Source organism: Pelodiscus sinensis, chromosome 5 (assembly GCF_049634645.1).
Source record: "Pelodiscus sinensis isolate JC-2024 chromosome 5, ASM4963464v1, whole genome shotgun sequence".
Classification (NCBI taxonomy): Eukaryota; Metazoa; Chordata; order Testudines; family Trionychidae; genus Pelodiscus; species Pelodiscus sinensis.
The window spans coordinates 80,826,549-81,403,264 of record NC_134715.1 but is presented as its reverse complement, the minus strand read 5'-3'; the positions used below and the strand labels follow the sequence as shown (position 1 = coordinate 81,403,264).

General features: G+C 41.8%; 6 protein-coding genes and 2 long non-coding RNA genes across 27 annotated transcripts; 4 read left to right on the top strand and 4 right to left on the bottom strand.

Moving 5' to 3' along the window:
- Positions 1 to 234,054: 234,054 nt before the first annotated feature.
- On the bottom strand, positions 234,055 to 240,027 carry FGF20 (fibroblast growth factor 20). Its single transcript, XM_006128423.4, has 3 exons — positions 239,526 to 240,027; positions 237,048 to 237,151; positions 234,055 to 235,160 (listed from the first exon to the last, which is right to left on the bottom strand). The coding sequence occupies exons 1-3, from the start codon at positions 239,821 to 239,823 to the stop codon at positions 234,915 to 234,917; spliced, it is 648 nt and encodes a 215-aa protein (XP_006128485.1). The 5' UTR covers positions 239,824 to 240,027; the 3' UTR covers positions 234,055 to 234,914.
- Positions 240,028 to 250,336: 10,309 nt separating this feature from the next.
- MICU3 (mitochondrial calcium uptake family member 3) lies at positions 250,337 to 362,031 on the top strand. Of its 12 annotated transcripts, none has more exons than XM_075930353.1 (15): positions 250,345 to 250,790; positions 276,121 to 276,274; positions 291,121 to 291,152; positions 296,575 to 296,653; positions 299,417 to 299,464; positions 302,984 to 303,066; positions 309,480 to 309,551; positions 314,408 to 314,446; positions 322,254 to 322,373; positions 331,265 to 331,365; positions 336,153 to 336,324; positions 342,175 to 342,283; positions 344,811 to 344,968; positions 353,958 to 354,032; positions 358,942 to 362,031. In XM_075930353.1, the coding sequence occupies exons 1-14, from the start codon at positions 250,455 to 250,457 to the stop codon at positions 354,024 to 354,026; spliced, it is 1,572 nt and encodes a 523-aa protein (XP_075786468.1). In that variant the 5' UTR covers positions 250,345 to 250,454; the 3' UTR covers positions 354,027 to 354,032; positions 358,942 to 362,031. The 12 variants fall into 12 exon arrangements, 11 of the variants coding, with proteins under 11 accessions (XP_075786465.1, XP_075786468.1, XP_075786467.1 ...); XM_075930355.1 differs by having other exon boundaries at positions 250,347 to 250,790; positions 322,278 to 322,373; XR_012904286.1 differs by lacking the exons at positions 353,958 to 354,032; positions 358,942 to 362,031 and adding an exon at positions 338,592 to 338,695 and having other exon boundaries at positions 250,337 to 250,790; positions 344,811 to 344,949.
- On the bottom strand, positions 307,250 to 365,972 carry LOC142829646 (uncharacterized). Of its 2 annotated transcripts, none has more exons than XR_012904288.1 (4): positions 364,848 to 365,972; positions 353,899 to 353,995; positions 308,203 to 308,307; positions 307,250 to 307,446 (listed from the first exon to the last, which is right to left on the bottom strand). It is a non-coding gene; the product is annotated as an uncharacterized LOC142829646 (long non-coding RNA). The 2 variants fall into 2 exon arrangements; XR_012904287.1 differs by lacking the exon at positions 364,848 to 365,972 and adding an exon at positions 355,057 to 355,506.
- On the top strand, positions 365,919 to 415,749 carry ZDHHC2 (zDHHC palmitoyltransferase 2). The gene is made up of 13 exons (XM_075930364.1): positions 365,919 to 366,176; positions 381,899 to 381,925; positions 387,767 to 387,861; positions 388,736 to 388,856; positions 389,729 to 389,798; positions 392,994 to 393,026; positions 396,272 to 396,392; positions 397,539 to 397,671; positions 401,805 to 401,931; positions 402,119 to 402,211; positions 404,746 to 404,855; positions 405,399 to 405,485; positions 411,004 to 415,749. The coding sequence occupies exons 1-12, from the start codon at positions 366,023 to 366,025 to the stop codon at positions 405,446 to 405,448; spliced, it is 1,134 nt and encodes a 377-aa protein (XP_075786479.1). The 5' UTR covers positions 365,919 to 366,022; the 3' UTR covers positions 405,449 to 405,485; positions 411,004 to 415,749.
- CNOT7 (CCR4-NOT transcription complex subunit 7) lies at positions 374,169 to 456,330 on the bottom strand. 4 transcript variants are annotated; one of them, XM_075930367.1, is made up of 7 exons: positions 456,177 to 456,330; positions 454,075 to 454,277; positions 453,207 to 453,400; positions 450,907 to 451,068; positions 445,141 to 445,285; positions 435,156 to 435,266; positions 374,169 to 375,737 (listed from the first exon to the last, which is right to left on the bottom strand). In XM_075930367.1, exons 2-7 carry the CDS (start codon positions 454,189 to 454,191, stop codon positions 375,696 to 375,698), a joined length of 771 nt encoding a protein of 256 aa, XP_075786482.1. In that variant the 5' UTR covers positions 454,192 to 454,277; positions 456,177 to 456,330; the 3' UTR covers positions 374,169 to 375,695. The 4 variants fall into 4 exon arrangements, with proteins under 4 accessions (XP_075786482.1, XP_075786481.1, XP_075786480.1 ...); XM_075930366.1 differs by lacking the exon at positions 374,169 to 375,737 and adding an exon at positions 386,296 to 387,183; XM_075930365.1 differs by lacking the exon at positions 374,169 to 375,737 and adding an exon at positions 430,090 to 431,737.
- Positions 456,331 to 456,500: 170 nt separating this feature from the next.
- VPS37A (VPS37A subunit of ESCRT-I) lies at positions 456,501 to 475,666 on the top strand. 2 transcript variants are annotated; one of them, XM_075930362.1, is made up of 12 exons: positions 456,501 to 456,793; positions 461,481 to 461,555; positions 462,329 to 462,443; positions 463,176 to 463,276; positions 464,132 to 464,339; positions 464,538 to 464,608; positions 465,859 to 465,986; positions 466,072 to 466,130; positions 466,211 to 466,279; positions 469,156 to 469,299; positions 471,761 to 471,841; positions 473,488 to 475,666. In XM_075930362.1, exons 1-11 carry the CDS (start codon positions 456,666 to 456,668, stop codon positions 471,839 to 471,841), a joined length of 1,179 nt encoding a protein of 392 aa, XP_075786477.1. In that variant the 5' UTR covers positions 456,501 to 456,665; the 3' UTR covers positions 473,488 to 475,666. The 2 variants fall into 2 exon arrangements, with proteins under 2 accessions (XP_075786477.1, XP_075786476.1); XM_075930361.1 differs by having other exon boundaries at positions 472,167 to 475,666.
- A 6,269-nt stretch (positions 475,667 to 481,935) lies between these two features.
- Positions 481,936 to 559,681, bottom strand: MTMR7 (myotubularin related protein 7). Of its 4 annotated transcripts, none has more exons than XM_075930347.1 (15): positions 558,580 to 559,681; positions 558,410 to 558,504; positions 526,267 to 526,389; positions 522,902 to 523,064; positions 519,964 to 520,121; positions 516,565 to 516,693; positions 515,772 to 515,906; positions 509,039 to 509,171; positions 496,943 to 497,052; positions 494,775 to 494,900; positions 493,834 to 493,883; positions 492,168 to 492,368; positions 489,678 to 489,818; positions 485,287 to 485,413; positions 481,936 to 482,573 (listed from the first exon to the last, which is right to left on the bottom strand). In XM_075930347.1, the coding sequence occupies exons 2-15, from the start codon at positions 558,431 to 558,433 to the stop codon at positions 482,208 to 482,210; spliced, it is 1,986 nt and encodes a 661-aa protein (XP_075786462.1). In that variant the 5' UTR covers positions 558,434 to 558,504; positions 558,580 to 559,681; the 3' UTR covers positions 481,936 to 482,207. The 4 variants fall into 4 exon arrangements, with proteins under 4 accessions (XP_075786462.1, XP_075786463.1, XP_006128492.2 ...); XM_075930348.1 differs by lacking the exon at positions 558,580 to 559,681 and adding an exon at positions 523,585 to 525,775 and having other exon boundaries at positions 558,410 to 558,427; XM_006128430.4 differs by lacking the exon at positions 558,580 to 559,681 and having other exon boundaries at positions 558,410 to 558,573.
- Positions 541,590 to 570,356, top strand: LOC112546677 (uncharacterized). Its single transcript, XR_003090390.2, has 3 exons — positions 541,590 to 541,956; positions 555,346 to 555,437; positions 569,961 to 570,356. It is a non-coding gene; the product is annotated as an uncharacterized LOC112546677 (long non-coding RNA).
- Positions 570,357 to 576,716: the final 6,360 nt, after the last annotated feature.

The following is a 576,716-nucleotide window of genomic DNA, read 5'->3' as shown; positions in this document are numbered from 1 at the left end:
CAACAGACTAATAACTATAAGCAAAAGATGGGGTTGGTTTGTTTGTATATTAGTTTATGGATGTATGTGTGTGATCAGGTTCAATCCCTTTTCCATTTAATTCAATAATGGCATTTAATAAAAGCAATATTAGTGTAATCCTGGGGTGGTCTTTAGTGAAAATAAGATAGCATATCAATAGGCTTAATAAATGTAAGCCGTAAAATCACTTACTCAATTCCTGCTACTGTAGAATATTTGGGGCTGGATGAAGCCCCCCTGGAATACCAACTATATCATACCAGCAATATGGTAGGATACTAAGAAGAAACAGCATGGATTTCACAGGGGGGTTGCCGCATGGTAGCTGAAAGAAAAATTGGCTCTAATATCACTCCTAAACTATTTTGAAACTTGATTATCATATTTTTAAATGTACACCAATTTCTGCCTGTTAGTGTGGGGGGTGTGGACTGCAGTTGTGGAAGCAGCATGTCATTCCTGCAGCATACTCTGGTCTTCCACAATCAAACAGTGTTTGCATAATTTCTCATAGGTTGCTCCAGAAATTACCCCATCGTTAGTATAAACAGAGTAATAAAAATGACAAAATTTTAGAACAACTTCATACTGTATTTATTTATATTACAAAGGTACTTCGAAGCTACTAAGGATTTCAGTCAGAGAACAGGATCCCATTGTGCTAGGCACACTATACAAAGAAGGCCCCTTTCCCCAACAACTCACAATTCAAGATTCAGATAATATGAGAAAGTGACTAAATAATAGAATGAGGGAAGGGAAACGGGAAGTTAGTAGCAGGTGTAGGTGCCTTTCATAAATTAGTAACACTATAATGTAACTTGAAGGTGGTCAAAAGTCAAGCCAATGTTTTAAGTCTATATAAACAAAATGGTAGCCTTTCATCTGCATGTGATAGTTTCAATGTAGTGTTTTTGGAAGTACTCCCTCTGAAAGCAATGGTTAAATTCCCATCAACCTCAATTAGAATGGAGCTAGACCAACAGTAAGTACTTGTGAATATCCAGACCTTGGAGAGTTCTTAAATCTTTCATCACTGACTGATATTTATTAATTTTATAATCTTTCAAAAGGCAAAAATTAACAAGGATGAACTTGTTTCATTAGAATATTTCATCAAAGGAGGTTCCAGGCCTGGGCAGTTCATTCTGCATAACCAGTCCATTTAAAAGAAATTAAGATTACCTGACTTCTAAGTATAAAATGTCTTCATTTAGGGTGAGAAACATTTAATAAAAACAAGTGAAAAGGTAGTTTAATGAATCACTGTCCCAGGAGGACACAAAGCATGAGAATAGTGAAAATGTGGAAAAATAAGAAAAATGCTGAATGCCTGGGTCTCCTTGCATTTATGGTGAATTAATTGTTTCCTTCAAAAATACTTAATCAATAAACTCAATTAAAATGTATTTAATATATAATCTAATTTAATGTTAACACAAAGCACTGGAAAAAATGTCTAACAATAGGGATGTTTCAAATGCATTGCGTGGATAGCTAAATTTATAATAAAGAGGCTTTTATCAGGACTGAATGGAGATATTCTAGGACACAAAATGATATCTGGTATTTTTACCGTATTGAGTGATAGCTAAAACTGGCCTGCCTTTCATGTACACCCTGAGGCACACAAAGGATTAAAAAGAGTCAAGCTGGCCTGGGTTGACAGCATGAAAACTATTATCTACCCCAAAGTAAAAATATTCAGTATGTTACTTTTGTCTATTATACAAACTCATTTAGAGAAAATAAAACACTACAGGTTGGGTATTAAAAAGATGTACTAATCCTGAGTTTAGATGACCACAATAGCCTACCACTCTAGCTGTGAAAATGTACCAACAATTGACAAAGTACGACCAAAGGAATAGGAGTCACAGTGATTAAGAAACTATTTTCTGCTTTCTAAAGAGTGTTATTTAATAATAAATAAGGCAACCAAAAGAACTTCCACAAAGGAAACATCACTGGCTATGGAAATCTTGATTGTATGCTATGGATTTAGCTCTCTTATTTTTGTTGTACAAACACTGAGGAGAAGGGGGGGAAAGGAAAGAAAATCAGCTTGCAGAACAGCAGCAGTTCAAGCATTGTGGTACAGGAGTCATGAGGAGTTCAAGGTAGAGGGAAGGTCACAGTAGGATCTCCTGTCATGGAGAATAACACAGCTGGTCTCTGACAAAACAGGGCAATGGCAGAGCAGGTCTAGGGCAAATGGAACAATAGGATGAGATTCAAGATTCAGCCTTTGACAGATATTTGTGTCTGTGCAGTCAGTGTGAGAAGGAAATATGCCAGCCAGCCAGAGCTGACCTGTCAGCAGCATGGTGGTGAAGTTTACAGAAAAGAGAGACGATTATTTCAGGATAGAATAGGTACAGATACTCTCCCCTTAAAATAGAAGCAGCAAAAAAATGGCAATTTGCAAGAAGGGAAAATAATATGAACATTCATAATTTCAATGCCGTTACAAAGAGATGACAAGATAAACTTGGGTTGTTCCATATTAGTAGATGCTTAGTGCTGAGCAAAAGTAGAGAAACTGCTTGCAGAGATTTTGAGCACAGTATTAATGTTAGACTGAGGAGACTAACATACAGTGGGTCTGATCCTTTTCTCATTTAAACTCAGATAAATCCAAAGTAATGTCAGTGAGGTTAAACCAGTTTATGAGCCTGATCCAAAGCCCAATAAAAAAGAGAAACAGGCCCATTGCCATTAAGTAACAAGCACAAACAAGAATGCATAAAAAGGTGAAATATGAAAAGGACAGTTAATCTGGAATTAGGGGCAACAGCCGGTATTGCAGGATCTTGGGAACAGTTTTAAAAGCAATGTATAAAATTAGAAGTAGACTTCAAGAAAATATTTGTCTGGGACTGACTCATATTAGATACCCAAGGGTGCATAAGGCAGCCCACGCGAAAAATATAGTGTGACAAGGAGAAATCTAGCACTAAAATCTAACGTGAAACTGAAAATGTGTCACTTTAAATGCCTTGGTTTTATGTTAGAGGCTATGTCTACACTACGGGGTTTTTCCATCCCAAAAAAGCTCTGCTCTTCTGCTTTTTTTTTCTGGAAGAGCAGATGCGCTCTTTCGGAAGCCCTGTATTCCTCCTTCCACGAAGAAGAAGGGCTCTTCCGAAAGGAGAGGTTTTTCCAAAATTTGGCCCAGTGTAGATGAGCCAAATTTCAGAAAAGCTTCTTCCAAAAAAACTATTGGAAAAAAGCAAGCAAATTGCAGAGTGCAATTTGTTACCTTTTTCCGATAGATCAGTGTAGTCTAGATATAGCCAGAGCTGATAGGTGAGGTGGCAAAACAGCAAAAAGTTTAGACAAAAGCAAGTGTGCTGGAACAATTTTTATAGGGGGACTGCTGAGAGGCATTGGACCAAACTGTAAAACCTGTATACAATGGAAACCACTTCAAACCAGCAGATGAGGCAGCACCCTCAGCATCCTTAGTTCCAGCATCTATAGATAAAAGTGGAGAAATAATAATATGCCAACATTTTCTATGGAAGATTCCAATTTTGGCAAATAATTTCAGTCCAAAAATTTTTATTTTTGAGTAAAATATTTTGATTTCTGCACATTAAACTTTCCAATTAAATATGGATTTTTTCCCAATGAAATCAGACATTTTTCAGAAAATATTTCTTTGTTTGACGAACAATTGGAACAGAAAAGTGTTGACATACCTTAGTTTATAGGTTAGTTCATAACTAGTAAGCAAAAAGGCAGATACCAAGCTAGAAAATCCCATTCTATCACTTCCAGAGATTTTGGGACATAGTCTGTAGTAAAAAAAAGTAGAACACAGAAGTGTGAAGGAACCAGAGGCAAAAAGAGTGATACACAAGTGATCCGATTAGAATATAGTCTGGTTTATGTTTCCAAAGAATGACTTTCTTATCTATAAACTAGGGAAATGCAGTCTAAGGTGGGTCCATAGCTGGTTATATAACTATTCTCAGAGAGTAATTTTTTAATGATTCATAGTCATTCTGGAAGAGCATAATAAGTTGGATTCTGCAGGAATCAGTTTTGGGATCAGTTCTGTTCAATATCTTCATCAACAATTTAGATGGTGGCAAAATACTCCACTTAGGGTACATCTAGACTACATGCCTCTGTCACCAGAGGCATGTAGATTAGGCTACCAGGCATAGGAAAATGAAGCAGCGATTTAAATAATCGCCACTTCATTTAAATTTACATGGCTGCCGCACTGAGCCGACCAGCTGTTTGTCGGCTCAGCGCGGTAGTCTGGATGTGCGGGTGTCGACATCAAAGGCATTTGTCGACCACCCAGGTATGCCTCATCCCAGGACCTGGGTGGTCGACAAATGCCTTTGATGTTGACACCCGCGCCTCCAGACTACCGCGCTGAGCCGACAAACAGCTGATCGGCTCAGCACAGCAGCCATGTAAATTTAAATGAAGTGGCGATTATTTAAATCGCCGCTTCATTTTCCTATGCTGGTATGAGTGCAGGGGACTGGACTTGATTACCTCTCATGTTCCCTTCCAGTTCTTGTATTCTGTGATTCTATGATTCAATTTGTTTTTGAAGATTTGCCTTTTACCCCCTTCAAATCCATTATAACAAGCAGCATTGATGGAGACAGATTTTTCATAGAATCAGAGAATACTAGAACAGGAAAGGACCTTGAGAGATCATTGAGTCCAGTCCTCTGGTCTTGCAGAAGGATCAAGCACCATCTAGATCGTCCCTGACAGATGTTGGTCTAACCTGATCTTAAATACTTACAGTGATTGAGATTCCATTTTACTTCTTGGCTACGTCTACACTGGCATGATTTTCCGGAAATGCTTAAAACGGAACAGTTTTCCGTTATAAGTATTTCCGGAAAAAGAGCATCTACATTGGCAGGATGCTTTTCTGGAAAAGCCCTTTTTCCGGAAAAGCGTCCGTGGCCAATGTAGACGCGCTTTTCCAGAAAAAAGCCCCGATCGCCATTTTCGCAAGAAATAATGTAACAAGAAGGGGGGCTGATCAATTTGATTTGATTATACAACATATATGTGTTAGAGAACCTTATCCTAAGGAAGTAATGATCATTCAGAAATAAGAATCAAAAGTAGTCTTACATGGATCAATCCTTATAACAGCGTAAACCACAGTCCTTAGAGTCAATGTGTTAATTACACATCATATAGATATACAGTAGCCCATTGTCTGTGACTTTGTAACTCTGAAATGCTGGCTGTTGCCTCTGGGTGGTGCTGTTGCCTGAGTCACGTCCTTCGCCTCCCACCGTGGTGCTCGGCTGACTTCTGCGCTGCTCAGCTGGGCCGCCACAGGGAAGCAAGCGGCACAAGCAGCTGTTTGGGCCCCGCACTTCCCATGCAGCATCCCCATGCTGCATGGGAAGCACGGGGCCCAAATGGCCGCTTGTGCCGCTTGCTCCCCTGCGGCGGCCCGGCTGAGCGGCGCAGAAGTCAGCCGAGCGCCATGGCAGGAGGAGAAGGGAGGCGGGGCAGTGACGTGTGGCGTGATAGCGGCTCCAGGCCCCTCCCCCTGGCTGTGAATGTCACCTCCCCCATTTGCCTCCCGCAATGGCGCTTACCTGATTTCTGTGCCGCTCAGCCAGGCCACCGCACGGGAGCAAGTGGTGCAAGCAACTGTTTGGGCTCCGCACTCCACATGTAACACGGGGAGCGTGGAGCCCAAACAGCCATTTGGGCTCCACTGTCCCCCGAGTGAGAGGCAGGAGGAGGAGGAGAAGAGAAAGAGAGAGATGGAGAGAGAGGCAGGAGGTGGAGGAGAGCTGAGAGAGAGCGGGGGGGGGGGCAGTAGTAGGAGAAGAGAGAGAGAGAGACGAGGAGGAGAGACCTGAAAATCCTGTCTTATGACAGGCTATTGGCTAGTCGTTAATATTATACAGTAAATCCTGTGTTATCCAGCATGCTCGAGGATTAAGGCGTTCTGGTTATCTAAAAATTCTGGTTATCTGAGGGTCCCTTTTTGGAGCTGCAGCTGACCGGCCCAGCTCCCAGCTGGCCAGAGCAAAGCACCACACCGCATGGCTGAAACCAGCCCCCGGCCGGCCGGATCAAAGTGCCACACTAGATCAAAGTCCCGAAGAAATTTGCCAGTTTTAGATAGAAAACTATCTAAAGTTTTCCAGATAGTTAAGTGCCAGATAGCAGAGGTTTTACTGTGCTATATCACAGCTATATCACATATAATATTAAATTCAGTAAAATAAGCCCCTCTTAGCAATACAGGCACTATCCTACTCATTGTAAAGTCAATGAGATTTCTGACTGATAAGGCGAGTATGGCTATGTTTCTGACATTGAACTGACCTTCCAATTATTGTCAACTGTTTTAACTACAATTTCCTGTTACCTCAATGTTTATTCTTGATGTATCTGGGTTGGTTGCTGGATTTGTGGAGGTAAGTGTGGAGATCCATGTACTTTTTATAACTAGTCGTTTATAGGGTTCCATTACTGAAGCTGATCCCTCTATCTGGGAAGTTGATGCTGGTGCAGGAATGTTTTGGAAAGCGTTTGATGGATGGAATCCAGGTGATGGAATCAGGACTTGCAGCAGAGCCAGACTCTGGGCAGTCTAACAAATGCAGCTGGCCTGAAGTGGGCTGCCTGATTGACACCACTGCCCAACTGGCTGGAGGAGTCAGTAGACTGGTACTTAAGCTCAGCAGCTGCATCAGCAATTCAGTGACTGTTCAAATCACTTGCCTTTGGCTGTGAGAGCTCCTGTGCTGTTTGTTCTCGGCCTTGCCCATGTCCTGCTCCTCCTTTGGACTCAGTCTTGCCCCTTCGTCACTCCAGCTAACCTGGCCCCGAGTCTCAGCTCCAGTTCTTCTGACTTCAGTTCTGACTGTTGGCTCTGGCATCTGGCCTCAGCTCTGACCCTGGGCTCTAATTCCTGGCTGCCAACTGCTGCTCCTTATTTCCATTAGTCACTGGGCATGAGTTCTCATGTCCTGGTCACTGACAGTAACAGGGGGGATTGCAAGCTTTTCAGATCCTGCAATCTTCTGAATTGCTGAAGTGTAGGAGTTGGCCTTGTAGTCTATGAGCCAGATGCTGATGTTCTGCTGGCACACCATTTTGTAGTATCATTGTTCAGATGCAAAAAATTGATCAAAGACTGGAAAGGCCTGATGTTTGATGTTATGACCTTAGCCTAAAGGTGATGGGAGATCCTGGAATGTCAGTCTTCCCTCAGGTTGCTTGTTGATCTAAAAAGAGAGGTTTGTCAGCCTTCCCCTTGATTCTTATGGTTTATAAATTTCACTTCTTCCACCGAGCACCATCCTCTAAGAACTTGGGACAAATCAAGTCTGAGTACTATCTGGGAGCCACATAATTCAGTCCAATCAATGGGGTCATCATTAGTGAGAATTAGCTTGGAAAACAAGATTAGTGATCTTGAAAAAGTGTTATTTAAATTAGAAATTTTAATATATTTGGGATTTGCCTTGTGATGGTGATTATGGTGCATTAGCTCCCCCCAAAATAAAAAATCCAGACACATAAGGCCAATTTCTGAAGTTGCCAGTATGTTCTCATCTGTCTTATGGTCAACTACAGGAGTCAGTGAGGTTCTGCAACTTGCAATTTGCAGGAGGTCAGGCCGAATGATCACGATGGTCCTATCTTAAAGTTTAAGTGTTTTAAATGACATTATGTCAGCAGTTAATGGGAAAATCAATATAAAACCACCTATTAAAATAACTAATGAGAAAACCCTAACACAACAAAGCTAGTAGCTTAAACACTTATCTCTCAGCAAAATCAAAATTCCAACTTATGATACATCTAATTATCTCCACTTTCTCCTCTGCCAATCTGAAAAAAAATAATTTATTCTTGCAAACAAGGCAATTACAACAACATTCCTCCTTTGAACGGCGCAATAGGCCAATAATTATACTTGGACATCTAAGCCTGGATAGGAAAAATCACTTTAAAGCTGAAAGGAAATACATTTGGAAATACATTTTAATTATTAAAAAAAGCCTGTATGCTTAAATGAGCTATCATCACAAAGGGAGGTCAAAAGTGTTTCCTTTTACCTTCTCCTAAGCCTAGACTATAAAATATAAAATTCCTTATTATTGTATTGCCCATTCATTTTCTTTCACATTTAAACCAGTCCAATATTGTAACTCAAGCAGTTCTGGCTACTTTTCCCAATGTCCTGCCAAAATGACCAATGCTGGATAGTTGCTTTTCTGGATCCATTTCCCTAGTCTGAGGGATTGTCTCAATTCCGAACCATTTGAAGGTGACGTTCATATTCAAGCACAGAGGGATTGGAGCAAGGTAGCAAATAACTTTGGCTGTACAGGTGCAAAAGTCTTTGCCCACCTTGTATGCCAGATTTGACAAAGCTACGCCTACACTACAAGTTTTCTCGGCAAAAAATATGCTAATGAGGGACTCATTTGTATGAGTCACAATCTTATTTGCATATTTTTGGTGACTCCATTTTTGCCTAGGGGTTTTTGCGCAAAAACAAGCAGTGTGGACGTTTTCTTTTTGTATAAAAACTCCTTTTTCTGCAAGAAAAAGTATCTTGCAGAAAAATGGGGCATAAGTATCTTGCAGAAAAATGGAGTTTTGTGCAAAAAGAAAACATCCACACTGCTTGTTTTTGTGCAAAAACCCCCAGGCAAAAACAGAGCCACAGAAAATATGCAAATGAGGTTGTGACTCATGCAAATGAGTCCCTCATTAGCATATTTTTTGCAGAGAAAACTCACAGTGTAGATGTAGCCCAAGACTGAAGGGAAACACTGTATCCACAATTCAATGGTCCAAACCTTCTGCATAGGTCTGCAAAGGGGCAGTGGCTATTAATCTAATCCACGAAATAAAAAGATTGACCCGCTAGACTGGAATAGCAAGTGTGAAAGGTGAAAGAGCTCTACTGAAACAATCACCACATTGTCTTTAATGGGATACATTTCATCCTTGTACCCACAACACCTTATGAGTGTCCCTACACAAGAAAAAAAATCCATAGAATAATCAGTGCAACTGTAATTAATGTATGAACAAATCACACTGTCAGATTTCTCATAATGCCTTGAGATATTTCTTGGGAAATATTATTGTATGTGCATAATACAAAGAACCAGCTTATAACATAAGGCATTAAGTTCCATTTCACTTTTATTTATTATGAATTGCTGAATGTATCGCCTCTGTCTTGATCTAGTCTGTGTAGAAAGCATAAAATGAGATTTTTGTGAGCAGACCTCAGGGTATTTTAGGTTTTGTTTTTATTTTTTGAACTCCACCTTCACTTTTGTTTCATATTCTGTTTGTCTGATGCCCTGCAAGCTGTTCTCAAACTTGTGTTACCTTCTTCCCTGGTTTGTCTTGTCATACCATCGTTTATCTGAGATGCTTCAAATACTTGCTCTTGCAAAGGCTGTTTTTGGGCAATAGATAAAGTCTTTTTAGACTTTCTTTACAAATACTCTTGAAAAGAAATACTTTTGTAAATAAATCGACTCACATTTTTCCATAAATCGTTGGAAAACACAATTTCACCATCAATTTTCCATCATTTAAAATCTCAAGTTATTGACTGTAAATTAAACAAGGGTCAGACAATGACTCACTGCTGTGGCTCTGAGGAATGTTGTTTTCTGATGTTTCCTGTAATTATTACCAGCTTTTTGACATAAATTATCACAGTATGGAAAATTGATGGTCAGATTAGTAATGCTTTTAGGACTCATTTATCAATGGACCACAAAACTTCAACTTGTTACCCAATGTATTTTGTATACAACTCAGTTCCACAAGATCATATTCTTCTTCATTTCATTGCACTTTTTAAGTACTATATAGTGACTCAGATATTTATTAACTTCAGAGGGGTAGCCAAGTTAGTCTTTAACTGGAAAAACTTAAAAACAATTAATAGTCTAGCAGCTCCTTAGAGACTAATAAAACATGTAGATGGTATCATGAACTTTCATGAGCCCAGATTATTTAGTTTTTCCAGATATTTATTGTCACTGTGTGACGTAGTGTGGATACCTTGCTGGCTGTAGGCTTGGGCTGTGGGTGACCCTCCCCCCCCTCCAGCTGCTGTCTCTACCACGGCCCAGCCGAGTAGCTGATGGGGACAGGGAGGTAACCTGTTCTACTGGTTACCTCCCAAGGAGAGGAACAAATAAAGGTGGAATGCTGCCCCTGGCTGGGGGGCAGGGCTGGAAGGGATGGTTAGTTAGTGTCTGTCTGGGATCATGGAGGAGACAGCCTAGGGAAGGGGCTGGAATTTAGGAGCCCAGTCTCCCCCATCTCAAGGGGGGCTGAGGCATCCTAGGCCTGCCCTGTAACCAGATTACATCTGTGCTGTGCTGTATCCTGGAGAAGCAATAAACTCCCTCTATTCTACTGGCTGGTGGAGTCTATTTGTGCCACTATGGGGGTGCAGGAGATGGGGAAACCCCAACGCGCTGTCACACGCTGCTGAAGTGAAGAAAGGTAGACCATTTTTAGCTTTCGTTTATTTCAATTTATTTAAGTAAAGATGTAGTGGAGTGGTGTTCAAAGATGTATACTCTGCATTACTGTCAATCTGCGGGCATGTCTACACTAGCTCGTTAATTCGAGCTAGGTAGGCAAATGAGGCGATCGGAGTTGCAAATGAAGCCCAGGATTTAAATATCCCAGGCTTTATTTGCATGTTCCCGTCTGGTCGCCATTTTGAAACTAGCCTGAACTCACTGCCACGTGGCTACACGCAGCAGTGAAACGTTAATTCGAACTAAGTCCTTAGTCCATCTTGCAATCAACCACTACAACTTCCTCCTCTGTCACTTCCAGCTGATACACCCTCAGCATATAAAAGGCTAATAAGAATTTCTAAAAGTGCATGACCTTGTATTTTCTACTACTTAATTTCATCTCATTTCTATTACTCTAGTCCTCAAGGTTATCTGTTTCTTCCTGTATATTCCAAACCTCCTATGTACTGATAATAACTCCCAACTTTGTCTTATCAGCAAATTTTATTAGCACACTACTAGATTTGTACCAGTGTCATGACAATATTTCACAAAAATATTTAAATCAATCAGTTCCAAGACTGAGCCTTGAGGAACTCCACTAGTAACTTCTCACTAGCCTAAGATCTCTCTTTTCAGCACAACCTGTTTATGTCTCTTCTCTAGTCAGTTCTCTACCCTCTTAACAATTATGTACTAATTTCCTGTCTTTTCAAGCTAAGTTAGTAATTTCCCATGTGATACCATTGTAGTAAGATCAGAGTCTGAAACATAAGCCCACACATCATAGGCTGGGTATGAGGCCTGAGGCCTAGACAGCAATGGTCAAGACTTTTCTAATATAAAGCAGAGTTAAGCTGTGAGCAAGAGGCAGGCCCTGCTCACAGAAATTGACAAGAGCAGGGCTGATATTACAGAAACACTCATACCTAAAAGGTACTAAGCACAGGCTGTAAACATTCCAAAGGGTCGTAACAGAACACCTTGTTAAGAAACATCTTGGTACCAACACACACCTCAGAAATAACATACATACCAACCTAGGTTCAGGACCAGGTCTAAATTAACAGAATGATGAATAGTAAGTGAAACCCCCCTTGTGTGAGGTAAGGGGTGGTAACTAGTTAATAGAGGGTGGCAACCTGAGACATCAGGAGTGGACTGTAGCTTGTTTGTACCTGTGTATAAAAGTGCACCCCAAAGGTTGATCGTCGGCTGACCGTGGGTGGGGGATGCTAAAATCCAGAGTTAATTCATTCTCATGGTGCACATATGTATAGAGGCACAGCGGTGAGTCTGTTCACTGACAACTTGTATTGTACCTCGCTTGGCAATAACCCTACTCGGGCTCTTTCGATCTTTATCTGATTTGTGGTGTCTGGGGGCTCTATCCCAGTCTGCCGTGTTGACTAATTACGCATGGTTAACGCGTTATTCAGGAGAGCACATGCATGCATGCAGCTGAAAGTTTACCATTGACAGGATAGAGGACCTGTCAGGAACCCATGGGGATGACCCCGCCTGAGTGACAACCATGTCAAATGTTTTATTGTAGCCCAGACAGATTAAAACTCCTGCATCTCTCTTGTCTAAGAAACTATGTCAATCTGGCACAATCTACCTTTGGTAAATCTATGTTGCATTTTATTCCAGTTTCCATTTACTTCCTTTTTTTTTCCTTTCAAAATTTGTTCTAAATCTTTGTATGCTATTGTGTCTGGGTCTGTAGTTCTCTGCATCATCTTCCCTCCTCTCATACTAAGGTTCTACATTTGCTATTCGCTAGTCCAATGCCGATTTGATGGATTAAAAGTCCTTGCTGCTAGACTTGAAATGTCATGTGCCAGCTCCTTCATTATTCTGTGATGGAGATTATCGCATTGTGATGTTTTGGGATTCAACCCATAGCAATGAGAGGTTGCCCTCTAACCTGGGTGTCTTAAATGCTCTACAGCTACAATTCATAGCCCAGACACCAACAAACAGCAGACAAGCATGCACTTCTGAGTGTCTGTGTGCTGTGTAGCCCTGGCTCAGCACTCTGACCCCAGCAGTCTACTCACAATAGAACCCCAGCCTGATCTCCACCAGCTGTGGATGCTATTTGGAATGTGACCCCCAAAACATCTGCCATAAAATTTCCAGTCTTCTCCTGAAATCATGAAATCTGTTGCTCCTTTAAAGGACAAAAAAAAATCACTCCTTATTTCTTTAATTAAAGTTAATTGTTTCAACTGAAACACAGTACTGGGTTGATTTAGATCACAGGTAAAACAAGTTTATTATCAAAGAGAGGTTTTCAACTAGCTCAAGTACAAGCGATAAAGACAAAAATGGCTATTGGCCAATGAAATTAAAATACCATTTCTAGTAGAGAAGATTTAACAACCTACAATCTAAGTTCAAAGTATATATTTTAACTATCCTCCATCTTTCCAACCATGGCTTACATCCACCAATCAGGACCCACCACAGAAATACAAAGTGTTGATTTCCCTTGTCTTTCTAAGGACAGAGAACTATATTTTCCTAGTTTTTCTCAGAAGTTTGAGAGAGACAATATTAAAAGCTTTACTAAAGCTGAGATATATCACATGTACTTCTTCACTCACTTCCACAAGGCTTGTTATCTTGTCAAAGAAAGATATTAAGTTGGTTTGACATGACTTGTTAACAAATCCATGGTGACTGCTACTTAATCACTTTATTTTCTAGGTGCTAACAAACTGATCGTTCGACTTTTTGTTCCATTATCTTTTCAGATACCAAAGTTAAGCTGACTGATCTGTACTTCCCAGGACTGGCCTTATACCCCTTTCTATAGATAGGCACTACACTTTGCCCTCATCCAGTCCTTCAGCAGCTCTCTCATTCTGCAAGATCTCAAACATAATTGCTAACAGATCAGAGATATCTTCAGACTGTTACTTAAATATTCTAGGGTTCCTTAAGTATTCTAGGATATACAGAATACTTAAGCTCTGCCAATTTGAAGACATCTAGCTTGTCTAAGTAATTTCTAATTTGCCCTTTCCCTATTTTAACCTCACATTTTGTCCCATTTACATTGATGTTCATTGATGTTAGTTTCCAGATCACTGCTAACCTTTTGGTGAAAATTGAAACACAAAAGGCATTTAACATTTGGACATTTGTGTGTTTTGCCATTGTCTTTCCGTCCTCATTGAATAATAGGCTTACTTTGTCCTTGTTTTTCCTTTTGCTTCTACTGTATTACCTTTCATATCTCTAGTTAGTTTAATCCAATTTTTTCCCTTGGCCTTTCTAATTGGTTCTTTACATATTTGGGGTTTGTGGTTTTGATGGGGGGGGGGGTGTACTCATCCTCATAATTTGACCTAATGTACTCTCTTTGTATGACTAAGTTTTATATAATTGAAGATCTCCTGATTAAGCCAAGTTGATTTATTAACATACTTCCTATCTGTCCTACATACTGAGTTAGCTTGCCTTTAATAATAACTCTTAAAAAAAAACAAATCCTGAAACCTTTTCCCCACTTAGGGTATGTATACATTGCAAGGCTATTTTTGGGATACTAGAGGTATCCCAGAATAGTTACCCCTCATCCAAGGAACATGCCCTTTATTTTGAAATATTTTTTTTAAGTAACGAACGCGCTATTTTGCCATCTCTGTAAACCTTGTTGCAGGAGGAATTAGGGATGGCTCGAAATAGTGCTTTATTTCAAAATCTGGCACTGTGTAGACAAATTGCGTATCTTATTTTGATTTTAGAGTGCAGTGTAGATGTACCCTTAGACTTGCTTCTCGGGAATCTTATCTCCAATTCTGAGTTTTTAAAAGTTTATTGAAATCTACTGAACATAATTCCCTCCTATCATTCTTTAGGATCATGATCAATTTCACTATCTTCTACCTTCACATTTCCAACCAGCTCTTCAAAGTTGTCTCTATGCAGTCCAAGAAACGGCTGAATAATCTATGCCCTGCTGTGCTATTTTCCCAGCAAATGTTTGGGTAGTTGAAGTCTTGCATCACCACAAAGTCCTGTACTTCAGATGATTTTGTTAGTTGTAAGAATGCCTCTTCTTCCTGATTAGGTGGTCTATACAAGGCCATCACCTATCATGACATAGCCCTTGGGGTTTTTTTATGCCTTTTATCATTACCCAAAGACTTTCAACATATCTGACTCCCTCCTCTATCTCAACCTTAATGCAAGTGTAAACATCTTGGATATACAGATTGAACCTGTAAAATCCAGCACTCTGATTCGACAACATCCATGGTGAAATAGGATCATGGGTGCTCCTGGACCAGAGAGCCCAGAAGCCTAATGGTAGAAGAGCCAGCAGTCTGGACTAGACAGTGGGACCAGAGCTCAACAAAAGTGCTGGGGCTGGGCCAGAGAACCCCAGCAGCCCACGGCAGTCTGGGGCCAGGGAATTTGGCCATCTGCAGCAACACAGGGCCAGTGGCTGAAAAATCATGGCTGCCCATAGCAGCACAGAGCTAGGAGCTGAAGAACCATCGTTACCCACGACAGTGCATGACTGGAAAACCTAGGAATCCCATGGCAGCATGAAGATAGAGAATCTTGGCCACCCACAGCAGCGCAGAGTGAGGAACTGGAGAACCCCGGATGCCCATGGCAGCCCAGGGCCATCGGGTCAGTGGCAGAGGGGCAGACAGCTCGACTGGGGAGGGAATTGAGGGAACCAGAGGCAGGGGGCTGGCTCAGAGACACCTCCCTTAGTCCAGAAAATTCTCTTGTTCTGAACCAGTCAGATCCCAGTGATACCAGACCAGGGAGATCTAACCCGTACAAGACAATAGCTCCTCTCTTTTTCTCTCTGCTTATCCTTCTTGAAACAACTCTATGCTTCTACACCAGTGGAATATATTACATGCCATATTTTGGCAATATGTTCCATAAAGTGAGTATGTCAGGCCTGACTACAGTTGTTCACAGAGAATAGTGAACCATCAGTGGGTCTCTTTGTTAAATCTGTCTCCCTGAAGTGATCACATTAAGGTATTTGAGGTTTGCTTTCACCTCAGATGTGGTAATTTCCAGTTATATGCACTCATTCCCTTTAGCTATCCTGCCTTGTTGCAGCATGTAGTACATCATCTTACTCAAAACAAAGTCAAAGCATTTAATTTTTAGCCCTACTTAGATTATCTTCCATCTCAAACCAATAATCATTGTACAACAACTCCACTTTTCCTGCTCTCTGTTTATATGGCTAAAGAATATTTTAATACTTGTTGAAATTTTTTCATAAAATGTAACTCATTTTAACTTTCTTGGAGCCAGTCTCACTTTATCACTGCATCTTCTGACTTCTATGATATAACTGTGTGTCATGCGGTTGTACATTCACCTCTCCCTGAGGGGAGTAGTCACCCCTCCCTAGGGCTCTTAAAGTTACACTCTCAATCTGTGCATCCAGCAATTTCTATTCAGTCCTAAACCCCCGGCCCGCCTGTTGTGACCATAGGACCTAACTTCAGCAGTTAATACTCAACACCCCCACAGGCTAAGGCAGCACAGCCTAGCAGACAGAGTCACTAATTAACACCCCTCTCACTGGGGCAGTGTGGCCTACTAGCAGGAGTCACTAACAAACATCCCACTCAGTAGGGCTATGTCTATACTGCACCCATTTTGCACAAGAAATATGCAAATGAGGCTAAGTGTGGAATATCTCCGAGCCTCATTTGCATAATTAATGAGTGCCCGCTTTTTGTTCAAGAGGCTTTTGCACAAAAAGGAGCCACCTACACGGCTCATTTTGGTGAAAAATACCCCTCTTGCACAAGAGCCGTTCTTCCACAGAATGGCTATTGCACAAGGGGGCGGAGGGTTTGCACAAAAATGAGCCATGTAAACGGCTCCTTTTTATGCAAGAGCCTCTTGCGCAAAAAATGGGAACTTATTAATTATGCAAATGAGGCTCAGCAATATTCCACACAGCCTCATTTGCACAGTTCTTGTGCAAAACGGGTACAGTATAGACATAGCCTAAGGGAGTGCTGTCTAGTACCCGGAGTCGGTATATAAACACTGGGGCAGTGCAGCCTAGTAGCTGGAGTCACTAACAAATACCCCTCTCACTATGGCAGTGTGACCTAGTAGCTGGAGTCAGTATACAGCAGGTGCAAGCCCTACTAGTTAGGGAGGTGAGGGAAAGGGGGTTAAGGAGACCCGGACCCTAATAGCAGAGGCACTGGCTTGCTCACTCAGCAGGGAATCCCACTGCACCACACTGATCTTCTCGGGACTCAATCTCCCACGCTGGCCTATTTCCCACCGAACTCAGCTGTATTCTCTGCAGGGTCCTTCCTCTAGCTCTTCTGTAGCACTGGTGTCCTGCTGGCTGGTTTCCAGGGCCAGTCCTTCTGGTGATTCACTTGCAGGAGTTCCAGCAGCACCTCCTTCCTCCCAGTCCTCGCCTGGGGCATGGGTGTCTCTCTGGCTGCTTCCCAGCTCTCTCCCCTCTAGCAGTTCACCTGTAGGAGCTCCGTCAGTGCCTCCTACCTCCTCAGCAGCTGACCCTGACTGAGCCTCTCTCCTGGCTTTTATTCCTGGGCTGCAGCCTGAGCATGCCCAGCAGGGCTGTGGAGGCAGGGTTTCTTCAGCCAGGTGAGCCTGTGTAAGTCTAGCTGTCTCTGTGCGGGGCTTGTACACCCCATCACACTGTGTTTGCTGTCCAGTTTTCCATTCCAATGTATATCAGAGAAGGTACAGTCTCCCATAATGATAGAATTCCCACCACAATTTCTCTCTCTCTAATAATAAAAGGAAGTTTTTCTTCATGCCACACACAGTCAACCAGTGAAACTTCTTGCCAGAGGAGGATCTGAAGACCAGGACTTCAACAGAGTTCAAAAAAGAACTAGATAAATTCATGGAGTTTAGGTCCATCAATGGCTATTAATCAGGATGGATAGGAGTGGTATCCCTAACCTCTGTTTGTCAGAGGCTGGAAATGGATGACAGGAGAGGGACTCCCTCTGGGGCATCTGGCATTGGCCATTGTCGGCAGACAGGATACTGGGCTAGATGGACCTTTGGTCTGACTCGGTATGGCCGTTCTTATGTTTTTATGTTCTTAGATCAAAATTAAACCCCAGAAGCATACTGCAGATCCCTAACATTATTCCATTAGAACCACCTTTACAATCCTTCCTCAGTGTGATTTTGACCAAATCAGTTCTGTTTTAGCCATGCTACATAGTAAAGAAACAGAAAATATCTAACTATTGAAGTACAAGACTACCTCACCACATTTACCTTTATTTCTATTTTTCCTGAGCAATCCATGCCCTTCAATACCAGTGTTGAAGTTATGATTGCTATTCCACCATATTTCTATTATCCCTGTAATACCCAGTGGCACACTGCACCATTAGTTCTCACTCTTCCATGTTTAGTATACAAATAAATCTCAGTTGCTTCTCTCTGACCTCACCCAGTTTCCTAGCCAGATTAGAAAATAATCCTACCCTCTAGTGGTCCTTTATCCTTTATTATATCCTCTTGCCTGATTTTCCTCCTCCTGTGTATCAAAACTAGGTTTGGAGATTACACAAATCTCTCCCTGAATTTATCACAATTCCCAGCATGATTTCTCCTCTTCCTAACATTTCCTAACCTAAAGCCATTCTTACCAATCATACCTATCTTGATCCCAGATGGTTAAATATCCCATGTACTAAAATGGAGACTATCAACTAAAAAGAGTCTTCTTTCTGAAAATGCCTCCTAGGGCTCACGCAGCCAAAAACTTTCTTTGTATCATCAATCCTTGATTCATATGTTGCTCCTCATCACTATGTCACACCTTTGCCTTCCTTCTCTAGAGGTCAGAAGAATTCCACTGACGATCACATAAGCATCCCTCTCTTTGAGCATCTTTACCAGCCTGAAGAAGTCATTCACTATCTTTTCCAGCAGGAATTTGGCAGCATCATTGTCCTTCAAGTTGACACAAGTCAGTAGATTTTCCCCACTCCCATGAGGATTCTTTTCTGCCTGAGATCCATATTTTGTATCTTTGCTCCTAACAGCCAGCACACCCTTCTGTTGTCTGGAGCTGTTCTACTGACAGACCAGTCTATTCTTCTTAGTAAGGAGTTATCAGTCACATGGAATGGAATCACTCACATCAGGAAGATGGAGTCTGTCTGCAGATCTTTCTGTCATATGTTCTTTCTTCCATACAACTCCTCGGTCTTCTTAGGGCTTCAATCTCTGATAATACATCAGGATTGGTGATTGAAGACAGTGTAAAAACTTGGGGTAGCTCTACAAACAACTACTGAGTGGGGTACCAAGTATAGAAAAATTAGTTATAATTAATAACATTAGTTATTATTTGTAGTTTGAGCTGTAGCTTTTTTTTTTATCTACTGGTGCCCTTTATTCTGATACCAGTCTCTCTAACTTTGACAGCAGCAGCATCCCTCTGCTAAGCAACAACAGATAGACAGAGTCTTCTTGCTAGATGAGAATCATCATGTAGTTTGGTTACACTCTAAATAACTTATTTTATTTATGCAGAAGCTAGCCTTGGAATACAGGTGATCAAACAGAATATAGGCAATCCCTGTTTTTAGGAATCATAGCTAAACTCCACTATTCACTTTCCAGAGATCACCTTAGCCCCAGGTATTAACTCAGGCACTTTTCTTGCCTACCCCTTGAACTAAACCTGAACACAGCATTAGATTTCAGTAGCTCTTGCTTCAGAATGTTAAATTCACATAGCTCCCTGTTGCATCATGGCTTTAGCTGCCCACGTATAGAGACTGATTGCAATGCAAAATTCTGTCTCTTCTTCCCTCTCTTGACAAACAGCCTTAATGAGCAGAAAGATGCATTCCAAAATCCTACCTCACTTTATGCTAGACTGCGGATTTATTCCATTTACTCCACAACTCCATTGTGGAAAAATGTTCTAATGTTTTGTCCAAGAAAAGTTTTACAGCACCATGGATACCCAGTAGTCTTCCCATTACATACAAGTTTATGCACTATCCATTTAATCTAAAAAAGCAGTAGAATATCACAGAAAACCATGAGAATTTCACATTAATTTGAATCTCTTATTGACCCTGTGCCCCAGAGCAATGCAAATATCTACTGTATATATTAAATGAACTGTGGCAACTCAGACTTGTATAGTAGCATTACATTTATAAAAGGGACTTTTTCATGGATGTTTCTGTAATATTACACTTCCATGTTAAATGTAGCTATCTCAGTTTAATGAGCTCCACATTAACCTATGACACCGCATGTGTATTGGGAACTTCCTATAGGCAGCAATGCAACCTTTTGCCCATGCTGAATAGCTCAGTGCTATCAGACTTCCCTGAAAATAACAAAAACGATGTTGGAATAAATACAGGGAATTTTGTTTAGTCGGCATTTTGTCCAGAAAGCTATACAATAGCTAGAATGAGGTCCTGTGAAAGAACAAACCTCCCCAGTCATTACTATCAGGATATATAAGTGGAGCTGAAATGTGTAATATTGAATGTTGCAAGATATTGCAAGGAAAAATAATGGAATACCAGCCTACATGCATACTCATTCTGATCTAAAAATATTAAAAATGACTTTAAATACCAAAAAAAGTCTTTCCCCTTTTATTGCTATCAGTTGGCAAACCAATTATTATAATTAAGTTATTTTGGACTACTTTCGGTAATCAAGGAGACTTTGAAACTTAGAGAACTACATATTTTCCTCAAGGTCAAATGCAAAACAACCTGAATCAATTCATCTAGAATTCTGGAAAGAAAATAATTAAAAAATAAATATTGAGTTTGATAGCATGTGAATTAGGTTTATTACAATGTTAACAGACCACAGGCCAGACCCTTCAATAGATGACTTGATGGAGCAACACCAATTTATACCAGTAGAGGACCTCACTAAGTCTAAAAATAGAGTAGAATAGACACTACACATACAATGGAATTAAAAAAGATCAGAGATGCAAAAGACCTAAGTATGTCAAGTTTACATTTCCATCCCAGTACCTGTATAATATGGTTCCCTACAGCCTATTTTCTTGGGCTTAGGAAAACACACTGTGCATACTTTCAGTATAACAGTAATAAGTTTTATAATCCTTAGTTATATTCTTTTTATTTCTGCATAGGAATGCCAATAAAGGAGTGAGCATCACATAAAAAGGAAAACCAGACACCAAAGTGTGTCGCAGAGAAAGAAACCAAAAATTACTTCTGCTGCCTAGTTGCTCCATAATGCAGTTCAAATGCAAATACATTATATTTTCAAAGTTAAACATCATACTGAAATTAAATACAGTTAAGGTAAACAGATGTCTCTCTCTACTGTAAATTCAGAGGGAAAAAAATATAACAGCATTTTGACTCCCTCTGCTGGAACAGACTAGCGCCATTCTAATTAGAGGCTCTCTTCTCACCAGATTCTCAGTCAGACTGGATAATTTTACTCTAAAAATCATTCTCTGCTTTGTCCTGAAATGAAAATATGAAAACAAGTGCTATTAGTGGGACATCTACTGGCAAACTTGTCACAGGAATGCTTTAAAAGTGAAGGAAATATAAACAGTAAAACCAGAAATGTTGAAAACTACTGTTTTTCACTGTAATATATAGCTATCGTCTCATGTACTGTAAAGTACATGAGAAAAATTCACTATTAAGTTTACACAGATGTCATTTCTACTGCTTTAATTGTCAAACCTATATGCTTTGTGCAACTTGTAACAGGAATTCAGCAATGAAGTTATAAGAATTTTAAAAACTACTAAATGTTTAAAGTGGCAAAATAGAAAGTACAATTCTTATTACAATTAATAAATGAAATTATATAAAAGAAAGAGAATGGTCCTTTTTTATCTTATCTGGGAAACTTAATCCTTCTCCTGATTAGTGAACTTGATGATAAAAGTTAGGAAGTTCCTTTCACTGCCTCCCATTTCTTGCCTTCCAAGTATATTCTCATATAAAAGTTTAAAAGAACTGTGGTCTCCTAGCCCTGGTCTACACAAGGGAGTTATTTTGAAATAACTCCCCTTATTTCAAAATACCAAGCAGTGTAGCCACATTACACAGCCTGTTATTTCAAAATAATGAGCTTGTTATTTTGAAATAACTCCTGCTTGTCATGAGGAATAGTGCTATTTTGAAATTGTTATTTTGGGAATTATTTCATTTAAAAATAATTTCCTAGCGTACACATGCTCCTAGTTCTTTTCTGAGCTGATTGCAGCCTTTTAAACAATATTCTCTGAGAGAATGCTTATCTCCAAATCATTGGAATTGTGCTATTGATATTTGCAAGTTGCAATTATCAAATGGCAATTTACGTAATTCTCTTTCTTGGACATAGGTGACCAGAGTCATACCTAGTATTTCAAACAAGTTCTTACTGGTGCCCACTTGTGCTGAAACTAGGGATATGCTGCCACACCCTCTGACATGAAGTGGTTGCCATTACATACTGGGTTTACAGTTTGGTTCAATGGCTCTCAGTACCACACTATAAATTGTTCTAGCACCCCTGCCAGTGCCTTGTACAATAGCATGAATACAGAATTATCCACTGGAAATACCTCACTTGATACATCAGCCTTTTTCGTAGCCATATCATGTGAGTCTCTTAGACATTCTACAATCAGTTAATACCCCAGGTGTTTTTGCTATTCCTCTATCATTCCATCAGATGCACCCTCAGCATATAGTAGAACTTCTTGTTATTAGTCTCTAAGGGTATGTCTATACTTGCACCCTAATTTGAACTAGGGATGCAAATGTAGGCATTCAAAATAGTTCGAACTGGGGCTGGCTTTAGGAAGTGCAGGGTCCAATTCAAACAGTTTTGATGGGGCTCCAGCAGCCAGGATTTTTTGTTGATCAAAAAAAAAAAAAAAAAAAAAAAAAAAAGGCTCACAAGAAACAGCCCCTTTAAATCCCCATCTACAGGGCAGAGTCCCACCTTCCCGCCAAACTCCCCTCCCACGACACAGGGAAACCCCTGCACTTGACTCACCCCTCCTGCGACACAGAGAAGCCACCGCGCTCCTCCTCCAGGGCTGAGGCCCCCTCCCACAGTGCACCCGGCACGCCACCACACTTCCGGCTTTAGGGCACGGGGGACCTCTTAGGCACAGGGGAATTGGGCAAATCAGCCTAAAGCCGGCCCTGGTTCTAACTAACATTACTCCTCAAAAAATGAGAAGTAACATTAGTTTCGAACCAAGGGGTTTGGTTCAGACTAACGCGTCCCAGCGCACACTTTCACTTTCGAAACAGCTGTTGAGCAGAGTAACACGCTGGCAAGTTCAGGCTAAAGAAGCACGGGATATTTAAATCCCCACTTCATTGACTATTTCAAATGCCTACATTTGCATCCCTAGTTCGAACTAGGGTGCAAGTGTAAACATAACCTTGCATTTTGAACTATTAAATTTCATTTTATTTCTATTATTCCAATCCTCAATGTTATCACATTCTTCCTGTATAACATTCTGATCCTCCTGTGTCATTAATTACTTTGCCATATTCCTATTTAAAATTACATCCATCCCAAGACTAGGCCCTGAGGAACTCCAGTGGAAACCTTCCTCCAGCCTGATAGTTCTCTTTTTCTCCCTAGTCAGTTCCTACAACACATTACAATTCTTTTAATAATCTCATTTTTTTCCAATTAATAATTTCCCATGTGGGAATTTTATGTGGTAGAGTTATTCTGTGTGCTTTACTGAAGTCCACACAGAATAACTCTACCACATAAAATGACTGACTTCTCAGACAAAGGTTATCAAATAAAGTTATCAGGTTACTCTGGTATGATCCACTGTTGGTCAATCCAGGTTGCAGTTTAACCCATTTTCATGTCTATTTTTCCATTCCAATTTTTTTTTAATCCCAGCATACTATTGATGGGTCTGTAGTCGTCTTCATCATTTTGCACCCTTTCTTAAATATAGGTACTACTGTAGGACTGGGGAATACCAAATGAATTACTGCTGATTTGATAGATTTATTAAATATCTTTTCTATCAAGTGTGCAATTTTATGTTCAGTCTTTTCAGTATTTTTGGGTGCAAACTCTCTGTTCCTCCTGATTTGAGCCTGATTCTTACATTTGAGGTAAAAGGAAATTCAAAGTTTGTGAATTTCCACTTTTATACGCTTACTCCTATTAGCCATTCTGTCATGTTATTTTAACATTCTTACTGAAAACTGAAGCAAAGTATTCATTTAGTATTAGGGATAAAGAATAATTTAGTTAAGTCTCCATCATCTCATTGGAAAGCTTCCCCATTTTTCTTGTTTTTTTTATTTGCATGTCTAAAGAATTTTACCATTTACTGTATTTTACTTTTTTTTAATATAATTCAACTTGACTTTTTCCCCACAAAACTCACTTTATCCTTTCATTTTCTCACCTCCAAAATGTAGCTGTCTTTGCTGATCAATCTTTCTTCCATTCCTTGTAGGCTCTCTGCTTGCTCTTAATATCCTTTCAAAAGTGGTTATTCATCATCTTAGGTACAGAGCCATCCCCTACAGGATTTTCTCCATCCAAGGATGCAAATTCCAGATAGCATTTTTATCTTTAACTTAAAGAAATTTCAAGCCTTCTGTACATTCAAGTCCCTGAACTCTTAGAAATCTTAGTTAGGATACGTCTACACAGTGGTGCTATTTTGGGATAACGTCCGTGGTATAGTATTCTGTGCATCTTAACAGCAAGCCCACTATTTTGAAATATATTCAAAATAATGGGCATGTTATTTCAACATCCCATAAAACTTGTTGCACGAGGATTAAGGGATTCCTCGGAATAGCGCTCTATTTTGAAATTAGAAATCACATAGTTTATTTTGAGTTATGCACTATTGTGTAAACATATCCTTACTGACCTGTGTATGATATTCCACTGAAACTGAACTAACTCATGATCTCTCAAACCAATAGCATTTTCTGCAACCAACTCTTCTGTTGGAAAAATTGATAATCTTTCCATGAGTAAATGGAAAGGCAAAATATCATTATGGTATAGGAAAAGATAACATGACTTCCCTGAATTTGTGGGTCATTTCTTTTGATGACATTCCTATCAGATACATATGTGTGCACGATGCTGAAAAAGTCCAATTATCTCATCAGACACAAGTTGCTATTGTTGTAAGTGCACTATTGAAAAGCTGTGTACTGCAAAGTGAAAGTTAACACTTAAGAAACTCCTGCCTTTAAATCTGCAATTATTTCAGAATCTATTATGAATGATAATACTTTATTAAGAGAACATGTTAACATTAGGAATTTGTATAATCAGAGAATCAATCATATACTAAATGGCACAAAACATACTGAAAAAGAAAATCATTACACTGTGTTATTTTGTTCCAAACAAACACGTTGAACTAAGTGAAGGCACCAGATTCCACAATCTTGAAGGTTATATAAGTCTGGATAGACTCATGCAAGAGAAGAACCACAGAAATATTTTACTAGCTTAGTATAAACATACAGTGAGCTAATATGGATTTGATACATTCAGTGTATCAGAACAGTCACAAAAGCAATTGGCTCCTCATCTCGTACCGGAAAATCTCTGGAGAATCTAGGGGGACCCAGGCCCTCCCTCTCCACTAGGTCCCAGCCCAGGGCCCTTCAGGCAGAGACTATGGCTCCTGCCCACTCGGTAGGGAATCCGGCCGCTACACGCCAAGTCGCTCTGGATATGAGCTAGACGAGATAAAGGATGAGGTTGCAAAAGTAAACGGCACATTGCACCACTACTTTAGTAATCAAGAGAATATACATGGTATTGAGGGAATTTAAAGAGGCAAGTGAATCTAATAAACCAAGCTTTTAAGCTTCTAAGCTTTTTACACTTAAACTGTTCAAATGACAAAATTACACAAAGTTTAAAAAAGCAATTTCTCTACTGCTTAAACAATTGTTCTTTGGAACACCTAGCTCTAGAAGAGGCAATTCCTAACCTAATTCTGAATGATAGAGGGATTGTTTTAAGAATTAACTCTAATTGATCCAGTAAATGAGACCGTCAGAGCAAGGCAGGCTCCCATGTTTTATAGTCCCTCCTTTGAATTTTGACCATCTTTAGCATAAGCATCTGTCAGCTAGAGCCATGCAGGTGGTGTTTCATTAGCAAAGAGTGCAGCTGAGTGCAGATTACATTTTTCATAGATTCTAAGACCAGACTAAATGATCATTGTGATCCCTTCAAACTGCCTGTGTGACACAGGCAATAGAACTTCCCCCAAAATAATTCCTAGAGCATATCTTTTAGATCAGGGGTCAGCAACCTTTTTGAGCCAAACTATATCAAAATTCAGAACAAGTGGTCAACAAAGAGCGTATAAGAATGCTCATTTGAATCAATGAAAATATACAACTTAATATTATTGATAATTGATGTAATGATTAATAGAATAGATGAAACATTGTACTCACGGACTTTATTTAATGGGACTTCTGCTGCAGCATCTTTTCACACATTTCTTTGAAATTTACATCATAACTGGTCAAATCCAGCTTCATGTATGCATTCAGACTGTCTTCTGTCAATCTTTTGGCAGGGGGTTTGGGATGTGAGGGTGCAGGAGTCTAGGTTGGGATGTATGAGGGTCTGAGGGCAGGGGGTTTCAGTGTATAATGGTCTCAGGGCTGAGGTGTGGGGGGTGCAGGAGTATTATGATGCTGTGGCCAGATGGGGGCTGGGCCTCAAATGGGGTCTTGTTGACTCAGCTTCATTTTTAAATAAAGTAAAATAGTATGTCCAACACAAAAGGTTTCAACTTTGTCTTCATCTATGACACCAGGCCAGGAACCTTTTTGGATCAGTGGTCACTGACCCACAGAAAAATCAGTTGAGGACCACACAAGTGAGAAGCAAAAAAAAAAGAATCCCTCCAAAACCCCCAACCCTTACCGATGTGGCCCCTAAATGAGACACTTCACTCCTCTGGCGCTCCAGCCCCATGGGGGGAGGGCAGGGAGGACTGAGGTTCAAGGCCTCAGGCCAGATTGACTCTTCTGGGGATCCAGGGTTAATGGAATTTGTGGGCCTCCCTAGGCTCTGGAGTGGGACCAAAAATGAGGTGGGTGGGACAGAGTGGCAAGTGAATAGAATAGGCAGGGCTCGACAAATTATACAATCTACTTGCCTGTAGCGAGTAGATTGTAACCCGGAAGAGCCGGGTTCGGGCGATCTGCACATACACAGATTGCTGAACAGCGCGGCTGGCGAGTGGGGCTCGCCGCGGTTCGGCAAGCCCTGAGAATAGGTATGGGGGTGCAGCATCTGGGGGGGGAGGTAGGGTGCAGAAGCAGGCTGGGGGTACAGTGTCTGGCCAGGGGGGAAGGTGCAGGAGCAGGGTAGGGGTCCAGGATCTTGGCACGGGGGGAGGCCAGGATCTGGGCAGCACTTACTTTGTTTCCCCAGTGTCTGTAACAGGGTTTGTTCATTGTAAGCAGGGGCGGATATAGGGCAGGGCGAACGGGGCGGCTGCCCCGGGCCCCACGCTTGAGAAAGCCCTGCGCATGCGCCGTGGTGCCACCGCACATGTGCATGGCATCACTGCGCATGCGCCGTGGCAAAAGGGGGGGGGCCCGCGGAATTATGCTGCCTGGGGCCCCACAAAACAGTCATCTGCCCCTGATTGTAAGAGATGCAAGTCACTCCCACAAGGCAGCCAGCCACCGCTCCACACAATCATAGAATACTAGGATTGGAAGGGACCTTGAGAGGTCATCAAGTTCAGCCCCCTGCCCTCATGGCAGGACCCAGTACTGTCTAGACCATCCCTGATAGACATTTATCTAACCTACTCTTAAACATCTCCAGAGATGGAGATTCCACAACCTCCCTGGGCAATTTATTCCAGTGTTTAACCCTGACAGTTAGGAACTTTTTCCTAATGTCCAACCTAAACCTCCCTTGCTGCAATTTAAGCCCATTGCTCCTTGTTCTATCCTCAGAGGCCAGGAAGAACAAGTTCTCTCCCTCCTTCTTGTGACACTCTTTTAGAGACCTGAAAACCGCTATCATGTCCCCCCTCAATCTTCTCTTTTCCAAACTAAACAAGCCCAATTCCTTCAGCCTTCCTTCATAGGCTATGTTCTCTAGACCTTTAATCATTCTTGTTGCTCTTCTCTGGACCTTCTCCAATTTCTCCACATCCTTCTTCAAATGTGGTGCCCAGAACTGGACACGATACTCCAACTGAGGCCTAATCAGTGCAGAGTAGAGCAGAAGAATGACTTCTCGTGTCTTGCTCACAATACATTCATTAATTCATCTAAGACATAGACGTACGCACGGGGTGTGCCGGGTGAGCCCAGGCACACCCTAATGTCTAGGGTATTTAATGTAGGCAACCGAAGTTGCAATGAAGCCCGGGATTTAAATATCCCAGGCTTCATTTGCATCTTGCCGGGCGCCGCCATTTTTAAAGCCCCGGTAGTTCGGACTCCGTGCCCGCGGCTACACACAGCACAGAGTAGGTAGTTCGAATTAGGCTTTCTAATTCGAACTACCGGTACACCTCGTTAGTAACGGTGGTTCGAATTAGAAAGCCTAATTCGAACTACTTACTCCGTGCCACATGTAGCCACGGGCACAGAGTCCAAACTACCGGGGCTTTAAAAATGGCGGCGCCTGGCAAGATGCAAATGAAGCCCGGGATATTTAAATCCCAGGCTTCATTTGCAACTTCGGTTGCCTGCATTAACCACCCTAGTTCGAACTAGGGTGGTAATGTAGACATACCCCAAGGGACAGGGTAGAGGAGAGACAAATGCCAGGGGGCCAAATGGGATATGTCTACACTACCCCGCTAGTTCGAACTAGCGGGGGTAATGTAGTCATCCGCAATTGCAAATGAAGCCTGGGATTTGAATTTCCCGGGCTTCATTTGCATAAAGCCGGCCGGCGCCATTTTTAAATGCCGGCTAGTTCGAACCCCATGCCGCGCGGCTACACGCGGCACGGAGTAGCTAGTTCGGATTAGGCTTCTAATCCGAACTAGCTGTACTCCTCGTACATGGCTTCCGCGCTGAGCTGACAAACAGCTGATCAGCTATTTGTCGGCTCAGCGCGCTAGTCTGGACGCTCCCGCGCCGACCTGAAAGCACTTTATCGACCTCCGCATTATGCCTCGTAGGATGAGGTTTACCAGGGAGGTCAATAAAAGGCTTTCATGTCAGCAGGGGAGCGTCCAGACTAGCGTGCTGAGCAGACAAACAGCTAATCAGCTGTTTGTCAGTTCAGCGCAGCAGCCATGTAAATTTAAATGAAGCCGCGATTATTTAAATCGCGGCTTCATTTCCCTTTGCCAAACAAACAAATCTACATGGCTCCGTCGACTGAGCCATGTAGTTTAGACATACCCCTGGATCTGCCTTGTCCCTCATGTCTCTCTGCTATTATAGCTCACATTCTTGCTCATTTCTGACCCATCTCCCAGGTCTCCATGTTCTTCACTTACCCATGGGCTTTGGTCACCTGTCTTTGTCAAACCTAGTTTAAAGCCCTCCTCACTGGGTTAGCCAGTCTGTATCCAAATACGGTCTTCCCCTTCTACTCCCCATGGGCCGAGTATGGAATGGAGGCTGCACCTTGCCAGGAGACCAGAGAGTCCAGCCGGCAGGTCTAGGCATAGATGGGAACTGGCCTGCTCAGTCACACTTCTTGTGCCTCTCCAGACTGGCCAGGATCCTGCCCACTGGCATCAGGAAAAAAGTGCTCAGACTGATGACAGACTCCAGCAGCCCCAGGGGGCTCTCTGGTGGGTGCAAGTGCATGGCGCACATAGGCGGTATGAGGCAGGGGTGGAGCAGTGCATAGAGTATCAGGGACACAGCCATGGCAGCAGCGGGTCCTTCATGGGCAAGATGGTGGCTGGGTCTGCTTTTTGTGTCCTGTGCTACTCTAAGGCTCCCTTGGCCAGGTCCGATTGTGGCCAATGGTACATCAGGAAAAGCCTCCAGGCATAGGCGTGCCCAGGCACACCCTACTGTCTCAAAAAAAGTGGCTTTGCGTTTTAATTTAATCACATGATACGCTCTTTTAGTTTTAAAGTATGGATTGCTGTGTTATGTAATAAGCACCGAATGTAGAAATGTATAGAAAGCCCGCGTTCACTTGCAGCATGTCCTTTATGATTGAGTATTCAATAAATGTTCTCCAATAAAAAATAAAATTTCCTGGGTGCACACCCTAATGAAATGTGCTGCACACGCCTGTGCCTCCAGGCAGTGCGTCTGTTCCTCCAGCTGGCAGATGGGGAGGGGAAGCACACATGTGGAGCCATTTGTGGCTCCAGCTTCTTCCCCAATCATGCATGAGGGCTTTCGCCATTCCTCACACCCCTGCAGGAAGCCAGTGCTGGCTTCAATCTTGCAGAGGGCGTGAGGCTGGATTTTGTGGGGGGGGCGGGACACAAAGGGGGACTGAGCTTGAGCTGTGAGCCATATTTTGCTCCTAAGTGAGCCATATATGGCTCACAAGCAATTGGTTGCCAACCCATTTTAGATGAACATCCAATCTTAAATTAGAAACATTCAGTGATGGAGAATCCTCCATGGCCCTTGGCAAATGCTCAAGGAGTGGAATTCTGTATTCATTTCCAGCCAGTAAATGAACCTTTGAATCCATGTAAGGTAGCTGTCAATGCCTAGGTGTAAGGCATGTCCTTTTTGCATGACATTATTATGCAGTATATATTTAATGAGGCAGGACAGCAGATCTCTTCTATCCTGCATAACCACTTTGCCAGGCTCCCACTGAAAAGACCCCTTCTTCTGCTTATATATTGGGCAATGGAGCAACTCTAGCATGAAGTGTTCCATGGCTTCCCATTCAATTGAATTGTCTCCTCTCCTTTGACTATTTGGTTCATGTAATTTAGGATAAATAGGAGTCAGTCTGGATTAATTAACATCCCAATAGTTTCACTGTTCAACTTAGTTCACTGAGACAATTCACATGTTTGAAAAGGCCATCATATTTTCAGAAAAACAATTTTAATCAAACTAAAGCACAAATCATACCTGCAAAATAGGTAGATTTCTAAAAGTTTTCTTTTGTGAAAGAAATCAAATATGACAAACAGTGAGGAGTCTTGTGGCACCTCAGCATCATTTTTACTGACACAGATTAAACATGGCTACCTCGCTGAAACAAATTGACATAAAATATTCTGCTATTTCCAAAGAGTAGGAAATAATCATATATTAAAAGCTTTTTTCAAAGGATTAGACAAAGGAAGTCTGAGCATTTTATGAACCTTACATTCAACTTTGACTTTCAGAATTCCACTAATCTTTTCTTGAGGTTTGCTGTAACATATCAAATGCAAAATCTGGCAAAAGACGCTCTCCTGGCTAACTGCAGTTGGATACATTATTTTTCATCTATTAATCTCTGTTACTGTTACAAAAAGTAGCTGTGTTGTGTTAAACTGCTGCTATGTTCTATTCAAGAAGTGACTATTCCACTAAAGAAAAGAATTCTCAGTTTTGTGAGGTTTAATTAGTTAATTAATTTCTAAGAGGAAAGGCACTGTGTGTACCCTGTTATTTAGTTAATGGTTACATTTGTGCTTAGAAAATAGGAGTACTAACCAGTAGAGTAGTGTCAAGAATAAAAATGTATACTGAAGTTTGCATTCCTTGATGTAAATATTTTCACAGCGCATATTTACAACATAACATAGTGCTTTGCTGGCCAAGTTTAGAATCCTTCCAATTGTTCTGATTATCCTTGAAAAGAACATAATCCTATTGCAAAAGTATATAAAGCAATCTTTATTGACAAATATTTTATAATGCTGCCATCAAAACAGGTCATATCCTATTGGAACAAAATTTAAGCCTCAAAGATTAAACTAAGTTATTTTTTCATGATAGCACAAGGACTGAATGATAAATTCTTGACAGTGGCTGCCCCCATTTCTGTACTCTTTCTATGCTGTTCATTCAACTAAGAACTTATGTTAATAAGAAATCTGATTTTCATATAATTCCACTCTCAATTTGAGTAATGCAGAACGGAATCAACAAAAAGAGGACAGAAAGAAGATCAACTTCTTAAATATATTTGAATAAATTCAAATAAAAGCAATCACCAATGATGATTAACACAATGGACCAAATTTAGCTGGAGGGTGAGCAAATGGAGTTACACCTACTTACATTAGGACAAAATTTGGCCCTTTGTGATAAATACAATTACATCTGCTTTTCAAATAATTACCTTATTTACTTTGAGCCTCCTGTACCTTTAATATATCCTATCGGTTCCCAAATTTAGAACAGTGACCAGGCCCACCAACAGTTGGAGGGGAGGGCAATTTTCCCTGGGCCTGGAGATTCAAAGGGACCCAGAGCTCCCAGCCACTGCTGCCAGTACTGCAGCAATGGCAGGGGCTGGAGTCCTGGGCCCCTTTGAATTACTGCTGGAGCTGGGACCCCCTCCAGACAGGAGCTGCTGCAGCAAAGCAGCCCCTGTCCATGACAACTGACCACAGATAGGGGCTGCTTCACAGCAGCCCCTGTCTGTGGGGGTCCCAGTGGGGAGTCAGGACCTCCACCCCATGGACAGGGGCTGCCACAACAGCTCCTGTCTGCAGGGGGTCCCAACTCCCCACTGGTACTGCTGCTGGAGCAATGTCCCCTGACTACCACACACTGCTGCCTCTATCAGAGGCAGCAATAGGTGGGAGAGGGATGGCAAGCAGCACTACAGAGACAGTGCTGGGGGGAACTGGCTTTTAAGCCTAGGCTTACCAGGAAGTCAGCTAGTCTACTATTCTTTTACATCCCAACTAGAAATATTGGTCATTTTACAAACATCCTAAAATTGACCACTAAGAAGTACATCCAGTGTGGTCCCAAAGGATTTCACACCCATTGGGCAAAAGAGTCAGAGTCAGGAAACTGGTGGGAACATCATGCTCCAGTCCATGGGCCCAATAAAGCACATCAATTACCTTGGTATATTCTGTGGCTGAATACTGTGTGCCAGTGTGAAGTCACACAAAACTCCTTGATACTTCAGTATTATCATATACATAGCATAAGGGACATTCAAATTGATTGGATTCTGGTCTTACCGCACATCCAGTCTCCACAGATTAGAAGAGTTTCCCAGAAATCTTGCTTTCTCAACCATGTTAATGCAAACACGAGGATCCCATTGCATGGTAACTTCGGAACCCACCAAAGACAAGGTTAGAATCTTGCAGCCTATATGGAATTGCATCAAAACACTTACACTCAATTTCAACACTGAAGCGCAATGGAAACCCACATAGAGCGTTTGCTGACCCAAAACATACAGCTCATCACTGATCCTGCTGAGGAACCATCGGGTTTTGATTTATGTCAGAAAAAAAAAAGGTCCAGACTGAATAGCATCAGGACATCTCACAGGTGATGTGAACAAGCCCTATTTAGATAGACAATGAGGCAAAACAACTGTAAGCGCATCATAGCTAGTGTCCTTCTTGCACTTTCACCAAGGGTCTGGAGCACATGCGCCAGCTCATTGCTGTGGTAATGTGCTAGCTAGCAAATCTAGATCAAGTTGTAATCATTGCTACCTACTCAAGCACGGCAGCAACAGCAGAGGAAGAAAAAAGAAGTTTGGCATTGACTGATGTCTCCTCTGCTCGATTTTTATCTACACAACTTTTGCAATCAAAGTAGATGCATTTGTTTTTCTATGTAAAATGTTTTGTTATCCATATGTTTATTGTTTTATTAATCTGATAAGATATATAACATGGATTCCAAGAGAACAAACTAATATTACTAACTCCCAATATAAATCCCTTAAATTCAAAATATGGAAAGGAATAATGGAGTTAATTATATATAGATATATGAGAGAAGAGAAATAATTGTAAACCCAATAACAATATAGTGTGGTGTGATTTATCATATTAAAATGAACAGGGCCCTAGATGGAAATAACCAGTTATATTATTAAAATATAACTAGACTGATTCCTAGAAAATCTCTGTCACATTTCAGGGATATTGTTCCTGTGTTTCCACTCTGTGGTCTACCAAGGGAATCTGTTCTATGCACCTGGCTCAACAGTCACCTCCCTTGGGCAGAGACCTGCACGTCTCTTCCTCTTGACTAGAATTTTGAGAACAAAACAGTTTTCTGCCCGTAGTGTGATATCCTCAATACAGATGGAGCTTAATTTTCAGACATCAACCAAGTGTAGAAGAATTAGCCTCCTCAAAGGTGCTTAGTAAAGTTTTACTAATCTGTTTCTTCTGGGAGGAAGGGGGCTACACTGCCCAGCCCCCAATCTCACATCTCCTCCAGGGGTGAGGAGGCTGGTGTTATGCTGCTTGGTCCTGGCTGTCAGCTCCTCATGGGGCAGGATCGATCCTACCCCAGCCCATGTCTCCTCTGTGGGGGAATCTTTGCTTCCTGGCCTGCATGTCTTCTGGGAGGGGAGGGGGGAGAACCACACTGGCTGGGACCCTTAGCCCATGCTTTCTCCAGGACATGGCAGGTGTCATATTGCCCAGCTCCCCTGACCCCTGTCACTTCCAGGGAGTTGGGAATCCTCCTGGTGGGGGGGGGGGGGGGGAAGGTCCAGCACTGCAGCCAAGGGCTCTGATGAGGGGCTTGGAATAAGAGGGCCAGTGGCTGGCAATATGGAGAGCTATGGTCCCAGCTGACCATACTCATCCTGGAATGGCTGCCCACCTGTGGTCACTCTGCAGTATAACTGTCCCTCCAAACTCCTGCCCCCAGTGGTCATTGTGGAGTATACTGGTCCTGCTCTTGGCCCTTTCCCTTTGGGTATGTTTAGACTGCATTGCTCTGTCGGTAGAGGGATGCAGATTAGGCAGGTCGACATTGCAAACGAGGCAAGGATTTAAATATCCCGTGCCTAATTTGATAAAAATGGCTGCCACATTTTGCCTACTCAGCACTTTGTTGGCAAAAAGCGGCAGTCTAGAGGGGGATCTGTCAAGAAAGAAAGCCTTTTTCGACAGATCCCTTATGCCTCCTGGAAGGAGGTTTACAGGATCTGTCAAAAAAGCCTTGCTTTCTCAACAGATCCCCCTTTAGACTGCCACTTCTTGCCGACAAAGTGCTGATTTGGCAAAACACGGAGGCCATTTTTATGCAAATTAGGCACGGGATATTTAAATCCTTGCCTCGTTTGCAATGTCGACCTGCCTAATCTGCATGCCTCTGCCGACAGAGGGATGCAGTCTAGACATACCCTTTCTGTGTTAGGACAAACAATCCTGTTCCAGGCACTTCCTGTTTTCCTGGCATATCCTAACAAAGCAAGGTCATAGTTTGGTTAAGAGGTAGCTGCATACCAAATTCGGGGGCCCTAGCTCTTACTATTTAGGAGTTCTTGTACAAACGGACTCACAGATGGATGGACGCATGGATAGAGAGACTGCTGCATAAAGTCCTAAATATACAGGCAGTCCCCGGGTTACATACAAGATAGGGACTATAGGTTTGTTCTTAAGTTGAATTTGTACCTAACTCGGAACTGGCTCCAGATTCAGCCGCTGCTGAAACTGATCAGCGGCTGACTACAGGAAGCCCTAGGCAGAGTTGCTCTGCCCCCGGCTTCCTGGAATCAGCCGCTGATCAGTTTCAACAGCGGCTGAATCTGGACTCCTGGGACATAACAGCTGGGGCACTGCCGGGTAGGTCCCTGCAGGACCAACCCGACAGCACCCCAGCTGCTCTACCCCAGGCATCCCGCAACAAAAACCTGGTCTGCTGGGGGTCGCACTAGCTGCGCCCCCTCCCCCCCCCTCCCCCCCCCCAGCAGACCAGGGAGACCCGAGCAAAGCCACGGAGGTGAAGAGGTCCCACCGCCTCTGCGGCTTTGCTCCTGTCTCCCTGCTGTGCTGGGGGAGTCTCCCCCAGCACAGCAGGGAGACCCAAGCAAAGCTGCACAGGTGGCGGGACTCCACTGCCCATGCAGCTTTGCTCCTTTGTCCCGGAGCAAAGCCGCACAGGCGGCAGGGTCCCCCGCCTCTGCGGCTTTGCTCGGGTCTCCCTGCTGTGCTGAGGGAGACTCCCCCCCAGCACAGCAGGGAGACAGGAGCAGCTTTTCTCGCCCCGGAGGACGTGGTGGCGGGACCGCTGCGCTCTGGGATGTCCCGCCACCCACGAGCCCCGGGGCAAGAAAAGCCCCGTTCATAAGTGCGGATCCAACTGCCTGTATAGAGAGATGAAAGATGTTTCTCTTTCTTGATGTGGGCCTCTGGGGAATCAAGGAAATTCCACTATAAATTCAGAGATGTTCACATGGTCATGTGAATTTAAGATGTACTTCATTGCTTCTAATAGTCAGAACATTGTTTTTATACTGTGAGTTCCCTTTCTGCAAAAACAGCACATCTTCTAGATTGGAAAAAAAGGCTCTCTTGTATTCAGGAAATTGCTATTTGGTCATTCTTATTATGTAGCATTACGGTTACATAATAAGTAAAGGAACATTGTGATTAGCAGACGTAGCTTTTGTACTAACAAAATAGAAAATTGTTTTATAATGCTTAATACATCTAATATTCTTAATAGAACTACACTAATTGCTGAAGAGGCATTATTACTTAACATTATGTGACTAATTTATTATGAGAGCTTGTTACATAGTAAAAAGCAAAACAAACTAAACCTGATTTATGAACATTTTCATAAATGAAAGCACCAAGTTTGATAAGCAACCTAAAAATTGTCAGAAGGTTGCTTTTCAATATTTGCTGCTCCTTCACTCTTCTGCTCTTGTTTAAAAGTTTCTGGTCACTGAAAGGAAGAATGGAATAACAACATTTGACTCGGGTATCCAATCACACAGTCAAAGCAAACAGTTCATGAAAAACCTATGGGCAGAAAATTATTTTAAATTTTCCAGCAGATACAAATAAATACATTTGCAAGAATCAGGATCAGTTTGTCAATAATTAAAGGAGGAACATTTGTAATCATTTTTCATAGCAAATTGAACCACTATCTCCTCTGATACTACTTGTAACAAATTACAAGTGTATGTCTGTGTGCACATGAGTATGTTTCCAAAAAAATACACACTTCACAGGTTCACCAAATGAATCACAAAATTATGCAATTTTATAGCTTGTCAAAGCTAAAAGACCAGAAAATACAAAACCAGGTACACTTCATAGACATAATATATTATGATGGTGTTAACATTAATAAAATAGGAGATGACATACATGAATAGAGAGGACGCAAGGAGAGGACCAGAATGAGCGGAGAAGCTAGGTGGCTAGGCGGAATGGAGATTTGGAGGGATGGGAGGGGAGATGGAATGGAGCTTTGGAGGGGCAGGAGGGGAGAATTAAATGCAGAGCGTTAGATGGAATGGAGGTCTGACATTCATTGAGACATCTCAACATTTTTATCCAAACTTATCTAGAAACAGGATCCAAATTTCTTCAGATTCTTATAAATTACCTGCTAAACCGGGGATAACTACACCACAAAAATTTTGTCTCTTAACGCTGCAGTACTCACCAATCATTACACATTTACAAACAGAGTCAGATTTGATACCCTTTTTGATAGTTTTAGTTTATTTTCATTTTTAATTTATTCTTTTAGTTTCCTGTTGGTTTGTAATGCTTACACCATTGCAAACACAAAGTAGCATCCTGTTCCACTGGTTGTTCTATTAATTTCCACAATCTATTGCTGAATAAGGCATAAAACAGACAGTGATCTTTCGATGTGGCACACATTAACACCATAAATCACTATACTTGATTGTTGCTGGTTATGAAGAGTACTTGCTTGGTCTTTTCAGCTTTCACACCAGCTGTCTTTTTCTTATGCTGCAGTTTCCATATCAGTGGCTAATAGTATTATTATTTCTTTTATGTGAGGATATTGAGATGCATGCTCATTACACTGGAATCTTCAAGATAATTATCCTGTTCCTTCCAAAAACATGTCCACTGTGTAGCTGTATTATATGGAAGCATTTTTCTCTTTGACCAGTATTTGGGTTCCCTTATTTACCTTCTTGTCACACTCAAAGTGGGAAAGCTTCATTGTTATTTCATAATAGCTTTCTTGTTGTCTTTATTAATAGACAATTGTTTGGATTAAATAACCCAGTTCCAACTGACAATTTTGTTTTCATATATCTACTCAGACTCTCTGGTGACCTTTTACTTGCAAATATCGTGAAAGAAGGATCCTTCTGACATGAGAGATTTTAGCACCCAGTTATCATGCTCAGACTCCGAGTTTTGTCTGGGTTTCCAAGTTTTGCAAAGAGATTTCAAATCATTGTCTCAGTCCATTCTGCAGAAGCCATACTCAACTACTACCACAACATAACAAGTACTTTAAAATGGTCAATCTATACATTTTGCGAAAGTATTCCTGTAATTCCTTAAGGACTAGGACGAAAATATTTAACACTAGGAACAGATCACATCTATATCAGCAGACTGTGCTTATACAAAGCTAGTAAAAGATTCTTCATGCTCTGCTTTTTCATTATTATATACTAATATCTTCTTTATGAATGTGGGAAAAAAAATTTATCTTTCCTCATATTGTCTAGAAGTACTGTTTATTCCTTTCAAATGTTAATTCATTATGAAGATCTCAATGATGCATTAAGGATAAAAACCTTCCTTTGTCCTTGGCTGTTTCCCTAGTATCCTCTCTCTTGTAGTTCTCCAGGCTCAGAATGTTTGTGTTACAACCTCTGTATTTAGTCAGTGGAGAACGTTGGATTTTTATTAACCAGCTGCACTTATCCTTATTCTAGGCTATTCTCTTTGGCTACTAAATATGTCCTACATCATGCATATGCAACAAATACAGCTGGAAGATGGCTGTATATTTTCAGTCTGATTTATTGCTCATAACAAAAGCAATTGGAACATCATCCCCCAATAAACCTGTACCCAGACTATTTTGTATAATCAACTTTGATCCAAATAATTCATCAGTAAGCCCCTTTTGCTTATAGTATCAGACTATCCCATAGCCATTGAGCCTTCAGTAACTCCTTAAGAGACTGGTCTTGCATTTCTGGTCCATCAAAAACTTCAACTGATATTCATTTTAATTTTGGGAGGACATGTAAATCAGGATCAGTTTATGCAGTTACTTGTAGGCATTTGTCAAGAATTAGTAAATCTGTGTAACTCTCCCTGTGAATTTGAGATATTTCCTCTGATTAGATTCCACTGGTGATTAAAAATAGCACTAATTTTCCAAATATTTTAGTTCTAATGTTGCTGTATGTGATTTTTCAAATTTAACTCCCCAGCTTTCTCCCAAACCAGAATAAATACTGACCAACACCATCTTTTCCTTTAAACATTTTGATACATCTTAGAAAACTGTTCTGATACTTTAGAAATGGCAAAAGATAGAACACAGAAAACAATTTCTGCTCAACAGGGAGCATGCACAAAGGGGCAAGCAAAGGCATGCCCCCCCCCCCACACACACACACATAAATAGCAAAATCACAATGCTCCTCCAACCCCCAGAGTCATAGTAGGGGCATAGAACCTGCCCCACCAAAAGCACTGACATTTAAACTCCTGCTGCTGCCAAATGAGATGTACAGAGAACAGTTCTTGCCCAGGGATTTTTGACAACATTTACTGGGTGTGTCCAAAACAGTGACTCTGAATATTTCTACTAAGTCTGCTACTTTTCCTTTCACAACAAAGAACTGAAAATATGCTCTCTTGTAAGTTTACTAAGTTTCTTAGAATCAAAGCATATTCATGGAATTATTTGAATTTTGTACTCCTGCTAATTATCGAGCCATGTGGTCCACTGCGTTTTTCTATTATTAAAGTTATAATACATGCAAGATCACACCGTGAAAATTAGTTTCTACTATATTATTCTTATTTCTTATTACTCAGAAAACAAATATTTTGGCATGGGGGGAGAAAAATGTGGGAGGGGAAAGGAAGAGGAAGTATGTGTAGGCTCAGGATATTCTCTTAGCTACTTCATTCACAATATGTTATAGTTCCCATTCTGACATAAAAAATATAGCAAAATCAGTAGTAAAGATATTAAGATTGTACTACATTTAGAGTTCCAGTTCAAGCATAATTATATCAGCATTTTTAGCCAGCATCAGCTCCATTGAAATCAATGGTGTTACGCTGCTGGCATAAAAGTGACAAGAGACTCAGGCCCAATCCCTCTTACTGCTCAATAAATTCCATAGCTTTGAGCCACATCTGGTAAGAGATGTGGGACACCAACAGCAGAGACAGAATGGGGAAGGAGGGACAGAGAAGCACAGAAACTGGACAAAGGAGAAAGGAACAAAAATGAGGGTTAAACAGAGAGGAAGCAGATACTAGAAGAAATCATGAAAAGGAAAGAGGGATGAGAGACAAAGGATGTATGAAAAAAACAAAGGGGAAATTTTACCTATGGGTAGGGGCAGGGGTCAAAGACAAGGTAAGATGTGTCAAGTTCTCTGGACGACTGGCATTACTAGAGCTATGCCAGGATATGTCTAGTCCCAGGATAATATAGGAATTGCTTCAAAAAGAGCTATTCTTCTGCTCTTCAACCTGAACCCTGTAAATTCTGGTGCCTACCCTGCCTATAAGTATAATGCATCTAGTGTTGGAGTGTTACAAACTGATATTTTAAAATCTAATGCTTACTTATGCTTACTTTTATTCATGCCCTATATTTAACATGGTTCTATTGATCTATTCCAGCCTGATGTTTAAAAACCATTTTAGTCCACAGCAAAAACACAGGAATCAAAGACTCTTCACGCTGTTAGAACAGAGTTTTTAAAGTTTTCAGACAAAATTTGCATTTGTTTTCAACTGATGTTAAATTCTGTCCCCATAAAAAACACTTTCAGCATACAGTGAAAGTAAAAATGAATCATAATTGGGATCAACCTTCAGATTGATACCTTTCAGAAACATCTATGAAAAAAAAATCAATCAAAATCAGCAACTCCTCTGACAGAAACAAACCAATAAAACAGATTTACTTGTTGATCTAAACCAAAGATGAATTTTTGTTTTTTACCTTCAACTGATAAATACTGCAAAATATTACACTGCACAGACACTCCAATAAAGCTGCAGCATCTGATCCAGATTTGCGGCAAGGACAACAGTAAACTGTTTTATCACCTTGAGCAGCCAGTACTACATATTGCTGTGACATGCTCTCATGCGCTTATGCTTTTTCATATTCAGATACTGTAAATCTATCCTTTGAAGTACCTTACTCAATTCATCATCCAACTTCATATTCACAGTTTAAAGATACTTCAGGCAAACGGTGTCCTTTCAGTTGATCTATTTGTTGTGGCAGTACCAGGACATTTTCTATGCATAATCCATTACTTTAGGGCTAAGAAAATAGTACAAAGAAAAAAAGATTGTACAACATTGAGTGAGATACTCATAAACCCATCTAACTGTATCATAAGCAACCTTTATGTGCTTCAAAGACAACTTTAAATTCACCAAAGCCTTGGCATTGTTGCACATTTTTAAATGACTTATTTCATGAAGTGAGAGGAATGTTACCTCTAACATCACTAAGCAGCAACTGAAGAATATTTGCTGAGCACACAGTCACAACTATTTTGTCCGGATGGTTGGTTTGACTAATATGCTGACTACAGCCATTCTTTTTTATGCAGTAGCTTTATAATTATAACTGCAAGTATTCCAGTATGTACAGTATGCCTTATGGTTTATCTTTCATAAAAGTTTCACAAAATCCAAGATGAAAGAGAAAGGAAATTGAATTGCACAATTTTCTGGTCTCCTTGACTCTTACTTTATTTAAAGTAAATACCTTGAAAAATATTGTGTTAGAATGCCAAAATCTTAGGGGAAAGGGTAATACTTAATTAAAAGTTAAATCTTTAAGCCGAACATCAAGGGTATGTCTACACAGCAGCGTTATTTCAGAAAAATGTCTAATATTTGGAAATAACTATGTGAGTGTCTACACATCCTGCCCATTATTTCAAAGTAATTTGGAAATAACCGTCAGCTTATTTTGGCATTTGTAAACCACATTCCATAAGGAATAATGCCTCTTTTGAAATAGCAATTTCGGAATAGTGGTAGCGTAGAAACTCCACTGCTGCTATTTCAAAAGAGCTCCTCCCCCAGCCATTCAAAGTAATTACTCCCTAGTGCTTCCTGGGGTTCTAAATCAAGGTAGCACGTCCACATTAGGAAAGCTTGCCTTGGACTAACTTCCAAGCTTCCTTGTAGTATAGACATGCTATTTCGAAATAAGCTGTTCTGGAATATTTCCTCCAGAATAGCTTATTCCAAAGTAATAATGCAATGTAGACGTACCCCCCCTGTGAAGTCAATCATGAAGTTTTTTGTGAATGAACTGCTTTTCTGAAAGACAGCAATGTGACACCTGCCACAATCCAGAATGAGCATTATAGTCTAATAGGGTATGTCTACACATCAAAGTTAATTTGAAATAACAGCCGTTATTTCGAATTAACTTTAATAGAGCCTACACAGGCAAACCAGAGCGCTTATTTCAAATGTGGTAAACCTATTCTACGAGGAATAATGCCACATTCGAAATAGCTAAATCGAAATAAGCGCTGTGTAGATGCTTATTTTGAAATAGGGGGTCTCCAGCCCTTCCCAGGGTGCCCTGGTGACCACTCCTGGCTGAACCAGAAAAACTCCTCTGCTCCCCCTCCCCCCCAAACCCAAAGCCCTTAACAGGGTAGACTCAGTTTGGGCACAGGGCCTGTGCCAGCTCTAGGCCTACCATCCCAGAGCCCGCAGGCGCTGCCCCTTACCCAATTGCCAGCATGAGCCAGCCAGCCAGTGCCAGCCAGCCCTCCACCACTCCCCAGGAGAAGTCTGGCAGCTCCCAGGAGCCTGCCAGGGGCTGCAAAAGGTGGGTGCCTTCCTGGTCCAGTGCAGAGATCATGGACCTGTTCGAGGTTTGGGGGGAGGCCTCCAATGTCCATGATCTCTGCACTAGATGCAGGAACATAGCTGTCTACAGATGGATGTCTGACAGCCTGGCCACCAAAGGCCACATGCAGAACCAGAAGCAGGTGTGCCTAAAGATAAAGGAGCTAAGACAGGCCTATGCCAGGGACACAGGCGGCAGGTCCCAACCAGGGGCAGACCCAGACTCCCTCCCCTACTTTGAGGCCCTGGAGCGCATCTTGGGAGGGCCGGACAGTCTGTGCCCCACAGGTGGTCATGGACCCTGGGGCAGAGGGCCCTGATCAGGGCACAGAGGAGGAGAACAATGGCCAGGAGCAAGCATGGTATTCACCCTGTACCCCTGAGGCATACCAGCAGCAATATCACTGCTGTCTTCTGAGGCCGGGGAGGCCTCGACATGTGAGTGCCATCACTGTCCCCTTGTGTGGGGCAGGAGGGAGGAGAGGGAGCCCAGAGACCGCATGTGTGGGTCTTGTTGAGCACAGATCACGCAGCAACCTGTGCATGTGCTGTGCATGTAGCCCTGGATGGCTGCCACAAAGGGGTCCTGGCCTGTTACCCACACACATGTATGTATGCAACCCACACACATGTATGTATGAAGGCACATGGCATGCTCCGTACCCTGGTGAGGGACACTGTACAATGCCCTCCCTCCACAAGCCCCCTCTACGCAGAAGCAGAGCACATCCTGCCCCCCCACTCCCACACTATATACAACACAAGGGGATGGGTACAGTCCCAGGCCAGCTCAAACTCCTGGTGATAGCCGAACATGATGAGGTGGAGACCTGCTGTCCTCACCTTGCAGAGGGGGGCTGGGCTTCATCCACTGTGTCCTCATGGATAACTGACCACCTGTGTGGTTTCTCCACAACTGCATCAGCTGTGAGTGCAGGGCGCACTACCCCGCCCAGGGCATCCTCCTGCACCCAGGCGAGCAGACGCACCCAGAACCAGGAAGGATACCAGCGGCAGCACCTGGGGTTACTGCAAAGGCAGGTCCACAGCCAGGTGCACTGGGCTGTGCCATTCGCAACCACCTGCAGACCATGATGCAGAGATTGCTGCCTGCTGCCACTCGAGCCCCTGCTGCTGCTCCAGCTATCGCTCCTCCTCCCACTCCTGCTCCCCCTCCCACTTCTTCCTACCCCCTGCCCCTCCCCTCTATATGCGCTCCCCTGCGGGGATGCTGAGGCTCCTGCACCCGCAGTGCTGGGAGACAGATGGGCCGGCAAGACCCCCAACCCTGAGCTTCTCCTCCCCCTTCCTCCCCTTGCCTCCTGCTTCCAGCTCCCTGCTCCCACATTTCCCCCTCCCCGCTCCTACCCTCATCCCCCCCCCCCCCCCACCCCAGTTATGGTCAAGAAATAGATGGTTTTTTGGCAACATGTTTTTATTTGACATCAGGAAGGGGGGTTAGGGAGGGGAAAGTGGAAGGATGTGAGGGTGGAATAAGGCACAAGGCCCCAGTGGAGAGCTTCACTCCTTCATCTGGAAGCTCTCCCGCAGGCCTTCCCAGATTCCGATAGCCCCCCAATGGGCCTCTCAGCTAGAAGCCATGCAGGGCTGCACATACAGGCCATCCAAGTGGTCGGCCTCTGCCATCCAGCCTGGAAGGAAAGCCTCTCCCCTTCCACTCACACAAATTGTGCAGCACACAGCACACTGTCACCACATGCGAAATATTCCTCGCATAGAGGTCGAGGCAGATGAGGAGGCATCTAAATCAGGCCTTCATCCAGCCAAACACCCCCTCCACCACAATGTGGGCCCTGCTGAGCCTGGCATTAAAGGCCTGCTGGGAGGGGTTGAGGTGTCCCGTGTAGGGTTTCATGAGCCAGGGTTGTAGTGGGTAGGCTGCATCCCCCACCAGGCAGACAGGCATGTCCTCGTCCGAGCCTGATGTGGCAGTTGGGAAAGAAGGTCCCAGCGTGCAGCCTCTGGTACACAGAGGAGTTGCGGTAAACCTGCGCGTCGTGTGCTTTGCCAGGCCAGCCCACATTAATGTCCATGAACTAGCCCTGGTGGTCAGACACAGCCTGCAGGATGACCGAGAAGTATCCCTTCCGGTTGATGTACAGGGAGGCCTGGTGTTCCGGAGCACAGATGGGATGTGCGTCCTGTCAATAGCCCCCCACAGTTGGGGAAGCCCAGGGTGCCAAACCCCTCGATGACCTCATCCACATCAGTGACTCTGCGGAGCAGCACTCTATTGATGGCCTTGACCACCTGCAGAGGGACACAAAACCACCGATAGTCAGTGGGGTGCCAGGGTGGCTGAGAGTGCTCCCTCCCCACCACTGCCCCATGCCCCCTCCTCAGGAGCAACCCCCCTGCAATCCTGGCCACCGCGGGCAGTCTGTAGTGCGGCTGGGACAGAACAAACCCTCCCATGGAGGGAACTTGCACTCCCTCCCCCTCTTTTCCCTAGGGCAGCTCATCCCCTCCTCTCACCACCCACTCCCACTCCCCACCACAGAGGCTGGAGATTGCCATACCTGCATGAGCACTGCTCTGACGGTGGATCTCCCCATGCCGAACTGGTTCCCCATGGATCGGTAGCTATCCAGTGTGGAGAGCTTCCAGAGGGCGATAGCCACATGCTTGTGGAGGGGAATGGTGGGCCTCATGTGCATGTCTTGTCACCGCAGAGCAGGGGCAAACCACTCACAGAGCTCCAGGAAGGTGTCCTTCTTCACCCTTAAGTTTTGGGTCCACTGTTGGTCTCCCCAGCGCTCCAGAACGATGTGGTCCCACCAGTCACTGCTGATGTCCAGACGCCAGATGCGGCGGTGCACGTTGGCATCCAGCTGCTTCTCCTCCACGGCCCCCAGGAGAGTCCGGAAAAGGACCTGGGGGTTGGGCTGCCACAGAAGCTGCCAGGCAGTCTCCAGCACTTGCTGCTAGGCTTGCAGCAAGACATCCAAAATGAGCACCAGAGTGCCCAGAGGCAGCTCTGGCTCCATGGTGCCGAGTGATGTGGTGTCCCGAGTCAGGATAATCAAAACAATCAGAGAAAAAAAATGTTTTGCTGTCCCTCAGCAAGGTAGGCAAGCAAGCAGGGAAAACTGAAGAACCGGCTGTCCAGGGGGGTCCCTTTAAACACAAGCCTCAGACAGCAGCCACATAAAGCAACTACTGACCTGATGCCCTGCCGGAACTGGTTTCAGCTGCCCTTAAATGCAATTCAGCCTCCAATCAGTGTGGATGCGCTATTTTGAAATAGCAAAACACTATTTCGAAATGCATTTTATGTGTAGACACGTTATTTCTACACACGTTATTTCTGCATTTCAAAATAACTCTGTAGTGTAAACATATCCATACATATTCAACATAAAAGCAATTTCATATTTCCCCTCAAAACATTTTTTCTTGACTGCTCATCAATGTTTCCTCTAATCTTTCCATCCATGTGTGGAATTTTCCCCAACCATCTGCAGAATATTATTTTCTAGGTACTCTGAGGCATGTGCAAATGTGCACTACCAGTAGAAACAAAATCTAGCTGTGGATGCTCTGGTAAATCAGTTGGGCAGCATTTGAATCTTTCCTGAGCAACTGCCCAACCACTCAGCTTACAAGAAACACTGCTGCTCAGTAAGATTTTGGATCAGAGTTTTTCTGGTGAATAACAATTTTATCTTATAATTAGCCCTAACCTAGCTAAATTGCATTTAGCATGAGTCCTTTAGTAAGTGCACTAAGCTTGCAAAACACACAATGACTATCTGCAGCAGTTGCAGTTTTTCACATTAAGGTGGTGTTGGGCAGAAAATAAAATCCCCAATCAAATGTAGCCAACCCAGACACACACTGGAAGAGGAAGGGGGGGGTGGGGGGGGAAGGGAACAGAGAGCATGTTACACAAACATTCTACATTTTTCAATAAATATTTGAGAAAATTCCCCTTGCCTTCATCCTACAATTTTGACATGTAGGGTGTCAAATCTGCTTTTGGGAGCTCTCCCAAAGAGCTTGGATGGTCTAGTAGAACCAGTATAGAAAAAGCCAGCAGCATTTTTTCCCCCAGTTGCCACCTGCTGGCCCTTATGATATTTTACTAATTGCAAAGACTTAATTAGCTCAGTGTCATTTAACAGATGGGTGAATTAATTCAAGGAATTCATGTGGCTGTGTTATACAGATGATGACCACGGAGGTGTCTCCTAGTTTTATAATTAATTAATGAATAACCAGAGAGATTAAGTGATATGCCTCATCTCACATAGTAATTTGGGGTGTGTTCTATACTGCAAAACTAGTGCATGCTCAACCCCACAGGTGTGGGCTATAACTTATTTCCTGCCCACACACAAAAAGCATGTAAAATGGTGCTTTCTACCCAAGCTAGCCAGGGGCAATATGTTAGACACTAGATTCTGCCTTCATTCAGGCTAGCAACTCAGCCATTTGAAACTGTCTATACTGTGTCTTCACCTTATGAATCCTCAAGATAGTGATTACACAGTCTGAATCAGAAGTGCTGGCAGTCCTCAGATACCTTCCCACAATTCCCCTCCCCCTGTAACCATATGCAGACAAGAACTCCCACAATTCAATGGAAATGAATCATATAGAGCCGTTTAGCTCTCTAGCTTCAGACAAGTAACTGTATTACCCCTATTTAATGCTTGGGGAAGATGAAACCCAGAAAGGTTAAGCAACAATAGACTATGGGGCCTCCTGCTTCTCAACACTGTTGCTTAATTCACTAAACCATATGGCTTTTGCAAAGGCCTAGGAACATGCAACCTAAGTAGTAACTGGCTGACTGAAACCAAGAGACCTGGTGGGATTCAGAACTCACCAAACCTATGGCTTCTACACCCAGAAGAACATAGGACCCCAAAAGGAGGCCATCCTAGCTCCAGGAGAGGGCTCTTCTACAGACAAACCACTACAGTTGCTTGGAGTGTAAGAACCATGCTCCTAACTGCAAGTACAGCAGAAGAAGGCACCCAGGGCAGTGTAAGTAGACTCTGTTGAAAAGTTCCCTACTCAGGTAGGGTACGTCTACACTACAGCGCTAGTTCGAACTAACTTAGTTCGAATTAGTTAATTCGAACTAAGCTAGTTCGAACTAACGCATCTAGAACTAAAAACTAGTTCGAACTAGCGTTTTGCTAGTTCGAACTAGTAAGTCCACATTGAGTGGACTCTGAACAGGGCTTAATGATGGCTGGAAGCAGTGCCGGCAGGGCATAAAAGGAGGACTTAGAGCATGGAGATACTGTCTCAGGCTAGCCGAGGGCTGCGCTTAAAGGGTCCCGACCCCCACCCCGGACACACAGTTCTAAGGGGTGCCCCGCTTGCAAAGAAGTTCTGGCTTGGAGTGCCCTGAGTGCCCACACTGGGCACATCACACCACTCGGCCATCAGCCCGGCTGCACTTGCCGCAGGCTGCCATCTGGGGAGAGGGAGTAATTGGGGGGCTGCAGGAGAGCTTCCACCCCCAGAAGCCCGCAGAGCCAGCCCAGTCCTCCCCATCGGGGGCTCGTACCCCATTCCTCCCTCACCTCCTTCCACTTGCCCTTCCCTAGCCCCCCTTCTTATTGATGTACAAAATAAAGATAACGTTTCTTCCAACATTGACTCTGTCTTTATTGAAAAAAACTGGGGGAGACTGGGAAAAGGAGGTGGGAGAGGGGAAGAGAAAGGCTGGGAGAGGGGAGGGCAATTAACATGATCAGGGGTTGGGAACAGGTCCCAGATGAAGAGAGGCTACAGAGACTGGGACTGTTCAGCTTAGAAAAGAGGAGACGGAGGGGGGACAGGATAGAGGTCTCTAAAAGCAGGGGTTGGGTGGAGAGGGTGCATTCAGAAAAGTTCTTCATGAGTTCCCATAAAGAAGGACTAGAGGACACCAAAGGAAAGGAATGGGTAGCAGGCTTGAAACTAGTAAGAGAAAGTTGTTGTTCTTGACAAAGCAAATAGTTAACCTGCGGAACTCCTTGCTGCAGGAGGCTGTGAAGGCTAGAACTAGAACACAGTTGAAAGGGAAGTGAGATCAAGTCATGGAGGTTGGGGCCATGGAGTCCTATTAGCCAGAGGGTAGGAGTGGTGTCCCTGCCCAAAGTTTGTGGAAGGCTGGAGAGGGATGGCACGAGACAAATGGCTTGGTCATTGTCTTCGGTCCATCCCCTCCAGGGTCCCTAGGGTTGGCCGCTGTTGGCAGACAGGCTACTGGGCTAGATGGACCTTTGGTCTGACCCAGGACGGCCATTGTAAGCTCAGGGCTCAGTGTCGGGGGTCTCAGTGGACCCCCTTGATTTTCATGCACACCTGGTCCTGGGTGGCCAGGCTGGCAGCTCTCCTGCCCTAGACGGCCACTTTCCTGTGCCTAGTGCGGAGATCGTGGACGAGGTCCACGATGTCCGCACTAGCCCAGGAAGGTGCCCGCCTCTTGCGGTCCAGGGCAAGCTCCCGGGAGCCGCCAGCCTGGTCCCGGCAAGAGGGGGTGGGCTGGGGGGCATCGGGTGGGTGGCTCTGTGCCGTGCCAGGTGCAGGGTCTGCTAGCTGGGTGCTGGCAGGCTTGCACCTGGCACGGGCACCGTAGCCAGCCCGTGCCCCTTTAAGGGGTCCGGGGCCGGGAGGGGGGCATAGAGTTTCCCTGGTGTTGGCCAGAGTGGCCACCAGGGAAACCTGGGGAGGGCTAGCCTCCCACTAGTTCGAACTAAAGGGCTACACAGCCCTTAGTTCGAACTAGCTAGTTCGAACTAGGCGTTAGTCCTCGTAAAATGAGGTTTACCTAGTTCGAACTAAGCGCTCCGCTAGTTCGATTCAAATTCGAACTAGCGGAGCGCTAGTGTAGCACCTATTAAAGTTAGTTCGAACTAACGTCCGTTAGTTCGAACTAACTTTGTAGTGTAGACATACCCGTATTGACTTACATTGGACCCTGGGCTGGGTTCTGATGGAGGGAGAAGCTCAGGATCCCCTAATCCATCCCTTAAAGCAGTGGGGACTGGAAATCAAATGCTCTAATCATTAAGCCATCTAGCCATTCAAACCCCCTGTTACAATATTACTTGAAAGAGACAGAATAAGACAGAATACATATTTTATCATTGTATAATATTCAGAGTTCATTTCTAGCTATCAAAAAACTTGGCTTCCTAGAGCTAAGAGCAAAATTCAGAGTAATATTATATTTCCACCTGTTCTTTAGTTAACATCACTTCAGTCCCCACTGGCAACCTCTCAATCACACTTACAGTTGACTGACAAATGACTAGCACACTTACAATGCAAATACCCTTAAGAAGCTATTCAAGAAATGTAGCATATTTCCTTTCTATGATAGGAAATTGTAAAATAATATAGTGATAGGGACATTAGAAATATCTAGGTGATATATAATTATAATTAAAATTAAGCAGATAATTAAAGACAGCCTTTTCTAAGGACCGATTCAAAACCCAGGGACATCACTGGGACCCTATCTTCTTTAAATTTTATTAAAGAACTTCAACTATAAAAAAACCTGTTTGGAGTGCGTACCATGCCCTTAAGAGAAGAACGCATGCAAGTTGGAAACTGTCTAGAATCAGCTTCCCCACAAACACAGGTAGGATCACAAGACACTCCTTTATCTTATGTAACTCTGTTTTATTTCTAATTAACTCGTCTTTCTAAGGCTATATCTACACTACAGGACAAAGTCGAATTAAGCTATGCAACTTCAGCTACGTTAATGGCGTAGCTGAAGTTGAAGTAGTTTAAGTTGGCTTTTGGTGCTGTCTACCCTGCAGGAAGTCTCACTCCTCATGAAAGCAGGGCTATTGGCATCGACCGGAGTGCCCATCTCACTTTGAATTGGATGTCTTAACTAGACTGCTAAGTCAAACCCCAGAAGATCAACAGTGGCAGCTTCGATCTTCTTCTGTAGTGCAGACATACCCTAAGTGTCCACACTGTGCCTCCTTCTTATGAGTCCATAAGACAGCACATGGTATCAGAAGTGGAGTAGAAGTGAGGACAGAGAAAAGAGGATGGGGCAAACAAGTCAGCAAGGAGATAGCACAACCAATAGCCCATGGAGCTCAAACTCTCTGGTAATATAGCAGCAGAATCCTAAAAGAGAAAGACTGAGGTGTGCATGTAGCAGCAGAATCCTAAAAGAGAAAGACTGAGGTTGTGTGTGTGTGTGTGTGTAGACACACACACACACACACACACAAAATGTACTTTGTCTCTGCTCCATGCAGCCAAGTTTTTAGAAATGAACTCTGAGTACTGCACAATGATTAAATATGTATTCAGTCAGCAGATTATATCAATTTTCTTAAATATTGCAGTGGATGTATTTTATGGCATGAGAATAAGTCAGGCAGAGAGAGCAAGTTATGACGCAATTTTGCAGAAATGGGAAGAGTACTGCTTACTTTAAATAGGTATTTGAAAAAGTATATTTGAATGATGTATGTTCACCTTACAAGACAAAAGGAAATAGAATCCTTTGAAAATTATGCACTTATGAGCCAAAGGTAAATGAGCCAAAGCTGCAATCATGGACAATTAACAGTCAATTATAAGGGGTCAAATTATAACTAGAATCAGATCAAAAACTGCAAAAAGATGATTGGAAGATAAGGATTTCACTTTGGATAGAACAAAAGGACTGTTTGGCAGCAGAAATCACTCTGAAAAGAATAAAAAAAAATAACGGAAGGACCACCAGACATGGCCACTCTACAGAGTGAAAAGAGAAAGAAAAAATGGCAAGTAGTAAGTCAGAGCAGAGCAAAAACACAGGAAAGCATGAAAAAAAGAAAATCAGAGCTTCAATGATTCCACAAGATGTTGACACAAAACACAGCCTTTAATGTCCAGGTTTTGGTAAGTGCCACCCTGTTTGTAAGAAATGCAATCATGTTGCCAGCTTCTGCTACTAGGCTCAACTGCAAAACAAGAAGAAAAAGCATGCATGCTAATGCAGTAATCCAGGCAGAGAGCACAGAGCAGAACAGAAAAGGTGTTAATTTTGTTGGAGATGTATCTGAAGGAGGGCACAGATGAATGGACAATTTCTTTAGGAACTGATGGACTCTCATAACCTACAAATTAGGCCTGGGTACTCAGGTACACATTCTTTCATGTATGACTATCAAATGGTTTAAGATAAAACAGGGGAAATGCTGAGCACACAAGTTAAATTGAAAGTTTATAACAGAGAACTCATTTTCACTACAGATTCATGTGTACTAGAAGTGAAGATAAATGCAAGGCTGTCCCTACTGATATACAAACTACACAGTTACATAAGGCATCAAATTGCCCCACATTTTGTGGTGCTCTAGCCAATCACTGGTCTGCGAACTAGTGGCGGTCCATGGCTACTCTGGGGGTCGGGGTACACCGCCCAGCACCTCCCCTACCACAGCTGTTGGAGAGGCACTGCGTGGAGCCCTGCAAGGACCTTCCCATGGAGCGGCTGAAGGAGAGGTCACATGGACAGCACTGTGCAGCACCAGCCCAGTCACACTGCACCTTGAAGGGCGGAGTGCAGCTCCCGCCTGGCCTGGTCCATCCTGCTGCAGCCCAATCTCGTTTTGAGAGGGGCCTTCCAGTCGATGGGCTACCCTGCCTGTGCCCTGCCCTGGCCAGCAGGGTAGTTCCAGGAGCCAATGGGTCCAATCTGGGCCCAGAGTCTGTGCGGGCTGGTGGAAGCAGCCCAGGATTGGTGGCGCGATTCTCCCATGCAGCGCCAACAGTGGGGGCCGCAGCTGTGCAACTGCCAAGCTGTTAATCACTGTGCAACTGCTCCCATAAGCTGGGCCCCACCACTTTCCACCCAAGTGCCCACATAGGTCACTCCAAGCAGACTCCTTCCCCTCTTGCAGCGCTCTGTGTTTGGCCCTCAGGCTACTGAATTGTGGGTTGTCTTATGGATATGTGGTGTGTTCAATGAGCTAGAGAAAATTAAGCTATTGATTTTCATTAGCGGTGCAGTGTTACACTGAGTGTCTGGGAAACACTGACACTTTTCTGCAGGAAGCTTGGCACGTTGTTCTTCAAAGGAACTCCACCTGCATGCCAAAAACAACTCTTCTATTCCTTGTCTCACTTTATCTGCTTTACTACAGAAATGCTAGGTGGGAGAGCTGGTTTGTTCCATTCTGCTTTTCAGAAATGCAGATTATTGTTTTGTGTAAAGGTTTTTCCTGGGAAGCTATCTTGAAAAAAATCATATACAAATGAATTAACTTTAGCTTACAATCGGTTTATCTGCCATTCACATTAATAATAAGGAAGATAGTCTCCTCCCGGTCATGGAAAAGCGGTTCGCTATGCCCCCGCCCAGCACTGATTCACTGAGAGGTGGAGCAGGACATGCCCCTCCCAACAGCTGCAGCAGGAGGGGAGGCGCTGAGTGGCGTACTCCAGTCCCAGCCCCCAGGCCAGCCATGACCCAGGCAGCTGTGCTCAACTGGCAGCTGGGAGGCAGTGCAGAGCTAGATTAGGGGGGTAGGGTAGGCACTGGGGGCTCTGAGGATGGGACTAGTGCTGGGAGGCTCTGGGGGTCGGGGACTTTAAGAGACAGGGAGATGGCCCTGGGGAGTTCTGGAGGCAAAGCTGATACTGGGTAGCTTTAAGGAGTGGAGGGGCTAAGAGGTGGGGGGCTAACACTGGGGCATCCGGGGTGGGGAGCTGGCACTGGGGGGCTCTGGAGGCAGGACTAGTAGTTGGGGAGCTATGTGGGCAGGGTTGACATGGGGGTGCTCTAGGGACAGGGCTAATATTGGGGACTGGAGCAGGCACTGGGGGAGAACTATGGGGGGCAGTGTTTGGTGTAGTGGGATTCTCTCTCCCTCTCTCTCTCTCCCTTCCTCCCTCCACTACAGTCCTTTTTCCGATCACTTTTCCAGAAGAGGCTTTTCTACCATTTGGCCCCATCAAGACAGGGCCAAATGGCAGAAAAGCCTCCTCTTTCATCAGAGCCCTTATGCCTCATAGAATGAGGTATACAGGGCTCCCTGAAAGAACGTGGTTGCTCTCCTGCAAAAAAAAGTGAAAGAGCAAATGCATTCCTTGAATGCGGTGGAGTTTTTCCAGGATATCTCTGGTATCCCGGAAATACCCCGCAGTATAGACATAGCCTCTCTCTCTCTCTCAGGCAGCTGCCCAAGCACTCAGCTTACAGGGAAAACATCTGCTGGTCCATCGCTGCCCCCCTTTCCCACCCAAAACTGTGCCCAGCCACCACTCACCAGGCAGCAGCATGAGCCTGTAGACTGGAGGAGCAGTGGACAACCACATCACTGGCTGGAGAGAAATGGCACTTTCCTCTTCCTCCCTTCTCTCCTGCCAGCAGTGCTGTTACTCACTGCTCCATCTGAGTCACTCACTGCCTCCTGAACCTCCTGCCTGTTCCCCTGAGGTGCTCCTGCACCCTCAGCCTCTGCCCCCAAAGGCTCCTCTGCAGAGCACCCCCATGTGGGGGGGTACAGTTGTTGGACTGAGCAGAACACCAACAGTGCAAAGGATGGCCCTGAATAAAAGACCAAAAAATAATTGATAGATGCCAAAAATGCCAAACCTTAAGCTGATCCAAACAATTTACATGAAACAGGTCCTGACATGAGGACAGGTAACCTCTCAAGGTCCCTTCCAGTTCTAGTATTCTGTGATTCTTAGAGACACAGGCATAGAGAAACAGTATAAGGATTATTTTGAAAGCACAGGCAAACCCCAACCAAATATAGAATTGAACTAACAGTCAAATTATCCTATCATTCATGCCCCTAGAAATATTCCTCTAAGTATGAGGAATAAAAGGTCAAAGAACTGGATCATTTAGTAAGCGACATTGTTAGAAGAGTGGAAGAGCCTACAGAACGGGTGAATTTAATAGAAAAATAGGGTGGAACACTGAAATTATACCTAGATACTAAAGAGTTTAATAAAATATCAAAATGGAACACTTTCAGTTACTTAATAGGGAAGAGATTTGGGGGGATATGCTGCTGCCAGTATTTTACTACTTTAAGGGTACGTCTACACAGCGGCGCTATTTCAGGATACTTCTGGTATGTAGACAGCACCAAACTTTGAAACAGACTATTTCTAAATAAGCTACACAATTTGCATAGCTCAAATTCCGTAGCTTATTTGAGCAAACGGTGATGTGTAGATATACCCTACATGCATCATCTGGGATTTTGGCAGAATCCCTTAGTAAAGAGGAGTTTTGAAATTACAGTAAAACTCCATTGGTCCGGCATCCAATGCTCCAGCACTCCTGATGGTCTGGCACCATCGGGAACCCGGAAGTGCTCCAGGCAGCCAGACAATTGGAGCTGCTCTGCGCCCGGCTTCCCCAATTCAGCCGCTGCTGAAACTGACCAGCAGCGGCTGAATCGGGTACACCTGGGGCAGAGCCAGACTATCAGAAGGGGGAGCTATGAGGGGTCTGGGACGGCATCCCCCCCACCCCAGACCCCTCATATCTCCCCCTTCCGATAGTCCGGCATATTTGATAATCCGGCACCCCCTGGGTCCTAAAGGTGCTGGATTATCGGAAGCTTACTGTATATACTTTTATTACAACACATAGAAGATATTGCTTTCTCAGATTAACATTTGGTCTGACTTCTGCTCCAGAAGTCTTCCATAGAACTGTGCAGTACATTTTTTTAGGGAACTGAAGGTACAAAACCGTACACAGATGATAATCTCTTCTGTAACAGCATGATACAGAAACATAATTACAGGTTAAAGACAGCATTTGGGTAGGCCTAGAGCAGTAGGTCTGAACCTAAATAAACAAAAATGTAAATTCAGAATCAGAGAAATTACCTGCATAAGAGAAAGATTAACTAAAAGAGGAGTATGTATTGATCCTAGCTGAATATACATTATAACTATGACTCGGGCAAAGGAGCTAACCTGTTAATGACCCATAACAATTTAAGAAGAGGCATTACAATTGTAATCGGACATTTTACTTGTGTAAGAATGTAAAAAAGATGGACGTAGGCCAGCAATCACTAACCCATTTATTTGTAGTAACAGGTGTTAAAGGAGATACTAAATGTGTTTGTGTACCTATATCCTGTTAGAAATTTACAAATGTAACCAAATTAATTTGTAGATGTTAAGTCCCTTTCATTTTCTAACTGCTTTTACATTAGGTATGAGACTGTATTTAGTTAACTTTAAATCAAATATGTGAGACACTGTGGGAAGCTAATAACATTACCTATATTTTGTTCTGTTTATCTATCCCTGCGTAATGAACAGCTGGCAGTTTCCTCATGTAAGTTGGGAAATTCCTTATGTATGCACAGAAAATGGAATGTTAACTTCAAAGAGATGGATCAGTGAATGTTCAACAAAGAAGGATCTGCAGTCATATATTATTATTCTTTTAGTTATACAAGAGAAATCTCAGGCCTGATCCTGACACCTCTAGTCTGCTGAACATTCAACAGGGAAAATGTAAACATGACACACAGATTTTCCAAGTAGTTACTTGTAATACGATGGAAAATGCACATAAAGCAACAGACCAACATCCAAGATACCCTTTGGATTCTGATTCCAGAAAGACTTGTGCAAATCAACAAATTCATTCTAAAATTGGATAGCTGCATATTGGATCTAAGTATTTCACAATCATCGGTAATATATATGGTCTTTAAACCATATATAGTAACTCTTTTTATTAATAATAAAATATTTTATTAACAATTCACTCAGAAAGCACCTGTCCTACATGTGACAGCAGGAGACAGACCAAATTGTGACAGCAGGAGACAGACCAAATTGTCCACTAATGCTTCCAAAGAAGGCTTTGGGAAACATGACCACCACTGGAGATTGATGGCATATGCATCCAGGACTCTTACAAAAACAAAATGCCACTATACTCTGATTGAAAATAAAACTTTAGCCCTGGGGCCTGGTTGTAAAAAAAAATCCAAGTGTTCATTTATGGAAGACCAAATGTTGCAGGAACAGACCATAAGTCTCTGATATCAATGGCAAAGAAGGGGCTAACTCACACACCACATCACAATCATTTTCTCAGCTCCAACTGTAGGATTTAAACAATTGTTTTTAAACCAGAGAAGAGCTCTTGGTAACAGATGCATTGTCCAGATCATTTGATAAAACTGTAGTAGAAAGAGAGATGCAATCAGACATCGTACAGGTCAATGTGATAAAGAATTGGCCTGTCTCAGAAAGGAAATGAAAAGAATTTGCTGAGGCTACTATTAATAATGAGATTTTACAGAGGATAATTAAGTCTATTACCATAGGATGCCCAGGATATTATATATCAACACAATATTTCCAGTTCAAAGCAGAACTGCCTGTTCTTGATGGCATATTACTTGGAAAAAACAGAATAGTAATGAAGTTTGTTTCAGAAAATGCCACATTGAAACCAGTGTTAATGCATATGAAATCAATATTTTCCCAACATGACTCACCACTTCAGCATCTCATGCTGGTAGTTCCAGAGAATTAGTTCTTTCATTATCAGGGCGCCTCCTTCTGGCTGGTGTCTCCCCCGTCTTCGCTTCACGCTTCTGCTCCAGACCCGTGTTGCTATCCGACTAGGGTGTCCTCTTTAGAGCACTGCCCTCCAGCAGTTCCCACTCCAATGGTCTCTCGCCCCTTCTGGGGTTATATCGGCAGTCCTGGATCTCAACTGTCACTGTGGCCTCCAAGCCAAGCCCCTCTGTCTCAGGGGCAAGCAACATTCTATGCAGGACACTAGATTTGTGGCAAAGCGGTAGGGGACCCAGGCCCACCCACTACTCTCGGTCCCTCAGGCAACAGTTTTGTCCTACCTCCACTTCTCCCCTTTACTGCCTCTTGCTCCATGGGCCACTTCTGCTGTAGCCCTTTGCACCCTCTTGGCCCTCCTGGCAGGTGTCAGGCTGGAGTCTCTCTCTGCTACCCTAAGCCTGCCCAACACTGGGGTGCATCTCTAAGTGCTTCCCCTCCCTGCAAGAAGCTAGTCACTCACTCTTCTGGTCAGGACCTAACTGCTTGTCTCCACTGGGTAGCTCCTTATATACAAGGCTGCCCCAGCAAGCTGCCCTCTGGTTGGCTTCTTTAAAGCCTAACCCTGATTGGCCAGGGTTCTGTGTAGGCACCCTCCTGCCTGCTTTAACCCCTTTCCAGCTATTGTTGAATGAAAATGTGTGTGTCAGATTTCTCTCTCTCCTCATCCCAGTACCACTCAACATCAGCTGCAAATGAGACAAATAAAACAAGAAACAAGCAATTATTTCATGAAGAGGGACTTGGCCTATCAGATACAACCATATCTGCCCTTTGTATTTCATTTTGGCTGTGTCTACACTGCACCCCTTTTCTGGAAAAGGGATGCAGATTAGACCAGTCGGAATTGCAAATCCACGGGGGATTTAAATATCCCCCGCGGCATTTGCATTTACATGGCGGCCGCTTTTTTCCGGGGTGGGGATAAGCCGGAGAAAAGCTCCAGTCTAGACGCAATTCTCTGGAAAATAAGCCCTTTTCCGGAGGATTTCCAAGTAGGAATAAGAAATCCTCCGGAAAAGGGCTTATTTTCCAGAGAATCGCGTCTAGACTGGCGCTTTTCTCCGGCTTATCCCCAAGCCGGAAAAAAGCGGCAGCCATGTAAATGCAAATGCCGCGGGGGATATTTAAATCCCCCGTGGATTTGCAATTCTGACTGGTCTAATCTGCCTCTCTTTTCCGGAAAAGGGATGCAGTGTAGACACAGCCATACATATTGGACCTCACTGGTCCGGCACCTTCAGAACCTGCCCCAACCAGGGAATTTTCTGGACCAAAGAAGATCAAGGCTCCTCTGCTGGCTGTCCCACCAATGGCTCCTCTCCCTGGGGCTCCCAAGGCTGGGGCTCCCTGCCCTGCCACTGCCCCCCCTAAAGCTGGCCCAGCTGAGGCTCCCTGCCATGCTGCCTGCTGGCTGTGCCGGGAATTCCCCAGGGTTCCCCAGCCAGGGCCACCTGGCCGCCATCAGTCCCACTACCTTCAGTGATTCCTCAGGGTTTCCTAGCTCTGGGCCGCTCATCTGCCATTGTCCCTACTGCTGCAGCCTGGCCCCACTACTAGGGGCCCTCTGGACACCTGACCACACTGACACCGTGGGTTTCCCACCCCAGGTGGAGCCTCCCTGATGCCACCTGGCCTCACTGATTCTGGGGTTCCCCTACTGGGGTTGAGACTCCCCAGCTGTCACATTGTCCCGCTGCCAGGGTTCCCCAGCTGGAGCTCCTGAGCTGCTTCCTGGCCCCAGTGCCTCCCAAGGCTTCCTGGTCAGGGCTGCCTGGCCATCCCAGCAACATCGCTGTTGGGTAGTTTCCGGGGTTCCCCAGCTGTCACCTTCCCCTCTGCCAGCAGCTCTCCAGTGGCCTGACCTGACTGACACTGGGATTCCCCAGCCAGGGTGGAGGCTCCCAGATACGGTTTCACTGCCTTGCCACTGCTCACCCAGCTGGGACTCCTCAAACCCCACATTCTCTCTGCTGGTACCCACTCCTGGGGCTCCTTGGTCCAGCAACATTTGTGCCAGTCTATGGATTGCCCGAACAGAGAGTCCCAGATTTGGAGGTTCAACCTGTACTATAAATTTAAAATATTAAATTAGCATCTCTGCAATTCTCTTAGCTTTTTAGTAGCACCAATAATATTTTGGCTCTCCATACATGAAAGGAAAAATCTGTGCATCAGAATTTCTCTCAAATATTCGGCTTTTGTTGCCCAGGATAAACAAGACTCAGATAACAAAGATGGCAAGTAGTGATTTAAACAGAGTATCCTGTAGAAAACAGTCTCAGGTGGGTACATATGTCCTGAACAAAACAATTCCTTCTCCACAGAACCATCATCAAATAAACTTTCACAAAGAAGAAGCTTTATGTATTTCACAGCAGAAGGATGCCACTCCCAACATCGTGTCTTTACTCCAACATCACACACTATGAATCCTGAAAAGTGGAGTTGTAAGGGATGAAAATGAGCTTATGAGCTAACTATTCACCTTACTGCTGAAAGATATTGGCTACAGTCTTAGTCTTTAATATGAGGTGAAAGTGCTGGTGAATGAAAGCAACTCAAACATTACAAAATGATTCAAGAGCTGGCCAATGTGTTAGGTAGAGAGACATTCCAGAGAACATGGACAAAACAAACTTGTTGCTGCTTAGCTAACATGCTGTCCAAAGCTACAATTGGTAAAGGATATCTCTAAGTTTTGCTGATCTCTGGAATACTATATATAGTCAAACAAAAACTAGTTACACTTTTTGTCCTGTTTACTGCAGGGACTATGCAAGCCATTCAAAACATCTTCAAACATGTCAAAGATAATAAATAAGCAAAAAATGCAAAGAAATAATGAGGCTCTTAATCAAAGCATAAATTACAGGCAAAGTGCAGATCAGATTTTAAGGCAGTCTGACGACTGCTGCCTACCCAGAGCAGTTCATAAGTGAAGAAACCATTTGGAAGAGCATGAATAAAATACCTACTTATATAAAATAGGATATATATAATTTTGTATGAGTTATATAATTCAGCATCATATATATAGTAGCCCAATGTCTGTGACTCTGTAACGCTGAAATGCTGGCTGTTCCCTCTGGGAGGCGCTGTTGCCTCACTGGCTATTCCCTCTGGGCAGTGCTGTTGCCTGAGTCACGTCCTTTGCCTCCCATCGTGGTGCTCAGCTGACTTCTGTACCGCTCAGCTGGGCCACCGCGGGGGAGCAAGCAGTGCAAGCAAGCTTGAGAGCGCGGGGCCTAGCAGCCGCTTGCACCACTTCCTTCCCCGCGGTGGCCCGGCTGAGCGGTGCAGAAGTCAGCCAAGCACCACGGCGGGATGGGAAGGGTGCAGACTAGCTGCAGTTCTCTCACGAAAGCCTTTGGCGACAGATCCTGTATATCTCGTTTTACAAGGCACAAGGAATCTGTCACCAAAGGCTTTTATGAGTGACAGAACTGCGGCTAGACTGCCACTTTTCGTCGCCAAAGCTCTGTGGCGACAAAAAGCAGTGGCCATTTGCATGCTAATGAAGCGCAGGAGATTTAAATCCCTATTTCAATAGCAATTTCGGTATGTCTAATTTACTTCCCTCTGGTGACAGAGAGATGTAGTCTAGACATACCCTTACTGCCTAGCTAATAGTCCACTAATGTGGACATTAGTGGTCATCAATTTCTATGCATGAGGGAGGAAGAGCAGTGAATCCACAGTTTACAGACTTAGATGCCACAACTGAAATGCTTCCATAAGCCCACGGAGTGGGCTACTGCAGAGCTGAGCAGCATAGCACACAAGTCACTTCAGAATTCTCCTTCACAACCTTGTGACAGTTTTTTCACTGAATTATGTCTGTTTCCACCCACCCCAGCATTTCAACCTATTATCAAGACATCACAGTTCTATAGTTGAGACTGCAGTCAGGGTCCACTGTATGTCCTGTCTGGGACAAGGAAAATGGGTGTAGCCTGTAAACAGCCAAAGTTTCTCTGATTCCAAGGAGAATTCTTCAAACTATTTCAGAAGCAAATTGGTCAGAATTCTGGAGACAGATATGTTACCAATTCTAATTTTTCTTAGTCTCACTGAATAATATTGCTTTGCACACATTTTGCTGAAAACTAATTCATAGACTATTCTTGAAAAAGAAATAAATGGGTTATAATTAAGCAAAGTTAGGTTCTTGTATCTAAGGGTACATCTGGACTATAAGCCTCTTTCAAAAGAGGCTTTTTCAAAAGAATCTTTCGAAAAAGCTTCTTTTGAAAGAGATCATCTAGACAGTAACCACTTTTTTCGAAAAAGAGAGACGCTTTTTTGAATGAGAATACCCAGGCAGTCTGGATGCTTTCTTTCAAAAAAGCACTGTTTGCATTCAAGAACATCTTTTTTGAAAAAAGGTGTTATTCGTCGTAACATGAGGTTTACTGTGGTCGAAAAAACCACCACGTTCTTTCGATTTAATTTCAAAAGAACACAGTGGCAGTCTAGACATGGTGAAGTATTTTCTAAAAAAGGCTACTTTTTTGGAAAAAACCCTCTAGTCTAGGCACACCCCTAATGTTATAGATACTCATAATAGCAATTAGTCATGGTAAGGTTTTTATTTTCCCTTTTGTAGGAGCAAGTCTCTTCAGAGAAATGTCAGGATTCCTCTCACACTTCTATGAGGCCTTGTATAGTGTTGCACAGTAGTTCATTTTCTATTAGTCCAGGTTGTCAGTTTCCTTGCCTCATTTATTTGCCTAATGTCTCTCGCTTCACAAAATAGCAAAAGCCTTTTAACTGCACCTTTCACCTGTCAGTGCTTCTGCACATAACATCTATGTGTAGTTTCTTTTTTCTGTTTTGTTGACAATATTTTTCCTCAACTGTGGCAGGTCCTGTTATAATAAACATTGCAAAACAGTTTTCATGCCCAATTAGGCTGCATTTTTCCATACTTAAGGCCAAATTCTCAGCTGGTGTAAATCAAGGTGGCTCCATAAAAGTACGTGGAGATATGCTGAATTACAACTGTTGGGAAGCTGGCGGATGGCTATTTTTTAATAAAAATGTTCAAAGTCCCTTCAGCCCATTAATTCAGCAAGGAATGAAAGGAACATATTTTCCCATTTTAAATTATAACTGCACATTTATAGAGCTACAGCAAAAAAAATAGCATCAGTTTGAAATTTAGCATGGCTAATGCATCTCGTGCAAACTCAAAAGACAAATTTGTCCATGCCTGCACTGATGGGAAAAAGGAATAGTATTGTATTCAAAGGTGTCTTATCTTCATCCTACCCTTAGGTTTGCAGAGGAAGCATCACTTAACCAAATGGGCTGGCAAGTGAAGCTCAGATAAGAAACTGGTCCTTGTTTCCTCAGGGAAGATGTAACTCTCTTCTTCCATCCAGCACTTCCTCTCACTTGCATGAATAGTTTGATCCTTCCACCCTTGCAATTAGAACTGTGATTTTTGGTCTGCTATGGGCATTGTGTAGCTGCCTTTTTTTGGATCTGGGAGATAAATGTTTCCTCATCACCAGATTAATCAGCATAGTCCATAGGGCCAGCTTGCCTTTGTCATACTCACTGCTTTGCCTCCTAATTTATTATTGCCTCCTCATTGCATCCTAATTTATTATATTTAGCAATAATTCTAGGTACCTACAGGCCTCTATCCTGTAAGACATGAGCTTCAGTAGTTAATATAAGCCTTGAGGCCTATCTGATGTGGCACAGATAAAAGACCTGTCACCGCTAAGTTCCATGGATCTAAAAACAGAACCTGCAAGGTGGGACTTTGACCATGAAGACACCTTGCAGCCAGGGGCACTAACAGCCTCCACAGGCTACTGGAAGGGGTCAGGGGCAGATGACCATTTTGCGGGGCCCAGGGCAGCCCTTTGCCATGGCGCATGAGCGGTGGCGCCATGGCGCATGCGCGGGGTTTCTTAAAGCACGGGGCCCGGGGCAGCTACCCCGCTCGCCCTGCCCTATATCCGCCCCAAGTTGGGGCTTTGGGTAGAAGAGGTGGGGGTCTGGGCAGTCAGCCCAGAGCACCACCTGAAGTGAACCATGCTGGCCCCCAAGCAGCCCTCAGCACTGCCTGGAGTGCAGCACACATACAACCCAGCCCTCAGTGCTGCCCCAAGCATGCAGCATGGTGCTCCACCAGCAATTTAATTTAAGCTTCTTTGAATCTTCTCTCCCCTACCCTCTGTTGGCAGGCCTGCTAGCAGCCACCAGGAACATGAGTCAATATCCAAAGATGACTAACCGCAAGAGTGCTATGGCAACAAATCGATGTATAGGACAATAGTTTGGTTGCAGACTGAGCCTAGGGAAGGCTGCTGAAAAGGACACCAGTACAGAGCTGGGCAAAGACTGGGTGGCTGGAGAAGGCACTGCCTCTGGGAAGGAGCCTTAGAACCACTGCCCCATACCAGAGTTAGGATAAGAACGTGGATTGTATACTCGGGAAGGAGGGGCAGTGTGTTACTCAGCTGGAAGGCTGAATTGCTGAAGACCCCCAAAAGACACAGGGCCGGCCCACAACATTTTGGCTCCTGAGGTGGGGAGCTCAAATGACGCCCGCATGCCACTTTTTTCAGCCTGCCTGTTATGTCTCTTATGCCCTCCTTCCTCCAGCACTGCACTCCACCATATCTGTGCATCTAGAGCAGAAAGAATACATATGCACCAGCAGCAGACACAATTTTCTACACTCTGGGTCCTAGTGGTGTTCCTCTGCTCCCCCACAGTCTGGCACCTGAGGCGGCTGCCTCAGTTCGCCTCATGATAAGGCCAGTCCTGAAACAACCATCAGGTGAGAGGAAAGGCAGGTACCACCTCATAGTATGGAGTAGCATCTGCCTCCCACAGGCAACCCCTTTTGGTTGGTTGGGTGTAAGCCTGTTTATCTTTTGCTTAACAGTTCACAGAAGACGTAAGATAATAAAGTTGCAACCTAATTAAATCACGTCTTATACATTTGGGGCTTTTCCCCTGAGTGTCCAGGACAAAACTCAACAGGAGTAATGACTTTGTCTGGTATGAAATTGCTGAACCTAATATACAAATTCATTTTGTTATATCTACCAGGGAGCTGATAACTTGTACAATTGTTGGTTCACAGAACGTGATAAGACAGCCATCTCCTCTAGTTTGCATGGGGATTCATCTACATGACAGTCTTTCACTATTGCAAATTAACTTTAAATTAAAGGTCTGTATGTGCAGATCCTTTTACATGATTGGGGCCCAAGTTTGTAAGATGTAAGTTGTGCAAGTTAATTATTTCTTGTTCTCTTCTTCATAAAAGAATACAGGGAATTAAATGCAAACCACTATTGTGGTGTAAAGGCTGTGAAAGCAAGCACTAAAAAGGTCCAGTAATAGAAATGTAGCCGTGTTAGTCTGGTCTGGTATAGAATAGACAAGCCCTTTGATACAACCGCATCTGCTTTACTCCCACTGACAAAGACCAGAAACTTCAGGATCCCTACCAAGCATTTATAAACCTCAGCTACCCACCCAGGCTATGTCTAGACTGCAAGCCTCTTTCGAAAGAGGCTCTTTCGAAAGATACTTTCGAAAGAGCCTCTTTCGAAAGAGAGCGTCTAGACTGCACGTTGAACTTTCGAAAAAGCAGCTTGCTTTTTCGAAAGAAAGCATCCAGTGAGTCTGGATGCTCTCTTTCGAAGAAGCCCTATTTACATTGAAGAATGCCTTCTTTCGAAAGAGGAACTTTCGAAAGAAGGCGTTCTTCCTCGTGAAATGAGGTTTACCGCCATCGAAAGAAAAGCCGCGTTCTTTCGATTTAATTTCGAAAGAACGCGGCTTGAGTCTGGACGCAGGTGAAGTTTTTTCGAAAAAAGGCTACTTTTTTCGAAAAAAAACCCTGAGTCTGGACACAGCCCTAGAGAAATAAAAAAACAAATTGAAAGAGCCAGACAAATACCCAGAAACCATCTACTTCAAGACAGACCCAAGAAAACCAACAATAGAACACCACTTGTCATCACCTACAGCCCCCAACTTAAATCCGTCCAACACATTATCAATAAACTACAACCTATAATGGAACAGGATACTAAACTCCGAGAGGCTCTGGGAGACAGACCCATAGTCTCCTATAGATGACCACCTAACCTCAATATGATTCTTACCAACAACCACAGGACATACCACACTAATACCAACCCTGGAACTTTCCCTTGCAACAAACACCGTTGCCAGCTTTGTCCACATATTCACTCTGCTGATACCATTATTGGACCTAACCAATTCAGTTATAAGATCAAGAACACATATTCCTGCTCATCCAGAAATATAATTTATGCTATCATGTGCCGACAGTGTCCGTCTGCTATGTACATTGGACAAACGTCTCAGACACTTCGCCAAAGAATCAATGCACACAAAACAGATATTAGATAGGATCACAAAGAAAAAACAATTTCTTGCCATTTCAACCAAAAAGGGCATTGTCTCAAAGACTTAATTACCTGCATCCTGCTTCAAAGACATTTTAACACCAGACCTGAAAGAGAATCCTCTGAACTGTCATTCATACTTAAATTTGACACTTTACACCTAGGTCTCAACAAAGACACTAATTGTCTTACCCATTACAAAGATAGCTTCCCCAATTATCACCTCTAATATCATTAGCTCACAGACATTTACTTCCCCCCCCCCCCCCCCGCCATCCTCCCTCTGTTCTGAAATTTGATTTGTCCTTTTCATATGTGTTCATTTTTTTGATTGCATCCTTTGGTATATATGATCATGCCAATTTTCTTCCACTATTTGATCTGAGAAAGTGGGTCTGGCCCACTAAAGCTCATCGCCTAATAAACCATCTTGTTAGTCTTTAAAGTGCTACATAGTCCTGTTTTTTGTTTCAGCTAAAAAGGTCCAGACTTCCAGATTTCAGCACATTGATGAGCAGGCCTATATTAACCAGCTAGCACTTTTGGTTAGCAGTGACTGAGTTTACTGTTCCAGCATGAATTCCTGAAATCCTAATACCTAATGATGTACTGTTTTAATGCAAATACATCTAACTTCTGAAGGTGACAGCTCAAAGAGTTCATGGCTTGATTCCAACCTTAGTTTCAATCCATTATGTACACAGTGCACAAGTATTCACATTTCTTCCAATTATGAAAAATGTAACAATTTCAAATGTAGGTATTTTCTGCCTTTGTTTCTGCACACAGTTTGACTCATTAATTCCTTGAGAATTTTTCATGGAAAATTGGCAACTTGACCACAGAAGGAATCAGCGTAACAGAAATCACCATTTTCATGGAATATAATAACATCATAAAGGTTATTGAGGAGAAACTTTCTATAAAAAGCTTTTGAAGGGGGGATGAAGAAAGGGAGACAAGTATGAAAAATTTGAGAATTTTTGGTGAAGGTCCTCAGACCATCCCCAGCGAGCTTGAAGGAATATTGGAAACTATGTTCTGATCCTTCAAGCAAATCTGTACAGGCAGACTGCATGTGTACATGGTGCCTGATTGACTTCAGAGATGTTCCTCACCAGTGCAAGGTGTACTCATGCAGAGCTCATTGCAGCTTCAGGACCCTGGAGAAAATCTGTAGCTAGCATAAGTTGTCCTCGCTTCATTAACAATTTACATATGGTAAAGATCTGCCCCTTAATGAGTGCAACTGTTGCTTATCGCTCCTAAGGGTATGTCTACACTTGCACTCTAGTTTGAAATAGGGATGCAAATGTAGGCATTCAAAATAATCAATGAAGCGGGGATTTAAATATCCCACACTTCATTAGCATGATCTCACCGGCACGTTACTCTGATCAATAGCTGTTTCTAAAGTGAAAGTGCGCGCTGGGATGCATTAGTTTGAACCAAACCCCTTGGTTCGAACTAATGTTATTCCTCAAAAAATGATATTTAAATCCCCACTTCATTGACTATTTTGAATGCCTACATTTGCATCCCTAGTTCGAACAAGTGTGCAAGTGTATACATACCCTGAGTGATAAGAGGCATTCATGCAGCTCTCAGCCTGCACTTCATATAAAGCACAGTCCCAAAATAATCCCTTAGCTTTGGGGTACACATTTTCTAAGATTGCCGTTTTCATCTCTATCAACACTGCATTTGATACAGACCCACTGGAAAATTTCTCTTATCCAACTCTTGTTTTTAACATGGTGGTTTAAAAAAAAAATTCTGAAGAGCCAGAGGAAATCTGAAGTGTGTGCTCTGATTAAGACCTCATTGAGATGCCACTTGCTCCCTAATACCATGCATTTTTCATAACTGGAGGCATTTTTTTAAATGGCCAGGAACACAACAGGATTTTTTAAGATTGCACTAATGTGTCAAGTGAAAAATTAGCATGTTAAATCCAATCTCAGATAATTCTGTATCGATGCCCTAAAGAGACAATTCGTGCTCTCTTAAAACAAAAGGAGGGGAGGAGAAATGTATTTCTTGAGAAGGTAACACGAGTTCCCTCAATGGTATTTCTGCTTTAAAAAAAAAGTGGAGTGAGGACAGTGATTAGGTGCTTAAATTTAAAAGAGCTTTATTTTACAAACTAATAAATGTATCTATGTCAAGTAGAGTACCTTTAATCTATTTAGTTTGGTGCAAAGATCACAGTGAATGTGTGTGGTTCATAATTTCTTCTTGTGCATGGAGTTTTGAAAGTAGTGGGCCTACAAATCTGACAAACTAAAAAAAGAACTGCTGTGGTGTAGGATCATGACAATGGCAGCAAATACAAATGATAATCTAGCTATATTTTGTGTACATTTGTGATACTGTGTACACACATCTTGTTATATCCTTAAGAAACTACACTCAGAACATTAAGGCTGTAAAAAGGTTACAACATGCCAATGTGTAAGTGACACTGTTGAACTGAAAATCACATATCTATTTGAAAATAACATGCCTGGTACTGAGACAAAACAGGCCAAAAATCTCTATAGCTTTAAGTGCAGCCTAACAATCCAATGCAAAGGAAGTACACGTAGTTTCACGTTCCAGACAACACAACTCAGCATTTAGATTTTATATAAAGTTTTCTAAGCAGAGAAAATATAGGTATTTCTAGAACTGCTTGGAGAAACAATTTCCATTCTACAAGAAATTCAAGAATTTCCATTCTACAAGAAATTCTGAGATTTTAACATTTGTTTTCATTACTAATTGTAAGTCAAAATTTTGAAAAACTTTAATGGAATGGAAATTCAAAGAAAAATGTTTACTTGATAACATCAAAATGTTTCTTATACCTCTACCTATCTTACTTTCCCTTATAAAGAATGTTGAGTAATATGTCCATATGTAAAATTCAAAAAATATATTGCTTTTATTATTAAAGATTCTTCAACATTCTTCATGAGGGAAAAAGACTTACTATCGAAGAATATTGGCATAATGAAGGATTAAAGTGTGGGACATTTATATTTACATGTAGATAAATAAAGGTTTGATCTATTTGTGTGAAGAATATTTTTATTAATTTTTTTGGCAATATGTAAAGTTTCAGCAACATTTTCTATTAAATCACGATGTTCCTAATGAACAGTTTGATTTTGCCAATTCTTTTCGTCTGGAAAACCCTTCCACAAAACAAGCCACATATACTGTAATGCATATTTATTTATTTTAGAGGTGTGTCTGTGAGTCCATTTATTAAAAAACCCCTAAAAGGTAACAACTAGGACCACCACATTTGGTATGCAGATTTCTCTTATCCTTAGCCTAACTTAAAGTAAGGTCAGGGTTTGGTTGTGCCAAAAAAAAGAGAAGTGCCTGGAATTTGATTGTTGTCCATAACATGGAAAGGGAGAGGGCTGATCAGAGGGGTGCAGCGAGCATGGGGCACAGCTGTACTACAGAGTGATCACTGGTGACAGCCACACCAGGAAGAGAGTGGGGAGCTGGAAACCAACCCAGTTAAGTGGCTTCCCTTCCCTAAACTCTTCCCCATTAGCTCTCGGCTCCAACACCAGAGCAGGGGGAGAAAAACTGCTGCTTTTAACCATGTTCATTTTAATGAAACACACATAGAAGTAGGTTCCTTACCTTGTCAAATCTTTTTTAAAACTTTCCTTTTTTGTGTAGTTTGACATTTAACAAAGCACTGTACAGTATTTACTTTCGTGTGTGTGTGTGTGTGTGTGTGTGTGTGTGTGTGTGTGTGTGTGTGTGTGTGTCTACTGCCTGCTTGCATACTTCTGGTTCCAAATGAGGTGCATGGTCAGTTCAGAATTCTGAGGTTCTATTAGCTAAAGTTTTGATGGTGCTTGTAAGAATGGCAAGTGCAAAATCTTCCACCACTACTTCTAAAGCCTCTGCCCTGTATGACAAATTCCACCTTCTGTGTTTGAATGTGTAATCACATTTGCAGCTCCACAAAAAAGAAAACATGTGGAATGAACAGGTTACAAAGAGCAACTGGGCAAAAAGGGAGTATGTTTTGCATCCCACAAGATTTGCTGCATCTTTTAACACTGGGTTATTGTATACAGTGGGCGCTTAAATAAGACAAATTTCTCCAGCTGTTAAGACAGAGTAACATAGATCCAGTGTCAAGAACTCTAATGGGAAATACTTCAGTGAGAGTATTCCTCAGAGTTGGTCATGCATCACTTCATCTGGTATAGCAGCTACAGAAAGCCTGGCATGTATTATTGAAAAGGTGATCGATGGACATGAACACAACTGCTGCCAATGTAAATAAACCCCTCTGATAATAATTACCTAAGATGGTATATTGTTATAGCCCCTTTGCTTAACATGCCCTTCTCCAATGGTAGTCTGTGGGCACCAACAGCAATGGGCGGGCTGTTGGTATATGCATGCCGTGTTGGTATATCCATTACATTGGTATATCCATGCTGCGTCATCATCCCTAAAGTAAGGCAGTTTTGTTGCTCCTTTGCAATCAGGGAACTTCACTGTGCACATTAATATTTGTGCATATCTTCTGTTGTATTGCAGCCAGTAGAATATATGTTAGAACAAAAATATGCCAGAATAAAAATATCTTCCCCGCCGCCCAGATTTTAAACAAGTTACTGAATGCAGGTGATGAAAAAATGTAATGAACCAACAAATCTTTCACGAAGATGTGATCTTTTAAATCTTAATACTGTTCAATAAAATACCAAGCATATCATTTTTCCATGTTCCCTTATACTGAATTTGTTATTTTTCTTGTGTTCACTTACACCTTTATTCTTTTAATGTTTTGAAGATTGAAAGAAAATACATAAGAAGGTGGTTGCTGACAGAATGGAAAGAAAAGAAGGGCATGAAGGACATAGTGAAGAAATATTATTTGTAGTTATTGGTATTACTGTAGTAACTGGAGGCCCTAACCAAGATAAGGGTCCATTAAGATTTCCATCCACACGTAGTAAGAGATTATCTGTATCCTGAAAACTTTATAACCTGAATAGACAAAAGAAAAAGAAAAAGAAAGGCACTATTTTTTCCATTTTAAAGATGAAAAACTATAGGCATAACATTGTTTCAATTGATCTGCCAGAAAAATGTTTTATCCCACTATCCCAGTTGTGAAATTGCCCCTCTTCTCCCCACAGGCTACAACTTCCCTAGGCAAAGGATGATCAAGATACAATCCAGAGCCAATTACAGCTTTTTCCATGCATAGAAATTTCATTACTTTATAATCCAATATCTCAGGATCCAATGGGAGTCACCAAGGAAGGTGAGACTGGGGAAACCACAATAAGGCATGTACTCCTAATTCACTAGGGCACTTTTGAAAATCTCACTAATAAAATTTAAATCTGGATGTAGATATAAAATGACTATTGTATCATCCCAAATAAGTGGCAAGAACTTTTCTGTCATACCATGGCATATGTCCTATGTATAGACTTTGATTTGGAAATGGCATTTAACTATGTAATCATTGTATAGTATGTATCCTACAATGCAAGTATTAAGTTAATAATTTCTTATTGCCAAAGAACAGCTTGGAAGAAGCATTCCACTAGCAGATAAAATATTCTGTAGCACAAGTGTGAACTGGATTCTACTCATGACCTAAAAGAATAGAAATGTACCATTGTAAGTAAGGTAGCACTGCTAATACTAAAAGGCTTTTACCATCTAAAAGAATAAGATGGCTGTTACTTGAGAAATTTACCTTTAATGCCATTCCTGCTATACCAAATCAGAAAGCTATTCTCAGATGGATTTCAGAGAGTAGAGAGGAATGCCGTACACACAATAGAAATTATGATTAAGAGAAGATGGTAGAATTAATTTTGCTCAAGAAAGCAATATTTCTTTCAGGGTTTTTTTCCTACTTGTTAACAAACAGCAGTGTATCACTGTTGCTTTCCCTAATTATCTTCAGAAATGTTCACAAGAAAGCAGAGCTTTGATGGAAGCAAGTCAAAGCAGAATAAAGTGTTTATTCCCACACTATAGAAATTCCTATACTAGAGAAGGAAAAAAAATCTCTTTCAAACCACTCCAGTCTTGACATTATGTGTGTGAGAAAGGTAACATACTCCTTATTTTAGCAGACTCAATTTTAAAAACTGCAGCACTATTACAGGGATTCTAATGAAGGAATGTTTCGTTTTGCACTTTATTGAATGCAAACAAGATCATCTCATTAGTAAAACTGTTGTACAGCATATTTTATCCCCCCCAAAGTTAATTTTCAGTCTCTATCTCTAACTATAAGTAGTGTGTGGGGTAAGAAACAGACTTTGATGGTTTTAAAATTAGATTGTCAATGACTGAGAATCAATATGAAAATTAGAAAGTCTCTCAGTTCAATGAATCCACATTCTTTTGCCAGAAGTTTGCAGGCCAGCCAATGTCTTAGATTGGATTTTGCTTAAATTGGATCTATTAAATTGGATTCCATGGCAAGGCAATCCAAAGAGACAGATACCTTAATTGGTTTAAGCTGGATCATCTTCATTTTAGTTACTTAAAGCTGATTTTTTTTAAAGAGGAAACATTAGCTGTATGGTTATTGCATTCTGCTGTCACTTAAAATGTAAGCTAATTGGATAATGTAACATTTAACAACTACTTTTTTAGAAGTTGACACTTGCACAAATTAAACACTATTTCAAGATCCATAATATATGTCTGTATAAGTTCACAGTAGTTTTTCAAGTATTTCAGATCAAAGTATATTTATTAACATAGGTGTCACTAGCTAGCAAATGCTCGACTTTTTTTGAAAGTTCCATTTCCCCCAAATCCTTGATACTTGTAGACCTCAGGAGTGTTTGTTATAGTCAGTAAAAATATTAAAGTGGGGCCACGATACATGGTAGAATTGAAAAAAAATAATAGCATGCCAATTAAAAATATTTCAGACAGATGCAAAGATATCATTAAGGGGAAGGATGGGATATGTCAAGAGTGAGGAGTATTATAAAATTAAGAAAATACAAACACTCAGAGCACATAAATGAAAACCCTCTGAACACTGGCAGAAAGTAATGGCTAGCTTGTATATTGGTACTTTGTCATTTGTTGTTAGATACTCCATACAGTAGTTTCTCCCCAAATAGTGCTTCTATCAAACAATTTGTGCAATATTTAAGATTCCAAGTGCTTTTATTATTTTTTGTGGTCTGGAGGTAACATTTGGAAATCAAATGGGTCTGGATTTGTAATTTTGCTATGCTCTGACTCACTATGTGACTTAGACAAGTCACTACATTTTACAGATGGGAAAACAGACAGAGCTGAATTTAACAATATTTAACAACATGCCTATGAAGGAGGCAGGTTGTTAATGTCAATACAAATACTATAAATATATAAAGCACTATAAAAATGCTAAATATCATTATTACTCAATTATATGATCAGATTCAATGAGCTCAATCTAATTTGCTTACCAAAGAGAAAGATAAGGGAAGTCTTGCTTACAGTCTACAAATACCTAGATGGAGAATAAATATTTAATAATGGACTCTTCAGTCTTGCAGAGAAAGGTATAACATGCCAATGATTGGTCATTCAAGCTAGACAAATTCACACTATAAATAATGCATACATACAGTGGTGAGAGTAGTTAACCACTAGAACAATTTACCAAGAATTGTGTCGGATTCTCCATTACTGACCATTTTAAAAAACAAAGATTTTATGCTTTCTCTATGTGACCTTCTCTAGAAATTATTTTGGGGAAGTTCTATGGTCTGTTATGAAAAAAAATTGAACCTTTTGGAAGCTATTTTAAATTTGCTAGAAAAGTTCTGCAGAAGACTTCTCCTTGTTTGTCATTAGGAAAATCAATTCCTACATACAGTACACAGGATCATCCTGTCTGTATACAATACATGTGAGTTATTTAAAATCCCAGCTGCAGTGAATGTTCTGAATAAGTGTTGAAGATGATAAAGCATAAGTACCATAATGAAGTGATTAGTATGCATGAGCATGGAATCAGAACTGCTCAGCTATGGGTCAATCTCTATACATCAAAAAAATAAATATTTATTTACCTTTAGTTCACATGGTTGTTTTCTGCATTATGGATAAATTCTCTGTCTGGTTCTTAGCCTCAGTAATTGGGTTAGGTACCAAACAGATGAATAAGGGAAGGATTTCGGACACCTTTCCCCCACCAGTCCATGTGGGAGGGATTTTTTTTTTAAAATGGAGGATTTGCATAGCAGTTGATCTCCAAAATGTCCCTCCTGCAGCCTGTGCATGTCCTTCTCACCTCAAAGCTATACATGTCACACAGGTGATATGTATCTACCCCCTCACACACTTGAGACCTTGGGCCAGACCAGTTTTGCTGTCAACAGAGCACTCGTGGCTGCAGAATTAAGTGCCAGATCAGTCCCCTGGAGCAAAAGGATCTGAATTATCTTTGTATCCAAAGTGAGGTTCTGAGTGGTAGTGATGCACAGCTGAGTGCAAATTTCCAGTCACTTTCATAATTCATCTAACAGTTATATACAAGAGAACTGATGTGGGGGGGTTTCAGAAACATAGGTATCCCTGTTGTTACAGTTACAATCTAATAAGCTGATGGTGTTTAGTGGACTTTTTTTGCTCTACTTTCATGAGACCAGAAATGCTACTTTTTATTACAGAGCAAAAGTTGAAAGAAGAAGTTGCAGAAAGTAGCTGAAGAATCTATTTGCAATGAATATGGAGTACCACGATGTTCCAATACTATTATAACTTCAGTAGTCAAAGCACACAAAGAGTAAGAATTATGTCCATAATGTTTGGCTATATACAACTTTTGAGCAGACATTAGGACAGCTCCTCAATTGGTGTAAATTGTCATATCCCTACAATGGAACAATGACAGTTTACACCAGGGGATCTGTCCCCCTATTCTGAAGACACAAGCAGCAAATGAACTCTGTTGGTTTCATGACCTTTCATGGGCACAACCCCTTCTTCAGATGACAAATATGGAGCATGTGGCAAAGATTTTGAAATATAAAGCAGAAAAAGAGGGGAGAGGGAGGAGAAAGGAAAAAAAAACTTGTCAATTAAAGTGTCTGTGCTAAACAAAGCTAATAGAGAATAGGCTGTAAGTACCTGATACTTGGGCTTTGGTGTCATTTGGTATCAAATTTGCATATGAAGGCTAGTTCACAGATTGTCTCTCTAGTCTAGCTGATTCCTGCAATTGTTCTGTATGAGACTCCCTCTCAACACTAGAGACTCTAATAAAAAACCAAGCTTCCACACAATTTTCTCCTTGGCTGGACTTTACAAAAACTTAACAAGCCACCTACAATGCTCAGTATTTAAAGGTGGCTATTCTGCTTTATATTTCAAAATCTTTGCCCCTTCCTCCATATTTGTCATCTGAAGAATTGGGTTGTGCCCACAAAAGCTCATGATGCTATTTATATATTTGTTAGTCTCTAAGGGTGCATCTACACAGCACCCTGAACTCAAAATGAGATACGCAATTTGCGCTATGCAAATTGCGTATCTTATCTTGAATCTTTTTCAAATTTGGCACATCTACACAGCGCCAAATATCAAATGAGTTATTTCAAGCCATCCCTTATCCCTTGTGCAACAAGGTTTACTGGATGGCAAAATAGCACACCTGTTATTTTGAAAAATATTTTGAAATAACAGGCAGCTTGTGTAGATGTGGGGTAGCCATTTTGGGATACCTCTGGTATCCCAAAATAGCCATGCAGAGTAGATATACCCTAAGGTACTATGGGATCATTGTTGTTTTTTAGACTAACACAACTACCCCTCTGAGGGTATGTCTACATTAGCCCCCTAGTTCGAACTAGGGAGGCTAATGTAGGCCTTAGAAGTTGCAAATAAAGCCTGGGATTTAAATATCCTGGGCTTTATTTGCATCTTCCCGTCTGGGCACCATTTTTAAATCCCCCTAGTCCGAACTAACTGCCCACGGCTACCTGTGGCAGTCAAACGTTAACTCGAACTAAGTCCTTAGTTCGAGTTAACTATTATACCTCATTCCATGACTTAGTTCGAGTTAATGTTTGACTGCCACGTGTAGCCTCAGGCAGTTAGTTCGGACTAGGGGGATTTAAAAATGGCGCCCGGACGGGAAGATGCAAATAAAGCCTGGGATATTTAAATCCCGGGCTTCATTTGCAACTTCGAATGCCTACATTAGCATCTCTAGTTCGAACTAGGGGGCTAGTGTAGACATACCCTGACAGAGTTGATTTCTTCTCACTGATATTCCATACTCAGCTCGTTGCCTCTCCTGCTCAGTATCACTCAGGCAGACCACTACCAATCCATACAACTGTCCAACTTCCAAGTTGTTATACACAACTTTGTAAAGTATTTAATCCCCTTCATCAAACTTATTCATGGTGTGTCAGTTTCAAAATCCCAACTTACCATTTAATTTTAAGCCTTTTATTTAGTGATACTACCCTCACTTCCTGATTGAGAACTGGACCTGCATGGGAACTTAGTGATCATTTCTAGTACACAATTCAGCAGCTACAGACAGCAGAATTCCAGCAGATAAACTAAACACAAATGAATTCTCCTCTCAACTTCACCTCCCTGATCCAAAGCTCTAGCATGGCTTCCTCCAAAATAAGAACACCATCTGGGCAACATGGCCAACTGTTCAAGTGTGGAAAGGGGGAGCTACCTCCACCAATAATGTGCTGAATGTTTCCCTCTGTTGTAAGTAAAGCTAGGAGTTAATTATTATGTTTTATTAATAACTGGCTCAGTTACTAGACCATTTTAGACCATTAAACACTGCATCATACTACATAACAATCTGCCACCAAATCAGGAATGAATTAACTCCCACAAAGACTGGAACCCCTGGATGAAGCCACAACTCAGTTAGACTTTACCTACCTTTGACAGAGGACATTTTTACCTTTTTTAAAAAAAAACACATTTTGCAACTTTCTATTTGTGATGCCAAACATGCCATACATAAGGCATATACTTATTTCCCCACCCACTTGGCTCTTTTAGGGCCTAATCATGCAAATATGATATACATGATCAGTGGAACCATTCCAACATGTCAGTTGCTCACTTGCATAAATATTTCCAAGACTGAGTTCTTATTTGGAATAAGTACTGGAATCTTCTTGAAGTAAGAAACAGGAACCCTAAACAGAGTGCTGGCTGGAGAGCAAACTCATCACCTGGTAAAGGAAAAAATTAAAACGTCACTTTACATCCCACATCAGAAAAACAGAACAAATCAATTCAAACTACAGGGACTAGCCATTCCAGCACTGAGGTAAGTAGATATGCCTCCTGTGTCCCTGATTCCTCTGTCTTTAGAACCTTTAGATCAGTCATGTGATAGGAAGGAATCTCAACACCTCTTACATGCTGGAGCAACATTATAAGTTCTCACAGCGCAATAAGAAAGCCAATCGTTCATGGCTTCTTAGCCATTCCCCGCAAAGGAGGCAGTTCTGGAGCTAATAAGCAGTCTTATTAAATCAGTTGTGGTATGAGTGATGAGGCCTATAGCAGTCTCAAGTACAAAGAGAATCCCTACTGGCACACATGTACTGAAGAGACTATGCAGATATGCTATAAATTCAGGGCCAGCTTTAGGAAGTGCAGGGCCCAATTCAAACAGTTTTGACAGGACCCCGGCAGCCAGGATTTTTCACCAACAACCCCTCCTGTAGTGCACCCAGCACACTTCCAGCTTTAGGGTGCGGACCCCTCTTAGGTGCGGGGAAATTTGGGCGGAAATTCGGGGGAATCGGGCGAATCGCCCTAAAGCGAGCCCTGTATAAATTAGTTACCATTATAAATTTGGGGTAAACCCAACATTTAAGACTAGCAGCACCTGTTATTTCTTAATTGTTGGATCAAGTATCCAGAAGAATTTCTTTAAAATTTTTTGCAAAACACAAAAATCTGCGTAATGTTATGTATTAACTGCATCTCATTTCACTGTAGTTATTAGCCTCATATGAATAAGTATAGTGAGGATATATGGGGGTAGGGGGGAGAGTTGGAGACATGCTGTACATTAAGAAAGGCAGCTAAGGTCTCAGCATCTCAGAGGAAGTATAATCTAGGTTTTGGGGCACAGTTGTTACCAGCAGCTATTTAGGTAAATGTCAAATATCTGAGTAGGCAATGTTTTCACTAATGAAGAACTGTTATAGACCAACAATCTTCTGACATTAATGGTATTTTATATTTTAAAATCACCATTTTCTTGATTTAGGACAATCATTATATAGTTCAATGCTATTACACAGGTTAAGGGTTTTTCTCTGTCCTCCCTCTGCAAAAAGAGAGCAGTGCTATTGTTCTGGCCCAGCACCAAACCAAAATTGCAGTGTGCAAGAGGACAAAGTGACTCTCCTTAATTCAAAAAGTCATTTCAGTTGCTTGATCTAATATTTCTTTTGCCATAGCTAAACATTTCAGTTTCAAGAAACAATGGTGGCTAGGACAGTCATGCAGGACAAAATACTGGACTCAGACAACCTAGGACCATGATATTCTATAGATACAAAGTACTATAGAAAAACAGCTGGATTTTATAAATATTATTGTATGATTTTTGACAAGCGTGCACCTTAGAAGGATGATACTACACAATTAAATGTATAAACACTCTAAAGATTGAATAATTTAATATCCACCTCACAGAGCGGGTATAAAACATTAACCCAAATATTAGATGATTTGGGGAATTAGTATGAAGGTGCTGTTGTAAACCAAGAAAAGCACTGTCACTTTCGGAAAGAAATATTTAAGAACCTCTGTAATAATAAAACAAACAGGAATGAAGACAAGTATATTGGAAAGGTTCCCAATTTTTTGTCAATTTATCAGATTCTTGAAAGTAAATCAACTTTCCCCAAAATAAGTGTTTCTGCCCAAAGAATGAACCGGTTACATGGTCTATTCTATTTAAGAGTAGGAAAATTGTTTAGGACTGCACAGGGCCACAAGTAGGTGATGGAAGGCAGGTGTATATTCAAACTATGCACAGTAATCCTACATCATTACTTACATCCTTTGCAATTCCTGTTGCAGAATCCTTGCAGAGTGTGGTAACAAAGTTACAGAGGAGCCAGAACTAAGGAAGTTTTCCAAACACAACTGCCCATTTCCCGGAGGCATTCCCTCCCGCCTCACACACACATTCTCCAGGTTTTCTGACATCTGTAACGTGTAAAAAATAAATAAAAATTTGGTTCAATATTTTATTACCTCTATGATGTGTTCAGCAGAGGTTCACATTAAATGAAAATTTAAGTTGGAAGAGATTCTGTTTCTAAGAATGGAACAGATGCTCCTATTGCATTATTAATGGCCTAAATCCCAATAAGACTAGTTGTTCTTGAGCAAAACAATCAAATAAATCAATAGGAGTTATACTAGTGTAAGGACTTCAGGATCTGGCTTATTTTCAATATTATATTGTGCATTTCTACTTTTTTTTCTACTATCTGAAAGCATAAGACAATATATTGATGCAGAACATTCCCACTTTGCTCTGTTATTTTAAGATTATGGACTAAAAATGTCTGTTAAGCTGAATCCTTCCACTTCTATGTAAAGATTCCAAAGCATCCTTACTATTATGATTTCTTTAAAAGTTTTAAATATGGTTATGGTGGTAAATAACAAGGACATATAACTTATACAGAGCCATCTGGATTACTTGGCAAGCTGAGTGCAATAAAATATCTCCTTTAACATGGCCAAATACAAAGTTGTGCAGATGAGAACAAAAGACATATAGAACATGCGAACAGGATGGTAGACGATACCATGGAAAGCAGCAACTCTAAATTGAATATAGTGGTAATCGTAGAAAACCAATTGCATACAAGCTTAAACTGCAATGCACTGGCTAAAAAGGCAGAAGGTAGAAGGGGAATGTTGATTATTAGGGCAGTAGTATTACTTAGGCACATTTCATTGGTGACACTATTATTGGAAAACTGTCCAGTGCACATTTTTTAAAGGATTTTGAAAACTAGGAGAGGATTCAAAGAAGAACCAGAAGAGGCAGCTTTATACCAACAGGGATTTCCTATTTATCAGAGGAATTTTCAATGTGGCATTTGTAGCCAGGATCCCCATACATTTATTGTGCACAGCCAGCTAGTTGGGCAGAGTCTCTATTGCTAGACCAGAAGTCTCTCAATCATGATGGATGTCTTTCTGAAATAAATGATCTAATTCAACCAGAAGTTATTGAACTTGATGAAGACAGAATTGCACCAAGTTTATGACCTGCATCCCCATTGCATGAAATTCTTAAGATGTGACTAATGCCAGTGGTGAGACAAAGTGATTATAATGTTACCTCCTGGCCTAAAAATTATAGGTATTTGTATGTACAAGTTGGACCTCCCAGGTCCAGTACCCTCAGGGCCTGACTGGTTCCAAACAAGGGAATTTGCCAGACCGGGGAGGTCCCCTGCTACCAGCCCACCCCCCAGTCTCTCATCCCTCCCCACCATTGGCTCTGCTTCCAGTCCCCTCCACACCCGCTCACTCCAGCCTCTTGCCTCCAGTCAGCTGTGCTCCTGGTCCTGGATATGTTTGCTGGAAACTAGCCCCACCACTACACTGCTGGTCCCTTGCCCTGCTGCACTGCTCCTGGCCAAGCTGCTGGACCCCTCTGCCATGGGGCTTCCAGTCACGCTGCCAGACTCGCCCATGCTATGGGGCTTCTGGCTATGTGACTGGACCCCCTGCCAGGCTCCCAGCTTCTGGGCACTCTGGTCCAGAAATATCCATGTGCTTCTGGACCACAGAGTCCTGGTTTGAAGAGGTGCAACCTGTCATAAGTATTGATTTTGTTTTAATTTTATTTTTCCACAAAAAATAGTGTGATACATAAAAGCTATAGCCACGGGCTGGCTACACAGTTTGTGCCAGTTGCAAGGCTGCCAGCACCCGTGCCAGCACACCTTGCACCTGACACCCATGAGCCAGCCACCAGATGACACCCAGCCATCCCCCTCTTCCCAGGACCAGCCTGGCGGCTCCCAGGACCCTGCCCGGGGCCGCAAGAGGCGGGCGCCCGCATGGTCTAGTGCGGAGATCGTGGACCTCATCAAGGTTTGGGGGGAAGCCTCCAATGTCCACGATCTCCGCACTAGCCACAGGAACGTGGCTGTCTACGGCCGCATGGCTGCCAGCCTGGCCGCCAGGGGCCACCAGCGCAGCCGGGAGCAGGTGCGCTGGAAAATCAAGGACCTGCGGTAGTCCTACTCCCGGGCCTGCCTGCCAGGGGCCGACCCAGAGGCGTGCCCCCACTTTCACGCCCTGGACCACCTCCTGGGGGCTCATGCCGTCCGTGCCCCCCGGGACGTGATAGACCCCGGGACAGAGGGACCGCTGCAAGAGACCGAGGAGGAGGAGGAGGAGGAGGGCTCCGAGAGCCAGGAGCCTGCCGGCAGCCTGCCCAGGACCCGGGAACCCTGAGGCACCCCACAGAGCCACTCGCCTGTGTCGTCCGAGGCCGGGGAGGCGTCCACCTGTGAATACCATCGTGCTCCCCTTGTGTACGGGGGCCTGGGGCGAGAGGGAGCCCCGGGACCGTGAGCCTGGGCCTTGCCCACCACGGAGCAGCAGCTGGGGATCCTGCAGGGGCCCTGGCCTTGCAGAGGGGAGCTGGGTTTCACACACCTGGGCCCCTGGGGTAATTGACCGCTGGTCTTGTTGCACCACAGCCGCAGCACCTGGGACTGCAGGGCGCACCACCCCGCCTGCAGCAGCCACCCGCGCCCGGGCCAGCAGGAGATCCAGGAACCAAGAGGACTACCAGAGGCAGCACCTCCGGTTCCTGGAGCAACAGATCCGTATACAGGAGCACTGGGTCCAGGAGGACCTGAGGCTGCGCTGGAGGAGTTGCGAGGCCACCTCCAGAGCCTGCTGGACAGCTTCCCAATTCCTCCTGCTCCTGCTCCCCCTCCAACTCCCCCTCCTGCTCCCGCTCCTGCTTCCTCCACACCCCCCGTCCCTCCTGCCCCACCCTCCTCAACCATTCCCCACCAACGCCCCCAGACCCGCACTGTTGCGAGACGGGAGAAGCAGCCGGACCCCCACGCCTGAGCTTTCCTTTCCCTTCCTCCCTTCCTGCTCCCTCGTCCCAGGTTTCCCCCTCCCCTCTCCCACCCTTCTTCCTCCCTCCCCGCACCCCAGTTATGTAAAATAAAAAGATGTTTTTGTTTGAAAAACAGGTGTCTTTATTTGACAGTAGGTAGGGAGGGGAAAGGGGAAGGGGGGTTGGGTGGGAGAAGGCCCCAGTGGGGCATGCAAGGAAGAGGTCAGTCCTCCTCCTCCACCAGGAAGCTCTCCCGCAGGGCTTCCCGGATCCTGACAGCCCCCCGCTGGGCTTCCCGGACGGCGGCAGTGCGGGGCTGACCGTAGTGTCCAGCCATGCAGTCAGCCTCAGCCATCCAGGTTGGCAGGAAAGCCTCCCCCTTTCGCTCACATAAATTGTGGAGCACACAACATGCCACCACGGGAGGGATGTTGTGCTCGGCCAGGTCCAGACGGGTGAGGAGGCATCGAAAGCGGGCTTTCAGTCGCCTGAAGGCCCCCTCCACCACGATGCAGGCCCTGGTCAGCCTGGCATTGAAGGCCTGGCGGGAGGGATTGAGGTGCCCCGTGTAGGGCTTCATCAGCCACAGCTGCAGTGGGTAGGCGGCATCCCCCACCAGGCACACGGGTATGTCCACGTCCCCGACCCTGATGTGGCGGTCGGGGAAGAAGGTCCCGTCCTGCAGCCGCTGGCACATGGAGGAGTTGCGGTACACCCGGGCGTCGTGTGCTTTGCCGGACCAGCCCACATTAATGTCCGTGAACTGTCCCCGGTGGTCACACACGGCCTGCAGGAGGATGGAGAAGTACCCCTTGCGGTTCACATAATGGGATGCCTGGTGTTCCGGGGCACGGATGGGGATGTGCGTCCCGTCGATGCCCCCCCCCCCCCCGCAGTTGGGGAAGCCGAGGGCGCCTAATCCCCGGATGACGGCGTCCGGGTCGGCGAGGCGGACCACCCTGCGGAGCAGCACCCGGTTGATGGCCTTGATCACCTGCGGAGAGAGACACAGCAAAGCGCCAATCAGTGGGGCGCCCGGGTGGCTGGGAGCATTCGTGCCCTGGCAGTGCCCCGCGCCCCACTCCCGGAAGCAACACCCCTGGCGGCGTGTAGTACGGCCGGGACAGACCGACCCCTCCGGTGCGGGGCGCTTTCGCCTCCTCCTACCCCCCCTTTGTCCCTGGGGTGGCCCATCCCTCCTTGCAGCCCTCCTCCCCCTTCGGCACAGTGGCCGACGAGTACCATACCTGCATGAGCACCGCTCCGACGGTGGAGCTCCCCACGCTGAACTGGTTCCCAATGGATCGGTAGCTGTCCGGCGTGGAGAGCTTCCAGAGGGCGATGGCCACCCGCTTCTGGAGGGGGATGGCGGGCCTCATGTGTGTGACGGACCGGGCCGTGTCTGGGCACAGCTGAGGGCGTCCGCTTAGGGCGAATTGCTCAAATCCGGGGCTCCTTACAGTCCCCCTGACTGGCGACCTCTCCAAACAGGCCACAAACCAGTCTCACAGAGCGCTTCAGCTGCCTGCCTGAAGCCTCCCGAGCAAAACCCCTCCGACACCCCAGCAATATCCGTGCCCCAGATGGCCCCGAGCCTATACACAGGTGGGGGGTCCTAGCACCCAATCCCACCTACCCCGAACAAGTTCTGTCCGGTTCCAAGAAACCAGCCACAGATCCCTGGTCAATTTACCCTCTGGACCTTACCACAAATCACGCTGGGCCAATCCTTTAGAATCTATATCTAAAGGTTTATTATTACAAGAAAGAAAAGCCTGAGAGTAAGGTTATTAAAGTACAGTACGTTACATGCACCGAATCTCCCAGTTCTCGATGCAGGCTCTAGCAGAGATGTTGCAGCTGCTGGTTTAAAAGTTCTTATTGCACATCCTACGATCAGGACGGGTTCACAGGTCTTCCGGGCTCTTCAATCCCTGCAATGCTGCCTCTGGGATGAAGTGCTGAGCTGAGAACAAAATGGCATCGACCACATGGCCTCTTTATACTCCTTCCTGGCCTCTTCTAGTATGTAGCAGGTCACCTGGTCCTCAGCCTCTCTGCTGGCAGCTCTTGGGTCTCCGCCCTCCTGCTTTAGGTGTGTCTTTGGGCCATCAAGGGCCATTGTTCCACAGGGCTTCACTACTCAGTCTGTCCATAGCAATGCTCAACCACATTCACAGAAATATTCAGCTTCCACACAGATTACAGATTCCTACCTACACACACAGACATTATACACTCACATAAATAGCGTACATAAGATCAACAAACAATAATCTCCCATTCAATACCCCACATGGCTCCCCCCACACCAATTTCTGGGGCCAACACCCCCACCTAGGGGTGCAGCAGCGATCTGGCTGCTTCCCTCCAACTCAGTAATGTGACATCATGCGAGTGTCCCTTCTGCACAGGGCAGGGGCGAGCCACTCGCAGAGCTCCAGGAAGGTGTCCCTCCTCATTCTGAAGTTCTGGGTCCACTGTCGGTCCTCCCAGCGCTCCAGGACAATGCGGTCCCACCAGTCGCTGCTGGTGTCCAGACGCCAGATGCGGCGGGGCATGCCGGTACCAGGGCGCCGCTGCGGCTCCTCCACGGCCCCCAGGGCGGCCAGGTGGAGAGGCAGGGGGCTGACGTGCACCAGGTGGTACCAGGCAGCCTCTAGCCATTGCTGGCAGGCTTGCAGCAGCAAGTCCAGAAAGTGCACCAGAAGGTGCAGGGCGAGCTCTGGCTCCATGTTGCCACCTGCGGCGGCGTCCCCGAAGGGAAGCACTGACACAGACAGGCACAGAGACCAACGCTTTGCTGTCCCTCGGCGAGGTAGGCAGGCAAGCAGGAAAAGCTGAGAACCGGCTGTCCGGGGGGGTCCCTTTAAGCACGAGCCTCAGATAGCCTCAGACAGCAGCCACACAAGCAACTACTGACCTGATGCCCTGCCAGAACCGGTTTCAGCCGCCCTTAAATGCGCCCCTGCGTCCAATCAGTGTGGACGCACTAGTTCAAATTAGCAAAATGCTAATTCGAATTAGTTTTTAAGTCTAGATGTGCTAGTTCAAATTAGCTTAGTTCGAATTAACTAATTCGAACTAAGTTAGCTCGAATTAGCGCTGTAGTGTAGACGTACCCAGGGTGGTGAATTAGCTGAACACAAGAATCGATCTCTTAACTTCTCAGCTCCTGAGCAGGCAAAATGGCCGTCTTTGTGATTCCTGGGTACACAGACTGCTTCGGGTTACTTCCAGAACCAATCTTCCCAGTGGTAGTGGGAATGCGCCATTTCCCCATCCAAAAATCAGGCAGCTGATTCAGCCCCATATTAGGGCTTTTGGCTACAGCATGGACCTGAGTTTTAGAAGTACCAAGCAGCTATATCCCCCATTCAGTTCATCTGGAGTTGTGGTTGCTCATCACCTATTAAAACCAACCCTCCTATTAGGGTTGTGCAATTAACTCATTTTTCAAATATTTGTGACAGTTATGAAAAATGAGAAGTAAAAAAAATCTTGGATCTGAACCTGTACTGCCATATTCCAGTCACACATCTTAACCACTAGGCTATTGAGTTTCAAGGGAAGAAAGCATCCCTCCAGTTTTGTGAGTGGTGTCCAAGTTTCCTTGCAAATGTAGCCTGAAAAACTGAAACCTATTGCTTCAAAAATGTTGAACGGTTGGTTCATTTTGACAATTACCAAGGGTGTCTGGGTTTTTTTTTAAATCAAGACAACATGACAAAATCCACACCAATTTGTTGCATGTTTTGGTCAGCCCAGGTCTGCATATTTTTCTAAAGGAAGTTTTAGACAAAAAAAAATGCCCAACTGTAGTCTCTGCATCTGTTTTACTTTAGGCACAATGCTTCCAAGAGCTCCCGACCCTCAGAGCTGTGGCTTAACATCAAATGTGAACTCTAAATTTTCATTTTAAAACTATTTCTCTATCCTTTCCATTTGGAATCAGCCTTTATTCTTTAAATCAATGAAGTCCTGCCTTGTTTATCTCTCACTGCACAGCAGACAATATAGCACCAGAGGATTCAACTTAATTGAGTGATAACTTCAAAGTTTAAAGATGTTTCCAAAACAGGAATGCTACACTCACATCAATGAAAGGTAATTACACTCCAGAGTCACGGTTAATATTCTGCAGCAGTCATACCATTCTTAGCACTATTTTTCACTCCCTTTTAACTTGGACAAGATTCCTTTCAGGCTGAAATAGCTCATACATAGTCTCAGCTTAAAGGGTCTAATTTAAAGTTTGAAGAAAATTGAACAAGCTACCTTTGGGAGATGAGGTTATGGAAAAGGAACACAATTCTGGTTTGCTAAAATAATTCTTGTAACTCAAAGATAGCTTGTTTTAGTTCCTACTTGACATGCTTTTCTTCTCACTGAGTATTTAACTGCAGATAACATGTGGAAAGGTCTGGCTTGAAAATGATATAGTTAAAGTAAACTTACTACCAGCTTTACATTCAGAGGAAGAGAACTGAACATCAGACTTTCGGGTCTTCAGTATCACTAGGTGGGTACGTCTACATTGCCCCTTTTCCAAAAGGGGCATGCTAATTTTCCAGATCGTAATAGGGAAATCCGCGGGGGATTTAAATATCCCCCGCGGCATTTAAATAAAGATGTCTGCCGCTTTTTTCCGGCTTTTAGAAAAGAGCGTCTACACTGGCCCCGATCCTCCGGAAAAAAGCCCTTTTCTGGAGGATCTATTACGACCTAGAAAATTAGGATGCCCCTTTTGGAAAAGGGGCCAGTGTAGACGTAGCCAGTGTGTATATTATATACATAAATACATATGCATACATATACATACTCCCTCTCTCTAGACAGTTTAAAACACGGAATCAAGAAAATTTCATCCTTTTAAAATCTAAAGGTACTCTGTGGTTTCCCCAGATGTGCACTATGAGCTTTTAGATCTTAGAATTTACGTCAATCTCCTTTTCCTAACTTGATATGAGCTCCCATAGGCATTGTGGAAATGTATATTGCAAGCACAAATATTTGCAACAGCAAGGACCACTTGGGAATATAACTTTAAGGGAAATTAAAGGGTCCTTTTATATGTGGCTGAAATCAATGAACCTTAAAACTGTTATTTCCATATTAACATAATTAACTTCATATTGACTACATTAAGGTAGATTATATACATATAGATAGATATTCATTATAGATTCAGTTCTCATCTATTTCTTATTTTCTTCTTGGCCCCACAAAAATACCTGCAAAATCTGTGCCACAGAATCTGTTTTGCATACTTGAGTAGTCCTACATGAATAGTAATCGAATATTCTCAGAATCTTTACTTTGGCAAATTAATGCCCTTTTGACTTTATTTCCATAACCATTCAAGCAAACCAGTTTTGTCAACAAAGTGCCCAGTTCACACCATGAGCAGATGCTTATGGACCACTTTAGGCCTGTTTTGAACTCTTAAATGAAACTTATTTGGTGTATAACCCTTATATGGTATGATTGTATCCCTTTGGTATATATGGTCATGCCAATTTTCTTCCACAATTTGATCTGAGGAAGTGGGTCTGGCCCACGAAAGTTCATCACCTAATAAACCATCTTGTTAGTCTTTAAAGTGCTGCATAGTCTTGTCTTTTGTTTTAGCAAGACCAGACTAATACGGCTACATCTCTATCACTATTCTGAAAGTGGTTTATTTTAAATAGGATAGGTCACTCCTTGACAAGATAAAGGCAGAGTTCTCAAAAATCCAAAGTACAGTGTAACCCATGTACCTAATAGGGAGATCTCTCTTTTAGAGACCCATCGTGGCGAAGTATGAGTGAGTTGTGTGTGGATCACTGTTGCTAGGCAAACTTGGCACTCCACACAGAGAAGCTTCTGGTATTGGGTATGGTAGTTTGGGGATCAGCTCCAATAGGTTCTTTCTGCATTGTTGGGCTCAGACTCCATGTGCTTTACTAAGGATGGGTTATAAAATAGCTATATTATGTTATTAAAATTAGACTGTTTCCTCACCATAAGATTTTATAAAGTCATTTAATTGTTGACCCTCTGTAATTCTTGCTGAAAATCCTTAGAGACTGAACTCTGGGTCTCCAACTACTTTTCTATGGGAGTTGGGAGGTTTTAAGGCATTGGAGAAGGGCACTATTTTTAAGGGTTTTAAGGCACTAGTGAAGTCTAGCCTACCCAAGGTTACAAGAGCACTGTTACAAAAGCAATTATAAGCCAGGCTGAGGCAATTACATTTATATTTTGCCAATATGACTGCCCACATTCACTTTATCTTTGTCAACGACCATGGAGATGAGAGAATTAGAAAACACTAAAAGCAGAGAACATCCTATATTTTATATAGGAACATTGTTTGATGATTCAGAAAATCTGTTCCCAAAATATTGGCTCAAATACCACATGCAATTGTTTTACATGAATGTGACAAGAATAAATTTAAATTCAACCCCATCCAACAGCATTTTAGCCACTTGACATCAGAATTAACATTTTTGTAATACTCCTTAATCCTGATCCACTATTTCTTCTTAAAATGTGATACTTGATACAACTGTAGAGTCAAATCCTGTAGTCTGATCATCTATAACATTTTCACTTAGTGATTCCAGTATTACGCCCCTAACTTCTGGTTGAGCTACAGCTTACCTTTTTGAAATACACCCAGTTTTGATTTAAAGACTTCAAGTTACAGAGAATCCATCACATCCCTAGGTAAGTTGTTCTGACAGTTAATAATGCTCTCTATTAAAATACAGCCTCTTAAATTTAGTCTGAATTTGTCTAGCTTTGATTTCCAGCCATTAGATCTTGTTATGCCTTTATCTAATAAATTAAAGAGCCCTCTATTATCAGAAATCTGCTCTCCAAGAAAGTACTTGTAGACCAGGGGTGGGCAATAAACCAGATGCGGCTCAACAGGGTTAGGTCCTAGTGGGCCACCAGCACTTTATTTACCTGTGCCTCCACAGGTAGGGCCACTTGAAGCTCCCATTGGAAGCAGATTGCTATTCCCTATTCCCAGCCAATAAGAGCTATAGGAAGTGGTGCCCTGATCTGTGCCACTTATTCCTGGCTGGGAACGGCAATGCGTGGAGAATGGGAGCTTCAAGCAGTTGTACCTGAAAAGGCAATAGGTAAATAAAGCACCAACAGCCTCCCAAGAGCTAATCCTTGTGAACTGTAGCCCAGCTATTGCCTACCTCTGTTATAGACTATGATCAAGTCACTTCTGAAACCTTTTTATTCAGCTAAATAGATTAATTTTCTTAAGTCTCAGATTCACCGACATAGATATGTGCAATGTTCAACAAACATGCTCAAAAAAGAAGTCCCTGAACCTGAGTAGCTTGCAGTTTTACTTAGAAGAAACAGATGAAGGACAAACTAAAGTAACTAAAGGAAGAGAAAAGGGAAAAAATAAAAAGAGTAAGGAGTTATGGGAAACCATCATCCTTTATTTAAATTTTTGTACTATGCTCTTCATCAGACATTTTAAGACTGGGCCACAAGTGTAGGTAGCAATTAGAACAGAAATTAGCTATAAGAACATATTCATACCAAAGATCCAACTAGTCCAGTAACCTGTCTTCCGATGGTGGCCAGTGCCAGGTGCTCCAGATCATGCAAAGAACTAAAAATCAATGTGTTTTAAAAGAGGATATTAAGGAGGATGCTTAACTTCAAGCCATTCCAGGTTTAGTGGCAGCTATGAAAGAAGTCATTATCCCAAAGTGGAGACAAAGAGAGCATTAAGTAGAGTATACTAGAGTCAGCAAAGAACATGAAGAGGGAAGCAGGAAGAAACAAAAGTCAAAAGGTAGGCAAGGGACAAACAAGAAGATGTGTGAAGATGAGGACAAGTATCACATATTTCACAGATTTATCAAATTATTCACTATACAGTGGAAGAGCTTTGCCTGATGTATTAGAAATAATCCAGCCTGACAACGCAATCCATTCAGCTATAATCAATATCCAATGTTTGCTATCCCAGCATGTTAAATATTTAGGTCCATTGCTTCTTGGCCTCTGAGGATAGGACAAGAAGCAATCGGCTTAAATTGCAGCAAGGAAGGTTTAGGTTGGACATTAGGAAAAACTTCCTAACTATGAGGGTTGTTAAACACTGAAACAAATTGCCTAGGGTGGTTGTGGAATCTCCAACACTGGAGATATTTAAGAGCATGTTAGATGAACACTTGTTAGATGATCTAGACAGTACTTAACCTGCCATGAGGGCAGGGGACTGGACTCGACCTATCGAGGTCCCTTCCAGTTCTAGGATTTATCACAGATAAGAGAATAATACATTTGTCACTTTTAAATTGCATCAAAGATCTTTTTTAAAATCTCCCATTTTATGGAATAGTGGAAAAACATATTCTACCCCAATTGCTATATTTATATCTGATATTTTTGAAAATGGAATCTGCTTCCTTGTCTCAGTGCCATTAAATTCCTACAGGATTCATTCCACTGCTATATGGAGAGGAAAATAAGCCACCTACGTCAACTTATTAACTAGAAATGCAGCTTTATTATTGGCTAAAATAAGGTAAGTATTTTTCTTTTCCTCCTCATAAAGACCTTTGCAAGTAATGGAAGTTATCCGTGGAAATAACAGCACAGTGGTTGCCTTTGGCAACAAACTGGAAAGATATTATTGTCAAAAGAAATACATTAAAAAAATTACTAGCATCCATTCTCCGCAATAATATTGTTTGTACACCTCCAGATCTATGTATTGAATGCACAATGGTAATTATAGGACAAATTCTGGCTCCTTTACACATATTGAGGACCACCTTAACTCACAAGTAGTCCCACTGATTTCTTACTTCAAGAATGGCCTGACATATTTTAAAGTGTCTATGCACAAATTAAAGTATTAAATATGAAAGAAAGTGGCAGAATCTGACACTGTACACACATTACTTAAATATGCTAAATACCAGTCCCAGATGTCAACATAAATATAGAGACTAATTTCCTGGGACTCCAACTAATAAATCTTCATTTACACAACTGAAATACATAACTTGTGCTGTGTATCATGCAACCTTGGGAGATCCTTGCTTGCCAACAGCCGTAGACAACATGGCCAGATTCCTACATGGTATCATTCGGTAAATCTCCACCAAATGATTTGAGCAATGCTGATTTTAACCAGCTGAATTTCTGGCCCCATATGTTTACAGAATACAGGACAACATTTAAAATTAAAGAGACAAGGTGAATGAGGTATGATATATTGTTTATTGCTTATTTACAATAATTTGTTAATTTTTACATCACCATTAAACTAACACCAATTGACCAATACTTATGCAGGTCATACTATTACTAAAATGTTATGGTACATCATATAAGCATTTAAAAAAATCAGAAAAATGTTTATTATGCTAACCAAAAAGCCCTTTGTCTTGTATTGATTTCAAAGTGCACATAATTCCGTAGATCTGTTCAGTTAAATTGGCACTCCAGATGAAAGTGCATTTGGACAATAAAGTCTAATACAACTTCTCTCATAAAAATCAATGTTAAAAATTCACAGGGAACTGTGTTAGTTTAAAATTGTATCTTGATTCAGTTTGGTTTAAAATCTGGCTCTACTCTAAAGAGTGATTGTAAACCTGGAATTGGGCCTTGTGTTCATTGATCCAATATTAAAAGTTCTCAGTTTACAAGTGAAAGATTTTCCCACCTAATTCCAGCCTGGCAAACTTCATCTGGAGATCTCATGGTCATGCTGGGGGTTTATCCTTCTCATATGTCATTACCTCAAATCAAGGTGCTGTAGGGCAAATTAGACTCTTAGCTGAGTTTGCAAGTTTCTGTTGGTTGTGGCTAAGATATTTAGACTTTAAAACAAACTGGCAACCTTGAGCAGTAAATGAAGCAAGAAATATCAGAATTTCTGATAAACATGAATAATATTCAGAAGCTTCAGGGGTAGCTGAGTTAGTCTGTTACAGAAAAAAAAAAAAGATCTGGTAGCACTTTATAGGCTAGCATGTTTTGTTAATCTATAACGTGCTACCAGAACATTTGTTGTTTTTTTATGAATAATATTGTGCGGCATCTTTAAAAGACTGCTCATCAGCAAAAAAATTTAGCCACCTTAAGGCCAAGCATTTTAATAAAAAATGTCATCCTGATAGTATTGTATTTGCAATGCTATGGTGTCCGTTTTCTTCCTGACTATGCAATGGCTCTCCTGTTGGAGAGCCCTACAAGCCCCCAGGTTTCAGTCCTTAGGTCTCACTATCTGCGATAGGTTTCTGCTTATTTTGTCTCTGATTCTAACATAACCACCAGTTCGACATGCATGGTATTTAACTCTACTTCAATTAATTCTCTCTATTTACCTTCTCTGCTTGTTTTGACAAAAAAGACAAGCTACTAATTTATTTTTCTTGGGCGTGCCCATCCATCATGAGACAGAGACTGTGGAGTCAGGAAGCATCTCAGATGAATGCCACAGGTGACAACAATAAGTAACTGCAGTCTGCAACTGCCAGCACCAGGGGCAGATGACCATTTTGCGGGGCCCAGAGCAGCACAATTTCGCGGGGCCCCCTTTTGCCACGGCACGTACACGGTGGAGCCATGCACATGCGCAGTGGCGCCACAGCGCATGCGCAGGGCTTCTTGAAGCACGAGGCCTGGGGCGGCCACCCCGCTCGCCCTGCCCTATACCCACCCCTGGTCAACACCACCTCTGTTGAAGCCTCATCTCCCCATTCTCTCTTGGTATTGGGTATTGCAAGTAACACCACATTAAGCACCACAGTGGTCTATACTGTCTGTCAATGCTTATCCTCTATAAAAGGCATAAGAGTTAGCTGTATCTTGTATAAACCTCCAGGGGCCCGGTGTATTATTCTTCACCCTCATCCGCAGCTTGGATAAAATACATGCATTAGCTTCTCAACCATTTAACAGTAGCTTTTACCTTGTAGGAATATTTCCTTTGAGTTAGCAAGCCAAATTGGTAACATACAACCAGTCCTGCACTGGATTTAAATGCTGCTCCTTGTGGTTGTCGTCATGTCTCTGCATATACCTGCTTGGCATGTATTGGAGGGGGACTAAGGCTATCAGACACATGATGAATGGCTACAATTTAAGCACTTCTGTCTAGTTTAGTCGTGCTTAGTCTGATCCTTGTAAGTTTCCACAACTGACCAGCACACTGGAAGCACCTGAAAATGTTGCCTGGCTATACCACTGTAATTCAAGCCCTTTTCTGGGTACCCAAATGACTGTTTGTACCTATACAACTTTTACACAATATTGTATATTGAGATGTGGGGCATTTTACATTGCTTGCTCATCCCATGTTAATTTAATCCTCAGGTTTTTCAAAGCAGACAATAGCTAAGAAAAATTATGCCAATCCCTCTGAGAATGTGAATATAAGAGGACAAGACTGTATGTCAGGTACCATAATCCACCTAAGAAAGTTATAAATGTTGTAAACGCCTTCACAAGATGTTGTGGCAGAGAACTATCTGCCCACATAGACATTACAGCTTTAGCTGTTAATAGCTTGTATTTGACAAATATAAGTAAATAATAATGTTATACTACTAGTATAGATGTTTTCCTCTTAACTTGTGCTGTAGGGTCAAAACAGTAAAAGCAATGTACAGAACGGTTATATCCGCTAGATAACAGTAAGACAAAGTAGTATGAAAGCAGTAAAATTCCGGGAAAAGTGCCCATCTGATCATAAGCAAGGAGAAGACAGTCTTTCAATTTAAAAGATTGAAAAAGAGTAGCTCCTTGTTCAAAACAGTCTCACCATAAGTTACAATTTTTCAGGACTTAACTCTTTCCTGGAGTTTGGTTTTGGGTTCAGAATGATTCAAAGTGAAACAAAAGAAGACTGGGGGAAAAAAATTTTAAATAAGAATTGCTTAGTCCACTCTTGACTCTGTTCCCTAATAGCCAATCCCACCTCCCACCTGTAACAGTGAATTAGCAAGGCACTTTTTACATTTTCCAGCAAGATCACCACATGCTAAATAGGTGAGTTTTTCAGATACAGATAGTTAGCTACAAAGAAGAATCTGAAAATGGCAAAATCCTCCTGAGATCAGGAATAGACTACATAGTAAATACAACATGACTATTTTATATAAATGTTATTCTATGATGTGAAAGAATACACATTTTCTCTTGCTTATAAGATTTATTCTGCGGTTATTTTGGTCTGAACTGAGTGCTAGAAATAATGTATTAGTATTGATAAATGATTCACTATAAATCTTACTGTTATATCAGAACAAACCAGTCACTGTCATGAGCTCTTTTTAATCTTAAAAGAAATAATCTTGGGTAGGATATTTTGTCTTTTTTTCAGAGCTATATTTAAAAAAAACAAAACAAATGAAGTTACCAAACAAATTAGAAAGCACATACAGCTAAAGATCCCAGGTTACCTGTACAGTAAAATGGATCTTAAAATCATTAGGCCTGATATTAAAATACTGAAGTGTAGGAGCATAAGCTTTCGTGGGCAAAGACCCACTTCGTCAGATGCATGTAGTGGAAATTTCCAGAGGCAGGAATAAATTCTTGGAATTCACACCTCCAGATCAGCTGCTAGAAGTGGGCCTCATCCTCCTTGATTGGATCCACCTTGTCATCTCTAGCCTGATCCTGGCCTGCATATTTATTCCTGCCTCTGGAAATTTCCACTACATGCATCTGATGAAGTGGGTCTTTGCCCACGAAAGCTTATGCTCCTACACTTCAGTTAGTCTATAAGGTACCACAGGACTCCTCGTCGCTTTTGCAGATTCAGACTAACACGGCTACCCCTCTGATATTAAAATACTGTAGATCTATTCTTTATCACAACACCAAGAATTCCTAGCTAAACATGGGGAGAGCGGCAATTCAAGCCTCTGGACATATGCCAATTAAGACCAGACTCTCAACCATCATTTTATATTGGAAAATTTACCTCACTGCACACTACTCTCACAGCCAGATTTGTTTGTGTCCCTGGAGTATCCAGCACTGACTTCATGCCCTTAAGGACTCTGTCTAGATATTGTAGAGCCCAACCAGTACACCATCTCATGCTACCTTTACATTGAGCAAGTCAGGGATTGGGATAGGGGAATGTGGAGAACATTCTTCTCAAAACATCAAAAGGCAAAGAACTTGATTCACAAGTGGAATACCTGTCAAAGTTATTCTTAATGGCAAAAACAAGCACAAAATAGGTCAGGATTGGATGAAGTTGAGTCACAGATGTGTAAATATGCAACACAGAAAAATGTCTAAACATCATGTGGGAGAGAGGGGCATAAAGATACAAATATGGTTAAGCTCAAATTTAATGTATTTGTCCCCAAAATATGAGAGCAAAGAAACAGGTGAGTGAAATCAAATCTTAATGAAATATAAAATTTATATCATGAGTGTAGTTGTTGGTTAATGTCTGTAAGGCACTTTGAAGATAAAAAGTTTTAGTGCTGTTTTAGTGCATACTATTAGGGTGTGTCTAAACTACATGGCTCCATCGACGGAGCCATGTAGATTAGGCTGATCGGCAAAGGGAAATAAAGCCGCGATTTAAATAATCGCGACTTCATTTAAATTTAAATGGCTGCCACGCTGAGCCAACAAACAGCTGATCAGGACATTCAAATCCCGGGCTTCATTTGCAACTCCGGTTGCCTACATTACCACCCTAGTTTGAATTAGGGTGGTAGTGTAGACATACCCTCAGAGTTATATATAGATTTTATCTTAATGTTTTGAGCCATTCTCAGCTGGTAATGTAAGAGAATAATTCTTTCATATGGGGCATCTGCCCAGTGCACGCAACCCATGATGTTCATTCCACTAGGAGGCTCCAAAATGGCAGGACTTCCTATTTCTTTATCCAGCAAAGACAACAAAAATTTTGGCTTTGTGTGTGTGAATGGACAAAGACTAAACTTATGAAGACAGCATCACTACCCCTCCTTTCCCTTTTCTCAAGATTCAAGAAAAATTAAATGAACTTTTGGGAGTTGGAAGAAAATATTTATTTTGACATTACCAAAATGTTTCAACTTTTTTCAGTGCCATCAAAACTAGTCGACAAAATAAAAGTTAATGAATCATTTTAGTCAACCCATAAAACTGCATTTTTGGTGAATAAACTTCATATGAAAAAATTCACCCATTTGTATTCCTGAGTCTCAGCACTCCTCTGCTACCAAATAATATCTGTGAAATGAATAAGCAAAGGTTACATTTTATTTCTCTCTAGTGCAAGTCCAATAGAAGATAACAATCTACTACTGCTATCAGTTACATCATTAGCTCAGATGACAGAGTTTCTGAAGGTCCCAAGCTTGTCGATGTCCCATATGGGTATTAATATAAAGCCCCATGACAAATTGATTTTTAAAAATAAGAAAATACACTCAAGTAAACTGACACAGAAAAGTGATAAAAGACAAACTCCATTTCATATGTGGGTGAACACTTCTCAAAGCGATTACTCTGAATCTGACCTCTCAAGCCTAGTCCTCAAATGGAAGCTTGCCCAGCACTTTCTGAAAACGAGCCTGGGAGCTTAAATTCATGACTTTGTTAGACACAAAGAATCATGGACCGAACAAAAAAAACAGGATTTATGTATTAGTAGCAGGCTGCACCCAGGATCACTACATTCGCCTACCCCCCTTTCTCTGGCCACTTTTGCAGCCAGAAAGCATCAGAGCATGATGACATCATTCTGTCACCCATTAGAAAAAGCTTTTATATAGAGAGATTATAATTTATCTGCCTTCTGGTGCCTGTACCTTCTTGTTTAGACATGAATAGAGGAGCTTCATCACTGCACTACGGGGATCATGATGATAAACTGTAACCCACTAATCAACCCTCCCCAGGTTAGGTGTTATTAGGTCACTTCACCTTAAATGGTTCATTGAAATGTGTTAACTACTTATGCTAAACCATCTGTTTTACTATGTAATAGCTGAGACACTGACATTTCCCAGACCTAAAGAAAAGCTCTGTGTAAGCTCTCCCATAAAACTTGGTCCAGAAAAGATATTGCCTCACTCAACTGTTTCACGTATCACTTAACAATAAATCAAGATTTAAAGCACCTATATTTGGATTATAAAGATTACACTTATACCACCAACAGTTTAGCTTATTACTATGATATCTCAGCTCATTGAAGCAAAGTCACATTTATGCCTCATTAAATAACATCTTTAACTACTGACAAATACCAAGATACTGTCAACATTTATATAATATGCATCTGGTGCATAATTATAGGGATTTATAGTGAAGGGCTCATTTAAAATTGTGCATTTATTTTCCTCTCTTTCATGAGAAGGTGAAAAGTAGATGCTCTTATCTGCATATAATTTGTAGTTAAGAGATGTGCTAAACTCCTGCTTACTTTTCACACTGGGATACAAGTAAATTCTTCCACTTATTTTATCACACCATAGAAACTAGGCACTATTTCAAGCCATGTATTCCCAGTGCCTGATCTTTCAAGGGATTCTAGGGAGTCCAGTTTAGACTGACTTCCATTAGATTTGAAGCAGGCCCATGTTGAACAAGGATGAGAGGGGACTCTGGCATTAACAGCTGTGCTAGAAACCACACAGTCTTGGTAAGGAGATAGATTACAATCCACTCTCATCATATTCTCTCCAGCAGTGGAGCAAAACTGGTCAAATGCAAGAAGGGAAGAGAATATATAGCAGCATGTACAAAGGATGGAGCAAAAACTGCTGTGGTACATTATGTAAAAAACATTGATGATTAAAATATTGCAGATTTTTAAAATGTGAAGGAATCCAGAGATAGAGAGATCAATGTTAAGTTATCCATTTGGTAATACATTTAATTAGATCTATTAGTAGCCTAAGCTAATAAACTAATGATAGCTACACAACTGAATGGAAATATTATTGAACAATGATTCTGCAAGGAAACAGAAAGGTACAGAAAGGGGATAGAAATACATTCAGTTTATGCACATTATATACTTCATACTCTGATGTGTGAACATTTTAAGTGGATCTAATGATGCATACACACTCAACAGCATGAAGCATCTGTATAAGCAATAAAAATTTTATATGTGCCCAAATACTGGTCCTATTGAAGACAGGGGTAAAAGGCCATGGGACAAGCTTTGGTTCTGGATAAATAATAGAGTATACTGTTCAAAATTCACGGTGAGGCAAGTACACACTTGTTTGAAAGCTGTAGTAAGGGGGGAGAGGAAAGAAACATTAAACTAAGGCAGAAAATCAGCATTACTGCCAGTAATATTTTTTAAATCCCCCTATGTTTTTTTAAACCCTTTCCAGAACATGAATTCTTCAAAAACCACAACAATATGGTTCTAAATGCACATCTTGGTTATGCCCGGCTTAGCATACAGAGGCTATGTCTACATTACAGCACATGTCAGTATAATGTGTGTTAATCAGGGGTATGAAGAGAACAGTGCATAAGCAACATGTCACACTGACACAAGAGGCAAGAGAGCTTCTCTTGCTGCAGCTCCTGGGGGACTGGACTAGGTAAGCCAAAAGGAAGAGCTGCATCCCACTGGCTAAAAGAAGCTACATTAGAGAGCTTACAGTGGCACAGATTCAGCAGTGTCTAGAGCAGTGGTCCCCAACGTGGTGCTCGCGGGCACCATGGTGCCCGCCGGGGCATTTATGTGCGCCTGCAGAAACATCTGGGCTGGCCCCAACCCCGGGCATGGTACCAGCCCCGGGCACATGGGTGGCCGCTGCCCCGGGCGCATGGCACATGCGCAGTGCTGGACCTGGGCTCAGGGCACGTGGGTGGCCCCTACCCCCGGCGTGCGGCACATGCGCAGTGCCAGCCCCGGGCGCAGGGTGCATGAGTGGCCCCTGCCCCGGGCTCGCAGCACATGGGCAGCCCCCAACCCCTGGCGTGCAGGGCATGCATGGCCCCACCCCGGAATTGAGGCACGTGAGTGGCCCCGCCCCTGGGCATCCAGCAGCCACGAAAGGTTGGGGATCACTGGTCTAGAGTGTGTGTATGAGGCTACTTGCAAACTGATCAAGTCTCTTGCATAATATTAGATGTTTGGAAGATTTCTCAGTGCTACCAATCAATTACACAGAACAAGGAAGCAGAGGGTTTCCCATTTAAATGCAAGCAGCACAGAGTTTCTTTACCATTACAAGTCAACTGGCTCATTAACATGGAGACCTGTCCTTAGGTTTCTAAAAAAGTCTCCCCTCCAAAAAAAACACATTTTAAAAGTGTGTTTATGTAGCTCCACCAGAGCTTCAAAGGAATTTCCATCTATACAATAACAGACAAGCTTCCAGTCCTAAAATAGTCATTTCACATGAGCCGTTCATTGTAAATAGGCTTCACAGAATTCATTTTAAATGACATTGAAATCTGTATCTTTTTTCTATCTTTATAAATTGAAATGTGCAGAGTTGTGCAAAATTATGGGGTTTAAGCATCTCAGTTTTCATAATTGTGGAAAATTTATGGTGGGGAATTATTCAGTGACTAAAAATTGAGGTTTTAAAAGTTCATGGCCATTAAAAACACAAAATTGTCTATATCATTGCCAAAATATACAACATAAATAGTCTGAAATCAAATGAATACATTCTCAAGCAGTATTTTTCTTATTGTGTCTATCTGTAAATTTCAATTATTTATGGAAGTGTCAGTTTGTGCATATATTGTGAAATCAACATTTATCGGCATTTACCAATAAAATATAATCTGTCCATCCCTGACTATAAGGGATTGCTTCTTGGTCTGTGTTCTTTTTCATATCTGGGGAGGATATGAAAGTTTAGATTCAGCCATCCATAGCTCCAACCTCCCGCCTCCCACAAGTGTATAACATTTGAAATACTATTGAGTTACAGCTGCCAGGCACCACTTCGGGCAATGTTTAAATATTCGGTTTAGCAGCTGCATTTTTTGAAAGTATAACTTTAAAAGTCAGAGCCTGAGTTTGTCACTGGATCTAAAAAGGAAAGAATATTCACTGAATAGGCTTTTTCACCCTCTAGACTTCTAGTAGCTCTAAATTTGGCTTCTATCTATAAGAAAATGTTAACCTTTCTGTACAGTTTTCCATACCTATATTACAGTTAATGAGTGTTCCTTGCTTCAAGCTATCTTTTCAAAAGACAGTCAAACTGGGGAATGGGAGGAAGGAGAGAAATCACCAATGAAGATTTAAGTAGAAAAAGTCAACCCATTCACAGCATAAGGATAGGTTCAGGGTTTCAGAAAGGATTATCTAGAAACTGGGGGAAGCAAGAGGCCATAAGCTAATTTTGATTAATGGTTATTTCAAACTGCAATTTTCAATAATCTTTCAGATGTATGCCATTCTATGAATAACTATACTGTATTATTGAGTATCATTCAGTAGGGCCAAGAGAGGTTTTTAATTTAGCAATGGATAAATAACCTTAACACTTGCTGTAAAAGCAGACAGTTAAGTAAAGTCATGAGGACTAGGTAAAAATCTTCAAAAGCCCCTGAACTACTAAGAACCTAAAATCCATGTTCAGAAGTGACTTAGAGCCATTGACTTGCAATGATACTTCAGCCCCTAGATACCTACATCCATTGGAAAATGGGATTTGTGTTCTTTACATCATTAAGGGTAAGATTTTTAAAGGCATTTATGTACCTAGAGATGCAAATTAGACATCTAGTGGGATTCCTAGTAGCTTTAGATACCTAAATATCTTTAGAAATCTAGCCCTTAGCACTTATTTAACCAGAGTCAATTAATATTAAAGATTCATTCTCAGTGACTTATATTTACCATCTGTTGAACCCTTTATCCAAAATTAACAAAAGCAATTTAAACTGATTTTACAAATAATATTTAGGGACCACAGAAATGAAGCCACCTCAGGAGTAGTACAATACCAGTTGAAAAGTACACCAGCATTCCTTAAAAACAGGAAATGAGGGATAATTTATCAAATTAAAATTGGATTGGTTCTTTGGTCAACAGAAAAATAACTTCCTGACCTGGAACATGGCCAGGAGGCTGGTGTTGATGACATGGCTACATTTGTGTGGCATTCATTAGTAACCAGAAATATGCAAGATTCCAATTTAATCTCTTTTATCTGAGCTAAATACGAGCTATTCCAGCAGCACATTGCCCCCTTAATAAATAATTATAAATTATGGCATCGGTGCTGACCATGTATGCCATGTCACTGCTCACATCCAGGCACCCTGATATTGGTTCAATATGGACTCAGATGGAAGAGATTCTACACATAAAATCACCAAGTTCCAATTTACTTGGAAAAGATTAATGACTAACTGGCAGAACTGCTGGCCCCAAGAGAAATCATGAGCTATTAACTCCTGTCGGTGATTCATTCCTGTGGAAATGCTCAAGGCAAAAAAAATATATATTGAATTTAATATTTGTTTTGAAATTAGCAAAAAAACCCAAAATGAGTTTTTTCCTGCAAAACTGCAGTTATTTCACAGCTTGTCAAAGATAGTTATACCAGTACAGCATTTATAGTGTACATAAGCCCCTTCTGATTTTATCATTAACCAGGACCTTAAGAGTTAGGTGTTTGTACTCTCCACTCCAAGTTTTTCTTTAAAAGCTAAAGATAAGATTCAGGGCTTCTGTTTCGAGTCAAGGTTCTATTCAAAAGTAAGTTATACATTTTATTCATTTAAAATTGATTTTGGTTCTTTCACTAATAACTTCTCTAATCCATCAAAACATATTTTCTCTACATGCCACTTCCCAGAATTAACCTGCTTTCTATACTGTGTAAGTCATTACACTAGAGTGTACCTACCCACCCAATTTTTAATGAGCTCAGAAACATTTCTATCCACCCACAGTTGACCAACTCAGCCTCATACTTCCTACTAGCATCTTTTCAGCTGCTGTCCCTCTACTCAAAGCTACTCTAGCTTCCATCCTTGTTTCTCCACAACTCAGTATGACCAGCCACTTGCCTTCTCACTAAAGAGGCAGATGGGAACCTATAGAATTCAATTTGGCAGTACAAGATGAGAATGATCTATTAGTCAAGAAGGTCAGGGATGCAACTTGGTCTAGGTGTCCCTAAACTCTGACGCTGGGGGTAGACTACAGGAGAGGGATCACTCAGTAAATTATCCTCTCCTCATTCCCTCTAAAATATCTGGCACCAGCCACTGTCAGATGATAGGACATTGGACTAAATGAACTGTTGGTCTGGCCCAAATATGGTTGTTCTTACATTCTTGAAGTGGGTGTATCTAATAGATGGAAATTGGGTGAGTCAGCAGTTGCTCCATTCTAGAGGTCAGCAGTCTGAACCCCTCAATCCTCACTGAGGTAATGAACCATAAAAACTTTGTGAAAATACTTTAAGTGTTTCCATCTGCAAATTAAGTGAGTTCTGAAGAGTTAACCTTCTACAAAGCTCCTTAGTCTAAGCCTTACCCCTCGCATCACGAGACACTATGCAGCAAAGACTCAGTTTTAGCATTTGAAATTTGCATACAGTTTAGACCTATTTCTTCAACATTGTTGTTTTAATTTTCCATTGTTTCTACCAATCTCCAAGAGCAACATAAAGCCACAGTACTACAGACACTTCTATAAGTTCTTTTGAAGCAGTACCAATCCAAAACTCCTCTTTTTACTCGGCTAATGGTAAAACTGAGTTCAGCGAGAAGGTTCCATGCAAGTTTCTAAACACTACTCAAGTCTCAAGCTTGAGTGACTGTAAATGTCACACCAGATGTGTTAGTTTAGTCCTGTTCTAGGTTTCTCCCATCCTTTAAAGATCTTGAAGTCACAAAGTTCAGAAGTCACATTGGCTACGACATTATTCATATAGATTAACAAGTTCTACATATAAATTAACAAGTTCCCAAGGTTTGCAGATAAAAAAACCAATACGTCATTTTATGAAGTTGTACATGGAAGACCAGAAAAATAAGCCAATAGTAATAATAATAGTAATATTATTATTGGCTTCATGGTAAGTTCTTTTGTCTGTTCTGTTAAGTTACTGCAGCATTATGTATGATTTAAGAGAAAAAAGTTATATGAATTTTAAAATGAGGTCCAAAATGCAAATCTTTTTGAACTGGTATTTGCATATGCAATTAATACACTCATGGTAATCAAACACAAATATAAAGCAACTTTAAAGCTTGCAAGAACAGGAGCGGCAAACAGGATTTTTGCAAGGGATTCTTCAGGTGAAGAAGGGGCTGCTACATGACACTTGGAATGAGTTTATTTTGTGCTAGTTACTTGATTGTAGTATATAGTGCAATTGTTTGTGAAGGGGGGCATGTGCTGAGCCTGACGGCTGAGAATTTCTTAATGAGATTTTTGATCCCCGGTCCTTTTAAAATCCATTAGCCAAGGGACTGGGCTAGTCCGGGAGAACAGGAAGTTTAAAATAAAACAGCAACATTGCATAGTTATTTCAGGATACCGGAAGTCTTCACAAGCCACTACCGTTATTTCAAAATATTTTTCAAAATAACAGGCAAGCTATTTTGGCATCCCAATAACCTTCATTCTACAAGGGTTAAAGAATGTCTTGAAATGGCATGTTATTTTGAAATTTGGCACTATGTGGATGTGCCAAATTTTGAAATAGCTGACTTCAAAATTCAGTCAAAATAAGATATGCAATTTGTGCAGTATCTTATTGTGAGTTTAGGTGCTGTGTAGATGCACCCCAAGATACATTTAAACTTGGGTCAATAAATGCATCCCTCAAAAAAACTACCCCCCAAAGTTCCAGAAGAATGAAGGCAAAAGTTCAGCAGCAGAGTGAAGGCTATCCAGTTTATTGCACTGACTGTAGCATGTATGATTGCCTGCCTTGTATGGTGGTATGTGTACATTCAGTGCAAGGAACTCATTCCCCCTAGTGCATGCCCTTGAGAGCAGAATAGCTGAATTGAAGGAGCTAAGGGAGACAGAAGTACACAGGGACTTCTGAAACAGTGTCCAGTGGCCCCATTCCCAGTATGACATCCTCTGTGCTGTTGAGGATGAATAATGTCTTGAGAAAAGAAAACATCAAACTGGAGTGGAGGGAAATAATCCTCCTGTCACACAGAGGATACCTCTTAAAGGGAGAGAAATCCAGTTATTAGGAAGGGATAGGAGAGAGAGAGAGAGAGAGAGAGATGGGTTTCTGACAACCAGGTGAACCACATGATGAATTGCCTGCCCAGTGTGAAGGTTGCAAATCTCTCAACATCTAGACAGAGTTCTGATTAGTGCTGGTGGTCATGATACATATAGGTAACAGTGACATGGGAATGTAGGAAAGGGTCCAAGAGGCCACATTTAGAGTTCCAGTTCCATGCTCAAGGCCATAATACAGGCAGAACTACAGGGTCTCAATGTTTGGATGGTGTAAGGACAAGGATTTTAGGTTTATCAGGAATTGGGGAACCTTTAGGGAAAGGAGAAGCCAATGCATGCAGAATAGGATAAATCAAAATGGAAACAATCTGATTGTTAGTATGTAAAATTAAAAGGTCAGTAGCGGAGTTTTAAACTAAGGGTTGGAAGAAAGTCAACAGATGTGGAATAGCACCTAGTTCAGACAGACACATCACATAAGGGAGAGTCTACTAATGGGGATTCTCTATATCCTAGAAAAGAGGAGAGGATAGAAATTGATAAAGTACAGGCAGAAACTGAAAAGAAACTATCAAATGAAAAAAGTCCCATTCAATTACATCACATGAAGCAGACATCTAAAAAATGATAACATTTGTATAAGTGCTTGCATACATATGCTACAAAACTAAATACTATGATGGGTGAACTTGAGTGCCTGGTATTAAAAGAGGATATCAAAGAAAATTCGTGTAATAAGGACACAAGCCAGGATAAAAAATGAATGACGGAATAGGTTGGGCTGGTGGAGGACTGGCACTATGTGTGAAAGAATAGAACAGGTAATTATCAAGTGTTCCATGCCCTGTCATCCATTCCCAGCTTCTGACAGAGGCTAGGAGCACTCAGAACATGGTGTTGAATCACTGCCTATCCTGAATAGCCACTGATAGACCTATCCTCTGTCTATGAACTTATTTGATTCTTTTTTTGAATCCTGTTAGTTTTGCCTTCGTAACATCCCCAGCAAAGATTTCCATGGTCTGACTGCATGCTGTGTGAAAGAAATACTTCCTTTTGTTTGTTTTAAATCTGCTGCTAATTTCATTGGGTGGTCCCTAGTTCTTCTGTTACATGAAGAATTAAACAACATTTCCTTACTCACTTTCTCCACACCAGTCAGAATTGTATAGACCTCTATCATATCCCCATTTGTTTTTTCCAAGCTGAAATGTCTCATTCAATTTAATCCATCCTCCTGTTTCATACACCTAATCCTTTTAGTAGCCCTTCTCTGTTCCTTTTCTAATTCCAATATATTTTGGAAGGATGGGGTGACCAGACTGAACTCAATATTATTTTTTTTTACACTAAATCTGCACGTTGAGAGGATATTTTCAGAGAACCATCCACAATGACTCCAACATCTTTTTCTTGAATAGTAACAGCTAATTTAGATCCCAACATCGTGTATGTACATAGTTGAGATTGTGTTTTCCAGGGTGCGCTATCTTTGCATTTATCATACAGCCCATCTTTGCTCTTTCAGTCTCACCACTCATTGGCACTAATATCCACTCCCACCACCCCATAAATGTGAACACCCCTCTTTAATTTCAATTCCTGGAGAAAACACTGCCTTGAATGCTGCATGGAGTTCTAATTTCCCATACTAAAATTACATTTATAGAAATATATATAAAAGAAATGGAAAAGGTACAGAGAAAGGCAACAAAAAATAAGTATAAGGATATGAGGACTGATTTAAAAGACTGGGAATCTCAGGCTGGAAAAGAGATAACTAAGTGGGGGGATATGATGGAGACCTATAAAATCATGAACGATGAGGAGAAAGTGAAGTAGTATTATTTACCCTTTGTCATAGCTCAAGAACAATGGATCATGCAACAAAATTAATAGGCAGCAGCTCTAAAACAAAAAGTACTTCTTCATACAATGCATCTGTGGAACTCATTACCTGGGGATACTTTGAAGACCAAAACTATAACTGGGTTCAAAAAAATAATTAGATAAGCTCATGGAGGACAGATTCATTATGTATTATTGCCCAACGGTCAGGAATGAAACCCTGGATGGCATTTAAATTACATAAAAAAAATAACTTGGCTGCACTTCAGGTCTGGGGTCAACTTTTACTTCAGGTACCTTATCTGAATCTGCTTGCTCATCACTAGCAAAAACAGAAGGCTCTTTGATTTGATGTATTTTTCTATTACCTTAAAAACTTACTGCCTAGGATAAAAGCCATGTGGTTCTAGGATCTACTGATGTTCTGTTTAATCTGAAAGAACTGCCAGCCTTACAGAGCACAGTTCACCGCCTACCCGTTTTTTGTTGAACTCTACTACACAGCCTGAATTATTATAGGCCTAGTATTAATACACTTTGTAAAAATCAAAGCAGAACTGAAAGGTTTTTAAAAACCACCTCTCAGAGGTCTTGTATCACACTGCCAGCAATCTTGTCCATTTGAAATCTCTACTGGTTTCACTGGGTAACCCTTCAGATGCTACTGATAGACTTCTTTTGCATCTCTCTGCATCTTTTTTAGCTACAGTTGCATCTCTCTGCATCTTTTTTAGCTACAGTTGAAGTTAAATACTCTAAAATGACATATATTGCCCTTGAATGAGTCTAATTAATTCTACTTGTTGCATGCAGATGTTCTCAAAGTAAAGATTGCAGTATTTAGGTTAAAGCCCATGAGGATGCTACAGGACAGCGGCAGCTTATTTTTAGGGCACAGCCAGATCCAGCACTTCTAAACTTAGCTCAGTGCTTTGATTAAAGGAGATTACACTTTTCTGAGCATTGTATTCACCCATTTAACCCAGAAAAGTGATATATTGGCTTTATTTCCTTTTCCCTAGCTTGTTTTAAACGGGAGTAAGGTACTTGGTTTATTTTGCTTAGTGTTTATGGGAGGGGAGGCTGTCTCCCAAACCAACCAAAAACCCCTCAAAGAACAAAAAATAACCAAACACAGATATACCCTGTGATGCTATTTGAACATTTTCCCATTAATTCTTATTTTGCAGCCTGAACACTAAAACTATCGTGGCTGACAGCTCGGTTTCCATCAGCAACCTCTGTGTCTTTCTCTGCCAGATCCAAATACTACATAATGGCAAAGTGGCTCTTCCTGACAAGCAAGCAAGGAAGGAAGGAATACACAATAGGAAACAAAGGGGAAAGTTCATCTAGAAACAGACTGCTGCATTTGCTTCCAGTACAGCTAGAACCAGCCTGCTAGAGACATGGAGACTGGCAATAAAGGGCAGGACACAATAGGAATTTTCTGCCATTGCTGCCTAGTTATTGCAGAGAGAAAGCAATGCGGGAAGAAGCAGGAAGCAGGCAGCCACCTTACTTGGCTATGTGCAAGCAGAAAGCAGGAGTATGCACATGCTTTAGTCTTCACTGAGGTGCTTCAGCCAGTAGAGGGAGACTTAATGTGGCCAAATTAAAAAATTTGCACTGTGCAGTATAAGTTCAGTCAGCAGAGGAAAATCAAGCACTGACAATGGCAGAACAGATGTTCAAGATCTGCGAAGTCCTACAGAGAGAGCGGAGAAATGACATGTTCTATGGTCATGACCAGTTTGTTTCTGCATGCAATAAGCAGACCTGGAAACATTACTGACTGTCTCAGTGCTTTCATTCAAGAAGGCTGCTGAGATAACATGTGCCTGAGACACCACAGAGAAGGGTATTATGGAAATCAGTATGAACTGAGAAGTCTCTTCCTCCATTGGTGAGACAGAGGACCATTGAATGTAAAGAATTTGTGTGACCATTGTGCACAAACTGTGCATACTGAGGTAGATTGCTGCACACACCAGGCTATTTGCCAGTGGATAGGACACATTGCTGTGATCTATCACACAGTTCAAAGTCCAGCACCACAGAGCAACAGTCCAAACACCTAAGAAGATTGAATCTAAGAAAGGACAGAAGTCAAGAATCCATGATATGGAAAAAGACAAGATCTCTAGTGACACTGGGCATAAGAGGTGGCATCTGACTGGTTTACATCCTTGATTGAAGAGGTTTGTAAAGGAATGAGGCATGTTACTGGAGCCGTTGTCTCACTGATCTCTGTATCTACATATCACCAGACAATGTCACACGTTCCTCTGCATGAAAACCCCATGGGTTTTGAAGGCTTATGTGAGAAAAAGTTAGGCCCTGAAAGGGTTAATCCAGTACAGGCAGTCCCCGAGTTACGCGGATCCGACTTATGTCCCGCTGGGCTGTCCCACTGCAGGCGTGCTCCAAGGCTTTGCTCCCCATCTCCCTGCAGACCAGGGAGACCGGGAGCAAAGCCACGGAGCATGCCCGCAGCGGGACAGCCCAGGTTCACCTGGGCTGTCCCGCTGCGGGCGTGCTCCAAGGCTTTGCTCCCCATCTCCCTGCAGACCAGGGAGACCGGGAGCACAGCTGCGGAGCACGCCCGCAGCGGGACAGCCCAGGAATCAGCTGCTGATCAGTTTCAGCAGCAGCTGACTTGGGAACGCCTGGGTTTCTTAAGTTGAATCCGTATGTAAGTCAGAACTGGCGTCCAGATTCAGCCGCTGTTGAAACTAATCAGTTTCAGCAGCAGGTGACTCCAGTTCCAACTTACATACAGATTCAACTTAAGAACAAACCTATAGTCCCTATCTTGTACGTAACCCAGGGACTGCCTGTAGAATGAGATGGACAATCAGCATTTTACCATTACATATTATTGAAGGAAATTATCTACCATTATTTGGCAGATCTTTGCTGGAGAAACTCAAGGAAAATGGACTGAGATCAAGGCAATCATGCAAAAAAATTGAAACCTTTCAAGAAATACCGGACAGAAACACCAAAGTTTTTTAAAAAGAATTGGGCAGATGAATAAACTTGTCACTGAAGGTCATTTTAAGTCTGACAGCCAGTCAAAAATATTGCAAGCTCACAACATAAAGCACAAATCTGGGGCTTCTGGTAATTGCTGATTTGGATTATTTTGTGAACATCAGAGTTTTGTCACAAGATTCACACAGTCATTTGGGCTATACCCATCACACTCATGATCATAAAGGAAGGCTCAGTCCAAATTTGTGGAGATTTCAAGGTGACACTGAATTCAGTTTGATGAACAGAACAATAAGCTTATTTTGTTACACTGTATTACCTTTTGGTGTCACCTAGGTACTTGCCTAGAACCAGAAAGCCACTGATAAGATTTGAAAAGGACTGAATGGAATCCAGTGCTATATGGATAGCATTCTAGGCACAGGAAAGGATCAGAAGGATCATCTTTGAAATTGAGATGCTGTCTTGCAACATTTGGGAACTCATGGACAGAGTACATCAAGACAAATGTGAGTTTGTCTAAACTTTGGTTGAATTACTTGGATGTGTAATTGACGCTAAGGACTTAAGGAAATCACCAGAGAAAGAGCAGGCTGTTCAAGTGCCTCATCAGAGAACATTTCACAAAAATGTTCATTATTAGACAGTTTAATTACTGTGGTCAATTTCTGTCTAATCTGGCAACAGTCCCAAACACAGAAAAAAATGGAACAGGAAAAGAGTCTGTGATAGTGTATTCCAGGAAGCAAAGATATTGTTGGTTTAAATCAAAGTTGTTATTCACTTTGATGCCTCATTACCACTGCAATTGTCTTACAAGGCTTCACCCTACAGAGCTGATGCAAGTTATTGCCCACATTTTTCCTAATGACTTGGTTTAATGGGGTCTACCCTTAATGCAACGGGGTCTACCCCTTGATGGCTGAGGGGAATCTTACCTATCTGAGGGCAAAGCAGCATCCAGTAAGTGGCTGGAGTTCAGGCCTCTTCTTTTACCCCACACCCCCAATGGGTGGTTTTGCAGGTGGGTTTGGGGGGACCCAGGCCCGCCGATTCCTCTGGGTCCCAGCCCAGGGACCCTACAAGTAGCAGTTACCTGCTGAGTTTCAAGTGATTAGTTGCTGTCACATCCCTGGGCCACTTCCCCAGGATGCTGTTCCATCCAATCCTTCTCTGGGGCCTTGTTGTTGAGTTCCCGTTGTCCGGAGTTCTGCAGGGTTGTCTTTAGCTTCTTGGCTAGCCTTCAGCAGCAGGACCGGGGCCCAACCAGATACAATACCCAGCTCCCAGTCAGAGCTGTCTAGAGTGCTAGTGTTCTCCAGTCAGCTGTGAGGTCTGTCTGGGTCGAGCTCCAGGAAGGAACTGACAGGCCATGGCCTAGCAGCTCCTTTTATATCAGCCTGCTGCACCCTGATTGGCTGCAGCAGAGGCTGCCACTCTGTTCTGCTCAGAGGACCTCTCTAATGCTCCTGCTGCTGGCCAGGGTGCTGAAAGGCCTCCAGCAGGGATGTCAGGCTTCGTCCATGCCATCACACTTGGAGAAAACATTTGCCTTCACTTCATGATCACACATCACCCCTGAGAAGAGCTGTGCACAAACAAAGTGAGACAGTCTTAACATCATCTTTGGAATTAAGAAATTCCTTGTCTGTATGGTGCACATTTTACCTTGCTGACTGATTGGAGCTCATATATCAACAAACAAACTGCTAAGGATACTATATTGTCTCTTGTGAACGGTCAAAAGAATCTCCAATTTACAAAATGTGTGTCATGTCATATAATTGATGTGACTCATGGTGACATCTAATAGAAATTTTGAGTGACCGTTCTAAAAATCACTTCAGTCTCAAGTTCTGGAAGGTCTTCACAAAGGTCATTTCAGTATTGTATGAAGAAAACCCATAGCCTGCAGTCATGTCTGGTGGTTATGTCTTGACAAAGCTATTGAGAGAAGGGTGAAAGACTTTCCTGTGTCAGCAAATTCAGTATGATCCTGACCCTGGTCATCTGTATTCTTAGTAGTTGCCTCAGACGTGTGGTCCCATATTCACATAAACTTTGCTGAAACATTAGAGGGTTATATGTTTTTGGTCATAGTTGGTGCACATTCAAAGTGGCCAGAAGTTTTCAGAAAAGCTCCTAGTACAGCTACTATTGGGAATCTTTGCATCTTCTTTATAACCAGTTTGGTTTACCATCACAGTTGATGAATGAAAGTGGATCTCAAATCAGTTCAGAAGAATTTCAGAAGTTGCTAGCGTCAAATGGATTTCAGTACATGTGTTCAGCTCCATACCTTCCTGCTATAAGCAAACTAATAGAACACTTTGTACAGATACCTTAATAGTCAATTAGTCAGTATTGAATCCTCAGCAGAAATTGGAGAATTTCTTGTTTGTGATCAGGAGTACCCAAATGCTACTAGTCAGGATGCCAAAAAAACGCATCCTATTTTCCAACACTTTTTTCAGAAAAGCAGGTGCATTCCTTGGATGCAGCAGAGCTTTTCCCCCAGAAAAGCTCTGACCTCTAGACATAGCCTTAGTGTGAACTAACAATTATGGTTGTGAAGTAAAATAGGTTGCTGGAGAAATAAGGTGTTGAATAAACTTTGTTACCAGATTAATTAATGCCTTACCCCCAATGCTTCCTGTTTACTTCTCACACCGTTAATACTACATTATACCAGAATAGTGGCATACTTGAACTTAAGCTGTTGAGTTAGTTAGCTGATGTTTCAGAGAAGAATATTTCCTTTCAATTTAAGATTCTGTGGTAGTCCTCCTGCAAGTTTTAGTTTGGTAATAGAGTTTTATATTAGCCATACAAAGGATAATGTATATATTTTGGGAAGTTTTTTTTAAGTGGGATGAAGAATTGTGATGTCCTGTTCCTTTTAATGTTTGAGTACTGCCCCCCTCACTGGTGAAGAGTCCCACTTGTGTTATTTTGTTATGCATGTCAAACAATAAAGATTCAACAACTCATAGCTGTATTTCCATCAGATCCTTCTCTTTCTGTATCTCCTCTGTAGGGACCAAATACAGCACATCTCAGTTTAATAATCATCTCTATTTCCTTTACCCACTTTACTACTCCCCCTCCTCTTCAAACATACTCTCTTCACATATCCTACACCAAAAAGCATCTTACAAACCTTTTCAAAGATAAGTTCTACCTTACAAATTTTTCCCAATTATCACAACTCATCACACACACGTGATCCAGACTGCAAAAAGCTTAGCACAAAGCACCTGGAACTTACTCTGTGACCATTGCTCTCTACGTATGTCTGCTCTGTAGGGAAAACATTAAAGCAACCCCCTAAAAAGTAAATTTTTCTACAGTTTTCTTGCGGATTCAGCTTTTTATATGCGGCAAATCTTTACTAAGAGTTCAATTCTGACACCTGTCCTCAGACTCAGAAATACCTTATTCCACAACTGGGGTCAATGATTTCTATGAGACTGCTCACAGAGCAAGATAAGGTACTAAGCATATCACCTCTAAATTAATTCTCTTTTACTCATGCACAGTTCAACATGTTAAGGCCAGAACAGACTAAAAATGAAGACTTGAGGAGGAAAGAACTGAGATGGTAGTTGGCACAAAACACTTCACTAAGTCAGCTCTGTCAAAAATGAAAGGAACTGAAAGGGGTCCATTGATTTAGTCTTCAAAACAGTCTGACAATTCTCAGAGAAGTATGGGTTTTGTGTGCCTGCTGCTCATGTGCAGAAAAGGACAAGAAGAACAAAATGTGGTTCACTGATCAACAGGTGTCCATTTTCCTCCAGTGCCTGCTGCAATGTTAAACTCAAAGAATTAATTATCTAACCACTCCTTTAAACAGGAATTTTAGTAGAACTATAGAGCTCAGTGTTTCAAATGGGGAGAGGAGAAAAGCATTTTAAAAGACCTTTGCAAGAAATGAAAATCTATAAAAGAAGATAGAGCAAGGATTCCCCCTAATGGAGAAACTGTAGACTTCAGTGTTTAAAAAAATCCAATAATAAAAAAGTCATACTACCTATGCACCCTCCATGTTGATTATCACTAGCCTTTATTTTAAGGGGTTTCAAACTTGGGGTGCAGACCCACCAGTGAAAGCCCCTGAGGGGAGGGCACAATACTTCATTTACTTACACAGCCACACAGCACCCATTAGCTGCAATTTGCCGTTTGCAATTCTGTTATTTTGAAATAATTTAGAAATGACAGACAACTTATTTCAAAGTCTGTAAATCTCATTCCATGAGGAATAATTCTTATTCCAAAATAGCTATTTCGGAATAGCAGTAATGTGATACTCCACTGTTGCTATTTCAAAATAGCTCCTGCCCAGGGCCATTCAAAGTAATTACTCCCCAGTGCCTCTTGAGGCTCTAATTCGAGGTAGCACATCCACATTAGGGAAGCCTGCCTCGGACTAATTTTGAGGCTTCACTGTAGTGTAGACATACTATTTCGAAATAATCTATTTCGGAAAAAAAATCCAAAATAGCTTATTTCAAAATAAGAGTGCTGTGTAGATGTACCAAACACAGGATGGGTGTTCATTTGAGGTGCAGGAGGGGATTTTGAAAAATTGTAAGCTACTCAACCTTCTACAGTAAGCAAATTCAGAATAATGACAAGAACTTCATTCTGTCTGTTCAGTCAGCATCTATTGAAAACAAGTCAAGAATTATTATAGTCAGAAGTGAACTGAGTACAGACTCAATATAGGATTTTAAAAGCTAATCTGCAGATAGCAGTAAATTGAAAAGTGTCATAAAAGGGAAGAATTTACCATTTTGGGTCTTAAAGACAGATCCCCTTATTGTGATTGTGTAACATCACTGAAGTCACTGGCAGAGTAAGATCCTACTCAACGTGAGTAAGGGTATCAGAATCTGCCAGTCAATAACACAGATTTCCAGGAAGATGCAGACTATATCTATTCCCTTTGACTTGCATTGCAGGACTCCCTGGCTCCAATAAAATAATCCTGATTGGCAAATTGGAACTGAGATCACATTTACACAATTTACATTAAAAAACGTAAAATTTGGTACTCGGATCCCATTACAGTAAATGCACCAATCTTAGAGTCTGTGTCTATAGTTACTGTTTTAAACTTTTGTCTTAACAATTTAATTAAAAAGTCTAGAGAAGAACAGAGAATTGAGAGATTACAATCATGTTGTCACTGATTATTCTTCTGCATTATGTTAAGGCTGGTTGCTCCCAGAATAAAGAATATCTTAGATATAATGGTTACAGGCATGTATTGATTTACCATTGAACACTACTTGGCACAGTACTTCACAAGTTTATAATTACATAAACTTAATTGGAAACAAACTATACCTAGTGAAAAGTGCATGATAATACTTCAATCTTATCTCAAAACCACAGCAAAAAAAAAGTATTGTCACCATAGGCACAGGCCATGTTGAATTTTAAAAGTACTGCAATTATTCACTGCTCTACAGCCAAAATGCTTCTGAAATAAATGTAGTCAAACTTTACTAATTCTGGGTCACTGAGAACGAAAATGATGCTTAAAATTGTTGATTGGCTCTAGTTTTCAAGATATGCTATTGGGTCAGTATATACGACCCTTGACTTGCGAATGGCAGAGGATAAGTGAATTATAAAGGGAAGGGATCTCAATTTAAACCAGAAATGACTAAAATACATCTTTGACTGGATCTATGAATAAATCTATGACTGGGTTTGGACAGTACTTGGTTTTTGGGCAAAACAATGAATGATGCAATCTGAAGCTGGTATTGCATCATACATTATATGAATTGCATCCTGTTATTCCTAGAAGTCATGGATGATGCAATCATAACGAAGCTTACATCACTCTGCTGAACAAATTGCCCTATATCAGCTCTAGAAATCATACAGTATCCTGCTCTCCTATTTGTCAGTGTTTGATTTTGCAAAGGGACACATTTCTGTTTAGCCAAAGTGAGCAGAGATGCCTCGTACTTGTGTGAACAGTGCAGAAAACTTCTGCTATGTTTGTGGTGAAGTGACTTTTGCATCACAAAAGCGCAGTATAACCACTATGGTTAAGAAAGCCTATCACCTTTATTTTGGCTGCAAAATTGGAGATCAGGACAAGAGGTGGGCCCCACACATATGCTGCAACACTTGTGCAACAAATCTTCACCAGTGGTTGAACAGGAAAAGGAAATCTATGCCTTTTGCAGTGACAATGATTTGGAAAGAGCCAACAGATCATACCAGCAATTGTTACTTCTGCATGGTGCCTCCAGTTGGGAAAAGTGTGTCAAAGAAGAAAAAGTGGACTGTGCATTATCCAAATATTCCATCAGCTATACTCCCAGTACCCCATGGAGAAGGACTGCCGGTTCCTGATGTACCAGAATCATTCTCACTTGAGTCAGACGAGGAAGAGGAAGAGGAAGAGGAAGAGGAAGAGGAAGAGGAAGAGGAAGAGGATGAAACTTCTGGTCCTGAACCATCAATGTCACAGGACCCACATTTTCTCCCATCCTCCTTCTCTGAACCACACCTCATAACACAAGGTGAACTGAATGACCTTGTCGGGGATTTGGAACTACCAAAGAGTAAGGCAGAGCTGTTGGGCTCCAGACTACAGCAGTGGAATCTCCTGGCAGGTGATGTTAGGGTTTCCATGTTTCGTGACCGTCAAAAGGATCTTGTCCCATTCTTCTTCATGGAAGATGATCTTGTAGCCTGCAACAACATCGATGGTGTGATGGCAGCCTTCAACATTGTTCATGATCCAGATGAGTGGAGACTGTTCATTGATTCATCGAAGACAAGTCTTCAAGCTGTTTTGCTGCATAATGGCAATGTTTTGTCATGAATTCCAGTTGGTCATGCAGTCCATATGAAGGAAACCTATGACAACATGAAACAACTTTTGAGGTGCATAATCTTTGACCAACATCAGTGGCAGCTTTGTGGCGATTTGAAGGTTGTTGCTCTCTTGCTTGGTCTGCAGACTGGATACACAAAGTACTGCTGTTTTCTCTGTGAATGGGATAGTCGTGCAAGAGATTCCCACTACATCAAGATAGATTGGCCACTCCAACAGTCATTGGACCCTGGGAGGAAAAGTGTTCAGCATCCACCACTTGTTGAATCAAGGAAGATTTTGTTACCACCTTACACATCAAGCTGGGTCTGATGAAGAACTTTGTCAAGGCCATGGACAAAACACAAGCAGCTTTCAAGTACCTCCGTGGAAAATTTCCAAGGTTAAGTGAAGCTAAGATAAAGGAAGGTGTCTTTGTTGGTCCTCAGATTCGTGAACTTCTTCGAGATGATGTATTTGACCATGCACCGCGTGGCAAGGAAAAGACGGCATGGAAAGCCTTCCAGTTAGTGGCAATAAATTTTCTCAGAAACAACAAGGCAGACAACTACAGGTTGTTGGTGGAAAACCTCCTCAAGGCATACAAAAGCCTTGGTTGCAACATGTCACTAAAGATACATTTTTTGCACTCTCATCTAGATGTTTTCCACCGAACTGCGGGCAGTGAGCGACGAGCACAGCGAGTGATTTCACCAGGACATTGCAACAATGGAGAAACGGTATGAGGGCAAACGGAGCCCATCAATGCTTGCAGACTGTTGCTGGACAGTGACAAGAGATGCTCCACTTAATGAATACAAGACACAAGCCAAGAAGCGCCAAGTAGACACTGAATAGGACTAAACTATGTACATAATAGTTTTTTGCCTTTTGTTTCATAATAAATTTTATTTATATAACCCTTTTGCTGATTTTTAAAGTGTTACATAAACAGGACAGGTGAAATATTATCATGTAAAGCAACCATAAACACATGAAAAGACCTAGGTTTACAATTTATGATTAAAACTCTACTATCTACACAATATACATAGACGTAAAATGTAAAAACTGAAATATCTTGGAAACAGTAGCCAATCAATTGTTTTAATTGTCATATTTGAATTCAGCACATCAAAATACATAATAAATAGCACATTTTATCTCTGAAGAAGACGACTTCTAAAAAATTGTAGACCAGTGTTATGGATCTTACTGTACTTGTATCAAAGGGGTATAAAAAGTATCAAACACAGGGCAGTTGGTGACATCAAGGATAATTTGACACACTTGTCCTTCTAAACAATATTGTTGGTACTGAAGATACTGGTTTTGATCTTAAGTTGTGATTCTTAGTTTTTCGCCTACTATGCCCATTATTCTCACTTTAAAAGCCACACTTCCAGAACAGACATCAAAGTGGCAGAAGTGGTGACTGGTTGATGTAAGTGAAGTGCAAATCCCATCTATAGGCTTGAAAGCTATTTTAAAAATTGTATCTAACAACTTCCTGAAAAAAAGAGCCAAAATTTCTTGAGACAGAAATTAAAGGTGATGACTTGTGCATGTGGAAAAGCAGATTTTTTCTCTCCTTTATGCTGCCAACAGATTTTTTTCCTTGTATTTTAGATGCATCTTGGAGTAATTCTGATATGGTTAAAGTTTTATCCTGGGATACAAAATATTGTAAACTAAAGGGATGTTTTAAAGATTATGCAACTTTTAAAAGGCTTCTCCTTTAATAGAAAAATGGAGGATAAGGTGACGTTTGAGCTAATCAGCTGATTATAAAATGAAAGTTATATTATACCACCCACAGACTATAGCATGTATTATAGGCCATTAATCTTGTTCATGAACTTTTTGGGTGGCAAGGGACCATATCACCCAAAATGTTTACAGTGTAAACAAGATCGCATAAATTTTGATAAGAGATCCACAAAGCAAACTCCTGGCCTCATTAAAGTCAATGACAAAATTCCAATCAGATCAATGGGGCCAGGATTCCACCTTTGAGAAAATGGAATTTAGTAACTACAGATGGCCATTTTGTTTCAGTCATTGTTTGATAGTGGAGAAGTAAAAGAAGGTACTCTTGCTAATTAAATTGTTAAATTAAAAGGGTAGTGATGAACTACCTGGTCTATGTGCAGAGAATGTGAATTAATGGTTTATTTTCTTATATGCAAGATGGTCTTTTACCTTTGATAGGGGGTAATCTCATCTTATAAAGTTAATGTAAATAGCCAAATGGCTCAACTAGTATGGTGCTGATTTTTGTTAGAGATAAAGGAAGAGGTAAAAGTACAAAGCACTGGGTCAATAGTTTTTAAGTGTAAAGATAATTCCTTATACAAGGAGGAACTGAGGAGAGGTTGTACATTTCTTCCCTCCTGCACCCTTTCATTTTAAAATGAAGATGATATAATTTATCCCAGACTCCTGAATAAAAAATTCAGTTTCTCACAGCTGATAACACCACAACAGTGCCATGCATAACATCCTCCCAGAACACCGAAGCTACTTCAGAGAGTACATATGTTATACATAAAGGCAGATGGAACCTTTTCGCCTGTGTGACTGTGTAGAAGGGTAAAAATGTTGTTGGCAGAGCACCAAGTGACATGCCTAGGCCACTGCCTGCAGTCAGAATACCAATTGTTATGATCATTGCTGAAAACCGCTAGCATGACTAGCAGAGAGGAAGAGGAAGGGCAGGAGCATGTGAGTGACCATGAAGAGTAAGCATGATTTGGTGCCCTCTGGACTTGAGCTTTTTGATGAAGCATGCAATTTTGCATGATGGGAAGTCTAGAAATAGCTAACTATTGCTATGTGAAACACAAACGTTTAACTGATGGAAAACTCCACACTTAGTTTCTGCTATGTAAAACTAACAAATTGAGCATTAAAAAGTAAGAAATAGGAGCTTGATGGACACTCAAACCCTCGGACATGTTTCAAGTTCCCCTATGGCTGTCCATTGAACATCTACAGTAACCCATTCAAGACCTCCCCAAAACCCTGGGTAAATACTTAATATGGGGTTAATTTGGGGTGCTCTACTATCCTGTTGTAGACATGTGTAACTATTGGGGACTAAGTAGAAGCTTTGAGTGAAAGCACTACTGTTTGACTGTGGTATCAACTACTTCATGGCAGGACGAGTAGTGTCCCCATTGAATTCTTTCCTGTCACTGCCTTCCAAAGGATAAAGTTATCAAGAGCTTTGGGTTCAGCAACACTCCAGGCAACAGCTGTATATGGCCCCACTATGTAGTACAGAAGTTGTGATATAAATACACTCTCTCTACAACTGATTTTATGCCTATTTAACCCCAGAGCTAGCAGGCAATAACAGCAATTGAATTCCTATAATTGTCTTCCCCAAGTGCCTGTGTACTTTGGCTCCCTTGCTTCCCTAATCATGTTTAGGAATCACTGGAGCCTGCAAGGCCTCACAAACTGGTGGAGTTGGGGTTCATCACAGCCCCAAAAGGAAAGCAATAGACAGAAGGTTGCTAGTGCACATATTTAGGCAAAGCACTTTATGGGGCCCGTGTTTGTCACCTCATATCAGTGGCTTAACAAGTCTCCAGTGCAAGAATACTCTAGGGGCCCTCTCCCAGATTCTGAAATCTGCCCCCTTCCAGCTCCCCTACAACCTGTCTACTCCAATCTTCTCTCCAGTCCCCTCTAGCCAAATCCAGCCCCAATTCCTTTATATCCCACCTCCTGCCTAGCTCAACCATAGCCTCAATCCTGCCCTCTTGTCCCTCTTGTCCTACCTACCTATCTTCCCTTCAATTTTCTCTCACACCTACATACCATTAGCTCCCCTCACCCCCTCCAATTCTGATCCAGCCACCCCAGCTCTCCGTCAGTCCAGCCCTCAGCTCCTCCCGCAACTCCACCCTGTTTCAGATCCCATGTGCCCTCCCCCAACTCCACTGACCTGTTCACTCCAGCTCCACACCAACCTCCTTCCCTCTTCCAATCTCCTCAGCTTAGATATAGATCATTCTTCAAGATCTGTTCCAAGTCCCTTCATACCATCTAATCCATCCTTCTAGTTTCACCCTCTTCTGCTTCAACCCTACATCTCCCAACTCCAATCTAGCCCCACTGGCACTATGTTTTCTCCATACCTACCCCCCTGGCCCTTGCTAGCTGCTTTTGCATATCCAAGGTTGCCCCAGTCAGAGGGTCATGACTATCGTAGCCACCACCCTGGGGGATCAGCTGGCACCACTATTTCCCAGAAGTCCCTAAGGTTAGGCCCCCCTTATCTTATGGGCCCCAGCACAAGTACACCACATGCACCATTGTAGTTATGCCAGTGCTTTACATTCAACACCTAGGGACATCCCTGGACACTCAAGTTATTGTTTGCCTTGTTCCTAGAACATAAATTATAAGATAATGTTAGGGTGGCCAGATAAGCATGTGTGAAAAAAATGGGGCAGGCGGTGAGGGGTAATAGGTCCCCATATAAGACAAAGCTCCAAATATCAGAACTGTCCCTATAAAATGAGGACATCTGGTCACCACAGATAATGTGTCTGTTCCACATGCACTTTTCTCAAATTGCTACAAAGCATGAGGAAGAATTAATGAGGAAGAAATGCAAAGAACCACTGGTCTTTAATACAGGCCAGTTTTGCTTTAAAAAAATCCATTCCAAGTAACTCTCAGAGGTGCCAGTAAATTGAGTTACATTTTCAGTTGTCTAATCATAAGTATTATACCTCTCCAATATCTATCTGCAGTTAAGAAGATTGTTTGATGTGCTCTCTCATGTGGGCCTCCTTATCCAGGGTCATGAATTTGTATCTCTTCATCTAGAACAGTGGTCACCAACCAGTAGATCAGGATCTACTGGGTAGATCTTGGAGCCTCTGACAGGTGATCCTGACTGGTTTGACCAAGAGGCTGTCAAGTGCAGCACTTCAACTGCTCCTCCCCTCACTGCTCCTTAACTCCTGACTTTTGCCTTGGAGTTGCCTATCCCTCTAGGCAGACTCTTGCTTTCTGTGCAGGGCAGGGGAGGGAGAGAAGAGTGCTGATGTCAAGGTGCCCCCTCCCATTCTGTATCCTTTCAAAGCATAGTGGGGGCACAACAGGACTTGGGATGGAGTTTGCTGGCTATTTTAGGGAATGGTCCAGGGCCAGGGCAGGTATGAGCCTGCCTTAGCCCCACTGCATCACCACTCAGGAGCCACCTGAGGTAAGCAGTGCCCAGCTAGAGCCCACATCCTGAAACCCTATCCTAGTCATGAACTTCCTCCTGCACCCCAAGCTCCTGCCCCAGCCCCCCTGCATCCAAACATAGTCCCAGAGCCTGTACTTATAACCCCCTCCTATATCCCAACTGCCTGCCCCAAGAGCAGCTCAAAGCCCCTCTCACATTTCCAATTCCTTAACCCAAGACCAGAGCCTGTGAGTGAGGATGGGCAAGAGAGGGAGGACTAAGTGAGCAGGGGCGGGGCCTCAGAGAAGGGGAGGGATGGAGGCAGGAAAAGGGTATTTATATTTGAGGTAGATCTTGGATTGCACTTAAATTCAGAAAGTGATCTCGTGCTTAAAATGGTTGGAGACCCCTGATCTAGAAGAAGCCCTTGATATAGAGGATTGGGTCTACATGACAGATGTGCTGACAAAGTTTGGTTCCATTGTACACGTCTAAGTTGGAGCTCCCTTTTTCAAAAATGCACATACACACTGTGGCGGGGTGTCTAGCCCCACGCAGTCCAGCCCTGTGGTCGAGTCTCTCACAAACAGGCCCAGAGGCCTAGCCTCTCACACACAGTCCCAGAGGCCTAGTCTTTCAGGATCTGCTCCTGGTCCGGAATCTGGGAAAAGGGAGTAGGGGGACCCAGGCCCTCCCTCGCCACCGGGCCCCATCCCAGGGCCCTATCAGTGGTGGGTGGTTCCCATCACTGGCTCGGCGGGGAGTTCTCCCCGAAGTGCATCGAGCCTGCTGGGCACATTCTTGCTCCCCGCCCTGGGCTGCTTCCTACCCTGCCTCCCTGGCCAGCGTAGGTCCCACCTGTATATGCCGGTCTGGCTGCAGCAGCAGCATCCGCTGCAACGGTAGTGTTGGATTTGGGGATGGCCGTTGGCACGGAGGCAGTTGGTGCAGTGACTGTGGCTGGGTAGCTGCAAGCCGTGGAAGCTGGGGCAGCAGCGGCCAGTATGGTGGCTGCGGCTGCGGCTGCGGCTGCGGCTGCGGCTGCGGCTGCGGCTCTGGCTCTGGCTCTGGCTCTGGCTCTGGCTCTGGCTCTGGCTCTGGCTCTGGCTCTGGCTCTGGCTCTGGCTCTGGCTCTGGCTCTGGCTCTGGCTCTGGCTCTGGCTCTGGCTCCTGTGCTCGGGCAGGAGCTCCTTCCCCTCCGGAGGTCTGCCACAACTGAGCTGTCTCCCTGGCCTTTATACCTGGCCCGCAATTAGAGCATGCCCAGCACTGCTGCCGGGGCGGGGCCTTCCCAGCCCAGCAGGCCAGTTTGCTCTCCCCTTGGCTAGTGTGGAGTTACACGTTCTTGCTAGAATAGCTGTATGTGCTGCTCTGTCTGAAGTATTCCATTTCTACAGTGGCTGCAGGAAAGGCAATTTTTTTAATCTATCTTTCTATTCATTTTGGCTTTATATATAATTAACAGTTTCAGATTATTTAAATTGGCTGTTAAAAAAAATCTGTTATTTTAGCTATTACCACAGCCTTTACTCTCTTTTCCTGGTGTACGATTAGTATTTCAAAATTCCTGATGACATCACAAGATGATATGAAGCTGACACACAAGTGCCTCACTTTTTTAAAAAATGTAGGATTTTCTTATCTATTATATATTTCCGTTTGTCATTTTACCTGTCTATTCGTTCAAGATCTCCTCCAAAAAAGTAAGAGCTAGGACTGTCAAATTCAGTATCCATATTCCTCTTATCATAATTTAAAGGAAGATAAGGGTTTGGGTGGGCCAGGAAAATTTGGTGTGCCTGGAATGGGATTGCTTCTCATAAAAACCATAAAGAAAATAGAGTCACCAGCCAGGACTGGCTAGGAGCATTCCTCCCCCCTTTCAGGACTGCCCCCACCCAAGCCTCTCTTCCCCCAGGGACCCTCCAATTAAGATGGGAATATTGCTGGCTATTGCCCTTCCTCATGGAATGAGGGGAAAGAGCAGTTTGCTGCATTCCTCACTTTGGCTGGGGAGCATAGGGAGCTGTCAAACTGGAACTACCTGAGCCAATGGACATTCACCCCTCCCCCAGCTGTGCCCACTGGAGCAGGAGCTGCAGCAGCAATGGAGAGGAGCTTCTCACCTGGCCCCAAGCTGCTGTGGTGAGAGAGGGCTGGTGTAATCATGACCCCCTGGAGCAGCTTGCCTTCCCAGCCCCACCCCAGAGCAATGATTTAAATAAAGCATGTACATTTCCATTTTATTTTCTAAACACTCCAAATTGATTGAATTAAGGACCTGAACAATGCTGGGTAAATCTTCTAGTTTAAATATATCAACCCATCTCTCCTGCATCTCTTTATCAAAATAATGGTTTTCCTTAGTATTTTATGCATTTTATAAGTGCTACCTTTCTGCATTTTGTACGAGGATATTTCTTCTGTAAATAAATAATGTGCTTTGCATTTGATATAACCAAATAATCTAAGCCAAATATACATTTTAATAATTGCCTTTGTGTAAAGGCCAAATTGTTTTTTTCAGATTTGTAATTCTGCAAAGAATGGATCTTTGAACACTGTTTATATATGGCAGAGAAAATAGGCCATCACTCTTCACTGAATTTTTAGTAGATAAGTGTAAATTTAGGGTGTCACATACAATAATTTTTTTGGCACAGACTATTCTATGGGAGAAGGCATCACAAAAGTGTTGCTGGTATTAAGATCAGCCTTCTGGTGTTTTGCAACATCACTGTGCCAACACACTGGAATGATATAATAATATTTTTGCCTTCTGATGCTGAGTACACCTGCCATATCCTCCTGTGTGGTGCAACCTCCTTAAAGCAGACAACCGCGGAGAATCTGGCTACCGTATCAGTAGAACAGCTATGAAGTGTCACTCCCCTGGCTTGATTCAGACCCTATGGTTACACCCCATGTCGTTGTATTATTTCTGCTCCTTGATTATTGACTTAATTCTTCTGTACTACTTTGGCATCCACCGAAGAAAAGTTTATTTCATCATAAAAAACAAATTGCTTGCTTCTTGGATCAATATAAGGTGCAGTGCCAAAATACACTTTTTCTGGGACCATTTGAGTTAAACTTACTGGCTACGTCTAGACTGGCATGATTTTCCGGAAATGCTTTTAACAGAAAAGTTTTCCATTAAAAGCATTTTCGGAAAAGAGCGTCTAGATTTGCACGGATGCTTTTGTGCAAAAGCACTTTTTGCGGAAAAGCGTCCGTGGCCAATCCATAAGCGCTTTTGCGCAAAAAAGCCCCGATTGCCATTTTCGCAATCGGAGCTTTTTTGCGCAAAACAAATCTCAGCTCTCTACACTGGCCCTTTTGCGCAAAAGTTTTGTGCAAAAGGGACTTTTGCCCGAATGGGAGCAGCATAGTATTTCCGCAAAAAGCACTGATTTCTTACAGTAGGAAGTCAGTGCTTTTGTGGAAATTCAAGCGGCCAGTGTAGACAGCTGGCAAGTTTTTCCGGAAAAGCGGCTGATTTTCCAGAAAAACTGGCCAGTCTAGACACAGCCACTTTGTTCTAACATTTAGGAACAATAACTAATGAAAGGGCAAGAGCAGGCTGAATTGTAGCCTTGTTTCTCATTCAGTAAACTGTTTGGGTATGTCTACACTACAGCGTTAATTCGAACCAACTAAGCTAGTTCGAACTAACGCATCCAGACTAAAAAACTAGTTCGAATTAGCGTTTTGCTAATTCGAACTAGCATGTCCACACAGAGTGGACCCTGAACCGGGGTTAAAGATGGCCAGAAGCAGTGCCGGCAGAGCATCATATGAGGACTTAGAACGTGGAGTTGCTGTCTCAGGCTAGCCGAGGGCTGTGCTTAAAGGGACCCAACCCCCACCCCGGACAGACAGTTCTCAGGGGTGCCCCACTTGCAAAGCAGTCCTGGCTTGGATTGCCCGGAGTACCCACACTGGGCACATCACAGCACTCGGCCATCAGCCCGGCTGCACTTGCCGCAGGCTGCCATCTGGGGAGAGGGGGCAACTGGGGGGCTGCAGGAGAGCTTCCACCCCCAGAAGCCCGCAGAGCCAGCCCAGTCCTCCCCATCGGGGGCTCGTACCCCATTCCTCCCTCACCTCCTTCCACTTCCCCTCCCTAGCCCCCCTTCCTGATGTACAAAATAAAGGACAATTGTGTTCAAAAATAGAATCTCTCTTTATTGAACAAAACTAGGGGAGACTGGGAAAAGGAGGAGGGAGAGGGGAAGAGAGAGGGTGGGAGAGGGGAGGGCAACTACAATGATGAGGGGTTTGGAACAGGTCCCATATGAAGAGAAGCTAAAGAGACTGGGACTTTTCAGCTTAGAAAAGAGGAGACTGAGGGGGGATATGATAGAGGTCTATAAAAGCATGAGTGGGGTGGAGAGGTGCATACAGAAAAGTTCTTCATTAGTTCCCATAATAGAAGGACTAGAGGACACCAAAGGAAAGGAATGGGTAGCAGGCTTCAAACTAGTAACAGAAAGTTGTTCTTCACAGAGCAAAGAGTCAACCTGTGGAACTCCTTGCTGCAGGAGGCTGTGAAGGCTAGAACTAGAACAGAGTTTAAAGAGAAGTGAGATAAAGTCATGGAGGTTGGGTCCATGGAGTGCTATTAGCCAGGGGGTAGGAGTGGTGTCCCTGCCCAAAGTTTGTGGAAGGCTGGAGAGGGATGGCACGAGACAAATGGCTTGGTCACTGTCTTCGGTCCATCCCCTCCAGAGTCCCTAGGGCTCGCTGCTGTCGGCAGACAGGTTACTGGGCTAGATGGACCTTTGGTCTGACCCAGTACGGCCATTCTAAGCTCAGGGCTCAGGGTCGGGGGTCTCAGTGGACCACCTTGATTTTCATGCACACCTGCTCCTGGGTGGCCAGGCTGGCAGCTCTCCTGCCCTAGACAGCCGCTTTCCTGTGCCTAGTGCGGAGGTCGTGGATGAGGTCCATGATGTCCACACTAGACCAGGCGGGTGTCCGCCTCTTGCGGTCCCGGGCAAGCTCCCGGGAGCCGCCAGCCTGGTCCCGGGAAGAGGGGGAGGGCATCGGGTGGCTGGCTCGAGCTGTGCCAGGTGCAGGGTCTGCTAGCTGGGTGCTGGCAGGCTTGCACCTGGCATGGGCACCGTAGCCAGCCCGTGCCCCTTTAAGGGGTCCGGGGCCGGGAGGGGGGCAATAGAGTTTCCCTGGTGTTGGCCAGAGTGGCCACCAGGGAAAGCTGGGGAGGGCTAGCCTCCCACTAGTTCGAATTAAGGGGCTACACAGCCCTTAATTCGAACTAGTAAGTTCGAACTAAGCTTAGTCCTCGTAGAATGAGGTTTACCTAGTTTGAACTAAGCGCTCCGCTAGTTTGAATTAAGTTCGAACTAGCGGAGCGCTTGTGTAGTGCCTATCAAAGTTAATTCGAACTAACGTCCGTTAGTTCGAATTAACTTTGTAGTGTAGACATACCCTTTGAGACCAGATTTTTACACTATTTAATCAAATCTGTCATTCATAGTCTCTGCTATCTGCATTGCTCATACTTTAAATACATCACTAAAAACAACTGTTCAAGATCAAATACCCTGACCAGAGAGATGCTAAATTCTTCCTCAGGGCTGAGATGCAAACATTGGCCCCTATACACAAAAAAATCTTTTGATTTCATTTGGGAATCTATCTTTCAGTCAGCAGAGGGAGCCCTTTCTTCAGCCTGAACTAATTCCATTTCACTCATTTTATTTACTTTTAAGCTTAATGTTTGAGTTAAAATCAATGCTAAGGTCAAGGCCAGGAAGCAGAAAGGATACAACAAGAAATGTTTTCTCTCTTTTGCCAGGACTACAGTGCCACTTAATTGTCAGGAACGTTTTCTTCCAATAAGAAGAAAAAGGTTAATCCACCCTTATCTTGGCTCATTTCAGTGTTGATTTGCAAAGGCCTTGAATGTTTTCAACAAGAGGTAGCAAAAAGTAGGGGTTTCTTTTCCAGGACATGATACAGCATGTGTTGTGATAATGGCTATTTTCCTCCCCCTAACTCTTTGCACTGTTGCCTCTGTGTACATTTGCCATCAGTATTGAGGGAACCATTGTTCATTGTAAGAAAATATAAAAGAACATCATTATAAGTTCAGATTTCTACAGTGGCTTTCTGATCAATGCAGAAGAAGAAACATTTTCCAGAAGAATGTATTGCACAGAAAGAGAATGCCAGATAGTGAAAGAGACTGAAAAAAACCCTACCTACCAGTACGCAAGACAAAGGGTGCAGGTCGAGGCCTTTTCTTTGAAAGCACTGATTAATGTGAGGTCCTGTTACCTGCTATAATCATTGTTTTGTTCAGAGTGAAAGGTTTCCTACATTCCTAATTTGTCTTAGGGATAGTAAAAAGAAAAAAAAACTACCTGCCTGGGTCTGAGGGTGAGATTGCTTCATTTTGCCCTCAGTTCAAAGTGATGGATACAAAGGATGCAGGTTGTCGTACAAATACTAACTGAGTGATTCACTGGAAAAGTAGCCCTGGGGCTCTCCTCACTTAACCACTTACCTTGATGAGTGGAGTAAGCTTGGCTTGTTTCTTAAATGAAATGTTACTGTGTCAAAATTGGCAACAATTGTTAGAGCTAGATGGAGAGAGAAAAAAATGTATTTATACATGTACACCTGGTCAGAGCAATTAGGTGTTTGTAAAACTCAGGGTGCATTTAACTGTTGCACTGAGAAATGTCAAATATGCCAGCACCAGCAGAAATTCCTCCTTTCCAGGACTTGGCAACCCCTGGTTATAGAATCATAGTCAAGAGGTCATCTAGTCCAGTCTCCCACACTCATGACAGGACTATTTTTTATCTAGACCCAACCCTGTTCCCACTGAATTCTATAAGTCTCATTAAAATCTGCAGTATAGGATCCAGCCCAATCATTCTCATAGACTGGGGGGGGGGGGAGGAACCTATTACCTGGGGGCTAAGCTGGTCCCGAACTTGCCTGACTCCAGCCTGTGAGGTTCCAGGCACACACACACACACACCAGCATCGGGGAACATGCACTAGCACTCCATTCCCACGGCTTCCCTTCTCCCCGCCCCCATCCCTTCCTGCTGCAACCTGCCTCCAGTCCCCTCCTACACACTGAACCCCTCTTTTTGGACCTACCACAGAGCCTAAGTGGCCTCACAAGTCTATTAACTTGGGCTCCTCTAGGCTCTGGTGCATGAGGGGAATGTGGGGAATGTCTATCTGCTCTCAGTTGGGGGCCACTGAGGGATGATTTCTCACTTTTGTGCAGCCCTCAGCTGCTTTTGCTGTGGGTCAGTGGCCCTGACTCAAAAAAAGGTTCTCCGCCCCTGTCACCGACTTTAAGGCCAGAAAGGTCCATCACAATCATCTAGTCTGACCTCCTGCATATTGCAGACCGGAGAACTTCATCCACTCATTTCTATAATAAACCCATAACCTCAGGCTGAATTACTGAAGTCCTCAAATTTACACTGAAAGATTTCAAGTTACAGAGAACCCACCATTTACTCTAGTTTAAACCAGCAAGTGACCTATGTCTCATATTGCGAAGGAAGGCAAAAAATTCCCACGATCTCTGACAACCTCATGTGCAGGGAAATTCTTTCCTGACTTCCAACATGGTGATCAGTTAAACCCTGAGCATGTGGCCAAGAATGACCAGCCAGATGCCTGGGAAAGAATTGTCTATAGTATTCAGAGCCCTCCCGATCTAGTGCCCCATCATCTCTGACGATTGGGAATATTTACTGCTACCAGTAGTACCAGATCAATTACTTGCCATTGCAGACAGTCTCATTGTACCATCCCCTACATAAATTTAGCAAGCTCAGTTTTGAAACAAATTAGGATTTTTGCTCTCACTGGTAGACTGTTCCAGAACTTCCTTCCTCAGATGGCTAGAAACTTTCTTCTAATGTAGAACCTAATCTTGTTGATGGTCAGTTTCTATCCATTTGTTCTTGTGTCCACATTGGATCTTAACTTACATAACTCCTCTTCCTCCCTGGTATTTATTCCTCTGATTTATTTAGAGAGAGCAATCATATCTCCCCTCAGCCTTCATTTGGTTAGGGTCAATAAGCTACAGCCCTTGTGTCTCTTCTCATAAAGGGTACGTCTAGACTACCGCGTTTTGTCGACGGAAGTTTTGTCGACAGATACTGTCGACAAAACTTCTGTCGACAAAGAGCGTCCAGACACATTGAGTTCTGTCGACAAAGCAAGCTGCTTTGTCGACAGAACTCCGTAGTCTGGACACAACGTTACAGGCAATAACACCTTCTGTCGACAGAGTTCTGTTGACAGAAGGTGTTATGCCTCGTAAAATGAGGTAAACCAGGGTGTGTCTAGACTAAGGGTTTTGTCGACAAAAGTGGACTTTTGTCGACAAAACTATACCTGCATCCACACTACCTCTGAGTTCTGTCGACATAGTGTCGACAGAACTCAGCAGTTTTGTCGACGCTGGTAAACCTCATTTTATGAGGCATAACGCCTTCTGTCGACAGAGTTCTGTCAACAGAAGGTGTTATTGCATGTAAACTGTCCTTTGCGTCTACACTACCATGTCGACAAAGCAGCTTGCTTTGTCGACAGAACTGAATGTAGTGTAGACGCTCTTCGTCGACAGAAGTTTTGTCGACAGTATCTGTCGACAAAACTTCTGTCGACAAAAGCCTGTAGTCTAGACATACCCCCAGCATCGACAAAACTGCTAAGTTCTGTCGACGTTATGTCAACAGAACTCAGCGGTAGTGTATACGCTGGTATAGTTTTGTCGACAAAAGTCCACTTTTGTCGACAAAACTAGGTAGTCTAGACACACCCTTAAAAGTAAAGCACTTGGTCTAGTTTGAATTCATCTTTCTTAAAAGGAGACCAGAATTGCACACGGCATTCCAGATGAGATTGTACTGGTATGGTATAATGGTACTGACACTTCCCTATTTCTAATGGAAATACCTCACCTGATGCATCCTAAAATTGGATTAGCCATTTTCACCAATGCATCACACTGTCTGCTCATAGTCATAGGGCTGCCAGGCGTGGCAGGCAAGGTGGTGATGGGGACCAGCAGAGCAGCAAGGCCTGTAGTGGGTCCAGGTTTGGAGGGGCTGGTAGTGGAGGGGAGGGCGATATGACCTCCCATGATCCAGCAAAATCCCACACCTGGAACCACTTAGGTCCTGAAGGTACCAGATCAGGAATGTCCAACCTGTCCAGCAGGAGAGCATAGAGTAGTCCAACTTCTTCCAGTATTGGAAACCACAAAAACTAGCTGTTGGGAATGTACTGCCTCTAGGGATGGTACAGTTCGGGGACACGGGGGTGGGGGATGGAGTCATACACCAACATGCCTCCTGCACAGTCCTAAGAGGTTTGGTTGAATATGGCTTTGACTACAATAGTCCCCATTCCCTACATGCTCCATGACTTACATGCTGCTGAGATCTGATTTCAAAATCATAAGAACCACCCTCTCATTCTAGCAGAATGACTTATCCGGGAGTCAATTGTGGAACAGAGTATGAAGGAATGGATTCATGGAGTTACTGTTACATTGGACCATGTAGATTAAATATATTAATATAAAGCACACCACCACTATATAAAATATATTACATATTATAATTATCCAAAAAGCATGTATTTTTCTTTTAATGCTATTTTCTTTTAATGCTATTTAAGGGCTGTACAAGAGAAACTTAAGAGAAAATACACTGCTGCTTTGCTTGAATAAAGATCTTATACCCTATCCCCATTCGTTAATTTCTGTAAAATTCAGCATTCTGACACCACAAAGAAAAGCTAAATAGATAGATATTGTTAGACAAATGCTTGTAGTCCCCATTGACTGCAGCAGGAACTGCATGTATTTACCTGAAAGCAGAATTTTTCCCTTAGGGTGCATCTACACAGCATCCTAAACTCGAAAAAAAGATACACAATTTGCATGCACAAATTGCATATGTTATTTTGATTGTATTTTGAAATAACTTATTTCAAAATTTGACGCATCTACGCAGTACCAAATTTCAAAATAATGCGCTATTTCTAGACATCCCTTAACCCTCATGGAACAAGGAATAATGCACATCAATTATTTTGAAAGATATTTCAAAATAACGGGCATGTTTAAAATATTCTGGTATACCAAAATAGCACCACTGTCTAGACACACCCTTTGTGTTTTGCTGGTGAAGTACGTGGTTAATAACATAATTGCTCCCCCAGGATACTCTGTAATAGGTAGAGTTGCTGCCCTTAGATAAGGAAAAGGGAGAAAGCAGCCTCCAACCCTTCCCTAGTCTTTCCTCCCTGCATAAGAGTTAGGACCAGTCACAGTGGAAATACAAAGGGGCCCCAGATAAAGCACTTTGACTTAAAAACTGGCAAAAATAGATTTAGAGAACTGTAACAAATAATAATTAAATACAGTATCATGAAACTGTAACTTTATTCTTTAGAAATGACTGTACAAGAGTTCTATTTTTTATGCAAGATTTTTCTTGACTTTATATAGTCCTCCTACCAGCCAGTAGTATAAATCATATAAGAAATGAGCTCCATGTTCTGCAGAGTGAAATTATGAAAATTTATTATTATTATTTTCATATCAGTAGCTCCCAAAGGTCCTACACAAACAGGCATCCCTGTACTAAGTATGGCACAAAAGATAGGTACAAATAGCTAATTACTTATTAATCTGGGATATACATAAGATGAAGTACTGCTGATATTTTGACTATGTACATTTTCTTTATTGTACTTTTAAATTGATCAGGAAGGTGCTCAGATCTCTGACTATATATGCATTGGTACAGAACGTTTTTAACAAAAAAAAGTGCTCAGCATTGACTTAACCGCTCAAATAAGCATCAGGCCATCACTCTATGGGTTTGAAAATTCCACCTAAATTGAAAGCAGCAGACATAGTTAAACACTTTTCATTATTAGACCCTGTTTTCCATTGCTTATAAAACTTTGCCAAATTTTTTAAACTTATATTTTCCTTACCAGTTGTCTGTCTTAAGTTGAAATAGTTTTGGAAAGGTTCAGCTAAAACAGTTAAGCTGTTTTGAAAACAAAAGAAAATGTTTTGCCTATGTGAAAAAGTGTTCATACAACTATTTTGATGAGAAGCTTTATTGCTACCATGATTTTCAGCAGGAACTTGAAATTTGGCAGTGCATGGCCTCTGTGTGAAGGATGCACCTTTATTCATCCCCGTGGACATTTGTCCATATTTAGCCAGGTACAGGTATAAGACTCTGGGTGGAGGTAGAGAGGGTAGAAGCAGAGTTTCCAAATGCACTGTAGAAATTTGTTACAGTTAGCTAAATTTTCTGAATATTCTATGTGGATTGAGCATGCTCCATCCCAAGTCCTACAGGGACTCATCAGTAGCTTCCCAGTAATTATTCCTTATGAATTCTAAGGGCCACAGTGGTGACATGCATCAGAATTGAGAGCAAGGAGACAGGGTTTCTTGAGTGGGGAAGGAGGAATAAGAAGGAAGAGATGCAGGACCTGCCATGCACTGAATAAGGCAGAGGTTCTGTGGAAAATGTGTATAAGTCATGTAATTAAAAGCTGCCTAATGCAAACACTATGTACAGTGCAGAATGTTGAACAGACAACAGACTGGTAGGAGCAGTGGTGAATCTGCACAGTGCAAGCACCACAAACTTAATAGACCAGCCATCAATATAGTCGGCATGCTTGAGCTTGGCTATCAAGTACAGTTTCAGCAGTCATGTGATAAGATTTTTTGATGTCCACCAATCACTAGCAACCCATCAGAAAAATGGAACCAGTTTAAACATATGATTACTGACACAGTTAAATAAGTGCTGGCACCAAAGAAAAGGATACACTATGGTGCACAACTAAACAAGATGACCTGGGAGGCCAAAGAGCTGAGACGTGAAAATCTGTCAATGATGACCTGAAGGTCATCTTGTCTATGAGCCCTCAAGGCAAGCCATCTGCCAAAAGTGCCTCAGTCTTCAAAGTTTAAAGAGGGAGTCCTAAGGCAGTAGCGGATGTCTATTCCCTGATCCAACTCCCTTATTGATAGGCTGAGCACACAGGCAAAGAACAAGTTGAACAGCATTGGAGCAAAAGAATTCAGCTTTGCTTCACTCCATTCGAGATTTCATGTGCATCAGAAAAGTCACCGGTGGTGAGTACTTGCACTGTCATGTGGTCACAGAACAGATGGATGATTTGTATGAACATTCTTGGGCAGCTCAGCTTATGCAGAATAGTCCATAGATCCTCTTTGTTGACTATATCAAAAGCTTTGGTAAAATCAGGGAAAACTACATAGAGGTCTATGTGCCAATCTTGGGAAAACAGAGGGCTTATTCCAACCAGCACCTCATTCCAATGCCACAATGCCAGCCATTTTCATCCATGGCATATGATTGAAAAATGTGGACCAGTTAGTACCACCTCAAGTGACGGTTTCCTGAATAAAGAAATTTCCTCCAGAATTACCAAAGCCATTGAAGCAATTGGCAAACTTCAACCACAAGTTCTTAACCAACACAACATCTTGCTCACCATCAAACTGAAGATCTACAGTGCAGTGGTTCTCACATCTCTCCTGTGTGGATCTAAGATGTGGTCTCTTTATAGATGTCACAGTAAACAGCTTTAGCAATTTCACATGTGCTTCTTCCTCTCAATAATGAGCATTTGCTGGTGGGACAGAGTGACCAATATTAAGGTCACAAGAGAGCAAACACAATCAGCATTGTGAAAATGTTAGTGAGAGCACAATTTAGATGAATTGGGCATATCATAAAAATGTCATTTCCCAAAACAGATCTTGAGGCAGGGCAAATGAAAGAAGGGTCATTCAAATAAGTGCTTCAATGATAGTCTGAAAGCAGTCTCCAGTGGGCTGGTAACAATCCCAAAGCACTTGAATAAATGGCTCAAAACAGGATTCACTGGCAGTCTCTGACAAGATCGTCATGTGACAAGTCTGATCAGGATCAATGAAAATATTTTCAGGCTTCACAAGAAAGGTGACACAGAAATGCATCATCAAACATCAGACACAGACTTCTCATGCCCTCAGACATCTTCAACCAAAACGGACAGTTGAAAAATGTGACCGAGTTCTGTGTCTGTGCATCAGGATTTGGGCTGTGAATCCATATATGCCAACTGCCACAATGCCATCTTTATCAGTGATGGACATGCACGAGGGAGCATTGGCAACCTTAATGACAAACTTAAACGTTTGAGTTTGTAGGCTTAATATTCTTTTAGTAACATTTAGTTATTAAATATCTAAATACGGTGTCAATGTAAGTTGATTTTGCCCAAGATGTCCTGTAGAATAAAAGTTTTTTCTGAACTGAAGGAACAAGATGGAGGTTTTGTGCTGGAGTGGGTTTTATTGGGGTGAGGAGCAGGGTATTTATGTGTTGTTTCAAATAAACATTCTTGTTCTCATACATTTGTGACCTAGTTAATTTTTCTTTTAATTGTGACAAGATGAAAAGTCAACAATGCAATAATATTTTAGATCAAGATTATGCAAGTTAACTGGAAAACAGATGTCAAATACGACACAATTTCCAGAGCTCTAAAATTTTGTATCAACTTGCTAATTGCTCAAATAAATACAGTAGGGAAAGGATTTGATGCTCAGATAAGCCATTATTTTTATAATTGTGACATTTTTATACTAACTTACAGTGCACAGCACCAGAAGGAAACTGTAATATATCCTAGGACTTACATGTCAGGGATAGAACTGTGCTAACTTTCTAAAGAGATTTCCTCAAGGTTGGTACCAGGCTCCTGACTTTTAAAGGAAGACCCCTATCAGCAAGGTTAGATCTGGTCACAAGAACGCAGATACATCTATCTGCAAACGTGAATGCCATTTTATCCTCCCTTTCATTTTCACTGAAGCTTTGAAGCAAATGTGAAGGGAGCCAGAACTGAGCAAATTACCTGAGGACTGAAACATTTTTGACATAAGTCTTGAGTGCAGAGCAAGTCCTTTTTTTCTTCTTCTCTGCGGTAGCTTTGTTTCATCTCAAAATGTGAATGACAGCAGTGATGATAGAGAGATTGGACAGCTGGCCTTAGTTCCCGTAGCTGGATACAGACAGAAACAGCATGTGGTGCCTTTTTTAGGAGCTTCAGAGCCTGTCCAAAAGAAATATTTAACTACTTTTTTGCTGAAGGAATTGTGTGGAAGGTAGGATTCCATTTCACCTCAACTCTTTTTACAGGTCTGTGTGCTAATAGATTTTTGCTCTAAATGGAGTGGCTGAAATTTCAAACCCACTTGCAACAAAACTGCTGAATTTGCTATGCTAGCATGAGAAATTCAGAAACCCCAAAACTACAATTAAAGCCCAGAAAGGAATTACTGTCCAATCCCTGCCTTGATCCATCCCCAAGAGGTGATGAAAGAGAGAGTTCTTTGGGGATTGTTAAGACTCTCCCCTAACCTAGGAGAATGCAGTATGAAATCCTACTTATTAAAAGCTGAGAGCGCCGGAATTGCTAGTATCATGTATCGTCATTTAGAAGACACAGTTTTAATTACATCTCCCTCCCCCAACCAACATGATGGTGGCTTCTATTAAAATTACCTTCCTGTATATCTTACATGATAAAAGGTGCACAAAGTTGGTTAGTAACCAAACTTTGCTGTAAGTAAGCAGAAATAGCCACATGCTGGATATTTAGGCAAGTAGAAGATATTTTTAGTCTCTCCTGATCACCCAGTCACCTGATCTATATTCTGTATAGACCCAGAATAATTGCTCTGGGTCTATACAATATACCCTGGAAGTTAGGAGTTCTTTGTTGGATGAATCCTATATGCTTGCAGTCAGGACCAGAAGTTAATGGGTGTGATATCAAGAAGCCTCCTTCCTACTCTCACTTTCTGTCAAAATACTGAGCCATTTTTGTCAAAAGCTGAACCATTTTCTAGTTTCTGCAGAAAAACGAATCTATGCCCAATAATTTAGAGTTGGACTGTCTTGACAAATACATGCTATAGAATAGATCAAGAGGCAGCTTCTCCCTTGTATCGACATCCAAGTAGTGTGAAAGGAGGGGGGAGCTGTCAAGAATACAGTTACAGCCCCTACTTCTCCAGCTGCCCAAACCCTGACAAGCTAAAGTCTAGGGTCTGCTGTAATTTACCACAGCTGGTTCAGTGACCATAAACCAAGTATGAATTAGGGGAGTACACCAAAACTTTGCTCTATCATCTATACTGGGTAGGGGAGGGAGGCGGATTTAGTAGTCAGCTCCACCAGTCTTATACCAACTAAGAGTTTTTCCCATCAATAGATAAATTCCGAGTAAAGAAGCTACAAACGGATTATGGCCCCTTTCTGCCACTCAGGCATCACAAAGGGGCCAAAATGAGGGGAGAAAAACTGACCCCTCATTTTCTAAGAGGTCTTTTGTTGCAGTTGTCAGATTTTTCTTTGTTTTATGAACTACTTCTTTTATGTACATCCTTTGAGTGCTGAGGATGAAACATGTTGCTCAAATACACTACCTTCAGAGATTATAGGGCATCCTTCTGTAGGTGATTGCCCAACAAAGCATGGTTCATAATAGCCAAAAACAATAACATCTCCAGAGACTGTGCGCACGTACTCAGACATGAGAAGACTGAGGGAATATATATTCTGTCCTTGTAGTCTATTAATAGATAATCTTGTATATCCCATGGGTTACGTCTACACTGGCCACAATTTCCGGAAAAGCCATGCAAATCAGGTAAGTCAGGATAGGGAAATCCGCGGGGGATTTAAATATCCCCCGCGGATTTAAATAAACATGTCCGCCGCTTTTTTTCCGGCTTGGGGAAAAGCCGGAAAAAAGCGTCTAGACTGGCGCGATCCTCCGGAAAAGGGCTTTATTCCGGAGGATCGCGCCAGTCTAGACGCTTTTTTCCGGCTTTTCCCCAAGCCGGAAAAAAAGCGGCGGACATGTTTATTTAAATCCGCGGGGGATATTTAAATCCCCCGCGGATTTCCCTATCCTGACTTACCTGATTTGCATGGCTTTTCCGGAAATTGTGGCCAGTGTAGACGTAGCCGAAGAATATAACTGAAAACATATTGTTATTAAAGTGGCCTGACTGGTGATGCTGAAGGATGAAAGTTGACAAAATCCTACAGGATGCACTTTAGGAAGCCAAGTCTTTATAGGTAACAACTGCATGTGAACTCCATGAAGATGCCAAGGTATGAGGGGGGAATATCTTTTATTGGACCTTCTTCTTTTGAACTCCACCGTGCTTTTAGTCAAGAAGAAGGACTACAGCATACATACAGGTAGTGCGACCTAACACTGAAAAGGAGGGTTTATTTAAAGTGGGATTAAGAACAGGGTATCTTCCACAGAGACAGTAACTATGGTTATGCAATCTAAGAATGTACCCTGAATTCCTTCATTACTATATAATGCTAGTACCTTCTGAGAAGGACACCCTCCAGTGTACTGGTTCAGAAGCCAGTATTAAGCAGCAATTTTTCCAATGGATTGAAGGAATTTCTATTTTTAAAAAGGGCTGTGTTGTATTGGCAGTATATTTTGAAATACAAATGTAAGACTCAACACCAGCATCCTGTTCCATGAACATTTACCAATATGTTTTCCAGTGTAATATGTGAGCTGAACTGCTGAAAACTTCATCAACTTCTATCTCAGTTATGGTTTCTGTTTCTTGTTGAAGGATCCAAGAAGTTTCACTGTTCTATTGTAACTCAATATCATGTGCTGATCTCATCTTATTTTCTGGTGGTTGTTTTTAACTTGTTGTACCAAAGTGGATTGTCAAAACAGGCATTAATATCTATACCAAGGATAAACTGATTTATAAAGTTAGTAATTACAAAACTATGTAAAAATACCTATTAGATCATCATGGACACTAATACCAGGTAAGCCATACATTACCAAAACTAGCTAAATTCTGAAACAGAAAAATGCTAGCCATGTAAATAGAGCTATGAGAATGACTGAATTTTTAGTTCACTAGCTGAACCAGAGGGGAAAAATCATTTTTGGTCCAACAAAACATTTTGCTTGAGTTTAACTTTAAGTAACATTCAAAATGAAATTTTTAAAAAAAATCAAAACATTTCATTTTGATGTTTTCCAAAAGAACTTTCTGGAATCTCGAGATTTTCCTGACAAAGATATGATAAACTTGTGTATTAGTGTTGAATTTATCAAACCAAATCTCAAATTTTCAATAAAAGTAATCAAAAAATTGTATCTAGTTCTTCTAATAAGCTAGTTTAAGTGACAGTGTACACTCATTCCCAAGTACACACTGAATAGGTTTATATTGTACCATTAGAAAGCCTTGCAACCAAATTCATCTCTAGTATGGGCACAGTAAGTCCAAAGATGCTACATCAGGAAGGATTTAGATGCTGGAACTAGTCATTCCTTTCTATATTAATGTGCATTTAATATACTATCTTATAATCATTCTTTATAATGGTTGGAAATTAGGAAAAACTTCCCAATTGTCAGAGTAGTTAGGCACAGGAATAAGTTGCTTGTAAGTTTGTGGAATCTACATCACTGGAGATTTTAAGAGCAAGTTGAAACGAACACCTGCCATGGGTGGTCTAGATAATATTCATCCATGCAATGCAGGAGTGCAGGGGACTGCACTACATGACCTCTCAAGATCCCTTCCAGTCCTCCAATTCCATGATTATACAACAGTAAATTGTACCAAAAATAATCTTTTGTTGTGAACCTGATCAGTAGTTAAAAGAAAAGAAACTAAGATTAGAAATAAATAATCAGATTTTGGAATGAAGAGATGTGCACAGTGATGTTTCCCCTCTACCCACAGATCTGTATCTGTTCAACATATTCATTAGTGATTTGGAAAAGGGGGTGGACTGTGAAGTAGCAAAGTTTTCAGATGATACAAAATTATTCAAGGTAGATAGTCTAAAGCAGTTTGTGGGAGATACAAATGTACAGTATTCACAAAACTGACTGGGCAACAAAACAGATGAAATTCAACATTAATAAGTGCAAAGTAGTGCACATTAGAAAAAAATGTCCCTACTATACATATAGACTGTCTACACACTGGCACCCTTTTCCATAAAAGGGATGCTAATGAGACACTTCGGAATTGCAAATTCCACGGGGGATTTAAATATCTTGCGGAAAATAAGCCCTTTCAAGTAGGAATAAGGGATCTTCCAGAAAATGGCTTATTTTCCGCAAGAACCCGTCTAGACTGGTGCTTTTCTCCGGCAAAACCCCGAACTGGAAAAAAGCGGCAGCCATGTTCATGCAAATCCCTCGCGGAATTTGCAATTCCAAAGTGTCTCATTAGCATCCCTTTTACGGAAAAGGGTGTCAGTGTAGACACAGCCAATGTCTGTCTACACACTGGGCCACTTATTCCAGAAAAGCAGCTGCTTTTCCGGAATAAGCTGTGAGCTGTCTACACTGGCCGCTTGCTTTTCCGGAAAAGCAATGACGATCTACTGTAAAATTGTCAGCGTTTTTCCGGAAAAACTATGCTGCTCCCATTCCGGCAAAAGTCCTTTTCCGGAAAAACTGTTCCAGAAAAGGGCCAATGTAGACAGCACAGTAGTCTTTTCCGCAAAAAAGCCCCTATCGCAAATATGACGATCGGGGCTTTTTTCCGGAAAAGCGCGTCTACATTGGCCATGGACGCTTTTCCGGAAAAAGTGCTTTTCCGGAAGAGCATCCTGCCAATGTAGATGAGCTTTTCTGGAAATACTTTTAACGGAAACTTGTTCCGTTTTAAGCATTTCCGGAAAAGGGTGCCAGTGTAGACGTAACCATACAGTGAGGGGTTCTAAATTAGCTCTTATCACTCAAGAACAATCTTGGAATCACCGTGGATAGTCTTCTGAAAACTTCATCGCAATATGCACCAGTGGTCAAAAAAGGCTAACAATATTAGAAACCTAAGAAGAGGTTATAAATTAAGAGAAAACATCATAATGCTTCTGTATAAATCCATGGGGTGCCTGGAATATCATATTCAATTCTGATCCCTGTACACAAAGGATATGGTGAAGCTGGAAAAGATTCAGAGAAGGACAACAAAGATGATCGATGACATGTAATGGCTTCAGCAAGAGGCCGTACAAATCTGCACTAGGTTCATTTTATATATATCAGACTGGTATCTACTGACAGCAACAACTATTGATTGCAGTAAATACAGGTGACACATGAGTGAATAATGACCTAACTCAAAGCGTTGCCTAGATAAGTTGTACCATTAGCATCAGCTGACAAAATACAAGTCTAGTCCATTAGAGGTAATGCATATCTTTCCAGTGCTCTATATGCTGTGTAGTCAACCATATAAGTATTCTGTTGAAATTGTTGTCATTTTCTGATGTATATCTATACAAACATCAAAATGCTAAAAATAAGCAGATGTGCATAGCTACAGGAGCCTAACTTTTGCAAGGAAGAACATTGTGAACTTCTATGTTAACATAAAGGAGGTCAAAATAGCTAATCACAGCTGCCAATACAGAAGAGCTAAATGAAAGAGACTCTAAAAGCCAGCTATTTTGCTATATCCCAAGAGAACACCATTTGTTTTTCTAACTGGGTTTGTTCTTTTTAGTCATGTCACAAGCACTTTTCCCCTATGTCGCTTGGAAGTCCATTAAAACTAAAATGCTGAAGTTGGTAGAGCAATGAAGTTGAAAAATTGCTGCCTACAGTCTTTTTCTAAGTTACCTGAAAGATGACCATTGTATGATACATTTATTTCTATTAAATGATATATTTTAAAGGGTGTGCATGGAACAGATGTGGTGGGCTGGCACAAAGTTACAGTAAGAGACAATGAAGTGTGGAGTAAATCATTTGAACACAATCAACTCAAACCAGTCAGTTTAGTTAACAAGGCCCCTACCATAAACTTCTTTAAACTCAGATCTATATTGCTGGCACTGCCATTAGCATTTAAAGCTGACTGTCATATCTGCTATTATTTTTCTTGACATTATAAGTAAAGCCACATCAGTAACCAAATTTCTAAAAATGAATTGCAATAGTGAACTTGTTGCTCAAATAGCAGCTTTGATTTAAAAATAAAAGTCAAATTGGCATCCATGAAATAATATAAGAGCCAATTTCCTAGAATTAGGCATGCTACCACTTATGAATTGTTAAATTCACTCTAGATTCTTGAATTTTAATTACAGTGACCACCCAGCTTCTTTTAAACACATCCCTTATTTGGTGGGTAGTAGCCAGTATTGAATAAGAAACTACTAAAATATTTGCTCTAAAGAAGAGAGTTTTTCAAACAATATTTATGTAATTTTGTATGATCTTGTAATATTTTGTAATACACATGAAACATTGCTAGGTGCTGTCGTTGAATGGATATTCTCTTACTTTTGTGCCTTTACCTGTTTTTTCCTTAAAATACAAATGACCACCCCACTTAAGTGTCAGTTTTTTATTTATGACTAGTCAAAGCCCCCATGTTGCCTGTCTTTTTTAAAGATATAAAAGTGATATATTCTCAAGTTGTCTGCAAGAATGGAACTGACCCCAAAACTCATCTGAAAGACCTTGATTTCAGGCCACACTGCTATCTAAGCAAAAAGCAGGTATACAACAGAAGATATGAAGTGCAGGCTGTGATTTATTATGCCCTCGCAACATTTGCTTTACAGTAGGGACTATTTGTAGTGCTAACAAAATATTCTGGGTATAAAACACTACCATCCAGATTTTGTAATTGGCGCATTTATTGTTAACATCCATGTGGAAATTATGACTATTTAATCAACAAAACAATACTACTGAGGCAATTCTGGCACCTGATTTATTTACTTATTGAGTAAATGATTTTAAATTAAGAGGAATTCCAAACACTATAAATTTAGATACCCATTGTTTTAAAAAAAATGTTAAAGTGTTTGTGAAAAACTAAGAAAAGGAAGCCAGAAGGATAGGGGTAAAGAGATACCATAGGATGCTAGGTAAAGCACACAAATCCTTTTTTGTTTATAGGGAGTGCACCATTTTACAAGCTAAATATTATATTTGTTATTGAAGAAAGAAAATTCCCTCTCTGAGATTAAATGAAGTTAGCAATAGCTTCATCTCCATGAAGCAAGCCTCAAGCATCTGGAGTTAGATTTGAGATACCCAAGAACAGAGATCCATTCAGTCGCCTGCATTCCCATAACAACATCAAATGTAAAAGTGATCTTGTGTCATCTTGACAGAAGGATATAATCCTCTCCCCCTCAGGTGCTTTGCAATAATTCTTAATCAATAGAAACATATCCATCTTTTATTTGTCAATTTATTAATGCTGCTATGATAGGGAAACCTGAAAAATGGTTAGTGTATGGCAGGCTGAATGAAAGCTCTGTATTTCCTACTTCCTAATAACTCTTATTTATGAGTGATGACAACATCTGACCCTGATTAATGAACAGTATTCCCTGATTTTCCTTGAAGATAATACATCATGTTTTTAGCAAAGAAACTTACAATAAACCTGCCAATCTATATCCTACTCATTGATCTTACCTGCATTTAAACATTAATACATGCTTGTATTATAGTTGATCAGGTTAAAAGTGTTGTTGGCTTGTAAATATTTTAGGCAATACAAGAATTACTAATTGTATGGGAAAGGAAATGCTGCTATACTTACATACCTATCAAAATACCAATAGGATACCTGAATGGAATTTTTGGCTATGAAATGTAATAACTAAAAGAAAACCCGCATCCTAAAGAACACATTCAGTTTTGGTCACTTCCCCTCCTAGTGACATAATTCAGATTCATCCTCTTCAGGCTTTTTCTTGTTCAGAGAATACCCCTCTTTAACATAACAAGCCATGAATAAAACTAAAAATTCAAAAACAAAGTCCTTTACTATGTCCTTATAGCTCAAGGTTCTCTTCCTCTGACTCTAAACTCCAAACCCTCTTTAACTGGGATAGTTGTCTCCCATGCACTCCTTGATGGTCACATGCCATGGAGTCTCTCTCAATTTTCCTCTTGGGCTGCCCAAATATAATCACTTCAGGCTTTAAAAAAAAAACCTATCCTTGGAAACAAGGTTTAACATAAAATAGACTGCAGCTAAAACTCAAAAAAAAGTCTACTTCTTCCTTCCTTTTCTTCCTCCAGCTATTCCACCTAGAGAACTTTCCTCACTTCCTTAAACATCTGCCACAGCTTCCTAAGCACTCCTTCCTGCTTCTTTTATACTGGAGCCACCTGAATGCTTTCAGGTGAGGTTCATCCTGTAATTATGGTTGGCTTAGCTTTAGTCTTGTCAATGCTTGGAGTAAGCCACCATGTTACAGGTAGCAAACCAATGAAGAAATCATACAACTTTTAATGGGACATTCCAAAGACTACTTCATTCTGATACCTACAACAACAAATTCAGTCCCTGAGATTTCTAGTCTGTATCTGAGAGGCAGAAAGAGAAATTAATGCACTGCTGTTTAAGCCTGCAAAGAGACTGGGGAGAAAAAGTTGTGGGGGTGAACTGTCTGATTTCTCTTCAAGGTTTGACTCTTAAATCTAAGGATGACAATTTAAATTTCTATCCTGAAACTAGCACCTTGCACAGAGCCCCATTTCACCTCTCCAGTTCTCCTTGAAGGATTGGAACCTAGAAGCAACACTATTTCACTGCTGATCTTTATAAGGAACATCTAGTCTCATGAGTTTACATTAAAATCCCAAAATAGCTCTTACTTTTTTATAGTTGTGACAAAGTCCAGTTGTTCCTTACCAAGTTTCCAAAACCACCAACTTCTTCTCTCACTTTCTGTGGTTAAGATAGCTATTGTCAATACAATGATCTGCATATGTTGACAATACATGGGAGCAGAATAAAACAAGCAGGCTATTTTCTTCTTTTGTATGGAAATAGCAATGTTTACAAGTTAATAGACCATCTGAAGGCTTCAGGAGATACAGAGTTCACCTTTGCTGTATCTCCTGGAAATAAAAAGGTTGTTCACAATGTGTTTGATAATGTGGAGGTCTCCACATTTACTCTGTGGCAAATTCTTGTTTCTACATTTGTGTATCAGGTCTACACCCCTTTCACATAACACGCTAATGCAGCTGATAGTCATCCACTGTTTGTGTTAGAGTAAAAAAACATCTATGTTGGTAGCATACATCTATGGAGAGATCTGTTGTTTATACCAGAGCTTGAGCATTGCATTAGCCAGGTGTCTTCTGGGCCTAAGAAGGACGGCAGAAGAACTTCTACAAGCACCCAGAATGGCCATCAGGACTAAGGTGAGTGAACAAAGTTGCCATGAACCATGAGCTTTTGATTAGTGAGAGCTTTCTTGGACTTGTGCAATATAGCCATCCCTCACCAGATGGCTGGTGGAAGGATATTTGTGAGGACTAGGAGCCAAAGCAGCAGAGTGGACTTCAGGATGCCAGTTACAAGTCTCATAGACACTATTAGATGGACATCAATTAGATCTATGTGCGAGCTTCTTCCCCAGACAAGTGTATGATATTTGGCTGTGGAATAAACTAAATCCACCATTGCCTTTGTAGCTTTTGAGCATCACAACTCCAGCTAGAACCTGATAACTTTTGGGTGATATTGATATGATTCTTTGTTCTATAGCTCACCTGCTTCAGATGTTAACAGGTAAGTCTGTAATTGAGGGTGACTCCTAGGTACAGAGATTACAGTGGTGGGCAATTGCCTTGCTGCAGAAGTTCAGCTTCAGAATTCTCTTAGCTTCAGAATTGCTGCAATGGAAAGCTGACACCATCAATATGAATGGATTGCATTGAACTGCCAGTACCAAAAGTAGTTTTCCATCCTCTTCAGATCAGTAGTAAGGACGTCTTCCACTTTCCTGAGTGTTACTGCCTATGTTTTCAGTGCAAGGTTGTCAGCATATATGAACTTACAGCAAGTTGTTTTGACCACATCACTATAGATAGATGTTACTAGTACTAACCTCTGAGATTTTGGTAGGCTTGGAAAGGACTAATGCTGTCAGCTCAGCAACTCGCATACTGATCACAAAATCATAATCTATTTCTGTCAGTTCTTTGGCTGTGCTTTTTAGTTTTGGCCTTATATATGTAGCCATTCTGCATTTGGGATGGTTTTGGCTAGGGAAAACATGTAGCCTGGTATCTAGAGGTATGTGGAGTCATATTCTGCGATGTATATTTCTTGCCTTGCCAGGACACTGATGTTATTATCCATCAGCAGCTTCATAATGAGGGCAATAAAGTACAATGTGGCCAAGTGATACTGCTGCAAGAAGCTTAAGTTACACGTATAGTTCTGGACATAGCATTAACAGATTTGTTTAACATTTAATATTGCAACTAATTGGCATTTTGTTCACTTTAAGTCCTGTAAAACTACAGTTACAGCAGCACCCAGTGTTTATAATTATTCACAAAAAAAGTACTTAGCAGTCAAGAAGCGGTTGAAAATATTTAAATGATTAATTAAACCTGAAGTGTTCAAATATGTTATTTTGAAGACTCCACCAATGCACACTTCTAAGACAAAAACTTTACAAGGCAATGACCAAACAACATTGCATGGCACAACAGGAAATCAGTGCCTGGCAACAAGCCAACCACTAAAGCTTTCATCAAATGTTTTAATCACCAAAGATTATTATTCCAAGTTTAAGAAGCTTATGTGATTTATCTTCATGTGTCTGACAAAAGAAAGTCAGCAGTCATTTTCAGAGAGGCACAGCTATTGTGCTCAGTGATACCGTATACTGTCAGGAAGTAGTACAATTTACATTACATACTTTGTGTAATCCTTACATTCCTGATTGTATAAGCTGCAGCAGGAATTCCTTATGTGATGATGACTGTGTACTTCAGTGTGAAATTGTACATAATGCAGTACCAATCTTCCCTTCTTCCTTTCCTTGTAATATAATTATGCTTTCTTTTAAATGCATAAGAATCTAAGGTTGAAAAGAAAAGCTTTGTTATTTTTCTTTAAAAGGTTTCAAGGTAACATTGCCTTGTCTATTCTGTAGCCAATAGAAATGATGTTTGCTTATGTTTATATAAAAATGTATTGAAATGTAAGTAGGCCCAAAATTATTTATTCTTGATATAATGGATCAAAAAATATCATTTTGAAACTGTAAGAATTATATAAATAGCCTTGGAAGGATTCAATTTTTATCAGTAAATGATTTCACCATGTGCACACAAATAGACAATAATATTTCCACAAATAATAATCAAAATTTACAGATATGCAAAGTAAGAAAAATGTTGTTTGAGAAGCTATTAGAGTTTGAATTAAGATTATTTACTTGGTATATGTTCGCATGGGATTTTGACAATTTTGTTTTTACATTTATAAAACTAACTTTTTGAAACTCATCTGACCAGCACATTGTCAAACTTCCCCATAATTTCTTGCAATTTTGAAATATATAAATAGGCAAATCAGGAAAAATGCTAAAAACCCATATTTTTGCACTATTGTGAACAATTAATAAAAATTAAAAACCTTAAAATAAACTGATATTGTCTGCTGAAATGATAAGTTAAAAATTGAATTCTGCAAAGTCTGTATGTAAATAAGTGCTAGAATATTATAACTAAAACTAATGAAGTAAAATAAAATGCTTCTGAATTTGACAAGCCTCAAAACTGTAGCCATGGAACAGATATGATATAGAAGTGAAAATGCATAAATACCACACTATCCTGGCAATTTTCTTCAATTCTAACCTGAAGGATAATACCATCTCCATGCTCACTGAGGGTATGTCTACACAGTAGGGCTGTGTGTAGACTGGCAAGTTTTAAACTTGCCAGCTGTCTACACTGGCCGCTTGAATTTCTGCAAGAACACTGACTTCCTACTGTCTGAAATCAGTGCTTCTTGCGGAAATGCTATGCTGTTCCCATTCGGGCAAAAGTCCTTTTGCGCAAAGCTTTTGGGCAAAAGGGCCAGTGTATACAGCTCAGATTTGTTTTGCACAAAAAAGCCCCAATCGCGAAAATGGCAATCGGGGCTTTTTTATGGAAAAGCATGTCTAGATTGGCATGGATGCTTTTCCACAAAAAATGCTTTTGCGGAAAAGTGTTCGTGCCAATCTAGACGCTCTTTTCCACAAATGCTTTTAACGGAAAACTTTTCCGTTAAAAGCATTTGCGGAAAATCATGCCAGTCTAGACATAGCCTAGGGCTAAAGCTGAAATAAGCTACACAACTTGACCTATGTCAATTGCATAGCTTAAGTCGAAATAGCTTAATTCAGATTTTGGCGCTATCTATAGAGCAGGAAGTCCAAGTTAGAGCCCTCTTTCTCTGATTTCCCTTACTCCTTATAAAATGAGGGTTACAGGAGTCGGACTAAGACGTCCTCAGCTCAACATTATTTCACCATTATGTTGAAATCATTACTTGTAGACGAAGACTGTTATTTCAGAGTAACATCAATTATTCCAAAATAACACATCTGTGTAGACATAGCCTCAGTCCTTAGCCTCTACTAAATAGCCAGCTAGTTCTCATCATAGCGGTATTGATTATGACAAAGACACTTAAGAACACCTGCTTGCTAGGAACTAGACTGAGACCACTAACTTGCTTCAAATAATATAGTAAATAGTACCATTTTTACTCTCAATCGGGATTGGTTTTGAACCAGTGAGCCATAGGAAAGAGTCTATTCAAAATCAGTTCCCCAAAAATTCTCCTACCGCATGTGCACTAAACATGTTTACCAAATGATGGGGAAAAAGTGAAGAAAAGAAAATACCATGTCATTTAAAAAGCAGTCTAGTTATTAGAGCGGAGGACCCAGAGTCAGCATTCGTAGAATGGCCCAAAGTAATTCAATGCCCAAAATTCTAACAGTTACAAAGGGACCAGAGTTTCATGCCTAGATTCCATTCCCAAGTCATTGAAATTAATCCTAGTTCAGAGGATAAACTTGGTCAAGACACTTCAGGACAAAACTTGCAAATCTCTATATGCAAGTAGTCACATTAACTTGAAGACAGTGGAATTATTCACAAGTGTGGAAGTTTCAGAGTCAGTCTTTATGTCAATAAAATGGGCAGAAAAAATAGGAAGGATCTTAATTAATGCTTAATTTTCGTAACATGCTCTGCAATCCTTGTATAACAAGCACCATAGAAATGCCCAGTAATATTAAAATTCTACATGTTGTGATTCATAAGTTACATGATAGGAAATAATAGCATAGGATGTTTTATATTTAAATCTGGTTTGACTGGAAGTCTTCCAGTGTTTGATTCAAATTCAAGGGTGTTTTGAGAATTTTCTGGAAAGTCATGTTCAAAACCAAAATGATCTTCAACAAATTGCAAGTCTGGAGCTTCTATGCCTTTCACAGCTCAGCCTGAAACGAAATGCTCCTCTCAAACTGTTTACATGGGGCTTTGACTTTGGACAATAGTAACTCCCATTGGCTCATGCAAACTATGTCATTTGTAGCTCATTTTATCACTTGAGTAGAGATATTCTCCCAGCTTGAGACTTTGGAGGAACTGGAAAGTGGATATAATAACAAAATACCTGGATTCAAAAGGGTGGATGCCCAAAATCTACTTTTATTAAACATTTGTCCCTCAGCAATTTACTCATTGACACATACCACTGGAGGCAGGCCAACTGTGGCTAAAATTGGGCTTTATCAATCTTCGTGGAAATGTCTATTATCTACACCATTAACCAGGAAGAAGATAGTTATAAAGATGCCATTTCTGTTTATTTTTAACAGAACCCACAGACAGTATTTCTCTGTGTCATACTCAGATACTCCCTAGAGATCTCCATGAGTTTCCCAGATGCCTTAGATGAGGATTCCTAATGGAGACTTCACCCCTTTTGTCCCTGATCACGAGGCCTCATTGGATCCTGCCAAAGAGAGGATCCATGCTCCCCTCCCTCTGCTCAACATTTTGGCTAAATAAATGCAGGCCCACTTGGGTGTGTAAATAGAATGCATGCAATTTGGCCTTTAAAAAGCCACTAGGGAGCTTATATTACACTAGAGGAGTGACTTACCACCTACCCTTTCACTTCAGAAAGCAAGCAAAGCCTTTGTTTATTGTATTAGGAAAAGGATTGTACAGTAACATAGAAGGGCTGTTTTCCACATTATTGCCCTGAATGTGCACTATACCATATCCTTTAACATAGTAAGTATGCAATTCAATACAAGGTTTAAATGAACATTCTCTGAAGTAAAACTCACATATTTTCAGAATTTTTAAATAGTTTTGCTTTCCACAAAGCTAAAATTCAGGTGTAGATTCATATCGCAAGTTTTTAGTTCATACTAGAAAAACAACACAGGGTAAAATGGCTAAAGCCAAAGCAACCTTATCTTCTTGAATCCCAGGGCCATAAAGGACCATTATAATCAGCTAAATAATAATTCAGGCCATAAATTTCCCCAGAATAATTGCTTTTGAAGTTGAGCACATTTTAAGAAAAACAAAACTTCCTTTTCTTTTCTGTCAAGAGATACTGTATATTTCTCCTGAAAAGAAGGTAGTTCCAGTAGGACCAATTTCCAATAAGCAAGTCACCAATTATCTGACATATACAAGGTAAAGAGAAACCAAGTTACCTATTGAATTAGGGTACATCTAGACAGTGGAGCTATTTTGGGATACCTGAGGTATCCCAAAATAGCTACCCTTCATCTTTTAAATGCATCCGTTATTTTGAAATATTATTTTAAATAACGTGTATGCTATTTCGGCATCCCTGTAACCCTCATTCCAAAAGGGTTAAGGGATGTGTTGAAATATTGTGTTATTTCAAATATGGTACTGTGCAGATATGCCAAATTTCAGAATAAGCTACAGTATTTCAAAATACCATTGAAATAAGATTCGCAATCGTGTAGCACAAATTGCATATCTTATTTCAAGTTTAGGGTGCTGTGTAGATGCACCCCTATAGATTAGCTAAAGACCTTTGTTTTCTGCCTCCATTCTGCTGATCTTCCTGGACTTTCTATTATGGTTGTTCTCCTTGTCTTCTGTACATAAACATATGTTAATTTGAAAGTGTGTATTTTTTCTAATTAAGACTGTTTTAACCCAGTGTGAGTAAGCATGGGCCTTCACAAGTAAATGGCATTTCAGAGAAAAGAAATGAATCACATTTCGTTTTCAACTGGATGGTTTTTAAAGTATTCTACCAAAGGGAGGAAAAAACCCACACAGAAAGACCCAAGATGAAATTAAACAATCATTTTTTCCAGACATGAAGAATGTGATATGGGTCATCTACTTTATCATCAGCTAACCTGGCAACTTTCTTGGCATTGAACTGACAATTGCTGAGCAAACTATGTGCAGGGATTCTACTACTATACAGGTATCTATGTATTTGATTTCTATTTATATCTATGATAGCTGCTCCAATATATAAGCTAGTAGCCTACTCACAATATGAGAATGAGCTTTTTAGTTTAGCCAAAATACAGTAAGTCATTTCAGTCCAAAACAAAAGTTAGAAAAGCCAACTCTACTCCAGAATAAAACAGATAGAAGAATGAGGTCTACTTAACCTCAGTTATCCCTCATACGCCATATTTGTATACTATGTATTCTCATTTATAAATTATACCTAAAAAGTACCAACACACAAGTATTTTTCCATATATTTAATACACAATCACACAAACTAACTAGCAACCACTCCCCTCCCTCCAAAACCAGAAAACCATCAATGGCAAATAGTACTCTCCCCTCCCTCCAGCTTTCAATCTACTCCTTTTTCCCTTAAAGCTGGGAAAATATATGGCCTTCAGAGCATGCCCAGAAGGTTTTGATAGGAAGTCAATGAATTCCAATGCTGAGGACTCTTCACAGAGAATACCCTGTCAGCAGTCCTGACACTTTTATACCAAGACAGATGTAGATAAAGCATCTCTGTTGGTTATAACTGAGGTACCAGCACATGAGCAGAGAAGCAGTCTCAGGCAGGCAAGACCCATCAGTAGCAGCTGCAGACATAGACAAAGCAGGGACTTTAGTTCATTCAGAGAATTTTCTACCATGTTGTGTGGAATTTCTCTTTTCTGTGCTGATTGGTTGGCCGTTCTATCCAACAGTTTCCCCTACCATTTCCGCGCAGTCTCTTCACCTCAGCTTCCCACCCAACTGTCCCATTTACTCCCATGTGACAAAATGAGAGGAAGGAGAAAGGGAGAATGAGTGCCTATAACTGAATCGCATAATGGACATAAACATCATCATGGTTCCATTGAGACTTTTAAAAGGCTTCTAAAATTTGCATTCACTTCCTTCCCTCTCGTTTCTCTCAGGATTTGTGACAAGTGAAATTTTAAGAGAGTTTTGGATGAAGTGAGTTAAGTAAGTTGGCAAATTCATACAGCAGCATGGAAGTGCAGACATTCCTGTGAGACAAAAGAATGTCAAAGCTAGTATCATTGGCAGAGCAGAAAGGAGACTTGGCCACAGATATAGGCAGATGCTTCATAGAGTAGGACATTGAAAACAAGAAAGAGATGTGCATTCTTCATATGGGCTGTGTCCAGACTCAGGGGTTTCTTCGAAAAAAGTAGCCTTTTTTTGAAAAAACATCACCTGCGTCTAGACTGCAGCCGCGTTCTTTCGAAATTAAATCGAAAGAACGCGGCTTTTCTTTCAACGGCGGTAAACCTCATTTCATGAGGAAGAACACCTTTTTTCGAAAGTGCTCTTTCGAAAAAAGGCGTTCTTGAATGCCAACAGGGCTTTTTAGAAAGAGAGCATCCAGACTCACTCGCTCCTTTCTTTCGAAAAAGCGGCTTGCTTTTTCAAAAGTACTGCTTGCAGTCTAGATGATCTTTTTCGAAAGAGGCTTTTTCGAAAGATACTTTCGAAAAAGCCTCTTTCGAAAGAGGCTTGCAGTCTAGACATAGCCATAGAGAACAATGGCCTGCAAATGAAGTGACTTCAGGGCCTGATTCAAATTCATTTAAATCAATGAAATGCTCAGTTGACTTCAGTAGGCGTTATGCCCATAAAGAGGAGGAGTGGCATGATTAAGTGATCAGTATTTTGGATTTTGCAGTTAAATTCAAGAAAAATCCAAGAGGAAGTGATTGTAACGAGAGATGGCTGGGTTGTAGCAGGAAAGGAGAGAAAGAAAAGAATGATTTTTTTAAAATTGTAAAGTAGTGACCAGACTTTCAGGCCAGGATGTATGGAGGAGTCTATACTTTTTCCTATTTGTATCCCATCACTTTAAAGTGTAAAACTACCTCATGCCCAACTCTACAATGACAGCCTGGTCGGCATTCCTTCCATCTTTGTCTTACTTCACCTAAGTTAAAACAAAACCATTTTAAATACAATATATGAAAACAAAAGAAATGCACTTGTAAAAATTATGTTAAATAAATGGGTCAATTTCAAAATCCACAAAAAGCAGGAAAGTCAGAGCTGAGCATCACAATTCAGTTTTATTTCTTTTTTAATTGTGTATTGTAGGTATTGTAAACTTATGGGTGTCTATCATGGAACATCAGAGAAGAGAATAATCTTATGAACCACAGAACCATTAGGTGGCTCATGTGCTTAGAACACTGCCATCATGCTGATCAATATTGTCTCATTGTTTCCTTGTACTCTCATCTGTCTGTCTCTCAGTATGTGTTATCTCTTGTCTTATGCTTAGATTGTAAGCCTGTTGGGGCAGGAATTGTCTTTTTGTTATTCATCAGTACAGAATCTACCACAATGGAGTCTTGGTCCTTGACTATTATTCCTAGGCACTATGGCAACACTAAATAATAATGAATAAATAATGGAAATAGCAATACCAGAAAAACAAGCAGGGTAAATAGTTGTGTCCTATTGCTAAATCACTTTGGCTGCAGGCACATAGAGGAAACTTGGAAAATATTTTGTTAATGGAAAAGCAGATTCTGCTTGCAGCTAAATTGGTATAAATCCACTGATTTCAGTAGAATGACTAGGGATTTACACTGCCTGACAGAGCAATGTTTTATTGATAGTTCTTGGTTGCATGACTGGAATACTTCAGTTCATGTATCTCCACAATTCTGCTCTACAATTTTGTGAGACTCTCACTGATGGCATTTGAGAGAACTGTCTGATGTAGAAAGAGCAGAATAGTAGATTCCACATTGTTGTCTAAGTGACTTTCCATGGAGTTATATTAAAGAGTAAGACACACAACACCCAGTGATGCTTTTGGTGATGAGTACTGTATGGTGGCAGCCTGGGTTTGTTACCAGAAGCATGACTAATGGAAACAGTTGCACTACACAAAGGAGAGCTCACATAGTATGCCTTTAAAGGAAGATAATGTGTTTCTGGTTAGTGCATGCTATTGACACTCATATATGTGCTGACTGCCCAGAGGACTAAAATCCTGGACTCCTAGTTAACACAGGGACTTAAACTGGAACTTAATTAAATTAGCAATGTTTATCCTATGTCTGTAAAACTTGATTCATTCAGTACCTAAAAGTGCATTATTGTCTGCTAAATGTGCTTATAGAGCAATTTCCCAAAATTTTAGGTAATAGAAGTAATTTGTTTGTGGTAACTGTTACATTAAAGATATAAGAATATTTGTGTTTTCTTTTCATACAGACTCAGCAAATAATTAGGGGAAAAAATAATATTTGTAACTATTTAAATAGCCACAGTTTCTAATACATACCAGCATATTACAATTTATCTTCTCCTTTCTGTACACAATCTCTCACAATTATAATCATCTAGGATTACCCTTAAACATGTACATGTTTTTAAAGGAGGCTAATCTTACTTCAGTTTGAACTAGATATGGTTGGACATTAAAGTCTGCCTTGAATAAATAGTCCATTTCCTATTAGGTCTCAGGCAAGCTACCTGTCCTTACTGACTCTGATTTTGCAGCTGTCATCTTTCCCAGCATTTGGCCAATGAAGGAATCTTTTGTTCTACTGATAAGTGGCACATTGTTCACTGCTCAGGTGCCCAGAACAAAAAGTATAAGGCAATACAATGAGCTTCTCTCCTGTCTGGCTTTAAAAGAAAAAAAAAACTTGCTTTACTTGAGATGTTTCATTGAATGAAACTTTTCTTGTTCATTCCAAACAAAATTCTAGTTTGTCTGTATTTAACATCTTGCTATACATTACAACAGATTTCAAAAATGTTAGAGAGGTACTTAACTAGGATTGTACATAAATATAATCTTTTTACTATTACTATAGTAAATTGGCCATTTTCTATACCTTTGTATGAGCTATTCTCATTATTCCACTGGCTGTTTCCAGCTGATTTATAGAAAGTTTACTCTTTTTTTTTCAACCTTCTCTTTCATATTTTGGTCACTACCCTGAGCAACTGTTGCTCTTTTTTTATTATGTTGTTTCTATCATATTTCCAAGGGGACATAGTCCTTTGTCATTATTTTAGTTTAACATGTATATGCTTTAAGAATTCACCGTCATGTAAAGAGGGAGTCTCTCACCTGGCTAAATCCCTGAACACCACTACGGTGTGTGAAAGCCTCTTAGTAGACATCAGAAAATTTCTTTGGTGCAGGTACTGCCAGGACCCCTTGCAAGCCCTGGAATTGAGGGCATGTCAGGACTGGGACCAGCAGTATATTACTGCTAAGATTCAGGGTGAAGTAATCACCAGAAGCAACCAGACACAGGCTGCATATATATAGTCAACAGTGGTACCAGCCTCAGAACTGGAGGACATAAAGATGGCTTAGAGCACCTAAGATTTCAACACTCATTAAAAGTTGCCAATAACATTACCGTGGTCCCAAGGGAGTAAATAGGGTGATGTGAATAATGTTCAACCAGTTTGGTTCCTGGGATAGCAAGTTTCATGAAATGGTTATTCAAAATTATTAAATTAATTTTGTTATTTATGGATTGATCACCAAGGGTCCACTTCCTTATTGGCTATGCCTTGTATAGTCCTTTACACTACAGTAGTGCAATATGGGTGTAAAGCACTACCAAACCAGATTTTACACATGTTTTACACTAGAATAAATGACTATTCAAAGTTCAGGGCAATGGAGAATAAAGTCCAGAGTATACTATATTTGAATATAGGCTGAACCTCTCTAAACTGGGACTCTCTGGTCCAGACTACACATGTTACAGGACCAGAAAGTCCCTCTGGAAGCCTGGCACATGACAGAAGGGCCAGAAAGTCTAGTGGGGCAAGCAGGATGGCGGAGCTGGTGGCAAAGGGAAAGCAAGCACGAAGCTGGTGGCCATGTCGGGGCTAGAGAGGCTGGTGGCAGAGGGATCAGAAATGACATTCCCTGGCCTGGCAAAATCCCTCATCTGGTTCTGAGAGTGCCAGACCAATGAGGTCCAACCTGTAGTCACTATGGATGCATCTACACAGCAGGGCTTAATTCAAAATAAGCTACACAAATTAGCTACCTCAATTGCTTAGTTTATTTCAAAATTGGGAACATCTACACAGCACTTACTTTGAAATAGAGCACTCGTCCTCCAACTTCCCTTACTCCTGGTACAATGAGGGTTACAGGAGTCAGAGTAAGAAGTCCTCCAGCTTCACAGTGTTTCGATATTATTTTGAAATAACTACCTTCTGTGTAGATGTGGACTCAGTTATTTCAATGTAATGCTAACTACGCAATTTGTATATCTTACTTCAAGATAATTTCGAAATAGCGTCTTTCAAAATTTGGTGCTATCTCTACAGTGTCAAATTTCAAAATAAAGCGCTATTCCAAAATGTAGAACGAGGGTTACAGGGACGCCAGAATAGCGCACCCACTATTTTGAAATCTATTTCATAATAATGGGTGCTTTTAAAGATGTGGGATAGCTATTTCAGGGTACTTTCAGTATCCTGAAATAGTGCTGCGATCTAGACATAGCCTATTTGAATTATGTTAGTTAAGATGGATCACACAATTTGTATGCAATTGTTGGCAAACACATGAATTTAAAATATGGTTTCCATTAAGTCAACTTTGAAACTGGGTTTTGTGAGTATTTATGCCAGTGAAACTGAATCAGGAAACAACTTCACCATAGTTCTAGTTTGAGCTGATAAATATATCGGGCAACTGCTCTGCTGGTGCAAAGTAGCCAGAAACCCTATACTGTGTGGCTCTTCAGGCCTAGTAGCAGAGAGTGCCCTCTCTGGCCCATTCCTCTATTAAACACCATTTAAACATTAGATTTTAGATTCTCCCAATCAGTGCTCACTCTGACCCATAATGTCAAAGAGAGAACCTCTGCATTGCCCTCCCCCCACCCATGCCGCGTTGTCCTGTTCTACCTTTTGCCCCATTGCCTCATGCGCATTTCTTGTAGGCTTCTCATCCTGAATCCTGGTTGTGGTGCAGCTACAACATGTTCTGACACTTAATTCTCAGCATCTCACTAGCTGTCTTGTTCTAGCACCCAGACATTTTGCTGCTGGATTGTTTCCTTCTGACCTAAGACCCTCAGAGTCACTCCTGATGCCAGGAAAAATTGTAAATCTGTTGATGAGAAGTTTTATTATACTGATAAAAGGATTTATTTTTATATATAATTTCTATTTTTGTACAAATAATTAACATGAGTTCATCATCAAGATACACTGGAGGGCAAACACTCAGGGTGTGTCTAAACTACATGGCTCCATTGATGGAGCCATGTAGATTAGGCTGATCAGCAAAGGGAAATGAAGCCGCGATTTAAGTAATCACGGCTTCATTTAAATTTAAATGGCTGCAGCGCTGAGCCGACAAACAGCTGATCAGCTGTTTGTCGGCTCAGTGCGCTAGTCTAGACAGTCCCGCGCTGACCTGAAAGCCCTTTATCGACCTCCCCGTTTTGCCTTGTAGGATGAGGTTTACCGGGGAGGTCGATAAAGGGCTTTCATGTTGGCAGGGGAGCGTCCAGACTGCCCCGATCTGCCGACAAACAGCTGATCGGCAGAGCGGGGCAGCCATTTAAATTTAAATGAAGCCGTGATTATTTAAATCGCGGCTTCATTTCCCTTTGCCAAACAAACAAATCTACATGGCTCCATCGATGGAGCCATGTAGTTTAGACATACCCTCAGAGTTAAGATTGAAAGTTTATGTGGCTAATAAAATGATCTACAGTTACATCAGACAGGAAAAGATAGAAGGGAAGTAGTAAGTTCTCAGACATTAGGACAAAAGCCAGCTACCAGCTAATGATAATTAGGAAGGAACTTCAACTATGGACAGGTTAATCCATAATTATCCACTCTTTGTTTCTTGTGCAAGCCCCTCCAATGGATAAAAGGAGATGCTCCTGATGGTAACTGATAACTTATACATAATTTTTATTTCTCTCCTGAGCTGGTGCACATGGATTAAATGAGACTGGAGACTAGAGCCTCTCTGGTTTTGCAGGGCATTGTTTTAGTTCAAACTTGGTGATGAAGAGCAGAATCCAAGAGACATTTGTTAAGATAGGGACGGAGGGAGAGTATGGTCTTCCACTAGTTAGCAAAGTAAAATCTAATTGCCTAGTATTACTTTGCAAAACAAATGGATGTTACAAATTTTCAAAAGAATAATCTTTTTTCTTGTAATTGTGGGCACAGGAGGGGTTTCATTCTGAGGTGTAACTAGTATTCCTTGGGAATATTATAGACCTGCAGTTGTAATATGGGTTTTGACTTTCTAACAGGATGATGGGCTCCAAGACACCGTGCAAGGATTCTTTATTCTGTCATATTGGTGGCAGCTGATTGAACTTTGTCAAAGATATATTATGACGGGGCAGAACTGGGCATGCTCCAGGGTGAGGTCGGAGAGAAAAACCATAGGAAGCAGGCAGCCAGGGGAGGTAGCCGAAGGGGCAGGAGCACAGGGAAGAGATCCTGGGCTGCCCCAGCTGCCCCTGAAGCCAGGTCTGCCAGCACTGCCGCCTCAGGAGCTAGGCCTGCGGACACAGCTGCCTAGGAGCTGCAACACTAACCACCGGCCCCGGGACATATCCTCAGTCGCGGAAGAGGAAGGAAGCAGCCCAGGGTGGAGAAAGAACCTCTGGGAGGTTAAGTGTGTTCCAGCAGATACACCCACCAACCAGGCAGTAGAGACTTTCACTGTCAATAGTTCCCTGGGCTAGGACCCAGTGGAGTGGGAGGGCCCGAGTCCCCCTATCCTACCTCCCCCTGTAATCCAGCCTCCTGGACTTTATGAACTAAGCTGGAGGGCCGTATTTCCCTTGAGTGAGGGGCACTGGACTTTATGGACCAGGCCGAAGGGCCGTAGTTTCCTTGAGTAAGGAGCATTGAACTCTGGGGGACAGGCCAAAAAGGTTGTGTATTCCCTGAGCCAAGGTGAATCCGCTCTGGGGCCGGGGGCCTACCCCCTCACATATACACTAATTAATACTGAGTCATAATTGCAGATGCATCTAGGAGGTTATAAAAGAGGTTAGAATGATTCCTATATGCAGTGAAAATAACCCTGAGAACAACTCAGCTTGTGGAGAAAGTATAGGTTGTTACTGTTTTCACCAGCAAGAAGGTAAACCCCAGGAAGAAGGTAAATTTGAACCGTATCTTCACTGTGTATAATTTGCTGGAGTTCCAACAGCTTTATATGCCATTCTTATAACTTTAGAAACTTCTACCGGTACAAAGATCAGAAAACACCAATCTCACTGTGAATTCTATCTCCATCTAAGTATCACTGGTCCACAGAATTAGAGTCCTGTATTACTACAAGAAACTACAGAATAAAAGAATGGCTAGATACACAATATCTGGATCTTGATCAAGAGTTCTAGATCATCCCCAAGTTTGGTGTGTTTGGATTTGGCAGATGGGCACCATTTCAATGTAATATTGAGCAGCTGTATCAGCCAGTTTCTTATATTTGCCTATTGTATATAAACTGAAAATCAATGAACTGGCTTTTCCAAGCAAGATACTATAATTGTTTGCCATCTAGGAGCACACTTGTAAGGGAAATGAAATATACTTTTATTTTGGCTTTCATAAGGGCCAACAATGATTCATGTTCTTTGAGCTCAACCATTTCTAATCTGGTTTAACTGAAAATCTAGTTAATTTAATCCTTCAGTTTTCATGAGCACTGAAATCAGTCTCCTGATGCAGGAGGGGTTTCAAAAACAAAAAAGACTATGAAATGCTTTTGAATTTCAGACCACCGTGCAAGCTGCCCTGCTTTGAGCAGAGTAATAGAGGTAGGTCTGTAGAAGATTTACAGTTGTCAATAGAGGACTTTCAAGGTTAACAACTTTTTTTGTAACCCCATCAACTTGTAATTTGCCTCCATTTCAAATGTTGGCAGGTAAATTTTGTGCATCCTGGCAGTTAAGTACTAGCTAGGCTTTAACTTAAGCTGCTGTATTTTCTAAATGGCTAACCAGTCATTCTTTGATCTCAGTAAAGTTCTGTCAGGTAGAAGTCATGTTAAATCCCTGAATTTCTCTGGGCTTTTTTAGCTTCTAAATAACATCACAGGTAACTATGCACACCTATCTCCTACATTTTCCTGTTTTCAGAAAAATATTTGGAGAGTTAAAGGTCAGCTGGGTGTGGGCTAGTAAGCAGCCAAATATATGATGCATTTCAACCTGTGTAATTTAACACTTGTCACAAAGGAAATGTTCACTCTTTTAGCAAAGTATAAAAATGTATGTGAAAACACAGATTTAGCCTGCAAATGCTGGAAGAAAGAGTGTCAGCACTTTATTATTACAACACGATGTAAAGAAAACTCCTTTATTTTTCTTCAATACAGAAGTCATGCAGATTATATCAGTGAAACCAATAAGAGCATACTGTTAGCAATAATGAGGTAATCAATTTATGATATGATCCTATTCCATGATCATTGCACCTGCCAGGTGATGTTAGAAAGAGAGCACTCAACACTTAATGGGCAAACTTTAAAATTATATCATGAAACCTACTTTATTATTAAATAAACAGATTTCAGCATAAGCTTTTGTGGATAAAAACCACTTCATCAGATGCATATATTTTGTTAAATCTTACAAAATGATAATCCATATATGTGTGTATTAATCCCAGTTTATAGTATGCAGGGTCTGGCTGACAAATGATTGAATACTTAATTTTAAGAAACCAATGAAATTAATATATCTATACTTTTTCAGCAATACTAGGACTTACCTTCCTTAGAATCCATGGTAATGTTGCTAAAAGCTTACATACAAAATACATTCAGGCTATGTCTACACTGGCTAGTTGTTGCACCAGAAGTATGTAAATGAGGCTAAGCATTGAATATCGCTGAGCCTCATTTGCATACTTAATGAGATGCCATTTTGTGGAAAAGGCTCTTGTGCTAGAAGGAGCTGTCTACATTGCCCCTTCTTGCACAAGAAAAACCCTCTTGTGCAATGCCATTATTCCTGAAAATAATCAGTGTAGCGGCATTGTGCACCCAGCATGTGCTCATGGCCGGCTGGACCGCTCTGTGGGTGGCGCTCCAGCACATGCTCATGGTCAGCCGGGACGCTCTGCGCTCAGGTGCCTGGCTCTGGGGGCGGGGAGAGGTATTAGGTTGGGGGTGCCTGGCTCTGGGAAATAGAGGAGGCATTAGGTTGGGAGTGCCTGGCTCTGGGGGAGAGGAGGGTGATATTTTGTTAATATTTTGGTTTTTATTTATTTATTCCCAAATAAAATTACAAAATGATATTAATTTTATATCAATAAATACATGTCAATTTTTGCAATTGCATGAATATTATATGTTTATGCAAAATCTCAAACTTACAAAGTATCCGAAATATTCACAGAAGCCTGTTCTATTTGATTAACCATGGTCTATGCTTATTTTTATTTCAGTAAAACAAGTTATGAATCATATAAAACACTTAAAAAAATATTTTATATGGGCAAATAATTTTACACATCAAGTTATTGTAATATATTACAACAAAACCTGAAAACTTATAAAATATACCCTAAACATAATCTCATAATAATAAATAATTATGACTTTCTGGTAGAAGTATATTTTCTTTGGTGGCCCTGAAAACAATCAGTTTTCATTTGTGTGGCCCTCAATAGGCTTCAAATTTGACATGCCTGATCTAGATAATACTTGATCCTGCTTTGAATGCAGTAGACTGGACTTGATGACTTCTCATGAACCTTCAAGTTCTAGTATTTTATGATTATATAATTCTATGACCATCATAAAAAAATCCATACTTAAAAAAAAACAACAAAGATATTCCAGCCTCAAAATTGGTAAACTATGCTCAGAGCTGAAGTCTAATTTTTTTTCTAACAATATTAACATGCAAACGTAACTCTCCATTTCCTGGATTTATAAAGACATTAGATTTATATGCTTAATATTTTGTTTTTAATTAACCTTGATGAATGGTACTATGCATGCAACATAGTGACCTGCAACCTTAACTTCACTAAAATGTTTTGATACAGAAATTTCTATGTACAGGTTAAAAAACTCCCACATTTTTGCCTTAACCTCCATTAACCAAAAGTAATAGATATTCTCCCAAAAAGAAAAAAAGTTCCAACCCCTGGTGAAAAGACTCCTATAGAAAGACTGCTGATGACTATGAGCTTTTAAATTAATACATTATTTTACATTGTGAATTAGGAAGAGAACTTAAATTCCTTTTCTACATATTGAAGTTATTTACACAAACCATAGTATTTTACCCTTTTTAGCTTCATTTATTAATTTGTAGCACCTTAATATAGACTGAGAATAAGAGAGAAGAATGTTCTATTAAGCACTCATGGCTATATTTTCTATCTTGGGCATCAAGAATTAAAGCTGAAATGTGGGAGGTCTGGCTTTTGCAGCAGGTGCATCTCAGCAGGGATATCACAAAGAGTTTTAGCCCATCATTAATCTCCCCAGTCCTAAGGCTGCCAGATGTCCATGATCCCATAGAGCCATTACAGCAGTCTGAAGAATAGGGACATTTTGCCCCTCCCACACATACACTTTTCCATGGCCATGCCCACTAGCTCAAGAAGTAAGGGGAGTGGCCTACATAGTCATATCTATACCCAGGGCCGCATTATGACTATCATGGGCCGTAGTCACTTTTGCCTTCGTGGGCCCCTTCCTCCAAAAAAAACAAATATTAAACATTATTTTTGATATAATTTTAAATACTTCAACATTTTTTTTCTGTTTTAGGCAAAATTTAATAGATTTTTGTGGGCCCTAAAAGTTTCATTTTTTTCTGATGTGAGAAAAAAATTAAAACATTTTCTTCGACCCTAAAAGTTCATTTTTTTTCTTCCAATTTTAAAATAAATTAAAACATTTTCATGGGCCCCTAAAAGTATCATGGGCACTAGGCACTGTGCCTAATGGATAAGTTGGCCCTGTCTATATCACCAGAGTTCTCTTACATGCCAAGGGAATCCACCAAGGGCCCTATACATTGTTTAAAGGCTGTTCTGTGTTATGTCTTATAGTGGGACACAACTTTGCACTTAGACTAAACCATTCGTATACCTTCTTATAACCATTCTTATCTGAAGGTTTTTGGTATGAGTAGTCTCTATATAAGATTCATTTTCTAAGCTAGAAAGCATACATTTAGCTTGGAATAGTGACTTGTGAGGAATTTAGCTTTTATAAAATTATCCTGCAAAAAACCAAAGTCCTATTTGCTGCTGCCGTGTGTAAGCAGTCTATAAAAGAATAATATTATTATTAAAACTCTGAGCTAAAATGCTACTTACCTGAACGTCTCTGAAATAATTTCTTGCCCCAGAGGAGCTTTCTTCATGCTATGATGCATGTATTAACAATAACAACAATAATAACAATTAATAGTAAAAACACCATTCCAGTATGTTGCAGTACAGCAGACCAGTGGGACAATGTGGAAACTAAAATGATTTTCCTAAAAAGTTACTTTGTAACTGGCTTATATGCTTAGTGTAATAGCCTATGGTAGTTAGAAAAGGGATTCTTTATTAATGGCTGCAATTAATGGATTTTTAAATGATTAGCTCTCCTGAAGATTTTACACAAGCTTCTTTTTTATCAGTTTTCAATATTATATGTTTCCTTAAGGTTCCCCTCCCCAGGTCTCATCTCCAAGAAATCATCATGTGTCAGTCAGGTAAGTTTCCCCCTGTACAATGGAGGGTTTTATTCACCATGGTGATAGATGTCTTAAGACTCGGAGGCCACTCCAACACAGGAATCATGTGTAGAATTAGTAAGCTCACAAAAGAAAAGCACATAACTTCACACATGCATATGCAATTTTTCCCAATGATTCGAGTAGATAGAGCTTTGGTTATTATTATGAATACTTTACAACAATATTCAGATGGTGGAGAGGCATGTTTTTTCATTTTTAAACAAGTTAAAATGTGGTGGAAATGTTCAGAGAGAACTAACGTAAGGTCCAAATCCTCAGTTTGTGAGTAACTCCAATGAAGTCAGTAGAGCAATTTTCTACCAGTGAGGCTGTGATCCATTATATTTACAGCTCCTCTGTACTATAAACTTTGTAAAGGAAACTAGAACCAGTATCACAGTATCATGCTGTTTTACAAGCTGAGGACCTGTTCCTGTCACCATAGACATGATAAACTGGAGTTACTCATTTTTTCATGTTATTGCAAAATACTATAAAAGGTTGTTTTGAATTTAAATATGTCTATATTTGTATTGGTTTTGAAAAATGCCAGGATCCTTCAGGTGCAAAGTGAATCATGGCCCTTTTTATATTTCATGTGAAAAATCTAAAGTGGCCTCTTTCAATGTTAATCAAATATATCTCTCATAACCTATTTCACTGATCTCACTTGACCCACAATCTCCATACTCAAATCCACCCCCGAGGCAGCTTTCAAATAATTTTCATCCTATTCAGAGACCAACCCAAATTAATTCTTCAGTAAAGTATACAGAATTCACTGCTGTGTATTATCAGTGTGACTGCAAGCTAACCACATAATTCCATACTTGTTTATTGTTGGGAAAAATGTTAGAGAAGAGATTTCAAATATCCTGCATTACATTTAGTAATTTCAGGAAGACAGCTATTGAGCATTAAATAAAATCACTGATGTGCCATTCAATATTACCACTGTACTTTTTACAAGGAGACACAATAAATAAACTCGGGAAGTACTATGAATATAGTAGGTGCTTAAATTCTAAAATTGTGCAGTGTTCCATTGTCCATGTGGTGAAAATTCTGCTTTTTGATCCACAAGGATTTTATGCCAAAGTCTCTTCTCTCATTATGTGCAGATATTTCCTTTATGTAAATAGTATCCAATGTATGTTGTTTTGGGAATATCAGAATCAGAATCCATGCAGTTAGTAGGCCAATTCTTTTCTTTGTAATGGAAAGAGCGAATATTGCACCTGTCCTCATGGGAGTCACATTCAGAATTACTATTGGTCTTTCACAACAGCATCTGAAGGCAGAATTTTGTCCATAGCAAAAGTCAAATTCTTTTTACATTTTTGCTAACTTTAAGTTATATTCAATAAATTATAATAGGTCCTGTGTTTTAAAAAGGGTTACATGAAATGCATATCAAATATTTTTCATTTGCAAACTGAATTTTATAGCTTTATTTTTTTTTAGGAGATTTCCCCTTTTTTCTTTAATTGTTTAGATGGAAAAATACATTTAATGTGTACTTCAGCTCTCTTGGACTAAGCAATGTTTATGGATGTCATGGAATGCTGTGCTATTCAAAATTGTTGCCATGGTTTTGTTAGGGTGTTTATACTGTTCATAATATTTATACTGTTTACATGATTTGTTTGCAAGATGCTTATGTTTTCAAAATGGTGGTTGTTACCAAAGTCTTTGTGGAAAGATCTAGTCTCAGTAGCAGTTTGCAATGTAGCTTTCTGTACACTAAGGGTTGAACATTTTCCTCAAGACCTCTTTTTATCTTTGGGATGACAAACAGATTTAAAGTAAGAACTCATTCCCACGAGTTCAAAATGAACAGCACTGATTCAGTAAACAAAATCTATTTTTAAGAAAGCCATTCATTATTACCATCAACAAAACAAAACAAAAAGGTAATTCTTCCCTTTCACTTCCATCTGGAATCATTGACTTTAACGGAATTACACAGGTGTAAGTCAGGCCAGAATTCAATTGAAGCATTGTCAGATAACACAGGTCTTAGATTTTAATTTTATATTAGATTTGCAGTTCTCTACAAAGCCTCCAGATGTAGCATTTTCACAGGATGTCACTAGTAAACAATATCAGGCTCTTTCACCACTGCTATTGTAAGCCTACAAAATTACATATTAGTAGGCTCAAGATTTTTGGGGATTTACACCTTGTGCAAACCTGGTGACTTCAAAAGAACTGAACAGAACTTATGTCAACATAGGAACTGGCTCCTTGCCCATAAACAAACCACTAATTTCAGGGCAGCTACACTTGAGTTGAATTTAGCCAAAGCCTATTTGGTGTCTTTTCTCAAAAGTAAAAAGTAAAAAAAAAAAGTTTCAGTTAAGGAAATCCCTTCCCCTCTAAAAGTCTGATAACACTCACATATTATTGCTTTTAAAATCAAGAAACAAATAACTCAGTTGTTTTCCAATAATGTATTTATTTATAGTTTGTAGATCTGTAAGTGCCTTTTATCTAAGAAACAAAAACTCTTTACTGATTTTACCACACTTAGTCTCACAACACTCCTACGAGGCAAGTAAATATTGCCATCACCATTTTATAGATGAGGAAAGTGAGGCATATAGGTGAGGTCAGCATTTTTTACTAGTTTCACATCTCAATTTTGAGGTAAACCAAAAATATCAACCAACCTAAAAAGTAAAAATCAATTATTCGCTCAGCTCTAGAGAGTTCCATGTCTCCAGTCCTACTAACTGGGAGGACGATGTTTGCACCTTTACATATACCCATTGCACATGTATGCAAAGGCCAGTAATAATATGGCCCACAGCATTTAACTCTTAACTTTGATAAGACAGTTTTGTGACTGCTCAATTGTAGCATTTGCAGTAACAGAATGATGTTGTTCTCAGGGGAACAATAGAGCTCTATGACAAAAGAACTTTTATATAAATATAGGATACATCTTCTAGCTTTTTTCCTTTTAAACAGAGATCAAACTGCAAAAGGTAGATGTAGGAGTAACTCACTATGGCTTAGATAAGTATTACTTCATTGGAGGAGCTGTTTGCATTTTGGTGCTACAAAACAGGACATATTTTCAATAATATTAAATAAAAGAACTTATCGGTAAATCTTTTATGGGATCAACTAGTTCATTCCTCCCAGGGGAATATGGAAAGAATTCATATAAATACTCAATTCTGCATCAATTGTCAAAACAATTTGCTAGGAAAGTGGCCTATAATATCTCAACTGTCTATTAAAAAAACTGTAACATGAGGGTAACACTGTAGATCTGGAAGAGAAGTGAGAAACAGAGGCACATGCAGCCACATCAATATCAATCACAGTCCAAAGGAGCAAATTCTAATACCCTTACTAAGATTGAATAGCCACTGAAATTAATGGGACTACCCGTGAAATAAGTTGTTACCTCACACAATTAGGCATACCAGAATCTGGCACCTATTTAGTACAATCCTGAGAATGATTCAGCACTCAGTAGTCTCCTGAGAATCACAGTGGTTTTGTTTTAGGCTATTTTTTTACAACTATAAGACTTTATTGATTTAAATTCAGATTTTATAGTTTTTCCACAGAAAGGAAAGTTTATTTCTACCAAAAAGAGGTGTGCCTATGTGCACACATCCACACATGCATGATAGTTTCTCTGGAAAGCAGCCATTCAAGTAGATATTCCTAAGGTAAATACATATTTTCTCTGCTACCTATGGTTGAAGAAAGAAAGCATAGGAAGTAACCAACAAGTCTTTCAGTTTTAAGAAACTTTTAAGAAACTTGTCTCTCTTTTTTCCCGTTTGTTTGTTTGTTTGTTTGTTTGTTTTGGGAATAGATCACTTGTAATAATAATTTGCCTCCCCTTGAGCCTGCTCTGCAAAGGGCTGTAAATGAAAATGAGTCAGCCCAAGTTTCTTTTCTTTTAACTTGAAATATGCCCCTGTACTGTGCAGAAACTCATGAGGGAAGAAAATAGAGCTGTCTGTGAAAAGAAAAGGGCTGTGTTTCAGGCCAGACAGTTTATCTGATTAAGAGAAGACAAGGTTGCTTATAGTCAGAGCGTAACTCCCCGGCACGGTACAGTGGGGTCCCCAAACAAGGTTTGGGCAGCTCTGCAACTTGCCTTACAGCAGTTGAGAATGTTTCAAGTCCCTTGATGCTATTATTGATTCATGATGGCAGTTATTTTGTACTTTGTTTGGCCCGGTTTCTTACAATACAATATAAACAAAAAGTCTGCTAGAGCCAACTGAAGCTGCCAAAACTGCATGAGCTGCAGCTTTGTTAATTCAGCCACACAGAGAAGCCAAGTTTGAGGGCACTAGAGGAAGATCAAGTGTGTTTAGGCAGATGTAGGAGAACTATGAGAGAATAGCCTACACAAATCTAAGTCAGAAAGGTGTTTGTACAATATGCATTACATAGGCACACTTCGAATTAAACACCTAGAACCAAATTCTTCTCAGTTACACCAGGGCTTCTTCATTGACATAACTGGAGATGCAGAAGGTTAAGTCAAAGCAGAATTTTTCCCAAAAGATACATTCATATACTGATTTAAATAACATTCCTACAATATTAGCCTACCCAGCAATCGTGGCACAGGTTCTCCAAGTATGGAACTTTTGCCTGACTACCAGGAATGATAATTGAACACTGACAGGGAGAACTTACCCTGGGACCTTTGGAGCTTAGTGCATGAGCCTCTACAGCTTGAGTTATAATGTCAACTGACTCTCAGCTCATTCTTATCTCTTGCTATAAGTGGTACAAGTGTCACTACATGGGCCGTTAACCACCCAGTAAGTGTGTGGGTTACATCAACATACCAGTCCTTTGGTAGCACTTCCTCTGGTTAGGGTGTTGTTCAAATGAATTGGCCTAAACCAGATAGGGCCCTTGGAGAAGTGTAGCTCAGCATGTCAGTATATACTGGTAGTGGTGAACTATGCAACTAGGTATCCTAAGGCTGTCCTATTACAGAATACAGTGCCCCCTACCTTCTTCCGGCTATTCCCTTTCATCTACATGAGGCTGCTGTTGCAATCTCACTGCCAAAATGTGGTGGCCTACATAGATGACATAGGAGTGAACAATCATTCATGGGGAGAACTTCTCAAACTCCTCAAGGTTGACCTACAACTCACCTTGGACAAAAGGAAATAACCTACCGGGATACACTATGGGGCAAAGGACCTTGTGGACAAGGTGCAAGCTCTGCAGGATCACCCAGCACCTAATACAAAGAGACAAGTATGCCATTTTTAATGCTTCCGACATTTTATACCAATTTTGCAATGCTTACACCACCCTTATCCAACCTAATTAAAACCTTCCAACCCAGAAAGATCTAGTGGTCAGCCAAATGTGAAAGATCCAGTGGTCAGCTAAAAGGACCTAAAAGACCAGCTGACTAAGGCACCATGTAATGAGTTGGATTACAGAAGTTCTCTTGGGGTTGTCACCTGGTTTGCTGATGAAGCCACTGATGCCTGCCTTTCTGTCCTTGGGGACTCCCAACCCATTATATTGCTGAGCCAGAAACTCTGATTTCCCCCTAGCCAGGGCACAGAGCTGGGATTACTGTGCCCACACCCTTCAGCAGGGCAACACAGATGCTGCACCAGTAAGATCAGACTCTGGTCTTAGGCTTTGTCTCAGAGGTGAGTTCTTCTTTTCCAGGTCTTCCCCCATCCTCCTGGTCCTCTTCCAGCCTTTTCTTCCTTTAGTACTTCTGATGATCTTCCTTTTTTTCCTTCTTGAACCCCAGTTTATATAATGAAACCTGAGTCTGGCTTTGCTATACCTTAACCAATTATTTTAGTATAATTTTACTAACCAATCATAACAAAATTACCTAACCAATCATACCCCACCACCTTAGTTGATTTACACCTAGCAAAATTAATTATACAGCAGACAAAAACAGTTCCAAAACAGACAGAGATCACACAGTCAAACAATAGGAAAGTGTAGTGACAATGCTCATAGGATGAGGATTCCACAGCATCCTCTATTGATAAGCAGTTTCTTGCCAGACAGAATGGTGTTACGCACAAATTTCTTTACCCATCTTGAGATCTGTTTCTTTATCTGGTGACAGTGGGGGAGCTATCAGGGCAAAGTTCCTCCTCACAGCCTGGTGTGACACTTTGTAGTACAATTTAGATGGAACTATGAGTATGTGACTCCAGGCCTTACAGTAATCGCTGCTACTCTTCAGTCTGGCTACAGAAGGCAGCTTTGGTTCAGGCCTAGCACAGGCCTTCCAACATGGCTACAGAAAAGCCATATGGTTACAGTTTTTACTAGAATACCTGGACTAATAAAACAGGTGCCCATTTAATATTTCTAATGTCACACACAAGAAGATACATGCACAAAAATAGAATAGAACATTCAGGGGATCACAGGCTCTTAAATGATAGGTAACATGACCTGTTTTGAATAAATATCTTCACATTATGCATATTCATAAGCCAAGGTTCATAAAGCATAGGGGACATGACATATCAGTCCTGTATCACTCAGATTTCACTAAGCCCATTATATTACAGATGGATGCATCCAAAGTTGAGCTGGGAGCAGTACTGTCCCAGGAGATCAAGGGAGAGGAACAACCCATCCTCTACTCAAGCTAAAAGTTATTTCCCTGAGAATAAGAGGTACTCAACTATAGAGGAGATCTTGGCAGTAAATGACCAATCAATGCACTAAGATACTATATGCTGGGAAATCCCTTTCAGTTGGTCACAGATCATGCACCACTCTGATGGCTCAACAGTATGAAAGATACCTATGCTCTAATCATGAGATGATACCTATCACTTCAGCCCAATGATTTCATTATCACCCAGTGACCAGGCAGGGCACATACAAATGTAGACTTTTTCTCCCAAGTAGAAAGTGAAGAAGGAAAACAGGCTCCCCATCAGATACACTCTTAGGCTACGTCTAGACTGCAAGCCTCTTTCGAAAAAGAGCATCTAGACTACAACCAGTACTTTCGAAAAAGCAAGCTGCTTTTTCAAAAGGGAGCACCCAGGCAGCCTGGACGCTCTCTTTTGAAAAAGCAACAGTTTGCATTACATAGTGCCATTTTACAAAAGAGCACTTTCAAAAAAAGGCGTTATTCCTCATAAAATGAAGTTTTCCACGGTCGAAAAAACTGCCTTGTTCTTTCGATTTACTTTTGAAAGAACGTGGCAGCAGTCTAAATGCAAGGGAAGTTTTTTCAAAAAAAGGCCACTTTAAAAAAAAAAAAACTCGGTAGTCTAGACACACCCTTAAAGGGTACAGCGTGGGTTAACACCACTCTTTGAGCTGAGGTCATGCCCTCATGGTGTAGGCTCCAACTCGAGACTGGATATAAAATGGACCAGCTCAGCTCACTCAGAGATGACAGCCAGCAGGCAAGGACCATGGGCAGAGCTCAAGCTGCGGAGTCCTTCACAGCTTTTGCTTGTGAGAACTGGAGACTCTGAGAGCCAGACTGGAGGGCTGTGGCCAACAGAACTGCAGGGAAACACTCGCAGGCTGTGTCTAGACTGCAGGGTTTTTTCGAAAAAAGTAGCCTTTTTTCAAAAAAACTTCACCTGTGTCTAGACTACAGCCGTGTTCTTTCGAAATTAAATCAAAAGAACGCAGCTTTTCTTTCAACGGTGGTACTCCTCATTTCACGAGGAATAATGCCTTTTTTCAAAAGTGCTCTTTCAAAAAAAGGCACTATGTAATGCAAACTGTGCTTTTTCGAAAGAGAGCATCCAGACTGCCTGGATGCTTTCTTTCGAAAAAGCAGCTTGCTTTTTTGAAAGTACTGATTGTAGTCTAGATGTTCTTTTTCAAAAGAAGCTCTTTCGAAAGAGGCTTGCAGTCTAGATGTAGCCACACTGAGGGGTCTGGGAACCACGATGCTCAATAGACTACAATGTCTGGAAGAACCCAGGAATGGTGCACAGGTATCTCCCACACAAGTGAAGTCAGCATGTTTCAGTGGGAGTCTCTGCCTGTGGTGAACTGCTCCACCCCTTTCAGAGCCCTGGGTTAAGGTCTGGTTGAGTCGTGAGAGCCTGGGCCTCCCTACTCCAGCCATCATCCCCCTGCTGATGGATGGCCCCTTTCTAGCCAACCTGAGTATTGGCCATCGGGCCACACTGCTCTGCATCTTCAGGTTGCCATGTATACTCTGGCTATTGGGCCACATAGCCCTGCATCTAGGTTCTTCTATATAGACTCTGGTCATTAGGCCACACTACTCAGCATATAGGGACTGTTGAATAGATGTTATACTGATGACACTGGCCATTGAACCTAACTGCCCCATGCCTAGGGGCTGATATGACTCTGGCTGCTAAGCCACTCTGCCCTGAATGCAAGGGCCACCATGAGTGTCTCTGATCACTAGGCTGTGCTGCCCTGATCACAAGGGCTGCTGTGACTGACTCTGACCATTAGGCCACACTGCCCTGTATGCAAGAATGCAATTGCAAGGAAGTAATTACTCTGTCCCACCCCAAGAGGGGACAAGATACACCTGCCCTGTGTTAATCAACAAGAATGCAATAGGGGAAAACGCACAATCCATTTAATTCCTTGAATCTAGGAGACAAATTTTTTATGGCACAAGGCACCCCAGCAGTAGTGAGTGAGATGACTTCAAGGACTACAGCAGAAAGATTCAATATTTGCACACAAGTTCAAGGACATTGTGTAATAAAGAAAACAAGACTATGCTACAGTCCTATTTTTTTCTTGACTGCATTCAGTTATTTAAGACGATGGCGTTGAAAGTCTAGAAAGTAAAACTGCTTGACTTAGGGAATGTCAAATACTCTCTTTATCTCACCTTAACCCTTACCTACAGAGACATTTAAAAAGGTATGCAAGTTCCTCTAAAGGGATTTAATATGATTCAGTATTTAAGAAGTCAGTGCAGAAGGCCTTCAGCAACTTCACACTTCAGAACAACAAAAGTGTAAGATTAGGTCAGTTCATGACACAGAAAATTATTAATTAAATAGATTATAGGGGTTGCATTTGCTCCCTCCTCAGTGCTTCAGGGAAATGTTAAATATTAACAAGAGCCTTTAAAGTTGTGAACTTTATCCTTCTTCCTTCCATTAAAGTAGAAGTAGAAGTAAGTAGAGCTGGTCAAATTACACAACAGTGAATCTTACCAGTTGCAAATTTAGCCTTTTTCATAAATCATTCACAAACCGATACTGATTTCTAATCTATTTGATACCCAGAACTGTTAGCTAAATACTTTGGCTGAACAGTTTTTCAACCTATACGTTTCTCACAAATTAGTCTCTATTCATGGTGTGTGGTTATTCTTTTAAATCAGATTATATTGTTTTACCTTGAAAGAGGGTTATTCCCAAGTATTTATGTAAATGAAATCTAATCACACAATTGTTTGTGATACCAAATAACAAGGGATCCAAATAACAGTCAAATAAAGCAGCTGTTTTGAATCTGAATGAATGTCTTGTGTTTGGTAGTAATGAGCCAATGCTAATAGCCATCAATCTCTGTAATTTTTTTATCCGAATAGCTCAGTTGTCCTCTTTATTATTTTTTCTAATGTCAGACCAATTCTAGCATCTTCATCATATGCACAGGCTACAATATGGCTACATAAGAAGTTTTTTAGCTAAACTAAAACCCAAAAGGGATATATACAGGCAATGGAAGAAGGGGCATATTACCAAGGAAGTATACATGGGAATAGCACAAGCATGTAGGGACAAAATCAGGAAAGGCAAGGCAAAGAATGAGTTTCAGCTGACTGAATGTGAGCAGCAACAAGAAAGAGTTCTTCACATATGTCAGACAAAAAAAAGAAAGATCCAGGATGGTGTGGATCCACTGCTCAATGGCAAAAGGGAACTGGTAATGGAAGATCCTAGGCAGGGTTGCCAACTATCTAATCATACAAACTGAAAGATGCTTGACCCTCTCCCTGACTCTTCCCTGAGGCACGACACCATCATGCCCCTTCTCCATGACCCTACCCACATTCACTCCATCCCCCTCCCTACTTGGTTTACTCTTCCCCACCCTCACTCATTTTCACTCAGCTGGGGCTGGGAGTGAAGTACTCAGTGCAGGCTCTGGGAGGGGAAAGGTGTGGGGTGTAGGCAGGGATGAGGACTTGGGCTCTGGCAGGTGGGTTGGATGTGGGCTCTGGGATGGGTCAAGGAGTTGTAGTGTGGGAGGGGATGTAAGTTGAAGGCTCTGGGAGGAAGTTTGATGGCAAGAAGGGCTGCAGGATCTGAGAGGGAGTGATGCAGGCTCTGGGAGAGAGTTTGGGTGCAAGTACAGGGATGGGGCAGGTGGTTCATTGTGGGAGGGAGGGAGGGGGCAGCATTTACCTCAGTTGGCTCCCAAAAGCAACCAACATATCCCTCTAGCAGTAGCTCCTAGGAGGGATGACCATGTACCACTACCCACAAGCACTGCACCCACAGCTCCCATTGACCACAGTTTTTCCTAAAGTCCAAACTAAATCACCCTTGTTGCAATCTAAACGCATTGCTTCTTGTCCTATCATCAGACATTAAGGAGAACTTTTTTCTCTCCCACCCCCTGCCTTGTAACAAACTTTTATGTACTTAAAAGTTATTATCATGTCCTAAGTCTTCTTTTCTCCAGACTAAACAATCCCTATTTTTTGTTGGGTTGGGGTTTTTTTTTTTTTTTTGGTTTTGGTTTTGGTTTTGGTTTTTTTAATCTTCCCGCAGAGGTCATGTTTTCTAAACCTTTCATCGTTTTGTTGCTCTTCTTTGGTCTTTCTCCTATTTGTCCACATCATTCCTGAAATGTGACTCCCAGAACTGCACACATTACTCCCGTTGAGGCCTAATCAGCATAGAGTAGAGCAAAAGATTACTTCTCATGTCTTGATTACGACCTTCAGGCTGTTACATCCCAAAATGATGTTTGCTTGTTTTGAAACATTGTTACAGTAGCTCCTATTTAGTTTATGATTCTCTATGACCCCCTAAATTCCTTTCCACAGTACTCCTACTTAGGCAGTCATTTCCCATTTTGTATGTGTGCAGATGAGTGTTTCTTCCTACATGGAGGACTTTGCATTTGTCCTTATTGAACTTCATCCAATTTACTTCAGATCATTTCTCCAGTTTATTCAGATTATTTTGAATTTTAATTCTATCTTCCAAGGTACATGCAACATTTCCCAGTTTGCTGTTATCTGCAAACGTTATAAATCTACTCTCGATGCCATTATCTAAATCACTGATGAAGGTATTAAACAGAATCAGACCCAGAACTGGTCCCTATCTAGGGGGACCTCATTTGAAATACCTTTCCAAAGTGACTGAACCACGGATAACTATTCTCTGGGAACAGTTTTCCATCCAGTTACGTACTCATGTGATAGTTGCTCCATCTAGGTTGTATTATCCTACTTTGTTCATGATAAGGTCATGCAAGATAGTATCAAAAGCCTTACTAAATTCAAGATATGCCACATCTACTGCTTTGCCCAATCCACAAGGCTTATCATCCTGTCAAAGAAAGCTATTGGGTTGGTTTGACACAATTTGTTCTTAACAAATACATGCTGTTATTTATCACCTTGTTATTTTCTAGGTGTTTGCAAATTGATGGCTTGATTATTTGTTCCATTATTTTTCTGGGTACTAAAGTTAAGCTGATTGGTCTGTAAAGGTACACAGCAGGGCTAAAGTCGAATTAAGCTATGCAACTTCAACTGCATTAATTGCATAGCTGAAGTCAAAATAGTTTAACTTGGCTTTTGGCACGGTCTACACTGCAAGAAGTCAAAGAAAAAACACTCTTCCTTCAACTTCTCTTACTCCTCATGAAATGAGGGTTACAGGAATAAGTCCTCCAGATCAACATTACTTCAAAATAAAGGCTTGTAGTGTAGACATGCACTATGTTATTTTGGAATAATGTCAGTTCTTCATAAATAACACCATTGTGTAGACATACCCTAATTGCCCACATTATCCTTATTTCCCTTTTTTTAAAGATGGGAGCTCATAGTCAGCTCCTTTAGTATTTTAGCATGTATTTCATCAGGCTGTTGTGCCTTGAAGACATCTAACTTGTCTAAGTAATTTTTAACTTATTCCTTTCCTATTTTAGTCTCTGATCCTACCTCATTTTCACTGGCATTCAGTTTGTAAGATGTCCTTTCGCTACTAGCCTTTTTTGATGAAAACTGAGCAAGAAAGTTATTTAGCACTTGTGCCATTTCCAGATTTTCTGCTGCTGTTTCCCATCCCCCACTGAGAAATAGGCCTACCCTGTCTTTGGTCTTCCTCTTGGTTCTAACGCATTTGTAGAATGTTTTCTTGTTACCCTTGATATCTCTACCTTAAATCTTGTTTAATCTTAGCTTAATCTAGTTTAATCTTATTTTGTGCTTTGGTCTTTTTAATTTTATCCCTAGGTATCTGTGTTATTTGTTTATAGTCATCCTTTGTAATTTGACCTCGTTTTCACTTTTTGTAGAACTCTAGCAAAGCTAGACAATAGAGGACAAGGAATGCAGATTGGAATAAGTAAAAAGCATGCTAGAGAACTTCTGACCAACTCAAATAAATTCAAATCATTGGGTCTTGATGGTATAAATCTCCATTTAGCAGAGAATCTACTGAAATTCAGACCGTACTCTGGGTTAATCATGGCCCTCAGCCAAAGCTTGCTGATACAAGATCATCAGGGAAGCAGCAATTTTATATCACGGTGGGCACAATTACAACTTTATTTTACCTTTATCCCAATTGATAAGTTTATATATATAATACATAGAGAATATTACTGACACTGAGTCCGTTTATACAGCTTGTTTTTGAAATATTTTAGTGGGGTAGCAGCACCTCCATAATTAAAGTTCATAGAATCATAGATTCATAGAAATGTAGAGTAGAAAAGACCACAAGCCATCAAATCCAATCCTGTGTACTGAGATAGGACCAAATATACCTAGACCATCCACAACAGGTATTTGTCCAAGCTGTTCTTAAAACCCTCTCTTATAGGGATTCTACAACCTTCCTCAAAAGCATATCCAGAGCTTAACTACCTTAATAGTTAGAATGTTATTTTTCTAATGTCTAACCTACATCTCGCTTGCTGAAGATTATGCCTATTACTCTTGTTCTACCTTAAAAGGACATAGAGGACAAATTATTGCTATCCTCTTTATTACAGCCTGTTTGAAGACTGTAATCAGGTCCACCCTAAGTTTTCTTTTCTCAAGACAAAACACATCCAGTTTTTTAACTATTCTTCATAGGTCAGGTTTTCTAAAAAAAAAAAATTATCACTTTTATATCTTCCTTCTGGACTCTCTCCAATTTCGCCACTTTTTTCCTAAAGCATGGTGCCCAGAATTTAACCACAGTACTCCAGATGAGGCCTTACTAGCCCTAAAAGTAACATTTACCTTTATGTCTCACATACAACATTCCTTTTCCATCACAACTTCTCTCTGAAGGCCCAGTTTCTTAGGGTGTGTCTAGACTACATGCCTCCTTCGACGGAGGCATGTAGATTAGCCAGATCGGAAGAGGGAAATGAAGCCGCGATTAAAATAATCGCGGCTTCATTTAAATTTAAATGGCTGCCCCGATCTGCCGATCAGCTGTTTGTCGGCAGATCGGGGGAGTCTGGACACGATGCCCCGACAAAGAAGCCTTTCTTCATCGACACAGGTAAGCCTGGTTTCACGAGGCTTACCTGTGTCGATGAAGAAAGGCTTCTTTGTCGGGGCATCGCGTCCAGACTCCCCCGATCTGCCGACAAACAGCTGATCGGCAGATCGGGGCAGCCATTTAAATTTAAATGAAGCCGCGATTATTTTAATCGCGGCTTCATTTCCCTCTTCCGATCTGGCTAATCTACATGCCTCCGTCGAAGGAGGCATGTAGTCTAGACACACCCTCTGTCTAAAATACACATGCTGAGTTGGATTGATTTGAAATTAGGTATGTCCTCTGAAGGGTACAGACTGGGGATTCTGAAACCCTGCCTCAAATATCTCCAAATAGGGTCAGTAATGCAAGCCGTCCCAAAAATAGCCATTTTAAAAATGTTTCTAGGTGGGGAATTGTAGTTGTTTGGGTTTGAGTTGGTTGGTTTTTTGACAATAACTTTGGGTTATCACATATCAAGATCCCAAATAAAAGTTACTATCAGAGAAGATGGAGCTAGAAGGAGAGAGGAGGTACAGTTTCTTTCTACTTTGAATCACTGGCATTTATAAATAGCAAGTACAATTGCCTCAAAATCAAGTGTAAATCAAATTTAAGTGTATCTTTGTACATGTACAGGCAGCAGGGTGGGAAGCCCAACTGGGCAAGCACTAGTGGGGCTGGCATAGGCCAGGGAGCCTCAAGAACAGAAACCCCAAGGGCTGCCAGCAGGAGAACACTGACCTCCCCTGGTCTGGCAAATTCCCTGGTCCAGGACAGCACAGGTCTTGAGGTGCCAGACCAGGGAAGTTCAATCTGTACTGACATATTTCTCTCTAGAACATATCTTTCTCAGCAATGGTTCATGGCTCATCAAGTAACCATGAAAGTTTGTGCAAGATGTGTGGCTGAAGTTGAACTGTACAACTAGGATCCTTTTCAGTGATTCAACCGTTCCACCCGTTCCAACCTTACTTCTGCAGTGATCCCGGTGACTGCACTGCCTTCATTCTCCAGCTGCCTAGCTCTAAAGGCAGTGCCGCTGCCAGCACTGGCACAGAAGTAAGGGTAGCAATACCATAACACACCGCCCTTTCTTCTACACTGCACTGGTGGCTGTGCTGCCTTCAGAACTGAGCATCCAGCTAGCAGTTGACACTCTCCCACCACCCATATTTGTTCTTTTATCTTTTTTATAGTGCAAATATTTGTAATAAAAATAATAGCAAGTGAGCACAGTACACTGTGTATTCTGTGTAGTAACTGAAGCAACTATATTTGAAACTACAAAGCAGCAGTTCAAACACAGAGGCATTCCTTTTTATTTTTCTTTGCTGTGAGCTTTTCATGATAACTTGCTATGACTTGTTTGGAAGAAGAAAATGTAGGAAAATATCCAAACATATGTGTAATAAATGTAAATGTATTATTAACAGTGTGATTAAAACTGAAATTAATCATGACTGTTTTAATCTCACAATTAATTTTTTAAATAATTTGACATTGAATTGTGTTTATAGATATGTTACATGAAATCTTGTTTATAGTTTATAGCCATAAAATAGTATTTAAACACCCGCAAGAACAGGAATTTGAAAATATTATATATCTCATCCTCTTAAGATGACTGTAATGTCAAGCCAGTGATTTGTCTGCTTTAGATATAGTATCACAGATATGCATGTAGGAAAGCACTACAAAATAGCAGTAATCACAGAGACATTCCTCTTTATTTTACTTTGCTATGAGCTTTTCATAGTAACTTGCTATGACTTGTTTGGTAGAAGCTGGATTGTTGTAGCTTGCATAGATTTTGAGAATTTGATGTAAATATTTTTAACCTGTGTGACAGGTGATTTCTTAATCTGTACTGTACCTCACTAATCTAAAAAGAATGACTCACGGCTACAAAGAATCACTAGATTAACTGAGTAAACCAGGAATGTAACATTATCTTTATGTGCAATACCTTTAAAAACATGGATAGAAGGGCTTCACCCTACATTGAAAATTACATCTGGAAAAACCAAATGGGAATTATATCCAAATCCAAAGGACTACAAAGCAAATAGGTATAATTAGTGAGCTGCATATTTTCATACCAAAATGTTCAAGCACATTGAACATTGACCAAAGCATACGAGCAAAATTTTGTTTTTTAATATTTTGGCAGTAAAATTAAGAATAAATTAATTAAATGCCAAAAGAAGTACACAGAACACTTTTCTCCTTTCTGTCCACTTCTCTTGTTTATTATATTAGTGATTTATTTTAACAAAGGGAATGGCATCTCCTCCCTCAGTCTGCCCCTGAATTAGACCAAGATATTTGATTTTATTTGGATACACCACATGCACGCACACAGTACAGAAGGAAATGATGAAACACAAAGGAAGAGTGCACAAAATCCACAGTTGAAAGTTTGTATATGATTTGATTTCTTTTTGCATTTGCTAATATGGAAGAAAACTATGAAAATCTATATTTATTTCTATATGAAAATCCTAATTCACATAGTATATGTCTAGACTACATGGCTCCGTCAATGGTATGCCATTTCACGAGGCATAACGGAGTGGTCAACAAAGGCTTCCCTTGTCAACCGCGGTATGTCCAGACTGCCCTGTTGTGCCACCAAACAGCTGATCAGCACAGCACGGTGGCCATTTTGATGTAAATGAAGCGGCGATTATTTAAATTGCCGCTTCATTTTCCTATGTCTAGTAAACTCATCTACATGGCTCCTTCGACAGAGCCATGTAATCTAGACATACCCTTACAGTCAAGGATGACTAGCGATGGCCATTTCCATTGATTCTAAGGTCTGGGTCTAAACTAACCACATAATGCCAAATAATGAAAATATTAATTAATATTTAATATGGCTATCTTTGGCAGAATTATCCCCTCCTTCAACAAAATCAAAGTGAGGAAGCTTACAAGGAGGAAAACTTCACAAGGGTTCGCCTTGAAATATTTCTTTCACTTTGAGAAGGCAGATTTGTCTAACAAGGAATGTTCAACCTGTAGCAGATTCCTCAGCAGACCAGTTGGCCCAGTGGCTATCCATTTTCCAATCTCTTGCTTCCCAGCAGGAAGGGCCTTCTGTCCAGTTTGTAAGACTTGTATGTGACTTACATCCCATCAATTTTTCAAAATCCTTATCCACTCCTGAGTAGAAGGGTGATAGAGCAGAAATGAAGTTTATGTGCCTCCTGCAACAAGGGCAGTAGTTAGGGGAGCCCAGGCTCCAACCCAGGTCTCTGTGAAAGAGAGCAATGTTAGGTACTTGAGTGCCCCAGAGCTGCCTACCTGGGTCACTTCCTAGCAGCCATCTTCTCCAAAGTCTCCAAGTCCAATATAAGATGATAAAATTAACCCCCCCAACTGGGCTCAGCAGGTAGTCTTTTTGCTCTCAGTGGGGTTTCTTCAGCACCCTTCTTCTGGAACTCTCAGGGTAGGTCAGTTTCCACTCTCCATCTTCCCCCTTCTGAGCTGGATAGCTCCCTTTTAAGTTTTCTTCTCTGACTGGAACATGTCAGCAGGTTTCAAGTGGCAAGGGTTACACTGGTCCTTTAACCCCTTCAATCCCAGTGTGGGGTTTATACAACCTCCCCCACTCCCATTCCCAATACACCAGCCCAAGGAATTCATGCAAATCCTAGGACATCTAGAAGAAGCCAGGACTGTCAGTACAGAGTCCCCATGTTCTCCACATCAATGGAGCAAGGCTGTAGTAGGTGTCTGCTACCAGGAACTCCCCTGGCCACCACTGCTCTTGGATCCCCAATTAAGGGAGAGTTATCCATCACAGAAGGGGCTCTGTATAAAAGGCAATTGAACCCAAAGTCACTTCTCAATCACTAACAATTTACACAGTCTCCTTCCCCTGTTTTATTTACACTTTCTACCAGGTATAATTCCATGCTCTGGGCTCTATTCATAACTGCCCTGCTCCTTGTGTGTCTCATATATTAGAACAAGGGCTGAGGAGGGATGGGAGAAGGAATGCCATGAAATTAACATGGTTGCATTTCACATGGTTACATTTGGCACTCACTTTGCACTAGGGTAGGGTAGCAGTGAATCAGGCTTTGCATCTCAATATCTCAGTCAGTGTCTACACCTAAAACTTAGGTCAACCTAACTACATTGCTCAGAGTTGTGAAAAATGCCATGCCCTATGTGTGATGTAATTAGATCAACCCCCATTATAGGCAACTAGGTCGATGGAAGAATTATTCTATCAACGTAACTGCTACCTGTTGAGGGGATTGATTTACTACAGAAATGCTGTGGGGATGAACTTACCAAAGAAATACAGAATCCCTTCTGCTGCTGCAGTGTCTACACTACAGAGCTGCAGCTGTGCTGCTGTAGCACTTATAGTGTACACATAATCACAATTGAAGCTACTATTCTATGGGCTCTATCTAACGAGCCTCCACTACTACTGATACTTAGAACTATTCTGTTTATCGCATGCACATAGTGACATTCAATTAAAACACTCTTGCTGGAAAATTGCCACATAACACTACTTTAATTCCTATAGTTCAGACAGCTAAGGCAGAGAATCGAAAAGAGACAGAGAGAAAGCAGAAGCAAAATGCAGGACAATGTAGCACTTTAAAGACTAACAAGATGGTTTATTAGATGATGAGCTTTTGTGGGCCAGACCCACTTCCTCAGATCAAATAGTGGAAGAAAATAGTCACAACCATATATACCAAAGGATACAATTTAAAAAAATGAACACATATGAAAAGGACAAATCACATTTCAGAACAGGAGGGGAATGCAGGGGGGGGGGAGGGGAAGGAAGGAAGGTAATTGTCTGTGAATTGATATTAGAGGTGGGGAGAGTGGGATGTCTGTGAGCTAATGGTATTAGAGGTGATAATTGGGGAAGCTATCTTGGTAATGGGTAAGATAGTTTGAGTGTTTGTTCATTCCTTCCCAGAGAGTGTCGAATTTTAACATGAATGACAGTTCAGAGGATTCCCTTTCAAGTGCAGATGTAAAAGGTCTTTGTAGCAGAATGCAGGTGGTTAAGTCATTGAGAGAGTGTCCTTTCTGGTTAAAATGGCAAGAAACTGTTTTTTCTTTGTGATCTTGTCTGATATCTGTTTTGTGGGCATTAATCCTTTGGCGAAGTGTCTGAGATGTTTGTCCAATGTACATAGCAGACAGACACTTTTGGCGCATGATAGCATAAATTATATTTCTGGATGCGCAGGAATATGTGTTCTTGATCTTATAACTCACTTGGTTAGGTCCAATAATGGTATCAGCAGAATGAATATGTGGACAAAGCTGGCAATGGGGTTTGTTGCAAGGGAAGGTACCAGGGTTGGTATTAGTGTGGTATGTCCTGTGGTTGTTGGTAAGAATCATCTTGAGGTTAGGTGGTTGTCTATAGGAGACTATGGGTCTGTCTACCAGAGCCTCTTGGAGTATGGTATCCTGTTCCAGTATAGGCTGTAGTTTATTGATAATGTGTTGGACAGGTTTAAGTTGGGGGTTGTAGGTGACGACAAGTGGTGTTCTATTGTTGGTTTTCTTGGGTCTGTCTTGAAGTAGATGGTTTCTAGGTATTCGTCTGGCTCTTTCAATTTGCTTTTTTATTTCTCCGGGTGGGTAGTTGAGGTTTATAAATGCTTGGTAGAGATCCTGAAGCTTCTGATCTCTGTCAGTGGGATTAGAGTAGATGCGGTTGTATCGAAGGGCTTGGCTATAGACGATGGATCGTGTGGTGTGTTCTGGATGGGAGCTGGAAGCATGTAGGTAACTGTATGAGTCGGTGGGTTTTCTGTGGAGAGTGGTGTCTAATTTTCCATTGTTGATTTGTACTGCAGTGTCCAGGAAGTGGATCTCTCGTGTAGAATGGTCCAGGCTGAGGTTGATGGTGGGGTGTAGGTTGTTGAAATCTCTGTGGAATATCTCCAGTGTTTCTTGGCCATGCATCCAGATCATAAAGATGTCATCGATGTACCGTAGGTAGAGAAGGGGTGAAAGGGGATGGGAGTTGAGGAAACGTTTTTCTAGGTCAGCCATAAAGATGTTAGCATACTGTGGGGCCATGCGTGTACCCATGGCTGTGCCGCTGATCTGGAGGTATAAGTTGTTCTCAAACTGGAAATAATTGTGGGTGAGAACAAAGTTACATAGGTCTGCTATCAGGTTGGCAGTAGTGTCCTCTGGGATAGTGTTTCTAATTGCTTGTAATCCATCTTCATGTGGGATGTTGGTATATAGAGCTGCTCTGTAAGGCAGAGAGGCATGACTCACCCTCCTGGGTTCTAAACTGACTCTTTCCAGACTGACTGCTGAGATCCAGATTGCACTCTTCCCTATAAGGCACGGTAGCCTGAAAGCATAATCAGGAAATCCCAGACACACAAAGAAAGTGAATTCCAACACAGTTCTCAATACATCTCATGCTTTTTGCGCTGTCCACCACCATCTACTCCAGATTACCCCTGCCACAAGAGAGTCAGGCACTTAGGAATAACTACAGGAATGCATGTAGCTAGGATCATATTGCACAGTCCAGACGTAGCATCACCAGTGGAAAATCCCACCAAGTGCAGAGGTATATTTTAGGCCCTACATATTATAATTTTAAGCTTTAACTCTTGTAAGTGACACATAGGAGGCTGCACTGGTCCTCTACACAGGGGTGAATTTTGCCATGGTTTACTAACTCTCTGCATTTCATTTCCCTAATCTTTTTCCTCCCTAAATCATGCTTTCCCTTGTCTTGGTCAGCCTGCTGTTGAGCAGTCATTTGCAATCTTCCAGGATTTGGTCAACAATCTGGAAGGACACAGGTATGTTCTGCCACTTAAGACTCAGACAGAGTTGCACAGGCTTAACAAAATGTGTGTTTTTAAATTGGTATTAGTAAACCTATGCAATCCACTGTGTGGACACTTTGAATGCAGCTCAAACCCGTGTTATCTCAATTTAGCCTGTGTCAGGAAATGTAGAGGCACACTTACACTGATAAAGCAAATTATAAGCATCTTCAGCAGAGGCAGAAGGTGCACTAGTTTAACAATTTTTAAACTAACCTTACTTGAACAGATGCAACGTGTCTTTCATAAATAATTTCAGGTTTGATTATTTTAAAAAATGACTTTAGGAAACTTCACTGGGGACCAGGAGCAGTGCAGTATAAAATCCCTGACCTAGCTGAATGCTAAACACTGTGCAGATAAGCTGCAGTAAGAGCTATTTCAGATGACCCACAAATGACCTTAGCTTTGACCTAGAGGTAACCACCCTCTCTAGGACTAGCACTAATTCAATTATCATGTTACCTAATATATCTGTTTCAACAGAAGTGAGGCTCTTTCTATACACTGTTTGGCCTGTGGTTTCTTTAAGTGAATCCCTAGGGAATGAGGAAATCTATTTCATCCATCGTTTCATAGTGAAATCTTGACCCACACGACACAAAAGAATTGTAGTATCATTGAAACCACCTACTTCATATCATAAAGTGTTGCTTGTTTGCTATCTGATCATTTATTTTAAACTAGCAGACAGGAGAAGGTGGTTTATGGGAAAATCATTTGTTACACTTCTCCCCATATTAAAGAGCAACCTGCAAATAATGAACTGAAAAAGTGTTACATTTTTGTACACTATTTCCCAAACGCCACAGTTATTGTCACTATATTGGTAGGGGTTAATCACCACAGGAGATATTGATTGATTCTTACACTGTAAGCTCCTCCTTGACAGGACTAATTATTTGTATGTTTTTGTGCTGCACAATTGAACCCTGATTGTGATTGGGTTCTACTGCAATATAAACAATACATCATCATCATCAGATTAACTTGGGCTTTGTTATGTAAGTGTCTATTACATGAGCTCTAATATGTGATGTGGGTTACAATATCTTACTCAATCAAAGGTTTGTAAGCACATTTAGGAAAACAGTGCTGTTCCCCCCAGCCCTGAGAGCTACCTGGAGTGCACCGCACTGTGCTCCAGCAGCAATTTAAAGGGCCGGGGACTCTGACCGCTGCCACTCCTGTGGAAATGGTGGCAGCTAGGGGCCCTAAGCCCTTTTGAATCACTGGGCCCCAAGGCAACTTTCCCCTTTGTCGCCCATCAGCAGGTTTGGTCACACTTTCATGATAGACTGCACAACAGTTCGTATTTATAGTGTAAATATTTGTAATCCAAAATAACAGTATAAAGTGAGCACTGTAAACTTTGTATTCCGTTTTGTAATTGAAATCATTGTATTAAAAAAGGTAGAAAACATCCAAAATATTTATAAGAAATTCAAATTGGTTTTCTATTAATGTTTCACAGTGCAATTAAAACTGCAATTCATTGTGACTGTTTTTTAATCTCATAATTATTTGCAATTTATCTAATCATTTGACAGCCCTAAAATTTTTATAATATTGCTTTTTATTGAAGTCATATCCATTCATCTTATATCAAACCATTGATACACATTACAGATAAGATATTCTGGATAGGTTTAAACATCAGAAAATGTTACATTTAATATTTGTGCTTGCCCTGTTGTTAAGTGGTCCTTATTTTCCTCTCCCTCACCTCAGTCTAACTCAGGACTTCTCTATAGTATGGTTGATGGAGTTAATGCAGTATATTACTGGTATAAGTGAGATCAGAACCAATGGGCCAGCCAGGTTCCTGATAGTTTGGCTGGCTGTATGCTACCTGCTGCCTTCACTTCATGTCGGGGCAAAAAGGAGACATCTAAGAGATGGTAGAGGGCAGTGCAGAGTACAGAGAGCTTCACTGGCTCCTCAGCTAGAACATAAGAACATAAGAACGGCCGTACTGGGTCAGACCAAAGGTCCATCTAGCCCAGTATCCCGTCTACCGACAGTGGCCAGCACCAGGTACACCAGAGAGGGTTGACCAAAGACAATGATCAAGCAATTTGTCTCCTGCCATCCCTCTCCAGCCTCTGACAAACAGAGGCCAAGGACACCATTTTATCCTCTGGCTAATAGCCTTTTATGGACCTATCCTCCATGAATTTATCCAGCTTCACTTTAAACTCTGTTATAGTCCTAGCCTTCACCGCCTCCTCTGGCAAGGAGTTCCACAGGTTGACAACACGCTGTGTGAAGAAGAACTTCCTTTTATTAGTTTTAAACCTGCTACCCATTAATTTCATTTGGTGTCCTGTAGTTCTTCTATTATGGGAACTAATAAATAACTTTTCTTTATCAGCCCTCTCCATACCACTCATGATTTTATAGACCTCTATCATATCCCCCCTCAGTCTCCTCTTTTCTAAACTGAAAAGTCCCAGTCTCTTTAGCCTCTCCTCATATGGGACCCGTTCCAAACCCCTAATCATTTTAGTTGCCCTTTTCTGAACCCTTTCCAAGGCCAAAATATCTTTTTTGAGGTGAGGAGACCACATCTGTACACAGTATTCAAGATGTGGGCGTACCATAGTTTTCTACAGGGGCAGTAAGATGTTCTGGGTCTTATTTTCTATCCCTTTCCTAATAATTCCTAGCATCCTATTTGCCTTTTTGACCGCCGCTGCACACTGTGTGGAAGTTTTCAGAGAACTGTCCACAATAACTCCAAGATCTCTTTCCTGATTTGTCGTAGCCAAATTAGCCCCCATCATACTGTACGTATAGTTGGGGTTATTTTTCCCCGATGTGCATTACTTTACACTTATCCACATTAAATTTCATTTGCCATTTTGTTGCCCAATCACTTTGCTAGCACAGTTTCTATGAGATAGCTGCAGCCAACCAACTTGGAGCAGCCCTTTGGCACCTCTAAATTGCAGACATAGGCCGAAATTTTTCATGCCTGTAAATTGCAATAATAGGTGTAATATTATTCACCTAAAATATGTTTTAATCTAAATATTATCACTCAGGATTCATCTAACCCTCTGCAAGACTAATGCTTAATTTTCCCACACAATGAAAGAACGCTAGAGCTGACAGAAAAGACATCCTATTGACCTCTCCTTCACCCTGGGAATAAAGAACCAAACTTATTCATTCATCAGTGCCCAATGCGTGGCTTGTCTTGTTGGTAAATTAATGGGTAAGTAAAGTGTAACAAACCTGTTTGCTATTTTTAATTGAGCATGACTTTGTATTGCATTTCCCCTTCAGATTTGCTTAGTGATATGACCGCTGCAACAATCAGTTTATCTGAAGTAAGAGATTTTGTGCACCTGAGTACACTGCATAGTTTTTATTTTTGCTTCAGATCTGAGGTTCACTTTGTCTCCTTAATTTTTGTAGCTTGCTACAGAAAGTATAAAAGAAGTCAACTGCCACAGTTACCTGGCTGACTGCACCTCTGACCGCTCCTGGCTTCTTCCAGTGCACTTCTATCAGGCTTCAGAGCTTGGCCATTATTTCTCTCAGAGTACATCTACACTGCAACACTATTTTGAAATAACTAGCACTATTTCGAAATAACTTAGTCCATGTCTACACAGCAGGCAGTTATTTCGAAATAGTGTCAAAATACTGTCAAGCTGGAGGACTTCTTACTCCAACTCCTGTAACCCTCATTGTACGAGGAGTAAGGGAAGTCGGAGGAAGAGTGCTCTATTTTGAAATAAAGTGCTGTGTAGATACTCCCTATTTCAAAATAAGCTATTTCAAAATAAGATACGTAATTGACGTAGCTCTATTTGCATAGCTTATTTCAAGTTAAGCCCTCCTCAGATTGGAATCATGTAATTCTCCCTTAGACCCATAATCCTCAGATACTAACTCAGGGTATGTCTAGACTGCATCCCTCTGTCGGCAGAGGGATGCAGATTAGGCAGATCAACATTTAAATATCCTGTGCTTAATTTGCATAAAAAAGGCCACAGTTTATGCTGACTCAGCACTTTGTCCACAAAAAATGGCAGTCTAGAGGGAGATCTGTTAAGAAAGAAAGCCTTTTTCAACAGATCTTGTAAAGCTCCTTGCAGGAGGCATAAGGGATCTGTCGAAAAAGGCTTTCTTTCTCGACAGAACCCCCTCTAGACTGCTTTTTGCCGACAAAGTGCTGAGTCGGCAAAACGGCAGCCATTTTTATGCAAATTAAGCACGGGATATTTAAATCCCCGCTTCATTTGCAATGTTGACCTGCCTAATCTGCATCCCTCTGCTGACAGAGGGATGCAGTCTAGACATACCCTCAGTGACTACCCCAGCAAGCCTGACATGTTCACTACCTGCAGGTCAGTACCCTCTGGAAGCTGTATCAGTTGTATCCATTAACCAAACAGTCACCTTACAGTATTATTTATTTATCATAAAAGCGTTTAAAAGAAAACAGATTTTAACAACAAGCAGTCCATACATTTGCCTTTCCTTCCCTAGGGTTTACCTTCCTATGGATGTAGGGAAGGTCTCAATTGCTTAAAGACACTCCTTCAGGATTTGTGTTAGGGAGGTCATTTGTCCAGCATTAAACTGGATGTCCTCTTTTTGAGATATTTGTCCCCTGTCTAGTACTGGAACAAAACTGGACCTGTTTTTCTCTGGTATCAAACATGGTGACCCCAGCTGCCATTGTGCTAGACCCCCATAAACCTCTAAGCCACATTGCTCAGATGAGAGGGTAAGGAGTGAGGTAGGGTGGAGCACCGGTGAGTCTTGGGTAGTGGTGGAGCAGAGGTGAGGCCTTTGGTAGGGGGGTTGCCCTGGGACCTGCACTTGGAGCACAGGGGGGTTGCCTCAGGCCCTGTGAGCTCCCTAATAGCATGACTTCACATGCACCATCACAGCAGCATGGGTGCACCCATACCTTAAAGTACCTAAATAGCCACTATTCTGAAAATGTGTGAGTGGCCACCTTAACCTGTGTCTCTGTTCCATCTTAATTTGTTCTCTCCAGGAACAGTATCCTCACCTCTCCCTCCTCTTTCTCTCCAGACAGTTCATTTAACCTTTTGATGCCCCTTTTAAGCTGCATGCTCCTAGTAGTGTCAAAACATCTGTGTAGGTACTGCCTGGGACTTGGAAATAGGTCGTTGTTTTGGAATGTTCCCAAAATGATTAGTTGGGAGGTTACTTATGTATAGCCATTGAGTTCCTTATCTGCATGTTTTTCCCACAGCCCCCCATTAAACAAGGTTGACAAACACACAGGAAAGTATAATAACCTTACATGCAATACCTTTACCTAAAACCCCAGGTCATGTATAATATCATAAAATGTTTATATATCAGTATTCTTAGGTCATTCTATAGCAGCTCCATATGAAGCATACAGACACTGTAAGTGAATTTTAGGAAAAAAGGCCTTAATTTACTGCCACTTAGATCTTCCTGGCCCAGCACCCTCAGGACCTGACCAGTCCTGAACAAGGGGATTTGCTGGACTAGGCAAAGTCCCTCCCCTTCTGGCCTGTGCTAAACTGCAGTCACACCCCACTCCAAGCCCCAGCCCACCCTGCTGCTACCTGGCCAGTTGTCACTCCCTAGGCTGGAGCTCTCCAGCTCCCACTGGCCCCATTGTTGCCGGTGCCAGAGCTGTGTGGCCAGAGATCCCTAGCTGCCACTGAGGCCAGGGCTGGAGCTCCACAGCCAGGGCCAGATCTCCCTGGCTGCTGCTGAGGCCCTGCTGCTGCCTGTGGCATCCTCCACCCCACACGGGGCTCCCGGCTGAGTCACCTCTCACCCCGCCCGTCACACTCCTGCCTCACAGCCAGACCTCCCTATACCTGGGCTCTGTGGTATAGGAACATCTGTGGTCCTGCCAGCCCACGGATGTTGTCAGAGCAGAGAGTCTCGGTGAAGGGAGGCACAACCAGTATTTAGTTCACTTTATATTTCCATATAACAATCAATGCTGCATTACTTTGCAACATGTCTTTCATACAAATCAAGTGATTGGTTTTACCTCTGTTCTCCTAATTCTCTTCAACACTGGTTCATTGCACAGGAATGCTTTGTCTATAAAATTATATCACCCCTCACTCACACTTAACTCAGCAAGTTTGTGCTCCATCTGCCTCTCTCCCCCGCCCCCCTCCCGCCTGCCCCTTCAGAGGTGACACCAAGGCTCAGGGCTTCCCCCTGCAGCACAGAGACTTGCCATAGGCCAGATCAAATTAAACCAGATGCCAGACCTGCCCACAGGCCATAGGTACCCCATCCCTAGTTAATATGTCTGCAATATTTGGTCTGCATTATTTTTGTGCTTATAACAAACTCAAAAGTCAAGAATAATCTAAAGTGTTCAACCGCAAAATTCACCAGTTAAATAATATTCAATGCAATCCTCTATGTAATAAAGGTACTGGTAAGTACTCGAGAGTTAAGAGAGTAGAGAAATTAAAAAAATAAAAATAGAAAAAACTTTTGGATAGATTTCCTTTGTCTTGAATTTTTAAAGGGAAAGTTCAGGTTTGTGTGCATTGGGATGTTTTCTACTTTCAACCTTAAGTGAAAGTAACGTTTCACTAAAATATTATTAGAGAAAAGGTGGGTGAATAAATATCTTTTTTTTTACCAATTTCTGTTGGTAAAAGAGTCAAGCTTTCAAGACACACAGAGCTCTTCTTCAGCTCTGTGTAAGATCAAAAGCTTGTCTCTCTTCCCAACAGAAACTGGTCCAATAAAAGACACTACCATCTTTCTCTCTAATATCCAACATGGTTACAACAACACATTCATGTTCTTCCCCAACACTGGTTTTCCCTAGGTAACTAATGATGGAATGTTAGTTGACGTGCATATTGACGCTCGCGTCCACTCATGCTCTCCCCTTAGAGCAAAAGTTTCAGTCCTGCAAGCACTTAAGCTTGCAAGTAACTCTAAGAACGTAAATAGTGTGACTGTAGTCATTAGCACCACTCTGGTAACTAAAGTTAGCACATGTTTATGTGGTTTGCTGAATCAGAGACACCCCTGCCCGCTCCCTGCCCTATACTGCCCTTGGTGCCCGTGAAGGAGAGGGGTCCTGCTCCCTCATCTCTCGCGGCCACACCTGGCCACACGGCCTCCCGGCCGTCCTCTTACAGTGTTCTTCTTTTTGTTTTAAAGTTCTCTAGCCTATCGAGATTTGAATTAGTATCAGTGTCATGGGCGTTGCCCCCGCCAGTAGCAGACGGAGTAGGGGGACCTGGACCCGCCCTCTCTCACAGGTCCCAGCCCAGGAGTAACCTAAGGACAGATTCAGTTAAGCTCCGTAACACACCAGCCCGTGGGCTACTAGAAAGGAAGCTCCACCCTGGGCTACTGCCTACCCCAGTGTAGTTGCACAAAAAGGGGGGGTCGTTACCCCCTCGCCGCAGCCATGTTCATCCAGGCAGCTGATGGGCTGCCTGTATCCAGCTTCCTCCCTCTCACTATCCCACTCCCTCTCTTTCCTTCTCCTCTCTCTCTCCTCCTCTCTTCCTCCAAGCGTCTCCTTTTGCCCTTCTTGCTCTCCTCTTATGTATTTCCTGCCTGATTTCCAGCATCGGCCCCTCCCTGCCACTCATGCCCTGTACATCTGCAAGGCTCCGTCTCCCAGCCACAGTGCCACTCAGCCATCCCGTGGCATGGGAACACGCTGCACAGGCGACAGGCTGCGCACCGCGTTCCCCGTGAAACACGGGGATCGGGGTGCGCTGAGTGCGGGGAGAGTCTGCCTCACCCCAGCAGAGTGAGTCTGCCCCACCCAACACAGTGCCCATTAGATAGCATAGCTGCTGCTCCCTGCTCCCCACCTTCTGCTGCCCATAGAGTCTGTTAGGCACTGTAGAAACCCATACCTACTCCCCACCCTCTTCTGCCACTGGTGGTCATTACACAGAATAGACACCCGTGCCCGCATCCCTAAGTATTAATTAACAGAGGGTCAGAATCTTTATCCTTTATTTATATTTAGGACTCACACACACGTTGTTACAGTGAAGTCAGTAGGCCCTCTGTTGTTACACTATTTGGCCCAAAGCAGTGAAAAATAGTGGAATAATGCATCAGATTCACGATCAAAACAATTTTTGATGTGTCCATAGTTTCATGTTTGCTTTCCATTAACAGCCAAACAATCGTGCTTTACCAGCACACCTGCTTATGAAAATCACACTTTTAGCATGAATCTCAACTGCTTAGTGAGGCAGGGCTGAGGGCTGGTACCACTTATTCCCTTGTGCTGGTCCTCTGGAGGGGGTGAAGTTCACCTTGAAAACAAATTTGGAATTGTAAATTTTATAACATTTGAAATTCACAACTGGTTCTGTGCTGTTGCATGGTATTGCTCTATTCCTTGGCTGGATGACTTGCATAGCTGACCAAAAACAGGAAAAACATGTAAGCACAGGCCAAATATGCAATTTCCGATTTTCACAATGGCCCTGGTTCCATACTTTGTTGCATTGTGTCCACAGGGACCTCCAATGATTTCAGGGTGACTTTGTAGACCCAGCATCCTTTTGCCTAGTTGCACAATCAGGGTCTATGTTGATTAGTTACATAAGGCAGTGACATAAATTTATTGCATCTAAATTATGTAGATTACATCAGTTAGTTTTGTAAATTACAATGCAAGCTGTATATCGGGTTGTTGTGGTAATTTGAACAATATACTGGCTACAAATTAGTTACTGAAGAAAAATCAGAAGTAATTTACAATAAATAATTTAAGTATGTTATCTGTCTATAAGCAACTCACACAAACAGAAATGTGGTGAAATTCAGGTGATAAATTATTTACTAACAAATATTTTCTCAGCTTTGGTGATTAACAATGGCACTGATGAGTGCCTAGGGATCTGATGCTCTATTCTTTTCTGTGGGACAGCATTTTCATCAATGTAACTCCACTGAATTTAGTTTGGTAATAACAGTGCCAGACTGGTGCAGCAGAGTAGAAAATCCAGCCCTAGGTCTCCATTTTACTTGATTTTGGAAGGAGGGACTTTGTTTGTATGTATGTTTTACATAAAGTAGTAAAAATGATAAAAATCACAAAACCCAGAGATGGAAAAAACCCTTGAGCTGTGTCTACACTTGGCCACTTATTCCGGAAAAGCGGCTGCTTTTCCGGAATAACTTGCCAGCTGTCTACAGTGGCTGCTTGCTTTTCCGGAAAAGCAATGACGATCTACTGTAAAATTGTCAGTGTTTTTCCGGAAAAACTATGCTGCTCCCGTTCGGGCAAAAGTCCTTTTCCAGAAAAACTATTCCGGAAAAGGGCCAGTGTAGACAGCACAGTAGTCTTTTCCGCAAAAAAGCCCCGATTGCAAAAATGATGATCGGGGCTTTTTTCTGGAAAAGCACGTCTACATTGGCCAAGGACACTTTTCCGGAAAAAGTGCTTTTCCAGAAAAGCATCCTGCCAATGTAGACACGCTTTTTCCGGAAATACTTATAACGGAAAACTGTTCCGTTTTAAGCATTTCTGGAAAAGGGTGCCAGTGTAGACGTAGCCCTATAGTCATATTTAGAACATCCTTCCTACCAATTCAGTATTGTTCCTTACTATACAAAGCCTGTCATGTACCTCATGACTATCTTAAATATTAATTTGACGAAACAAGAGATCTTTTTTTCCCTGAGAATTTGGCTGGATTTTGCTCAACTTATTTTTATTAATATAATTCTCATAAACTTATTCTTCTGAGTTTAACATGTTCTTATAACTAATCACTTTTGACATTTGGTAGCTCATAGACCTCTTATAAAACATTGCTGCAGATTATCTAAAATCTTAACACCCTGAGGAGAATAATAATTTTATTAATGGATGGGAAATTGTGACCTAATAGATTGACCACCAACCTGAGAGTCGATGTCTCCGGGTTCACTTTGTGACCCTGGGCAATTCAGTTCCCCTTTCTCTCTCTCAGTTTCCCCATCTATTACACTGAGACAAAGTTTATTTTGGTAAAGCACATTGAGATCTGTGAATCTAAAGTGCTACATAAATTGAAAGTATTATCAGATAGTAGTTAATTAAAGAACTACTCGGCTGTATCTGAAGTCAATGGGAGTTTTGCAATTGACATCAATAGAAGCGGGAGAAGATGGTTGATTTGCGAATCACGTACTTGTTGCAAAATTTATTATTAAGTGATATGTATTGATTAGTAACTACTTTTTACTCCTTCATAGATAGTTCCTCTGGAGCCTACTGATGTGCCCTTTTAAATGGATATGCCATCATGACTTGAATATCCAAAATGTGTTGGATCCATCTGATAATGCCAAAGGCATATGTCTGCTGGATAATCCTGTCTTAACAGTGTAAAGATATATTGTTCAGACTAATTGTATCACTAATTTGTCACGTTTCCTTTTGAGAGTTTACTAAGTTTAAGTACATTGTATTGGTCATGGAAAAAGAAAACTAAATTCAGCCTTGAAGCCAGTATCTTTGGTTATCGCGTTAAATTTACAGGAAGTTAAAGAAACCTGGGGTGAAACCTTGGTCTGAGTGAAGAGTGTGAAAAACTCCTATTGATTTCAACAGGGTCAGAATTTCACTTTTTCATTATATAAATTTCTATTGGTGAGGAGACAATTTGTTTGTTCAGACCTTAAAACTATGACAAATCTTTTAAAAAGACAGCTCTCGATTCTTCTATACTTTATTACAAAACACTATTCAGCTGACTTCAAAGTCTAAACATGGTATTGTCCCTGTGTTTACTATCATTCTGCATACATAAGAATATTATTTACTTTTAAACATTAAGGACAAAGTCAGAAAAACATTATGGATCTTATTATCTAACTTCTCAAATCTCTATGTAAAGCAAATATGCCCCAGGTGCTTCTGCTCTGGTCTCTATCTACTCTCTGCTCCTAGAATGTGACTGAAGTGAGTAGCAGTGTTTAAAGTCTTTAACCTTTAGACAAGCCTAAAAGCATTCCACATCCTCCTGAACATCACATAACACTGATGTGGTGTTATACACACCAACCCTATAGTCACATCTGATTTCTAGCCTACAATCCCTTACATGTAAGCTTTAATAGACTTTTAGAAATGACAAGGAAAACAAAATAAATGCTCCATGTAGATTAGCAGATCATTATTAGTCCTCTACACACTAAAAGATGAAACCTCCTTGATCCCAGACAATAAAAAGCCTTCTGAAGTGTATTGAGCTTCTCTTTGATTCCTGGCCCCGAGATTTAATTTTCTCACAGTGCTGAAGTTCTGTGTTTCATTAGGGATATCATCTCAAATTCCTGTGTGACTCCCCGCATTTGGAAGTCTTCCTTTCTATCCTTTTCTATGAATTCTTCTGCATCTGTGTCAAAAGTTAACTAATAATATCAAAATGTCTCACACTGTGCACATGAATGAGTTATAGTTGATTTTTTGCATCTAGTACAGTTACTTTTATCTTTCCATTGCAAAATATCTAAAAAAACAGATCTGCTATGATGTTATTTTCTTTTACTGTTTCTTAAGTCCACCTTGTATTCTGCTATCTTCTCAAAGGGATGGGGGAGGGGCGGAGGTTTCCATAAGGTTCTGTTTGGCTCAATATTCCTTTGGCATTATACTAATATACACTTATTTATCAATTACGCAATTCTCTGTACTCTTAGCACCTGATCTAAAGCTCATTGAATTAAGTGAGAAGGGGCACGTACTGAAAAATTCTGATTTGCATTATGTGTATGCAATTATTTTAGTAACTATATAATGTATAAATCTCTGTATTCTAAGTGAAGGAGGGTGTAAATAAATCAAACTGCAAGGATATGAATAAAGTCTTTACCATTATTTCATAAAAATTGCACAATGATTATGCAAATCCCTTTTCTCTAGTTGGCTACTGCCCATCAGAGCTCCACACACACAGAGCCACAAGAAATCTGGCATCTTAGCTTCTTATTCCCTCCTTGTCACGTTACCTAAGCCCAGATATTAAATTGACATATAAAAAAATCTTAGTAGAGAAATCCCCAAAACATCATTCCACTACTCAGTCACCCAATATTCTCTGTAAACTACACACATGCATGGGCGGCAAGAGTGGGAACCAAATGGGCTGGATCAGCCATCACAGCCCCCAGGATTAGGTCATGGAGCAAGTAGGAATTAGCATCTACCCCCGGCAGTCAACAAAAGATACAGTGAAGCACCAGGACTCTCCTTCCCAACATAGAGTCAGTTCTCTCCAGCCTCAGTAGCTCCCATCACTTCCCACGAAGAGCATCCATTCTGTTCCTCATCCCATCCCTCTCTTCTCACCTTTCCCCCATGCAATTCAAAGCAAGCTTTGGCAGCTTTGGGCTTTATCCAAGAACAAGATTAGGTTAAAAAAAAAATACAATTGCTTCACTGAGAAGCTCTGACATCTCTATGTACAGCAGGGACTTGGAAACTGGCCAAGAGCATCACCCTCATGAGAGGCATATATGACTCTGAAAAACTATATTTTGCACGTGTTCAGTATTAACATTATCTGTATTACTCTAGTGCCTAGGACTCCATTGTGCTAGGCACTGTACAAACACAGAGTGAAAAGACAATCCCTACCCCAAATAGCAATTTATTAGTTTATTATTAATTATTTATTATTATTTTAGAGTTTGGTAGCCAAATTCCCTGGAGATTCCACCTGCACTATGCATGCTCAGCTCAGTGCTGCAGAGTTAAGCCAGACTTTCATTGCAATTCCTCCTTCCAGTTGCTAGAGGATATTGTAGCACTGGGCACTGGAACTAGGAGCAGGGAGACTATGTTTCCTGTACTATCTGTTTTCCTCTGGCTGATGTCCAGGGTACTTGGTGGAAGGGGAAGCTACCTGACAATGCAGAAGGATGAGAAATCAAGAAGGGGGTGTTGCAAGAGACAGTGTTGAAGGGGGCACAAGCTGACAGGGTAGGAGATGGATAGGAGTGAGGAAGACAGAAGATGCAGGGGTCAGATAGTCAAGAGCCAGGCAATATGGTGATGGATAGAAACAAAACTGTATCATTATGGACACACAGAACTGTATCATTATGGACACAGAGAACTGTATCATTTGAGCTAATAGAGCAGGGATGGCCAACCCATTCCAGACGAAGAGCCAAGATCCAGCTGGATCCAGCACGAAGAGCCAGGGCCAAAAGTTATAGAGCAAGAGCAAAAAATAAATAAAAGACTTGCCCTTTAAGAAGGCTTTTTGAGGCTTTTTGGCTCAGCAGGCTCCTGTCGGTGGCCGCAGCCAGCATATTGGATCTACCATTTTGATCCGGATGGCTCCCATGCCCCAGTGAGCACTAGGGAGCCAGGAGGTGTTCAGGAGGCGTAGGGGGTGGCTTCGCAAGCCCCAGGGGTGGCTTCACAAGCTGCACCGGGGGGGGGGGAAGAGCCACATGCGGCTCATGAGCTGCAGGTTGGCCACGCCTGTAATAGAATAACTAATAGCAATACTAGGCTGTTATCCTTTATGTGGGCCAATCAATGGAAGAAGGTAAGATACATAGATTGTCTGACATGACTAGAACCAGAACTCTGTATCCATTCATTTATACAGTGCCACCAAAGTTGGCAAAATACCAAGAATGGTAAGTACCTTTTGCAGAGCCTAACATTTTTTTGGTTTCTCTTCTATAGTTTAAAGCTGTAGTATCAGGAGACTTTTTTTCTCATTAACACCATTTTCCAAAAACTCTGTTTGGTTGGTTTTTAATGTTCTTTATTGAATTTCTAGGAGGAAGAACATAAGAACATAAGAACATAAGAACGGCCGTTTCTATCCATCTTTTTTTTTAGAAAAGCCGGAAAAGAGCGTCTACACTGGCCCCGATCCTCCGGAAAAAAGCCCTTTTCCAGAGGATCTCTTATTCCTACTTCAAAGTAGGAATCTCTTATTCCTACTTCAAAGTAGGAATAAGAGATCCTCCGGAAAAGGGCTTTTTTCCGGAGGATCGGGGCCAGTGTAGATGCTCTTTTCCGGCTTTTCTAAAAGCCGGAAAAAAGTGGCGGACATTTTTATTTAAATGCCACGGGGGATATTTAAATCCCCCGCGGATTTCCCTATTACGACCTGTGAAATTAGCATGCCCCTTTCGGAAAAGGGGCCAGTGTAGACGTAGCCTTAAGGAATCAAAATAACGGGCATTTACAACTTTCTGATATTTGTGTGTTTTGATAACTTTACAAGAATCTTCTTAACATTTTGGTTGAAATAAATGATAGATTCTTGGAATCTTCACATAAGTTAATAATTTTCACTTGATTTTCTGGAAAATAGCCATTTTTCCAGAAAAACTCTGCAGTGTAGATATACTCTCAGTTATATAAGCACATGAGTTAATATTTCTAATATATTTTACCAAAAGTTAATGAAATAATTCTGTGCCAGCCATGTTCAGATATGAAAGTGATTTAAAGCAAAACACATATAACTTTCTTTTTAAGTTTTATGTAGCATTAAAACAGTTTGATAATTCAGAACAATTGTTCAATTGCTCAGATTATTTGGGGTGAGGGAAGATCCTTAAATAGACTGCAGCTATGGACACATTAAGTTGGCAGCTGGCTACCATTACCAAAATGAATAATGGTGTACTAGTGACAGTTGGATTGGAGCCAGGGATGTAAAAAAGATAATTTCCCTGTTTTAAAGGGAGATCCTTTCAGTATTCTTGACCTGATAATAAAATGCATCTTAATTTAAATTGACAGGTAATGTTATGAAAAAAAGAAGCACAATTACAGTATGCACCAATAAGATTTAAATGGATAAATGGTGTTATAAAGGTGACATACTTTCTTCACATAGTGAAGCTATCTGTCTTGCTTAGATTTTTAGGAAATTGTTATTTTTAGTCATGTGTCTTGGCTTCTGAGTTTTATCCATTCCAAAAATTTTGATTAGGTCTGCATCCAGCTGCCTTTTCAAGAATTTGTTATGAAACATCCAGGTGCTCACATACCATGATGATAATACCACAATATAAATACCTGGATAGATTGACAGAAGTCAAGTTTATCTCCTTCTGAGTATTTTGGTTTTATGGCTATATAAACCTAGAGGTCCATATACCCACTGACTTCCTTGGGTAATCATTCTGTCTTAAAATGGATGAGTTGGTCTTAAAATATTTTTCTGCATCACATTACACAGTCTGGTATATTATTATCTATTATTTTGGTACCTAGGAACCTAGTCAAGTCATGGTGTATGGGCTGTATCCTTGTTTTCAGTTCCATAGAGTGGCATGCAAAGAAATGAACATGGTCTTTTATAAAACTATGCTATTGTATATTTCAATAATGATTAAAAACATTAAAGCTGGAGTGTTTTGGCCCATTACTGATCATGCATTTAGGATAGTTGTATCTCAATATTTTTGGCCCATAGTTGTCAAATATTGGAACTGGTTTAGAAGTGACCTGTTTGTGTGGGTTCTGTGCACCCCAAAGAATTAAAAAGGTGCAGGCAGAATTCTGTGGAAGAGTTCCAAAATCTTGCTGCAAATTTATCAGGTGCATTACGTGACTAGTCTGGAAGGAGAATGTAGCTGCATGCTGGAGCACAGTCTTTCTGATGGTACTATGCTGCAGTTCTCGTCTGCTGTTTGAACGCAGGATAATGTAGCTAATGGTGAACAATGAGAAATTGGCAGACTTAATCTAAGGGTAAAGGAACATATATCCTATAACCGCATCTCTAGCTTTGATGCTAGATTCTTACCCTGTTCTGGCTGTCTGGTGCCATTCATGAAAAGCCACCTTGACCAGGTCTTTACAGGGAGTCTCCTTAGGCAAGAGAAATTTCCACTTGTTATAAAGTGAGTATAGCAGTTCTACTCCTACCTTCTGGAACATGGGCCACTCCCAGGAAAAGGCATCTCTCAACTTCAGCTATTCCCAGTTGCTGGAACAGCCCATCGGGTGGCTGTTTTGGGTTGCTATTAAATTCTTTTTCATAAGTGCTCCAGATGTGTAATGCTTGTAATTTTGTGTGGACACTTTTTGTGATGAAAGGTGGATTTTTTTTCTAGACTGAAATTTTCTTAGAAAAAAAATCAGCTTTTGGCCAGCTTTATTTGCCATCTTAGCACAATTTAAGAAAGAAAGAAAGAAAGAAAGAAAGAAAGAAAGAAAGAAAGAAAGAAAGAAAGAAAGAAAGAAAGAAAGAAAGAAAGAAAGAAAGAAAGAAAGAAAGAAAGAAAGAAAGAAAGAAAGCTGTAGCACAGCACAATCGAGCACTCTGTAACTCATAGCCCCCTATTGTACTTTACCACGCCATGTAGACAAGCCCTATATGTGTCTTAGATTTGCTGACATCAAAACAGATGGTGTACTTGTCCAGTGCCAGATGCAGTATTGTGGCTATAGGCCCTACAGTTGCAACTAAGATCATGAAGGCAAACTGTTGCACAAGTGCAGAGTTTCATTGCCTTCCATAGATTTCATTCTGGCGCAGCATACACCCGAGCTCTTTCCATTGCAGAATCAAGACCCAACGTTGTAAACTATCTCAGCCTACGGCCATGTATTCCTCTTGTATGTTTCTACACCACCTAACATAGTCCACTCCAAATAGGTGTCTTTTGGTGCTACCAAAAAATTAGTCTTGAACAATGTGTCCAGTAGGGCAGAATGAAATTTTCTCTTCTGGTGACAAGAGTGGCAATTCAAAACCATATTGGTTTCCCATTAAATTAAATAAAGTATTAGCAAGATGGGATTAAACCATTTATAGTACTATGTAAATTTCTACACAGATTTAAATCGCAATTTTTCTCCATTGCACAGAAAATTCAGCAAGCTATGATAGGCCTTCCAGTTATTCAGTAAAGGAAAGAGCATAAGAGAGGTTCTGAAACTGTTGCCCGTATCAGTTTAGTATTTTACAGCAAACAGGCCATTTACTGAAAAAGTGCCTTCACTGTAGAAATAGCATTCTTAGGAGACTTCTTTAGGATAACAAAATGCCCAATAATGTGTGTGCTATGGGTATTTGATCCATGAGGAGACTTAGCCTCCTAAGTCCCATTGTGATATCATTGTGATCCAAAAAACTCCCACTCACCTACCACCTAACTCTATAGCCGTCTAAACTCACTTGGCTTTTGCCTCTGAGCATGCCCACTGTGGCCATGCTCTACATGTCCAGATGGGCATGTGCACTGCTGCCACTGTAAGCCTCTGGGGCTACGTCTAGACTGGCATGATTTTCCAGAAATGCTTTTAATGGAAAAGTTTTCCGTTAAAAGCATTTTCGGAAAAGCGTGTCTAGATTGGCATGGACGCTTTTCTGCAAAAGCACTTTTTGTGGAAAAGCATCCGTGGCCAATCTAGACGCGCTTTTCCGCAAAAAAGCCCCGATCGCCATTTTCACAATCGGGGCTTTTTTTGTGGAAAACAAATCTCTGCTGTCTACACTGGCCCTTTTGCACAAAAGGTTTTCGGAAAAAGACTTTTGCCCGAACAAGAGCAGCATAGTATTTCCGCAAAAACACTGACAATCTTACATGAGATCGTCAGTGCTTTTGCGGAAATTCAAGCGGCCAGTGTAGACAGCTGGTAAGTTTTTCCGGAAAAGCGACTGCTTTTCTGGAAAAAGTGGCCAGTCTAGACACAGCCTGGGTGAATATCTCCTGCCTTAGTCCCAGAGCAACTCATACCCTAGCAAATGTAGGCATTTAGCCACCTAAGTTGTGGTGAGGGCCCCAACCAGTGCCTGCTCAGAGGATGCTCACTAGACTAGACCCCTTAGGTGAGTTCACACAAGACAGCCATAAGGGTCTTTTGCACCACATTCATTTTTAATTGCCAGATTTCTATTCCTTGGTTCTTATTTGTTACTATTTTTTAAAGAATGAACTATGCCAATATATAAGGTCAAGTTAAAACAAGACTTCCACCTCTTAGCCTGGCAGCTATAGCTGTACTAGTCTTTTCAACCTTAAGACCAATCAGAAATAAATTCTGTTTTTTTTCCTGTTCAGACTAAACCACAAAGCTGAGGGGAGGGGGATTCCTGCAGAAGACAAACACAAAATCCCAGATATCAAACAAGATGAAATGCTGATGCTCAACACCTGCACTCTATAAGTGGCCAAGAAGTACACCAAAGAGTCTGCTAACCAACACCTGTTCAATGATTCAGTTTTTTAACCCTTTCTTGCTACTGATTCATTTTTATTATTTAAAAAAGGAAAGACTGTGCTACAGCAGTGACACAAACAACGGTACTCAAACAAAAGAAACGACACAGGAAAAATGACATTTTGCCCACAGGAGCAAAAATATTTGTGTTTCATACTCATACTAGGAGAGGCTGTTTACTATTGGGAGGGATTTTTCTTAGGCTATGTCTACACTACGGGGCTTTATTGGAAAAAGGTAAGCAAATTGCACACCGCAATTTGCATACCTTTTTTATTTTTTTTTTCAGAAGATGCTTTTCTGAAATTTGGCCCATCTACACTGGGCCAAATTTCGGGGGGAAAAACCCTCTTTCGGAAGAGTCCTTCTTCCTCATGAGAGGAGGAAGACAGAGATTCCGAAAGAACGTGTTTGCTCTTCCGCAAAAAAAAGTGGAAGAGCATACATGCTCCCTGGAAAAACCCCATAGTCTAGACATAGACTGGAAATAAATGTTGAATTGTTCACAGCTACAAAGAGTTCACAATATTATTCTCAACAAAGTAGGGAATTACCTTTTTTCTTTTACCTAGATTTTTATATCACACCCTTCATTGTAGTATAACTGACCAATTCACAGAGTTTGTTGCCAAAGAGTCAGTGGTCTAATTTTGTTCTCTGTCTTTCTGAGGCCATTGAGTTTTGATTAACAGTCCTCTTAAACTAATTCAGTTCCAGCTGAGTCCAAATATGTGCCACATTAGGAATGATCTTGCAGTCCTCATGCACTCAATATTCATGCCAAAGTCAGTGGGACTTTTTGTGTGTGAAAGGGCAGCAGACTAGATCCCATGGCCAATTTGGGAGAAGTCCATCACTATCATTTCTGATACTGCTTCAGAGCATAAAAATATGTCCTTAAAAAGGGAAATGTTTTCCACATTTCTGGACTCAGACATTGTCGTGTGTGAAATCTATTCTGAAATGTAGGGGCAAGTTATTAGGTCCTTAGTCTAAATCACTCAGGCAAATTGTTATTATATTAAATAGCAGTTTGCCTAAATTAGGACTGAAGGCTTGTCTACATGGGTAAGTTATTACAGTATAACCTAAGATATTGTTTTCAACCCGTATAGTTATACTAGTGTATGGGAACTCTTATTCAAGTGTAAGTGTAGCTGTTTCATCTCAGTTTATGTCACTTAGGAATTGAGTCAAGGTAAACCAAATAAACCTACTCTACCAGAATGAGAGACAAGGGAGGGTTGGTTATTCCAGTTTAACAATACTTCTATAACTAATAAAATTTTCCCCAGTAGACAAAATCTGTGTAAAAACTGAGGGCCAGATTCTGATCTCATCTACACCAGAGTATATCAAAAGTCATCTCTTTGGATGCCAATTACTTTATTCTGTCAGTATATCAGAGAATAGAATGTGGCCCAGAAAGCGGCCTGGAATATAGTTACCAGAATTAGACCACAGACTATTTTGGGAGGAATGTGTGTGAAAGATGTGCAGAATGCTCCCTCAAAAGTGCATTTGGATTTCTTGCTGAAAACTGGTGCAAAGTTAAATGACACAGCAAACGGTTTTCTTCATGTTCTGTGACCCTGGAAGGCAAGAAGGTTCTGCAAGAGTTTTAAAAAGTCACTTATCCAAATACATCATTAAGTTCTGACATGCATCCTAAAATGACCCTCCACTCCTTCTCCTCCCCTCTCCCTTTTTCCAAAGACATGGTATCCTGGCACTTGTGATGTTACCCACATGGAAAAAAAAATAAATGGCAAAAGAAAGGTCTTATGGACTTTCCGCCTCTTTTAACCACTCTCCTAACCTACATTTGAACCTTTGCAGTAGTTAAAATTCTGATGGGATTGGCCTCTTTAAATGGAGCTAAAAAGTGCTGACAGTGTTAGGATAAAGATTTGAATGTGCTAATAGGTTTTAGTGTCTGATACTTTTGATAATCTGGCCCTAAGTGTCATGGGTCTCTCTGGGTGAATTCCATCTGTCCCATAAAGTTATGTATTGAAATATAATGCATCTCTTTGATCTCCTTCTGTGTGGAGACACTGGTGTTCCATAAAGTCAACAGAATGCTCTCAGTTGCTGAAAAGTCAGAACTAGTACTTGTTGATTAGCAATACTATAACACTCATTAGTGTCAGTAAACAATAGACACCTTTTCCTCCCATGTTTATGTAAAGTTTCAATGACATATTGTGATCCCAACAATACTGGCAACAGTTACATTCTTTATTACCAAGACAAAACAAAATAGCAGTGTACCATGTCAGTATAGTTTCAAAGAGGGATTGTAAAATAAACATTAAGAGCCAGATTCTGCTCCAAATTACACCAGAGTGACTTCATGAAATATGGGAATATCTATCCTTACTTTAAGACCCATATATAGAAAGTTCTATATATTGGAAGCACAGAGTGGTTATTTATTTGTATCTAAGAATAGTGATTTACACAGGTGTAGCAGGGAGGAGAATGAGAGTAGGCTTGCCTTATTTTTTGCCCTTTTTGACTGAGGGCTGCCTCTTGGTGCATATGTTTTGTAATGCAACAAATTAAATTATGCCTGATTTCATCATCAAGTGTATTTTTAATGTCAAGATTTAAACTTCAGAAAATATGATACATGGAAGTGTTTGTACTATAATTCAAAAATACCTTGGATCTGGGTTTCAATTGTGCTCAGTGAAGCTGAGCAGAAAGGACATAAATGGAGCCCTAAGACAAATTTATTTCTCACTCCACTCCTATAGTCATTTAACTACTATGACAAACTTCACCCACATCCAGGTACCCAAACAGCCCAGAGCTGGCATAATAACCACTCAGGTGAGTACCATCAACCTGAGCTTCTGCGCTGCACAGGGGAAATTCAAAGGGAGATGGATCCCAGCCTGACTCCAACTATTCTGGGGGGGGGGGAGTACTAGGAAGCCCCCACAGAGATGTATATCAGGGCTCTTCTCATCCTTTCTTAGCTCTACCCAAGAGAACAACATTGTCTGAAGATCTTCAAGCTTATATAGGTGAGGCAGGATTTTCCCTTAGTAACTTGGCCAGTTTACATAGGAGTTCTGTTGCATTGCTAAAAGTAGAACCCAAATGGATGGACTACTAATCCTCTGGCTTTACCCACAGGAACTTCTTTAATGCCTCTGTGAAATAACTTTGTATCAACACCTATCCTGGACCATTGAGTCAATGCTAGGCAGCATGAAGGGCTATGCATTTGTCACTTAACTCCTGCTCATGTCAAAAACATATCTACTATTAACTGTAACATCGGACTGTGTTTATTTTATTGTTCATTTCTTCAGGAAACTTTATTCATTGTATTTATTTTATTCAATATTTCATTATATGCAAATGTTAGCAAAGGGATAAGTTCTTCATCATAGTATACACAGAACTCCATTTGAATTGAGTATTACACTCAGAGTTTCAGTAGTGAATAAACTCGTAAGTCTTTTTCTAATATATGGTAGTTAGGTGACATACTGAACCATGTGTCCAAATCAATAAGAGAGCAATACTATGAGAGAAGTGATGTCATGTAATTTATAGTTATCTCATTAGATGGCAGTACAGCATTCAAAATAAAAGCTTGATATTTTTATTTTTACAAAGCATATGCACATTTTCCATTCACTCATAATATTAGGTTGACTTTAAATTAGGGGACAAACAAAATATTTGTGAAGAAAAAATACATTTACACCTTTATAATGTGCAAATCCGACATGTGGAATTGTATCTTAAAATTGAAGTGTCAATAACCATGACTGCCACAGTTTGTATTCAAATATCAAAGTTATTATTTCTTTGCAACAAGGTAATAGCTTTTGATAAAGGTATACAAGTTATTTTCATATCTAATTCCTTGGGTCCAGCCAGCTTATTGGTACAGGAGCCATGGTGAAGATAAAGGTGATCCTTGATCTTTGGGCTACCTAAGGGCCTATTCGCCAGCTCCTGAGGAAACTTACAGAAACATCAGGATTATTCTAATTTGTGCCAAACTGAAATGGCTATTGAGGTGTTATCCTACCAGCCAGTGATCACTAAAGCACAATCTCACTCATAAGAACATAAGAACGGCCTACAGGGTCAGACGCCAGCCACAAGACCATTATGCTGTATGTCTTATCCCATGAACTTAAAAGAAGCATAGGTAAAAGATAAAAGGCCAATGTGGCTCCATCAGGAACTCTTTAATTACCTGAACATCAAAGAAGAATCCTACAAAAAGTGAAAACACGGGCAAACTACTAATGATAGATACAAAAGCATAGCACAAGCATGTAGTGACAAGCTCAGAAAGGCTAAGGGACAAAATGAGTTAAATATAGCATGGCGCATTAAAGACAATAAAAAGAGGTTCTAGGATGACATTAGGAAAACTTCCTATCTATCAGGATGGTTAAACACTGGAATAAATTGCCTAGGGAGGTTACAGCATCTCCATCACTGAAGATATTAAAGGAAAGGTTGGATATACATCTATCAGGGATAAGAACATGGCCATACTGGGTCAGACCATAATAGATGAAGCAAAAGTACCACATAGAGAAAGAAAGAGTAAAATATGGGTGTCAGGGCTAAATGGGGATAAAATGTATCGAACAGGGGAAATAGAAGTAAAATGGGGTAGAATAGAACAAAAACCATGGTAATACTAGGGGAAGAGAATATATTGGGCATGGATATAATAAACACAAAACCCAACAATACAACCGGATTTACCGATACAAATATTGAATGAAAAATTACATATCCTACAAATTGACGAGAGAAGATGAACAATATACCAACAAAAGCAGAAGGGAAGTGTATTTAAAAGAATACCCAATTCTGTAACAATCATGATAAATGAACTAGTATCAATTAATGCTAGCATGAAACTGTACGCCCAGCAGTGGCAATTTTTTTTTACTCCATATCAGGCCTTTTGACAATAAAAAGGGAGTGTTGGTATGTAAAAGAAATGTAATCAATGGAATTATATTTCTACTATTAGTACAAATTCAAAATGCAGTATTAGCTTGGATCCCAGTACATATGAGTGATAGGGAACAAAATGGCAGACAAAGCAGCTACAAGCATTGTGAAAAATGAAAGGATAGACCTATAAATACTCGAGTAAACAGGAATTCGTAAATTGCGTACAAAAAAATTAGAAGAATGGCAACAAAATTGGATCAATTTAAAATAAGGAAAAGAATTTTGCATGCACCCTAGCTTTGAGAATAACAACATTCTTTAAAGCTTACATAGGGAAAACGAACTGAGTTTGTTTTGATCCTTTAAGTGCTGCCCCATTGGGCTGAAATTAGTTTAAATAAGGTCTTTTGCACACAGCACCACCTAGTGGTAGAATGTATGCTATAGTTCAACATTCCATCTCTCCTTTAAATCTACATACTTAACATTTACAAGATTACTATGGTGTCTTTGAAGTTTAGTATAATTCATTCCATCAAGTATTTCTGAATTGTGCTAATTTTCAAATTGTGTTCCCCAAACATGTAACTACTTGATCATCAGGCTGTTCATTAGTTGCAATGACTGGCTGCAGTTGGTTTTGAATCCTTACTGGTTGCCCTCTTGTTCAGTGTCTACCATCTGTAGCATTTGCTCTGTTTATTGTTCTTTAAATGGAAAAAACTGTAGACATTAATTGTTTCTGTTGATCTCTCACATGATCACACAATCTAAGCACTGAATTTTTTCTACACAACAGCAGGAATGGCCCATCCTTTTTCTCCATCCAATTTAACATGAACACTATCACTAGGTCAGACCCATCCCTAACACTATGCAGAACATGCAGCTGCATGGGGTACCATGAAATTTGGGGCACCATATTACTCCAAATTTCATGACACTTTATGCCGCTGGGTGCTGTGTATGGGCTCTGGTGGTCCCCATCCCTATCCTGCAGCCCACTCCCCCACTCTACGAACTGCACACAGCCTCTGCTCACCAAGCAGCAGTGAGCAGCACAAGCACAAACTGCAGGACTGAGGAGAAGCACTGATATCCATCTCCCTGCAAGGGGTAGCCACGCAGCCAGTGGCTGGAGAAAAGCAGCAGTTTCCCCTTCAAAGTACCAATTCTCTCCAGCTGGCAGTGTGGCCACTTGATGCTCCTCCTGAGTCCTCTGCCTGCTTCCCTTAGACTGTCAAGTGAGGCTCTCACCCTGCCCTGGCTAGGGTTGCTAACTCTCTCAATCAAATGCCATTTGTGGCAATGGAATCTGGTCTCAAAGAGCTGGCAACCCTATTCCTATTCCTGCCATCCCTCAATTTCCCCCCATGGAGTGGCCGCTCTCCCTGAAGGAAGATCAGTGCCAATGCTGGGCTATGTAGGGCACCAGCATTGGAAGGGACAGCCCTGCACTAGTTCTACACCCAACAGTTCTCTGAGTGGCATCTGTGTTCATAAGCATGTTTTAGCCTTTTTATTCAATTTGGTTATGCTCATCACATCTGGCCACTTTGCACATAACTGTTCCAGCCACGGAAAACAACTTAGCTACGTCTAGACTGGCATGATTTTCCGCAAATGCTTTTAACGGAAAAGTTTTCTGTTAAAAGCATTTTTGGAGCAGAGCGTCTAGATCGGCACGGACGCTTTTCCGCAAAAGCACTTTTTGCGGAAAAGCATCTGTGGCCAATCTAGACGCGCTTTTGCACAAAAAAGCTCCGATCGCCATTTTTGCGATCAGGGCTTTTTTGCGCAAAACAAATCTCAGCTGTCTACACTGGCCCTTTTGCTCAAAAGTTTTGCGCAAAAGGGACTTTTGCCCGAACAGGAGCAGCATAGTATTTCCACAAAAAGCACTGATTTCTTACAGTAGGAAGTCAGTGCTTTTGCGGAAATTCAAGAGGCCAGTGTAGACAGCTGGCAAGTTTTTCCAGAAACCGGCTGATTTTCCGGAAAAACTGGCCAGTCTAGACACAGTCCTTCTGAATTAGCTTCCAATCAGAGTGGTGCTGTAACTTAGAGTAAAGAATGGATCTTCTGCAGCAGGATCTTCTTGGCAGTCTGTACAGCTCTTCCAACTTTCACTTGTAGGTAATGCAGGCTCCTAGTAATATGATCAAAATCATATTTCATATAGAATGACCTTAATTCTGCTGCCATGAATTGTGATCTGTTCTCCATCGCTAGATGTTCTGGGATACCAAAATGAGCAAAAGAGAATTTCAGTTTCTCAATAGCACTTCAATATGTTATGTCTTGGAAGTACATTATTGCTCTATACCTGGAGAAATAGTCCTCTACAGCCATGTAATGATGTCCTCTGAATTAATGTAAATCTGAAGCTAGTTTCTGGTCTCTCTTGGGCTATGTCTAGACTGCAGAGCTTTTCCACATCCAAGGAATGTGTCTGTTTTTCTGAAAAAAAAAATTCGGAAAAGCAGATGTATTTTTTTCAGCATGCCTATAAACCTCATTTGACAAGGAAGAATGGATGTTCCAAAAGAGGGTTTTATTCTGACATTTGGCCCTCTGTAGACAGGTCAAATATCAAAAAGCCTCTTTCGGAAGAAAAGCGGAACAAGATACATAAATTGAGGTTCACAATTTAAGTATCTTTTTCCAACTTTTCCCAGCAGTGTAGACATAGTCTTGTAGAAGTGTTTATACTGTATGGTTCAGCATTGTCCTTTAAGTTGATTTGTACTGTATTTCCTTTCAAAAGTTCAACATCCTAAAATCCTCCAACAAGTTCCTTCACCTTTCTCACTAGGAGTATCAGGGCTGTCACACTACAGCTGATAACATTATTGGTCTTTGATCATATGCACTCTGAATGCATAGTTTTTGTCTTTGTAAGTTGTTTGGTGAACTAGCCCATACAGTTCAGAATACCTCCACAGCTAATCAGATTCTGTGTCTGGTGACTTCAGCTCTAGGAAGGTTGAAAGGTCATTATAAGCCTCATCTCAGATGACTGTGGTAGAATCATAGAATACTAGAACTGGAAGGGACCTTGAGAGGTCATCAAATCCAGATCCCTCACAGCAGGACCTAGTAGTGTCTTGCCACTCTGAAGTCGATAGTCTTGCCATGAATAATCAATTTCACTTTACAGAAAGGCTCTATGTTTTCATAAATGAGATCCCAGAAATAATGGCTCTTGTTTATAATATGAGTCAACTCCCTGATTTCTTTGGTGCAGTAGACAGCAGCAAAAGATCTACATTTTCATGTCTGTATTACACCATGCACCTGTGGCTGAATATGTATGATGTCTTGGGATATGATTTTTTCCATACCTTGTGTATGTAGGCTGGAATTTATCCCTGTTAATCTGGGAGTTCTCTCATAAAATCTCTGAATCAAGGAAAGAAAAACTTAACACTCACATCTCTGGTTATAAGTTAGTTTCAGGTTTTTAAGCTGATTCTGACTTCTGTTGTTTGACTAATTCTGACTGTCTCTCTGTATTGCTGTGAATCACTCTTCAGAAGTAGCTGCCATGTAAGGGGTTTTTTTAAATCAGTTAATTCAATAACCACCCAGTATGACATTATTATGTTTTGCATTCCCAAAAATCACAGTTACAGCCAATATATGCATAGTTTTAAATCAAACATTCAGCATTTCCGCCTAGTTCTTGAATTCACCGATGAAAATGTGCTCTTTCATAAACCACATTTCTCTGTGATGTAAAGTATGCATCAAACATAACCAGAACCCTTTCATTGTTATCTTTATGATTATCTTCAATAAAGTCAAAATATTTAAAGACATGCTCTGCTTGATTTCTCACAGCATAAAGAGAATAGCTATATAAGTCCAATTTCTTTGTTCAGTTTAGTAGCAGTGCAAAATCTTTCAACATTTTATTTCCAATCTGTCCATTCTGAAGGTTTGTCAAAGCTGACATTCTCTGGGCCATTGAAGAGTGGAAGCTGATAGGATACTATTCCATCTTCTCCTTTTGTTCTTAGGTTACTCTTGATACCAAGTCATAATCTTCTGTAACAAATATGGATGGGCTATAAATCTTAGAATCATAGGGCTGGAAGAGACCTAAGGAGGTCATCAAGTCCAGCCCCCCGCCCAAGACAGGACCAATCCCAACTAAATCAACCCAGCCAGGGCTTTGTCAAGCCGAGACTTAAACACCTCTAGGGATGGAGATTCCACCACCTCCCTATATAACCCATTATAGTACTTCACCACCCTCTTAGGGAATGTCTACACTTGCACCCTAGTTCGAACTAGGGATGCAAATGTAGGCATTCGAAATAGTCAATAAAGTGGGGATTTAAATATCCCATGCTTCATTAGCATGATCTCGCCGGTGCGTTACTCCAAATGCCAGCTGTTTCGAAAGTGAAAGTGTGCACTGGGACGTGTTAGTTTGAACCAAACCCCTTGGTTCGAACTAACGTTACTCCTCAAAAAAAGTTACCCCCATATCTTTTCTGTAGTGGGAGACTCAGAATTGGGTGCAATATTCCAGATGTGGCCTCACTAGTGCCGAATAAAGGGGAATAATCACTTCTCTAGGTCTGCTGGCAATGCTCCTCCTAATTCACCCTAATATGCCATTAGCCTTCTTGGCTAAGAGGGCACACTGTTGACTCTTTCCAGCTTCTCATCCACTGTAAACCCCAGGTCCTTTTCTGCAGAGCTGCTACCTACCCAGTAAGTCCCTAGCCTGTAACAATGCTTTGGATTCTTCCATCCCAAGTGCAGGACTCTGCACTTGTCCTTGCTGAAGCTCATCAGATTTCTTTTGGCCCAATCCTCCAATATGTCTAGGTCACTCTGGACCCTATCCCTGCCCTCCAACCCTAGTTTAGTGTCATCCGCAAACTTGCTCAGGGTGCAATCCAACCCCTCATCGAGGTCATTAATGAAGATATTGAATAAAACCAGCCCTACAAACGATCCTTGGGGCACTCCACTTGAAACCAACCACCAACTAGACATCGAGCTGTTGATCACTATCCATTGGGCCTGACAATCTAGCTAGCTTTCTATCCAGCTTACAGTCCACTTTCCAATCCATACTTCCTTAACTTGCAAGCAAGAATATTGTGGAAGACTGTATCAAAAGCTTTGCTAAAGTCATGGTATATTACACCCACTAACTTCCCCATGTCCACAGAGCCAGTTACCTCATTATAGAATCTAATCAGATTGGACAGGCATAACTTGCCTTTGGTGAATCCATGTTCACTATTCCTGATCACATTCCCCTCTTCCAAGTGCTTCAAAATGGATTCCATGATTTTTCCAGGGACTGAGGTAAGGCTGACTGGTCTGTGGTTCCCTAGATTGTCCTTCTTCCCTTTTATAAGATGGCCACTACATTTGCCCTTTTCCAATCATCTGGGATCTCTCCAGTTCTCCACGATTTTTTAAAGATAATGGCCAATGGTCTGCAATGACATTTGCCAACTCCCTCAGTACCCTCGGAAGCATTAAATGCAGACCCATGGATTTGTGTATGTCTAGCTTTTCTAAATAGTTCTTAGCCTGTTCTCTCTCAACCGAGAGCTGCCCACCTGCTTCCCATACTGAGTTGCCTAGTGCAGTAGTCTGGGAGCTGACCCTGTCTGTGAAGACATAGGCAAAAAGCTTTTCCCACATCATCTGTCACCTCACTGATGAGGTTACCTCCCTGATCTAGTAAGGGCCCCACATCCTCACTGATCACCCTCTTATTGCTAACATGCCTGTAGAAACCTCTTATTACCTTTCACATCTCTTGCTAGCTGCAATTCCAATTGCGCTTTTGCCTTACTGATAACACCCCTGCATTCTTGAGCAATATATTTATACTCCTCCCTAGTCATCTGTCCATGTTTCCACTTCTTATAAGCTTCCTTTTTGTGTTTAAGCCAATCTGGTCACCTAACATATTTGCTTTTCTTACTGTGCATCGGAATGGTTTCTTCCTGTGCCTTCAGTAAAATACAGCCAGCTCTCCTGGACTCCTTTCCCCTTCATGTTAGCATCCTAGGGGATCCTGACCATCAGTTCTCTGAGGAAGTCAAAGTCTGCTTTTCTGAAGTCTAGGGTGTGTATTTTGCTGCTCCTCTTTCTTCCTTTGGTCAGGATCACTGCTTTTCAGGTTGCCACCCACATCTATTTCCCTGCTTGTGAGCAGCAGGTCTAGCTGTGCATGGCCCCTGTCAGTTCCTTCAGCACTTGCACCAAGTTATACCCAACATTATCCAAAAACTTCCTGGATTGTCTGTGTACTGCTGTATTGGTCTCCCAACAGATGTCAGGATGATTAAAGTCCCTCCATGAGAACCAGGGCCTGTGATCTGGAAGCTTCTCTTAGTTGTCTGAAGAAAGCCTCATCTACCTGATCCACCTGATCTGATGGTCTATAGCAGACACCAATGACAACATCACCTCTGTTGCTCCTGCCTCTAAACTTAACCCATAGACTTTCAACACACTTTTCTCCCTTGATATACTGGAGCTCTGAGGAATCATACTGCTTTCTTATGTACAGTGCAACTCCTCCTCCTTTTCTCCCCTGTCTGTTTTTCCTGAAGAGTGTATACCCTTCCATGACAGTGCTCCAGTCGTGTGAGTCATCCCACCAGGTCTCCATTATTCCAATCAAACCATAGTTCTTTGACTGTGCCAGGGCTTCTCATTCTTCCTTGCTTACACACACCACACATGTTCTTCTGGTCTTGTAGTATTCTGCCAGGTATGGCTGAGGTTAGCTTATATAAGATTTTTATACAAAGTGCAACCTATTGGTGGAACTATATAATACAGTTACAATCAATGAGGAAGATCATCAAGGACAAAGAAGATGTACATGGGGAGAAGTAAGCCCTGAGGCCACGTCTACACTACAAATAAGATTGAAGCAGCCATAGTTGATCTTCTAGGGTTTGAATTAGTGGGTCTAGTGAAGACAGGCAAATTCAAACTGAGAGGATGCTCCAGTTGATGCTGGTAGTCCTGCTTCTACGAGGAATAAGGGAAGTTGAAAGAGTGTGCTCCTTTCCACTTGCCAGTGTGGACAATGCCAAATTTTGAGTTAAGATACTTTGACTTAAGCTACACAATTAATGTAGCTGAAGTGCATATCTTAATTCAAATTTATCCCCCAGCATAGACCAGGGCTGAGAGCCTCTCCTGGAATAAGGATTCTGGCAAGAAGATAGAAGGGAATGAAGTCACCACAAGGCAAAGATCACACTCCTGTAGTACACCTAGAAAAAGGTAAGAAAAGATAGAGAGACTTGGTAAGAAAGAATCCAGAGAAACAGCAACAGGGACTGAGAACCTGTATTACTAGTTCTAGGATCACTGGGCTGGAACCCAGTGCAGAGGGAATAGAGGAACAAAGCCTCACGTTGGGGTTTAACATTTGGAGATGGAATATGGACTACTGTTCTGATCACTGTAACCCTAAAAGGGGAGGATTAAATGGTGACCTGTTTGCAGGGCCAAGTTATCAGAAGAAAGTATTGCAGAGTGAGCAATAAATAGTAAAGGGACACCAGATGCTCCAAGATTTACATTTCTAGATCTAGAGGCAAGGATTTGCACTAGTCATGAATGGCAACCCAATGATATCAAAATATTCCTTAAAGAATTTCTGTTGTGAAAATAGGATCTGATATAGGACAAGCAGTATAATCAGTCCTGAACCTTAAAAATCCAACTATATTTCTGGAAAGGAACATTACAGGAACTCCATGTCATTTAGTTGCCAAGAAATCCCAAGAAAACACTTATATAACCGATGCAATTGTGAGACTCTGGAACTGGGGTGGGGAACCTCCAGCCCATGAGCCGCATGGGTTTTGTCAGGGTTAGCCACTGGTGGGCCACCAAATGATTTGTTTATTTGAGCATTCACAGGCACAAACATTCACACACTTCAGGTTTGGAAGGTCTCTGCACAGTACCACTCTCCAGCCTCAGCATGGTGACTATATGCCTATAGCTTTCAGTGGCTGCAGTTCATGATTCCTGGCCAATGGGAGCTGTGGAAAGCAGCAGGAGCTATACCAAGGCTTCCCACAGCACCCATTGGCCAGGAACAGTAAACCACAGCCATTGGAACCTGCGAAGCTCCGTGCCTGCAGACACTCAGGTATACAAACCAGCTGGAAACTAATGCTGATGAACTTGGTATAACCCTCAACTTGAAAAAAGGAGAATAAGGGAGGATATGATAGAGGTATATAAAATCATGAGTGGTGTGGAAAAAGTGAATAAGAAAAAGTTATTTACTTACTCCCACAATAATAAAGGGGTCACCAAATGAAATTAATAGGCTGCAGGTTTAAAACAAACAAAAGGAAGTTTTTCTTCACTTAGCACACAGTTAACCTCTGGAACTCCTTGCCATAGGATGTGGTGAAGTCTAGGACTTTAATAAGCTTCAAAAAAGAGCTGGATAGATTCATGGAAGTTAGGTCCATCAATGGCTATTAGCCAGGATAAGTAGGAATGGTATCCCTAGCCTCTGTTTCTCTTGAGATGGGTGACAGGGGAAGGATCACATGAGGATTACCTATTGTGCTCCCTCCCTTCGGGACATCTGGTATTGGCCACTAATGGCAGACAGGTTACTGAGCTTGATCTCCCTGAGCTGCATAACTCTACTTTGAGCTCTGCTTATGGACTTTATGTCTGGCTGTTCAAAGTCAGCAGTCAGCCTCTCTACCTCTGCCCTCCATCCCCATGATAATTTTGCCTTACAAATATCATCGTGACACAACAGGCAACTAAAACCAATGGGATATTTTTCTCACTGGCTGCATCTAGACTGGCAAGTTTTTCCGCAAAAGCACCTGCTTTTCCTGCTTTTGCGGAAAAACTTGCCAGCTGTCTATACTGGCCGCTTGAATTTCCGCAAGAACACTGATGATCTCATGTCAGATTGTCAGTGTTCTTGCGGAAATACTATGCTGCTCCCATTCAGGCAAAAGCCCTCTTGCGCAAATGCTTTTGCTCAAGAGGGCCAGTGTAGACAACGCAGTATTGTTTTGCGCAATAAAGCCCCAATTGCGAAAATGGCAATCGGGGCTTTCTTGCGCAAAACCGCGTCTAGATTGGCACAGACACTTTTCCGCAAAAAGTGCTTTTGTGGAAAAGCATCCGTGCCAATCTAGATGCTCTTTTCCGCAAATGCTTTTAACGGAAAAACTTTTGTGGAAAATCATGCCAGTCTAGATGTAACCACTGAGTTCTAATTTGGTGAGTAAGCAAAGGTGTCCCTTCAATCTACCAAAAGTATAGTCAGAATAGGCATCCACATGGGGTGTGCTGGGTGTGCCCAGGCACACCCTAATGTCTGGGGCCAGCCAGCAGCTGCTGGAGGAAGAGGGGGATTTGTGACGGAGCACCATAGCCCCTCACTTTAAATTCCCCACAGCCATCTACTGGGCACTGTGGGGCAGAGAGAGCGCATGCGCAGCGCCCTCAAACGCTACGCAACAGGTGAGAGGAGAAACACCGGGAACTTTAAAACCCAGCAGCCCAGCTCCAAAAGCACCTGGGCCTGACTACAGATGGCAGCCCGAACCCTGCCCTACAGTACCGCGCAGCACCCCGGGGACCCCCGCCTGTCCTGGAAGCACCTCGCGGCACCCCGGCCTGTCCTGGCAGCACCGCATGGTGCCCGGGGGGGGGGGGGGGGGGAGAAAGGGGAAGGTACCAAATGGACAGGGTAGAGGAGACACAAATGCTAGGGGGCGAAGTGGAGACAATGAGGAAAAGGGCAGGAGGGGAGGTGTCAGTGGGAGGGGGGACAGGGTGATGCTGGAGGAGGAGAGGTTAAGGGCATTGGGGATTGGAGGGGGAGGTGCTAGGCAAAGGCTTGGCAGAAGAGGAAGGCATGAGGAAGCTGGGGCTGGAGCAAGTCATGTGTGAGGGCATGGGGCATGAGAGGAATGGGGGCAAAGGGTGGTGAGTGGATGGGCATCGGGGAAAAAAGGGCATGGGGGTAGTGGCAGTGAGGGAAAAGGGAGGCACCAGGAGGGTGCAGGGCTAAGGGAAGGTGTAGGTGCCAGGGGATTCTGGGGGTGAAGCAGAAGGGCACCTGCAGGGGAGGGACCAGCACCAGAGGAGAGAGGCGAGGGAGGTGTTAGATGAGGGGATGAGGAGGGGTAGCTCACAGGATCAGAGTGGGGCTACTGGAGGAGTGGGAACAGGGGGAAGAGAAGGGCTAGTGGAGAGGGGGCAGGTCTCAGGAAGGCTGAGGGCAGTGAGAAGGGCAGGAGTCAGGACAGCAGAGGCAGGTGAGGGGTTGGGGGACAGCAGGCACCAGGGGAGTTGATGGAGCAAGGGGAGGAGACATGGCAGCAGAGGGGAAAGGTAGATATTTATTAATAACTTGGGGGCCACAATGGCACGTCCAAACAAGCCACATGAATTCAGTACTGGTGCACAACACAAAATTCATTCTGCTCATGGGAGAAAACTCTTAGAGGGAACACTTCCCCCACCCCAGCCTCTCCACCCCCGCATTAATGTCACACATATTGGATTAATGCAATTGCAGGATAGTTGCATGGGGGCTTGGTGAGGGCCAAACTAATCCCTATTGGTAGGAGGATGGTGGGAAAAGTCCATGGGGGGGGGGATCACATAACACTTTTTGCTCATGTGCGCATCTTGCCTGGAGAGGGTTACCTCCAGGGGCGTGGCTAATGGGGGCCAGGGGCGTGGTTAACAGGGGCCAGGGGTGTTGCTAATGGGGGGTCAAAGTACATTTTTAAAAAATTCTTTGGGTGCACACCCTAATGAAATGTGCTGCGCACACCTATGATAGTCAGCACTGCTGAACTGATAGCTGAACCTTCCTTTGAAGCTGTCAAGGTGACTAATGTACAGCTTCATGAGTCAGGGTATCGAGGAGTAGGTTAGGTCCCTCACTACAAGCATTTTAACTTTGCCAGTGGTAATCTGTCAGTCATGAAAAAATGTCCCTGCCTGCAGCTTTCTCAACAGTCCTGTGTTCTTAGAGATGTAAGAGTCATGCACTATTCCACAATTATATCAGTGAAGCATCTGCCATGATCCAGCAGTGCTTGTATAACCATAGAAGCAGCCACCCTGTATGTTGATGTTCTCTGTTGTCGAGATAGGTGGGATCAAAAAGAGGAATATATTTGCAATCTAGTGCCACACCACAGTTCAGGAACCCATAACTGCAAATCCACCCCCAATGTCCTGCACATTGCCAAGAGGCACAGTCCTGAATAGCAGAATATGATTAATAACCCCCACCATAAATTTTCCAACTCTAAATGATTTTCCCCTGACTGGTAATAATTTGGCATTGCAAGTTTCTACAATGTGACCTTCTACAATGTGACAGATCCATGAATGTGGCTTTTCACATCCAAAAGTTCTGCAGCCACTGCTAGTCATCCCAAACCTGCATTACTATGTGATCCTATAGTCAGTGTTTGTTCCTCAGATCCAGCACCAATGTTCTGCCCTTTTTAACTTCTCTGTGAATGCCAACCACCACCTTGAATTGGTTTTTGCTATGTCATGTAGTAATCTGTCCTCAAAGAACTCGTTCCTCCCTTTGTTGCAGTACTTTGTGCTGCTCTAAGAATATTGGAGGATTATTCATCCTGTGTTTGCAACATTCTTGACAATAGTACAGATCTTGTGGGCACCTACTTCTGATAGATGGTGGACAGCAACAACAGACAGATTTATCTTTTTTGAAGGTGCAAAAATTACAGGATAGGGATGGCATAGAGTTGCATGATGGAGACTTGACCACTAGCTCTATGCATGACTCTTTTCTATCCCACAGCACATTGCACAACTCCCAAAAAGCCATTGTGCCAGAGAATAGCATGTGGCACATAAGGATACCCATGGTGCACTGCACTTGGCATTGATACAAGCACTCCTCCTCAATACACAAAGTGACAATGCAAGCAGTCAAGTATGTATGTGTATGAGTGATGTACTAACTGTAGCAACTTTACACAAATGTTTGAAGTGTAAACATGGCCTGGTTTATTACAATAAAGCATATTATTTGAAAGGAAAGGCAAGTGTCAAGAGTCTCTCAATTTAATTTCCTTTTTCAAAAGTAATTACCTAGCTGCCAGAAAAGAATAAATCAGTGTTGCCACTGAGCCCAAAAGAGCAGAAAGAGTTGTGATCAAGTGTCTATTACAGGAGATGATGAGAAGTCCATGGTAAATCCATGGTAAGCACTAGAAAATATAAAATGTCTTAACAAGAAAATAGATATTTAATATTCATAATTGAATAAATCTAAATTGCTTACGACCTTTTTCTGTATTCCCATGCATCTGAAGGGCCAAATTATTGTATTATCAATAAGATACTGTAGATCATGTTTTGTAAGTCTATTGACACACACTACAGTATAAGTAGCTGAAGTTCATGATGTATCTGGGCATGTTTAATAGCCCTATGGAACATGCCCTGTCACACTTAATGTTGAAATACTTTGACAGGACCTGAATCCTAATCATTCTGATATTAACTAAAACTCATAGCATGAGTCTATATGCTTCGAACATTTTCCAACTTATTTTCTGGTAAATTAGGAAACTTCAGTCAATAGAATCTTTTTCTACAGCCCTTGCAAATATTTGGAAAGCATTAGATTGCATGCTGGATCTAAAGGAACATGGTTCTCTTTCATATGTAAATTGACAAATTAAAACTGAAGAGCTGAATTTTAATGTGTAGCTCTTGGGTAAAAATATTTTGTCTGGCGGAATGACTTGTGAAGGGTAAGGATATATAGAGCTCTCCACGGTAGTATCTCCAGCTATTGGTGACCAAATCTTTTGTAAGATGACTGATGACCAATTTTTATCAAATGAGTCAGTGCTCTCAATCTAGTTCCCAGTGAATGATTATCTGCATTGGGTAACCATCACTATACCTGACAGCAATTCCTATCCTTGCTAGTAATTTTAGTGTTTAATGTTTGGCCTCTCTGCTAAGTGATACCAAGTACTATACTGTAAACCACAATTGCCATATTTTATAGAGCTTCTTGGAAATTGTAGTTATTTTCTCTGATTTTTTTAAATTAATTTTAAAAAATGAATGTTATAGGTTTTTTATTTGACAGAAGGGTGAGGATGTTGCATCCCTCTTAATTCTCTCCTGTGTGAGCCTTTACCCCTCCCCCTCAGTATTACCATGTGCCCTCTGACTTACTGCTGTTGTCCCCATGTCCTGCCGTCGCCATCTCCTTACGCTGAACCCACTGGCCCTGGTCAGCCACTTTCTGTTGGGCTACTCTGGAAGGTGTCCCAATTCCCATACCCACCTCTCTTGTCTTCAGGGAATGTTTGATTATCTTCAGGGATGACACCAAATTGGACCACTGCTCCCCCATTCCCATGAAGAGAGCGCTGGTATCTGCAGAAGCAGACATTCATGGACTGAGACTATTTAATGGAAGGGCTGGTACTTACACTGACTGCATCCTTCTCTAGGCTTTGCCCATAAATAATAGGGCTTAGGGCAGAGCTACTCAACACGCAGCCCATGGGCCACATGAGACTCACGGCCTGTTTGTTTGTGGCCCGGGGTGCAGTTTGAGTTTACATGGGACTCAACACACGACCCGCAGGTGGGAGCCAAAACAAAAAAGTAGTCAGTATAATGGTCTTCTGTTGATATGTGTTTTAGTAGTTAAATCCCTGGACTGCCATTGCTCATTAAAAGGGCTGTCATCTGGGTGGAAATCGTGGAAATATTTAATATCAGCAGAACCAATTTAAATGGGTTGTATAGTCTTGCCTTAATCTTTGTATTAATGCTCGTCAATGCGAAAGAAGCTATTTGTATATATTTGCTATTTTCATATATATGCAATCACACTTGAGTTGCAGCCCTCAGCATGTGCTGTATCATTGTGGTCCCCGGGGCTTCCAAAGTTGAGTAGCCCTGGTTTAGGATGTGCTTTCCCTTCCATTGTGTACCTGGGACTGTGGTTGAGGGTGATGGCAAGCATACACGGAAGCAGGAAGATTTATTCAGACAATATCTACACAGAGTATGGCATATGTAGGTATGGAGCTAGGACATGGGTTTAAAGAGCGATTGGCTATGTGTGTTGAGTGTGTGACTGCTCAGAAAGAGTGAATGGGAAAGCATGGAATAATAGGGAGTAAAGGTGGTGAAATCAATTGGAGCCAGAGATGATATGCATAATGAAAGTGTGAGTAAAGAGGATGGAGTGAAAGTGGGTATGGAATGAATGCACACATAATGGCTGTGTCTAGACTGGCCAGTTTTTCCAGAAAATCAGCCACTTTTCCAGAAAAACTTGCCAGCTGTCTACACTGGCCGCTTGAATTTCCGCAAAAGCACTGACTTCCTACTGTAAGAAATCAGTGCTTTTTGCAGAAATACTATGCTGCTCCCATTCGGGCAAAAGTCCCAGTGTAGACAGCTCAGATTTGTTTTCCGCAAAAAAGCCTTGATCGCGAAAATGGCGATCAGGGCTTTTTTGCGGAAAAGCGCGTCTAAATTGGCCACGTATGCTTTTCTGCAAAAAGTGCTTTTGCGGAAAAGGGTCCGTGCCAATCTAAATGCTCTTTTCCGAAAATGCTTTTAACGGAAAACTTTTCCGTTAAAAGCATTTCCGGAAAATCATGCCAGTCTAGACGTAGCCATAGAGTAGGACAAATGGGGACTGTCTGTGAATTTATATGCTTATTTATGTAAACATGTACATTAGATGATGGGTTGTATGCAAAAGTTGGCAGGTATGCAGTGTGCCCTTTATTGTTCCAAAAACAACAAAGGGCCACAGTCTACTTTACATGCTGGAGAGGCAAAGGCAGAGTGCTTAAAAAAAGCAAAAATCAGCAATAAAATCCTGCCTCCCCCCCCTTTCCTCATGTCACACTAATTTTCCTTATCAACCCTCTTCTGGTGTTTTTTATAGGTTATCTAGTATAAAATAATGTGCAAGCCTGCTTGTCTTCAGATCTCTGATAGGAAATCCCCATTACAGCAATAAATATCTTATCTGTGGCAGGCAATTGGAAAACTACCTTGATTGTGATAGTCCCTGGCTGACAATCACACAAAACTGTGACCAGAAAGCATATTTTAAATGTTTCAGCACTCAGATTTTCTTAACTACCCCTTTCAAGTTCTTTATGAATAACTTATGCATTGATCAAAACATGCTAATTCTATCATTGCTGGCCAGCAGCATAAAAAGAATCATATAAAAGTATGTGGGTACATTGACTAAATTTAAGCAGCCAAAACTTTCAAAGAACTATAGAAGTTATTCCATAGGAGAAAAGTGATTTCCTGTTTGAAATAATATCTTTTTTCCATCAAAACGTATGACTGTACAATGTTACACATCCGTTAATGTTTTAAATGAAAATGTGTTAGCAGGGCTGCTCAAATAGTCTAGGCGGGGCACCTAGAGAAACAAGGGGCAACATGTGCTACCACACAAGTGTTTGTATTTGGACTTGAGTTCAGTTCCTTGATCCCCATTGTGTGATGGGGTGGAGTAATTACATAAGCCCTATACTCAACACCTGGATGTCACTGTGTTCTCCAGAGACCACCCTGACTACTCTTGGAAGTCATGCTAGGCTTCAGGGGATCAGCTTTCAAACACTGTCAGTTTGAAGGAGGGGTCGTTATGATGAGTGGTCCAAAGCTGGTGAAAGGAAGTAAGATAGTGGAGAAAATGTGGAGATCCTAATACGCACCAGACAAGTTGTGGAAAGGCTCTGTTAATAAATTAGCCTTAGATAAACTGAGCTTTGCTCAATGTAAATGCATTGATCTAGTAAGAACACCTACACTTGACTTTATTGCTTATTGCAGTCACTTACCCTGGCACCTATAGTAGCTGGGAATGCTGTACATAATTAAGATAAACAGAAATATGTCCAATATATTGGTATTTAAAGCTGTTAGCCTCCACAACTTTACAGGATGGAGACATGAAAATACAGCCACTATGCTGAATGATATGCTCTTGAATCCAGCAGTTAGTGAAAAGCCGAACAGTGCTTCTGCAATATGGCCATGATATATATCCAGTAGGAAAGAATTCCCGAATGCAGATGACAATATCTTGCATCCAACAACTTGAAGCTTCACATTTATGTGAAGTACCTTATGGCTTCTGGACTAGGGGGTGGCATTGTAAGCCAGAGGGAGAGAGTGGTCTTTTTCAAGGGGTCTGCAACAATTATATAGAGGCAGTGCTGAGATCCATTGAACTCAGTTGTAAATGAGTTCATGATGTACATGATGTAAACCACTTCAAGCCAAGGGGTTCTTCAGCACTTCAACATCTTTAGTTCCAGCACCTATCAGTACACATTTTAGGTGGCTGGATTCTACACTACAGAAGACTTAGTGGACAGTAATCAGCAGTTTACGCTTACAAGTAGAAGGTTATTAGCAGTGATTGTAGAACAAAGGTGTAATATGTTGTCACAAGTCCACTTTGTTGAGAGGACATGCATCAAATTTTGTACTACCTGATCTTTGACATAACCAAGTCTACATTTCAGTGCTACATCAACACAGCTGCACCGATGCATCTGTGCCACTGTAGCATATCTGGTTAAGATGTGCTCTGCTAATGAGAATGTGCTCTCCCTTTAGCATAATTATTCCACCTCAACAAAAAGGGGAAACTACGTGAGAGGGAGAGCATATTCTGTCAACTTAGCACTAGCGTGGAAAAGCCCTGAAATACAGGCAGTCCCCGGGTTACGTACAAGATAGGGACTGTAGGTTTGTTCTTAAGTTTGTTCTTAGGTTTGAATCTGTATGTAAGTCGGAACTGGCGTCAGCCGCTGCTGAAACTGATCAGCGGCCGATTCCAGGAAGCCTGGGGCAGAGCAACTTTGCCTCTGGCTTCCTGTAGTCAGCCGCTGGTCAGTTTCAGCAGGGGCTGACTTGGGGACGCCTGGGGCAGAGCAGCTGGGGTGCTGCTGGGTTGCTCCAGTAGCACGGCTCCTCGGTACTACTGGAGCAACCCAGCAGCACCGCCCCAGGCGTCCTGATTCAGCCGCTGCTGAAACTGACCAGCAGCGGCTGAATCAGGACACCTGGGGCAGAGCAGCTGGGGTGCTGCCGGGTTGGTCTGGAGCGGCGCTGCGGGACAACCCGGCAGCCCCCAGCTGCTCTACCCCAGGGGTAGGCAAGAAAAGCCTGGTCTGCTGGGGGGGGGCACTAGCTGCACCCCCCCCAGCAGACCAGGGAGACGGGGGTGGCGGGACCGCCCAAGTCCTCCACAGCTTTACTCCACGTCTCCCTGGTCTGCTGACCTGGGAGACGCGGAGCAAAGCTGCAGAGCTCGCAGGCAGCGAGACAGTCCAGGTGCGCCACGGTTGTCCCACTGCGGGCGTGCTCAAAGGCTTTGCTCCCCGTCTCCCTGTAGACCAGGGAGACAGGGAGCAGCTTTTCTCGCCCCAGAGGACAGGGGCGGTGGACCACGGCGCATCTGGGCGTCCCGCCGCTCCTGTCCTCCGGGGCGAGAAAAGCCCCGTTCGTAACTGCGGATCTGACGTAAGTCGGATCCACGTAACTCGGGGACTGCCTGTACTCAGAGTGAGTGTCAGTCATGTAGCCTACAAGTAACAGCTAAAGTTATGTATTTGGATTTCTATAACAAGGAGCATCTAACCAAAACTAGATTGGTTTAAGCAGTTCTATAATACTTTTCATCCACAGAACTTAAGCAGGTAAACATTATTGTCCCCTCACCCAGTTATAGATGTTGAAACTCAAGCCGAGTGTTTAGCAGATGTGCTCAGGGCTGAATAAGGAGATGCAATGGCAAATCAGAGAGGGAATGCAGTTCTCCTGGCTCGTAGTGCACTACCCTAGCCACAGGACTGTACTGCTTTCTAAAAGGGACAGATGGCAACAGAGGGCTATAAACCTAGTATAGGCCTGGCCTTAGAGAGTAATGTTGAACTAAGGACTGTAACTCCAGCTACATGAATAGCATAGTTGGACTCAACGTACCTTAGTTCAAGTTACCACAGCGTCTCCACTGCAGGGGGTCAATGGGAGAAACTTCCCTAGATTTTGTTAAACATATGTTTAAGGGCTCTTTTCTTATATTACCTACTTTACTTCCACCCCTTCCAAAATTCATCTCAGAGATTCTGTTAGAAGTAAGCAATATCAGTAGCATCCTGGATGTCCGCAAAAAGCAGAGAGAGTTTTGTTGAAGTGTTGTCAGGTCTTCCTTTAGTACTGACCTTTCAGGGTGGTTATGCCATCTGATCAATTAGTTGTTACCTTGGGATGTTACCAGCTAATTTCTGTTTGAAATCCAATATGCTCTCCAACTAACAATGGAGACAATTGTTTGACCTCCTTCCTTTAGTATTTTTCCTGGCACATGGCCTGTTTGCAATTATTTGTCATAAGGGATCTTTCACCTCCAGGGGGCCCCTTACTGCCAAGGTTCAGTGCTGCAAAGATTTTCTTCAACCCAGCACTCTCTTCAACTATCTGAGTGCCACAACAGATTGTCAATAAGCATGGCCTAGCTCTCCAACCATGCCACACTCATTTCATTCCTCATTTCGTAGAAAACCCACAAATAGGAAACAATATCTAATGTTGAAGCCTATCTCCTGAACTCTGGCACTTCTTCTTTTAATCTTGACACGTGTTTATTTTAAGACAGACACCCATCTGGTATGAAACTAGGTAGCCCTCTTTTTGAGAAGTTTGAATCCCATCTGGTAGTAAGACAAAACTGGACTTTTTTGTCTAGTAAGGGACAGGTACACATTTTAAGAAATATCACACTCCACCCCCTTTATACGTGAAAGGTCATGCTGGCAAGGGCCAGTGTGATGTGTTCTTAAAAATGGAGCCCTTTCTGCACCATGATCTCACATGAACTGTGCATTCAAGGTCATGCCAGTAAGGTTAGGTCCAGGCCATTCTCAGACTACCGCCAAATAGCCAGCATTCCAGGAAGACAAGATCTCCAGACTGCTACTCCTGTCCTGATGTTTATGGTTCCTCACAGCTTCTCCTGGGGGCAGCTTCAGAAGTGTTTCTTAAAATCCAGTCTCAGCTTTTCCACATAACACTGGATTATACTGCGAGCAGTTCTCTGCCCCTTGCCTTAAAGTTGTCAGTGTCACTCTCACTTAAATAAGAGGTCCCCCTACTTCAGGGCTGTAACTCAGATTTCTTGTCTTTACTTAGCTGAAAGGCTTTTGCCAACTCCCTTCAACAGAACACCTTTGCCAATTAGCCTTCCAATCTGTAGAAGTCTGCCTTCTCTCATCAGTGTCTGTCTGCTCTGAGAAAGGAGGCAGCCTTTATGCTGCCCCCCCCCCCCTTCTCACATCACTTTCCCAGTTGGTAGAGTGAGAGGGAAACCTACTCCTATTTTATCTGCAAGGTTTCAGGCCCTTAAAAAGGCAGTGTCAATATTCTTTCCCAGAGCACTATACACACCTATTAGACCCTTCCAAACTTTTTAAGGGCCAAGTCCTGTGGCAGAATGGGTCAGATCACTAGACACCACTGCCCTCAGTGGTATACTACCCTGTCACAGCACTTCAACCACATTTATTGTGTTTGGCTTGAATATTTTAGACCTTTTTCTGGCCTGCCTATGAGCCTCTGAACTGGTAGTCTCAATAAAGCATTGTGAAGTGTGAAGAAATACTGTAACAATGGACAGTGCTCATAGAGTAACAGAAGTACCCAGGTGTGCCCATATTTCACAGACAGTAACAATCACCAGATGCATCAACTACACCTCAATAGGTGAATAAAACCTTGCAAAAGAAACTTTTGAAAACAAATAGCAAGCATCCCATCAGAAAACCATTGAGGTTTGAGGGGAATAATTATTGACAAATATCCAGTTAGGGGCAAAATAATCCTCTCATTTTGCAAGGGCATTTAGAAATCATCTACCATGACATCTTCAATCTTGTGAAAAGGTAATTGACCTTAAAAAGATCACAGACGTGCAAATGAGAGTTTGTTTCCTGACCCCAGCCACCTGATCAGGATCAGGTTTAGAAAGGTTAGTGCTCAGTCACATGACTTGGTATATGCAGTGGTGCAGAAATTAAAAACAAACATCTGAGAATTTATTATCATTGGGCTCAAAATCCCTTCTCCCAGGAAAAACCACAGAAGGGAACTAAAGGAGAGGAAATGTCTAGAAGGTTGGCTTTGCTGAATCACCTACCCAGTCATTTCATCATCACACCATGATTTGTCTCTCTGCAGAATATACCATGGGATTAAGTGAAAAAGACTAAGATCCATTAGAACATAAATCCCCCTGTATCAGTTTCTATCAGGGACTCAATCCCTGGTACACAGGACTCTTAAGAGCCAAGCACACTCAATCTGCAAGGCACTGACCTGTTAGCGGTAACTAGAAGAGCAGCTGAATTCTAACAGATGATTCTAGTACTAGGCTCTGATTGGTCAAAATCTGGGTCTCCTAATTGGACCCCAGCCTGTATTTAACTCAAGCACAGAAAATTATTCAAGCAACTGGGTTCTCCCTGCTCTAAGATTGCTTTCCCTGCAATACCTGTGCCTACTGCTGAGATCCTGGTTATCTAACCCTCTTGACACCTGATACTTTGTTTGTTCTCAGGCCTATCTGCTCTGATCACTGGGTAAGGCTACCCATCTTCTGGTTTTGACAGTGCCATATAGATCACTAGTATTTTCCTGCTATCTCCCTGTATGGTATCTCAACCTTGCTGGTAGGTGCAGAAAGTGTGTTACAGCCAGACATTGTATTACATTTTCCACCTTAAAGAATGATCTGATCCATTATTTGTCAAGCACCAGCAAAGTGCTTAGTGTTGTACAGGACACGAATGAAGACAAGAAGCTAGCAATAAAAACATTATCAGCTTTCCAGAAAGTGGGGAAATGTGGAAGGGGGAGGGAAAGGTAGCAACTTACTTGTGGTAACCGTTCTGGTAGTAATTCGGAAAGCTGCTACTGTTCACAATAACTGCCACTGAGGTCTTGTTTAGTGTGACTAAAGCAATACACATTCAAAGTTGAAACAGAATTGTGTGTGGATGCAGTTATGCCAACACAAAAGTGTTTATACCAGTACATCTTATTCCCCATACACAAAGTGGAATAAGCCATACTGATATAAGACACCCTTAAACTCGTGTAACTGTGTCTGCACTAGAAGTTGTACCAGCATGAACATAAGTTTAAAAACAAAATCACACTATAAATTAGTTACACTAGTATACAATCTGAATGTAAAGAAGGCCTTAGAGTTATTGCAGGTGCAGGACTGTAAATGGATATGAAAAGTTAGGGGGATATGATAAAGCTATTAGGAATGAAAGCTATTTGCATGACCAATTTTTTCTTCACTTTTTGAAAGTGAAGCACCAGAAATCACCAAATATACTCTGCTTCTGGTTGCTGTTTGAATTAATGGTATCCCAGCTGATGAATCAAACTCAAAGTTGCCTCCAATAGGAAAAAAAAGATGCTTATTTTAGCATTGGGGTGTGAAAATTATCACCAATATGTTTGACAATTTGACATACAAGCGGGCCATAAACTTTTAGCCATTGTCAGAAAGCCATTGACAACTGCACATCTCTCCCTAGCATACAAAGATTACTATTTCAAACTTACCAGTTTCATTTAAAAGATGTGCATCAGTACTAGCAATTGCTGCTGGTCTTAGTAAGATGTTACTTGGGGCAGTTGCATTATTAAGGGCACATTGAACTGAAATAGAGTAGCAGGAAGCGTGATACAGAAGCACAAATGTACAAGCACATTGCAAACTTACCAAAAGAATAACAGGTGATACCAGAAAATAAAACCACAAGTCCTGAAAGAGTCTGGAGAAAGAGTTAACCTTGAATGTGGTGATTCATCACAGGAAATCAGTCTTACAAGATATGCAATTCCTAGTCACATATCTTTGAAAATATACTATTGCAGAAATCAATGTTTTTGCAAAGCACTGGGATTCAGAGTGTTACGTCCACTATAAATTACCCAAGGTGACAAACTTTTCAAATTTTAAATACTCAAGAAATCAAAGGAGGATAACCAGTATTTTAATTACAGCAGTTGTACCTGAATGCAGAAAGAGTCTCCAGCCTTGATCCTGAAGCTTATTCTCTGCAGGTGGACTTATGTCTCCATGCAGTCTCCCATTGATTTTTTAAAGGGATCCACATGCTTACAGGGGCCCTTCCAGCCCATGTAGATCTCCATCCTAAATGGAACAATGTGCAGGACTGGGACCTTGTGAATCAATCTGCAGTCATCAGTCTAATTATTAATGGTTAAGGTCAGATTGTGTGCTTTATACATTGGCCCACACTGGAGAAGACAAAGCTCAAGCATAATCCCTCTAAGATTCCCAGAGTGCTTGCAAGATGCAGCCTGCTGGTCTGATGTCCCACCATGGCCCTATCACTTCCCCACCATTCTTGAGGAGATATCTATACCATGGGTGCATTGAGTTAGCAGTCCCAGTTTTCCCTAAACTGGAGTTTTCTGTTCAGAACACAAACTAATGAAAAACTTTATTCCTTCGAGCACAAAACTAGGTTAACTTAATCCACTGAAGTATCAGAGGGGTAGCCGTGTTAGTCTGGATCTGCAAAAGCGACAAGGAGTCCTGTGGCACCTTATAGACTAACAGATGTATTGGAGCATAAGCTTCCATGGGCAAAGACCCACTTGGTCAGATGCATGTAGTGGAAATTTCCAGAGGCAGGTATAAATATGCAGGCCACAATAAAGCTAAAGATAATGAGGTTAATTCAGTCAAGGAGGGTGAGGCCCACTTCTAGCAGCTGATGTGGAGGTGTGAACACCAAGGCTACGTCTAGACTACATCCCTTTTTCGTAAAAGGGATGTAAATTAGACGTATCGCAATTGCTAATGAAGCGGAGATTTAAACCCCCCCCCCCCCGCTTCATTAGCATAAAAATTGCTGCCACTTTTTTTCGGCACGGAGCTTTGCCGGAGAAAAGCGCCAGTCTAGACGCTGATCTTGTGGAAAATAGAGCCTTTTCCGAAAGATCCCTTATCCCTCTTGAAATAAGGGATAAGGGATCTTTCGGAAAAGGCTTTATTTTCCACAAGATCAGCGTCTAGACTGGCACTTTTCTCCAGAAAAACTCCGCGCCGAAAAAATGTGGCAGCCATTTTTATGCTAATGAAGCGGGGGAGATTTAAATCCCTGCTTCATTAGCAATTGCGATACGTCTAATTTGCATCCCTTTTACGAAAAAGGGATGTAGTCTAGACGTAGCCCAAGAGAGGAGAAACTGCTTTTGTACTTGGCTAGCCATTCACAGTCTTTGTTTAATCCTAAACTGACGGTGTCAAATTTGCAGATGAACTGTAGCTCAGCAGTTTCTCTTTAGAGTCTGGTCTTGAAGTTTTTTTTCTCCACATCAGATGCCAGAAGTGGACCTCACCCTCCTTGACTGAAATTTCCACTACATGCATCTGACCAAGTGGGTCTTTGCCCATGAAAGCTTATGCTCCAATATATCTTAGTCTGTCAGGTGCCACAGGACTCCCTGTCACTTAATCCACTGAAGTTTAGAATGGTTTAACTTTGGAAAGTAACTTTGTAAAAATAGAATCATGGAACTCTGTGTTTATCTTACAGTGAGTTCCATATCAAATACCCTCAATTCACAGTTAAAAAAGATGGTATTTTAACCTAATTTTATCTTTACTAACTCATTTTGGAATTACCAGTAATTGAGATGCCTGCAAATTGAGGCAATTTACATATCTGCCAACATTTGCAGACAAACACCCTAAATTCTGTTTGAGACAGTTTTCCCATTTGTCCTTTTCACACCCTTTTATGCATTTATTCACTCCACACATTTCAACTAGCATTCATTCCACACACATTCTTCATCCACCTATGAGCATAATCCCCAGACAATTTACTCCATCTACCTCCACTCATTCTGCATAGCCACACATTGACCTTCTATAGCAACACATTCTATACACCTATTCCCTAGCCACATTCATTCCTAAATACTCACTTCACACACCCATTCATTTTTCACTCACACATCCTGAACACATCTTGCCATTTATTCATTATATACTTCACACTAATTCCTTCCATACACAAAACTCATCGCTCCTGGGAGCATGTTTCAGAGGATCATGATAGACAGAATAAACTCAAAAAGCAGAATGGAAAGGGGAAATTAAACACAGAAGTAAATATTCTTACTTTTGTCAGTGGAAGTATGCTATAGCCATAAAAGAAAGACAGATAGGTCTTTCAGTGCTTGGAGGGATCTCTCAGGTGCTGCCCACCACTACAGTTATCTAAGCATAAATTTACCATATAATTTTGCAATACATTTTGGTCCATTACTACTGGGATATCTGTACTACAAGACTGAAACAGTCAAATCATACATGGGAATTGGGGCAAATACTTTATAGAAATATAATTATTTCCTGATAATACATATTGTCTAAGCATTTGGATCTTCAAGTTTCCGATGCATATTGTTTATTTATCAGATGGAGCCAATGCCTGTAACTCTCCTGGTTTGTATTATGTTTGTTAAAAAGACAGGACAGCCATAATGAGACACAAGATAATAGTAACATTGCTAAAAATATTTATAATGCTTGTTCACCTTCAAAGCACATTCCAAATGTAAGTTAACTGATAAACCAAGGACACATCATCAGAAACTCACAATTATAAATATGGTTTAATGCTGACCATGTTAGTATGAAACACATAAAAATCTGTCAGCTCTGTACTCACAGTTCTGTTACAAAGCCTAGAGAACTGTGTGGAATAAATTATTCTGCTGTTTTAGCATGCAGAGATGACTTTTTGAGTTATGTACTGTAATTATCCATTATATCACTCCATTTAGCCTCATTAATCGTCTATTTACTTTTTCAAATATGATGTCACCAATAACAACTACTGTAAATAGAAATGGATTATGCCATCTATGTATCAATATATATTTAGTATAAAATATTTATAATATTCTGTGTATCATATTACCCTCTTTATAGCAAACCATTTTAAATGGTGCCTTTTACAATTTTGTTTCATTAGTTTATTGATCTGTAACACCTGACCACCTGTTATACCTAGTGCTAAACATTTCATTTTCTTCTTGGAGAAAGTAAAAATACATGACTATAAATAATATCTTTATCTGTATTTATATATACGAAGCAGTCAGTTTTCTATTTACTCTAATTGTAAGGCTATTTAGCTACATTAACATAACTTGCAAGTGTAATTACTATTAAAAAAGGTTCTCAATTGAGATTCTATAGTACTATGGTGTCCACACATTGCTAGGGTGCCTCCTATGGGGTGCTCTGGAAATTACTCTTCACACATCCAATGCTCCCATCTGTCTCTTCCTTTCTCCATGATCTCTCTTTGTCTGGGACTCCAGGAGATCCTTTGTGACATAGCCTTCTGGCCAGGTCACTGTAGCCCTCCCCTTTCGGGTACCAAAGTCCCTCCATACAAAAATTAAAGTCTTTCCTTTGCTGCCCTGACCATGCCACTCCTTTGGCAACTGGTTAGAGAACCCAGGCCTGCCCTCTTCTCCAAACCCTGGTCAATACTATTATTTCAGAATAATAAGTGGAGTGTCCATAGTACTAAGTCTGTTATTTCAAAATAATAACTTCTTCTTTCCATGAGGAATAATGCTAATTTGGAAATAGCTATTATTACTAGCTTCTGATGTTCCAAAATAACTACTCCCCAGAGTAACTCCAACTAATTAGTCCCCAGTGCTTCCTGGGGCTCTAAATTGAGGTAGCACATCCACATCAACAGACCCTGCCTTGGACTAATTTTGAGGCTTCCCCATAGTGTGGGCACACTAGTTTGAAGTTATTGTTTTGGGAGTTGTTATTTTGAAATAATTTCCTAGTTCCAGCCCAGGGATCCTATCTGTAGAGACAGTGCCCTGCTTACTCCCAGATCATGTTGCTCTTCTTCTGAACCCCTTCATACATCTACTTCCTTCTCAATTATACCTTCTGGCTCTCTGAGTTTACCAGCCCAAACTCCTGTCTTCCAAAATAACTGCAGACTATTTTCCCCTTTCTTTTGCCAATTTCCTGGCTTCACCATAACCCCACCTGTTCCTTTTCATAATTCAGGGAATTACTTAGGCTACCTAATCCCCCTCAGCTATGGCCTATCTGATTAATTGGACCCTTTTCAGCATCATTATCCCCTCTTAGGCTGGTATGGGAAGAACACCCCTTCACAAATAGATACATAGGAATGCTGTTGCATAGCACATACAACACTGACATACACTCGAAACTACCATTTTCATTATCTTAACAAGAGACACACTAAATTCATTCATCTGACCTAATGTAAAGTGTGATAAGATAGCAACACTTTTGTGGAGATGCTGCTTTTAACTCATCAGTGGCATGTTAGGTATTATTCTGCTTGCTGGTGCTATTTATATGCAATAAATAATGATATATTATTACATTTCACTCTTTGCATTTACACAAAGAGTCATCAATCCCAGTCCTCTGTACTCATGGCAAAACCAAGCACCATCTACCCCATAGAGTATGAAGGGTATGATAGTGTATGTAACACAGTATCAGCTACCCTAATAAGCTAAAATGCCAAACCCTACATAAAAAGCCTATAATAATATGACCTGTAAGCCTATAATAATATTAAAGTTGGTGGAAAATTTCCTTTAGCTCAGTTGGCTAAGGATTGAGGCTATGTTTTTGGAATGGAAGAACCTGGGTTAAATCTTCAATGCTGTGATGTAGCTCATAACTAGAGTGAATACATGTGTATAACCACTATCAAGGTACCTCTATAGTCTGTCATTCAGAACTGAATGCTTAGTTTCAATTTTGTCTTCATCTTCTGAAAAACCATCTGCATACTAACCTATGAGATCATTGTGTAACAGATTCTGAACATCATTCTGTTAAGTATATAATTTCAGAATACAATAACAGCAAGACTTTCCCTTGTACAGAGTTTCATTCAAAATATTGTGTATTGCACTACCACTGCACTATAAACTTAATGAAATTGATATGAACACAAATTAATATAATTGTCACTTGTACTCTTCAATTTTAAAATTCTGTTTAGAATTTAGTCTTTTAGTTATTCAACTATTATTAAAGTCAATGGAAGTCACTTAGCTAAAATGTCATTCATCAGAGGCTTTAAACTGGGATTTAAAATGCTAACAAACTCTTTTGAGATTACTGTAGTCATTAAAACTTTTGCAGCTTTGCAAAACTACATATATTTAATTTGTTAGCAAACTCTTCATTTAAAGAATGACAATAGACCTGATAAAGTAAAACATATTTTAATTCCTTTTTAAATGTGCATTTGAATTCAGTACAAATCTGGAAGGCATTCTCAAAGGCCAAAAAACACCCAACATTCTCCCCAGTTTAAGACAATCCATTTTTATGTGCATAAAAATATAACCTAATCTATACTTTATAAAAAAATGAAAATTTAGATATTCTGTTTATGAATGTGTTGGATGTAATGCCTTTTTAGCATGATGACACTACCTCAGAGTAAATATTGGCACGGTCAATGATATTTTGTTGGGGCAAGGGTTTGTAGTGTCTTCATATCCCAGTAAAAATAAACTCTTTAATAAATAAATATATAAAATAAATATATGTCATCTGGAAATGTATAAATAGGTCCATCCTGAAGAAAAGTTCCAGTTCTGACTGAGATGCTTTGACTTCCAAGTTCTGTCATTCATAGTGTAGCCACTATCACTTCTTATATAGTTCTCGGGCTTTATTGATGTTTTACAGCCTATTTCTTACCATGTCATCCAACTTTCTGTCTATTGTTCCACTCCACAGTAGTTATTTTTTTCTCTAGTGTATGAATAATAAGTAATCCAGACAAGTTAGGCACAAGTTTGGTGATTTAAAATAAATCAGACTCAAACCTCCCACTGTCTACTGGAGAGCAAACTTCAAAGAGGCTGGTCCAATCTTAACTTTAAGGCTTTGTCTCCTGTATCCAAACATTAGGAAATTTAGGCTATCACTAAACAGATTGTTAAAATCCACTCTCCTAGAGCCTGGTAACTCTGCAGCATTTGAAAGTCCTTCCTGCGTATTACCATAGAAGCTGTGGTAGGAAAGAATGGGGGATTGGTTTTCTTTCAAATACCCTGATCCATTTCAGCTGTATCCTAATACATCCTTGTAGAGTTCTGGAACTTTTTCAGGATCCACTGGCCTGGGTAGGAAGTGTGTGAATTTCTGATGTCTTTTGGACCTAGCCCCATCTCTTGGAGTTCCATCTTTGTTAAGTGCTACAAAAAACCGCCGACCCGAGTCTCCATGTTTGTATACATTGGAAGAATAAGTGTTATACCAGTTCTCCTCAAACTGTTCTCTGAAGATGCATTCAGAAGTTAATTTCTCCTATTTAAAAAACAAAAAAATTAAATATCAGAGCTCTTGTAGGAGTCAACTAAAACACACATCTCCGGTATTTTATCTGAAACCCTTACAATGAGATTTGGGTATGTACATAACAACAGAAAAAAATATAACACATGACAATATGTTTTCAAGTCTTCCTGTTCTTAAATGGTCAAGAAAATACGGACTGTTCTCTTGAAAATGCATTTAGTTACTAAACATATCCAACATAGAATGGCTTAAATTTCCCTTTATGCAGGATAGGATGTGGTCACTGCACATACATGTATAAGCCTTCTGGGAAAAAGTATAATGTAACAGATGAGAGAGACTTTCCCATTGGACCTGGAAAATCAACTATTATGGCTCTACCTAATATTCATGACTTATGCTCCCCAACTTTTAAAAAGCATGGATGACTATGAAGACTTGGTAACCTCATTCATTTTGTTGGAAGAAACATAATCATTCATGGCTGGAAGAGGTACTATCATCATCCCAAAGGACTCAGTGTGTATAGTTCATTATTATGATGGACAAAGAAAAGCTAGCACTGAGATGGAAGAATCAGAAACATAAGTGCTAGAACTAGGGATACTGGTGGTACTGCTGCATCCCTGGCTTGAAGTGGTTTTCATTATATCCAGATTTACAGTGTGGGTCAATGGCTCTCAGCAGGCCCACAGCACACACACAATACAAATTGTCCCAACCTCACTGAACAGGAACATATTACCATCTGGTCACCAATTCATACCCATTTGGAGCAACACATGAGGCCTAAAACACTATAGAATATCATGAATTTGACAAGGTAAGCCACAAACAATAGCAATTTACATACTGTTTCCTTTTGGTTTATAAAAAGCTCAGAGTTTGCATTCTATTGTAAGAAAACATTATATTCAGTCACCATGTGTGGTAAGGATATAAGCCAATCAATGACAGGAATGTAGACTTGAAATTCCTATCTGCTTTTGTCAATGAAGTGTGTTTTATTACTACAGAACCTTTGAGTGGACTAGGAAGACAAAGAGCATTTCATCTTTCAAGGTTTGAAAATCGAAATAGAAAAAAATCTGAGTCCATGTTAGTCTGATACTGAGCTAAAGACTATAGTTTGCAGTGTCTAGAGCTGAAATTACTTAACAAAAAATAATAATTTGAAATCATTACAAGCTTATTTCCAACCTTAAAAACAGTTTAACTTTAAATCAGAGTATGGATTAAATGATATTGCCTCTGCTCCTTTATACTCTTCACTCTTTCCAAATAATGTGGTACATGACTAAGCTGTTCAAGGGTCTTTTTTCACAAGTTGAAAAAAGCAGGTGCCCCACAGTGCCACCTGCTGAATTATAAGGGATCAGCAGATAATAAATCAAGTAATCCATGGGTTTGCATTTATTTATTTATCTGTAGACTTATCTTTTTTCTGTTTTTCATATTTGTATTTTTATGATGAAACATGCAGTGAGCATGATAGATTTATGGATATTAAAAGATATTAAAAAGAAAATATAAGTAACTGTATTGACTTCCAAGACCTTTTAAATAGGTTACTTTCATTCATTCATTTATTCATTCTTCTTTTCCCTTAGTTTCTTTTAAGAGAAACATTTCTGATTCATTCTCCACTTCCCAAGTTAATGAAATTCTTCTCATGGGCATGCTATTTGACTCAGACTCTAAAGGTTTGAGCTATCATCACTAAACATTGTCAGAGAATGATTGAATGTCACAAATTATATATATATATAATTTCGACAAGAAAGTTAGCATATTGCATTATCTTAGTGGTTTGCTGAGTTTTTTGCCCATTGTTAACAATTGCCTCAGTATGTCTGAAATCCAAATGTGACAGAGTCTATATAAGCTACTACTTACAGATCCATAGAGTTCTCCTTTGTCATTCATTCCAAGATAAAGGCCACTGTCCACTCCTCTAATACTGACCAGTCCTACTGCCACACTGATGAATTCAAGGATACCTAAATGTACACAAAATGGGTAGGGGGGGTTGCTTTAATACACATGTTAAAGTCAAGAAATATGCATATAATATATCAAGAAGCAGGCAACATATTTTATTTGTACACGCTATAGTAAATGTGGTCTAGATACATACATACGTAAGAATACTCCTATTTTACATGACTACAACTGAACTGAATTTCATACCATTTTTAGTTCAAAGCAAACTGAGAAACCTCCACAAGAAAAACAACTATATGCTTTTTTCAGAAAGTCATTTGTTATGACTTACTTAAGAAAGGATTTTATCTGTTGTTGATGAGTTAAAGCTTATTACTTAGGGTATGTCTACACAGCACTGTTATTTTGGAATAACTTATGCTATTCTGAAATAACAAAGAGTACGTCTACTTTGAAAGCTATTATTTTGAAATAATGGCGAGTTGGAGGACTTCTTACTCTGACTCCTGTAACCCTCATTTCACGAGGAGTAAGGGAAGTCGAAGGCAGAGTTTACTTCCTTCAACTTCCTACTGTGTAGACAGTGCGAAAGCTGAATTAAGCTATTTTGACTTAAGCTACACAAATGACATAAGCTGAAGCTGCATAGCTTAATTTGAGTTTTGCCCTGCTTGACCCCTATGATTCAGTTCTATACAATTTCTGTAGATGATTATACAATATTTAATGAGGCATCTGTTCATACTTTGGAGAGTAAGACTGAATTATCTGGAGATATACTTCACTTCTCTGTAGCACTATCTTATGAAACCAACACTTCTGAAATGGATGAAAGTCAAAATAATGATACCATGTGAATGGAAGTCAAACACAGATGTGGAGTTGTATATCAGAGACAGATAATGTGTAAATTATATCTGTTAAAATTGCTACCAGTGTAAACAGAGTCCCAAAGTGAGGTTGCTTTTGATTCACACCTACCACATTACTAAAATAAAAATACAAACTTTTAAAACTGTGATTATATGGAATAGTCCTTAAAATAGTTTGACATGCTTTTTTGTCTCATGCACACAGTTTTACATTCAGACCCATTTTCTATCTTGAGAGGTTAATGTACTGTAATTTATAATCTTTTGAGTTTTAACTGAATTTTGGCATACCTCTTATTTACAGTGCTAAATGACAAACTAGCTAAACCCTTTACAAAGTGCATGCATTAAAAGCTCTGTATTGGATGTAAATCATCACAGATTTTCCAGTTCCTAATGTCCAATGTCCCATAAAAAGACATGGAAGTATTTTGTCTTTCTGATATCATTTTCAAAGCCATTCTTTTTATAAACTATAATAAGCAGGTGATTCAACCCACAAAGAGACCACATCAGACAAATCTTTGGAGAATAGGGTTAGAATAAAGGAAGACCATTTAAAAGGAACACCGCAAATCTTTGATCTTTTTAAAAACATTTTTAAAAGTAATGATTTCATGTTTACATGCTGCAGAAAGTCTCCCTTCTGTGAAGAACTTTTTATGTTTAACGACAGTTCTTTTAGTTCTGAAAACATCAGTACTTCAATGTGTTATAAAATCAGTTAAGGGCCATTCCAGCTGATTGTTTTGACTATGGGAGAATGATAGAAAACTCTTTAATCACCTTTTTATGGCTGCTAAATCAATACAGAAAAAACTCACTGGTGGTCAACAATAGCAGGTTTGTTCAGATAATGCTGCAGTGCCTACATACATTCCTTCTTATTTACCCTTATTTGCCAGGAAACCATTTACATCTTTGGGATGTGTCCCCTCCACCTTTGGTTTATGGACAAACCATTTTTAAAAGGAAACACAAGAAACATTACTATTGTAATTACATTACAGATGTAGCTCTGTGCAATCCCACTTGTAGCTTTCTCTGCCTTGAAAGCAACAAAGCAACCTGATGCAGATTAGAGGTTTAGCAAGATTAACAGTTTCATGATCTTTGTTTAGAACAAGATTTAGAGCACATGCAGAAACAAGTGCGGGACATTAAATTATAGGTACTGCGGGGAGTGGGGGAATCATCATGATAGAACCGCTCTTTCTAAGCTAGCAGCTAAATACAAATGCAGGTGTAGAGTTGACATATGTTATGCACTAATGAATAGTTGCATGTACATGCCATCTGACATACTCTGTTCCTTCGCCCAAGAAGTGTTTCTAGTTAATAAATGACACAAGGAGAGATGTCCCTGTAGTCTATGGCTGGAATGCAATTTATACTGGGAGACTCGGGTTAAACACCTGCCCAGTGGTACGCGCTGACCGGCTCTGCTGCTGTACTTTGCTAGTAAGTATGTAAGTGTTTCCATCCCAGCGGGAATAGAAACACCTCCCTATGCAGGATGGATGAAGCTGGGCTGTGCGCGGCTGCGGCTGCTACCTACCGAAGAGACTGTGGTCCTGCCTGGTGCCCTGCACGCTGCCATCTGGCAGGAGCTGCAGGTGGAAGCCAGTCCGGCAGTAGAGCTGCCTCCGGCGTAGGATGCCCTGCAAATGGGCTAAATCCGCGGTGCCAGGCGCCGCACCTCCGCCACCTCTGGATCCCCTCTCGGCCTGAGCCAGGCGATCGCTGAGCAGCGCCGGCCTCTCCCCGGCAGGCGGCAGCAGGAAGTGGGAGCCCACCTGCTGCCCCAACCCCTCCAAGCCGCCCAGGAAGCCCCCAACTTCGGCGAAGGGAGCCATGGAAGAGCCCGCTGGAAGGGAGGCGGCTTAACGAGCGCTGGGAAGGAAGGCACAGGCACAATAATCAAAAGAGCTAAACGGTCAGGCAGAGTTGCTGCTGGAGGATCTCAGGCAGGGAGGACTTTGTCCTGGGACAACCGCTGCCTTCTTTGGAGCCTCTTCTCTCTCCGAGCATTGGGAGTCTGCTGCTCGCTGTGCATCAGCATCGAGAGCGGCGGGTGCTGCTGCTCTTGTGTCCCGGGAAACGGGTCAGATTAGCGCTCTGTTTATACACAAAGCCCGTATATATGCTAGTCCCCCCCTGACATATGCTAATGAAGCCCTCTCTTGCCCGCCGGAGAGGTTGCGTTTGAAATTTTAAACCGATCTCTCCTCTCCTCACACCTTTTTCTGATCTGCAGTGACTGTGGGGAGTTCCTGACGTTTCCCAGTGTGCAGAGCCATAAAAATTAATCCTGGAGAGAGAGAGAGAGAAAGAAAGAAAGAACTGGCATCCAACTTTGCAGAGCGGTAGCACAGACACTCTCTTCCCCTTTGTTGTTGTTGATGCTGCTGCTGCTCAGCCTCCTTTGATGTGAGTGTTTCGAAGATGATAGATTGCAGCTAGAAGGAGCCCGGCTTGGCAGGGACTCGAGAAGGAGGGTTGGACTCAGGAGTTGCTTGGAGCTTGCAGTGCATTACGTGGACAGGTGCAAGGAAAGGTAAGAGAGAAGAAGGAGAAAGGGCGTTACCTGAGGGATAGACCTGCCCAGACACACATGAAAGAAAAAACAAAGATCTAACAGGTTTTATTCCCTGATTTTAAAACACTAATAAAATGTACATGCATTACCCTTTGCTTTTATCACTTAAGTTCCAAAGTAGGGGATTTTTTAAAAAAATAAATTGCATAATTAGGAATGTTTTTCCCCTCTGTAAAACTCTTTCATATTTAATTTATCAGAAATGTGACATAATATTGGTTGGTTTTGTCATATTGGTGGCATATTGGTGACATATTGGTTGGTTTTAAAACTTCAGTGAAATAGACCAGTGATTTCTTATGATTACTTTTAAATCACATGGAGAGGAAGAGGGAGGTTATGGTGTGAGAATAGGTGCACAGTACCGGCTCCCATAGAAAGAGATGATATATCCAATCCATCTATGTACTGCTTGCATGGTCCCCATCATCACGATATAGGAGCGTCTACAGTTTAACAATAGTCCGTTTAAATATGTTTTATTTCTTGCATCAATAACATTCAGATCTCTTTGAGGCTGATTTAGGACTATGCTAACCTGAGATAGCTGGGAAAATGCATTTCTAGCTAGCAAGTGAACAGTATACAATGACATTGATATTTAAAAACAATTATATTAAAATGTTCAAGGCTTGGCTTTTACACTTCACTGATTTTTTCATGTTTAATAGTCAATTTAAAACATTTAATACTACCCTAAAGTATATCCATTAGCATGCAAGTATTGCAACATGTGCCCTCACCAGTATTAATGTATTATGGTGTAAAAGCCAAAGATCTTTCATATTTAAATCTTTCAAAGGCTTGAGAAAGTCACTTGGCTTGTTTAAGCTTTCATTTGAACAAAAAGTTGTAGAGACTCATGAAAGATTAGTTTTTCAGTCTTACTCCATGGTCTTTTCAGTCACAATCTAAATCTGGGAGATCAAATGGATTTGACTGCTTCACTGTATTTGCTGTGGAGAATATGGGGCTAATTAATTGGCAGGTGCTTTAAAGCAGGTAATGCTACACCTTTTCATCACTGCAGTCCTAAGTACTGTCCCTGTATGCACCTGAGTTATAAAAAGGGTTCTTTAAAGCAAGTGATTTACTGTGAAGGGATTTAAAACCAAAAAACTCATACTAAATACAATGATCAGATAAATCACCTCAGAAGAGACCCTGGTCAGACCTGCTCTGAAGGCTGTTACAGATAGATGTTATATTATTTTACCTTTCAAATAACAGGAGTCTGTCATGTGGTGGGACCCAAAAATCCACCATAATCGACATTTCAAAGCACATCTGTGTAAACATTACCACATCAGTGTAAAACATCAACCAATGAAATTTCTCTTTGAACCAAATCTTAATTGCAGTTCTAAATCAAATAAATAGATCAAAGTTGAGTGATCAATATAGCACCAATTTCTCAAGTAGCCTGTACACTGATTATTTAGATATCTAAAACATTTGAAAAACAAATCAAGTGTTCTTACTGACTTGACAGTTAACTGAATAAACTGTAATTAATTTAGTTCAGCACGAAGCTGCTGGACATATACTGAAACACATAGTAAGGGGAATAGCCCACTGAACCTACTGCTCCTCCAATTAAAAGTTCCTGGTTCTCAGTAATATTATCTGAATATAGTAATCACTGGTTAGTTTCTACTGTGTGATTATCTGTACCAGAGGTTTTCTCAAATATCATCAGCCCCTCAGATACTTTCTTGATAAGAAAATTATTCTTGTTTCACAAAAGAGAAGTTTTAAGTAGAGTGAAATACAAAACATAGCCTTTTCCAAGCGGAATCTTTAATGTCTGGCCGCTGAACCGGTTATGCTATTTTATAAAGTACCAGAAAAGAAGCAAAAAGATAAGGATTTTTTGTTGTTTGCACTAGTCATGTGACAGGAAAAGATAACACTAAAGATTTTCTGCACATTCTGTGACGATATCACGGGAAGTTAAATAATTTTGAAGAGTGTTTTTACAAGAGTACATTATTCAACTTTAAGCATACACTACAATCTAATCAACTTTACTTATACTTCCTAGAGACCACACTTTCAATGTTGTTAAACAAACACATACATGATTCAGTTTGCAGACAATATAATTACTATATATTTTCTAAGACTACTATATCGTCCAGAGCAATTGTTGGTGACTACATGCAGAGTAGAGGAAGGAGCTGATTGATAACTTTTATGTGTTCATACATGTATCGCATGACACAGATGGAAAAACCCCATATAGGCTGTAAAGATTTAAATCTTGCAATTTTACTGTGCTTTACTATTTAAAAATACTCCTTGCAACAATGACAGCTCTGAAACAAAATGTGTATTGCCTACCCAAGTTACCAAATTTTATCTGCATCTCTACAAAAAACAGGGTGTAGGTTATTTTCAATGGACAATAACAGCAGAAGATAATGCAGGTATTGAGGAGAGAATCTTTCCCATTGAACTTGAGTAAGCCATAAATGTATTCAATATTCACTGGGGGAGGGGGAGAAAAGTAATTTTTCAAACTATATCCCAAAATCAGGCTCAGATTTCTATAGATAGGAAATGAAATTCCACTACTAGTAGTTTATGTTCCACATATGCTGATGGCCAGAAATTAAACATGCATGTAGTGGATATCAGATACTTCCTTGGCTTGTTCACTACTCTGAGTAAAAACAGCAACACTTTTCCTACAATTTCTACAACAAATGAATCTGTACAAAAGGTAGCATCTGTCACACACATACACACATTTTATATCTATCTATCTATCTATCTATCTACAGACACACAAAATAATTTCTGAGGCCACACTAATATATAATGCACTGAGCAGGTGTATATATGAACTTTGGGAGAATACTACAGCAATGTGTATATGGAAAGTAGTGCCAAAAAAGAAGACTTAGGGATCATGGTGTACCTGAGCCCATAGTTGGATGGAGTGGTTGAGAGCATGAGTGTGATTCTTAGGGTGTATCTACACAGCAAAGATATTTTGGAATAACTGTTATTCTGAAATAACTATGTGAACGTTTACACAGCAATTCCGTTATTTCAAAATAATTGAAATAATGGAAGGCTTATTCCAACTTCTGTAAACCTCAGTCTATGAAGAATAACTCCTATTCCGAAATAGCCATTTCAGAATATGGGCTGTGTAGATGTTCCACTTCTGCTATTTTTAAATATAATGGCCCTGGTGAGGGACTAAGTTATGCTTCCTGGGGCTCTAAATCATGATAACATGTCTACATTAGGGAAGCCTGCCTCAGATTAATTTTGAGGCTTCCCTGCAGTGTAGACATGCTATTTCAAAATAACTATTCTGGAATAGCTTATTTTGAAATAACTGTGCGATGTAGACGTAGCCCTAGATACATGAGGAAAGGAATATTGAGTAGAAATAGGTAGGTGTTATTACCCCTTCATGTAGCAATAGCTAGACTATGGCCGTGTCCAGTTCCGGTATCTACACTTTAAATAGGATGTTGACAAACTGAAAAGAATTCCGAAGATAGATTCAAGAATTACTTGAGGTTCAGAAAACCTGCCTTAGAGTGACAGACTAAAATCTCAATCTATTTCATTTATCAAAGAGAACATTAATAAATGACCACATCACGGTCTAAAAGTACCTTCAAGAAGAGTACATTACTGATAATAATGGACTCTTTAATTTAGCAGACCAAGGCATGACGAGACCAAGTGGCTAGAAGCTGAAATCAGAAAATGTCAGACTAGAAATACAGGCAGTCCCCGAGTTACGTGGATCCGACTTATGTCGGATCCGCACTTACGAACGGGGCTTTCTCGTCCCGGAGCTCGCAGGCAGCGGGACCGCCCAGAGCGCAGCAGTCCCGCCACCTCGACCTCTGGGACGAGAAAAGCTGATCCGGGTGCCTCTGGTCTGCTGGGGACCATCTCCAGCAGACCAGGGACACCGGGAGCAAAGTCGCAGCGGTAGCGGCGGCAGGGTCCCGCGCCTCTGAGGCTTTGCCAGAGCAAAGCCTCAGAGGCGCGGGACCCCGCCGCCACTGCGGCTTTGCTCCCCGTGTCCCTGGTCTGCTGGGGGGGGGGGGGCGCAGCTAGTGCACCCCCCCCCCCAGCAGACCAGGCTTTTGTTGTGGACCCTGGGGTAGAGCAGCTGGGGTGCTGCCGGGTTGGTCCTGCAGGGACCTACCTGGCAGCCCAGCTGTTCCGTCCCAGGCTCGAGATTCAGCCACTGTTGAAACTGATCAGTGGCTGATTCCAGGAAGCTGGGGGCAGAGCAGTTCTGCCTCCAGCTTCCTGTAGTCAGCCCCTGGTCAGTTTCAGCAGCAGCGGCTGAATCTGGAGCCAGTTCCGACTTACATACAAATTCAACTTAAGAACAAACCTATAGTCCCTATCTTGCACGTAACCCGGGGACTGCCTGTAAAGCAATTAACGACCAGGACAACTTTATCTGTAGATGTGGTGAATTCTCCATCACTCGATGTCTTTAAATCAAGATAGCATTTCTAAATGCTGTAACTCAATCAAAAGTTACAAATTTGATGCAGAATCACTTAGGGTACGTCTAGACTACAGAGCTTTTCTGGGATACCAGAGGTATCCCTGTAAAGCTCTGCCACGTCCAAAGAACATGTCTGCTTTTCCGAAAAAAAATCAGAAAAGCAGATGAGTATTTTCAGCATCCCTCTAAACCTCGCTCTATGAGGAAGAAGGGATGTTGTGAAAGAGGGTTTTTTCCTGAAATTTGGCCCCATGTAGACAGGCCAAATGTCGAAAAAGCCTCTTTCGGAAGAAAAGCAGAAAAAGATACGCAAATTGCAGTTTGCAATTTGCGTATCTTTTTCTGACTTTTCTTTGTAGTGTAGACATAGCCTTAGTGGAATTCTCTTGCCTGTGTCATGCAAGTTAAGACTTGTTAATCATAATGATCCCATTCATATTTAAAATCTACAATGCTACAAAAATCTAAACAACAAAATCAATATGTTGACTAATACTGGTTGGAAAATAGGTTGGCAGTGGTGGGGGTTTCCACAGGAAAAAAATCCAAAAAAATGGGGAGGAAAGATTTTCTCTGCTTTTTTTTTTTTTTTTTTTTTCCTGTGGGAATTTTCAGTTTTAGGTGAAAAATTGAAAACCAAAATAGTTTACTGGAAAAACTAAATATTTTTGCCAAAATATATCTTTTTTTCTGATGAACTATTTGGCAAAAATATTTTGGTCATAAAACATAATACAGTTGAAACTCAGAGTTATGAACACTTTGGGAATGAAGGTTGTTTATAACTCTGAAAAAAACATTGTTCTTTCAAAAGTTTACAAATAAACATTGACTTCATACAGCTTTGAAACAACTATTCAGAGAAAAGTGCTGCTTTTAGTTATCTTAAACAAACACAGAAACAGTTTTCTTACCTTGTCAATTTTTTAAACTTTGCCTTTATTTAAAAAGTTTACATTTAACATATTACTGTGCTGTACAGTATTTTTGGGGGGAGGGGGAATTGGGGGGGAGGTTGGTAGTTTTTTGTTTGTTTGGTTGGCTGGGTTTTTGGTCTCTGCTGCCTGATTGCATACTTCCAGTTCAAATGAGGTGTGTGGTTGACCAGCCAGTTCATAACACTAGTGTTCATATGTCTGAGATTCTACTATATTTAAATTTTGAAACAGAACCATGGTGCTTCATGTGAGTGGTAGTTTGGATGCCTCGAGGTCCCATTTGCATATATAGTCTGAGCTCTGTGGTCAGACTATCTGCATCTTCCATGATGCATCCTGGTCTGCTGTTGGGAGATGGTGTATTCAAATGGTTGCCTACATTATAAGGCTAGTAATCTAGTTGAGGAGCCAGGCCTAAAATGGAGAACGGAAACATGAGGAACTCAAACTACAGTGGTATTCCAGAATAAACATATTTTGGTATTCAACCAAGTGGTTACTGATTTTGAACAAAATATTTCTGTTCATGTTCAGCCAAAACCTGAACATGTTGTCATTTTCAGGCTTTCCATTTTAATATGAACAACTGAAATTTTCTGTGAAAAGCAAATGGTATTCATGAAAATTTTTATTTTGTCAAAAAATACAATTTTCCACAGAAAAACAGTCTTGGTAGAAAATTTTTGACCACCTTTACTGCTGATATAGAAGGATCTACAAAAATGTGAGCCTTCTTCAGATTTTACTTGAAATGGGAATAATCCAATGGGGTCAATGAGGTAAACCAGTGAAATTTGATTGAGGTCCATAGTACCCAAAAAATAAACTAGCTTTGCAAGAAAAAAATCAGTTCATTGTGTGCTATACACAGTGAAGTGTGTACCGAGCACCACACTAATAGCACAAAAATCAAAGTGTTTTTCTTCTATCCAAAATATTGAAACTAAACATATCAATATTTCTACTTTAACTTTTTCAGAACTTTTTGTTCTTAAACCTATTTTAATATTTTGACTTTTTATCCTGAGAATAAAAACAAATATTAACTTATCAAAATTTGCCATAGAATGGAATTTCTGTTTTATTTGTTTTTTAAAGGAAAAGATAAATTAATTGCCTTTTAAAGATATGTGGCTGTAAGATACATGCACACAAGTAGTACAGATGTATACTGGATTTTTTTTTAACTGAACAAAATATTAGCAGGATGGTGCTATTGAAAAGTCAAATTCCTGGTTAAAGATGCCAGTTTACAGGAAACAATATACAATGGAAATATGGTTCATGCTCCATACACATTGGGAGACTGGGTGATCAATGAGTCACACTTCAAATGGATTTACTGGTGATATTGTGTTCATGGAAGGTTAATTTGAAAATGGCCCCAGAAGGCAGGAAAGTGAGTGTCAGTGGCTTTTTCAGCACCCTGGGAAGCACTCTCAAGGGGTCTTCTGTGACCACCCCCTGTCACAGTATTTTTCCATGGGGATGGGGAGAGAAAACAAAGGGTTCCCATCCTAGGGAAATGTTAGGCAAGTAATGGAAAGAGGATACAAAATATTGTATTCATCTGAAGAGGATACAAAATAAACTGTTAGATTCAGGCCAGAGGAAAGATCAACTCTGTCTTATGAAGTATTGCATCTGATATAAGAACTAAGGTGAGGAATATGAGTAACAACTTCTCTTAGTGTATTACGGTAAATTGGCATGTTATTTGGTTTGCAATTTACTTTAATTTGTCTGTTTTCACTTGCAATCACTTAAATCCTACTTTTTATATTTAATAAAAAACTTTATCAAACCCAGAGTAAATAATTGTAGGGGAGGGGGGCACACTTATGCATATCTCTTTCATTGATAAATTGTGAACCTTATGAGCTTTCTCTGTGTAAAACTTTTATTCAAAGTAAGATGGATTTATCTGGGGATTTAGTCCCTTTTGAGGGTTATGTTCCTGGGTATTCTTAAGCCCCTATAATTAAGCTGTCCCAGAGCTGAGCTGGTTTTGCATCTATGTTACTCTGCTGAGTACTCTGCTTAGTTACCCCAACTCTGTTCCTCTGCTTGGGGGAGACCATACCTTTTGGCCCAGCAGGACAGGATAGGGATGCTCCAGAGAGCAGGTGGTGGGCGTAGTGCTGTGATCAGCACACTGGGTGACAGCCCCAAGCGGACCTCTGTGAGCCATCCTGTCACAAGCTGTATTAAGCACATGCTTTGGAGAAGCAGAACAAAGAGGCTTAGAAAGGAAAACAGTGGATCATGGAAACAGCAGCATGTCTTAAAACAGCAGACCAAGCTGCTTAATATGGGATCCCTGAAATGGAACCCATAATAGAAGGTGGGGCTGGGTTCTCTTACCAGCTTCTGAGGAAGTGTATGCAAACCTAATGAAAGAATATCGAACCCAGGTTAGTGTGAAGGCTGACCACAAAGGATGAGCTGAGCAATAGCCCTAAAGGGTGCTGCAGGCTCTTTTGTGTTAGGATGTTTTGCGAAATTTCCATTTGGACTTTCTTGTAATCTGGAAGCGGACTGAATTTTATGTGATTTGGCCAGAGAGCTGAGTCATGGAAGACCTGGTGAGAAGAAGATGGACAATAGGAGCTGCTAGAAATGAGGAGCCCTTGCAAAAGTGCACCTTGGCATAATGGAGTACAATGACTGATGAATAGAGTTGGATTTTCAAATGTATGGATTTAGAAGCTTAATTTTAGACACACAGCTCTGAAAATCTAAGCTACTTCTCACCATGGGACACTGACTTTGGAGGTAGGTTTACCTATAGGTATAAATAAATTATTTCTTTTAGATATCTTTTAAAAGTACAACTCGCTACTAATAACCCAAAGTTGTTTCGCCTGAGGGAAGGTCTATATTGGCAGTGAAAATCAATGCAAGATACACAACTCCAGCATTGATTTTCTGGGGCGACTCCACAGCAGGAGGTTGATGGGAGAAACTTTTGCGTCAACTTTCCTTACTCCTTGAGTTCCTGGGTCTACAGGGGCATCCTCCACATTTGATTTAGTGGGTCTTTACTAAATCAAACACTGGAAGATTTCATTGATCTGCATGGAAGTGTGGATGTGCCCTAAGAAAATTAGATTTGTTCTCTATTTTTCTAGACTCAAATATATTCTATTCAACTCTTATCTACCTTGATGATCACGCTTTTATTTTTTAAATTAAATAAGCCTCAAATACTAAAATGTACTCTATTCTCATGTGTCAACAGGACATTATCGGGTAACTAGATATAGCAATTAATCTAGGCACAGAAAGGATTTAGATGGTGGTGAGTAACACATTTAATTATCCACACCATAGCATGGTCAATAGATTCTGATGCAAAGCCCAGTGAATTCACAAAAACACTCTGTTACCAACCTACTATCCAAAATTATAACATTTTTTCATTTTGATTCTCAATACGAGAAAAATAAGGCAAGAGTTAAATAAGAGAGAAACAAGGGTGTTCTAAGTGATATTATGAATTATTATTTGTGCAGTGCTCTAAGACACAATGGAGTTTGTAAAAGCTGAAAAGTACTTATTTTTATGTGAACTGTTGGGATTACTGGCCTGATGGAATATGAGTATAGTTCTGTTCAAGTTAGTACAATGTGGTAGCAGGATGCTACTTAAATGAGTTTCAAAATCTTAAAGCTCATGAATGCCCCCAATCACTAGAATGGGGTTCATTTTACAGGGAGGGTCAATCTTTTTCTGCTTGTGAGCAGTTGACTAGAGTGCACAACCGATGTAGTATGGCTGTTTGTAAGGCGATTATACAATATCCACACAATGTATACTCCATTATTTTAAATATCATGCTGGTGGAAGGTGGCAGACTGATGATCAGGACTGTATGGAATGGGAAGTGGCACTTCAAGCTTGCCCAAACTGTCCCATCAAAGTGCCTTGCATCTGCAGTGGAGGCACTAATTTTTTGAATGACAAAGCCCTTCAGTGTACATGCTAAATGCTTTGCTGCCATCTCTGATGGTGGCTTTTGTAGTGTGGACTCTTGTCCGCTCACAACTGGCCTGAGAACACCGTCTCGCTTCACGTGGCCCTCAGATTAGATTGTGCGCAAGGTGAGTGAGGAAGCTGCTCTTCTTACAAAGAATAGCTGCATTGTTAAATGGGGCGCTGAACTCCCCCAAACACAGGCACAGGATGAGGTGAGGAGGAGGCGGGGTTGGCAGGGACAGATGACAGGAGGCGACGAGGGTGAAGGGAGGGCGGAGGCTGGAAGGGCAGAAGGAGGAGGCTGGAATGGGGGGCAGGAGAGGGCTGCACGCGGAGGCGGGGACGGGGTGCAGCGGGACCAGGAGAGGGGGTTGGAATGGAGGGATTCTCGCGTGGGCCCCCCTCTCGCGAGGTTTCTGCCGGTTCCCCCCACCCCGCGCTCGCTTTGCCAGTCACTCGGGCTGAGCTGCGGCCATGGCCGCTCTGCGTAGCCTCCTGCGGTGGCGCCGGCTGGGCCCCTCGCCCTCCTCGTCCCTTCCCGGCGCGCCGGAGCTGGCCAGGGCCCTGGGGGCCGGCACGGGGCTGGGCCGGCGGGGGCAGCTGGGCTTGGCGGCGGGAGCGGCCGGGGGGACTCTCGCCTGTTACCTGGGCTACCGGCTCTACGAGTGCCGGGCCGGGCGGCAGCCGGAGCCCCCCCGGCCCCTGGGGGCAAAGGCAGCAGCCGCCGAGCGCCGACCCGCAGGAGCCGGAGGGCCGGGCCCGGCCCGGGGTCTGCTGCCCATCCCCGTAGCGGCGGCTGCCCAGGAGACGGTAGGTGCGCGCGCAGAGCCGGGAGCGGATAACGGGTCGGTGGGGGGGGGATGCTCTGCTCTGTGACCCGACGGGGGGGCCGGGCCGCTCGTGTCCAGCAGGTGGCTGAGCAGAGGGGGCCGGTTGCCGGATGCGCAGGTACCCAGCGCTTTGGCACCTGCGTGTGGCGCGCCCCGGGGATTGTGCCCCATCGCTCTAGATAGGCGAGTCAGGGGAAGAACTTAGGGAAACAAAACTGCAGGTGTCGGAGACCTAAACCCCGCGGTGACTGAGGGAAAGGTTGGCGAGAGAAATAGTTTCCCCTCCGCCTTTTCACTTGGAATAACTTACTGCCACATTCGCCTAGTTGGGTCCATCCGCATGGAACAAATTCTGGAACTTGCCCGTCTGTTGGATCAGGCAGAAAATTAAGAGCCAAAACGGAAGTGGAAAAGATGCAGCAGCAGCAGCAATCACTTTTCTTCCTGTACTGTGCGATAATTATTTAATAATAGATATCAAGGAGGACCTATAACATCTATGCCTCAACTTTGGAGTCGCTGTCAAATGGACCAGTTACTGTTTTGTCATACTATGGAGCTATCATTATTAGAACAGGTTTTTCATTCCATCCAATTTGATTAAAGAGTATTGTGCTAAAAATGGAACTCCAGCTGATTGAAATACAGTCTTTGCTCTGTTTGCTTATTGATGTATTTGAGGCTATTCATTTTATAATTCAGTAATATCTTTAGTTGGTAATTAGCAAGATATAACAAACTGCTGTACACATATAATTAGCACATTAGTTTGTCTTTTCTTGCAGATAAATGTGCTGTCTAACTGTACAGTAAAAGAAAATAAGTAGGGAACTGAGGCATAGACTAAATGATTTGTCCTAAGTTTCTAAGGAAATTTGCGTTAAACAGAGAAATGAAGCAGGGTCTCCCAAATCAGTTGAATTATGAATTCCTGAATATTAGATGTACTGTCATATCTAGAAGTGGGACAGTGTGACACATTTAGTGAATAATGACTTAAATATTGATTATAGAATGATTTCATAGTGTAAGCATTATTTTAAAAGCTCACTTTCACAAGCAGTTTTTTTTACTACTAACACTAGTGATTTGACACAGTCCCTTTCCCTAAGGATTTCCCTACTGTATGATTTCCCTGCTTGCATCCATTATTTACATTCTACCAGTCTTTATCATCTGAACATTTTATCAGCAGTGACTTTTTATGTATCTCCAGGTGATTCATGAAAATACCTAAAACTGATCTCTTCAAAGCCCTACTAGAAACTCTCCAAACTCTGGCCCATGAAAGCTCATCACCTAATAAACCATCTTTTTAGTCTTTAAAGTGCTACATAGTCCTGTGTTTTGTTTCAGATAGACTAGACTAACACGGCTACATCTCTGTTACTATTCTTCAAACTCTAGTTTGATTATTATTTTCCCCATTGATGACTGCTTTCTAGTATTTAGTTCTTACAACATCAATAGATCGTATGTATTATAGTGCTAATTTTTAAGTCAAAATGTCACTTGGTACTACAAAGGTCTACTTTTACATAATTATCTTTATCAACAAAACTTGTAATCTGAAGGAAAAAATTGTTTGACAAGACCTATTGTCAGTAAAACCATATTGACTGTCAATAATTCTCTATCCATCCTTTATCCTTATTGATTGAATCCCGAGTCCGTTTTCCCATTATTTTGCCTGTTAACCACAAGCAAAATAATTCTTGGAATAATGTCAGGCAAACCACTCTATAGTTACCTAGATATCCCACTTTCCTTTTTTGAATATTGGCACCATATTAGCAGTCTCTCAGGCTTCTTGTATTTTTCAATATTCCAAGAATTATTAAAAGTTAACATAATCAATTGGCCAGAGTTCCTCTACCAACTTCTTTAGGAATCTTGAGGGCAAGCTATCTGAGCTCCTGAATAAAAAATGTTTTTACCCAGTAGATGCTATTTAATGTCTTGTTTATTAGACTAAAAAGCAGTTCATCTTCCTGTGATGAGTTTTGTCATTCTTTCCAAATATAGAATAGAAAAACTTGTTTAAACTCTCCTGCCTTTTTTGTCCCCATCTAGTAATGGGCCTATGTCATTGTTAGTTTTTGTTTGTTTTGTTCCTGATATACTTAAACAAAGTTCCTGATAGTCTTGATTAAGTTTATCGCTAAGGATCTCAAGAGATGGAGAATGATTGTGGAGACCCTATGCTCCATTAGGAGCCCGAAGGACTAATAGATAGATATACTTAAACAAACTTGGATTTTTTTATACTTCACCTTCACAGCTTCTAATTTATATTGTTTGCCATCTATTTCAAAAGGAACAAAAGGTTGAATATTTAATTGCTATGTTCACTTCCCTTAGTAACCACAAAGGGTTTTTTAAATAAAATTGTTCTTTTGCCATTGTGAATTCTGGCTTCTTGTAAGTTCTTAAACAATTGCCAATTTCATTCACATTTTTTGTTTAAATTCTTCATCATGTTCTTCAACTCAAGCACTAAGTATACATCTTGCATGTTGGGACTATCTTCCATTTGTCCCTAAAGAATGTAATTGGATTATGATCATTGGTTCCTAGGCAACCAGCAACTTCCAGTCTAGTGAGAAATCCATTTTTATCTATGATAATGAGGTCCAAAATAGTTCCTTCGTCTGTAACTTTTAGAAACTTGGATAATTTACTACTTTCCATATGAGACCTCCAGCATATTTCTCCCAAATTGAAATACTGTAAACCTTATGGCACTTTTTTTTTAATTTTCACATATAATAGGAGGTGTTTAAGGAGTTATTCATCATAAGTATTCTGGAAATTAAATGTAAGTGTTTTTTCCAGAGTGTTTTTAAGAGAACCAATATTGTTACTAAATTCTTATTTCAAGTACACATTTTTTAAACAAATTACATAACCACTGATAATGGCTTTGGTTAAATTACTTTCTTCTTTGTGGATTGTAGGGAATAGTTTACCCCTACATGGATCTAAACACTTATTTTCATTATGATTTTAAGTTCTCTAGACTGGTTTTTTGATTTGCTGAAAGTGTATAAGTTCTAGAAATGAAGTGTGTCACCTAAGAGAGTCCTGATGTTGGTCCCAGAGGATTCACCTCCAAGGACCAACTGTAAAAATTCCCATTTGATCTTCATTGCTGTTACAGACCACTATTACTAGGGATATAAATATTCTAATTATGCTTTACTAAGGCATTTATAAACATCAAGACCATTGTTTTCTTTTAGCATCGGAGGGCTGTGTGTTTATAGTTACTAAAATGTTAGGGTATGCCTACACAGCAGGACTAAAGTTGAATTAAGCTGCACAACCTCAGCTATGTCAATTGCGTAGTTTAAGTTGAAATAGCTTAATTCAGCTTTTGACACTGTATACATAGCAGGAAGTCAAAGCAAGAACACTCTTCCTTCAACTTCCCTAACTTCTCATGAAATGAGGGTTATAATGAGTTGGAGTAAGAAGTCTTCCAGCTCAACGTTATTTTGAAATAAAGGCTTGTAGTGTAGATGTGCACTATGTTATTTTGGAATAACGTCAGTGTAGATGTCAGCTGCTGTGTAGACATACCCTTAGAGATGAATTCATCCTATTTAGAATCTGAAGTGAATAAGAAACATCTCTGTGTTAAGATGCCTTAGTAATATTCAGTAACTTCATTAATCTTTTCTTATGCTTCTGAGATGTGATTTATACTGTTACATTCTTATAAGTCTCTTATTAGAAAACTGCTTTTCAGTTGTCATCTGTTTCTTTAATACAGCTCTAACCCATGCTAATTTAGTGTGGCTCACTGTCTAGTGGCTGGACATACAGACTTACAAGTTGGCTACAGTCTTTAAGATAACAGAGGTGATTCTTTTAGAACAGGCAGTAGTGGCTCATGTATTTAAATGCAGATGTCCTGAATTCAGTCCCTGCCACTGACCCACCTGGAGCATCTCATTAACTATAAATCAAACCTTACATATTCACAGAAGATAATTTTATTAAGAGAAAGACTCCACATATTCTATAAACCAATTTTATCACGCTTTTAACCTGCTGATATGTTTCACAGGCAGACAAAATGTTCTAGTTTGCATCCAAAAGATACATTTCTTGAGGTCTTTTTTAACTTCAATACAAACTCACATGTTCTTCATGAATGTGTTAGTGTGGGTCCCATAAATGCACATTGCTATAAAAAATATCAGGTCTTGTGTGCACAGTGTCTATTAGGACCACACTTGTACCTCCTTGTGCTCCTATGTGAGGACATAAAGAGCATAGGATCTGTAACCCTCTTTTAGTTCCCTTTTACTGCTAGTGGCATCAAGATGGTACCAATTATGTGTCTAATTCTTAGTTCAGGATATACATCTTTAGCTGTACTTCCGATCTACAATATTTTACCGCTGAGAACTAATCTGATTAATATGGATTAGGATGTAAGCTGGTAGGGGTTGGAGCAGTTCCCTTCCTGCCCTGGGCAGGGAGCTGCTCCAGCCTCAAAGGACCCACCGCAGGCAGGCTCTGACGCCGCTCACCACTGACGGGGGGCTGCTCTGGCTGCCCAGCCAGAGTAGCCCCTGTCTGTGGTGGGCCTGACTAGCCCCAGTGCAGCAAATTACACACTGGCTCCCTGGGAATGGAGCTGGCAGCCTTTGCCAGCACCACTTCTGGGGGAGCTTTGCTGCATACTGCAGAACCTGCCACAAAGCCTCCCTGGAAGCAGAGGCTGCCAGTTCTGCTCCTGGAGGAGGCTTCACTGTGGGCTCTGCAGTGTAAAGCTTATTTAAGCTTATATCTGCTGGGATTTTTAGAGGTTAGGGATGTCAACGTGTAGTGGACTACACGGTTAACTAATAAGCCTGGGTTTAAAGAGAGGCAGCAGCGCGGCGGGTGGGGGGGGGGGGCAGGATGGAGCCCATAAGTGTGGGAAACAGACTTTCAAGAAGGCTTTGTGTGTGAAGCTCCCGCAGACCTGCCTCCCTGCTGTGAGGGGGACAAGCAAGAGCTGATGCTGGGGGAGCTAGCTTAACAGCCAGTCCCCCCAGCACCAGCTCCATGGTTCTGCCTGCTCTTCCCTCTCCCCCCACCCCCCCATGCTGCTGTCTCTTTCAGCCTCAGAGGCAGCCAGTCTGTGTATGGAGCTGATTTTTAAACTGTCTCCCCTGGTGGACTGGCTCCTGCCTGTCACCCCGCACTGCTGCCTCTGATAGCGAGGCAACAGTATGGAGTGACAGGGGGTCCCCAGAAGTGGGACTAAAAGTGCACTGGCTGCCAACCCCACCTCTGGGGACTAGGAATAGTTGTGTAACCTGTAAAATTTCATGTGGCTACACAACTATTCATTTACACGATATCTAACATCCCTATTAGAGATTACATGGTTACATTTTAAATGACTTTTTACATCCCTCATATGGATCATACTGCACTGTGTATTTCTCTCTTTACATCCTGTCCCCTAAAGGGCTCAATGGCATGGTGATGTTGAAACCTGCATGCTTCAAATACTCTTCATTCTGCACTGGACTAATCTCTTTGCTGGATGGACACAGTAGATGTCTCTTCTGCTTAGGGAAATCACATACAGGCAGTCCCCGGGTTACGTACAAGATAGGGACTGTAGGTTTGTTCTTAAGTTGAATCTGTATGTAAGTCGGAACTGGCGTCCAGATTCAGCCGGTGTTGAAACTGATCAGTTTCAACAGTGGCTGAATCTGGACGCCAGTTCTGACTTACATACAGATTCAACTTAAGAACCCCAGGCATCCCCAAGTCAGCTGCTGCTGAAACTGATCAGCGGCTGATTCCAGGAAGCCCGGGGCAGGGACTTCCTGTAGTCAGCCACTGGTCATTTTCAGCAGCTGCTGACTTGGGGACACCTGGGGCAGAGCAGCTGGGGTGCTGCTGGGTTGGTCCAGTGGCGCCCAGAGCGGCGTACGGGACCAACCGGCAGCGCCCCAGCTGCTGTACCACAGGCGTCCGGAGCAAAGCCGCGGAGCACGGGGGCAGCGGGACAGCCCAGACGCACCGTGGCTATCCTGCTGCCCTCGGGCTCCGTGGCTTTGCTCTGCTTTGCTCCCCGTCCCCCTGGTCTGCAGACCAGGGGGACAGGGAGCAAAGCGGCGGAACACGCGGGCAGCAGGACAGCCCAGACGCGCCGTGGCTATCCTGCTGCCCTCGGGCTCCGCGGCTTTGCTCTGCTCTGCTCCCCCTCCCCCTGGTCTGCAGACCAGGGGGAGGGGGAGCAGAGCAGAGCAAAGCCGCGGAACATGCGGCCAGCTGACAGCCCAGACGCGTCTGGGCTGTCAGCTGGCCGCGTGTTCCGCCGCTTTGCTTCCTCTCCCTGGTCTGCTGGAGACCAGGGAGAGGAAGTGCCCCGTTCGTAACTGCGGATCCGACTTATGTCGGATCCGCGTAACTCGGGGACTGCCTGTATTCCAAGCAGATGCTCAGTGTATTTGTCTGCCTTTGCTTAAACAAGTGCAAGAAGCAAGGGCAAAACTCCCACTTCTTGACGAGTCCATGAAGGTCTCATCAGACATGGAGGAAACTAGCTCCAGAATTCTTCTAGTGGACAAGTCAGTATCATCTAACATCCTCTTGAGCAGACAGGCAATGTCTAAGACTAGCATGGATAAGATGGCACCATGAAAATATCTGGCTCTGACATCAGCCCTGGTACAAATTGACATGCCTAACACCAAAGAGGACCTCAATACATCCAGCAGTAAAATGAAGCATCTAGCCAGACTACTTCGAGCACAGTGGCAGAAGCTCACTATTCTCCCATTTTAAAAAAAAGGCACTGCAAAGTCACTGGAAAGAAATTCATCAAGTCCTGTATGATGTCAATGACTTCCCTAAGATAGCAGCCTCTGTTGGCACCAGCCAGGTCTAGCAACCATGGATGACCATATGCAGAGCATCATGGTTCCAGCCTAAAACTGAGGGCTTAGAGGTGTTTGAGTGGACACATGATCTGTGATTGATGAACAATCCAAGCTACCCTTCATACACTCCTGCTCTGTACCAGAAGCCAGGGTCCTTGGCACCTGCTGAAATCATGCATATACCCTGCCAGCCCAGACAATAATGGTAAGAAACATCCAAGACACAACAGGGCACCAGCCTTCCTCTTCCTCAGCAATACATTCTGCTCCTATGACACATGAGTAAGGTGTCGGGAATTTTTAGCAAAAGTTGGGCCCAGGTTACAGGCAGAAGCCTGTGATCTGTCCCTGACTTTTACTTAAAATATCCTGTAGTGGGAGACAGACAGAGCGCTGCCAGAGCTTGTAGCTGCTCTAGCCCCACTGCTGCTCCTGAAGCAAGGACTGACTGCTTCTCTTCCAGCCTCAGAGGGGTTGGCATTCCCCAGCCATTGTTAGGATGGGATGAGGCTGGATGCTTGTCCTCTCTTTGGCAGGCCCAGAAAGTCATGGAATCTATGACCTCTGTGATAGAGTGGTAGCTTTACACATGAGCAGATTTGATGAGACAGTTGAGAGCCCCGATCAAACCTAATTTGGAGAGCACAGTTTTTGGAAACTATTTCATCCTATCCCAGTGATTGTGGTCTGCCATGACATAAATCACATAAGTGTTAGAGGTGGGTGTATATTTAATACCATTCTTTTCAACTTTAGGGAACCATCTTACAAGAGCCTCCCAAAACCAGAAGTGACTTCATTGCTTTATCCAAGATCTGTAAAACAAGTCCCAAAATAGTTCAAGTGGAGAGGCTTCTCCTAGTATTTCCTCATTCTGTAAAAGAAAGGAATCTTTGTTCAATCCTTGACCTGAGAAGACTTAATAAATTACATACCATCTTGAACCTGAGATTGTATTGTTTATCTCTAGCATTCCATCGCTCCCTCTCAAGCCTGGCTTGTGGCTCCTTTTTTTTTTTTTTAACAGGATGCATACTTCCATATTTCAATCCACCTTTCCCAAAGGAAGCACCTAGGATTATCAATGGGGCCTGTAACAGGGCATATCCACCCTGCACTGTTCAGGAGGGGATTAACCCAGCCCGGAAGGCAGGGGAAACCGCACTCCCTTTAGCTTTCTGGGCATGCTCCGGCTGCACTAGTATAAAAGAAAGCTACTCAGCTCAGTTGAGGCTAGCGGCCAGAGAGGAAGGAGCTCAGGATGGAGCTCTTGAACAGTCCCTGCAGCAGCAGCAGCAGCCCCAGCCACCCCAGTAGCAGCAACCCCTGCAGCAGCAGCCGCAGCCACAGCTGCCCCAGGAGTAGCAGCAGCTGCAGCCACAGCAACAGCCCCAGTCAGTGAGGCCATCTGGGAGGCACAACTCGCCGAACAACACCCAGAGGACTGCACTGCACACTGAGAACAATAGGAAGGAGCTCACGGTGGAGGATTGTCCTCTGGGAGCTCAGCGTGCTTCAGTTGGAATCCCTGCTGAGCAAGTCATGGAATCCTCCACTGCCAACACGGCCCTGGGCTGGGATGTGTAGGGATGTGTTTGGGCGGTTAATTGTGTGGACTACATGCATTCCCCCCACCTTGCTGCCTCTGTATCTGAGGCAGGAAGAGGGGGAGGCAGGAGCTGGTGCCCATGGGAAGCTGGCTTTTAATCCAGCTTCCCACGAGCAACGCCTGTGGCTCCCTGCCCCCCCCCCCCCCCCCACACACACACACACTGCTGTATCAGATAGAGCAGCGTTTCCCAAACTATGGGAAAAAAATACTGGGCCTCAGTGTGGCTGCTGAGAGGGGAGCAGAGCGGGGTGGGCTGGGAGGAGGTGTGTGTGTGGAGGGGGCGGGACTGGCCACCGGGAAGCAGGGTTGGGGGCAGCAGGGCTGTCCTGCAGAGATGGGGGGAGGCGGGCGGGCAGCAGAAGCTGGGTTGGGAGTAGCGGGGCGGTTCCACGGAGATCGGGGCAGGTGGGCAGCAGAAGCAGGGTTGAAGGTAGCGGAGCTGTTCTGTGGAGATCTGAGTGGGTGGGCGGCTGGCGGAAGCAGGGTTAGGGGTAGCAGGGCTGTCCCGCGGAGATCTGGGTGGGCAGCCGGCGGAAGCAGGGTTGGAGGCAGCGGGGCTGTCTGGCGGAGATTGGGGAGGCAGGTGGCGGAACCAGGGCTGGCCAGGAGGTGGGGGGACTGGCTGAAGGAGATCAGAAGGAGGAGGATGGGAGAACCAGCTGCCAGAAGCAGGGATGGAAGGGGACAGCGGGGCTGGTCGAGAGGGTCATCGGGGCTGACCTGGGGAGATTGGTGGAGGGCGGGGGAAACCAGCTGCTGGAAGCAGGGCTGGACAGGGGCAGCAGGGCTGGACTGGGGAGATCTGGAGGAGAGGGGGGGGGAGCCAGGCACATGCAGACCCTGGCAGATGAGTGAGTCCGGCCGGGGATTCCATTTTGCCCCCCCTTCCTCCTCCCCCCCCCCACATACCCTCCCTTGAGTAGTTGCGAACTGCCTGGCAGGCAGGTAGACACAATCAGGCAGCGTGAGCACATCTACCATCCAGGCAGTTGGCAGCTAAGGACTGATACACCTAATTATAATAAAACTTACCTAATTAGAAAATATCAAACATTTTATATGTCTGATAATTTCTCAATTTGTTTCCTGAACAAAACCCTGAAATTCCGGACTATCAGGTACAAAACTGGATACCTGGCAACCCAACCCTTCCTTGCACCCTCCCTCCTAGTCAGATACCCTACCCCCAATCTGATCCTGCTCCCGCCTCCTGGAGTACCCATGCGGTGCGGGATCCCCCAAGCCCTGGCCCAGGCTGGGCAGAGAATGCAGCCGGGTGAAACACTGAACATTTATTCATTTTTCATTCTTTTTTATATGCGTTTATATTTTTGGGCTGCAAAAAACAGTACTGGAAAAAAACGGGTTCCAACTAAAGTAAAAAGTTTGGGAAACCCTGACCTAGCCAGCTTTCTGTCCATCTTACAGTCCATTTATCCAATCCATATTCCCTTAACTTGCTGGCAAGAATATTGTGGGTGACTGTATCAAAAGCTTTGCTAACGCTGGCACTGGGGGCTTTGGGAGGACCAGAAACAACTTATTTGAATATTCATCATTTGCTTAATGAATGTGCAAATATGCAAATGAATGTTACCAGTCCACTAAAAGCTCGTGAATGGATTTACTGGTCCCTGTGTCAAAAAGTTTGGGAGGGGGGGAGAGAGAGTGTGAGTGTGAGTGTGGGCAGGAGCTGGTACACGCAGGGAACCAGCTTTTAAGAGGCAGCAGCATAAGGAGGGTGAGCTGGGGGCCGGGAGGCTGCTGCAGAGCAGCCGCTGTCTGTGGTGGGCCCAGGCTTGCCACGGACAGAGGCTGCTGTGTGGGATGCCAGCACAGCATCTGTCTGTGGGGCTCTTGGCTCCCCTATGGTCAGGGTCTGCAGCCGTGGAACAGTCTCTGTCTGCGGTGGGTCCAGCCTCACCATGGACAGAGGCTGCTCAGTGGAATCTTGACACAGCCTCTGATAGAGAGGCAGCAGCGTGGGGTGGCGTGGGCCTTCCTGGAGTGGGTCCGGGCTCTCCTTCTCCCTGGGGACTATTGAATAATCATGTAGCCACTAAGTTTTGATGAGGTTACATGCTTATTCAATTAATCTGTATCTAACATCCCTAAAGTATGGTGCCCCATTCCATGGTGCTCTAGTTCCTACTGCCTGCGGAGAGGCACAGTGGTCTGGGAGGGCGGTGTGGTAAAGTGGAGCGGAGCAGGCTGATGGGATACTCCAGCTCCCACCACCCATGTGGTAAGTGGGGGGGAAGTGAACCCTGCTACCGCCATGCTGGACACCCCAAAATACTCCAAGTCCTGTTGGGAGGAAGTAAGGGGGTGTGGCAGAGCAGAGACAAGTCTTGATGCAGGGATGAAAGGGAGATGGGGAAGGGATGGGTCCTGTGGCAGGGGGTTGCCCCATTCTCCATGCCTGGGGCACGGGGAAAGGGGATGGGGGGCTGCCCCAGGCCCTGCACTTCCTTCGGGACAGCCCTGGCCAAAGGATGGTTCAGATCTCTGCAGTCAGTGACATATGAAGATGACAGAGGGCATGTTTAGAACTCTTAGGCCACCTGTCAGGGTGTGCACATGTGACACTGTCTGCCACACTTCATCTCTGGTTTTTACAGTTGTGGCTTAACAAGTATGCATATTTCCCATTCAAACATCATGTGACTAGAGGGATCGTGGACCCACCTCCAGTCCTCCAAGAACTTGCTTGGTGAGCAGGCCCAGTAAATATGCAATGGGAGGAAGTGAAAGACATTCCACTTTTGGTCCTTTCCATGATTTTTATCATGGACAAATATGATATAGGCTGAATTGTCCATCGGAACCATTTGCAAATACAAGGCATATGATCTCAAGACAGTCTGAAATAGCTTATGAATATCCTATAGGTGATGGCTGTCAGAATGTTGTGAATGCCCAACACAGCTGGATACTACCTTTAAAAACAAAAATCAGTCTCAGAATGAGGCCTATGCACACCGACTGTGGGAACCATATGTGGTGTTTTGCTTGCATGATACAACATCTTGAAGAATCTATATAGTAAGTTAAAGTTCTATGAGTCCTTTTAATTGAAAGAGAAGAGGACTGTCCAATTGTGTGAGCAATGTCAAGAAATGCAAACATTAGGGTTTTCATAACATTAATATGCTTCAAATGCACTTAATGCATACCTTGTGTGGGGGGGAGGTATGTGCAGTGGTGTGTGTGTATATATAGTATGTGTAATATAGGCAAGTTAATAATGGAAACTTAACTCTGGTTTCTACCTATAGTGTTTTAAATGTGAAGTCTTAATATTGTAACTTTGTACTAAATTATGTATTTATGTGACTCATAGAAGTTATGAATGTTTTACATGCCTTCTTTCAGAGAAGAAGAATAAAGAATAAATCTTTAGAATTCTGGGATTTTATTGAGAACTCCAGATCTCAAACCATTCTGTTCCTAGAACATCTATCTAGTTCTAAACCTTTCTTATAATCAATATTAATGATGGAATATTGGTAATTTAGACATCTAGATAGCAGAAAAGTAAAAACAGAATAATTAAACATCAGAAGTTTAATATAAAATGTTAGTGCAAATGTTACTATTTTGAAATACTTTTGATATAGCTAAGCTTTATCACAAGTATTCCCTGTAATGTTTTATTCAAACCAGTCAATCTACACAATATTTTAAATACCTTTCACTTGCAATGCTTGTAAATATTTTAACATAATATCCTTGTCACATATTTTAAGAGAGATCAGTTAACAGGAATGCTGGCTGTACTACTTCTAAGCACTGTGCTAGAAATAGAACTTTACTAAGTATCAAAACAGTTTTGTCTACTTTGGGGTTTTCCCACACTGACAATTTGATGTTTAACCTGCTGGCCACCCACAATGAAAATAAAATTTATACCGCTTTGATCTACTTGGAAGCATATTAAATAAGCCTGAAGCCAAATATAAATGAAGGACTCTGAATACAGAATTTCTTTGAAAGCCTTTTTATTTTAATGATTTGCACAGAACTTCATTGATTTCAGACTGGTTATTTTGTAAGAAGAAATTCAGTGAAATCTGTTCATTTCAAAAAATAATTGTTTAAAATATTAAACTATTATAATATAATACCTGTTTGATCACTAGTAAAAGATATTTCTTGGTGGTTTCTTTAGACGAAATCCAATGCTAGTCTTTTTTCTTTGTAAAAAGCCAAAGTAATACTTACGTGATCTGGAGCATAGCAATGTCTTTGCTTTTACATGGAGATGGCATATAATAGGGCAATTTTTTTCTTGTCTTGTGAAATAATCTACAGACCATTTATATATCGTTTGTTGATGCTTTGAGGTGCTGAAAGGAAATGCATTGTTCTGAATTTCAATAACTGATATAATTGGTTCAGGTTACCTTTCTAGAGCATTATCAGCTTGTAGGCATCAGCTTTCCTAATTTTCAAGGAGAAAATCCTTTATTTGGCATTGACCTTGTCTCTGTGGGAAAACCAGTTCTTTTTCCAGAGTGAAACTTTTGAATTTCTAAAGTAACATGAGATAAACACTTGGCAGTGAACCTGTCTTTTGTGGGGTTTATGGGAATAATAATGATGTAATGTATTATCTGAATGCCTTATTTTCATTAAAATTGAGGCATACTCTTGTAAGTAGTGCTTTCAAATATATTAACAGTTTACAGAAATTGCAGCAATTTAATTTTTTATACTATTGTGCAAAATGGGATGGCTATTTTACTGAGCCACAAGAGTATCTTCACAAGTTGACTCTCACTATAATCAGAGATACAAACATCTCAACAGCTCTCTGAGATTAAACAGCAAGGCCTGGTATACACTAGACCTGGCAGGTCAGCTTAAGTTAACATCATCAAGCTACGCAAAATGCATAGCTGGATTTGATTGACCTTAAGCCATGTACACTGTGGGAGGCTGACGAGAGCATACGCCCACAGAATGAGGAACATAGGAGACTGGCAGGGTCTGTCCTCGGTGTTCAGTTTGGGGGTCTACACTGGATCTGCTAATTCGAATAGTAGAAGATCGACCTTCATAGAGTAGACATGCCCCAGGATAGATATGAAGCTTGTGGATAAGGGAGAAGTGGTGGATGTGGTATACTTAGACTTTAGTAAGGCATTTGATACGGTCTTGCATGTTATTCTTATCAATAAACTAGGCAAATACAACTTAGATGGGGCTACTATAAGGTGGGTGCATAACTGGCTGGATAACCGTACTCAGAGAGTACGCAGTCCCCGGGTTACATACAAGATAGGGACTATAGGTTTGTTCTTAAGTTGAATTTGTATGTAAGTCGGAACTGGCTCCAGATTCAGCTGCTGCCACTGAAACTGACCAGGGGCTGACTACAGGAAGCCGGAGGCAGAGTTGCTCTGCCCCCAGCTTCCTGGAATCAGCCTGATCAGTTTCAACAGCTGCTGAATCTGGAGCCTGGGACAGAACAGCTGGGGCGCTGCCCGGTAGGTTCCCACATGACCAACCCAGCAGCACCCCAGCTGCTCTACCCGAGGCGTCCCGCAACAAAAGCCTGGTCTGCTGGGGGGGGCGCACTAGCTGCGCCCCCTCCCCCCCAGCAGACCAGGGAGACCCGAGCAAAGCCGCACAGGCGGAGGGACCCCGCCGCCCGTGTGGCTTTGCTTCTTTGCCCCCGAGCAAAGCCGCACAGGCGGTGGGATGCTGCCTGTGCGGCTTTGCTCCTGTCTCCCTGGTCTGCTGGGGGGGGTCCAGCAAAGCCGCTGGACCCCCCAGCAGACCAGGGACACCCAAGCAAAGCCACCACCTGGGCGGCTTTGCTCGTAAAGCCACCGCCTGGGCGGCTTTGCTCGGGTGTCCCTGGTCTGCTGGGGGGGTCTAGCGGCTTTGCTGGACACCCCCAGCAGACTAGGGGGACAGGAGCAAAGCCGCCCAGGCGGCGGGGGTCCCGCTGCCTGGGCGGATTTGCTCCCGGGCAAACGAGAAAAGCCGCCCAGGCGGCGGCTTTGCTCGGGTGTCCCTGGTCTGCTGGGGGGGTCCAGCGGCTTTGCTGGACCCCCCCAGCAGACCAGGGAGACCGGGAGAAGCTTTTCTCACCCCGGAGGACATGGGTGGCGACCCGCCACCCGTGAGCTCCGGGGCGAGAAAAGCCCCGTTCGTAAGTGCGGATCCGACATAAGTTGGATCCGCGTAAGTCGGGGACTGCCTGTACTTATTAATGATTCTCAATCCTGTTGGAAAGGTATAACAAGTGGGGTTCCGCAGAGGGTTGTTTTGGAACCGGCTCTGTTCAATATCTTCATCAACAATTTAGATATTGGCATAGAAAGTACGCTTATTAAGTTTGCAGATGATACCAAGCCGGGTGAGGTTGCAGCTGCTTTCGAGGATAGGGTAATAATTCAAAATGATCTGGACAAATTGGAGAAATGGTCTGAGGTAAACAGGATGAAGTTTAATAAAGACAAATGCAAAGTGCTCCACTTAGGAAGGAACAATCAGTTTCACACATACAAAATGGGAAGCAACTGTCTAGGAAGGAGTACGGCAAAAAGGGATCTAGGGGCTATAATGGACCACAAGCTAAATATGAGTCAGCAGTGTGATGCTGTTGCAAAAAAAGCAAACGTGATTCTGGGATGCATTAACAGGTGTGTTGTGAGCAAGACACGAGAGGTCATTCTTCCGCTCTACCCTGCACTGGTTAGGCCTCAATTGGAGTATTCTGTACAGTTCTGGGCACCGCATTTCAAGAAAGATGTGGAGAAATTGGAGAGGGTCCAGAGAAGAGCAACGAGAATGATTAAAGGTCTAGAGAACATGATCTGTGGGGGAAGGCTGAAAGAATTGGGTTTGTTTAGTTTAGAAAAGAGAAGATTGAGGGGGGACATGATAGCAGTTTTCAGGTATCTAAAAGGGTGTCATGAGGAGGAGGGAGAAAACTTGTTCATCTTGGCCTCTGAGGATAGAACAAGAAGCAATGGGCTTAAACTGAAGCAAGGGAGGTTTAGACTGGACATTAGGAAAAAGTTCCTAACTGTCAGGGTGGTCAAACACTGGAATAAATTGCCCAGGGAGGTTGTGGAATCACCATCTCTGGAGATATTTAAGAGTAGGTTAGATAAATGTCTATCAGGGATGGTCTAGACAGTATTTGGTCCTGCCATGAGGGCAGGGAACTGGACTCAATGACCTCTCAAGGTCCTTTTCAGTCCTAGTATTCTATGATTCTAAGATCGACCTTCATAGGATAGACATGCCCCAGGATAGATATGAAGCCCTAAAGTGAAACTCCTCAGATTAAACAAGCCCATCGGGAACTTTAGATGATATATGGCAGTGGTCACCAACCAGTACCGTAAATTAGCGTATATAATCCACGTCAATGTATATCCCGCACCCTTGTATTACCTGCAGTTTTTCTATCCTGTGTAAGTAAAAAAATATATATATATACTACCCGCAGATTTGCATAACTCACAGAGACTTCTACAGCAGCCCCGGGCACTTGAGCAGCAACGTGTAGAGAGCAGACCAAAGTGATGGCCATCCTGCTGTCAGCGAGCCGGCCAGCCTGCGGGAGGAGAGCCACGCTTGTGCCCAGGCCCACCTTGCACAGCTGCAGCCAAACACCACCCACCGTCCTCCGGGCGGGGGGAACAGAGAGCACAGTGCAGATGAGCTGGAAGCTCGTCAGACCCTCTCTGCAGCTGAGCTAACCCAGTTCTAATGTGGGGACGGGCAGAGCCGCTTAGGGGAACTGATGCTCCTGGAGTAAAAATCGGTTTATATAAGATGTGGACATGTATACCCCGCGGGGGGGGGGGAGGGGGGCTTGTAAAAACATGTATAACCCGTGGGTTATATTTGCTAATTCACGGTAGATCAGGATCTACTGGCAGATCTTGGAGCCTCTGATAGGTAATCCTGACTGGTTTGGCTGGGAAGCTATCAAGTGCTGACACTTCAGTTGCCCCTCCACCCACTGTCATGCTGCTCCTGCCCTCTACCTTGGAGCTGCCCCTCTGGGAACCTCCTGCTTGCAGTGCAGAGTGTGGGAGGGAAGTGAGGGTGGGGCACTGATGTCAGGTGTCCCTCCTCCCCCCATTTCTGTATCCTATCTTCACACACAGGCAGAAGGGGATGGAGGGAGCTTAGCAATGCAAATCTGTCACTCTCACACACTGTGTGGCTACGTCTACACTGGCCCCTTTTCCGGAAGGGGCATGTAAATTTCACTAGTCGTCGTAGGGAAATCCGCGGGGGATTTAAATATCCCCCGCGGCATTTAAATAAAAATGTCCGCCGCTTTTTTCCGGCTTTTAAAAAAGCCGGAAAAGAGCGTCTAGACTGGCCCCGATCCTCCGGAAAAAGTGCCCTTTTCCGGAGGCTCTTATTCTTACTTCAAAGCCTCCGGAAAAGGGCACTTTTTCCGGAGGATCGGGGCCAGTCTAGACGCTCTTTTCCAGCTTTTTTAAAAGCCGGAAAAAAGCGGCGGACATTTTTATTTAAATGCCGCGGGGGATATTTAAATCCCCCGCGGATTTCCCTACGACGACTAGTGAAATTTACATGCCCCTTCCGGAAAAGGGGCCAGTGTAGACGTAGCCACTGTGTGTGTGTGTATCTGTCTTTCTCACAAACACACTGGCTACGTCTACACTGGCCCCATAAAACGGAATAGTCATGCAAAGCAGGTAAGTCAGAATAGGGAAAGCCCTTTTCCGGAGAATCTCTTATTCCTACTTTCAAGGGCTTTATTCCGGAGGATCGCACCAGTCTAGACGCTTTTTTCCGGCTTTTCCCCAAGCCGGAAAAAAAGCGGCGGACATGTTTATTTAAATCCGCGGGGGATATTTAAATCCCCCGCGGATTTCCCTATTCTGACTTACCTGCTTTGCATGACTATTCCGTTTTATGGGGCCAGTGTAGACGTAGCCACTCTGTCTTTCACTCTTATCTCCCGACCTAACACATACATGGGGAGTAGTTGTTACTACTTTTACTGCTTGCAAAGTGTGGTATTTTTGGTTTTTGACTGGTCTGTGCATTTCATAATTTTCATTTCTCTCTTATGCTTAAATTTAATTATTTGAGTAGTGAGTTCTTAAATGCCTAACCTGTCATGGCTAGAGCAATTATCCCTGTGGTAATTGCTGCCCCTGGAAGTGGCTGGCATCTCTCTGCAGCCCCTGAAAGAGGCAGATCAGGGGGTCTTCATATGCTGTCCTTGCCTGCAGACACTACTCCTGAAGCTCCCATTGATCAATAACGGGGAACCGTGGCCAGTAGAAGCTGTGGGCTCAGTGCTTGTGGATGAGGGGCAGCACATGGTGCCATGGAGCTATTGCTGTACATGTCATCTGCTTTCAGGAGTGGTGCAGGGCTAGGGCCAGGGCAGAAGTAAGCCTGTCTTAACTCCACTGCTCCACCACCTGGAAGCCATCTCAGTTAAATGGTGCCCAGCCAGAGTCTGCTTCCTGAACCCCTGTCCCATTACTGAACCTCGTCCTACACCCAATCTCCTGCCCCAGACATAAGTCCCCCTGCACCCAAACTCCTTCCTGGAGCTTGCACTCTGAAACCCCTCCTGGACCCCAATCCTCCACCCTGGGTTAAGCCCAGAGCTCTTCCCACACTCCAGACTCCTTGGCTCAAGACCAGAGCCTGCATCCCAACCCTCTATCCCAGCCTGGTGAAAGTGAGTGAGGATGGGGGAGTAAGGAGGATGGAGTGAGCAAGGTGAGGCCTCAGAAAGGGGTGGAGCAAGGGAAGGGCCTCCAAGAAGAGGCGGAAAGGAAGTGGGGCAAGGGTATTTGTGTTTGAGGTAGATCTTACATTTCACTTAAACCGAAGAAGTGATCTTGTGATTATAAAGGCTGGAGACCATTGATATATGGTGAACTATTGATTAGTACAGATGTTTCAGGGCTTTGTGGCTTCCTATTTTCTCCACTGTGGAAAAACACAAGTGAACTCCTAGGCAGGAATGAGTTCTGTGTACAGCAAAAGTGGAGGACAAGGTGAGAGAGAAGTGAAAATACTTTTATGTAGAATAATTTACACTTTACTCCTAAAGCACTTAAGCTACAGAACTTACAAGTGAAGTGTTTTAGACACAAATTGCTTCATTCAGTCTATGCCACCAGATTTAAGACAAAAAGTGATAGCTATGTGATATCACAAGGCAGTGTTATATAATCGGGATAGCCATTTTTCTTTCTTTCTTTCTTTCTTTCTTTCTTTCTTTCTTTCTTTCTTTCTTTCTTTCTTTCTTTCTTTCTTTCTTTCTTTCTTTCTTTCTTTCTTTCTTTCATTTAAAACAGTGCTTTCGTGGGCCTGAATATAATATGCTTCCTTAAATGTCAGGTATATTGTACAAATATTACTGTTAATAAAAAAAGACTAGTGTTCCCCAAGGTTTCCAATATTGTTTACATCAATGGTTTTAGTCTGGCTCTTACTACATTTAAAAGGCAGAAGTGCAGCAGAGTTAGCTCCTCGGGGAAGCGTGAGTGGGGACTGCTTAGTCCCAGCTTGCACCATCCCATGGAGCTAACCCTGCTACAACTCTGCAGCAGGGGTAGCAAGCACTCCCCTTCTTATCAACTAATCAAGTACTCAATTAGTTGATTATCCACATGGCTTTTTCATAAACTAAGGAAATGCTCTCTATATAAAAATACTGCAAAATGAATGCATAAATTATTGAAAAAATATACTCAGATGAAGTTCTTATGAAGTGGGTCTTTCCCGCAAAAGCTCATGATACTATATATTTTTGTTATTCTGTAAGATGTCACAGGACTATTCGTTTTTAAACTTACAGACTAATATGACTATCCCTCTGATACTTAGAAATAGAGATCAGTGTTTGCTGTCAAACTGGGTAGATGTATCTAGTGGGGTCCATTTGGGTCTCTCCCAGGACTGATACTGTAAATATTTCCTGTAATTACTTATCTAATGGAGGGGAGACTATGCTTATAAAATCTGTAGATGGTGCACAGTCCAGAGAGGTTGGAAGCACTTCAGAGAATGGGATTGGAATTTAAAACAATATTAAAATCTATAGAATTGGCCTGTAATAGTCAACAAGATGAAATGCAGTAAAGAGAAGCACTCATTTTGCCAAAAAAAAAAAAGAAAAAAAATCAAATGCACAACTATCAAATTGGGGAATAATAGGTTAAGCATTAGTACTACAGAAAAGGATCTGGGGGTAATAGTGGATCACACATTAAATTGATCAAACCCCCAACATTTTAAAAATCATGACAATTTTGACCATATAAGTGGTTATGTCATGTGATAGTGAGTGATGAAAGTTTACTTGACAGCAGGCAACTGGGTTAATTCCTTAACTGTTCAGTTCCAGATTTTTAGTGTCTGTGTTTTTTATACTGTTTGTTTTGGGGTTTCAGTGAGACTCCATTAAAATATATTTTCAACCTTAATACTTTGTTTTTAAAATGATTTTTGTTTATGAATAGAAAGAGGGGTTAATTTTGAGGTGGAACAAAAAGTGTTGTAGATTTTCTTTGTTTTTTTGGAAAATCCTATTAAGCAAAGTAGGTCAGCAGATGAGGTAAATGAGAGCTAATCTGCTAATCAGAGATTCATGATCGTGGACTTGAGGAAAATGGCCATGTCCAGTTTTTAAGACACAGAACTATAAATATAAGATTGTTGTATTTAGTAGACAAGGTTTCCAAGAGGATTAGTAAACAGAAGTCTGAAAAAATGTTTTATTTATCAGAAATATGCTTTCATAAACATATTTTTAAAGATTGCTGATTATTCTTAAGAGATTTGGTTTGGATAAGCCTTAAAAACTTCAGATAGAAATTGGAGTCTTGTTGACTCGTCCCCCTCTTTGTCTATACCACTGTACTTTCCTTTAGAGTTTGCCTGACTATGAATCTTACTGCATGATTCATCTATTTTGGTACTCTTGCAGCTTCAATAAATCTTCCACAAGTTTTGAGACTTATGTGGTAAAAGGTGCACCAGAATGTTCATGAGCTAATAGATGGGGAGCCAGTTATAGATGGGGAGCCAGTTGTAGAATAATTAAAATTGTCATGACTGCTAAGCACGGCTGTGCTCTTCTAATGACTGGGGAAGATGGGTAATGAGATCCTGTTAAAGAATTTTTTTAAAGGTTGGGTTGAGGTTGTACCTGAAGATTGGCTTGGGCCTTTTGAGAGAACCTGTTAATTCTTAATATTGAGTTATGAAACAGATTTGTAAGTGAATAATGTATTGTGACTTGGTAAAGAAGTGCAGAAAAAATTGCTTTCTTTGAATGCTGAACTCTGAATTAAAAAAATGTATTTCTAAAGGTGTTTTGTGTCTCTTTCTTTAGAAAGCATCTGACATTATCTCACCTGCCCGCCGCATGGCAGTGTCCCCAACTCCTGGCAGCAGCAACCCTCCCCTCGGCCATGGCCCCAAATCCAAGCATCAGCTGCCCACCCGCCTGTGGCTGCAGCCCCAACCTCTAGTAGTCCCCAGTCTTCCTGTCCGCCACCCATCCGCAGTGTCAACCCCCAGCAGTAGCCACCCATTACGCAGCCATGGCCCCAACTCCTGGTGGTAGCAGCCTGCCTGCCCGCCTGCCACCAGGCCATGGCCCTAACCCCCAGCAGTAGCCACCCCCCATGCAGCCACGGCCCCAACTCCCAGCGGCGACAGCATCCCGCCCGCCACTCAGCTCAGCTCTGTCAGGGCTGTTCTCCACTCTGATGCTCTGAGACCTTAAATACCTTGTCTCCTATAGACTCTGCTTACAAAAAACCTCCCTGGAATCACAGATTCACTGGCTCTGAGGGAAAAAAAACAAAAACCAAGAAGTTGCCACCATCAAGTGATTTCACCCTAAAAATTAGGAGGGAACACTTGAATTCCTTCTTCATGGGTACCCCAAGCTTGAAAAAAGAAAAGAGACATAAGCTGCAGTCTCTGGTAGCTGACCACCTAATCTTAGGCAAATACACAGATAGATCCCCCCCCCCCCATTCCCATTACTTTCCAGTTCACAAGAATCAAATCATCACCTTAAAAAGTGATTTGTAATAACAAACAAAAGATAAACTTGATAAAGCGTACTTGTTTGCTGGGTGTACTGAGCAACTAAGTAAAACAAATTAAAACACAGAAAATCTCTGGGAACAGCTCTTAGATAGTGAATGGGAAGGGAAGGGCATAGATTCATACAGAGAAGTTTAAACCAAACAACCAAAATAAAAAAAAAGTACCCTGATTGCGACTAGATAAATTTTTTCCCTCTACTCACGATACATTCTGATCTGTACTTCAAGGTCTAGTTCACTCCCATGTCCAATATTTCTTTTAGGCATGATAATTATGAACCCTGCATCTGCACTCTCCAGCCCTTTTCTTAGAAATCTCCACAAAGGAAGAACAGACCAGGTATCTATATCCAATTCAAATTTCAGTACTGTATCCCCATTGGTTCTTCTGACTCCTTGCCAACACCCTTGCTAGTTACCTGAGTTTAATCCCTTAGCCACTGGGCCCTGGGCCCAGCTCCAGTCCTGGGGAGTAGGGGACAGAAGAGAGCTGCCAGCCTAAGTCCCCACTCACACATCCAAAAGCAGCAGCTTACCTACCTCTAAGCGTGGCTCTGCTTAGTGGGTGGGAATAAAATTCCCTATGCTCACCTGTGCAAGAGTGCATTCTAGAGGAAACTTAGGTGAGTAGTTCCCAGGTTCCCCTCAACCTTTCCCACACCACTATAGAGTCTGCCCCTGAGAGTAGCTACCAGGACTACGAAGGGGTTTCACCCCAAACAGTGGACTAGCAGATGATGCTGTAACCTTTGCCTCTAGTAAAGGGTTGGAGGCTGTGTGGAGGATCACAGCAAGCCTCGGAGGCAAACACTAACAGCCAGAAAGCACACGATCTTTGGGGCACAGCCAGAGCTTTGCCATAGTAGCAAAAAAAAATCTAAATTTGGCTGGTATGGTATATTTTAAAACATATAGAAATGCTAATCTAAAATGTAGAAGAATAGAGAATCAAGCTGCTTCACTTTTTTCAAGGAAGAGTTGTGGGAGAAGAATAATCCTTATGATCTTGCAGACAGTGACTTCTAAAAAGATAAAAGATTTTTAATTACATGATAGTGCTTTATGGATTATAGGCATTCTGTCAATCTAATAAAGTCTCTGAATGTGAGAAATTTTGTTATTGGCCTCCTAATTTTGCAGTTTGAGAGTTGTCTTGAAGGTGAGAAAAAATTGAATATTAAGACTTTCACTTTCACAGAACTTTTAACAATTGACAGAAGCAAATACTTGATGCAGTTATTGTTTTTTCTTCATCAAATGGGTTCTGCATACATGTTTCCTTCCTCTTTCTCAACTATTCCCCTAATAATTTCTGAAGCTTTTCATTAGCCTTGTTGTAATATTTCTAGTAATCAGTTAAACCTGTCTGCACACTTGAGCTGTGTTACAATAGCCTTATCAAGGAAGAAAAATGTTCAGAGAACTTTTCTTTAAAGACTTAATGATTCCTTGTTTGAGGTGCTTAAAAGGTATATTCATCAGTCTGAGCAGAATGTATGGACAAACAATAGATTTTAAAGTATTTTGTGGCTTCATTTAATTTAAGATTGAATTATGGATTATTTCTTTTGGGTCATAAAAATATTTCTCACCTATTTTGACAGGTGAAAAAATAGCCAATTATTTTAACTTGTGACGCTACCTCCACGATTGTTAGTAGAAAAAGGGACTGCATGCAGTCTTGCAAGATAAATCTGTGTTGGTATTTGTAAAGGACCCTTGTTTAGCATATGTACAAGTGTACAAACTGAAAAATTTGACACCAGCTTCATCTAAATTGTCCCTAATGGAGTTGCGTTTTATTTTTATATGTATTTTATTTTTGACTCTTTTGGTTTGTTTTACTTCTGACTGCAGCCCAAGATAATTGTTTCATCTGTCCCCAAAGGAAATTATCAACCAAATGTCGCTCTGCCATTTACGAACCCAGCTCTACATGTGGCCTACAACACCAATTTAAACATTTAGTCATTAGGGAGCTACAAATAGGAGGAAGCTTGGTTTTATTTCATCCTCCTAGTTTTACTTTTCCAGGTGACTAAATGTTTATATTTTGGAAAACAACTCAAGAAAGTATATGTTTGTGACCAACCAGTAAACATGCCTTTTCCTTTTAATCACTGAAATCTAAATCTCATCTTCACAAAGCTTTCTGGAAAAAAATACTTTCCATTTGTAGTTTAAGACAGTTATCTCTTCGTGGACACTAACTGCAAATATATCATAAGCTTTTTCTCTTTGGGTATGTCTAGACTACAGGCTTTTGTCGACAGATACTGTCGACAAAGCCTCTGTTGATAAAGAGTGCCTGGACTATAGCCAGTTCTGTCGACAAAGCAAGCCGTTTTTTCGACAGAGTGCCTAGACGCTCTCTTTTGAAAAAGCACAGTGTGGATGCAATAGCGCCTTTTGTCGACAGAACTCTGTTGACAAAAGGCGTTATTCCTCCTAGAATGAGGTTTACCACCATTGACAAAACTGTTGTGTTCTGTCAACTTACTGTTGGTTTTCTCTGTATTTGTGACAGACAGTTTGAAATGCTGCTTTTTCCTTCATGATATTGCCTCCACAGAAGCATGTACCTCACTACATAGCCAGGGAATTTTTACAAACAGCAGTTAGCAGATAGAGGCACGTGCCAGTGTTCCATTTTCAGATTAGATAGTATAAAATAGAAAAGAGAACCATGAAGATTTAATATCCTTTGTGATTTTACTCTAGTTATAGAGCCTCTAATACATAATTGTATGCATGATTGAGAGAGAGAGGGAGGAAAGTCCTCCTGGAGCCACAGGATGAGATGAAAGGTCTTTGGCAGTATCCCAAGAGTTCAAGTACTCCTGGAATTTACATACTTCAGAATTTCATATGAAGTTACGCCATTTAAGTGATTTCTTAACTTTTGGAGGAGTGGCTCCTTTGTTTGTTCCTCGCAGAGTATAACAGTATTGAATAATACTGGCTATTGAACCCAGGATATCCGTAGAAAGTTTACACCGGTAGAACCTCTTGCATATAAAAGAGCTATTTTTGTTATTTCCACATGTAGAAATAACAAAAATAGCACTTTTCTCCCCTTTTCATTGCACATTTTATTTCAAACTGCCCTGTGTCCAACTTCTATGTATTATTTGAAGTTTGAATCCTAAGCTGTTTCAGTTATTATTAGACTTTTGTGAGTTTCATACAAAGGTATTTGAACTTTTCTCTCCAAATCAACATAGTGAACGTTTTCCTTTTGCTTAAGAGTAATGGTCTATATCCCTGGGCAAGTTAGTTATACCAATCTAGCACTCCTGTGTAGAGAGCACAGTCTAGACAATATAGCTGCTACCTCTCTAGGAGGTAATTAGCCACTCTAATAGGTGACATCTTTTCCATCTGCCTAGAGTGTCTTCATTATAGCATGACAGCGGTGCAGTTACATCAGCAGGGCTGGACTGATGCAGCATTTTAAGAACTTGTACTAAGCTTGTCAGTTTTCATGCCTAAAGGAAGTTTGTTGTTGAAACTTAAAAGGGGTTGAAAATAAAATTAATAGGACTATTGGTAACCTTAAGCCTTTATATTGGAAAGTTTTTATGCACACATTTATCTTTATGCATTTGCCATTTACATCTTTCTTCATAGTGAGTCTTGAAGACTGTGGTGAATGTAATAGAAACATTTTTTTCACTGATACTTCCTTTTTTGTCTGTTAAGGACACAGAAAGCAGATCAGACTTTGAAGATCTGGACCTTTATGCAACTTCTCGAGAGCAACGGTTTCGTATATTTGCCAGTTTAGAATTTGAAGGCCAATTATATATGACCCCATATGATTTCATTCAGTCTGTTACAAGTGATGCACCCAAAAGTAAGTAGGAAGAAGTTCCTGTATTAAATTTGATGATGCATGTTATCATGCAACTTGTTTTAGGTTACTATTTCTGTTTTACGTAAGTGAAAAGAAAGTGTTGAGAATCCAAAGGAGAATGGAGAATTCCAGACGTTTATTTTATTGGCATCCAGGTTTGTAGGGTTTCTCATACTGTTTGCCCTTAAATTAAAGCCAATTTTGTAATTCCTTTTTAATCTCTTAGAAGTCTTTAGTTAAACATTTTGGCTGTGTCTAGACTGGCAAATTTTTCCGCAAAATCATCTGCTTTTGCGGAAAAATGTGCCAGCTGTCTACACTGGCCGCTTGAATTTCCGCTCCCGTTCGGGCAAAAGTCTTTTTCCGAAAAACTTTTGCGCAAAAGGGCCAGTGTAGACAGCAGAGATTTGTTTTCCGCAAAAAAGCCCCGATCGCGAAAATGGCCATCGGGGCTTTTTTGCGGAAAAGCGCGTCTAGATTTGCCACAAACGCTTTTCCGCAAAAAGTGCTTTTGCGGAAAAGCATCCTGCCAATCTAGAAGTGCTTTTCTGAAAATGCTATTAACGGAAAACTTTTCCGTTAAAAGCAATTCCGGAAAATCATGTTTTGTCTAATAGGTAGGCATGCAAGATTTGAAGTTCATTTGTACAGACAGATTCAATTCCAGTTTCTTTTTTAATTAACTATTACTGCTCTAGAACCCTTTTCATAGAATCATAGAATACTAGGACTGAAACGGACCTCGAGAGGTCATCGAGTCCAGTTCCCTGCCCTCATGGCAGGACCAGATACTGTCTAGACCATCCCTGATAGACATTTATCTAACATACTCTTAAATATCTCCAGAGATGGTGATTCCACAACCTCCCTGGGCAATTTATTCCAGTGTTTGACCACCCTGACAGTTAGGAACTTTTTCCTAATGTCCAACCTAAACCTCCCTTGCTTCAGTTTAAGCCCATTGCTTCTTATTCTATCCTCAGAGGCCAAGATGAACAAGTTTTCTCCCTCCTTCTCATGACACCCTTTTAGATATCTGAAAACTGCTATCATGTCCCCCCTTAATCTTCTCTTTTCTAAACTAAACAAACCCAATTCCTTCAGCCTTTCCTCATAGGTCATATTCTCTAGACCTTTAATCATTCTCGTTGCTCTTCTCTGGACCCTCTCCAATTTCTCCATATCTTTCTTGAAATGCGGTGCCCAGAACTGTACGGAATACTCCAATTGAGGCCTAACCAGTGCAGAGTAGAGCGGAAGAATGACTTCTCGTGTCTTGCTTACAACACACCTGTTAATACATCCCAGAATCATGTTTGCTTTCTTTGCAACAGCATCACACTGCTGACTCATATTAAACTTGTGGTCCACTATAACCCCTAGATCCCTTTCTGCGGTACTCCTTCCCAGACTGTTGCTTCCCATTCTGTATGTGTGAAACTGATTGTTCCTTCCTAAGTGGAGCACTTTGCATTTGTCTTTATTAAACTTCAGCCTATTTATCTCAGACCATTTATCCAATTTTTCCAGATCAGTCTAGACAGTGGTTTTTCCCTGTTTACTGTCTGAGGGTGTGTCTAGACTACATGCCTCCTTCGACGGAGGCATGTAGATTAGCCAGATCGGAAGAGGGAAATGAAGCCGCGATTAAAATAATCGCGGCTTCATTTAAATTTAAATGGCTGCCCCGATCTGCCGATCAGCTGTTTGTCGGCAGATCGGGGCAGTCTGGACGCGATGCGCCGACAAAGAAGCCTTTCTTCATCGGCACAGGTTTGCCTCGTGAAACCAGGTTTACCTGTGCCGATGAAGAAAGGCTTCTTCGTCGGCGCATCGCATCCAGACTGCCCCGATCTGCCGACAAACATCTGATCGGCAGATCGGGGCAGCCATTTAAATTTAAATGAAGCCGCGATTATTTTAATCGCGGCTTCATTTCCCTCTTCCGATCTGGCTAATCTATATGCCCTCCGTCGAAGGAGGCATGTAGTCTAGACACACCCTAAGACAACTTTGTATAGCAGTTTTTCCCATTTTTTTTAATCTATTTTATTTTTATGGTTTACTCCTTTCAAGATTGTGTAAGGCATCTCATGATTGAAGAGCAAATAATATTCTGTACAAGAACCCCAGACACTAGGGCTGTGTCTACACTGGCACCCTTTTCCGGAAAAGGGATGCTAATGAGACACTTCGGAATTGCAAATGCCGCGGGGGATTTAAATATCCCCTGCGGCATTTGCATGAACATGGCTGCCGCTTTTTTCCGGCTCGGGGTTTTGCCTGCGAAAAGCGCCAGTCTAGACGGGATCTTGCGGGAAAGCTTTGTGACTCTTTACACAACTTTGGGAGACTGGGCCTGAGGTTCCTTTATGTGCTCTGCGTTGTGTGTCAGTGGGCACATCTAGACTTCCTTTCACTTTTGAAAGAGGATATGCAAATTCGGCACAAGTTTGCATATCTTCTTCAAATTGCATTTTCGAAGTAGTTTGGATGCCTTTTTTTCAGAAAAAAAACCCTTTCTCGGAAAAAAAAATGCGTAAACCACCTTTTTTTTTTTTTAGGAAAAGCTTTTTTTTTTTTTTTCCAAAAAAGTTTTTTTCAAAAAAACTGCGCCCAGACTACTTTCATTTTCATAAGATCCTCTTTCAAAAATGCGATTGGAAGAAGATATGCAAATATTCTCGTTCGAAAGTGAAAGCAAGTCTAGACATGCCCAGTATGTATGCACCTTAGACCAGACCCACTCAGACAAACCCCCATGAACTAGGGTTGCCAGGTGTCCGGTTTTCTACCGGACAGTCCAGTATTTGCACTGTCTATACAGTAGAAAAATTCAGAAAATACCGGACATGTGCAATGTCCAGTATTTTCTGAATTCCCGACTGGGCACTGGACAGAAGCCTGGCAGGGGCAGGGAAGTGACTGGGAGGCAGGGCCACGATTGGTGCTAGGAGCCTGTGATCATGTGCAAAAGCCGGGGCGAGGGCTGGGACTCCCAGCCACTCCCCCCCGCCCTGCTTCTGCCTGCGACCAGAGGCTCCCAGAACCAATCGCGGCCCCGCCTCTCAGCTGGGAGCCTCTGGCTGTGTGCAGAAGCTGGGTGGGGGCTTGGACTCCCAGCCACTCCCCCCGCTTGGCTTCTAGCAACTCGAGGGAATGCCTGCCTGTGGCGTGGCCCTTTGGACTCCAGCTGTGGTCAGTGGCTGCACCCCTCCTCCTGCCACCAGCTCCACTTCCTGACCCCCCTTCCTCCAGGCCCCCCCGTCCAGCCCCACAGCCCCCGACCCTCCCCAGCTCTGCTTCCTGGCCCCCCTAACCCTCACCCCCCCCCGTTCCTGCCGGCCAGCCCTGCGCGCGCCCCCCCAACTCTGCTTCACGCCCTCCCTCCCGACTAGCCCCACGACCCCCAGACCCCACCCTCGCCAGCTCTGCTTCCTACCCAGCCCCTCTTCCTCCCCTCTCCCCCCCGGCCCATGATCAAGTGTGTCCCGTTTTTTGGCAGGGTCTACCTGGTAACCCTACCAGGAACAGACTTTATTCTGTAAAGAACATAGAACAAGGTTACAGTTTAGCAGCCTCCTCTCTGTTTGCAACCTATGTGCTCCCAGCTCAGTTAGTGCTGAGACTACTGGGAGAGCAGAGGGTACATTGTACAACATAGCCCCCCTTACAAACATGTTCTAGCTCCCATAGTAATTAATCCCCACAACAAACAAGCCCATGTTCTTGTGTCACTTAAACTCTTTTCAGGGTGTTCTATAAGCCCTTTTTGGTCCTACCTGTAAAGAACATTGAACAGTTCAACAGCCTCCTTTCTGCTTGTAGCCTACGTGCTCTTAGCTCAGTCAGACCACGTCTACACTATAGAGAAGATCAAAGCTACCACAGTCGAACTTCCAGGGTTCGAACTAGCGGGTCTAGTGAAGACACACTAATTCAAACTGAAAGGGTGTTGCTGTCTAGGGATGTTAAATTGTGTATAATCAGATAATTGACTAGTCAATGGAATATTCATCGACGAGTCAATTAGTCGATAAGCAGAGGAAACTGTGTAGCCACAGTGGGGTTAGCGCCCAGTCCTGGGAGCTAACCCTGCTGCTGCTCTGCCTTTTTAAAATATTAAGAGCCACCAGGCTCTTAATACATTTAAAAAGTAGAAGCACAGTGGGTGGATCAGGCGTGAGCTGGGACAGCTGATTCCCAGCTTGCACCTGGTTCCCTTCACTGTGCTTCAACCTTTTAAATGTATTAAGAGCCCAACTGGGGTTGGACCAGACACGAGCTGGGATTCAGCTGATTACTGGCTTGCCTGGTCCCCCGCTATGCCTCTCCATCCTGCACTCCTCCTCCTCCCCCCCCCCCCCCCCCCATGGAGATGGTGCTGGGGGAAACTGGCTTTTAAGCCGTGTTCCCATTGACCTCCCACAGTGTGGATTGTGCCAATTTTGATTTAAGATACTTCGGCTCCCGCTACGTTAATTATGTTGAGTTGCGTATCTTAATTCAAACTTATCCCCTACTGTAGACCTAGCCTCAGTGCTGAGATCCTGCTGGGGCACAGAGGAAACATCCTGGCAGGAAATTCTCCCAACATGCTACAGTTTATAGTCTACAACTTGTAATTCTAAGGGCTGCTCCTAAAGCACACTGGACCTTGAGCTACATTTGTATTATTGTGATGCCTATGATCCCTAATCTTGGATCACTGCTCCATGGTGCTAGGCATTGTACGAGCACATAGCAAGCTTATCTGTTTTGATTTTCTGGCTCTTAAACTAGGAATAATCTGGTGGCAACATTCACAATTTATAGGAAAAGTGAATGTGCTGTGTAGCTCAGGAGTGATGTATGATCACCGATTTAAGTTGTCAGAGTCCTCCTTTCTAAAGTCAACAGTACAAAGAGTGCTGAAACCATCACCAGAGAACTGGCAAAACCGGTTAATGCAGATTAAGTAGAGCTTGAAGATTCTGTGCAGACCACAACATCCTTCCTTTTTCTCTCAGTAGCAACCACACAAAAGAAGTTGCAGCTGTCTGAATCAAGTGATATCAAAACTGCTACAACTCTTGAATTTTGCAGTGTTGTTGTAACCATGTTAGTCCAGAATATTAGATACACAAAGTTTGTGAGCTTTGTCTAAATTTGAAAGTTTGTATGTGTCTTTCACTAACAGAAGGTTGTCAAATAAAATATATTTCCTTATCTCCATGACAATTTTTAAAGAAAGATATAATATCCTTCCATTAATGAGGACTACATTGATGGAATACCTTCTGCTTCCCAGCAGAAAATAGCCCATAGATCCCAACCCATTGTCAAGAACCACCACATCAATTGAACTTCAAAATCTTTGACATTTTGATCCATGAAGCAATATTTAACTATTTCTTTCTTTCCTTTTCCCTGATTTAGGGTAAATAAATTGGAGCCCCTTTCACAATGCAGATATGCCAGTCATCCCAAACTTTCAGTAATCCAATTTGTACATGAAACCACGTTATTAATTCAGACAGAAATCTACTAATTTTGCAAGCACATGCACTTATAGAAATATTTTTAAGACAGAGAGACAGAGACAGCACCTCTTGGGTCTAACATGCCAAATAATGCTGTGGGCACAGGATGCATCATTCTGTTCTGCCCCTGTGGCATATGTACAAATTATGTAGTGACAGCCTGGTAGAAAGCAAGCTACTGTGATTTTAAATGGGTTCAAGCACTGTTGGATTCACCATCCAAGCCACAGGCTGTATGTTACACTGTGTGGACCTTGCTGGACTACAGGAAGACATTCTAGGTACCTAGAATGAGCCTGCAGGGTCCATAAAAGGCAGCTAGGACTCAACAGACAGGCATTGGTGGTGAATCGACTTCCTCAACTCCACTGACAATTACTGCACAGACCTTCACTACACAGTCTGTAGAGGGGAGAAGCTGCAGGAGCAGGCAGCAACGGGGGAGCGAAAGAGAGGAAACAATGACAGAAATCAGAAGAGAAGAAGGATCATCCCAGGAAAAGGAGACACGGGCCCAGAACTAGTCAAGATAATAAAGAGCTCTAGGAGGCATAGAAGTGCAATGTGAGTCAGTAGAGCAATGTGGAGTTGGACCCAAGCTCCTAAGGAAGAAGAGCCTGATTTCTCCAGGGGGAAGCTAGGAGAAGGGAGAGGTCCAAGCAAGCTCCCTAATTCCTCCCTACTTTTTAAATAAACATCCAGAAAAATCTCAGAGCAAGGTTGGCATCTCTGACAACATCAAGTGTCAGCTCTACATCAGAATTTAGGCTATGTTTCCTCTACCACTTTAAAGGCCTCACTTTATATAAAGCCATCCACTTGCAGTACCACTTTCAGATACTCTAAAGTAGAGGCTTTCCACAGCATAGCAATAACACAATAGAGCACATGTACTATACCTTAGACATCTGTTGCACCTCCAGATCTCTCAAACAGCTGACTTTCAGTTAGTCATCCTGGGAGTTGAGTATTTTGGAGAGACACTAATTATACAATACACTACTAAATTCCTGCCATTTCTAATTAAAGCATGCTTCAGATTTGCATCCTCCGCAGTATAAATCATATAAGGAAAAAGAAATAGAACATCAGAGAAAACATGGGAAGAAGATCACCAGACAATCTGGTACAATAAGCAACGAGCTACAACACATGGACCCAAAATAGATCACAAGGATTTCTTCCTCAGCATAAGATAATTAGTAAATAAGAGCTTGATCTTCCTGCTGCTATCAATCTGCTTAGATGTGATAAATTGACCTCCAAGATGCTTCCCCCAACTCTGATACATCTCCAGGATGAGAAGAGTAGCTGGAGTAGACAGGAGACCAACCCCCTCCAACCTTATTGTGTGGAAGACACCATGGTAAGAACTATAAAATCACGAGTATAATGCACACCTATGTATAATACGCACCCTACCTTTTCAATGTCAGAATCATGGAAAAAACTGCTATGTATAATGTGCACCCCAACTTTGACCCAGAAAAAATCGGAAAAAAGTGCACATTATACTCAAGATTTTACGGTATGTCAACTTCAGCAATGCTATTTGCCAGTGGAACAGGGATGACTGATGCCTGCACGAGAGAGGGGGTAAGGAGGGCCATCCACAAGGGCAGGAGGAACCCCATTTAGCACTAAAAATTTTAACAGGACATGGCGGGAGTGTGCACCTTCTGAATGCTACCACAAGTCACCTATGCAGTGGAAGGACTACATGAATGTCAGATCTTTCTGATTTCCAGCTTCTGATTCCATGAATATTTGAGTACTAATCTTTTACTGCCTCATTTGCTGTGTGACTTTGGATGTGCCACTGATTTGCTATGTGGAATACAGCTGTTGTTTCTGGATATATTTCCTCTTCTGTAAGATGAATTAATATTTCATAGTGCTGTTATGAGTATTTAATTAATTACATTTTTATAAAGCTGTGATGTAAAGTAATAAAGTAGATGTAAAGTAATAAATTATTTGTGTTATTTTTACTGTTGTCATTTTAAAGAGATTGCTAGCTGTCTGTCCTGTTTTATTAACTATAGAATGACATAGAAAGATACCTTTTTGAAGCAAAGATTGAATTTTTAAATAAAATCATGCCTTGCATTTAAAAAAAAATTGTTTGCTTTAAACTTGTTATGAATTTTCATCTCTAAGGGCTGTTCATACAGTGGTGCCTCTATTTTATGGAGAACGTGGGAAGGCAGAACTCATACTTAAACTTCCAGCAGATGAACACTAGAAGAGCCTTGAGTTTTGTCAGAAAGCAAAGTTCCCTTTGAAGAGGAATAGTAGTAGCTGTTTACTTTTGCTGCATAGAAAAGCTAATAATACTAGACCTGGGTGAGATTTCTGGTAAAATAAATACAGCTATTGTGATTGATTTACCCTGGAAATCTTATAAGCACTGCTAAAGTCAAGAGCGTGGTTGCTTCCTTTTTGATTAAACAGTGACTGAACATTGGATAATAGGATGGTAAAAGTGTGAAGTATTTTTCATAATTAAACTTTTAACTTTAGACAGTCATAATAGAATTATAGTATAAAACAAAAGCTATGCTTAACTTTAAAATTATACCCCTATATTTATAGTAAAGAATTGGATTTATGAAATAAATCATAGTATATTATCTGAATGGTAGAAGGGAGAACAGCAAAATAGAGACATTGGATTTCAGGAAAGCAGATTGTAGTAAACTTAGAGAGCTAGTAGGTAAGGTCCCATCGGAAGCAAGACTAAGAGGAAAAACAACTGACAAGAATTGGAAGTTTTTTAAAGGGACATTATTAAGGGGGCCCAAAAGCAAACTATTCTACTGCATAGAAAAGATACAAAGTATGGCAGGAGACTACCTTGGATCAACCTGGAGATCTTACATGATTTAAAAATAAAAAAGAAGTCGTATAAAAAGTGGAAACAAGGTCAAATTACAAAGGATATTGCAAACAACACAAGTATGTAGGGGCAAGATTAGAAAGGCAAAGGCACAGAATGAGTTAAATCTAGCTAGAGACATAAAGGGTAACAAGAAGACGTTCTACAAGTATATTAAAAGCAAGAGGAAGACCAAGGACAGGGTAGGCCCATTGCTCAATGAAGAGGGAGAAAGAATTACAGGAAACTTGGAAATGGCAAAAGGTGCTGAATGACTTCATTTCAGTTTTCATCAGGAAGATGGATGGTGACAGGTTGCCTTACATAGGGACTGCTAGTGGAAATAGGGTAGGTTTAGAAGTTAAAATAAAATAAAAAACAAGTTAAAAATTACTTAGAAAAATTAGCTGTCTGCAAGTCACCAGGGCCTGACGAAATGCATCCTAGAATACTCAAGGAGCTGACTGAGAAGCTATCTGAGCCTTTAGCTATTATCTTTGAAAAGTCATGAAAGATGGGAGAGATTCCAAAAGACTAGAAAATGGCACATACAGTGTCCATCTATACAAAGGGGACTAAGGACAAGCCAGGGAATTAGAGACCAGTTAGCTTAACATCTGTACCAGGGAAGATAATGGAGCAAGTAATTAAGGAAGCCATTTGCAAACATCTGGAAGATAATAAAGTGATAGGTAGCAGCCAGCATGCATTTGTGAAGAACAAATCATGTCAAGCCAATCTGATAGCTTTCTTTGATAGGATATCAAGCCTTGTGGATACCGGAGAAGCAGTGGATGTGGTATACCTAGACTTTAGTAAGGCATTTGACACGGTCTCGCATGACCTTCTTATCAATAAACTAGGGAAATACAACCTAGATGGAGCTACTGTAACGGTGTGTCTAAACTACACCCCTCTGCTGACAGAGGGATGTAGATTAGGCGCATCACTATTGCAAATGAATTGAAAAATAGCTGCTGCTTTTTGCTGCCGTCGCACTTTGATAGCAAAAAGCAGCCGTCTAGATGGGGGTCAGTCAACAAGGAAAGCCTTTTCCAACCAATCCCTTATGCCTCGTGCAACGAGGTTTACAGGATTGGTCGGAAAAGGCTTTCTTTGTCAACCGTTCCCCATCTAGACTGCTGCCGCTTTTTTCTGGCAAAGTGCCATGTCAGCAAAAAGCAGCAGCCATTTTTATTCAAATGAAGCTTGGGATATTTAAATTCCCGCTTCATTTGCAATAGCGATGTTCCTAATCTACATCCTTCTGTTGGCAGAGAGGTGTAGTTTAGACACACCCTAAGGTTGGTGCAAACTAGAGAAATGGTCTGAGGTAAACAGGATGAAGTTTAATAAGGACAAATGCAAAGTACTATACTTAGGAAGGAGCACACCTACAGAATGGGAAGTGATTGTCTAGGAAGGAATACTAATGAAAGGGATTTAAGGGTCATAGTGGACCACAAGTTAAACCTAAGTCAACAGTGTGACACTGTTGCAAAAAACCAAACATGATTCTGGGATGCCTTAACAGGAGTGTTGTGAGCAACACATGAGAAGTCATTCTTTTGCTCTACTCTGCACTGATTAAGCCTCAGTTGGAGTATTCTATCCAGTACTGGGCACCACATTTCAAGAAAGATGTGGAAAATTCGGAGAAGGTCCAGAGAAGAGCAACAAAAATAATTAAAGTTCTAGAAAACATGACCTATGAGAGAAGACTGAAAGAATTGGTCTTGTTTAGTTTAGAAAAGAGAAGACTGAGAGCGGACATTATAGCAGTTTTCAAGTTTCTAAAAGGATGTCACGAGGAGGAGGGAAAACAATTGTTCTCCTTGGCCTCTGAGGATAGGACAAGAAGCAGTGGGCTTAAATTGCAGCAAAGGAGATTTAGGTTGGACATTAGGAAAAACTTCCTGTCAGGGCAGTTAAACACTGGAATAAATTGCATAGGGAGGTTGTGAAATCTCCATCACCAGAGATATTTAAGAGCAGGTTAGATAGACATCTATCAGGGATGATCTGCACGGTGCTTGGTCCTGCTGTGAGGGCAGGGGACTGGACTCAATGACCTCTTGAGGTCTCTTCCAGTTCTAGGATTCTATATTTCTATGATTCTATTAAACTGTTTTATGGTGAGTCAGTCTTGTAATTCTATGATTTGTATCCATTGGATACATGTTTACACTTTAAAAAATACTTTTGGAAAGAGTAAGAAATAGAATTTTGTTTTTCTCCCTTTTAACTTCTAATTTGACTTAAAAAAATTATAGAAAACCCCATGCTACGCTATATGAGTGTGTGTTGACATGCCCAATGTAAAATGTCACTTGCCATTCTAATCTAATGCCTCATGATTAGCAGATATTTTCTGTTCAAAATTCTCTTTTGTGGTTGGTCTCCCCCCCCCCCTTCCCCAATAAGATTAATTAGCCTATATCAAAATGTGTTACCTTTTTAAAAGATAGACTACAGCCATTTCTCTACTGTACATATTTAAGATATTAGACATAAAGTTATATGAAAAACTGTCTAGCTCTGGTCATCTGAAGAAGTGGGCTGTGCCCATGAAAGCTCGTGATACCAGTTACATGTTTTGTTAATCTATAAAGTGCTACCAGCCCATTTGTTGTTTTTGCCTAGCTTGCTGTATGTTTGGCTTGAAATTAAACATTTAAAGGGAGCAGAGGGTTAACAGGCTTTCTGAGGTATGAACATAACCAAGTAGTCCCATTCAAATCTCAATATGAGGAATGGAACTACTCCTAAATTAAATTCTATTGTAGCTGCTGTGTCTAATTGGTATAGAATCTGACAAACTCCATGCATGCAAAGTTAAAGTTGACTAGTATTTATTTCATACCTTTCTAGAATGTTGAGTTCAGCAAAACTCTTAACTCTGAAAAACCAGAAAACGGGGTTAATGTAAATGTCCTTGCATTTGAGCTGTGATTGAAGTGATCTGGGAGTGCGATTGAACCCATCTTCTTGACACCCATATATATGATTAAAGGAAAGAAGTTCATATGTACCTTCAGTGACCTCATTTTAGTACTATGTGAGACAGAGGGTTGTCACAGTTAAGTGAAAGATTAGTATGTAGGGCCACTAATGCAGGAAGACAGAAAGGGCAGTTGCTCCGAGGCCTTTAAAGTGATCTGTGGGGTTTATGAAGGGTAAATGGAAAATACTGTGTTTAGATGGCCTCATGCAGAAGATTGAAGAGGTTGTAAAAGGTATTGAAAGGTTGTAAAATGTAACATATTTGGTGTTTGAATGTAGGGCAGGTGTAGGTAACTACTGTTTAGCATAATTCAGAGGTAGTGTCAATGTGTTACGGGCATATTGGTACATCACTCGAGGTCAGAGTTAAGGTTGAATGGGAAGGTACTTTAATTTTATTTTCTGGTTTTAAGAAGCTTCTTTGCTGATGCAATTTTATGAATACCACAAGAACTATCATAACTCTGCATTAATTAAGTTTTTTGTTGGTGAATTTCTGTTTTTGTGAACAGAAAGAAATTTGTTGGTAGGAATTAGCGGACAGTTAGGCAGTTGCAGTTATCTAATAGGTGTACAGTTGAGATGCTCTGAGAATGAGAATGATACCTAACCCTTGCACAGTGTCTTCCATCGGTAGATCTCAAAGCACTTTCCCAAGAAGGAAAACATCTTAGTATCTCATTTTTTTCATCTGCACAGTGGTGACAAAGTGAAGTGATTAGCTTAAGGTCACCAGGAAAGCTAATGAAAGATCCAGGAATAGTATCCCAAGCTTCTGATTATCAGTGGTGCTGGAGCTAGAGTGGCTGAATATGTGGCAGCATCCCCTATTTTGAAGTGATTTCCTTCATATATAGAGTTTACAGTTTTGTTCAATCGCTTTCAGCACCCACACTATAAAAACTGTTACAACCTGGTACTAATCTGTTGATCTTTCCATTAGGTGGTATGAACAAAATAGAGATAATAGTCCCAGCTTTGAAATGTTCTGACTGTATAGTTCTTAGCAAAGCCCGTGAGAGAAATCTCCGACAGTGCATTCCAAAATCATGAATTTTATTACTTGGTTGTTACAGTAATTGTTAAGCACCTGAGAGACAATTGATGTGAGTTTCTCCTTTTCTAACCTTCCCCAGCATCTCCTGAAACATATAGGGCTCGTCTACACTGGCCCCTTTTCCGGAAGGGGCATGTTAATTTCAGCTATCGTAGTAGGGAAATCCGCGGGGGATTTAAATATCCCCCGCGGCATTTAAATAAAAATGTCCGCCGCTTTTTTCCGGCTTTTAGAAAAGCCGGAAAAGAGCGACTACACTGGCCCCGATCCTCCGGAAAAAGCGCCCTTTTCCGGAGGCTCTTATTCCTAAAAAAGCGGCGGACATTTTTATTTAAATGCCGCGGGGGATATTTAAATCCCCCGCGGATTTCCCTACTACGATAGCTGAAATTAACATGCCCCTTCCGGAAAAGGGGCCAGTGTAGACGTAGCCATAGGCTTTCCTCACCCCACTCCCTCCAAAAAAGTTGGTTGAATCTGTGAATTTTAAGAAAAGCTCTTATCCACCTCATGGGGCTGTATCTTGGGAACCTCTTAGAATCAGAAATGTAGAACTGAAAAGGACCTTGAGAGGTCACCAGTTCCAACTCCTTGTGCAGGGGTAAGACCGAGTAAACGTAGGTCAACCTTTATAGATGTTTTTCTAACCTATTGTTAAAAACCTCCAATGAATGGTAGGGATTCCACAAACTCCCTTTGAAGCCTGTTCTAGAGGTTAATTTTCCTTATAGTCCAGTGGTGCTTAGTCCTGTCACGAGTGCAGAGATAAAGACTTGATGATCTTTCAAGATTCCTGCCTGTTCTATGATTCTGTAGTTTAAAAGTTTTTCCTACTATTTAACCTGAATTTCCTTTGCTGCAGATTATGTCCATCACTACTTGTCCTATCTTTGATGGACAGGGAGAAAAATTGATCCCTATCCTCTTTATAACATCCCTGAACATATTTGAACACTGTTATCCAGTCCCCCTCAGACTTCTCCCTCCTGAGTACACTGGCCCAGTTTTTTTAAACTTCCCTCAGAGGTCAGTATAGAAAATCAAATATAATTTTAGGTTGCATTAACAGAAGCATAGCAGGGGAAATGATAATATTGCTCTAATTAGCTCTGTGTAAGCCTCAGATGAAGTACTGTGTCCAATTCTGATTGCCAATGTATAGAATGGATGTGGAGAAACTGGAAAAGATCCAGAAGTGAGCAACAAAGATGATGAAAGCAATGGAATGGAAGCTGTATGAGCAAAGACTAAAGGAACAGGGTATGTTTAGTATGGAAAAGACAAGATTGAAAGAAGACCTGATAATGGTCTTCCAACACTTGCAAGGTTGCCATAAAAAGAAGGAGAAGGTTTATTTGCAGGACAAGATGCAATGGATTCATACTACAGAATAACAGATTTAGCTTAAATAAAACTTCCTAAGTTTAAGAACAGTAGGACAATTGAACAGACTACCTAGAGAGGTTATGAGAGCTTCTTTCCTGGAGGTTTTCAGAAGGAAGCTGGAAAGCCTGTATGAAGGTTGAATTGTATGAAGGTTGTATGAAATTAATCTACAGCACCTGGATAATCCTGGAAGCGTAGAAAGTGTGAAGTTACTGTACCTATGAATTGTATTTGGAGATCAGTTCATGTTTTCACAAACATTGTTTTCATAGTAAGTTCCCACTGTAAGCTTATTTTGAGAGGACCGTGCTTTGGTATGTTTAGCCATCCTCTTGAGCATCATCATCAGCTGCAAGTCCCATATTGTGGAAATCTGCAGAAAAATTGTCTTGAAAGAGAAAGGAAGGCTACTACTGATAGGTTCTCAGAGAGACAGCATGATTTGGGGGACAGCGCACTAGACTGGGAATCTGGAGAGATCGATCCTGTTTCTTTCTTGGGCAACTGACCTAATCTCCTTGTGCTTCTGTTTTCACTTCACATTTGTACGTCTTGTCCATTTAGATAAAGTTCTTTGGGGCAGGGACTGTCTCTTACTATATGTTTGTATAGTGCCTACCACAAAAGAACTGCAGTCTCAGTTGTAATAGTCCTACTTATATTCAGATCATTTGTATATGGACTCTGTAGGTATACCCTCTTTAGAGTTTATAATATTGTGGTAGTAGAGGCCATGAAGATATCATTTTTTATATAAATGAATTTTAGTAAGGAAATATATCTTTACATAAGATTTTTGAAGTATGTTTTGTACTTTCTGAAAAAATACTAAGTGCTTTGGAACCAAACACAATTTGCTTAAAAGCAAGAATCTGTCCCTAAATTAACTAAAGTAGAGATACAGTCTCTTTGCTACAAAATATAGGTGGTAAATCATGATGCTACCCTATAAAAAGGTGTTTCATTAAATGCTACATTTAATTTTTCTCCCTTATTTCAGGTGCTAAAAAGTGGAAATCTCTTTCAAAACAGGTGAGCAATAGTTCTTTCTGTATATTGCAACCTTGGGTTTCTTCACATCAGTTAAGTAAATATATGCTATAAACTTGCAACTATGAGGAGAAAAAAATAGGCACTATTGTTTTTATGGATGAGATTTTGTTTTTTTAAAAAATCCCAGGTTTAAAAACAAAACCCCAGACACTTCCTCCTCTGCTTGTTGAAATGTCATAGTAGTCCATTAGTCTCTAGTAAAGGGATTGCTTGCTATAATCCTCTATTATTCCTTCAAAGGCCTGGTCTGCATTAGAAAATTAGCTTGGTCTAACTTATTTGGGGTGTGAAAAATCCACACCTCTTAGCAGCATAGTTTGACCTAAGTCCCCATGTCAACAGCCTTACGTCAACAGAAGGTAGATTACCTATGCTGATGGGGAAACCCCCTCCCGTTGTTTTAGATAACATCTACACTGAAGTTTTACTGTGGCACAGCTGCAGAATTTTGTGTGTAGACAAGCCCAAAGCTAATCCAGAGGCTGACGACTGGTTTCTAGGGAAATATAAGGCAATGAATTAATAATTTTAAAAGAGCAGGATGGAAATATGGTTAAGGCAGACTTGCAAAATTGTCTTGAAAATGTGCTAGCTTGGGCACAAAATCTACTTAACAGTACTTTGATGGTGATGACAGAAATAACACCTTGGTTCTAATAAATAAAGTTACTTGCCCCAGGAAGAGGACAAATAGAATTTTGGAATGCTGAATTAAGAAGCATGAAAAAACCACCTCAGCCTGTTCCATTCTATGCAAGACTCCATTTTAATCCATATGCTCTGTATTGACAGGAAGGAGTTCTTGAGACTGACTATCCAGGATCCCATAGTGACCTAAAGGAAATTGACATTTAATAGTACTATACATTTCAGTGGGGGTAGGGGTCTGTTCCCTCTAATTATTTTCATACATAGTGCAAAATGAATTTAGTTATGTGCAGCACCAATATTGAGGTGATATGTGGATGTGTACCACCAGTAAAAACAAAAAATCAAGATGAAATATATATTTTTAAAAGGTATGGAAGAAAGAGAGAATATTAAAACAAGGCATAATTCACAACGTGCACTGCTTAAGATACGTATTACAATAAAAAAATTAACACTGAACTTGAAGTACATATATTTTATCATATTTTCTAACAACTCAAGCTAGTAAAACAGCTATATAAATAAAACAAAGACATGACCATTAAGTGAAAGCATAAAAATATGTGCCCAAGGTCCAGTTTAATACCCTGCTCTCGTACACCACTTAATTGTCAGGGAAAGCTGCTCTAAAAAAAATTAAGCATTTTCCAAAATACTAGAATGCTGAAGATTTTGCAGTCCACAAAAATGCAGTCCTCTTGCATGCATATTGTCTGCACACACAGCTCTGCTTTTACATGCTAAACAAATATATGAGTCAAGTAGAAATGATCGTGCTTTTCTAGTAAATATTAATATAATATTTTCTGAACTGGAAAAGAGAGCAAAAGGCATTCACTCACGCTGATACAGTTTCTATGGTATGTCTACTCTTAATTTAATACTTCACACACATAGAAACAGTAAAAACAAGTAATGAAGTGACAGCAAACAAAACCACAAAGAAGTGACAACACTGAAAATATGAAGGAAAGTAAAACATCAGTTTGTTGGTTACTTCTGGATATTTTAAATGGATGTTGATGTGGATCCATGCTGTTCAGGTGCAACAGAGCTTTGTAGAACAGGGGCTCCATCTGAGGAGTCCAGAGGGGTGCTCCAATCCTGAACTTTGTACCAGGGGTCTGCTCACCCTAGCCTCAGACAGAACTCTTAACTGCTACACCACCTGAGTGTGATATACGATGAAATGGGAAATGGAGAGCATCACAGCCTTTGCAGCAGGGAGTTTGTTTATAAACTGAGGCAGGATAATTAAGATGAGAAAAGGCTTGTCATTAAAGTAAATTAACATTAATTAGATTATTCTGAAAGCATTGTCAGTCAGTCCAGTTAAAAGGGGTAGAAATAACTGGTGAGAATGGAGAGAAGTAAATAATGGTGTCCGCCAAGGGTCTATACTGGGACGATTGCTGTTCAACATATTCATAAATGATCTGTAAAAAAAGGGTGAAAAGTGAGGTGAGAAGACTTGCAGATGACAAAATTCATTTAAGATAGTTAATTCTAAATCAGACCACATAGAGTTACAAAGGGATGTAACAAAACTGAGTGACTAGGCAGCACAATGATAGATGAAATTCAGTGTTGATAAATGCAAAGTAATGCACATTGGGAAAATATAATCCCAAATATACATACAGATGATGAGGTCTAAATTAGTGTAATCCATCAATAAAGAGATCTTAGAGTCAATGTGGATAGTTGTCTGAAATTATCTGTTCCATGTCTAGTGGCAATCAAAAAAGCTAATAAATAATTGGGACTCATTAAGAAAGGGATAGATAATAAGACAGAAAATATATTGCCTCTATATAAACCCATGAGTGTGTGCAAATTTAGTCACTCACATCTCAGAAAAACACATTGGATTTGGAAAAGGTACAAAGAAGGGAAACCGAATTTAGGAGTACTGAACACTTTCCATATGAGGAGAGGTAAAAAGACTGAGGCTGTTCAGTTTGGAAAATAGATGATTAAAGGGAAGGAGATTTGAGAGTTCTATAAAATCATGACTAGTATGGAAATATATACTAAGGAATGTTATTTACTCTTTCACATAACAGAAAAAACTAGGAGTCAGTGAAATTGATAGGCAGCAGATTTCAAAGTATTTCTTCAGAGTCAACCTGTGAAACTCTTGCCAGAGGATATTGTAAAGGTCAAGATTATAACAGGATTCAAAAGGAAACTAGATAAGTTCCTGGAGGATAGGACCCTCAATGGCTATTAGCCAGTGTGAGCAAGGATCCAACATCATATTCTGCATATCCCTCACCTCTGTTTCGCAGAATCTGGGAATGGGTAACAGGCCCTGGTTCAGGACGGGGCAGCAAACAGTCACAGAGGTTTGGGGGTCTCCTTGTTCAGGAGGGGTGCAGGCAGCTTGCCTGCAGTGGCAGAGAGCAGGAGACTGCCACCCAGTAGGTGGGTGGCAGAGGGGACGCAGGCCTGCCCACACCACTGCATCCCAGCCCAGGGCCCTAGAAGCAGCCGAGCAGCTGCTGCTGGTTCAGCGGGGGCTCCAGCCCGAAATGCGCTGGCCTAAGGCCTTTAATGGCCCTCCCTTCTCCCCCCACAGTGGATACCTAGATTTTTAGCAGGTCACTCAGGGAGTCAAGGATGGTCGTGTCTAGCTGGGATCCAGGTGGTCCAAGCCAGTCCTCAGCTGCTTGCAGGTCCAGTGGTCCCAGCTGGTGCACTGGTAGGTCTCTACTGGAGAACTATGTGCAGTTCTGGGTACCATATGTGAGGAAAGATATGGACAAATTGGAGACGGTCCAGAGAAGAGCAGCAAAAATTATTGAAAGTTCTATAAGGGAGAATTGAAAGCATTAGGTTTGTTTACTATAGAAAAGAGAAAACTAGAGTGGGGATATAACAGCTTTCAAGATTCAATGGGTACATCAACACAGTAAGGCTAAAGTCAAATTAAGCTACTCAACTTCAGCTACATCAGTTGCGTAGCTTAAGTCGAAATAGCTTACGTCGGCTTTTGGTGCTGTCTACACTAAGGATGTTAAATATGGACTAATTGGGTAACCAAATAGTCGATGCATTTTGCATTGACTATTCGATTAGTCAATAGGGCGCCTCCACCTTTGAAGTGTAGCAACAGACCTAGGGCTGCTGTTACACTTCAAATGCGAAAGCGCTACGTGGAGTCCAGGATCTGCTGGGGACTCCCCTGCTGATCCTGGGCTCCGTGCAGTGCTGTTGCTTTGAAACATTGTGGGGAGCCTGGCATCAGGCTGCATGCAGCATTTCAAAGCAGCAGTGCCACATGGAGCCCAGGATCAGCTGGGGACTGATCCCGGGCTCCACACGGCGCTGCTGCTTTGAAACACCGTGAGGAGCCTGACACCAAGTTCCCCCACGATGTTTCAAAGTGGCAGTGCCACATGGAGCCCAGTGTCAGTGGGGGAGTCCCCAGCTGACCCCGGGCTCCATGTGGTGTTGCTGCTTTGAAACGCTGCATGCAGCCTGGGAACACTCCAGCTGACCCTGGGCTGCACGCAGCATTTCAAAGGGGAGGCACCGTGTGGAGCCCGGGGTCTGCATCAGACTCCAAGTGGCACTGCTACTTTGAAGTACCTCCTCCTCTTCCCCCACTTGCTGCCTCTTTCTGATAGAGGCAGCAAGGGAGGGGAAGTGACTAGTCAACAAACCTGTCAATTAGTCCTTCACATCCCTAGTCTACACAGCAGGAAGTCAAAGGAAGGACACTCTTCCTTCCACTTCCTGTACTCCTCGTGAAATGAGGGTTACCATGAGTTGAAGTAAGAAGTGCTCCAGCTCATAGACTCATAGACTTTAAGGTCAGAAGGGACCATTATGATCATCTAGTCTGACCCCCCTGCACAATGCAGGCCATAGAATCTCACCCACCCACTCCTGGAATAATCCTCTCACCTATATCTCAGATATTGAAGTCCTCAAATGATGGTTTGAAGACCCCAAGATGCAGAGAATCCTCCAGCAAGTGATCCGTGCCCCATGCTACAGAGGAAGGTGAAAAACCTACAGGTCCTCAGCCAATCTACCCTGGAGGAAAATTCTTTCCTGACCCCAAATATGGAGATCAGTTGAACCCTGAGCATGTGGGCAAAATTCACAATTGTTATTTCGGAAGAAAGGCTTTAGTGTAGATGTGTATTTTGTTATTTCGGAATAATGCCATTTATTCCAAAATAATGCTGCTGTATAGACGTGCCCTAAAAGATTTCAAGGAGGAAGGAGAAAAATTATTCTCCTTTACCTCTGAAGCTAGGACAAGAAACAATGGGTTTAAATTTCAGCAAGGGAGGTTTTGGTTAGGTGTTAGAAAAAGTGTCCTAACTGTCAGGGTAGTTAAGCACAATAATAAATTGCCTAGGAAAGTTGTGGAACCTCCGTCATTGGAGATTTTTAAGAGCAGTTAGACAAACATCAGTCAGGAATGGTCTAGATGGTGCTTGGTCCTTCCATAATTGCGCATTATGACTTCGCAAGGTCCCTTCCACTTCCATTATTTTATGAGACTAGTGTCAGGATTACTCACATGAGCAAAGCTTACACTGTGTTTAAGTGTTTGCTGGATCAGGAACATTTTGCAATCTAAAATTTTTCCCTTTGTAACTGCCACACATTGTGAGTTAAGTTAAATAGGAATTTTGTGTAAAATTACTTGTCTCATGTCTTGATTTCTTAGAGTTAATTCTTTAATATGGTAATGACTTTACTAATTACTTGGTGTTTGTTTTTTCCTCAGGAATTGAATCAGATACTTATAGAGACACCACCAGTTTGGAAAGGATCATCAAAACTTTTCCGTAATCTTAGAGAGAAAGGTAAGGAGGATTTATTTTACTGAATGACTATACTACATATATTTTAGATTATTTATAATGGAAATATTGTTGCTAATATATACACTTTAAATTGAATCATTAATTTGTTTCCAAAAGGAAGGAAAGCAGATTACAGTACTCACCTGGGATGTGAGAGATACTAATTCAGCTCCCCCTCTGTCTGAGAAGGATTTGAATGGCGAATTTCACCTCTTATCTGAGTGCCCTAATTACTGAACAGTCACTCTTATTCTCGGTCTTGCTGTATTCGTATATATAATTTTTAATACAAAGTGGTACGACTTCAACAAGGATGATTTTGCCTGTATGAAACTACTCCATACTCTAATGCTGTAATGATTAAGGCACTTTAACTGAGAAGTGGGAGATTTCCATGTTCAGATTTCTTCTCACTGGGCGGGAGGTGGAATTGAACAAAGGTCTCCCACATGAGTTCCCTAACAATTGGATTAATAGTTGTAATTGAAGAGGACTTCTAGTTCTTCTTATGTGGTACAGATTAGACTCGTTGGTCTGGCACCCTTGGGACCTGACTAGTCCTGAATAAGGGGATTTTCTGGACCAGGGAAGGTTCCTCCCCCTTGTGGCCCATGTTGTCACCAGGCTAGGGCTCCAGCCTGCCCTGCTGCTGCCCAAGCTTCTCCATGGCTCTCCAGAAGCCACTGGCTGTGCTACTGCCAGGACTGGAGTGCCACAGTAGGATCTGCACAACCCAGGCAGAGCTCCACAGCTGGAGCTGGAGCTCCGCAGTCAGGGCTGGGGCAGAGGAATGGGGCTGGAGCTTCACAGCTGGGCCAGAATTCCATGGCTGCCATTGGGGTTGGAGCTCCATGGATATTGCCAGACCAGGGAGTCCTGGTTAAGGGTGGTACAACCTGTATTAGGAGTATGTTCTGTCCTTTTGCAAGAAACAGCTAAGGCGTTTGACTCAGCTGTGGATCACAAGCAGATAGATACCTTCAAACAAATTGGATTTGGGTATTTACATCCAAGAAATGGGTGGAAGTAGGACAAACCCCTGTCAATGTTTTCTCTGAATAATGTAAACATTATTCTTATGTTTTTATTACCATGTAATTGGCAATCACATACAGAAGCTTTTTTACAAAAGTTATATTTTGTAGCATTTGAACAAAAAAATGTTCCAAAGGGTGATTCAACTCCAAATTCCACACAGACAAAACTACTATGTCTCTAAGTTATTTGAATTTTTTGTTGAACTATTTTTGAACCTATCATTCTCCATTAAAAAGCATATCTAATAATAACTTTTATGAATTTTATAAATCAAATGTCTCTACAATTTCTGCATCTGATTCACCAAAGTCTTAGTCTGGTTTTCTGCCAGAGAGAGACAATTAAAATTAATAGAATTATGAAGTAAAATTGCAGTAAAGTGGTAGAATAATGTTGCCTTTAATTTATAGATGTGGAATCTGAGAGGAGGAGAGGTGACATGTCAATGGTAGCAATAGGGAAAAAATCAAGATCCCTGTATTCCCAATCCATTCTTAATCCCCTACGTCACACTGCCTTTCTATTAGGCTTTTTATTTTAATTATTTTCAAATCATGTGACTTCTGTACCTTCTATGTGGTCTTCAAATTATTCCTCCTTTCTGAAGAATAGTCATTCCAGAATCTTTCTCCCATAACACTCAGGGCAGTCACCCAGAACTATCTGTCCGTAGGTAGTAAAATAGGAGTACAGACAAAGGAAGGGAATGCTTTCAAGGCCTCCCAGATTGCTTCCTTGATGCCTGCTGACAATACTACTTGACAGTTGCTCTTCTGTCCTTTGTTTAACAACAAAGAAGGTGGTACCAAACACTGAAAAACAATCCATAAAATAATTTTCAACAGTACAAAGTGAGAGACTGACTTTTAGACTACCTAGTAGTCCGGTTGTTAAGATTCTTATCTAGAAGGAGCAGAAACCTGGGTTCTAGTCCCTGCTTTGGAATGGAGTAGGGATGTAAAATCTCAGTTGGTTAACTGGTTAAACATATTGTTTAAGTGATTAACCAGTTAAAATGGGGATGGGCAGTGGAGCTGCTCCACCCACTGCTGGACTAGAGTGCCCTTCCCCACTTCCCCCAGAGGCAGGGGCTGCACTGCTTAGGGTGCCAAAGCAGCCTCTGACTGCAGGCACTTGGGCCCACCATAGACAGAGACTGCTCCAGCTAGCATACTGGTGCAGTCCCTGCCTGCGGTGGTCCAGAGCAGCCCTTGTCCACAGCAGGCTTCTTGGAGGCCTGGAGCAATTCCCTGCCTGTGGGGCAGCCCTCTGCCATGTTTAAACAAGCACATCCTTAGAGTAGAAACTTGAACCATGGTCTGCCACTTCCCAAAAGAGCACCCTAACCAGTTCACTAATATTAAAAGGGGGCAACCGTGCCACTACTTCCATTTTTGTGAATAATATCCAGATGCCCCTGTGTAATATTACCTGGAAATGGTTTCATTTTGTTAATGTTGAAATAATTAATTTTGTACTTTTTGAAAAAAGGTTTTGGTGCCTTTTTGTTTGTTTATGGTGGTTTGTTTTTTTTTAACTGAAGCAAGTTGCTGAATTTGCAAAATATTTCAATCAACCTTAATTTGCTTTCTGGCTGAAAAATAATAATTTGAACAATCTTGCCCAGCTCTAATAGGTATATGTTAAAAAAAAGCTCTAATCTTTAAAGTTTAACAAATGAATGCTCATTAGAGTCGATATGAGAACACTTTTTTTTGTCTCCAGGTGTGATTTCCTACACAGAATATTTGTTTCTTCTATGTATCTTAACAAGTAAGTATTCTAGAAAAAGATCACTGCAATTTTGTTAGATTCTGTGTTTATTCCTATATATTAGAATATTTTATGTTCATTCAAAAATTATATCATTTACATGGGGGAAAACGCATGCTTATTTTCCATATAATTTGGCCTTTGTATTTTCCTAACATAATCTCATTGCAACATTTCAACTGAAGTATTGTATTATATGAGGCAACCTTTACTAAAAATGAGAGATTAAGGATTATCAGAAGAATTGAATATCAATTTTTAGTGTATAACCTCAGTCATCTGAAATTGCTGCATAGTTTTTAGGTGAATTCATTAAAGTCTATAAAGGACCTTGGAAGATGGAGAGAAATTCACAAATTCTAAACATTTTTTGATCCAATGGGACATATCTATTTTTACATGCCATCATCTTATATAGTTTTAGAAAATCTGTGAAAATTGAGCCATTTATTTGTAAATAACAAATACCAATAAAGTTAAATATTTGCCTTGTCTGGGAAAATAATATAGAAGGATGTACAAGGTGTAATCATTTGACAACTTGTCATAACTAACACAATTCTTTGAAACTTTAGATTTTTAAATTACAAACTAGTTTTAGAAGTTTTGATAACTTCAAATAATAGATTTTTTTAATGTCATCTTTTTTATTTTAAAAAATCAAACACAAAAACCACAGCAGAATAATGATAGAGATGCAGCCGTGTTAGTCTGGTCTAGCTGAAACAAAAGACAGAACTATGTAGCACTTTAAAGACTAACAAGATGGTTTATTAGGTGATGAGCTTTCATGGGCCAGACCCACTTCCTCAGATCATTATGTGGAAGCAAATTGGCACAACCATATATACCAAAGTGATACAATCAAAAAAAATGAACGCATGTGAAATTGACAAATCAAATTTTAGAACAGAGTGGGGGTGAAGGGAGAGGTTAGTGTCTGTGAGGTAATGATATAGGGGTGATAATATGAGAACCACAGCAGTGCTTCATGTACTTGTGCATTTCATGCAAAAATTCTCACCTGTAAGGCTAGACTCTCATACATAGAATTAAATTGGTTTGTGGTACAAGTGAAAGAAAAAAATAATTGCAGCTACAAAAAATGTATGCATATATCATCCTGGGATGGGGAGTATAAACCCTACACTAGGCTGTAAGTAGTTAAGGAGTTGCTTTGGGCTAGAATGCCGTGCCCTGATGTGCTTACAAGTCATGTCATGAATGATGGAGGAAGAGGAGTTCAAAAAGGTGAAGCTCATCTTGGTACTGATGAGCACTGGGAGGAGATTGGAGAGTGCTTAATTTCCCAGCTCTCAGGGAGAAGCCTGGTAGAGAGCAGAGTCTATGCCTTTGCCTAAAAGAAGTGGGAGGGCCATGCCCATTCATTTCCTAACATGGATTTAGTAGCCTCAAACAGGTAAAGTAAAAGCTCTCTCCCTGTGTGAAGTCCAACCCTTGCCAGCAATGCCAGCTTCTTCAAGGTGATAGGGGCTAAGGTGGGCTTTAATCCCCCCTCATTTGTCTCCTGCTCTTTCTCTTATCCACTTCCAAGGCCCCATCCACTGGTCAGGCCAGAAGCCAGAGCTAGGCCATAGTAAGAGTTTCCCAAGGGCTGCTCTCAAGCAACCTGGGCCCCCATCTGTGTAAGGTGGAGGGCCTGCGGCATTCTACAGTGGCACCAGTTCCCTGGGAATCTCTTACCACTGCCTGACTGTAGCTTCCAGCCTGGCTGGGGGCAAGGCTTTGGGAGACTGGAGGAGCAAGAGGAGGAGCCACAATTCCAGCACCAGTTGACTTCCACTTCTACATAGGTTCCAGCATTTCTGGGTTGTATCCCGTTACTCTGCTGCTGAACATGTGACAGTGAGCCTGATTGAAGTTGGTCCAAGGCCCCTTTGAAGGACCAGAGTCCAGTAGCCTGCCTGGGACTATTTCCTTTTATTATTGAAGGACAGAACCCTGCTAGTTGGTGGAGAATGTAGGCAACATGATCAACCTTCAAATAAAGGGAGAAGGAGCCCAGTTAAAACTTCTCAAGGAAATTTTTAAAAACCTAAATTCTCCTTTACTTCAGAAAGTATAGTAGAGTTACAGCCTATTGACTACTCTAGCTCTAGAATGTTTTGTTTGAGGAGCTTTCCTGAATTTTGTTTCCATTACTAATAATTTTCATAAATGGACTAGTGTCTCACCAACAATGAGATTGTTTATTACAGGTAAGAAGTGGTGCAATGGGACTGAATAAAATCGTTCAGTTGTCTGAAAGGTAGAATTGTCTAAGTTGCTGACAGCCCCGAACCCACTGCACAAATACAGTGCTAAACAGAAGGCAGCTCTGCAGTGCTTGGGTCTTCCTGGTCTTGAGATTCTGTTACTTGCCTTGTTCTTATTTCACTTGTTAAATCTGTTCTGTGAGTGCAATCTTAAATTCCATTTGTTCTCCCTATTTTTTCCAATAATTGATAGGATACTAAATTGTTTGCTTAATTTGATATTGCTAGATTTTTAAAGAGTTTGTTACTTAAGCTTCTAATATAGCGTGGCTTTTGAATTCCATTGTTTAACCTTTACTAGTCTTTATCTGTATCTTTTTAAGGTGTCATTTTTTCCGGCTGCTGCCAAAGCTTTTAAAAACAGCAATTAGTGATTTGTAGAGTATTTTAAAAGACAGCCTGTTTACTTTCTTCCACAAAGATAAGGTTGTCTTTAGTACTATCATTTCTCACCTAACGCTGTTGAGGGATTTTACCTTGGCTAGTCTGTTCTTTCTCTCACTCTCCTTAGCAAGTTCTTGTTCCTGAATAGTAGAAGTCAGTTTTTATAAAAAGGAAAAATAAAATTATAAGTTAAAATTTGGGAAAACCTTTTAATTTTTGGAGCTAATTAACTAATTTTTGGGGTCATTCCTTTTCAAGCAAAAGTTGTACAAATGCATTGGCTGTGTGTATCTTTGGTCAGTAAAGCTGGCTTCGAATTAAGGTACATTGTGTCAGATATATGGTAGCCTTTATTTATCTGGCATTCCACTCAACGTAGTTAGCACATCAGAAATGTGAAATCCGATACATATCTTTTCAGAATCACTATTTAGACTTCAGTGCCACAGCTGATCCTCACTTCAAGTGAGCAGCATTGTAAAAGTATTTTTAAAATTTAATACTGCAAGCACATAACCTTCCCCCCCCCCCCCCGCCACTGAATGGGTTTTGCCTCTGCTTTTATCACTCTGGGAGGAACATTGGCCCTGCCCCCAAAGAGGATAAAAAGGAATAGGCGTGTGTGATTGCATCTCCCTTGTGAACTTCGAGGAGTGCATTCAGCTTCTGAAACGTTGAAAGTGAAACAATGACAGGTCCCTAGCTGCTTTAAGTCAGTGATACATTGTTATATATGCACAAATATACTGATTTACACTAGTTGATGATCTGATCTAAAATATTCAGTTTATACCATAAAGTTCAACTTTTATCATCACTTTTAGCAAAAAATTGACAATTTGTATTCTTTTTCTGGCAGAGCCTCATGCAGGTTTTAAAATAGCTTTCAACATGTTTGATACTGATGGCAATGAGATGGTCGACAAAAAGGAGTTCTTAGTGGTATGTATATTAGATATTGCTTTTTGATCATTTTCTGAGTATTGTGACACAATCTTGTTATTCCATTTTTATGTATGAGTTCTGTGACAATGAGATGGTATAAGATGGTAAGTGTCAGTGTCAGCTATGGTGCCTATATGTGCTGCATGCTGTGCTTTGAATTTGAATTGCCATTTCCTTTCTATATTTTTTTATGTTAATAAATTTCTCAAATAAAATTCTTTTGAGACCACTATTTCCACAGCTGTTATCAGTAATTACTTGAGCTAAACAGACTTTGGTATAACAGTGAGGGAACTTGTGGCAAGAAGTTCACCTGGTAGCCCCTTGATTTTGTCGTTTATTTCCCCTCTTGGTCCAAAAACATGAATCTGTTGACTTTCATAATGTACTACAGGGCCAATCTATTTTGGGGGCAATTTGGAGAGGTTCTGAGGTGGAATTGAGATATTGTTGTGCTGCTTAGTCCAAACACATCATTAAGGTCTCATTTCATCAAAGCTCTACAGTGTGTGTAACTTATATTGAATAAAAGTGGAGACTTACTATTAAGTACATGATGAAGAGATTTGCTGAATTGGATCCTTCATGATTTTATTACACCTGGATGATGATGGTGCCAATGCTGACTGGGGTCTGAAATAATTTGTGCTTTTAAATAATGACAGGACATCTAGAGCTTTTGGATTAGATGATATGACAGATGTGACAATTTCCTGCAATATCTTTGGGAGCTCTTACTGTGTTAAGTTTATGTATCATTGAGAGCCAAAAATTCTATGTAATCCATGGAGGAGAGTATCAAAGCCCTCTAAGAACCAGGAACAGTGAAATGTGATTGGGTAAACTCATTCAGGGTGTAATACATCCAGAGAAGCACCACCTTTTGGGGAGGCTTGCCTAGTATTCAAAGTGGAATCTCCAATTTTAGATAGGCTAACAAGCCGTGTGGATAAGGGGGAAGCTGTAGATGTAGCATACTTAGATTTCAATAAAGCATTTGATACAGTCACACATGACCTTATCAATAAATTAGGAAAATGCAATATGGATGGGGCTACTATAAGGAGGGTGCATAACTGGTTGGATAACCATTCTCAGGGTATGTCTACACTACAAAGTTAGTTCGAACTAACGGACGTTAGTTCGAACTAACTTTCATAGGCGCTACACTAGCGCTCCGTTAGTTCGAATTTAATTCGAAGTAACGGAGCGCTTAGTTCGAACTAGGTAATCCTCATTCCACGAGGATTAAGCCTAGTTCGAACTAGCTAGTTCGAATTAAGGGGTGTGTAGCCCCTTAATTCGAACTAGTGGGAGGCTAGCCCTCCCCAGGTTTCCCTGGTGGCCACTCTGGCCAACACCAGGGAAACTCGTCTGCCCCCCTCCCGGCCCCGGACCCTTAAAGGGGCACGGGATGGCTACGGTGCCCGTGCCAGGTGCAAGCCTGCCAGCACCCAGCCAGCAGACCCTGCACCTGGCACGGATCGAGCCACCCACCCGATGCCCCCCAGCCCTCCCTCTCTTCCCGGGACCAGGCTGGCGGCTCCCGGGAGCTTGCCCGGGACCGCAGGAGGCAGGCACCCGCCTGGGCTATTGCGGACATCGTGGACCTCGTCCACAACCTCCACACTAGGCACAGGAAAGTGGCCGGCTAGGGCAGGAGAGCTGCCAGCCTGGCCACCCAGGAGCAGGTGTGCATGAAAATTAAGGTGGTCCACTGAGACCCCCGACCCTGAGCCCTGAGCTTAGAATGGCCGTCCTGGGTCAGACCAAAGGTTCATCTAGCCCAGTAGCCTGTCTGCCGACAGCAGCCAACCCTAGGGACCCTGGAGGGGATGGACCGAAGACAGTGACCAAGCCATTCGTCTCGTGCCATCCCTCTCCAGCCTTGGGCAGGGACACCACTCCTACCCCCTGGCTAATACCACTCCATGGACACCACTCCATGACTTGATCTCACTTCCCTTTAAACTCTGTTCTAGTTCTAGCCTTCACAGACTCCTGCAGCAAGGAGTTCCACAGGTTGACTCTTTGCTTTGTGAAGAACAACTTTTTGTTACTAGTTTGAAGCCTGCTACCAATTCCTTTCCTTTGGTGTCCTCTAGTCCTTCTTTATGGGAACTAATGAAGAACTTTTCTGTATGCACCCTCTCCATCCAACTCCTGCTTTTAGAGACCTCTATCCTGTCCCCCTTCCGTCTCCTCTTTTCTAAGCTGAAAAGTCCCAGTCTCTTTAGCCTCTCTTCATATGGGACCTGTTCCCAACCCCTGATCATTGTAGTTGCCCTCCCCTCTCCCAGCCTCTCTCTTCCCCTCTCCCACCTCCTTTTCCCAGTCTCCCCCAGTTTTGTTCAATAAAGACAGATTCCATTTTTGAACACAATTGTCCTTTATTTTGTACATCAAGAAGAGGGGCTAGGGAAGGATAAGTGGAAGGAGGTGAGGGAGGAATGAGGTACGCGCCCCCGATGGGGAGGACTGGGCTGGCTCTGAGGGCTTCTGGGGGTGGAAGCTCTCCTTCAGCCCCCCAATTGCCCCCTCTCCCCAGATGGCAGCCTGCGGCAAGTGCAGCCGATCTGATGGCCGAGTGTTGTGATGTGCCAGTGTGGGTACTCCGGGCAATCCAACCCAGGACTGCTTTGCAAGCGGGGCACCCCTGAGAACTGTCTGTCCGGGGTGGGGGTCGGGACCTTTTAAGCACAGCCCTCGGCTAGCCTGAGACAGCATCTCCACGCTCTAAGTCCTCCTCTGATGCCCTGCCGGCACTGCTTCCGGCCATCCTTAACCCTGGTTCAGGGTCCACTTAATGTTAATTCGAACTAGTTTTTAGTTCTAGATGCGTTAGTTTGAATTAGCTTAGTTCGAATTAACTAATTCGAACTAAGTTAGTTCGAATTAGCGCTGTAGTGTAGACATACCCTCAGAGAGTAGTTATAAATGGTTCACAGTCATGCTGGAAGGGCATAACAAGTGAGGTTCCTCAGAGATCAGTTTTGGGACTGGTTCTGTACAATATCTTCATCAGCAATTTAGAAAATGGCATAGAGAGTATGCTTATAAAGCTTGCAGATCATACCAAGCTTGTAGGGATTCAAGAGCACTTAAGGATAGGGTCATATTTCAAAATGGACAAACTAGGTAATTGTCTGAGGTAAATAGGATGAAGTTCAATAAGGACAAATGCAAAATACTCCACGTATGGAGCAACAATCAGTTTCACACATACAAAATGGGAAGCGACAGTCTAGGAAGGAATACTGTGGAAAGTGATCTAGGAATCATAGTAGACCGCAAGCTAAATATGAGTCCAACAGTGTGATACTGTTGCACCAAAAGCAAACATCATTCCATGATGCATTAACATGAATGTTGTAAGCAAGTCACGAGAAGTAATTCTTCTGCTCTACTCTGCACTAATTAGGCCTCGGTTGGAGTACTGTGTCCAGTTCTAGGCACCACATGTCAAGAAACATGCGGAGAAATTGGAGAAGGTCCAGAGAGGAGCAACAAAAATTATTAAAGGTCTAGAAAACATGACCCATGAAGGAGACTGAAAGAATTAGTTTAACTTGGAAAAGAGAAGACTGAGAGGGGACATGATAGCAACTTTGAAGTATATAAAAAGGTGTTAGAAGGAGGAGAGAGAAAAATTATTCTCCTTAACATCTAATGATCAGACAAGAAGCAATGGGCTTAAATTGCAGCAAGGGTGATTTAAGCTGGACTTTAGGAAAAACTTCTTAACTGTCAGTGTGGTTAAGCACTCAAATAAATTGCCTAGGGAGGTTGTGGAATCTTCATCATTAGAGATAGTTAAGAGCAGGTCAGATAAACATCTATTAGGGATGATCTGATGATGCTTGGTCCTGCTATGAGGGCAGGGGACTGGACTTGTTGACCTCTTGAGGTCGTTTCCAGTTCTAGTATTCTATTCTATAACCTGAGTTTAAGGTGACTCACGGGCTTCATTATATCTCAGAAAATAGGCAAGACCTTCTGTCCAAAAGAAGATCCCTAATCCTCGGAGAAAGTTTGGAAGGACTGGCACCTATCAAAGCCCTAATGCAGATGTAGTGATCTCTGTTGAGCTTGTTAGCATGCATCACAGGGTTTTTAAATATTGTTTTAATATGTTTTCTCTGAAATGCATTGCTGTAAAAAGAGTTGCATGATATCTTAATTGGCTAATTATTCTGTTTATAAACTCTGTGAAATGAAAACTGGCCTGCTGACACAGTCTGCATTGGTGGGGAATTCGCATTGGTCAGGAATGAGAGAAATGCATGTCTTTGCCCAAGTGAGGTGATGGCTGGGGAGATGGAAGCCTGTGAATGCTTGCCCTTCTGGACCACAGAGGGGGATACAGGTGCAGTTGCCCTGAAATGAGAGAGGTGTACTTTTGTTACTTAACACATTTAAGTCAGCTATAGTTTTTAGCCCAAAGCTGAATTGTATCTGTTAACTTGTATTGTATTGTTTGAATGAAGTTCATTCAACAGGTTTTGAATTATTTAATAATGGAAGGAAATATGGTTTACTCCATATGTTCTGACTGCAAAATTTGCACTAGGGTAATTTTAAAATAACATGAAGGTAGAAAAAACAAACAACTTTAGCTTATTATTATAAACATCGTTAAGGTATAACATTCAAACCAAGTTTTGAAGAAAATTACAATAGGATGCTAACATTTATGAATATTTGAAATCAGCCAATGACTTTCATAATTGCACCCTAATCATTTGGGAATGACTTGGAATTTCCAGGTGGTGGGAAGCAGGTGAAGTATAAGGAAGTATGAAATTGAAAAATTGTGGCTCAAGAAAACTGCAACTTTATATTTATCTTAGATAATTTTTCTTATGTTAAAAAGAAGGGGTAGCATCACATGATTTGTGATAAGATCAAAGAACCAAGCATTTAAAAGTTAGGAAATGAGAGTTAAGGTTTACTACTCATCTCTTATTTCTGCTCTGCTGTACAATGTTTCTTTCTTATTTTATTAGGCAAACAATGATAATATGTAACATAGCACAAATTATAATTTTCTAAATTAATGATGACAATGCAATGTCACCCATTGACAATATCACTCTATGTAATCTTTATATAAAACTCCAAACTATATCACACCTGTATGGTTTGGGGTTTCTTTACAAAGGTGAAACACTTCATGTCCATGCGATCATTCAGAAGGATTATACCAGGACTTTCTTTTTTCTGAGTAAATGCAGAGGTCTAACAAAGGGACAACAACAACAGAAATTAGAAATTTATAAAAATGTATTCACTAGAGACATCACTTTTTGTCTTCGGGAGCTTTTTATATTCATTTTTTAAAACTTTTACTTATTTTAGATTATAAATACACACTGATTAGAAATAAAGCACTGCATTATTACAGATATTAGATTTTGAACACCTTACATGTTGGTATCCATCTAGTAAATCATGGATGGGCAACCACAAATAGTGGGTTGGCCATTTTACTGGCCCTCCTTCACCTCAGTGGGTCACAGTAGCCTTCAGACCACTCATTTCCACCTGTGGCCTCCCATCTGTCTTCCACACATGCCTCTCGTGCACTGGGGCACTGGAGCCTCACATTTAGCTGCTCCTCCCCCTCTCTTCCAGCAGTTGCAGAGTGCATGAATCACTTGGTTTGTGTGCCATCTCTGTTCCTCCCTTTGCCTGTTAGAGTTGAAACACCATAAACAGCTGTTCACAGCACTCCAGTTCTGGGAGGAGATAGGAGAAGCAGGGACTGAGCATGAATCAGGTGATTGGCAGGTCCTCCAAAAGTGCTGGGAGGGAGAGGAGAGGCATAGGAAGTACAGGGCTTCAATGCCCAATGCACAAGAGGTGCATGAAGGTTGGGAACAGCCAGGGGATCTGTAGGCCACAGGTAGAGCCCACCATTGTATTAAATCATTCCGTCAGATTTGTTTATAGTGTAAGTATGGCCATAACTGCACTTCACTCATATGCCATTGTCCTTTTCAGAATGTTTCACAAAATCAAATAATTTAAGATATGTCATACAGAATTAGATTGTAAGAACATAAGAATGGTCATACTGGGTCAGACAAATGGTCCATCAACCCCAATATCCTGTCTGCTAGCAGTGGCTGATGCCAGATGCTCAGAAGGAATGAACAGAAAGCCATCTTATCAAGTGATCCATCCCCTTTTTAGTTCCAGTTTCTAAAATGTGAAGGCTTACTTCACTGTCTTCCATAAACTTACCTGGTTCTTTTTTTAATCCAGTTATACTTTTTGCTTTCACAGCATGCCCTGACACTGAGTTCCACAGGTTGATTGTGCGTTGTGGGAAGAAGCACTTCATTATATATATTTGTATGTTTATTTTGTTTTATTTTAAGTTTTCTACCTATTGACTTGTTTTGCAGCTTCAAGAAATATTCAGAAAGAAAAATGAGAAGAGAGAAAGAAAAGGAGATGAAGAGAAACGTGTAATGTTGGTGAGTAAAATTAGAATAGTTATAGGTTTGTGGTTGTAGTTTTTATGTGGCTGAAAAGTGTGGTTACATTTATTAATTAAGAATATTTATTTACTGTTCCTAATCTTTTGAGATTTCTATGCAGCATCAGGTACCATATTGAATCACAAAACTCCTAACAATATAAAGGGTTAACTTGTTTCTAAGCTTGTTTATTGAGGGAAAAATAATAGATACCAAAATATTTAAAACTGCATAAAAAATTTAAAAAATTGTACAATATATTAACATTTCTGCATAATTTATTTAATAAAAAACACGATATAATCACACCATTTCTATTAATTTAGTAAGTTATTTTAAAATACCTGTGGGCAAGTATGTTTTTAACAATATTGACAACAGATTCTGGAAATATTTTTGACAATTAGATTACTTACTGGGTATATTAACACAGAATTTTGAGTAACAATTCATTTAAATTTCAATATAAAAATATAATTCCAGCATCCTTCAGAAGCAATGCAAAGCTTCTGTGGAAGTCAGGAGTAACAGAGGAGCTGAGGAAGAGGATAGAAATTGTTGGCAAGGAGCCTGGAAATGAACTTAGTGTGTTGTCTATAGGTTAGGAATGTCATCATGCAGCCAATGACATGATTAACTGATAAGGCGGATATTTAAATCCCTGCCTCGTTTGCAATGTCGACCTGCCTAATCTGCATCCCTCTGCTGACAGAGAGATGCAGTTTAGACATACCCTTAGGGTGAGGGGCAAGGGAGGCTGCCGTAAAGCAGCTTCTGTCCGCAGTGGACTCGAACTCCTTGCGGACAGAGGCTGCTCCACATCCCACAGAGGATACAGACAGCAGTGCAGAGTTGCAAGGGGCTTCCCAGGAGTGGGCCCAGGAGCACATGGCTGCCGGCCTCACCCCTGGGGACTATCAAATAGTCATGTAACTGCTAAGATTTCATGCGGTTACACAACTGTTTAATTACACGATAACTAACATTCCTAGTGTGAGTGGGAAAATATTTTTGGGGTGGGAGTGGAATTATCGACTCTCTCCATAGTACACCCTTGTGGACTCCTAGCCTCTCTCGTTTAGACAGCCACATCTGCCTCTATTCCCATGCATTCCTCCCAAATAATATGCTGCTTGACTCAGCCTCTCGGGGGTTGCTTTGAAGAACACAACCTCTTCCCTATCTTCAGCTAGGGCTGCTCCTGCCCAGGAGCTGTTGCTCTTTGTTCTAGTGCCACAGCAGCCCCACATGGGCAAAAATATAACTGCAGCACCTCTTCATTTAATACAGGGGTTCCCAAACTTTTTGACACGGGGACCAGTAAATCCATTCATGAACTTTTAGAGGACCAGTAATGTTTATTTGCATATTCATTAATCAAATCATGAATATTCAAATAAGTTGTTTCTGGTCCTCCCAAAACCCCCAGTGCCAGCTTTAGCAAAGCTTTTATTATGGTCACCCACAATATTCTTGCCAGCAAGTTAAAGAATATGGATTGGATAAATGGACTGTAAGACTGACAGAAAGCTGGTTAGACCAGGGTTTCCCAAACTTTTTACTTTAGTTGGAACCCTTTTTTTTCAATACTGCTTTTTGCAGCCCAAAAATATAAACACATAAAAAACAAACTGAGAAAATACCAGACATATAACATGTCTGGTATTTTCTCATTAGGTAAGTTGTATTATTACTAGATGTATCAGTTTGTAGTTTCGAACTGCCTGGCTGGTAAATGAGCTCAGGCTGCATGAGTGTGTCTACCAGCCAGATAGTTCGCAACTACTCAAGGGGTGTGTGTGTGGGGGGGGGGGACAGTAGAATCCCCTGGCCGGACTAACTCATGCTTTGTGGAGGGGAAGGGGGAACAGGGGCAGCGTCCCAAGATCTACATATGGCCGGGTCAGTCCCACTCCCTGCAGGCCGATTCATTCCTCCCCCCCTGCTCACCTGCTGTGCCTCTGGCCAGCCCCACTTCCCCCAACCCCCTCCCAGGCAGCCAGGTCCCCCCCTGTTTCTCCTCCCAATCTCCCTTGACCAGTCCCGCTGCCCACATCCAGCCCTCCTTCCAGCGGCCGCTTCTCCCCCCCCCAATCTTCTCCGGCCAGCTCCCTGCCCCCAACCTCACCCCCCCCCGGCAGCCCTGCTTCCACCAGCCCCCTTGGTGCCTTCCCCTTCCACTCCTCCCCCTCCGCGCAAGCCTGCCGCTGCCGCCTCCGCCTCCTCGTCTCTGCCCAAGCCTGTTCCCTACCTTCTGCCTTTCACGTTGCAGGCCCGGAGGCCACCGGAGCCAGCGTGGCCCCGCCACGTGCCTCTGAAGACTTTTAAAATCCCAGGCCGTGACGTCACGTCACGCCCGGGCGTCCTCCCTGCCCACGTGCAACACCACACATGGGCAGCAACAGGTGGTGAGGAGGAGCCGCGCACGGCGGGGCGCTCTGGGAGCGGGGTGGGAGGACGCGCAGGATGGCCGGCGTGAGGGACCCGCACCAGGCAGAGCCGGGGGAGAGACCCAGCTCCACATATCGGTGGAGCAGGATCTACCAGCTCTGTAGCTCGCCGGCACTTCCGGGTTCAGGGACGCAGGGCCCGAATCGGCCTAAGGTCGGCCCTGCTGGCAGCCACCAGGCATGCTGAGGCCCGGTATTTTTTTCCTACGGCCCCCGCGGCCCATAGTTTGGGAAACGCTGATTTAATGTATTTTCTGAAGAAAAATAATTTGTGTGAAATGAATTCTGCACTTATTCAATGGCACAGAATTCCCTCAAGATTAATTAGTGTAATTTTGGACCTAAAATCGAATTACAAGGTTACTGAAAAGAATAAGTTTTAAGATCCCCAGAGAAGAAAAATATAGAATAGATATTATAGAATAATAGCTATTATTTTAAATTGCAATTATAGTGGCATATTACTTTTTAAAAAAATCAGTATTTTCTGAGTCTAAGTCTAGTAGACTTCCTAATGTTGTCTTCTATCACAATACTAGTGAATTACCTCACTACTACCATAAATGTAAGTTGAAAAACACCCTTCCCCCGTTGATCCTGGATTTCTATTCTCTCTCTCTCTCTTTCTCTCTCATAATTTTCTTGTACATCTTCATGCAGACTTACTAATTGTGATACTTAGTTTTAGCGCAAATAACTTTGACATATTTGAAAAAAATTGGTTATAAATTAAAAGATATCTTAAATAAGATTTTTGTGCTCAAACTGAACTCTTTGTATTGAAGCACCATATTGTTGTTCTTGTGAACAAGGTTTATCAAAAGATCACTAAATATGACTCACCAGTAGGGATAGCATGTAGCTGTGTAGGGTACCCATTTAAATCTAGTCATTTAAATGGGTACCCTACACAGCTACATGCTTCTCCCCGTCCAGCTCCTAGGGAACCGCTTGCTGTCTTGTGTTGCTGCCTCCGCTGCTGGGTGGCAGGGGAGAGCTGGTGCACACCGAGAGCCAGCTTTTAAAAGCCAGCTCCCTACATGCACCAGCTCCTGGGGAGCTGGCTACCGTCCTGCATGTAACCATGTAACTGCTGAAATTTTCAGCAATTACATGGTTAATCAGTTAAACACATTTTAACATCCCTACTCACCAGAGAGATCAGCAATTAAACATATATAAGTATGCTGAAAAATCTTCATCTGTGTGCATTAAACATGCAATAAAAATTAAGTATTGTGTATGACCAGGATGTTTTTTCAATTGATAATAACTATTTGACACATATTTCTTGAAACATATCAATGTAACTTGTTCTTACTAATGAGTGTAGGTCAAATCTTGGGGTTTATTTTTATGTATGTAAAAGGCCAAGGAATAATATAAAAGTTACAGTTTGGCTGCATTAGGTGGCATGGCAGCAGCAGATTACATCCCTATAATCTCAGCGGTAGGTCTCCACCAATGCTGCTTCATAAAATGAGTAGATTCATGCATTGTACGCAGGGCTGGCTTTAGCAAGTGCAGGGCCCAATTCGCGGGGACAGGGGCGCACATGTGCCGCGCGCCCAGGGCCCAGAGCACCGTGCATGCGCCGTGCGCCTGGGGCGGGAGCCGCGCATGCGTCGCGCACCCGGGAGCAGGGCCCTCTTTGGTGCGGGGCCCCCCTCTTAGGTGCAGAGCCTGATTTTACAAATCACTTGGGCCAAAACACTACATTGTGGACATACCTGCTTCTTCTCCCTATGCCTGCAGTTAGCCTAGCCACTTGAGGCTATAAATTCTAGCTCTCAACAGAACAAGTGTTTTGTGTATAGCAAAATACTTTTATTTATTTTATTTTAATTTAATTTTAAAAGCATAACTTAAAAGCTTATTTATCTGGAACTGTCTGTGTGATCTCTTCCCAGACTTTGGCCCCCACACCACATGGAAAAGCTTGACATTTAGGAGCAACCGCATTTTTTAATAATCCAAGCACAGAAAAAAAATATGTTTTCACTCTTTAAGACAACTTTTTTCTCATTGGCATAAAAGGTTGATTTCTCAGTTAGTTTTGCTGGTATTCTTAGGCCAACACTAAGCAAAAGAAATTTCATCCTAAAAGGAAAACTTTAGCAAATGATACAGAAGACAAAATAGGAGGGTAGAATCGCATATTTCTTGTAACTGAAATTTATTATGGTTGAAATGTACTCTGCAGTATACTTTTTTCTGTTTTAAGAGTCTTAAAAACAAGATGTAAAAAAAGAGAACCTTTTGCTCTCCACTATTAAAAATATACCTGCATTTCTAGTAACATGTAAGATAAAGACTTGCCTGTCCTAACCTATTTTGTTTGTTCTTTTTCTTTCTCTTTTGGCTTCATTCTGAAATGTGGTTCTTCACCATTTTTACTGTCAGCGCCTTCAACTCTATGGATATCATACTTCTACTAACAGTGTATGTACTTATTTCCTATATTAGTAGTTATCACCAGTGAAATGGAATCATTTGTTGTAACAATGGGCTCTTTATCAAGTAAATGAATTTTGTTAGTGTAGGGTCTTATTTAGTCAAAAGTGTACTCTGTCTTCAAAGCCATAGAAGGCTACACATGCTTCCTACACGTATAGAGTAATAGGCTGTCCTATTACAGATTGATCCCTCAGAATAGGTAAAAAGAAAAAAAAAGAGTAGATATGTATTAGGGGGTTGTAGAACTGCTTTGGGTTGGGTGCTGAACCCATCTAAATAAACTCCCCCAACAACAAATAAACTCCAATTATTAAGCAAATCCGCCCCCCCCCCTTTTCCTGGGACATAAAAGTAATAACCATATTCCTAGAGTATGGTCAGTTTCCCAGGATCTCATCCTAACAGGGCACACGAGAAAGTCTCAACCATTTTTTCCTTGTACTAGTTATTCATAAAATAAAACAAAACTACTTCAGTTTGGCTGTGTCTAGACTACATGCCTCTGTCGGCAGAGGCATGTAGATTAGGGTTGTAGGCAAAGGCAAATGAAGCCGCGATTTAAATGATCGCGGCTTCATTTACATTTACATGGCTGCCGCGCTGAGCCGACAAACAGCTGATCAGCTGTTTGTCGGCTTGCCGCTAGTCTGGACGTTCCCCCTGTCGACATCAAAGCCCTTTGTCGGCAGCCCCGTTATTCCTCGTGGAATGATGTTTACCGGAGCTGCCGACAAAGGGCTTTGATGTTGACAGGGGGAACGTCCAGACTAGCGTCGAGCCGACAAACAGCTGATCAGCTGTTTGTCGGCTCAGCGCGGCAGCCATGTAAATGTAAATGAAGCCGCGATCATTTAAATCGCGGCTTCATTTACCTTTGCTGAACAAACAAATCTACATGCCTCTGCCGACAGAGGAATGTAGTGTAGACGTATCCTTGAAGATGAGAACAGAGTCTGCTGGGAGAGAGGAAACCAAGATTAAGACAGATTGTATTATATTTGATTATTGTTTGGGCAGAGGTTGGGAGGAATTTTCAGATTGAGGAACTCTGTGTTTTGACCTTGACTGAATGCCCATCAGTGCAGAGTAGATTTAGACTCCTTTAAAAGGTCCTCCCTGGCAGCCTTACATAAAAAAGCCATGAAAGAACTCAAGCTTCAGTCTTCATGGTTATATAGGTAAGACTTTGCTCTTTAGAGCCAAATTAGCATAATAATTAGCAGGATGGAGTCTGTGGCTGCATTTTAGGAAAAGGGCTAGAATTTGAGGTTATATATTCAGTTACGTTTCCCATTACTTTTGTTAGCTGTGCAGCATTAACAAGAATAAAAGAATTTTAAGAACTTTTTTGTCACTGAATTGAACGCATGCATTGCCATTTTTACATAGTACTATTTTTGATCATGCATATATTTTATCTCTGCCACTTTGTCTTTCATGCAATTGTGCCCAGGTAAGGCAAAACAGATGTTAAATACATACCTGTTCAATGAAATGATAGGCAAAAATTATGTATTATAAGTCTTCAGTTGAAGTCTCTTGAAGTCTTTCTGTTGACTTTACTGTGCTTTGGATCATGCCCTGTTGACATGAAAGACTCAGTGCTTCATATCTCTATATCTCTTTTCCTTTGTAGCTTAACAAACCTTACCTTTAAGCATTTCTACATTTATAATAATTTTTCAACTCTAATTAAAAATATATATTTTTATACTCACATTTAAAAAAACAAGTCAGTATAGCAGGGGTTTTAAATAAAGGAAATGGGTAGCACTAAAGGTGAATCTATTAGCATACTATGGAATCTGGGCTTGGAATGAGAATAATGAACACACACATATTTCTAACATTGAAAGCCCAAAAGCTGAGATACTGAGCTCCCTCAGCTCCCATTGAATTCTGGGGCAAATGAGTGTACTCAGAATTTCAGAGTATCAAGCTCTGAAGGCAACATATTACATAAGATGCATCTATACATGGATCTGAGTTATTTGATTATTTCTGTCTTTTAATATTACCTATGATAGTTCTCTGGAGCCATGGTGATGCATGCTGGGCATGTGCAATTAAGACTAGTACAGCATGAGTTGCATGTGCGTTTTGACTAGCTGAATGCAATAATAATTGATAATTATTATAAAAGTAACATGTGGAAAAATAAACTGTGAATGCTTCAGAAATACTAACTTCATCAGTAATTAATCAGTTTTTGTCAGATAAATGAGGTATATCACTAGTAAGAAAATTAGTAATTCCATAATAGCGTGTGCATATAAATAAAATATATGTAACTTCTTGAAGTAGTAATTCATGTTGAAAAAATGTGAGTTATTTGGCATATTTTGTCAATACTTTATGGTGTAAGAAGAGATATTATTGTCTTTTTAACTAATTTTATATAAATATGACATTTCTTAAATTAAAAATACACATAATCAGCATGAGGCATCAGTATCTGGATCACAACCACACTATCTATATTTAGATAAAGAGCTTTATAACATATCATTAAGTATAAAATGAAAAGGTTAGGCATACTAACTCTATTCAAGTTTTATCTTTTGTGCAGACTTCTTGATGAACATAAGGTGAAAAATGTAAATGTATCTAACCGTATACTGCTTAGAATAGCATACAGTTTTTACTTACAGCATATTAAAAACTGTGGAAAATTAATTTTGTGGAGGTCCACTATATTTCATTTAATATTGAGTGACTCTCTTATGGATCTTTCTGGAATCTGCCCAGAATAAGATTTCATACTTCAGACAAGAGATTTCTTCCCAAATTGTGTGATAGATTATCTTCAGGCCCATGTAAAACTTTGGTAACTATAGAGGCTGTATGCTGTGGGAATCGCATGTTTGTCTTTTGCATCCAGAGCAAAAGACCGAACCTTTAGTCCTGGACAGATAGTTTTGGCTTGGAACTATGTTCCTGGAGCTAAGTGGGTCCCTGCCACTATTATTGCTCAAACAGGACCTGTTTCCTATACTATCCAGACTGCGAAAGATCTCCTCTGGCGACGGCATGTAGATCAGTTATTGACAGGTTATTCCTGCCCCCAGAGCACATCTCCAGTTGAGTTGCCCGTCCTTCCCACTGCTGGTGAGCTACCGTGTCAAGAATCACTTGCTCCTGACTCTCCTCCTCCATCACCACCAGCGGCGATCAATAACCCCCTCCCTGAGTAGGCTGATCCAACAGCCTCACCTGTTCACACTTCAAGTTCCCAGCTAAGTGTCAGGCCTGCACCCATAACATCTTCGGGTGCGAGAACGCCGGATGTCCGCCGTAATCCACCTAGAGAAAGAAGGCCTTCTCAACGGCTGGACCTTTAGTTGAGATTAACTCACAGATGGGGCAAAATAATCCCCAGGGTTAGCTGGGAACTTGAGGCGGTCTACCCTCATTTTATAGTTAGTTTTTGTTTTCTTAAAGGGACGTTTTTATTAAGGGGAGAGGAATATGTTGTATATTGGGTTGTAGATATAGATCTTGTTGTTATGGTAACTGAGTAGGTCACTGGGGTCAGCCCAGCTAGTCTGGGCTTGTTCTAGTGAGTTCTGTGCTATGCAATAAAATGGACACTTGCTCCTACTCCAGCTCTGCCTTTCCACTGATTTCTTCCTATGTTGTGAAACTCCCCACAACATAACACAGAGGGCAAGGGAGAAAGTGCAATGGAACATTCAACAGAACAGTGATAACACTTAGTTAAAAGAAGCCTTGACTATCTCCAGGATCACCTTATCTAGATCTCCTTGGCCAGAAGGATGGAAACTGTCAGGTTATACCTCCAGGAGCAGTTGTAAAATGAGGATGGGGTAGGGGGATAAAATGTAAGAGGTATAAGTGTCCTAGTCCTCTAAAATTGTTGCAGAGCACCTCTGGGGCAAAAAAGGTAAAGCCTGCAGTTCTTTCAAACAGAGCACATGGTAAATTTGATCAGTGGACACCCACAATCAGGTTTTCTTGCTGCATATTCTGCAACTAGAACTTGATCTCAGTAGCCCGATTCTTATTTTCCCTCACACTACTAGGATGGATCATTTGTTGGAACTACATGCTTGGTAACTATTTTGATTATGCCAGTAGTGTATGTCATGCTTTGATAAATCAGACAACAAGCTCCCTATTACAAGCAGCCTATCCTATATGCAGGTTGAACCTCCCTGGTCCAGCACCCTTGGGATCTGACCAATCCCAAACCAGGGAATTTGCCAGACCAAGGGAAGTCAATGCCAGACCCTATGCTCCTGGTGACCAGCCCAGCTCTGTTCTCAGCTGTTCCTCCTTTGAGGCGCTATTCTTTCCTGGCTTGAAAAAGCTCCTGGTCCTAACTTGCCAGGTTTTTCCTGGGAGTGCTCCATGCCTGAATCACCCATGGGGTTGTCAGCATTGCTGGACCAAGTATGTTGCTGTACTAGGGAATTCTGGATTGCAGAAGTTCAACCTGCTTTAATATTTTGACAAATTATGAAATTACTAATAATACAACTTTGCCAATACATTTCATTTTGCATATGCTCCAGAATGTTTCTGTTTGTATTAGAGCTGTCAAATGATTAAAAAATGATTCAAATTAATCACAAGATTTAAAAAAGTCACAATTAATCACAGTTTTAATGGCACTGATAAACAATAATAGAACACCAATTTAAATTTATTATAAATATTTGTAGATTTTTTCTTCATTTTCAAATATATTGATTTCAGTTATAACACAGAACACTAAGTACAGTGCTCACTTTTTATTATTCTTAATCATAATCATAGAATCATAAAACACTAAAACTGGAATGGACCTTGAGAAATCATCAAATCCACTCCTATGCCCCCATGGCAGCACCACACACTGTCTAGATCATCCTTGACAAATGTCTGTCTAACCTGCTCTTAAATATCTCCAGTGGTTGAGATTGCACAACCTCTCTAGGCACTTTATTCTAGTTTTTAACCATAAACCCCCCTTGCTGCAGTTTAAGCCCATTGTTTCTTGTCCTATCATCAGAGGCCAAAGAGAACAATTTTCCCCCTCCTCCCTGTGACACCCTTTCAGATACCTGAAAACCGCTATCGTGTCCCCTCAGTCTTCTCTTTTCTAAACTAAACAAGCCCAATTCCTTCAGTCTTCCAACACAGCTCATGTTTTCTAGACCTTTAGTGATTTTTATTGCTCTTCTGTGGCCCTTCTCCAGTTTTTCCACATCTTTCTTGAAATGCAGTGCCTAGAACTGGACACAATACTCCAATTGAAGCCTAATCAGTGCAGAGTAGAGTGAAAGAATGACTTCTCATGTCTTGTTCATAACACTCCTGTTAATTCATCCTGGTGTCATGTTTGCTTTTTTGCAAGTGTCACACTGTTGACTCATATTTAGCTTGTGGTCCACTATGACTCCTAAATCCCTTTCTGCAGTACACCTTCCTAGACAGTCACTTTTGTGAAATGTATTGTTCCTTCTTAAGTGGAGTATATCTCAAAAAAGATATGCTGGCATTAGAAAAGTTTCAGAGAAGGGCAACTAAAATGATTAGTAGTTTGGAACGGGTCCCATATGAGGAGAGATTAAAGAGACTGGGATTTTTCATCTTGGAAAAGAGGAGACTAAGGGGGGGATATGATAGAGGTATATAAAATCATGAGTGGTGTGGAGAAAGTGAATAAGGAAAAATTATTTACTTGTTCCCATAATATAAGAACTAGGGGCCACCAAATGAAATTAATGGGTAGCAAGTTTAAAACAAATAAAAGGAAGTTCTTCTTCACACAGTGCATAGTCAATCTGTGGAACTCCTTGCCTGAGGAGACTGTGAAGGCTAGGATTATAACAGGGTTTAAAAGAGAAATAGATAAATTCATGGAGGTTAAGTCCATAAATGGCTATTAGCCAGTATGGATAAGGAATGGTGTCCCCAGCCTGGGTGTGTCTAGACTACATGCCTCCGTCGACGGAGGCATGTAGATTAGCCAGATCGGAAGAGGGAAATGAAGCCGCGATTAAAATAATCGCGGCTTCATTTAAATTTAAATGGCTGCCCCGATCTGCCGATCAGCTGTTTGTCGGCAGATCGGGGCAGTCTGGACGCGATGCGCCGACAAAGAAGCCTTTCTTCATCGGCACAGGTAAACCTGGTTTCACGAGGCTTACCTGTGCCGATGAAGAAAGGCTTCTTTGTCGGCGCATCGCGTCCAGACTGCCCCGATCTGCCGACAAACAGCTGATCGGCAGATCGGGGCAGCCATTTAAATTTAAATGAAGCCGCGATTATTTTAATCGCGGCTTCATTTCCCTCTTCCGATCTGGCTAATCTACATGCCTCCGTCGAAGGAGGCATGTAGTCTAGACACACCCCCTCTGTTTGTCAGAGGGTGGAGATGGATGGCAGGAGAGAGATCGCTTGATCATTACCTATTCGATTCACTCCCTCCGGGGCACCTGGCATTGGCCACTGTCAGCAGACAGGGTACTGGGCTGCATGGACCTTTAGTCTGACCCAGTATGGCCATTCTTATGTTCTCTTATGAGTACTTTACATTTGCTCTTATTATGCTTCATCCTATTTACCTCAGACCATTTCTGCAATTTGTCCAGATCATTTTGAATTATGTGCCTATCCTCCAAAGCACTTGCAACCCCTTCTAGCATGGTATCATTTTCAAACTTAATAATCATACTCTCTATGCCGTCATCTAAATTGTTGAAGAAGATACGGAACAGAACTGGTCCCAAAACTGACCCCTGCGGAACCCCACGAGTTATGCCCTTCCAGCATGACTGTGAACCGTAAATAACTACTCTGAGAATGGTTGTCCAGCTAGTTATGCACCAACCTTATAGTAGTCCCATCTAAGTTGTTTTTGCCTAGTTTATTGACAAGAAGGTCATATAAGACCATATCAAATGCCTTCCTAAATTCTAGGTATATCATGTCACTGCTTCTCCCTTATCCACAAGACTTGTTATCCTATCAAAGAAAGCTATAAAATAATGATGCACTGTAAAAAAAGATTTTTAAAAGCACAATCTACAAGTTGAAAAATGAAGGTGAATGCATTAGCACATCTGACCTTGCAACACCAGCTACAACAGTGACATGCAAATGCCTGTTCTCACTTTCAGTGGCCTAGTAACTATGAAGCAGGTAGCATTATCTCCTGTACATGTAAGCAGACCTATTTGTCTTAGAGATTGGCTGAACAAGAAATAAGACTGAGTGGACTTGTAGACTCTAATTTGTTTTGCATTGTTTTGATTTTGAATGTAGTTATATGAAGAAATAAAAATTCTACATTTGTAAATTCTACTTTCACTATAATGACATTGCAGTACAATGCTTGTATGAGGTGAATTGAAAAATATTTTTTATTGTGCAACTATTTGTAATAAAAATAATAAGTGAGCACTGTACAGTGGTATTCTGTGTTGCAATTGAGATCAATGTATTTGAAATATAGAAAATATTTATAATACATTTAAATTGACATTCTATCATTGTTTAGCAGTATGATTAAAATTGTGATTGTGACTTTTTTAATCTAGGTAATTTGTTTTGCATTAATTGCTTAAGTTTGGTAAATCCTCACATTGTGACTAAGACGGTAACAGATATTGATACTATTAGCGGTTTGAAAATGGCTTGAGTTTATAGAAGTGTTACATAAAACTTTTCTTTGTGCAGGAAACAACAAGAGTAAACTCATTCAGTCTTATTTTTGTTCATTGGCTTTAACAGATTTTAAAGTGTGTAAGCTGTTCTTTTTAATTATTTTTTGGTTTTCAAACAGTTGTGCTTCTTGAAACTTCTGCAGGTACTTAAGACAGATGGGAAGGACCTTGTCCCCAGAAGCTATTGGGATACATTGAGACGTAACACAAGCCAAGCTCTCTTTTCGGACCTTGCAGAGGTATAATAAAACCTCTGTCTGGTCCATGAACGAATTGCCATTTTATTTCTTTTCTTTTTATTTTAATGTTTTCCCTATTGTTGTGAATATTAATTCTTTTCTTTTTTAAAATTTTAAAACAGTGTTTATGGGAAAGTTGTCATATGAAATAAATGTGGCTGAATGCAGTTGGCATTACTTGAAATTGTCCTTTCTAGTGTGCTAGCTTCATCTGCTGGAAGATTTGGAAGATCAAGTTTATCTTTGGTGTAAGGATACTTATCTAATATTAATTTTAAAAAAATAACCATGGTTGCTATATAAATGAAACCTAGGAATCTGTTTTCATTGAGGGCAGGTTGAGAACCTTTTTTGGGCCAGGAACACTGATCCACAGACAAATCAGTGAGGGGCAACACAAAAGTGAGAAGCAAAAAACAAAACTTCACTGACCTGGCCTCTAAGTGAGAAGGGGGACCCTTACAGATGTAGCCCCCCAACAGAGAGGCAGGAGGGGAAAAAAGAGACTCCTCACTCCCCTCAAACTTCAGCCCCACAGGGGAATGGGGGAGGTCACTACGGAGTAGGGCTTACCCCTTGACTGCTTTAACTGTTCTGGGGGCTCTCTAAGCTTTGGGCTGAGCCAAAAATGAGGGGCTCAGTGTGTGCGAAGGAGCTGCCAAGGAGCAGGTGGGGATTCAGGGTTTGAGTGGGAGGTAGGGTGCAGAAGTAGGGTAGGGTAGGGTTGCAGGATTTAGGTCTAAGAGTGGGGTAAAGGTGCGGAGTCTGGATGGGAAGTAGGGTGCAGGACAGGGGTGGGAATGCGGGATCTATACAGGAGGTAGGATATAAGAGTAGGCTGGGGGTGCAGGTGTTGAGAGGGATATAGGGTGCAGGGACAGGGTGAGGGTATGGGGACTGGGCAGGAGGTGGGGTGCAGGAACGGGATGAGGGAGCGGAGACTGGAAGGGAGGTTAGGTGCAGGAGCAGGGTGAGAGTGTGGAGGCTGGGACGGAGGTGGGATTCAGGAGTGAGGTGAGGGTTTTTCAGACAGTTAAAACAATTGCATATGTTAATCTCAGTCTAGATTTTTCAAGGTCATGAAAGACTAGCAATATCTCTGTTCCATCAAACATTAATATATGTAGGTGTCTAAATTATAATAAACATTAAAAGCGTATTTAATTATTAATTCAAAAAAATGAACAAATAGAATGTGAATATTTCTTTACATTGACAATTTAAAAGAAAGTCTAAAGGACAGATCCTCTAAAAGCATTTCTGTGTTCAGCTACATTGTGAAGGAAGTTGCCATAAATTGAGGCAGGCCACCTGTAGCAGCTCCCCAGTAATGCCTCTATCTCAAGCCATGCAAATCACAATGGGGCCATTAGTGAGGGAAGCACAGAAGCTGTTTTATAGTCACCTGTGGATTCTCCCGCACTGAGGGTACCTCCAAGCATCTGAGAAAGCTTAAAGTATTGCAGAGCAGGCAGAACCGGGTCCAGACTTTCTCTACTTCTGTTGTATGTACATGAGCAAAATTTAACACTCATCTGCACAATAGTATTAGTTTAGTATTCTTTACAAGCTTTTTTAATGTGAACCTATCCAGTAGGCAATTAGACACATAATTAAAGTGCATTATGCTGACATTTGTAGGCTGCAATAGTTAAAACTGACCAACATCCAGTTTCAGCATTCTTCCATGAACATTTGCATAAGTACTGTCAGCTGACATGCATCACTGAATACAACTTGAATGTCCTTGGTTACAGTATTTTCCACTACTCATTAGAATAACTCCTGTCTTGCTTGGTTTTTTTAAGCCTGAGTCTGCTAGCTTTCTTCCATATCCATATCTCTCTGAGGCACCCTTAACATCAGACTTTTATGCTGAAAATTGACATAAAACTAGTTATCATTTGGAGTCTATGCTGTCTGGCAGCCTCCTCAAGTGTTACTTTGTGAAAAGGAGGGGAGATAAAATACGTTCTTGTCAGATTCCGTAAAGAGGGCTCTTCAGGAAGAGGAAAGGCTTCCCATCATGATTCTCTGGTATCTCTTTTGGAGGAATGAATAAAGCTATGTAATCCTACAGCCTATTCCTAACAGGCCAGTGGAATTAAACACCAGTGAGCTCAGCTTTTGGATTAATTCTGAATGAATATTGCAAATTACTGAAGTTGCTAAATCATTTGAAAAATATAAGACTGTGCAGAAGTATCTCTGTCCACATGGAATATAACATACATACTTTGTACTCACTATGGAAGACTCCCATTGACATCAGTGATATTTTTACTGCCTTTTTTTCAAGGATTTGAAAACTCTTTACAAATATGCATACTTATTATTTCTCTCAAGGATGGGGAAATGATGGTGCAAAAAACTAAAATAGTTTGTTAAGGGTGCAAAATTCCTTGAAGAGCTGCAAAAATAACTCCAGTGTCCTAGTTATGTGTTGTCTGCCTTTATGCTTCTGTTTATATTAGGTATCTTAGAACTAATGTAAAATATCTCTTAACAAAGACAGATAAGCCAAATCCTCGTTCTCATTTAAAAGATTTTAAATAACTCAAAGTAGAATTGTTATCTTATTACATAAAAATAAATTGTGTTCTTTTGTTGCATTGTTTCCTGTTATAAAACAGAATTCATTTTACCTTGAACAATAGAATTACAAGGATAAAGCTATCATTTTAGGCTCACCCCTTATGAAATTTAAGTTATATAATGCTTTAAAGAAAAGGGCCATAGAAATACTTTTCAATTACTAGTGATTCTTTAAAAGCATATTGGTGGTTTTTTTGGTTTGTTTTAAGACTGACCAACTCAGGACCGGCCCACAAAATTTTGGCACATGAGGCAGGGAGCTCAAATGATGCTCCCATGCCCCCTTGCTTGGGCCAAAACTGAAATATCTCAATTCTGCCTTCTTTCTGTTCTACTCCTCTCATGGTACTGCTCTGCTACCTACATATGCACCAGCAGCAGACACAGTTTTTTGTACTCTGGGTCCCCTCCCCCCCCCCAAGTCTGGCACCTGAGGCGGCTGCCTCAGTTCATCTCATGGTAGGGCTAGCCCTGGACCAACTAGAAATGGTATAGAAAGTTTCAGGGTGTGTGCTTGTTTTAACTAATATGCTGGTTATTACAAAAAATTACAGGATGAAAGGCTGTAACTTAAGATTTGATATCTGTTCAGGGTGCACAAGAGAAATTGCTTGAATATAGTAGGAAGTTTGTTTGTTTAAAAGATACCAAAAATCAAGGGTATCTCTGTTACAATGCATTACGCCTGATAGTGAAGGACAACAGAGTCTTAAAGGACAAAATACTCTGTGATTATTGTTCTCTAGTTAATGAATTCATTTTAGGAGTAGAGCTATCTTAATTGAAGGAAATAAAGTATTTTTCTACAGATGTATATTTTGCCATCCTTTTTCTCTCTGGAGAAAAATAAAAGAATATAAAGAGGAAGATAGAGTTTGTGAAATATAAACTTGAAAATCCAAAACAGATTTTACTAAACTATTAAAGGTATCTCTCCTTTCCTTAATTTCTTGGATAATGAAAGGGAAGGGCTTGTTGTTGTTAGTAGTTGTTCTTCCTTTTTTTGTTCTTCAATATCTTCTCTTCAATTACTAATAAGTACTGCTAGTATATATGAAACATTATTTTTGTAATAGGTAAATTTTTAAAACCTTCAAACTTGAATACAGTATGTCTTCAAGAATTTGGACAAAATATGGATATTAAATAATAATCCCTTCATACTGTGTAGGGATGTGAAGGACTAGTCAACTATCCGTTAAACAAATGCTTATCGAATAGTCGACAAGCTTGTTGACTAGTGGCAGCAAGGGGGCGGGGAAGAAGAAGATACTTCAGAGTGTCAGCACCGCATAGAGCCCAAGCTCCACGCAGTGCTTCTGTTTTGAAATGCTGCCGCAGGAGCTGGGCATCAGGCTCCTCCCAGTGTTTCAAAATGGCAGCGCTGTGTGGAGCCCAGTCCCCAGCTGCAGGAGCCAGGTGTCAGGTTCCTCCCAGAGTTTCAAAGGGATCAGCTGGGGACTCCCCGGGCTCCATGTAGCGCTTTGGCCTTTAAAGTGTAGCAACAGCCCTACAGCTGTTTCTACACTACAAAGCCGGAAATGCCCTATCGACTAGTCAAATGGTACTCTATTAGTTATCTGCAATTTAACATCCCTAACATTATGCAGCCGAGGAAATGTATTTTAATGTTATTTTTCTATTGCAATTTATCTCTTCATAATGAACCAAGTTTCATATATCTGAATAGTCTTAGTAATGCTTATTCCTAGGTTATTCTTAGAATGTGTAGTTTTAGGACCAGTTCTTAGCTTCAGTAGAGCTTTGCCAGTTTATGCCAACTGAAGATCAGCTCTCAGTCATTCCACTCAGAAGAACTTGGGATTTTTCACATCCTTGTCATCCTTTGATAAATATTTTTTCTTTATCTGACAAATCCAATCAAACTAGGTCCTCTACATGTTTTACTAAGTAGCTGTCTCTCTTTCTTTGCTGATATCTCTCAAATCTTTTATGTGTATTGAGGACTTTAAATAATTTTTCCATTGATGATTATCATATCCAAACTCCTCTCTTCTCATTCCCTCAGATGTTACCATTTAAAACCATACAAAAGAGACAGAATCACCAATCAGGTGACAGGGCCTGACTGGGGGCACCCCCCATCCAGGACTGTCCCAGGCCCATCTCCCTCCCTCTTTGGATCCAGCAGACTAGTATGCCACCCTCGACTTAAAGTACTCATACTTCCACATATTTATTGCCCACGCCCACAGGAAGTACCTCCTGTTCATGGGATGCACTACCAATTTACAGTCCTCCACTTTGTCCTGTCTTCAGCACTGTGAGTTTTCACAAAATACATGGCAGTTGTGGCCATGTTCCTGTGCAGACACCGGGTTCAAGTGTTTTCCTGCCTTGACGATAGGCTTGCACTTGTTGATCAGCCAATCTCAGGTTCATCAGACAGCCTCCGTCTCCGCATAAAGGAGGAGAAGTCCACTCTGCTCTTGGTCCAGAGGTTGGAGCTAATAGGAACAGTTCTGGACTCAACTCAGGCCAGAGCTTTCCTGCCAGAGTCATGATTTCAGGCAATGTCAAATATCAATTGAAGCCTCTGACAATTTCCCACTACCACAGCAAGAAACTGCCCTCAGGCTTCTAGGTCACACGGCAGCATGCACCTGCATCGTACAGCATGCCAGACTGAGGCTCTGACCTCTGCAGTCTCAGTTAGCATTAGTGTATTGATCAGCAAGACAAATTGGGCAGGATTGTATCTTTACTGGACTCAGTGCTAGACTCCCTACTGTGGTGGCTCAATCCTCAAGAGGTTTGCAGAGGGGTCCTATTCACCAGCCCTCAACTGTCCCCTATCATTATTTTCGGATGCTTCAGACTTGGGATGGAGTGCTCACCTGTGGTTACAGGTGGACCTAGCCCTTCATATCCATGTCAGAGATCTCAAGGCATGATGGCTGGCGTGTCAGACATTTCATGCTCTCTTAACAGGTCAATATGTCTCTGTCATGACAGTAAACACGACAGAAATGTTCTGTAGGAACAAATATAGAGGTATATGCTTGTGTCAAGAAGCCCTGAAACCCTGGGACTTGTATGTAGAACATTCAATACACCTGCAGGCTTCATACTTCCCTAGTGTGTACAGTGATTTGGCAAACCACTTCAGTAGGTCCATTCACAATCACAAGTTGTCATTCTACCAGGATGTGATGGAGTCAGTTTTCCAGAAGTGAGGCTTTCTCCTTATGGACCTCTTCACCACAAACCTCACAGGAATTGTCAACAGTTCTGTTCCTTCCAGAACCTCAGCAGGAGCGCCACAGCAGACATGTTCCTTATTCATTGGCAGGGTCCCCTTCTGTGTCCATTTCCACATATCCCTCCCTTACACAGGGTACTCCTGAAGATCAGGAGAGCAAACATAAGTCATAGTAAGAGTTCCAGCATGGCTTTGTCACCTGTGATTCATATTGCTCCTAGATGTGTCAGTGGAGACAAAAATCACACTACTGCTCTTTCAAGACCTCTTGAACAAGAACAAGTATGCCTTCAGCATCTGAACCTCAAATCCCTGCACCTCACAGCATGGAAGCTCCATGGTTGAGCCCCACAAGCTGACCTGCTCAGAGAAAATCAGACAATTTTTTTATCTTGATGCTATTCAGCATCGCTCCTCTCCTATGCTGGCCCTAATGCCTCTCATTTTGGACTATTCCTTCACCTAAAGCAAAAAGGTTTTTCCTTTCCTTCAATAAGGGTACAGTTGGTGGCCATCTCTGCATTCCACCTAGGGTCAAATGGCCATTCAGTGTTCACAAATCCATTGGTTACTTGCTTTCTGAGAGGTCTGAACAGACGTAATCTGCACATATGTCAGCCTGTCCCAGTTTGGGACATTAATTTGGTCTTTTCTAGGCTCATGGGACTTAACCATTAGCAAACTGCTCAATGTTGTGCCTCTCCTATAAGGTAGCTTTTTTAGTGGCCATAAATTTGGCCAGGAGAGTATCTGAGTCAAGGTCCCTGACATCAGAGTCATTTTACACCATGTGCTATAAGGACAAGGTCCAATTCGAGCTTCATCTGGCTATTCTTTGAAAAGTAGTGTCATAATTTTACCTGTATCTGGACATTTTTCTACCAGTGTTCTATCCCAAACCACTCTACTCCCCGGGAACAGAAGCTGAACTTCCTCAATGTCTGTAGGGTCCTAGCCCTCTACATTGAAACAACTAAAGTGTTCCATAAATCTGTCCAACTATTTGTCACAATCACAGGTAGGATGAAGGACCAACTGTTCTCTGCCCAGAGCAATTTATCATGGATTACGTCCTATATCCAAGACGTACAGTATCCCTGCACCACCCATCACAGCACACTCACCAGAGGGCAGGCTGCTTCTTTTGCCTTTTTGTCTCAGGTCCCCACTAACAAGATCTGTAAAGATGCTGTGTAATCCTCCATCCATACCTTCACCTCGCATTATTTAGCAAACCAGGGATGATGCCTCATTTAATTTAGCTATAGTCCACCAGTAGTTGGCTCCAGCCCTATCTCCTAACCGTCTGCTTGTGAAATAACTACTGGAATACATATGAACAAGCACTCTAAGAAGAAAAAATGATTACATGCCTTCTCATAATTCTTGTTCTTTGAGATGTGGTGTTCATGTCTATTTCAATACCCACCATTCTTTCCCTCTGTCAAAGTAGCCAGCAAGAAGGAACTGTGGAGGGGGCTGTTGACAAGGTGCTTTATTGGGTGCCATGGAGGTGCAACTTCAGGGGGTGCCTTAACTGACCCTATGGGTGCTGCTATGGGAAAATCTTCTGGCCACTTGTAATATAACAGGTCGGGTTTGGATACCAGTGAGAGGGTCAGAAAGGGTGAATTGTTCAAAACCAGGGCTGCTTACAGCCCAACACTGGAGTCCTTTCCCTAAAAGGCATCAAACCAGTCACACAGAGCACTTTAGCTGCCATTTTGGCCAGCAAGAAGCCTCACGAGCAAAACCCCTTAGATACTCCAGCTTTACCTGTGACACAACCAGACCCACACATTATACAAATGAGAGGTTAAAAAACCCAATCTCACCAACTCCAAACAGGTTCTCCCAGTGCCAAAGGACCAGCCAGTTCCAGGTCAATTTATACCTTGGATCTTCCAAAAGAGCACACTGTGCCAATCCTTTGGAAACTAAAATCTAAAGGTTTAATAATAAAAAAGAAAGAAAAGATTGAGATTGTTAAAGAGAATACATTACATACATCAGTTACCCAGTTCTTGATGCAGGCTCTTAGCAGAGATGTAACAAACTGCCAGCTTAAAAGCCTGTGTTATACATCCTATATCAGGATAGGTCATCAGATCCTTCCCAGTTCTCTGTCCCTAGCAGGGTTGCTTCCGGAATCAGGAGCAGGATTGAAGACAAGATAGAGGCACCCTCCTGATACCTTTATAATCTCCTTCTCCTGGGTGCTCATGCCCCCCCCCCCAAACCACGGGCTGGTTACATGACCCACAAACCAGCTTCTTTCCCTTTTAGGCAAGGAGCCATGGTGTCCTTGGGTCTGTCCTTCTCAGGGAAGAAGCCAAAGTGTGCTCCTCAGGTGTCAATTGGCAACAATTAAGAGACTTTGTCCCTGCAGTATTGAGAAATCCCCCCCCCCCAGCAGAAAACATGTAATATATAAATACAAAGCCCATATTCATAACTTTACACACACAGATAGTGCAAATACATTAGTATCCTAGACAGAGTCAGCTGTGCATAAGTTTTTGTTTGACACCTCACATGGCCCACTTTGCATCAAATTTGGGGCAAACGCACACCAGTGGGTTCAAGGGTGACCTGCCTGCTCATATTAAAATATAATAATGCAACACCACTGTACATGTGTGGATGCACACACTTAATTGGAATAGACATGAACAATGTATTTCAAAGAACAACAGTTACGAGAAGGTACGTAACCATTTTTTCTACTCTATTTTCCCCTAAAGTTTCTGATTTTATTTTTCATGAATTTTCTTCATGATATTTTCCACTAACATCATTGGAGTTTTTAAGTGTTATACTAATTGAAATTAACAAGTGAATGTTTTGTATCAAAAGTGTATAATAACTAAAATAACTTCACAAATCTGAATACTATAATTACCTTTCTAACACTGTGAACGTAAGATGCAACTAATTCATATTCTAATTCATATTCTGCATAAATGCAGGTCTCTCTTTTGTGCTAAATACTGGGTATAAAATGCGTTCTTTGATAAAGCTTTTGTAAAGCAAATAGAACCTTAACTAATTTTATTATTCTAATGGTTTTAAGCGTGCAGATGACATCTCAAGTTTGCTATCTGATACTACACTGCTTGTGCATTTTTTTGGCAAGAAGGGAAAGGCTGAGCTAAACTTTGACGATTTTTATAGGTGAGCTTTGATTTTATACTTTATATATAAAGACTTCCATATATGTTAGGAATAATATATAAATAATATATCTAGTTAAAGAAAGTAACTCTTTCTTTATACTCCTTTTTATGAGACATTTCTTTGGCTTTCTCTTTTCTGCTGAAAAAGATTTAAAACAATGTTGAAGAAAGTTTGAAGATGATAACACAGAACTGAAAATTTGTTAGGTTGGTTTGGTTTTAATGAAGGTCAAATAAACATTTCTCTATCATGAGTTTTTTGCAAGTTAATCAGACAAGGTTATTAGTTATGTATGTTGACTCAAAAAATGCAACACTCTGAAAGGTAGGATTTATTGTCCAGTAGGTGGTATTTTTACCCCTACACTCGTGATGAGTTAATGCCCTCCTCCTGTGTCATTATTTATTCTGCTGTACAAAAGTTGTGCTAGGCTGCAAGAGGTGAAGCACATAAGTTGTTTTTCCTCTTCCCTCTTTCTGCTTGTTACCTCTTTGGGTCACAGATTTTGTCTTCACATCTGTCTTTTCTGTTAGAGCCATTCAGTGGTTATCATTTAAAAATAAAAAATTACTAAAAGATAATACACAGGTTTTCACAGATCCAGTTGCCTGCCCCCTCATGAGCACTTGTCAGATTGCTGTGTGGGAATCCAGCCATCTGAATACCTAGGCATTTTACGCTTCATTGGGTCTTAGCAGGCTGAAACACTGTTTCTTCCATTGGTCTCTCTGGTACATTTCCTGAACACTGACTATCGGTTATCCTTTGATAGAAATAGAGTCCCTCAGCCTACCTTGCCTAAAGCCTGAGGTCCAGCCCTGGATCCTCTCTCACTCCTCTTCCCCATCTCAAGATATTCTAGTAGCTTAAACACCTGTCATAGCCACTGGTTCCACTGATTAGCAGAGTGCCCAGAAGCAGCAGAATGTGTTTCTACTCATGGTGCACATGCTTCAGTGCACATTACAAAATGTATTCTGCATGGGGATGGAAAGATTAGAGAACACACACACACACACACCGAAAAATATGAGCGCTCAGTATCCAGTAGGTGGCAAGAGCACATACATGGTGCACAATGAAATCTGAAGGCAGAAAACACCCACCAGCAAAACCAGAAGTCAGCATCTGAAACACCTGGTCTCCCAGAATCACATTACAGGCAGTCCCCGGGTTAGGTCAATCCGACTTAAGTCGGACCCCTAGTTACGAATGGAGGGGGGGGGGACGCAGCTAGTGCACGGTGCCTCCCCCTCTGTCGCCGCCTCCGGTGGCGCGGGGGACACTTCCCCCCAGCAGACCAGGGAGATGCGGAGCTAGCGCCCCCCCCCCCCCCCAGCAAACCAGGGAGATGCGGAGTGGCTTTTCTCGCCACGCAGGACGCGGGCGGCGGGACCGCGGCGCGTCTCGGAGGTCCCACCGCCCGCATCCTCCATGGCGAGAAAAGCCGCTCCGCATCTCCCTGGTCTGCTGGGGGGCGCGCAGTTAGCGCGGTCCCCTCCCGCCCCCCCCAGCAGACCAGGCTTTTCTCGCCGCTGGTCAGTTTCAGCAGTGGCTGACTTGGGGACGCCTGGGGTAGAGCAGCTGGGGTGCTGCCGGGTTGGTCCCCGCAGCGCCGACGTGCGGCGCTGCGGGGACCTACCTGGCAGCGCCCCAGCTGCTCTGTCCCAGGCATCCAGATTCAGCCGCTGTTCAAACTGATCAGCGGCTGATTCCAGGAAGCCCGGGGCAGAGCAGCTCTGCCTCGGGCTTCCTGTAGTCAGCACTCGTCAGTTTCAGCAGCGGCTGACTTGGGAACGCCTGGGGCAGAGCAGCTGGGGTGCTGCCGGGTTGGTCCCCGCAGCGCCGAGGTGCGGCGCTGCGGGACCAACCCAGCAGCACCCCAGCTGCTCTGCCCCAGGCATCCCCAAGAACAGCTGGGGTGCTGCCGGATTGGTCCCGCCGCACCAAGGGTCGGCGCTACCAGACCAACCCAGCAGCACTCCAGCTGCTCTGCCCCAGGCTTGGCCGATTCAGCTGCTGCTGGTCAATTTCAACAGCGGCTGAATCTAGGCGCCAGTTCCGACTTACATACAAATTCAACTTAAGAACAAACCTACAATCCCTATCTTGTACGTAACCCAGGGACTGCCTGTATAGTTGTGAGCCTTACGGGTTACAGTTTGTTTCTGGAGACGTGGTAAGTATAGCATATAACATAGACAGACATATTTTGCACAAGTCCTAACACATTAATATTCTTTATTTAATCAGACAAGAAATAAACAGTTCTATACTAATAAATATTACACTTATTTCACCTCCCTCTAGCTGAGGGGTGGGCTGTAAGTGGCCTGAGGGCCAGATGCAGTTTTGCACGGTTAGCCTTTGGTGGGCCACCAGATGCTTTATTTTCCTGCATGTCCACTGATATGGCCAGTCGCAGCTCCTGTTGGTCGTGGATCACTGTTCCCGGCTAATAGGAGCTAATGCATTATAAAGCCAATTTCCTCTGCCTTTGACATCTGTGTTTTCACATGAAAAGCTACAAATGGGACACATCCAGCCCTGTAATTAGCTTCATTATCCTGGGTCCTATATATATATATATATATATATATATATATATATATATATATATGCAGAATACGTACATCTATCTATCTATATCTATATACTAGCCAATTACCCCGTCATAAGACGGGAGTTTCAGGTCTCTCCTCCACGTCCATCTTCTCTCCTGAGCCTCCGGTCTCTCACTCCATCTCTCTCTCTCCCTCCCACTGCCTCCCCCTCTCTTTCTCAGATCTCCTCTGCCTTCTGCTTCTCTCTCCGTCTGTCTTTCTCTTCTCCCCCGCCTGTCTCTCACTCTGGGTATGTCTACACTACCCCACTAGTTCGAACTAGCGGGGTAATGTAGGCATACCGCAATTGCAAATGAAGCCCGGGAAATTCAAATCCCGGGCTTCATTTGCAATTGCGGTATGCCTACATTACCCCGCTAGTTCGAACTAGCGGGATAGTGTAGACATACCCTTTGTCTCCGCTCTCCTCTGTGTCCATCGGGGATGCATGCTCATCCAGGCCCTGCCCCCTGGGTGTGTACGTCACTGCCCCGCCACTCTTTGCCTACCGCCGTGGCGCTCAGCAAGGAGAGTGGGGAGTGATGGTCACGGCCAGAGGGCGGGGCCTGGAGCCACTGTCATGCCGCACGTCACTGCCCCACCCCCATTTGCCTCCTGTCGTGGCCCTCGGGGGGAGCAAGCGGCCATTTGGGCTCCCCTGCAGCGGCCCAGCTGAGCGTCACAGAACTTAGCCGAGCACCACGGAGATAGGCAAAGGGGGGGCGGAGCGGTGATGTATAGGGTTTCCAGGTGTTGGGTTTTCTACCAGACAGTCTGGTTTTTGGGCCTTCTGTCTGGTAAAAAAAAATCAGAAAATACCAGACATGTACAATGTCCGGTATTTTGGGGTTCTCTGGCTGGGTGCCAGACTGAAGCCTGGTGGGGGTGGGGGATTGGCTGGGAGGCAGGGCGTGATCGGCGCTGGGAGCCTCTAGTTGCCTCTGGGAAGCAGGGGAAGCTTCGTCCCTGCTCCTGAGCACTGTTCCAGCACGTGCTGGAGCCGCAGCTGGTCTTGCTTCGCTGGGACCATGAGCAGGGCGGGCAGCACCCTGGGATCTGCACGTGCCCGGTGAGTCCGGCTCCCCTCCAGCTGATTCCCTCTCCCCACCTCCTGCCAGCCGGTTCCTCCTCCCGATCTCCCATGGCCAGCCTCGCTACCCCCGACTGCCACCCCCGACCAGCTTTGCTTCCCGCCAGCCAGCCCTGTGGCCTCCGACCTCCACCCCCGACCAGCTTTGCTTCCCACGCGTCCCCCTTGGTCCCGCCTGCCCCCTGCCAGCTAGCCCCACTCCTCTCCCGGCCGGTCCCTCCCTGCTCCCGCCCCTAATCAAGTGTGTCCGTTTATTTTTTTTAACCCTACCTGGTAACCCTAGTGATGTACATGGCCAGAGGATGGGGCCGTGTATGTCACCGCCCCCCTTCTCCTCCCACAGTGGCGCTTGGCTGAGTTCTGTGCCACTCACCCGGGCCCCTGTGGGAGAACCCAAACAGCCGCTTGCTCCCCCACGGCAGCCTGGCTGAGCGGCACAGAACTCAGCTGAGCGCCACGGTGGGAGGGAAAGGGGGCGTGGCCTGCCCGTGTACGTCACCGCCCCGCCCCTCTTGCCCTCCTGCCAGGGCAGTGACATACATGGCCAGGCCCCACCCCCTTTCGCCTCCCGCCGTGGTGCTCGGCTGAGTTCTGCGCTGCTCAGCCTGGCCGCCACGGGGGAGCAAGTGGAGCAAGTGGCTGTTTGGGATCCCCCGCGGCAGCCCGGCTGAGCGGCACAGAAGTCAGCTGAGTGCCACGATGGGATACAATAGTGCCCCCTAGAGGCAACTTGTAACTCTACAGTGTTACAGCGTCACAGACATTGGGCTACTATATATATGATATCTTGGATTCTGTTATTTTCCCTCCAACTCATCTGATGAAGTGGGTCTTACACATGAAAGCTCATGATACCATATATTTTTGTTAGTCTCTAAGATGCCACAGTACTACTCACTTTTTTAATTTTGGAAGGTTTGACTTCTGCTTCTTCACCGGTACCACCAGTGTTTGCTTTTTATATGGCTATCTCTCTAAAAAGGGGGTTTGTGAGGTTGAATTATTGAAATTGTGAAGTGCTTTGAGATCTTTGGATGAAAGGAGTTGTAGAAAAGCAAAGTACTTTTTGTCTCATTATGTTTGTTCTTTAGATTTATGGATAACCTACAAACTGAAGTTCTAGAAATAGAATTCCTTTCCTATTCTAATGGGATGAATACCATCAGTGAGGAAGACTTTGCTCATATTCTTTTGAGATATACAAATGTGGAAAATACATCAAGTTACCTAGAAAATGTACGTTGCAGGATCCCTGAAGAAAAGGTAAGTGCTCAGATACTACAGTGATGTGCTGCAGATAAAACCCCCAAATCCTAAGGATGAATTCAGTGCCATTGAAATCAATGGGAGTTCTGCCATTGGTAGCATCAGGATTTCACCTTAAGTATCTTTGATCATCTACTTTGCATCTTCAATTTAACAAGATCCACAGTGAATGACACAGTATTTTTAAAATGCATATAATTAAATAACAAGGAACTGTGTCAGGGGAATTAGCTAATAATTATTTTGAGGTGTTTAAAACTAGTACCTTAATACTATATAAACTTTCAATTTCAACAGCAATGTGCTTAAGTGCTGTAAGGAAATGAAATTACCTAATAATGAGACTTTTCACTGTTAATGAGAAAATCACATTTTTCTGCCTTTTTCTTTTTGCTACCTACCACCTTAGTATCATCTTTTCAGAAACAATGTTGACACTCTTTACCTAATTCTATAATTGTCTTAATAGTGGGTCATTTGTAGATAGCCTTGATGAGTGAGTGTTTCTTATCAGTGGCTGAAGAGATATTTTCAAAGAATTTGTGAACTGAGAAAAATAAAGAACATTAGGTAGTTAATCCTTCATTATTTAGCATATGTGTTGTTGGTAGTGTATCTGAGCAATAGAAAAATCTAGTGGTAGCTGAATGCATCAGTGCAAACAAATAGAGCTTGTGTTACAAGTACCTCTTAGGGTATGGGATGTTTTGGATATATTTCTTCTATTTGTGTTTATAGATGGATCAGGGTAATAATGTCTTTGCAAACACTCTGGCTTTGTTTAAAATGGCTACACATTTTGATAGTATTGACAGTTCCGCTTGTGAGACTAAAAGCAGTAAGTATGCTTTGACAATTAGCTTAAACAATTAGGAAAAACCCCAATCCATTAAAATATTATAAAACAGCTATGAGATTTAAAAAAATTAAGATAAAAGAACACTGAATATTATTTTTATAAGAGGTGCCTTATTTAAGCATACAAAAATGAATAGTTTAATTGTATGACCCACAGCAATTGCTCTTGGTGAGATTGTCACAACTCTCAACTGTACAAAGCTGTACAAAAGAGTAAAGTTACTCACCTATTATTCTTTCCACTCTCATTCTTATTCTCATGGGGTGGAAAGCATGAGGAGTCTTGCTCTGCAAACTCACCCACTTGCTAGCCACAGAATTTGACTTTGTACATGGCTCAGGAGGAACAATCTGGCTCATAAAAAGGAGTGAAGAAATTCAGTAACTCCTCAGATCCATGGGGAACAGAGGAGAAATTGTTACTTTATAAGAAAGAGTTTGTTCTTTGGTCTGCTTTTAGGGCAAAGTAGCTACTCACTTCCTCTTACTAAGGGTACAAAGTTGTCCTCTGTGGACCCCGTTGTACATATGAGCTAAAAAAGTGCACAATGCTTTCACTCTCTGAAAGCCTCTGCAATGCCGTAGAAATGAATTTTGCTTCAGTATAGTGTGGTGTTTTTTGCTGTGTGGCAGTCAGATGTACTTTGTTGTTGAAAATCAACCCTTATGTATATGGATGAAGGTTTGTTTGGGAAATCAGAAGTTTGTTGTTAAAATTCTTTTTTATTTTTAATAGTTAACAAACATGCATAGCACATTGGTAGCAAAAATTAGTGGCACACAAACATGGGTAAAGACATGTATATAACTGAAGTGACAGTTTAGTTTAAAAGAAAATATCTGTATATACATTGATTTATACACAAGAAATACTCTCTGAAGGTCAATTTCTTTTCTTGGCTGTTCTCTGTAACAGAACCATCAGCCTGGGAAACTATCCGCCATGTGTCCCCTATACGGTTTGTTGTTGTTGTTGTTGTTGTTGTTGTTGGTAGCTAATAAGCTGTCATCCAAATGAGAACTTACGCACATTACCCTGCCTTTTCTTATAATTCTCATCATTCTAAATGCACTATGTTGTGCTATGTCTAAGTTTTCTACAGTTACATACTGTTGATTTTGAAAATATGCATTTATGACTGTGGATGAAGTACTGTAACTCCTTCGAATATTCTGCAGATTTTAAAAATGAGACTTAGACTTCCAAATCACTAGGTGACTTGGAAATGTTTTTAAAATGTTAACCTTTATGACTGACATCTTATTTAATATTATAATGTTGTTATATATTTATCTAAAAGAAAAGCAAAACTAAGAATTCCATTTTCAAAAAAATGGCTCCAGATTGTTATGCTGCTATATTCACAATTGGCACAGTTAGTCTTGTTGTGACTCTCTACATGCAGAAGCCTATAAAACAATGTGATGTCATTTTGGCTGACTACACTTATGTTGATGCATTTGGCTGGCATGTTCCCTGCTCAGAAGATGTCCTTCATTTGCTAACGAGGTAACAAATATTGATTCGTTTGCTGGGCAGTTTGAATTACAATAGAAATATCATCACTTAATGGAAGTTAATCTTTTTTTTTTTTTTACTACCACATTCAAGTCGTAATCCACTTTGTTGTGCTAAAAGTATAATCTGCCCAATAAATGAAAGTTTACCTTCACTTTTACGTGGAAATGAAATAGGAATCTGGGAAATCCATTTAGATCATTTCACATGTCAAAATATTTGCAGAATTATATTTTTGTTGTTCTACAGATATTCAGTTTTTACAAATAAGTTATCCTAGGAATGGAAAAAAATAATCAAATCTGTATATACAGTACTCCTCCCTTATTTAGTTTATTTTAATGTTGCCTTTTTGTCTCTCTCCTTCCCCTCTTCTAGCTTTAAGATGACCTGTTGTAGCAATTGTTGTGGGTCTGCTCTTGAGAGATACTGAACACCTGAAACTGCAGTTGATTTCAGTAAAAGTTGTTCTGTGCAGAGAACATGCTATTTATTTTTATTGGCATTAATGCAAAAATTGTGGAGTATGTGCACGTCACATGATCCTGACCACACAGGGAGAATGACAACATGTGAGGGATGCTGTTTAAGTATGCTGCAACTGTAACTCATCTGGGAACTATCCAGTAATAACTCAGTGCACGTCATCATTCCTTCCTTAATCATTTCAACTTATATTTGATGAAGTCTGTAGTCAGCCCTCTCTGTTTCCAGCCTGTTCCCATTGCTGGGATCTTCATCTTATTTAAGGATTAAGAGACTGGAGAAAGGGATTTTCTTCCAGCTGTACCAGATATATAAGAACCCCTTCCTCAGCTTCCATGTGTGATGCCTTCCCTTAAACTGGATTTGCAGAGTTATCAGAGAACCAGACCCCTACACTGGGCGCCTATCACATGTCAAGTTGTGACACTCAAACCATACTTCCTTACCTACCCTACGAGGTCCTTGACCTGCTGTGGGAAAGATTAGAAAATCCAACTTATCTAGGCTGATCTGTCAATGAGGGGGGAAATTCCTTTCTAGTTCCAGGTGATTAGAGCAATGTCTACAGCAGACCATAATACCTGGTCCTATTCTGATCCCGAAGATGTGATTGTGGATACTACTGCTATGATATAAATGAGGGCTTTGCCTACAGAGAAAAAAGTATACTATATTAACTAAATATAAATACCATCCCTCCCTCAAGAGTGCATGGTCCCGAGGCTCACCTGGTCCCTTTCATCCAGGTGATACCTAGGGGGTGTGTCTAGACTACATGGCTCCATCGACAGAGCCATGTAAAGTAGTTTACTCAACATATAGTCAATGAAGCGGGGATTTAAATAATCCCCGCTTCATTAAAATAAACATGGCTGCCGCACTGTGCCGACAATCAGCTGATCCGGCACAGCGCGGCAGTCTAGATGCGGCACGGTCAACAAGGCATTTCACGAGGCATACCGGAGCGGTCAACAAAGGCTTCCCTTGTCGACCGCACCACGTCAGCTGATTGTTGGCATGGCGCAGCAGCCATTTTTATTTTAATGAAGCGGGGATTATTTAAATCCCCGCTTTATTGGCTATGTCAAGTAAACTACTTTACGTGACTCCGTCGACGGAGCCATGTAGTCTAGACACACCCAGGTATTCAAGTGATACCTCCCCACTCCTATCTTCTCTTCCTCCCCTCTTTGGGTTAAACCTTTAAAAGACCACAACTCCTCTTATTCCCACTGGCCAAACAAAACCCCTCTACATGCAAGGTTGTGAAGAATATGCTGGGATGCTGGTGAGGGCTTTCTTCGATCAAATCACAAAAATACTTTATCCTGAATATCAGTTCATACAAAGCAACAGTTTTCATGGCAACTCAGAAGGTTGAAGTTTCAAAATGTATAGTGTGTAGACCACTGGTACTCAATGTTTTTCATACCAGAAGATCCCCATTTTGACAGGCCTCCCTTCCATTTAACAATATGAGACAGGCAAATGGGTCACGACAGCCTTACACCTGTTCACATCCACCAGTTTGTGATGGCTATAGCAAATCAGTTCCGTGTTCCACAATTTTAGCTAGAATAATTACAGAATGTCTAAATCAGCATAAAATTCAAATGTTTTCCATTTACTCAGGGGTATTTTTAGTTGCAGAGAAGACCAAGTCTATCATAGTTGTACATATTTGTAATTAATTCTAGCTGCTAGTAACTCTGAAGCATGCTGTGCAAACTTCAATGATATTTTAATTCATTGTTTGACTTGATGAATACAGTAGTCTTTGCTTTTATTTAAAACCAAACAAAAAATAACCGAACACCACTAGTCATTACCTACAGCCCCCCAGCTTAAACCCCTCCAGCGCACCATTGACAATCTACCAACCTATCCTGGAAAACGATCCCTCACTCTCACAGGCCTTGGGATGTATATAGCAGTGGGGCATTGTTGGCACATGATGGCATATATTACGTTGGTGGATGTGCAGGAGAATGCACCAGTGACAGTATGGCTGATCTGGATAGGTCCTGTGATGGTGTTGCTGGTGTATATATATGTGGGCAGAGTTGGCTCCGAGGTTTGTTGCAAGGATTGGTTCCTGAGTTCTAGTTATTATGGTGCGGTGTGTAGTTGCTGGTGATTGGATCCACCTGGTAATCTCCAGCCTGATCCTGGCCTGCATATTTATTCCTGCCTCTGGAAATTTCCACTACATGCATCTGACGAAGTGGGTCTTTGCCCACGAAAGCTTATGCTCCTATACTTCAGTTAGTCTATAAGGTGCCACAGGACTCCTCGTCGCTCCTCCAATATAAGCTTGTCAGCATCAGCTGAAGAAAGCTCAAGTATCTACAAATGTGAATGTCAAAATTCACAGGAAAGAACTTCACTCAGTTTCACAACACATACTTATGAACTCATTCAGCTTATCTATAACTATTTATTTATGGACCTGAAGAAGAGCTGTGTAAGTTCAAAAGCTTTTCTCTCTCTATAACTAGCAAATGTTGGTCCAATATATTTCCTCTCACCCTGTATCGCTTATAACCTGGGTTAATATCCAACATTGCTACAGTAATACTGTGTATTATTTATATATCTATATTTGTGATGTATATTGAACTGTAAAGATATTATAGCATTTATGTACATGTGGTCATTTCATCATAATTTTCATAGTTTAATGATTATGTTGATCAGTGACACAATCTAATTGTAAGTTAATTTTTTTGAAATTAATTAAAATTAATTTCCTGTAGCTGAAAGAGACATACAGAAGTGGTATAATCTGTAAGAACCAGTGCCAGCACAAGTCCTGCTCTCATTCATGTCAGTTGCAAGATTCCCATTTATGTTAGTGGATGTCAGATATACCGCTAAATGAAATAGCTATATGCAACCTTCTAATGGGTATTTGACAATTCATTTGTCATTTCTACTGATTATTCTAACAGTACTAATTCAGATATGGTTCTTTTATTCAATAGGGTATCACATTTGATGAGTTCAGATCATTTTTCCAGTTTTTGAACAACCTAGAAGATTTTGCAATTGCAATGCAAATGTATAATTTTGCAAATCGTTCTATAGGACAAGGTGAGAATTATTATTTTTGTTAGTGATGAAAACAGATCTTTTCTGTAACTTTGCAGTGCTGCACTTATCCTAGCAATTTTTCATTGTAACTAGATATCTCTGGAAAAATAGGATGTAACTATATAACTGAGTTTTATTTGATATTTGAAAATAAAAATACTTCTGCTATTTATCAGAAGTTAGTGCTGTCATTTTCAACATTTCATTTAACATTGTTATTTAAACAGTTAACATTATTCTTTTTCCTTTAAAAATTAAAAATATATATACAGGCAGTCCCCGGGTTACGTACAAGATAGGGACTGTAGTTTTGTTCTTAAGCTGAATTTGTATGTAAGTCGGAACTGGTACATATTGTAGGGGAAACTCTAGCCAAGCATTTCTCCAGAGCTCAGTTTTATTCTCCCACACCTCACTTCCCTCAGTCCTTTATTCTCAAGCTGAGGTGTCTGCTGAGAAAAGCCGCTCTGCATCTCCCTGGTCTGCTGGGGGGGGCGCTAGCTTCGCGTCTCCCTGGTCTGCTGGGGGGAAGCAGCTAGTGCGGGGTTGCCTCACCCCGTTTGTAAGTAGGGATCTGATGTAAGTCGGATCCATGTAACCCGGGGACTAAATTTGATTAATACTAATTATTTTCTTATTTTGCTGTTGTAATTTTAGAAGATATCATACAGATAACTCATGCACTTACAGACTTTAAAGCCTGAAAAGACTATTGTGACCATCTATTCTGACCTGCTGTACATTGTAGGACATGTAACCTCACGAACCCACTTCTTGTAATGGATCCATAATCTTTGGCTGAGTTACTGAAATCCTCAAATCATTATTTAAAGACTTTCAGTTATAGACTCCATCATTTATTCTACTTTAAATGGGCAAATGACCTATGTCGCATGCTACAGAGAAAGGCAGAAAATCCCTGCCAATCTGATCTGGTGGTGGGAGGGGGGAAATCCTTCCTGACCTCAAATATGGTAAGCAGTTGGACTCTGAGCATATTGGCAAGACAGAGACCTGGGAAAGAATTATCTGAAGCAAAGCCCTCCCTATCTATTGCCCCACCTCTGACAATTGGGGATATTTGCTACTAGCAGTTACACATGGGCCACATGCCATTGTAGGCAGTCTCATTATACTATTGCCTCCATAAACTTTTCAAGCTCAGTCTTGAAGCCAGTTAGGTTTTTTGTCCCCACTGCTTCCCTTGGAAGATGGTTCCAGAACTTCACTCCTCTGGTGGTTACAAACCTTCATCTAATTTCAAGCCTCAACTTGTTGACAGCCAGTTTATATCCATTTTTTCTTGTCAGCACTGGCACTTCTCCCTCTCTAGGATTTATCCTTCTGATGTATTTATAGAGATCAACCATACCTCCCCTCAGCCTTCGTTTGATTAGGCTAAATAAGCCAAACTCCTTATAACTCCTCTCATAAAGTAAGTTTTCCATTGCTCTGATCATCCTACTAGCCCTTCTTTGCATATGTTCCAATTTGAATTAACCTTTCTTAAGACATGAGAGACCGGAATGCACACAGTGTTCCAGAGAACTCATTAGTGCTTTGTATAATGTAACACTTCCCAGTCTTTACTGGAAATATCTTGCCAGGTGCAGCATAGCGTTCCATTAACATATTTCACTGCTTCTAGCCTGACAGTTTGCCTTTTGGCATGTCCGGGTGGAGTCTCCCCTTAAGTCAATTTCTTATCCACTTTTCAGTTTTCATATTAATTCCCATCTTCTCCAGTTCAGTTATTTTTTATGTAGAACTGTAGCAGATGCCTTGCTGAAATCCAAGCAGGTATAGTGCCCAAAAGGTAGGGGTGTGTGGGTTATGAGTTGTAAAAAGCCCTTACTGAGGGATGCATGTTTCATAAGCCTAAACAATTGATTGGATCACAAAGTTATAAGCAACTGAAAAAATGCTTTTAAACATACTCTGAAGTATCTGCTTCTGAACATGCACAGTCTTTCATCTCCAAACTTAGTAAATATACCACCTAAGATATGTAGCCATGGGTTTTGGTGGTTTAAGGAAAGAGGTTGGAGGGGAAGAGCTACCTAAATCTAAAGTCCATTATTTATAATAAAGACTAATATAATGCATCGGATATAGGTTATGATACACTTTCTAATTACAGTATGTGCTTTCACACAATATGTCTGTGCATATTTATAATATAGTAAATTAATTCTCTGCTGGTGCTGATTTCAATAAATTTTCTCCAGTTTCACCAGTACAGAATCTAATGCTATATTTTTTCCTATATAAAATCATTAGTAATCATATAAGTAAAAGTATGCAGAACTGAGAAACTCAACTGTAATTTGCACAGATCCTTATTTTTGATTGCTTAAATGTACAACATAACTTAGCAATATATTTTTGCATTTCATTACATACAGTTCACTTGGAAAGTTTATGCTGAAGAAGATTTATCACAACATGTAAGCTTTTATGATAAGTCCAGAAATTAAAAATATGACTTGGTGTTTTTACTTTTTCTTTTGATGTACTATTTACATAGATGAATTCAAGCGTGCTGTATATGTAGCTACCGGCCTGAAGCTTTCAGCACATTTGGTAAACACAGTCTTCAAGATCTTTGATGTTGACAGAGATGACCAGCTGAGTTATAAAGAATTTATTGGTATTATGAAGGACAGATTGAATCGAGGGTTCAGGGTAAGAATATTGATGTTATGTTTATTTTTAATTACCAAAGTAGTGAAAGTAGCCTGTGAACTAATAACTGCATGAATATATTTTGAAAGACTTCGGAAACAGTCTGGAAGAGTAATCTCTTCCTGATTTGTACAAGTTTGTTATTCTGGGAGAATCAACAGTTGGGGCGGGTCCAACACCCGACGCGAGCCAGGACTGCTGAGTGTCAGCTTGAGCAGGGTCCCCCACGGCAACTCTGCCTCTCTTGGCCCCCCCCTGCACACCATGGAGATGGTACTGGGGGGGGGGAGCCAGCTTTTAAGTCAGCTCCCTCCAGCACTGGCTTCTGTTTCCCCTCTTTCCCCCACTGCCTCTGATACAGAGGTGGGAGGGGGAGCGAGTAGTCAAGTAGTGACTCGACTATTCGATAAGCCTAAGCTTATCAGGTAATTGTCTACTCAAGTACAGGCAGTCCCCGAGTTACTGCCTGTCCCGCCTGGTCCCGCCACCCGCCTCCTCCGGGGTGAGAAAAGCTGCTCCCCGTCTTCCTGGTCTGCTGCGGGAGCCAGCAGATCAGAGAGACGGGGAGCAAAGCGGCGCAGGACCCGGGGCCGGACCCCTGGCGCTTCCAGCTGATCTGGAAGCACCGCGGGTCCGGCCCCGGGTCCTGCGCCGCTTTGCTCAGCGTTTCCCTGGTCTGCAGAGCAGGAAGACGCTGAGCAAAGCCGCGGAGGACCCGGCGCTTCCAGCTGATCTGGAAGCGGCCGCGGGTCCGGCCCCGGGTTCTCCGCCGCTTTGTTCAGCGTCTCCCTGGTCTGTAGACCAGGGAGACGCTGAGCAAAGCAGCGCAGGACCCGGGCCGGACCGCGGCGCTTCCAGCTGATCTGGAAGCTCAGCGGGTCCGGCCCGGGTCCTCTGCGGCTTTGCTCCGCGTCTCTCTGGTCTGCTGGGGGGGACGCAGCTAGTGCCCCCCTCAGCAGACCAGGGAGATGTGGAGCAAACCCCGGGGCCTGTGGTAGAGCAGGTGGGGCGCTGCCGGTTGGTCCCACAGCACCGCTCCTTGGCGCTACTGGATCAACCCGGCAGCACCCCAGCTACTCTGCCCCAGGAGTCCTGATTCAGCCACTGCTGATCAGTTTCAGCAGTGGCTGAATCAGGACGCCTGGGCCAGAGCAGCTGGGGTGCTGCTGGGTTGGTCCAGTAGCGCCGAGGAGCGGCCGCGCTACTGGACCAACGCAGCAGCACCCGAGCTGCTCTGCCCCAGGAGTCCCCAAGTTAGCCGCTGCTGAAACTGACCAGCGGCTGACTACAGGAAGCCCGAGGCAGAGTTGCTCTGCCCCGGGCTTCCTGGAATCAGCTGCTGATCAGTTTCAGCAGCAGCTGACTTGGGGACGCCTGGGGTTCTCAAGTTGAATCTGTATGTAAGTCAGAACTGGTGTCCAGATTCAGCGGCTGAATCTGAATGCCAGTTCCGACTTACATACAGATTCAACTTAAGAACAAACCTACAGTCCCTATCTTGTACGTAACCCGGGGACTGCCTGTAGTTGCTTACATCCCTTGTACACACTTCCATTTCTGCTGGCTGGTGAGGAATGGTTTGGGGTTGGAGGTTTTAACAGTACTGTGTTTGTTCCTCGGCCATTGGCTGGGGAGAAAGGAAGAAGGTGCTTTCCACCACTTGTCTTGGGTACAAGCCCAGCCTTAGGGCAAGGCGAGCAAGGTGGTTGCCTTGGGTTCTGCGCCTTCAGGGCACTGCACTGCCCGGTACCTGCCTGGCTGCTCGCTCTCTGTCTTGGCTGAGAGCTGTCCGGCTACGCAGTGCAGCCAGCCACAACAAACCACCTTGGGCCCTGCAAACTCTTTGGCCAGGCCTGCTTGTGTAAATATCTGTGTAAATAAAGGACAAATACTAAAACTTTAAATGCATTATACAAATAGCAGTTACTGATAGTGGGGATCTACAACAGGTACAACTGATCAAAGTTTTAATTAGTGAAATTCACAATGAGTGAAATCCTACTAAACATGATTAGCTGCAGGTCTGACCATAGACCAAATTACATTTCTGTGTTAAGCATCAGTGGTTTAGAATCTTTGCTGCAACAGCTGTGGGGCTTGGGCTTTGTTTGTTTATATAAACAAGGTTATTTTAACCCAAAGCTGCTGTTTGATAATTTAACTGTGTGTCTAGCAGATTTAAGTCAACATTACAACACAGGAAGATGGGTAAGGAATAGCAAATAACTTGCTAAAAGCTGTTGGAGAAAATAAGCCTGTAAACTGACTCCATAGCTTTGCTGTGGGGCAGATCTGTAAACCTCATTACTCTACATTCTTCCCAGTCTGCCAGCAAAGGGAGGAAATTTGGGGAGTCAAAATTTAAGGGAGAATTTTTAAATAAATGTGGACATTTGGGACCTAACCCAGAACATTATTGGATAGTAGTTGTAAGTGATTGCATAGCTATTTTTATAGCCTTTGTGTTGATTTGCAATTTAGAAATTTTAGATTTTATTTTTAAATAGAACAGTTAGAAAAAATGATGCATCATTTTAGAATGACCATATGAAGTTGTTTCTTTTTATTGTTTTTGTATAGCAGTATCACACATTGTTCATTTAAATTTAGTTTTAAAATGTAATATGCTCTTTTCAAACTGAAAATATAACCATTTAGGTACGAACTTTAAGTTCATCATATAAAGAGAGTACAGTACTTATTAAATTGAAATTTGGATTTGTTTTTCATAATATTATTTTAGCCACTGTATTACTCACTTTTAAAGTAGAACATATATCTACATAACTAATTGTAGGCATTGTATAGAAGGTGATTTGAAACTAGTAGGTGACTTGACTTTTTTTGTTGTATTTTGACCCTGTGAACTACACATGTTAATTGCACTCCAGAAGAGGTGACACAAATATATTTCCTGTGGGTGTTCAAATCATAATTTTTTCTTGATAGTGTGGAAGTATAGTTGTTTTGTAACCATTAGAATATGTGTAACCTCATGATTAACTATATTAACAAGTTGCAGATCTAGTATATGTTATCTTAAACAGTGCATAGCCTAGTTACTAATTCTTGTGAATATAGAGTGTATGTATGCTTCTTTTTAACATTATTTAAAAAGAAGAATAGAAGTCAGATACAAGCTTTAAAAGTCTTCTTCTTCAGTCACTACTACTTTGCTTTGCATGTACCACTCTATCCTTGCAAACAACTCAAAAAGCTCTTGGTTCACAAAATAAGGCGTGTACTCTACACACTAGGCTAGATTGTGACATTCTTACTCAGAGTGGTATCTTGCTTCATGAGCAATTCCATTGATTTCAGTGGACCTACTCTAAGAATCAAGTGCTACTCACCATGTATAAGACTATCAAAAATTGGTCCCATACTACAGGAACAAGTTATACTCATAATATTTAGTTAGCTAGTTAGCTAGTTAGCTAGTTAGTTAGTTAGTTAGTTGCTTGCTTATTTACTTACAACAGGCCTAACTACCCATTGCCTTTTCATGTGATTCATTAAAATATATTATTTCCCTGGGAGAGTAGAATTCCAAGTCACTCAAATCATGAAGTTTATTTCTGAAAGTATCAGTTTTTAGAAAGTTTTCAGACGTAATGCAAAAATACGCCAACATCCATTATGGGGAAGTAATGGTATCTGTTATAATCCTTTTGCAAAACTCTCTTCCTTTTTTTTAATGAAGTCTAATAAAACACAAATGAACATTACTCAGTTGTAGAATAAAAGGGAAAAGGGTATAGCATGTAATGCCTTACTGCTTCTTAAGTGCCCCAAAGTGACATGAAGTATCTATAAGATCTTTCAAGCTACAGAAGGTTGCAGATCTTGCCTCAGTAGCCAGGATAATTTCTTTCCAATTAATTAACTTTGCAGAATTATATAGTATTTATTGTTGCAAAAGCAAGTAGAGCTTCACTCTCAAGCCATGATTATAGTCACATTTGTAGTGTGCATAACCAGAAAATATTCAGTTATCTGAATCTCAAAAAGGAGTCCTACACAAAGTGGAAACTAAGTCAGATTACAACGGATAAATATAAACAAGCAACGCAAGCAAGTGATGACACAAGACACAAAATTAGTGTAGTTTAGCTAGAGACATAAAAGGTAACAAGAGAACATTCTACAAATACATTAGAAGTAAGAGAAAGTCCAAGGATAGGGTAGGTTTGTTATTCAATGAAGAAGTGGGACAATAACAGAAAATGTGGAACTGGCAGAAGTGCTAAATTACTTTTATGTTTCAGTGTTCACCAAAAAGTTAAGTAGCAATTGAACATCTATGTAAATGAATGCCAGTGAAAACCTGGGGAATTACAGACCAGTCATCTTAAATTCAGTACCCAAAAAGACAATGGAGCAAATAATTAAGCAATCAGTTTGCAGACTTCTAGAAAATAATAATGTGATAAGTAACAATATGGATTTTTAAAAAACAAATCATGTCAAATCAACCTTAATAGCTTTCTTTGACAGGGTAACAAGCCTTTTGGATACTGGAGAAGTCATAGACGTGGCATATCTTCTTCTTTAGTAAGGTTTTTGATACAGTCTCACGTAACTTTCTTACAAACAAATTAGGGAAAAACAACCTAGATAGAGCTCCTATAAGGTGGGTGCATAACTGATCAGAAAACCATTCTTAGAGAGTAGTTATCAGTGACTCACAAGCAAGGTAGAAGGACATATCTAATGGGGTCCCAGAGGCTAGGTCTATACTTCCTCTTTTGCTGGCAAAGAGTATGCTAATGAAGTGCTCATTAGCAACTTCTCATGCTTCATTTGCATAATCTCTGCCCGAGGCTTTTTGCGCAAGAGGTTTTTGCGCAAAAACAAACTGTAGACGGATCCATTTTGCACAAAAAAACTTTTGCACAAGATCTGTGATAAGATATGCCTCCTTTCTTGAGGCATAAGGAATGTTGCTTTTACTGAGGTCTAATCTAGTCAATAAACTGAGAAACCTTCCCTTTAAACAGCCAAAAGCACATTCTACCACCATTCTGCACTTGCTCAGCCTGTAGTTGAATTGCTCCTTACTGTGTATGGCTTCATAAGCGAGGGATAGGCTGGGTCTCCAAGAATTGCTATTGGTATTTCAATGCCTCTGATGTTAGAAAGTTCCATCTTGCAGCTTTCTGAAGAGACTAGAGTTCTCAAAAGTGCTCACATCATGCACCTTTCCTGATCATCTCACCTTGATGTTGGTGAAACAGCCCTTGTGATCCACCAGTGCCTGCAACACCATTGAAGTACGACTTGTAGTTTATGTATTCTTTGGTAAGATGATTGGGTGCCATCGATTCCCCCACCACAATTAGGGAATCCCATCACAGCAAAGCCCTCAACTGTGTCCTGCACGTTTCCCAGAGTCACTACCCTTCATAGCAGAAAGGTATTGATTGCCTTGGCTGTTTGGATCACAGTAGCCTCAACTGTAGATTAACCCACTCCGAACTGATTCCCAACTGACTGCTACATGTCTAGCATTGCAAGTTTCCACAGGGCTACTGTCACTCACTTCTCAACTGTTAAGGTGGGTCTTATTCTGCTACTGCTGAGCTTCAGGGCAAGGGTAATTCACAAATTTCCATGAAAGTGGTCTTGAACATGCAAAAGTTTTGCAGCCACTGCTGATCATCCCATAGCTTCATAACTACACAGTCCCACCAGTCTGTGCTTGTCTCATGGCACCAGAATCGGTGTTCCACTGTGGCAGGAGGCTAAACTGCTGCCAGCATCTGCCAGGTGCTCCACTCGGGTGCTTCACACAAGTGTCTCTTTATGGCCTCACATTCTTCCTTGCTCTAGCACGTCCTGATAGGCTCTGGAAATACTATAGCATAAAGCACAAGATGTTTTCTATGATTGACATAGAACTTTGCTGCTGAACAGGGTCCATGCTTGCCTTGCTATGGCATCTGCATAGATAACCAGGGAAAAAAGAGCACGAAAATATTGTTTGTCATTGCATTCAAACAGAGTAAGAGGGGAGGAAGGGAGGCGATAAGTGCATTATGGGACACTGATGCCATGTACCCAGAACCACCCACTGCACTGCCATTGTCCCATCAGGTACTGGGAGTCTGACTCAGAATGCAAAGGGATGGCAGGAATTTGGAGGACAGCTACCCACAGTGCATCACTGTCAAAGTTGACTATAGCCACCACATAGAATATGTTCACACAGAAGGAACATGCATCTTCAACTTTACAAAATCGGGTGCTTAAAAAATCAGGTGCTTCATAAATTCAACCTTATCTCATGGTGTGAGTGAGGCCTAATAGTCCATCTAGCCCTATGTCCTGTCTTCTGACAGTGGCCAGTACTAGATGCTCCAAAGGGAATGAACAGAACAGGGAAATTATGGAATGATCCATACCCTTCATCACCAGAGCATGAGGTTAGGTCCCTGGCCAGCTTGGTTAAGAGCCTATCCTCCAGCTAATTCTTTTTTGAATCAGCTTTACTTCTGTGTTTCGTATCTTCTGGCAGTGAGATTGGCAGCTTGACTGCATTGTGTGAAGATGTACTTCCTTGTGTTTATTTTAAAGCTGCTGCCTATTCATTTCTTTAGGTTTTATTACCTTCTCTCGCCCTTCCTCTCCCCCCAGTTATTATATTCTGTGAAAGGAGTAAATCTCATTTCCATATTGACTTACTCCAGGCCATTCATGATTTTATAGACCTCTATCATTATCTCCTCATTAATCATCTCTTTTCTAAATTGAATAGTCCTAGTCTTTTTAATCTCTCCTCATATGGAAGTTGTTCCATAATCATTTTAGTTGCCCTTCTCTATATTTTTTCCAATTCCAATATACCTTTTTGAGACAAAGTGATCAGAACTGCAGACATTATTCAAGATGTGGGCATAACATGGATTTATATAATGGCAGTATGACATTTTCTGCCATATTGTGATCCCTTTTCTAGTGGTTACTAGCATTTCTGTTAATTTTTATGGATAAAACAAGACTTGCTTTTACTGATACAATATTTCATACCGACAGAGAAGTATTTTATGAAGATCAAATTTTATGAAGATCAAATTTCAGTTCATGAAGTTAAGATGCAGAGCTTAATATTTTAATATGAAATACCATATACCCACATAAGTCACATTGGTCTTTGTTATTAACTAAAAATATCTATTAAGAAAGGTTAATAGAAACTTAGTAACAGCAAGCATCTGTCTGGAGTATGGCTTTTGTAGATGGCATTTTTTGTATAATGTAAACAAGTAGTTCTTGCAATTATAGATGATGTCCTTCAGTTACGTTAGTTATAAAACCCTGCAGTTTTTACTGTAATTTCTCATAATGGCCAAGTAAGCTTCAATTTGCTACATTTTAGAAAGACCCTAGAATTATACCTTTTGAATTTACATATCATGTAACTGTTTTGACATAGTAATGATGATTAATAAGAGTAAAAAAATCATCCTCTTCACATTGAGTACTGCCTAAAAGGAAAATATAATATTCCATTATTTTGATTAGATGGTCAACCTCAATGATTAGGAAATAGTGCTATTTAAAAAATTCTGTTTCATTGAGGATGTTTTGTGTGAAAGAAACTTCTAGTTATTACAATTAATAGTATTTTAGCATAAAGTATTGTTATTAAGCCTGAATAAAGCAAGTTCACTTCATAAAGAAAGAGGCTAAGGCTGTGTCCAGACTCCATGCCTCCGTCGACGGAGGCATGTAGATTAGCCAGATCGGAAGAGGGAAATGAAGCCGCGATTAAAATAATCGCGGCTTCATTTAAATTTAAATGGCTGCCCCGATCTGCCGATCAGCTGTTTGTCGGCAGATCGGGAGAGTCTGGACGCGATGCCCCGACAAAGAAGCCTTTCTTCATCGACACAGGTAAGCCTCGTGAAACCAGGTTTACCTGTGTCGATGAAGAAAGGCTTCTTTGTCGGGGCATCGCGTCCAGACTCTCCCGATCTGCCGACAAACAGCTGATCGGCAGATCGGGGCAGCCATTTAAATTTAAATGAAGCCGCGATTATTTTAATCGCGGCTTCATTTCCCTCTTCCGATCTGGCTAATCTACATGCCTCCGTCGACGGAGGCATGGAGTCTGGACACAGCCTAAATGAAACTGAAATTCTAAAGAGATACCACCAGAACTGAAGGTATTTCTCTATCTAAGGAATTAACCACTTGATTGTCATTTAAAGGACAGAATGCTATGGGGATGGAGAAAGGACCATTTACTAATCTTTATGAAAAATGTACAAGTATACACAATCATTTTTTCTTCCATTATCTTAAACTGTCTCCTTGTCTGACTTTTATTTTAAGCACTGTAAATTAGACTGCTATAACAATTAAAATGTTAGGTAAACTCAGTTTCTAGCACCTGCCTTCATAAATGGCATATTCAGAAACTAACAAAGGTAAAAAAATTGAATTAAAAAAAAAGTATGTTAAACTAATATGTTTAACATACAGAATATATATTTCTTTTTCAAGTATAGGTTTTGACATTAAAAGATAACCATAACATTTAGAAAGAGGGTTTAATTTGAAAGTTTTTGAGATGATCTGATGTATTTAACTGCCACCCAGTGGTCAGTCATCATACTGTCATAGGCTTTTTTTTTTTATTAAACCTTGTACAATTAGCATATAATAAGACATTTTCTGTGTGAAAATGATTCCTTATTTTTTGTTTGAATATAATGATTTTCATATATTTTATTTTAAGAACTGTAATGCTAAACCATTTCCCTCTCCTTTTATAAATTTTATTTTCAATTAAAATTAATTTGGAATATAAAGATTGAATGATAAAAGAATGTTAGCCATAGCTAACTATTATGACTGACTTCTAGCTATTTGTCATTTAATTCCCATTCTTTTCTATTTTCATGCCACTGTTGTCTTATGCTTACCTTTGGCTGCCTTCACATGTTGTCTGCATCTGCACACTTCTCCATCTTCTGCTCCACAGGGATACAAAACTGTACAGAGGTATACCACTTTCAAATCCTGTGTGAAGAAGGAACTCTATAGCAGATAAGTTACGGTATGTGTTAGTTGCTTAGTCTTTCTAAATGTGCTGGCATGCTGATTGGAATGGCTACATGTTAAACTGTCACCGTTTCCCACTCCTCCTCGTTACAGAATTAAAGAATAGATTATCAGAGTATAATCATGGTAGTATTTTTAAAAGGTTATATCATTCTTTTTTTAGACTTAAGACTATCTCAGACTATCATTGCTTTGTTAGCTTATTGCTTTGTTTGTACTATAGTCAAGGAAATACTTCTCCTTTCTCCACAGCACAGATTTTGTGAGTTTCTGTTGGTATTTTCTGTCTGTTCTGTACGTAGTTTTATTCATGTTTCAGATAATTCTGTATGACATATATGGTAGTAAAAACTTGTGTAGCTTTTCCTGCTTCCCCCTGATAAATAGTTATTTAACTTAATTCCACTTAGTTTGAAAATGTATTTCCTATCATTGCTGCTTGAACTCTTTTTAGAAAACGTGTTGATTTTTTTGGTCATTTAAGATTATAAATGTCAATGTATTATTTCACTTTCTGTCCATAACAGTTCTACAGTAGCTACTCATAGGGACATTAGTAACTAGTTTAAGTCCCAGACATACAACAAGATAGAGCACAACATTTTGACTCAGACATATCAACTGTCACCTATGAAACTTAACATCAATAGGAATTTACTTTCCAAAAAAGAAAACTAAATTTTGATTTTACTTTTAATTTAATTACATTTTAATTTAAGAATCCTATGTCCGGGTCTTTTCTAAATATTGCAGTATTATTGTGCTGGTGCCTCAGAACTAGAAGGTAACTCATTCTAAACAGGCAAAACTCTAGTTTGTCTATACAGGTGAAATAAAATGTAAATTACAGAAGAAGGGGTGGAAAAGTGTTTTTTTAATTCTTTCTGTTTAATAATTAACTGGTTAGACACATAAGGTAAGAAGAATTATTTTAGTTGAATTTTAACTTTACATCACTTTGTAAGGCTTTCTCTTTTGATTCCTGGTTTGGTAACTTGAGCATTATCTTTCTTTCCTACCTTATTCAATCTCTTGTTAACTAAATCCCCAATCCTGCAATTTCTTCCAGGAGTACTTTGTTTTCTCTTCTCCCAATAATCCTTTCACATCCTCCTTTTCCTGTACTGTTGTTGAATGGCTTGGCATACTTTTGTTTGTCCTCTTATACTTCAGACTTCAGACTGTAGCTTCTTCAGGGCTGGTATCAGGTCTTCAGTAGATTGATAAAATGCTGTACATTTACAGTAAAGCATTGTATATCTATGATGCCTTCTTAGTGAGTTTCAGTAATTACTATAGGAACAAAATGTTATCACCCAAAAGAACTCCAAAACATTAATATTAAACCCAGTAAAATTTTCTTGAGACAAGAACGTTTTTGTGCACTAAGCATCAAGTTTAAGTGCCCATACTCCCTGAAACCAATTCAGGCAGAGTTAATCTGTTCTTCTGACATAGATATACTAAATACCATGCCTTGCACTACACATAGACTTAGGTGAGACTGAGAAACTGAAGCTTCATGTAAGAGTTGCTGTTTTAACCTTCTTTGCCTTCTCTAAAATTCCCCCATCCCTTAATGTGCACCAGCTGGTTAATGCCGTCCACCCAAGTGGCAGTTGCATTTCAGTAGTTATGTATGTACCATATCTTATGTACTTTGGAAAATTTTAGTTCCTTTTAGATAAAAAATGTTACATTCATTTATAATACTAATCTGTGTTATGAAGACAGGTGAAGTGATTTTGAGCATGCTACTCTGAGAGTTGTCTTAGGGACAACAGAACCTACACTCCTCACACTGTACATATTAGGAAATGAGTGCATATTCTCTTTTAAAAAGTCATTGCAAAACTAAACTACAGAAACATTTAAAGGAGAAGCATATTATGCTATACGTTACACATCTCTATATTGCACTAATGACATGTCTTTCACAGTATGAAGCATGCTATCCTTATAATAAATCCTGAAATCTGTCCTTGGGAAACAACTAAATCTTGCCAGGTTCAAGCAGTTGACAGTAGTCTTGAAGATCTTGTTTCTCTCCTTGTGCGGCTGTTCCTGTGAGTTATAGTATGTGAATTATCATCAGTAGGAGCTCACTTGGTTAAGGAGGAAAGGGGAGAAGGAACTGTTAAGAGAAGACAATCAAAGACTGAGATTATAAGTATGAATTTTAAAAGCTAATTTCTAGCTTTCTTACTCAATTTCTTATCTAATATAAATATTTTATGCAGCCAAGGTTTAGATTTGTCATGTGGAAAACTTTTAATTTCCGTGTATTCCCAGTGTACAATTGTCTTTATATTAAAAGGCTACATTTTTATAGAAGTAAATTTGACCATCATAATAGGCAATTATAGGAAAACCAGCCAACTATCTAGGAAGCATTGCTAGATCTTTTCTCAAGCAAAGTGAAAAATGAACTTTCCTGAATGTGCACAAAACAGGGATTACAAGTCCAGTTTTAGTGTTATGTGAACAACGATCTGGTAAAGTAAATGGATTGTTTTGGATAAAAATTAAATATAGTAATGATATAGTTGTTTGGTTTAATTTTGTTTAATTCGCTCAACTATTTTTCACTCCAAACTTTAGGGAATCTTAATCTCCAAAATGCAGGACTGCATTTTGCTTCAGCTACACCAGACTAACATGGCTACATTTCTATTATTAATCTCCAAAGTGTGCTGTACCTCACTCAGTGTTTGTTGCACAGGGATATTTGTTATTTAACTGTTGACTATGAACTGTGTTCCCAGCCATGTGAGACAGGAGCTAGCATCTCCCATTCTGCTAGAAAGCATGTTCACATTATGCCTCATCACAAGCATCAGCTGCTGGAACCCTTTCCTGCTGCCAATCTTTCCTGCAGCAAGCTTTTCACTGTAACAGTAACTACATATACGTAACATGCTGCTGCCACTGGTCTACAGTGGTGGCAGCAGCTTATTTGAAAAGGTAACTACATTTACTTCAAATCAAATTTGGAAAGGTCATCTTAGGAAACTTTGGAGGCTTTTCCTTATCTAAATGTGCTAGATTGCAGGTCATCAAACTAGATCAAGTAATTTTTCATCTTTGGATATTCCCAGTTGAGGGTCTATAAAGATATAATACAAGATCCGTTTTTCTTTTTATGCAGAAGAGGCAAATTGGGTTGAGTATCTAATTATATAATAGAATGAATATGTTAAATAGTCTAAAAGAATAATGAGATAAAACAATTACTTAGAAAGGGGTGAAAACATTGGGGAATATGGTTTTTTAGAGGCAAAAAATCTCCTAATTTGATAAGAGATAGCAGTGCTGGCAGATTAGAAATACAGATAAATGGCTAGAATAGTGTGTTTCATTAAAAATATTGAGTTTATGCCTAGGAACAATTGATTAATCTAATTTTATATATTTAAAAGTAAAGATACATCTGTGGTAGTTACCGTGCTCCTGTTGCTGTAGTATCTATCTCTTCATGATTGCTAATCTATGTGAATACATTACACAGTGGCTGTGTCTACACTGGGCCACTTATTCTGGAAAATCAGCCACTTTTCCGGAATAAGCTGCGAGCTGTCTACACTGGCCCTCGAATTTCCGGAAAAGCAACGATGCTGTACTGTACAAAATCAGCCGCTATTCCAGAAAAACTATTCTGCTCCCGCTCGGGCATAAGTCCTTATTCTGGAACACTGTTCCGGAAAAGGGCCAGTGTAGACAGCCCAGTAGTCTTTTCCGGAAAAAAGCCCCGATCGCAAAAATGGCGACCGGGGCTCTTTTCCGGAAAAGCATGTCTACATTGGCCACAGACGCTTTTCCGGAAACAGGGCTTTTCCGGAAAAGCAGCCTGCCAATGTAGACGCTCCTTTTCCGGAAAAACTCAAAACGGAATAGTATTCTGTTTTAAGCATTTCCGGAAATTCATGCCAGTGTAGACACAGCCAGTATGTTTGTGAGCAGAGAACTTGGGAACAGACTCAGTGACATGTCTCAGGTCACACAGGAAGGCATGCCGAGCAAGGAATTGCATCCTAGGCTTATGAGTCATGTGTTAGAACTCTAAGCATTAGAGCATCCTTGCTCCCCACTTAGCCTACTCTGTACTGGGTACTTGTCAATATCACAGAACTGTAGTACCAGTCAGTATAATAATAATTTGTTACCTGTTGGCCCAGGATTAAAATAATAAAAATATTGTACAAAAGGTTCAGAGGGGTAGTGGAGTTAACCTGTAACTGGAAAAATTTAAAAAAACAACACATAGTCTAGCAGCACCTTGAAGGATAACAAATCATGTAGATGGTTTCATGAGCTTAGTACATGTTTAGCATAGCAGTGCAAGGGAGTTTCTGTATCATCTGTCTTCCTTTTATATTTGGCTACAACAATTGACATTAATTTCTCAATGCCACAAGCACTAAGAAATGTTGGTATTTTTATTTTATTGTGTAAAAATGTGAACTTTCTGATACAGCAGTAAAAATGAAAAAAATTATCTTAAGAACAGGAGACTTCTGAATGAAAGGATATGTTTTCATTTTGTTACCAATATAGACAAATTTATTGGGTAAACGCTAACAGTGTGCTTGGCAGTGGGGGTGCAGTTCTGGAAACTACTTACCTTTGGACAGATCCACAACCATGTTCATGTGCAAGAATCTGCATGTCAGACTTGAAAAAGAACTTTGTGTAAATTTGAAAGCTTGTTTCTCTCAACAGACGTTTGTCCAATAAAAGATATTACTTCACCTATCTTGTCCCCCTAATCTGAGGATTTAGCACTTCATGGCTATAATAATGAAAAATTTGCCTAATTTGCATGAACACATGTAAAATATAATCTGATATTAAGTAATTTAATGTACAGTGTCTGTTTATAATTCTATACTTGTTCATTTTACCAGGAGACCCCAAAATATGGTTTGAAGGATTACTATGTTTGTGTGACAACAGTAACAAGCAAACATTTAAGAGAACTCTGGAAGCAATTTCGGAGTCGAGATATGCTAGGATAAAAAAAAAGAAGGAAAGAAAAAACTTCAGCATTTGATTAATACTATGTTTCCTAGATATTGTTTGTGGAAAAACAGAATAACATTGGTAAAGAATGTATCTTTCACTTGTAGCACTATGCACTGAATCACTACAGGCTTTTTTCACTTAATTTGTTGATTTATTAATGGATTTTTTTTTTCAATTGCTTTTTCAGTATGTGTTTTGTTTTGAGGTTTGACTTACATTGTCCTCAGGCCTATAAAAGTATATCTTAACATGGTTTTAAATATATTTGTTGTTTGTATTTATTTTGAGATTGCCTTTCATTTAAAGATTTTTCAATGTATCTTTTGTCAGTGGTAAAAAATTATTACCATGTTGTGAGGATGTGAATTTGTTTTTAGAAAATGAATATTATATAAAGTTTGTGCTAAAACAGGGATGAGAACGCATTTTGTACTACAACAGTTGCATAAATGTTGAATGTACAGGTGTAAGTATTCATGAGCCAACAAAACTATCATTTAAAAACAACTATAAGTAGCAAATGTGATATAGAATTATCACATTATAAATAAATGTGAATTATTGATGCTGTTAATTAAGAGCTACTGGTGTCCAAAAGCTGTAAGTCTTACTATTAAAATCTTAGTGATTCCATTTAATAAAATCTCCTGATTTTAAGATGTCTGACTGTGTACAGTATAATTAAAATAAAATGTCAAAATATTAGCCAATATTTTATTATGTTAGGTCAGGGGTGAGCAATAAGCAGCCCACAGGCCAGAAGCAGTTCACCAGGGTTAGCCTCTAAAAGGCTGCCAGCACTTTATTTATGTGTGCCCACAGGTATGGGCTCTTGCAGCTCCTGTTGGCCATGGATCACTGTTCCCAGCCAATGGAAGCTGCAGGAAATGATGTCCCAGTATGCACTGCTTCCTGTAGCTTCTGTTGGCCACAGACAGCAATCTGTGGCCCATGGGAGCTGCAAGCACCCATACGTGCAGATACACAGATAAATAAAGTGCTGGCAGCCTTCCAGGGGCTAACCCTGGCAAACTGCCTTCGGCTTATACCTCTGTTAGGGTATGTCTACACTACCTTCCTAGTTCGAACTAGGAGGGTAATGTAGGCATACCGCACTTGCAAATGAAGCCCGGGATTTGAATTTCCCGGGCTTCATTTGCATAAGCGGGGAGCCGCCATTTTTAAAACCCCGCTGGTTCGAACCCCGAGGAGTAACGGTAGTTCGGACTAGGAAGCCTAGTTCGAACTACCTAGTTCGTGCCCCGTGTAGCCGCGCTGCATGGAGTTCGAACCAGCGGGGTTTTAAAAATGGTGGCTCCCCGCTTATGCAAATGAAGCCCGGGAAATTCAAATCCCGGGCTTCATTTGCAAGTGCGGTATGCCTACATTACCCCGCTAGTTCGAACTAGCGGGGTAGTGTAGACATACCCTTAGGCAAATACAATGCTATTTAGAACATAGTATTGTGTTTCTGCAACTTTTTTTTGCCAGTGTGTGGATTCAAACTTAGTCATGTATTACCTGTTAATAATGTATGTTATATCAAACTTGGCCCTGGTATGGGGCAGAAATTAATCCTATTCAGTTTTGCTAGACTGCCATTCAATACTGAACAAATATTACCCCTGGGGATGTGGCTTTGAAAAAGTTAAAAGGAATGCAGACAGTAGCACAGACCTACAGCCAGTTACAAATGTTACAGTGACAAATGTAAATATCATGAGACTTTGGAAATCGACCTTAAATAAATTCAAGAATTAGTAAAGTTTTAAATACAACTGTGAATTATGCAAGCAATCTGTAGCCTCTCTGGTCTCATGTCTGTGGACTTCTATGTTGTGAAGAATAATTTTGTTATTTTGTTGTTGAATTAAGCCCTAAAAAATAAGGATTAATGGAGCACAATTCTACTTGTTTTTACATATGCTTGGTCTTTTTGTTTGGGGCAGGTGATTGCCTCAATACAGAAATTGCATTTAGAATTTTTGCACTGCTTTTACAAGGCTTATCGCATCATATAAATAAAACCACAAATACTAACTCACTTTAACACACAATTTTAATGTCACTCTTAAGAAAATGTATTGAATATTAAATTAATCTGTATTTATACAGGATCAATCTATGCATGAAAGCAGGAATTACTGAATATTAATTTATTTACATTGTGTTATCAGCCATAAAAAAGTTTAGTTTAGAGGTGAAATTCAGTGCTAAATGTACTATTAGACACACTATATTGTTTTTAATCTTCCATTATTATCATAAACACAAAGAGTTTTATTCTTTCACCATGTAGAATGTGGTTGTCTGTCACTCAAAGGTCATGTATGAATTAAAAAATAACATGTTTTGCTTCTGTATTAATAAGTATAAGTTCCAGGACTAATCAATTTACAAAGATTTTATCCTTTTTTTTTTAAATTGATTGTAAAAACTTTGTTTTTGAAAAATTCCACTTTATGAATTTCAAGAAAAAAATCAATATTAGTTAGAATGTTTTCTTTGGCATAGTTTATCTGGCTTTTGGTAAAAATTATATCATAAGAAAATACTAGCTAGAAAAATGTTAGATATATTTTACTGTGGACAGCATTTCAATTATACATATTCATGAAATCCCTGCTGCGCTCTCCTCTCAAAACTGACAACTAGAAGATCAAAGAGATTAAGCTAATGCTGATAGGCCCTGGTGTAACTGACAACTGCTTTTTCTATGTGTAATGTGTTACAGGACCAATCACTATGTATGTAAAATCTTGGTATCTTGTTTCCAATTTGTATATTTTTCTAGATGGTGCCCAAGTACAGTAGAGTGGCATGAAACAAAATGTATTAATGCTAGATTAGCCCATTAGAGTGTAGTTTCTGCTTTTCTTTAATAGTACAATAATAATGTATGTAACTGCACTAATAAAAATGCTTATCATATTCTTGTTCATCACAAAATAAATGTACTTGAAACAAGCAGATTTCCTTTGTTGCAGTGCAGATTAATCAAATGTAGAGCCTGGCTTAGGGTGGGCAAACCATGTATGCCTTGCCTTCCTCTTAAAACCAGATCCATCCACAAACCAATTCACGTCTATTTTGTCTGTAATTTCACTCAAGATTGCTCCACCCTGGGACCAAACAGGCCCTTCAGAAGGAATTTCTGATAAGAGAAATTCATGTTGTTCTCCTTTTGTTAGAAGTTCATAAAGGACTGGAGAAAAACTTGGAGTCTTTTCCATGGTCACATTCTTATTCAATAATGGATTAAAGAATGAGACCGATCTTTCACTCTCAGGAATGGAAAATAGGGGTGTTGTTATATACAGACAATTTAAAGAGAAAAGTCATGTACTTTATCCCATGTGGGAAGGACCAGTGCAGACAGTGAACAAAGCAAGTCCCACAATGGAAAATAGGATGCTAGGAGTTATTAAAAAAGGGATAGAAAATAAGATGAAGAATATCTTACTGTCCCTATATAAAACTATATTACGCCCACATCTTGAATACTGCATACAGATGTGGTCTCCTCAAAAAAGATATTTTGGCATCAGAAAAGAGCAACTCAAATGATTAGGGGTTTGGAATGGGTCCCATATGATGAGAGGCTAAAGAGACTGGGACTTTTCAGTTTAGAAAAAAGGAGACTGAGGGGGCACATGATAGAAGTATATAAAATTATAAGTGGGGTGGAGAGGGTGATTAAAGAAAAGTTATTTACTTGTTCCCATAATATAAAAACTAGAGAACACCAAATGAAATTGATGGATAGCAGGTTTAAAACTACTAAAAGAAAGTTCTTCACACAGCGCACAGTCAACCTGTGGAACTCCTTGCCAGAGGAGGCTGTGAAGGCTAGGACTATAACAGAGTTTTAAAAAGAGCTAGATAAATTAATGGAGGTTAGGTCCATAAAAGGCTATTAGTCTGGGGGTAAGGAATGATGCCCCGACCTCTGTTTGTCAAAGGCTGGAGAAGGATGGCAGGAGATAAATTGTTTGATCATTGTCTTCGGTCCACCCCCTCTGGGGCACCTGGCACTGGCCACTATTGGCAGACAGAATACTGGGCTAGATGGACCTTTAGTCTGACCCAGTATGGCCATTCTTATGTTCTTATGAAAAAGGGATGTCGTTTAGACATACTCTAAAAAGAAAAACACCTGAAGAGAATTGGCATTTTAATAGGGACATTATTAAGGGCCCAAAAGCAAACTATTCCACTGCATAGGAAAGATGCAAAGTATGGCAGGAGATCTTTTATGATCTAAAAATCAAAAAGGAATTGTATACAAAGTAGAAACAAGGTCAAATTACAAAGGCTAAATATAAGCAAATAACACCGGTATGCATGGGCAAGATTAGAAAAGCAAAGGCAACAGCTGACCTGGAGCCAGGTAAAGAGCCTGGGAGTTAGGAAGTGGCCCAGGGAAAGCCAATGCGTGTGTCACCCCCAAGCAAGCATCGCTAGCGTGGCTGGGGCAGCCATGGCCTGGCTGCGGGAGCCCCTGGAGAACGGCTCAGGCTGAGCACGGAGCAGTCAATGTGGCTTCCCCTGTATCGCCCCTGTTGCATCCCTTCCTGCAACTGCCCACCCCCAAGAGGCCTTGTGCCAAGAGGAAGACCCCCAACTCCCTCCAGCATTCCACCATGACAGGCAATGGAGTGGCCCGGCCACAGTGGGCTGGGACCAGGGTGCACTGACAAACAAAGCAGTAGTGGTATGGCTATGTCGGATAAAGCGGAAGGTCAGATAAGCAAAGGTCGGATAATCGAGACTCTGCTGTAGCTTCTTTTACACTGATGGGCATGAACACAGAGATTAAGGCAAGACTACACAACACACAGGCCCCATTTAAGTCAGTTCTGCTGATACTAATAAAATTCAGTATTTACGCAATTTCCACACACGACAGCATTTTAATAAGCCATGACAGTCCAGGAATGTAACTACTAAAATGCATATCAACAGAAGACTATTATATTGACTACTTTTTTTCTTTGGGCTTCCTCCTGCGGGTCGTGTTTTGAGCTCTGCGTAAACCCAAACCACACCGCGGACTGCAAACAAATAGGCCTGCGGTCCACGGGCTGTGTGTTGAGTAACCCTGGTTTAACCCTTTAGTCACCAAGTGCTGACCAGCGCTCCTATCCATCACAGCATCCTACAAGTAGTTCATAAAATCTTAACACTAAACATATTCTTATAAACTTTATTTATGCTCTAAAATAAACTCTATTTTAATAATGCTAATTATAACACAGGTAAGACACAGCTGTTTTCAGTTATATACTGGTCAGTGATTAGTTGAGGCCTAGAAGCATTGGCATGAACTGGTTACCTGGTCTGCCAATGCCATAACTTCCTTTTGTAATTTCTCAATCTCCCTAGTTTTGACTCGCTAAACACTTTTGGCTGATATATAAATTTTCCAACTCAGGGTTAAAATCCCTCTTACCCAAATAATTAATAAACACACTAAACGACAAGAGCCCAACTGTTTGGTACCCACTACTATACTTTTACAATTTTGCAAAGTCTTACTCTTTCTGTATCTCAGGGCCAATTTCTAATCCATGACAATCTATACCTTTCTCACTGTGACTTGAGTTTTATTAATAGCCTATTGTATGAGACCTTGTCCAAAGCTGTTTGACAATCCAAATGCACTTTAATCAATCAGCTCTTTCATAACTATTATGTTGTTGACACACTCAAAATTCTAGTAGTTTGGATAAATGCTCTCTGGTGTTCCTGGAGTTTCTAATTCAGTAACTAATTTGTGCATACATACCTAATTACAATCTGAATTTACTCAGCCATTTCACAAGTGTTTCTGTGTGAGGAACATTCATTAAACCATGTTTGGGAAAAGTGAGCCAGCACATTCTCCCCTTTCATCTCTTGCCAAGTAACCCATTGTGATGTCAAAAGTAGAACCGATTGCTACGTTCACTGAAGTTTGAGCCATTATTTATTGTGACATCACTGGCTGCCCACAATAGTTACTGTATCAGTTACTTTACAGTAATACTTAGCATGTAGCTGACTCTTTCATATATTCTAATGCATTTTACAAAGGTGTTTAAGTATCATTATCCTTATTTTACAACTAGGGAAACTGAGGGACTCCTGTCTTGACTGCTGACAATGTGCAGAACACAGAAAAAGATAAGATCCATGCCCACAAAACACTTGTGCAGGTATATAACTTTGTTCAGTTCAATGAAACTATTCATATGCCTCAGGCTAAGCATCTGCATAACCTTTGGCAGGCTCAGAGTCTAGAGAGCAGGCTCAGTGCTTCCATGAAAGTTAAGAAAAGAGAACTGAGCTCAAGCACGGGGTCACTAGTTTGCAGACTCTAAAGAGGGATCAGGCCACCTGGCCTGATCTCAGCTTTGTTACTCCGATTTAGCCCTAACTGCGTTGGTTTCAGGGGTGTTACACCGCACTTCAACTGAAGGCAGAGGGATATCCTAATTTCTTTGCCCCCTGCCAGGAAGGCCTGGCACTTTCAGGACCCAAAGCAGGTGCTCTGCCCTCCTCTCCTTTTAAGCGAAAATCAAGGTCTCGTTTCCTGCGGGACAGGTCCCTCGGCCTGAGCGAGCCCCTAACGAGAGGGGCTGAGGTGTGGGAGCTGTCGGCCCCCTCCCCAGGAGCCACAAGGACCCCTCGGGCGGGGACTCTAACAGCGGCAGGTGGGCGCACACAGCTGAGCCCCCGCTGTACCTCTGGGCTCTTCCCGTGAGGCGGCTCCTCTTGCAGCCGCCTGGGCCCTTCCCAGCGCCGGGGGAGGGGCCCGGGACTAGCTCTGGAACCGGCGGGGGCGGAGCAGCCCCTGCGCGGCGCAGCCTGCCGGAGGAGCCTGTCAGGAGGCAGGGGCGGTGCCCTTCCCGCGCTGGCAGGAGGCTGCGGCGGCTTGGCTAGGCGGCTGCGCTGGGCCAGAGTCCCGCACGGAGGGGCAGGATGCGGTGCGGGAAGATGGCGGCGCCGGCGGCGGCGGGGAGCCGGGGCGCTGCGCGGCGGCGCTGCCAGCGGCTGCTCTACTGGGTGCCGGTGCTGTTCATCTCCAGCATCCTCTGCTGGTCCTACTACGCCTATGTCACCCAGCTCTGCCTGCGTGAGTGGGGCCGCGGCCTGCCAGGGACCCCCACCCTGCGGCGACCCACGGGAGGGGAGGGAACACCCGGAGCTCGCGTGGGGCGGGTACAGCGTAAACAGGGACCGAGCCCTGCGCTGGGGCGCTGCCGGCTGGGCGCGCAGGGCTGGCGGCTTGAGGCCTTTGCCGTTCCGGTGCCGGACTGAGCCCCAGGCGCGCTCCCGAGCCGCGGGGTCCCCGTGTCCCGGGCGCTAGTGGCGGAGGCGCTCGGGAAGTGGCCCCGTGTCTGAGCGTCTTGTCCCCCCGTCTCCTCTTTCCGGTCGTTCCTTTGTCGTGGGACGAGCTTTGCCTGGCTTGGGCTCCTCGCAGCGTAGTTGAGTCTCGGAGAGCCGTCTGGTGGGAGACAGCAAAGGGCTTTAGGGTGGCTGATGTGGAGAAGGGATTTGGCTCGAAATTGGGCTCTAATTAAATAGCGTATGGCGTTCCTCCTGCTAGAGTATCCTTCCCCTGGTCCTAAGCAGGCACTCCTGGATTAGTTCTTCCCGTGACTCTGTAATGTTGGGGGTGGCAAGTCAGCAAGTAGATAATTGAGCGAACAACAGAGCCCTTTAAAAGTTCCGTGAATGCTCAGCTAACGTCTTGAAGCTCTATTGCAGGACACCTATATTTTTCTCTGCCATTTGGTGTTTTGTCTAGAGTTTGGACTAATCACTTCAAAATACTGTTGCAATTTTGACTCTTGACTTTGTTCAGGCCCATTTTTAGTATTGTCTGGATCAGTGCTGGGCCACCTGCCCACGGGCCACGTGCGGCCACTGAGGTTCCACCAGTGCTACTCCTCTCCCCCACGGCCCTGTGGTGCGCTGGAGGACCCTAGCCGTGCACTTCTTATGTCTCTCCCTGCCTGCCCGCTGCCTCCCCCTTCCCCCAGTGTTCCAGCTCTGTGAGGGAGGAAGAGGGGCAGGGATGGAGCATGAATCAGAAGATTCACATGCTCCAAAAGTGCTAGGAGGGAGGTGGAGAGGTAGGTAAGCATGAGACTCTGGTGCCCCACAGTGCTAGAGGCCCATGAGAGAGAGGGGCAAATAGGAGGCCACTGGGTTGCAGGCCCAGTGAGGTGAAGCAGGGCCACTCATGCGGCCCGCCCACTATTTATGCCCACTCATCCCTGGTCTAGATCCCCTTCCTCTTTTAAACAACATACATTAGAGCAGGAGTGGCCAACCCATTAAACGAAGAGAGCCAAAACAGCGATGGAATAAATGCGAAGAGCCGCACACCAGAAAAATAAAAAAATGATACTGCCCCTTTAAAAACTACAGGTTAGGCTTTTTGTCCACATCGGGCTCCTGCTGGCCACCGCCATCTTGCCAATGCCATTTTGCTGTGCCAGACGGCTCCCCTGCACCCGATGAGCACAGGGACCTGGTGACCGTTTGTAGGGGCGCATGGGGCGGCTTTGTGAGCCTCACTTTCAGGGGTGAAGAGCTGCAGGTTGGCCACCCCTGCTTTAGAGTCATAGAATCATAGGGTTGGAAGAGACCTCAGGAGGTCATGAGTCCATCCCCCTGCCCAAAGCAGGACCATCCCAACTAAATCATCCCAGCCAGGGCTTTGTCAAGCTGAAACTTAAAAATCTCTAGAAACTTAAAAACCGCTGCAACTTGAGTCCATTGCTCCACGTTCTGGTACCACTGAGAACAGCCTCTCACCATCCTCTTTGGAACCCCTCTTCAGATAATTAAAGGCTGCTGTCAAATCCCCCCTCGTTCTTCTCTGTAGAATAAATAAACCCAAATCCCTCAGCCTCTTTTGATAAGTCATGTGTTCCAGCTCCCTAATCACATGAACATAGGAAAGGCCAATTGGGTCAGACCAAAGGTCCATCTAGCCCAGTATTCTGTCTGCCGACAGTGACCAATACCAGATGCCCCAGAGGAAGGGATCACAACAGGTAATTCTCATGTGATCCCTCCCCTGTCACTCATCTCCAGAGAAACAGAAATTAGGGACACCATTCCTGCCCATCCTGGCTAACAGCCGTTAATGGACCTAACCTCCATGAATCTATCTAGCTCTTTTTTGAACCCTGTTAAAGTTCTAGCCTTCACCACATCCTCTGGCAAGGAGGTCCACAGGTTAACTGTGCACTGAGTGAAGAAAAACTTCCTTTTGTTTGTTTTAAACCCGCTGCCTATTAATTTCATTTGGTGACCTCCTAGTTCTTTTATTGTGGGAATAAGTAAATAACTTTTCCATATGCACTTTTTCCAAACTAGTCATGATTTTATAGACCTCTATCATAACCCCCTTTAGTCTCCTCTTTTCTAAGATGAAAAGTCCAAGTCTTTTTAATTTCTCTTCATATGGGACCCATTCCAAACCCCTAGTCATTTTTGTTGCCCTTTTCTGAATCTTTTCCAATGCCAATATATCTTTTTTTTAGATGAGGCGACCACATCTGTATGCAGTATTCAAGATGTGGGCATACCATGGTTTTATATAGAGGCAATAAGATATTCTCTGTCTTATTCTTTATCCCTTTTTTAATGACTCGTAACATTCTGTCCAGCCAAGCACCCTGTCTACCAACGGTGGCCAATGCCAGGTGCCCAGAGGGGGTGGACCGAAGACAATGATCAAGCGATTTATCTCCTGACATCCTTCTCCAGCCTTTGACAAACAGAGGCCAGGGGCACCATTCCTTATCCATACTGGCTAATAGCCATTTATGGACTTAACCTCCATGAATTTATCTAGTTCTCTTTTAAACTCTGGTATAGTCCTAAAACCCTGTTATGATAAGTATTTTTATCTATTTTATGTTACTTTATAACTGTTGAGGTTAGGGATGAGGAAGATTAACTGGTAAGCATCGCCCTCAATGGTGATGCTTACTGGTTTCAGTTAACGTTTAACTAATGGTGGCTAGACCTGCCATGGACAGAGTCTGCTCCTGCATCTGGAGCCCAGGCACTCCACAGGCTGGGACTGGAGCTGCCCATAGCCAACCTTCCTCCCCCTCCACACACACACTCTTTGATCGGTTAACCAAGTAGCTGGGATTTTACATTCCTAGTTGAGGTGCATTTTCCCCTTATTAGTATCTCAGCAGTAGCTTTCCTTGTAATTATATTTGCCCCAAGGCTTTGTAGACACTAGAATGTTTGCTGATGTAAACAAGTACACACATAAATTTCACCATCAGAAAGCTCACTGGGAGACACTCTCACACTGGACATAGCTACCACCATTTTTGGAGGATGGTTTAATAATGCTGGCATAGAGCAGCTACTTAAGAGACCAGAGGTGGGTAGTAGAACAGCAGCAATTCACCAGGGTTAGCCCTTGGCAGGCCTCTGTCTCTATATTTATCTGCGCCTCCATGGGTCTGGGTATTTGCAGCTCCCATTGGCTCTGGATCACCTGGGCAATGGGAGCTGAGGGATCAAGAGTGTTTCTCACCAGCCCAGTTACTCTTCACATAATGACAGTAAAACCCTTCCAGATCTGAATCTCCTATGTACATCTTTTGCAAGTCCTTATCACCTACAGACCCCCACTTAAACCCCACCAGTGCATCATTAACACTCTACAACCTATCCTGGAAAATGATCCCTGGCGCTCTCAGGCCTTGGGAGACAGGCCAGTCCTTGCATACAGACAACCCCCTAACTTGAAGCAAATTCTTTCCAGCAAACACACATCACACCTCAAGCATACTCACCCAGGAACCTACTCCTGCAATAAATCCCATTGCCAAATCTTTCCTACACATCTACATAAGCGACACCATCACAGGACCTAACCACATAAACATAACATCAGAGGCTCATACAAGAGCACATCCTCTAATGCAGGGATGGGGAACTTTATTTGGGTCAGGGACAAGGTTCCCTCTAAGTTTTTCCATACTTGTAACAAAATTTATTCTGTCCATGCATTGAGGAATGTGCAGATGTGCGTCACCAATAGAAACATATGCTGTCCACTGTGAGCAGCTGTGGGCACTCTGCTAATCATCTGGGCAGCACCTGAATCTCTGCTGGGCAGCTACCCAAGCACTCAGCTTACAGGGAATACTGGTTGGGGACTGTTGACTCACAGAAAAATCAGTTGATTTTTCAAGAAGAAAAAATCACTCACACCCTCACTGATGTGGTCCCTGAGGTTATGTCTACACTGCCCCTTCTTGTGCAATAAAATATGCAAATGAGGTGAAGAAATGAATATTGCTGTGCCTCATTTGCATACTTAATGAGCCGTTAATTTTACGCAAGAGGCTTTTGCGCAAAAAGGAGCCATCTAAATGGCTCCTTTTTACACAAAAACCCCCTCTTGTGCAAGAGCCATTCTGCCGCTTTTTTTCAGGAAGAATGGCTCTTACACAAAAGGAGGGTTTTGCGCAAAAAGGAGCTATGTAGACCGCTCCTTTTTGTGCAAAAGCCCCTTGTGCAAAAATGGTGGCTCATTAAGTATGCAAATGAGGCGCAGCGATGTTCATTGTTGCGCCTCATTTACATATTTTCTTGCGCAAGAGAGAGCAGTGTAGATGTAGCCTGACTGAGGAGAAAGACACTCCCCACATTCTCCTCTCACAGCAGGGCTGGGGTGGGAGAGCCAGCACAGGCTCTCTAATGCAGAGGGGAGAGCCCTGAGCCCCAGGAACTGTATCCAGGCAAGCCGGGGGCTTCATCTAGCCCCAAACCTTAGGCTCCCCACCCCTGTATGACAAAGGTTAAATGAACACAAGTCAGATATCAGAAATGGTAATGCACAGAAACCTCTAGGAGCACATTTTAACCTTCCTGGGCATTCATTAGTGGATTTAAAGGTTGCCATTCTTCTACAAAGGAATTTCAAAAACAAACTACAGAGAGAAAATGTGGAACTGGCCTTCAAATGCAAATTTGAAACTCTCTCTCATGGCCTGAACAAAAACATGAACTGAATGGGCCATAATATTTAATTGACGTTAAAAAATGAAGTACAAGGTAGTTCCAACCCACTCAGTGAGCCTCATTAGCACCAGTACTACAATTGACAGGTAGTTTTCCCCTCTGCCTTCTTTTTCTTTTATGTATTGTGTGGTTCTCCCTTTTTTCTCCACTCTGCTTGTCTGAGGAAGTGGGTTTTGCCCACAAAAGCTCATGATACATATTTGTTAGTCTCTAAGGCTACGTCTACACTACAAGATTTTTGCGCAAAAACCCACGGAGCGTCCACACCTCAAGTGCGTTTTTACACAAGAAAATCTAGAGTCAGTTGACAGAACAGAGGGCTTTTTGCCGTGTAGGTATACCTCCTTCTACGAGGAATAACTCCTTTTTGCACTATATCTCTTGTGCAAAAAGGTGTGTGTGGATGCTCTGCAGGATTTTCTTGCGCAAAAAGAGCCTATCTGAAAAAGCACAGGTGCTCTGATGTCCATTCTATGAATGGCCATCAGAGCTTTCTTGTGCAAGAGCATCTATGCTTTGAGGTGTGGACGCAGTTTTGCGCAAGAAGTTTTTGCACAAGAACTTTTCCGCAAAAGACTTCTTGCACAAAAACCCTGCAGTGTATATGTAGCCTAAGGTGCTACAAGACCACTTGTTGTTTTTTTGTTGCTATTTTTTTTTTCCCCCTGTGATTCATCACCCACTCACCCTGAAGGCATGAAACCAGCCTCTAGATACTAGCTTACTTTGTTTGGCATACACATTGCAAACAGTTTGCATACTGTGCTTGGGATGAAAATAAACAAAGTGGTTATTAAATAGAAAAGCTATAGATTCAAACATAAAATAGTTAGGGAAAGTTATATGGAAAATAAACAAAAAAGATGTAACCTCAGATTCACACTTTCATATGAAAAGGGATTTTATTTGATACGTTGGGATTTTTTTAACCTATTATCTTAAAACAGTTTCCCAGAATACTCCCCCTTTCCTCCAGCTATAACAGGGATCCACGTTAAAGGCCTTTTGTTTTGTTTTTTCTTCAATCACTATAATTATTCAAACTTGGAAAAATTTCCTCCTTTCTTGGTTCATTTGTTTTGTTTTTCTTTTTTTTTTCCCCTGTGCTAGACAATGTCTAAATGTTAGAAGCAGTCTTATCTAGTTGGGGAAGTAACCTCTCCCTGCCTGATTACTTCACTGTCCTGTGCAACTTCAGCATCAACTCATCATAGTTTCAATTTTCTATATATTATATGCATACAAAATTGTAACTTGTACACATATCGCACAATGACTTAAGTTCAGTGTTGCAAGCTTCAATAAAAGATCTTACTCAAAACACTTACAGTGAAATAATGTATCATGCCTTCAATTGGAATTTATCTGCTTATTTTGGGGGGTTGAAATCAAACCTGTTTTCTTCCTGTGACTGGACCCTGATTGTCACAGGTTCTTATGGTTACAGGTACTAACAAGAACCCTTCTGGTACTGCTAAAAGTCATATTCATAAATAATATACAAAAATTTTCTTTGTCAGTTAAAGACCATTTCAATCACAGGCTCCCTACTGCTGTACATGACTTGCATTAACATAGGATCCTATAAAAAGATAGATGATGCTTAGACTAATAAACAAAAGTGTTGTCTTGATAGAGCTAGGTACATGCACATCTGGCTTGGTCATTAAATGAAATATTTTGAAATCAAATGAGTTGGTGCTTAATACCTTGTAGGATTGGACCAAAAGCCATGTTTAAGTATTAATTATTTTACCATTCATAAAGCAAAATTGAAGAATTAAAGTTTTGTGATGTAAAAAACATAATAAATCTCTTTCACTGAGGCATACAACTAAGAGACAATGTTCTCGGTGGAGTAGTTTTAGAAGGCAGTGAACTTCTGATGTTTTTTTTTTAATTGTTAAATATCAAAGCCAAGGAGAGTGAAAACTACAATATCATTTTTGAAAGATTCGAATTCTACAACCACTGTTTATTACACTGTATGATAAATTAATTCTTAACTTTTTCTTAATAACTCTTGAAGGATTGGTAGTTCTTAAAGTGCTTCTGCTTTCTCTGACATTTTCTGGATGTCATGTTGAAGGCCATAGCTAAAAATATGTATTTGTTTGAGGAAGTGGCTGTTGTAGAAAAGGAATGATGTAACTGGGAATATGTACAGTGCATAACCCTTGGGCATACTGCAATTTTTCAAGTACAAACTTCCTACTGCAAATTTAGGTGACTCATACCTACACCAACTTATGTGCATCTTTTAATCCTCATCTTCATTAAGTTGTTTTATGGCAGCCTGCAATGCCACCACCTCCATTCGTTTGTAAGTTTCCTGGTACATGAGAGTGTATTTGTAGATTATTAACCATCTTCCTGTAATAATTGAGAGAATAAGAAAGCTTGTTAAAAAATCAGTTACAACTGTTTTCAGTGGAAAATTAGGAGTTGCAACAAAACTTTTTTTTCTCAAAAAGCATTTGTGGAGAATATCTGGGTTTTGAATGGTTTTGGTTTTGCAGATGAAAATTTCACTTTCATTTTGAAAATATTGAAACATTTCTTTTCAACATTTTGAATTGAATAAAAATATTTCATTTTGACGTAATTTGACTTTAAACTGCATCCTTCTGAACTACTGCAGTACCTCTTTTCTCCATTATCCTCTGTGTGCTAGGCTTCCCAATCAAAGTTCTAGGTACTTATTTATACTGGATTAGTGAGCAAAGTGATTGGTTCTGTCACTTATGCCCACAGTGTATTATGCCTATAAAAGTATAAACATAAAATTAGAGATCTTTTAAATATTTTGCTCTTTCTCCATTGTTCTTCTTTTCTGCATTTGTCAGCTTGTCAATTTCAGTGTCATTTTATGAGAGTTGATTATGACTTTTTTTTAAAATTAGGGAAAAGAACATAAACTTGATACAATGAATGCATATAGGTTTTGAACATTGAAGTTGCAATTTAATAAGTGAAAGTAATACATTTAAATGGAATCCTCTTTCCCTACTCCTCTTGTACAGGAAAAATCAAAACTGACAATAAACCAGAAAAATATATAAGATGTTTAATTTTTTGTAGGTATGTGAAGAAAACAAATTGGTTACATGTTTCTTTTTAGCTGCAACTCTTAAATCTTTCAGTATAGCTAGGAATAAATATATGGTTAAAATGTAAGTAACATTGATCAAAGCTCAAGGCCAGGCTACAAAGACAAGCACCAGTCAGATGTTGTTTGCCCAGTTTGACGATCCTCTAAATATTAGTAATTCTAAATTTAATCATATTGCTCAGAGGGAGATCAAGAATCACCATTTATTTTAATAAAGACATGATTTTTAAAAAAAATTTAGAACAAAAAAGCAGATATATGCAAGTGATACAAATGTTACTTTTATTATAGATACGGAAAGAGGAAGCATTATACAGCAGCTATCTGTAAATATTGTATTTTTCAAAAAAAAAAAATTCTCTCTATTTTGGGGAGACATTGTGTTTCTGCTGTGGAGATTTATACACCAGAACATAGAAAAAGGCATTCAAACTTTAATTGGACTTTCTCTCCACCTGGATGTGAAGATAGTTTGTATTAATGTTACTACCATATTTTGGATAGAACTTTTAGGTTAAAGTAGATACAATTAACCCTTATGTAGTGAGGCAGTGGAATGTTTATGCATCTCTAAAATCCCACTTCAGTCCTCCAAACAGGATGTCATTGAGGCATGCGCTTTATGCTGCCTGGCCCTCTTAACAGAGGTGAACTTTGTCTACTCAAAAGTATAATTTCTGCAGAGCTGCTATTCTCTACTTGTGAAACCTAATCTTTGAAAAAGTACTCTCTTTTCAGTCAATAATCAGCGTGATGTTTGCTCAATTTATAGTGCATTGCTTTGCTTGGGGGGGGGGGGGGGAATCCTCCACTCACACAGTATTCTTGTGTATCAAGCTGTCATTCTTCAAACACTATTGTTTGGGTCTGAAACTTGGAAAACCTACAGACATCGCTTAAAAGTTCTTGAGAGCTATCACCAATACTGCCTCTGCAAGATCCTGAATATCAAATGGTGCACTAACATCAGAGTTCTGGAAGAGACAAAGACCACCAGTATTGATCATCCATCAGCAACTTTGCTGGACAGGTCATGTTGTCTGGATGTCAGACCGTCCCCTCCCAAAACAGGTCTTGTTTTTGCAGCTGAAAGAAGGACACTCTAATGTGGGAGGACAATGGAAGCATTATAAGGACTTGCTAAAGGATAACTTAAAGTGCCAATGGTCAGGTAGCACTTTATAGACTAACAAAACATGTAGATATCTACATGTTTTGTTAGCCTATAAAGTGCTACCAGACTATTTGCTGTTTTTTTCCTGTAAAGACTAACTCGGCTACCCCCAGACACCGGTGTCTAGTCATCATCAACGTCCTCCTGCTGTACCTAGAAACATCTGTCCTCGCTATAAAATAACTTTTGGTTCAAGGATAGGCCTTATCAGCCACTTGAGGGTCCACAACTCCCATGGAACATGATCATAGTGGGTAACGAGTGATCACCATCATTCTTTCCAGGTTTAGATATTACGGTTCCTTTCCTCCCAAAGTCAGTCTCTGTGGTGAAGTCTGTGGTGAGAGAGAATCAAAGGTTTGGAATTTTTAGTCATTAGTTTTATAATTCTATTCATTAGGGTAAATAGTCTTACATCCTACATAGTTTTTTCTCACATTAAGATGCTGCTATCTAAAGAATCTTGTAATTAAAATGCTACTTTTTATTTTAAGGCAGGGAAATTCATTATTTTTATTTTTTCTAATAGACTTTTGCATTGAAAGCTTGAAGAAAATATGAAATTGAATACTTTACCCACTAGGTACCTTATCACTGACTCTGTCAGGATGAGATTCAGTAAGAGATAAGGATGATGATGTAACTTTGAGGTAAATCCTTTTTCTAGGGTACGTCTAGACTACATGCCTCTGTCGCCAGAGGCATGTAGATTAGGCTACCAGCATGGGAAAATGAAGCGGCGATTTAAATAATCGCCGCTTCATTTAAATGTACATGGCTGCCGCGCTGAGCCGACAAACAGCTGATCAGCTGTTTGTCGGCTCAGCACTGTAGTCTGGACGCGCGGGTGTCAACATCAAAGGCATTTGTCGACCACCCAGGTATACCTCATCCTAGGAGGCATACCTGGGTGGTCGACAAATGCCTTTGATGTCGACACCCGCGCGTCCAGACTACAGCGCTGAGCCGACAAACAGCTGATCAGCTGTTTGTCGGCTCAGCGCGGCAGCCATGTACATTTAAATGAAGCGGAGATTATTTAAATCGCCACTTCATTTTCCTATGCCTGGTAGCCTAATCTACATGCCTCTGGCGACAGAGGCATGTAGTCTAGACGTATCCCTAGTGTCCAGCATTCTCCCTTTCAACAACTGATTCCCAATCTAAGGAGGGATGATAATATGACTTGATGTGTGGCTTAGACCTCCTAATCCAATGACTGATAAATAGCACGTTCCTGAAAACTATAAAAAAAAAAAAAAAACCACAGTGACGATAATGAAAAAAATACTGAAATCCAGAAGTATTTAAAATGTGTGTAGAAATATCTGGTAAGGAAAAATTAGTCTGTAAATCTGAATGTTAACTAAAGCAGCCTGATATGTGTGTTCACTCCTGAATAATTGGAGAATAATTTGCAAAAGAACTAGGTACTTGTAATTATAACTTTTAATATTCTGTACATTATGTACAGACATGCATCTGACAAAGTGGGTCTTTGCCAATGAAAGCTTATGCTCCAATACATCTGTTAGTCTATAAGGTGCCACAGGACTCCTTGTCGCTTTTGCAGATCCAGACTAACACGGCTACCCCTCTGATACTGTACATTATGTGTTACATATTTTTTGCTGGAAACAAATAACTTTTTATATGAAGGTAAACAGTTGTTAATAGAATACTAATAGAGATGTAGCCGTGTTAGTCTGGTCTTGCTGAAACAAAAGACAGGACTATGCAGCACTTCAAAACTAACAAGATGGTCTATTAGGTGATGAGCTTTCATGGGCCATCTTGTTAGTCTTTAAAGTGCTGCATAGTCCTGTCTTTTGTTTCAGTTGTTAATAGGACATACTTCCTTACATTAATATTTTTAAAAAGAGGGAGCAAATACAAAAGGAAAGAAAATACAGTGAAGCAATGATATTTGTTTCCATACCCAACACAATAAAATAACTTTTTTGGCCACAGTCACAAATTCTGGACAGCTATCTCTTTTTGTTTAATTTCAGTAAATATTGTCCTACCACTATAATAATAGAAATTTGGGTGCTGCAGACTCTAAAACTTCATATAATTTTTCTTCATATAGCTAAGTTGTTAATCTAATTAGGTAATAAGCCACTCTTTCTCTTAAATTTTTCACATAGTTGGGGGTTGCAAACAAAGGGATAAATATGTGTTGGTGCATCCAGAAACATTCAAAACAAGTATCTTTTTAACTTCAATACACCAGGTCACACAACAAATGCATTGCCAACTCATTATTATATCTTCAACTCATATTATTATTATTATTATTTATTATTACAAATGAAAACTATGCAAGAAAAAAAGTGTAAAAAAAATACCACAAAGTGTATACAAATTTGTGTAAAGAAAATACCACAAAGTGTATACAAATTCGTGCCCTGTCCATGAGGAAGTAGGATTTAGAGAAAATGTTCAGGTTTTCATATAATGCTATTTAACTTACTTTTAAAACTAACTGCAATGCTCAGATACTCAGATTTTATTTTTATATCTATCTATCTATAGATATAGATCACTATAGTTTGGCTAAAATAATTTTTTAAAACACACACATTCTCCACATTATCCATAACAAATGTACCCCTCAATCATTTACGTGTTTATACATAAGACACACACACAGAAAATACCAAAAAAGTTTCTCATGTGTGGCCCCAAATTAAGAAATAAAAACGAAAAATCTATTTTTAAATTCTTAACCTGGTAAGAAAAGTTCCTTGAAGAAACAATTTCTTTCTTTCTGAAGTCCTCACAGCAGCAGTATCCGTGATCATAAGGCTGTAGGTTTTTCATTGTAACTTATTTTTTATGTATAATATATACTCCTCACTGCATATGCACCAGCATAAGAGGGCAATCAAAGAAGGTCTGCATTTTGGTTTGCCTTCCAAAATTAGCATGTGAATCTCTACTGGGTCTTGTGTCTAAGATCCCTCACCCCGTGAAACGTAATTCAGAAGGCAAAATAAGGGCAGAAGTTGTTCAATGTTTCTGCAAGTGGGAAGTGATCCAGATGAGAGATCCCATTTCTTTGCGCTGTTCATATTCTGTGTGATAATACTCTGGAGGACTGTTAGGCTGGAGATGTCGCCCCACCATTCTGTAGTCGGGGCAATGTGGGCAAGATCATGGACGTGCAGGCAAGAGACCCATGTATCTCTTTTATATCACCATTAGAACTACTTGCCCTTTGAGCTCTTCTTTCCCTCCTCTCCCAACAGTACTAGGGGATGACTGCTACCTAGAGATAACTTTTCAGTTTTGGCTCCTCTGTCCTGGATACTCAGGAAGAAAGAAAAGACACAAGGGATGTGATTTAACAAGGCCACAACATTATTAAACATAACTTTTCTGGAACTAGTAACTTCTCCAGTACAGGGCATTCTTCTGTCCATAACCTGTTAACATGATGGAAGCATGCCGTCAGCTCCTCATCCTCCTATACCTGCCAGTTCCTAGGACCCCACCACGCTCTCCTCTGAATGTTAAGGGGCTGTTTCCTCACTCTGCCTGACACTAGGAGTGCCAGTCCTATTCCCAGCTTCTTTAGGGATGCCTGCCCCTAAATCCACTTCTGGTAATTTAGGGAACCAGACCCCAATCAATCAATTAGCTGCACTAAACATCTGTGAGACGTGACTACTTGAACTTTATCTCCTAATCTACTCACGGGGTCCCTGTGCAGTTGTGGGAAAAGTGAGTCTACGTGTAGATAAGGTGGCTTATGAGAAAAAAGCTCATTAAGATTTATTAATTGTAAAAATGTTAATCACTTCAGTTTTCTGGTAATTTACTCCATTAAAGCGATGTCTGTGCTGTGAATTTTGCTGATGTGATTCACATCAACCATAAAGCTGCTTCAGTTAATGATATCACCTCTGTGTTATGCTTATAAGAAGCACACAGGATCTTTTTAGGGGAAAAGGCAATGTGCCCTGTTTATTGAGTGGCATATATATTATGTATAGAAAGTAGCACGTGCATGTGTGCACACTCTCTCTCTCTCTCTCTCTCTCTCTCTCTAGCAATGTTATGATTACCCAGCAGAGGCTTGAACTAGTTAGGTTGGATACGAAAAGGGAGTCAGGTTCTGTTGGTCGTGATTCTGATGCTCCGAGGCTATTGGCAGGATGAACCCAAAGTATCGTACAAGACACCTCATTTTTATAAGAATCCCTTCCAGTGCAAGTCTGTGGATTTTGCTACATCATGTTGTAATCAGTCACTTTGCAGCATATGTTCTGGAGATCTTTTTCATTGTTGTCCAACATCAGTCTTGTTGACAACTTTTCTGGATGTTGCTGCACCCTGGCTCCTATGGCATTTCTTACCTTCACACATTGGGAGTACTTGCTTTTAACTTTGGGGTCAGCAGTCTGATCTCATCATGACAGAAGTGTTTATGTCACCTTCCTCTGAGATACTGGCTCCCCCCTTTTTTGGTACATTTGAGCTTAGAACCAGCCTTCAGACTTACTAATTAGTATGCACATTCTTCACTCATACCAAAACACTTTCACTTCAAAGTACAGAGTAAAGTTGCTGACGGATGATCATTGCCTCGATATATCCAATATGATTATATTAGTTAAAACTAGGTAGCCGTGTCCTTTCAAGTTGGGGCACCATTAGTACATCATTGTAATGGTAAATACCATTACAGACTTACCTGATGTTCCTAACCCCTTACCAAGCTTCTCTGTACTCAATTTCTGGAACTGATTGCTCTGCAATGGGATTTCTAAAAAGTGGGGAAATAGCCTTCTTTGCGAAATCAAAACTTTCCATTGGAAAACTCCCATTTTCTAAAGTAATTTTATTTTTCTGCTGGAAAAACTTAAATGAGAGCAGCCTGGCTGGAAGGCTTTTGTCAGTATCATTGTGTACCTGCATCCAGAAAGTGGAACTGAGAGAAACCTTCAAGCAAGCTGCTTAAGTTGAGTGCCCTGACTTCTATCCAGCTAGCAGGGAGGCAGATTTTTGTCAGTTTTACAGGTAGAAAGTGAAATTCACAAGGTTTCCAGCTCTTTCCAAACTGAAATTTTCTGGAAGTCCTTTCCTGTGAAAAATGTCAAGATTGACTTTTTGTCCTGTTATAGGATGAAACATTTTTTGGAAAACTGTTTTCCATTCAGCTGTACGACAGAATTGCGTAGCTATTATACTGTCAATCATGAAGTACTTACTACCTACTTCTGGGAAGTTTGTGGTAGCTGTGAACATTCCTGTGAGGAAGATCTAAGAGGTGATAGCAGTTGCTGCTCTTCACTAAGGATGCTTACCTTTTTGGAATCCTATGTAGTTCAGTCTAGTTCCTCTCAGTTAGCATGTAAAAGAGATTGAGAACCTATCAGGCTGAGCAGGACTCTGACTTACCAACTGAAAGGAAAAGGTATAACAATCTAGTACTACAGCGGGTGATTCCCTTAAAACAGACTGCCCTTAGAAAGGAGAGGAGTGCCATTGGTGGTAGCAACAATGGAGTGTAGAGTCAGGGTACCAATATCTTCATCACCTTAAGTAAACCTTCTCTGAACAGATCAGTACTATACTGTGATGAAAATGCTAGTGACCCTCTGTGCTGAGTTCACATTAGTGTTTCTAGTAGTGGGAGACAGGTTGGAATGGGGAGGAAGAAATTTAAAAAATGAATGAACAAACAGAGCCCGTTTAAGTATATCATAAGATAGCAGTAAATGGCATAAATGTGCTGTGCTTAACATTTCACTTTAGATGAATTGCTGGAATGGATTTCTTCTTCAGTGATACCTGCTCTGTGTTACACTCTGGCTGCACTTCAAGAATCTAGTGACTGTTTTAAAAGAACCATTCTTTTCAAGTTATAGTAGTGAATTTCTGTATTGTTTTATAATGCTCAGAGTATTCGAAGAAAAAAACTTTATTGTTAGGTCACTTGTTTATGCTCTCAAAAGGTTGTCGTCATAATGCTGTGGAGTACTGATTAAGGTCATGATGCTGGAATATTGGCAGTTTTATGTGAAATTATGCATAATGGGAGAGGAAGTGTGGTCTAGTAAAATGGAGTGTGAGCCAAAAATATCCAAGTTCTAAATTTAGCTCCTTAGGTGCTAGAAATAGGGATAATTGTGGGGCTGCTACAACTCCTGGCTTAAAGTGGTTTCCCTTATGCACAAGGTTTACAATTTGGTTCTATGGCTTTCAATGTCCCCACTATAAAATTGTCCTACCACCACTGCACAGGTCTAGCTTGACATTGATCATTTATTTAATCATCACAAAAATCAACAACATAAATGTATTTTAATAAAAGTAGGATTCAGTGTAAAAATACAGTATGTTCAAGCCTGAAGTTTTGATGTTCATTTACAATCAAAGGAATGTTGGGAAATTGATGTTTGGAATATTTGATTTAGGACTTTATCTGTTTCCAGATGATAGCAAATCGTGTTTTTATTTTATTTCTTTTTTTTTCTTTTTGCAGTATCCATGGCAAGTATTGGAGAAAAAGGTAAGATATATATGTTAAACAGTATTGCCATGTAATGAAGCTGAGCAACACAGAAGAAAAATAAGCAGGCCTTCTGATCAGATCTGTTTCTGATTTATTGCGTAATCACACATAAAACATTTAACTGGATCTATGATTCGGACTTACAAATGGCTAATCAGTTGTATTTAGGATCCCTCTTTTGTCTGTGATAAGCAAGGTTTTAAAAAATGAGATTTCTGTTTTTTGGAGGTTTTTTAGTTTCTCAAATGTGTAGTGTTTAAAAAGTTAATTTTAATTTTGCTTAGACTTTTTGTTGGTACTAGGTCTGCAGAATAGAAGAGCTCTGTCTTCCTTTCTTACATGTTCTGTTTCTTCTGAAATAAAATACTTTAAATATATAAATTTTAGCAGAAATAAAAATATTTCTGGATACAGGCGTCAGCAGTGAAAACTTTTACGTTACTCACTTGACTAGAAAAAATCTACTTCTTTGAAATGATGTTCGTTAATTCTTTACGCCTATTATATACAAATATATTAGAAGCAAGAGGAAGACCAAGGACAGGGTAGGCCCATTGCTCAATGAAGAGTGAGAAACAATAACAGGAAACTTGAAAATGTCAGAGGTGCTTAATGACTTCTTTGTTTTGGTTTTCACCAAGAAGTTTGATGGTGATGGGATGCTTAACATAGTGAATGCTAGTGGAAATGGGGTAGGTTTAGAAATTAAAAAAAAGAACAAGTTAAAAATTACTTAGAAAAGTTAGACGTCTGCAAGTCACCAGGGCCTGATGAAATGCATCCTAGAATACTCTAGGAGCTGATAGAGGTGGTGAGGTGTCTGAGCCATTAGCTATCTTCCATTCTGAATCAAAACAAATGCCCAGTAACAGCAATATTCACAAAATAAAACCATTTTAAAAAATGGATTGGAAAATAAATTATTTTTTTATCAAAAACTAGACAATTCAAATTGTCAAAAAAATTGTAATTTCAAATTAAAAATTGTTTTTAAATATCTACTCCAAACAGTTGTTTTAATTCTTCTTTAATTCTTTTATCCTGAAAAATTGTGTCAATCAGCATTTTCCTGCAAAAAATGTTGATTTCAATGAAACCATGTGTCTGGCAGGAAAACGCGTTGGTTGAACCTTTTCAATCAACTCTATTGTTAATGTTGTTTGCCTAGTACTACCTTAGTCTGGATTAGATCTAAATCTCTTCTCACATACACAGCAGTAGGACATACTTTCTTCAGAGTTTTCAGAAAAAGACTGAGAACACACACACATTTTAAATGTTGGCAAGAGAATTTATATGCTGTTTGTGTAGAGTGGTACCACACTTTTAAGAACTTTTTGTATGGAAACGCGTTAGCTTCTTCATATAGGATAAAAGTTGATTTATATTTTAAGTCCTATTTTAGCCTTATCCCCACTTGTAAAATCCTCAAAATGGTAAGTTTGTCTTCAAATTTAGCATCTATAGTGTATGGCTAGAGGAAGTAGATTTTTTTCTAGTTAAGTGAATAACGTAAAAGTTTTCACTGCTGATGCCTGTATCCAGAAATATTTTTTATTTCTGCTAAAATTTATATATTTAAAGTATTTTATTTCAAAAGAAACAGCACATGTAAGAAATTTTTGCTCAAATTTGAGGTAATTCAGACACTCTTTTCTAGGGGATATTAATCATATCTTTAAAATTTTTGTTAATGATGCTTTTAGCCATATCTGATGCTTTTATCTACTGAGAGAGACTGGCATCAATGGATTCTCCATCTCCCATTTTCTGCTCTTGGCTTCATTAGCAATAACTGTTCCATTCCAGGATAATCTGTTTTTACTTCTTGACCAACAGCTTTGTTCTCTCTCATTCCTATCTGGGGAAAGAAAGTTTATAGGGGAAGAGTGGGCTGATCTTCTGAAAGCTTCTGTAGATGTTGAAAACACTCCAAGAAATGAGCCTACATGTATCCCCATGCCACACAGGTGAGGGAAGAAAGTGTAGCTGCCCTGCACTTCCATGCCTCTGGACAGAAGACTTGCCTTCTCCCAGCAACAATGTACTCATTGGAATCTGCTCAGAGGCAGTTGGACATAAATATTTATGCAGTTCTCTGTGATAAACTCTTTAGCATCCTCATCTGAAGATTCATTGTGATAGTGTCTAAAGCAGCCTCATACTAGCAAACTTTCCAGTAGCCTTTATGGGGAAGGTTGGTGAAACAGAATCTTTATACTAGTGGTCCCCAGTGCGGTGCCTGCGGGCACCATGGCGCCCGCTGGGGCATTTATGTGCACCTGCCGAGTGACCAGGGCCGGCCCGAGCCATTCTTGTGCCCCGGGCGTGCGGTGCATGCATGGCCCCTTTCCTGGGCGCGTGGTGCGTGCACGGCTCCGGGCACACAGCGCCCAGCAGCCACAATAGGTTGGGGACCACTGCTTTATATAGTCTTACCCTATGGGTAAATTGCACTGCTCTTTCAGCCAGAGATGCAAGGAAACCGTGACACAACTCCCTCCTCAGTCAGTCAGGAAGGTATGTGGTAGAATCTTCCCTTGTGGTTCCAGAAAATGAAGGGAGAAGAAATTTGTGCAGCTAAAGGAAAAAAAATGTAATACCGTGGACTCTATGGCATCTGTCCATAAAGTGTCATTACCAAATTACTTTGTCACTCTTTACAGGATTAGAGAACTGTCAGCTATTGTGTCCATATCAGTCAGTAGTGGAAAGGTGGCAGTTGCCAGCACCACTTTATTGGAATTCAACACAGGAAGCTGAATTCCAACTCCAGTAACCCTCAGAGAACTCCTGGCCAGCCCACTTTACTTGCAGTTTAGTATGTCTGCACAATAGCTAAACTCTTCATTCCCTGGCAACCCCTAACTCCCAATCAGGCTTCAGAAATTTCCAGTGATGTTTTGATCCCAGCGGTAATTCCCACACTCCATACCTATAAGCATTGAATCTGGTATGTCAGTGGAATAAAACTTTCACTCTATACTGGTTTTTTCCTCCTACAACAAGATGAAACTGAGATCTTTCCCAGTATTGTATTAAAGGTAAAATGTCCAAAGAATAACATACATAAGTTAAGATATGGTATAGAGGAAGTTATATAATCAATATTTACTTTCTCTCACCCATGTTTTGTACCATCATCAAGCTGTTTATTTTCAAAACAGCAAATATTGATCTTGAGGCAGTGTATTGTAGAGTAAATACAAATTGTTCTGACATGATTAAATCTGCATTGGTCACTTTATTTGATAGATGTTGATGTAATAAGGTGATATTTGCCTGCTATTGACCTGTTGTATTCTGATTGATCTGAAGAATGGACTTATTGTTTGCCTAAGCAAACAGGGTACATCTAGACTGCACGGCTATTTTGGGATACTGGAGGTATCCCGAAATAGCTATTCTGCATCTCCACAAACCGCCTGTTATTTTGAAATATTTTTCGAAATAATGGCATGGTATTTCACCATCCCGGTAAACATTGCACGAGAGATAAGGGATGGCTTCAGTTAGCACATCATTTTAAAATCTGGTGCTGTATAGACGCGCTAAATTTCAAAATAGCCTATTTCAGAATAGATTCAAGGTAAGATGCATAATTCGAGATAAGATATGCAGTTTATGGTGCTGTGTAGACGCACCCTCAGAGACCAATTTGTCCTGTTTAGCAAAGTCCATGCAATATGGTTTGATTCATGTTTTTGTTTTTACAGAGAAGTTAATTTATAACTGGCATGTAAAGCGAGAATACATTTAAAAGCATTTCTTCTTGTCTTTACATTAAGAAAAATTCGGTGCCAGCTACATTACCTCAGTAGTGTTTTTGATATTTTAAACTCACAAAAGTGATGGCATTCAGATGGAGAGGAGATTCTGCTACAATTCCCCCTGCCGGGGGGAGGGAAGAAAAGTCCCCCAAAGGGAGCAGAAATTAGGCTTGAGGATGGGCAGAACTGATGATTAGGGCAGGAAAGAAATCTGTGTCCCCCTCATTGGCCAATTATGTGGGGTGAGAGATCCTTCAACAGGAGCCAAAATCACCTTATCCAGTAAATTTGGGAGTGGATACCAGTAATTGTCACTTAAATACACACGGGATGTAGGGGAGAGTTCAAAAAATAATTAGAAGCTGGACAAAAGGCCCAATATAGGTTTTTCTCTAAATGTCTTCCAGACTCCATGCTGTGCTGCCGCTTTGAAATGCCGCGTGGAGCCCGGGGTCAGCTAGGGACTCCCCACCTGACCCTGGGCTCCACGTTGAATTTCCCCAGAACCTGGGATCAGCTGGGGAGTCCCTAGCTAACCCTGGGCTGCACACAAATGCTGCTGCGGCGTTTCAAAGGTGCAGCACCACACAGCTGAGCCCTGGATCAGCTGTGTGGTGCTGCCACTTGAAGTTCTCCCTTGTTGCCCCCCCTTTGCTGTCTCTATGTGATAGAGGCAGCACGGGGGAGAGAAAATCGACTACTCCTTAACATCCCTAGACTGGATTGTCTAATCTGTAGCTGCAAAGAGTGCCATGCAGTGGAAATGATCCGCTTTCACTCTGTAAGGGTGGGGGAGATTCTGCGTAAGGGGTGTACACATACGTGCAGGCATTCCATGTGGTTTAGAGTGCATCTGCTACAGCCAGAGAAGAGTGTTCTGTGCAGATCCTCTCTTCAGTTCACCAAATAGGATGTGTCTAAGTGCCTCGTGTGGCATCTGTACAGAATGCTGTGGCCTGGAGGAATGAGATGGATTCTTTTTCCCTACACATCTTGGTATCTGGTTAAGGTGCTTGGGGTGGATGCTGGAGTTTGGCTTTGTCTTTGTTGTAGTGAATTATCCTATAAGTTAATATGAGAGAGATCAGGGACACTGAGTGATTACTGGACGTACAGTAAGTGGTGCTAATAAAATTTCATCATCCATTTAAGAGAGATTTGCTGGCATCATTCTCAATGTAAAAATGGAGAATGTGACAAAACACCACAACATAGAAAATCTTGATTGTACTGCTAAGTGTTACAAGAACACATCACAATGGATCCGAAGAATAAACATTTTGACAATTTAAAAATCTGCATTTGGACTGTGTAACAGCAAAATTACAATGAACAGACAAGTAGTACACATTAAGGCTAATGTTCAAATCCAGGTGTATCCATTATTCAGTATCTGAAAGATTCTCGGAGTGTCTGTTGCATGAAGTGTAGGTTGTTTCATTCCCTTTCTTGCACAGATAACCACGTCACACATAGCACATAATACTAAAAGGAAAGGAAGGGTCAGTTAAACTTAGCAAATGCATTTAAGAAAATACTGGAAATACTTTTTTCCCTTTTACTAATTAGGATTTTACCACCTTAATTCATTTTAATATTTATAATTAATATTTTTAGAACAGTAAATTTGTGTTTCATTTAAAGTTTCAGTGCCGCATCTTGTTTACCAATATAATTGCATTGTAATAAACGGATACATTAGCATTCTTTAAGGTACTTGTACACCTGGCAAGCATGGAGGGGTAGCAGGCCAAATCCAAATGATTGGCATTGCAGCCCTGTGTGCCAGGGCAGTGGCCATTGGGATTTGGCCTAGCTGCTAATAGGGGCAGCCTGGCCAAATCTGAGTAGCATTGCAGCATGGTACATCGGGTCATGATACCACTCCAGTTTGCATCAACTATATAAAGTTGTAGTGTGTCTTAAAGTGGCAATTTCTGCAACAAATCCATGGTATGTGATTTTCTTACAACCTTAGGGATACTGATAGTTTACATATATAATGTAATTAATATGCTGCTGTTCTCAGCCATATATACATGTTAATTACATCCCTCTTTAATTTTAGCTGTGTGCCTCATTGCCTATCACCTATTTTTCATGCTGTTTGTCTGGTCTTACTGGAAAACAATCTTTACATTACCAATGAATCCTTCAAAAGAAGTAAGTTGAAATTTGGAACAAATTATATTTATGTTCATTTCTGATGCATGCAGCATTTGTGTGATTTTAATTGGTCAAATGACATTTGCGGGGTGGGATAACTTACACTTTACACGTTTTTATATACCTGAAGGTCACCAGTAATGTGGCTCTGGTTGGTAGTGATAAATGATTGTTACCATCATATTGGTGATTTGATACATTTAATTTCTTTTACATAATATAACAAACACTTACGTGCTAACATAGGAAAATGAAATAAACATGGTTTAGTTAGGCACAGGTCCATTCTTTGGGAGCAGTGCACATATATTTGGAAAAATTATATATTTATTTGAGATGGAGTGTTTTCAGGTTTTCCCCGTGGTTCAGTTGTCCTCTTGTCAGTTATATTTTGAGAAACCACTTTTGTCTACCATTTAAAAAGTACTGTTTTCTGAGTATATGCAATCAAGTCCTCATGCTTTGATTACAAGTCACTCTTACCCCTTCGTGCAAAGTGGAAGAGCTCTTACTGGCTCAGCCAGAGAGAGGCTCGCTTGTGGGCACCTTGCAGAATAGCTGCTTATAGACTCTGAGGATCCCAATTAGTTTTTGTCTAGTTACAATGTTCATACTATAAATCCAGCTACATTTGACTTAGCTAATCAGTTACATCTAAATTCTAATGTTCGGTTATAATACTACAGTGGGATCGTATTAGAAGGATTCACTTGTCTGAATTCATCCTAATATAGTCCTGAGAAGAATAAATATTGCTTCTTAAATCAGGTTTACTCTTCAGGTATCTAGAGAGTAAATCTTTAGTTGGAATAAAAGTCCATAAACATGTATTATTCTGGGCATTGCTAATTAAAATTACATTATTTTCCAGTTCCATCTGTCATATGCAGACAAAGAACTGCTGGAAAGGGAGCCTAGAGGAGAAGCCCAGCAAGAAATTTTCAGGCGAGCAGCCAAAGACCTTCCTATCTATACGAGAACAATGTCTGGAGGTAAATGCTTTTTGTTTCAGTGGGCAACGAGACAAGCGTTTTGGTACATTTCACTTTCAGTAGAAACTGAGGGGTTTTTTTAGGCAGTGCTTTTAATTGTCTTTCAAAGCTTAAAAGAATAAACTGACCAAAAGAGTGATGTTCTATTTTTATTTAGTAGAAATGTAGTATGTTTACATACTGCAAATGCAGATGCTATGTAATAATGAGTATTTGTAGTAATAGAATTGACGAGACACTAAAAACACAAATATTTAAATATCAGCCAATGTTAATATGATTTTTCTATTTTGCTTTATCCACACCCAAAATTTGTAAATTAAGCTTGACTGAATATGACTCACTAACATATTACAATACTAATTAATATCAAGACTGGTTTCAAAAGTGACACTGGTTTACCTGTAGTTATGTGATAAATTGCAATATTAACAAACATTATAAGGTGAAATATATATATTTAATGTTCCATAATTTGACTTTTTAATTCCTGAAAAAGGTAACTTAATATCAGATTATGTCTATGGCCAGGGCTCTTCCGGGTTGCAATTTACTCGCCACGGGCGAGTAGATTGTATTATTTGTTGAGCCCTGTCTATGGCACCTATGCATGTCAGCTATAGTGATAATTTGTTGGGATATTTTTCATGTGTATTAAAAATTCAAAATTAACTTAATTAGTAGCTCTTAAACAGTCTTTATGAGGTGCTGACCACATGTAACTCCCACTAAATTCAAACTGAATCACTTTATTGAGCATTTCAGAGAATTCAGGTTCCAACAATAAATATATATTTTGAGTGGGTCTAGAGATGTTAAAATGTACATAAATTTATATTAGATCTAATGTTACATGGATTTTTTTTCCACAGCAATCAGATACTGTGACAGATGCCAACTTGTAAAACCAGACCGCTGCCATCACTGTTCTGTGTGTGACAAGTAAGAACAATTTTTAATGACACACGTGTTCAATCTTGTTAATGCAGAAGATATTAATTATAAAAATGCCCCTGCTGAATGGTAAAGAACCAAGCAATACATTTTTGCTACTTTCTTATTTATTACAAAAGAAATTATGTGGTGTTTTGTTACCAGATACTCTGATTGGTATTTCTAAAGGTTTGCTTCTGCTTTTAATTTTCCTTGGAAATATCAAGAATGTTTACTTTTCCTTTTTTAATTTTTATTGGACAGTTTCTTGGGTGAGTTCAAGGAGGTTTAATTTAAATCAGTAATTTTAAACTATCAATTTTAATCATGACCTAAATCAACAAGCAGGAAACTTTGATTTAACTAATTAATTTTACTCTTACCTTACATTTGTACTTTTTAGTAACTTTTCTAGAGAGAAGTGCTTTTCTCATTGGCAACCATTAAAACATGTTCATGTTTAATCTACATGTATTCAGAACTTTTATTTTTGATAGTCAGAAAATAGTGAATGAGCTATTTCTTGTTTGTTTGTTTGTTTAATAAATAAAAGTACCCTAAATGTGTTGGTTACATAAAAAAATCAGTTTTACCATACCATGTTTTGTATTTCAAAATGATTTATTAAAAGTAGTATTGTCTATAGTTAGTGGACAGAATTAATTTATTCAATTTACGATGCCCTTCAGGATTTTAGAACTAGATTTCATTCTCTCCGACCTTGTTTTTATTCATGTGTTGTAAGAGACATGCTTTCCTAGCTCGCAGTGGGTTGTTCAACATTAAACTAGTCATTGACTGAACTAGTTGAACAAACTGAACTTAAACATCAGAGGGGTAGCTGTTTTCGTCTAAACATGATGGACGCAAATCAGATATCCGAGATGGTAATCCACAAAAACCTATACGAGCACATTTTAATGTATTTGGGCACTCCTTAATGGATTTAAAAGTAGCCATTGTTCTACAAAGGAATTTCAAAAACCAACTACAGAGAGAAACTGTGGAACTGGCCTTCATATGTAGATTTGACAGTATCTCTCATGGCCTGAACAAAGACATGAACTGGATGGGCAATTATATTCAACACACAATTGACATCAAAAGCTGAGTATGGGACACTTCCAGCCTCATTAGCACCTGCCCTACAACTGACAGGTACTCTACCCACTCCCCTTCTTTTTTCTGTTTTATATTGTGAGGTTCTCCCTTTTTTCTCCATTCTGCTCATCTGAGGAAGTGGAATTTGTCCACAAAAGCTCATGGTGCTATATTATATTTTTGTCAGTTTCTGAGGTGCTATAGGACTACAGGCAGTCCCCAACTTACGTGGATCCGACTTATGTCGGATCCGCACTTACGAACGGGGCTTTTCTCGCCCCGGAGTTCACGGGCAGCGGGTCGCCACCCGTGTCCTCTGGGGCGAGAAAAGCTTCTCCCGGTCTCCCTGGTCTGTGGGGGGGGTCCAGCAAAGCCGCTGGACCCCCCCAGCAGACCAGGGACACCCGAGCAAAGCCGCCGCCTGGGCAGCTTTGCTCGTTTCCCCGGGAACAAAGCTGCCCAGCCAGCGGGACCTCCGCCGCCTGGGCGGCTTTGCTCCTGTCCCCCTGGTCTGCTGGGGGGGGTCCAGCGGCTTTGCTGGACCCCCCCCCCCAGCAGACCAGGGAGACAGGAGCAAAGCCGCACAGGTGGCATCCCGCCGCCTGTGCAGCTCTGCTCGGGGGCAAAGGAGCAAAGCCACACGGGCGGCGGGGTCCCTCCGCCTGTGCGGCTTTGCTCGGGTCTCCCTGGTCTGCTGGGGGGGGGAGGGGACGCAGCTAGTGCACCCCTTACCCGCCCCCCCCAGCAGACCAGGCTTTTGTTGCGGGACGCCTCGGGTAGAGCAGCTGGGGTGCTGCCGGGTTGGTCCTGTGGGAACCTACCGGGCAGCTCCCCAGCTGTTCTGTCCCAGGCTCCAGATTCAGCAGCTGTTGAAACTGATCAGGCTGATTCCAGGATGCTGGGGGCAGAGCAACTCTGCCTCCGGCTTCCTGTAATCAGCCCCTGGTCAGTTTCAGTGGCAGCAGCTGAATCTGGAGCCAGTTCCGACTTACATACAAATTCACCTTAAGAACAAACCTATAGTCCCTATCTTGTACGTAACCCGGGGACTGCCTGTACTCTATTTTTTAATCTTAAGCAATTCTTTCTGCACCCATGAAAAACCAGGTTTAGCACTTCAATAAATTCTGGTTCCAGGTGCTTTAGCCAGTGACTTCCAGTGAAGTGGTTTGAATTTCTTTAAACTTTGGCTGTAAACATCCGTGGGTTAAATATTCAATTTAATTTAGCTTAAATTATGTTAATAGATTATGGTAAATTTAGGTCATAAATGTAGGTTGTCAGTTTCAAATTTAATTTTAAAAAAGTATTGAACCTTAAAATATCATTCACTGATTTTATCCTTTCTCACTCAACTGCGGTTTAAGTGCTCTCATCTCTTAGTAAAAGGGTGAAGTTGTTGAATGGAAGAGCTTTTTTCTTGAGCATTTTAGCTCAATTGCTATAAACAAAATGTGGAGCTTTAAATAGTCCAGATGAAGACTGTTAGCCTTCTTAAATAATCATATATAATTTCCCTGGTATCTCTTAGTGGTGATGGAACTATTTTTAGGGTGTGGGTGCTGAGCTGCGCCCCTCCTACACCTGTTTGCACCTCTCACTGCCCCAGGCTGGGGTCACACTTAGGGTTTCCAGCTCTAGAGGACTGGATGCCATTGGTGCAGATGGCATCCGGTATGTCCAGTCCAGGAGAGTTGGCAACCTAGCCACAGCTGGAGGTGGCTGCAGAACCCCAGACCAGTGGCGGGACCCCAGCTGGCAGCAGAGTCTCTTGGGCTGGTGGCCTAGACCCCGGGAATGGTGGGCCGTAGAATCCCAGGCAGTGACAAAGCCCACTTGTTAAGTGATGTGACAAAATGACAACCATAATTTAAACTGCAAACTACACTTTTCAAAATGAAGGAAAAATGTTCTGTTGTAGGCAGATATATTATTGAATGTAACTGTGAATGAGATTTGTTCTGAAGAAGTCTGTGTAGCTTATTGTTAACCCATTCTCCTGGATATATAAAATTAGATATTTAGACAGCAATTGTGTTAAGTTTAAATTTTGAACCTCCCATTTCTTTTCCCATTATTTTAACACACATTTTTTTTCCCAAGATGTATTTTGAAAATGGACCATCATTGCCCTTGGTGAGTATAGTTCATACCTTTCATTTCCCAAATTACGTGAGATACAGTTTTGAGGGCTTTGATGTGAAAGACATGCTCCACTATTACAAGAGACTGGATTATATGGGCCGGAAGATTCTTTTCAGCCCAATGATGAGTCTGTTATACAGCCACTCCCCGACTTACGAACATACCGACTTATGACCATCGGTACTTACAACCAACCTCCCATTAACCCCATTATAATATTTTCGAGTTGAGAACCATGTACGTCAAGTTTTTCGAACAGCACTGGCAACGCATTTAAGGGTATTTCCAACTTACAACCAAATCGAGTTACGACCAGGTGTTCAGAACATAACCTGTTCATAATTCTGGGACTGCCTGTAGTTTGAAGTAGACAGATGAGGTTCCCATTTTACACAGTGCATATGCATTTTTTAAATGTGGGTAAATATCTTCATGGTACTTTAAAGGATTTTTTCACCCTATATGAATTGGGAAATAATTATTAAGGAATAAGTAGAGCCCTGTGAAGACACAGACAAAATATAAACATTAGCCATCCGTTCTGAATGTTAGCACAAGGATGGATAGGGGTCCAAACTCTTAGATTTCAAAGTTTCAGCTGCTCCAATTGTGCATGGTTTCCTGGAGCCATTTAGTCTAGGACAATGGTTCCTAACCACCAGTTCATGGTCTAGTGCCAAGCCACGAAGACTCTAGGGGCCAGAGCTGGGGCACCCCACTCAGTGCTTCCCCTGCTGCTGCAGCTGTTGGGAGAGACATACCCTGCCACGCTTCTCAGCCAACCAGTGCTGGGCAGAGTCCTCCCGGACGCAGAAAAGTGGTTCGCTACACAGCGGGAGAGCTGCATGGAGTCTAGGAGGCAGCCTTAGAGCAGCCATGACCTGGGCAGCAGTGCTGAGCTAGCAGCTGGGAGGAAGTGCAGGGCTAGGTGGGGGAGAAGGGGGCAGACACGGGAGGCTCCAGGGGCAGGGCAAGTGGTGAGGGACTTTGGGGGTGGGGACTCTAAGAGACAGGAGGGTGTCACTGGGGCATCCAGGTACCCTAGCCCCAACACCTAGAACCACCACAATCAGCTGGCTTCAGCTGCGGCAGCACCCGCCATGTGACGACTGCCGGATCTGATGCCGGCTATTTGCGGCTGCTCTGGGGACTGGGGCTTTTGGCGGACTGGTAACGTTTAATTTGAGTATTCATGATGTGTATAATGAATATGCAAATGTTAAAATGTTGCTGGTTCACCAAAAGTTTGTGAATAGGTTTGCCGGTTCATGGAATAAAAAAGGTTGGGAACCACTGGTCTAGGATATTTCACTGAAGATAGTCTAGGAGAGTCCCCCATTGTCCAGCTTAGCCATTGTCAGATCTGTAAAGGTTGTAAAACTCATGTCACTTGAGGAACCAGAGATATGTGTATGTTTTCTGTAAGACTTCAGTTAATTAACCGAGGAAGGGGTGCATGTTCTCCATTTAGGGGGCAGACAGACACACACATACAGACAAACTCTCTTAAATGTATAGTAGATAGCTGTTCCTTTTAGGGGTGTTAAATTATGATTAATCAGCTAATTGAGTAGTCAGTGGAATTTCAGACTAAACGCTCACATCAGAGAGCATAGTGTGTGCTAACATCATGCACATTGTTAATTAGTGTGCAAGAGGCTGGTGCATATCAGAATTTACATCCAAGCAGGCGTGTGCTAATAAAGTGTGTATTTTTAAACAATTTGTCTTGTTCAAAATATGCACAAGTGTAATTGAGATTGTAAATGCAGTCTTCCTTCAATTCAAATGGTAACGGTTTGATATTGTTTCCAATACACACATCTCAATAATTTGATTATCTTGTATTAGTTACTTTAAATGTTTAAGCAGTCATATATATATATAGTAGCCCAATGTCTGTGACTCTGTAACGCTGAAACCCTGGCTGTTCCCTCTGGGTGGCGCTGTTGCCTCCTGCCCTGGCGTTCGGCTGACTTCTGCACTGCTCAGCTGGGCCGCCGCACAGGAGCAAGCGGCACAAGCAGCCGTTTGGGCCTCATGCTGCATGGGGAGCACAGGGCCCAAACGGCTACCTGCACTGCTTGCGCCGCTTGCTCCCGTGCAGCGGCCCAGCTGAGTGGCGCAGAACTCAGCCGAGTTCCACACGGGAGGCAACAGCGCCGCCCAGAGGGAACAGCCAGGGGGCAGGGCCTGGACGAGCGTGCATCTCTAACATCAAGAAAGGGCGACGGATTCAAAAGGAGGAAAGCAGAGCAGACACAGAGGATGTGGAGGAGACAAAGAGGAGAACGGAGGAGGCGGAGGACAGTGAGAGAGAGAGAGCGAGACACAGCAGGGGGAGGAGAAGAGAAACAGAGCGAGAGGCGGGAGGGGGAGAAGAGAGAGAGACGGAGAGAGAGCTGAGAGAGGGCGAGGCAGTAGAAGAAGAAGAGAGAGAGAGGCCAATTGCAACGCTTGCTCCCGTGCGGCGGCCCGGCTGAGCGGCGCAGAAGTCAGCCAAGTGCCACTGCGGGAGGTGAAGGGGCGGGGCCTGGACGAGCATGCATCCGTGACAGAGACAGAGGAGAGCGGAGAGATAGTGAGAGGCAGGAGGGGGAAAAGAAAGAGAGACAGAGAGAGAGGCAGAAGGTGGAGGAGAGCAGAGAGACAGAGGGGGAGGCACTAGAAGGAGGAGGAGAGAGAGAGAGAAAGAGACATGGAGCGAGAGACCGGAGGCTCAGGAGAGAAGACCAACGTGGAGGAGAGACCTGAAAATCCCATCTTATGATGGGCTAATTGGCTATTGTTATAATAGTAAAACATATTAGAAGTTGCCATAGTTGAGGCTGGGATGTTTCTGTATAAAATTCTGATATTTATTCATTCGTTTATTTGTCTCAAATATTCCTTTCAAATTAGGCTCTTTCTATGCCTGATTTCAGATTGATGATTTTTGTTGAAATTGAAAGAGCATGGGGAGGAATTGTGGAAGTTCTTTGAAATACTACTTTGGAGTCCAAAAGCAAACATCAATCTGTATTGAATACTTTTAAAAAAAAAAAAGTAATGTCATAATGAAGAATTTCATAGACAGTTTATGGCATCATAGAGACATACAGGCAGATACTGTTCAGATTTATTCTCAAATTAATTCACAGAAAATGAGCACACTAAACATTAAACTAAATTAAAGATTATTAAAATGTATTTGTTTACATTCATTTTTTTTACGTATTTGTTGTTGTTGTTTCCAGGGTGAACAATTGTGTTGGATTCTCCAATTACAAATTTTTCCTTCTTTTCTTGGCTTATTCTCTACTGTACTGCCTTTTCATTGCTGCAACAGATTTACAGTATTTTATCAAATTCTGGACAGTAAGTACTTCTCTTCAGCCCAAATCCTTAATTGTAAACTGTGGTTCTACAAATGTACAAACTTTCTGTGTGTTCAGAGCTATGTATTTGGCACATGTATACATCACCCCTTTTGAACTGTAAAATATCAATATTCATAGTCCCCTTTAATAAACATCTGGCCTATGGCTCAAATAGAACGGGCTCTGGAATGGTCCCACCTCTCAGGGTCTAGAGCGTGGGCTCCAGCCCAAGCCCATGTCTGCATGGCAGTGAAACAGCCCTGAAACCTGAGCATTGGGAGCACAAATAGACTGGCATGGGCCAGCTCTAGTTGCTTAGCTCCTGCATGGATGTATCCTAAGAATCCTCAGCTGCAAAACTGAATATGCTATTGGATGGGAGGTAGTTTTGACTTGCTTCCGAACAGTTTGGTGGGTATATGTTGTTCAGAGGGAACAGAACACCCCTAGTATGTTTCAGATACAAAACAGTCATCCCATCAGTTGTGTACATAACTTTAATTTAAGTCCATGGAACGTGCAAATCAACATGTGCTAATGATTACCAACCAATGAAAATCAATTCCCCATTGGGAAGTTAAATGACATAATGCAAAACAACTGAGGGTTTCTGATTCATTTATTTCATCCATTTTAATTATGATTAAAATCAATCATTTTGATTTAAATCAATCTACTAGGCCTGTATATGAAAATTCTCTACTTACTGTCATCTGAACGCACAGTATAGACTTAGAGGAGTTGTAATGCTGTTTTCTTTGTGAACTATAGATTTGTCATTCTGACAGGGTTAGTTTAAAAGTTGATTTGTTTAAATATAAAAGGCTCTGTTCTGAAAACCACTTCACTGTGTGTAACTGAGATTCAGATGAGTTAAAAGAGCTTCTGTTGTTGCCAGTATTTATATTCTCTCTTGAAAAGTCCAAATTTTGCCCTAATTCATGTCCCTTGAGACAATGTGGGGAGTAGAATGTGGCCCTTTCTCTCTAAAGGGACTCGCCTATTTTTCTGAGAGACTGCTTGCAGAGGGGTATGTGAGTCAGTGCAGAATGTGATCCAGAATCTTCATTACATGGATATTATTAGTATGGCTAATTAATGTTTTCCTACCCTAACCTTTTGGGTTTTCTTTCTTCCTTTGTAGAATGGCCTTCCTGATACTCAAGCCAAGTTCCATATCATGTTTTTATTTTTTGCCGCAGCTATGTTTTCAGTCAGTTTATCTTCTCTTTTTGGTTATCATTGTTGGTTAGTCAGCAAGAATAAATCTACATTAGGTAAGTAACGTCGCAGTGTACATTGCCATCAATCAGTATTACCATTTTTGTGCTTATTACAATCATATCAAGCTATTGATATTGTATAATGAGTCACACAAAAATGGTGGATTTTAAAAGTCACTGTGCAGAGTCTCAGGATGGTGGTACCAGTCTAAAGCCCTAACTATATTAAAAGTATAACTAGTTCCGACATGGTTAAAACTGGTAGCCTAGATGAGGCCTGTGTTTCCATTACCTGGTAACAGATTTAACCATGTCTATGATATAAATTCATGAGGGTTCCTAACTCCATAATAGTTGTAGCATAGATGGGTCCTAAAAGATGTCTTTGTTACATATACAGTATGAGCTAAGAATGTAGGTTCCTCTGTTTGTGTACGCATATTTGTACAATGAATTTGAGGCAGGTGAGTAGAAGGATTAGATTTGGGGCTTTTGCCCCCTTCTAATGCAAATATCAGTAGGACACTTTGACTAACTATCACTTACAAGAGAATCTGAGTATGCTTCAAGCCCATTCTTTCTTGTGTTTCTCTTTCATAGTGTTCCAGGAAATGTAATGTCAGTTTAGACATTAATAACAAGTGCGGAAAGTTATTCAAATTGGTCATAATGAGACAAGAAATAAGGGTCAGATTATTTAAAACCATTTATTAAAATAAGTAGAGTACCTTATTTTTTATATAATAAACTGCACCCCTCGAGATTTGAGAGTTCATATCCAAGCACAGAATATTAATTCAGAGAGTAACTACAGTGTACAGTGAATGTCATTTTTGTATTTTAGCATTCTGTGCTGGGAAATGAGTTGGATTCCATATGTTAGTTTAATATGAGGACTGGCATAAATAGCTACAAAATTAGATAGTTAATCACACATAAATATATATTGACATTTCTTCTTCCCTACTTTACTTTGAAGTATATTCTTAATACATCAGGCCCTATCTGTATTATTCTTAGAATTATGCTAGCCACTAGTGTTCCCTCTAACACTTTCTATGTGTGGGCAGGTTGAATTTTCTTTTGGGTGGGCTGAAATTTCTTACATGCACCACCAGTATTGTGTGTGTGTGTGTGTGTGTGTGTGTGTGTGTGTGTGTGTGTGTGTGTGTGTGTGTGTGTGTGCGCGCGCGCGCATGCGCGCACCACCACCAATACAAACAAAACCACACATTCACATTCTATATATATATTTTAAGCGGTCCATATGTGTGGAAGAAAATATATTAAAAGAACGTATATTTAACAAGGAGCAATGCTTACAATATTTAATGTGAAATCAAATAAAAAAGAAAATTAACACTACCCTTGGAGTACAGGAAACCCCTGCATTACGACAGTCCGAGTTGCGATCCCCCGCACTTACGACCATTTTTGCACGGCGCCTATCATAAATGCAGGTTCGAGTTACGATGCCCCTGACTTGCAACGCTTCCCTAGGAACCAATTGCATCGCAAGTCGGGGGCCGCCTATACATGTTTTATTAACCTTTCTAATAGCTCAAGCTAGTACTTGCTACTTCTGACTCATAAGAGCCAGAACTCTGCCACATAGCAAAGATCTGGCCTTAATACAATACAATTTGCCATGCATTAATTAGTAACACAGAATTTTAAAAAAATCATTAAGATTAGAGTTATAGATATCTGCAACACTAAAAAAACTGTTAAAAGAATCTTTTTTTTCCTTACCATACGCCATTATGTAAACTTACTGTACACCATTATGTAAACTATGTAAATTTTGTTTGAAACTTAATTATGGCAAATGTCCACACACACACACACACACTCTCTCTCTCTCTCTCTCTCTCTCTCTCCCTCTCTCCCTTCCCCCCCCCCCCCCCCCACAAAGCCTGCTTTCCCTTCCTACTCCTCCAACCCAACCAGAAAGGACTGCAGTGAGTCAGACATCCCAAACAAATTGCCTTCTGCCTCTGCCCCACAGCAGAGATGCCAGCACTCACCTACCACTTTTTTCCCCCACCTATCCCATGCAGTCAGCCCCTTAGCTCCGCTCAGAGCTGCTTCCCATTTTGGTACTCAAAGCGTAGAAGATGAGGGCCTACAAAGGAGCTTCAAAACCTTCCCTCTACAGGCACTGATTATAAAAACTTCCCCCCCAGAATCATAATCCACAGATTTTGGGGAAATTGCTGGCACCATCAAGTGCTTTTTATCCCTAAAAACCAGGGGTGAACACTTTAAATTATCCCTAAGGGTATCCCAAGCTCTTTTGTTCCAAAAGAGCTAAGAGCTTGAAAAAAGAAAAACAAGCTGTAGTCTCTGGTAGTTCACCCCTCAGTCAGAGGCATGCAGATACACACAGACAGACCTTCCAGGACACAAGAATGAAATCATCACCTTAAAAAAAGTGATTTTTATTACAAACAATAGATAAACTTGATAAAGCGTACTTGGTTTCTAGATGTTACAGAGCACTAAGGAAAACAAATTAAAAAAACAGAAAATTCTCTTGGCACGATGCAAGGTAGTAAATGAGGAGGGGAGGCATAGATTCACACACAGCAGTTCAAACCAAACCACAAAATAAAGAAAATTACCCTGTATGCAACTGCATTTACTTTTCTCTTTTACTTATTTCTAGTTTTCTCTTTATTCAGTCCTCTCCCATGCCCTGAATACCTTGGAGACAGGGCAGTCCTGCCTGGGTTTAAATCTTTCTGCCTCTCTCAACTCCTGGTTTCTCTCTCCCCCACAAAAAGAAAGCAGGCAATGAATCTATATCCAGTTCAAATTTCAACCCTCTATCTCCATTGTTTTGTTTCTCCCGGCCCTCTGGCCAACACCTTTGCTAGCTACCTGGGCTTAACTCCTTAGTCACCAAGGCTGGTCTTCACTCCTCCTGTCCATGATACCTCCCTTTTCCCAGGAGGCTTGAGTGTGCTGAGTTTCTGCTTCTCTCTCTCCTTAGGCAGACAGGACTCTCCAAACTCCACTTCCCCCTCAGCCAATTATTAACTTACTTATTACCTCCCTCCCTCTTTCTCCTCTCCCTCCCCCCAGCCACTCATTCTCTGCTTATTTGCCTTTTTAGCGGCTCAGTTTCAAGCAGGCAGCTAGCTCCATTTATCTGCTTGCTTAGCAAGACGCCCTGCCCCCCACTGGTCAGCTGAGCGCTCTACCTGCACTGTGGAAGCTTTGAACTTCTGAGCAGAGCTCAGAAAATAACTGTGCAACCACGTAGGCATGCAGTTTACAGGGAACATAGCTGGCCACAACTTAAATTATGATTGTTACTATCAGGATTCTAGTACAATTTCCCTAGAGCGCAAGGATATACAAGTTATAACCAATTCTTACATTAGCAAAATCACATTAATCACGTCTTTCATTTGTACGCCTAATAAAAAAGAACACCTCTGCAGTGTCTTAGGAAGGCCTTGGGTACTGGCAATGGACTTTATATGAGGAAAATATTCCATAAGGCTGATTTGAGAAAGATCCAGTTGTAAGTTACACGGTGGAGGGAGAAATGTGAATGCACTCTCTCGATCAGACACACTGCAGCTCTTGTGCTAGATTTAATTGATTCTTCTCTACTAATGTGGGAGTAATAATTTCCCTACACAACCCTAAAAGGGAAGAATGAAAATCTCAGGACCTCATAAAAAGGTCAGAGGTAAAAGTGGACTTCTCACATCGATCTTTGGCATTCAGGTTTCCCTCATGCTCTAAGTGGGTGGCTCCTTTCCTTTTTCTCCATTTGCAGTTGTTTGATTTGTGAATGGGTTGAAAAAATTTCTCAGGGAGGCCTCTCTTTTACGGAACAGTTATCTGGGGAGACCTCTTAACACCACAAAACTCCCTGGTTTGCTAAACCTGTCAGACAAGGAAAAACTCCTATTCCTCCCCAGCAGTAGGTCTTCTTTACTAGGTATGGCAATTGGGCACTAGTACTTACATCTTTTCCTTTCAAAGGAAAGTAGTTTTGGGAGGCTGTGCAATACCTGAAATGGCATTATGCAGTTCCCTCTAAAAGGTAATATTGCATAGCCAAGAGGACTAGTAAGCCTGCGGTTACCAGTATAATTATATAAATAATCAGGGGTGTTTAATTAAACGTATTTATGCAGGAAATATGACACATCTTTCTAATTTTCTAGAGGCATTCAGGGCACCTATATTTCGCCATGGAACAGACAAGAATGGTTTTAGCTTGGGCTTCAGCAAAAATCTAAGACAAGTATTTGGTGATGAAAAGAAATTTTGGCTGCTGCCTGTATTTTCAAGGTATGTATAATACTGTCTCTTAATAACTGAGAGATATCAAGAAGTAGTTAGCAGTACTTTTAAAAAAAAATCCTGTGAAATAAAGCAGAGGCTTTGAAATAAGGAATTGTAAAATAAATATTTGAAGTATTGTTATTTTGCTTGTATAAGTGCTACGCTAATTCTAAACATTTTTTTTTCTATGTAGTCTAGGAGATGGTTGCTCCTTCCCAACTTGTCTTGTTAACCAAGATCCTGAACAAGTTTCCACACCTGTTGGACTTAATTCAACAACCAAAAAGTATGTCTGCTTGTGGCTGTTACAGTAAATTCCTCTACTTTTCATTTGCTATTTTGGGCAGCTATCACTAATGTAGTCATATATATAGATAGATATATAGGGCTCGACAAATAATGTAATCTACTCACACGTGGTGAGTAGATCACAACCCGGAAGAGCTGGCGCAGAACGCAGAACTGCACGAAACCATGCAGCTGGCAAGTGGAGCTTGCCGCCACTTGGCAAGCCCTGTAGATATAGATGTGCATTTTTAAAAACCTCCTTCTAAGGAGCATAATGTAAGGCATCTTTATAAAGTTTTTTTTAATTCCGCTGATTTCAGTTTCATTGATCAGAACTAGATAAAAATCACAGAGTGCACATTTCTTCTGCCTCAATGCTGTTTTTACACAAGCAGACTGACCAAACGAAAGTGATCTTGTTTGAGAGAAATTTACTGCTCCTTATAGCAAAGAATTCTTAAGTTTTGTTGTTGAAAGACAGAATGCATTAATCCAACTGCATATAACTCAGAATAGTTGTTCTTGCATAGATTTTGTAGATCGTATTGCTGAATAGAGAAAAATATTTTCACCTTAACCACTGCCATGGCAAACAGAATGCAGCAACTCTCTGATGCAGATGACTAGGCTGAAGTGTTCCGTTAAATAAAGCAGTTGTATTTTAATTCAGCAATATTTTCTCCAATTAAAATCTTATTTTCACCGGTTTAATTTTTTTAATAATTATTACCTTTAGAAAACTGTAATACTGTAGTTAAAAGCCCAATCAAAGAAACATGATTATAGTATTTCTAGCATAGGGCATTTCTGGCACTTTTTATGTACATAAAGGAGTGGATACTGATTTAATTGTAATCCCTAGGTAATTAGGTCTGTATCTTTCATTAATAACAAATGTTACTCATAATTTTCCCTGGACCATGCTGAAAAGCAAGAAAATAGATGAGCGTAGGAGTTGGACTATACTGGGCAGGGATCCTCTTCTCGCTATTCTCCATGGATATGTCTGCACAGCAGCTGGGAGGTGTTAACTCCTCTCTTTGGTAGCTCTGTTAGAGCTAGCACTTAAAAACAGTAGTGTGGCTGCAACTGGTTGGATGGCAGCTCAGCTTGCTGCTCAACTATGATCCTATCTTACCTCCTGGGTACGTACTGGGCAGCTAGCCCAAGCTGCTGTCATGGTGTAATGGCCACACTGCTAAATCTGACACTAGTTCAAGTGGAACTAGCATGTGTACATCCATCTAAGATAGGAATTGCACCTTCTAGCTTGGTTATGGACATACTGGGTACATCTAGACTACAGGCTTTTGTCGACAGAGGTTTTGTCTACAGATTCTGTTGACAAAGAGTGTCTAGACTACAGCCAGTTCTGTTGACAAAGCAAACCGCTTTCAAAAGAGTCTAGATGCTCTCTTTTGAAAAAGCACAGTGTGGATGCAATAGCGCCTTTTGTCGACAGAGTTCTGTCGACAAAATGTGTTATTCCTCATAGAATGAAGTTTACCGTCATCGATAAAACTGCCGCGTTCTGTCAACTTACTGTTGACAGAACTCAGCGGTAGTGTAGACACAGGTATAGTTTTGTCAACAAAAGTCCACTTATGTCGACAAAACCCTGTAGTCTAGATACACCCACTCTGAGGTCGAGGAAGAATGCTGGAGACATATGTGCTATTATATTGGGGCTACTGGTATTACATTTAGCTGAAGCTGGCAACTGGCATTTTTTCAGCCATAAATGAAATGACTTTTTGAAATCACTGTCTTTAGGGGGTTTGGAGTTAGTCCAAACATGTTAACTCTTCCTTAATATTTACCAAAGAAAAAAGTTAAACAGTAAGCTAAATATGTCTCAATTCTATTACAAACTATTACATTTTAGAATGTACCCTGTCACTGTGATAGAACTAATATTTAGCGTGTATTAGAATGATGGCTTGTATTAGAATAAAAAATTCAGCAGAAAATGACCACGGAGATTTTTGTAAGACCATTACATGTGGGCTACGTCTACACTGGCCCCTTCTTTGGAAGGGGCATGCTAATTTTGAAAGTGGGAATAGGGAAATCCGCGGGGGATTTAAATATCCCCCGTAGGATTTAAATAAACATGTCCGCCGCTTTTTTCCCGGCTTGGGGAAAAGCCGGAAAAAAGCGTCCAGACTGGCCCAATCCTCCGGAATAAAGCCCTATTCCAGAGGATCTCTTATTCCTACTTCAAAGTACTTCAAAGTAGGAATAAGAGATCCTCTGGAATAGGGCTTTATTCCGGAGGATCGGGCCAGTCTAGATGCTTTTTTCCAGCTTTTCCCCAAGCCGGGAAAAAAGTGGCGGACATGTTTATTTAAATCCCACGGGGGATATTTAAATCCCCCGCGGATTTCCCTATTCCCACTTTCAAAATTAGCATGCCCCTTCCGAAGAAGGGGCCAGTGTAGACGTAGCCAAGTTGTATAAATTGTGTATATGGTATTAACTAAAAGTGAATGTTTACTGTTTTGTTTGTATTTTCTTTTAATTACATATTAGTGAGAATCACCTTTTTCCTGCAAAGACATTACGAGATTCCCAGAGCCACCTTCTTACTGATACTCAGTCTTGGACGGAAAGTAGTGCAAATAATGAAAATGGCAAAGTTGGTGAGAGATGGATTTGTTGCACCCACTGAATTTTAATGTAAATTCTTGTTGGAAAGATATAATCTGAAAATGGCTGAAAACCTTTGTTTGAGACAAAATTAATTTCATGTAAATATAAAAAGGGAAAAAATTGTTATTGCTACAAAGTTTAATATTTAGGGTGAATGTTTGTAAAATGTCCCTTGCATGTTTTAAGCCCTTTTATACTTCTAACTCTTAATGTGCCTGATTGTGAAAGATATGGAATACCTCAACTCTCACTAAGGATAATAGGAATTGCAAATATTCACTGGTTCTCAAGATTAATCCCAATATTTATGAGAAGTAATCAGTCAATCGAATTGCTTATTCCAAAAGTAATGGCACTTTGACTACTGCAACTAGTGGATGTTGTATAATTGGATATGTTTTTCAGTATTTTTTTAGATACAATGGATGATGAAATAAACTTAAGAGAATATTGGCAACCAAATACAATGCTGTTTTGATTAAGATCTTTTAAAAAGAACATGTAACTGTTTCTTTACCATATTATTTTTCCAGTCCCCAAAGGTATGAGCAATCCTGCACTAATCATGGAAAATGAAACCTAGTCGCTGTTAATGGAAGCATCTAAACATTAAAGGAAAGGTAGGGATAGTATTTTCTGTTTTATTTTCTACTCTGCTATTAAACTCCTTCCAGGGGTACTTCTGCACAATATTGAAGTTATTAAAATATGCTTGATAGTTTTGCTTCTATTTTTACTGTGCCAACACACTTGCCTTTTCCAATTTAATTTTGTTTCTGCCTCAGGCATTAAAATAATTTCTCCTGTTTATCCTAAATATAGATTTCTTGACTGAACAATACTTGTTCAAAATTAACTTGATCTTCGCAGCAATCTTTAGATGTGAGTGCATCAGTATTATTATTGCTATTGTCTATTATAAATCCAGAGACATGTAAATTATGACTTAGCCAAGGCCAGCCAGCAACTTTCTGCCAAAACTAGGATTCAGGTTAAAGAATTTGGACTGTTTTTTGGATCAAGAGAAGCAGGCAAAGACCTGTAAGATCATTTATTCCAATATGTGCCCTGTAAATTAACTTGCAATTTTGTTCTTTCATACCAAAAAACCCCAGAGCTAATTCCCGTTAATCATTAGAAACAATTGAGACTGCAGACATATATATTATATTCCTAACTTTGTAAGCATTGTCTTGGGGCAGTCACAGTCTGGAAAAGATTAGCATATTAAGCACTGATGTTCTACAGCTAAGAAATAATGCCTAACTCTCTTTTATGGAACTGCCAAATTGCTGATTCATGGGAACAAACTAATCAAGTTCTAATCTGGAAATTAAAACAAGCAAAAGGGACTTGATGATCTAGGAATTGGCAGTGAAATATCACAAGTTTCACTGAATTGGGTGTAATTGAAAGCTTTTACCTTCTGAAACCTGCTCAGAAGGTAATTACGTTATTTTTATTTATTGAGATTTAAAATTGTAAAAAGATGCTATGCAAGACTCTAGGCATGGAATCATAGAATACTAGAACTGGAAGGGGCCTTGAGAGACCATCAAGTCCAGTCCCCTGCCCTCATGGCAGGACCAGGCATTGTCTATATCATCCCTGATAGATGTCTATCTAATCTGCTCTTAAATATCGCCAGTGATGGAAATTCCATAACCTCCCTTGGCAATTTATTCCAGTGTTTAAACACCCTGACAGTTAGGAAGTTTATCCTAATGTCCAACTTAAACCTCCCTTGCTGTAGTTTAAGTCTATTGCTGATTGTCCTATCATCAGAGACCAAGGAGAACAATTTCCCCTCCTCCTTGTGACACCCTTTTAGAGACCTGAAAACTATCATGTCCCCTTTCTGTCTTCTTTTTTCCAAACTAAATAAGCCCAATTCCTTCAGGCTTCCCTTCATAGTTCTTGTTTTCTAGACTTTGTCACTTTTGTTGCTTTTCTCTGGACCTTCTCCAATTTCTACACATCCATGTTATAATACTTACATTATAAAGCATGATGAAATCACAGCAGCATCGAAATAATCATTCCAAGAGAAACTCAGAAACGTACAGAAATTCGCCCCCTTTGGGTGTGTCTAGACTACACGGCTCCGTCGACGGAGCCATGTAAATTAGTTTATTCGGCATAGTCAAAGAAGCGGGGATTTAAATAATCCCCGCTTCATTAAAATAAACATGGCTGCCATGCTGTGCCTACAATCAGCTGATCCAACACAGTGCTGCAGTGTAGATATGGATCTGTTGGCTGGGGAAGCCTTTGCCGACCGATTCTGTAAACCTCGTTTCACGAGGCATAAGGGATCGATCGGCAAAGGCTTCTCCAGCTGACAATCTGCATCTAGATTGCTGCGCTGTGTCGTATCAGCTGATCGTCGGCATAGTGTGGTGGCCATGTTTATTTTAAAGAAGTGGGGATTATTTAAATCCCCGCTTCTTTGACTATGATGAATAAACTAATTTACATGGCTCCATCAACAGAGCCATGTAGTCTAGACACACCCTTTGTCATTTCTGGAAGCATATCCTCAGCCCTCTCCAAAACCCTCATCAAAAGTTGGTGAGGATACAACTTCAGATGACATGCCAGCTCCCCATTTAACCCAGTTTTATCTTAGCAAATAATAATGGCTGCCTGCCTTACCTCAATTAGTTATGCATGTCATTATCTTATTGGGGCCACTTACATGCAACATTATTTAGCAAGACAGCAGCCTAGGAAAAAATAGGTCATATCATAGGACTCCATAAAACGACTTCTCAAATCAGTTTGTAGAATTATTATTTAGTATGACTAACCACTAGTTGTAATCAGAGTTCTTGTTTTCTTTAATAATATTTTATGAATTGCAGCTTTAGCCTATCAGCTCTCGAGGTTTTTATTGAAATTGTTTGACTGTTATCTTATTTACCCCTCCAAATGTCAGCACTCACAAAATTTTTCATTAAAGGATTCCATTGCTCCAGTGGCTGCAGTCACAAAAAAATGGAGTTCAGCAATGCCCATGGCAACTATCTATACACATGCTTTAATATTTAAGTGATCAAAGCTTCTATTACAAATTTAAAATGAGGAAGATGAAATATATTTTATTAAGTACAGGCAGTCCCCGGGTTACGTACAAGATAGGGACTATAGGTTTGTTCTTAAGTTGAATTTGTATGTAAGTCGGAACTGGCTCCAGATTCAGCCGCTGCTGAAACTGATCAGCGGCTGACTACAGGAAGCCCTAGGCAGAGTTGCTCTGCCCCCTGCTTCCTGGAATCAGCCGCTGATCAGTTTCAACAGCGGCTGAATCTGGACTCCTGGGACAGAACAGCTGGGGCACTGCCGGGTAGGTCCCCGCAGGACCAACCCGGCAGCACCCCACCTGCTCTACCCCAGGCGTCCCACAACAAAAGGCTGGTCCGCTGGGGGGGGGGGGGGTGGTGGTGCACTAGCTGCGCCCCCTTCCCCCCCCCCAGCAGACCAGGGAGACCCGAGCAAAGCCGCGGAGGTGCAGAGGTCCCGCCGCCTCTGCGGCTTTGCTCCGGGGCAAAGGAGCAAAGCCGCACGGGCAGCGGGGTCCGCCGCCTGTGCGGCTTTGCTCGGGTCTCCCTGCTGTGCTGGGGAGTCCCCCCCAGCACAGCAGGGAGACCCGGAGCAGCTTTTCTCGCCCCGGAGGACGCGGTGGCGGGACCGCTGCACTCTGGGCGGTCCCGCCGCCCGCGAGCTCCGGGGTGAGAAAAGCCCCGTTCGTAAGTGTGGATCCAACATAAGTCGGATCCGCGTAAGTCGGGAACTGCCTGTAATGCCTAATGCGTAATTTGAAAAACGTAACCTCTTTTCTCTTTGTATATTATCTATGAATAGCATATAGATTTTTGTTTATATCTTTGCCTTGTTTCAATGTATATCTTCTGTGAATAATTACTGTATATTGTTTGTAAGCAGTCTGAAATTTTATTTAAAATTGAAGTTATTAGTTTTAAGTGGGCATGTAATTTCCATACCATTGTTTCTGTCCCTGATATGATGAATAATTTGGAATCAGATTTCAAATCTGAAGACTTGTTTAGTTTTTGCAAGCATTTGCTTAAAAATCACTTCTCTTGGATGGGGGTGTTGCTCAAAAAAAATAAAGCTATACAAGTTTTCCTGGAAGGCTAACACAAAAGAGGTTGAACACAGCTGACAAAATCAAATTTTATTCAACTCCTTCTGAAAACGTTTTGGGGGTATTTTCCCAGGACTAATATTTCTGTTGTTACTTACATAATTGAATATGTGTCTACTAAGTTCTTTCATGTATGTCATATAAAATTTTCTGAGTTAGATTATGCCTATGAAAGTTCATAGAGAAATAGCGAATAATTTCATTAATTCAGTTACTGTGTTGATAGTAATGGAAAATGAATTTCTCTTTCCAATGAACTGTTATGATGGAGGCACACCCACATTCCTGACTCTGTGCTACAAGCTTGTTTGCAACACTACTAGGGATAGAATTCAGACTGTATAGTCATCCACTCATGTATCTACTGCGACTGATGAAATGGTTCATTTTAGTTCCACTTGTAATAGTTGTTCTTGTGAGGCACATACCTGTAAGAATTGAACTAAATTACCACCTCAGTCATTTCACATAGTAGTTGGCCATATTAGAATACTTATAAGATTATTACAGCTGTTGATCGCTACAGGGTGTAGCTCCCTAAACTGGAACTCTCTGCTGGACCACAGATGTTCCTGAACCACAGAGGCCAGGAACAGGGAGGTCTGGCAGTGAGGCCAAGAGGGCAGTGAGAGGTCTAGCTACTTGACTGGGAGCCCCGTGGCATGGGGAGTGGGTGGCGCTGTAGGGAGCTCCAGCCCAGCGGTAGCAGGACCAGCAGTGGCCATGGAGCTCCAGCCCTGGGGAGCCCCTGCTAGGGCGACTGGGGCCAGAGTCTGTACAGAAGGACCAGCCAGCTGGGCATGGGCCACAAGGGGAGACGGGCTGGGAGGCTAGTGGCAGGGGACCTCACCTGGTCTGGCAAATCTTCTAAAGATGCCAGAACAGAGAGGTCCAACCTGTGCCTGCCTAAAATAGATTGATTTGAAGGCAACTCTATTGCCAATCGCTTGATCTACTTACTCCTTATATGTTCCATTATTCTGTGTTATCCAGCACTCTCAGGGATTATGGCATTCCAAGTTATCTATAAATTCCAGTTATCTGAAGGTCCCAGCTGCCCGGCTCAGTTCTCAGGGCATCTGGCTAGGAGGGATCTTGGGGCAGGGTGTCAGGCCAGGATGGAGGGTACAAGAGGGGACTTGGGGATGCTTACCTGGCTTGGCACCCTGCTGCAGCAGGCAAAGCCTCCAGACAGCATGCTCTTGTTCCTCAGGGGAGGAGCTCAGTCACTCCTCCTCCCCCTCCCCCCCTCCAGTGCAGCTGCAGCACCAGGTCATGCTTCCCATTGGCAGGGGGTGGGTGTAGAAATCCCGACCTTCCCTACCAGACTGAACTCTGCCACTTCCCCAGCAAGGAGGTGGGGGGAGCAGAGCCTGAGCGCGCCCCATGGGGGGGGGGGGGGGGGAGCGGCAGAACCCGAGGTGAGTTCCATGCAGGCAGCAGTTTAAAAATGCCGAGGTCCGAGAGCGGCTACTTGGCGCCTCGGACCTGGCTACCCTTTCCCCTCCAGTAGCAGCAGCCACTGTAAAAGCAGCTACCTGCACACATGGAGGAGGAGGCTGTGCGGCACCAGAGGCCCTGTGGGACAGGAGCAGTCCTGCGGGATGGGGAGGGAGCGGCGCTGTGCTTGGTGGTGGAGCAGCCAGAGCCACATGCCGCCAGGAGCCCGCCCCTGCTAGCAGAGCTCCAATGGGAGCTGCCTACGAGCTCTGCAGGGGGCGGGGGAGTAGAAAATTTTTTTCACAGAACCCTTAGTTCCACTTCACAGAACCCCAGGGTTCCACGGAGCATCATTTGGGAAACAATGCCCTAGGAAATTTGCCCGTTTCTAAAGTTTTTCGGATAGTCAAGTACCAGATAGCGCAGGTTTTACTCTTATTTTTTCCTGTAAAAGTTATTGCAACAAATGTAACTAATTTGCTAAATGTGCCTTTTTTTCTAAAATGTTTGGGTTTTATGCTTTGTTCCAGTTCAAGATAAAGCTGCTGATGGAAAGAAGAGACATTCTTCCAAAAATCAGCCCACATCAGCCAGCTGTTCCTGTGTGGATATGCTCAGAAGAAATGGACAGCTTGATTAGCTGTTGCCATATCATTGCTTGAAACATCAGACATACTGACATTTTTGAACTATATAGAGAATGTTTCAACATACACAAATTACTGTTAAAATGCTAAAGGACAGTTCCGAGTATTATGAGGGAACAAGGGAGAATCCTTTCATTAGGGTTAGCAGGATAAAATTTACTTTTGTACACATTCTAGGGGCTTGTTTTTACTTTGGTATTCTAATAGCACAAGCAGATGTAAACTTAAATAGACATAGCCAGCCCACTACATCAGTTTTGATTCTTGATATTACTTATGAATTCCAGTGGCCATAAGTTATTTTAAAACAAATTGTACATTTTGCACTGCTGGCTTTCTTCTTGCAAAAGTATTGTCAGCATTGGGTGTTGGTAACTGAGTGGCTTACTGATTGATCAGGCATCGTATTTTGATTCCAGATTCTGACTGAGACAGCTAATTTTTTATTTAAAATTAACCTAATGAATTAGGTTGGATCATCTTAAGCTGTTTTAGTAGACCTGATTGCAGATAATATCCCCTCTTCCTTTATACAGCTATAACTGTTGGATTGTAAACACTTGATTGCTGAAATAACATCTCACCTAACTGGATTGTGTGCTTACAGTTCAAGCTAATTATAATTTTAGTAGAGTAGCAAGAAGAGGCACATATTTAAGATGGACTGTGTGTAAATGGAGATGTTTAGACCAGGGTTTTTTTCAGTTAGAGCTGCACAGGCTGATTTCTGTGAAATTGTGACATAGCATCTTAAGTTTGGACCAGCACCTCTTTAGAAAGCCAAAATGTGTGCATGGACTTAATGTTGCTTAGAAACATTTGGACCAAAAAAAGCTTAATCTAAATTGTGGACTTTGAGAAGCACATGGCCCAGGCACATAATATGCTTCTCCTGACTTGGTGATCATTACAGACTTATTATTGAACGTAAGCTATTTCTTTTCTCAGTTGTACTTAATAATCTTAAAATGTTGCAACAGAATGATGTATGTACGAAGAGACTACTTCATTGTCATAACATGTAGTATCTTTTCTGTTACTGGGACATTGGACATCTATCTGATCACTCAGATCAAAAACCCAAACTGTTTCCTGTAGAAAACCTTTTACAGTGAAAGTAGGAAGGAGATGACTACATATTAAGGCAGATGTTGGTTTTCATAGGATCAAAGTTTACCAGTCTGATTTTTAAAAAAAGGTGTATTGCTACTTTCTGAAACCAAGAAAGTTTCAGCAACACAAATCTTACTATATATATCTTGTGCCTTTATATGCACTACACTTAACTGTATTACAAAATGTTTACATAAAATATAAAATTAATTGCAAAACAGTTTTAAAAATACTTTCTAGTGGGCTAGCTAGAAAAAATAGGTTGGATCACGGGATCATATGAAATAAAGATAAAATACAGGATAAGAGTTAATCTCAGTTTTTTTTCCTGTATTTGTAATAGCAGGAAAGTAAACCTTTAAAAAAAAAAGAAATGTTTAGAACACAGAAGAACTTAGAATGAATTACCATTAATAGGATTTTTGTTTCTAATACTATTTCCAGAAAAACAGTATTTATTAACTCTTTTACAAGTAATTCTGGATCATTACTTCAGAATTGTTGTTCTGGGATTGTGTGGGGATTTTTTTAAAACCAATTAACACTTTTAGATGAGAATTTTGATGAGATGGACCAATGTTTCTGTGGGGAAATGTTCAATAAGGTATGGTTTTAATTTTTTTTATTATGAATGAGTTTTTCCTGAAATTTTACTCATCTGAAGACATGTAATAAACTGCATTACCAGAAGTGCCAGCATATGATCTCTAGCTGTGAAAGATTTTTAAACTAGCTTTTGAGGGTAACAAACACATTGTTTACATGATACGTGTAGACATTTTGCAGCCAGGACTTCTGTAGCATACTGCCTGTTTCCACAGTGTTACTCTGTCAGGAGTTTACTTTGTATCAGTGTTTATTTAAAAGTTGTTAACTGTCAACATGATCATAGACATAGGATGGAAAAAAGAACTAAATATCTTTAATTCTTCATGCTTTCATAATGTGTTAAGTAATCAGCTGCAGTGTTGTCTGTCAATCACATGTATTAAATATATTTATACACAGAAATGAAGTGACAACCAAATTCCTAAATATTAGCTTTAATGTAACGTGCCTAATATTTGACTACCACATACCAGTAAATATTATTTAATATAAAGTATCTTTGGAGTAAAATTCATACTAGAAAGGGATCTGTCTAAATTTGGATTTCATTTCTCCTTTAACCTATAAGAAGAGTTCTTGGTGGGTTTAGGATTTGCCCAGGGCAGGATGCAGAATGTGGGTAGCTTTTTTTTTTTTGGTGGATTGGGAATGCACTTCAGCCCTTCTCCAGCCTTGCAGAAATAAGGGATATAATAATCTGAGGGATTCCCAAGAGCTGCTGTGACCAGGAATAGTCTCTGGGGTAGGGCTATCACTGGGAGGGAGAGAGGGGGGGCAGCAGCCTCCATGTGTTTAATATGGTGGTTGTGTGAGATTACTAGGGCCTGTTTTGTGTGCAGAAGCAAGGTCCCATGGCTCTACTAGAATGATCTGGGGGGGTGGGGGGGGGGGGAGTCATCATGGCATTTATCACAACCACTGATTATATTGTTAAATAGAGCTATCTGGGCCCTTGTTAAATTTTTGATTTGTATTTGATGAGCACTTTGAAAGCTTTATACAGAGGAGGGGGGAAAATAGCTTCTTTTCAAAACCCTGTGGTTCAGGTGTTGTTACAATGCAAATATAAGATTATTTTGGGGGGAAATATAACTCTGGAATAAGATTGTAATAATGAATTGTCAGAGTGCACTGAGTTTTGTTCAGTACAAAATTGCTGACTACTTGGGCTGTACTCTAAAATATGAAACATGCATTTTTTTAAAATGCAAGAGCACAATATTTATTGTACCAACCACTGCCTAGTTCCTGCTAATCATGGCCCTGAGCTTGAGATGCACAGACATACCCCTGCACCCAGTGGACAGTGGGATTCTGGATAGGATTAAGTCCCCCAATTTGGTCCAAAATCTATTATAATCCAAATAAATCCCCCCCCCCCAATTATGAATTAATTAGTGAAATCTCAAGTCTATTAAGAAAAATAATTCACTTAAAGATTACTATACAGCTACTGGTGCACAGAGTCTGAACCCATTTTATTGTCATTTTAAAATCTCTTCCTAGAGCAATGGAAGTGTGTCTTTATTTGGCAAATTGAAAGCAAGTGAACTACTCATCAAATCATTTTGCAATTGTAAATCAGGTGCAGCAAGATTAACACCCATTTACAATTTTATTCAGACATGTTTATGGAGCTAAGAGCTATACACCAAGTGGCTAATACTGTCAATTGTTCAACTAAAGAAATATTCAATTAATGCACTAAAATTGATAGTTTAGGTGTTAAAAAAAACTAGTCATGCTTCTAATATGAATACAGAAGTAGCTTTTAAAGTCTTTTTCCTGAAGTTTAGCCAGACAAAAATCAAGCACAGAAGATCAGCAAGGTATTTACAACTTTGGAAGGATAGGGTAAATGAAGCACATGGTATATTTCTATCAGGATGTGTTTTAATACATGGCACTACTTAATAGAGAACAGTATTTTGAAGGACTGTCTTTTACTCCATAATATGTTCAAGACAGCAATAAACTTCTCTGTGTTGCTTTAAAATCTGTAATTTTGTATTCAACTTAACCCAGCTAGGGTATTAAGCTAGTCCCACTATCTTAGGATACTTCTGTGGGCCAACTACCCACATGAGAGCAAACCATTGTTGCACAAACTGTAATTGGCATTAGGCACACAACCAGAATTTTGGCAGATATTGTAAATGAAAGCTCTTACAGCTCCTTTTGGAAAATACCAAGGTTACAGGAATGCCATATGTGACTGATGCTAAACTACTTCACAGAAGGGGGAGGGTGAATTGCTGAGAGGAAGAAAGAATGGACCAAACTCTGCTCTATTACCTAAAATAAATGGAAATATTAGCACTAGCCTATAGCTATAACTGAGCTTAGACTTTGGCCCACTAGCTCATGCTGTGATTCATCTATGAAACTAGTGAGGTACCAAATGTACTGAGGAAGTGACTTTTACTGCTTTAGGTTATCATCCTTTGAAAATATTTATAAACCTAAAGAACAGTTTCACAGCAGGAGGGAAATAAGTCTTACCTTACAAGTTATACTCTCCCCCTCCTTCTAGATCACACTAAAAGCAAGAAGCAAGTCTGGAATACTAGCATGTTTGTTAGGTATGCTTCTAGCTCACTTACAGCATTTTTTTCCCCTCTTGGCTTTTCCTGTACTCTACCAAGTAGTAAAATACCCTGAGTTCTCAGAAAAAACAGCTTCTGCAAACTGTACATCAAACTGATTTGGATATTCTGTCTTAGTGACCATTGTTCCAGGACAACCAAGTATGCATTGCTAAGAAGTGACAGCGTATAGAACTAGTGATGTTGCACAAACCCTGGCAGACCTGTTGGTTTTGTTTGTATTCTGTAAACAGTATGTATTTTTGTATCATGTTAAATGAATGCTGCTGGAAAAAATTAAAGGCTTTTGGCTTATGTAAGAGACCAGCGATTTGTTTTTAAAACATGAAGTATGAAAACCTCAGTGTTGAATGTACCTCAAGTTATAGCAGGTTATGTGACTTTTTACAGCTGCGTACAGGATCAGAGGTAGAGAGCCTGAGTTCATCAACTAGACTGAAATGCTATACCATTTGAATCCTGTCATGAGCACCTTTCAGCCATTAGCTATGCCCAGACAAGACTGAGGAGAGTGAAAGTGGCACAGGGAAAGAGTCTCTGCCAGAAGAGGCAGAAAGATGAAGTTAAAGCTCTCTCAGTTCAGTAGCCAAATTAAGAACAAGTCCTCATGTCTCCCCCCTACCCTACATTAGAGAATCCTGTCTCCTATATCCTGGACTCTTCTGCCCTTTGTAAGTTTTCAACATTGCCACAGTACATTTTTTCAGTGATCTAAGCCAACTCCAGCTTAGCATGAAGTTAAAGGTTATTTCAAACAGATTGGAAAACAATGCACACAAGAGTGTCTTCTCAATACTTGCCTTGAGAATACACCAGAACTCAATACTTAAACTTGCTGATGTGACAAATTACAAAAATAGCGAAAATCTGTACTCATGCCCATTGAACTATAATTGACAGGATAGTAATCCAACTATGAAAGCTGTTTAAAGATGTTTCTCATAGGAGCTGAGTAAAGCCAGTTTAAAAGGAACATTTGAAAAATAAAGTTCTAATGTATAAACCTAAATAGGTCAGTATGCTCAGATCCCAAACACAAACTCTAGGAGGGGTAAATACACCTATAGGTCCAATCCTCAGTAGTGACTGGTCCGGGGGAGAGGGAGAGGGAGTTGCGCAACTGTTGAATTCTGCATGTTTAACTGATTAAGATTGTTCTTAGCCTACAGCTAGAAGAGGAGTGCTCAGTGTCAAGACTCAGATGAAAAAGAAGAACGTGGTCCAAAACACTGAGGCTGCGTCTAGACTGGCATGATTTTGTGGAAATACTTAATGGAAAAGTTTTTCCGTTAAAAGTATTTCCGCAAAAGCGCGTCTAGATTGGCACGGATGCTTTTGTGCAAAAAAGTGCTTTTGCGCAAAAGCATCCGTGGCCAGTCTAGATGCAATTTTGCGCAAGAAAGCCCCAATCACCATTTTAGCGATCGGGGCTTTTTTGCGCAAAACAGTTCTTCCCTGTCTACACTGGCCCTCTCGCACAAGTATTCTTGCACAAGAGGGCTTTTTCCCAAGCGGGAACATGAAAGTATTTGCGCAAGAAGCACTAATTTTGTACATTGCAAAGTCAGTGCTCTTGTGCAAATTCAAGCGGCCAGTGTAGACAGCTGGCAAGTTTTTGTGCAAAAGCAAATGCCAGTCTAGACGCACCCTGAGGCTTTGTCTACACTGCAGGGTTTTTGCACAAGAAGCTTTTTTTTGGAAGAGATCTTCTGCAAAAACGTCTTGTGCAAAAGCACATCCATACCTCAAAAGTGCATCGCAAGAGAGTGTCCACACTGTATGGGTGCTCTTCTACAAGAAAGCTGATTGCTATTAGCAGAATGGCCATCAGAGCACCTGTGTTTTTTCTGATAGGCTCTTTTTGCACAAAAAACTCCTGCAGAGCGTCCACACATGCCTTTTTGCTCAAGACCTGTAGCACAAAAAGGAGTTATTCCTTGTGGGGAGAGGAATAACTCTACCAGCAATAGCCCTCTGTCCTGTTCATTTACTGTTTTGTTTGTTTGGTTTTTTTTGTTTGCACAAAAATTTTGTACATTCAAGCTATGTCTACCTGACAACAAAATTCAGGCCACTCATGAGTTTACCTGTTAGGGTGCGTCTAGACTGGCACGATTTTGTGCAAAAGCAATTGCTTTTGCGCAAAAACTTGCCAGCTGTCTGCACTGGCCACTTGAATTTGCGCAAGAGCACTGACGTTCTAATGTAATACTTTGATGCGCCCGCTCAGGGATAAAAGACCTCTTGCGCAAGAATACTTGCGCAAGAGGGCCAGTGTAGACAGGCACCTTAATTTTTTGCGCAAGAAAGCATGATGGCTAAAATGGCCATCTGAGCTTTCTAGTGCAAAAGTGTGTCTATACTGGGCACGCATGCTTTTGCGCAAAAGCATCTGGGCCAATCTAGATGCTCTTTTGCAGAAATACTTTTAACGGAGAAACTTTTCTGTTAAAACTATTTCCACAAAATCATGCCAGTCTAGACGCAGCCTTAGTGTATTAGGCAGTTCTTGTGCTGATAAACCAGTAACTTGACATTTCAAGGGGAAACTTTTTTCCCCTAAGTAGCACTTAAGCCATCATACTCTCTATGCTTTCTTAAACTAGAGTTGCTTTCCTAAATGGCAATTCCCCCAATCCCTGATTCTACATTCTTTCCACACCAACTCCATTAAGACAAGCCAATAAAAATAAACATGCTTTTAAAATTAGAGATAGTCCAAAGCTAAGAGGCTTTTCAGACTCTGAGCAGGGGAAGAGAGCTGACTTACATGTAAAAGAGAAGTCTCAGAGGAGTACTGGCTATCCTCGCTATAAGTCCAAGATATGTTCTAAAAAAAATTTGGGACTTATAGCAAAACAACTTAAAGCAGGGACTTTTTTTTCCCCCCACAGCTAACTTCCATTTGTACTTTTTTTTTTTTTGCACGACTTAGGATTTAAGGCCCTTTGTGGCAGCCTCCCCTGCCACACAGGTTGCTACCTGCCCGCTGACCCCACTCCCTCTGTAGACAGCAGTGGGGGGGGGGGGGCGTGTTGGGGGGAGCAGATCTGGTGCTCCAGGAGAGCGAGCTTAAAGCTGGCTCCCCTTGGGCACCAGCTCCCACTTCTCCCCCACTTGCTGCCTCTGATACAGAAGCAGCAGCACAGAGCATGAGGGGGGAAGATAGAAGCAATATGCATGGGGCTACAGAGACAGCAGGGGAAATGCCTGTAGTCAAGAGGATTAATTGATAAGCCCAGGCTTATTGGTTAATCATGTAGTTGTCTACACACTGACATTCCCAACTAGCACAATAAACTTGCCTAGTCTTCCTTTGCAACCATTTATCAGTTCTCTCCTATTGTCCATCATTTTCTTTTCTTCATGTTGGAATCGTGAGAAATATTCCTTGAAATTCATTGTTCTCTAGGGTCAACCTCCTCTTAGGCTACAATTTTGAAAAGCCTCTTGTTTATTCTGTCTAGCTAAGTTCTAACAATGCCATGCTTTCCTGGCGTGTCTGATTACTTGGTCATCTTAGAGTCTGATAAGTGAGTCCTAGCATTTTGGGCTGCAATTAGCACCTTTTTGTAGACTGTCAATGCTCTCTATAAACCCCAACAATTAAGCTAGCCAATTGTTTAAGCAAGCTTAGGCATGAGCCCCCAAAGGAGGGTAGCTCAGTGATGAAAGATTGTCAAAGAACTGCACTATGCTTTACTGCGTACAAGAGATGCTTCTATGTCGCGCAGAGGTTATGTCTAGACTATAGGCTTCTTGCACAAGAAGCTTTTTTCGGAAAAGCTCTTCCAAAAAAAACTTCTTGCGAAAGAGAGCGGCCACACTGCCAAAGCGCACCGAAAAAGTGATCTGCTTTTTTGAAAGATAGTGTCCAGACTGCCTGGACGCTATCTCGCATGTAAGCAGTGATTGCTATGGACAGAATGGCCACCGGGGCGCCAGTGCTTTTCCTCTTACCTCTTCTTCCAAAAAAACTCCCTCTTCCCCATCCACACACGCTTTTCTGCAGAAGAGCTCTTTCACAAAAAGGCTTCTTCCTCGTAGAATGAGGATTACTAATTACGCAAAAAGCCCTCTGTTCTTTTGATTTACTGTCAAACGCACTTGCAGTGTGGACATAACTCAAGTTTTGTCGGAAAAACGGCCATTTTTCCAACAAAACTCTGGAGTCTAGACATAGCTACAGGCACAGCAATGAAGTACAGAGGAACTTTCATTGCTACTGCCTGTGCTGGATTTGATCCGTAAATAGATGGGTTCTAGTATTATCAGTCTAAAACCTTTGACAGGCTCTGAAATTCATAGGCAGATCTCACCAGGTATATAAATAGGGATTTGTTAGAATAACTACATAAGCAAACCAAAAAAAAAAAAAGTATCAGCTTCTTTACCTATGACACTGAGAAAAGAGTTAGGGACTCACACTCTGGCTCAATCAGCCATCTTTGAGAGTTGAGCCACAGGCTATTCACACAGATTTAATTTATATTTCATCGTTTTTTTAGTAGACAATTAATGCCATCCAGAGCATCTGATTAGTTGGTCACCATGGTGCCTGACAAATGAGTCCTAGCATCTTGGATTTACTTTGTATTTGAGTTTATTTTTAGTAGACCTTCAAGCTCTTACATTCAATTGTGCAAGTTCCAGATACTAGGGAACTTAATTCAATAGAATTATTTCCACAAACTAGTCTAATTATTTGTACTGTTGCAGAAAAAACAGTTGTACTTCAACTAATGCTGGTTTCAGTTGGGAGGGTCAAAAGACAGCAAAAAGTGCAGCATCAAAACAACGACAATCCTATAACATTCCACAAAAGGGAAGAAAAAATAGAGTATGTTTTTTTAAGGAAGCCAAGTACTTGCATTTAATTGCCTCCCCCAAATCAAGTTAGCAACATATAATTTATGTACAGTAGAACATCTAAGCACACGCGCGCACGCGCACACACACACACACACACCCACACACCCACCCTGTTTGGAACCGGAAGTACGTAATCAGGCAGCAAACAGACCCCCTCCCCCCCCAAAAAAGCAAATATAGTACAGTGTGAAACAAACAGCCACAAAATGGAAGGGAAACAGCATTTTCTTCTGCATAGTAAAGTTTCAAAGCTGTATTAAGTCAATGTTCAGTTGTAAGCTTTTTGGAAGAACATTTTGTTCAGTTATAACCATTTCAGAGTTATAAACAACCTCCATTCCCAAGGGCTGTGTTTAGACTGGCAAGTTTTTCCGCAAAATCATCTGATTTTGTGGAAAAACTTGCCAGCTGTCTACACTGGCTGTTTGAATTTCCACAAGAACACTGACGATCTCATGTAAGATCGTCAGTGTTCTTGAGGAAATACTGTGCTGCTCCCATTTGGGCAAAAGCCCTCTTACGCAAATCATTTGCGCAAGAGGGCCAGTATAAACAGCACAGTAGTGTTTTCCGCAAAAAAGCCCCGATCGCAAAAATGGCGATAGGGGCTTGTTTGCGGAAAACCGTGTCTAGATTGGCCACGGACGCTTTTCCGCAAAAAGTGCTTTTGCGGAAAAGCATCCTGCCAATCTAGATGTGCTTTTCCGAAAATGCTTTTAATGGAAAACTTTTCCATTAAAAGCATTTTCGGAAAATCATGCTATTGTAGATGTAGCCAAGGTGTGTGTGACTAAGGTTCTAATGTAGAACATTTTTCCCTTCTTCCCCTTCCACTAGATCACTTAAGCCAGAATTTCACTATGATAGTAAAAGACCTACCTGGCAAAAATCCACTGAGCCCACCTCAGCAAAGGAGAAATAAAACAGCAAGGCGTCTTCAGCACTCCCACTAACAGCAGCCATCTAGCACTTGTCTGCAAAGCCAGATATCCACACACAGCAGGAAATCAGCTGTAGCAGAACCAGCAATTCTTCATTCCCCCTAAGCACAGCAATAGTAAGCATAAAGGATTCTTCTTTACTTCGCCTTAGAAGCAAGCAGTAGCACTCTTTCCCCTCAATCGAATCTAATCTCAGCAGACCTACTGATGGGGGAGGGGGAATGGAGACCCAAAGGAGACAGTTGCCCTGGGACCCAGGGCTCCTGGCCCTTTAAACTGGTGCCAGAGTGCCAAAGGGCATGCTCCAGGCAGCTTGGTGGTCGAAAGAGTATGCCCCAGACAATGCTGAGGACTGGCTGCCCCTTACACCCAAGGCCCCATGCATTCTGGGGGTGCAGTGCCATCCCCCACACCTTGCCCAGAGAGCCTGGCAATTCTGTCCCCTCTCTCCCCCCTGCTACTCAGCCATAGAAGAAGAAAACACCTCTGGATAAAACTGCTACAGCTCAAAAAGATTAGCACCATCAAGCATGGATAACCAAGACAGGAACTTCACTAAGGGAAGGAGGAAGCAATTTGATTTTTCACTCCACCACATGCAAAAGATGAAGTATAACCGAGTTAACTGTAATCAGTGCCATTCAGAATTACCCTTCTATAATTCATTCTCAGCAACTTGTAAGCAAACAAACAAAACCACACCCAGCTAAGAAAGAAGTCCTCTTGTTCTAAAACACAGCAGAAATCTGTTAGATTTTTTTTTAATGGAAGGATTCCAAATCTTTCAACTACCAGGTCATTTTTGCTTGTACTTCACACATTCTGCTGGAAGTTTGTTTCATTTGCTATTGTGTAGGTAGGAAAGATGTCTCTGTGCATCAGGATATTTGATAGCCTTGCTTAAAAAAAACCCAAAAAACTGCATATTAATGTTCAGCATGATTGAAGAAACCACCTACTTTCTGAACTTTTATGGCTGCACCTTCTTATTAAATTAATGGAGATTGCCTAACTGCTAGAACTGGAAGGGACCTTGAAAAGTCATGGAGTCCAGTCCCCTGCCTTCACAGCAGGACCAAGTACCATCCCTGACAAATTTTTGCCCCAAATCCCCTCCTCAAGGATTAAACTCACAACCCTGGGTTTAGCAGGCCAGTGCTCAAACCACTGAGCTATCCCTCCCCCCAAATTGATATACCTTAGCAATTTGCTTTCTCATTTTCTATGAGCCATGTTAGACACACAGAAAGAAAGTTTCCTTCTGAATGTAAAAAGAAAGTCTGCATGGATTCCTGTTTTGTCTCAGTAAAACTGCCTTACTGCATAAAGTGTGGGAAGAGTCTTAAGAAACAAAACCCAGAGGTAAATAGATTGTTTTATATGGAATTCAGGCAACCTTGGACATAAGCAAGGAGTTAGATCATTGACTCAATCTGCCTTTATACAGTGTTTATAAAAAACTTGACATGAGCACCTTAATTTCCCTTACCTTTACCAGTTAATATAATAGCCACAAGAAAGGCCATATCATTGATAGGTGGCAATAGAAACAGGTTGTTTAGGGCTCAAAAGGAAGTCATCATCAAGATTCTAAGAGAGGGCAGGGAGAATGAGATCCTCCAGGAATCTTAATATATAGGATGGGGAAAATACAGTAACACTCTAAATCAGTAGCTCTCACCCTTTCAGAAATACTGTACACGTTTTAGGCGTCTGATTTGTCCTGTGTTCCTCCAAGTTTCACCTCACTAAAACTGCTTGCTTACAAAATCAGACATAAAATACCAAAGTGTCACAAGCACACTAGTACTGAAAAATTGCTTCCTTTCCCATTTTTACCATATTAGAAATGTATTCAATATAAATCTTGTAATTAAATTTCACTGTATAATATACAGAGCATCGTAAGTCGTATGAAATTTTAGTTTGTACTGACTTCAGTAGTTTAGTTTTCACTGTTCAAACTTAACTCAAGTGACTTCACTAGTGCTTTTCATATGTAAAACTACACAAGTATCTGGATGAGTTGGTGTATCCTTGGAAGACCTCTACATACCCAACAGACACACCTACTCCTGGTTGAGAATCACCAGATAGGTGAGAATCATCTAGATAGGAGGGTGCAGCTATTGCAGATAGATCCCTATGGATCTGATGGAAAATCCAGATTGCTAATCCTGAAACAAACAATACAGTATTACTGAAAATCTGTAATGTCAAATTAAAAATCTCTTATTGAGATGCCCAAATACAAACCTTTCCTATTTAGCTTTTTTTTTTTTTTTTTTTTTTAAAAAAGACCTAGAATCATAGAATACTGGAACTGGACGGGACCTCGAGAGATCATCAAGTCCTGTCCTCTGCCGTACCAAACACCGTCTAGATCATCCCTGAGAGAGGTCTATCTAACCTGCTTTTAAATATCTCCAGTGATAGAGATTCCACAACATCCCTAGGCAATTTATTCCAGTGTTTAACTATCCTGAAAGTTAGGATGTTTTTCCTAATGTCCTAAACCTCCCTTGCTGCAGTTTAAGCCCATTGCATCTTGTCCCATCATCAGAGGCCAAGGAGAACAATTTTTCCCCCTCCTCCCTGTGACACCCTTTTAGATACATGAAAAACACTATCAAGTCCCCTCTCATCTTCTCTTTTTCAAAACTGAACAAGCCAAATTGTCAGCCTTCCCTCATAGCTCATGTTTTCTAGACCTTTAGTCATTTTTGTTGTTTTTCTCTAGACCTTCTCTAATTTCTCCAAATCTTTCTTGAAATGTGGTGCCCAGAGCTGGACACAATACTCCCATTGAGGCCTAATCAGTGCAGAGTAGAGCAGAAGAATGACTTCTTGGGTCTTGCTCACAACACTTCTGTTAATGCATCCCAGAATCATATTTGCTTAATTTGCAACTGTGTTACACTGTTGACTCATTTAGCTTGTGGTCCACTATGACCCCTAGATCCCTTTCTACAGTTCTCCTTCCTAGACAGTCATTTCCCATTCTGTAAGTGTAAAACTGACTGCTTCTTCCAAAGTGGAGTACTTTGCATTTGTCCTTATAAACCTTATCCTATTTATCTCAGACCATTTCCCCAGTTTGTCCAGCTCATTTTGAATTATGACCCTATCCTCCAAAGCAGTTGCAACCCCTCCCAGATTAGTATAATCTGCAAACTTAATAAGCATATACTCTCTATGCCATCATCTACATCATGAATGAATATATTGAACAAAACCGGTCCCAAAACAGACCCCTGCGGAACCCTACTTGTTATGCCCTTCCACCCTGACTGTGAACCATTAATAACTGCTCTCTGAGAATGGTTATTCAGCCAGTTATGCACCTACCTATTTGCCTAGTTTATAGATAAGAAGGTTATGGAAGACTGTATCAAATACTTTACTAAAGTCTAGGTATACCATGTCCACCACTTCTCCCTTATCCACAAGACTTGTTATCCTATCAAAAAGCTATCTGATTGGTTCGACATGATTAGTTCTTTACAAATCCATGCTGTTGCCTATCACCTTATTTTCTTCCAGATATTTGCAGATGAATTCCCTTAATTACCTGCTCCAGTAAGTCTAGTTGAAGGTTTCCTGCCTTGGAGCAAACCATTCTGAACCTCAGCTGTACATCATCCAACTAGCATCCAGGCTGTCAAATGGGCCTGGACTGTTTTGAGTGACTGTTTCACGCAAGCAGATGGGGGGGGGGGGGGGGGGGGTTACTGAAACATTAATCAAATCCTAATACAAGGATTCATGACTAGAATCCCACTGGGCAGAATATCTAACACTTGTTTTGATATGTGGTAACCAGGTCTATTTCTGGGAACATCCACTTGTAAAAGATGTTCTTTTGGAGTTGTGAGTCTTCAAAAAACTACTTGTGGTTGCTAGAGAATTGCTTGTTCAGTTGATCTGCCAAGGTGTTCTGAAGGTCAGAAAGGTGTAGAGCCACCGGTGTGATCTGGTCTGGAATGAACCAATTCTGTACATAGACATGACTTCCTGACAGAAGGGGAAGCAAGACCATCCACCCTTGCCTGTTGACATAATGCATTGCTGTGACTGACTGTCCACACTTACTGCATATCCTTGAAGAAAAATCAACAAGCTGGAACAAGTCTGAGCCCTAGAACATTTATGTGGATGGAAGCTTAATGAGGGGACCACAGGCCCTGAATTTAAAATTGCCCCCATCCCTGAGTGGAGCCAGGCATCATCAGAATCTTGACAGAGAGCTATGGAAAAGTGTACTTCATGGCATGCCTGACGAGGATTTTTTCACAGGTTTAAAAAGAAGTCTTCTTGTAAGACGGTGACCATCACATTCATGTGCTAAATGCTGGATAGATGCACAATCCTGACACCCAATGGATTATTCAGGGTGGACACAAGGGAGAACTCTCTGCTAACCTCAGGTGAGGAGGAGAAGAAAAATAAGTATAACTCCACTAAGGGAGAAGCAGTTTTGGCCACTGTACTCTGTCTTCACAGAGGAGTTTGATACTAGTAATATTCCTCTAGTCTAGCATACTTATGCCTCCTGGAGGGGGGGGGGGGGCAAGAGGAGAGCTATTCACCTCCCTTAATTTTTTGGAGACGACAACTCTGGTACTATGCCCAAAGCGAGAATCAATGTACTCTGTGTATGATTTAGGTGCACACATAGAATCATAGAATACTAGGACTGGAAGGGACCTCGAGAGGTCATCGAGTCCGGTCCCCTGCCCCTATGGCAGGACCAAATACTGTCTACACCATCCTTGATAGACATTCATCTAACCTACTCTTAAATATCTCCAGAGATGGGGATTCCGCAACCTCCCTGGGCAATTTATTCCAGTGTTTAACTACCCTGATAGTTAGGAACTTCTTCCTAATGTCCAACCTAAACCTCCCTTGCTGCAGTTTAAGCCCATTGCTTCTTGTTCTATCCTCAGAGGTCGAGATGAACAAGTTTTCTTCCTCCTCCTTAGGACACCCTTTTAGATACCTGAAAACAGCTCGCATGTTCCCCCTCAGTCTTCTCTTTTCTAAACCACACAAACCCCAATTCTTTCAGCCTTCCTTCATAGGTCATGTTCTCTAGACTTTTAATCATTCTTGTTGCTCTTTTCTGGACCCTCTCCAATTTCTCCATATCTTTCTTGAAATACAGTGCCCAGAACTGGATACAATACTCCAACTGAGGCCTAACCAGCGCAGAATGACTTCTCGTGTCTTGCTCACAAACACACCTGTCAATGCATCCCAGAATCATGTTTGCTTTTTTTGCAACAGCATCACACTGCTGACTCATTCAGCTTGTAGTCCACTATAACCCCTAGGTCCCTTTCTGCCGTACTCCTTCCTAGACAGTTGCTTCCCATTTTGTGTGTGTGAAACTGATTGTTCCTTCTTAAGTGGAGCACTTTGCATTTGTCTTTATTAAACTCCATTGGCTGCGTCTAGACTGGCAAGTTTTTCCGCAAAAGCAGTTGCTTTTGTGGAAAAACTTGCCAGCTGTCTACACTGGCCGCTTGAATTTGCGCGAGAACACTGACAATCTAATGTAAGATTGTCAGTGTTCTTGCGCAAATACTATGCTGCTCCCGTTCAGGAAAAAGCCCTCTTGTGCAAATGTATTTGCGCAAGAGGGCCACTGTAGACAGCTAAAAACTGTTTTGCGCAAAAAAGCCCCAATGGCGAAGATGGTGATCGGGGCTTTCTTGCACAAAACCGAGTCTAGATTGGCACAAACGCTTTTCCACAAATGCCAATTTTCTGTGCCAATCTAGATGCTCTTTTCCGCAAACGCTTTTAACGGAAAAACTTTTCCGTTAAAAGCATTTGCAGAAAATCATGCCAGTCTAGACGTAGCCCATCCTGTTTACCTCAGACCATTTCTCTAATTTGTCCAGATCATTTTGAATTATGACCCTATCCTCCAGAGCAGTCGCAACCCCTCCCAGCTTGGTATCATCTGCAAACTTAATAAGCGTACTTTCTATGCCAATATCTAAATCATTGATGAAGATATTGAACAGAGCCGGTCCCATAGTTGGTGCCAGAGTGCTGGGGTTGCTATCAGATGCATATGTTGCTGAGTCTTGTGTACCAAGGCACTTTGTGCCAGAGTAAATGCTGAAAGGTTGCAATAGAGAGCAGCACTGTCCACTCACTCTGCACCAGAGCAACAGAATGGACTTTTGGAGGGCCCTTGAATGAATTTTGGGAACACTTGGAGGAACGACTCGAGGACTCCTTGCTGACTCTTCACTTCTGGTTGCATCTTCGTCCCCACCGGCAGATGGAAGACTGGCCATCGGAAGCCTGCTCAGTGTCACTCGAGAGCCACACTCAACTTCGGTAATTATCTAGAGTAATTTACTAACCTGTTGCGGACATGTGTAAGTGTAAGTGCTTGAGACTAACTAAAGTTTAGCTTTAAGTGAAAGCTCTCGTGTTGTCCTGTTTATACCATCCATCTATCAGTCGGACGACCGTGTCTCCCCTGAATTATTTCCTGACACCACCTGCAGAGAGTAAAAGTTACCGAGAGGGTGGGGTTGAAAGAACCCTGGGTAATAGCTTCTATCAATTTGTTCTCATAGAAACAGCATCAAAGGGGCTTCCCTCACTGAGTATACTTGGAGGAAAAATAAAATGGAACATGACTCTGGGACACGTCCTCCTCCAAGACAAAGCAGGGAGCAGAAATGTCCAACATTAAGTATTGCAAAGGCACATGAGGGCCAGACCTTAAGTCCCAGTTAACTTGTCTTCTGGCATAGTGCAAGTACTTCTGTAAGACGTGGCCATTTAGGCTAATTGAATTATTATTACTACTATTGCTATAGTTTAAAAAACCAAACATATTAAAAAAAACATGATTTGCATAGAGGAGGACAACTGCATGGCTTCCATTTTGCTGCCACAAGTGAAAGAAAAAACTCTTGATAGGAAAGTGCACAAACACAGAGCACAGACTTGTCCCCCCAACAGAATCTGCTGCTAAAAGAATCCTCTCACCCACGTAAGGTGCACGTACACCAAGAATGGAATCCATGTGGACAGTCACTTAGGGCATGTCTACACAGCAGGGTTATGCCAAAATAAGCTATGCGACCTGAGCTATGGCAATTGCGTAGCTTACGTTGAAATAGCTTATTTTGGCTTTTGGTGCTGTCTACACAGCAAAAAGTCCAAGTTAGAGCATTCTTCCCCCAACTTCCCTTACTCCTGGTAAAATGAGGGTTGCAGGAGTCCAAAGAAGAAGTCCTCCAGCTCGATATTATTTCAACATTCTGTTGAAATAACTTGCTGTGTACATGCGGACTATATTATTTCGGAATAATGTCAGTTATTCCACAATAACGCTGACGTGTAAACAGCCTCAGAGAACAGTAAATTCTCAATCTTTTGCTGAATTTCTTGAATATATGATGAATCTCATCTCTAACCATGATGCCACCCAGCATCTACTTAGCTATAAACACACAAACCAGTGACCAAAGAGCTGGAAACAGCTGATCAGAGAAGCCAAAATACAAGCAACCCGAAAAGGAACATCATGCACAAGATCCAACAGCCTTGTTACTCACATTGTCTTTGACATAAGCCTATAGCTAGAGAGTGGTAGATTTAGAGGAAGCTGCGAGATAAAAGGGGCCTAAGATGAGAATTTTTGGACTTGTTATAAGAAGGCATATGTCTAAAATTCCTGGAACACTTCAATTTAAAATATGTACATTGGTTTATCTCCACAAAGACATCACTACATCCACCTCTGAAACAGGTTATTTTGATTTTAAATGGATTGGAGGAATTTGCAGATTTTCTGAAGGAGGAAGGAACATGTTGGCTCTACAATATTAGAGGTGCCTATTTTCAAAATACCCACATTCCTCGCCATGTTAAATAGCTCCTTGTTAGAAAATAAATCTCATCTGTGTCAACTTTGCAAAAGGAACCCTGAAACATGCTCTATGGCTGGAATCGTGTGTAATGAAGCTCTTATTTATGGGGACAGATCAAAGCAGCTTAGTTTTCTCTCAGTGATAAAACTGAACCTTAGTTTCATATTGATTGAGGTGTTTTGAAGCATGACATTCATTAGACATTGATTGGGGTGTTTTGAAGCTTTTCCATTGTGAAGAAGCAGGAGAGAGAAGAAATGTCTATCATCACAAGCAACCTAGGAATATTTCAAAAGATCTTTAGAAAAGTCCTTTTTATTCACACCTAAGAAGATTTTTCAAAACGGAGATTGCTCAAATAAAAAAATACTTTCATATAAAAAATTTCCTCAGAGCATAACCACATACATACCCCAATAAGACCTTTAAAGGGCCCAATCCTGAATTCCCAGTATACTCTGAGCTCTCCCTGAAGTCATCAGGTGATTTGGGTATTCAAATGAAAGCAAGATTAGGCCTAAAAATACATACCTATGTTTATTTGTTAAATGCCAACAGTGTCCTTACTGATGCTCATCTAACTTAAAGGTCAAACTAAAGAGAGTGATCCAGCACAACTTCTTAGAGTGACAGTCTCTAAATACCTAGAGAGAGAAACTATTAATTTGCTAGTTGTACCCATACTCGTAAATCAGGCTAGTAGCAACAAATTAATTGGGACACAGAAACAAACTCCTGCTATGATTTCAATTGGCAGAAGTAATCTGGTGCTGGCACTACTTGAGGAGCTGTTTAACAGTTCTTTCAGACACCAGAAAGATGAATTGGTATGCACAGTGGAAAAGGAATTCTACAGGGACTGAATGGGTACGATACACATTCCAGAAAAGGTTTCAGAATAAAACTACCAGTCTATAGATATGTAAGAAAACATTTCTGAAGCCTTTATTTACAAAAGCTTTAAAAACAAATAATACCCTCTGTTATGCAAATAATTTGTTCTCTTTTTAAAAAGGACCACCCAGTTACATTATTGTAACTTAATGAAAAAATGAATGTTAAAGTACAAGGTAAACAGATCAATTTGGTGAACATTTGGAAATTTGCTAATATTCATTTCAGTGTAGATCACACTCACACTGAGGTGTGCATTCCATCATTTCAGGCTAGTATTTAGCTATTCAATACCAAAAAAAGTCTTCCTGCACAATTACTCTGCTATGCATGGTTAAAGCACATTACAGTCCATTAAAACAATATATATAAAATATATTGCTAAGATACACTCAAAAAATAAACTAGCATTACACTCCTCAGGTAACTTTATTAGCTATAAGTAAATTCGTATTTTGTTGTTTTACAACAAATATCTGTACCATCTGTCTTTGTAGCAACTACAAATGTACAATTGATCTTCCTTCTAATTTAATCATTCAATTCAATATAAAGTTTACTTCAAGTCTCTGGGTTTTATCCTTAACTGAACTGACTTGCAAAAAATCATCAAATCAAGTACATAATAAATATGACTTTAAAAAATAAAAATATGTAAATACATTACTGGAATAAAAGCTAAGAACTGAATCCAGGGAAGTGTGCTGAAATGAAACCACTGCAGTTCCAATATCCTTAGATTTTCAGCTCAATAGCAAAAATACAAAAGTAAGTCTCACACAATTTTTCCTGAAGGGTGTAAAGCTGGTTTTCAAACATTTTCTTCCATCACAAAGTGGTTTTAAAACAGCAGGCCAATTAGAAACGGATGTGCGCAGGATGTGCTTGGAAGACTGAATACTGGTAAGATGACAGCAGTTACTAAGTTTTCAGTAGTTTGTTTTGCTTGAACAAACAATGCAGTGAAAGTGTTATGTTCTGTAGGCTCAAAAACCAAGGAATACAATGTGAAGTTGCTAAAGTTGGCGGACTTATTTTTCTAGCTCATGAGGAAAAAAACCAATGCTTTAGATAAAACAGAGGATCTGAGTCAGAGTCACTCTCTAAAGTGCAAATTTGATGGTCCACGATCTTGAATAGCTAAAACACCTGCATACTGGAAGGGACAGACATGAAACAAGGAAGTTAGTTACAAATCAGTGCTAGTTAATTTGGGGGAAGGGGAAAAGAAAAAACTAAGACCAACTAGGTAAGTTTACCAGAATATTCATTATGATTTAGCTTTCCTTTTCTCTCTGCCACACTGATCCTACACATGCTTCTTTACAAATGGGTTAGGAACAAGGGCCAAATTTAATTCAGAAAATTCAACATATCAAGATCAGATTTGTGATAGGAGCAGACAGATTTAGTATATAGAAAGACAGAAAATAAAGTGTGCTGAGAAGGAAGAGAAGGGGAGCCTAATTGTCCAAGGGATTCCAACAAGAGATAAAACCTATATACAAGCACATGGAGTTCAAAAAAGATGACTTCCCATTTCATGTCATGACTGCTTGTTGGCTTCCTCTTCATATGCATTTCCTGTGCCATTCTGTACATAGGAAGAACCAGAACCAAGGCCATACAAGTGACCACAATATTTGGCATCATCAATGTGATCTTCAAAGAACATCTAAAAAGCAGTTAAAAAAAGAAATCAATACTGAGGAATAAAGGTCTTACTGAGATCAAATACTGTCAGGCTCTTACAAAAGTCTGAATTCTCATATTCCACAAGTAAGTGAAACTAAATCAAAACAACTGTGACTCTTGACCCTAGGGATGTAAGCAACTAGTGATGCGACTAGTTGCTTCCCCACCCCTTGCTGCCTCTATCAGAGAGACACAGCAAGTGGAGAGAAGCAGGAGCCAGCCCTGAGGGGAACTGGTTTAAAAGCAGGTTCCCCCCAGCACCGTCTCCGTGGGGGGTAGGAGAGGTAGACAGGCACAGCAGAAACAGCGGGAACAGGGACTGAAGGAGTCTCCACTCTCACTGCTTCTGCTGCGACTAGGCTTATTTGTTAATCCTATCTACTACATGCACACACCCCCACTGCTTGCTGCCTCTGTATCAGAGATGTGGGGGGGAAGAAGGGAACAGACTTTAAGCAAGCTCCCCATGAGCACGGACTCCACAGCCTTACCACTGCTGCCTCTGATATAGAGGCAGCAGCGTGGAGGGCGAGGGGGGCAGGTAGGAGCCAATACACATGAGTCAGCTTTCAAGCCAAAGCCAGCACCCCATGCATAGCTCCAACAGACCTGCCTCTTTCCCCCACCCTCACCTCACCCCTGCTGCCTCCTACAGAGACACCGAGGGGGCAGAGGAGCAGGCAGGAACCAATGCTGGGGAGAGCCAGCTTAAAAGCTCAAACCCCCCACAGACAGGGACTGCTGCCACCTCACGCAGCTGCCTCTGTATCAGAAGCAGCAGCGCAGGGTGGCAGGCAACTGGTCCATGAGGGGAGCTGTTTTATAAACTGGCCCCCCTTGCAGACCAACTCCTACCTGCCACCCAGCACTACTGACTGTAATACAGAGGCAGCTGTGCAAGGTGCTCCTTGGGAGTGGGATCAGATCACATTGGCTTCCGGTGCTGGCCCGACCCCTGGGGATTATGGAATAGTCGTGTAACTGATAAAGTTTATACAGTTATGTGGCTATTTGATTACACAATATCCAACATCCCTAAAATGTATTTCACCTTTAAACAAATCTGCTCCCTTGTAATGAAGAACTGGCACAGCTAAAATGAAAACTGAACAAACACCACACTGATGTGGTACTTTGCAAGTGTTAAGTATTAATGGGCGCTGCTCAGAAAGAGCCCCTGTGAACATTGTGATATTACATCACTACGGTGCAATGTATTAGAACAGAAATTTTCAAACTGAGTCAGAACCCTAATTTTAATGGAGTCACCAGGGCTGGCTTCAGATTTGCTGGGACCCAGGGTCAGACCCGAAGCCAAGTGAGCCTCACAAACTGATGATGAAGTCTGACGGTTCAGCTCTGTGTGGTGGAGCTAAGGTTACAGGCCCCCTGCCTGGGACTGAAGCCTTTGGTTCCCCTCACCCAGCTTGATGGGGGTTGGCCAACTTCAGGCTTCAGTCCCCCTCTTGGAGTCACATAGTAATTTTTGTTGTCAAAAGAGGGTTGCAGTGCAATTAAGCCTGAGAACTCCTCCTGTATTAGAAAACATGCTAGTGACATCTTCAGGCACTTCCAGATGTGCCAAAGATATCCCAAGAAGTACTGTTTTGAATCATCACCAATATTTGAAATCCCATGCATCATGCTGTGACATCACTGGTTGAACATTTGGGGATCCTGAGTAACTGTACTTGTGGCATTGAGACATGGCTCGTGACACATCTTGGCAACTGTCGGTATTCTATTATGAAGGCCTAAAGTTGTTCCTTCACTTCACTATGGCACTTGTTCAATAAAAGATGAAAACTATGGCACCATATGATTTTACAAACCATTCCATCAGGGCTTGGTAATTAGCCTCTGTAGTTCAGAATAGCTCTTGCAACCCAGAAGGTCCAATCAGTTCAGATGGCATTAAAAAAGGCTTTTGTTGTCTGTACAATTAATTAATGGCCTTGAAAACCAGAGAGTTGTGTATAGGGTGGAAGGAGAGGTGGGGGGGGGGGGGAAGGGAGGAGCCAAAAACCTTCAATCCTATGTCAGCCTGTTTATACACAGCCAGTATAGTAGCTGGAATTTGTCATGCCATATGGTCAGCAGAGAATCACTGGAGGGAAAGGAAATTTTTCCCTGAAGAGATGAATAAAGAACATCCAACAGAGACCAATGGGATTTCTGTATCATCTCCAATTGTAAGGTCTCTTCTATCTGTTTCACAAGGTTTTGAAAAATTCTTGAACTCATCAACCTAAGATGGAGGGAGATCTAACCACCTCGCCTAATAAGGGTCTGTGCAAAACTGGTGTTTGTTCTCTCTCAGCTGGGCTCTTGCTCCTTTGGAAAAAATAATCCCAACTATACATACAAAATGATGAGGACTAATTTAGCTAGAACCACTCGAGAGAGAGGGGGGCCTTGGAGTCACTTAGTGGATGTTTTCAGAAAAATAACCACAATGTGCAGCAGCAGGAAAAAAAAAATCTTTCCCAGCCTGAACAACTGTTGCCGAGGGAAATATATCTACACCAAGTTTGGCAGGGTTTGAAGCCCAGGATCTTGGGCATAACCCATACTTGAGGCTATGGGTCGAGACCTGGGAAAAACAAGACCCAGATTTGGTAAACAAAGAGGGAGAGAGCTCAAACTTCAACATAAAAGACAACAACAAAAAAGGAAGAGACAAAGATCAAGCAAGAGAGATGGCTAGCTGTGTGGCTTACAGATCTGATGTCAGTTTCAAGGCACAAACTGTTGAGAAGTACCTGGAGAGATTATGGATCTGGGCCTCTCATAAACCCTCATACCAAACACAAGGATATTTAGGGTGCAGGTCTCACATGGATGTGGAGAAAATGCCGATGAAAATTTCAGATCAGGAGTGCACAAGTCGTCGACTACAAATCCTCAGGTGACACTCATAGGAACACTATGCTTTATATCAGATGTAGAAGGTAGTGAACATAAGTACTAGCAGAGTGGCCTGCGCTACCTGCTTCAAATCACTCAATCACCCAAAGATTTTGGATGACTTAGGGAGCTGGAGCACCCTGCCATCAAAGATAGCCCACAGACCACCAGAAGGAACAGCTTCAGCAAGGAGAGAAGAGAGAATATCATGTAGACATCCCCTCACTAAGTGCACATGCAAACCAAAACCAGAAAAAGAGGAGATGGTGGAGGACTGTACGATGTGGGAATGCCCGTTATTTACTTTGCCCTTTGTCACAGAAGTGATACCTTCTCATGCATTTCTCTTATTACTAATGAAAATTTGTTGTACTGCCAATGGCTTTGGTGGATCAATGGTTTTAGCACATCTCATAAGCATGAATAGCCTAATAATGACTACACAGGCAGATTACTTAAATCCAAACAAACCAAGTAATTCAGATACCTACTTCTCTCATTTTGAAAAAGGCCATTCCTGTGAGTAAAGAATCAGATCCTGCCTGATGTTGTGGTCCTATCCTCTCCAGCTCCAACTGCTCTGCAACTTCTTGCAATCCACCCTGAAACAGAAAGGAGCATTACACCGTCAAACCAGGGATAATAAATTACAAAAGTGAGGTCACTCAAAAGTAGCACTAGAATTCTGCATGACAAGGTTTGATCAAACTACCATTTGTACATATTTAGCTTATTACTAAAGCTGTCACAGTAGAGATATGAAATCATCACACACTTGGAAACCAAGTTTTTCTATTCAGGCTTTAAGTATTATTTAAGCAGTCAAGCACTTTCAAGTATTAATGACCGCCTTAAACCTAAATAGGCTCAGGCACCCAAGACAAACGTTGAAGGAATTACTGCTGAAAGTAATTCCTTCAACCATTATGTTGACCAAGATGGAAGAATTGCTGCTGCTGCTGCCGCCTGTTTCAGAAATAAAAATGTTTCTTTAACTCCCTACTGCTCTATAATGGTTAGAATGTAAAGGCGAACAATGGTACTTCAATCATAAAACCATTTAAGATTCAAATCATTACAAAGATGTGCACTCCAATGTGTCTTGAAAGTAGTTAATTTTCATTTAAAACAGCATTTTGTTCTTCATTTGCCTGCCAACACCTAAGCTCAGGGTTCTGCGCTTCCCCCCGCAAATCTTTACAGCATCTAAAGCAGTAGAGGGAGTCCAGGAAAATGGGCTACATTAAGAATTAGTGGAGAACCCTGAACCCAGGTAAAATTGTAAAATTCAAGGGGGAAGGGGGAGAAAAACAGTGAAAAAGCTAACATCCAACACATCTTTAACAATGTTTTAATTGGTATCATTAACTGCCTTAAAGAGTAAATGAAACATCTATTAGAAGTAAACTGTCCTGTAATCAGGTTCAAGAAGATTAGACAGTGTGCTAGTTGATAAAAAGTACACTTTTTCCCCCAAATAAAACATTAAGCCACATCTTTGCAGAAAGTACCTCGATAAAAAACAAACAAATCTACAAACACAAACCACCATACCAACCCACAAAAACCCACTACCAACCCATATATTGAAAGGACAGCTTTCAAACGCTGTGTATAGCAAATAAAACAGAGTTCAAACTTGGGAACTGATCTACAAAGTCTCTAATTGTAGGTCATTGATTTTTGGTAGCATACACAGCTTCTTACCTCTCAACAGTAAAGTATCCTTTAGACTTCAAGCAATTTTTCTTCCTGTCAATTGCAGCCCAGTGGGTAACTTGTGACTTCAAGAAACTTTTTGAATAATTAAGCATACCCCTCTCCTCCCTCCAGTTCCTTAATGTCCTTTTGAGTACATTTTTTTATGTAAATTCAACTACACCAAATTTGCAGAGGATCTCAAAATACACACAAACCAAAGCAAAGAACTGAGAAAAACCAGTCTTTAGGGGTTGCAGGCAATGGGGGAAGATATGGACTAAATTATAAGTCCTACATCCAGGGAGAAGAAACAAGTAGTACAATTTTAAAATACAGGAGGCAAGCTAACAAAGAAGCTGAATACAAGCAAGTTTATTTTCATTTTCACTCCTTTACCCTACCCTAGCTCTAGTTTTTCATGTAACTTTTAACACCACTATTGTGCAGCAGGTAAGAGATTGGGAGAGCTGTCAATGATATGAATCCTATCTTGAAAAATGGTCCACAGAACAAAAATGCCTCAAAGACTTTCATGGACACATTTTTAAAAAATTGATCAGACTATCCCTATTCTAGTATCTCTGTAAGATTAGCAGCATCTGCTGCAACTCCCCAAAATAGTTATTTGTGAAGTTAGTCCATTCATGTTAGTGTCCAGAAAGTGATAATGTTGCTACCAGGAGAACCAGCCTCTGCAAGTCAATTCATCTTTAGATGGGATAGGCTAATCTTCCTTAACTATTCTTTTTTCATGGGGATCAGTTATAGTATGTGCAAGACTACACTGCAGAGATACCGGTCTTTAAAAGTTTATACAACTGGAAGTCAGTCAGTTACCTTCCTAACATTTTATACTGTGTAGCAAAACAGTGTGCCAGGTAGATTGCTTTGGATCACTACTCTGCCAGCAATCGGCTGAAACTAGGTAGAGCATTAAAACGCTTTTAGCCGGCACTATCTTTTTTAGATGTTAAAAAAATGAAGAAACCAAAAACACAGAACTAATCAAAAGGTAGGAATGAAGCTAGTACAAAGCAAGTTCTTTTTAATAGTAAAAAGGGAATCTCTAGCATTTGAATTCCATTGACTGTATGCCATTTAGGAGGATGAAATAAGAGGCTGATGTTAAACTACGCAAGTTAAAAAAACTGAACTTTTACCAAGTCAAGTTCGGCCCACAATTTAAATTCCCTCTAAGCTGTACGGCTGTGCAACTGCACAGCTCTTTTCTGAGCCCCACTCAGTGGTTCAAAGCTCGCGCACAGGCACGGGAGCTCAGCTGGCTGGCGGGGGTGGGGCATCTGTAAGCAGCAGATAAAGGGAGATGCACTGCTTGAACTCAACAGCTTCCAGAGAAGACAAGCATGTGGGGGAGTTTGGAGAATCCCATCTGCCCAAGGAAAGAGAGAGGCAGAAACCCAGCAGTCTCTTCAACCCTCCTGGTTTGGGAAGGGGAGGTAAGGGGCTGACTGTATTGGGTAGGTGGGGGAAAGAAAGGGTAGGTGGGTGCTGGCATTTGTGCAGTGAGGTGGAGGCAAGGGGCAATTTTTTGGGGTGTTCTGACTCGCTGCAGTCCTCTCTGGCTGGCTAGTTTGGGGGGGAGGGGAGGGAGAAGCAGGCTGCATGGGGGATTTGTGTGCTAGGAGGACATTTGCATGATTACACTTCAAACACTATACATAAGTGTTGATGGCTTAAGAAAAAGATTTAACAATTTTTTGGAGTGTTGCAAATATCTAAACTCTGATCTTAATGATTTTTTTAAATTCTGTGTTACTAATTAATACATGGTACATTGTATTGCATTAAATCCAGATTTTGCTATGAGGTAGAGGTCTGACTCTTGAGTCGGAAGTAGCAAGTAGTTGGTGTGATGCTAGTTGTTTTCTAGAATGAAGCCTTATTTGCAAGCTTTTCGAAGTATGCATCTGTCTACAAACCCTGAAGCCATGTGATTTGTTCTGGGGCTTCTTCTCTTCCTTAAAGGGAAGGCTAATTCCCTACCTTAGTGACTACAAAGGTTCTTGTACAAAGGGTACATCACAGCAACTAGACACAGGTGTTTTGTTTTTATATATATGTGTGGGCGGGGATGTTTTGTTTACATTGGTGGTGCACATCCACACACTACCTCAATATTGGTGCTGCACATAAATTTCAACCCACACAAGGAGAAAAAAAATGTTAGAGGGAACACTTGGGCAAACACACAACCCCACTCCCCAACTATGAATCTTAAGACCTATAGGGATGTGTCTGTGTTATTCAAGTGGAAGCTTTATTCATAAGCCATTCCATTGTGTCATATGCAAGCCAAACACTAAAGAATTATGCTAGGGCACGAGAATCCGACACTGAAACTAACTAGTTTATTTTAAATTATCCAAAAATGGGAAAGTGAGCAGACAGTACAAGGGAGTGAAAACTACATTTTAAAAAGGATTTCCTTTTTAATTACATAAGGCAGGAAGGGGAGAACCAAAGACCCAGGGGTTGAATGTGGTCCCTGGCTTGCCTGGATCAGCTCCCAAGGCTCTCCGCCCCTCCCCCCCCTCCATCCCGCAGCATTGGGGGCCAATGCTGGCGCTCCAGTCCCTTCATCGCCCCCACAAGGCTGGAGCACACAAAATCTACTAGTCTGGGCCCCCCAGGCTCTCGTGCGCAAGGGAAAAGTGGGGAGTGTCTTTCTTCTTCTCAGTCAGGGGCCACATCAACGAAGGGGCTGTGGGGCTTTTTGGTGTTGGGTTTTTTTGCGCTTCTGACTTATGTGAGATCCCCTGTCTGATTTTCTGTGGGTTAGCAGCCACCCGACTTAAAAAAAGTTTCCCCACCCAAACATAAGATGCTAGCATGACATAGGAAAAAGTGTGGGGTAATTTCCATAGCATGACAATGGAAATTTTACTTGTGCCATTTCTGTTGGTTTGTGCTATGATATGAATTTTGCACAGGTTTCAACTTACTTCTTCTTGATCTGAAGAAGCGGGTCTGCCCCACGAAAGCTCATCACCTAAAACTATCTTGTTAGTCTTTAAAGTGCTACATGACTGCTTTTTGGTTTTACCTAGATGAGACTAACACAACTACTTCTCCATGGCTATTCACTATTACCTAACTTCCCCTTTTAAATAAGCACCATGGAACAAGGGTAGGAGGGAAGAAGGGGCACACCTGAGCTGCTGTAGAGACATTTGCAACTTTTCTCATACACCTAATTAAAAACTGGACCCTCTTAAAACCCACACATCCCTTTCAAGCCACCTGCCCAGACAGAAGCTGAAGATCAATCACTCCTCTCACCCCTGGATACTGCTAGTTGTGAGACCACTGGATACGCACCACTGGATACTGCTAGCATGTCAATTCTAACTTAGCTTGAATGTCCTGTGTCTTAAATGTACTCATTACAAAGGGAAAGGAAATTGTGGGGATATGATGTTACAGACTTCAGTCTGAACAACTGATCTAGAAAAAACCATGAAGGACAAGGTGAAAGCATACCCCTCAGCTGTGGATATTGGCCAAAATTTTCCAAAAAGAGTGCCTAAAAGTTTGGCACACAAAGTAGTTTACAACTACAAGGGAAACTCCAGATACTCTAGGGATACAGAGCCTCTCCTCTTTTTAAAAAAATTAGGTCAATTTAAAAAAAATGCAGATTAAGGCAATGCTGATCACAAGATATTTATATAACCTTAAGTCAGAGTTAAGCTATAAATCATATATAAAAATGGTTAATAAACTAAGTCAAATCATGCCCATCCTTTCCTTAGATACTTATAACCACAAGGAGGAAAAGAAAAAAAAAAAGTGTCAGATGCATCATTTCTTTGAGACAGACAGGTCAACACCATGGATGATGGGCTCGGATTGGCATCTGAGCCCAACTCCAGAAGTCTCAGGACATTCGTAGAGAACGTTAACGACTCTGCGCAGCTTCCCAAGAGCTGCCCCACCCGTCAATTCAGCCAACATCTCCCAGTCTAGCTACTATAGTAATGGAGCACCCATAAGTATCTGAATCTCATACAACAGTTAACATATTTACCCTTAACATTTTTATCCTCAATATCTCATCTGGCAGGGAGGCCTTACTATTCCCATTTCACAGATGGGAAACTGCAGCACAGAGGGACTAAGTATCTTGTCAATGGTCTTTCACAGGCAGTTTGTGGTAAAGTCAGGAATTGAAACTGAGTCTCTCAAGTCCCCAGTTTACATCCCAAACATAGATCATTCTTCCACTTTAGGGAAGAATCTGTATTGCTGTTGGTTGCCAGGCTACAGCTGCAGCATGGTCCCTATCCACATGTAGGAAACAGAAGATGGAGAGTAAGAACTGTGCTGCATATGAGCAACAGCAAGTTACTACACTCTTTCTATAGTATTTCTGCTGGAGTCATGAGACAGATGTACAGAATGGCTACAATCATCATCCATATAATTCTCAAGAGAGGATTTTGGTCCCCAGGGCTGACCTTCAGCTCCAAAGGTGTCTAAGAAAAATCAAGTGTCTCTAATAAAATGAAATGATCAATATGAGTAACTTGCACCATTCAATAAGTAATCAGTACAGCAATTCAATTCACTGCAATTTAATAGAGATTTAAACAAAAAAAGTACAGAAATTCATTTAATCAATGGTGCATGCAAGTAATTAAGGATTTGGTTTCTGAAGATTCACACAAGCTGTTCTCAGTTTGAGATAGATCCACACAGTTGGAAGCATTTCACTGCTGTGGACAGTAATGGAAGTGTTTCAGCAATGGTGTTTGGATTCTCTCTCCCCTTCTATCCTAATTGGTATGCAGTTTAGTTGCCACCACCACTGGAGCTTTCCTATACATCTTCTCCATCCTTTGCCCAATCCTTACGAATATCTGAGTTCTATCATTTTGTAAAACAATTTTGTATCATGCATTGCTTTACAGTATCATGCATTGCTTTACAGAAGTCCATACTTCATGCAGCACCAAATGCATTTCTCTTATGCAATTTTGGTAATCTATTTTTCTTCACGTCAGCACAAAACTCTAATGACTGAAGCTGTTCAACAGTAATTCCCCTCCCCCATAAGGCCACAAGGGTTAAGACAACTCTACTAAAGCAATCATGGTTTTGTTTCAAATTCTTCAGGGTGTACAACTTTGTTGACTTCTGCAATTTTTCCAACATCATTACTTTGCTTGGTCCCAGTGGAAACCAATATCAGTTAGATGTTCCCCGAAATACGTTTTTTGCTCAACTGCTGAGATTTGCTGCTGGGATGCAAAACTCCAGACCAAATACTGGACTAGGGTGCTTTTCCTGAAAAGTCAGAAAAGACCATCCTACCCACTTCTGTGCAAATCAGCCTGCATTAGAAGTGTTAAGGAGATGGTGGAAATTATGTTCTTTTCTTCATGGTCACCAGTAAGATCCTCATTAAAAAGGTACATGTTCTTTACCTGCATAGCCTCACAAAGTTCGTGTTCATTGGCACTGTCTAAATCACTTGCTCAGCATTTTGGAAAAAAAAAAAAAAAAAAAAAAAAAAAAAGTGGCATACAATTCCGATACTCAGAAGGTGGCTGCACTAGTCAGTCCATGTACAGTTTCCACATGCTCTCATTTAGAAAGTGTTCTATGTTGCCTTCATCAAAACGGTGAGCCACCTATTACCTCAGATGAGATGTACCCCTTTCATTTCAAACCAGTCCAGATGTGGCCTTCTTTGGCAAGCGTGGTTGTAACAATCCCAGTAGCATATCTTTCACTTTGAATATGAACTGGAAACAAATGTATGAAGTAAGGTAAATAGAAAGGAGCATAATCACTGCCAAATTAAGTGTAAAAATGTAATAAGAAAAGCCAAAAAGGAGTTTGAAGAACAGCTAGCTAAAAACTCAAAAGGTAATAAAATGTTTAACTATCAGAAGCAGGAAGCCTGCTAAACAACCAGTGGGGCCCTTGGACAATCGAGATACAAAAGGAGCACTTAAAGACGATAAAGTCATTGTAGAGAAACTAAATAAATTCTTTGCTTCAGTCTTTACAGCTGAGGATGTTAGGGAGATTCCCGAAACCTGATCTGTCCTTTGTAGGTGACAAATCTGAGGACTTGTCACATATTGAAGTGTCATTAGAGGAGGTTTTGGAATTAATTGATAAAGTTAACAGTAACAAGTCACCGGGACCAGATGGCATTCACCCAAGAGTTCTGAAATAACTCAAATGTAAAATTGCGGAACTATTAACTATGGTTTGTAACCTACCCTTTAAATCTGCTTCTGTACCCAATGACTGGAAGATAGCTAATGTAACACCAATATTTAAAAAGGGCTCTAGAGGCGATCCTGGCAATTACAGACCAGTAAGTCTATCATCAGTACTGGGCAAATTAGTTGAAACAATAGTAATGAATAAAATTGTCAAACACATAGAACATAATTTGTTGGACAAAAGTCAACACGGTTTCTTTAAAGGGAAATCATGTCTTACTAATCTATTAGGGTATGTATACACTAGCCACCCTAATTCAAACTAGGGTAGCTAATGTAGTCATTCGAACTTGCAAATGAAGCCCGGGATTAAAATATCCTGGGCTTTATTTGCATTTCCCGGGCGCCGCCATTTTTAAATGCCTGGTAGTTCAGACTCCCTGCCCGCAGCTACATGTGGTGCAGGCTAGGTAGTTTGAACTAAAGCCCCTAATTCAGACTACTGTTACTCCTCCTGCAATGAGAAGCCACGTGTAGCCATGGGCAGGGAGTGCGAACTACCGGGCATTTAAAAATGGCAGCACCTGAGAACATGTAAATAAAGTCTGGGATATTTTAATCCCAGGCTTCATTTGCAAGTTCGAATGACTACTTAACCACCCTAGTTCGAACTAGGGTGGCTAATGTAGACATACCCTTAGAGTTCTTTGAAGGGGCCAACACACATGTGGACAAGGAGGATCTGATAGATATAGTGTAATTAGATTTCCAGAAAGCCTTTGACAAGGTCCCTCACCAAAGGCTCTTAAGTAAATTAAGTTATGGGATAAGAGGGAAAATTCTTTCATGGACTGAGAACTGGTTAAAAGACAGGAAACAAAGGGTAGGAATAAATGGTAAATTTTCAGAATGGAGAGGGGTAACTAGTGGTGTTCCCCTAGGACCAATCCTATTCAACATATTCATAAATGATCTGGAGAAAGGGAATAGTGAGGTGGAAAAGTTTGCAGACTATACTAAACTACTCAAGGTAGTTAAGACCAAAGCAGGCTGTGAAGAACTTCAAAAAGATCTCACCAAACTAAAGTGACTGGGCAACAAAATGGCAAAATGAAATTTAATGTGGGTAAATGTAAAGTACTGCACATTGGAAAAAATAACCCCAACTATACATATAATATGATGGGGGCTAATTTAGCAACAACTAATCAGGAAATACATGTTGGAGTCATCGTGGATAGTTCTCTGAAGACGTCCACACAGTGTGCAGCAGCAGTCAAAAAAGCAAACAGGATGTTAGGAATCATTAAAAAAGGGATACAGAATAAGATGGAGAATATCTTATTGCCTGGATATAAATCCGTGGTATGCCCACATCTGGAATACTGCGTACAGATGTGGTCTCCTCATCTCAAAAAAGATATACTGGCATTAGAAAAGGTTCCAAGGACAACTAAAATGATTAGGGGTTTGGAACGGGTCCCATATGAGGAGAGATTAAAGAGAGTAGGACTTTTCAGCTTGGAAAAGAAGAGACTAAGGGGGGATATGATAGAGGTATATAAATCACGAGTGGTGTGGAGAAAGTGAATAAGGAAAAGTAATTTACTTGTTCTCATAATATAAGAACCAAATGAAACTAATGGGCAGCAGGTTTAAAACAAATAAAAGGAAGTTCTTCTTCACACAGTGCATTGTCAATCTGTGGAACTCCTTGCTTTAGGAGGTTGTGAAGGCTAGGACTATAACAGGGTTTAAAAGAGAACTAGATAAATTCATGGAGGTTAAGTCCATAAATGGCTATTAGCCAGTATGGGTAAGAAATGGTGTCCCTAGCCTCTGTTTGTCAGAGGATGGAGATGGATGGCAGGAGAGAGATCGCTTGATCATTACCTGTTTGATTCACTCCCTCTAGAACACCTGGCACTGGCCACTGTCAGCAGACAGGGTACTGGGCTGGATGGACCTTTGGTCTGACCCAGTATGGCCATTCATATGTTCTTAAGTAAAGGACAGCATTCCCCAGTCCAAGCAAATCTTCTCCAAATTTTACACTTAAAACAACAAGCCACTTAGTAACCCAAGTGGCATGAGTTCAACCATTAGTTTCTAACCCTGCCTATTTTTAATAGAAGTCATGAGTTGGTCTGAGCATATCTGTCACTGCTCATCTTGACTTATAGGGTTCCCTTCACACCAAAAAGTCACCTTTCACGACACCTTACCACAACTGCAGCCCCTCAGTGAGGAATGATTCAAGAGTGGGTCATCAATACCCTGCTCAGAGGCTGAACCCCATCAATTTAACAACCCAAAAAGTTAGCATCAAGATGTAACTTCTGCCAAATGATAGACCCATGTTCAGCATAGATCTATGATGCTACCAATAAATGGGATTGGTTTGTTATTTTTGAATGGTAACAGCCACAAGAACAAAAAAAAATGTGTGTTCCTCTCTGCCTCTGACATTTAAATATCAAATACACAAGACTAATGGTTAAGTAGAGCTCTCTGCAGGAAGAGTCAGAGGGCATCTTTGAAAATTCTGTTCCGAACTATGTATCAAATCATTTACCTTGAGATTTTTGCAGCTCTTCATGAGATACTTCACATCATAAATGACAGGGAAAAACAACCGTAGTATCTCAAAGAAGTCCAGCTCCTCTTCAGGTAAATTAGAGTTAGTCAGGATTTTGATTAGATAGCCAAAGTCATAACCACTGCAAATTAATCACACATACAAAACAGAGTCAGGCAGATAAAAAAAGAATCCTTCTCACCTCCAATGTCAAGTCTCCAATTAGTTTAATTTAAATTCAACAACAACAAAAAGACAGGGAGGTATTTTATATATAAATTTAACTTAATTTTTTTTGGGGGGGAGGAGGGGGAAGAGGGGAGAGAGATTATGTGACTCTTCAAATATTATCAGTAGAGAAACACAAGAGTTCTCACTGCAGCTTCCAAATGCTAAGTTTCCACAATCATAAGAATTATCAAAACCTGGAACCCTAGAAGAAATAATAATAATAAAAAAAAATAAAAAAAATAAAGACTTTCCTGCAGAAACACTCTGGACATCATGACAGACACTACTTTGCCACTGCTGGACCTATTCTCAGAATGTGGAATGATATCAATCTTGCTCTTTTCATATGCATCAAAAGTTTCTGATGACCAGAGGATGAAAGCAAAAGATTTCTATTGCTGTCAGAACCAAGAATGTGTACATACTATGTAGACTCTTTCATGGATTATTTGCACTCAGAAGAACTTCACCCTCACCAGTTAAGGCTGCATGTACTTCCTCTGGGTTCTGCAACACTACAAGTTTAGCCTCTGCCTCTACATCTTGCCATTGGAAATCTTTGATAGAGCAGTTAGTTCACATATCCATTAGCTGTAACTAAGCTCAACATGTTGATAGGTGTATAACATAATATTCTGTTTTATAAAAAGTTGACAAGGGACACTTATAAATTAAATACATATATTGACTGGGTTCAAGGGTAATATGTATGGCTATTGCCTGAGAAAAGAGTTGACTGTAAGCACTTCAGGAAGGGTCCCCACCGTGATAAGGTTAGTCTCCAAAAACCCTCAAAGTCACCAACATAAAAAGCAAAATGGGATGCAAACTGGCTGAGGCAACACTGTTTGACTGATACTACTGTACAAGGCTCTAATCCTGTGTTGTGTTCCTAACTGCTGGAGACCTATACCTGCATGGAGCCCAAGTTTCAGATGCAGGGCTGAGGCCTTAATTTGCATTATTAATTCCTATCTTAAATGCTACTTTTCTCCCTGGTGCAAATGGAGTGACAAAATACTATAAAAAAGTGTTCCAACCTATTTCTATATTATTGATCATCTTTATGATCATGCTGTTATGCTGCCCAAATGAAGAAATATCAGAAAATCCTACACAGCAACACCAGGGGAAAAAAAGATAATTTCTTAAAATCCACTAATGCAGAACAAGCAACAATACAGCTGACTGTGATTCTCCCAAGAAGACTTCCCATAATAGAGCACAGACTTCTAGTTATCTGAAGGATTCAGACACTGAATGTGAAGTTCCCGCAGTCACAGTTGTCCTTTTGAGGCTGCACTCCAAAATTTACAGCAGAAGATTGATTCCTTTACTCCCTGGCTTGTAAAGGCAGGAGTTTCAGATGAGGCCAATAGCATGCAACTACAGAACAGACAACTTGACAGCTAAACTTGTGGTCATAAAAGCAGCTTCTTTTGCTCAAACTAGCAAAATAATGTATTTAAAAAGAAAATCCTAACAACCTGGAAAATGACAGCAAGAACTGAAAGCTAAGAATGCTCAGGGGTTGCAGAAAATCTGGTGCTTGTGGAGATTGTAGGTAGCAGGCAAGAATCCGCTGAAATAATACTACAGTTAAGTCTGATCCCCTGTAATAACCAAGGGCATGTCTAGACTACATCCCTCTTTCGAAAGACGGATGTAAATTAGACAGATCAAAATTGCAAATGAAAAAACTTTGAGTACAGGATCTTTCGAAAAAGGGTTTTTTTCCCCCCTTGAAAGAACCCCATCTAGACGGCAGTTTTACTTTCGAAAAGTCCTTTTCTGAAAGAACGCACAGCCACCATTATGCAAATGAAGAATGGGAAATTTAAATCCAGGCTTCATTTGCAATTTCAATCTGTCTAATTTACATCCCTTTTTCGAAAGTGGGTTGTAGTCTCAACGTGCCCCAAAACTGCACCAAAACTCTGCTTCCAATACAGATGAACAATTTGATATATGAGCTTTTGTTTTTCCATGGGCACCCAACCCAGCTCCTTCAGGAAGTCATCTAGAGAACCAAAAATATAACAAGAGCTGATGCTCTCCTGCTATTTCAGCTTCTTAGTAGCAGAAATACTACAAGAAAAGCAAAGCAAAGAGGTACTGATTTTGTGCTGAGCAGGACCAGAATAGCAGGCTTACAACTTACAATGTGCACAGATCCTAAAGCCAGAAGTGACCGTTATGAATTAATCATGTACTCTGACCTCTTGTACAAGACAGGTCACAGAACTTCCCAAAATAAACTCTGAAGTTTGCAGTGGTAGACAAGGGGTTTCTTTGCGTCACTAAAACCACAGGCAAATAGAAATTTGCTCCAGGGCCTTCACAGAAAGAAAAAAATATCAAAAGACTGAAACACGCAAATTTTGTTGAGGTCTGTAAAGGTTCAAAATAAGAAATACAGATATTAAAATTGTATGCTGCCTCCGTATCTTCATTCTCTCTCTCTCAGCACAAATATACATTATTCCTTTAACCTCCAACTCAATAGTATTAACAGATTTTGCCTCAAAATAACGTTGACTCGCTTCTACAAACACTTACATGGTTATGCTTTTGGCACTATTTTTTACAGTTGGATTGTTTATTTTCTCAATTATTTGAAAATCATGAATAAATACTGAAAAGGGGTTTCCTTTCCCAATTAGAGAACAAAAGTATCAGTATTTAAGGATAAACAAAGATTCTCCCTAGCCTATTTAAACTTGTACCAACCATGAATTGTTATCACTGTGTATGGGAAACAAAATAAGACTGCAACACAACTATGTATTCTCAGCTAAGAGTTGTGCCACTTTTAGGGAGCTTGTGTTTTATTTTCTAAGAGACAAGTTGAGGGCATTAAACAGCAGTATTTAAATTCACAGTTGGCTAAAAGAGCAAAACTTAGCTTTGGTGCTTAAATGACTAGAAGAGTCCATTAAACAAATGCAAGATTTAATTCCTAATAACCAGACTTTAGATTTTTTTTTAAGAGGCTTAGTGTTGATATTTCTGTTCTGTGCTAGAAAATGGATTCATATTAAGGATGTTAAGAGGAGGGTAACTGACTAATCATGGAGTTGATAAGAGAAGGGCTCTATCCCAGCTTAGGCTAGTCCGGGACGTACCCCCACTGCGGCTCCGCAGTTTAAATGTAGTAGGAGCCAGGCACACAAGCAGTCTGCAAGCTGGGACTGCTGCAGCTCTTACTACATTTAAAATGCACAGCCACAGCAGTCCAGGATCAACTTGAGCTGGGACTGAGCCAAGCTTGCTTGGTCCTAGCACACGCCGGGTTCAGCAACCTGTGTCTATGGCAAGCCCAGGCTTATCTGTTAGTCACTTAGATTCCTAATTCATCTAATGGAATAAAGAAGAGATTTAAAATTTGCTCATTATTGCTGCTATAGATAGGATTTCAAGCTTTCTATTCTAAATATTAATAATCTGCAGGTGCACAGAGTAGCATCCAGAGTAGATATTCCATGTGGGTTGGCTGAAAATCAAGTTACTAAGTCTCAGGCCATGTCTGCTCCACAATCTTAAATCAGCCTATGTTATACCAATCTACAGTCCTCCAGCGTGTAATGTTCACACTATCCTCCTTCTGTCATGTGTGCATACCCTCATCCAGAGCACTTCAACAGACTGAAGAGACATAGTGTGGAGGGTTTAAAGCCACAGCTCTCAGCTGTGTGCAGCTCACCTCCAGGAGCCCAGCTGCATGCTGGACTTCTCACCTCCCTGCTCCAAGCCAGAAGTGTAGAAAGGGGACACCACCAACCAGAGTGTCTCGCCTCCAAGGTGTGGGGAAATCTGTACTCAGTCAATTGTTATGCACAAGGTTCGTCAAGCAGCGGCAGCCACGCTGACCGTCACGCTGCGCATGCACTGACTGTCACGCTGAGCGGCTGTATCAGCTTGTAATCACTAATTGTCGAGTCCTGGTTATGCATCTAGTGAGGAGCAAGAAGCCAGGACTCCAGGAGGAAGCAGGGCTCCAAGTGGGGAACCTAAGCACTATCCCAAGCAGGAAGCCTGGGTGGTAGTCCGGCTTGAAGCGGTGACCTGGCAGCGAAACAGCAGGGTAACTAGAATTCTTAGCTTCACAGCTCAGCAGAGCCATAAAATTAGCAAGATAGACAACAGTCCACATAAGAAATACAGCATCTATGCAGACTATCCTAACTATACCAACATGAACCCTATGACTCTTCTGGAGATGGAATTAGGATGTTGGACACTTACACTGGTAGGAGCAAGACACATGACATAGTTAGGTGAACATAGTCGGCCTTATGTCTATCTAATTCTATAGTGTAGAACTGTAGTTTCCAACTAGTTCTGGAGCAGTAGCCACTATGCTACAGTGAACTAGCCACACTCAACTGGTCAAATAGCCGCATGTGGTTTACATCTCTGGTGTCCAACAAGCCTCAGATTTAGCTGAGGAGCAATATAAAGAAAAACAGTTCTGTGGCTAGCAAGTTATTAGAAGCTGTTCATATAGTTCTTTCAAACTGAATCTAACATTTATTATTCACTTAATTTTAAACAATATTTGTCCAAACTGGAGAAAATATTTATTTTCATTACTACTTGCACAAATGTTGCATAAAAACCAAGAGAAAGTGCCATCTGCTGGATCAGGAAGAATCTAAAGACCTTTCGTCCCGGCTGTGAACATCAGTTTGCACATCTATAAAAATCGGGTTAGCACTACTTCTCAATAAACAAACACACACACCCTTGAAACCTATAAAGGAAAGTGCTAAGTATCTGACTAAAGAATAACCACTACTTTCTAATTTGTCATCTACAGTTTCAATCTGATCTAAAACACTCATTGCATTGTTCAAGTTTTACATAAACTACTGTAAAACAGAAGAGAAACACAAGTCAACTATAGTTATCAAGCAGCCTACTTAACAGACACCCCCACAATCCTATAATTATGTATCTGTCACACTGGATGCACTTTTCAGAACTTTCACCACACCAAGCAACTACCTGCTCTTCAACTATTTTATTTGCAATTTGTTGTTAGGTGGACATTTTGCTTAGTACAGGGATCTAAGCCTTCACAAATTAACTGGCATTTTAGTCCATCATGTTAGGCAATCACATTAAAATGCTCCTTAATACTGTTTCATATCTCAAATATATCCCCTGTGGGATCCTGGCAATCCAACAGAATATTAGGATTTTTAAAAAAATACTATTTTCCAACTGGAATGGTACATTTAGAGTTGCACTTACATTCAGCAAACCTGTTCTTACCACAGGTATACAATCTAGCTGACAGCTTAAGATGAAAGTTGTCTCCCCCTCCCCCTTCTGGCCACTGTGAAAAAGGAACACACGCTCACTCACTACCGCGAAAAAAGATCTCTCCGTCCCTCCCTCCCATACCCACTATACCTTGAACAAATTCAGTATTAAGTGTACAGCTAAATATGTGCAAACCAATCAATTCTGATATGAAAACAGCATCGAGAAATGGCCAACAAACATTATCTTATGTGCAGCATTTACCTATGAAAGGAAAGCCATTTGACTCCTTCACACAGCACTACTCCAGATGTCATAAGAAGTTCTGCAAAATATTGAGTCTCAATTCCTTCTTCCTCGTGCTTTTTAAACTGGATACCAGATGTTGTTAGTAGTTCTATGGAGTCCTGGGCATACATGTCCTCCCTAGCATGAGACACATAAGTAACACAACATTCAGATACACAAAAAAGCACACAAAAAAGCACAGCCTCAATAAGTTAATAAATAAAACGCAGCACAGAACGCAATGTATACTTGGTAAATTTTGGCCACTGCTTCAATAAATAGTATTAAATCTATTTTAACAGTTTAGACGCCATGATATAACGTTTCAACTGTGAACAATCAGAGCCATTACAAAAAAATTCCTCTCTTACACAGTATTGACTAAGCAGTTTTAACACGGTCCTCAATCTTATTATACATAAAATTCAGGTATATTTGTTGTTTCCTTTAAATGAAATTGAACAAAGCTCTCTAGGAATCAGTATAGGACCATTTTCTTATATCGATCATAGAAATTTGGGAGTAAACTGGTTGTTCAGACTCTCCACATAATCAAAACTACTTTTCCCAATGTCATAAGAATGGATTTCAGTTTTTGAAGTTTACACAGCTTTTCAACAAGGGGGGAGGTGGGGAATCGCCAAAAAAAGATAAGCCCTAATATATTAATTGTAAACTCTTCCTCTCCTCCATATTTCACTGGAAGATTTTTCTTTACAATACTTAACCTCTTTAATACTGCTCCATAGTTTTTTCCTTTTATTCTAGTGAGTCTATTCAAAAGATATCTAAGGGAAAATCTGGCTGTTGTGCCCTTTGTCTCCCTTTGCCAACATCTGTAGCTACAGGCTGAACCTCTCTAGTCCACTACTTTCTAGTCCAGCAATATCTGTGGTTCGGCACAGGGATGTAATAGTATTGTACAGTCGATTAATTAAGAAGCAAAAGCTTATAGATTAATACTATAGACTATCCACATTCAACTCCCCCTCCATCCCCCCCCCCCCCCCCCCCCGCACACACACTCGACAGTAAATTTTTTAGCAGGTTGGCCAGCAGTTCTGGCTTGCACTGGGTCCCGGAGCTCAGACTCACCCTAGAAAGGGGCTGCTGCCACCCCATGCTTCTGCCTCTCTATTAGAGGCAGCAGCACATGGCAAAAAGCAGCCAGTCCACGAGGGGAACTGGTTCTTAAACTGGCTTTCCTTGCAGACCAACTCCCATGTGGCACCCTGCACTGCTGCCTCTGATACAGAGGCAGCAGCATAGACTGGCAGGGGGATCTTCAGGAGTGAGGCTGAAGTGCACTGGCTGCTGGCCCTACCCCCAGGGACTACAGAGTAGTATAACAGATAAGAATTCTTGAGGTTACTCGACTACTCAATTAACTGATATTTAACATCCCTAGTTCAGCATGATTTTAGTTAGCCAGATATCCATTTATCATGGGTGTGGTCAACTTTCACATGATCCCATTGTAACGTTACTACTAGGTATTTAAAATGCATTTAAGTAAACATATAACTGCGGGGAGCCAACATTTAATCACTAAAGATTTAAATTATACATATATACGCTCATCTAGAGTACTTTGTGTTCTTTGAACAGGTGTTCACCATTAATACAAGTCAAGATGGACTTGCTTAAACTGTCACCAAGTGTGTTAATTAATATGCAAACTATTCTTAGTGGTAAGAGTGGACAGCTCTAACTCAGACCTTATGAATGTTTACCATCATTGTCTACGCCATTACTGTTCTGTAGATAGACCACCAAAGCCTTCTTTCTATGCTTTCAGGTCAATTAGGATGTTTTTAATGAAAAATCCACCACTTACACAAGTGCGTGTCAAAAAAAAGCTTAATGAGCAGGAAGTTAATATTCAGGATTTAACTGTATTCATAAACTCCAGAAGTTTACATCCATACTTGTTTTCTTTTTACTAACCAAGTTTGAAGTGAAAGTTAGAGAACTTGTTGTGCACCCTGTGCAACTGCTATTAAGGAATAAGGCAACAAAAATTAAGATAATGCTTTTCAAATAAAAATCCTTGTCTAGTTTTTCCTCATCTTACTAGTTTTACAATTATATTATACTACAAACTAAGAAAGATTCATTTTACAGTTTATTTCACATTATCAGCACCACCAAAAGTTAAACAATCTAGAAACAAAAAATTTAGGCAGAACTATTTTAGCATTTAACTATTTTTAGTTAAAAAAAAAAAAACCCCAAACTAAAAACCCAGCAGTAACAAGATTTTAATCACCACTCACGTTAAATTAAATTTAAAATTAAATTGCCAAGTTGATGTCCCTGGAGGGTATTCTCCTTGCTCATTCATAAACGTAAGTCCTAGCTGAATTATCTTTAGCAAGTCAACATTACAGCGCAGCAGTTGGTACTGATAGTCCGCATTGCTTCTGAATTCTCCAATGGGCCTTGCAACGACACCAGGAAACTCTGTGTCCTGTTAAAAAAAAAAAAAAGTTTACAACTCAACAACAACCAAAGAAAGAGAAAGTTATCTGCAGCCCATCCACTCCAAATTTAAATATCTGAACAGCTTTCCAAAACACTTAACTTTGAACCTCTCACTGAGAATATAAGAAGCAAAATGCAGGACAATGTAGCACTTTAAAGACTAACAAGATGGTTTATTAGTTGATGAGCTTTCGTGGGCCAGACCCACTTCCTCAGATCAAATAGTGGAAGAAAATAGTCACAACCATATATACCAAAGGATACAATTAAAAAAAATGAACACATATGAAAAGGACAAATCACATATAAGAGAAGTTTTGGGGTTGGTTGGTTGTTTTTTTGTAAAGAAGCGATGAATATTATTTAACGTACTGGAAGCGATAATTTAAACTTTCATCATCTTCAATGGACTCTGGAATCAGCCTTTTGAAAAGATTTATTTCATGTCACAGAGAAAACTTGTATGCAGTGTTGGTCACAAAATATTAGACAGACAAGGAAGGTGATATATCATTTTTTATTAGATCAACTTCCATTGGTGACAGAGAAAAACTTTCAAATTTACTCAGCTCTGTGTGTCTATAAAAGAAATATTACCTCATCTACTGGGAATCATGACAAGACCATGTGGTATACTAAATAGGGATGTCAGAGACGTACCATGGCAACATAATTATACTTCCGAATAACTTGACGAATTTTCTTCATTTCTTCATCCAGGTTACAAGCCCAAACTTCACAAATTCTTTGGCTATGATCTACTGTAGCTGCTGGCATAGTGGGGGCGATTTAGATACCAGGCATTAAAGATTTATACTTGATTGAGGGTCAGTTTCATTAAAAAAAAGGTTTTAGATGTTTACCTAAAATAGAAAGACAAAAACAAATACAAATTTTGTATTCTGAATTATTTGAAAAATAATGTGTTAACTGAAAAACATCCAACTGTTTTTCTAAAACTCAACTTAAAGTAAAACTTAGTCACTGAAAACTTATAAACATGGTATTAATAGTTACTATAGAGATTTCGATAAAAGTGTGGAGCATGCACTTATCAAGTTCCAAGTTGGGATGGACTGCAAGCACTTTGTTTTGAATTTTAATCCTGTCCTCCAACTTTAACATATTAGAGAATGGGCCTGAAGTCAAGATAAAATGCAATAAAATGCAAGGTACTCTATTTAGGAAGGAAAAATCAAATGCATAAATTAGGGATGTTAGAGTAGAACCAAATAAACATTTAAACGATAAACTAATGCTCATCGGTTAATCGCCTCAGTTACACTCAGCCAATGCCCTGGGAGGCAGCTTCTGTGTGGCAGGGCAGCGAAGCCACTTCCCAGGAAGACAGGCCAGCAGGGGCTGGTGGCTTTATGCTGCAGAGCCCACAAGGCGACTAATCATATAACTGTTGAGATTTTCAGCAATTACACAGTTACCCTAATACATAATTTTTAACATCCCTAACACAAATAGAAAATAGAACTGCTGACAATATTCTAGAAGGACAGAGGATCACAAACTGAGTGAGACAACAATACGATGCAGTTGCTAAAAAGGCTATATCATTCTGCTGTGTATTAATAGGTGCATTACAGGTAAGATATGGGACTTAATGTCCTATTCTATTTTGTGCTGGTGAGGCTCAGCTGGAGGGCTGTGTACAATTCTGAGAGCCACATTCTAGGAAAGATGTGGACAAATAGAAGAGAATCCAGAGGAAATGTGATGAAAAGTTTAGAAAACCTGGCCTGTGCGGAAAAATTTAAAAAAACCAAAACCAAACTGGGCTTGTTTAAGCCTGAAAAAAGAAAACTGTGGGGAATGGTGGGGAAGTACCTGACATCAGTCTCCAAATATGTTAAGGGCAGTCATAAATAGACTGTCTACTAAGGTAGAACAAGAAATAAACAGGCTTAAACTGGAGCAAGGAAGATATAGGTTAGATACTAGGAAAAAAATTCTAACTCTAATAGTAGTCTAACTGCAACAGCCTTCCAAGGGAAGTTGCAGAAGCTCTATCATTGGAGAGTTTTAACAATAGTTTAGACAAACACCAGCCACAAACAGTGTAACTTACTTTGTCCTGCCTCAGCGCTAGGGGCTGAACTACAGTTCTTAAGATCCCTTTCTGCCCTACAGCTCTATGGTTCTAAAATAGGATATCCTACTTAAAAATAGACACAACTTTTTAGATTTGTTAATTTATCTGGTGTGGAAAAATTGCACAGGATGTCAGATGAGAATGCTCTGAGCCAAAATGAAATGCCTCCAGCAACGACGCTCTCAATGGTGTCACCCAGAAAAGCACCTTCCCGGCCACATGCCAGTTAACAGCGTGCAATGCGCTGACTGCGAGACAGCCGCCTGCATCGCCACACCCCCGCATGGCCTCAAGGCAAGAGTCGGGTGGAGTAAACAGAGATTCGTTCGGTTCTCAGGCGACACAAACTCCGGCTCCGGACGAGCGCGCAATGGGAGCGGCTCGCTGCCTGGGGCAGGCACCGCAGCGCCCCACGCCCTCGCCGTTCGTGACCCCCCAGCCCAGCGCACGGCGGGGTCAGGGCTGCAGCGCCCGGAGCCGCGGGATCCAAGTCCCAAGCGCGCCCGCCCCGCAAACGGGAACTAAAAACCGAGAGCGGCGCGCGCCGCATTGGGGCCTCCGGACACGCCCCCCCGCCCCGGCTGCGCCGCCAGGAGACCCCGCGAAAGGTCCCGCCCGAGTTGCCACGGCCCGGAAACTAAGCCCCGCCCCCTCTCACCGACTTCGGCCTCAGACGGGCCGGGGGCGGGTCTGGCTGGGACCCGGTGGAGGCGGAGGCGGAGGCCCCAGGACGCCCCAGAATAGCGAGTCGCACCAAGAAGCGCAGAACCTGCCGCCCCCACCGCACAAAGCCATTACATCATTGCTACGCGCCGCGCCCCGACCTTTCAACTCGCTGACCCATGACCCAGGCAGGGTGCTGTCGGCTCCAATCGCGCTGCGCGCCCTGGGGCACGTCAGGTTCCGCGCGCCACCACTCCCCCCCCCCCCCCGCGTCCCATTAGGTGTGTCCGCCGAGCGCTGATGACGTAGGTGCATGACGCGGGGCAGGAGCAGGGGGCCACTCGGAAAGGACAGCGGCGCGCGCGTGCGCCTCCCTTCCTGTCTGTGCGGCGCAGAGCCCGAGTCGGCGGGGCCTGGCAAAGCTGCGTTCTCCCCTCGGGGCGGCGGGAGGCGGGCGCGGGGCGGCCCGGGCGCCGCGGGGAGGATGAACTGGCTGTTCCCCCTGTCCAAGGGCGGCGGCTCCTCCTCCCCCGCGGCCCCGCTCCCCGCCCTCACCACCCTCCAGCAGCAGAAGCAGCGGCAGATCGAGTCCCTGCGCAGCGCCCATTCCGCGTGAGTGACCGGCGGGGCGGGGCGGGGGGACACCCGGGCCGACCCCGCTGCCTCGTACGGGGAACCTAGCGCAGCCCCCGCCCCGGAGCTGCTCGGTGCCGCAAGTTCCGCCTGGGACACGGGCGGCAAGCGCGAGGCTTCCTTCTGCACCATCGCCAGGGAGAGCGCTAGACCCGGGGGCAGCCGGGCAGCCTCGTTTCCTGCCCTGTCTTCGCCTATGCATGAATGCGTCCGCGCTGGTGGGTGTAGGCCGTGTAACCTGGCACAGCCCTCCACAGAGAAGGCCTTGCAGTGGGAAACTTAACAGCTTGTTCTCAGATGGAAAAGGGGCATTGAGCGGCTGTAATGTATTGGTGTCTTCACAGGTGCCTGGAACTAAAGGGCTCTTTTCTGTTTAGTGGAAAAAGGTAGAAAAAGAACCAGTGCTTAAAAGTCAGACGTATTCACAGTGAAGGTGGACTAACTATTGAAATAAATTACCAAGGGAAAGTGCCACACCATTTCAAAGGGGCAGCACCGCAGAGCTGAGCCTGAGCTTAGCGCCCCACGGAGCTTGGGGTCAGTTTGGGACTCCAGCTGACCCCTGGCTCCATGCAGTACTGCCCCTTTAAACCCTGATGCAGACATGTGGTGTTTCAAAGGGGCAGCACCAAGAGCCTGGGATCAGCTGTGAGGTGTTGAAACACTGCTGCCTTCTCAACTATTCGAAAATACATTGACTATTCAATTAGTGAAATACCCAATATTTAACATCCTTAGGCTTGACAAAGCCCTGGCTGGGATGATTTAGTTAGAGTTGGTCCTGCTTTGAGTAGGGTGCTGGACTCAATGACCTCCTGAGGCCTCTCTCAACCCTAGGACTCTCTAATTCTACGATAACTAGGCAAATATAGGTTTTCCTGGCTGCTACCAGCGCTATTATCTCCAGTGGTTCCTCGAGATTTCCCAGCCTGGGCTACTCTGGTGCTGCTACTGTGGCTCGGCCCCGCTGTTGCTGAGGGTTTTCTCAGGTTCCCCAGCCACCGGCAGCCCCACTGCCAGGGGCTCTCTGGCCGCCTGGCCCCTCTGACACCGGGGGTTCCCCAGCCAAGATGGAGGCTCCCCAATGCAGTCTGGCTCCACTGATGCTGGGTTTCCTCTGCTGGGGCTGGGACTTCCCCTTCTGCTGCCTTACTCTCCTGCCAAGGTTCCTCAGCTGGAGCTCCTGTACCACTGATTGGCCCCCACTGCCACTGGGGATTTCCTGGTCAGGGTTGCCTGGCCATCCCAGGGCTGCCTGGCCATCCCAGCCCCGCTGCTGTTGGGGGGGTTCCCTGGCTGTCCCTGCCCCGCTGCCAAGGCCTCTCTGGCCACCTGACCCCACTGATACTGGGGTTCCCCAGCAGAGTGGAGGCTCCCCGATGCTGCTTGGCCCCACTGATGCCAGGGTTCCCCAGCAGAGTGGAGGCTCCCCGATGCTGCCTGGCCCCACTGATGCCAGGGTTCCCCTGCTTAGCTTCTGCTGGCCCAGCAAGGACTCTGCAAACCCTGCGTTATTTTGGCTGGCTCCTATTTTTGGGGCTCTTTGGTTCAGCAACATCCAGGCCAGACCACAGATGTTGCTGGACCAGAGTCCCGGATTTGGGAGGTTACTCAGCATGCACCACACCACAGCCCTTGGGATGCCCATGCTCACACCCTTCCCCCAGCAGCGGGGGGAGCCAGGGTGAGTCGATACTTGCCTTTCAAGGCTTGGGGGTTCCAGTCTGTGGCATGGGGACTTGCCACGAGCAGGATCAAATTAAGGGGCCTAATCCGGGGCCATATTCAGACCCTAGGTTTCCCAAGTGGAATACCAATGACATACATATGCTTGTGGTGTGCTATCTGAGGAATCACTTGACTCCAGATTTACACCAAAAAGTGTTTAATATATCTCTTTATAAGAACTGTAAAAATTCTATGTGGATCAAGTGAGTTTAGATTTGGACCACTAACCTTACCCTAGGTCCTCATGACGCTGATGAATTTTATAGGTAATCTGAGTAATCATGTGAAGTTTTAAAACATTTGGAATAATTGGTTGTTAAGCAGTAAACTAGTCTTAAATTTAACTTTATATATTTCGAATTTGTATACAAGTCAACTTGATTCATTGTAAGCTGCTTAGTAGAGTGGAACTTTAAAAGTGGATGGGCGGGAGCTTTGTGAGTGAGTTCAGAGACATTGCACTGTTCCCTTTGCATAATACAGAGGAGAGCATGGAGCTCCTGAGAAGCTAACAAATGGGCAGACAAGACTCAGATCACTGGCAAAGCAGAGGGGACAGAGGACAATGAAAAATGTCCCACAGGAGCAGAAAAATCACATAGAGATTTTGAGGTGGAGAGAAGCTTAATTTCCATGTGATAGATGGAGACCCATTGGATGGAATTATATAATTAAATTGAAACAAAAAACAGGACTATCTATGTAGCACTTTAAAGACTAACAAGATCTTCTTAAAGTGCTACATATTCCTGTTTTTTGTTTCAGCTAGATCAGACTAACACGGCTACATTTCTATTACTATAATTAAATTGGGCATTGATTGAGTTTGTTGGCTGTATTTTTATATGGACTGAAAGTATGCCATGTGTATGTTTGGGAGGACAACAATGACAATATTGTAATAGTCAACAGTCATTATAATCTTAGAACCTTTTACAAATACTTGTTTCACGATGTGATTCCACCTGATGAAATTAGTATCATTTCTCTGTACCATAGTGAAGATCTTGGAGCATGTAGGCCTAAATTTTGTTTTTGTGTGTGATTGATTTTCCCCCAGATTGAGGTCTTTTTTCTTAATGGCTATGCAGTTTCTAGAAGAATCATTTTTTTGTCTTTAAGCATTTTGACAAGAATCAGTGGTCTTAAACTGCAGTAAGGGAGGTTTAGGTTGGACATTAGGAAAAACTTCCTAACTGTCAGGGTAGCTAAACACTGGAATAAGTTGCCTAGGGAGGTTGTGGAATCTCCATATCTGGAGATATTTAAGAGTAGGTTAGATAGATGTCTATTAGGGATGGTCTAGACCAGTGTTCTCAACCAGTGGTACAAGTACCCTTAAGAGTACTCGAGAAGTCTGGAGGGTACATCAACACAACTGAAATTTGGAGAAAACTGAATTTTTGTTTTAAGTTTTACAGGGCTTTATTATTTTTGTACTTTTTACACCCCAAAATTGTATTGCCCGCCCTTATACAATTAAGTTGCTTAAACAAATGTGTAACAATGGTAGACAAAAAAATTGTGTTTCTGAAAACTGTAGTTACTGGGGATACTTTTTTTTTTTTTTATAAGGGATACAGGCAGTCCCCGGGTTACGTACAAGATAGGGACTGTAGGTTTGTTCTTAAGTTGAATCTGTATGTAAGTCGGAACTGGTACATATTGTAGGGGAAACTCTAGCCAAACATTTCTCCAGAGCTCAGTTTTATTCTCCCACACCTCACTTTCCTCAGTCCTTTATTCTCAAGCTGAGGTGTCTGCTGAGAAAAGCCGCTCCACGTCTCCCTGGTCTGCTGGGGGGGGGGCGCTAGCTTCGTGTCTCCCTGGTCTGCTGGGGGGAAGCAGCTAGTGCGGGGTTGCCTCACCCCGTTTGTAAGTAGGGATCCGATGTAAGTCGGATCCATGTAACCCGGGGACTGCCTGTACTTTATAAATAAAAGTTGAGAAACACTGGTCTAGACAGTACTGGGTCCTGCTGTGAGGGCAGAGGACTGGACTGAATGACCTCTTGAGGTACCTTCCAGTTCTAGTGTTCTATGTTATTTATAATCTGAATATTAAAGCACTGTACTGGTGCCTGAGAATCTGAAAGTGAAACTGACTAGAAACAGGTCAGAGTGAGGTCAGAGTGATTAATCAGTATACATTATACTTGTGGTAGTGCAGTAACAAAAGATGACTAACCTGCTATTATTAGTAAAACTATACTTTTTAAGTAACATAGGTAAGGCATTGTGTTTTTAAATATAACTTCCAGTTTGAACTGTCTTTTGTATATGTATTTCACTTCCCCTATTAATCTGTTAAAATGACTTGGTATGTGTTTATCATAATAGATCACATTTTAATAATTCTTAAAATAGATTAACACACCTGTGCAAGGTGTACTCTTTCTATAGCTAGCTTGCCTACCTCTAATATAGTGTTTCAACTATAGATAAAACATGCCATATACAATTCATCTAGTATGGTAAAGCCATAGTACGTAACTTTTGACAGACTAATAGGAAATGTTTCAGTGAATTGATGAAGTGGATATTTAATTTATCATCAGTTAGGACAAGAAGTTTGTCTGCCTGGCTATGTGCTGAAATAAAGACAACCATGAATCTGTTCAGAGTATGAAGATTATATTTGCAATTACAAGGATTAATTTTGTTTAGGGGAAATGGAGATGGCATTCAATTTACAAAGTTTGGATTTTTCTAGTGCCTTTAACTAGACTGTTTGCAGTCATGTGTCTTAAAAATTCATACCTGTCATTCTCTTTCTAATTTTATGTAGGTCAGCCTTCTGTGCACATTTTAATTCAAGCAATTTGTTTCAATTTTTTTATAAGTATAGTAGAAAACAAATCAAAGTAATGCCTGTAGTGTAAGCTTGTGAATGTTGTATCTCCTATTGTACCCTTTAACAATTTTTTTTTCTTTTATAGCATTGCTGAAATACAAAAAGATGTGGAATATAGGTTGCCATTCACCGTAAACAACCTGACAATTAATATTAACATGTGAGTAGTGCAAGATCTACTTAAACAGAGCTTTAGAAAGTTAAAATCATGCCTTGCACATAGTTACAATTATAAAGCTTAAGGCCTCCTTCCTGCGAAGACTTACAGATGTGCTTAACTTTAATGTTCTGGTAAATGCTTGAAGGTAAGCACACATTATATTTTCAAGGTCAGTTCCAAAGAGCCTACATTTTTTCAGCAAGACACTAAGTCACATAACATGGCAAGCAGTTTCTAAAGTGGTAATTGGATTGCTAATAGAAACTAAATTTAAACTTTAATTCTCTATTCATATTAAAACATCTTCACAAGCTTCCCATTACTTTGAAATATTTTTTAAAATAACAGACGCACTATTTCAGCATCCTAGTAACCCTTGTTCCACAAGGGTTATGGGATGTCTCGAAATAGTGTGTAACTTCAAAATTTGGCACTGTGTAGATGCGCCAAATTTCTAAATAGCCTATTTTGAAATTCAGTTGAAATAAGATACGCAATTTGCATAGTGCAGATTGCGTATCTTATTTCAAATTTAGGGTGCTGTGTAGATGAACGCTTACTGCCTTAATGCTAACTTACTTAGAAATTATTTTGTTACTTATTTACAAATTTAGTAACATTACCTGAAGTAAAAATCCTTTTTATGCACATTACACTACATCCATAATTTTTTCTCCTAAGAAGTAGGATTATCTGTTATTTTTTCTTAATGCAGTGCATTTTTAGTCACAGTTAAAAATGTCAATAACAGTAAAGTATTTTTGTGTTTACAGCTTGCTTCCTCCTCAATTTCCTCAAGATAAACCTGTGATCAGTGTTTTTCCACCAATAAGACATCACTTAATGGACAAACAAGGAGTGTGCGTGGCATGTCCGTTAATAAGCAATGTAGGTGTAATTTGTAATGTCACACCCAGATGGTTATATAACAGATTTCATATATATATGTAGCCCTTTGACTTTTCTAATACATCTAACAACAAATTGAGGCATGCAAAACTATATATGCTTTGTCTAAAACCAAAGAAAACTTAAATATTCCTAAATCACTCAGGTCCATTCTAATTGCACTACTATAAGCTTCAGTGACTTGGAAGATTACTGAACGACTTCTAAAATGTGAATAGCATCAAGGTATCTTCCTTCTTTGTTGTGAAATTGCTGTAATCTCTGCAATTTACTGGTGAATGCAATACTAAGCAGGTCTTAAAGATGTTAACTGTTTTTGAGAAGCTTTTTATTTTGGATTAATGTGTTAACTTATTAAGCTTTCAGATGAGCATTAGTTCTGTTAGTCTTCCTTTTATCAAACAATTTCATATATAGATAGTCAACATCTGACAATGGAAAATATGCATAGATCTCCAGGACTCACTCATAGCTCAAGTGACTTGACCTCTTAAATGACTTATTAAAAGCCCCAAGGACTTCTTTACACAGAATTTGAGTTACCACTTTATCTGGTTCAGTACTAAGGTGGATGCAACTACACATGAGTCATAACTTATATTTGGGCATATTCATAAGCTATTGTATTCAAAAGAGATTGCATTATTTTTCATCGAACTTCTTTGGTATTTTAGAAATACTAAATGTAATATAGCTTTTGTTCTCTACCAGTTCACAATGCATTCTGACCTTGGAAAAATTATTCAAAGTTTGCTAGATGAGTTTTGGAAGAATCCTCCAGTTTTGGCTCCTAGCTCAACATCATTTCCCTAGTAAGTATATGTAAAGGTAATAAAAATCACTAGTAAAATTGGAAGATCAGATCATATTCAAATGTATGGAAACCCTGGACCAGTAATTCCCAAATTCATCATTAGGTGTTCTTAGGAAATGAATATAACAGTGTGTTAAGGAACAAAATGAAAACAGTTAATATGTAAATTAGTTGTGGAAAAGAGGCAAAAAGGCCCAAAATTGTTTTATTTCATACTGGAGATGTGTAATTCAGCAAATTGACAGGCATGGAATCTGGCCGCTTACATTTATCATTTTAGAATTGATGCTATTTGGCTTTCCCATATTAGTATGTTAACTTTTACTTTAGTGCTTTTATGTTTCTGAAGATTAATGAATGTATATCTCTAGCAAAAGAAGTCTTGAATTCACTTCAGGCAATAATCCATGTGAGCAGTTGTTTCTTTCTGGGTACCCTGCTGATAATCTAAGCATCTGGAACTCTCAAACCAGAAGGCAACTTTTCTTTAACTCATTTGTGAATCAGTCTAATAGATAAACATGCAAAGTAGGTTCCAGATGCTACAGCCTTGTTCAGATTTCAGAAATTATTGCTCACTGATACACAATGTCATATGCAATTTTGAATTTAAAAAAGTTAATTGCTTCAGAAACTGCTTGTTGCTGATGGTCTTAAGTTTTATAGGGTGAATAACAAGGTCTAATAGATGCTACAATACAATTTTTGAGGGCTTTTTTGTGGAAACAGGGTTTAAATCTGATGTTTCCCGGGCTTCAGAAGTTCAACCTGTAGTGATTTTAGGCATATTCTTAAAATATCATGAATGAACAGTAAACAATTAACTACTGATAGTAATTTTTTTTTTTTAAAGCCTGTACAGTAAGCCAGCTGGAATGCCTGCTTTTGCTCCTCAGGGATTTCCGTTTCTTCCTCCATACCCACAACAAGAAACAAATAGATCTATAGCTTCTGGGCCAGCAGCTGAATCAAGCTATGCTACAGACAAACCTGCTGCTCCGTCCTATGGCTTGATCACAGACTTGCCATTACCTGTTCCAACAACAGAAGCACTATTACAGGTTTGTATGTGTAACGAGGTTTATCATTCAAGCATTCTATGTCTGCATCCCTCAGAACTAGTCCAGACATTGAATGTAAAGCCTCTAAGGGCAGATGTGTGGGAAGGCAGCTATTCTCGCTGTGACTTGAGCTTTTTAGATTAGATTAGAAGAATAAGTACTATTCAAAGGTTAAATAATACCTTTAAACTTCTTCAGGTGGGCCAGAATGGCTTCAGTTACAAGATGCCTGAAGTCCCTGATGCATTTCCAGAACTCTCAGAATTAAGGTAAGGTCTTAGAGTCAAAAGTAGTTACTTTATAATAATGCATATGGAAGTTATTGCTTTATCTGAAAAATAATTTCCCCCCCTTGTTGCTACGTAGTCACCAAAGGAGTTTTGAAGATAGTACTCATTTAGCATGACTTCCTTAATTTGTCAGTTACAACATATCTTTTAAACATCTTATTTTTTCTTGCATAGGATTTGTAATAGGAAAATATTTTGGAAATGATAGGTCAATGTCAGAGTAATTTAAGACAACAATCTACAAAAAAAAGTTTCTTGCTGTGACCTTTAAGCTGTTTTTCTGCATCACCAACCGTCCAATGACTGTAATGTCTGGAAAAAGAAAGAAGCACAAAAAAAGGCAAAAACCATATACTTTGTTAAAGCAGCTTCAGGCAGTCCTCCATACAGAGGATTTCTACTATTTTAAATTTTCATAACTTAACATTGTAATTACTTGCTGTTACAATAAATATATGTAATTCATAAATACTCTAATTTGACTGGGGTTTTTTGTTGTTGTTGTTTTTTAAGCTGTGGTGAGACATTCTCCCATGAAGAATTTCCTTCAGGCTTTTGAAACAACCTCCGAAACCTGATAGAGTCAAGTTCTTTCAGACATATTTTAAATTTCATCTCAGACAGTGAAGTTGCTCACCTTCTGGTGTATGACAGTGTTTGTTGCAATAGTTGACTGAACCAAAAACTCTTTCTTATTAGAATGTAAATCAGGTGATCTTTCCTGTTCATTTCCAACTTTGGCAGGATGAACAACAGTTTCTGAGGGTCTCTGGATACTGAGAATTCCTTGTTAAGGGTGTGTGATAAAGCTTTCAACAAATAGTTTAGATATGAGGCTTGTAAGCAGTCGTAGCATATAGGATTTTTTTGTTTGTTTTTAAAGAAACATTACTAGCGAATCTGAATCTTCCAAGATGATTGAAGTGAAATGTGGGCTTCAAGCACCATCTTCTAAGCTTTTCCCCAGGGCTCCAGAATTTGTCAACAATGAAATGTTTCTAGTCTAATTTCTCATGTTGTATTACATTAGAACTAGACAACACATTAAGTAAGTAAAGATTCAAACTAAAAACACTAATATACCACCTTTCAAAGCCTGTCTGCTGCAAATGGTAGTGTCCAGTGCAAGAAAAGATAAAATAACATGGCTGCTTTACTGTAGGAAAAGAACTCCCAAGTAAGTTGCTAGATTTTGCTTTTGATTGGCCTTTTCTTTTTTTTAAATGCAGTATACCACAGCTGACAGATATGAATGAGCAAGAGGATGTTTTGCTGGAACAGTTTGTGAATCTGCCTCAGTTGAAGCAAGTCATAATTGATAAGGATGATTTAGTGAAAAGCATTGAAGAATTAGCAAGTAAGACTTCAACACATTTGTAACTCTGGATGTGTTTTCAGAACTGTAGTCTCTCTTAAAATTAAATCTCTTATTTATTTTACAGAAAAAAATTTACTGCTGGAACCCAGTCTAGAGGCAACAAGGCAAACTGTACTGGATAAAGTAAGTGAATGAAAATACATTTTCTGGAAAAGAAATGGTTGAAATGTTCTTTGTTTTTTAATAAATATTTTCCCCACTAGTATGAAGAGCTTACTCAGATGAAAGCTACCTTTGAAAAGAAGATGCAAAGGCAGCATGAGCTTAGTGAGGTAAAACTTTTAAAATTTCATGTTGACTTTTGAATAGAATACTGGGAAACCATGGATAAAAGTAAAATAACAATTTTGAAGCGTATTCTTCTGGCCAGATTCTGCTTTTTATGAACGTGCATATCTCCCATGATTTGAGTAAAGTAGAGTTACGTCATATTTCTATGACCATTCTTAAGTATAAAATTAACTTTAAAAACAAAACAGAAGGTGGTACTACAACTGAGATCTTATTTCACATTCAGTGATACAGTAGCAAAAAATCTGTCAGATAAGTGATGGCGCCATTAGAAAAAAACCTAGAAAATCCCAAATCTATTAACTGAATCAGTTAAATGAATTATTTAACCATATTTTTATTATGATAGGAGGAGTTGTAACACAGTGGGTGATGAAGTCAAGAAATCACTTAAAGCCATTGTTCCAGTCTTTAAAAGCAATGACTTGCCAGTTATGTAACTGACAAGCATTAAGAGTCATCAAATCTTGTTTGTTCTAAAGTGCAAGTGGAGAAAAGTTGCTTTTCAAGGGCTTATATTACTTTAAAATAGAATTGTTTCTTCGCATTGAAAAGTGGTGTCTGAGTTAGTGTTGGATATATATTTCCATTTTTAGAAGATGGACACAAACAAGAAGCTCAGAAGTAACACTAAAAATTATATTTCCAGGTAGGAATGTTCAGTATCAGTTAATTAAATAGTCAAGTAACCTCATGAATTCTTATCTGTTAGTCAACTGTTCTATAATCCCTGGGGATGGGAACGGGGCCAGCAGCCAGTGAACTCTGGCCTCACTCCTGAGGAGCCCCCTGCCGCTCTGCACTGCTGCCTTTCTCTATATGAGAGAGGCAGCAGTGCAAGGTGCCAGGGCGGAAGCTGGTCCGCAAAGGAAGCCAGTTTAAAATCTAGCTTCCCTAACAGACCAGCTGTCTGTCGCCCTGTGCTGCTACCTCTGATAGAATCAGACTATCTAGGGGGGCATCTGAACTCCTGGACTCGGTATGAGCCAGAACCGAACCAGGCTGCCTGCCCGCCCAGCTCCTAATACACTTTAAATGCAGAGTCACAGCAGGGGTAGGTCCCGGACCTCTTGCAAGCCAGGATTGAGCCAGGCTGCTGGCCAGCCTGCTAACAAATGTACTGGCTCAGGGACGGGAGGGAGGGAAATGTGTATAGTCTATAGCATAAACTTATAAGCTTTTGCTTATCGGTTAATTGACTGCACCTTTACACCCCTATTTCCAGAAATATTTCCCAGATTATGCTGTAGTTGTTTTGCATCATGTAGACCTCTCAGTATTGGCCAAAATGGATGCTGGTTTTGGAACACAAAGTAAAACATCTTAGGAAATAAAAGCTCATAAAATGTTACTTAAATTTTAAAAAATATTAATTATATGTCAATGTTGGCCTCTAACTGCTTATGTAAAATGTGTCTCTCCTTCAGACAAGAATAGCATACATTTTAATATCTTTTACGATCTGCATGTGTAATGCAAATTGATCTTAAAGTGACTTGAGAATTCTACAATCTTCCACTGGCAATATCTGCAGATATAAGGGGAAGGTGAAGGTGGAGCAAAGCAGAGCTGTGCTATGTCTGATTTTTGCCACTGGTGTAAATTAGAGCTGCTTGCCTATGACTTTATCTTAGGTTAAGGATTAGGGAGCTGCAGCTGACCCTGCAGCCCATCTCTCCTCTGTGCCTGTGTTCTGGTTGGGTAGGGTGGAGAATTTCTTAAAAATGTCAAATCCTTGCTGTTGTAGATTAATTTCATTTTAATCAAAGGTAATTCATCTCTGCGTTTTAAGAGGTATGATTAAGTAAGAGGAAAAGGTTATGACCTAGCTAACAGTTCTGGGCCAGACACTAAAAACTTACCTCGGGGAAAGAATTCCAGGGAGCTAAACCCCTCAAATGAAGTCCATCTCAGAATGCCACATAATAAGGGTAAAAAGTACTCAATATCACAGTCTAACAAGAATAGGCTCTTTCACGTGTAACTGAAGTGCATTATAAAAATAGAACTGAGGCCAACATATTCAATTTTGAGCCTAGCTGGATAAAGAAAAGGTGAAGGAGTTGGTTAGCTCAAAAGTTGGTTTTCAGCTGCTCTGAAACTTTTCTTCTTTGTCAGTTTTGTTTTTAGTCAGGAAAAATACCAGTATGTTTAGCTTAATTTTTCCCTTTCTGTTTATGCCTTAAATTCTTTGTGTCACACAAGCACCAATTTACAAATGGGGGAGGGATAGCTCAGTGGTTTGAGCATTGGTCTGCTAAACCCCGGGTTGTGAGTTCAATCCTTGAGGAGGCCATTTGGGGCAAAAATCTGTCAGGGATGGTACTTGGTCCTGCTGTGAAGGCAGGACACTGGACTTGATGACCTTTCATGGTCTCTTCCAGTTCTAGGAGATAAGTAATCTCCATTCATATCAAGCACGTTGTTGGGATTAAGAAAATAAATTCTTTTTTGAACAGGATTCCTTTTGCAAAAAGTTCCCTTCTAAATATTTTTAATCAACTTTAAACATTTATTGATGATACCTGTAGGTGTCAAATTAGTAATTGTTTAGCTGCAGTGTTCCCTCTAAGTTGCTCAGTAGCACAGCTTCATAGGTGATGAATCAGCCTTGTCAGTCAGCTCCATGCTCAGAGCCCTGAGCTGGGTGGGGCTGATTAATCACCTGTGAAGCTGTGCTACCACACAGCTTAGAATATGGAACACGGTTTAGCAGTTTTAATTTTAAGATACTACAGCACTGGTTGTCTCCCACACCCATTAAGGTATATTCATGCATTCCTTTTATCTGCCTTGTCTAATGTAAACATGGTTTTCAATGACAATTCAACATTAGCAGGACATTTTTTCTTCTCAGAGTTGCAGTCCTAGTGCATTGCAGGCCAGACTGAAAGTAGCAGCTCATGAAGCTGAAGAGGAGTCTGACACCATTGCAGAAGATTTCTTGGAAGGAAAAATGGAAATAGATGACTTTCTTAGTAGCTTCATGGAAAAGAGAACAGTATGTAATAGACTCTCAAGCTGAAACAAATTGTACAAGTGGTGTGCATGAATAGGGTTGCCAGGTGTCCAGTATTCAACCGGACAGTCCAGTTTTTGGGTCCTCTGTCCGGTTAAAAAAAAAATTCAGAAAAAAACAGACATGTGCAATGTCCGGTATTTTCTGGGTTTTCAGTTGGGTGCCCGATGGAAACCATGCAGGGGCGAGGAGAGTGGCTGGGAGGCAGGGCATGATCGGCGCGGGGAGCCTCTGGTTGCGTCTGACATAAGAGTGACACCGTGGGGAGGAGGAGAAGCTCTGTCCGTGCTCCTGATTTGCTGTTCAAGCACGTTGTGGAGCCGTAGCCGGACTCAGCCGTAGCCGGACTCGCTCGTGCTTCGCTGGCACTGAGTGTGGGCAAGCAACGCCCTGGGATCTGCATGTGCCTGGGTCAGTCCCGCTCCCCGACGGCCGATTCTTTCTGCTGCACGTGCGCGTGCGCACACACCCCCTCCAGTCAGCCCTGCTTTCTGCCGCTACCCCTCTCCCCACGATCTCCTCCCAGCCCTGCTGCCCCTGATCCTTCTCCCCCCACCCCTCCGTCAGCCATACTTCCCCTCCCCTTCCGGCCAGCCCCACTTCCCTCCCAGCTGGTGTCCTGTCTCCCCCATCAAGTGTGTCTGGTAATTTTTCTGAAGCTACCTGGTAACCCTGTGCATGAAACTAGTAGTTACTCCACTTTTAAAACTGATAAAGTAAATCTATGATTCAGAATGCTGGTTTCTGCGGCCTGCTGTAGGATGAAGGCTATGTTCATAATAGTGGTGATGTTTCGAGCGTGCATTTATTTTAAAACTGCATCGTTGAACACCTCTTACAAAGCTTTTACTGTAATTAGTTATTAGCATGTTGGGGAGAATGGAGAATACTAATAAATTAAAAATTTCAGTAAATTAAGAGGGAGGGAGTTTGGGTGTGGAAGAAGCTTAGGACGGGGTTGGGGCACAGGAGAAGTTTTGGGCTGCCGGATCCAGGCAGTGCTCACTTTGGACAGCTCCCCATAAGTGGCAACATGTTCCTGCTGCTCCTAGCTGGAGGCACAGCCTCCACCTGCAAATGTTGTCCCCACAACTCCCATTGATTGTGCTGCAAACCAGCACAGAGGGTGGAGTGAGACAGCACACTGAGCCCCTATGGCTGTTCCTCTGCCTAGGAGCATTGATCATGGCCAACGGGAGCTGCAGGGGTGGTGCCTGGGGGTGGAGGCCTCATAAGGACCACCTCGTGCTTCTGCCTCGGAGTAGTAGGGACATGTCACTGCTTGTGGGACTTATCCACGGTGATCACAACACCTCAAAATCTCTCTCTTGCCCCGAACCCGTTCCCACTCTTAAACTCCCTTCCAGAGCCTATGCCTCGCACTCCTTCCCAAAATGCTGTTTTATAGCACTTTCCAGTTGGTAAAGTGCTGGGTAACACAGCTTTTATTGCATTCTGATTCTTCCAGTATGGCATCATATCTTATTATATAGCTTGTCAATAACATTAGAAATAGGTGTAGTTTTGTAAATTTACTCATACTTGAACTCTAGTTTATTTTTTTATGAACCTGCTATTTACTCCTTTTTATTATGCCCAGTTCCCCTAATCTTAGAAGGTGCTTTAACAGAACTGTGCATCTCTTGTAGTTTTGCCACACTTAGATGTTGGTGACCCTGTAACTTACTTTATGGTGTATTTTTTCTGTGCTAAACTTAAATGAGATATGGCACACTGATTTTTGTCATTGAGACATAATGTCATTGTTACAAGGTGGATAGAAATGTGTATGAGTGATTAAATGTGTCCTTCTATCCCTTTTTTTGAGCAAGAGCAATAAGTGATATCATTCAATGTACCTTTGAGTGATCCTGATAATACTTAGTCCTGACTCAGTGCAGGGTACTGGACTAGATAACCAATTTAGGTACCTACCAGTACTACATTTCCTTGATTTCTCTCACATATAGCATTGTCTTCCCAGTCATAGACAGAGATAAGGAAGTAAATCTGTTGAGCAAGTGATAGCAGATTATTCTACATATCCTATGTTGAATCTCAATCTCAATTAACATAATTTCCTTAACACTTTTAGGATGACATAATAGAGAGTAATTAAAATTAATACTTAACATATGGTTCATGGATTACTGTATGTGCCCTTAGTTGCTTTTCTTGTTTTCTGCAGATAATCATAGTAAAAGATCAAATGATACTGTAAATTATTTTCTTAATTACTTTTGCATGTAAGCAGTTGCTTCAGGGGCGTTCTTGCAAATATAAGCATTTTGGTGGCAGTGTTGGTAGAGAAGTGGTTCACGAGTCAGTCTCTTTTAATACACCATGAAATAGGCAATTTTTTAATTAAAAAAGAAATGCAAAATCTAAACACAGTGAGTTATTCTTTTCAGAACTAACTGGTCCATTTTTGTTTTTGTCTTAGATTTGCCACTGTAGAAGAGCCAAAGAGGAGAAACTTCAACAGGCAATAACAATGCCCAGCCAATTTCATGCTCCATTATAGGTAAACTAACACATGAAGACAAGGTCTCTCCCACAATTTGAATTACTTTAAAAGCACTTTACCAATTGCAAACTGTTGTGTTAAATTTTTTAGTGTTTCACATAACATTTCTTGATGTAGATCAACTTCAAATGAAAATTCCTTGTTTCAGTATGTTTCTCTACAAGGGAAGGAAATAATTGGCATTTGCAAAAAAGTGTGGGCGGATTGGGGGGGAGCTTCTACTTCCTAAAATATGTATCTGTACCTGGAGGGAGGGAAGGAGCTTCAAAATAGCTTTTTAGGAAATTAAACTGTCTAATTATAGAAATTTTTGTCCTCATAGACTTTCCTGCAACTAAACCTGCCAAGAGAAGAGTGAACAAATCCAATAAAGCACATTTTCTAACACATGTTTGCAAATAAGCATTTCATCATAAATGGTTGTATTTCTAGAACAGATTGTATACAGCACTGAGACTGTTTTGTACAAATTAGAATGTCTCTTTATATTCACATTCAAGAAATCCTTCTATTGTAATCTTTGCACTAATATTTCTTGTATTTATTGTTGATAATCCTTACCATATTTAAGTTCTTGCTGCTATCCTGCCAATCTTTAGAGATTAAATATCTAAATGATAACTGGCTAGCTTTGTACATTTTATAAAAAAGAATTCATATCTTTTGTATTTTGAATTTGAAACATTTGCTTGGATTGAAGACTCTTGAGAATGGGAGCTTTGGGGAGAAAAGACTGGAAATCCTTTTTTATAATTGTCAGTGAAATATCAGACTTCCCTTCCTGGATGCCAAAAATGTTCAATAATAGTTTATTTCTATTTCAAATATTATCAAATTAAACATTGCCTCCTGTTGCATCCTGTTGGATAAGTAGATTCAGTTTAAGGAAAGGATGCTTTGGAAAAATATTACATAAACTGTCTGGGCTATACTGTCTATTATACTGAGAGTACAAATGGTCTCCACTCTGAAGTGACAGGGCACCCACCATTGTAACTAACTATGCTGCTTTTAGACAGACATAGTCTTTCATTTTTAAGTAAAAATAAAGGAATTTGTTGTAGCACAACATAAAATAAATCAAGCCACCTTTTTACATAGTTTTGGTGGTGTTTAGTGTCTTTCATCCATAGAACTCAAAGCATTTGACAATATTAATTTAATTCTCAAGTCTCTTGTGAGGTGGTAGCTATCTGGATTTAATACACAAGAAAACAATTTTTTCATGCCTGTGCAGTGTCCCATGTTAATGGTTATGAATAGAACTCTAAATTGGTGATTTCTAGATCATTGTCCTTTGGTTATTAGACTGTCAGGTGAGTTTCCTTTTAGGAAAGGCAATATATATTTAATATTCATGGACAACAGAATTACAAAGGCCCCATAATGTTCTACAGGTAAAAAATGCAACTCTAGGTACAACTTCTTGTATATTTTTTTCTACTCTATTTTACCAGTGAATTGAGTCATGAAGTGGAAATTCAGATTCTAGAGAAATATATACATTTGCTAAATTTTAAATTTTGGGATAGATTATTTGGGATAGTTGCTGGATTTCTTCATTTTATTTCTATCATGGCTGTTGCTTTCTTTAGAAATCTTGATCCTGTTCTTTCTCTCTCCTCCACTCCTCTTCTGATAAGGTGAAGAGAAGAAGTCTGGAAATACTCTTTCTAAAAAGAGATTACTTTCTGATGATCTTGAGTCTGCAGCTACCCAACGTTAATCCTATCAAATCTGACAAGCAAAATGGTCAAACTCGGTCAGTGCTTAAGGTTTCCTATCAGTAGGTGTCACTCTAACCTCTGAGTCAGTACTGTATTGAGTGCTCCCAGCATTGTGTTAATATGGCCACTGTGTTCCTGGAAATGCTATTTTTGTGGGACTGGAGGTAAAACTTACACTTTGTGGTCATTAAAGTTCCATTATCACTTCTTACAAATGTAGAAATATTAACGTATATAGACTGCCCAAATTTCAAATGGGGTAATAACATTCTTTTAATCTAAATAACATTGATGGATGCTTTTTAAATTTAAGATAGTAATCCTGCAGTTTTTGTAAGGAAAATTTATTCTCTGTGCTGTGGTGTGTTGTTTTAAACAACTGCCGCATATGATAGTGGACAAAGTGATCCCTGAGCATAGTTTGGGCATGGAAAGACGCAGACATTTTATAGGATGACAGGTGTTGGGCAAGTAAGAGACTATATTATTATTATTATTATATTTCTTGTACTAATTAAAACATTACTCTTAAAAATGACTTTCTCATTTTAGTCCTAAAAAAAAATTGAATATTAGAATATACAGCTGGGAGAAACTGCCTCTGTGTTCTCAGCCTAGCAAATCTTCAGGAAATATATAATATTCAAAAATGTACAGACCTGATGACAGCCTGCATAGCTTCATACTTTGTGCCAAAGTGCATATAGATGTGTTATGCCAAGTAAAAATGATGATAATCAATAAATATACACATCAGTACTTTGCAAAATAAGAACCGAGAAGCTAATTTATCATCAGTATTCCTCTGTTTGTTCTTCTGTACTGCAGTAACTGATTTGATTTTTGTTTGCTGCAGTTTAATGTTCACTAGTTCATATTAACTTATGATTTTGGCAGTAAAATCTTTTGTATTTAATATAAATTCTATCCTCTTTTAGATCAACTGATAGGTGAAATACAGAGCTGAATTCCTTGTGTAGGGGTCATAACATTTCATATATTGAAAAGATTTCTTCTATCTGCATTATAAACCAGTGAAGGCAAATATGTTTCTTTGGGAATGTCTTGTGTATAACTATTGCTGGCGCACAAGATCTCCCACTGGAATTACTCGCTCTTAAAATGAACCATTTTGCTATCTGCATATACTTTCCAATTTTTCACCTACTGCTTTAAAATGAAAGTGAGATAGTACTGGGGAACAGAGTTGTAAATGTAATAGTAATCTGTGAGCAAACAGACTTTATTAGATATAAGTGGATCATAAGTTGCTGCAGGTTGGATCTCCGTGGTCTGGCACCCTCGGGACCTAACTGGTCACGGATGAGGGATTTTGCCAGACCAAGAAAGGTCATTTCTAGACTGCTGCTGCTGGTCCACTGGCCTCCCAGCTGGCTCCTCACCTCCAGCTGGCCCCATTGCCCTGCCGACCCCGCTGGGTAGCCATCTCTGCCCTGACTCTGGGACGTGTAGGGCAGTCATGTGCTGTGCTGGGGCTTCAAGACCTGCGGGGCAGCCATGTGTGCCACTCTGGGGATCTGGGACCTGCAGGGCAACTGCGCACCGCAGATCCCTGCCCCTCTGAGCTACCACAGCTCCCAACGCTGCCGGACAGCTACGCACTGGACAGCCCTGCCATCGGCTCGCTGAGGGCAGCCCACTGCTCTGTTGGCCCCACAGAGATCCTCACCACCGGCCCTCCATTGGGACACTTTGGTCCTGCAATATCCGTGCTGGACTGATATTGCCGGACCAGAGAATCCTGGTTAAGAGAATTTCAACTTTAACCTTACTCATGAGATGGTTATGCAACTAACAGGTTTGGAATTAATTACATTTTTTTTTCTGTTTTGGATGCCTTTCACGTGTATCTCTTTGGACCTTGGGCAAATAAAGGTTATTAACAGGGCAAGCAAGGGTTTCTTATCACAGTCTTCATTGCTGCTTTCTTTAAAGACCTGGGAATAGGTCCCTTGGGGCTCAAAAGTAAGCCTGCTTATAAATCTTGGGGAAGAAAGTTTAAGGTAGTTGTGTATATGTACATTAACTAGTGTACATTATAATATGTGAAACTGAATAAAGCTTTTTTAAATGATTAGTCTGCTAGTCTTTTGCCTACAGGGTGGATGTCCTATCATCAGTGTTTAGTATTTCTCAATTACATTGCAACCATTTACCATATTTCTTAATTGCTGTTAATTGTAAGTCAGCACTGGCCGGTCTGTTTTGTAAATTTGTGGCTAGTGCTCAGATAATAGCATTCCCACACAAGTGAATGCAGAAACCTGATATTGGGATAAATATACATTTAGGGTCAACATATCAAGTCCTCTATGTACTGAATTACTCTGTCCCTCTAGAGTTCCAGCATCAATTCCCAATGCTTCCTTCAGAAAGTAGTTTAGGCTATGAAGTGGCTAGTGCTATAATATTAATTGGTGGTCCAAATTATTGCCGTTCATGGCTTTCTTTTGCCTTGTAAAGACACATCTGACTTTCCATTGAAGATCAAGAGCTTATAGATAACTTATGCCTTTTGCCCTTTTTTAGAAGAGTTATGATGCACTATATAGCCCTCTGTGGCTATGTCTAGATTGCATCCCTTTTTCATAAAAAGGATGCAAATTAGATGTATCACAATTGCTAATGAAGTGGGGATTTAAATCTCCCCTGCTTCATTAGCATAAAAATGGCTGCTGCTTTTTTTCGGCACGGAGCTTTGCTGGAAAAAAGCGCTAGTCTAGATGCGGATCTTTTAGAAAATAAAGCCTTTTCCGAAAGATCCCTTATCCCTTATTTTATTTACGAAAAAGGGATGTAGTCTAGACGTAGCCTATATGTGTGTGAATACTATAGTGCATTCAGCAGGGAGTGAAAGTTGAGTAAATGAATTAATCCTGCTAGCACCTAAAATGAAAATCCTTATCTAAATTCCATCCTGATAACTGCTGAATGAACAGCTTCCTCACTGGATTTTCCTCCATCATACATCCTTTATTGAAAAATGAACAAACCAACCCAGAAGCTCTGCTTTTGGAAGATTTAATTTCAAGATTTACATCTGCTTTATTGCTTGGCAAGTTAAACTAACCTTGGCCAAAAATCAGACAGTTTATCCTTCATTGTATATACCCCGTCTCTGCTTATGTCTTCATTGCAACCTATGTGATCAGCACCTAGCTAGTCAGGTGTGAGCAACCACTGCCAAATTACTAGGTTCACATTAGTTCCGTCACCCATGAAACATATTAGGACTTCTGGGAGTGTTGCCAATAGCTCTTAGTGCCACAGTAAGTCAAGTCTGTATGGGTATGTCTACACTACCCCACTAGTTCGAACTAGCGGGGTAATGTAGGCATACCGCACTTGCAAATGAAGCCCGGGATTTGAAATTCCCGGGCTTCATTTGCATAAGCGGGGAGCCGCCATTTTTAAAACCCCGCTGGTTCGAACCCCGTGCAGCGCGGCTACACGGGGCATGAACTAGGTAGTTCGAACTAGGCTTCCTAGTTCGAACTACCGTTACTCCTCATTTCACGAGGAGTAACGGTAGTTCGAACTAGGAAGCATAGTTCGTGCCCCGTGTAGCAGCGCTGCACGGGGTTTGAACCAGCGGGGTTTTAAAAAGGGCGGCTCCCCGCTTATGCAAATGAAGCCCGGGAAATTCAAATCCTGGGCTTCATTTGCATGTGCGGTATGCCTACATTACCCTCCTAGTTCGAACTAGGAGGGTAGTGTAGACATACCCTATGTGACTCTTCCAGTGAATTGTGGGAAGGCAGTGGAGGGCTACAAGCACATCAGTGGAGTGCCTGCATACTCTGCAAAATTGGCAGGTTACTAGTCCAAATGTAAATAACACAAAGAGGTTCACCTGTATCACTGGACAAGGTAGCTTGCTCTGATGTAGCTCAACACTGTTCTTGGATGAGAGGGTTTTGTGGACAGGAAGCAGATCAAGGGCAACAGCCAAATTAGAGCCCAAGAAGACTCTTAAGTGAAGACAAAGCCTTTCTAACTGTCTTTGCTGTGTCCCACATAGACTCCCCATCCTACTTCCTCATGGTCAAAATGGCTTTTGTTGCTATCAATGCACTTACTTCTGGCCCTCCTGGTCTCCCACATGAACTAATGCACTCTCTAGCCTCACAAACCAGCATTGATTTTCTCCCCTTTCATCCCAACCACTGAATATGGTTTCTAGCATTCTTTTTTCTTTCTGAGCACTCACTCTGACCATATATTTCCTTTCTATGAAATCCTTTATTGCCTGCCTCTTGTTTTGAGTCACCTAGTTTGAATTTCTTCACTGAGCCTTCAACACCTTCTGTAAATGTCTTTTGGGTTTTTTTACCATATGTGTACAACAACCAATGGCCAATTGTTCCTCTTTTTGATCCTTTCTCCCATATCATCTCCATGCATTCTTCTATGCTGTCTTTATGTATAGAAAACCCTTTATGAGTTAATCTGTGAGTTTTCATGAGCCTCCCCTTCAAATTCCCACCCCAGATCCATTTGTAAGGAAAAGATCAGAGATGTAATCTTATGGTTGCGAGGATTTGTTTAAAGATTATACAAATAAACATTAAAAATGGGTGAAATCCTATACCCCATGTCCTCATTCCTGTTTTGTTCAATGAGATTTTAGTGTTGGAATTATCTGACAACATAAACTACAGGCAGTCCCCGGGTTACATACAAGATAGGGACTGTAGGTTTGTTCTTAAGTTGAATTTGTATGTAAGTTGGAACGGGTACATACTGTAGGGGAAACTCTAGCCAAACATTTCTCCAGAGTTCAGTTTTATTCTCCCACACCTCACTTCCCTCAGTCCTTTATTCTCAAGCTGAGGTGTCTGCTGAGAAAAGCCGCTCTGCGTCTGCCTGGTCTGCTCGGGGGGAGGCGCTAGCTTTGCGTCTCCCTGATCTGCTGGGGGGAAGCAGCTAGTGTGGGGTTGCCTCACCCCGTTTGTAAGTAGGGATCCGATGTAAGTCGGATCCATGTAACCCGGGGACTGCCTGTATTATAAAATAAGATGATATAATAGTGCTCATTGTAACCTTTACTATGGAGGTTCCACCCTCCATGTCTGTCTTCTGCACAAATGGCAATAATATCTGTTTACGGAGAGCATGAAAGAAATCTTGTATTCCAAGTGATAAAATGCCTCTCGAATTCCCTAAGCATTATATTACAAAACTTTGAGAGCAAGTACTTTCATGTACTCATAAGAGCCAACAACATGCAACAATTGCAGTTTATTTTTTGAAGTATTTTTCATCGGGCTAGTATAATGCTACAGCACATACATTTACAATGAAAATGAACATTTACTAAATCAAAGTTCCAAGTACCATAAGGCATACAAGTGGGAACTGCTCTACAATGATGAGTGTCTAAAACAGTCATATTTTACCTGCAAAGATCATTATAATATTTTCAAGCAACATGAAGATAGTGCTTCCATTTTGTGTATAACATAGTCAAGTTCTGCATCTATTTCTAGGTATGTCTAATAGCATAGAAACACCATAATCTGCAATGTTACATTTTAATGTGCGACATATTACCAGAATCTCTCAAACTATTCTTTAGTACTTTAAAGCAGAATATATGTATGTGCATAACTTGTTTTTGTTGCCATCTTTATTGTGTATATTTCTTCCAGAAACCCATTCAAGATCTCCTTTAACATCATAAACTTTACAACCTATGTTCAAAATATGAAATACATTTTACAAGTACAATTAACAGCAGACCTTTCATTTATTAAAAAATGCACAAACATTTAAAAACCGAGGGACCAGACTCACACCATATTATAAATTGCCAAAGCTCCATTTACACTTCAGTAGAGCTACAACAATTTATTCAACTGGTCATTCAATTTAATGCTAAAATTATGAAAACTATCCTGCAAAAGTGGACAATAAATGTATTAAATCAACAGCTTCAGGAATAGTTATGGCATTTGGCTATTCAAACACTTCCTTTAAAACAGAGGTGGGCAATAATTTTGGAAGGGGGGGGCACTTGACAAATTTCTGAAGTTGCCCCAAAACTGCCCCAGAATAAGTGGGGCCAAGAGACTTCCTGTACTCCCGTACCCACAGACCCTGATTTCATGTGCCCCCCAGCAACTAAAAAGAACCACCAACAGTTTTTAACAGCCATACCGTGCACCCCTGGCAGAGAAGACTTTGTGCACTCCCCTGTCCCCAGGTCTTGATTGGCCTGAGGGCAGGGGAGCGGCAGGGTGGCTGGAGGCCAGATCCAGCCCTCAGAGGCTGCCTTGCCAACCTGTTTTAAAACCTGTACTTGAAAAATTAAGAACTATAACTACAGCAAATATGCATCTTTACCATTCTATGATTTATTATAGCTCAAACTCAAAGGGATTTCAAGAAGTTAAGGAGAGCCAACCAATAAATTATTTACTTAGTATAAACAAGACAATCCAATTAGTATTTTACTGGCTTCTACATAAAGTGTTAATATTTTTGGATTGCATATTTTCAGAATTTTATAACTAAAAAGATTTAAAGTTATTAAAATGGATAGATACTTTATTTTCAACAGCATATTGTGGTTTTTCTCCATTTGACTCAATGAAAATAAATTACTTATTTCTAGTCAGTTTCACTTATAGGTTTTTACATCCGAGCAATATTCAACCATGTTTAAGTTGGCGAATACCACAAGAGAACTTGATTTTATTTTAAAACAAGATATTTCTATCATTGTTAGGTTTTTGAAAAATATCTAATTTCTGGACTTATTCTACTGAAAGTATCCCTTTAACTTCAGTTTTGAAATAACATTTTAAAAAGTAACTTAGGCTATGTCTAGATTGCTGACTTCTTTCGGAAGACCCTTTTTTCAGAAGAGATCTTCCGAAAAAACTTCTTCTGAAAGAGAGCGTCCATACACAAAAGCACATCAACAAAGCAATCTGCTTTTCCAAAAGATAGCATCCATTCAGTGTGGCTGCTGTCTCGCATTTAAGCTGTGATTAATATGGATGGGGTGGCCACCAGGGCACCTGTGCTTTTTCCTCTTTCCTCTTCTTTTGAAAGAACTCCTTCTTCCCCGTCCACACATGCCTTTTTCCGAAAGAGCTTCTTCCTCGTAGAAAGAGGATTACCAATGCCGGAAAAAAACCCTCTGTTCTTTCGATTTACTTTTGGAAGAATGTGGTTACAGGGTGGACGTAACTCAGGTTTTGTCAGAAAAAACGGCCGTTCTTCTGACAAAACTCTGTAGTATAGACATACTCTTAGACCCTTAGGTGCTTTTAAAAATGTTACCTTAAGCCTTATTGTCAGTGGGGGACAGGTGCTTTTGAATATGTGCCTTTTTGTTTTGTTTCAGAATGATTATAGAAATAAACTACTATGTAAAGAGTAGAAAACAACAAAACTATTAATACTTTGAGCTCTGTGGGCAGAGATTGTTCTATGTATTTAAAAAGCCTAGCACAATTAGATGCTGGGCCATGACTTGGACTCCTAAGGTATGTCTAGACGACATGCCTCTGCCAACAGAGGCATGTAAAATAGGCTACCCAACACAGTCAATGAATCAGGGATTTAAATATCCCCGGCTTCATTAAAATAAAAATGGCCGCCACACTGAGCCGGCTCAGCTGATCGTCAGCACAGCGCGTGAGTCAAGACACGGATCGGTCGACATGGAAAGCCTTTGTCTACCGCTCCCTGGTGCCTCGTGAAACGAGGTTTATAGGAGCGTTCGACAAAGGCTTCCCCTGTCGACCGATCTGCATCTTGACTTGCGCGCTGTGCTGACGATCAGCTGAGCCGGCACAGCATGGCAGCCATTTTTATTTTAATGAAGCCAGGGGTATTTAAATCCCTGATTCATTGACTATGTTGGGTAGCCTATTTTATTCAACTGGTCATTCAATTTAATGACCAGTGTCGGGTAGCCTATTTTACATGCCTTTGTCTGCAGAGGCATGTAGTCTAGACATACCCCTAGGTGCTATGGTAATACAAATTCAATTAATAAAGTAAACTCTGATGCCTGTCATTCAGTGCAAAGTCACGGCTTATCAAAATGTTTGTGTGTTAATTTTTATGTTGGCCCAGTTTTGGTCAAAAATCCATCCACACAGTACCAACTGGATGGTCAGGGTCCCATTATGCACCCAAGTAATCCTGTTTATTTGCTTCCTTCCTTCGTACTTTTACTGTATTGAAAGGATTTTTAATTTTAAAAAATTCACATAATTGTTACATTTGAGATTTTAAAAGAAACAAACGCAATATTTCAGCAATGTCCACAGCCACATTCAAAGCATAAATACTCAACAAAAACACATTTATATACAGCACGCATAATTATAGAAATACAAAAATAAAATTTGGAAAGCAAAAATAAATGAATAATTCTTTATGGCTCTGATAAGGTTAAAAAAGCAACCAAAAGAGGCTTAAATAGAAGTTCATAATAGCAGACATTATCTTTCTTTATCATTGTGTCTTATTATAGTTAAGAAGTGCTTATTCTGCCTGGACCTTTACATACACAATTGCGCAGCTCCTTTTCTTTGGAATTTTTTTTAAATGTTCAAGGACAGTCCCCATTCTTCAGCTGATGAACAGATGTAATTTCAAATAGTGAGAAACACAGCTTCATCTGAGTCTGGATCTTTGCCACTGTCTTCACTAGGCAGGCAACCACCACCGCTTGGGGACCTGCAGCTCAAATCCTCCACACCAGACTCTTGGTCACTATTGGCTGAAAGGTCAGGGTCAGAGCTTTTCAGGTTGTCCTGGGTCAGAATCAAGGCAGAGTCTTCTTCATCTCCTTGTGAAGGGCTCCGCGATGGGAATGATTTCACGTTGTTAACGTAATCCTGGGGTGTGTTGGCTATGCTGTTGTTAGCAATAGAAAGCCCTAAGTGTGTGTTTTGATCTTGTTGCTTCGAGTTTTCTTTTCCGTTGTATAACTGCACTTTGTTGAGATTTGCCAGTCTCTGAAAGAGAAACAACACACAGTAAAAGCTCTGTTATCCGGCTGGTTGAGGGGCTGGCGGGTGCCAGTTAACTGAGAATTATACTTTATAAGTGGAATACCAATTTTCAAAGAAACAGAATACAATAAAATGAATAAAGTATAAAATAGTACACAGGTACTCATCCCGTAGTAGAACTGCACTACAAAGTGGTTGGTTTCTTGAAGCACTTAGGTGTGTACAGGTAAATTTTTCTATATAGTAGGTCAGTGGTCACCAACCAGTAAATCAAGATCTACCGGTATTTCTTAGAGCCTCTGACAGGTGATCCAGACTGGTTTGGCTGGGAAGCTATCAAGCGCTGGCACTTGAGTTGCCCCTCCACCCACTATCATACTGCTCCTGCCTTGGAGCTGCCCCCCTGGGAGCCTCCTGCTTGCTGTGCAGGATGTGGGAGGGAGAAGAGAGGGGGCGCTGATGTCAGTATGTCCCTCCTCCCCCTCTTCTGTACCCAATTTCCACACAGAGAGAAGGGGATGGAGGGAGCTTGACAATGCAAATCTCTTGCCTGTCTGACTGTGTGTGTGTCTCTATCACTCTCACTTACACGCATTGTCCTTCACTCTCCTCTCCCAACCCAACACGTATGTGAGGGGTTGTTTTTACTTCTTTTACTGCTTGCAAAGTGTGCTATTTTTGGTTTTTGACTGGTCTGTGCATTTCATAATTGTCATTTCTCTCTGCTGACGCTTATATTTCATTCTCAAATGCCTAACTTGTCGTGGCTGGAGTCATTATCCCTCTGGTAATTGCTGCTCCCAGAAGTGGCTGGCATGTCCCTGCAGCCCTTGAGAAAGGCAGAGCAGGGGGTTGCCACATGCTGTCCTTGCCTGCAGACACTACTCTTGCAGCTCCCATTGATCAGTAATAGGGAACCATGGCCAGGAGAAGCTGTGGGCTCAGTGCCCGTAGATATGGGGCAGTACATGACGCCATGGAGCCATTACTGTACATGCCAGCTGCTTTCAGGAGTGGTTCAGGGCGAAGGCAGGAGTAAGCCTGCATTAAGTCCACTGCTCTACCACCCGAAAGCTATCTCAGTTAAATGGTGCCCAGCCAGAATCCCTGTCCCAGCCCTGAACCTTCTCCTGCACTCAACCTCCTGCCTCAGACATGAGTCCCCATGCACACAAACTCCTTCCCAGAGCTTGCACCCTGACCCCCCCACCTGGATCCCAGTCCCCCACCCTGGGCTAAGCTTGGAGCTCCTCCCACACTCCAAATCCTTTGGCCCAAAACCAGAGCCTGCACCCCCCAACTCCCTACCCCAGCCTGGTGAAAGTTAGTGAGGATGGGGGAGAAAGTGGAATGGAGTGAGCAGGATGAGGTCTCAGAGAAGGGGTGGACCTGGGGCAGGGCCTCAAAGAAGGCGGGAAGGAAGCTGGGCAAGGGTATTTGGGTTGGAGGTAGACCTTACATTGCACTTACATTGAAAAAGTGACCTTGTGGTTAAAAAGGTTGGAGACCACTGCTAGTAGGTTATGACACTACATTTCAGTATGGGCAGTGCCTGGCATGCTCCCAGATCATTAAAATACACTTAACGCTAAGCCAATATTGAACAGAATTTAATCTGTCTTTGATAATTCAGAAGGCACTTCAGGATCTTGCAGTGCCTCAGGGTCATCATTATCAACATCAATTAACATTATCATCAATCAATATCGGGAATGGCGCACTGCAGACACTGGGAACTGTGAGGGGTGGAGCCTGCAGATATAAACATAACCAAAATGTCTGGCAGCCCTCCCGTGGATTACTCTGATGGGCTGAAGGTTGCCAACCCCTTCTTTAGGTCATATGGGAGCAAGAAAAATTAATTTTTGTCTACACTGTCCGCTTGAATTTCCACAAGACCACTGACGATCTCATGTAAGATTGTCAGTGTTCTTACGGAAATGCTATGCTGCTCCCGTTCGGGGCAAAAGCCCTCTTGCGCAAATGCTTTTGTGCAAGAGGGCCAGTGCAGACAATGCGGTATTGTTTTGCGCAAAAAAGCCCCGATGGCGAAAATGGCGATTGGGGCTTTCTTGCGCAAAATCGCATCTAGATTGGCACGGACGCTTTTCCGCAAAAAGTGCTTTTGTGGAAAAGTATCCATGTCAATCTAGATGCTCTTTTCTGCAAATGCTTTTAATGGAAAACTTTTCCATTAAAAGCATTTGCGGAAAATCATGCCAGTCTAGACGTAGCCTATGTGTCTGTGCATTATTCTTGCCAGCTTGGTATTATACATACTACAGATGTGAAAGTAACAGGTAACTGTAGGAGTTGGAGCAGCTTCCCACCTACCCTGGGCTGGCTTCTCTCCCAGGAAGGCAACTTCCCTGCCACAGAGCAGCCACCTTCTGCGGGAGCCAGGCCGGCATGGGCTGGTGGCCCCACTCTCAAGGAGGCTTTGCTGTGAACTCTGCAGCATAAAGCTTAAATAAGCTTTATATTGTAGAGCCTGCAGTGCGTGCAACTGTGTAACTGCTCAGATTTTCAGCGGTTACATGGTTACCTCTTTAACTGACTTTTTACATTCCTAATATTTACCTGACCTCCATTGTACATGTCCTGCAGAAAGGTGAGCAAAACTACCTAGTTAGATAAAATTCATTAGCGACTTCTCTACTAATTAATCTTATTTGAGAATATGAAGTCTGGAACAATCAGATTAAGTGTCTATTACCTGTTCTAAGACCTCAAGCTCTTCTTCTAACTGCTGAGTTTCTTCTTTCACTGCCATCAGGTAATCGGTAACGGACTGGCGAGGATGTATTCCCTTTTCAAAGCGGTTATACATACCACTCCAGAACCTGCAATTGATAGCAGGGATGCTCAGATGTGTGAAATGAAGGCAGTATGTAGGAGAGAATAGTCTTAAACATATATAAGTACCATGCTGCATGATGTTATTGAAAAACAGATTTATTGCTACAAGTTTGTCAAGTACTTTAAATCATGTCTAACAATAAAACAGAATCATAAGCATGTAAATCTATATAGACTAAAACTGGCATTAATCAATAATATACAATTTTAAGAACCATCAGGCTACATTTGATTTAGACCACAGGTTGGACCTAATCTGTCTGGAATACTTATTGAAAGTAATAATTTTAAAAAAGACCTGCTTAGCTTATTAAAGGTATTTACTGTCAACAAAAATGCATGTTCTGTCAAAATGAATACACAACTTTGCTAAGAAGAACATAAGTTATATTTGTATTTGTTCTATATCCTGAATTTAAATACACTATAAATCAGTTGTAGCTGCATCAAACTTAAGGCTGAAGCCAGCTTTCCATTATAAGTCCAATTTCAGCCCCTCCCAGTTTTCCACAAAAGAGAACTACTCCTTCTGAAGTATGCTCTGAGGGCAGGGTTTTATTTTGTTTTTTATTTGTGTGTTTGTTTTTTGGTGAAAAGTTAGGTAAAAATCAGATGAGTCATCTAAAAGCTATGGTGTGACATGTTACTTAAAAATTCACATTTATCTAAAATGTTAAACAGCAAGAGCCAAAACATATCTCAAGGGAGAGTTTGTATTTTGTTGGCCTGTGTTAGCACATTTGCTGGGGGTCAGTCCCTTCCCCTCTCTGCCTGATGTGGCACAGTGATCAGAACTTGAGTCTCCCCGCAGCTTTACTTATTTATACACTGGGGGACAGCTCCAGTAGGAAAGCCTAAGAGAGATCTGACCAGAATACCCCACAGCCAAGTAATTAGTGCACTCTTGCTGGAAGGTAGAAACCTGGTTTAAAATCCTTCATCTACATCAGGCAGAGAGAAGAATTGAACTGGGATCTTCCACATATAGGGTGAACACCCTAACCCCTGGATGAAAGATTATAAAGGCTGGGGGAATGGCTGCTCTAGCATTTCAAAAGCTGGTCAATTCCAGGCATGAATTCATGGCTGTAAAGCCCAAATGGAAGCAGGTGCTGTCTTCTGATGCAGATTTAGGCACTTTTGAGGGGCAGGGTTTAGAACAGGGCTACTCAACATATGGCTCGCGGGCTGCATACAGCCCACGGCCCATTTGTTTGCAGCCCATGGATGGGAGCCAAAAAAAAGAAATAGTCAATATATCATGGTCTTCTGTTGATATGTGTTTTAGTAGTTAAATTCTTGGACTGTCATTGACCATTAAAAGTGCTGTCATCTGGGTGGAAATCAGGTAAATACTGCATTTTATTAATATCAGCAGAACTGACTTAAATGGGGCCTGTGTGTTGTGAAGTCTTGCCTTAATCTTTGTACAGGCAGTCCCCGACTTATGCGGATCCGACTTACGTCAGATCCGCACTTACGAACAGGGCTATCTCGCCCCAGAGCTCGCAGGCAGCAGTCTGCCACCTCGACCTCCGGGGCGAGAAAAGCTGCTCCCGGTGCCCCTGGTCTGCTGGGGACCGTCTCCAGCAGACCAGGGGAACCGGGAGCAAAGCCGCAGCCGCAGCGGGTTTGCTCCCGGTGTCCCTGGTCTGCTGGAGACGGTCCCCAGCAGACCAGGGGCACCAGGAGCAAAGCCGCAGCCGCAGCCGCAGCCGCAGCCGCAGCGGGATCCTGCGCTTCTGAGGCTTTGCTCTGGCAAAGCCTCAGAAGCGCGGGACCCCGCTGCGGCTGCGGTTTTGCTCCCGGTGCCCCTGGTCTGCTGGAGACGGTCCCCAGCAGACCAGGGACACCGGGAGCAAAGCCGCAGCCGCGGCGGGTCCCGTGCCAGAGCAAAGCCTCAGAGGCGCGGCACCCCACCGCTGCGGCTTTGCTCCCCGTGTCCCTGGTCTGCTGGGGGAGGGGGGGCGCAGCTAGTGTGCCCCCCCCAGCAGACCAGGCTTTTGTTGTGGACCCTGGGGCAGAGCAGCTGGGGCGCTGCCGGTTGGTCCCGCAGCGCCGCTCTGGGCACTACTGGACCAACCCGGCAGCACCCCAGCTGCTCTGCCCCAGGCGTCCTGATTCAGCCGCTGCTGGTCAGTTTCAGCAGCGGCTGAATCAGGATGCCTGGGGCAGAGCAGCTGGGATGCTGCTGGGTTGGTCCAGTAGCGCCAAGGAGCGGCGCTACTGGAGCAACCCAGAAGCACCCCAGCTGCTCTGCCCCAGGCGTCCCCAAGTCGGCCGCTGCTGAAACTGACCAGCGCTGACTACAGGAAGCCCGAGGCACAGTTGCTCTGCCCCGGGCTTCCTGGAATCAGCCGCTGATCAGTTTCAGCAGCAGCTGACTTGGGGACTTGGGGTTCTTAAGTTGAATCTGTATGTAAGTCAGAACTGGCGGTCAGTTTCAGCAGCGGCTGAATCTGGACGCCAGTTCCGACTTACATACAGATTCAACTTAAGAACAAACCTACAGTCCCTATCTTGTACGTAACCCGGGGACTGCCTGTATTCATGCCCGTCAGTGTGAAATAATCTATTTGCATATATATTTGCATGTATATGCAACCACACTTAAGTTGCGACCCTCGGCATGTGCTGTGAGTATCACTGTGGCCCCCAGGGCTTCCAAAGTTGAGTAGCCCTGATTTAGAACATACTGAATATCAATGCATTTAAGCATATGCTAACGTACATTCCTGAATGGAGATCTTCACAACTGATTCTAACTATTAAATCTTTGCAGCTTAGTGATACCAAGCTGTTGTAGTCTGCAATGCAATGCAATTAATTTAAAGTAAAAGACCTGTAAAATAATAACCCTGTGCTAAAAAAGCTCTTCAGAAAATGCAAGCAGCATAGGGTTTCACAAGCCAGTTCTGTGTAATTGCTCCTGAGCTATGCATCCATCTGCATGCTCTTGTGTGATTTGTTGACGGTAGTCTTCAGTTAAATAACTGTTCCCTTTAACCTGCAAATGAAAAGTCAGCTCAGATGAGGGCATGTGACTTAAGTACGTTTGGATAATTGTGTAATATCTCTTCTCCCCTATTTTCTAATTCTCCTGGTAACATGTGGCCGGCACCTGACTGCATACGTAAGTAGCTGGGCAGACAGATTAAGTAACAGACTTGAATTAAGAATTCAGCTGTCTAGCCATGGGACTGGCAGAGATAGATACTCTATGAGATTTTTACCTAATACTAAGTGGTTTCTTTTTCTTTCTTTCTTTCCAAACCTATGTTAATTTAGCAATGTCCCTTAAACCCTATATTCATTAACACAAAAGGCCCCATCCTGCAAACATTAATCAAAGTAGTCCACTTAAAATTACTGGGATTACTCACATGAGTAAGTGCCTGCAATATCAGGCCCATATTTTGAATGTCTCTTTTACAAATATCATTGTACCTAAAGAGATACCATCATGTAAAATTAGAGTTTTTACTTGAACTATTCTTGACCTGGAGTGTTAAACATGAAAGAATACTAACATTAATTTATTTTTAATCATTTATGGGCTTTTGTTTATCTTTTAGCATATCCCTTAGCTTGAAATACGAAAATAACTATTCAGTTGTATTTATAGTCATTTTAATCACTTTCACTTCTCTTGTATTAGCAGCAAAATAGACTGTTTAAGTTGACAAAACCAGTAACACCATTTTGGATGCTATTAGACTCTATAGAAACTTGAAAGATACTTTCCCAGTGTTTCCTAGAATTTATCAGTGAAGTTGGACAGACTATTTTATTTGCTTATGTACTAAATACTTGTTTTAACAGATTTGAGTGAGATCCTATTAGCTCTCTAGAACCACTTTCACCTGTGATGCTGATTGCCTAAGGGAATCAAATATTCATCACAAAATCTGGCATAGCAGAAATGTAGCACCCACAGATTAGAATAGAATTCACAAGAATCTTCTAATGAGATAAGTGCCTATGCATGTAATAGGTACACACAACTATTAATGCAGTCTTAGGCACAAGCTTCTTTTGTAGCTAATCAAATTAGTGATAATGTTGAGTCTGAATATTGGCAGGTAGGAAGTTTACTCACTGTAGCTGAGTTTACCAGTGTATCTAGCAACATACTAGAATAAATATACAGTATAAGATTAAGTTCTGAGATTATCAGTTTTGTTCTAATACACCCCCACAATTAACAGGCACTGTGCAGTGGCAGCAACAACAAGCAAAGTCACCTACTTGTACAAGAAATTGCAGGGAGCTGTCTGTGGGCGCAGGGTCCCCTGGGTCTGACTGTGGTCTGCTCTATACAGAGGATTCATGTAATCTGCACGATTCTTCCACAAGTGAGCCCAAAGTGAATATGTTCGTTCTTGAATTCTGAGAAAGGATTTCAAAGAAAAATACATAAACTGCTTGCCAGAGTGCAGGTATAGCTAGAGACCAGGGAAGATACATCAGTGCTCTTTGCTAGTTGCTAGAATCAGTGTCAAAGCCTCTTAAGAAAATTACACAAATTGTAATTGTAGAATGTTCCTTCACTGGACTTTAAAGGTGAAATCCAACATATCTCTCAAAAACCAGAGTAGCTGGATGAATGAATAAAATGCAGCCTCCATTTCAGGGGCCATACCTAGGGCTTCTATGATCTGAAACAGCTGCCACTCATCCTCTGTATCAATTCTGTGTTGTGTGGAGGCCACTGAATCTGTATATTCATGAATCCCAGAGCCTCTCTTGCACCTCCTCATTGCTCATGGCATTGCAGACCTATATGTACTTGATGCACAAACACTTCCTGCAGCACGTAATAGGTCAAGCACCCTATTGCAGCTATTCATTCAATAGTTAAACCTCACATAGCTTGAAGTGGACAGAGGACCTTCCACTGGTTCTCCACATCATGGGTGAATTTCACCCACTTTTAAGGGCATGTATACACTGAAGGACAAAAGCCAAATTAAGCTACACAACTTCAGCTAAGTCAACTGTGTAGCTTAAGTCGAAATAGCTTAATTCGGGTTTGGTGCTGTCTACACAGCAGGAAGTGGAAGGAAAAACACTGCCCCTGACTTCCCTTATTCCTCATAAAATAAGGGTTACAGGAGTTGGAGTAAGAAGTCCTCCAGGTCGACATGTCGAAATAACTGCTCACAGTAGGGACATGCACTATGTTATTTCGGAATAATGTTGATTATTCCAAAATAACACTGCTATGTAGATGTGCCCTAAGGGTGCTGACCTTCCAAATTGGCAACAGATTGCTAGGCAGCCACACCTTCTGAGTGGCACTGTAACGATTATGGCAACCCTCCCTTTACAGAAGGAATGACCAATTACCAGTAGGGGTCCATTCCCTTCAAGTATGTCTACACTTCAGGATAAGGTCAAATTAAAATACTCAAGCTCCGCTACGTTAATTATGTAGCTGAAGTCAAAGTACCTTAACTTGACTTTTGGCACCGTTCACATTGCAGTAAGTCAAAGAGAGGACACTCTTCCTTCGACTCCCCTTACTCCTTATGGAAGCAGGACTACTGGCATTGACCGGAGTGCCCCTCTCAGTTCCAATTAGAGTGTCTTCACTAGACCTGCTAATTCAAACCCTGGAAGATCAACAGCAGCAGCTTTAGAGGTTAGAGAGATTATGCCAAGCTCTATTCCTTTCTGTGGGTGAGTCACTGCAGCTTTTAGGGATAATCAGTTTGTGCAGATACAGTTTGAAACAGTTGTTTGCTGCATGATCTATGGAGCTAAAAAGCAGCACTGAATTGGTGTGTCTAAACTACATGGCTCCATCGATGGAGCCATGAAGATTAGGCTGATCGGCAAAGGGAAATGAAGCTACGATTTAAATAATCGTGGCTTCATTTCAATTTAAATGGCTGCCACGCTGAGCCAACAAACAGCTGATCAGCTGTTTGTCGGCTCAGCGCGCTACTCTGGACGCTTCCACGCCGACCTGAAAGCCCTTTATCAACCTCCCCATTATGCCTCGTAGGATGAGGTTTACCGGAGAGGTCGATAAAGGGCTTTCAGGTCAGCGCAGGAACGTCCAGACTAGCGCGCTGAGCTGACAAACAGCTGATCAGCTGTTTGTCGGCTCAGCGCTGCAGCCATTTAAATTTAAATGAAGCTGCAATTATTTAAATCACGGCTTCATTTCCCTTTGCCAAACAAACAAATCTATATGGCTCGACGGAGCCATGTAGTTTAGACATACCCTAAATGTTGCGGCTCAGCCTGGAGGTTGAGTTCTGCTGCCCAGAGAAGAGGGTAAGCCCTTTCTGATCCCCTTTGGTCTGGAGGTCAATTCACTCTTCCCAACCAGGGTATCCAAAGTGTTACCATTGGGAACCCCAGTTCCTTACCCCAAAGGAGTGGGACAGAGATAAATTTGGCTCTGGGAAAATTTGAAGATTCAACCCTAGGCAGGGAAATGGATTTTCTCACACACATAGCTCTGGGGTAAGTACAATCACACTGAGTATGCCAAAGGCTGAATGAGGCCCTGAACTCCTACCCCACCTATAAATTAAACACACAACACTGCACATTACAGAAGCTCAACTTTTTTTGTTAAATTATCTTGTCAGATAAAGGCAGGCAAGAAGTGTACATCACTGCACTTTGCGGCATGTACATTTATACAGACATTTTAATCTTTAATATTCAGAAACCCTGCAAATCCCACCTATACCTATGCAGTTAAAGAACAGAAAATCATACTTCAGCTCTCGTCTCTCCTTCTGGCTGTTACACAGGAAATTACCAAACTGACAGGAATAGATATGATGTTGTATGTGGATCAAGAATCTTTCATTGAACTCAAAGGCACAGGGAAACTGTTCCGTTAGCTGCCAAACACACTCAATAAACTGATCCATAACTGGGGATATCTCTTTTGGATCTCCATCTAAATTGCCATACCTAAAATAATGCAAGATATTATCATTATAACCTGAAATCCAATAGAAATCCTTCATGCACACCAAATTATTACATGATGGGAAAAAATGCTTTCTGTGTGCGAGAGCGGAGTCATGGTTTCATGGTGAATTTTTAATCGTGTCACTAAATTGGGCAGGATTAAACTTCTGTTCACAGAAGGGATGCTGGGTTTGCAAGTCAGGAACAGGAGAAGCAGGAATTCATTGTAGGGGAATATTGTGAAGGCCAAAATTATAACGAGATTCAGAAATGAATTAGGTAAGTTCATGGAGAATAGGTCCATCAATGGCTATTAGCCAAGATGATCTTTAATGCTGCCCCATACACTGGGTATCTCTAGCATGTGGCTACCAATAGATGGGAGTGGGCAACAGGAGATGGATCATTTCATGATTACTTGTTCTGTTCATTCCCTCTAAAGCACCTGGCATTGGCTACCACTGAAGACAGGATACTGGGCTAGATGAACCATTGATCTGACCTAGTATGGCCATTCTTACGGTCTGTCAGATCAGTACATTATTTTATATTCCCATTTACTTAAAGTAACTTTAGTTTTGACAGACTATTTGCCAATAGATTGAGTAGGTCTCAGATCACAGATTCTTGATGCTAATTGCACTTAAACACATGCCTAAAGTTATGCGCTCTCCTGGGTAAGGGTGCTTTCCTGATCTAAACCAGAATTCTGCCTGAGTGAAATCTTGTCTCCTATTGGAGTCTATGGCAGAACTCCCATTGACTTCAATCCAAAATGAATTCTTCAATGCTAAGGGTGTGTCTAGACTACATGGCTCCGTCAATGGAGCCATGTGAATTAGTTTATTCGGCATAGTCAAAGAAGCGGGGATTTAAATAATCCCCACTTCGCTAAAATAAACATGGCCGCCACGCTGTGCCGACGATCAGCTGATCTGGCACGGCGGGGAAGTCTAGACACGGTGCGGTCAACAAAGGAAGCCTCGTTTCACGAGACATACCGGAGCGGTCGACAAAGGCTTCCCTTGTCGACCACGCTGCGTCTAGACTGCCGCGCTGTGCTGGATCAGCTGATCGTCGGCACAGCGTGGTGGCCATGTTTATTTTAATGAAGCGGAGATTATTAAAATCCCTGCTTCTTTGACTATGCCAAATAAACTAATTTACATGGCTCCATCGATGGAGCCATGTAGTCTAGACATAGCCTAAAAGTAATCACAAGACAAACATCCAGTATACTAAATAGTATACAATGAAGAAAGAATGGTAAAAAAAATTAAATTTAATTTTCCAACATTCTATAAAAATAATGGAAAAAGGTATGAAGAATAATTAAGGGCATTCTATTAGTTTACTTTCTCATTGCCATTTAAAAACAAAAGTAAAGTGGCAACAGTAGAGAACTGACTTTCCCTTCTGAAAAAAAATATGTATGAAAAACAAACCTTACAGTACCCTTCCTTACCTGTGATTAAATTTGTGCCCAAAGGAAACCCAATCTTTTTCAATTAATACCTAAAATGAGAAAAGTGTGATATAATGGAATCAAGATTAATTTTTGGATCAAGCAGAAGAATGATGGAAATGAGCACTGCTGTATTTCAACAAAACTTGATTCAGAATGACTCCCTATCATTTGTTATTAAAATATACAAGCCTTGCAAACCTACCATTACAGGAATGACCATAAGATTGGTAAAAACAAAAGGAAAAACTATATAGCACTTTAAAGACTAACAAGATGGTTTAATAAGTGATGAGCTTTCATGGGCCAGACCCACTTCCTCAGATCATATTCTGGAAGAGAACTGGCATGACCATATATACCAAAGGACTACAATGAAAAAAGTGAACACATTATTAAACTGACAAATCAGATTTAGTACAGAAGGTGGGGTGAGAGAGAAGGAGGGAGAGAATAGCTATTTATGAGTCAATTAATGGCTAATCAGGGGTGATAACATTCATGCACATTCTGCCAGAGCCAATTTGTATATTGGGCCTCTTGTTGAAAAGGAACAAATTTTCAGACATGGTTTCCCCAAACTTAAACCCCTGGGTTGCACCCAGTTTGATGGACACAAAAATTTTGCCTATCTTCAAAAAATTTAATCCTAAATGTAAAATGATGTACCCAAAACAATGTCTTGGGCAACAACACCACAGTTTCTTTGCCATGGTTAAAAAATCAGAGACATGCATTTGATGGAACCAAATATTTGATGTTCATTTGGATAATCTGGCTTTGATCATTTAAACCACTTTGTAGTTTTTTTCAACTTCCTACTTAAGAAAAGACATTTTAAGGAAAAGTTTCTTTTCTTTACACACAAAGAACATTAGTGATAATACAGTGCACATGATGTCATAGAGCAGTTATGTTTTCTCTTAAATAGGCTTACTTACCATAAATCCCTTCATAGTTCTGTAAAATGGATCTAATAGAAGGCTTGCTACAGAGCAAACCTGAGCTGTTCTGTCCCAGCCATCCGAGCAATGAACAAGAACACTCACACCTTCCTCTGCCACAGCCTAAAATACAAAAAGATTCATAGATGTAGCAAATAAGATTATGGCAATATGTAACTGTAGAGACGCACGCTGATCCATTGGCTTAGAGTGCTAGCTTAGCATTCCCCAGTTCAGCTTTTTGCTTTGCTACAGGCCCTGCAGGAAGCCAGCGCTACCTCCATTGTCGCTGGAGGTAGGTAGTGGGGTTTCCTGTGGGGTGAGGGGAAATGAGGGGCCGAACGCCTCACGTTGGTAACCATGGGCTTAAAGCGTCTTCACCCAGAACTGCTACACAGCTATGTCAACAGAAGTTTGTGCTGTAGACCTGCCCTCTGAGCAAGTTTCCTAGACCTGAAGAAGAGTTCGATAAACTTGAAAGCCTGCCTCTCTTACCAACAGAAGTTGGTCCAATAAATGATATTACCTTCCCCATCTTCAGCGGTGGCAAATTATATAGGCCCCAAAGGTCGAGGCCAGGAGACTTGTGTCCCTCTCCCAGGCCTGCCTGCCAGTGTCTCTCGGCCCTGCCTGACACACCTGGGTGATTTAAACAGGCTTAGGGGGCCTTGCCACCACCAGCGGCAGTGGAGCTAGAGCAGCTTTCTAGCCACTATCTGTGTGCAGCTGCCAGCACGTCCCTGTGGCCCATAGGAAGGAGGGGGGTTGTCTCCACATGCTTCCCCCACCCTGAGCACCTCTACAGCTAATGGGAGCTGGGGGGGTGATGCTTGCAAAAGCAGAGCCTGCGAGCAACAGCACATGGCCAGAGGGGAGTGCCTTAGGTAAGTGTCACATCCCAACCCTTTCCCCCTGCACCTCTGCCCCCTGTACTCACTCCCACCCCCAAAATCCCTACTATAGCCTTCAACCCTTACTTCTTCCTGCACCGCCACCCCTTGCCCCAGCCAAGAGCCTGGACGCAAACTCCATCCCAGAGCCTGCACCCCAGACCTCCTCCCACACCCAAACTCCCTCCCAAAGCCTGCACCCTGCACCTTTCCTGCACCCCAATCCCTTGCCCCAGCCCAGAGCCTGCACTCAGCACCCAAACTCCCTTCCTGAGCTTACACTCCTGACCCCTTCAGCACCCAAACTCCCTCCCAAGCCTTAGGTGGGTGAGGTGAGGGAGGGATTTGGCCCCATTTTGAGCACCACCAAAATTTCTACAAACTTGCCACCCCTGCCCACCTGTCTCTAATATGCTAGGAGCGACATGGGGACAACGACACTGCATATCTTGGTAACACACAGGAGTTGGTTGAGGTGATAAATGAAGTTGACTCATGAAAGTGGGACCGCAGTGTAATTATTTTTAACAGGTGTGCACAGGGACAATCATGCCTAGCGGTAGTGCTATGACACTTAACCAGCAATATGGGGAACTTAAAAAAAGAGAAACAGGATTAGTAACTGTCAGCATTGGTTAGTAAAGGCTACACTGCAATTCAGGTAATTAGCAAATAAGAATAGAAAGGAATAAACGTTAATTGGCAAAGTGTTGAAATGACAATATTTGCCACATTGAAAATTGTCTCTCCTCCCATCACAGAAACATTACACATTTAGGCTGTGTCTACACTGGCCGCGAGTTCTTGCGCAAGTACGCTGACGTTCTAATGTATGAAATCAGTGCTTCTTGCGCAAGAACTCTGATGCTTCCGCTCAGGAATAAGCCCTCTTGCGCAACTGTTCTTGAGCAAGAGGCCAGTGTAGACAGGCAACATGAATTTCTTGCACAAGAAAGCCCTATGGTTAAAATGGCCATCAGAGCTTTCTTGCGCAAGAGAGTGTCCACACTGGCAAGGATGCTTTTGCGCAAAAGCACATCTCTTGCGCAAACATACATGCCAGTGTAGACACTCTCTTCTGGAAGAGTTTTTGCACAAGAACTCTTCCGCAAAAGAGTTCTTGCGCAAGATCTTGCCAGTGTAGACGTAGCCTTAGGGTTGGATTATTTTCTAGTGTAACTTCACCTAAATCAATGATGTTTCACCAGCAATGACTCTGGCCCTGTTTTTTCTGTATCAAGTTAATCAGTTTTCATTTAGTTTTACATAATTTACCTTCGCAATGAAGATGCCTGCATCCATGATGGCTTTGATGTGTTTTAGCCAACCAGAATTTTCCAGGCCCCAAAGGAAGTCACTCATAGAAGGAGACCTCAGCTCACAAACTGCAAAGTAAGCCACACTTTTAATAAACAACAGAATATTTTAATTCATAGATTCTGCTACCTCTTCTGCATAGGCACTAATACATTCACAGATTCTCTGTGTAAAGCAGACATATTTTGAAAAGGAATTCTTTAAGGTTTATCTAAGGTTTTATACAACATGTATGAAAATCATAAATTAAAGGGAAAGCAATGAGTGAAATGTGGCCCAAAGTGTAAAAAAAAAAATAGTTTTTACAAAACCTATAAGAGAACTGCTTCTTTTAAAGAAGCTGTACTTTGGAATTTATATAAATATTTCTTCCACAGTGCAGGTTTTCCATAAGTATAACTATTTTAATAGTAATAATGAAAGCCAAGTTTTCAAATATCATAGAATACTAAAACTGGAAGGGACTTTGAAATGTCAAGTCCAGTCCCCAGCCCTCATGGCAGGACCAAGCACCATCTAGATCATCCCTGCTCTTAAATATTTCCAATGATGGAGATTCCACAACCTCCCTAGGCAATTTATTCCAGCATTTAACCACCCTGCAGGTAGGCAGTTTTTTCTAATGTCCAACCTAAATCTCCCATGCTGCAATTTAAGCCCATTGTTTTTTGTCCTATCCTCAGAGGCCAAGGAGACCAGTTTTTCTCCTTTCTTCTTATAACACCCTTTTAGATACATGAAAACTGCTGTCATGTCCCCTCTCAATCTTCCCTTTTCTAAACTAAACAAGCCAAATTCTTTCAGTCTTTCCTCATAGGTCATGTTTTCTAGAAATCTTTGACAGAAGGAAAGGATGATCCTGTGATTAATTATCAAAACTCGGAGTCAAGAAGATTGTGGATTTTCTCCAGATTTCATGTGTGACCTTGGCCAAGTCCTGCAGGATAAAATTTTCAAAAATGGCCATGAATTTGGGCACAAAGAAAGTAATCTAACCATTGAAGCTCCTGCCCTTAACTTCACTGTGTCTAAGTACCCCACCTGTAGGAAGAGTTCTAAGGATTAACTCAAAAATACTGTGAAAGAAATCTGAGCTCTTCCTAAGTTCCTAAGGAAGTTACATTTATTTTTAATATTATTTAGCAGGACATCTAAATCCCATATTTTAATGCTCTCAGCAGCAGCTAGACAAGTAAATGGCCATTTTTAATTCATACATGTGTTAAGCTAAGCATTCATGTGTGACCTTCAGAAGCCAAGTATACAGCAAAAATATCTGATATTTATCTCAATACACTGAAAATAGACCGGGGGAATCTCTTGGCTGCCTGCAGGCTCCCATGCACCTTCTGTAATATAATAGGGGCTGGAGTAGTGACTGCTGCCCCTTTGCATTCACTCTTGCCAGAGATATTGCTCATTGTACCAATCTATTCAGAACAATTTTTCCTCTCACAACCAATCAATACTGTTTGTTAGGAGCTCACATATTATGCCAAAAGTTATTTTCTTGGTAGACATTAGTGGAGGCACAGACAAGCGTTCTCCTAGAACTGGCTGAGGTGTTCTGGATAAGCCAAGAGGAAAAAGTCTGAGAGGGAATCTCAACAGACACCATCAACAAGAGTCTACCTTGAAATTACATTTAGCTGGAGAGTGCTGGATGGAGACTTATTCTGTATTTATTCATTTATTTAGTTAGTTAGTAGCAGTTCTGTAGCAACTAAAAGCCATAGCACTGGACAAACACAAAACAAAAAGATGGTCCCTGTCTCAAAAAGCTTACAACCTCTATTGATTATTTCCTTTTAATTTGAAATAACACACACGATTCATAGAACATTCAAGTCAGATAGCAAATATTGGGGGAGAGGAAGTTTACTCAGATCAACTTTCCAATATTTGTGGTTTAAATACGATGTTCAAATCCCAGACGTGAATGCTAAATCAGTGTGTAAAGATACACAAAGAGAATTTATGTACCTAACATGGGATTCAGATGTCCTAACAACTATCTGGGAGTGAAAACTGGACACGCTGTATTATACGAACTTTCATCCCTTGAAATCATATATATTACACCATTGCACTATTATAACTATAACATATTTTCATCTCCTTAAAACGTCTGATTATTTTTGTAGTCTGTATGATATTGTTTCATCCCATTATAGTTAAGTGTCTGTTTTTATTCTACCTACACACACACACACACACACACACACACACACACACACACACATCCAAAATCAGTAACGGGGCAAAAAAACCAAAAACAGAAACAAAAAAAGCCCCACCTCTCTGTCATCTGAAATCTGGCATGTGATCTTAGTCCAGTAAAAACCCTTCTTTAAAAAGCCAAATTCTTTGTCAGCCATTTTAAAATTTCATGTGCCAAATCCATCACAGACATAAGACCACACAACTCTCGTAACTCGGGTACAGCTGCGCCAGCTTTTCTCATCAGTGAATTTGACTTAGGTGCTGCGATCTTCTTCTGGAAGAGGAAATGCAAACGAAGTGCTCATTAGCATTTCTCACGCTCTCATTTGAATATCCTCTTCCATTCCCTTTTGCAGATAGAGTTGCCAGGTGTCTGGTATTCACCCGGACAGTCCAGTATTTTTGCCTCCTGTACAGTAAAAAAATTCAGAAAATACTGGACACCTAAGATGTCCGATATTTTCTGGTATTTTTCCCCAGCCAGGAGGCAAAAATGCCGGGCATCTGGCAACCCTACAAACACTCAGAACCCGGCCTTCCCCTTCCCCCCCCCCCGTTTCCCAACACCCCCAGCCCTCCGACCCTATGCTTACCTGATTCTGCAAGGCTGCCAGCACAAAATGGCGTCCGGCAAAAAGACCAAGGGGAAGCAACGACTCCTCTGGGTCTTAGTGCTCAACCACTCCCCTGTTCCTATCCCTGCACTCACTCTTAAAGGGGACATGCTGTTCTATTTTATATATATATATATTTTTTTGCTCAACAACTTTGGTCACACACACACCTCTTTTTTTTTTCTTCAACAGAATTTTTTCCCGGTGTTTTTTTTTGGGGGGGGGAGCAGGTGTTCAGTATTTTTGTTTCAACCATCTGGCAAACCTATTTGCAGAAGAGGTTTATGCGCAAAAACCCTCTTTTGCACAAGAATCCTTATTCCTCAAAAAATGAGGTTTACAGGTTCTTATGCAAATGGGTGTTTTTGCACAAAAAAAGCCTCATCTACACAGGGTGTTTTTGCACAAAAACCTCTTCCACAAAAAGGATCAGAAGAGGATATGCAAATGTGAGTGCGAGAAAAGCTAATGAGCACTTCATTTGCATTTCCTCTTCTGGAAAAAGATCGCAGTCTATATGTAGCCTAAAAAAGAAATGGTATGGTTCTATGCTGAGATTGTAGATTTATGGAACAAGGCATAACACTCAAACACACTTTCATAACACTAACACTTTTTTAAAGACTGGGTTAAATTCTTGGCTTTGTTATAGTAAATGACAAAAAAAAATTCCATTTTTGTCAGTGTAGCCAGGATTTCACTCTATAAGTAAAATTGTGAATTAATGCACACCAGAGCTCAATTTCTCTGATATTTTTAACCCCTTTTCATTATGACACATTATAAGACACATTAGCCTAACCAGCACTATGTAAAGTACTGCAATCTTTGAACACAGAGGTTGTCACAGAAGTTTATTTTACAACTCATTTTTAAAAGGCTTTAAAAAAAAACCCTGAATAACTGCATTGAAAGCAAACAGCCTTTTAAATGATTAATGTTCCTGTGCAGATGGAAGCATAAGCAATTAGTTGCTGGATTTTAATTGAAGCTGCTGGCTCTGTTTGCAAAAGCCCATGGTAAAGCTGAAATACTACTTTGCTCATTCCTGCTACCAAATCAGAATCAATATTTACTCACCCTTTTACTGTGCAAAGTCTATTTTGTCCTAAATTGGAGGCATATGCCATATATTTTAAGTAATGCTGGCTACCAATCTGTGATGCTGACTACTGATCTATAGTATGATAATATATTCAGTGAATGCTGAATTCAGTTACCAGGCAAAACATACATGAAGTCACACAAATATCTATGTATCAGCAGAAAAGAAATAAAAACTTAACTACATAAGGCTCTGCAGCTATTTCACATGGTCAAGGGTATGAGGCAGAATTGACCTTACTCAATTATAATGAAAATTATACTGTCAAGTCTAGCATGCCCTCCATGCATCATATGGGGAGGAAACTGCTGGATTAAATGTTCCCATTTCCAGCAACTCAAGGCCCTGCAAATCCTAAAGCTGGCTTTTCTTCGGTTGGGGGAAGGGTTAACATCTGTGGGCCAAATCTTCTGGTGAAGTCCAAAGACCATAGGATTTGTTCCTAGCTAAGCACGGATGTTGCTAATATAAACAGAAGTCCCTATTCACCATTTTTAGTGTTCAAATACAGCCGGGCATGCTGTGCATGATCTAAATGAAAAGAATATAACAGATCAAATTCTGGTTGCAACCTGCATGCTGGAGCTAAACTCATCCAAAGGGAAATACACATACCAAATATTACCAAAGAAATGTTAATCTTTCTCTGACTCTTAGTTGTAAGGTGACCAGACAACAAATGTTAAAAATCAGGATGGGGGATGGGGCATAATAAGCACCTATCCAAAAAAAAAGCCCTGATTATCATGACTGTTCTATCCCTATAAAATAGGGATATCTGTTCATGTCCTACACACAGCTCCCTTCTGCATTCTTTACTGCTTAACACAGGAATGATTTGGCAGAATCATTTATTTGACTATTGCTTGGTCACAGTGACCACAAATGTGTACACACAAGAGGGTGTGGACCACACTGCCTATTTGGCCATGCCCTGTTATGTCCTTCCAGACATATGAGGAGCAGTCTTCCTGCCGCTTTTCACAGGAGATAGGATTTGGTCAGCCAACTTCTGCACAGTTCTCCTAACACTGAGTATGGATCTCCTGAAGTGCATATGTGGAGCTCTGGCCAGAAAATGAAAATGAGTTGTTATATTTCAGTACATTAAAACATTATTTTTGTATTCATTTGGACAGCAACTCACTGAAAGTTCATTGCCCTTACATTATTGCTAAATCCTACAAGATGGGGCAAAGGAAAACTGAGTAAAACTGACAAAGGGTAATTAGGGCACTGGGTGCATTCAGGGAACGTGTCTGCTCTTCCGCTTTTTTTGCAGAAGAGCAGACGTGCTCTTTCAGAAGCCCTGTCTTCCTCCTCCCACGAGGAAGAAGGGCTCTTCTGAAAGAAGAAGCTTTTCCGAAATTTGACCCAGTAGAGATGGGCCAAATTTTGGAAAAGCCTCATTTGAAAAAACTATCAGAAAAAGGTATGCAAATTGCGGAGCGCAATTTGCTTACCTGTTTCCATTAGATCATTGTAGTGTAGACATGCTTCTGATACACATATATCACCTCACTCTTGCAGCACAGAGAGCAACTGCAGTGTTAAGCCCCTTTGCAAGCTGGATCTCCGACCTATGCAATGGACATGCAGTTCATCCACTGTTTGGACTCTCCCATGGGTGATCAGAGGGGTGGGATTTTATTTTAGTCACTAAGTATGTAACCCAGTATGACAGCTAAATTCTTTCACACTAATTAGAGAAGAATGAGCTGGTTGGAAAATGGAATTCTGTCCCATGGGAACTTCAGACATTTTGAAATTTGTTTTCATTCTGACTCAGGGCAAAAATGTCAACATTTCAAAACTTAAAATGGAAATTATGAAAAAATTGGATTCACAATCATCAAGCTGTTTTGATAATATCTATTTATTTCATTTTGAGGAGTACAACTTAATATAAATTATATATTAAATATATAATATTAAATATATGAATCAATAAAGTCAAAATGAAATTAAACCAATTGATACAGTGAAAAAGAAAGTTTTACTTTGTCAAAATAAAACAAAACTTAAATGAAAAGTTTTGACATTTTCCCCATAGAAAATTTCATCACAATTGACATATACTGTGAAATGTTTCAGTCTCAAAGAAACAGGATTTTCTGATGAAAAACTGTTCTGTCAAAAAAAAAATCAGCCAGCTCTATTAGGGAATTTATCTGAGATACATCACAGAAAAGTCATCTGAAGTCTTCACTATGTTAGACTCAAGAACCAATTCTCCTTTTGCTCCATCTTAACTCCACTGATGATAGTGGAATTACTATACCCCTAGTTTATGCCAGTGGGAGATCAGAAACAGGTGCTCTGTGACCCCATATCTCTTCACTTTTTTCCCATCCATAGTTCATTCTTTTAACAGATTTTATGCTCCCTGAAATGCTCCACAATATCTCACACTGAGCAGATATTGGGTGTGTTGATATCTAAATATTTGCTTGAAAGTAAGAAAAACAAACATTTACATTGTAGGTTGGACTCGGTTAAGCTGAATCCGCATTCACTTAAGTGTTTAAAACTAGTGTTGAACTCTCTAACCCAGAAATCTCTTGTCTGGCAACATGCATGATGCGCACCAGAGAGCCCCAGAGGCTGGGTGTGGGAGGCTGTCCAGAAGTCCAGCAGCAGGGGGACCAATAGCCAGGAAAATGGCTGGGACTGGGAGCTGAGCCGGGCTGGTGGCAGGGGAGGCCAGTAACTGGAAGTGGCCAGTGGCCAGAGGCATGCTACTATAACTGGGAAAAAAAGAGAGGCTCCAGAGTACCTATGTACATCTTCAACTGTTTTGAACTTCATTTGGTGACTTAATAGGCTTAACCTGTTCTGAGCTGAAAGCCATAAGGCTCAGTAAAAGAATCAATATGGTGTTGATGTGCTTAAATATTTTGGTACCTGTAACCATGGCCTGGGCCTCTTAAATGTCTAATTTTTATCATTCCAGGTTTATAGATTGAAGATTGTAAGAAAAAAAGGGCTGCTTCAATACACTGTCTTCTTTAAAATAGATGCTAAGATCTTTAGTTCCCAAACTGTGCAAAATGTTAAAATCATAGATACATAATAAATAAATGATGTTGTTTGATATGGGTTTGGGGCATGGTCTGCATAATTTTAAGGCCAAAGCACATTAGTATCCCACATAGCTTGATGTTTTGTTTCACTACATTATCTTTGATGGACTTGTGTTGAACAAATACAAGGACGGGTTTATTCACTTGGCATTACTTCCAGTCAAACAATACATTGCTGTTAACTGGAAATCCTCTATTCCCTCATCTTCAGACTTTTAGATCAAGGAACTTAATAATAATATTCCATAGAGAGGCTGATGTATTATATGAAAATAAATTGCCTTGAAGATACTGAATTAACCAAGGACCTGCTACCCAGCAAGAAAGAGATCTTGGGAGTCATATGATTTAGGGTGCATCTACACAGCACCCAAAACTCGAAATAAGACACAAAATTTGCGCTACACAAATTGTATAGCTTACTTCGAGTCTACTTTGAAATAGGCTAATTCAAAATTTGGCACTGTCTACACAGTGCCAAATTTTGAAATAATGTGCTATTTCAAGCCATCTCTTAACCCTCGAGCAATGAGGTTTCCAGGGATGGCGAAATAGCATGCCCGTTATTTCAAAAAATATTTCAAAATAACAGGCACATTTCTAAGATGCAGGGTAGCTATTTCGGGATACCAAAGTATCCTGAAATATCTCCAATGTGTAGAAGTACCCTTAAAGCCCCAGGATGCAGTAGGGATTAATTAGTTCAAATTACACTAGGGAGTAGTTATTTCAAAATAGTGGCACTGGCCTGTCCATACTAACGCTATTTCAAAATTAGCATTATTTCCCCAGGAAACCAAGAGAATAGATTTCACAATAAGCAGCCTGTGATTTCAAAATAACGGGTTTAGAATTGTGGATGTTCCACTTACAAATTCAATCTAAGAGGGGTTATTTCGAAATAACGTGCTAGTGTAGACCAGGGCTCAGAAACTAACAAAAATATACATAGTATCATGAACTTTCATGGGCAAAATCCACTTTTTCAAAAGAACGGGTGGGTTTTGCCAACAAAAGCTCATGATACTATATGGCTACGTCTACATTGGCAAGATTTTGCGCAAATACTCTTTAACGCAAGAGTTTTTGCGTTAGAGTATTTGAGCAAGACAGCGTCTAAACGGGCACGTGCTTTTCCGCAAGAGATGTGCTTTTGTGCAAAAGCATCTGTGCCAGTGTAGATGCTCTCTTGTGCAAGAAAGCTCCGATGGCCATTTTAACCATCGGGCTTTCTTGCGCAAGAAATTAATGTTGCCTGTCTACACTGGCCTCTTGCACAAGAACACTTGCACAAGAGGGCTTATTCCTGAGTGGGAGCGTCATAGTTCTTGCACAAGAAGCATTGATTTCTTACATTAGAATGTCAGTGTTCTTGTGCAAGAACTCATGGCCAGTGTAGACAGGCAGAAAGTTTTTGCGCAAAATCTTGCCAATGTAGACACAGCCTATATGTTTTTGTTAGATTCTAAGGTGCCACAGAACTACTTGTTTTAAAGTTACACTCTGAGAGTTTTTAGAATATGAAAAACACATATAAATATGCTGAAAATAGCTTCCCCCACAAACTGGCAGAGTCTCCCTCCCCCATCACATACTCATATCTTCAAAAGCACCCAGAGGCAAAAACAAAACCCAATACCTATGTGCAAGGAGCTTCTCCCTCTAATCAAACAGCATTTTTACAGGCCAGGAAAGGCTACAGTGCCTCCAAACTGCCCTGAGGATGCACAGGTGGAAGCTGTCTGATCCCGGACTTTCCAGAATGTGGCTGGACCAGAAAACCTCTGGACCAGAGAGCCCTAAACCCCAAGGTTGCCAGTGGCTGGGAGGGGAGCTGGTCTGGTGGTGGAGTCCTACCAGTGGGCTGTTGGCTAGAGTAGAACCTTTGGCCACGGGCAGAGAGCACCACCAAACAGAGCTGGGCCAGCATTCAGAGTGGCGCCAGCAGTGGAGGGCCAACAGTCAGAGTGGAGCAGGCAGCAGAGTCCCGGAGGCTGGGGGCAGAGGAGCCATGTCACTCAGAGCAGGGGCAGTGCATTGACTGGGGCCAGAGACCAGGAGGCGAGCCCCAGGAAAGCCCGGAGACCCGAGCTCCCTGGTCTAGCAAACTCTTGTACCAGACCCTCAGGTCCTGAGGGTGCCAAACTGTACTGTGTCCAAACTGGGGGTGGAGAGGGAGAGTCATGGCCTCACCTCCACTCTTGTGTCAGTCTGCAGACTGAGAGTGGTGTGCAGCAGGCTTCTATGCTGCACCACACATAGGAAAGTAATTATGACTGTGCTACCCATGAAAAGTGAATAGTACAGGGAGCTTTTCTTGCCTTTGTGTCTGGCTAAAAGGCTGTGTCTTTCTTTTGGAACCAAATCTCACTACCATGATTCATACTTTTGTCACCACAAGATGATACTAAGGCAATGCACTCTACTTTAGGGAGGTGTCTACACTGGGCCACTTATTCCGGAAAATCAGCCGCTTTTCCGGAATTAGCTGCGAGCTGTCTACACTGGCCCTTGAATTTCCGGAAAAGCAACGACGCTCTACTGTACAAAATCAGCCGCTATTCCGGAAAAGCCACACTGCTCCCGCTCGGGCACAAGTCCTTATTCCGGAACACTGTTCCGGAAAAGGGCCAGTGTAGACAGACCAGTAGTCTTTTCCGGAAAAAAGCCCTGATCGCGAAAATGACGATCGGGGCTCTTTTCCGGAAAAGCGCGTCTACATTGGCCACAGATGCTTTTCCGGAAAAAGCCCTTTTTCCGGAAAAGCAGCCTGCCAATGTAGAAGCTCTTTTTCCGGAAATACTTATAACGAAAACTATTCTGTTTTAAGCATTTCCGGAAATTCATGCCAGTGTAGACACAGCCTAGAAGTTTTAGAAAACTGATCAGCTGTTGGTTCAGGTGTAGTCTGTAATTCACCCAACACACATGCTCCAGCAATAGTTAATTCTAGAGTTTAATATCTTACTCATTTGCTTTATCTTTTCCAAAATGCAAACCAATCACACATATTCAAGAAATTCAAATATACAGAGCTAGATCTGGGGAATCTAATATATAAAGGAGAATGTTTGTATGTTTGTGCTCTAATAACTTGAACACTATGGGTACGTCTAAACTACATGACTCCGTCGACGGAGCCATGTAGATTTGTTGTTTTGGCAAAGGCAAATGAAGCCGCAATTTAAATGATCGCGGCTTCATTTACATTTACATGGCTGCCGCGCTGAGCCGACAAACAGCTGATTAGCTGTTTGTCCGCTCAGCGCGCTAGTCTGGATGCTCCCCTGCCGACATCAAAGCCCCTTGTCGGCAGCCCCGGTAAACCTCATCCCACGAGGAATAACGGGGCTGCCGACAAAGGGCTTTGATGTCTGCAGGGGAGCGTCCAGACTAGCGCGCTGAACAGACAAACAGCTGATCAGCTGTTTGTCGACTCAGCGCGGCAGCCATGTAAATTTAAATGAAGCCGCGATCATTTAAATCGCGGCTTCATTTGCCTTTGCCTATAATCCTAATCTACATGGCTCCATCGACGGAGCCATGTAGTCTAGACACAGCCTATAAGAGCTACCGCAACCAAACTTTCCATGGGATAACCTTTCCTCCAGGAGAAGGTTTTAAGGTACTGTGGAAGGGTGTGACGGGGGCCCTACTTCCCCCACACACACTAGCTCCGCCGGCGGCAATGAGCTCCCAGGCCACCGCTGTTCTGGGCCTGTGGCGCTTGTGCAGAGGCGGTGCACAGAGGACCGCCCTCTGGGCGCAGGCGCACCTCAGCCAGCGTGCAAACCAGCAGGCAGGTAGACCCAGGGAGAGCAGGGGCGCCGGCATGGAAAAGGGCGCTGACAGTTAAAACTGGCTTCGGGCCAGACACAAGGGGAGGAGAGAGAAAAGAAGGAAGGGGGAGCGGGGTCAGCTCTTTTGCACGCTGCCCCCCCCTTCTCCGCCACCTCCCTAAGTGTATGTCTACACTAGCCCCCTAGTTCTATCTAAGGAGGCTAATGAGGGTGACCAAAATTGCAAATGAAGTGCGGGATTTAAATATCCCGTGCTTCATTAGCATGTTCCTGGCCGGTTGCCATTTTAGAAATTGACTAGCCCGAAGTAACTGCCCGCGGCAGTGAAACCGGATTCCGAATTAAAGCCCTAAATCGAATTAGCTGGTAAACCTCATTGCAAGAGGAATACCAGCTAATTTGATTTAGGGCTTTAATTTGGAATCCTGTTTCACTGCCGCATGTAGACGCGAGCAGTTACTTTGGGCTAGTCAATTTCTAAAATGGTGACGAGCCAGGAACATGCTAATGAAGCACGGGATATTTAAATCCCATGCTTTATTTGCAATTTCATGAGAATGACTCCAGTTTCCATGGGATTACTTATGTGTGCACATGTAAGGGTTCCACTTGTATGGTTAAGGATAGCACAGTCAGGACTCATGTGACTTGCGCTGTACAAAACATAAGAAGAATTTAGCATTTACAATTTAAAAGTTATGAACTCCCCATTTGCCAATTAAATTATAAAATCAAAGTCATGTGCTTTATGAGTTCAAACAAACCCCAGCATAAATTGCCCACTAATACCTAAGCAAAGGTTATTATTTTTTAAAGAAATGCGTAAATTTGTGATTTCAATTGTGATTAACAAGTTTCAGTTTAAAAAAAAAAACTTTAAACACCAAGTTATTAAAAAAAAAAGAAAACTGGTGAATTTTGGTAATCTTGGCCCTAGTCAAAATATTTGGAGTTTTGCCACTGTCTTCCTTGGCACCGGATTTCACCTAGGATGTGAAATGTCCTTTTGTAACCAAGAGAATGTTCTTCTTTGGATGATGATACGTGGCACAAGTGTTTGAGGAAGCAGGGAGATACATACTGTACAATAACAATAGTCCTGTTTCTCTTCTCTCACCAGTATTGCAAATGAAATACAAGTAACTTCAGAGGAAATTACTCCAGATTTACACCTGCCTGATAGAAAAGTTAGGCCACTTCTCGGTATATGAATATCAAGAAAATTTTACCTTCTAGCATTTTTTGCAGACTGTTCCTCATGACATGGATGTTCTCAATGCCAATGAACTGAAACTTGATGTTGGAGTAATTGTCTTCACTCTCATATCCTTTCCCTGCTGCCCTGTTTGCCATTGCATTGAGCTGAAAAGGTTAGAAAAAGACTGTGAGATAGAGAACAGGAAACTGGCTATGCTCAAAAGACAGCTCTCATCCTATTGTGCTGAAGACAATAAAAAGGTGTTAATTAAGCTATTTAAAATTTCCAAGCTTGTAACTGAATGTCTTCATTTTACTCATACAGTCTAGTAATTACACATTTTTAGGAGGATGCTGCAACCCTTAAGGCTTTTATTTCAGTCACTCATAAATGGACAGACACCTTCAAGGACTAACACTACATACTGAGTGAAGCTGCTAGAATTTCAACATTTTTAAACAATAATCAAACCAGCTGTTGGCTGAGGAGAGTACAGCTTTGCAGCTTACCCCCTGGTAGTGATGAGTATGCAACATCCTCAGGATTCTACACGCACAAGGCAAATGCCCTTAGCTCGCCCTTGGTTATGAGGTGCTCAAACCTTTCTCCCTACTTTTTGACCCTCATTCCCCTCATGCAAATGAGCCCATTCCAAGCCTCTGAACCCTGACTATCAAAAGAGGTTCCACATTCTGAGGGTCAACAGCTTCAGGCAGCCATGCCAGTCCTTCCCGTCTGTGGCTTGACCTCTGGACATGCACAGGTACCTAAATAAGTGGCTCAGAGAGGGTGAAGAAGAAGAGGGTGCAAAGTATGGTGGAGGCAAGTTGGATCTGAAGTGACTCTTCCCAATAGTTTCAATCCAGCCCTCTCATTATGGCCAGAAACATTTACTCCTCCTGGCTTGTCTTTATAGCATGAAACACCTAAGATTTAACCAGGCCCTGAGGACTAAAAATAGTCTATAATAAACTGTATCTCAGGGATGTTGATCCTCATTTCTGTATAAGCTCCATTTGTATATAGTCTAATAGGATCTTGCTGAAATCTCATAATTCATTTGTGTTCAACTCAGCAAAGGAATAAAATTAAGCTAATAACTATTCCTTATTAAAATCTATGTTCGTGTAGTTTTGGTTGTTGGGTTCAAGCCTGTGATATAAAGGAGTTCAGACTAGATGAGCTAGTGGCCACTTCTGGTCTTCAACTCTATGAATGTTAAGTTTGCATAATTAAGCACTTAGGAATCAGGAGAATGCAAAGTTAAGTTTAATACATACACTTAAATTTTTCAGATGGCAGAAGAGGGAGAAAGAAAGACACACAGGCATATTTTTCCTGTCTTTCATAGCTACTACAGCGCTATCATCAAAGTATATAGGCCCCCATTTAAAGCAACCCTGTTCACACTAGAAACAAGGCCAACCTAGTTTATGCTATGCTGTCATTGTCCCAAGCACACTTCAACTTTTTCTAGAATATTCTTCTGCCCAACCCCACTCTCTTTTCCCAAAATATCTTCTTTACCCTTCCTTCTCTCCCTGGCAATATCCGTCTCTGCACCCTAAAACTGGATTGGCTAGCAGCAGATGGGTTCCAGACTACATGGACCATTCAGGACAATTTGTAGGGTAAGGAAACTAATACTATCAAAATAGCTTAAGGAAAAGGCAAAGACATCCAACATCAGAAATTCTCTCAAATCCCACCATCAAGAACTGTCCCTTTGAAACTTTATAGTCTCACAACAATGTTTAAGTAGTTTCATATGATACAAAGATGATGTATTGTGCAGTACAGAGTGATTTAAATCAACAATAAATGTTCAGATCTTACCACGTTATCAGCATGTGAAAACTAAAATGGTTTTCATGCACAACACAACTGTTTAGATAGATTGAGATCATGGACCTATTTAGTTACATCAGATTATATTGTGTTATTATGGCTTTCATTTCTGTCCCCCATGCTGTGGGATTCACATTCAGAGTTGAACCTGAGCACATATACCACACATATTTTTCTAGGCCACCGCTGCAAGGTCATAGGTTTTATTTATTCTTACATATACATACATAGTGACCTAATTTTATTTTTTTTATCAGTTACTGGACAATGCCTTTAACTGTAGAATATAAGCAAAAGTGTCCTATTGACCACTCTACCACTTCATGTTTGTAAGTGTAGTAATCCTTCCTTGATCATTAAGCTTCCATGGCTATAGCTGGGTTGTCCAATGTACCAAAAAGACAAGAAAACACATTTTCTTAAAGTTCAGGAAAAAAGAGAAAAAAAGTAAGGAAGCAGTCATAGTAACTCTTCCTTGTTCAGCTCACGCTGACTTCACTTGCATGAGACCACAAAGAATACTCACCTGCAATTGAAAAGAAATTAATACTGAGATTCTGATTAAACTGAAAATTCTATTTGGAATGCAATCAAAAGCACCATCGAACATCTAATCAGAGGCAGTAGTATCCTGTGGAAAGTGTACTGAACTTAAAGTTGGCAGACCCAAAGGCAAAATCCTGATCTTCTTTTTACTTGTGCTCTAGCCTTGGAAAGTTAATAAAAATCTCTATCCCGCACTTCCCAAAATGTAAAATGGGATTATTGATACATATTATTCCCATATAAAAAACAAGCATTTTGAAATTCTCAGTTGAAAAGATGTGTAATATGAAGTGAAAAGTGTTCAATTTTCACTTCCAATTTGAAATCTATATTAGAAAACAGGCCACAGGTCTGAACTAGATAGCTTTGAGCTGTGTCTTATGCATCTACAGGCAGTCCCCGACTTACGCGGATCCGACTTATGTGTCCTCCGGGGCGAGAAAAGCTTCTCCCGGTCTCCCTGGTCTGCTGGGGGGGATCCAGCAAAGCCGCTGGACCCCCCCCCCCCCAGCAGACCAGAGACACCCAAGCAAAGCCGCCGCCTGGGCGGCTTTGCTCGTTTGCCCGGGAGCAAAGCCGCCAAGGCAGCGAGACCCCCGCTACCTGGGCGGCTTTGCTCCTGTCCCCCTGGTCTGCTGGGGGGTCCAGCAAAGCCGCTGGACCCCCCCCCCCAGCAGACCAGGGACACACGAGCAAAGCCGCCGCCCTTTGTCGTCCTGCCTCATCTACATGGCTCCGTCGATGGAGCCATGTAGTCTAGACACACCCTAAGTGTATCCTAGTCCCTGAATCCCTTTGAATAATTTCTTTCTAGTGTCCAGACACTTGTCCACTAAACACAGTAACACTAGGTCTGCATACAGTGCTTAATTCATGCCAGGGCTGATCCCCAGCACCCCTGGACTTGCTGCATTAATTCATTCACTCTAGTATCCTTAAGAAAATGCAGCATAGCTTATGTTGGGAGGGGAAAATATTTCATTTCTCGAGCATTCTCACTCTGATTCCAAACCAACTCAATATTTCATACAGAGACCTTCTTTCCGTAGAACATTGCCCACTACATTGCCATAGAACAGATTAACAGTTTATTTGGTTTTGCACCCTTTGTCTTACTGATAAGTTGAACTAAATGTTTAAGGCACAATATTTGCTAACACTCTAAAAATAACTACTTCACTTTTTCTACCATGGAGATGGAGTACAGTATTATCTTCAATCTGAGCACACATCACAAAAACTCTGTCCTCCCCCCCACCCCAGTCCATAGTTCTAGCCATTCCTTCACACACTCCTTCATTTCATGATCACACTTTTGAATTCTTGTGTGCTTAAGAATATCTTAATATCTATCTCCTCATTTTGGAGAGTATGTTTTGCTGTCAGCCTTCTCATTTCAGGTATTCCAATACAACTGGAATCTATGCTGTTGTTACACAGATCCCTGCTCACGTTGCTTCCATATTTCGGAACATTTTTTCACTCATGTCATTTCTGCTTTCTGACGTCCTTGATGTGATTAGCACTATGCCTGACAAGGAATTGCTTAAAATAACAGCTGCAGCCGTATGTCCATTTCTTATCCAGGTCAGTGCCAGCACAAGTTACTGCCACCATTATTCCTTTTAGTTCTTCTCTCAGAACAGTCACATAATTCTATAGCCTTTTAGATTTCTGGATTATAAGACAAGGAACACAGAAGGCTATTCCCATTCTATCTGTATAGACTGGAAAGGTGGCCCCGTTTTTCATAAATAAATTAAAAAATGTAATAGGTCATAATGTGTTGTTTTTCCTTCCCTCTGCTTTTTCCATATCCACATCTGGGTGAATTGTTGCCCAGCTGTAATTCGATTATCCATTATTCTTTTTTTGTTTGTTTTCTCAATTTTTCCCCTTTATTCTCCTTTATTCGGCACTGGTATTGTGTCCAATTCTGGGCCCCCTGTTACAGAAAGGATGTGGATGCACTGGAGGAAAGTCCAGTGAAGGGCAACAAAAATGATTAGGGGGCTGGAGCACATGAGTTACAAGGAGAGGCTGAAGGATTTGGGTTTATTTAGTCTACAGAAGAGAAGAACGAGGGGGGATTTCATAGCAGCCTGCAACTACCTGAAGGAGAGTTCCAAAGAGGATGGAGAGAAGCTGTTCTCAGTAGTGACAGATGGCAGAACGAGGAACAATGGTCTCAAGCTGAAGGAGGAGGTGTAGATTGAATATTGGAAAAACTATTTCCCTAGGACAATGGTGAAGCACTAGAATGGGTTACTAGGGAGGTGGTAGAATCTCCATCCCTAGAGGTTTTTAATTCTGGTTTTTAATTTTAAAGCCTGGCCCTGGCTAGGATGAGTTAGTTGGGGTTGGTCCTGCTTTGGGCAGGGAGTTGAACTTGATGATCTCCTGAGGCATCTTCCAATCCTAGGATTCTGGGTATGTCTAGACTACAAGCCTCTTTCGAAAGAGGCTTTTTCGAAAGAATCTTTCAAAAAAGCCTCATTCAAAAGAGAGTGTCTAGACCCGTGGTCCCCAACATGGTGCCCGTGGGCGCCATGGCGCCCGCAGGGGCATTTCAATGCGCCCGCCAGGTGCTCGGGGCTGGCCTGGCCCCGGGTACATGGCGCACGGGCGCTTGCGGGGGGAGCGCGCTTGGCGGGGGGAGCGCCGGGCGCACGGCACTCGGTGGGAGGGGGTAGGGGGGAACGCCGGCACCGGCCCTGGGCGCGCGGCGCTCGGCGGGGGGAGCGCCGGCCCCGGGCGCGCGGTGGGGGGAGTGCCAGCCCCGGGCACGCGGCACTCTGCGGGAGGGGGGGAGCGCCGGCCCCGGGCGCGCGGCACTCGGCGGGGGGGGGGGGAGCGCCGGCCCCGAAAAAAGGCATTATTCCTTGTAAAATGAGGTTTTCCACGATTGAAAAAACTGCCACATTCTTTCAATTTTCTTTCGAAAGAATGCGGCAGCAGTCTAGATGCAGGGGAAGTTTTTTTGAAAAAAGGCTACTTTTTTTGAAAAAATCCTATAGTTTAGACACACCCTTTATGAATCTATGAGAAGATGGAGCCTTCCACCCACTCCAGGCCTCTCTCTTCCCCTCACATGAGAGTGACTGGGACTGCTCTGTCCCCTATCATTGTGCTCTGAAATGGCACCAAAATATTGGACTTAGCAGTCTAAGGTGGGGAGCTGGATGCCTTGCTGATCAAATCCCAGAACTCTAATATGTAAACTTCTTTTAACTCGCAGAGATACATTTAAAAAGTATGCAGCAAGTGCACTAAATACCCATCTACTAAACTTTCAGTGTCAGTGAACAACATAAAAGAATTTGTCTGCACAATGTTTTTAGGACAAGTCTCAGCATGCCTTGCTAAGAGGATATAAACAATCTATTGAATTCAAATTTATCTCTCCTTTTGAATTAAACAGGAGTGTTCTGCCTAACACAAGCAAAGGGATATAGCCTCTCAGTAATAACAAACAACCTTCAAGAATCATCCCAAACCCACCCCCATTTCTTTCCACGGCCGCCTGTCCCCATCTCCTTACCATGGTTCCCAACCCAGGTTTCTTTGCTCAACCAGTCCCCGACTCCCCTTTCCCTGGCTCCCAGTGCCAGCCTCCCACCCCACCAGTTCCAGCCTTCCTAACTAGCCAGTCTTAGCCTCCCCTTCCCCACCCAGGTCGCAATCTCTTTGTCCAGTCCCACTCTGCTTGCCCAGCTGTTACCAGTCTCTTCCTCCTGGGCTCCTTATGCCAATATAGTCCCCCAGCCCTCCCCTGCAATGCCCTCGATTCAGCTTTTTTCATTCATCATTTGAATCAGATATTTTACTCCTCCACATTGCTTGGGTGCCAGCATTGAGACAGGCTCTCTGCTCTCGGTATGAGTGCCTGGGCCCACCTTAGCCTGAAGCAACTGTTGCCAACCCTTGGCTCCGGGCTGAAGCATGTGAAGTCACTAAGTTGGAATGGCATGTTCTCAGGTCAGTTCCAGGTGGAGTTATAAGAGGATGGAAGAGGCCCAGTCACTTTGGGAGGATGGTATATGAACTGTCTGGTCAGCACTAGGAGCTGTGAGGGGATGGAGAAGGCTAAGTAGAGATGGAATCTTGGAGATTTTAGCTGTTCAGCTCTAGCAAGTCTCTATACAGCACGTGTGAACTGAGGTTTTTCAAAGGTTTATAACCAGGAATTCCGACTCACAAGGTAGATCCAGAGTAACTTTACCAACAAGCATTACTGTGGATTTACTTGGGAGCAACTGAGATCAGAATCTAGCCCCTAGTGGCCACCATACTTTGTACTTTTGAATATTTTCTGACTTTGCAACATAAACCTAGTTGTTAAATATGTGCCAGAATTGTAACATACTTACTTTAGGGCGAGTGTCAACAACATATATGAAATTGCTTCCTGGATTTGCCTTTCTAATAGCCTGTAGCATTTGTTCATCCTCAAGACACCGAGCACTGAAGCCAGACAAGGGCTGGCTGCTCCTGCAGATTGAGGCCTGCATTAAACAAATAACCCCCACCAGTGCATTTAATGTGATTAATAATTTAATGCAGAACATTATTCACAAAACACTACTAGGAAATGAATAAAACAGCTCCATTACATGTACAACTAACAGGAAGATCAAAGCAGTATTATTAATTAAATGTAGCTGAATATTAATAATCGAATGTAAATGTAACTTTTGGCACCCCTATGTTCACACTCTGAGCACTACTGCCATGATTTTTGTATAAAATATACTTTGTGAAATAGCAATTGAAAACAAACAACAATCTAGTCAATAGTATCATTGTCAAGTATATATACCAATGCTATAGTGAAATTATGGATTTTCATTGATGTTGTACTTTAGAGTCTGTGACTTTAAACCAGGCATGTCAGAGGAGTTGATAAATGGGTTTGTCCAGACAATGGAAAGAATCCAACACCTCAAACCTGGTGTGGCCAAATTCAATGGTCTGTTCATTTGTATTGAAAGTTGCAGCAGGAAAAGATCGTTTGCCGAGTAGCACCCATCAGCAGGGTCACAGAACTATACACTTATTGGGTGATAGTTGGTGTCCAGGCTGGGAAATACAGCAGCAGAGTATTTAAGGCACCAGGGTTACACAGAACATCCCCTCAACCCAAAAACACAGTTCCACACTTACATTGTTATCCTTACAGTAGTAGGAAAGAGCTGGGAAACGTCTTCTGCTCCGGAATTTAGAGCTCCCCACAATTATGTGTGCTGTTGCAGATTTTGGTACATACACTTCATTAGGGTATGAGTCACAGACCTGCCAAAGGAAACCATTTGTTTGTTTGCTTACTTTTTCTATTCAAACAGAACTTAGTCTGAACGTTAACGGTAACCATCACCAGTACAAAAACAAAATCATAATTACATACCACCCTTGCTCTGAGGATCCTAAAACAGAGGTGAACAATAAGCTGGCCACCGTTTGCCAGGGTAAGTCCCTGGAGGATCAACAGCACTTTATTTACCTGCACGTCCACAGGTATGGCCGCTTGCAGCTCACATTGACAGCAGATCACCGTTCCTGACCAATGGTAGCTGCAAGAAATGGTGCCCCAGTCTGCATCACGTCCTGCATAGGACACGGAGCTTCGCAAAGTGGATGGCACAAAGCTCTCCTCTGCCAGCCATGGGATAAGCTTTAAGACGGAGACTATTTTATCTCTTGTCTTCTCCTCCATAACAGTAGAAACACTAATAAGAGGAGCTTCACTGCTGAATCCACCGAGCATTGACTGGGGGAAGAAGACTAGCTGATAGAGAAGCTGGCTAATGCCCTACAGCTAATTTAAATCACAAGTCTGACCCTGATTCTAAAATGAGGGTTGGTGAGGGGGGTACCTGTTTTAAGAAGGGGAAACCAGAAATACTGTTTGAAGTACAAACCCACCTCCAGAAGAAGGGTGGGGTTCTATCTTAAGGAGAGAGAGATAGCTGCCTGCAGTACAACCTACCTACTGTCAGAGGAGCTGGGACTAAAAGATGCAAAGACATCCAAAAACCAGCAGGGAGTTGTGGGGCTGGCATAAAAACTCTTGGGTTTTTTGTTTGGGTTTTTCTGATGCCCCAGAAGACGATTGAATTGAAAGGTCACTGTGGGGGGGAAGAGGCCAGGCCATGGAAGCTGCAGACCATTGCAGAACTAGAACAATGGAGAAGGCAGCATAAGAATAGAAATCCTGCAATATCACGTTCTGGCATGAGGTGGTGCCAGGGTGGTACATTCACTATGTGACAGTCCCTCACAGGATTTCCATGAGAAATTATTATTATGCCTATTTTACAGATGGTAAAACTGAAGCAGAAAAAGGCAGAGTGTTCTGTTTTTGGGTATCTAGTAACTTTGTGTGCCTATTTCAGAACACGGGATAAACCGGGGTTCTGGGAAAGAAACAGGATTGTATTGTAAAGGAGGCTATTGTCTGTAGGGTCCCTTGTCTCATCAGTCGCAGAATTTAGAAGGTGTGCAAGGAAATAGCCAGGAAGACAAAAGATAGACTCAAGGTAATGCTGCCCTGGGGGATCTGCCACAGAATTTCTAGGTGATACTGGGAAAGCCATTTAAACTGAAGTGTTCACAGTCAATGAGTATGTTCCTCATTTTTGGGTGCCCAACATGAGACACCTGAGACTAGATCTGCAGAAGTGCTAAGTGCTCATGGCTACAATAGGAGCTGTACTTGGAATATAAAAAACAACCAAAATGTTAAGTTCTCTAGAAAATCAGTTCCTAGGCATCTCTAACTGGACATCCAAAATTGATGGACACTTTTGACAACTTTGAGATTAAATCGCTGTGCTTCAGTTTTTCAGCTGTACAATGGGAATAAAAATGCCATCTACTCTCAAAAGGTGATAAGAATAATTAATAGTTGAAAAGCATCCTGATAATGTGATAAGCATCACAGAAATGCCCAGGAGGAAATTAATAATTGTGTATTTAGTACAGGGTTTGAATACTGTGAGGTTAACAAGATTTGGGGACACAAACTGACAGAAGAGAAAAAGAAATATTTAATAACTACTCATTCTCTGATAAGGCAGGTGTCCTATGAAAAAATGTGATCATGTAATTAGACACATAAGGGAGGCTGAAATGAAGTTACACATGCAACCTTAATTCTGGCATTTCCTAACTTATAAAAGCTTGACTTTGCAATCTTAATATTCTATTAAGGTATTTCTTTTAATAGTGTTCTCTTTTCAGTGTCAGAAGAGAGCACTGAATTCTTGTAATTCTTTAACATTGTTACACAAGAAATTAGATTTGCATCAGTGAATAATGGCTCCAATGGAATTACTTCTGATTAAATAAGATCAGATTCAGGCCTGTTTCTGTGGCATGAAAAAAATATTTCACTGATTTGTATGTATGGGTTCTGTTCCATGTAGTAGCACTTAGACCACTTACACAGAGAGAATGAATTTCCTCTACAGCATGAGCTGAGAGCCAGGAGTGCAGGCTCATACACTAAACTCCAAAGGGCTCAGGTTCACTTCTGCCTGTTGGTGTTACATATGCATATATGAGCAATGCTTCTTTAATTGTGATGTATAGTAATTTTATAATTAAATAATAAAAATAACTTTACACTTCCTTCCATGTATTCTTTCTTCCCTTTTTTTCCTTTTCCTGCCTTCATTACACTTTTGTGAAGAGAAGGATGGATACAACACCCTGACCCCTGTTTACAACACTAGTCCCATCCCCAAGGGCAGGTGGAGAGCCCATGCCTTAAATCAGTCTGCTCTTGTATTATTTCCACAATTCTATAATAAAGAAATTCAACCATTCTATATTAGAAACAAAAGAAAACAATCAAGTTCTGACAACATACAGTCTCTCTGAGGAGGTCTTATAACCCTAAGAGATATTGTGTAGCAAGTGTGCACTCCAGTGCCAAGGCACAAGGGGAGTGGGTTGATGTATGGACAGGCATACTTCAGAAAGGGTTCAGAATGTTATTTCTTTCCATTAACACTATTTATTCACACTTCTAAATTGTGAATCAAATAAATGTAGGGCAGAACAGGAACAGCAGCTAGCTAGGTAGGAAGTAATGGAATTAAGATTTGTGACATGCCAGACCATTGTGATAATATTTCATCACAAACAACCCTCAACAGCCCTTCACATAATTTCAGGAACAAGAAGGTAAGATAATATTAAATTCATCCTTTCAAACTAATGGCTCATGTATCTATTAGGTAGATTTTTTTTTAAATACTGCTACTGGCCCCAATTCAGCAAAGCCAATATTCATGTGCTTAACTTTATGTGTGTGCTTAAATCTAGCCCTGTGCAGCAAAGTAGTTAAGCGTGTGTTTAAAATTAAGTCACTTTATCTCCTTGTGTACCCATTGCACATGGGTAAAACAGATAATGAGTCCTTTCTCCTACTCTTAAGTTTTTCAGGACAGGGACTCTCTTATTATGCTATGTACAGCACCTATCACCATAAGGCTCACGGGGCTCCTGCCGTGGCCTGGGCCTCTGAAATCTACTGTAATTTAAATTATAATTACACACTTGGTAATCTCTGTTTACGTCACTGATCTGCCAATAGTTATTTGGAACACCCATCCGATTATATTCTTCATTGAGACCCACAAGCTTCCATCCTTGTTCTCGCTCTTCTTTATCTAACTTAGGGTTGAAAGAGAAGCAGTAGAGCTCTTCATATTTCACTGAAAGAAAAAAGAGACCATAAGACAGGACAATAAATCTGAGATGAGACCAAAGTGTCTAAGAACAAAGCAGGGATGTTATTCTCTGTATGGCTTTCTAATCAGAATCATATGTGCAAACGCCCATATACTGATATTTAATCACTTAGCCTATGTCTACACTAGCAGAGAAAGTTGACCTAAGATGTGCAACTCCACCTACGTGAATAACATAGTTGGAGTTGATGTATCTTAGGTCAAATTACTGCACAGGGTCAACAGGAAAAAACAAGAGAAATCCGATCAACAGGAGAAACTCGATGTCCTGGAGATTCCAGGTGGGAGATTGGGTATCACTTGTATAGATATGTGGACAGAATTGGCAACAGGGTTTGTTGCAGGGATAGGTTCCTGGGTAAGTATATCTGTGGTGTGGTATGTGGCTGCTGGTGTGTAGTTGCTTCAGGGTGAGGGGTTGTTTGTAGGCAAGTAGTGGCCTGTTTTGCAAGGTCTGTGAGAGTAAGGGATAATTTTCCAGGATTTGTTGTAAATTGTCAATGATGCATTGGAGAGGTGTCAGCTGAGGGCTGTTGATGATAACCAGTGGCGTTCTATTATTTACTTTGCTGGGCTGTCCTGAAGCAGGTGACTTCTGAGTACTTGTCTGGCTCCGTCAGTCTGTTTCTTCATTTCTCCAGTTGGGTACTGTCATTTTAAGAATGCTTGGTAAAGATCCTGTAGGTGTTTGTCTCTGTCTGAGGGATTGCAACAGATACAGTTATATCTTGATGCTTGGCTGTAGACAATGGATTGTGTAATGTGTCCTGGATGGAAACTAGAGGCATGTAAGTAAGAATAGCTGTCAGTAGGTTTTCAGTATAGGGTGGTGTTTGTGTGACCACCATTTATTTGTACTGTAGTGTCCAGGAAGCTGATCTCTTGTGTGGATATGAAGTGATTTAACTGGCTTTCAAATACAGTATGTATATATAAACAGTGATAGAAATGTAGCCGTGTTAGTCTGGTGTAGCTGAAACAAAATACAGGACTATGTAGCACTTTAAGGACTAACAAGATGGTTTATTAGATGATGAGCTTTTGTGGGCCAGAATTTCTTCCACTATTTGATCTGAGGAAGTGGGTCTGACCCACGAAAGCTCATCATCTAATAAACCATCTTGTTAGTCTTTAAAGTGCTACATAGTCCTGTATTTTGTTTTATATATAAACAGATATTTTATGGCCAAACTCCACTAACAGGTAGTGTGTTCTGTGCCTGAGACAATCCTACCATTCTGTATATAAATGGCAGAAAACTGGTGATTAAAACTATAACACATCACAAGTTCAAGTTTCATCCTCTCACTGTAAGGTCCTTATAGCTTTTGGATCAAGGATTTTAGTGTGTTAATAAACTAAATAATTCTGGTAAACTGACCACATCTGTTGTCAAAACATCATGTATTAATAAATCTGTTTCAGACTAACTGTCTTGAATTCAAACAGGTTTTAACACAGTCCTCAGTTTTCTGTATTCTGTGTCCTTGATAAGCAGAATACGTCAAAAAATAAAGAACATGAACTCTTCCATGAATTTAATAAAAATGGTTTTCATATTAGCTTCCATCTTCTTCTGCAGAAACCATTTACTGTACTTCCATTTAATTATAGATTATTATTTTTAGATATAACATAGTAATAAAAAGCAGGTTAAGTTTCCATTAAATATACAGAATGTGCAATCTAGGGAAAAAATAAAGCTAAGCATATCTCTGGCTTCTAATGACATGATGATTTCCATAACTAAAAAGCTTGTGTGGTTTGTGATGTTATCAACAGTCCCTTGGAGAATTCAGTTCCCTCTTTAGAAAAAATTAACAAATTTGAGGCCAGAAAGAAGGGAAAGTTCCCTTGTTAAATATCTGTGACCCTGACCCTGAGCTCAAGATCACCAAAGTCATTTAAAGAAAGAAAGAAGGAAGATGACAGAAACACAGTTTGATAGCTTTAATATTGTTCTGTGATTTTTGCTATAACACAGGTTTATGAAAGTTTAGTCCTGGTCTATGTTTCCTTTGCTTATATACAACTGTGTATAATTGTTAAGTTTAACCTGAAAAAGAAATTTCAAATAAAAAATTTGTCTGGAATCCTGACATTTGTTTTATTTCCCTGTTGCCCAAACTAGCTGAATATAGCTACACTTCAGCTATTTCCTTTCCATTGTTCCTGATCATAAAAGTAAGTGAACACTTTCATAAATATATCAAATTATAATATACATATCCTGGTTGTATGTAAATCTACCCTGCCTATCATCTCAATCATTAATATCATATGGTAGTACATAACATTTTTCCAAATGCGTAATTTGTGTCTTAAAGCTTAGTTGACATTTTACCCTCTACAATATTCAGGAGGTAATATAACATAGTGTGTTATAGTCACTGAGACAAATTCTGTTGTTGTACAACTTCAAAAGATACTGTGAAATAAAGGGTCCTTACTAAGCTAAAGGGTCAAATTCTGCTTTCAGTTGTACCTGTGCATGCTCTATTAGAAGTTGACAACTGAAAATAGAATTGGGCCCTATACTTTAGTTAGGCCACCTTAATTGTTACAAATGCATTATAAAACATCACTAGAGAAGATCTTATGCAATGTCAGGTATGGTATAATGCAGCATCATTTTCAAACAGCTGGGAATAGTCCATTGACAACTTCCACTCCTCTTAAAGGGTGCTCAATCAGGCTAATTGCCGACAAGCATTAATATCTAGTGCTGCTTTCCCTTTGCATACCTGGCCGTGCCAGACGTATTAAGGATATGTAAACATCATGGCAATCTCTTTCCTGAGGTATGATAAGCTGGATGATCTGAAAGTTCTTGCAGCGAATCAGCAAAGGGCAGCCAGTAGCAGTAGTGGCCTGTTTCTCAATGGAAGAAATTTGGCTGTGAAGAATCTGAAAAAGAACAAAATTTTGTTATGCCAAGAAAAACGACACAGTTGTGGTAAGGAGAAGTAACACACTACACTTATTTTCCATGGTCTAAACAGTAGCAGAGACATTTCAGAGAGCCCTCACAACCCTCCTCTTTTTTCTTTCCTCTTTTTTCCATTTCCAGGTGCAAATGATAGGAGACCGACATTGTTCCTATTATAACCCAGAAGAAAAATTTCTCTAATGCTTCAAATATTCAAAGGGTATTACAAATGCTAATTCTTGCCAACTAATAGCTTTTTTAAAATGTAAGCTAATGGTTATGAAAGAGAGATCTCTTTTTTCCAGCTTTATAGTTAGAAGTCAAAATAGCACCAGTTACAGTAAAAGCTTTGTTATCCGGCATGTTGGGAGAATGGGAGATGCCGGAGAATCAAAAATTCAATTTAACTGGGAGTTAAACTTACTAATGTAATAGCAATTTTCAAAGAATCAAAATATAATAAAATGAATAAAGTATAAATAGCATATAGGTACTCACCAATCTTAAAGTTGTACGGTACTGTAGAATGATCAGTTTCTTGAAGCACTTAGGTGTACACAGGGAAAGTTTTCTATACAGTAGGTTATCTTGTGATGCTACATACCAGTATGGGCAGCGCATGGCCTACACCCAGATCACTAAAAATACACTTAAAGCTAAAACTATAAAGAATTTAATTTAGTCTTTCTTTGATGATTCAGAAGGCACTTCAGGATCTTGCAGTGCCTGAGGGTCATCACTATCAACATCAATTATCATTGTTCAGTAGATGTAGAAGGTGTAGGAGATTGAGCTGAATCAGCACTGACCCTAAGACACACCCCAGAAGCTGCTCTTCTGAATGAGTTCCTGTTACCAACTTGCTTACTTATCTTCTGCCTCTTTTGCATAAAAGTAGAGTGCAGAATGTGCAATTGCATAACGTCCTGGGCAGTATAACATGGCTGCCTTTCTGCAAATTTAATTATTGTATCAAAAGCTGATGCAGCCTTTTCCCATGTTATTTTGTCCTCTTCACTAAAATCTTCTTCTTCACTGCCTTTATCAGTATCCTTTGACTTTTCAGAATTAAAAACATTCTCTATTCTTTCTGTATCAGTAACAGTCTGTGTCACTTCAACCTCCTTGTCAGTTTCAATCCACTCTTCTATCTCACTTTCATGAAGTTTGTTGATTGGGTGTGAAGAAGGAATGTCCTTCACCCTTTCAAGAATTTGTGGGGATGTGTTTTTTCCAACTCTTACTTTAAAACCTTCATCTTCATCTTCATCAGAGGACACTTCTGTAGACATAACACTAGGCCACAATTTTCTCCAGGCTCTCCTTAATGTGACACTTTTAACAGAATTCCAGGCACAAGCAACATTAAAAATTGCATCTTTTATGTTATAACGAGATTGAAAGTCCTGTATAGTACCTTTCTGATTGATCAACTTTCTCAGGAAATGCCTTCTGTAATAACATTTCATATTCTGGATAATGCCTTGGTACATAGGTTGAATCAATGAAGTAACATTGACAGGCAGAAAGATGGTAAAAATATTACCAGACACTAACTCTGTTTCATGAGAATGAGCTCTACAATTGTCTAGCAATAGAATAGCTTTGCTATTTTCAGGTAAGCCTATTATTCTAAAATGTTCTTTCACTGCATGTACAAAAACATGATGAAACCAATCAAAAACAATTTTTTTGTCCATCCATGAATTACTTTGTGCTTTGTAAACAACAGGCAGTTGTGCAACACCTTTGAAAGCTCTAGAATGATTATGTTTTCCAATCACCAAAAGTTTTATTTTATGTGAGCCTGCAGCATTAGCACACATAAGAACAGTTAGTCTGTCTTTATTTTGCTTAGAGCTAGATTCACTTGCAACTGTTAGGATAGAATTTGGCAAGCATTGCCAAAAGAGGCCAGTTTCATCAGCATTGTAAATTTGTTCTGAGGATAGATTATGTTCAGCAATTAAATTTCTAAAAATTTCACAGTATTTTTCTGCAGCTTCATGATCAGCCAATTTTTGTTCACTGGATACATTTAGCTTTCTAATGCCATGACGAAGTTTAAAACATGAAAGCCATCCATCAGAAAATGCACATGGCTCAGTCAATTGCATTTGCTTATAAAAATCTTTTGCCTTTTCAATAAGCATTGGGCCAGAGATAGTGGCACCCTCCGATCGTTTCAATGAAAACCATTCATATAGAACACTGTCTAGCTGCTCTAATTTAGGCATATGCAGAGTACGGCGTTGTTCAACAGCTTTATTTGATTCACAACTAGCAAAAAATTTGAGCAATTGTCCTTTCTGAGCCTTGATGTCATATATAGTGGATGAGCCAACATTGTACTCTTGCATTAAAATATTCCTATTCTCGCCCTTTTCAAGACGTGTACAAATATCTATTTTCTGTTTTAATGTCAACACAACTCTCTTACGCTTCTCTCCTTTGCTTTTAGCTGGTATTTTGGATGCCATAGTTGGAAAGTGATGCTGATATTTTACAATAAACATAGGACAATACACCAAGTAATAAACCGACCGATCACAATGGCGGATACAAACAGAAAGAACAGCATTCGGCTCTTCTTGGCTAACTTGAGCGTAGTCCAACTGCTCTCGGAAATACTCAGGTCCCGAATAACTTCAGCATCGATTCCAGTTAGCTTCGGCATCGGTCCCAGTTACTAGATTGAAGATTTGTATTGGGAGATATCAGAAATGCCATTTTCTAGAGGTTTGTGGTTGGTAAAATGTCGGATAACACAGCTTTTACTGTATATAATTTTTTTTTTAAATCCAGGCCAAAACTTTTCCCCTCCCCGCTGGCAAAAGGTCAAATATCATATCTTATGTAATGATACTACAATAAAGGGGAGAATTGGAAGGAAGAAGGACAGAATTTATGGTTAATATCAAATGGACAATAAAATTAGCTACTAAAGATAGACGCACAAATAGCATAGCGAGGGAGGCGCATCAGTACCTAGATAGATATAGATAAATTAGGTAGACTTGACAAAATAGACAAACTGCATGAACAGACAGATAAAACATGTGGACAGAGATAATAAATTACCTCTGTGTGAGGGGTAAACTATTTTTGTATTAGTAGAAGATGAAGATCACCACCACCAGAAGCTTATGTGAAAAAGAAAAGTCTAATACATAATCATACCCAAGTTTCTTTACGAGTTTCAGACACGTTTTCCACAAAGATGACATGAGTAGCTGTTAAATACAAAGTCCCCGGTGCAGCTTTCTTAGAAGATATATGATCAATTAAGCGGACATTTTCCACCTAAATAAAAATATGACATAAAGAAAAATAAATTAAGACATGAAAGTCTGATTTTAGTGTAGTGCAATCTCATTTCCGATACTTGTACCCATGATGACAAAGTAAATCAAAGATATTTTATATGCTAAAACATACGACACATTTTGCCCTTTAAACAAAGAATAGCACTAGCTGAATTATAGCAGAGGTTGTTCCAGTTATATAAACCATTATAATGGATTCTAAGACTGAAAATATTTTAAAGAAAATAAATGACTCCATGAGTGAAATATACAAATATTACATTATACCTGATACTTGGGTCCTGCCTATATATTTCATTCAAGGAAATAATCTTTTATACCATTGTACTTATTTTCTTTAACAAAACAAGCAAAAAGTACATCTGGGCCCATATTCTGCCAGCAAATACATGCAACTGCCATTGACCTCAATGGAAGCCATATGTATATTCCATATCCCGTGTATAGTTTCACACATGCAATCCTGTTCATTAGATAAGAGAAGAAATAAGTGACTTTAAACTGGAATATGGGGCAGCAGAAATTAGGGATCTGAATTTTACCCAGAGGCCTTGTCTTCACACTGTGGAACTTCGACGCTGCCGCGATTGATCTTCCGGAGTTCGATTTAGTAAGTCTAGTTAAGACTTGCTAAACTGAACTCAGAGGGCATACCCATTGGTGCGTCCACAACTCCTGCTTTGCACGACATCACCCCTGCTGTGAGAACACTACCACAATCTGCTTAAGGCAAGCTGACTCCAGCTACATATTCTATGTATACTATGTATTCTAGATTTGTGTTCCTTAAGCCAAGCTGCTGAGTCTACGGCATACTTGGCTTAAGGATGTGATAGTTCTTGTTTTGTTTTGCTATGGTGTAGCAGCTAAGAATATAGTTTGTTCCCTCACCAAAATCTCACCAGGTAACCAAGGGTATGACTACACTACAAAGTTAATTCGAACTAACAGACATTAGTTCGAATTAACTTTGATAGGCGCTACACACGCAAACCGCTAGTTCGAACTTAATTCGAACTAGCGGAGCGCTTAATTCGAGCTAGGTAAACCTCATTTTACGAGGACTAACGCCTAGTTCGAATTAGCTAGTTCGAATTAAGGGCTGTGTAGCCACTTAATTCGAACTAGTGGGAGGCTAGCCCTCCCCAGCTTTCCCTGGTGGCCACTCTGGGCACCACCAGGGAAACTCGTATGCCCCCCTCCCGGCCCCGGAGCCCTTAAAGGGGCACGGGCTGGCTATGGTGCCCATGCCAGGTGCAAGCCTGCCAGCACCCAGCCAGCAGACCCTGCACCTGGCACAGCTCGAGCCAGCCACCCGATGCCCCTAGCCCTCCCCCTCTTCCTGGGACCAGGCTGGTGGCTCCCGTGAGCCTGCCTGGGTCCACAAGAGGCGGGCGCCCGCCTGGTCTAGTGCGGAGATCGTGGACCTCATCCACGACCTCCGCACTAGGCACAGGACGGTGGCCGTCTAGGGCAGGATAGCTGCCAGCCTGGCCACCCAGGAGCAGGTGTGCATGAAAATCAAGGTGGTCCACTGAGACCCCCGACCCTGAGCCCTGAGCTTACAATGGCCGTACTGGGTCAGACCAAAGGTCCATCTAGCCCAGTAGCCTGTCTGTCAACAGCGGCCAACACTAGGTACCCTGGAGGGGATGGACCGAAGACCAAGCCATTTGTCTCGTGCCATCCATCTCCAGCCTTCCACAAACAGAGACCAGGGACACCATTTCTACCCCCTGGCTAATAGCACTCCATGGACCCAACCTCCATGACTTTATCTAACTTCTCTTTAAACTCTGTTCTAGTTCTAGCCTTCACAGCCTCCTGCAGCAAGGAGTTCCACAGGTTGACTCTTTGCTTTGTGAAGAACAACTTTCTGTTATTAGTTTGAAGCCTGCTACCCATTCATTTCATTTGGTGTCCTCTAGTCCTTCTATTATGGGAACTAATGAAGAATTTTTCTTGATGCACCCTCTCCACACCACTCGTGCCTTTATAGACCTCTATCATATCCCCCCTCAGTCTCCTCTTTTCTAAGCTGAGAAGTCCCAGTCTCTTTAGCCTCTCTTCATATGAGACCTGTTCCAAACCCCTGATATTGTAGTTGCCCTCCCCTCTCCCACCCTCTCTCTTCCCCTCTCCCACCTCCTTTTCCCAGTCTCCCCCAGTTTTGTTCAATAAAGAGAGTTTCCATTTTTGAACACACGTGTCCTTTATTTTGTACATCAGGAAGGGGGGCTAGGGAGGGGTAAGTGGAAGGAGGTGAGGGAGGAATGGGGTACGAGACCCCGATGGGGAGGACTGGGCTGGCTCTGTGGTTTTCTCGGAGTGGAAGCTCTCCTGAAGCCCCTTGATTGACCCCCCCTCCGGATGGCAGCCTGCGGCAAATGCAGCTGGCCTGATGGCCGAGTGCTGTGATGTGCTGAGTGTGGGCACTCAGGGCACTCCAAGCCAGGACTGCTTTGCAAGCGGGGAACCCCTGAGAACTGTCTGTCTGGGGTGGGGGTCGGGTCCCTTTAAGCACAGCCCTCGGCTATCCTGAGGCAGCAGCTCCACACTCTAAGTCCTAATCTGATGCCCTGCCGGCACTGCTTCCGGCCATCCTTAACCTCAGTTCAGGGTCCACTCAGTGTGGACATGCTAGTTTGAATTAGCAAAACGCTAATTCGAACTAATTTTTTAGTCTAGATGCACTAGTTCGAATTAGCTTAGTTCGAATTAACTAATTCAAACTAAGTTAGTTCAAATTAGCGCTGTAGTGTAGACATACCCTAAAGGACTACTGGTTCTTAGATGAGTACAGAATGGCTACAAGGGGAATAACATAGAAAACAAACAAACTCAACATCAGCATTGCCAAACTACATGTAAATAATGAAGGACAATAGCCTCAGTATGGAAAAACGACACAGTAAATAACAATTTAAACTAGTTGTAACCAGAAAACGTGAAGATAAATACATTCCATGATGCAAAAGCATAATAAGAAGTTAGATGATCCATCCCCAACACATAAAAACATAGTTCATTTGATGCTGTACGCAATGACAGTTTAAACATGATGGTGATCATAACCCCCCAAGTTTATAAATGAGCCACTAAAGAACATGTTAGGCGCACACAAGATCATTATCAGGGACCTTCAGCAGACATTGCTCTTAGGGCATGTCTACACTAGAAAACTATTTCAAAATAACATATTTCAGAATAATAACTCCTGAAATAACTATTTTGAAATAGCATGTCCACACTACAGGAAAGTCATGAAATTAGTCCAAGGCAGGCTCCCTTAATGTGGATGCGCTACCTCGACCGAGAGCCCCAGGAAGCAATGGGGAGTAATTACTCTGAATGACTCTGGGGAGTAGCTATTTCAAAATAGCAGTAGTGGAGCATCCACACTACTGCTATTTTGAAATAACTATTTCAAAATAAGCATTATTCCTCGTGGACAGTAGGAAATATTATTTCAAAATAACAAGCTCCTTATTTTAAAATAACGGGCTTGGTAGTGTGGACGCGCCGCATGTTGTTTCAAAATAAGGGGAGTTACTTCAAAATAACTTCCTAGGATGGACCAGGGCTTAGGTATTGTGAGAATTTAAGGAACATAAAGGAGACTGAGCTCATTTGACCACCTAAAATGTCGGAATTCTATGAGTTTCATAAAACTCCCAACTACTAAACCCTACAGAATCAGTTCACGATCAGGATTTATTGATGACTGATGAAAATTAATTTTAGATAGTAGCTTTCCTCTTTGTATGATTAAAGATTTTGTATGTTGGGAAAGGTATTTATTTAAAACAAACAGACAAAAGAACCATCCCGAGTATAAAATAAATAATAATAATAATAATAATTAATAATAAATAACAAGTAGGGGGCTGCAGCCCCTGCTCACTACACTCGTCAACCCCTCTCTCTCTGGCTGCTTTTGCTTTGCTGAGAGAGCCTGATGACGCCTGCTGACGCTGATAAAATATTCATAATCAAAACCAACTTAACATAACAAAACAAAATAATAAACACAAAAACCCCCCAAAATAAAAAACATCCATCCAAAAACAATCCAGTCCCTGCAGTGACTCCTGCACCTGACAGCCCCTCCCCAGGCCCGACCCCTGCCCACTGTGCCCCAACAACCTCTCCTTGAGCCCAGACCCTGCAGCGCCCCTCCCACTGGTGGCACCCGCCAGACCCTCCCTGTGCCTGCCTCAGCCCATACAGAGATTCCCGCATGCTACACCATCTTTCCCTCCCCGTACCCACCCCAGTCCCTGCAGAACACCCAGCCCTTGCACCCTGACAACCTCTCCCCATGCCCAGTCCATTCAGTGAACCCGCCTTCTGCCCCTTGCCAACTCCTCCCCATGCCCAGCCTCTGTAGCAATTCCTGACTGCTCCATCCCCTATCCTTCCCCATGCCTGGGCCCTGCAGCACCCCCGACTGCTCCATCCCCTATCCTTCCCCATGCCTGGGCCCTGCAGCACCCCCGACTGCTCCATCCCCTATCCTTCCCCATGCCTGGGCCCTGCAGCACCCCCGATTGCTCCATCCCCTATCCTTCCCCATGCCTGGGCCCTGCAGCACCCCCGATTGCTCCATCCCCTATCCCTCCCCATGCCTGGGCCCTACAGCACCCCCGATTGCTCCATCCCCTATCCTTCCCCATGCCTGGGCCCTGCAGCACCCCCGATTGCTCCATCCCCTATCCTTCCCCATGCCTGGGCCCTGCAGCACCCCTGATTGCTCCATCCCCTATTCTTCCCCATGCCTGGGCCCTGCAGCACCCCTGATTGCTCCATCCCCTATCCTTCCCCATGCCTGGGCCCTGCAGTACCCCTGATTGCTCCATCCCCTATCCTTCCCCATGCCTGGGCCCTACAGCACCCCCGATTGCTCCATCCCCTATCCTTCCCCATGCCTGGGCCCTGCAGCACCCCCGATTGCTCCATCCCCTATCCTTCCCCATGCCTGGGCCCTGCAGCACCCCTGATTGCTCCATCCCCTATCCTTCCCCATGCCTGGGCCCTGCAGCACCCCCGATTGCTCCATCCCCTATCCCTCCCCATGCCTGGGCCCTGCAGCACCCCTGATTGCTCCATCCCCTATCCCTCCCCATGCCTGGGCCCTGCAGCACCCGATTGCTCCATCCCCTATCCTTCCCCATGCCTGGGCCCTGCAGCACCCCCGATTGCTCCATCTCCTATCCTTCCCCATGCCTGGGCCCTGCAGCACCCCCGATTGCTCCATCCCCTATCCTTCCCCATGCCTGGGCCCTGCAGCACCCCTGATTGCTCCATCCCCTATCCCTCCCCATGCCTGGGCCCTGAGGCACCCGATTGCTCCATCCCCTATCCTTCCCCATGCCTGGGCCCTGCAGCACCCCCGATTGCTCCATCCCCTATCCCTCCCCATGCCTGGGCCCTGCAGCACCCGATTGCTCCATCCCCTATCCTTCCCCATGCCTGGGCCCTGCAGCACCCCCGATTGCTCCATCCCCTATCCCTCCCCATGCCTGGGCCCTGCAGCACCCGATTGCTCCATCCCCTATCCTTCCCCATGCCTGGGCCCTGCAGCACCCCCGATTGCTCCATCCCCTATCCTTCCCCATGCCTGGGCCCTGCAGCACCCCCGATTGCTCCATCCCCTATCCCTCCCCATGCCTGGGCCCTGCAGCACCCCCGATTGCTCCATCCCCTATCCTTCCCCATGCCTGGGCCCTGCAGCACCCCTGATTGCTCCATCCCCTATCCTTCCCCATGCCTGGGCCCTGCAGCACCCCCGATTGCTCCATCCCCTATCCTTCCCCGGGCCTGGGCCCTGCAGCACCCCTGATTGCTCCATCCCCTATCCCTCCCCATGCCTGGGCCCTGCAGCACCCCTGATTGCTCCATCCCCTATCCTTCCCCATGCCTGGGCCCTGCAGCACCCCTGATTGCTCCATCCCCTATCCTTCCCCATGCCTGGGCCCTGCAGCACCCCTGATTGCTCCATCCCCTATCCTTCCCCATGCCTGGGCCCTGCAGCACCCCTGATTGCTCCATCCCCTATCCTTCCCCATGCCTGGGCCCTGCAGCACCCCCGATTGCTCCATCCCCTATCCCTCCCCGGGCCTGGGCCCTGCAGCACCCCCGATTGCTCCATCCCCTATCCCTCCCCATGCCTGGGCCCTGCAGTACCCCTGATTGCTCCATCCCCTATCCCTCCCCATGCCTGGGCCCTGCAGCACCCCCGATTGCTCCATCCCCTATCCCTCCCCATGCCTGGGCCCTGCAGTACCCCCGATTGCTCCATCCCCTATCCTTCCCCATGCCTGGGCCCTGCAGCACCCCCGATTGCTCCATCCCCTATCCCTCCCCATGCCTGGGCCCTGCAGTACCCCTGATTGCTCCATCCCCTATCCCTCCCCGGGCCTGGGCCCTGCAGCACCCCCGATTGCTCCATCCCCTATCCCTCCCCATGCCTGGGCCCTGCAGTACCCCTGATTGCTCCATCCCCTATCCCTCCCCATGCCTGGGCCCTGCAGCACCCCCGATTGCTCCATCCCCTATCCCTCCCCGGGCCTGGGCCCTGCAGCACCCCCGATTGCTCCATCCCCTATCCTTCCCCATGCCTGGGCCCTGCAGCACCCCCGATTGCTCCATCCCCTATCCCTCCCCATGCCTGGGCCCTGCAGCACCCCCGATTGCTCCATCCCCTATCCCTCCCCATGCCTGGGCCCTGCAGCACCCCCGATTGCTCCATCCCCTATCCCTCCCCATGCCTGGGCCCTGCAGCACCCCTGATTGCTCCATCCCCTATCCCTCCCTGTCCTACCCCGTTGCTGCATCCTGCGAGTCCCACCTCATGCCTGCCCGGTCCCTGCTGCACTCCCCACCCTGTACGCCATGGCAGCCCCTTCCCGTGCACAAACCGAGCAGCGTCCCGTGCTCTCTGCCCCACTAACCCGTTCCCACGCCTGGCCTCTGCAGCACCCCCCACTCGCTTCTGTCTGGCCACAGAGTGGGGGGGTTGGGAGGGAGCGGCTTTGCACAGTGCTCCAGGGGCCAGATGAGTTGGTTTTGCTGCTATTGAAGAACTACTGAGATCATAACTAACCAAAGCTGACTACATTAGAATTCATCTCTGAAATTAAAAGTGTATGTAGTTTTGGTATAGTATACAGGTAAGGCTGAACCCCATTCTTGTTAGAAGGGAAGGGCTCAGGTATTTAGTGCATAAAACACAACTACTACAAAGGGCAAACACTGTTGATGCAGTTCAGTGTTATATTGGTCCAGTGTTCATTGAAATAAACTTCTGTCTTCTATCAGCTTGGCACAGTCTGTAATTTTCCACAAGACTAAGGTGTGAGGTGCAGCTCACCATATCATTTAGAACACTCCACTGTATAACCATGTGCCATTTTTCCTGCAGCATCAGGGCCTCTTTTATAGTGAACCTGCTGTACCCCCTTTGTTGGTATACTTATTTCTTCTCTCCAGAGCTTTTCTTGTGTGCGCCAACAGTGCCAGAGAGATAGAAATGGCAGACGAAGTCGGGGTGCTAGAAAGGAAGACTGGGCAGTGAGCATGTATGCAAATATTACCTAAAGAAAGAATTCTGGAGGACTTGGGATTGACTTGACTTCTGATCCAAAATAAAATATAGCCCTGAGACACAATGTGAATGGGGAAAAATATTCAATAAGCTGTTCTCCAGGTGTGCAATGGAGAAGGTATCCTACACAAGCTCAGAAATGTTAGTCTGAATGGCCAATTAACATAGGGTATGTCTACACAGCAAAGTTATTTCGAAATAACAGCTGTTATTTCTAAATAACTTTACTAGAGTCTACACAACCAAACCGCTATTTCTAAATTAATTCGAAATATAGGAGCGCTTATTTCGAATTTAGTAAACCTCATTCTAAGAGGAATAACGCCAAATTCGAAATAGCTATTTCAAAATAAGTGCTGTGTCGACACTTATATCGAAATAGGGGGCTTCCAGCCTTTCCAGGGTGCCCTGGTGGCCACTCTGGGCACAACCAGGAAAACTTACTCTTCTCTCCCCTAGCCCCAGAGCCATTAAAGGGGTAGACCCTGGCAACAGTGCCTATGCCAGCTCCAAGCCTGCCAGCCCAGAGCCAGCAGTGGCCACCGGGGCCTCTGACCCAGTGGCCCCAAAACATGAGCCAGCAAGCCACTGGCAGTCAGCCCTCCACCGCTCCCCAGGAGCAGTCTGCCAGCTCCCAGGAGCCTGACAGGGGCTGGAGAAGGCAGGCGCCTTCCTGGTCCAGGGTGGAGATCATGGGCCTTATTCAGGTTTGGGGGGGATGCCCCCAAAGTCCATGATCTCAGCCCTAGATGGGGGAACATGGCCGTCTATGGTAGGATAGTTGCCAGCCTGGCCACCAAAGGCCACATGCGAACCCAGGAGTAGGTTAGCATGAAAGTCAGGTTGGTCTGGCGAGAACCCCAACCCTGAGCCCAGAGCTTCCCCTCCCCCTTCTTCCCCTTGCTTCCCCCTTCCAGCTCCCTCCTCCCAGGTTTCCCCCTCCCCTCTTCCACCCTCTCTCTTCCCCTCTCCCATCTCCTTTTCCCAGTCTCCCCAGAGGTTCATCATCTCCCCCCCCCCAGTTTTGTTCAATAAACCCAGTTTCTATTTTTGAACATACATGTCTTTTATTTGACATCAGGAAGGGGGGCTAGGGAGGGTAAGTGGAAGGACGTGAGGGAGGAATGAGGCACAAGCCCCCGGTGGAGAGGATCACGTGCAGTGTTAAAAAAAGAGGAATAGGAGAATCAGTATTTTAACTTGGTTTTAGCAACACAGAAAAGTCCCAAGTATGCTGATAAGAGTGTGTTATAAGCTGCCTGGAGAGTGATATATCAAAATTCAAAGTATGAATTCGCAATAGCACATTTGCAGACTTCTGGAGAATTGCTAGAAATTAAGTCAAAAACAGAATAATGCCATCACCTGAAAACCACATGCATGTAGTATCCAGATTGAGTGTATTGATCCACTTTACAAAATAGGAAAGAGAAATCACCATGATTTTATACAGAAGCTTTCAAAACCATCTTTTGCCAGTGTGGTAGGAAAATTCTTAAATCATAAAATCAAGTAAGCTCCCACAAGGCCAGTTATAATCTCTTTTAAGCAAAAATAAAACTGCTAGAAAGCCTGGGTGAAGTCTTTTCCCAGGACCATATACTTCAGAGGTCACATATTAGAGAAAGGAAGAATGGAAGAATCACAACACAACCCCAGTAAACATTTGGTATCAAGTGAAAGATGGGATACCATGAAAAAAGCCAACTGAATATCACACAAAACAGTGATTCAGATACGAAGTATTTTTAAGCTGACATTCTAAAAAGAACCATGTAATGGGAGGAATATACCCCATCCAGTGCAGAGTGAATGCACCCTGTGAATATGTCCGCTTGACTGCCCATGACCTTATGGCTATAAGGCCTAATGGTCAGTCAACAGGGTTGCCTCCTCTCTTGGAGCTGAGCAGTCCAGCAGCAGCCATTCAGGGAAGCACACCACCTCCTAGGGTTTGACGGCCAGGGTACAGTGATCTGGACCCTTGGTGCTCCACCAGTTCCCAGCTCAGGCTCCTATCAGTGGTGAGGGTTTCTAATACAGGCAGTCCCTGAGTTACGCGGATCTGACTTATGTCGGATCCGCAGTTACGAACGGGGTTTGCTGCCCGTCTCCCTGGTCTGCTGAAGACCAGCAGACCAGGGAGACGGGAAGCAAAGCCTCTGAGGACGCCGGCAGCGGGACAGCCGCGGCACATCTGGGCTGTCTGCTGCCCGCGTACTCCGCGGCTTTGCTCCACGTCTCCCCAGACCAGGGAGACGGGGAGCAAAGCCGGGGAGCACGCGGGCAGCGGACAGCCCGGACACGACGTGGCTGTCCCGCTGCCAGCGTCCTCAGAGGCTTTGCTCCCGGTCTCCCTGGTCTGCAGGCGTCCCCAAGTCAGCCGCTGCTAAAACTGACCAACACTGACTACAGGAAGCCCGAGGCAGAGTTGCTCTGCCCCGTCTTCCTGGAATCAGCCGCTGATCAATTTCAGCAGCAGCTGACTTGGGGATGCCTGGGGTTCTTAAGTTGAATCTGTATGGGTATGTCTACACTACAACGTTAATTCGAACTAACCTAATTCGAACTAACGGATCCAGACTAAAAAACTAGTTCGAATTAGCGTTTTGCTAATTCAAACTAGCATGTCCACATTAAGTGGACCCTGAACCGGGCTTAAGGATGGCCGGAAGCAGTGCCGGCAGGGCATCAGAGGAGGACTTAGAGCGTGGAGATGCTGTCTCAGGCTAGCCGAGGGCTGTGCTTAAAGGGTCCCGACCCCCACCCCAGACAGACAGTTTTCAGGGGTGCCCCGCTTGCAAAGCAGTCCTGGCTTGGATTGTCCGGACTACTCACACTGGGCACATCACACCACTCAGCCATCAGCCCGGCTGCACTTGCCACAGGCTGCCATCTGGAGAGAGGGGGCAATTGGGGGGCTGCAGGAGAGCTTCCACCCCCAGAAGCCAGCAGAGTCAGCCCAGTCCTCCCCATCGGGGGCTCATGCCCCATTCCTCCCTCACCTCCTTCCACTTACCCTTCCCTAGCCCCTCTTCTTGATGTACAAAATAAAGATAATGTGTCTTCCAAAATGGAATCTGTCTTTATTGAACAAAACTGGGGGAGACTGGGAAAAGGAGGTAGGAGAGGGGAAGAGAGAGGCTGGGAGAGGGGAGGGCAACTAAATTGATCAGGGGTTGGGAACAGGTCCCATATGAAGAGAGGCTAAAGAGACTGGGACTTTTCAGCTTAGAAAAGAGGAGACGGAGGGGGGACAGGATAGAGGTCTCTAAAAGCAGGAGTTGGGTGGAGAGGGTGCATACAGAAAAGTTCTTCATTAGTTCCCATAAAGAAGGACTAGAGGACACCAAAGCAAAGGAATGGGTAGCAGGCTTCAAAGTAGTAACAGGAAGTTGTTCTTCACGAAGCAAAGAGTCAACTTGTGGAACTCCTTGCTGTAGGAGGCTGTGAAGGCTAGAACTAGAACAGAGTTTGAAGGGAAGTGAGATCAAATCATGGAGGTTGGGTCCATGGAGTGGTATTAGCCAGGGGGTAGGAGTGGTGTCCCTGCCCAAGGTTTGTGGAAGGCTGGAGAGGGGTGGCACGAGACAAATGGCTCGGTTGCTGTCTTCGGTCCATCCCCTCCAGGGTCCCTAGGGTTGGCCGCTGCCGGGAGACAGGCTACTGGGCTAGATGGACCTTTGGTCTGACCCAGGACGGCCATTGTAAGCTCAGGGCTCAGGGTCGGGGGTCTCAGTGGACCCCCTTGATTCTCTTGCACACCTGCTCCTGGGTGGCCAGGCTGGTAGCTCTCCTGCCCTAGCCATCTACTTTCCTGTGCCACGATGTCTGCACTAGCCCAGGCGGGTGCCCACCTCCTGCGGTCCCGGGCAAGCTCCCAGGAGCCGCCAGCCTGGTCCCGGGAAGAGGCGGAGGGTTGGGGGGCATCGGGTGGGTGGCTCAATCCGTGCCAGGTGCAGGGTCTGCTGGCTGGGTGCTGGCAGGCTTACACCTGACACGGGCACCGTAGCCAGCCCGTGCCCCTTTAAGGGCTCCGGGGCCGGGAGGGGGGCAGACGAGTTTCCCTGGTGGTGCCCAGAGTGGCCACCAGGGAAAGCTGGGGAGGGCTAGCCTCCCACTAGTTCGAACTAGGCTTAATCCTCGTGGAATGAGGTTTTCCTAGTTCGAACTAAGCGCTCCGTTAGTTCGAATTAAATTCGAACTAACGGAGTGCTAGTGTAGCGCCTATGAAAGTTAGTAGTGTAGACATACTTTATGTAAGAACTGGCATCCTGATTCAGCCTGTTGAGCAACTCTTCCTCCGGCTTCCTGTAGTCAGCCGCTGGTCAGTTTCAGCAGCGGCTGAATCTGGAATCTGGATGCCAGTTCCGACTTACATACAGATTCAACTTAAGAACAAACCTACAGTCCCTATCTTGTACGTAACCCGGGGACTGCCTGTACTGAGACAGCAGAGATCCAGATCAAAACATGCTGACTGTTGCCAGGAGTGCAGCTGCTACATCCTCCTAGGCCACTTCCTACCTTGTCCCTTGTAACTGAGCACTGGGCATCTCCAGGGTTCCCAGACTTTTGATGGCTCCCAGTCACTGGTGGTCAGTGAAGGCAGGGCTGAGGGAAGCAAGACCCCAGCCCCACCTCCAGCCCCGCCCCTTCTGCTAGGCCCTACCCCTTCTCCACCCCCTGGGTTGTGTGCTTCCCCCTTCCAGCCATGGGAGGGGGGAGTGGGGAAATGGGCACGTGCTCATCTCAGTCTCTCCAGCCACAGTGGAAGGCATACTGTGACACGCCACACAGCACACCCAAGCCCAGCCTACCCTCTTAAGCGCCCAGCCCAACCCAGCCTCGGAGCACTGGAAGAGGAAGGAGTTTGCACCACATGGCCAGGCCTGGCCTCCCCAGGCCTGGAGCACTGGGAGGGTGGGCTCTGGAGGCAGCAACACTCCACCCCCAGATAGGGTTGCCAGATGGTTGAAACAAAAATACCGAACGTTCCCCCCCCCCAAAAAGCCACCGAGAAAAAATTCTGTTGAAGGAAAAAAAAGGGGGGGGAGACCAAAGTTGTTGAGCAAAAGAAAATAAAACAGCATTAAAATAGCATGTCCCTTTAAGAATGAGTGCAGGGATAGGAACAGGGGAGCGGTTGAGCACTAAGACCCCCCCCCCCTGGTCAGCAGCCATTTTGTGCTGGCAGCCTTGCAGAACCAGGTAAGCATGGGGCCTGGGGTCGGGGAACTGGGGGTGTTGGGCGCTGAGTGTTTGTAGGGTTGCCAGGTGCTCGGCATTTTCGCCTCCTGGCCAGGGGGAAAAAAAACAGAAAATACCAGACATCTTAGGTGTCTGGTATTCTCTGAATTTTTTTACCGGACAGGAGGCGAAAATATTGGACTCCTGGCAACCCAACCTGCAGAGCACCTACAGCAGGTGTTCTGGGGGCAGAGTGCAGGCAGGACTATGCCTGGTGGTTTGAGAAGGCAAAGTCTTCCCCTACCTTACATACCTAATGCCCATGCACCCAGTGATCCTGGGTTCCAACAAACCACTGCCAGTGTCTGGGTCACTGCATGAGCTTCAACATCGCTGGTTCCCTTGTCTGAGCCTCTGGCACTTCCTGGGCTGAAGCCCCCACTGTGTATTCTACTTCCTCAGCTGTTAGTCCAGACTGAGCTACTCTGCTTCCTTTTATACAACAGCTGCACCCAAATCATTATTAGGCTTTTCAGAGTACATGGACTGGGGATGTTAACAGGTAACTGGTTAACTGGTACCCGGGAAGCAGCCCAGTGCCTGTGGTCTGCCATGAATGGAAGGCTGCACCAACACTACTAGGCCCCCCACATGGAGCTGTCAGTTTCTGGCCCCGCACAGGGCTGCCACTTCCAACCGCACATGGGGCTCATGGCTCTGCTAGCTCTGCACGGGCTGGGAGCCAGCAGCCTTGCCCAGGACTGGAAACAGCTGGCATGGAATGGCCGAGGCCCATGGCGAAGAGGCCGCTCCATCCTGGCCATGGCAGGCAGCAGGAGCCACTCCAGCCCAGCTAGGCTGGAACTCCCCTTCCACCTGCCCTGATTTAATTAGTTAACTCATTAAACTTAATTTTTAACTGGTAAACGAATTAAACAGGATTTTACATCTCTAGTGTGGTTCAGAACAAACTAGAATTATTTCTTATCAAGCTACTGAAGCAAAGGGAAAAAAAAGGTATGTTTGTAAGAGAAAAGGAACATAGTGTCCTTAATGTTTACTCAGTGACTTCAGTGAGTTAAGTAAAGAAAGAGTTACAATTAGTGAGGACCTCAAAATTTGGCTCAGTAAAAACTGCCATGATTCACTGATTTGTCTTGGCAAGTGCTCACATGATCTATGTCAAGCTTCAACTGCACTGGCAGAAAGCTAAACCATTTCTGAAAACAGATTTACTAATAAACTAGCCCTCTGGGAACTATTTTTGTGCATCTAGCACTATTTCTAGAAGCAATGTGAACTGAGCTAAATCGGGATCGTGCTGAACTCTAAACTCCCAACACAGGACTCAATGCTGGCATAGTATAGTAACTCTGTCAAGGGGACGCAATCCACACTATACAGTTTAAACCCATAAAGTTTAGAACTGTTAGCATGGATAGGGCTTTATGGCTACCACTTCTTAAGGGAAATATTGTACATTTGCATTGTTTGGACCTGTTCCTGTAATCCAGGACTACACAACACGTGGCCAGCGGGCCATATGCAGCCCACAGCCCATTTGTTTGCGGCCTGCAGTGCAGTTTGGGTTTACATGGAGCTCAACATGCAGCCCGCAGGTGGGAGCCAAAACAAAAAAGTAGTCAATATAATGGTCTTCTGTTGATAGGTGTTTTAGTAGTTAAATTCCTGGACTGCCATTGCTCATTAAAAGTGCTGTCTGTCATATGGGTGGAAATTGAGTAAATATTACATTTTATTAATATCAGCAGAACTGACCTACATGGGGCCTGCATGTAGTGTAGTTTTGCCTTAATCTTTGTATTCATGCACGTCGGTGCTAAAGAAGCTATTTGCATATATTTGCATATATATTTACATGTATATGCAATCACACTTAAGTTGCAGCCCTCAGCATGTGCAGTGACCCTCGGCATTGTGGCTCCTGGAGCTTCCAAAGTTGAATAGCCCTGCTGTAAACCCCTTTCCGATCTATATGTTTATTTATTTGGAATTTGGACTGCATATAGGTGAGTCTCTGAGATGACTCCCTTTTTTATTCTCTATTAGTTGCATGATTGTGATGAGCAAGTCCTGTGTAAGATTTGACTCCTTTGATCAACTTAATGAAATCTTAGAGCTACCGGTTCTCTTTGGGTGCATCTATACTGCACCCATAGCTCAAAATAGCGTATTTCAAAATTCGGCGCTGTCTACACAGCACTTATTTCAAAATAAATCACTATTACAAAATGTTCCTCCAGTGAGTCAGCGTGGCCTCCCAGTGACCCAGATGAGGAAACTCTTCCAAAGACTCCTAGGTTGGCAGTACCAGAACAACCCAGCCCCGTCCACAGGAAACAGAAAGGCAGGGCCGGAGGTCTAAAAAGAGGAGCTCCAAGCTCAGTTGGAGCTCAGCTGCAGAGCAGGCCAAAGGCCCCAGCCCTGAAGAGAAAGGTCCTGCCACCCTGCCCTCAGAGGGAAGACTTGGTTAGGCCGCTAGGGCCACTGCCGGGTCCTGAGAACTGGCCCGGGCTGCCATGGCCACTGGTGGACCCTAATAACTGGACAAGGCCATGGAGGCCGCTGCCTGGGCCCACAGATTTACCCAGACCCCCAGGACTCTTGCCAGGCCCAGACAACTGGGCTGGACCACCTGGACCTTTACCCGAACAGGACCCAGAGCCTATGGACACACTGCCAGCACCTCCGTCCCCAGCTGATCCCGAGGAAGAGCACCCGAATCAGGTAGGCCTCCAGGAGGAATGGGGTAGTGGCCCAGGGGAAGACGACCCCAGGGCGGCTGAGGAGCTGGAGGTCAGCTGGACAGCATGTTATGGTTCGGATCCCCACTGACCAATATACCTGGTCAGCGTGTTGTGGCTCGGATCCCTGCCGACCCAGTGGCCACCACGCTGCCACTGCTAGAGCCCTGAGCTGGTGTGGAGTGGGCGAGCCTGCGTCTTCCTGTAGGAAGAGAAACCCCTGCACTTGTCGACTCTCCGCCAGCAAGGAGACTAGACCCCTGGCTCAGCCTGTAGACAGGCCTGGGCTCTGAACTATTTGGATTGTTTAATTGTTTATGGACCGTTTGCTTACAGATTGCTGGCTCACCCTCACGCTGGGCCTGGCCTCCCAAACTGGAGCCTTAAAACCCATAAACTAACTGTTTGTTTGTTGCCCTGCCCTGACCCAGGGCCTGGGCTCATAAAACTGCCTCTGGGTTTACCTAAAACTGCTTAAATGATTGTTTGCTGCGCTGCCCCGAACAAGGGCATGGCCTCTATAACTGATATTTGGCCTGTAGTCAGGCCTGAGGCCCTGTACTCTGGCAGCTCATAGTGTGTCAGCATGGCCTCCCGCTGACAGGGATTATTACAGTCCATTATTCCTCATGGAATGAGGTTTACAGGGACATCGGAATAGCAAGACTTATATCTAATATATAAAGGAGAATGTTTGTAAGTTTGTGCGCTAATAACTTGGACACTATAAGAGCTACCGCAACCAAACTTTGCATGGGATAACCTTTCCTCCAGGAGAAGGTTTTAAGGTACTTTTGGACCCACTTGGACCCGAGCTCAAGCTGTAAAAATCAAAAAGTAACCTGCCGTGCTGTGCTGCAGGGGCCGCCCTGCCCACCCTAGGTCCCATGCCTGCCGCCCCGCCCACCTAAGGTCCCGTGCCCCCCTCCCGCCTGTGAGGTTACATAAGCAACCCTCTTTCCCCTGTCCCGTGCCAGCACATAGTGCCCCGACCCTCATACACACAACGGCTCAGGCACCTGCCCTGCCCACCGTGGCACCTGCAGCCCCGGGCGTGAGCTGGGGCACCCCTCCCGCGTGTTACCTCCCCGCCACCCGGGGTCACACCCCCCCCTCTGGGGATGACGCGGACTTATATTTTAATCCCTATAGAAATCAGTGCAACTTTTCTACCATTCAAAAAAGATAACGGACTACTGTTTTTCTACATTTTGTTCCTCCGGTTTCCTGAGCAACGTCGGGTAACTCCAGCTAGTTTTGAAATAATGGGCACTCTCAAAAGACACAGAATACCTATTTTGGGATACCTCCAGTATCCTGAAATAGACATAGCCTTTCTGTCTAAAGGTGAACTCCATTTTTTTGCAAAAAGTTTGAGAAATTGTGACACAGGCAGAAGTGCAGGTGGGTCTTTCAGATAATATCCACATAGCCTGGAGCTAGGGAATAAAATTTCAGCATAAATTCCTGACCACCCCACTACAGCTCTCTTCCTTTCCACATTTCTCAGCCAGATGAAAAAGCCAAGCCAAATAGTGTCTTGTAAATGATCTTCTAGAGGAGAAGAGAATACTGTTAGCGTGCCCAGTATGGAAGGATACAGTATCTTTGTGTGTTTCAAAAGATGTAAAATCAAGGTTTACTATATAAAACTAGGAAGCATATTGGAAATTAAGAATTTAGGGCAAAATAAAATATTAATGTAATATCTAATTCACTACTGAAGGGAAACTAATAATTATTTTACTTATTTTCCTATTTAATTTACCTAAAACCATTCAATTTTTTCATGTAAAGATGCCACATAATAGTCTGCTGCAGTGGAGTGCCATAGAATCTGGGAGTTTAGCCACAGAATTTTGGTCAGGCTATCCAATGAATGATCAGGGGCCTTGCCTAACATAAGCCACACATGAAGGAGGACAGATTTGAAATGGATAGTAAAAGACAAAAGGGAGTTAAGTCTAGCTTTTAAATACAGGGGAGAGCTAAAAATGCTCATATGGGAAAGAAGAGAAAAAGGAAGAACTGTCTGTCTCAAGTCTGTCTGTCTTCAGAGTCATGCCGGCCTCTGCACCTAAATACAATTTCAGTCACTTATCAAACTGTGTTCCCCAAAATTTATTTTTGCTTGAAGACTCTGGAGTGTGTAGGCTTAACAGAGAATGTGGAACTCGAACAAAAGGCACTCAAGGGACTTACTTTGACTATTGCAACCCCTTACATGGGTATAAATAAAGTTTACCAGAAATGCTATTTGTAATACAGCACGGATGAGTGAAAAAAAGGCAAAAATAGATGTTAATGGGAAAGCAAATTAAGAACAGATGTTAGGCACTTTTTACAGAGAATAAACTTGACAAATGACCTCTGGACAAGTTTGCTGGGAGGTCATTCAAGAGAAAGATGTCTTGTTAGGAAAAAGCATGGGCCAAACCCTTATTCAGGTCCTATATGATTTTTTAAAAAGTTTAGCATGTCAGGATGGTCCTAAAAAGTCCCTAAAAGTATTTCTGTACCCTAATATGTTTTCACATTTGATACAGATATTTTTGGATAATAAGCACTGACAGCAGGAAATGTATTTAAATGCTTCTTTAATCTACTGCCTAACTAAATATTACATATGGCAGAATGAAAGTACTTCCAACCATGAGACAACTTTTTAAAATATGAATAGGGCAGGGGTTTGTTACCATGTCACTGCAATACTGGGCAGCTAGGATTAGTTCTATTTTTCATGTCCTTTATAACTTTGCACAGAAAAGCATTTTCAGCTAAAATAACGTGAACCAGGTTTTTAAGTTTAGCCCTGTGTAAACTGCACTGAAGCTTCAAGGTAGGAGTAGCGCTGAGAAGCACTGTGCTTCACAGTCATATCTTTGAGTCATAATTGCTCTCCCTCTCTCTCCTTGCCCCTGGGCACAGTAAATGTTTGCATATGACAGTGACATTTGTCTACCTGCTTCAGTGCCATAGATTAACAGTCTCACTTCAGAAGTGTCAAATACAGGTTGCATCTCCCAAATCTAGGATTATCTTGTCCGGCAACATCTGTGGTCCAGCATGACCATGGATGTTCCTGGATGAGAAAGTCCCGGGGCAGGTGGGCCAGCAGCGGGGAGCCTGGTGCAATCCTGCCTGTCTACTAGCAGTGCGGCTGCAGCAGCCTGGGAAGAGAGCGATTGGGGCTATCTGCTGCCCAGCAGTGCGGCCTGAACAGCAGCAGGAGAAGTCTGGCCAGGCCACATCTGCCTGGGAGGTAATGGGGCCACAGTGGCGGCGACGACAGTGTGATTGGGGCTGCCTGCCACCCGGGATCAGGGCTGGGGTTGTGGCCGCAGCAGCATGGGAGGGGAAGCCGGCCACAGCAGCCCAGCACAATCAGCGCAGCTGGGGCCACGTACCACATGGCAGTGGGGCTGTGGCTGTGGCTGGGGCTGGGGCTGCAGCAGCAGCCCAGTTGGGACAACCTGCCATTCGGCAGTGGGGCTGGAGCTGCCCGGCCAGCAGCAGAGCCAGGGCTGAAGGAGCCAGCAGCAGGGAGGGGCAGCAGGCTGAGGTGCTGGTATCAGGGGGCCTCCCATTTTCTGGCAAGTTCCCTCATCCAGGACCAGTCAAGTCCCGAGCATGCCAGACAAAAGAGGTCCAACCTGTACAATGAAAGTTAAAATTACATAAGCAAAACTACCCCAGTGGATCCTACTCTCACAAATCAAGTTGTCTGAGTTTTTCCAGTTTTTTAACTATATCTTAACTACAGGGCCTACTATCATTGATTCTGCAGCAGCTGCTGCAATTTGCTGGCATGGGGGCAACAATCATCAAAACTATATATCTTGAAGGAAAATGGAAATGCCACAGTCAACTGACAAACAGAAAACAAAATATTCTCATGACAGAATGCCACCAAAACCCCCTTTATAGCTCTCTTCATATCTTTAACACTGTTAAAGAAAACAACTATGGTCCTGTAGCATCTTAGGCTATGTCTAATAACTCCCAAAATAACTATTTCAAAATAAATGTATTCCTCTTCACAAGTAGGAATTATTATTACAAAATTACAAGCCCATTATTTTCAAATACCAGGCTTGGTAGTGTGGACGCTAGCCTTGTTATTGTGAAATAACAAGGGTACATCTACACAGTAGTGCATACCTCAAAATAAGCTATGTAATTTGAGCTACGTAAATTGCATAGTTTATTTTGAAATTTGGTGCTGTCTACACAGAGCTAATTTCCAAATAAATCACTATTCAGGCGTCTTCTTTACTCCTTGTGCAACGAGATTTACAGGAAGCTAGAAAAAGAAGTCTGTTATTTTGAATGTATTTCAAAATAACAGGCGTGCTGTTAAGATGTGCAGAACACTATTTCGGGATAACGAATGTTATCCTGAAATAGCGTCCTGTGTAGATGTACCCATAGAGACTAACAAAAATATATATGGTATCATGAACTTTTGTGGATATAACCCACTTCTTCAGATGAGTGATGCAAAAAGGAGGAAAAGAAGGGTGGTAGCCAACAAGCAAAATAACAGGTCATCACCTACAACTCCTAGCTTAAACCCCTCCAGTTCACCATTGATAATCTACAATCTATCCTGGAAAATGATCTCTCACAGGCATTGGGAGACAAGCAAGTCCTTGACTACAGACAGCCCCCTAACCTAAAGAAAATTCTTTCCAGCAACCATACATCACACCTCAAACATACTCTCCCAGGGTATGTCTACACTACCCCGCTAGTTCGAACTAGCGGGGTAATGTAGGCATACCGCAATTGCAAATGAAGCCCGGGATTTGAATTTCCCGGGCTTCATTTGCATAAGCGGGGCGCCGCCATTTTTAAATCCCCGCTCGTTCGAACCCCGTGCCGCGTGGCTACACGCGGCACGAACTAGGTAGTTCGAACTAGGCTTCCTAGTTCGAACTACCGTTACTCCTCATTCCACGAGGAGTAACGGTAGTTCGAACTAGGAAGCCTAGTTCGAACTACCTAGTTCGTGCCGCGTGTAGCCACGTGGCACGGGGTTCGAACGAGCGGGGTTTTAAAAATGGCGGCGCCCCGCTTATGCAAATGAAGCCTGAGAAATTCAAATCTCGGGCTTCATTTGCAATTGCGGTATGCCTACATTACCCCGCTAGTTCGAACTAGCGGGGTAGTGTAGACATACCCCCAGGAACCTACCTCTTCAATAAACTCCATTGCCAACTCTGTCCACACAGGTATACAAGTGACACCATCACAGGACCTAATCACATAAGCCACTACATCAGAGGCTCATACAACTGCATATCCTCTAATGTGTTATACACCATCAAGTGCCAGCAATACCCCTCTGCCAAGTATATTGGCCAAACTGTCTCTATGACAAAGGATTAATGGATACAAATCAAATGTTAGAAACTGTAACACAGAGAAACCTGTGGGGGAACATTTTAACCTGCCTGAGCACTCATTAATGGATTTGAAAGTAGCCATTCTTCTACAAAGTAATTTCAGGAACCAACTACAGAGAGATTCAAAGGGGTAGCCCATGTTAGTCTGTATCTTAAAAAAAAAATTAAAAAGCTTAAAAAACTAGTGGTCCTGTAGCACCTTAGAGACTAACAAAAATACAAATAGTACTATGAGCTTTCATGGGCACAATGCACTTCTTCAGATGACAGACATGGAACAAGAGGCACAGAGGGACAAATATAAAGCAGAAAAAGAGGGGAAAGGGAGAGGAGAAAAAAAGAACTGTCAATTAAAGTGTCCATTCTAAATGAGGCTAATAGAGTGGGCTGTAAGTGTCTGATACTTAGCTTTTGATGTAATAACAGCCTATCCAAGAAATGTCTTTGTTCAGTCCCTGGGTATATGTGTCAGAATTGCATACAAAGGCCAGTTCCACAGTTTCTCTCTCTGGTTGGTTTCTGAAATTATTCTGCAAGAGAATGGCCACTTTTAAATCTATTAATGAATGTCCTGAAAGTTAAAATGTTCCCCAACAGATTTCTGTGTGTTACCATTTCAAATATGTGATTTGTGTCCATTAATCCTTTATTGTAGAGAGTGTGTAGTCTAGCCAATATACATAGCAGGGGGGCATTGCTCGCACTTGATGGCATATATCACAATATTAGAGTGATATATCACAATATTACTCCTTACCAACCCAAATAGTCTCCCAGGCTTCAATAGGATTACATGTGTGAATACAGCAGGCAAGGATCCAGCTCTGCTTCATGTGAAATCGATGGCAAAACTTCCATTGACTTGAGCATTGCTGACTCACAGCTCCACTAATGAAATTTACAGTAAGATGTTGTACAGCCAAGAGGCTAAGATCAGCAGTAAACATTGAGCATAGCAGGTACATCTTGAGTCCAAAAGGAATATCTGAGTTTTTACTCCATCCATCTACGTGCTTAGCCTCAGTCTTGAAAACAAAAAAAACTATGAAATGTAGAAAAGTGACAACCAATGGTTTTGTAAAACAAGTGCTAATGACAAGACAGTATAATATAGTGTTAATCAAACACAATATACAATGTTACCCTTCTGCCCAGGTTTGGAATAAGAACACAGGAAAACTGATTTGTGAACTGATGTTGCCGTTCAATATACTTTTCTACCAAACATTTCATGAGTTATGAAGGCTGACCCCTGTTACCAAGTTCTTCCTTACATTATTCTTAGCTGAAAAGACTGCTCCCAATTTTTTGAAAGCTATTTGCAGTAGAGTAATACCTGGTCTGTAAGGCTACATCTACATGACAAGGTTTTGGAGCAAACCGCAGAGCATCCACATCTCAAGCGCGTTTTTGCACAAGAAAATCTACAGTCAATCGACAGAATAGAGAGGTTTTTGCGGTGTAGGTATACCTCCTTCTACAACGCATAATTCCTTTTTGCGCTACAGCTCTTGCACAAAAAGGCATATGTGGACGCTCTGCAGGGGTTTCTTGCTCAAAAAGAGCCTATCCAAAAAAGCATCCTGTGAATGGCAATCAGAGCTCTTCCGCAAGAGCATCCATGCAGTGTGGATGTGCTTTTGCATAAGAAATTTTTGCGCAAGAACTCTTCTGCAAAAGACTTCTTGCGCAAAAACCCTGCAGTGTAGACATAGTCTAACAGAAGTATTTTGAAGGATATAAATGACAAGGGAAAGAGAGAAATTGCTAGCACAGTCAAGAGGACATAACTAACTATAATAAAATAAAAGTAAGATAAACATATCTTAGGATCAATATCAGGAAAGCTTCCTAAGGGTAAACTTAATTAAAGAGCCATCAACAAAGAAAAGTGATACAATCTCATTAATTGAAATAGCTAAAATTAGAAAAGAAAAGCACTAAAAAGTCTACTGTAGGGAACAATTGGTACATTGTCAGGAGAATGAACTAGCCGAACTAATAGCTCTTTTTCTCTAATTTTATTATTATTATCTGAAGGACAGATGGGATGTCATGGTCCTCCTACCACATATAACTGAGCACATGGTGAATAACACAGCATTCACTGTGCCGCTTACAGTTTCAAATAACCCAGAGGTCCCCAAACTGTACAGCAGAGGAACATTTTGGAGAGAGGCAGGGGGCCAAACCATCCCTCATAGAGGTGGGAAGAAAGAACCATCCAGACCTACTCCTTTCCCAGCTCTGAGGTGGCCCCACCCTCAGCCACAGCCAGAGATTGCAGCCTCTTACCTGGTCCCACCCTGTCCCGGCCATGACCTGACCACAGCTCCACACCTGGGCCAGCCCCACCCACAGCTACAGCCTTTGGCTGCACCTCTATTCTTGGCTCCAGTTCCACTCTCAACCTCAGACCTGCCTGCAGCTGCAGCCCCAGTCTCGGATTCCTTATCCCTGTCCATGTCCTTCATCCTACCCCGGGAAGCGATGACCACACTCCTGGCCATGGCTTGGATTGGGGGGCAGACAGGAATGGATGGAGCATCACCCTGAAAGGTTTGGGGACCACTGACATAGCCAAATGATATGATGTCAATATTTGAACAAGAGGTTCCCACAAAATCCCCCCCAGCCTGCAATCAAGCGTGATGGGTAACAGAGGATAAGGAAAGCTGTGCCTCCCCAAACAGCCAGGTGTTTCCTCACTTACACTCTACCCCCAAGGACTCCTCATACTAGAGCTGGCATGGTGTGGGAACCATGCTGCCAGCCTCGTACACTGGTGTTGGTGCCATGCCATCTGCTCTCCCAGTGTTCTGGGGGGCTGTAGTGTTTGGGGCCACCCCACCTGCAATCCCAGTGATCCTGGGCTGGACTCATGCCTCTCGCCCTCCTGGCACTCCAGGGCTGGGGGCACTAGGCTGGGGTAGGGGCCCGCAGAGGCGATGGAGAGTCTCTGATTTCTGGCAGGGGACATGGAAGGGAGGGACAAGGCCTCAGATGGAAGGGATTGAGCTGGGGGCTAGCTTCCCCAGCTGGCGCAGCGGTTCACAAGCTGCCCATGCCCATGCCTGTGTACTAAGCATGTGTGTGCCCATAAGAAAGTGAGCAAGGAGAGGGAAGGAGGAAGAGAGAGACTAAGGAATCTTAATTTAGTATCTAATTTAGACAAAAATCTTTTCATGTAGCTATGAGAATGAAAAGAAGCAACCCCATTTGCCAGTCAAACTTGTTGCACTTGCTAAAAATCTTTACATTTTGTTCCTGAAAAATATATTGAAAATTCTGATAGCACAGCACAGTGCTCACTAGGGGTATGTCTACACTACAAAGTTAATTCGACCTAATGGACGTTAGTTCTAATTAACTTTCATAGGCGCTTAGTTCGAACTAGGTAAACCTCATTCTACAAGGACTAAGCCTAGTTCGAACTTACTAGTTCGAATTAAGGGGTGTGTAGCCCCTTAATTCGAACTAGTGGGAGGCTAGCCCTCCCCAGCTTTCCCTAGTGGCCACTCTGGCCAACACCAGGGAAACTCTATTGCCTCCCTCCCGGCACCGGACCCCTTAAAGGGGCACGGGCTGGCTACGATGCCCGTGCCAGGTGCAAGCCTGCCAGCACCCAGCTAGCAGACCCTGCACCTGGCACAGCTCGAGCCAGCCACCTGATGCCCCCCAGCCCTCCGCCTCTTCCCGGGACCAGGCTGGCAGCTCCCGGGAGCTTGCCCGGGACCGAAAGAGGCGGGCACCCGCCTGGTCTAGTGCGGACATCGTGGACCTCGTCCATGACCTCCGCACTAGGCACAGGAAAGTGGCCGTCTAAGGCAGGAGAGCTGCCAGCCTGGCCACCCAGGAGCAGGTGTGCATGAAAATCAAGGTGGTCCACTGAGACCCCCCCGACCCTGAGCCCTGAGCTTACAATGGCCGTCCTGGGTCAGACCAAAGGTCCATCTAGCCCAGTAGCCTGTCTGCCGACAGCAGCCAACCCTAGGGACCCTGGAGGGGATGGACCGACGACAGTGACCAAGCCATTTGTCTCGTGCCATCCCTCTCCAGCCTTCCACAAACTTTGTGCAGGGACACCACTCCTACCCCCTGACTAATACCACTCCATGGACCCAACCTCCATCACTTTATCTCACTTCTCTTTAAACTCTGTTCTAGTTCTAGCCTTCACAGCCTCCTGCAGCAAGGAGTTCCACAGGTTGACTCTTTGCTTTGTGAAGAACAACTTTCTGTTACTAGTTTGAAGCCTGCTACCCATTCCTTTCCTTTGGTGTCCTCTAGTCCTTCTATTATGGGAACTAATGAAGAACTTTTCTTGATGCACCCTCTCCACCCCACTCATGCTTTTATAGACCTCTATCCTATCCCCGCTCAGTCTCCTCTTTTCTAAACTGAAAAGTCCCAGTCTCTTTAGACTCTCTTCATATGGGACCTCTTCCAAACCTCTGATCATTTTAGTTGCCCTCCCCTCTCCCATCTCCTTTTCCCAGTCTCCCCGAGTTTTGTTCAATAAAGAGAGATTCTATTTTTGACCACACGTTTTCTTTATTTCTACATCAGGAAGGGGGGCTAGGGAAGGGTAAGTGGAAGGAGGTGAGGGAGGAATGGGGTACGAGCCCCCAATGGGGAGGACTGGGCTGGCTCTGTGGGCATCTGGGGGTGGAAGCTCTCCTGCAGCCCCCCAATTCTCCCTCTCCCCACATGGCAGCCTGCGGCAAGTGCAGCTGGTCTGATGGCCGAGTGCTGTGATGTGCCGAGTGTGGGCACTCAGGGCACTCCAAGACAGGACTGCTTTGCAAGCGGGGCACCCCTGAGAACTGTCTGTCCGGGGTGGGGGTCGGGTCCTTTAAGCACAGCCCTCGGCTAGCCTGAGGCAGCAGCTCCACGCTCTAAGTCCTCATCTGATGCCCTGCCGGCACTGCTTCCGGCCATCCTTAACCCCGGTTCAGGGTCCACTTAATGTGGACATGCTAGTTCGAATTAGCAAAATGCTAATTCGAACTAATTTTTTAGTCTGGATGCGTTAGTTCGAATTAGCATAGTTCGAATTAACTAAGTTAGTTCGAATTAGCGCTGTAGTGTAGACATACCCTAGGAGTGGGAAGTAAATACCTTGTACTAAGCCAAGAAGTTTCTCTGGGGAAAATTAATTTTTAAATATATAACATTTGGAGTAAACTTCTCCATTGAACATGCAAAAAAACCCATGCATTTCAACATTATATTGTAGAGCCTCATAAATAAGTGATTTCTGTCAGAAATAGTTTGGCTGTGTTCAGAACATCAGTCACAAACATCCCTAGTTTCTGCCCATATTTGCCTATAGTTTCTGACCACAATAATTTCCAGGGCATTATCATTTAAATGTCATTAGCAGCCAGGTTCTGATTCCTTATCATAGTCAAAGGGTACAAAACCAAAGTAAATGGAATTTTAAAATAAATCAAATTATGGCCTAAAATAGGAGACTTAACTGTAAGAATAACTCAAGAATGTGCTATCACAAACTCATGACATCAAGACCATGTTCAGGTAAATGAGTAAGTAGCTGTTAAAATCCATTACTTCAAGTCTAAGTCAGATATATTGGTAATACTGAAAATAGAAAAAGGCTAATCAAAATGTAAACTAAAATCTTCTAAACACAGTAAAAGACCAAACAATGGTTACCAAATCTGAAAGCACAGGTCCTTGCTGAAGTCTTCTACATGCATACAGAACAGAATGGTAAATAATGACCACAACAGTACCTGGAAAGCAGACAAAAACTTGGTACTCAAAAACAGATCATAATACCTTTTGCAGTCTTATGTAAATTACTCAACGCCTCTCTCAGGCGCTAGGGATGAACTAGCCCCATCACCACTATCCTTCTAGGTAGCAAAGTGAAAAAAAAGAATAGCTGTTTTTAGTCAAGATTGTCCTCGAAGAAGAATAGTCCCCAAATCCAGGTCTTTCGAGACATAAAGGTCATGAAAAATGCAGATTTATTGCCAAACCACTTGCCAAGCATTCAAAAGTGAAGTCACATGGGATAGTATTCAGTAGCAATGAAATTAGTCATATGTTATAATTTGGTCATATAATCATTAAACAGCTCCAAAAAGAAGGAAACTTACTGACACTCCATTCTACATGCACGAGTGGTTTATCAAAAAAAGGTGTGGGCACTTTTTTTGCAAATAAAATATCAGAAGTCAGAAATTGTTTCCACTTTCACCTACTTGAGTCTTGTTACCTTGTAATAAGTTTTGCTCATTTGAACTGGAATGTTGGCAAGTCAACGGATTATTCAAGTATGAGTTTCTGCTCCCATTAGAGAACATAATCTTGTGATCATAAGAGGAAAGTGGAAGTCTCTACTGGATTCTGTTCCTGGCTCTACCGTTGACCCAGATGTGACCTTGGGCAAATCAGCTACACTCTGTGCTCTATATATAATGATATAGTAATGTTTGTATCCTCATGAAGGAAGTGTTAAAAGGCTTTAAAAACCACATTGAATAGGCTAAGCACTATATAAATGCACAGTATTATTATTTTTAGAAGGAGCTTAAAACTGAAGGAGACAATACTCAGTGATACACATTTTCAATCTTACTACATTAAAATTCCTTTGGAATACAATATGGCAAGCAAGAATATTGTCATATAAGCATATTCAATTATATCTATATGTTAAAGCAGTGGTTGCCAACCTTTTTCTTTCTGATACCATCCACCACAAAATTCTATAAAAACTCCATGATCCTCGTGTGGCACAACTGTTTTTCTGCATATCTAGTAGATTAAAAGCTGTAGTAAAGTAAAAGTTATATAGCTAAACACACACACATATATAATACAAAAAATAAAAGGGTAAAATAGGGACAAATATTAAAGAAGGAATATTAGTTTTGTTTTACTTACTCCGGCTGAAATTTGTTGCTTGGTGGCTCACTGTGGTGAGCCAGTGGGCGAAGACAGTGCTCCCTTCCTAAGCTCTGCTGCACAGGGCTGAAGCCAGAGCAAAAGCCCTGTCAACCAGGGCTGAAGCACAAGTCCCACCATTTGAAGCTGAAGTCTGAGCCCAAGTCCCGTCGCCCAGGGCTGAAGACAGGAGGTGAGGGGCAGCGATCTATTTTGGCAGACCGCCTGAAACCTGCTTGCTGCAGACCCCCAGTTGACAACCAATGTCATAATTACCGAGATGCAGACCACAGAAATGGGTCTTTTTATAACTGCGTAAATATTGAATCACTAGAGCAACCTTAACCATCCTAAGTGCTATGTTATCAAGAGATACTGAGCCAAATGCAACCCTGGAATATCATTGCTGAAGACAACAGAATTACACCAGGGATCAATTTGGCATATTCATTATAATAACACTTCAGTTCAAAAGGCCTGCTGCCAATACACAGTGAAAGATAAAAAAAATTACATGATGTGGCTAAAAATGTAGCATCTTACTAGCAACAGTGAATGAAGTTTCCCTTTGAAGCCAACTTGTCTTTTTTCTGGTAACATGTCCATGGTCAGAAGCATCTCTATATAGGTTAACAAAGTGTATTTCTAGTCTATGCATAAACATACCTTATTAATTTTTGAAGACTGTTATGGGTTGTTGCTTTCAGTTGTTTTTGGCAGCTTCCCTAAAGTTCCTTTCCTATCTAAACCATATTAATGGTAGAAACTAATTTACTGATTATTTTTGCTTCCATTTAACAATGGGTGATTGTTAGCAGCTGTTAAATTTGGTCACATTAGACCCCTCTTCCACATGAAGGCATCTGCTGTATGAAGAGGTCCTTACCATACCGTATTACATGTTGCCTTACATACTTACTGGGAAATGTAATGGATTATGTGTAATTAATTATTATTTATATGTGTTACTAGAAATATGTGCATTGGCTAATGTGTAACTGGAAATAAAATGCTTTATGATCAAGGTCATCATATCTTCTTCTAAGGTAAAATGACTCTACTGCAGTTCCTAGTCAAGGTTCTGATTGGTGCTGAAGATCTAAAACACCTTTTGAAATACAATGATGGATATTAACAGGTTAGTAGAAAACCTAGCTTTCAAGATGCTCTGACTCACTAGAATCAGAATGTTTCGAAGGCAAGAATTCATGTTCCTAACCAGTGTTACTGGCAGTAATCCCCATCCACTCCCATGCTTACTACAAGTATTGAAAGAGAATGGTTCCCAAAAAGAGCGGGGAATGCAAATTAAAGAGTGTTTAACTAAGGTAGTGTGGTCTGGTGGCTAGCACACCAACATAGGCAATAGGAAATCTCTGTTGTATTCTCACCTTTTCCACTGATTGACTCTATGACATTGGGCAAGTCACTTTACCTCTTTGTGCCTCTTTCTCTTCCTACACTTTGTTGGTCTTGTTTTCTAATGCTGTAAGTTCTTTAAGGCAGGGACTATCCCTGATTATGTGTTTGTACAGTGCCAAGCACAATGGAGTCCTGGTTGAGGCATATAGATGCTACCTTAATGCAGTTGTAAATAATATGTCCCTTTCTTATCACTTAATTGCAGGGAAAGCTGTACATTCACTTATACTGTTTCTGAATGCCACTATAGATAATTCTTACATTGCTTGCATCTTTTTCTATTGGCCACAGAGTACAGTATTTAACTAACTAACTCAGCCCCTATGATTAAAAATGCTCAAAGGAACAAGTCACACATTGTAGTATAATGAGAACTGATAAATAGCCTGAAGTCAAATGTGGAAAAATTAGCTTCTCTACTTGATGTGAATTAAGGATGTTAAATTTGGATTAATCAACTAATTGAACAGTTGATGCAATTTGTATCAACTATTCGATTAGTCGATAAGGATGCTTCCACCTTTGAAATGTAGCAAGAGACCTGCTGGCACTTGCTACATCTAAAAGGCAGAAACGCCGTGGGGAACACCGGGCCAGTGGGGGACTGCTGGAGTCCCCTGCTGGCTCTATGGTCCCCATGCGCACTTTGCTTTTGAAATGTACCAGAGCCCCCAAAGAGCATTTCAAGAGCATTTCAAAAGCAGGGAGCACGGGGCCAGCAGGGAGGAGAAAGCGACTAGTCGAGTCACTAGTCAACTAGTCGGTTACATCCCTAATGTGAACATTGTCCAATGGGAGGGGGGAATACTGCCCATGGACCAGAGGCTTATGACCCTCCAGGCCACAGAAAGTTCCACAGTGCAGCAGGGCACTCAGACAGACTGCCTACCTTCAGCTCCCAGAAGTCACTGGCTGCCACTAGCAAATGTGTCGCTGTGTGCCCCTTGTGGAGAGGAGACAGTGGGTCTCCATGTGCTGCTCCCACCCATAGCACCAACTCCATAGATCCCACTGATCAGAAACTGGCCAAAGTCTATGCAATACAGATAGTTATTTTTCTGGTAATTTATTTTTTATTTATTTATGTGTTTATTTATATTGGACCCAAAGATTTTTGTTTTGTTATTAGGCAGGTCAGCGAACTGCTGATAACAGTAATATTTCAGTGGTACCTGGGAGTAATTGGGCAGGTGAGGTATTTCAAAACTCACTCATATTTACATCTTATTTTCTCCACAATTGTTATGATTGTGATTAACAAGAATTTTGTAACACTGCTTTCTAAATAAACATATTAATTCTAAATGGCTCAGAGACATAACTTCTTTTATTATTAGTGCTAGACAATGTAAGGGGATGGCTGGGAGACAAAGAGCCAATGCCATCCAATTTTGAATAGCATATAAAAGAAACACTGAGAGTCACTGATGCTATACTCCTTAATGTTGTCTCATATATAATGCTTTTTTGGGGGGCGAAATCAGTTTAAAAAGCCTGCTTCTAGAAAAGCCAATGCACCAAATTCTCATTGTCTTTTATGGTAGCTTTATCTAATGTGAAAAACAAATATTTATTTTGGTTTAGGCTTTTGTTCTTATTTGTATTAGTTTTTACTCATGCACACTTTCATTGTATTGGGCAGAAGATCTAAGCACACAATTCTTAATGGGTGTTTCCTTTTATAGTAGAACAGGCATTCTTTTTCTACTAAGGAAGGCAGCAAAATCCCAAGAAATAAGAAGGTCTTTTCTGCTGCAGAAAACCACTGTATTTTCACAATATGTCCATTGTCTGGGAGCTAGAGGCCTAGTAATCTTGGTTCAGCAGCAAGAGGCCCTGTTCTTGAATTCACATTACCATGATGGCTAACAATAATGAACCTTGAGCATCCTGTGGCACCTTAGAGAATAACAAATATCATGAGCTTTGTGGGTAAAACCCAGTGAACCAGGAATATACCAAGCTAGATAAAAATAACAATGATAAATTACAGAGTTAGGGTTATAAGCAGAAAAGAATTTAGCCAAAAGTTTAAAACCCTAGTGTTTCTTCCCCTAAATTAAATGTTACTTGCAGCTACAATTTAAATTTTTGCTTCAGATTGAATTTTCTGTTATTACTGAATTTAGATATGCTGAAATCTCATTTCCTTCTGTTTAGAGAAAGATTGTAGTTTTGTTAACAAATATGGACCTCCTATCTACAAAGCTATGTAAATATACTGATTAGATTAGACAAATACCAGATTCCAAAATCCAAATAAAATCTCAGCCAAGACAATGAAATAGTAAAATAAAACTTAAAGAATATGCAACCCATATAAGTTTAGATTCCCTTACTTCTGGTAAGCAAGAGCCATCATAGATGGGGTCTGCATTAGCAGCAATGGCTAAGCAGTCATATACATTTCAATCAGCTTTGCAGAGCAATGCTTTGTATAATTTAATAGGAAGTTGACTAAATGCTAAAGCGGATAAATAGCTTGATATTCATCCCTACAATGTACAGGGCTTTATTTTTTTTTTAATAACTAGTCTCTTCCCATACGAACCAGGAAAAAAAACCATCAACAACATACAAGAGACATCTTTTTTCCGACTGGCTTCTCCTGAGCCAGGCATTGAAGCCTCGTCATCACTCATCACTGCACATATCCAACCTCCTCCACTTTGCCTCCCCGGGACCAACCTTGGGCATTCGGATGTGCTCCATGACGTCCAGGCAGCTCCCAGATGTGACTCTCGTACACCTTCCCCAATGAGCAGAGACGGATTCATAGGGAGCTGTAGTCTGTGTATCAGAATGTTATTTTCCTGGGCGCGGGGGGGATATAGGAGGGGGTGGGGGATACACTGTACCTCTGTTTCGATGCTTGCAGGTCACTGATTGGCTCCTCCCCCAAGGGCAGCTCCATGCTTCCTTCTCCCCCTCCCCCCTTCTAGCATAGATGCAGCCAGAGCCTGCACAGGCGACAAGCAGTCAGCAAGGCCCTAAAGACTGACAGGTTCAGGCTTGTCTTTACCTAGTGCCGCACTAGAGGTGTCGGAGCCAGTGAATGCATCTGTGGCTAAAGTTGCCTGCGGTTGCAAATTCTGACATTACTTGATATCAGCATTTACTCTGTTATTTAAAAAGCATCCCCTCATCCTAGGTCCTGGAGAAGGACAATGTGGCAGGTGAGAGAGGGACTGTCTGTCAGAATTGTTCATCCTCTCTGGTCCAAAATATGCGATTTCCAGAAACCGGTCGCTGACTTTGCAGCGGTCCCTGACCCCAAGGCCCAAGAGATGGGGGTTTTGATATCTGACAGCCACCTTGTTAGGAATTGCATCCTCAACTTTGCGCGGGGGAGGGGGAGATACGACTGGTGACGCCACCGCTGCCGTTCGCCGTGCGTCAGAAATGGTCCTTGCCCTAGTATGCAGGGACCAAAGAGACCCACCCCATGAGTGAGTTCCCCAGCCTGTCCTTTGCTGTTGGCTCGAGAGCAAAGAGGACAAGCAGCTTTCTCTGGCCAAGCGGGAATTGCCAGCCTCTCTCTGCACAAAGAGAGGAACTCGTGGTCTCTCTTCAGCGCCACGTGCCCATGGCTGGAACTGTCAATAACACACAGAGATTGGCCCGTGAGCCCTCCCCATCAGGGATTCACTTCGACCCTCCTGGGGATCGGTGACTTGTCCGAAAGGACGGGGCCAGATCGAAGGCTGCAGGCACACGTGGCTGGGGGATACGCGCGCACAGACACGACTAAGTGCAAAGGGAAGGGGGTGTGGATGTCAATGCTGTGTCCGTCAGCAGCTCCCGCCCCTAGCCCCAGCTCCATGCTTCTTCTCTGCTTTCCTCTGGGGAGCTGGGGTAGGTGGGACGTGCGTGTGTGTATTGGTTACACTGCCAGGGTATGGTTGTAAACACTGGAAGGAAGCGTCTATTCCTGATGAGAGATGGGGACCGCCGAGCGAGAGTAATTTGGAACAGATGCTGGTGGGCGGCGGTTTACAGCTTTCCCAGTAGAGCCCCGCAACACTGCGCAGGCTTAGTGTGGCAGTCTCCCTGGATATGGTGCTATGGAGCTCCAGCCACCCTTATGTATGCAACTTTCCCCCCACCCCGTTTACACACGCTTCCCCGTTTCTGCAGCTGCTCCAGCGGATGTTACTGGGCATGCTCGGAGGGCTTACGCGCGCTCCCTAGCACTGAGATAAGATCTACATTGAACTGGACTAGGGCCGTGCGTGCCTGGGTTTCGGCACTCTTCTCTAGACCCTGCAGGGAAAGCGCTTGTTGAAGGTCGGGATATGTGGTTAAGTGTCCCCCTACGTACATCTTAACTCCATTGGGGAGTTCCACCTGATCTCCTCTGTTTTGAGATATCACTAGCCACCATCAAATCCAGTAGAGTTTTAATCATTTCAATTCACAATATCTAATTATGACCTGAAATGAGGGCTGGGAAGGCTCTTGCTTGTAAGTACATGAATTTGATCCCTAACCATATCTGCATTTACCAGTTTTTGAATATCACAAACTGCACGTTAACTAGATGCACATTTTTTCTTTCTTCTGATGGTTTTGGCTCAGACAACTTCTATCTGAATCAATAATTATCCAAGAGAGAAAAGACAAAAAGAAGACAAAGTGAGTAGATCAGTGGGCACCAACCAGTAGATCGGGATCTACTGGGAGATCTTGGAGGCTCTAACAGGGGATCTTGATGGGTTTGGCCAAGAGGCTATCAAGTGCCAGCAATTCAACTGCCCCTTACCTGCCAGTTGCGCATCTCCTACCCTTTGGCTTGGAGCTGCCCTCCCCCTGAGAGTCTCCTGCTTTCTGTGCAGGGCAGGGGAGGGAAAAGAGGGGTGCTGATGTCAGGGTTCCCCCTCTCCCAGTCTTTATCCTTTCTCCACGGAGCAGAGAGGGGCACGACAAGACTAGGGTTGGAGTTTGCTGGATGCTTTAGAGAGTGGTTCAGGGCCAGGACACGGGCCTTAGTCCCACTGCACCACCACCTAGGAGCCACCAGCAGTGCCCAAATGGAGCCCACATCCCAAACTTCTACCCCAGTCATGAACCCCCTCCTGTACCCAAGCCCTTATCTTAGCTCTGAGCACCCCTGCATCCAAATACCCTCCCAAAGTCTGCACCTAGAACCAAGAGCAGCTCAGAGCCCTTCTCACACTCCAGATCCCTTAATCCAAGACCAAAGCCTGTGCCCCCAACCCTCTGTCCCAGGCTGATGAAAGTGAGTGAGGATGGGCAAGAGAGGGAGGATAGAGGAAGCAGGGGCAGGGCCTTGGAGAAGGGGTAGGAAGGAAGCGGGGCAAGGATATTTATATCTGAGGTAGATCTTGGATTGCACTTAAATTCAAAAAGTGATCTCGTGCTTAAAAAGGTTGGAGGCCACTGGAGTAGATTGTTCAAGTAGTTACAAGAGGCTGATGAGAACAATTACCACCTCCATTATTTGGTTGCTTGGTTACGTCATTAGGATGTGGAAGGTCTCTGGTTTTCTAATACTTCAGTCATCTGAAGAAGTGGGTTGTGCCCACAAAAGCTCATGATACCATCTACATCAGTGGTTCCCAAACTTTTCAGCATCACGCCTCCCTTTCTGATTTTTGAAAAACCCTCACGCCCTCCCCCAAAAAAACTTCTTAAAAAAAAGGAATTGAGTGAGGCAGCAAACTTGATGGGGGGCTGGGTCGCCTCACACCCCCCTTGGAATTTCTTCACCACCCCCCCCGGGGGGTACGCCCCCCAGTTTGGGAACCCACGATCTACATCTTTTGTTAGTCTTTAAGGGTATGTCTACACTACCCTCCTAGTTCGAACTAGGAGGGTAATGTATGCATACCGCACTTGCAAATGAAGCCCGGGATTTGAATTTCCCGGGCTTCATTTGCATAAACCGGGCGCCGCCATTTTTAAATCCCGGCTCGTTCGAACCCCGTGCCGCGCGGCTACACGTGGCATGGACTAGGTAGTTCGGACTAGGCTTCCTAGTCCGAACTACCGTTACTCCTCGTGGAATGAGGCACAGGGTTCGAACGAGCCGGGTAGTGTAGATATACCCTAAGATTCTACCAGACTATTTGTTGTTTTTTAAGTTTTTCTTATTCATATAGTTCCTGAAACAGACATCAGAAGGAGTGCTTTCCAGCCCCAGTACTAGCAATGCACTTTAGCACGTTTACCTTAAGAATATGATGGTACATCCAAGTGTGCAAATGTATTTATAATTTGCATTTATGTTTTTACAGTGTTTGTATACTATGTAAGCAGAGGAATTAATTTTTATATATCTGGAAATTATAGATTTGTTTAAATTTGTTATTCAAAGACTTATGTGATCATTTCAGGGAAAGTGCATACACAAGTTTCTCCTTGCTGGTGCACTTGGACACAAACTTTTCCTCCAGTGGGTCTAGCAGGAAGCTGCATGTGACAGAACTTGCACCTGAGATACAGATTTCCACATGGGCCAGCTTTAACTTTAACCTTTAACTTGGTTAAAAGCCATTTGGTTTAACTTTTAACTTTTACTTTAAGGGTCATTCAAATACATGTTTCATTGCTACATCACTCTAGCACTAATGAAAGCGAGCCCTATTGAGGCGGGAGTTGAACAGTTCCCTGCTCACATCCAGGTGACCGGTGTAGGGCTTCATGAGCTAGGGCATGAGAGGGTAGGCCATGTCGGCCACTATGCACGTAGGCATCTGCACATCTCCGACTGCCAGGTTTCTCTCTGGGAAGAATGCCCCAGCCTGCAGCCTGCGGTACAGGTGGGAGTTCCTGAACACATGGACATTGTGTGCCCGGCCTGACCACCCGACACAAACATCAGTGAACTGTCCCCTGTGGTCGACCAGAGCCTGCAGCACCATGGAGAAGTAGCCTTTCCTATTGATGTACTGTGCTGCTCTATGGAGCGGGGCACGGATGGGGATGTGGGTCCTGTCCAGTGCTCCACCGCAGTTTGGGAACCCCAGCCCAAAAATCTGGCCAGGATGGTCTGCAGGTCTCCGAGGCGGACGGTCCTGTGGAACAGCTCCGCATTGATGGTCGTCACCACCTGCAGAATGGGACAAATAGAAACACACAGAACAGGACTTTAGAGGACTTTAGAGGACTTTGGCTCACCTGATGAGAAGTGCTCCCCCTTTTCTCCCCAGACACCGACCCCCGCACCATGGCAGGATGAGGCTGAGAGGGCTTCTATCTCTGCCACCCCATCCCCAATTCCCTGTGCCTGGTCCTGACTGCCCCCCTGGACTGTCCCCTGAGAGTGACTTACCTCCATCAAGACGGCCCTGACAGTAGACTTCCCCACACCAAATTGATGTCCCACGGAGCAGTAGCTGTTGGGGGTGGCCAGCTTCCAGAGCGCAATGGAGACGCGCTTCTCCAGGGGGATGGCAGGCCACAAGTGGGTGTCCTGGTGGTGCAGGGCAGGGGCGAGCCAGGTATAGAGCTCCCGGAAGGTGGCCTTCCGCATCCGGAAGTTTCTGAGCCACTGATCGTCGTCCCACTGCTGCAACACTAGCCGGTCCCACCAGTCCGAACTGGTGTCCAGCCTCCAAACCCGCCTCTCCAGGAAAAAGTTGGGGGGCAAGGGCAGCAGGGCTGTAGCCTGAGCGAGGGGCTCAAAGCTGGGCTCAGGATCCAGCTCTGCTGCCAAGGTCATCATGCTCTCCTGAGCATGAAGCAGAGCTTCCAGCAGCACGGTATGGGGCCATCACCCGCCCAGGGGCAGCTCAGGCTCCTTGCCCAAAAAAGCCAAAATAACACGCAAACAAAAGAACAAAAGAAACAAACACAAGAACAAAAATACAAACAAACAAAAAACAAAAAAGTCAAAACCCAAGCAAACAAACAAACACAAAAGCAAACCCACAAACAAACAGACAAACAGACAAACCAGATAATACACAGCTGTGGTGTCCGACAAAGCAAGGCAACCAGAGCCAGGAAAACTGCAGCAGCTTTGCTTTCCCTGTAAAGGTTGTCAAGCTAGAAGCAGGAGCAGAGGAGCGGCTATCCAGGAGTATCCCGTTAAGCACGTGTCTCTGCAGAGAGCACGCAGCAGTGCCTGGGCTTTATGGCTGCCTCTGTGACCTTTCAGAAGCACTTCTGGGTGCCTTCTTCTGTCGACAGATCGTCCCACAGTCTGGACGCTCTTATGTCGACAAAGCTGATCACTTTGTCAACAAAGCGATGTAGTCTGGACACTCTATGTCGACATAAGTTTTGTCGACAGATCCTGTTGACGAAACTTATGTCGACGTCCCTCCAGCTGCTACAGCGTCTCTCTTCCCCCAAGCCCACAGCCTCCCAGTGGCCCAGCCAAGGCAGCAGAGGGCAGAGGGGAAGGGAGGTACCTTTGGCATGTGTGATTGACACAGCTTGCAACATGAGGGCACATTGTCCAAGCAGCCAGTGCCACTAGTAAAGGATTGCTCAGTGCCCATGCAGGGTGGGTGCTGCAACAAGCTGAGGGCCTCTCCAGCACATGAGTGTAAAATTCAGCTATTCCAAGGCAGCAGCCACTGTGGAAGGAGGAAGAATCTGCAGATCTGGCCTGGGAGGATTTTTTCTCTTCCCTCTAAACTTTATATGTGTGCCTCATGCAGAAATTCCAACTCATGCTGACTGTTGGAAGCACTAAAGTAAATAAAATACTTTGAATTGCAATGAAAAATAGTGTAAAATAGCTGGATGTTACATCAAATATCAGGAAAGGTAATGGTATCAAGAAAACACAGTTTAATATTCTCTCACTGATGACTGAATAAGATCCAAAATGACTCACTTTGCTAGGACAGTGAGTGACAAACGTCCATCACACTAAATGGTCAGAATCACTTTTAGGTGACTTGTACATCTTTAACAACTTGTTGCTTTCCCAGCTCTGGAGGGATTGTTTGTCCTGGCTCCTTGCCGACTCTGGTGCAAAGGAGCTAAGCTGCTTTTTTCTAAAAGTACAGTCAATGAGGTTTTACCAAACATTCTGAGAAAAGAGGTTAAGATTAAGTGATAATCTTTCAGATGCAGAGAATAACTTTAGTTTTCCAAGAAACAGATGATTAATCAAGGACCATAGACACCTCAGTATTTAAAGTGCAAAAAATTATTGAATTCTCTCCATCTCACTCACATATTTCCTTTTGTCAATCAAAAAACCTCCTCCCCCTTTCCTCTCCCCGCTCCAATTTGAGGATTAATCTAAACTAATCGATTTATCTGTCTATCTAATTGCTAAACCACCTATCAGCACAATCTCTGGGCACCAAATTCAGTAGCTAAGCTTATACATTAATCAATATGGACTCTGTGTTTGCTGTTCTAGAATTTGACCCATTATACTTGTGTTTTATCCTTCCTTGGCTTCTCTCTTTCTTGTTCTTCCTTCTTCAGCTTCAACAGCTACAGGTAGAGTTTTGTGAAACAGTGAGTTTTGGTTTTGGAGTGCATTCTGAAAACAATTAGATTCATTCTGATTTTTCTTCACAGAATATTCCAGTCTAAGACCAAGCCTAACTCCCTGTGGAAACCTTAGAAACTAACTTGTTTCTGACTATTGAAAGTTTTGCCGTACATTGGGGTGGCCAACCTAAATCTGACAGCAATATGTCACCTGCCCTGATCATCTCCCCACCACCTCTCTCAGCACATCCTACCCACAGGCAGCTCCACCGGTCAGTGCCTCCTTCTCCTTTTCCTCCTGCCCACTGTGATCAGCTCTTTCTCAGTGGGAGACACTGGAGGGGGGAAGCATGGGTGTGACAGGCTCAGTGGAGTAGGTGGGAAGTGGCAGGATCCTAGAGAGAAAGGGCTGAAAACGCCTAGGGCAGAGCAGGGGGTTGAAGAATGAGCACCCTCCAGCCCAGTGGAAAGTTGGCACCTTGTAGCTCCAGCCCCAGATTTGGAACCTATGCAAGGAGCTGCATATTAACTTCTGAAGAGCTGCATGTGGCTCTGGAGCCACAGGTTGGCCACCCCTGCCCTACATCCTGTTAGCTCTGTATGTTTGGTGACAGTTAAATTAGCTTCCTTGATGATTCATGAAGAGGTAGTATTAATAGGATCTGTATGTCCCGGCTGGTCTGGTAGCTAAGGAGTTAATGCAGGAAGTTTTGGCAAGCTCTGATCAGTCTCACAACAGCTGGGAGAATAGTAGAGCTGAGAAGAACAGGGATAAGTGACTCCCAGAGTGGCAGGCAGGTTTGAGAGAGAGAGGGTGCTACCAGCAATCTGGTAGGACATCACTCTTATAAGTGACAACAGTGTGAAGAAAGGATGATCAGAACCACAAGCTGAAGAAGCCTCAGAACTAATGGAGACAGGAAGGCACTCAGATTTCAGCAGGCATCTACACTGCATCTTTAGCATGATAAGCTATGCAATCTGAGCTATGCAAATTGCATAGCTTATTTCAAGTTAATTTTGAAATAGCTTATTTTGAAATTTGGCGCTGTCTACACAGTGCAGAAAACACTATTTCAGGATACTGCAATAGCGCTGCTGTCTAGACGCTCCCTGGGAGAATTACTGAAGACTGATTATGCCTGCCTAGTTTAAGAGTCCTGAGCTGAAACCCAGTGGAGAGGGAGTGGGCCTGGTTCCCTAATGTATTCCTTAGAGAGACTTAAGACCAAAGAGGGGCTTTCAAGGCTCTTGTGGACAAGGATCAGTTAGTTCCCTGCTAAATACAAGAGGAAGACCATGCACCTTTGGGAGACAGAAACTAACATCCTTATCCAAAGACTGTGACTACGATAGATAGTCAGACCTGGCAGATTAACTGACCACCTAACTGGACTGAGCAGACTCTGTGACCCAAAGGATGTGTTGATGCATTAAGGCACCATGCCTACATGAGGTACCCAAGTGGCATTCCTCTGTGTCCTTGTCTCACAAACCCAGCACAGATAAGCAAGACCTAAAATGTAAGAAGCCCTGATAGCCCAACAAAACAGGTCACCAGACAGAAGATCTAGCATAAGGCAGCTTTTTCTGACAAAAGAGGGAAATACTACAAAACTACTTTTGGTAGCAAAAGTCTGCTGTTTTACCGACAAAATAAAACCATCTCGATGAGAAGTGAAGAGCTTTATGCAGAAAAGTTAAAGCCACAAAGTATCAGTGTAAACACTGCTATTTGTTATGTTGACATAACTGGCTTCCCTCCAGAGAAGATTAATGGGAGGGAAAATGAAGGGTCATGTGATATGCCCTTGTAAATGCCATGGCAGGGAGGGGCAGGGGGCCAGCAGCTGGTGAGCAGAGCCTTCCTGTCTATAGGCTGATTTGTCCAACTGGTCTGGGTCCCATGTTTTGAGGGGGACCCAGGAGGGCCCAGGGACTAGCAGAGGGCCTGGCACCAGCAGCAGGGGTCACCTCTTCCCAACATTCACCAACAGTAGTGGGAAGCGGCATAACCCGGCTCCAGCCTACTCCATTCCCCCACCTCCTAGCCACGTTGCTCTGCTTCCCACTGCCAGTGAGTGCAGAGGTTGGTTCTACTTCTTCCCCCAAGCTCCCTCTCCCAAGCAACACGGCCCAGGGCATTAGCACCAGGGGCCTGGCTCTGGCTGCTGGAATCCAGCCTGCCTCTACACTCACTGGCAGTGACAGGATCTTAACAAAGTGCAGCAAACTGTTTGCAAAGACATGCAAAAGAATATTTGGGCTCAAATTGATTTTTGTCCCTCTGACATTTTGATTTTTGGTATTCCCTTTCCCCTGGCATGGCATTTAATTTTTATTTGAGAATTCTTTTCTTGGTGTGTTTTTCTATTTTCTTTGCATTTCAATTCTCTAATTTTTTTTCACAGTATGAAAAATAAAAGAAAATAAATATATTTTCTCCAAACTAATTTATGCCCCAAGTCTTAGCATCTGTATTAGACTAAAAACGATAAAATGAATGTATGTGATTATATCATTCATTATTTTGTATATTTAATTTATAGCCCTTAATCTGTTTAGTTTTTCAGACTGGCTGTAGTACTCTCCAATCCTGGATAAAAGACTAAGTGTATAAACCTTTCTTTAATGACAAAATAATTAATTATAAATACTGTGGAAGAATTTAATCTTTTTCTCATCTTTGTACTATGAACTAACTCCCAAAATTAAAGGGAATGTTGACAAAATGGGTTTAGTAATAATTAAATTCATTAATAAAGGATCATAGAATACAGCAGATCACAGATGCAATAGCATAGAGAATGGTGCTAGTAAAACACACCTCAAATGCATAAGGGCAGGAAGATTTTAGCTGATACCTCCTAACTGTGAACCATGTCCCATATTTTCAAGTGTTCAATAATTTAGGTGATGTCTTTTTGTCAATGCTCAACATGATGCAGAGGAGATCTGATTTTTGATAGGTCTCGAGTACCCATAACTTCCGTTGAAGTCAGTCTCTGGAAGTCAGGTGCAGTTAGAGGCCGGGATGCCATCAGTCCAACTCAGTGATTAGAACCAGACTGAAGGGGTCAGGAACCAGAGCTGGGGTCCAAGGTCAGAGCCAGAGTCAGAACTCAGACTCTACTAAAAGTCTTCAAACCTGACAGGTTCTAAATGTGACAGATATTGCAATCCCAAGTAATATTTTTGGGGACCACTGGATTACATTTATGAATGCTTTAAGAATGTTTTCTGTGTAATGGGGTAGGGTTACTACAGCGCCTCCAGGAACTAAAAACTAGGAGGGGTACAATCCCCAGCTATAGAGCTGTGTTTTCTGAGGATGTATAAGTGTATAGTGATCATATTGCTGAATGGTGCTGGAACAAAGCAGAGCTATAAATGGTAGCCTGGAATGTGAAAATAAAGCTAAGAGGAAATGCATGTTATTTCGATGACATGCAAGAAGTGTTTTGTGTTGCTCAGAATGTTTATAAAGACTTTTTTTCCTGTATAATTGAGGCTTTGTGAGATGAGCTGTTTTAGTGTAATGAGTTCTTATTGGCTGTGATACCTGACAGAAAAGATTAATCTGAATGCCAGAAGACTTGTCTTTTCTATGCCTGTACATGATAGGCATAATTTTTTGCCTTCAAAAAATTAAGCTGAGGGCACTCTTGTGTGTTAAGAAAACTGGTAAGAAAAAGCAAGTCTAAAATATATAGCTGTCTCCCTTGCTTTAGTTGAGTGAAACTCAGTGAGACAGAAATACATAAGATAAAATCAGAGATAAAATTTAAAAATATTTCCCTAAGATTAGCCTTATTTAAAGGGTAAGAATGAGAACAAGATGAGAACTCTCATTTAGAGCAGAGTCAGTCATAACAACAAATAGATTAGACTAGCTTTGGACCTGGTTGTTGGAAGGGAACAGAGCAATCTCTTTTCCAACTTCCACCTTAAAAAATATATCAAGTAGTGCTAAATATAGAAGAAGTGTTTCCATTATTGTTGTTGGATAATAGTTTGTGTGGGTCAGCTACATATTTTCCTTTTTTTTTTTTTTTTTTTTGTAATAATCCCACATCCTCCCCCAAACTGCTCTTTCTGGTCTAATGAAAACACATGTTTTTTCTCTTTTGATTGAGGCCTTGCCGTATGCTGGGTGGGGGTGGGGTGGAGTGGTAAGTTGCTCTGTTGCAGTTGGGGGCGGGGGGAAGCAACGGCACAGGGTGACTGGAAGCTGTATTTCTGTGAGCTGGTTAATCCCTGCCTGGGTCTCCATAGTCCAGAGCTTGATATGCACAGAGATACCAGTCTTGCTGGGAGATGGCGTTGAAACTTTTCCTTGTGTACTTATTCATTTTCTCATGGTGATTCCATGGCAGGGCTGCTATTTCCCCACCACCTCAATCTGTGCCACCGGAACCAAGGCAGCACAGAGCTGGGCTGCATAAGGAGCAGTGCGTCCCCTGCTCTTACCCAGAAGCAGAGTCCAGGTCTGCCTGTTAACCAACAGCAAGGATATATCAGTCAGAATAATAATGCAATATACGGGCAAGTGTAGGATTATTACAAATGGTTTCCATGTACACATACTGCACAACCAAGGACTGTACTTTCTTTGGGCTCCATGCCCAAACCTCTTTCCCTTCCTCCTCCCACTTTTAAAATTCACCATGATCAGAATGTCCGGAGAAATCTGTGTTTGCTTCTAGGGCAATAATAAAAGTGGCCTGTTTTGTTCAGAGATGTGCATGTTAGTGAAATGTTACAATCATTACCAGGAACAGTACAGTTAATCTGTTGTTAATGGTTACTTTTCCAGACCAGACCTTGAGAAGTCAGACATGCTCCTCCACTGACAGACTCCATCAACTAAGGAAAAAAACTTCAGAGGACTAGAGAGGACCTAGTGAAGGATGTTTTGTAACATTCAACTCTCCAAACCAAAAAAAAGGGAGGAAAGTTGGGCCAGGGAGATGAAATCTAGAAAGAAAATCCACTGAGAACACGCTAAAGCTCATGGAAGACCAAACTGAGATGCTGACGGGCCAAATCAAGATGCAGAGCAAACAGAACCAAAGGCCTCCCTGTCAACACATGCAGAATTCTTTACACAGTAACCATCCCTCTACACTCACACAGAAACCTCCATGGCCACACATGTAAAATTCTGTATCTGGCAAACACCTCCCACCCCCACCCTGCACACACACACTCATTTTCACAGTGGTAATGCTTTTTTTTCCAGCATACTCTATTCCCTGTAAGAGCAGCTGTGACTCTGACAGCTGGATGTTAACACAATTGTGAGGTTTTTTCCAATAACCCTTACCCTCCCTTACCATGAAGCATTAACCCTATGTGTGTAACTGTGATTGAAAAATATCAGTAAAGACAAAACTGATGCAGGGTTCCAGGAGTTTATTTTGTGTGACTCAACCCATACCAATTGTTCTGGACCTGGATTCCTGTTACATCCCTTGGTTTCATGGGAATGCCTTGCTCAGGATAAGCAGTGGAAGAAGGTAGGGAAGCAACTCCAACACAGAGAAATGTCAGAGCCCTTCATTGTTTAAGTGGTTCCTCACAGCCTCCCTGATATTGGTGGCCACCCTATGGGCTCCTCTGACAGAATGAGTGTCTGGCTGTTCAAACTGTGTGCCCAGGCACTGTGCCTCAGACTCAGTGCTCCTCCCGTAGGCAAACACTTCACCTTTACTCTGACACAAATTATGTAAGCAACAGCCTGCAGCCACCATCGTGGAGATATGATCCTCCATAAGGTCCAGCCTGGCATAGAGACATCTCCATCTCCCTTTCAATCTGCCAAAGGCAATTCAACAATCATGTGGCATCATCTTAGCTTGTTAAACTGCTTTCTGCTGTCCAGGTGCACCATGTAAGGCTTCATGAGTCAGGGCTGTAAGGGGTAAGTCAGGTCACCTAGGAAGGATCACTATGGACATTTCCACATCACCTACTGTAATTTTATGTTCTGGATATAAAGTCCCAGTCTGCATCTTTCTGTACAAGCTACTGTTCCTAAAGATGCATGCATCACGCACCTTTCCAGACCACCCTGCATTTATGTCTGTGAAATACCCACAATGATCCACAGGTATCAAAAAGTACCCCTTCTTATCGATGTAGTCCGTGGCAAGATGTGGTTGCACTATAATGAGAACAGGTATGCCTTCAGTTGCCCCATCACAGTTTGGAAAGCCCATTTCTGTGAAACTAGCCACAATGTCAGAGATGGGCAACCACAAACAGTGGGTGGGCCTAATGAGTGGCTCTCCTTCACCTCAGTGGGCCACAGCAGCATCTGGCCCATTGGGATTCCACATGCAGCTCCGTGTTTGCTCCCCCTCCCACTCACACTTCTCATGCACTGGGGCACTGTGGGTGTGTCTAGACTACAGGGTTTTGTCGACAAAAGTGGACTTTTGTCGACAAAACTATACCTGCGTCCACACTACACTGAGTTCTGTCGACATAACGTTGACAGAACTCAGCAGTTTTGTCGATGCTGGTAAACCTCATTTTACGAGGCGTAACGCCTTCTGTCGACAGAGTTTCTGTCGACAGAAGGTGTTATTGCATGTAAACTGTCCTTTGCGTCTACACTACCATGTCAACAAAGCAGCTTGCTTTGTCAACAGAACTCAATGTAGTCTAGACGCTCTTTGTCGACAGAAGTTTTGTCAACAGTATCTGTCGACAAAACTTCTGTCGACAGAAGCCTGTAGTCTAGACGTACCCTGGAGGTCTACGCTTACCTGCTCATTCTCTTCCCTCCCAGCATTTTTAGAGCACACAAATCACTCGATTCATGCTCTGTTACTGCTCTTCAAATCAGCTGTTTGCAGCATCCAGCTATGGGAGGGAGGAGAAGGAGCAGAGAGGGAGTATGAATCAGGCAATATGCCTGCTCCAAATGTGCTGGGACGGAGAGGGGAAGCATAGGAAGTGTGGGGCTCTGATGCCCCAGTGTGCAAGAGGTGCATGGGGCCAGGGGGCAGCCAGGAGGTCTGTAGGCCCCCTGTGGAGCCCCAGTGGGCCACATGTGGCCTGTGGGCTGCAGGTTACCCACCACTGTTGTAGAGGCATACTATTAATGTGGATTACCACTTCTGAAAGGCCTATTGTGCTGGAAGCATGCCCAGCAATACAGAAATTACAAAGATATCATTTGCTTTTCTATTAGTGTCTTTATTCTATTTTTTTGTATAACTTCTTACTTTGATGATGGAGCTAATAGCAGTGTTATTTACATTTTTCTATACCACCTGTTAACATAACGGCCACTGGTTAGATAAACAATAGTCATCATTTTGTAGCTTAATGGAATTTGTAAAGGATTCCACTCTTTGCCTTCCAAAGTTATAGGAAGCTCTTGCTAGTTCTGCTAAATAATACAATAGTAGATGTAGAAGTGTTTAGCAGTCTATACTGTTTAAGAAAACAACAACAAAACAACCAAAAAAACCCTCAAAACCTTGTTATTGTACCATTTTTATCCTAATTCATCAATCAAAGAGATTGGAAATAAGTTTACTTGACTGTCCAAATAGAATTTTTAAATGTTAATTTTGTTTGCTATTGTATGAGATGATTATTTCCTGATTATGGCCTTGCTGATTGAAACATGATAACCTGTCTGTCACTTCAAAATAATGTGTTTTAAATAATCAATGATTACTTACGTTTTTTAAGACTGTAACTTGTCCTTGTGAAGTTGAGTTTCATGTGTCTATTGGTATTTGATGACCAGAGTCCTGAAGGAACTCAAGCCCTAGAACTATAGCAGGTTTTTTTAACACAGAAATTAAAAGATATAGGAAACACTTCATCGGTGAGGACTTAGAGCAAATTTGCACTCAGAAGGCTAGTTTCTACTCAGGGAAAACCACAATCCAATGATCTTACTGAACAACTGTCAGAGAGAGTTTGGCAAACTACTGATGCAAGTGTGGCCACGTCTTGAGTGAATGTCTCCTTTTTACTGAAACAGGATAGTCAAATTCAAACTCAGATCTTTATTGGCATTAGAAACTATACAAACTGTACAAATGTACAAAGGACGGGATGTTCAGTATCATCAGTCAGAAGTCAAAATAATACATTAAGTAACTGCCAAGAAGTGGAGGCAGAGTAGCATTGCCTTCTTCTGATTCAGTGGTATTTTGTTACATAACTGAATGCTATTTGTAGGGAATGTTCTAACAAAACCTGTAACAAGTACTTATGGGTGAGCAAGCAAGATTAGTAATGTTTTTCCTGAATTCTTTTTATAGACACAAAGATGGAAGATACCAGTATCTCTAATTTTAACTTCAAGATAGGAAATATATCATCTCTGTTCCTGAACAGTCAATATTAATATTCAACAACAATTAAAAATGGCAATGACCATGTACATTTCATGTCAAGCTGGATAGGTATCTGCACATTATTGTCTGGGCCGTGCCATCAGCTAATGCACAAAGGCTACAGTTTTGTAGATACAACTCTTAATTGAACTCTGTGGTAGCTTTGCCTACATAAGAATGGTAGGATTGTTTCCGGAAGTGATCTGCTGATTAACTGCAGTTATGCCAACACGGGCAATCATTTGAAAACTCTTCAGGTGTCTTATATTTGATAATATAGGGATATGACAAAAAGGTGGGTTCATATATGGATGGTATCATTGATATGATTTCAGAGATGGCTATCTTGCAAAGGCAAGAATCCAGGAAACAACATAACATAATGGTGCACCATTCCTACAACTTAGCTGATACTTTGAGGATACTGCAGGATCAATGGTTTTTATATACCATCCAACTCCTTACATTTTACTTACATTTATTTCTTATCATAATACAGAAACTTTTTAGCAATGATAAGTCTGGAAATTCAGTTGACTTCTCACAGAGCTTTTTCTTCTTTCTCCCAAGTTAAAAATAAAAAAAAGCTCCACATCTCTTCAAAATTAAGACAGGTTAAAGACTGACTATTATTAATAGCACATATAAGCTACATGCTCATCCTGGATGGTTTGCAAGAAGGTAGCATAACTTAAGTGACAAAGAATGTATCTTGAAAAAGCTGCTGTACAGATCTTGATGTAGCTTTTATAACTTGCTCCATGCTAAAACCAGGTTTTTAGATTGGTGACTAAACCATATGATTGGTTGTAGTGATCACTTTTATATAACTCATCAAATGAGTCAGACACCTGTTCAAAACCTGGTTTTGAGTTTGCATAAATATAAAACTACAGTCAGTCATTCTATATGGAGCTCAAATAAAAATGTTCCTTTTCCAGCCACCAAGTGGCAGTCATCAAATGAGGTCAACATCTTCCATATTGTGTGATTTATATTTGTGCTTAAGTTCAGTAAATTGTGGGAGCTCAGGATTTCTCAGGATCAGATCTGTAGAAATCATAACCTTACTGGAGTAGAAACTGTGCTTTATTATTGTACATTCCCTGAGGCACAGAAAGGATGCTCAGTAAATAAATAAATGTCTTTACCTTTAAATGGAGACAGTCATTAACAATAATGAAAGAGCTGCCTGCTTCAAAATATATTTAAAATACTGAGAAACTCCAGCTCTGAAATTCTGCTTGGTCTCCACATAGTCCAAAGGTTTGGGAATTGCATTGAAAACTATAATAAAATTATAAGCTATCACTTTAAATCCTCAAGTGTTTTCCTGACTGTGTCTAGCAGCATTTGGTTTTCAGAGTTGGCCTACATGAAAGCGGGGTGAGATATGTTTGTGTTTTAGAGAACAGCTTGCTTTTTCTATTTGTTTTGGGTTCCTGTGCCTTAAAGTTCTGAGTTTTTAAGAAAGTAGTATCACATTGCAAACTTTCTCAAGAGTGTCTTTTACGGTTTTTACCTAACTACTCAGTTTCTATGGTGTTAGTATAACACTGAAGGTGCTCATCACCTCACAGGAGAACTCAACATGATGATTACTGGGTATCTATTTATACTAGTTCTGGCAACTGAATTCACAATACCCTGAGGCTATGTCTACACTGCAGGCTTCTTGCACAAGAACGGCTGTTCTTGCGCAAAAACTTGCAGAGCTTCTACACTGCACGTGCGTTCTTGCACAGGTAAATTTACAGTACAGCATCAGAAAACAGGGCTTCTTTCAAAAGAGTTATTCCTCTCCCCATGAGGAATAAGCCCTTTTGCGCAAGAGCTCTTCCACAAGAAGGCAGCGTAGACAGGCAAGATGAATTTCTTGCGCAAGAAAGCCCTATGACTAAAATGGCCATCAGAGCTTTCTTGCGCAAGAGAGTGTCCACAATGCCATGGACGCTCTTGTCCAAAAGCACAACTCTTGTGCAAAAGCACATGGCAGTGTGAACACGCTCTTGTGGAAGACCTTTTTCACAAGAACTCTTGTGCAAAACAGTTCTTGCGCAAGAAGCCTGCAGTGTAGACATAGCCTGAGGGTTTACAGGATCTTTCAAAATGGGGCATTTCTGTTGAGCAATCCCCGTCTTGATCACGGTTTTTTTTTTTAAAAGTGGCTTTTAGAAAAAAAGCTGCGGCCGCCATTATGTAAATGAAGCACAGAAAACTCAAATCCTGGCTTCGTTTACAATTTCAATACGTCTAATTTACATCCCTTTATCGAAAAAGGGATGTAGTTTAGATGTACCCTGACTTATTACTCTATAAGGAATCTGTTTTTAATGCTAGATTCAACCATTCCTAGTGGTGACTTGTAATATTGCTAAATAGTAAGTCTTACGTAGCACTAAGTGCCAAGCTACAGGTTGGACCTCCATGGTCTGGCACCCTCAGGAACTGACCGGTCCCAGATAAGAGATTTTGCCAGACTGGGGAGGTCATATCTAGCCCCTCTGCTATCACCCCCTCAATGCCAGACTGGCTTCTGGCCTCCTGGCTGGCTCCCCCATGCTGCTGGCCTCACTGCCCTGCTGGTTCCCCCACCCTCTTCCCTGCTGTGCCAGGTAGCCCAGTACCCTGCACTCCGGGCTTCTGGCCCCACTGAGGCAGCCCCCTGTAGTGCGCCAGGCACCTTGCCCCACCAGGGCATCCCCGATGTAGCACACTGGGCTCCTGGCTGTGCCAGGCAGCCTCACTGGGTTGTGCCTGACAGTCCAGATGTGGGGAGCCAGGCAGTCCAGAGGTGAGGCGGAGATCCCAGCCATCAGCCCTCCACCAGGATTCTGTGATCCTGGAACATCCATGGACCTGCTGGACCACAGATGTTGCCAGACCAGAGAGTCCCAGTTTACAGAGGTTCAGAGCTGGCCCAAGCTACGGGCTGACCAGGCTACCATCCGGGGCATCCCATTGTAAGGGGCGCCGCGAGGGGCTGCCGGGCCGGGGCGGCACCATGCATGCTTCGTGCACCCGGGGCAGCGCCACGCTCCCGGGGCCTAAGGCACATGAATGGCTCGGGCTGGCCCTGCAGAGGTTCAACCTGTACTAAACAAAGCATATCTTATAAAAAGTCACTATAAATTAGTTGTTAATTTCTATTCTTGGAGAATGATTAAATGTTTAATTGGTGCATGTGTGTATGCATTCATGTGCGT

Excerpts from the sequence above, each read along its gene's own strand:
- FGF20 (XM_006128423.4), bottom strand. The coding sequence starts at position 239,823 with ATGGCTCCCTTCGCCGAAGTTGGGGGCTTCCTGGGCGGCTTGGAGGGG. Across the intron at positions 237,152-239,525 it reads GCAGGACCACAGTCTCTTCG|GTATCCTTGAATTCATCAGT; the intron begins GTAGGTAGCAGC and ends GTGTACATTTAG. Across the intron at positions 235,161-237,047 it reads AAGGAGAACTCTATGGATCT|GAGAAATTAACTTCTGAATG; the intron begins GTAAGTAGTAGC and ends TTTTTTAAATAG.
- MICU3 (XM_075930350.1), top strand. The coding sequence starts at position 250,455 with ATGGCCGCTCTGCGTAGCCTCCTGCGGTGGCGCCGGCTGGGCCCCTCG. Across the intron at positions 314,447-322,253 it reads ATCATACTTCTACTAACAGT|TTGTGCTTCTTGAAACTTCT; the intron begins GTATGTACTTAT and ends GTTTTCAAACAG. Across the intron at positions 331,366-336,152 it reads AACTTTGACGATTTTTATAG|ATTTATGGATAACCTACAAA; the intron begins GTGAGCTTTGAT and ends TTTGTTCTTTAG.
- ZDHHC2 (XM_075930364.1), top strand. The coding sequence starts at position 366,023 with ATGCGGTGCGGGAAGATGGCGGCGCCGGCGGCGGCGGGGAGCCGGGGC. Across the intron at positions 381,926-387,766 it reads GGCAAGTATTGGAGAAAAAG|CTGTGTGCCTCATTGCCTAT; the intron begins GTAAGATATATA and ends CTTTAATTTTAG. Across the intron at positions 388,857-389,728 it reads TACGAGAACAATGTCTGGAG|CAATCAGATACTGTGACAGA; the intron begins GTAAATGCTTTT and ends TTTTTTCCACAG.
- CNOT7 (XM_075930365.1), bottom strand. The coding sequence starts at position 454,191 with ATGCCAGCAGCTACAGTAGATCATAGCCAAAGAATTTGTGAAGTTTGG. Across the intron at positions 451,069-453,206 it reads AATTTTAAATTTAATTTAAC|GGAGGACATGTATGCCCAGG; the intron begins GTGAGTGGTGAT and ends GTCTCATGCTAG. Across the intron at positions 435,267-445,140 it reads AGAGCTGCAAAAATCTCAAG|GGTGGATTGCAAGAAGTTGC; the intron begins GTAAATGATTTG and ends TTTCTGTTTCAG.
- VPS37A (XM_075930362.1), top strand. The coding sequence starts at position 456,666 with ATGAACTGGCTGTTCCCCCTGTCCAAGGGCGGCGGCTCCTCCTCCCCC. Across the intron at positions 461,556-462,328 it reads CTGACAATTAATATTAACAT|CTTGCTTCCTCCTCAATTTC; the intron begins GTGAGTAGTGCA and ends TTGTGTTTACAG. Across the intron at positions 464,340-464,537 it reads CAACAGAAGCACTATTACAG|GTGGGCCAGAATGGCTTCAG; the intron begins GTTTGTATGTGT and ends AAACTTCTTCAG.
- MTMR7 (XM_075930347.1), bottom strand. The coding sequence starts at position 558,433 with ATGGAGCACATCCGAATGCCCAAG. Across the intron at positions 516,694-519,963 it reads ACGTAAACAGAGATTACCAA|GTCTGTGACTCATACCCTAA; the intron begins GTGTGTAATTAT and ends TTCCTTTGGCAG. Across the intron at positions 489,819-492,167 it reads AAGGAGAGACGAGAGCTGAA|AATTCAAGAACGAACATATT; the intron begins GTATGATTTTCT and ends ATCCTTTCTCAG.